The sequence below is a fragment of the Macaca mulatta genome, chromosome 4 (assembly GCF_049350105.2).
Source record: "Macaca mulatta isolate MMU2019108-1 chromosome 4, T2T-MMU8v2.0, whole genome shotgun sequence".
In the NCBI taxonomy this organism is placed as follows: domain Eukaryota; kingdom Metazoa; phylum Chordata; class Mammalia; order Primates; family Cercopithecidae; genus Macaca; species Macaca mulatta.
Genome location: NC_133409.1, coordinates 14482608 through 14977500, shown reverse-complemented (window position 1 = coordinate 14977500; position 494893 = coordinate 14482608). Strand labels below are relative to the sequence as shown.

At 40.7% G+C, this 494893-nt stretch overlaps 6 protein-coding genes and 1 long non-coding RNA gene across 43 annotated transcripts; 4 read left to right on the top strand and 3 right to left on the bottom strand.

The window, feature by feature from the left end:
* Nucleotides 1–28267: 28267 nt before the first annotated feature.
* LOC106998127 (uncharacterized) lies at nt 28268–38209 on the bottom strand. Its single transcript, XR_013416885.1, has 3 exons — nt 37744–38209; nt 30976–31069; nt 28268–29702 (listed from the first exon to the last, which is right to left on the bottom strand). It is a non-coding gene; the product is annotated as an uncharacterized LOC106998127 (long non-coding RNA).
* A 42571-nt stretch (nt 38210–80780) lies between these two features.
* Nucleotides 80781–206126, bottom strand: FIG4 (FIG4 phosphoinositide 5-phosphatase). 3 transcript variants are annotated; one of them, NM_001172433.2, is given in 23 exon segments: nt 80781–81121; nt 110918–111004; nt 114173–114255; nt 115261–115456; nt 117150–117233; nt 120298–120445; nt 121706–121764; nt 129304–129442; nt 138945–139111; nt 140668–140816; nt 141837–141882; nt 143620–143736; nt 145540–145673; nt 154237–154334; nt 154738–154900; nt 156437–156537; nt 159535–159663; nt 162656–162804; nt 165238–165288; nt 170655–170811; nt 181549–181672; nt 182934–183032; nt 205855–205992. In NM_001172433.2, coding segments are annotated over 23 exon segments (2724 nt in total). In that variant the 5' UTR covers nt 205921–205992; the 3' UTR covers nt 80781–80943.
* Nucleotides 206127–206184: 58 nt separating this feature from the next.
* On the top strand, nt 206185–384156 carry AK9 (adenylate kinase 9). 2 transcript variants are annotated; one of them, XM_028847018.2, is made up of 41 exons: nt 206185–206871; nt 215321–215448; nt 216700–216763; nt 218785–218837; nt 218939–219035; nt 226174–226286; nt 229703–229888; nt 235161–235289; nt 246891–246965; nt 250095–250193; nt 263705–263844; nt 263925–264105; nt 276250–276394; nt 279344–279439; nt 279528–279641; nt 284365–284448; nt 285951–286099; nt 303729–303885; nt 304562–304676; nt 310161–310237; nt 316446–316604; nt 320430–320519; nt 320993–321193; nt 321553–321668; nt 334680–334892; nt 338513–338773; nt 342441–342565; nt 344985–345204; nt 349390–349452; nt 360594–360806; nt 361161–361379; nt 362763–362976; nt 367804–368005; nt 370384–370530; nt 370638–370858; nt 378202–378398; nt 379456–379625; nt 379858–379956; nt 381909–382011; nt 383256–383370; nt 383817–384156. In XM_028847018.2, exons 2-41 carry the CDS (start codon nt 215332–215334, stop codon nt 384017–384019), a joined length of 5742 nt encoding a protein of 1913 aa, XP_028702851.1. In that variant the 5' UTR covers nt 206185–206871; nt 215321–215331; the 3' UTR covers nt 384020–384156. The 2 variants fall into 2 exon arrangements, with proteins under 2 accessions (XP_028702851.1, XP_077855402.1); XM_077999276.1 differs by lacking the exons at nt 276250–276394; nt 279344–279439; nt 279528–279641; ... (24 more) ...; nt 383256–383370; nt 383817–384156 and adding an exon at nt 266337–266516.
* Nucleotides 384157–394516: 10360 nt separating this feature from the next.
* ZBTB24 (zinc finger and BTB domain containing 24) lies at nt 394517–412375 on the top strand. 2 transcript variants are annotated; one of them, XM_028847020.2, is made up of 7 exons: nt 394517–394750; nt 395755–396734; nt 401171–401338; nt 401843–401926; nt 402613–402696; nt 410249–410330; nt 411415–412375. In XM_028847020.2, the coding sequence occupies exons 2-7, from the start codon at nt 395783–395785 to the stop codon at nt 412136–412138; spliced, it is 2094 nt and encodes a 697-aa protein (XP_028702853.1). In that variant the 5' UTR covers nt 394517–394750; nt 395755–395782; the 3' UTR covers nt 412139–412375. The 2 variants fall into 2 exon arrangements, with proteins under 2 accessions (XP_028702853.1, XP_077855403.1); XM_077999277.1 differs by lacking the exon at nt 394517–394750 and adding an exon at nt 395508–395618.
* On the top strand, nt 411976–434364 carry MICAL1 (microtubule associated monooxygenase, calponin and LIM domain containing 1). Of its 29 annotated transcripts, none has more exons than XM_077999255.1 (26): nt 421831–422528; nt 422698–423581; nt 424003–424313; nt 424407–424614; nt 424879–424983; nt 425930–426034; nt 426144–426299; nt 426842–426942; nt 427970–428227; nt 428444–428559; nt 428747–428873; nt 429049–429127; nt 429649–429808; nt 430144–430334; nt 430526–430614; nt 430767–430808; nt 431016–431099; nt 431228–431384; nt 431683–431759; nt 432080–432356; nt 432635–432723; nt 432972–433085; nt 433198–433291; nt 433492–433591; nt 433689–433762; nt 434087–434364. In XM_077999255.1, the coding sequence occupies exons 2-26, from the start codon at nt 423539–423541 to the stop codon at nt 434233–434235; spliced, it is 3306 nt and encodes a 1101-aa protein (XP_077855381.1). In that variant the 5' UTR covers nt 421831–422528; nt 422698–423538; the 3' UTR covers nt 434236–434364. The 29 variants fall into 29 exon arrangements, with proteins under 29 accessions (XP_077855400.1, XP_028702852.2, XP_077855384.1 ...); XM_077999251.1 differs by having other exon boundaries at nt 421983–422528; nt 423973–424313; XM_077999267.1 differs by having other exon boundaries at nt 422260–422528; nt 422698–423116; nt 423973–424313.
* On the bottom strand, nt 429434–437706 carry SMPD2 (sphingomyelin phosphodiesterase 2). Of its 2 annotated transcripts, XM_028846674.2 has the most exons (11): nt 437258–437706; nt 436977–437073; nt 436793–436869; nt 436356–436449; nt 436124–436213; nt 435798–435880; nt 435539–435671; nt 435341–435445; nt 435003–435156; nt 434685–434906; nt 429434–431432 (listed from the first exon to the last, which is right to left on the bottom strand). In XM_028846674.2, the coding sequence occupies exons 1-11, from the start codon at nt 437305–437307 to the stop codon at nt 431362–431364; spliced, it is 1176 nt and encodes a 391-aa protein (XP_028702507.1). In that variant the 5' UTR covers nt 437308–437706; the 3' UTR covers nt 429434–431361.
* A 73-nt stretch (nt 437707–437779) lies between these two features.
* On the top strand, nt 437780–485038 carry PPIL6 (peptidylprolyl isomerase like 6). 4 transcript variants are annotated; one of them, XM_077999279.1, is made up of 8 exons: nt 437780–437911; nt 442139–442234; nt 447018–447206; nt 451235–451297; nt 451400–451547; nt 459694–459750; nt 476618–476753; nt 484030–485038. In XM_077999279.1, the coding sequence occupies exons 1-8, from the start codon at nt 437837–437839 to the stop codon at nt 484139–484141; spliced, it is 876 nt and encodes a 291-aa protein (XP_077855405.1). In that variant the 5' UTR covers nt 437780–437836; the 3' UTR covers nt 484142–485038. The 4 variants fall into 4 exon arrangements, with proteins under 4 accessions (XP_077855405.1, XP_028702854.1, XP_001090689.1 ...); XM_028847021.2 differs by having other exon boundaries at nt 437780–437971; nt 451442–451547; XM_001090689.5 differs by having other exon boundaries at nt 437780–437971.
* Nucleotides 485039–494893: the final 9855 nt, after the last annotated feature.

The following is a 494893-nucleotide window of genomic DNA, read 5'->3' as shown; positions in this document are numbered from 1 at the left end:
TAGGCTTCCTTGATGTAGGGTTGCCACAGACTTTCAATTTGTGAAAAAATGCAGTATCTGCAAAGGGCAATAAGGCAAACTGCAATAAAATGAGGTCTGCTTGTACATTTGTATCTGTTTAAAATGACAAGGATGCATAGGTGTATGTACATGCTTGTGTGGCTGAAGCATAATCTGAGATTTTAACTTAGGTCTTTGTATCCTGTAAATTTTCCTCTTTTGCCTTGGGCCTGTTGGACAGGAGAGCAAAGAAGGTGGCCTTGGCAGCAATTCTCCACCTGCAGCCTCCTTCAAGGGCCCTGGAGCCCTGGGGAAGCCAATGATCCTCTCCCTGGTGTCAACAGCCCCAGCACCCCCTGTCAGGGCCTGCAATGGACAGTCCTTAAGCCAGCAGCCAAGAAAGTGGACTCTGTTACATCCCAGCCAGGTGCCTGCCCCTGTATATATGTACCCCCGGCCCCTGCAGTGTCCCAGTGTAACCAATAATTGTAGGTGGGCCCTGGATACCTGGGAAGGGACACCTGGACACCCTGCCCCTCCAGCTGGAGAAAGACATGAGAACCTCTGAATCGTGGTTCTCTGGAGAAGGACTCTGGAGAACTGGGAGTTGGGAGGAAGATTAACCTCCCTGAAGCCCTTTCCTTCCTCTTCACTCCCTTTGGCCCACCCCCTGAGTGTCACCTTCCACTGGGAGCTTCCCATGTCTTCTGGTATTCCATCATGACTCACATCTGCCCCACCTAGCAGAGGTTGAGGGCCTGCGGGTCCGGAGTATGAATCTCTGCTCCATCACTGTTATGACCATGAGCAAATTACTTAATCTGCTTCCATTAGCTTCTGCATCCATAATATGGTGAGAATTATAGTACCTACTCTATAGGGTCCTAGTTGAAGATTAAATAAGATAATGCAGGTAAATGCACAGCACAGCAGCTGGCATATAGCAAGCATTTAGTAAACATTCACTAGAATTACTGAGGACAAGTCCTGAAACCAATTGAATAATTCAATTGCCTTCTAAGTTAAGTGAAATGGGCAGAAAGGGACTAAGAGAAAGTGGACAGAGGAAAGGAAGAGGGAAAGGGAAAAGGAGGGAGAAGGGAAGGGGAGGGGAAGGGAGGGGGAGGGGAGGGAGAGGGAGAGGGAGAGGGAGAGGGAGAGGGAGAGGGAGAGGGAGAGGGAGAGGGAGAGGGAGAGGGAGAGGGAGAGGGAGAGGGAGAGGGAGAGGGAGGCCCCTCAGGATACAGGGCTGTGTTCTCCTAGCAAGCTGAGCTGTGTCCTGTTGGACAAGAGTCCAAATCTTCCTGGAGGAAAACAGTGAATGTGACCTCACATCGTGCCTCCCAGCTCTGCTACAGTGAGAAGGAAGACTGTGCCTGGCAAGGGCAGGTGCTTAGTAAAGTTTTATTGGTTGGTGTTGGGGAAATAAAAAGTCTTCTCCTAGCTCAGAAAATCTCTCCGCAAAGGTAGTAGAGACAAAATGGTTTTATTATCGAATAAGTGAAGGAAATAATGTATACAGTGGTCCATTTCCAAGACAAATTGTCTTAAATTGGCTCAGGTTAGCAAACTACAGAAGAAACAGGATATATTAGGCCCCTGCTTGAATAGTTGATGCCTACTTGTCGGCCTCCCTCTTCCTCCCCCTTCCCCCAGGCTTAGTTGCCCTCACCCAAACCAAAGAAGTTTAGTCTAAGATAAAAGTTAACCAGTCCGCAAAATAGCTCACTTTGTCTGTTCTTATCAGCCTGCCCAGCTACTTAGGTCCTAAGTCAAATAGTCGAAGAGCCCCCGAGCTAACTAGAATTGCAATGCATTGTGGGCTGCCACAAAATGCAGCAAGACAATCCCCTCCCCGCCCCCCACCAAAATAAAAAACACCTAAAGCCCTGGCCTAACAATCAATAGGTGATGTCCAGGAAGATTGTGACCCCATAGTACTCAGCCTATGAGGAACCGGGGGAGGGACCTGCACACTAGGGGAGAAATTGCTTGTTGAAACTGTGCTTGTTGAAACTCTGCCTGCATGCGAGACACCCAATCTTGTAAGACCATCATTAAAAGTCTCACTTCCGCTGTTCTCTGGGTCTCTGAGTCCATGCTTTGGGTTTGGACAGGTGAGTTTGTTTCTCACAATAAGTATTAAACCAGAATATGATGCACATTGAAGAGGTTCAGAATATGCCACCCCAAAATGTGCCACTCTGGCATAAGGATATTTTGCACTGAAGGCAACTGAGAAAAAGCAGACACAAAAAAAGCTCCCTCCTTCCCACCTCTACCATGGAAAGACTACTTGAATTGGCTTTAGCTGGAGGAGAAAAAAACTTCTGTCATCTTTATGACAGGAAGTAGTTTTGCAAATTGGAACAAGGTGCCCACTGAATTAGACGTCTACCCTTTCACATTAATTGAGAGACAGGGGCACTATCTCATTTAATGCTCACATTTCAAAAAAAAATTTCCCAGGTCCTTGAGGAAACATTTCTCAGTGAAACTGGCAAGAGGCTTATTTTGTCATCATTTCAAACATACATTTGAAAAGGACAGAAAAAAATTCTGAAACAAAAAGGGAGAGGTAAGGAGAACTGTCTTCCCTTATTTTCAAAATGGAGAACTAAGCTTTTATTTTAAATGTGTGCCTGCCTTTACAATCAAACTATGATTAAAAATTATTTAACAATAAATCAGTTAAAAACATTATTGAGTGCTTGCTAAGGGACAAATAGGTATTAACTGATTTAGTACCTACAAAACCCTATAAGATCCATACAATTATCCCCATTTTACAATGAGGAAACTGATGCACTAGGAAACTGTTTTACTTGTTTATGGTCACATGGAAATGGAACATGAACTTAAATCCAATCCCTCTTGATAGATATATTAATGAATGGATGAACAGATAAAGGAATGCAATCTGCCAAGAAATCAAGAGTATTTCAATTGAATTTGAAAATTGAGGCAGAAGGCTGTGGGAAGTCTGCAAGATATGACACTTGTCTGAAAATAAATATTTTCTCTAAGTTCAGCAAGGTAATTCCTTCTCCATGACCTTTTCACTCCAGCATCTGAGTTCAGTACTCATCTCCTCCAATGTGCCTCCAGCAGTAACAGTTTTTGATGTGTCTTAATGATAAAATTATAAAATCAGATGATTGCTGATTTTAATCTTTGCCCACACATCATGCCCTCAATGATTTATTCTCTGTGTCTCCCCCAACCTTCGCAGCTTGGGAAGAATAAGCTCAGTTTCTTTCCCCAGCTGTTACCACACACACTCCAGGGCTGCTGTTTTCCGCAGCCCTTGGGACAGAGGTGCTGAGGTTTTACTTTCAATGACCCCTTATCTTTAATTTCTCTTCCCCATCATACATAATCACGTCACAGGATTCACTTGGGAGAAAAAAATGTCTTCTTTTTCTTGTCTCAGAAATAGGATTCTGCATTTTGGGAATGTTACTTTTAAAATGTTTTTAATATTGTTTTTAAACACTGTCTTTCCCCAAAGAACGTAAGACTTGCTGAATGACATTCTGATATCCTGCAGTGCAGATTGTAAAATTTAAATTGTGTTCAATCCTGCTTCCAGGTTGACATTTCCATTCTCACCTACCTGATTCACTATGGGTATTTTAGGCAGATGTTCATAAAAGACATTGGATCACAACCTAAATGCAGTTAGTAGGGTCCCACGCTACATCAAATGCTGAAATCGGCTTGATGCTGAATGTTGCTCTGCTCCATCGATCTCTAACAGGACAGTGAGGCAGGGGACGGCCTGAGAAGAACAGGAGGGAAGGAGATGAAACAATGAGCCTATCCATGAGTAGGCCACAAAGCACCATGGCGTGGAGATTAGCCAAGAGGTCAGCACACACGGAGCCAGTTCACTGACGAGGTGGGCTGTGTAGGTTGAGTTGTGTAACCCCCCATAAAAGACAATATTGAAGTTCTAGCCCCTAGCACCTGCGAGTGTGACCTTATCGTCAAATAAGACCTTTGTGATTTAATCACGTTAAGATGTAATTAGCGTGGGCTTTGCTCCATTATGAGTGGTGTTCTTACACGAAGAGAATATTTGAATGCAGACACACAAAGAGAATCCCATGCAAAGACACAGAGACACGCAGACGTGGAGGAAAGACTTGTGAAGATGGAGACAGAGATTGGAGTGGTGTTGCCACAAGCCAAGGAACACCTGTGGCAACCAGAAGCTGGAAGAGGCAAGGAAGGCCTTCCCTCGAGACTTCAGAGGAAGCATGGCCCTGCCACCATCTTGATTTTGCACTTGGTCTTAGTCTGTTTGTACTGCTCTAACAAGATTCTTGAGACTGGGTAATTTATAAAGAACCAAAATATATTTCTCACAGTTCTGGAAGCTGGGGAGTCCAAGATCAAGGTGCCAGCATAGGTGTCTGGGGAGGGCCACTTTCTGCTTCCAAGATAGCACATTGTTGCTGTGTCCTCCCATGGTAGAGAGTGGAAGGGAAGAGGCCAAATGTTAGGACACCCATTTTAGAAGGGTTTGATCCCATTCACTCAGGCTCTGCTCTCACGACTTAATCACCTCCTAAAGGCCCCGGGACCTCTTAATACTATCGCATTGGGAATTACGTTTCAACACATGGATTTTGGAGGGGACATAAAACTTCAAACCATAGCAGACCTCTGTGGTACAGTGGCTTTAGGAAATTATTACATGAATTCCATATGCTATAAGCAGAAACCAACTTTATTTTCTTTTTTCCACTGCTATTTTACACCCATAATGTTAGACCATGCATCCCCAAGCCTGGATAAAATCTCGGGTAGATCCCTTAACTTTTCTGGTCATTTTGAGCTATTAAAAGTCAAATTCTATCTAAAATCAAAACTTTAGTCCTCATCCTATTTAGAGCTTCTTCCCATTCTGACTGTAGACTTAATTCAAGCTCAGAAACCTGCAGAGGTAAAAGGCGATGTGGCTGCTTTTTCACTGTTTCCCATCTGCCTGTACACCCCTTTTCCCCTTTACTCACTATATGGCCTCCAGTGTTGGAGCAAAGGGGAGAAATGAGGGGAAAAAGAGTACCTTTATGAAGGTACACTTATTATCTGATAATGGGCCCTCCAAATAAGACCAAACCAAAGCCTGGCTTTTTCTTTTATGGGGCTCAGAATATAGTCACCCCAAATAATGAATCTACCCTGAAGACTCTTGTTAGCTGGGGCCTTTCTACTCCAGCATACCCCAATATGGAAGGTGGTCTCTCAGACAGAGCATTTATGACCCACCCCAGTGATACACCACCAGCCCCTGTCTGCTGTGGTTGCCGCTCCCCTCGCAGGAAGCTACAAAAGACACAGTCCTAGCCACTTCTCTTAGGCAAAGGTCTGACATTTCTCTAAAGAAATATACCATTGGAGGAGGAAGGAAGGAAGGAAGGAAGGAAGGAAGGAAGGAAGGAAGGAAGGAAGGAAGGGAGGGAGGGAGGGAGGGAGGGAGGGAGTGAGGGAGGAAGGAAGGAAGAAGGAGGAGGAGTCATTAAAAATGAAAATTAAAACAAAACGTCTTTTTTTCATATGTCAAACTAACAAAGATTTTATTTTTAAATTACACAGCATTGGTGAGGATACAGGTACAGTTTTATCCTCTTGCTAGGCATATGAACTAAAACAATGTTTCTGGACGATACTTGGAAATACATATCAAAGTATTAAAATAGGCACACCAGATGGCTGGAGAACGCTTACATTCCTGAAAGCCTTAAATTCAAGCACAAGCCATGAAGGAGTTTTCCTGAAGGCCAAAAAGGACAATCCTGGGAATCCTGAGACTATCCTGGAGTTAGGAATATCCAGTTTTTATCAAAAGGACCCAGCTGCACCCCATCAGAATTCCTGCTGCCATTCAACAATTTGATCTATAAAGATTTTCCTCTGTAGGAGAATTGGGAGCCAGTTGTTCTGAAAGTTGGATTTCTTGGCATGTGCTTTGCTATTGTAGGTAATAATTCTACTCAGTCCTAAAAAATCATTTTGAGTTTTTATTTTTCTTTCACAAAAATGTATTGGTTTCTTGATGAGAAAAAAAGGCATATAAAAATGATTTTTTAAAAAAGAAAATGTTTCTTGATTATCTCCAGAAAAACTAGTTTTGGATGTCCTATAGTTAACAAAACAAAAATCCTATGTATCTCTATAGATTGGGTCTGTCTTTGGTGTCCTAGTCTAATTCATCTATTTGTTGCAGTTGCTTAAGAAACTCTATTTGTAGAAGAGGTAACAACTAGTCAATTTTGCCAGTTAGAACATTCAGTTAAAATGTCAGTCAATTTATTTTATTTTTATTTATTTATATTTATTTATTTATTTGGAGATGGAGTCTCACTCTGTTGCCCAGGCTGGCGTGCAGTGGTGCAATCTTGGCTCACTGCAACCTCCACCTCCCAGGTTCAAGCAATTCTCCTGCCTCAGCTTCCCAAGTAGCTGGGATTACAGGCACCTGCCATCATGCCCGGCTAATTTTTGTATATTTAGTAGAGACAGGGTTTCACCATGTTGGCCAGGCTGGTCTCAAACTCCTGACCTCAGGTGATCTGCCTCGGTTGGCCTCCCAGGTCACTTATATTTTTTTACAAAAAAAAAAAAAGGCCAATGGGCAAAAGCTCTGAACAGACACCTGACCAAGGGAGACGTATATATGGCAAATAAGCATATGAAAAGATGCTCCACATCGTATCACTAGGGAATTGCCAACTACAACTATGAGATATTGTTACATCTAGAACACTGACAATGCCAAATGCTAATGAGGATATGGAGCAACAGGGAGTCTCATTCATTGCTGGTGGGAATGCAAAATAGTACTGCCACTTTGGAAGACAGCTTGATAGTTTCTTACAAAACTAAACATACTCTTACCATGTGATCCAGCAATCATACTCCTTAATATTTACCCAAATGAGCCGAAAACTTACGTTTATCAAAAATCTGCACATGGATGTTTACAGCAGCTTTATTCATAATTCCCAAAACTTGGAAGCAACCAAGATGTCCTTTGGTAGGTGGATGGATAAATAAACTATGGTACATCCAGATCATGGAATATTATTCAGCGCTAAAAATGAATGGGCAATGAAATCATAAAAAGACATGGAGGAAATTTTAACTACATATTACTAAGTGAAAGAAGTCAATCCAAAAAGGCTACATTTTTAATTATGCTAAATATATGGTGTTCTAGCAAAGGCAAAACCATGGCGACAGTGAAAGAAAAATCCGTGGTTGCCAGAAGTTGGGAGGGAAGAGAGGATGAATAGGGGATTTTTTTAGGGCAGTGAAGCTTCTCTGCATGATACTATTATGGCGGTTATATGTCATGTACATTAGTCTAAACCCATAGAATATACAACACAAAGAGTGAACCCTAATATAAACTATGGACCTTAATCAATATAATCGTAAAACATACATATAATTTATTTAAAATAATATAATTTAAAGACATATAATTAAAATATAATAATAAATAAGGTATCAATATTGACCAATCAATTATAACAAATGTACCACATTAATGCAAGACATTAATAGGGGAAACTGTGGGGGTGGGGCAGAAGAGTATATGAAAACTCTGTGATTTACACTCAATTTTTCTATAAACCTAAAACTACTCCAAAAATGAAGCTTATCAATTTTTTAAAAAGTGTCAAGTTGATTGTTTTATTGAGTTAGTGCCTCAGAAAGGTAGATCCAGGATTTCAACAGAATCTTGGGGTAACTATATAACCTGTGGGGAGATTATTTTTTCTCTAGGACCCTAGACTAATATGACTGCATGTGTTAATTCTGTTGTGACTATATCCACAACTTTGCTATGGCTAACTAGGACATTTTCAGGAACCGCAACGGTGAAGGTAAATGGTTTCTCTCTGAACGTTTGGTTTGGTGTTATCCCCAGTGGCAAGAATCTCAACATCTCTCTCTTTCCCCCTGCACACACCCCTACCTTCGCTACCTCTCCCCCTGCACACACCCCTACCTTTGCTCTCTCTCCCCTGCACACACCCCTACCTTCGCTCCCTCTCCCCCTGCACACACCCCTACCTTCGCACAGCCTGCCTCCTACTGATGGAATGACATCAACTCCTCTAACTTGTCCTGAAAGCTCAGCTTCTTTCAACTTTTTCCCTTTTTTCATGTGTGAGAGAAAAAGCAGTACAGTGTTGCCTCGTTCCCATAAAAACAGTCTTCTCCTACCCCCAGAGTGCATTCATGTGGGTCGGAAAGGCTGTGATTGTGCCTGTCTTGTCATTGGGTAGCCTGGAAGAGTACCCAAGCTGAGGATAAACCAGAACTCAGAGTGAATATTTGTGTTCATGGCTTCACAAGAATCTGTGAGACTGGACCTTGGAAAGGGCCTGGAGAAAGACGTGGCAGGACAGTCTGTGCAGATGCATATTGGTCTTGGGCTTCCAACCCCAGGCTGCATCCCAAGTACTGGACATGACCAGTCAGCCATCCTGAGGGTCAGAATCCCAGACAGTTCTCACCGTGAGAGCAGGCAGCAGGCTGGAGACAGCATGAGGGGTCTGTAGCTGTAGGGGAGGCATGTGGCACATTTCCAAAGTTTGTCCCTAAGTGCATGAAGCCATTCCTAACCTCCAGGGCTGCTCTGCAAAGATTCCCTGGCCAGCCTGGTTCTCCTCCTACCCCTACCACCTTCAGCTGGTAGAGCCTGTTCTTCAGCTCCTTTGCTTTTTTTGTCTCCTGTATCTCCTTTTTTTAAAGCACTCTAATTTAGTACCTGAAATTATAATTGGGAAGAGGACATCCAAGAAATTTCATTTTATATGACTGAAATTGACTAGCCCAGGGTGCGAAAGTGATCTGTTGGCCAGCACACATTCCCTCAGCCAGTATGTGTCAGGCTCTGTATTTGATGCTAAAGACAAAATGGTGAGTGAAAAAAAAATTTTTTTAAAGCCCCCACCCTCAACAACTCAGAGAGAGACTGACACTAAAAGATGATTACCCTGGTACCCCTCCAGAACTTCAGTTTCCTCTACATGAAATTGTAGCATATCCCTTATGAATTCTAGTTCTGGTATCTATCCATTGAATCATTCTCATTTGAGGTCATTAGCGGGGAGGGGAGGGAAGAAGACAGAGCTTGGGGCTGAGAAGAAACAAGGGAGACACTACGAATGGCAGGGGAGAAGTGGAGACATTTTCAGTGGAACCCAGGAGGAGAAAGCAAGGAAAGTGAGGCAACACAAATGAGGAGCCTTCTTACGGAGGAAGATGAGAAGAAGTAGAGATGTTTATCAGAGAGGCTCACTGCAAGGGATTTGCGTGACACTATCATGGACAGAGCAAAGGCTAAATGACTTGTGCAGGAGGCAGGGAGTTGAGATACTTCCACGCAGCCAACCTTCTCAGTGATCCACGCTGTGTGGAACCAGTGAGAGCTGGGCGACAGGAGTCAACAACTCCAAGATGCAAAATCAGAAAAGCTTTGAGTGTTTGGAGAAGCGGGCAGAAAAGTACATTCCTTTTATTGGGCAAACTATCTATTTAAAAGTAAAACTTTTTGAAAAATTATTTTAATGAAACAGCCAAGAAAGAAGAGCTTCAAGATTTTTCTTTCAACAAATGGATGTTAAGCATATAATGTACATTACTGCTAATGCAGAGTATGTAAATGTTATTAATATTCTCTTTATATAAGGTACTGTCTTTATTATTTTAGTGGATGTAATAAATAGAGTGATAGTCACTTATAACCTCTACTCCCCAAGCTACATTTTAATACAAGGTGTTAAACTTCTAACTATTGAATTATCTGGGGGTTTCTGGGGCCTGTGACACATAGCTAGAGAGGAATCTTAAGGTAGGTACTAGTGTAGGACAATGACAAATTCATTTTGACCTGGGGAATCCAAGGGTGTCTTCTCAAGGAGATGATTTTTACGCTGGGTCTTGGAAGATGAGATGACACGAGCCCAGGTGACTAAGGAGACATTATTGCTTTCTCATGCCTGCGTCCTTCTCATGGTCACAGACCGTTCTGCCCTTATCTAGATGTGTTTCCAATTTAAGAAAGAGTTGAGTAGGGATGTCAGAGAACAGCAGTAATAATATTAGCAAACCACCCCTACCTACATAATCTCATTTGAGCCTCGCAAAAACCCTGTGAGATAAATACAAAGAGCCCACTTGATAAATGAGGAAGCTGAGGCTCAAAGAAACTGACTCAGTTGCTTAAAAATCACACAGGTAGTGAGTCATAGAGCCAGGATTTTTCTTAGGTCTTCTGATGCTCAAACCTGTATACCATCAATACTGTTTTTTATTATTATTATTATTATTATTATTATTATTATTATACTATGTATGTCGGGAAGAATACATATCAGCATGGATGTATTCTATGTGACTAAAAGTGTACTGGATCAAAAGGGGACATTTAGAACTATTTTAGATTGGAAAAATCCATTTTTTGAAATCTTAAAAAAATATTTTGACGTAGATGCCTCCAATAAATGATGCTAAACAAGGCAAGTGGAGAAAGAGACAGGGCCAAAACCAGCATTACATATTTAGAGTAATATTAGTTGAAGCAACTTCTACAAACTAACAATAAAGGAAAAGTAAAGAGAGCATCAGAAATCAATAGCACAATTTTAGTGTTAGCTGCATTTAAGTGAGACAGCTCTGACTCATTCAACATGTGATGTCAGGACAAGCAGGTTGCAAGGGGCAAAAACGTATTTTTGGGAAAAGTTGGAAAAGGAACAATAAATTTGAATATACCACATCTTGGCCACTCATCTCTGTGGACAAAGGTTTTTTAAAAATCATAAGGGATCTTCCTGGAACCCTGAGGACTCTGTATCCATTCTTAAGTCTGCAGAGCAGGACAGAGCATGCACTGCCCTGTATAGGAAGACAACACAATATGCAAATCACTGACAATAAATGGAAGATGAAGGCTGGTAAGTCTGAAAGGGAGAAAGTCTTAGGGACAAAAACGATGCTATGAGAAGAGTCTCAGTCGGTAGAGCCCCAGTTCCTTCAGTCCCTACAGGCAAGGAGTGATCTAGGCCATCATAGGGAAGAAAAAGTAATTGCCAAAGTAAGGAGGGTCTCTAATGGCTCTTGGTGGTCCTGTCCACACTTTAATCACATTTGCTCTCAGGAAACGTCTTCTTAATCCTTTGTTACATACAAGGTCAGAACCTGCCCTATCCTTGAAGTCTCTCCTTCTTCTTTCTTCATTCTTTATCTCCTTGCTCTAACCAACATCTATGCCAGGGTCCCTTTCTTGTTGCTGCTGGGAGACGGGACTGACTGTTCTATCACATAACCAATGCTGCTGTTTCACTCTTAGAGACATGATTTGACCAAGGACTCTCAGAATCATGCAACAAAAGATCTGTGTAGTTTTTGTTTTATTCTGCTTGCATTTGTTGTCATCTTTGGTTGGGAAGGATGCTTCATCCAACACTATTCATGAGTTCCTTCCCTACATTATAAAAATTTCTGTTATGAATCTGCCTTTTCTAACTATCGTTTTCTCCCTTTTGAATTACAGGAAGCTCATAGAAAAGATTGTAAGATGGGCTATGAGATTTTAGTAGACCAGAGAAGGTGAGCTTTGGGGCAGCACTGCTTGGTTTATAGATAAATTTATAGCACGGAGACTGTGTCTTCTGGGTACAGGGAGCCACAGGCAGGAGAAGCTTCAGAATTGGCCCTTTGCCTCTTCAGTGTGAATGGAACTGAAGTCGTTGCTGGCTACTGGTATGCCTTCCAGCTGTGAAACTGCTGCAGAGGCCACGGCAGCTTAACTGTATTGATGACCACTGGGGTTACTGCACCCTGCACTCCATGTTCTTGCAGTGCCTCTGTGTCTGTGCTGACAGGTCAGTCCAGCCAGGAGCTGTAACTATGCACCACGCCACTCCACTTTCTAAGTTGTTTAGGTTTTCTGTCTCCAACACTCTCTCCTTAGATAACTGGGGCCATGGGTGCCATGAAATAACCAATTTTCTTTTGAAATTCTTTCTTTCTTGTTACCTAGAAAAGGGCAAACCCACCCACACTTGTGGTTTAGGCTGTCAGAAGCCTGGGAATGATTCATATCCACTGTAAAATGAAGTGTTTTTCATGATACGAACTACTATTGTTCAACAAGAAACTTCTAGATTGTTTATCCCCTTTTGCTTTGTTGTGTTTTTTTAATACAAAAGTTATCCATGCTTGTTATTATAAATCCTACTGGAGGGAAGCTAATGTTTGAATAGTTGCGTCCCCACCTCTAGCCCGACCTCATCCCCCTGCAGTAAAGTGTGTCCCAGCTGTGTGCACCCTTCCATGCCTTTCTTCAACACACATTCCAACATGCACATGCAGGTGCAAAAAGCTCAAATTTTGACCTCTTCTGGGAGCCTCTCCAATCTTTCCAGTTTGAGATCAGGTTTTCAACACTTCCATCATCCTAGGCATTTCCACTGTGCTCAGCGTTCCTAGAATAGCCTTTACTCAATCTGCTGGGGAAACGGAATGAAATATGGTGGAAGAGTGATAGTCTCTGGGGAAAGCACTCTCTGCTTCCTCAAAGGCCAGTGGTCAAATAAATCTGAGTCACTGAACTCCTCTCTGAATCTGAACTTGTTGAAGGTGTGAGGATTGGCACATGAGATACCTGTGTAGACCCTGGAACAAACAGCAGATTCTAGAGGCTTCTAACCAAGCAGGAGAAGCCGGAGAAAGGATGGTTGTTGCAGTTTGATAGCTGATTCTGGAATATTCGGTGACAGTGAGTGGATAATTCCTGACTCTTACTTCTCCTCCTGGGCCTCCTGCTGAGGACAGTGTTAGGGCTCATTAGCACTTCCACTAGAGGCGAGCCCTTGCTGGGAGAAGAGGTGACAGCAGTCGATTTTGCCACTCATTAGCAACTCTGGACAGACAGTGGTGGGAAGATTGAACCTATTGGCAAAATGAGACATTGCTTCTCTGGGGGCACAGTTATCCATTCTAGTCCTTTCGCCATCAGCGCATCACCCAGAGTTGATTGTCTGCTGGTCTCATAGAGCAATGAGCAAGGCAATATTTTTCAAAGGATTAGTTGCTTTATATAATAACTCAGTGAATAGGCAATGTTGTGACCCTCCAGTGGTGAGACTGCAGGAGGAAAAATGTCTCCTGGAAAACAGATGCCACAACCACCCCTGTGGTCTTACTGTTCTGGCCTAAAGGTCAAAGATTAAGTTTGCGAAGGACAAAATGTGTGTGTGTGTGTGTGTGTGTGTGTGTGTGTGTGTGTGTGTGCAATCTGGAATGCTGAAGTAAGTGCCAATGGATGCAAAACTGGTTAATATTCTATAAGACAATGCATGTTTGTTGGTATCTTTCTACTATCATATCTCTACTGGACACCAGCATTTGCATTGCTATGGATAAGAATAATTTCCATTACTGTTTTCTTCAACTTCTACTCCTATAGTGTAAAATTGCTGAGTCATTAGAGAGACAAAGGGTCTACTAGACAATGCCCAGCACATCATTGAAAGGACACGCAATGATGTTAATCTAAAGACAAAAAGATCTACAAACAAATCTTCAACTCCAATTTAGTAAAGTCGTTGTTGGTAGAGGTATGAATGTAGCAATTCTGGGATTATTTTGTGCTTTATTAGTGCAGCACTAAGCAAAAAAGTAAATAATTTGACTGTGGGCCAGGAGTGGCAGAGGGATTCAGGATTCTCACTATAAAAGAAAGAAGATATAAGCACAAACCAGGAAAAAGCAAAGAAGAACCATGTGGTATTGAATTGGGATTAGTGGTTACTCCTGGTTCTGTCCATTGAAATGGCAGTGACGTCGCAGTAGCAATGAGCACAGATCTTGGTTTCTAAATACCATTGCCGCCAAAAGAAGCCAGGACTTTTTGGAGAAATGGCTGATTCCAGGGTGGGGCAGGGCAAGTATAAGAACATTTGGTTGTTCTTAAAAGTAAGAGAGTGCTCATAAAATGATGGGAGGATGTTGCAAGAATATAAAAAGCAACTTGAAGGGGTTCCCAACGGCCAAATCTGTCATAATTTGATAATCAAAACAAATAAGAATAGTGATGAATTTTCACCCATGGAAAACTAATATTTCATTGATTCATATTATACTAAATAAATAAATGAGAAAGAGAGGAAGGCTCTTCTTTAAAATAGAAAGCCAACTAATAAAAGTAGAATGGATAATGGAGTTAGACAATCAACATTTTGCAACATCGTAGTAATAATTGATTCAGACAGGAATTATTAATGGATGCTAAGACAGTGGAAATCTCAAAGTATCTCTTTAGAGATGACTTATGAATTTCTTTCCTTTATTTTTTGAGACAGAGTCTTGCTCTATTGCCCAAGCTGGAGTGCAATGATGTGGTCTCTGCTCACTTCAACCTGCACCTCCTAAGTTCAAGTGATTCTCCTGCCTCAGCCTCCCAAGTAGCTGGGATTATAGGCATGTGCCAGCATGCCCGGCTAATTTTGTGTTTTTAGTAGAGATGAGGTTTCACCATGTTGGCCAGGCTGGTCTTGAACTCCCCACCTCAGGTGATCCACCCACCTCAGCCTCACAAAGTGCTGGGATTACAGGTGTGAGCCACTGTGCCCAGCCATGATGTATTAATTTCAAAGAGAAAAATCGTAACTTCATATTAGAATAACTTGGTTAACACTACTCTAACTAATTGATCAATATTAACATCACTAACAATGATGTGATATGCTGAGGACAAAACATAACTTATGTTATAATCCTGTCCAAACCACATAACCTGCATATAATCATCTAGAAACACCAGACACATTTAAATTGTGGAAATTCTACCAAATGCTTGTTTGTGTTCTTTAAGATTGTCAATGTCATGAAAGACAAAGACAAAATAATTCTGTAAATTTTCCAGAGTAAACAAGATAAGAGAAACAGGACAACTAAGTGTAATGCAAAATTCTGAATTAGGTCTTCAGTTTGAGGAAAAGGTGCCATAAAGGGCATTATTGGGGCAATTGGTGAAAGCTGACTATAAACTATGCCTTATCTTAAATAATAACATTGCATTAATGTTAAAGTTCCTAAATGTGATCATTGTACTATGGTTACGAAGAGAATGTCCTTGTTCTAAGGATATCTATGCTGAAACATTTAGGGATAAAGGGGCATAATATATGCAATTTTCATTCATATGGCTCAATAATACTGATTATAATAATTATTAGATATAGATAGAGAAAGCTGTGTCAAAATGTTAATTAGTAAATCTAAGTCAAGAGTATATGGGAGATTACTATATAACTTTTGCAACTGTTCTGTAAGTTTAAAATATTTTTCAAAATAAAAAAGGTGTTTTTTTTTTTTTGTAAAGTATTGTATTCTGCTTTTCTAATCTATTGGAGAAATGAGGATTAGATACTTCAATTAGAATTGAAGATGTGGGCTGGGCGCAGTAATGCCTGTAATCCCAGCACGTTGAGAGGCCAAGGTAGGAAGATGGCTCGAGCTCAGGTGTTCGAGACCAGCCTGGGCAACATGGTGAAACCCTAGTCTCTACGAAAAATACAAAACTTAGCCAGGTGCAGTCCACAAGTAGGCTAGCTACTTGTGAGGCTAAGATGGGAGGATTGGTTGAGCCCAGGAGGTTGAGAGATTGAGTCTGCAGTGAGCCCTGATTATGCCACTGCACTTCAACCTGGGCAATAAAGCAAGACACTGTCAAAAAAAAAAAAAAAAAAAAAAAAAGAATTGAAGTTGTGTGGAATCCCCAAAGAACTTGGGTTGTGTGGGCAATATGCACCTTGCTAGGAGAGAAAGTCATCAGAGAACCAAAAATCCTTTTCCCAAGGTAATGTCCTGGGATGCCCAGTTCCCCAGCTGTGCTGGGTTGAGTTATCTAGGTGAGCTGCAGGATTTCGGAGAAAGAAAAGGTATTTTCCACATAATTACTGTAGCAGAAATGTGGGAGTCACCCTCAGTGCCAATCTCTCATTCAACTCATCACCAAATCTTATGTATTGATTCAACCTTTTAGTTATAATTCAAATGTGTTCCCTCCCCTCCATGTCCTCTGCCAAGGTCCTCACTTCCTTGCCCACATTTCTGTGTCACCTCATCACCTGTCACCTGGCCTTCAGGGGCATCCCTCCAACCTATTCTTCCCACCCAGACAGGTGCACAGTGAATGAAGCTTGGTGCCTTGGTAGGGCGGCGGAGAGTGCCACCACTCCTGCTCCTACCTCTGCTGGAAATATCTCCCACCACCTCCTACCATTTCCTGCTGACCTCTCTCCACCCCTCAATCCACACAGCCTTTGCTTCAACAATTCTGCACTATTTTTGAAGCCACCTTTGCAAAAATTATATCAGTGAAAAAATTATGACAGTGATCTGAGCTAACCCACCCCCAACTTGCCTTTCCTTTGATTGTTCCTGGGCTATTGGGCCAAGATAACTCTTTTTTTTTTTTTTTTTTTTTTTTTTTTTTGAGATGGAGTTTCATTCTTGTTGCCCAGATTGGAGTACAATGACACCATCTTGGCTCACCGCAACCTCTGCCTTAAGTGATTCTCCTGCCTCAGCCTCCGAAGTAGCTGGGATTACAGGCATGCACCACCACACCTGGATGATTTTACAAAATTTTTAGTAGAGACGGGGTTTCTCCATGTTGGTCAGGCTGGTCTCTAACTCCCGACCTCAGGTGATCCATCTGCCTCAGCCTCCCAAAGTGCTGGGATTACAGGTGTGAGCCACCACACCCAGCGGGGCCCAGATAACTTTGAGAGACATTTAGCCTACAGCTTAAACAATAACAGGCCTACCCCCAAACTCAACCACTTTTGCAAAGCTAATGGGAGGTGATCAGGCTGTGGGGAGGAGGGGAGCCTGAATCCTGCTAAGGTGCAGACATAAATGATCGCCAGCATCATTCTGGAGGTTATAAGATATGCAACTTCACCAATTTCTCCTGAAAATAACATCACTATTGTGAAACCTAAGATTGGCCTTTTGAGATCACTTTTCAGGTGATTTGCATGTCTGATACCCACGGCTCCACTTGGACCAGCCAACCCTGCTTCTGTGGCCCCACCTAGAAGCGATTCAGCCCACAAGAGGACAGCTTCGACCCCCTGTGATTTCCTCTCCACCCCAACCAATCAGCAGCAAGCACCCATCTCCCGGCCACCCCCAACCCCTTCCCCACAACTGCATTTGAAAAACTCCTAACCTATGAGCCAGCGTTAGATGAGATAATTTGAGTATGAACTCCATCTCCCACATGGCATGACGGGTCTTGTGTTTATTAAACTCTTTCTTCACTGCAATGCTGTGGTCTTTATGCAGTGGACAGAAAGAATCCCTTAGGCAGTTACACTTTTATTAATAGTTTCCCAAACACATTGTCAAGGCCTCTGTGGAGTCCTGATAAGTAAGCAATAAGGAGGAAGGGGCCCCAGGTATGGGAGGGCCCCAGACCAGGGAAGGCCCCAGATGGGAAAGAACAATGAACAATTGTTCTAAAAGATGGCTGATCACAAACTACCCAAGGGTACAACTACCTCAATGGGCACAATGAATGGCTTCCTTCCTCAGGCACAAGAACCCTGCATGGAATCCCCTCCAGTACAACCCCTCAAAACTTCCCTCCAGCCCCGCCTCTTTGCAGACAGCCCCTTCTCTGCTGTGCTGCCTGCTGCAACCTTTCAATGTATTTTCATACTTTCTCTAATAAATCTGCCTTTCTTCGCCTACGACTGCCACCCCCTCTTCCTGGCTCATATTGGGAACAATTTGGAAAATAAAAGAATTAAGAAATTAAAGAAGTCACAGATAAAGGGAAAAATACCTACGGGGACAGCTCTGGACAGAGCAAGCTCCCTCCACCTGCCCAACTCACCCTGCAAGAGCCCCAACACCCAACGAGACAAAGCTCTCTACCTCCCCAGAGGCCAAGAGGTGTAGGAGCTAGGTTTGTGCTGAAGGAAATCCCTCCTGCGGGTTCCCTCTAACACCCTCCAGGCTGCAGCCTGCCCCTGCACCTTGTCTCAGCTTTCCCTCCCTGAAAAGCCAGGAAGTGAGCCCTCATTGGAAGCAGACCATGTGAGCCACCCTGATCTCAGGCTTCAAGCCTCCAGAACTGTAAGAAAATAAACTTTTCTTGCTTAAACCTCCCAGTCAATGATCCTTTGTTGTGCCAGCCTGAGCAGACTGAGACATTGAGCACGTTCTATGTAAAGTTAATCACATCTTTCTTAGTTCCGTCTCCTTATATGAAACTTAAAATTTGTCTCCCAAATCAGACATTTATGTAATTTTGAAAGCCAAATGGTACTGAAAGGCTTATAATGAAAATAGTAGTCTACAGTTCTTCCCTAACTCCTATCTTCAGCCCAGCTCTCTGGGGAAAAAAGCACTCTCCACTTTCTTTTTTTTTTTTTTTGAGACAGAGTCTCGCTCTGTTGCCCAGGCTGGAGTGCAGTGGCGTGATCTCTGCTCACTGCAAGCTCCACCGCCTCCCGGGTTCACGCCATTCTCCTGCCTCAGCCTCTCGAGAAGCTGGGACTACAGGCACCCGCCACCACACCCGGCTAATTTTTTTTGTATTTTTAGTAGAGACGGGGTTTCACCACGTTTGCCAGGATGGTCTCAATCTCCTGACCTCATGATCCGCCTGCCTCAGCCTCCCAAAGTGCTGGGATTACAGGCGTGAGCCACCGCGTCCGGCCTCACTCTCCACTTTCTATTGTTTCTTGTGATTAGGGAGACCACTTGGTGCTTCCAAGTAATGTTTACACCATGAATACTGGTGTCAAAAGAAAAATCTTGACCAAACTAAGTTTAACAGAGTTTGAGCAAAGAGTGATTCACAAATCAGGCAGCCTCTCAGGCCAGAGTAGGCTCAGAGACTCCAGCGCAGTCACATGGTGGAAGATTTGTGGAGAGTAAAAGCAAAGTGATGTACAGGAAATGGAAATGAAGTACAGAAACAGCAAGATTGGTTACAGCTCAATGTTTGCCGTATTTGAACATGGTTTGAACACTTGGCCACCTTTGATTGGCCAAAACTCAGTGATTGGCACAAGATTTGGCTACTGAGGACTAAGCTCTGATTTTTTCATCTAGCCCAAATTCCTATCTAAAAGGTCGGGGAGTCATGCCCTACAAATCATAACTTCTCATCGGATGGGTTTTACTTAACTCTATATACTGTGACTTACTTTCCAACCTGACTCTGGTATAATATTACGAGACAAGGAAAAAAAGAAAAATCAAAATATTTTATCCCAAAACATGCTTCTTTGCCATATCTCAAAATGGCCCTTCAAAGCTGTCCTTTGTGGGGGAAAATATGCATCTGTAGAGAATCTATTAACATAGCTAGATCTTTTTCTTCCAGGCCTCCCAATCCTAAAGAGATTAACTAAAAGTCAAGCACCTTTTAAAGATTTGAATAGGAAACATTTGTCATCTGTTGTCTCTAAGGGAAGCCACTATAAGATTTCAAAGGGACTTTGTTCTCCAAAATATTTTATCTTAACCTGAACATTTCCTTTCTATCAATCCCAGGTCTTATACAAAATCAACCAATTGTCAACCAGAAAATGTTTAAATTTACCTATAGCCTGGAAGCCACCCGCCCAACCTTAGAGTTGTCCCACCTTTTGGGACCAAAGCAATATATGTCTTAAATATATTTGATTGATGTTTCATGTCTCCCTAAAATGTATAAAACCAAGCAGCACCCCGACCACCTTGGGCACATGTTCTCAGGACCTCCTGAGGGCTGTGTCATGGGCCATGGTCACTCATATTTGGCTCAGAATAAATCTCTTCAAATATTTTACAGAGTTTGGCTCTTTTCATTGACACTACAGTCTGTATACAACTCTATTTGGGTTATAGTTCATGGTGTAGAGAGGAACATTTAGGCTGAACTTACAATATGTAAGGAGGTAGCTATCAGCTAAACTTGATTGAACAATTTCCTACTTCAGGTCATCCTCTCAATTTTGAGAGATTGGCCAAAACTTTCGTCATCAATGTCACTATTACCATTGTCAATGTACTTACTTGGTTTTGAGACCCACTGGGAAGAAGCAGAACAGTGGGGTTTGTAAGTTCTATGGGAATAAGAACTTCAGGGTTTGTTGTTGTTGTTGTTGTTGTAAGGTTTAGAGTAAAGGGTATCTCCTTATGCTGGAATGTGCTATATACAGAGGAAAAAACAAAAGCTAGTCTGTTCTAGGATCAATGTGTTTCCTTAAAGTTTTAGTTTAGTTATGTCACATTTAGTATGAGAGACTCCATTTTGGTTTGCTCTGGTCTGTTGCAGACTAGTGCATAAGCTCAGTCCAAAACAATGGCCTTTCCACCATTTTGTTTAAAAATTCTCCAGTTTTGGTCAGGTTCTCACTTAGGTAAGAGTGTGACTGAAAATTAGGGCCTTAGCACTACTCTCAGTTACCATGATTTTGGGTTTCTGGTCTCAGCACATAATTCATAGGTTACAGTGCCCTTATGGTCACACATTTTTTCAGCTCTTGTCATTCCACTTGAAGGCAGTGGAGTGACATTCTAGAGATGGCTGCATGCAAACATTTAAAACTATTGAGAGAATACAGCACACCAGAGAAACTACTATTATAACTATTATAACTATCAGAAGGATATTACCAAGAGTTTGGAGTATCCTCCTAAGCCAGGGTCCGCATGAACCAAACCAACTAAAATCTAATAGGTCAAAGAATAACCTAGATAAAGAATCTACTCACTTTAACTAAGCAGTCTCTTCGTTAATCCCCTACAATGGAATCTCTATAATACCCAATATGATGTATTTCTCCATGAGCAATAAGAAGTGACAGCAGCTGCACAAATGAAGCAGAAGATATAAAAAAAAAAAAAAAAAAACAAAAAACACGAGTTTTCCTTTTTCAGCCTCCCTCTTCAGATTCTTCTCCCTCACCATTTTTCCTTGTTCTGTTCTTATAATTATTTTTGGAAGTTTTGTAAGTTCCTGTTTTTCCCCTTCTGTGGAGCATGGTAAGGTCACAAGATATGCTTGAGTTACAAAACCTGTCACTGTTCGACAAACTGCCTTTGTTCTGCTTCTGTAAACTTGTTTGCCCACCCTACAGGTTTCGTGCCATCAAACTGGCTGATCCCCTCTCAGATGCATGTATAAAAGTCAAGCCCTGTCTTTGTTCAGGGCTCAGCCTTTGGATGTTAATCTGCTGGGCCGGTGAGCACCTAATAAAATCCTCCTGTCCCACCCATTGGTCTCTCCTGTCCCTTGATTCATGTAACATTTCTGGGGGCTCGTCCAGGATTGGAGGCGACAGGTTTACTGTCTCTTTTTCCTGTGGGTCTGGGGCTCCAAGCCAGGGGGAGACACGTGACCTCAGGCACACCATCGGGGGAACTAAAACCCAGGTGAGAGATGGGCTCTCCTGTGACCCAGTGCCCCTTCCTGACAGCACAACGGAACCTAAGGGGCTACAGGACAATTCCAGGAACAGCGTGCTGCAGGACTGCAGTAAGGTTTGGGGCTCAAGGCAGGACCCATCCCATAAGGATGGAAGGGAGTCTGATCAACTCCCAGGGCGTACCTAGTAGTCCAACCCAGGACATGAGAGTGGCTCACTAAGTCAGTTGAAACCTATGCCCCAACCTGAGAAGAGGAACTGGGAGTGGGAGAGTGTGTGAATGCATGTGAATGAGTGGAGTGGAGTTTGTGTGACTGCAAGTCTCCTAGTGTGAGACCATACATCCCAAGCAAGTGTGGGACTGACTGGGACTAGTGGTGAACTGCATACAGCTTATGGAGGTTTCCCACAATTTAGTGATTGTGGGGGCCAGGTTTGGGATTTATATGAACCCTCCAATGCTAAGTGATATCTGAAATACTCCTGTGAGGGAGGTGGTCTAATTGATCTGAAGTGAAAGTAAAAGAGAGTGAGTTGCACTGTAACTGGGAGGAAATGGGAGGGAAGCTGTCAAAACTCACCCCATTAGAATGTATGTTAAAGAACTTTAAGAAAAGTTATACATGGGATTATGGGATTATGTTGACCCCCTAGAAGTTAAGTTCACTCTCCCTTTGTGAAATAGAATGGCTCTCTTTTCATGTCAGATGGCTGGCCAAAGGAACAACAGATAGGGGAACAATTGGCCATGTACATCAGGTGGTGACCAGGGTCGAAGGACAGTCAGGGCATCCAGACCAATTTCCTTATATTGACACACGGCTGAATATAGTCCAAACCTGACCTGCATGGCTACAGCCCTGCCTGGTAGCTAATTACAAAATGCCTGTGGCTCGAGCCAAACCTAAAATGAAAGAAAAATCAGCTTTGCCAGAAGCTACGGGGACAAAGGGAAAGCCACAGGAAAGACAGGAAAAACCGATTTTGCAGGTACTACCCGAGGAAATAGAAATCCCTCCTCCCTATACCCCAATCTACCCCCCTTACTGAGGCTGGCCCCTGAGGAGTCAGGTTCAGATGATGATGAGCTCCAGGCTTCACCTCAAATGGAAAAATCAGAACCACTGCCCCAGGAGGTCAAGCAGGAAATTCAGGCTGATCAAGCAAGCTGGCTCCAGTCTGGCTGCAGCCAGGCTTTGCAGATGTCTCTCTGAGAAACTCAGGGACCCCTCTATTATGATCAACATGGCCATATCCAAGGGGGGCAACAGACCTTCATCTACCAGCCTTTTTCAACCACTGAGCTCCTAAAGTGGAAACACCATACTCCCTCACACACGAAGAAGCCCCAGGCCTTCATAGATCTAATGCAGTCCATTTTTCAGACACATAATTCAACTTGGCCAGATTGCAAACAGCTCCTCCTGACACTGTTTAATAACGAAGAACACCGAAGGGTGACCCAAGCAGCCCTCCACTGGCTAGAAAACAAGGCACCAGAAGGCACACTTAATGTCCAGGCATACGCTCAGGGCCAATTCCCAGAAGCTGGGACCCAAATGTTGCAACCAGCAGAGGTACTGAGAGGCACTCCTGCAAGGACTAAGGGAGGGTGGAAAGAAGGTAGTCAATATGGGAAAAATCTCAGAAGTGCTTCAGGGCACCGATGAAAGCCCTAGGCAGTTTTATGAGAGACTCTGAGGTGTTCTGGCTCTACACTCCATTTGATCCTGAGGCTACTGAGAATCAGTGCATGGTGAACATGGTGTTTGTAGGACAAACCCAGGGGGACATCAGGCAGAAACTACAAAAGCTAGAAAGTTTCACAGGCATGAATGTCACCCAGCTTTTGGAAGTGGTCACCAAGGTGTATGTTAACTGTGACCAGGAGGCAAAAAGGGAAGCTGATCGGAGACTCAGGAAGAAAGCTGATCTGCTGGGGGCAGCACTCACAGAAAGAGGAACGAGTATCACGAGAGGACGTGGACACAGACACAGACAAGGAAGGGGCCAAACTGGACAAAGACCCAAAAATTGGCCAAGACTGGATAGCGACCAATGTACACAATGTAAGAAGAAGGGACACTGGAAGAATGAATGTCTGGAGGACAATGAGGGAAATGACAGAGGCTATAAAACTAGAAGACTGCCAGCCAAGGGCTACCGTATCCCAAAGGAACCAGATGCCGACCTTCTCGGGCTGGCAGGGACTGAAGGGTATAAAGACTAGGCAAGACTGGTCTCCATCTCCTTAGGCCCCCAGGAGCCCATGGTCACACTGGAAGTAGGGGGGCAACTGATGGACTTTATGGTAGACACAGGGCTGAACACTCAGTAGTGACACAGCCCATAGGGCCACCATCCAAACATCATGCAACTACTGTTGGAGCTACAGGGGTCCCAGAGAAGAGGCCATTTTGCCAGCCTAGGAGGTGTGTCATAGAGGGAAGAGAAGTCCAACATGAATTCCTATAACTCCCAAGTTGCCCAGTTCCCTTGCTGGGAAGAGACCTGCTCCAAAAACTGCAAGCACAGATCGCTTTTGGTCCACAAGGGGATATGACTTTAAGTCTGACTTACCCAAGGGCCATGGTGTTAACTCTTACCATCCCACAGGCTGAAGAATGGAGACTGTACATCAAGGGGTTACCAGAACTGGGACTGGATGAACTGGATGGGCTGCTTTGTAAGATTCCTGAAGTATGGGCCTAAGATAACCCACCTGGGCTGGCTGTAAACGAGGTGCCAGTGACAGTAGAGCTAAAATTGGGAGCAACACCAGTCAGGTTCATCAATACCCACTACCCCAAGAAGCCATACAGGGCATTCAAGGACATTTGAAGTGGCTCTTGGAACATGGAATCTTAGCCCGATAACAGTCATCCTGGAACACTCCACTTTTGCTGGTACGAAAACCAGGGAGTAATGAATATAGACTGGTGCAGGACTTGCATGCTGTAACTGGTGCAGTTTACAGACCAGTGCAGGACTGAATGAATGAATACAGACCAGTGCAAGACTTGCAGGCTACTGTAACCATCCACCCAATGGTACCAAACCCATACACATTGATGGGACTCATTCCAGCTAATGCCACCTGGTTTGCTTGTCTGGATTTAAAAGATGCTTTCTTCTGCCTTCACCTGCCACCAATAAGTCAGCCCATTTTTGCATTTCAGTGGGAGGATCCAGTCACAGGCACAAAGGAACAACAGCTCACCTGGACTAGACTCCCACAAGGATTAAAAAACTCTCCCACAATCTTCAGAGAGGCACTGGCTGCCGACCACAATATGTGGATGACCTCCTTCTGACGGCCCCAACCCACAAGGATTGCTACGGAGGAACCCAAGGCCTCCTCCATCTCCTATAGAAGGCTGGATATAAGGTGCCCAAGAGAAAAGCTCAAATTTGCCAACAGAATGTCAAATATTTGGGCTTCATAATGACCCAAGGGGAATGCCAGCTAGGCATTGAACGAAAACAGACTGTTTGTGCACTCCCAATTCCAACTCCGGCACCAGATAAGAGAGTTCTTTGGGATCCTGCCGTATCTGGATCCCAAATTTCTCACTTATGGCCAAGCCCTTATATGAAGCCACAAAAGGTAGGGAAAGGGAGACCCTCCTCTGGGAGGCTGATCAAGAAAGGGCATTTAAACAAATCAAAGACGCCCTAACTCAGGCCCCGGCCTTAGGACTGCCAGATATAACTAAGCCTTTCTTTCTATATGTCCATGAATGAAAGGGAACGGCTATAGGAGTCCTGACTCAAGTCATAGAATATAGAATCATTGCATTGCCCGATGTCATATCTATCCAAACAACTGGAGTCCGTGGTGCTAGGGTAGCCTCCTTGCCTTAGGACACTAGCTGCCACCACCATACTGACACAGGAAGCTGACAAATTGACTTTAGGGCAACAACTGACTATTCGGGTACTGCACTTGATTCTAACTTTAATGGATCAGAGAGGGCACCATTGGTTATTGAATCCAAGGATGACTCAGTACCAGGGGCTCCTATGTGAAAATCCCCACATAACTTTAGAAACAGTAAACACCCTTAACCCAGTCACCTTCCTCCCAATCGAACTGGGAGCCCCTCTTCATAACTGTGTGGAAACAGTAGATGAGGTATTCTCGAGCCAGGGAGATCTCACGGACCACCCCCTTAGAGATCCAGATGTTGAATACTTCACAGATGGAAGCAGTTTCATACTGGAAGGGGTCTGCTGGACTGGGTATGTGGTGGTAACATTGGACTCAATGGTGGAGGCCCAGCCTCTGCTCACTGGAACATCAGCCCAGAAGGCAGAACTAATAGCCCTGATGAGGGCCTGTTTGCTGGCGAGGGGCAAAAGGGTTAATGTTTATACTGATTCCAAATATGCCTTCGCCACGTTGCATGTTCATGGAGCTATACATAAGGAGAGAGAACTCTTAACTGCTGGGGGTAAAGAAATAAAGTATAAGGAGGAAATTCTACAACTCTTAGATGCTGTATGGGCCCCGAAGGAGGTAGCTGTGACACACTGCAGGGGGAACCAAAGGGCAGGAACACTGGAGGCCAGCCCAAAGGAAACAAAAAGGCAGACAGGGAAGCAAAACGGCAGCTATGACCACTCCGCATCTTAGGGAAGAAGCCCTAGCTATGCCCCTCCTCCCAAAGCCTCCCCTCCCGGAGGTCCTGAGTTACTCTCCAAATGCAAAGGCCTGGTTTGGTCGAGAATCTGGAAAATACACTGAGGGAGGATGGTGGAGATTCTCCAGTGGTAAACTAGCCATCCCTGAAATGGTGGCCCCCAAATTTGTAAAACAATTCCATCAAAGAAATCATATGGGGAAAACAGCACTAGAAGTGCTACTGGGACACCATTTCTATGTACCACAGCTCACAGCCATCACCTGAGCTGTTTGTGAACAATGTCTAACTTGTGCCCAGAACAACCCATGACGAGGGCCTACTTGGCCCCCAGGGATTCAGGAAATGGGAGCCACACCCTGTGAAAACCTACTTATGGACTTCACCAAGCTGCCCCGAGCAGAGGCTATCAGTACATGCTAGTACTCATCCGCACCTTTTCGCCATGGGTCGAGGCTTTCCCCACCCAAACAGAAAGCACGAGAGGTGATTGTTAAGAGACATTATCCCCAGATTTGCACTGCCCCTGACTCTAGGTTCAGACAATATACCAGCATTTGTAGCCAAAATAGTTCAGGAACTAACATGGCTGTTAAAAATAAAGTGGAAATTACACACAGCCTACTGGCCACAGAGCTCAGGAAAAGTGGAGCACATGAACCAGACACTCAAACAGCTACTAAAGAAATATTGCCAGGAAACTCATCTGAGATGGGATCGTGTCCTGCCCATGGTCCTCTGAGTCAGGTGCATCCCCACCAAACAAACTGAGTGTTCACCCCATGAGATTTTGTTCGGCCGGCCACCCCCATCATAGGTCAAATTAAGGGTGATGTCCGTGAACTAGGGGAAGGGGAATTGACCTTGAGAAGGCAAATGCAGGCCTTAGGGATAGGCATGCAAGGTGTCCATGGCTGGATACAGCAGAGAATACCCATAAGCCTGACAGACCCAGCATGCCCCTTTAAACCCGGGGACTCTGTTTGGGTCGAGAAATGGAATCCAACCACTCTGGGACCCATATGAGAGGGCCCCCATACTGTGATCTTGTCCACTCCCACTGCTATTAAAGTTACAGGAATTGTGCCTTGGATCCACCACAGTCGGCTAAAACCAGCAATCCAAAGCAAGTGGACCAGCCAACAGGACCCAGACCATCCAAGCTGGCTGATCCTACAACGGAGTTGCCATTAGGGATGATGACAGCTCTGCTCTGGTCACTCTGGAAGCTGACTTGTCTATGCATGGCTGAAGCTTGAGGAGGCAACAGCCCTGCTTCAGTCACCCCAGAAGCAGACTAGTCTATGCACAGCCGAAGCTAGAGTGGAACATGCAAGTATGTCAACAATACATACTTCTTTTTCTCCTAACTATAATACTTCCCTTATCCGTGTTGGAAGAGGGACCCATAGAAGGATGCCCCCCCGCACTCATACTATGGGGTCAGGGAGCACCACAACCAGAACCCTGTTGTACCACACTTATTATGAGTGTACAGGGACCCCCTGGGGAACTTGTACACACAACCAGACAACCTACTCAATCTGTGACCCAGAAAATGGCCAGCCTTGTATATGTTATGACCGTAAGTCCTCACCTTCTGAAGCCTGGTTTAAAGTTTATGTTGGGTCAAAAGAAGGAAGACTTCTGAACCAAACCAAGGTACCTCCCTCCCAGGGGGAGGTCATTTCCTTATATTTTGATGCCTGCCAAGCAACATACATAGGTCCCTATCCTGTAGTCTCCTGTGGTAGCCTATCATGGGACAGATACTATAGTAACTGTCACAAATATATATGTGCTCCAAGGAAAGGAACCTCTCAATAGGGAGCCCCTCTTTGCTTCCCCTACTCCCCAGAAAAAGACTGACAGGACTGCACAACATGGTCCACAGACCCTGTGGAAAGTTCAAGAACACCACAGGGGGTAGTAAGTCTTACCACAATGCTGGTAAAACCAAATTGTAAGATGAAAACTTGCAATCCTTTAAATTTCACCATCTTAAAGCCAGATCGGACCATATGGACTACAGGTTACCCCATGACATTACAGATCAGCAGTCAGGAAACAGACCTAGGAGTCTATTTATATATTATCAAAAAAAAAAAAAAAAAAACAAAACAAAACAGATTAAGCATTCAACCCAACAATGTCGAGTTTTTGAGTCATTCCATGAGCATATCCATCAGGAGTTGCCTAAACCCTTTCCCTTAGCCAGAAACCCGTTCACCCAACTGGCTGAAAACATAGCCAGCAGCTTACACATCTCCTCATGCTACGTTTGTGGGGGAACCACTATGGGGGACCAATGGCCATGGGAGGCAAGAGAGCTGATGCCCGAAGATAACTTCACTCTGACTGTCTCTTCCCCTGAACCTCTGTTCACGAGCCTGAGTATTTGGCTCCTAAAAACCTCTGTTATGGGTAAGTCCTGCATTGTTCACTAGGGAAAAGACTTTACAGATCCAGTAGGAGAGTTAACCTGCCTAGGACAATAACATTACAGTGAAATGCTAGGAAAGACTTTGTGGTGGGGCAGAAAGAATGATTTCAAATCACCCCACCCAGGTTCATTCTCCCGTTTCCCCTCTTTAAACCACTCTTGGTACCAACTTGAAGCTCCAAATACCTGGCAGGCACCCTCTGGCCTCTGTTGGATCTGTGGACTGCAGGCATATTGGCAGCTGCCAGTTAATAGTCAAGGGCCTCCTGTCCCATTGGTCTCTCCTGTCCCTTGATTCCCACAACACAGACACTTCTTTATTCAGCCAGTAAGTCAACTAGAGCAATTCTGTTATTTATCATAATGTTCACAAAAGAATTTAAAGTCTGTTTTGTAACCATAGCCTTGACAGTAGAATCCGCTATAGAACCTATCATGAGGGATAAATTTCTAATCATTGCTTCATTTACTCCAAACCATGGAAAAAAAGGACTTAACAAATGATGCTCTTTAGAAGAGTGAAGGCCTCCTGGCAATGTTCTCTTTAACCCATGATGTAGGTAAGACTAGTGCATCAATGTTTTGTTTCTGACTGATGATGAGTATGTACCACAGAAATTTCTCACCCACATTGGACCTTCATCTTCCATATATCAAAATATAAGATTAATCATGTATAAGGCTGGCTGCAAAATCTTTTGCAAGTAAAAGTAAACCCCATGAATTCACCAAACAAACCTCCTTTTCACTTCTACTGTTCACAGAAGCATAAGCAAGGAAAAAAATTGAAAGAATCTCATAATAGTAGAGAAATCTTGATCTGTGATCTTGGGAAAAAGCTGTCCACATCAGAGATGCCTTCTTCTGGGAAAGAACTTCCCTGTTTAGCTTTATCTTAAGGTTTCCAATAGGTGTACAGTTCCAAGAATGTAGAGGGACCCTTCCAAGTTGTGAGATTATGAACCCAAAACTTCGGTTCAAGGTCCTGAAGTTTTGCTGCAGTGTGGATGGCAAGAACAGTCTTTCTCTGTTGTTCTCAGAAGATCCAATCTTCAGGTTCTAGATTGTGAAGAGGTTGATTTTCCCCAGTCAATAGATCATGAAGAGGTTGATTTTCCTCAGTGAGTAGACTACGTATTTTTTTACCTGGTGAAAATATATATACTTTTGTAAAGTGAGCTACCATTACTGTTACAACTGCTCTCTTGCATGGGGAAGTTTTTACACAACCAGAAAACATGCACTGAAAATGACAATTGGCCAGGCGCGGAGACTCACACCTGTAATCCCAGCACTTTGGGAGGCCAAGACAGGTGGATCATCTGAGCTCAGGAGTTCAAGACCAGTCTGGGCAACATGACAAAACATCATCTCTACCAAAAATACAAAAAATTAGACAGGCACAGTGGTACATGCCTGTGGTCTCAGCTACTCATGAGACTGAGGTGGGAGGATCACTTGAGCCTGGAAGGCAGAGGTTGCAGTGAGCCAAGATCGTATCACTGCACTCCAACCTGGGTGACAGAGCGTGACCCCATCTCAAATTAAAAAAAAAAAGAAAAGAAAACGACCATTGAATAAAATCCGTCTATAAATATTTAAATGGCCTATCAGATAGCAGAATGTACCTAAAGTTTTGATTGTCTTCCCAGGGATATGGATTTGGCAAACCAAACATTGGTCATAAACTATTTTAGCAATTTAGAAGTCACTACACCAAAATATATTTAGTTTGGATAACTTTTAATAACAAAAGCTTTAAGGACTCAGGAAGAACAAGGCAGCCGTCCTGGTTCTCTATGAGTCCATGCTCAACATTGGACTTATGTCCCCTTGAACACCAGCTGTTTCTCCAATTTAGGTGCATAGCACTGAAAACTGATGTGTTATCATAGGTAATTTTACTTAGACCATAGAGTTCACTCAAATTGTATATCTAAACTATTTCAGTACTGGCTGATTTAGATAAACCAGCCAGTCTCCACTAAAGTTACAGGGATTCTTACCCAGTCCAAATGATATGATTCTAAAGCTATCAGAAACCTGTATTCAAGAGTGTTTCTCAGGCTCCTTTTCATCCTTTCATAAACCTCCATAAAGACACCATATTCTAGGATTTTGTGTACTTGTGAGGTTTCCAGAAACTGCAATTAACTGTGGAAATGACTTTAAATAGTCACAGTTAAAGACACAATTGACAAGGAAATTTGTTTATTTATGTGGATTACAATAACTCAACATAATAACCGTAATTATAATTGCTAATATATACACAGACATGTTAGAATTCTAGAAATCCCATATAATTTTGGAAAATATATTAACAACATTCATTAAAATTTAACCTGAAGAAGGTTAAACAGCATTTTTTATTTGACAATGCTTCATGTAACTTAACCTGTCAAATAATCCTATTTACCTCTCTTTTGGATGTTTCGGGGTCCTCTGGAGCATCCCAAAGTTAGAAGTCAAATAAGACTTGATTTTGAAGCTGAAATTACGTTTCAGGAAGCCTATAAAATATGTCAAAGGTTTAAAACACTTGAACAAAATAGGACCACAAATCACTATAAAACAAGTCATTCATTTAACCAAAGTGAAAATTAACAGATTTTTAAAAACAAAAACCTGTACTCTTTGATAAAGGAGACTCAGTTTTCCAAACAATCAAAAGACCTAAGACAGCATGAGACAGAATCTCTCTTTTCTTCTCTCTTTTTTTTTTTCTTTAAATTTTTGCAGTTTACTCAAAGGATGAAGAGAAATATTTTAGTGTCTTATTAATACTACACAAAATTTTTGTTCAAAAGAGAAAACCACATTTTACTTTTGGATTTGTGTATTATCCATCCTAAAATTGATTTTAATAATCCTCATTAATTTATCAAATCGGTCATCTTTTTTTTCCTATTTTATTTTTCTATTTTTCTTTTATTGTTTTTAATTTCCATCTACTCCTTGTGGAGAATCTGCCATCTTTTAACCACACAAGGTTTCCATAAACCTTTCATTTTACATTTATTCCCCAACTTCCTTTTTTAAAATTTATTAACTTATTTATTTTTAAAATTTTATTTTATTTTATTTTCTGGGATACATGTACAGGATATGCAGGTTTGTTACATAGATAAACACGTGCCATGGTGGTTTGCTGCACCTATAAACCCATCACCTAGGTATTAAGACTTGCATGCATTAGCTATTTATCCTGATGCTCTCCCTCTCCCTGTCCCCATGACAGGCCCCAGTGTGTGTGGTTTTCCTCCCTGTATCCATGTGTTCTCACTGTTCAGCTCCCACTTCTAAGGGAGAACATGCAGCGTTTGGTTTTCTGTTCCTGTGTTAGTTTGCTGAGGATAATGGCTTCAGCCCCATCCATGTCCCTGCAAAGGACATGATCTCATTTCTTTTTATGACTGCATAGTATTCTATGGTGTATATGTACCACATTTTCTTTATTCAGTCTATTAATGATGGGCATTTGAGTTGATTCCATGTCTTGCCAACTTTCTACATTCATCTTGTTTCATCTATTTTTATACTCCTTCAATTGAAACCTTTAAGTAACTTCAAACCAAACAAAAATTTTTTAACACGCATACCTTTATAATTTTCTTCATCAAATGTGTACCCTGCTTTTGTTTATACACTCTGTATACAGAATTGTTTCTCTTATATCTGGTAGTTTTCAACTCTTAGTAACCTTAATTTCTAGTGAAAAGCCTAGAAAGTAATTTTGAACAGTTTTATATCAGTATTTGTAGATAATTATTTTGTAATTTTTTAGAAAAATAGCTCTTCAAATGATCATTTATTAACAAATCTAAATATATTTAGCTTTTCTATACCATATAAAAATAACATATCAAGGTATATAGACTTAAACTCATGTGTAACAATTAATACTTCAGTATCTTAACTTACAGATGACTCAACATTTTATGACTGTTACCTACTTTAACATAACATGACTCTAAGACTTTAAATTACTAAGAAGAATCTTAAAACTATGACACAGGTAGCCTTCCTAATGTCTTCCTCAAGTCATTCCGGGTCCCAAGTAGCCACATGCCGCCCAGGAGGACAGTGAAGCCTGTCTGAGTCAATCAGGGCAGAAGACAGAGCTGTGAAGACTGTACCTGGAGGGTCCAACCCCTTCTAAAATAGCCGGGAGACACAACAGGGAAAGCAGAGGAAGAAGGCGTAATATTGGGCTTGATTCTGGCTTGTAGCTGACAGTCTAAGCACTAAGAACTTGTCTCCAGACCTCATCATGGCCACCTGTCCAGACCCCTGAATCCAGAGACTCTAAACTAAAGGCATAAGCTCACAGTCAAATCAAGCAACTATCTAATTATATTTAAATGATAATCTTGAAGCCATGTCTGTTTTGCTAACAATCAAAAACTAGCTTTTATTTACCAAATATTATCACATACATGTAACACAAATAGACATATAAACACATAGAAATAGCTCTTATACCTAGCTCTCATAAAGGACTTTCATTTGCTGGCTTTTAAATAGTTTTTCTTTCCTTTTTTTTTTTTTTTTTTTTTTTTTTTTTGAGACAGAGTTTCATTCTTATCGTCCAGGCTAGAGGGCAACGGCACAATCTCAGCTCACTGCAACCTCCACCTCCCGGGTTCAAGCAATGCTCCAGCCTCAGCCTCCCGAGAAGTAGGGATTATAGGCGCCCACTACCATGCCTGGCTAATATCTGTACTTTAAGTAGGGACAGGGTTTCTACATGTTGACCAGGCTGGTCTTGAGCTCCTGACCTCAGGTGATCTGCCCGCCTTGGCCTCCTAAAGTGCTGGGATTACAGGCATGAGTCACCACACCTGGCCTTAAATAGTTTTTTTTTTCTTCCCCATTCAGTCTATCAATCTTCCAGTTACCTGCTTCATTGCCCAAAGCAATTGTTAACCAGGCAACAAATTTGCATTTCTAAAGGTAAAACTCATAGGTGGAACAAAAAATATTTATATTTCATAAGCACAGAGCTAAGATTTTAGGCCTAAGTATTGTATCATCATTTCCTCAAATAAGGGAAACAAACCTGCTCAAATAAAAGTTCACTTAAGAAAAGATGGCCAGAAAAGCACCTTAAACAAAAGTATGACTTAACATGTAAATTTAAAAGAATGGTAAAGTTTCTAATGCACATGGGCAGACATCCTTAAAAATCAAGATCTCCTTTATAGATGTAAATTTCTTTTACAAAAGAGTTTCAAGATAGCCAATTAAATTCCAGAAAGGTGTATTTTCGTTCAATATGGTGTTCTTTTTAACTTTGCTACTGTTTCTTAGCTAAAACTACTGAGTTCAGGGTAATGGGTGGAGCCCATTAAGGAATAGGGCCATCATGAAAGCATTTTTTATGCCTGGACTCAGCATAGATAGATCTGAAAAAAAAGGCAGATCTATTTTACATGAGGGCCTACCTTTTATAAGCACTTTATCTAGGATAGCATTCTTTCTACCTTTGGGATGGGACAGTAACTAAGACAAAAGGCTAGCATATTTAATTTTTCTTATCAATTAGTTGCTTAAGCTTTTTATTTGTCTTTTATACAGTCTTTAAATAAAAATATGAAAATCTTTTTAGAAGCTTCTGCTGCAGTGTTGTTCATTTGGAACATTCCACTGTAACTCATCTTTAGTAAGATTTCACCTTTTCTGTAAGGCTTTGCTGCTTCCAGGGCCTAATACTTACACATGTATAAGCCAGAAGAACTCAGTTCTTCAGAAATTAAGGATCCCATTTTCACCTCAAATATTGCCTTTGGCTTTCAGTTTCCCTGGTCAACTTAGCCAAAGATTTTTTTCCTACCTGAGTGTGCAAGAAAAATAAAACAAAATGGGTAGAACACAAAAATCCCTGTGAATTTCCAAAAGCCAAATTTTACAGCTACAGCCCCTGCAATATTGCCATTCAGTCCTCCATAAGAGGCATCTAACTGGATTCAAGCCAGTTAATTATCAGATCCAATTCAATCCTGGACCCAGTCCAGTTTCTGTTGGGACTTCCAAACCCAGTTTGGTTCAGAAATTTGCTCAAAGAAACTGAGAGAGCCCAAAATACAAATCCATAGAGCTTTGGAATTCAAGAGGGAATTTACCACAATTTCCAGCTGCTCTGAGAGAGCAATGGACATAATGGGCCCGGTGGGTACCTCGCTTGGTCACTCAGTGCTCAGGGGGGTTGTTAGAAGCTCTACTTCAGATCTTACTTCTCACACCATTTGTTAAAAGAAAAACCTTAGCCGAATTAATTTTAAGAGTTTAATTGAGCAAAGAATAATCCACAAATTGAGCAGCCTGTTAAGCCAGAGTAGGCTCAGAGACTCCAGTGAAGCTATGTGGTGGAAGAAGATGTATGGACAGAAAATGAAAAGTGATGTACAGAAAACAGAAGTGAGGTTCAGAAACACCTGGATTGGTTATAGTTGGGTGTTTGCCCTATTTGAACATGGTTTGAACACTTGGCCACCTCTGATTACCCAAAACTCAGTAATTGATACAAGAGTTGGCTACGGTCTGTATCAAACTCCTTTTAGGTTATGTTATAGTTCATGATGTACAAAGAAACCTTTAGGTTGAACTTAAAATATGTAAGGAGGCAGCTGTAGGCTTAACTTGATTTAACATCAAATTTATCAACTTGATACATTAATTACTGACTTCCTATTATAAGGATTTGACAGTTTTATTTTATGTCCTACTGCCACTTTCCCACCTTCCAACTCGTGATAACAATCATTTTCAGTCAATGTTCAGTGTTTCTGCTATTTTGATCATATAATTGTTATTCGCTGCCAAACCAAATAATATAATTCCATTTTCTTTCTTGTACAACATTTTTGTTTTCCCATAGATACTGACTTTTTATTTAAGCTTAACTTTATATTACTAGCACAAATTCTTCACAAATTCTCCAAAAAAAGATAGAACTCTTCTGACTGCCATTTTTCATAAAGTTAAATCATCAGTCAGTTTATTTTTTGTTTCTGTTTCTACTATCATATTTTTAATGTCCATGAGTTTTTATATTATTCTCCCAACATTCCTCTTTAATAGAAAACTCTTCTTGGTTTGGGGATGCTTTCTCTCTCCAAGGTTGTTGACCAGTCATGCACTATACAACGATGTTTCAGTCAATGACAGACCACATATACGATGGTGGTCCCATAAAATTATAATGAAGTTGAAAAGTTCCTATTGCCTAGTGATGTCCTAGTCATCATAACATCATAGCACAGTGTATTACTCATGTGCCTGCAGGAATGACTATGTAAACAAATCTACTGCATTAATAGTCATATAAAAGCACAGCACATACAATTACATACAGTACATAATACCTATAATGATAATAAATGACAATGTTACTGGCTTACGTATTTACTGTACTACATATATTTTTAAATTCAGTCTTGAGTTGAAACTCATATACTACACTTTTAATCATTATTTTAGAGTGTATTCCTATGTACAAATACATATATACAGTTAACTGAAAAGCAGCCTCAGGCAGGACCTTCAGGAAGTATTCCAGAAGAAGGCATCATTATCACATAGGAAATGACAGCTCCACATGTGTTAGTGCCCCTGAAGACCTCCAGTGGGACAAGATGTGGAGGTGGAAGACAGTGATATTGATGATCCTGACCTTGATGATTAGGCCTTGGCTAATATGTGTGTTTGGGTTTTCATTTATTTATTTTACTTATTTACTGTTTTTTTGAGATGGAGTTTTGCTCTTGTTGCCCAGGCTGGAGTGCAATGGCCCAATCTCAGCTCACTGCAACCTCTGCCTCCCAGGTTGAAGTGATTCTCTTTTCTCAGCCTCCCAAGTAGCTCGGATTACAGGCATGCGACATCACACCCAGCTAATTTTGTATTTTTAGTAGAGACGGGGTTTCTCCATGTTGGTCAGGCTGGTCTTGAACTCCTGACCTTAGGTGATCTGCCCGCCTCGGCCTTCCAAAGTGCTGGGATTACAGGCACAAGCCACCATGCCCGGCCTGGGTTTTCATTTTTAACAAACAAGTTTACAAAGTAAAGAATATTTTAAAAATTAAAAACAGAAAAAAAAAAAGCTTATAGAATAAGGATATAAAGAAGGAAATTGTTTCGTATAGCTGGTAAATAGTTTAAAATAAGTTTCCTTGACTTTGAAAACAAAACAAGGATCAGCAATATTCCAAGCAAAAGACAAAAGGTTGCTTCAGCTTTCTGAGTTCAGTTCATTTAGTTAACTCGTTTTGCTTGATATTCGTGAACATTTCTGCTCTTCATGAGTCCTGTACATTTTCCTTTATTCCAATGTTACAATCTCTAAAGTTATCAGAAGCCTGTATTTGAGAGCACCTGTTAAATTTCTATAGCTCATTATAAACCGTAGAAAGTAAAAAAGTTCCTCTTCAAAGCTCCTTTTGGTTTAAAAATAAAATAATAGACACTGGGAATAATAGTTCCTTACTCTAAAGCCTCCTATCAACTATTCGTTCTTACACTTTAGCCCAGTTAGTTGCTTTGGCTTACTCAGGCATGTCTGGACAGGCCCAGGCAAGTCTTAGCTCATAGCTTATGCCCCCTGCTTATTTGGAAATGTTATTGCTTCCTTAAACCTTTTGTAAGCAACTTCCTCTCCTTCTTTGTTCTTCCCTGCATTACCTATTTAGGAAAGTCTTAGGCTATTAGCAAATTGAGTATCAGTTTAAGAGTGTGAGGTCCAGCTCCAGCCAATGGATGCTGGACACAGCAGTAAGGACGACCCAAATGTGTAAGTGATAAATACGTCTGCCTTTCCTTTGTTCAGGTGTGCCCTCACCATTGTTCCATCTGCAACTGAGCCCCCTTTCCGCAGAGAGTAGATTGCCTTGCTGAGAGGTCTTTCGTCTCCATGCTGACTTTTCTTTGCAGCACCAATTGTCTATTTCTAACAATTTTGGTATTTTAACATAAACCATCTTTAAAAAGGATTAAAACAAGACAACAATTGTCTGTGAATATCAAAATGTCCAGGATAGTTACAGTTAGAAACACAATTGACAAAGAAGTGTGGTTATCTCTGTGGTTTACAATAACTTAACAACCTTAATTATGATTGGTAGCATATACTTAGACATTGAATTTTAGAAATTTCATACAATTTTGGAACATACATTAGCATTGTTACCTGCGGGTCTTTGCTCCCAGAGCTCCCAAGATGGTGGCAAGCCTCTTGCTCTCTGACCTGGGGTTCTTGGCCTCATGGATTCCAAGGAATGGAACCTTGGGCCATGCAGTGAGTGTTATAGCTCTATTAGAAGCCGTGGGTCACGGAAGAGAACCGTGGAACCCAGCAACTAGTGTTCAGCTCAGTTAGGACGAAGCCGGGCACTTAGCCATGCAGGAACAATGGCGAGTCTCTAGCCTGATTGGGAGCAGCAATGGCCACCTCACTGAATCAGAAGCACAGCAGACACCCTGCCAGATCCAGAGGGGTGGAAGTCAGCGGCAGGTCTGCAACGGCGGTGATCAGCAGTGGTGGATGGCGAGCGAAAGCTCAGCTCAAGCTGGAACAAACACGGACCAGAGGAGTGTGCAGTTGCAAGATTTAACAGAGTGAAAACAGAGGTCCCATACAAAGGGAGGGGACCCAAAGTGGGTTGCCCGATCCGGCTCCAATGCCTGGGTTTATATCCCGATCATTGTCCCTCCCCCTGTGCTCTCAGGTGATAGATGATTGACTATTTCTTTACCTGCTGCTTTTAGCCTAATTGGTATTTTAGTGAGCTCTCTTTACTACCTGATTGGTCGGGTGTGAGCTGAGTTACAAGCCCCGCCCCGTGTTTAAAAGTGGGTGTGGTCACCTTCCCCAGCTAGGCTTAGGAATTCTTAGTCAGCCTAGGAAATCTAGCTAGTCCTGTCTCTCAGCATTATTCACACAAAATATAACCTAAAGAAGATTGAACGTCATTTTGGCAATCCTATGTACCTTGAAAGGACACAAAGATAGATGTGTACCCGCCCCCCACCCGCTACACCCTTGTTCTGCTCTCTAATCTTTGCACGTACCAGAGGTTTCGTAAGTTCTGTAAGTACATGTTTCTCTTTCTGAGGCCAGGTCACAAGGAATGTTTAAGTAAGATAGCCAGGTCACAAGGTGTGTTTAAGCAAGATAGCCATAAACTGGTCGTGCAACCTGATGCAATATAATTAACTGCCTTTGTGTAAAACTGCTCTTCCGCCTCAAGGGTTGTACTGAAATATCAGAAATGGCGGGAACCAATCATAGTTTGCCAAATCGCTTTGTTCAAACTCCAGCCAATCATACCTCTAATTTGTATAATGATTCTATGCCTACTTTCCTTAGACTATATAACATTGTTCGGAGCTCAGTAGGGGAGCTCTCCTGCCCGTCTCGTTTCACGAGCAAGTGAGAGCTCCAGGTTCGAACCTGTAATAAAGATCCTTGCTGCTTAGCTTTGACTCTGGACTCTGGTGGTCTTCTTCGGGGAATAAACGGTCTGGGCATAACACCTAAACATGTCAAATAATCTTATTTACCACTCTTTTTTGGACACTTCAGGGGCCCTCTGAAACATCTGAAAAGTCAGGTGCCAGGAAAGACAATTTTGAAACTGAAGTTTGATTTTGGGAAGGCTGTTAAATGTTTGAGGTTTAAATCACTTGATACTATGAAATAGAATCCCAAATTACCATAAGTTATTTATTTTGCCAAAAGCATGACTCAGAAATTTTCAAGAGGCGAAAACCTTTCACAGCTCTTTAAAAATTTTGCCAAAGAGCAGATTAGTGCCTTAGGAAAACCTTTTTATGCTTTTATTTCAATGCTCAATTTACAGAAAAACCATATAATACCCTTTTTTGAAGTTAGTCAATATGTTCACACAGAGAACCTCCTTTTCAAGATTTAAGTTCCACAATTCTTCCACCACTTCTTTGAACCTTCAGCTTTTCCCCTCAAAACAATCCTTTAACCCTAGGCAAAAGTTCACATTTCCATGCCTTCTTACAACCTTTTACTAAAAATCACAGTTTACTGTTCTCACACACCTTGCATGTAAATCTATTTCTAGTAGTTTCAATTAACTCCTAGCAATTTTTAACTTTAAGGTAAAACTTGTTAAGTTGCTTTAATTGCGTGCTAACTGCAGCCAAGGTTTGCCTTCTTAATTAAGGGTGCGGTTAGTTCCGTATGTCCCAGGCCCTACCAATTGTGAAGCTGGCAAGTCAAATAGTTCTCAAAACTCCAAAAGCAGTTTGTAACCTTAAAACACTTAGCAAACCTTGCATCTGACCTGCATTTTACCAATAGTCTTTAGGGCTGTCTTATTTCTTAAAGATTAAAGTCTCGTGAACTGAGAGGTGTCACAGATTTTATCTTCCCTTTAAAAAATATTAGATCCAAGTGCTCATATTTCTTTAGGTCAAATTAATTACAGCTCTTTTTACAGACATCACAAACAGTATACACACAGACAGGCAGAAGAAAACCCAGTTGCTGCGTGGGGCCCTTTAAGAGACAGTGTTGCGGGATTTTTAAGGAATCAGAGAGACCGATGGGGTTCAGGAAGATATTTATTATTTAGGTGCACCAGCCCAGTCGGATTAACATCCAAAGGACTGGCCCTGAACGAAGAGTGAAGTTACCTTTTAAGCATTTTGTGGGTGAGGGGAGATCTGTGCAGGAGGAAGCATACTCCAGAAGTGAGAAACAAAGGCAATTATTCAATCAATTGAGACATGCATTACATCATTTCTTACTTTTCAAGGAAAAACACGTTTTGTGACTTGAGTTTATCTGTCTAGTGACCTTGCAGCTGCACAGCTAGGGAAACAGGGTCTTCACAATGCCTGGGAAAGGAGGAGAGATAAGGCTCACCAGCTACAGAAAAACAGGCAGTTAATTTTTAAAGGACTCCAGCTCTTTCTCTTTCTCAGGGGGAATTGGTTTTCTTACATACAACTGAGTTTCTGCTTACTTTAATTTCTTTTAATTCCTGTTCCAATAGGGCTAGGAAAACATGCAGATATGGAACATGAGAGGGCTCATCGCCTCTGGCAGGACTGCTAAACAAAGTCTTGCTAAGAGGTTACCAGCCATGCCCTCAGGATGTAAAACAAGACAGAGGCTTGATTTCACCACCAAAACTTTGCAGAGAATACAGTGATAGTTGGGGGGTACTAGCCTAGTACAATATCTTCTAAGAGAAAAAAAAAAATCTTTTTAAAAGTTAACTTGCTGATGGGGTAGAGAAGGGGAAAGAAAGGGCTTAAAAATGCCTGGGGAAGAACCTCTTATTCTTAAGCAAGTAGTTCCTCCACCAGGGAGAAAAGTTTAATTCCTGTCTGATGGAGATGAATCTCTTGGCCAGAAAAGGAGACTCCAATGAATCCTAGGGGAAAATGCCAGCCAGCCGCCCCTGGAGCCTTGGGCCATGCGTTTCAGCCCCAGCATGGAGGGGAGAGCGGTGGGGAACTGCTGCTCTCTGATCTGTCCTGAAAAGAGAAGGAAAAGGCTATGAAAAGGCCCTGGAGTGATGGGGGTTGAGGGCATGGTTTCCCCCACCCTCAGAAGTCCAAGGGTCCGAGGATGAAAAGGCTTGGGAGCAAGAGTGAGCGATTTTGAGTCCCCATTTCACTTGAGGCTTCTGGAGCCCCCACGTTGCACGCCAAAAATGTTGCAGGACTTTTCCTAAGTTCAGCTAAAAACAGGGTTCTTTGTCCTGTGAAAGGAAAATACCCTGGGCTCCCAAAATCACTAAAGAAAACTCAAGCGGGAACTGCTTGGGGCAAACCTGGCGCCCATTCTATTCAGAGTCACTCCTCTACTCACTGAGATAGATGCATAGCTGATTTGCCTCCTTTGGGAAGGCTCAAAAGAACGTAACCATTTGTGGATCACCTGTCTCTCACCTGGAAGCTCCTTCCCCACTCCCAGTCTTCCTGCCTTTGCTTTAAGTACATTTAAGATCCAAGGTACTTCTTACATATATTGATTGATGTCTCTTGTCTCCCTAAATGTATAAAACCAGGCTGTGCCCTGACCACCTTGGGCACATGTCGTAAATATTTCCTGAGGCTCTGTCACAGGTGCCTTCTCAACCTTGGCAAAATAAACTTTCTAAATTAACTACGACCTCAGATTTTCTGGGTTCGCAGTCCCATGGCCACAAAAATTCAGGCTCGCAATGTAAATGGTGAGTAAGACAGGGTTTTATTGGGTAAAAAGGAAGAAAAGGGGGAAACAGGGACCCTCACAAGGCCAGAGTCCCTCTGCTAGAGCGCTTCCCTCCAGCTGCTTGAATCCCAGGTTCTACCCAGGAAGAGGAGGGGCCAGGCTCCTCCCGGCTGCAAACGTCCTGGACTTCCCCAGGCTCCACCTCAGTGGGCACCTGGCTGGAGTTTCTCCAGGGACCCCCTTCCACCTGGCTGTCCCATCTGCACCCTTGGAATGGGGGACAAAGAGGGCCAGGAGTCTCCCAGTTCAGCAGGTCAGGTGCCCTCAGTATGGCACTTCGCCCCCACTCCCTGCTGTGGAGTCCCTCTGGGTCCTCCGCTCCAAGAGTAAGTCTCCTACTTGGGTAGGGAGGAGTGGCCTCCTAGCTGCTCCGGATGGTGAACAACCTGGGATCTAATTTCTACTTAAAACAGAATTTCAACCAAAACCTCTCGTTTTTCACTTTATGCCCATCATGACCTCCGATAGCTTATGTGCCTCCAGTCCTCCACCCTCCCTTTTGGTGGAGCTGGTTTCTCTGATCGATATCGCCTCTGCAGGCACTTTGTAGTCAGATTTCTCCGTTCCTCTACTTCCTCTGGTTTCCATCCTACCAAATCCGATGGTGGTTTTCATTCATTGTGGTGTCTTCCTCAGTACTCTCAGTCCTTTTGGGTTTATATATATTTATTTTTATTGCTCTTCTCTCACCTTAGTGCATTTTTCAGGATGGAGCAGATAAACATTCATGTTCAACTCACCATCTAATAGGAAAGTCATTCCATGGTCCGTGTAGCTCCAATGTATTTCTTTTGCTTTGAGCTTCTGCTCTGTGCTCTAGCTAATGTGTTGTTACTTGTCTACCACGCCTATGGTTTTCCTGAGGGCAGTGGTCACTTTGCATTTCCAGCCCCTGTTATAGATCTAGGGCATGAGATAATTAATCATTCAGTTGAATGCAACTTAATTTACATAGTTGGTGCTGCCCACTGGAAAGCTGGAGAATAAAGTAAATGACCACATAAGGCCTCATCATCTCCCTTTCTCTATTAAAGATAGTGTCGATGAAAGAAATTTTCCAAGATTGAAGCAGAAATAGCAAACTCCTACTCATAGAATGTCTTATTTACAGCAGGCACAGCTTTATCAGACTCTTTCAGAGAAGTACTTGTTTTACTTAGAAGTAACTGCTTTTCGAAAGCTGGGAATTCTTGTTAGTTATAAGGTGAGTGACTCTAATAAGAAAGGTCTCCTGACTGAGCTAGGAAAAGCAATTGAACAAAATGTATAGTGGGGTTTTTCTCCACCTTGCAAACCAAATAGGTCCTACGTACACATAATTGAAAAAGAATTGACATGGATGGTGTAAGATGTATTTTTTTTTTCTGTGCACACAAAGAAAAGTGGGCATGCAAGAGAGAGTCCTTGGAGGTCCAGTAAAGAGCTGTGCTGATGAGTGCGTTACCTGTTGCAGAGCACTGTTTCACTGCTTCTGGGGTCAGACTTCTGAAACAGTTCTGAAACTAACAATTAGTTTCCCAGGGCTGCTGTAATAAAATCAAGATGTCAACAGGGTTGATCCTTTCGGAGGCTCTGAGAGAATCCATTCCATGCCTCCCTTCTAGTTTCTGATGGGGCTGGCAGTTCTGATCATTCCTTGGCTTGTAGCTGCATCACTGCAGATGGATTCCTGCCTCCATCTTCACATGGCCTTCTTCCTACTGTGTGTGTCTGTGTGCCTTCAAATCTCCCTCTTCTTATGAGGGCGCCAGTCATTCGTTTTGGGGTTTACCTTAATTGGTTCCAGTATGATCTTGTCTTCACTTTATGATATCTGCAAAGACCCTATTTCCAAACAGGGTCATATTCTAAGGTTCCAGGTGAATATAAATCTTTTGGGGGACACTATTCAATCCAGCATATGGCCTAAAACCCTTTCTTCTTGCCCCCTACTTTGAGTTATAATTTTGGAGACTGCATTTGTAATCAAATGCTTTCAGACAATTCACGTAAGAGAAGACACAGGAAATTCCCGGAGAAGGTGCCTGGAAATTAGGTGAGGCTCCCACTCTCTGGCAGGGGTTCCTAACCTTGGCTGCACACTAGAATCATTCTGGTTTTTAAAATCCTGCTGCCTCAGGCATGAGTAGTTTTTAAAGTATGCCAGGTGGTTCCAATGCGCAACCTAGGATGCAAGCCACCACTCCAGGGACTCTTCCGGAAACCCTTGCTGCTGTGGCTGCCTTGTCTGAACTCCGCTGGCCTCTGCTGCCCTGGGCCTTGGACATGTGTGCTCTTGCTGACTGTGGAGAATTTAGCAGCAGCACATGTGGATTTTATTTCTGCTCCTTCACTTGCTTTGAAGGAGAACAGGTCTCTAGATATTGAAAACTCAAAAGGGAATAAAGAGAAAGAACATTTGTAGGAGAGTGTGCATGAAGGGGAGGTTTAACATTTAGTTTTATATTTCAGAAACAATTTTTAAGTTTATCAGAGTAACATGTACTCATCATAGAAATTTGAAAACCCCAAAAAGCACAGAGAAGAAATCACCAATAATTCTATCCTTCTGAGAAAATGGTTTGGTGGATGTTCTAATAATTTTTTCCTATGCATCTATAAATATGTACTATGTGCTTTATAAATGGGGAATTATGTGGTTTGGGCACATACATTGCTCCTTTAGCAATACATCATTACATATATATCAATATGTGCACATCAATACATATTTCCCATTAAGTTGCCCTTGGATTTTGAGTGGCTACATTTTATCCATCATAGAGAATATTCTATAATTATTAAACCAATCACTGTAAGAGAATCTCAGACAAAACTTCTGTTGTTTGATTATTAGCCATAAAGCAAAGAGGCAAAGCACAGAGGCCCTGCCTGGCTCTCCATCCTATGATCAATTCCACACTCCAGCCCAGCCCCACAATGCTCAGCCTCCGCTCCCCAGCCCCATGCCCACTCTCACTCCGGTCTCTATGAGCCCAAGATATGAAAACTGGAGGAATTAGATAAGGAGTTTCTGATCTAGGGGAAAATGCTCTCCAGGCCCGGATCCAGATGAATCATAGAGTTTGGGAGTATTGGCAAAGAGAGACAGGCACTCATTTTCTGAACATTTGCTTAAAGAGTGAATTGCTGATTCAGATTCTCTATCAGTTGAGTAGAAAAAAAAGGAACTGGCTAGAGATGGCACCACAAAGAGAAGAAGCACTTGCTCTTGCTCCCATCTCCACCTTATTGGGTATGATAGGGATGCGTGAGTGGCCTGTGGCCAAGTGGACTCCGTGGAAGGAAGCCAGGCTTGTGCCACCTTTGCTGACACCCTGCCTGAAGATGACTCCCTAGAGGGTGACAGACTGGCAGCAAAAGCCTGTGGGGTTCTCTAGCATCGGCTAGAGTTGGGGAGCAGGGACAATAGAAGCAAATGTTCCCTTTGAAGCACCCATGTTGAGGGAGGCATCCCAAAGACATCCCAAAGGACTTTCCCAAGTGTTCCACAAGAGACCTAGTGTATTCATGTCTAACATTTGGAGGACATGAGACCCCAAGAGAGGACCATGCCAAGTAAAAAGACTTTTGTCCCTTTCCTATCTTTTCCACTCCTCCCTAAACCCTGCTCTGAAGGACCTGGAAGCAGCAGAGTGAGGGGGAGGAGGAAGCAGGAAAGAGCAGCCCAAATCCCCACCCCAGTGCAGTCCCCAAGCCTGGAAGAGGAAGGGCGTTGAGTGAGAAGTGGGTTTTGATAACCTGGTCATGTGAATCAGTGATCTCTGAAACGTGCATGCTACTTGACCCAGCAGATCCATCTCTAGGAATTTATCTAAGGGAATAATCAGAGCTGTGTAGAAATATTAATGTAGTAAGATAATTGCCATGCATGAAAAATATTTCCATGCATCCTGTAAAACCATAATTTATTGCATTAAAAAACCCCTTCTTTCAATAATTAACAATTAACAGAATTCTGAGGGTCTAATTTTTATATACATTTGCAATATAATGGCCCTTAAATAGAATAACTTAAAGTAAAGAAAATGAGTTTTAAACAGCTGGTCATTACACAATGTTGAGGACATGTGTTCTGGTTACTATTCCTGTGAAAAGCTACCCCATTCTCAGCAAACTAACACAGGAACAGAAAACCAAACACTGCATGTTCTCACTCATAAGTGGGAGTTAAACAATGAGAACGCAGAGACTCACGGAGGGGAACATCACACACCGGGACCTGTCAGGGGGTTGGGGGGCAAGGGGAGGGAGAGCATTAGGACAAACACCTAATGCATATGGGGCTTAAAACATAGATGACAGGTTGATAGGTGCAGCAAACCACCATGGCACATGTATACCTATGTAACAAATCTGCATGTTCTGCACATGTAGCCCAGAACTTAAAATAAAAATAAAAATAAAAAAAGAAAAGCTACCCCAAGTACACTGGTATAAAACAACAGTCAGGAGATAATGCTCATACATTTTGTGGGCCAGGAATTTGGTTGGCATGTCTCTGCTTCACGATTCTGGGGCCTCAGCTGGGAAGTTGAATGGTTGGGGTGTCTCAAACATCTGGGGACTGGAAACATCTGGAGGCTTCTGTTCACCTGGCTGGCACCTGGCAGGGGTGACTTGATGGGCTGTCTCAGCTGAGATGCTTGACCAGAACACCCACATGTGGCTCTGCCTGGTAGCTGGAGGGTCTCACAGTATGGCCACGGGATTCCAAAAGGGATCCTCAGAGCAAGAATTCTAAGAACCAGATGGAAGCTGCATGACCTTTTATGACCTAGTCTTATGGAGGCTGATAAGTTAGCAACAATGAAGAAGAGGCCTTTGGTGAAGGAAAACAATTGTTCTAAGAGACAGCTAACCAAAAACAACTGTTTTCAAATACCTCACTCTGCAAATGGCCCCATCACCATTATCCTGTCTGCACATAACCCCTCCAGCACGACCCTATAAAACTTCCCTCCAGCCCCTGTTGCATGGCAGACAGCCCCTTCTCTGCTGTGCTGACCTTTGCTTCCTTGCAATGTGCTTTCTCTCTAATAAACTTGCCTCTTTAACTCATTATTGTTTTGGTAAATTATTTTACCACCTGCAACACTGGCCCCAGCCAGTTGTCACCCATGAAGGTAAATGGTGTCACTTCCACTACACACTCTTGGTTAAAACAGTTATAAACTTGTTAATATCCAAGGGAAGGGACATGGACCCTATCTTTCAACAGAAGGAATGTTAAACTGCCATAGGATTCTTAATATTTAACAAAATTGGAGTAAAGTCTGCAGTTAGAGCCAATTCGGGCTTTACACTTTGCCTTAATTATTAGTCTAGTATATACGTGGTAGTGTTTTTCCACAACAAATATAGTGTCCCAACACCAACCAATTCTCTCATACCAACTGGGTGTTAAACAATTCAATTCAATTCTGACACTAAGTACCCAGAAGCAGTGCAGGCCCCACAGCTTAAGGGCTCAGTACCACAAGACTGCTCTCACTTCAGACGCCAGTCACAAGTCCCCGGTCCCCAGGCTACCTACACTTCTGTCCAACTTGGAGACACATTTGGGGGCTCCCATGACTCCACTTCAGGGTTGGTAATTTGCTAGGACGATTCACAGAACTCAGGAAAGCACTTTAATTACAATATCCGGTTTATTATAAAGGATAAACTCTGGAACAGCCAAATGGAAGAGACTCATGGGGCACAGTATCAGGAGAGTGATGGGGTACACCCCTGCCCAGGGTTCCCTTAGCCCCATAGTGTCAATCAAAACCTCATTACATAGACATGATTGATGGAATCATTGACCACTGGTGATTGAACTCAACTCCGGCGCCTCTCCCCTCCATGGGGGCGGTGAAGTGTAGAGCTGAACATCTAAGTATGTGATTGGTTTTTCTGGTGATCAACCCCCACCCTGAAGCTATAACCCCCACTACCCCACCCCTTGAGTCCACGCACTAGCAGACAAAAGACATTCCTACCACTCAGGAAATTCGGAGGGTTTAAGAGCTCTGAGCCAGCAACCAGAGAGAAAGACTAAATATATATATTTTTTATTATATCGCACCATGATGCTCATTATCTGTCTGTGAAGCGCAGAGCTGGGTGCTGGAAATGTAAAGAGAACCAAGACACAGTACCTGTTTCTGAAGAGCTCAGAACCTAGGAGGGGAGACAGGAATGTAAACAAATTTCTGCAAAATACCTTAAAATAAGCACCTACATGGACGCAAAGGAAGAATGACTAAGTACCAAGAAAGCATGTGCTTTTAGAAATTTTTTCCACAAAAGAAGCATATCTTGTTCATGATCCCCTGACTGCTCAGAAGGCTGCTGCAGGAGTGTCAGCATCAGCAGACTGCTCACAAAGTCACTGTGTTCATCCAAGGGGACCACGTGACCATGGGAGCACATGCATTTCCAAGTCAGGCAGTGGAAAATCTGCTAGGGAGAAATGGAAATACTCAGGCACGTTCTTCATAATACACAGCAAAACTGCAGAAAGCCCCTGGCACGTGAGGACAGGCTGGGCTGTGTATTTTACATGTGCAGCACTGTGTACACCTGAGCACTGCACCCTAAACCTTGTGAAAGAAAAATAAATCTTGGGGCCCCCAAATCACTAAGCTAAAGGGAAAAGTCAAGCTGGGAACTACTTAGGGCCAACCTGCCTCCCATTCTATTCAAAGTCACCCCTCTGCTCACTGAGATAAATGCACATCTGATTGCCTCCTTTCCAAAGGCTAATCAGAAACTCAAAAGAATGCAACCGTTTGTCTCTCACCTACCTGTGACCTGGAAGCCCCCTCCCCACTTCGAGTTGTCCCACTTTCGAGTTGAGTTGTCCCACCTTTCTGGACCAAACCAATGTTCATTTTACGTATGTTGATTGATGTCTCATGTCTCCCTAGAATGGATAAAACCAAACTGTGCTCTGACCACCTTGGGTACATGTCGTCAGGACCTCCTGAGGCTGTGTCACAGGCATGTGTCCTTAACCTTGGCAAAATAAACTTTCTAAATTAACTGAGACCTGTCTCAGATTTTCTCAGTTCACAACCTTCACCGGCCACTCCTAACATTTGCAAACTGGGGAAGGAATACAATGGAAGGCCACATACCATGCGTCTAACTCTTCAGAAGTTATAAATTAAGTGAATGAACTGCCAAGTAAAGTATGTTCTCTCTTTCTATTTTGACAAATATATCTCAGGACACCGTGGAAGGGCCAGGTTCAAATTTAAAATCTCAGTGCCTTGCCTGGATGATCTTCGAGGGCTGGCCTATGCATCATCTCACCCTTGCTTTCAGAGCCCACATATGTGGACACTCCAACATGCATGCCCACACACCTGTAAATGGCCACCACCAGCCATCCCTTAGCCTCACGGGTGCAAGCACCAAGACAGGGGTCAGGGTTGGAGGATGCCTTGGCAAAGAGGCCCACTCAGGGCCCAGAAGTGAGCCCAGGGTTACTGGGGTAGGGAATACTGGGTCCCACATACCTGCTGCCTGGCCCAGAAGGGGAGCGCACAGGCTCTGAGCGCACACATCCTCTTGACCTTGTGAATTCCTGGCCCCTCTAAAGCTCAGAACTCCTGGGTTCAAGCCATCCTTCCACCTAAGCCTCCTGAGTAGCTGGAGTGCAGGAGTGCACCATTGCACCCAGGTGACTTTTTGGTTTTTTTTTGAGACGGAGTTTCTCTTTTGTTGCCCAGGCTAGAGTGCAATGGTGTGATCTTGGCTCACTGCAACCTCCGCCTCCCAGTTCAAGCAATTCTCCTGCCTCAGCCTCCCGAGTAGCTGGGATTACAGGCATGTGCCACTTCGCCTGGCTAAGTTTGTATTTTTAGTAGAGATGGGGTTTCTCCATGTTGGTCAGGCTGGTCTCAAACTCCTGACCTTAGGTGATCTGCCCGCCTCGGCCTCCCAAAGTGCTGGGATTACAGGCGTGAACCACTGTGCCTGGCTGGCTTTTATTTATTTATTTATTTTAATAGCAACTTACTGAAAGTCTGTTAATACAGTAATTGTATGAATTAGGACTTCCCCCCGCCCCCCACTGAATTTCCTGGGCTCAAACCAACATCATGAGCATCTTTGCTTCTCAGAACTGAATGATACTGGCTAAATAAGAAAAAAAAAAAAACAAAAAAAAAAACCCAAACCACAAAACTGTACTTAATGTGTACTTAATGGCAGCAAATAAACCAATAAACAGGGAGGGAGGGAAAAACACTCCATGAGCAGAAATAAATCTGGCTCCCACAGAGGGAGCAGAGCCAAGATCAGTGGTTGGAACAGAGAGTTTTTTTAAGGTTACTGAGACATATATTGCAGCAACAGGACAGAATCAAACTACTTAATGGACAAGTAATTTTTAGGATAAAAGATTTGAAGGAAGCACTGAAATCGAAGAAGAAACTCTAAGTCACAAATAAGAATTTGCTAATTCAGCCAAGCTCAGATAACAGAACCCCCTTCTTTCATGAAGCATGTTCCTGGAAATGCAAGGTGAATTGCTCAATCAGAACTTTTTAGGAGGTAAGATCTTTCCAGTGGCCAAAGAACTACTGTGGTGCCCAAGGTCACACCACGAGTAGCTGACAATGCTGGTAATTTAGGAGATGTTAAACCTACATCTCCTAAATTCCTGGTTACTCTCCTTCCACCTATCAGCACTCACTGGTTGTTTAAAAAAAAAAAAAAATCCATGAGCATGATTTGATTTACTACCAGATATAGTTAAAAATAAAAAGTGGAGAAATAATCTCTACTCATAAAAAATATAGTCAAGGGGCTTTCTGCATTTTGGTTGTGTATTATGAAGAAACTGCCTAGTATTTCCATTTCTCCCTAGCAAATTTTCCACTGCTGGACTTGGAAATGCATGTGCTCCCACAGTCATGTGATCCTCTTGGACGACGAACACAGTGACTTTGTGAGCAGTCTGCCAATGATGCCTCTAAGATGTCACTGCCTCCTCTCCCAAGAGTGCGATTGCTGCTGCTCCCTGCAGGTGCCCCAGTACCCCCACAGCCTTAGAACAGGTGGAGCCCTGGCATGACCACTGCCTCTGCTCCCAATTACCCACCCATTAAGCTGTTGCGTGTCAACATTCTCTGTGCTGTTTCAAAGGACTTCCCAGGGAAAGTTCTTTTCCCAAAACTTTTTGCCACATTCTGTTATACATGTCCCGAAGCAGCCCTACCTTGTCCTGGGGTTTGGCGAGAGACAGTAAAGTCTGGGCAGAGTGGTGAAGAACTCACGGTCAAGGGCCAGAAGGTCCAGTTTGAATCGTGGTTCCTCTACTTAGAAGCTGTGTGATGTAAGGCAAGTTGCTTCTCCTCTCTGGGCTTCAGTTCCTGTTGCATCAAATGGTGATGACAACATTATTTATTTCAAGGGGTTGTAACAATCCATTGAGTCATCACATTTCAAATGTTTGGAACAGCATTTGGTGCATAGTAAATGCTTGATATGTCCTTGTATTTATACTTTTAAAGATGGCGAATTCTCAAAGAGCCAGCAAGAGCTTGTGTTTATTTGTGTTTGTAGCTCTAGCTCATAGCACCTGCTTTGCACAGGACAGGTGCTCATTTGGTGAACAAATGAGTTAATGAATAAATGAGTAAAACAAACATGAGCCCAGAAGACTGGATAGAGGAAGGCCGTCAACCCGGAAAACAACCACAATGCCACCACCAGAAAGGCTCAGGGGCCTCAGGGGATTCTGGGAGAGTGAGAGAGGAGGCAATGGGAAGAACAGAGCTCCACTCAGTTCATCCCTACACCCATGGTAAACTCTCCCAGTAACACACCCAGCAGTAAAGCCAACATGGATAAGAGAAATTTGGCTATGCTGTGAATGGTTCCCATCCTCAGAGCAGCCCTGACCTCAAAGGTTGGGAAGATGTTGTTTTCCTGTGGAGAGGGAAAGTTAGAAAGGGTGGGCATGGAGGCCTTAGGAAGAGATAGCCTTGATCATCTGAGACTTTGAGTTCCTTGTACAGTCAGTTGTGTATACGTTTCACTTCATTTCTGTGCTTTTTGTGATAATATAGACTGAAAAATGGTTTTATCCACTCACATTAGGACAATTGAAATTTTCAGACTTCACTTGCATGCATGGCAGAGTTTCACTGTCCATATAGTTCCTGTCCCCACCTCTTAAATGCATGCCCAAAGCTAAGACACTATAGATCTGGGTGACAACCTGCAGCTCCGAGCCTCTCTCTCGACAAGACCACTGCCCCGTCCCTTTTGTCTTCCCGTCTTACTTTTCTCTTCCACCACATCTACCAGCTACAGTTTTATTCCTTGTATGTCCCTGCCTCTCCTGCAAGGAGGTAAGGGACTGGGTCACTGTCCTAGAACTGCTGACCTATATCTGTACTATGAAGAGCAGCAGCTCATGGCTCAGGTCCTCAGGAAAAGTGACAGCAGTGGTCTTTTGTGTTAACGTCACTGCCTTCCACATTCATAGCTTCACATACTGCATCATTCATTGAAAAATTAAACTCATCATCTTTCCCCAGAATGAGGCTAACAGACTTTAATTGTAAGAATCAGGAAAAGCTGTGACACTTTAATTCTAATAGTTTTTATTAAAGGAGTATTACCTTATTTGATCTGTTAAAGAAAAATTATTAAAGAAAAATTATTCTTGATACTTGTCAAAGATGGCAATGCAGGCTTTATGCAAGGGGTCCATGGTGATAGGCATCAGGTCTTGTAGCAGGGGGAAAAGACTGGACTCAACTCCAGCTCCAACAAGGATAAGTAGGGATTTATTACAAGGAGCAGGGTGGAGGTCAATAGATGGAAAATTACTAAGAGGAATTGTCAGGGATAAGGGGTTTCTGGCTAAACTGACTTGATAGGGTTATTGCTGAAGGCAAGGATGGTCAGATAGCAGAGTGGGGGTTTTGGTTAATTTGGCTTAGCAGGATTCTTGCTCAAACTGGATTCTGGCCAAGCATGGTGGCTCACACTTGTAATCGCAGCACTTTGGGAGGCTGAGGAGGAGGGCGATCACAAGGTCAGGAGTTCGAGATCACCCTGGCCAACACAGTGAAAACCCATCTTTACTAAAAATACAAAAATTAGCTGAGTGTGGTGGCAGGTGTCTGTAATCCCAGCTACTCAGGAGGCTGAGGCAGGAGAATTGCTTGAACCTGGGAGGCAGAGGTTGCAGTGAGCTGAGATGGCACCACTGCATTCCAGCCTGGGTGACAGAGCTAGACTCCGTCTCAAAAAAACAGAAAAAAAAAAAACCCACCCAAAACTGGATTCTATTATACAAGGACAGAGAGGGAAGCCCAAAGTCTCCTGAAGTTTCAGGCATGAGCCATCATGCCCAGCTACATAATATGATTTTCTTTTTTTCTTTTTTTTTTTTTAGACAGAGTCTCGCTCTGTTGCCAGGCTGGAGTGCAGTGGTGCAATCCTGGCTCACTACAACCTCCGACTCCCTGGTTCAAGTGGTTCTCCTGCCTCAGCCTCCTGAGAAGCTGGGATTACAGGCACGTGCCACCATGCCCAGCTAATTTTTGTATTTATCATAGAGATGGGTTTTCCCGTGTTGGCCAGGATGGTCTTGATCTCCTGACCTCGTGATCAGCCTGCCTTGGCCTCCCAAAGTGCTGGGATAACAGGCATGAGCCACCATGCCCAGCCCATAATAATATGGTTTTCAAAGAAACATGTAAAGATTCAAACTCGAAGTCTAAGTTTGGTGTGCCTTCAGGGCATGTAGTAGGTACTAAGACCATTCCAATCTCTCTCTAACCTTTCACATAACAGATTGTCCGAAAGGCCATGGATAAGTGCTACTTTGTGCAACTTAATCTGGTGATTTCAAATCTTATAAAATCTGTGTTGGTAAAACAGCTAAATTTTTGCAGGAAAGCAACCTTCTACTGGGGTTCCAAACTTCTTAGATGGTAGTTGTAATATGGAGGAGCAGGTCAGTACAATGTAGTGCTACTGTCAAAGAGTAAAATTTTAGCAAATTGAGGTGTAAAGATCTAATTGGCTTGTATTAACAATTCATGAACTGGGCAGCATCCAGTCTACAAAATAGGAGCTCCAAGAAGCATGGCAGGACATTGATTTTTGTGAGGTAGCTTGAGCAGAAACAATGAAACAGAATGGTGGAAAAAGTGGATTGGTTAACATCAGGTTACTTCAAATACTTTCTTCATATGCCTTAAAGCAGAAGGAATTTTCTTACCATGCTAGCTCAGATTGACTGGGTCCCTTTTGATTAGTTGCTGTGAATCTCCTGTTTATTTGGAAATCGGGCCTGTTTAGGGATTTGGCTATCATCTCTACCCTGATATCTGGAAAGGTCAGATCTTTTTCTTTTTTTATTTTTAGTTTTTGCAGGGGGGTGCGGTGAGGGAAAACAGGGTCTCACTCTGTTGTCCAGGCTGCAGTTCAGTGGCACAATTTTAGCTCACTGCAGCCTCAACCTCCCCAGCTCAAATGATCCTCCCACCTCAGTCCCCCAAGGAGCTGGGACTACAGGTGTGCACCACCATGCTCAGCTAATTTTTTTGTATTTTTTATAGAGACACGGTTTCACCATGTTGCCCAGGCTGATGTCAAACTCTTGAGCTGAGGCAATCCACCTGTCTTGGCCTCCCAGAGTGCTGGGATTACAGGTATGAGCCATCAATCCCAGAGGAAGGTCAGATCTTACAAGTAAACAGGTTAGGTTTCAGTTTGACAATGTAGAATCTTAGCACAGGTGACTCCATTTTGGGTTCACATGTTGGGGCCTAATGCAGCAGCTCAGTCCAAATCAGTGGCTTCCCATAGATTTTATTTAACACTAGTTAAGAGGATAATGGATTTTCCTTGAAAGTGCCATGGAGCAGAGCCAGTTTCATGGGCATGTGACTTGTGCATGCATACAGGGCTGGGTGTTTAGAAGGACCCTATGTTTAATTTAATGCGCTACTGTTGCTGTCTTAAAATTCTTAATAACTTTTGGACAAAGGGTCCTGCATTTTAGTTTTGCACTGGACAAATTCTGTAGCCAGTTCTGCACTGGAGTCCAACAGAACGGGTTCAAACCCTAGTCTACACTAATTATTATTACTACTACCACTTTTCCTATTGTGCAACTATTACTACTGCTAGCTGTCATTTTTGGAGCACAATGGCAAAGCCTGTGGTAAACACTTTTCAGACGTTAATGCACTTACTTCTCATCACAATTCTATGTGCTAGCTACCATTAGTACCCCCATTTTATGGATGATAAAACTGAGGCACAGAGAAATTAAGTAACTTTCTAAACTTGCATAAGATCCCAAACAGTTTAATTTCAGAACCCATGCTCTTAATCACTGTACTATTTCATCTGACTAGATTTGTGACTTTGAACAAGTTACTTCAAAGTTACAAGTAACTTTGAACGTGTTACAAGTTCAGAGGGGTCTGAACCCAAGGTCTCCTAAATGTAAAATGGGGATATAGTAGTGAGAACAGAACCCACTGGCTCCCACACTCAGCCTGGATACTTAGAACCCAAACCTCCCTTACAATCTATTTAACAGGATTTCGCATCTTCATTAGCAAATCTTTAACATGTCTTCATTAGCATGACTTGACTTTGATGGTAACCTCCAGCCCAAGGAAAAGCTTTCTTTGTTCATTACAGAAATTTCCCGTAAAAATTCTTTAAATTCGGCTGGGCGCGGTGGCTCATGCCTGTAATCCCAGCACTTTGGGAGCGGATCACCTGAGGTCAGGAGTTCAAGACCAGCCTGGCCAACATGGTGAAATCCCGTCCCTTAAAAAAAAAAAAATTAGCTGGGTGTGGTGGCACGTGCCTGTAATCCCAGCTACTTGGGAGGCTGAGGCAGGAGAATCACTTGAACCTGGAAGGCAGAGGTTGCAGTGAGCCGAGATTGTGTGCCTAGGCAACAGAATGAGACTCCGTCTCAAAAAAAAATTCTTTAAATTTGTCATCAACTGAATCTTCAATAGAAAGCATCAAAGACAAGATTCTTTGAATCTCTCATCTTAGTATTTCCACCAATCCTGTACTGTTGGATCATGATGATTACCCAATCCTAATCAAGTCTCAGTACAAGTGTATACTTGCACAAACATGTTTTTAGCAAAAGAAGGAGGAAATACTCAAGCCAATTACAGTCCCCGTTTCTGCAGCTGGTCATGTGGTTGTAGCTGGTATTGATGACTACCTTCTTCTACTACCCATTCTGCATTCCCTTTGCCTTCAGCAAGCACCTCAGCACGTTGTGGTTTTCTCCCTGGTAGAGTGACCCAAACCTTCATTCCTGAGGGGTCTGGGCCGTTTTTAGTCCTGCCTGGATTGGGTTGTTGCAGTTTCCCATTGACCTTAATCACAGGGCATGGTAATACTAAGGAACGCCCTAATGGATCTCCTGTATTCCATGCATACTCTTCCTTACCTCTGCTGTGGAGTAGTAGACTGATTTCATCTTGATAGTTCAGGTCAATCACCCCAGCCAACACTGTAACTCCCTCCTTAGCCTGTTGACTTAAAGGTAGGAGGAGCCCATAATGTCCACGTGGCAATCTTAACTTCCAGCTTATGGAATGGTTGTTGTGTCTCCTGGTGGCAGCATTCCTCCCTCTGGAACTAAGACTTCTAGGCCAGCAGAACGTAATGTCGTGGGAACAGGAAACAAACATTTTGCTAGTGGATCACTAGGGGTGATGGTGAGTGGTGCCACTTCCACTTCCACCCCTTGATTCCTGGACCCATGAATCCTGGCTATGGGAGAAATAGTACCATATATTGAACACTGATTCAGAGCATACACAGCCTTCTGGAGAACTTTGCCCCAGCCCTGCCAAGTATTATCACCTATTTGGCACTGTAATTGTGACTTCAAAAGGCCATTCCACCGTTCTATCAATCTAGCTGCTTCAGGATGACGAGGAACATGGTGAGACCAGTGAATTGGATGAGCATGAGCCCATTGCTACACTTCTTTAGCCATAACGTGAGTGCCTTGGTCAGAGGCAATGCTGTATGGAATACCATGATGGTGGATAAGGCATTCTGTGAGTTCATGGATGGTAGTATTGGCAGAAGCATTGCATGCAGGATAGGCAAACCCATATCTGGAGTAAGTGTCTATTCCAGTGAGGACAAACCACTGCCCTTGGATGCCATATCGAGGGCTCAGTGTTGGTCTGTTGTGGCAAATTGGGCACTCAGCAATGGCCATAGCCAGGTCAGCCTTGGTGAGTGGAAGTCCATGTTGCTGAGCTCATATGTAACCTCCATCTCTGCCACCACTGCCACTTTGTTCCTGGGCCCATTGGGTGATGACAGGGGTGGCTGGGGAGAGAGGCTGAGTGGTGTCCACAGAACGGGTCATCCTATCTACTTGATTATTAAAATCTTCCTCTGCTGAGGTGACCTGTTGGTGAGCACTCACATGGGATACAAATATCTTCACTGTTCTTGACCACTCAGAGAGGTCCATCCACATACCTGTTCCCCAAATTTCTTTGTCATCAATTTTCCAGTCATGCTTCTTCCAAATCCCTGACCATTCAGCCAAATCATTGGCTACAGCCAATGAATCAGTATATAGTCACACATCTGACCATTTCTCCTTCCATGCAAAGTGCACAACCAGGCGCACTACTTGAAGTTCTGCCCACTGGGAAGATTTCCCTTCACCACTATCCTTCAGGGATGTCCTAGAAAGGGGCTGTAGTGCTGCAGCTGTCCACTTTCGGGCGGTGCCTTCATATCGTGCAGAACCATCTGTGAGCCAGGCCCTAGCCTTCTCTTCCTCTTTCAACTTATCACAGGAAACTCCCCATGAGGCCATTAGTACAGGCTAGGGGAGAGAAGGCAGGGTGGCAGGAGTGGAGAACATGGGCATTTGAGCCATTTCCTCATGTAACTTACTTGTGCCTTCAGGACCTGCTCGAGCCTGATGACGTATATACCACTTCCATTTGATGATGGAATGCTGCTGTGCATGACCCACTGTATCAGAGAGTACCCAGTTCATAACAGGCAGTTCAGGTCGTATGGGACTTGATGACTCATAGTCAAACGTTCAGTTTCCACCAAAGCCCAGTAACAGGCCAAGAATTGTCTCTCAAAAGGAGAGTAGTTATCTGTAGAAGAAGGCAGGGCCTTGCTCCAAAATCCTAGAGGCCTCCACTGTGATTCACCTATGGGGCCCTGCCAAAGGCTCCAAAGGGCATCCCTATCTGCCACTGACATCTCAAGCACCATTGGTTCTGCTGGGTCATATGGCCCAAGTGGTAGAGCAGCTGGCACAGCAGTCTGGATGTGTTGCAGAGCCTTCTCCTGTTCCGGACCCCACTCAATACTGGCAGCCTTTCAGGCCACTTGATAAATAGGCTGGAGTAACACAGCCAAGTTACGAATGTGTTGCCTCCAAAATCCAAATAGGCTCACTAGACGTTGGGCCTCTTTCCTGCTTGTAGGAGGGGCCAAATGCAGCAACATATTCTTCACCTTAGGAGTATCTCAACAGGGCCCACACCACTGGACCCCTAGAAATTTTACTGAGGTAGAAATTCCCTGAATTTTAGTTGGATTTGTTTCCCAAACTCTGGCACGCAAATGTCTCACCAAGAAGTCCGGTATGTTTGTTACTTCATCCCTTCATATCTGTGCCGTGCTTGCAGGTAGAGGAATCATCCTGCTAGTTTCAGACCATGGTAGGCTTCCAGAATCTAAGAGGCTGTCCAAGGCCCTGTCTACCATTCTGTTTCTTGGATCTTACCCTAGAGCTCTCAGGAAGTGCAGATCCTCTGTTCTGGCATTCTCAAATCCAATAGTGTTTACCACTTCCCTCAGCCCTGGTGAAAGAATACTGGGTCCTGTTTCAATTATTTCTGCATTACAAATTACTGCAAAATTTAGAGCCTTAAAACAACCATTTGATTATGCTCATGGAATCTGTGGGTCAGAAATTTGCAAAGAGCACGTGGGGACACCTTTCCTCTCTCTGCTGTGGTATATGAAACCTCAGATAAGCTCAACTTGATGGCTGGAAGCAGGAATCATCTACAAGCTTCTACACTCACATGTGTGGTTGTTGATGGCAGTTGTTCAGCACAGACCTCAGCTGAGGCCTGAACACCTCCACAAGGCCCCACCACGCAACCTGAGCTTCCTCACAGCATGGCTGCCCTGGACTCACAGGTGAGAGTCTCAGCTCCCAAACCAGAGCTGCATGGCCCTTAAGAGCTACTGCTGCCAGAGTCTCCAGATTGCTCAGGACCACAGAAGGGGAAACCAGCCCCACCTCTCCTTGAAAGGTGTGACACTCACATTGCAAGAAGAGTGTGTGAGATTGGAGAGGTTGTTGTGACTCTCTTTAGACAATGTAACCTGGTGTAGCCCCTCTCTCCAGGGACCTCTAAAGCCCATTTTCTATTTATTTATTTATTTTCTAGAGGCAGGGACTCGCTCCATCACCCAGGCTGGAGTACAGTAGTGCAATCATAGCTCACTGCAACCTTGAGCTCCTGGGCTTAAGCAATCCTCCCACCTTAGCCTCCCAAGTAGTTGGAACTATAGGCATGCACCACCATACTTGGTTAATTGTTTTTTTTGTAAGACAAGATCTTTTTTTTTTTTTGAGGCAGAGTCTCCCTCAGTCACCCAGGCTGGAGTGCAGTGGCCGGATCTCAGCTCACTGCAAGCTCCGCCTCCTGGGTTTACGCCATTCTCCTGCCTCAGCCTCACAAGTAGCTGAGACTACAGGTGCCCGCCACCTCGCCCGGCTACTTTTTTGTTTTTTTAGTAGAGACAGGGTTTCACCGTGTTAGCCAGGATGGTCTCGATCTCCTGACCTCGTGATCCGCCTGTCTCGGCCTCCCAAAGTGCTGGGATTACAGGCTTGAGCCACCGCGCCCGGCCAAGACGAGATCTTGTTATGTTACCTAGGCTGGTCTTGAACTCCTGGGCTCAGGTGATCCTCCACCTTGGCCTCCCATACTGGGATTACAGGCATGAGCCACTGTGCCTGGACCCAAAGGCTATTCTTACTTCACCATCCTCTCTTCCCATTCTTCTCCTAGTGGAGAGAGGGTGTGGCAGGTATGCAAAAGAGAATTCCTCCTTTAAAAAAACAGTAAATCCTCAAACATTTTGGAAATGCCAATTGTCCTCTCCTTTCTCCAGTATCACTGGTTTATAGAAACCAGCATAGAAATGCTTCTTTCATTCCCTTTCCAGTGGCATGATTCCTAAATGGCCTGGCCATGATGGGAGAGAGGGAGTGAAAACAAACTGAAGAGGGAAAAGGTTACTATTCCCAAATATTTCCCTACCACAAGGAAAATAATAAGTATCTTATACATGCATTGGGAGAATTAGCGTGAGAATGTATGCAAAGCCCTGGCGATTGAGTGAGGGTTCACATCTGCCCTTACTCTCTGTGGAAACAACTCCATGTAGGTGTGGGCTCAGCAGTGGAGGAGCTGGTGCTGAGCTGGGTTAACTTGACGACAGTAAATTAATATGAACTTGGACTTGATGTAAGTTGACTTACGTAACTCGTTCAGGAGCATTTGGAGAAAGAAATGCTATTTCCTAAGACCCTTTATGGCTCTAAAGTACCTTTGCCATTCTGAAAGCCCATTGTACTTAGATGCTTCCCAGTGCCCTGAGACACACTCTGGCAGCTCCTCATTTCAGACTAGATCGTCTTTGTGAGCTGATGGGAAAGCCCATCTTGGGGGGCATTCAGGGCTAGTGTAGCATGGCGCTTTTTCAAAATCAATGTCTGGATCTCCAAAGAGGACAGTCTTCAAAGCTTTCCAGCCTGGGAAGTGGCTGCTAAACACCACACCTGAGGATACTAAATGTGGGAGTATAAGCAACCTTGGTTGGCAAGAAATCACTTTTCTCCTCCTCGGTGGGGGGCCAACTTGCAAGGCTCTTGGCCATGAGTTGTTTGCTCAGGGCTCTTGCCTTGAAAGTTTTTGTGGATATTTTCTTGCCTGCAATGCCAAAGAATGTGTTAGTATCTCCTGTGCCCTTCCTTCAGAAAGTAGGAGTAAAGTCAAACTCATAATGAAAACAATTTTTCAAAATATGGGTAGAGAAATTGCTTTGTCATTTACAGCAAAAGAAAAGTTTGCCTACATTCTTTCATAAGGTGAACTTTTTACCCTCTCAGAGCAAGGAAGACACACATAATGGGCTCAGACCGAACTGTTTGTTGTTACTGATGTTGGAAACAGAAAATGACACCTTTGCTTCTTTGTGATTTAGAATGTAATGCAGCAACTCTCAATTTTTTGGTGATCACAGGATTCTTTTTAATACCAACATGTTTGGTGAAGCACTGAAAGATGAAAACAATGCAACACCAATCAACAAGCTTTGCAACACAAACCTTACCACAAAATATAATAGCACAGTGATTGTCCCAGTGGCCCCTTCAGCACAATTGGCTGTTGGAACAGAATGGTTGCTGCCTGGGCTACCTCTCCTATACTCTGGGGCCCAGTTGTCCTATGGCCCAGCATGCAGAGTCCTCTCTTTGGAGGGAACTTGACTGTGCTCCACTTCTCCCCTCTTACCCACAGCCATGGCACCCGCTCCACAGCAAGCTGCTCGGCCAGCCCAGGTCATCTTCTGTCTGAAGAGATGGCCCTGCTGTGGGAATACTCAGCTGCAGTTAAATGAGTTCTACGTACCAGTGAAGAATGGATAGCACATCCATGAAAGGATTCCCTGTGCACCAGCTGAGAACCTCTAGATAAGGAGTCCACATACAGACTTTAATTTTAAGTGTGTTTCTTCCTAATCAGCAAAGCCCTGCTGATCTAGGTGCCCTCCTGGGTGCTCCCAGGATGCCCTGTACTTACCACACACTATGACAGTGATGTCTAATTTTATATGTCAACTTGACTGGACCAGAGGGTGCCCAGACATTTTGTCAAGCATTACTCCGGGTGTGTCTGGATGAGGTTAACATTTGAATCAGGGGACTCAAATTGCCTCCCTAATGTGGATTGCCTCCCTAATGCGGGTGGGCTTCACTCAATCAGTTGAAGGCCTGGATAGAACAAAAAGGCTGACCCTCCTGTGAGTAAGAGAGAATTCTTCCTAACACCCTTCAAATAGAACATAGACTTTTTTTTCCTGCCTTCAATCTTGAACTGAAACCTTGACTCTTCCTGGGTCTCCAGCTTGCTGGCCTTTGGATGAAAATGACACCATTGACTCTCCTGGGTCACCTTCTAACTTGGACTGGAGCTAAACCAAGGATTTCTTGGGTTTCCAGCTTGCTGGCTCACCCTGCAGATCTTAGGTCTGCCTGCCTTCATCATTATGTGATTATTCCTTATAATGAATTATGTTTATATAAATAGCAGTCATTCCTCAGCATCCATGGGGGATTGGTTCCAGGACCTCCTTCAGATACCAAAATCTGTGGATATTCAGGTCACTTACACAAAATGGCATAATATTTGCATGTAACCTATGCACATCTTCCTGTATACTTCATTTTTATTTTTTATAGGTTATTTTATTTTTAATTTTTAATTTTTTCATTTCAATAGGTTTTTGGGGAACAGGTGGTGTCTGGTTACATGAATAAGTTCTGTAGTAGTGATTTCTGAGATTCTGGTGTACCCATCACCTGAGTAGTGTATGCTGCACCCAATGTGTAGTTTTTCATCCCTCACCATCCCCTATCCTTCCCCCCAAGTCCCCAAAGTCCAATGTATCATTCTTATGCCTTTGCATCCTCATAGCTTAGCTCCCACATATGAATGAGAACATAGAATGTTTGGTTTTCCATTCCTGAGTTACTTCACTTAGACTATAGTCTCCAATTCCATCCAAGTTGCTGTGAATGACATTATTTCATTTATTTATTTATTTATTTATTTATTTATTTATTTATTGAGACGGAGTCTCGCTCTGTCGCCCAGGCTGGAGTGCAGTGGTACAATCTTGGCTCACTGCAAGCTCTGCCTCCTGGGTTCACGCCATTCTCCTGCCTCAGCCTCCCAAGTATCTGGGACTACAGGTGCCCACCACCATGCCCAGCTAATTTTTTTTGTATTTTTAGTAGAGACGGGGTTTCACTGTGTTAGCCAGGATGGTCTCGATCTCCTGACCTCGTGATCCACCTGCCTCGGCTTCCCAAAGTTCTCTTTCATTTATTTTTATGACTGAGTAGTATTTCATGGTGTGTTTGTGTGTGTGTATATATATGAAAATGTGATATATGTATATATATCATATATCATATATATACAGATATATACATATAATGTGATATACATATATCACATTTTCTTTATCCACTTGTTTTTTTTTTTTTTTTTTTGAGAGGGAGTCTCGCTCTGTTGCCCAGGCTGGAGTGCAGTGGTCAGATCTCAGCTCACTGCAAGCTCTGCCTCCCGGGTTTATGTCATTCTCCTGCCTCAGCCTCCTGAGTAGCTGGGACTACAGGTGCCTGCCACCTCGCCCGGCTAGTTTTTTGTATTTTTTAGTAGAGACGGGCTTTCACCATGTTAGCCAGGATGGTCTCGATCTCTTGACCTCGTGATCCACCCGTCTCAGCCTCCCAAAGTGCTGGGATTACAGGCTTGAGCCACCGCGCCTGGCCTCCACTTGTTGATTGATCGATATTTGGGCTGGTTCCATATTTTTGCAATTGCAAATTGTGCTGCTATAAACATCCATGTACAAGTATATTTTTTGTATTACATAACGGCTTCTTTTCCTCTGAGTAAATACCTAGTAGTGGGACTGCTGGATCAAATGGTAGACCTTTTAGTTCTTTAATGAATCTCCACACTGTTTTCCATAGTGGTTGTACTAGTTTACATTCTCACCAACAGCGTATAAGTGTTCCCTTTTCACTGCATCCATGCCACCATCTATTATTTTTTGATTTTTAAAGTATGGCCATTCTTGCAGGAGTGACATGGTATCACATGGTGAGTTTTTGTTTGTTTGTTTGTTTGCTTTTGCTTTTGTTTTTGAGACAAAGTTTGGCTCTTATTGCCCAGGCTGGAGTGCAATGGTGTGATCTCAGCTCACTGCAACCTCTGCCTCCCGGGTTCAAAAGATTCTCCTGCCTCAGCCTCCTGAGTAGCTGGGATTACAGGCACCTGCCACTATGCCCAGCTAATTTTTGTATTTTTAGTAGAGATGGGATTTCACCATGTTGGCCAGGCTGATCTCAAACTCCTGACCTCAGGTGATCCACTGCCTCGGCCTCCCAAAGTGTTGGGATTACAGGCATGAGCTACCGCGCCCAGAGCATTATGGTTTTGATTTGCACACAGAACAATGGTAAGTAGTTTGATGCTTTTGGCAGTATGGTCATTTTCACAGTATTGTAGATTGTTTTTGGCAGTATGGTCATTTTCACAATATTGATTCTGCCCATACAACTGGCCAACAAGCTTATGGAAAAATGCTCAACATCACAAATTATCAGGGAAATGCATTGTGGTTGATTTGCATTTCCCTGATAATTTGTGATGTTGAGCATTTTTCCATAAGCTTGTTGGCCAGTTGTATGGGTAGAATCAATATTGTGAAAATGACCATACTGCCAAAAGCAATCTACAAATTTAATGCAATTCCCATCAAACTATTACCATCATTCTTCACAGAACTAGATAAAGCAATCCTAAAATTCATATGGAATCAAAAAAAGAGCCTGCATAGCCGAAGACTAAGTAAAAAGAACAAATCTGGAGGCATCATATTACCTGACTTCGAACTATACTATAAGGCCATAATCACCAAAACAGCATGGTACTTGTATAAAAATAGGCACATAGACCAATGGAAAAGAATAGAGAACCCACAAATAAAGCCAAATACCTAAGGCCAACTGATCTTTGACAAAGCTAACAAAAACATAAAGTGGGAAAGGACACCCTATCAACAAATTGTGCTGGGATAATCGGCAAGCCACATGTAGAAGAACAAAACTGGATTCTCATCTCTCACCTTATGCAAAAATCTAAGACCTGAAACCATAAAGATTCTAGAAGATAACATTGGAAAAGCCCTTCTAGACATTGGCTTAGGCAAAGACTTCATGACCAAGAACCCAAAAGCAAATGCAACAAAAACAAAGATAAACACATGGGAATTAATTAAACTAAAAATCTTCTGTACAGCAAAAGAAATAATCAGCAGAGTTAGCAGATAATCCACAGAGTGGGAGAAAATCTTCACAATCTATACATCCAATGGAGGATTAATATCCAGAATATACAAATAAATCAACAAGAAAAAAACAATCCCATCAAAAAGTGGGCTAAGGACATGAATAGACAATTCTCTTCCCGTATACTTTAAGTCATCTCTATATTACTTACAATACTTAAAACAATGTAAATGCTATATAAACAGTTGTTATAGTGCACTGTTTAGGGAATAATGATGGGGAAAAATATGCTCATGTTCAGTACACAAATGATTATTTTTCTGAATATTTTCAATCCATGGTTGGTCTAACTCATGGATGTGGACCCCATGGATAAAGAGGGCTAACTGTGTGTGTGTGTGTGTGTGTGTGTGTGTGTGTGTGCTCACGCAGATACTCCTCCACTTATGCTGGGGTTATGTTCTGATAAACCCATCATAAGTTGAAATATTAACTCAAAAACATCATAAGTCAAAATGTATTTAATACATCCAACCTACCAAACATCATAGCTTAGCCTAGCCTACCTTAAATGTGCTCAAAACACTGCCATTAGCCTAGCACTGGGCAAAACCATCTGGAAATGCAGTACACTGTGGAGTATCCATTGCTTACCCACATGACAGTGTGGCTGACTGGGAGTTAACGGCTCACTGCTGCTGCGCAGAATTGCAAGAGACTATTGGACTACCTATCACTAGCCCAGGAAAAAAAAATCAAAATTTAAAATTCAAAGTACGTTTCTACTTTCACATCATTGTAAAATCAAAAGTTGTAAGTGGAACTACCACAAGTTGGGAATTGTGAGTGTGTGTGTGTGAATGTGTGTGTGTGTATATATATATGTATATATATATGTGTGTGTGTGTATATATATACACATACATATATATATATTTCTGTTTCTCTGGAGAACCCTAATATAATAATGTTTACCATTATGAAGCTTAAGTGCCCTTTCTTGCCTGTCTTTTTCACCAGGCTGTAAATTGTTTGAGAAAATAAGCTGTCTTGCTTGCCAATGTGTTTTCAATCTCTCGCAAAGAACCTAGTAACAGTAGATACTCAGGTCTAATCCTGTGATGGTCGTACTTTGCCACGTATCAGGGCTGCCTTTTCTTTTTGGTAGCTGGCAGACACATGTGGGGAGACCCAGTCCCTGCCTAACTCTCCAGACTCTGTAGGCTTACACCCGGCCTAGCACAAAGAAAACACACACACACACACACACACACACACACACACACACACACACAAAGTCTATTGAATGAATTAGCTGAAAGCATACTTAGCCAAGGTGTAAATGGATGCATTCATAATAGTTAAGCAGCCATCTTCTCATAGTCTTGGGGGGCATCAGTTGGAGGAGAATGGGGACCTCTTGAGATTGGAAGAGTGACAATAGAAGGCTGGTAGTTGTGTGGTGGGGGATGGGAAGGGTCAGAGCTCAGAAGGTGGGTTTGTGGGACCAGCAAGTCAAAGCACTAGGGAGAGAGGAAATCCAGACAGAAAGCTTTGGGCTCTGAAAGCACTGGGAGTGTTCATCTCTGGAAGTGTGGAGATTTGTGGCTCACTCTGAAGGCTGAAGAGGGCTCTAGGCTTGTCTAATTCTTAGGGCAAGTTGCTTGTTAGTGATGCTTCCACCAGCCAAATAGGGTCACCAGGGCTCTGGATTCCTTTTGTTTTCTTTGCTTTGCGGTCTCTGAGATAGAGGGTCAGCCCAGCAATGCCCACCACATATCGGCTGGGCAGAGCTCCCCATTCTAAGTGTGCTCATGAAAATGCTACTTTTTTTTTGAGATGGAGTCTTGCTCTGTCGCCAGGCTGGAATGCAGTGGTGCAATTTCGACTCACCGCAACCTCTGACTCCCTGGTTCAAGCGATTCTCCTGCCTCAGCCTCCTGAGTAGCTGGGATTACAGGCACGTATCACCACATCCAGCTAATTTTTGTATTTTTAGTAGAGGCGGGGTTTTGCCATGTTGGTCAGGCCGGTCTCGACCCCTGACCTTGTGAGCTGCCCGCCTTGGACTCCCAAAGTGCTGGGATTACAGGCGTGAGCCACTGTGTCCAGCCCAATTACTTTTTAAAAGAGGAAGTCCATCCTACTGTATATTCCTCCATAGGAAATATTTGCCCCGTTATAGGTTTGTTTAGATTTTTATTTTCAATAGATAAATAATAATTGTGTATATTTAAGGGATACAATGTAATGATTTCATAAATGTTTACAACATACTATTTCATAAACATATTTGTTAAAAAAAGGGAACAGCTAACATTGTTGGCTCCAGGAGTTCCAACTAGAAATCTTTTTCATGTTCAAGAGTGCACACCTGTGTTTTTCAAATAGGTAGGAACTTTTTTCAAAGTGAGTTAAAAAGTAACCTACATATTTGAAATAATAATTTATGATATTTATTTAAGTTATTCAATATTTATAAATTATTTTTAATGTAAACAAATATTTATTAAATTATTGACTATTTAATATTAATATTTAATAATTCATAAAATAGTATCCATAATTATATCCAAATCCACTGCTTCATGGGTTTCATTAAAAACTCATTACCAGTCAACTCTGATCAGCTTCCCTTCACCCATGTCTTTTCACCCCAGCAGTGGACAAAAGGGGGCAGAATTTGCTTCTTCCCCACTTAGACTTGCCTTTCCCAGGTGGTCCACCAGCAAGGCACTGAATTCAGACAAGTCCTGGAGCTGACTAGACCCCGTGCCTCACACCCCTTTGCCGTTCCTAATTCATATAGAACCCTCCCTGGCTACTCAGGCTTGGCTGGAGCCTCTCACCTCTGCGTTTAAGGAAGGCCCTTCACAGGCCAGGCGCAGTGGCTCACACCTGTAATCCCAGCACTTTGGGAGGCCGAGGCAGGCAGATCACTTGAGGTCAGGAGTTTGAGACCAGCCTGGCCAACATAGTGAAACCCCATCTCTACTAAAAAATACAAAAAAATTAGCTGGGCATGGTGGCGTGCACCCATAATCCCAGTTACTCAGGTGACTGAAGCGGGAGAATCTCTTGAACCCGGGAGGCAGAGGTAGTAGTGAGCTGAGATCGTGTCACTGCACTCCAGCCTTGGGAACAGAGCAAGATTCTATCTCCAAAAAAACCAACAACAACAGAAAACTAACTGAGTTGAGGGGATAGTCACAGATCCAGGGCCATGGCCAGTCCTGATTCTACTCCATGTAGGGGCCTTGAGGAGTATATCTGGCAGACGGGGCTACTCTGGCCCCCATAACAATAGCAGCTGTTAGACAGTGCCAACCACCATTTCCCTGCTCCTTCTAGTGCAGAGCTGGGCTTGAAATTGAGTTTTGAGGTTTGCAGCTCAGTATGCCTGGGACCCAGTAAGTACTCAATATATGTTTGTTGTCCAGCTCAATCAGATTCCAGTTGCTAAAAGGAGAGGTTAACATATGTAATTTTTAAATGACCTTAGATTTTCACATGGGGTTTTTCTGGGCACCAGATCAGCTTATCAGCAACTGTACCAAGAGGATTTTAAAAAATAGAAATGAAATTATCTCTAAGAGTTAGGCGAAGCACACCCGGGGGTGGCACTCCTGCTCTCCTCACTGGTGTATGTGACTCAGCTTAGCTTCACATTGTAAGAATCATCATTGATCCTATTGGCTCACTCCAATTCCTTGGTTACTGGGTTGCTCTGCCCCCACCCCCAAACAAAGAAGTCCTTTTTTCTTTTGTTTTTTAAATTCACATGCACGTGGCATCTCCAGGAGTTGGAATCCTGACATGTTTACTGAGGTCAGGGGAGCATGCCTTCCATTCACCTCTTCCTAACTTCTCAGTAGAGCAGCTTTTGGTGGAGAGGGCCAAGTGGTGGGCTGTGTCCTAGAGTCTGGAAAACGTCTTGTCTCATCCTATCTGCATGCTTTCAGCTGAGGGCAAGTCCCAGGGTCACTTTGCTCTGGGCTGCCGAGTCCAGCCACCAGGGTGATGATCTCCTGTGGTCTGGAAGCTCCTGCATCAGGGGCACAGGGTCTGGAGGCTCTGGTCAAAGATTCAGGGCACCATGGGCAGGGCTGGTAGCATCCACTGTACAGCCGGGTTATGGAGAGACAGGGATAGTGCTGCCCCATTGGCACAGTGAGAACAGCAACAGACTGTCAGGCTTCTAATCTCAGGCATTTGCCCTTAGTTCTATATTACTCCTTGGCTTCAATGGCATAACCAGCCTTGTCACTGTGCCAGCCTTTGGAGATGTGCGTGTATAATCCAAATACAACTGGGCCACCTCTAGAACCAGTCTCTATGGTGTCACATTAAAAAACTCAGCCATCCAGACCCCTCCCTCCAAATAGAGCTCAGGCATGCTGAGCTGCAAACCTCAAAACTCAATTTCAGGCCCAGCTCTGCACTAGAAGGAGCAGGGAAACGGTGGCTGGCACTCTCTGACGGCTGCTCGTTGTTATGGGGGCCAGAGCAGTCCCGTCTGCCAGATATAGTCCTCAAGGCCCCTACGTGGAGTAGAATCGGGGCTGTACATGGCCCTGGATCTGTGACTATCCGTTTAATACATGTCAACTCAGTTAAATTAATATAATCAAATAAATATATTTATGTAAACAAATACACAGCCATACTAAAAAACCATTTCAGACCCGGTTCTTGACCATCCTTTTCAGACAGCTCTCTCACTTTCATCTCACATCTCCCTCTCTCTTTACTACCTCCCACTATGGGACTCCTCTTGCCAGGATGCTCTCCCTGGCTTCTTCCCCACCAGGCCTCGCTGGTCATGCACTCCATGCTCGCAACATGTGATCTTCCCACTGCATGCACCTTTCTTTCTCTAATCATTGTCCTCGTGAGAACCTGCCGCCCTGCAATTACGGTAAATAAGAATTCTCCACTTTGCTATATGCAGGTGAGTCAGGCCCCCCAACCATGTCCTCCTCCCAAAGTCAGGGTGTCTCCAGTTTAGGCTGCCCTTCTGAGCCCCTAAGATTGTTTGAAATCCCAGTCTTAGCAGCTTTGTGCCCTTCTTTTAGCAAATATTTTCCAGTCCAGCAAAGGGGTTGGGCCTCCTCGCATAGTTGAAAGAACCATTCTAGGCCCTGCTTTCCTTGGAGATACGTCCCAGGAGTGAGGTGTATTGCAATACACGGGTACTGCTCATCACCAGGAGTTTACTGACACCTAGGGTCATGTATGAGAGTCACGGGGCCTCTCTGAAAAGTGCCCCTCAGCCATCTTGCTTGTTAGTTTTGTGGTCAAAACCCTTCTTGACATCAGTAGCCTTCCTCGGCCTCTCACCACCTCCCCACTATGCTTCTTCTAGTCTTTAGCTCTAAACCAGAGCAGAGCTAGGTGCTGAGATATGGAAGACTGTCTAATTTTTGTAGATTTCTCAGACTTTCAGCAAAGTACACTCCAGCTGGAGAATCTCAAATGGCCTTTAGTTTTTAGGAATACTAGCATATAAAAATGCTTGCTATTATGGGCCAGGAATAATTCTAAACTCCTCACATAAAGTGTCTCATTTAATCTTCATAAAATCCAAATGGGATCCAAAGTATTCTAAAAGTCATATCCCAGGCCATTTAATAGAAACAGAAAATAAGGCCGACAGAGGTTGAACATTGCTTGAAGTCCCTTGTTCACCAAGTGCTGGACCAGGGACTTGAACCCAGGTTCTCTCTCAATCCCTGTGCTTTAACCAATTATTAGACAGGGGTCTGGGTAGACACTGACAGTTGGGGATGCAAAATGTCATCATGGCCCCACTGCTAGAAGGAGGACTCACAGGGGCCAGGTAATAAATGGAATCCAGGCCACAGTCCAGCACACCATGGGCCCCTTGGGCCTGTGTGGTCATTTTCCCCAGACTTGAGTATATAGTTGGAACTGATACACTGCAGTTAAGAGTAACGTCCACATTAGACCCTTGGACTGCAGCTCAACACCTCTCAGAGTGGGGAAGGTCAACTGGAAACTTTTGAAACTGCTCCCCTTTCCTAGGGCCAGGATTGTGAATAAAAAATTTATATCCCAGGGCAGAAGGAGATTAGTGCCACTTTTAAAGAAAAAAGAAGCTTTCATAGAGCCCTAGATTGGTCCTAACCCCCAGGGTGCATGAAGTCCCCCATATATAGAAATGCCCCCATATAGGGCACTTCTACTCGCAGCCAGTTCTGATCCAGGAGTAGATCCAAAAGAGTCCCTCACCGTGGCTGCCAACCTCCAGCAAGTTGATTTTGTTAAAACTAATTTTTAAAAAACTTACCCTAGTAAGGATGTAAAATAGGAGTCCTTTATACATGTAATAATTTGAGTTTCCTGAATAGACATTCACATTTTTTAAACGCAGAAGACTCTCAGAAGATTTATAGAAACATCTGATTTAATTCTATCCTCAAAGATTTCATGAGGAAAAGATAAAATGGATTTTTACACAAGTTTAATTGACCTGAAACAATGATTCAAAAGGTCATATACTTCCATTTACTAAATGTTTTCTGTGAACAAGCTGACCTGTGAATGTCTCTCTCTGAAGATACAGACAAAATTAAATGTTTTATTGAACTGAATTAAAGATGACTTCATAATTAGGGAAGAGCGATTCATAAGGGTTCTTTTCTATCACACGTGATTTGCCAACATGTGGTATCTTTTCTCAAATTTCTTTTTCAGAGTCATTGGATTTTATTAAGGCAGAACCAAATTTAACAAAATTGTCACCCATGGATCTTGCAAAAAACCAGACCTCTGTAGCTAGTCTGGAAGTGGAGAGTTACACCGTAATTCATAATTCTCCACAATTAAGTAAATAGTAAAATTTAAAAACATGTTAATATAATCTACAGAGGTGAGGGATAAGAAATTACTTTATGGGTACAATGCACACTATTAGGGTGATGGCCCCACTAAAGGTCCAGACTTCACCACTATGCAATATATCCATGTAACCAAACTGTAGGTGAGCCCTCTGAATCTACAAACATAAGAAATATAATCTATAGATTATCTTTCTCTGCTATAAAACCTTCAAAAGTAAATAAATAAGATAAAAAAAGATTGTCAAGAATTTTCAACATTGTTAATATAATTTTTATTATATTTCAATGATCAAGTCCAACGAAGTTAAGGTTCTGCACTAGTTGATTGTCTTGGATGTGATAAATAAAAGTGAATTCTATATTTACATAAATCTCTTCTCTCAGGAAGGACAAGGCATGTAGTCTGTATGCAGAACAGTCCTGGGTGGTAGTAGAAAGAGGCATGCCACAGGTTGGAAAGACAGAGATTAAGGAAGGTGCAGTTACATCTTCCTTTGACATCTTTTGAACCAGGAATGAGTTAACATCTTTCTAAATGGATTAGACACTCAAAGGCAAGAGGATGACTGAAATCTCCTTCTGGCCCTGAGTTTCCAGAGTCACAGTGCTGCTGGAGTCATCCTCAGGGCACTCACTCAACAGCATTTCTTGAGTGCCAGCTAAGTGGGCTGTGGGCTTGGGAGAGGATGTGTGCGAATTAGTCTCTGCTCTCAAGATGTTCAGTTTTCTTGGGAGACAGACACATAAACACCACTGTTACAGAAATGTGATAAGTGCTGTAAGATCCGAAGTGCTGTGAGCACCCAGAGGAGAGTGTCTAACCAAGGCACTCTCTTTGAGACCCTCCATGGGTCCCAACTATCTACAAGTTAGCAACCTGCGCCTGTAATCCCTTAGCATAGACATTCTCAAAATGTGGCTCGTAAACCCAGGGGAATTCCTGAGACCCATGCAGGCGGTCTGCCAGGTCAGAGCTATTTGTAGAATGATACTAAAATGTTATATGCCTTTTTCATTGTGTTGACATTTGCACTAATGGTGCAAAAGCAGTGAAGGCACAACTGCTGGAGTCAGCACCAATTAAGGCAGGGATGTGAGAGCGTAATGGTGGTACAGTGCGCCTCACCACCACACACTCTCAAGAAGCGGCTGCTTCTCAAGTGAGAATGTCCTTGATGAAGCAGTAAAAATCAATTTTATTAAATCTCTACCCTTGAGTATAGTCTTCTTAAATATTCTATGTGATATGATGGGAATTATGCCAAAAGCACTTCAGGCTGCACATCCACGTGTAATGCTTGCCTTAAGGAATACTGCAACCTTTTGAGTTGTGAGCCACTAGCCACTTGTTCATGGAAGACTATTTTTACTTGAAAGAACAATTGTGAGACAAACTATAGTTATTCAGACTTGGGTATTTGGCAGTCTTTTGCTTGAAAGTGAACAACGTAAGCCTGCCTATCATTATGAGGAAAACTCTCAATATTTGTTGCCAGTGATAAAATGTGAGCTTTTCAAACAAACATTAGAGTTTTGGAAAACTTGTATTCACCACTATGAGTTTGGCAGCTTCCCAATGCTTAAAAGCTTTTCTACAAGATGTATTGGATGTAAATGAATGTGTCAACATTTGGAAGATCCACCAGTGACTCAGTGAACCATTATTTTCCAAATTATCAGTGCATGGTGTTACAAAGTCATGCATGGGTAGAAGAACCAATCTAATTTCAAAATTAATCAATGGATTTTAATGTCTCACACTGAAAAGTTCATTGATAGTTTCAGATATCATAATGCAACTGACCTTTAAGAATCTATTGCTTGTTGAGTTTAGTGTATTAAGAAAGAATATTCACAATTATCGAAAAATGCTATTATTATTATTTTGAAACACAGTCTCGCTCTGTCACGAGGCTGAAGTGCAGTGGCACAATCTCAGCTCCCTGCAACCTCTGCCTCCCAGGTTCAAGCAATATTCCTGCCTCAGCCTACCGAGTAGCTGGGACTACAGGCACATACCACTATGCCCAGCTAATTTTTGTATTTTTAGTAGAGACGGGGTTTCATCATGTTGGCCAGGATGGTCTTGATCTCCTGCCTTGTGATCTATCCACTTCAGTCTCACTAAGTTCTGGGATTACAGGCATGAGCCATCGTGCCCAGCCAAAAGGCTATTTAAATATCCTTTCCTCCTTTCTCCGACTTCATATCTATGTAAAGATGGATTTTCTTCATGTGCTTCAACCAAAACAACATATCAAAACAGACTGAATATAGAAGAAAATGCAAGAATACAGCTATCTTCCATTAAGCCAGATATTAAAAAGATTTGAAAATGTAAAACAATGCCAATCTTTGTTAATCTTTTTGTTTTGGAAAAGTTATTTTTCATAAAAAATATGCTATTTTTGTCAGCATGATGAGTTTATTATGGTTCTTTTAAAATTAATAAATATTTTAAAAGTCAGTTTCAATTTCTAAATGTGGTATATCAATAGAGAGAACCCATGTAAACAAAAGCACTTCAGGGGTCTTCAACAATTTTTACGTTTGTAATGGAGTTCTGAGAGCCCCATTTGAGAAACACTGAGTTAGCATACCAAGCCCTTCACAATCATACCAGACCTATCTTTCTAGCATTATTTCCTGACCTTTCCCTTCCCATCACCACCCTCCCCTTCCACTGCCATTCCCATGTCCAGAAATACCTGATGACTTTCAGGCCCCCTGTATTAGTACTAGGCTGCACTCAGCAAAGGGACCCTGGGCCCGGCCCATGAAACCAATTTTTCCTCCTGGGCCTCTGGGCCTGTGATGGGAGGGGCTCCCATGAAGGTCTCTGACATGCCCTGGAGACATTTTCTCCATGGTCTTGGGGATTAACATTAGGCTCCTTGCTACTTATGCAAATTTCTGCAGCTGGCTTTAATTTCTCCCCAGAAAATGGGTTTTTCTTTTCTATCGCATAGTCTGACTGCAAATATTGCAAACTTTTATGCTCTGCTTCCCTTATAAAACTAAATGCCTTTAATAGCATCCAAGTCACCTCTTAAATGCTTTGCTGCTTAGAAATTTCTTCTGCCAGATACCTTAAATCATCTCTCTCAAGTTCAAAGTTCCACAAATCTCTAGAGCAGGGGCAAAACGCCTCCGGTCTTTTTGCTAAAACATAACAAGAGTCACCTTTGCTCCAGTTCCCAACAAGTTCCTCATCTCCATCTGAGACCACCTCAGCCTGGATTTTATTGTCCATATTGCTATCAGCATTTTGGGCAAAGTCATTAAACAAGTCTCTAGGAAGTCCCAAACTTTCCCACAATTTCCTGTCTCCTGAGCCCTCCAAACTGTTCCAATCTCTGCCTGTTACCCAGTTCCAAAGTTACTTCCACATTTTTGGGTATCTTTTCAGCAATGCCCCACTCTACTGGTACCAATTTACTGTATTAGTCCATTTTCATATTGCTGATAAAGACATACCTGAGACTGGGAAGAAAAAGAGGTTTAATTGAACTTACACCTCCACATGGCTAGGGAGGCCTTGGAATCATGGCAGGAGGTGAAAGTCACTTCTTACATGGCAGTGGCAAGAAGAAATGAGGAAGAAGCAAAAGCGGAAACCTCTGATAAACCCATCAGATCTTGTAAGACTTATTCACTATCAGGAGAATAGCATGGGAAAGACTGGCCCCCATGATTCAATTACCTCCCCCTGGGCCCCTCCCACAACTCATAGGAATTCTGAGAGATAAGATTCAAGTTGAGATTTGGGTGGGGACACAGCCAAACCATATCACCTCCAAATAGGCTACCCTCCTTATTTCCACTGTTCTTTTGAATGCCATCTCTACTACCCCTATGTGTCAAGTTTCTACTTGTTCTCTTAAAACCAAATTTAGTAAAATTTTCCTTCATTACCCTACAAAGTAAGTTACGCTCTCCTGGGCCCTGGGAGCTTTGTGCAGAGCTGATGATCCTAGGAAATAATTTTGTATTAGACTGTGTATTAGTCTGTTCTCATGCTGCTAATGAAGACATATTGGAGACTGGGTAATTTATAAAGAAAAAGAGGTTTAATGGACTCACAGTTCCACATGGCTGGAGAGGCCTTGCAATCATGGCGGAAGGCAAGGGAGGAGCAAAGTCACATCTTACATGGCAACAGGCAAGACCTGTTCCCCCCATGTGCGGGGGAACTCCCCTTTATAAAACCATCAGATCTTGTGAGACTTATTCACTATCATGAGAACAGCACGGGAAAGACCTGCCCTCATGATTCAATTACCTCCCACTGGGTCCCTCCCACAACACATGGGAATTATGGAAGTTACAATTCAAGATTTGGGTGGGGACACAGACAAACCATATCACATTGCTTATACATCTGTCTTTCCTCTATGCAGTGAGCTCCTCAGGTAAAGGAAGAGTATTCCAAAAAAGGAAGAGGAAAGAGACGAGCAGAAATTTCACTCTCCTGCCCTGACGTAATGACTCTGGGTCAAAGGGAGGGCACTTGGTTGTTGGGGCAACCCCCTTAAAAAAGGGATGTGCTAGACAAGACAGGAGATACACACTTGATCTACTAAGGGTAGCTGCCAGGCACACATACAAACCTTCTTTCCCCAACACACTTCCAGAAATGTCTTCTTTTAACATGAGCCAAAGTTGCCCACATACAAATTTAATTATGCACCCCTTCCCCGTAGGAAACTACCCAGAGAACTATCCAGCTATTGTAACCACAGGTGAGGCAGGATACCATTGTTCCTGGAGTGTAGGATCTTTGGGATATACCTGTGTTAGGTATTCTGCCAGCTTGGGACCAGATGGAAAATTTAATCACCAGCCCAATCATCTCTAAGACACAACGACTGGGGGTTAGGGAGAGGAACAAGAGAAGAGAACTTTGTTTTCAAATTATAATTTCCATCTTAAAAGGAAAAATGATGGTGTTAGAGGAGTGCTGAACTTATTTGCTTCTTAGCAGAAAAGAAAATCCAAGTGAAAGCATTTACCTTGTCTCTGCAACTAACATTGAGGCAACAGCATTTAAGATTCCTCTCTCCCATTATCCATGCCACGTTTCCCTGGCTTTTGACCAGAATCTTGGTTGTTACCTAGTTTAGCAAATCCGATTTCCTGGCCCTTCTCTTTCTCTATAAACTAAGGCAAGTGGTTTAGTTTTGTAATTTTCCTTGTGAAAAAAAATCTTCAACCCACGGAGGATCAATTAAGACAACAATTTTTATTTACCAATTGGATTGCAATTACACTGCAGTTTCCTCAAATGTACTGAAGAAATGAACCCACAACAATTCTGTGTATGGGTAGCAAGAGTGAAATTACAGCTTATTGTTCTTTATTAGCAAATGACCCTCAACTTCTGAAATAGAAAAGGGAGGCTCAAAATTCTGTTAAAGAAAGCTGCTCACGTGCAGATAGAAAAAACTGACCTATGCTAGGGGCACCTCAGAACCATGCAGTTTCCAAAATAATCTATTTCCTCTTCCAAAGGGAGGGTGATAAATCTTGAAATAAGGAAAACAGATCCTTTTTCCTTCAATAAAGATTCATTTAAGCAATACTTATCTCAACAGAACATATAAAAAATGCTAGGGGCCAAACCAGAAAAAGAGAATGTATCTTTAAACTGATTTTAAAAGAGCAAAACACAATTTCAGAAAAAGCATGTTTGGGACACAAGAACATCTTCGCCTTCTCTGGCCACTCTAAGCAATCTCATTCCGACCAGCTAACCTCAAAGGCACGTGTGGGGACAATCATGAGGCACATTATTTTCCAAAAGGAGAAAATACTTCTGATTCAGCATCTGGTAAATTCTAGGAAGAAGAAAACTCAGTGAGTTGGAGAAAAAAGCTTTACTGTGAAACATATAATAAGATACAGGACAATTTTTGACTAAAGTTGGAATCTCATTTTCAAGTGGCATCTAATTTATTCACATGTAAGTGAAGAATAAAGTCTATTTGGATTCTAAGTGGAGTCACTTTTCTATGGAGAAACGAACTTCACATAAAATGATTTCCATTTGGATCCACAAAATCTAAGATTAAACTCTGAGGACGGAGCACAATCCTATGAATTTTGCCTCATGACAAATGAATGATTTTCCAAGCCAGAACCATTTGTTCAATACATGTGTCCAGTCTTCTCAACAGCATGGCAGGGAGTGTATAAGCTGGAAAAGTTCAACCAAGACGGAAGGATCTCCAGGTTTGACAAAATGATATATGACTTCCTCCATAGTGGTGGCTAGATTTATACACTAAGTGACTTTAAGAGGCACGCCCCTCCAGCCCTATCTCCCACCATCTCACACACACACACACACACACACACACACACACACACACGCACACACCCTTAGGAGGTTCACACTGTTATTTCAACGTGAATGCTTTGCCCTTGGGTATGATAATATGACCAACAAATTTTTATTTCATGGGATCTGGCCATTATTTGCTGAGATTTCAATTTATGACCTACTGTGTCTCAAGGTTCATTTAGGTTGTCTGATTTAAAGAATTAAAATCTACAATGCCAAGCTGAACTAGGACATCTTCTTTTTCAGTGACTAGGACATGGTGAGCATTAATATATAACCTTGTTCTGAGATGACGCTGAGGTACCAGGTTAGCAAGTGCTGGTGATTATATGTGATCAGTGATCTTTCAGTGAATATTTATGCCGTGCTAGACACCATGCCCAGTGCTTTACAGGTATCTTCTTTCTCTCAGCAACTTGCTATACTACATGAAAAAATTGAGGATTGGAGCTGCTAGGTGATTGCTCAAAGACCCACAGCTACTAGTAAGTGATGGAGAGCAAAGCTCCTGCTTTTAACCATATTTGCTTCCCTTTGGGTCTACAAATAAGAGTTTCTATATTTTCCATGACATATTAGCTTTTTAGTACTTTCAGATATGCATTTACTGTTTACATGCTCCTTGAGGTCATTAACCTTTTTCTAGAGGTTAAATGTTATGTCTGGTTTGCTATCATCAATTTGTAAAGCCTTCCTTGTACATCCAAAGTTGAAGTAATCTGAATGTCAAGATTAATAGCTCAGATACCATCTTGTTACATCAAAATTGTGTTAACTCTGAAAAGGACATACACAGCTGCCTTAAATTGAAAATATCGGGGTGTTGGTGTTGAGAATACCATCACTGTCACCACCAACCACTGCCATCATCAACAGCAGCTACCGTTGACAGCATCATTTATGTGTCAGGAACCATGGCTGTTTTACATGCAGAGCCTCTTAAGTGCCACAATAAGCCAATAGAGTAGGGATTATTATCCTCATTTTACAGCTAAGGAAAGTTAAGCTCAGGGAGGTTGGGAAAGAAGATCTGGATTTCAGATCTTCTCAAAGAACTTTAAGTTCATCCTTTTCTTAAGTAGGTGGACCTCTAGAAGCCATGTTAAAAATAAATTTTAAAAATGAAGATCAGTGTCTGATCTATAATTGGCACCTCTGCAGCAATTTGGGATTATTCTTTGACTTGGGAAGATTCATGTGAGATCCCACTCCCACACACAACAGCAAGCTATTGTGTTAGATATTCAACCCGCGCCAACACAAAATTCCTCTTACCTATTATTTTGTCATTCTCTAATCTTTACTTCATGATGGCATCAATCAAAAATATCTGTCAAATGGGGACTTAACCTTTCTTTGCAATGTAAAACCTTCCATAGAATTCCCACCACGTCAGGGTTGGTGATAGCTTACAAGTCATTTTGGCTGACCAGTTTTCCTTCTCCCATTAGAAGGCTTGGATTTCTTCTCTTTATTGTTTATGGAGTGGGAGAATGGGACAGTTTGTAACAAAAGTATACACATAACGGGATCAAATCATTTGTGGTAAACTGTTAGGAAATGCAGAAAGTTGTCCACATTCATGTTTGACTATACAGAGAACAAAACATGTGCTGTGATCAGTCAACACCTGACTGAACACCAAATGTCAAAGTATGTAACACAGCTGCATGCCACAGGAAGTCAATTGGAATAACAATTTTAATAACTGATTTTGATATAATTTTTTTTTTTTTTTTTGAGACAGAGTTTCGCTCTTGTTGCCCAGGCTGGAGTGCAATGGCCGATCTTGGCTCACTGCAACCTCCACCTCCCAGGTTCAAGCGATTCTCCTGCCTCAGCCTCCCAAACAGCTGGGATTAGAGGCACGTGCCACCACACCCAGCTAATTTTGTATTTTTAGTGGAGATGGGGTTTCTCCATGTTGGTCAGGCTGGTCTTGAATTCCCGACCTCAGGTGATCTCCCCAGCCTCAGCATCCCAAAGTGTTTGGATTACAGGCGTGAGCCACTGTGCCCAGCCTTGATATAATTTATACTTACAGAAAAGCAGCACGAGTAGCTCAAAAAACTCCTGTTTACTTTTTACCTAGATTTACAAATTATTAATATTTTGCTCCATTTGATTTATCATTCATTCTTTTTATCCTGAACCATTGGAGAGCACTTTTTTGACATCTTGTTCCTTTATCCATAAATATTTCAGCATTTATTTCCTATAAACAAGGGCTTTTAGAATAATGAAATTTCTGATCAAAATTAACATAGTTAATCTACATTAGATTATCTATGTAGTTCTGATCAAAGTTAACATAGAAGCCACCAGAATAAATGTTAAAATGTTAACTATAAGGAAACAATACTTTGCTTTCATGGATAAAGATAATAAAAATACTTCGCCTTCATTCCTCACAAGAGAGGAATATTTTGGCCTGTTTTGCTTATTAGGATGTTCCCAGACCTTGCGATGGTGCCTGGCACATGGCAGGTGCTCAGCAGATACCTGTGAATTTCTGAATGTGATAGTGTGATAGTATATTGACCACATGTGTAAACAAAGTATTTCTAAAATAAAGAAAGGCAACAACAGCAAATTATCTAGTTATTACTTTATTAGCTATAATTTAGAATTTGCAAGTGACAGAAAAGGGGAAAGGCTTCAGACGCAAAGGACATTTGATAAGTTACCCTTTGAAGATGAGACAAGACAGGTTCTAAGCTAATCAGATGTGGCCCCCATGTGGGCCTGCGCTCTTTTCACAGGTAGCGGTTCCTGATGTACTCTCGGTACATGGCGGAGTCCTCTTTTCCTAGGGGCTGCATGATACCTTGGCTGGCCTGGATGTGGGCTTGGAAGATCTCTGTAGATTTTCTGTCCACTCTTGGGGGCTGGACTTCATAGATGTTATCTTGCGAGAAAGCTGAGATGGGTGTTCTATAAAAGATGAATAAAGAGAGGGCTGCATTAAAGAAAACATAAGGAAGGACCACAGGGAGCGGTTTCAGAAGCACTTCAGAGTCGCTGGCATTGAATAAGCAGGCTTACTTTTGATAAGCCGCTGGGATGACCTCCCCAGTCCTTGCGGGGCTGGTTTTCTCCTCTGTCTGGAGGACAGGGCTGGACCAACACCTCTGGGAGCCCGACCTGATTGCACAGGCAGGGCACAGCCCTCTCCTCTGTTCCCACATCCCTGTGCACACCCACATCTGTGTACCCATCTGTCTCCCTCACATGACTGGGAGCAACTTCAGCTAAGGCTGTATGGACTTTTTGCTCTTTTTCCTTGGCACATGATAGGAACTCACTGGTTTTTAAGGGAAGATTTAGTAGAAATCCATGAAGCAAGGGATAATAAGAATGCCTACCTCACACAGTTGTAAAGAGGAGTAAATGAGTTTATATGCATATTTATATGTATAAAGTGTTCACTTAGCATAGTGCCTGGGAGCTCAGTAAATGTGAACTATTGTTAACAATGACAGGTACAGAATTTCTTACCACAATTCTGAAATTCTAAAAGCTGAAACAACCAGAAGTTACTTTGCTGGCAAAATGTAACCCAACTGAAACTCATTTTGTGGCACGTCCTAATGAGCTGACAATAATCACCCCCACTTCCTGTGAATATTAATGTGTCTAATTATTGGACATGGCCTCCAATCATGCTGGGGATATTATTATAAGGTGTATGTACCATCCTGCTATGCTAACTGCCAATTCAGAATTCTGCAACTCATCTGGCCTCCGGCTTTTGGAAGACGGCCTGTGGGTAACAGGCCGCCGCTTCCTTCCTTTTTGGGGTAAATTGAGAAGCACCCAATAATCTCTCTATTCAAAAATATCCCTCCATTCCCACCCCACTCAGGCTGCCACAAGCTTAAAATTGCCATCCACCCCTTGGGGAAGGCACTGTCTCCAGAAAGGCCTTGTCAAAATGCAGCTCCGTGTCTGACATCCTTAGCAGGAAGTAAGCCTTCAAGGGATGAGTCAACCAAAGTCAGGTATGATGCAGAGTGTGTGTGTGTGTGTGTATGGGGTGTGCAAGCACACGTGCATGCCCAGGAAGGTCACGAAAAGGGGACGATGGTAAGCTAACACGGCATTGTGAGGGGCTTGGGGGCACAATGACAACACACTCTGCCACTTGGCTCAGGGCTGGCCCTGTGAGAATGGGGGTGGTTGGCCATAACAGGGCACCCAAGATAACACAGGGAAAGAAAATCCGGAAAATCTATTCTGCTGAGCTGAGATATCAGCCTTGCTAGGGTGCATCTTATCAGAGGAATCAGAAAGGCACCCTGGATGCCAAATTGTTTGGTCAGCTGGGACCCCTGTGGAGACTCCCTGCAGTGAGACACAGAACTGGACCTCAGACCCAGCTGGGTCTGTATTTGAAATATCAGCATTTCACTGGATACTAGATAGTATGGTGACATACAAAGGAAGACGGAAGTTGTACAGTAAAACCCCCCAAAAGGGCTCTATCTTCATAGGATGGGCTACAATTAAATGTGGGTCTTTTTTATGCTCCCAGCAAACAGTCAAGATAGTTTACTGTACTTTGCCTTTATCTAGAACAATGACACATCCTGAGATGACTGGAAACTACATTAAATTGCATTAAAATAACACAGAACCAGGGGTGACCAGGGGAGCAGGCTGCCCTGTCTGCACATGAGGCCCTTCAAAGGATCAGCAATAAGGAATCTCAGCTCCTTAGAGTAGGCTGGGTCTTTAAAGACTTCGATAGGAAGAGAGTCAATGACATTTTGGTTATAGAGAGAGCATGAGGACAGCAAAACTCTTACTGTACATGTTTCTCAAACACTGATCTGTCTTCAACCTGTCAGAGAGCCATGTCAATGGCAGACCAACAAGAAAGATACTGCAGTCCGGAAAAGGTTGAGGGTTTTATCGCCAAGCCAACATCGACAGCACAAAGAAATTATTTATAGATCAAAGTATACAATGATATTAATATATACTAAAGAAATTTATGTATTTGTTATGTCTAATGCTGCTAATCTCTATCTTTTGTAGACTCATTTGTCATCAGATTCACTAGATTAAAAAACAGTGTGTATGCATGTGTGTAGATGAGATATGGTGTGTATATATATATACACACACACTATATATATATAGTTATGCTCTATATCCACTTATATATGTATACATATTCTTTAAAAACAATGCAGAAGAATGGGATATATATATATATTTTTCAACCATCCCCACCAAGTACTGTGCTTTAAGTGAAGCCATGTGAACTTTTATAATGGTCATTCTATTGTGCAGATATTGGAATAAAAATATAGTTAATGAGCATATGGGGTTTGGAGCCGATAAATCTAGATAACATATTGTAACACCTATTATTTCCTAGGTAGAGCTGGAACATCTTGTCCTTAAAATGTGACTGTTTTTGTTTTATACTGTTATATAGAAAAGATCAATGAAATACACGATAGAGACTTAGAGGCTGCTACAAGGTTGGTAAAGTTTCTGTTGAAATGCCATTATGTATACATTAATTAAATATAAAAACTAACAATATTTACCCAATATTTATCATAGAAAAACTACTGTGTTTCACATTTATCAGTGCTTTTCACCTTTTTATTGCAAAATAAATCCGATACAGAAAATCACACAAAACAACAACATAATTATTATAAAGTGAACATCATCCAGGTCAACAAACAGAAATTCTGACAACAACCCAAAGCCCCTTCCAGGTGCCCCAACGCAATCACAATCCCCTACCCTGACTCATAAGTAACCTTCTCCTGACTTCTATAGTGATCATTTGTTTGCACTTTTAAAAAAAGACACTGTCATTCAAATGTGCATCCCTAGATTCTATAGTCTTGTTCATTTCAAAAGTGTGATATGCCTTTTAATCTACAGATGCTCTCATCTTTCTTTTTCTTTCTTTCTTTTTTAAGAGACAGGGTCTTGCTGTATCTCCTAGGCGGGATTGCAATGGAGTGATCATGGCTCACTGCAATCTCGAACTCCCGGGCTCAGGCAATCCTCCTGCCTTGCCCTCCCAAAGTGCTGGGACAGGCTTGAGCCACCGAACCCGGCCTCTCACCTTCCTTTTTCTTACAATGTATCTGCTGAAGAATCTGGGTTGTAGAGTTTCCCTCAGTTTGAATTTAGCCGCTTGCATAGTCAAGATGCAGTTCCTCTGCCCTTTATACGTGCTGTGGGTCAGCAGGTGGATCCGGAGGCTGGTGAGATGCTGTTTTGATTGCTTTGGGAAGACTATGGGTGGTGGTGTACTCCTGCATCAGGAGGGCCACAGTGTCTGGTTGCTTATCTTTTTTATGTTAACAGCCATTGAGGCCAATGCCTAGATCCAGTAATTCACTGCGGCTTGTCAAATGATCACTTGACACTTCGTCTTCAATCCTTTTTAATGTCTTTCTTCATTTCTTTTTAAAGCTTTGTATTTTAGTTCATTTTGAAATAGTATGTTTCCGTTTTAATCTCTTTTATTATCTTGTCTTTCTGATGGTTTTGTTGTGTGTAGGAATGTTATTTTGCTGTTCTTTATAATTCTATGATGAGATTGGCCCTTGATACTTCTCTGTTGCTTATTGTGCAAAATTAGTTTTGCAGAGCCTTAAGAAGATGTTGCTCAGGAAAGACTCACTTAACTTCACAGAACTCTCTTTGGTTGTTTCAGTGAAGTGTTGAAAACTACCGCAGCTTGCTCTCTGAGGTTTCCTCTCTGCTCCCCTTACTCAGTGTTGTCTGGGCTTTCTCCTTCCTTCATCTCCATTGTCCTGCTCAATTTTAATGCCACTGTCAGCAATTTCTCCTGCCGTGTCCAGGAAGGGAGTTTTGGCCATTTGGGTTCAAGAGTGTATGTGGCCTAGACGGCCTCAGCCCCTTTCAGAGCTCAGCAAAAACCCCTTGCACTCCCCTGGTACTGAAATGGGTGAACCCCTTCTGTTTCAGCTGCAGTGATTTCTGGCAACTACCTGTGAGCTATTTTGGGGTTCTCCTATTCTCAGATGCCCCACTATTCCCTCCTGCTTCTTCCCCTTGCACACACACTGCTCTCATGCAGGTCTTATGGTTGTGGGTGGTTGACCTCAACAGCCTCTGGATTTGTGGGTGTGTGGGGATACTGTATCACATACTTTTGAGGTAAGTGTTGTCTGTGGGTACCTGGTTTTGCTAAGCAGTTGTTCTGTTTTTTGTGTGAGGATTCAGAGAGATTTTAAAATGATGCTGCTGCAGCCTTCTTCCAGAACCGACCAGGCTCTATTTTTAAAAGTGTATTTTTCACCCATGCCTCAAACTGAGCCCTACATTTGCTATACTGTCAGCTGCAGGGCTCCATTTTCCTTGTTCTGGAGATGGGCACGGCCACGCCACCCCTCCTTACCCAGGGCTGCTCTCAGAGAAGCTCCTTCCCAGCTCAACTCCCACATCTACTCTCGCAGGACCTGTTCCCTTCAGAGACAGTGCATACTGCAGATGTTCAGATGGACCAGCTATCTGAGTGATGGGAGACTTCGGGGGTGCGGGTGAGGTGGGAGCCCTCTTAATCTTGTGGTTTTTGCATGTGGCTAATCAGGTATTGCCTATATAGCAGTAGAGGTACAAGAAGAGTGAGAGAAATGTTTTAAATGACTACTTATCAGATATACTTCTATTGTAGCTAATGGAAGATGATGGTACACCATCTATTCTAATGTGAGCTGCGGTCTCAGAAACATTTGACAGTCGCTAGATTGAATAAGCAGGTTTACTATTAACAAGCTGCTGGAATGACCTCCCCAGTCCACTCAGGGCTTTTTTTCCTCTGCCTGGAGGACAGAGTTGGACTAGTACCTGCCTGGGAGCCTTGCCTGATGGATAGGCAGGGCACGCCCCTCTCCTCTGTTCCCACAGCTCTGTGCACACCTATGTCTGTGCACCCATCTGTCTCCCTCATGTGATTGGGAGCAACTTTTGCTGAGGCTGTACAGACTTTTTGCTCTTTTTCCTTGGCATATAGTAGGGACTCAACGGCTTTTTAAGGAAGATTTAGTAGAAATCAGTAAAGTAGGGGATACTAAGAATTCGTACCTCACACAGCTGTTGAGTGGAGTAAATGAGTTTACATGTATAGCATAGTGCCTGAGTGCTCAGTAAAGGTGAACTATTGTTAATTACATGGCCATGGTGGGTCATGCCTGTAATCCCAGCACTTTGAGAGGCTGAGGCAGGTGGATCACTTGAGGTCAGGAGTTCGAGACCAGCCTGGCCAATATGGTGAAACCCCGCCTCTACTAAAATTACACAAAACAGCAGCTCGTGGTGTCAGGCACCTGTAATTCCAGCTACTTCAGAGGCTGAGGCAGGAGAATTGCGTGAACCCAGGAGGCGGAGGTTGCAGTGAGCCGAGATCAGGCCATTGCATTCCAGTCTGGACAACAGAGTGAGACTCTGCCTCAAAACAAAAACAAAAACAAAAAAAACAATTACAGATACATAATTCCTATCTGCAATTCTGAAATCCCAAAAGCTATAATAACCAAAAGTTACTTTGCCGGCAAAATGTGACCCAACTGAAACTAATTTGGGCCTTGGGCTTCATGGACAAAGAAGCCCTGGGTGGCTACCCAAGGACCTCACTCTACCATCTGAGCAGAGTGCCTTTACCATTGTTGCCTAGTGGGATGAGGTCACTACTAAGAACAAATAGCAGCTGTATGTTTCCCATACTCCTCCTTTCTGAGTGAGAGTTTTAATTTTCCTTTGCCACCACTGTATATTGGGAGCAAAGAGGCAGTCTTTATTTACAGGTCACTAGGTGGTAAGAAGCAGTATCTGGACCTGATGAAGAGAGCTGCACATACCCAGAGATCCCAGACTTTGAATGGGATGCAGAAATTTACAAGGGACGGAGTGGGCCCTACTTATAGCAAGAAGAGTATGCATGGGTAACCGGGAAGCTAGAGGGCAGATGGTGACACATGACATAGATGAGGCTCCTCACCATCCACTGCATTCTCCATCTAGTGTGCAGCAGCGGAAAAGCAAAAATGAATATCCCAGGATCCCTTGCAATTCAGGTTCAAAATGCAATTTAGGTTCTACCTACGACTTGTACTCAAGTGCTTTGATTTGGAACTGGGTCATATAGAAAGCAGCAAGATGCAGGGTATGTGTTTTGCAGATTGGTGGCATAGGTGATGTGCTCTTGAGTTGGGCACTGTGGTAATGGCTTTTTGAATACAGTAGTTCCCCCTTATCCTTCAGGGATAGGTTTCAAGACCCCCAGTGGATGCTGGAAACTGCAGATAGCACCAACCCTCATATATCCTATTTTCCTATACATACATACCTATGATATGGTAATTTATAAATTAGGCACAGTAAGAGATTAACAGCATACCTAATAATATAATAGAACATGTATGACAATATTCTGTAATAAAAGTTATGTGAGGCCAGGTGCGGTGGCTCATGCCTGTAATCCCAGCACTTTGGGAGACCAAGGCAGGCAGATCACCTGAGGCTGGGAGTTCGAGACCAGCGTGACCAACATGGAGAAATCCCATCTCTATTAAAAATACAAAATTAGCCAGTCATGGTGGTGCATGCCTGTAATTCCAGCTACTTGGGAGACTGAGGCAGGAGAAATGCTTGAACCCAGGAGGCAGAGGTTGTGGTGAGCCAAGATAGTGCCATTGTACCCCAGCCTGGGCAACAAGAGCGAAACTCTGTCTAACAACAACAACAAAAAAGACATGACAAAAAAAGTTACATGAATAGTGTCTCCATCACTCAAAATGTCTTATCGTTCTGTACCTCAGGTAACTGAAACTGCACAAAGAGAAGTTGTGGATAAAGGGGGACTACTGCAGCTGGTTTTGGAGCCAGCAGCTGCTGTGATAGCTTCCTGATGAAGGCAGACACAGCAGCTCCTCTGATGGTTTGCCATATGGTTTTGGGAGTCATTTGTGGAAGTCTGGTCTAGAGTCTACTTCTTCAGTTCTCCAGTGATCTGGAAACTACCTAAAATCCTATAATAAATCACTTTCTGTTTCATTTACCTAGAGCAGATTACGCTTTCTGCAACTGAACCCTGGCCAGCACAGTCAGCTAACTGGTAAAGAAATCCAGCGCCAGCCCTCTTATTTTAACCAGGAGCAAGCTCCCATGCACCCAAGAGACCCCTATTCCTAGATGGTTCTGGCAGAGAATGAACTCTTTCCGCAGCTGAGCACATGTATGTTTGCTCCTCAAGGAGAGAGAAACGACAGTCTGCCACAGGCACATATATGAGTGGCAGTGGTGGTACTTTTTATGTTTTAGCCTTTGCCGTTGATATTTTGTGTTGGTCCAGGTAGAGTAGAACTAAACTCTTTTTTTTTTTTTTTTTTTTTTTTTTACACACTCTCTGAGAGCTGTAAAATAAAAAGGCCATTTGTATTTTAAAAATAACTTTTGGTTTTAGAGAAATAAAGCATGATGATTTTCTGACCTGAAATAGGTAAAATGCTTCCAATTCAGAATGCAATTTATAAACAGCACAATTTCCCTCCCATTTGCAGGACATACTGTCTACCTTAGTATAAAAAGAAGTGCAGTTTTTCTCTGTTTCAGCTGCGTTTGTTATCACAAACACTGGGGAAGCATCCACCAATATATGGCTGCATTGTTTGTAGGCTCTAACTCTAACATTTCGGCTGTTGTTTAATGACAGAGGGCTTGGCTCTGAGCCACAGGCAACATGGACTGGTTCTCCTCACAGTACTGGGTCTGCTCTGAAAGGGCTTTTCTGCCAACAAAGGACAGGTGGCACATTAAGCACACAACAGCTGTTCTCAAAGGGCAAAGAATGTAACTGCTCCTCCCAGAGCCATCCTTTCTCCCTGCCTGGATGCAGGGCCAGACGCTTCCTCTGCACAACTGGTCATCCATCAGACGTTTATACAGGGACCTTTTGGAGGGATCAGTCCCTTCTGTCCTCACATTTCCTAGAACAGAAGCAGCGGTGGCCACTCCTGCTGTCACTCCTGGAAACTCAGACCAATGAACTGCAGTAATGGTGTGTGTCTTATCTCCCACATGGAGGTGATGACGCCCTACTTAGGTTCTTCATGTCCGTTCTGATAGTCCCATCTTTTCCTGGTTATTGATAAAGAGTCACCATTGACTTTGTCATGTCACATCATTACATTTCTTGTGACTTTCATCTTTTTTCTAATAAACTTTTAATTTTAGGCCCACATTAGATTTACAGAATTACTGTGTAGAAGACAGAGTTCCTATGTATTCCATGTTGTTTAATGAGAGAGGGCTTGGCTCTGAGCCACAGGCAACAAGGACTGGGTATCCCACACAGCACTGGGTCTGTGCAGGATACAATTTCCTGTCTTATTAACACCTTCTTCCATTAGTATGGTACATTTGCTATACTTAATGATCTGATAGTGATACATAATTATTACCTACAGTCCATACTTGGTTTTTACCTAATGTCCTTTTACTGTCCCAGGATCCCATTTGGGACACATTACATTTAGTCATCACGTCTCCTTAGGCTCCTCTGGGCAGTGACAATCTCAGGCTTTACTTGTTTTTGACGACCTTGACGGTTTTGAGGGATGCTTAACCTGCATCTTTTCAGAGTTTTCCTAAGAATCACAGAAAACTGTCATTTGGAAGAAGGTATCAGTAGGATCATGAGCCTCCAAAACAAGACCTAAGTGTCCTGAGGTTACAGACGGATGAAGTCAGGGGTGCTCTGCCCAGTGGATGCCCCACTGGCTACCAAGGACATTCCTGTGAAGGATCCAGCAGAGCAGCTCCCCAGCCTGGCTGTTACATTCAAATGGGAGAATTGTACAAAGTACAGATTTCCAGGCTTTGGCCCAAGTGTACTGGATTAGAATCTCTAGCAATGGGGCCTTGGATTCTGTATTTTTTTATCCCTTAAAAAATACTAATGCTAATTATTTTTAATACTGGCAATTATAAAGAAAACATGGCCTATAATCTGTTAGTATTATTAATATAAATAAAAGTATAAATGTGGAAAATTTAAACAGTAGTCAAAAGTCCAAAATGAAAACTGAGTGTCCCCCATAATGTAAACATGCTCTAGAAGCACTCTGGTTGCTCCCTTTTTTTTATTGTTTTTTGTTTGTTTGTTTGCTTGCTTTGGAATTTGCATTTCAACAAGCTTCCTAAAATATGTCAGTGTAACTGGAAAACTGGAACCCACTACTACAGAAAAAATGAAAAATTCAGCTGTCGGGGAGCACGATGTCCCTTTCAGTGCCGACTGCCCTTATGTGATCATAAAGCCATGCTCTTCCCCTTCTCCACTGCACAGGCCAGTAGTAGAGCCCTCAGATGGGCAGACATCTGCATGGAGAGCAGCCTGTGACAGCCTGGGGGATGCTGGCACCAAGCAGCATGAGGAGGACACTCTCATTAAGGGAGAGAGGGGCAGCCTGGAGTGGGGAGAAAGAGCCCAGGCAAGGGAAGGCCATCCCTCCAGAGGACAGATCCAGTGTAGGGAGTGAGAACCTGGATGCAGAGAGGAGGGCATGCATGTGGATGCAGCCTGAGGAGGTATGTCAGAGCCCAAGCAGGGAGAGGCAGGCATGGGAGTCCACATGGAGGGGTGGCCTGGGGCCCGCGGGGAGGAGGAGGGCATCCCTGTGGGCGGGTGTCTCCATGAGTGGAGTCAGAGCCTGAATGGAGGGTGTTAATGTGGGAGAAGGGGTGGATGCAGTGGTGATGGCCAGCTGGTTATGTATGGGGGGATAAATCAAATAAATATAACAAGGGTAATGGGAGTCCAGTTTCCTAACTGTTGGAGAAGGCAGTTACTAGCAAGAACAGGGAGAAGGCTCGAATAAACCCTGGATACCCTACAATTAGAAGAATCAGTATGAACTTATGGATTTAAATATATATTTAGCTGCATTTTATTTATAAAAATATTTGATATAATACATAAAATAGATATGCATGTAATATACCTACATATACATTTTCACATATATGTACATGTACACATAAATTTGTGAATGTGTTTTCAGTGGGCCTGGGGGCAGTGACACTCCAATGGCAACAGGTACATCTAATGCCCAGATCTTGGCTTTAATGTCATTTTCCACTAAAAATAATCAGGGATCCTTAGAGAAATGACTGATTTCAGGGCTGGGACAGACAAAGGACATGATGAGCCTAGAACATCTTGTGCCAGAAATCAAAGACGTATTCAAAGGCTGATGAGGACATATCCAAAGAACACAGGAGCCAGGCTGAGGAGACTCTGGTGAAATTTGGAACACTCTGAGCTTCACAACAAATAATGTCAGTAACAAAGTATATCCCATTGAATACACAGGAAGTTACGATCTCATAGTAAAAAAACAATGAAAAAAATGAAAATGTGATGAAGGATTTTTAGTTTCAAAGTACCTTCCATAAAATATTTATTAATTAAAAGAAAAAACAAGCAACTTCAAGTAGAAAAGCTCAGAAGATATTGCTTACTCAAAGGATTTAAAAAAAAAAAAAATCATTAGGCCAGGCACTGTGGCTCAAGCCTATAATCCCAGCACTTTGGAAGGCTGAGGCAGGAGGGTCACTTGAGTCCGGGAGTTCAAGATCAGCCTGGGCAACATAGTGAGACTCTCATCTCCCCCCCCAAAAAAAAAAAAAAAGATTAAAAAATTAGCTGGGTGCGGTGGACAATGCCTGTGGGCCCGGCTAGTTGGGAAGTTGAGGTGGGAGGATTGCTTGAGCCCGCCAGGTCAAGGTTCCATGATCATACTACTGCACTCCAGCCTGGGCTACAGAGTGAGGCACTGTCTTTAAATAAACATCATCAGTAATGGCACATACTGAAATTGTGTGCTCATGACAGGACGCAATAAAAAGAACTCACCATCACTTCTGTGATATTCCTGTTTGTATTTGTTATGTACCTTAAGCCAGTATTTATTATGTCACAGTTTCTGGAGGTCAGGGATCTGAGAGTGGCTTAATTTAATAGTTCTGGTTCCAGGTGTCCCATGAGGGTGTAGTCAATCTGTTGATTACAGCTACTGTCAACTCAAGGCTTAACGGAGGCTGGAGAATCCTTTTCCAAGTTGTCTCACTTGGTTGACAGGCTCCAATTTCTCACTAGTTGTTGGCTGGACACAACAGTTCCTTATGGGCCTATCCACATGGCTGTTTACAACATGGAAGCTTGTTTCCCAGAGCAAGTGATCCAAGAGATAACTTTCACAACCTAGTCACTTCTGCTATATGCTCGTGGTCACAAAGACCAATTCCGGCACAATGTGGGAGGAGATTACATGAGGATATGAATAACAGGAGGTGTGGCCAACTTGAAGGTTAGCTACCACACTGTTATCCCCTGATTTATAAGCTGAAGATAATCATAAACCCAAATCAATGCCTATTCTATAAAATAACTGGCCTGCATTCTTCAGCGTGGCAAGGTCATAAAAATCAAGGAAGAGTGGAGAACTTTTACCAGAATGAAAAAGGCTAAAGAGACGTGACAACTAAATGCAACATCAGATGCTGGACTGGATCCTTTTGCAATTAGGGACATTTTGGGGAGTACTGGCAAAAACTTGAATGGGTTTCGAGGATTAGAAAGTTGCAGTGTACTGAGGTTAATTTCCTGATTTTCCTGATTGTATTGTGATTTTCTAGGAGAATATTCTTATGTATAAAAATACCCACAAAAGTGGTAGGGAGAGAGAGGATATCAGGCCTGAAACTCACTCTCAAATGATTGGTAGTGGGGAGGGAATGGTCTCTGTTTTGTTATGGTAACTTTTAGATAAGCTTGAGATTTTCAATTTAAAAATGTATATAAATTAAAGGGACCTATAAGAGAAATTTAAAATTGTCTAGGTTAAAAAATTAGGTAGAATTATATGAAACTGCTATTTTTGTAGCTAAAAAGTATAAATATTAGTGATTTCATATGGTACCATTTAACATGAGAAAATTACAACAAACTAATCAACACCAAAGATAATGAAATTCTAGATTTACATAAGAATACAAAATGATTCTGTGCCCTTTCGAGGATCTCTCTCCTGTAGTTACTCACCCTGTCCAGTGCCCAGCATCTGTCTCTGCCATCAGCATACAGAGAATCTGCTGTGTAACGCCTGTCTGAGGAATGATCCTTCCTCAAGTTCATATTCCCCTCCAGAAACTGTCCTATTCCTCTGTACCTTTTTATAGTAACATTTTTTGAAAGAATGGCTTCTACTCCTGATGTCCTCTTACTTCCCATTTTTTCCTGAATTCATTCCAAGTGGGCTTCCAAGGTTACCACCCATAGAAACTCTCTCACCAGGGTCATTAATAACCTTCCTGTTGCCTAAACTAATAACCATTTTTCTGTATTCTACACTGCTGCCCATTTTCCTTCTTGAAACACTTTTTTCTCTTAGCTCCCATGAAACCAACTCCTCTTGAGTTTCCTCCTATTTCCCTCTTTGCTTATATCCTTGTCCACTACAATTCAGAAAGGATCCACGGTCATCTTTTAGAGATGTAAATCAGAGATGCAGCTCTCTACTTAAAACCCTCTGGATGGTTTCAGAGGAACAGCTAAGCTCCTGTGAGAGGCTCCCTGAGATCTGGCCCCTACCTATGCCTCACTCCATCCCATAGCACATGCCTCTGTGCCTTTGACCCAAGCTTCCGCTTGCATATTAGTCCATTTTTACACTGCTATGAAGAACTGCCTGAGACTGAGTGATTTACAAAGGAAAGGGGTTTGCTTGACTCACAGTTCAGCATGGCTAGAGAGGCCTCAAGAAATTTACAATCATGGAAAAGGGGAACAAGGCACCTTCTTCACAAGCTGACAGGAAGGAGAAGTGACAAGCGAAGGGAAAGGGCTCCTTATAAAACCATCAGATATCAAGAGAACTCACTATCACGAGAACAGCACGGGGAAAAACCACTCCCATGATTCAATTACCTCCACCTGGTCTCTCCCTTGACCCATGGGGATTATAATTCAAGATGAGATTTGAGCAGGGACACAAAGCCTAACCACACCAGCTTGCTTCTCAAACATGCCAAGTTTATTCCTGCCCTGGTCTTTTGTGTATGTTCTCTCTGCTTCAAACACTCTTCCCCAGTCATCTCATGTGGACTGCTCTTCTTCATTAAGTTCTCAGCTTAAACATTAACTTCTCAGAGAGAACTTTCCTCTAAGCCTAATTTAAAACAGCTCCTGACCTGTACCTGCTCCAATCACTCTCTCGCATTCCCCTGCTTTGTGTTCTTCAGGGCATTCACCCTAATATGAAACCGTCTTACTTATGTATTTATTAGGTCAATAGCAGTCTGCCTACCCTAAAACAGAAGGGCCCTGGGGAACCTTGTCAGTCTTGTTCTTTACTGTGTCCCCAGTGACTAGAACAGTGCCGGACACATAGTAGGTGCTTAGGTATTTGGTGAATAAATGAATCACCTACTTTCTGTTTCAAGCTGTTAATGATTCCAACTATTAGATGACTTGTGGCTATGATAATAATTATAGATTCTTTAAAGGACCTCTATTCCAATCATCTTGTCCAACCTCAAACCAAATGAAGATGCTCTCCATCACATTGCTGGTAGAAGGTGATCTGCCTCTGCTTGAGTACTCGCAGTAATGGAGACCCAGGACTTTCGATCATGGGATGTTTACAGGCCATTGTCGATAGCTCTGGTTGTTAGAAAGATGTTCTCTTCAGCACTCTAAATCTTCCTCCCTATATGTTCCACTTATTGGTCCCTGAAGCAACTCAAAAAGCCCTGCTTCACTTGACAGTGATTCAAATGTTACTTGCGGGAATGATCACACAATTCCTAATTCTTTTCTCTGAGATAAATACTCCCAGTTATCTCAACACTGCACGTGACATGAAAAATTATCCAACACTGCACATGAGAAAGGTCTGTGAAATTTTACCAGCTTGGTTTTTTAAAAAATAAAACCTTTCTAAGCATCTTATCTGGGAACTACAACACAAGAGTGTCCTTGGATATTCCGAGAATGTGGTCTCATTTCTCACAGCTGTCTTTCTGTTCTCTTAACAGCCTGGTTCTCTGCATCACACTCTTTCTGATACTGAGGGAACTGGGACAACTATAGACAGCCAGGCCTATATCTTTCCTGGGACAAAGCTTACCTTTTTCAGCATGTATTTTTCTACGTTTTCATTTCTAAACCAATTTTATATTTAGTAAGATGAGGGAAAACTTGGACTGCTCACGAATAAGCTTTGTGGCAAGGACTCTTTGCTGAGGGCACTAAACAACTTATTGCATGAGGATTCCATAAGTGAACACACAGTTTGGATCTTACTTCCCATTGGGCTTTGAATGTGTGTGCAGCACAGGAGGAAGAACGTCTGCCATGGCTAAACAGGCAGCATTTTAGTGATGATTTGTACCCTTCACGTGACGTAGACAACTGAGTGTGCATACAATAAATATTATTGAATGAAGCAGTGAGCAAGGGAATAAATGAACCAATTAACCAGATGATCCCAGAACTAATGCTGTAGCCCAAGCACCAGCAAGGCAGCCATGATCTGGACAGGCAAGGCATGCCTCACAGCTCAGCAGTGGAAGGCATGGGATCAGATCCCAGGGCACCTGATTCTCTGGCCTAGAATTCTTTCCACGGATTTATGCTACCTCTCTTTTTGGGCACCTGTGCAAATGAATTTCCAGTTAACTGGATAAGTACAAAGAATTTTGTTTTTAATAACTAAGTTCCCTACATCAACTTCCCTACATCCATATACCCTGAATGAGTATTCTAAGCCAATCACCATCAGCTCATAGCCTGGCAGTAACGTACTTAGGGGTTAGCATATGACCCAATCCTGGACATTTGGGCATGAGAAATTTGCTGAGTAGGTTCTGGGACTCCTTGCTCCTAAGGAGGAGACACAAAGTCAGGGTTTCCCTTCTTCCCTGGGCACTACTGTGTCTTACTGTGGCACCTGGAACTGCTGCGGCCATCTTGCTACCAGTCTGAGGATGGGGCAACACTGAGAATGGGGCAGCAGAGAGATGGAAAAACCTGCACATTTCATGATCACACGAAGCCCCTGAATCCACCAACTCTGGAGCTTGCCCATCTGCAATCTTTCAGGGAAGTAAGATAATAAATTATCTTACAGTTTAAACCAGTTGAGTGAGAGGTTCTGTTAGTTGGAACTGAAAGCATCCTAAGAAGTTCAGACCAGTTTTTGATAGAACCCTTTAAAAAGAGAACATCTGCTGCCCGCATTCCTTAAAAAATAATAAATCATAGGAAATAACATTCCTTTAACCAGTCACAGATATCATTCTGCTGGCAAATACCGAGCAAGGCTATAACATAATAATGTCCCTGGTTGCCTTAGTAATGCATATTGACATAAATAATCAAATACTCTATGCGAACAAGTTCTCAAACTTTTCAGTCTCAGAATCCCTTCACACGCTTAAAAGCATTACTGAAGACTCCAATTAGCTTTGCTTAATATGGATGATATCTAGTGATATTTACCATATAAGACATTAAGACAGAAGTTTAAAAAATCTTTATTAAAATGACAAACCCAATACATGATAGCATAAACAACTTCTTAATGAAAAACTACTATATTTTTAAAACAAAAAAATTAGTGGCAAAAGAAGCAATGTTTCACAGCTTGCGAATCTTTTCTATATCTGGCTTAACAGAAGACAACTGGATTCTCAAATCTGCTTCTGCAAAATCTGTCATGATATACATTGTTCTGGTTGGAGTGTATGAAGAAAACAGGGCCTCCCAGAGACATGCGGTTGGAAAAGGAAACAGTGTAAGCCTTCAAATACTTTTATTTGATACTACAAGAAAATCTGACAAGTTTCTTAAAGGTTAGTTTCAATGTACAACTGAAACTATCAATGAACTTCTCATACTCTCTTATCCATTGATGCATGCCACACTTGGAATGAATGCTTTTTACCCATGCATGAGTTTTAACAGCATGTATTGGTCACTTGGAAAATACTGGTTCACCCAGATATGATGATCTTCTAAACGGTAACATCTCATTACACATCAAAAAATCACGTTTGTTAAGATTGCTACTGATCTCATTAAAAAATCTTTTTTTTTTTAAATTTATTTATTATTATTATACTTTAAGTTGTAGGGCACATGTGCATAACGTGCAGGTTTGTTACATATGTATACTTGTGCCATGTTGGTGTGCTGCACCCATCAACTCGTCATTTACATCAGGTATAACTCCCAATGCAATCCCTCCCCCCTCCCCCCTCCCCATGATAGGCCCCGGTGTGTGATGTTCCCCTTCCTGAGTCCAAGTGATCTCATTGTTCAGTTCCCACCTATGAGTGAGAACATGTGGTGTTTGGTTTTCTGTTCTTGTGATAGTTTGCTAAGAATGATGGTTTCCAGCTGCATCCATGTCCCTACAAAGGACACAAACTCATCCTTTTTGATGGCTGCATAGTATTCCATGGTGTATATGTGCCACATTTTCTTAATCCAATCTGTCACTGATGGACATTTGGGTTGATTCCAAGTCTTTGCTATTGTGAATAGTGCTCCAATAAACATACGTGTGCATGTGTCTTTATAGCAGCATAATTTATAATCCTTTGGGTATATACCCAGTAATGGGATGGCTGGGTCATATGGTACATCTAGTTCTAGATCCTTGAGGAATCGCCATACTGTTTTCCATAATGGTTGAACTAGTTTACAATCCCACCAACAGTGTAAAAGTGTTCCTATTTCTCCACATCCTCTCCAGCACCTGTTGTTTCCTGACTTTTTAATGATCGCCATTCTAACTGGTGTGAGATGGTATCTCATTGTGGTTTTGATTTGCATTTCTCTGATGGCCAGTGATGATGAGCATTTTTTCATGTGTCTGTTGGCTGTATGAATGTCTTCTTTTGAGAAATGTCTGTTCATATCCTTTGCCCACTTTTTGATGGGATTGTTTGTTTTTTTCTTGTAAATTTGTTTGAGTTCTTTGTAGGTTCTGGATATTAGCCCTTTGTCAGATGAGTAGATTGCAAAAATTTTCTCCCATTCTGTAGGTTGCCTGTTCACTCTGATGGTAGTTTCTTTTGCTGTGCAGAAGCTCTTTAGTTTAATGAGATCCCATTTGTCAATTTTGGCTTTTGCTGCCGTTGCTTTTGGTGTTTTAGACATGAAGTCTTTGCCCATGCCTATGTCCTGAATGGTACTACCTAGGTTTTCCTCTAGGATTTTTATGGTATTAGGTCTAACATTTAAGGAATCCAACTTACAAGGGATGTAAAGGACCTCTTCAAGGAGAACTACAAACCACTGCTCAGTGAAATAAAAGAGGACACAAACAAATGGAAGAACATACCATGCTCATGGATAGGAAGAATCAATATCGTGAAAATGGCCATACTGCCCAAGGTAATTTATAGATTCAATGCCATCCCCATCAAGCTACCAATGAGTTTCTTCACAGAATTGGAAAAAACTGCTTTAAAGTTCATATGGAACCAAAAAAGAGCCCGCATCTCCAAGACAATCCTAAGTCAAAAGAACAAAGCTGGAGGCATCACGCTACCTGACTTCAAACTATACTACAAGGCTACAGTAACCAAAACAGCATGGTACTGGTACCAAAACAGAGATATAGACCAATGGAACAGAACAGAGTCCTCAGAAATAATACCACACATCTACAGCCATCTGATCTTTGACAAACCTGAGAGAAACAAGAAATGGGGAAAGGATTCCCTATTTAATAAATGGTGCTGGGAAAATTGGCTAGCCATAAGTAGAAAGCTGAAACTGGATCCTTTCCTTACTCCTTATACGAAAATTAATTCAAGATGGATTAGAGACTTAAATGTTAGACCTAATACCATAAAAAATCTTAAGTATTGTTCATGGTGGTAGATACACGTTTTCAAAAATTCTGATTTTCACTTAAAAGATCTAACTTCATCATTGGTAACAAATACTGTAAACTGTTTTTCTTGAAGTGACAAGCTTACTTTGTTCATTTTTGAGAAAGTGTCTGTCAAATATCCAAGCCCAAAGAAACACAGTTTGTCTGTCAGTCGTTATCTCAATTGGTGTTTGGTGAAAAAAAGCAATGAGTTAGCTCACAAAAAAAAAGCAATGAGTTAGCTCACAACTTAGACAATCACCACACAAGTCCTTTTCCTCAAGACAACCATAGTACTTTGAAATACAAGTTTTATGATAAGCAAGAAATGCTTTATGCATATTTTCCATTTTATCACAAAGAATACTAAAAAGACATGCATTCAAGTGTTGATAATTTTTACTGCTTTGTCAAGACTTAATAAAACTGGTATTTTTTTCTTTCTCTTTCTCTCTCTCTCTCTTTTTTTTTTTGCTTTGAGTGTGTAAGAGTGAAGAAAATAATGATCACCAATACACTTTGGTGCCACTGCCGCTTTATGTTTTCTATCTTTTCCCTCTTCTTCCTTTGGTGACAAGTTGCTAGCCATTTGCTCACATGGATATTTGCTACTCTCTCCATGCTTCCTGTGGGTGCTCCTCCACTTTTAGCTGAACCCAGTAGGTGCCCAGGTTAGGTAAATTCCAGATGCCTGGCTCAGCAGATTGTGTTATTGGACTTCCTGTCTGAGTCCCAAAGAAATGAATTTGAATGCCAGCTTTACTACTTAAAAGTAACTCTGATCTGCTCTGTTCAGAAACAGAGGGCTCAGAAATAACACCACACATCTACAACCAGCTGATCTTTGACAAACCTGACAAAACAAGCAATGGGGAAAGGATTCCGTATTTAATAAATGGTGTTGGGAAAACTGACTAGCCATATGCAGAAAACTGAAACTGGACCCCGTTCTTACATCTTATACAAAAATTAACTCCAGACGGATTAAAGACTTAAACGTAAGATTTACAACCATAAAAATCCTAGAAGAAAACCTAGGCAATACCATTCAGGACACAGGCATGGGCAAACACTTCAGGACTAAAACACCAAAAGCAATAGCAACAAAAGCCAAAATAGACAAATGGGATCTAATTTAACTAAAGAGCTTCTGCATAGCAAAATAAATGATCGTCAGAGTGACCAGGCAACCTACAGAATGGGAAAAAATTTTTGCAATCTATCCATCTAACAAAGGTCTAATATCCAGAATCTACAAGGAACTTAAACAAATTTACAAGAAAAAAACAAACAAAAAAAGTGGGAGAAGGATATGAATAGATACTTCTCAAAAGAAGATATTTATGCGGCCAACAAATATATAAAAATGCTCATCATCACTGGACATTACAGAAATGCAAATCAAAACCACAATGAGATACCACCTCATGCCAGTTAGAATGGTGATCATTTAAAAGTCAGAAAACAACAGATGCTGGAGAGGATGTGGAGAAATAAGAACGCTTTTACACTGTTGGTAGGAGTGTAAATCAGTTTGACCATTGTGGAAGACAGTGTGGCGATTCCTCAAGAATCTAGAACAAGAAATACCATGTGACCCAGCAATCCCATTATTGGGTATATACCCAAAGGATTATAAATCATTCTCCTATAAAGACACATGCACATGTATGTTTATTGTGACACTATTCACAATAGCAAAGACTTGGAACCAACCCAAATGCCCATCAATGATAGACTGGATAAAGAAAATGTGGCACATATACACCATGGAATACCAGAAAGCCACAAAAAAGGATGAGTTCATGTCCTTTGTAGAGACATGGGTGATGCTGGAAACCATCATTCTCAGCAAACTAACACAGGAACAGAAAACCAAACACTGCATATTCTCACTCATAAGTGGGAGGTGAACAACGAGAACACATGGACACAGGGAGGGCCTGTCGGGCGGCTGGGGGCTAAGGGAGGGATAGCATTAAGATAAATACTTAATGTAGATGACGGGTTGATGGGTACAGCAAACCAGCATGGCACATGTATACTTACGTAACAAACCTACATATTCTGCACATGTATCCCAGAACTTAAAGTATAATTAAAAAAAAAAAAAATGAACTACTGACCCTCTCCAGGACTCTTCTTATAAAAATCAGAGGATGGAATCGGATGATCTCTAATCATCTTCCAGTTCTCAAATTTCATAGTCCTAATACACTAAACACGCACGTGCAAACACATACACACTCGCGTGTGCACACATGTGCGCACATTATGGGACATCTTGAAAATGCCATATTGCACCCCTCCACACAAGTCTGATTATCCCTTTCTATCTCTAGAAGTCATTATAGAGGCATTTTGGGAATACATAAGTATGTGAATAATTCAGATTACACCAGTTGAGTTTCTTATTATGGGACTGCAGGGAAACATATCCAAGGTTCCAGGTAAAAAAACAAAAATTAAAGGTTAAACAATAAATCTAATAAACTAAATTTAATCACCTATATGACTTATAAACAAACTAGTAACTGATTCTGTTATAGCATGACAAAGTCTAAAAGTTAAAACTGTTCAAAACAAGTAAAAGCAAAATCTTTAGGTCAATAGGAATAAAAATGAACAGATAAGAATGTGCAAAACAAAGTTACTGGCCTAAGAAGCTTCAATATAATTTTATGTAAAGTTGTCAAAAGCCATCTAAAATTATATTTTTTTGTTCTTTTTCTATCTGTTAAACATTTACTGATGCTTCTGAGATTATCAGAACAATTTTCCTAGCTCTATTCTATTATCAAAAATAAATGTATTTGAGCACACTAACTCTATTTAATTTACTTTTGTATGTTCAAATCACATGATAAATGAGATACCAGTTTAGCTATTTATGTTTTGAAATAAACCTAAAAGAATTTTATTTTAAAAAACTAATACATTTCTCTGACGTATAATGCTTTAAAAGCATGAATTGATTTTATGTTGACATTAATACATTTTTAACATAAAGAGTAAAATAAAATTGTTAAGAAAGTCAAGAGAGTCTCAATTACTTTTCTGTTCTGAATAAGGACAGGATACATTTTATTCAGACATTTCAGGATTTAATTAGGATTCTGGTGACATCACACATACGGAATAGAAACTGTGACCCTTTAGTAACGGATGTAAAACCATCTTATAAAGAGTGTTTTTGCAAGTTAACAGAAAGTGGGTTTGAGAGGCAAGGTTTTTAAGAATACACAAATTTCTACTCTTTCCAAGTAAGATCAAACCACAATAGTTTTCTAAAATCACAGGATTCTAAAAGTAACTTAAACATAAAAACAAAGCAACCTCTTTTAGAGCTTCATGTATTTGGAAACAATAGGCAAATGCAAATCAGGAAATCATGGTTCTCTTCTAGTTCTGTTGATCAAGGGACTTCAAGAGCTAATTACCTATGGGAGGAAATTGTCTCATCAAGAGCTTCAGACATTTGGTAGCAGTAGGGAATCTAAAATCAGAAAACCATAGTCCATTTTAGCCTGTCCTTCTAATACAATGTGTAACCTAACTAATAAGGACGGCAGTAGTTTGCCAGTTGGGAAAATCAAGAGATGTCTGCCCAGAACTCTGAGCTGCTACACCTAAAACTGAAAATAAACCATAGTAAAGTAAAAACTTACAAATACTTATCATTTGCCTTGCCATTTGCTCCAATTTGTTAACCCTTGCATCTCTCCCTCACAATTACTGCACAAAATTCCTACAAGAGTTAAAATTGTTGAATGCCAAATATTCTTCATTCATAATTTAATGTTATTAGTATCATGGTAGGGACTGGGGATATAAAGACAGATAGGCCTTGCCCTCAAGAACTCAAAGTCTCTTTAGATTAGTTTTAGATTAACAATACCACATAGTGGGTTCCATTTAACAAGGACTTTCTGTTCCCATAAAATTGGGAGGGATAACAGAAAGATGTTTATATGAGCAGATCTTTAATCATGAAAATAGAATGCAACTGATTTCCAAAGTATGATTTCTCAAATTTCTTCATAAGACCCTAAGGAAAATAAGTAATAATATCAAAATACTTAACATGGAAAATTACTTATATAATATTAAAAGATCCATTGGCAAATTTTAAACACAATTTGGACTTAATGGAGTTTGTACTTTTTAAGGTTCTGAGTAACATGCAAAGGGCAGTGTGACTATATTTAAACACAAAATTGAAATGCGTTTTCTTGTATTTCAGCCAAAAGTTTATCTTAACTGAAAAGACTTCTAGTATATGCTTAGAGAAGACAAGGGCTATAAATACATCGTACCTGGACACTCATCTTCGTTGTACAAAAGGAATGGCTGTCAGGAAGCCACGGTGACACAGCACAAGGCTCAATAATCACTCCATCTGCCCCAAATCCTCCCACTCACCTTCCATACACAAAACTGATGATAATTTGGTAAACTAACAAAATAATGAAAGGTTAAACCACTAAAAAATGTGGTTCTGGTACACAGAGCAAGGAAAACCAATGAGTAATACTCCTCATATGACCACATTAGATATCTAAATCTGCTCCCCCAGATTAACCTGGCTCATGTAAAAGGTAAGAGTGTCTTATGAGACAAGAATACATTTAAAAACCATAAAGTCTTCATCTCTATCAGTAAAGAATGTTTTCCCTTTAATCTGACATGAATCCTTAGAAAATGTTTAAACACAAATGTTAAATAATCTATTTAACTTGGGGCTCCTTTAGTTTAGAGAAAGTTAAAGAAATTTAACTTACTTGCTTTTTAAATCAAGAGCCAAAAAAACCTAAATTATTGAATCTCTCTAATGTAAAACCTCTTGAGGCTCAAACATATCTTAGGTTCCCCATTATTGTCTGAAACTCACCACCTTAGCTCCCAAACTTGCCCTTGTTGTATATTTGCTATCCTGGCAACTTGCCACTATAGCTGGTCAATCAAGCTATAAAACCCCTGGTCTCTCAAATATTCCTGAAACCTAATCCACTAACAAGTTTTTGAGAAGACTTATAGATTCTACCTTTGCAAAAGAATACCCCATCTCTATTTCAACCGCCAACAGCAGACTCCAATCACTTTCTTGCCCTGATGTTTTCCAACAGATAGGTTGTTTATCGCCCTTCCTCTAACCCACTCTCCACACTACTTCCAGAGTGACCTTTCTCAAATGCAAATGTAAGCCTGTCGCTCCCCCGTTTAGAACACAGATTTTAGGATAAGAGCAATACTCTCTCCCTTAGTATCTCTTCCTGATCTTGTTTCTACCTGTCCCTTGGATTAAACACACTGAACTATGCATGGGTCTCCAAAAGTGGTGCAACAGGACCACCTCCCCATGTGAAGGGGGTACTTAAGCTCTGACATGAGCCCGTGAAAGCTGTCGTACATGGTATGCTTTGTACTCACCAAAATAAAATGGGCAATACGTTAAATTGTGAAAAAACAAAACAAAAACAAAAACAAGAGAATACCCAGTCGTTTTAGATACCGTAAGTTAGAAACATGAGCACCCATAACTAAATTTCATTTGTCATTCCATACGTGCTAAAAACATTCAGGATAGCCCTCCCCCCAAATTTTTACAGATTCACTTTGTTCCAATATATTTTTCTTGTTTAACAATAGCAGATGCTATTGTAGATAGTATTAAAATGAAGAGGCATTCACTTTTTTCAGTTGGTCCATTATTTGTCTGATGGCTTTTTCATTTTGACTTTCAGCTGGGGACTTCTTACTATTTTCTTCCCTCACATGCTTATCCCAGCTCCCAGTTCAATGGAAATAATGGAAGCCTATTTTCCAAGGCCTGCATTTATTTTATCCACTATAGATGTACGACAGAAATCACTCACTCCTCTTCTCTTTTTGTAATTATCCCCAACAGGAGTCATTCACATGTCTTTCACTCATTCAACAAACAATAAGTGCCTAGATGCCAGGAACAGAGCTAAGTTTTCTAATTCTTGTGGTTCCAGAAAAGATGCATTCTTATAAATCCAAACTGTGAAGTCACCCACAGTAAGAAATACATGTTGCATGGCAAACTGGAACACACATGCTAAACTTTTGCACAGAAACATAAGTTTCATGAAACAAGACTTACTCATAATATGTGCCTTGTGGTCATACTTTATATTGTATTCAGTTCAGTGCTATTTCATTTCACTGCATAGGCCTACTAAATTAATTTCATGACTAATTTTTAGAATTGTCCGAAAAACACTGACTTAGAATATGTATGACAGGAACTTGTGTTTGGGAGTAATTACTGTATGTTTTTTAGAGCTATAAATAAATACCCTGGAGGGGATACAGAAAGGATAGTGAGGGAGAAAGAAGAAAAGCAAAAGGAAGGCAAAAATACATGGGGAGTGGAGAAAGGTAATTAGAAATAGAAAAGATATCTGGAAAAAGTCAAAGATGGATAAGGGAAAAGAGAAAAGAAAGCAAATGTCAGGATGAAAGAGGAAGAAAGCCTGTCTTGGTAATTTCTGGAGTGAGAGGAGAGGTCATATTCCAGTTTCCTTGGGCTGAGGAGCTCTTATCACTTATTATCTCCACCGGTGGAGGGAATTAGCTGATTAATCATTGATCACTGCCTCTGAGCTGCTCTAATCCTTAAACGTTTAAAGACTGTATTCCAGGTGCTTGGAAAAGATAACAAGAATTATCCATTAAGGGGGAAATACTTATTCGGCTTGCTGCACAGAGACCACCGCAGTATCTACAAAGTTCCAGATGAAATCAATGCAGGTTGGAGGTCCGGGGTGTGACTTGTATGTGAAGAATGTGTTATTGAAAATTAACATCATGAAAAGTAAATGAAGTTGAGTTAATCATGGCCATTGTGTCATGCTCATCTCATCAGTGTGAAGAAGGGCTCTAATTCTGTGTGACAGCATGCTCTGATTTATAAAACACTTGCTCTGGTAGAAGCCTACACCAAGGGACATAAACCCAGTCTTGAAGTACCACTTTTTATGAGAGATTCTTAGGGGATAAATGCAACCATATGGTCCTAAAACTGTAAGCACACTTGTCGTTATTATTATTATTATTATTATTGTTATTTGAGATATAGTCTCACGTTGCAGCCCAGGCTGGAGTGCAGTGGCATGATCTCGGCTCACTGGAACCTCCACCTCCTGGGTTGAAGCAATTCTCCAGCCTCAGCTTCCCGAGTAGCTGGGATTATAGGTGCCTGCCACCATGCCTGGCTAATTTTTGTATTTTTAGTAGAGATGGGGTTTCACCATACTGGTCAGGCTGGTCTCGAACTTCTAACCTCAGGTGATCCGCCCGCCTCAGCCTCCCAAAGTGCTGGGATTACAGGTATGAACCACCATGCCTGGTCAAGCACACTTGTTTACCCTGCATTACATGTCAGTTTATCCTGAGCTGGAAGAATCCTAAAATACACAGTATTTATACAAACTCTGTGTTATATTCTGAACTATTTCTTAGAGGTGATTTTTAAAAGAGACATATTCCTGGAATAGGTGAACCATAGAAAAGCAAGCACTAATGATATGTGTTCATGCCTTTTTAACCTACCACTGATTGGCATTTGTTGCTTAGTTAAAATCTCTCAAGAACTGGTAGGAGTGTAAAATGAGAACACGTTGGTCTTGCATGAATATAGTGAATCACCGCCTGGCCCCACAGCACCCGCCCGCCAGGCACAGCAAGTCCTGCCACTCCAGTCCTTCTCACCTGGCATTTGGTCACAGGTGCAGTAGAGGCAGACTGAAGGGGAAAAAATGCTAATAACTTGGTGTGTTTGCTTTTTCTTTTTCTCTCAGAAGGCAGCAGGGAAACAAAGAAACAGGAGGGGCAAAGGGTTTACAAGGAAGAAACACAACAGAGAAAGAACTAAAAAGTGTTCAAGGATGCCCCCTTGAAAACCAGTGGGACACGGAGGGAGCATTCTAGGGATGCTCATGGGGCCTCAGCCAGGCCCTGATGGTCATGGGTGTGATTGGGGGTGAGAGTCAGTGCATTTCAGTAAATATTTACTGAGCACTCAATTTAAGTTACTACTCTAGAGACACAAAGATGAGTTGCCCTCTAAAAATATACAACCTTGTAGGATTATAACCACCCTAAATATCAGCAACACTGATCCAGTGATGGCTAAACAACCTCCATGTGATGTTACCAAATGAGTCAAGCAAAGTATGCTTGCCCAGGAAACTTAAGTGTGTCTACATTAGGGACAGTATGTTAGGTACTGAGGAAAGAATAAAGGTATGTTCTCCTTAAGTATCTTTTAAAACTCAAGATCAACAGAGAAGAAATATTAGAATTTCTGAATATTTCTGAATATACAGGTGTCTACAAATCCAGGTCATGTCAGATGCCCAAAATGAGGTCTGTCAATGCTAATAATCCAGCATTGCTACCCCAGTGACTGGAAAGCAGCTGGTAACAACAGGCACTGGTAGCTTAGTGATGGAGATCATGGGCTCTGGAGCCATCCTGTGTAGGTTTAAATCCTGGTTCCTCTACTTGCTAGCTGTATGATCTTGGGCAAGTTACATAACTTCTCTGTCCCTCAGTTTCCCCATTTGTAAAATGGAGATGATAATAAGATCTACTTTACAGGGTTATTGTGAGAACTTAGAACAGGCTATGGTACACAGAACAGTGCCCATCACGCAGTGTGTTCGGTCAATGTTGGCTGATGCCATTTCTCCCTGATCACTACCCCTATACTCAGGGAGGGGTTATGACTCACAGGGAGGGGTCACACTCACACAAACTACAGCTTAGGGTGTTTGGGCTGACAGTACAGACATTGACCAGTTTGGGGTTTAACATCCACTTCTAAGCAATGTCCTGCAAGACTGTGGTTGAAAGCGTCCAGCTGTCCATCCATGTTTCTGCATGTTCATTTCAAGAGCCCCTGTTCCACTGGCTTCCTGCCAATTATTTACTGTCAATATTTTTTACATTTGGTGTTATAAATACTTCATATTTAGAAAAGAAAAAAGCGGTTTCTTCACAATTTCAAGAAAAACTGGTAAGATGAACTATCCAGAGATGGGTAGATGCGTATGTGCATGAACTTAAACTTATTACGACTCTTGAATATACTAGAAAACAAAACATAGCAAGAGGAGAATGTCAAGAATACCACATAAAAGCAATTTCTCTTGGTTGTGGCATAGCTTTAGAAATCTAAAAATGAATAGTCAACGTTTTAAGAACCTGGCTAGAAAGCACGTCCCTGTGCACACGTGCGTGCGCACACACACACACACATCCCGCAAAACACCAAAAACATTCTTGGGCAGTTGCCATGACAACATAATGCTGAGCTACCAAGCTCTTTGTTATCTTGCTGAAAATGCTGTATAAAAACACCCTTATGACAGATTCTTTACTAATTAAGTGGAAAAGGTTAAAGAATTCTAGATCCACGTGGTTTTCATCTATACTAGGACTCAAAGGCAAATACTAAATATTTTAAGAAAAAGAATGTGAAAGTAGTAACCATTAGATGAATTACAGATCAAATCAGAAATAATGTTGAAGACAACAGTGGGGAATGTGTTGCTTTTATTTTGTATGCTATGTTCATTTCATCATCTCCTCATAAGTTGTATCATATTATTTTAATGAAATAATCACTTTGTATAATACAATTTGGTTAATAGAATCTCTTACTAGCACATTATTAAAAAGTTTCTTTCCTTGGCCATATCTATGTCAATTCATTTGAGAGCCCACAGTTCCATATGCTAAATAGTTATAACAAAACAAATTGGTCTCTAAATTAATAGGGGCTTATATACCAAACAAAAAAAAAGACGAAAAAAAGAAAAAATAGTGTTGGCGAGAGAAAGAAGGATAAACAGCGTCTTTGAAGGCTGTGATAAAATACGGTCTGGAGTTCTTTCCACTTCTCTGATTAGCCATCTCTGTTTCCCTTGTAGGTTTTTCTACATCTCTGTCTCAGACATTAGACCCAGATCCCTGCCAAGATCAGCCGTAGAATTTTCTCACTGTAGTCTCGCTTCCTAGGCAGTCTCATCCTTAACTGGTGACTTTCTTTATTACTCATGAGCATTTACATCCCCAGCCCAGGTTCTCTTCTGAGTTCCAGATTGGTTAATCCAACTGCCTCCTAAACTTGTCCACTTTGATGCTACATTAAAGGCAAACCAGTCCTCTTGCAGTGCTCCTGACCTCAGTGAATGGCAGTTTTGAATGGTCCTAACACAGACATACTCAATACCTATGTGTTGAATGAGTAGGTGAATGAATGAATAAATCAATCAAAACTGTTACACAAACCAAAAAACCTAAGGGTCATCCTTAATAACACCCTCTTGCTCTCCATTCTCTGAGTCAGGATCTAAGTTCTGTCCATTTCACCACTTAGATTATTTTCCAGATCCATCCCATTCTCAAAATCCCCACAGCCACTACTCTCTAAAAGGCTTTTGCTGGATTACTGTAACAGTAATTACTATGAGCCATTACTAATAGTAATTACTGTGAGCCATCAATTAAGAACCCGCAGATGTGAGATACAGAGAAGTCAGACAATCAATACCTATTCAAATAAACAATTAATTGATCAAACTGATCAAACTGATTTAAGAAAAAGGAAGAGAACATTTACTAAATGTCAAGTGTATGCCAGACACTGATCTAGATGTCTCACATATACTACCTCACTGAATTTCCACAGTAAATTTTGTTTTGGAGATGGAGTCTCGCTCTGTCACCCAAGCTGGAGTGCAGTGGTACAATCTCGGCTCACTGCAACCTCCGCCTCCCGAGTTCAAGCAATTCTCCTGTCTCCGCCTCCCAAGTAGCTGGAATTACAGGCATGCACCACCATGCCTGGATAATTTTTGTATTTCAAGTGGCCACAGGGTTTCATGATGTTGCCCAGGCTGGTCTCGAACACCTGACCTAAGGTGATCCATCCGCCTCAACTTCCCAAAGTGCTGGGATTACAGGCGTGAGCTACCGTGCCCTGCCCACCATGACCCATTTTATGGAAGCAACTCAACTGAGCATATGGCATCAGAGGGGCCTCTTCTGGTCACAACCCTTTGCTTTGTTAGGTCCCAACAAGCAGTCAGTAACGATGACTATGAAGAGGATGATGACGGTGATCACTATTTGAGAATGTATTCTAGACACTACTCTAAGCACTTTGTGTGCATTATTTCATTTGAGTTTCATCACCATCTTACAAAGTTGGTGCTATTATTCCCTTTTGCAGATGAGGAAACTGAACCACATAGCAGTTAAGTTATTTGCTCAGGGTAAAAAACTGGGAAGTAGTATGATTTGAACATAGTTCTGTTTATTTAAGACTTCACAAAACAACTGTTTAACTTATAGCAAGTTATTAGAACTGATGGGGATATATAGCTAGAAGAGACAAATCCATCCATATCCTCAAAGGTCTTGTATTAAACTTGAGCATGTCTCCAGGATCAGACCTGTTTCACCATCCCACTTCTACCCAGTGGAGGGCAGAGTTCATGGTCGGAAACCTCCACCAATGCCAAACCCACCTCCAAAGATGCATTTCAGGACCATTAGGGCTGCCAACCTCTTCCCTATCCCTCAGAGACTCAGTTTTCCTCGAGTAAGGTACCACAAGGAGATACTTTGGTGCTTATACTAATTTGGTGACAAGAGTGAATCTTTTTCTTAAAAAGTCTTTAAAGAAAGCCCTATGAGTGGTGTGAATACAAAGATTTCTTTAAAGATCTAATCTAGTACTTACAGTTTGATAACTCCATCTGAGCACCTGGAACAGGGCTGCTGGCTATTCTTGTCTTGTTTATGTTGACTCTGCCCCAACTGAACAAATCTACAAATTACAATGGATAAGAGTAAGCTAAAGAAGGGAGTACTTGCAATTAATTCAGTAGATCACACAAAATGGTGTAAGCTTTCAAATGACAGTAGTATGCTTATTTCAGAAAAGCACCTAAGAGTACTGTAAGTAACATAAGACTGCCTGATTTTAAAGTGGGCTTGTTAAAAGTAGGAAAAGGGATTCTGCTTAAAATGTACGTCATAACCATGGATAAAAGAATGAAATCAAAAGTGCATGCCATTGAACTTCTATTAACTTAAACATGGTGCAGAACTTGAACAGAAATGTTCCTGAAGCCAGGAAGATGATCTCGCAGAGCCTCACACATCTAAGGGTGACACGTATCTAATGCGTGACATGCAGGAAGCATGGGGAAGCACGCAGGATGGTGCTGGCAGTGAGACAAGTGACATGGAATTCCTTTCCATTTTTTTAACTATTTAAAAACATTTTCTTTGAAGACTATGAAAAAGTTTACCATTTGTTTTTCATTAGCTTTTTAAAAGGTCAAGAAAGTGTTACAGAAACTACCAATTATTGTATCATTACAGTGCTACTGAAAAACTTTCAAACAGCTTACTTTTATCCGACTTTTATCTTCAGCAAGTAAAAAATGTTGATCCATTTTTTGGGAAGAATGCCACATAGTACTGATTATTTGTACAGAACTTCAAACTTCCCAAATCAGGTGTACAATCACTGCCAGAGTTTTCTAAAAACTGGCAAGTGTATGAAGCTTTGAGGAAGTAAGTAGAAAGCTTTCAGGTCTGGTCAAATAGCAAACCAAAGACACTAGAAAAGGTGAGGGAAAAGGAAGACACAGACAGCGGGGCTCAGCAATTACAATAAAACTACAAAACCGAGAAATCCTTAGGAGTCCAAAGGTGGGCAAGGCCTAATGTAGGAAAAACAGGCAGAAGAAAGGGAAGCTGGAAGACAGGCTGCAGAAACCACTTCTAGCGTGTGGTTTCCCTTCTCCACAGTGTTCTGTGGTAGGCCAGGTGGGAGCTGTTACATGCAAGCCAGGCTAGGTCACTGTCTACTACGTGCACAAACATAGCCAGCCAACTGACTGCAGAAATGGGGTGGCACGGGCACCTGCCAATTCAGTGCAGAACTACCTGGACTCTAGCCCTGCCCTGAAACTCTCCCCTTGGGATCAGAGGAGGCACTAAGAAAGCTCCAGAGCCTAGCTGAGCCAAAAGTGGGTGTCAATCAGTCCCTGAAAATCCCCTGGTCACCCTCTGGCACAGTTACCCCACAGATACTGATGGAGGGAGAATTCCTCTGCCTACTGCAATGCCCATGGCAGATGGAGAGGGGACATGTTCCAGGGCAGGCAAGGCAGGGAGGGAGAAGCCCAGTAAGGGGAGTGTGCCCATAGGAAGGGGTACTCACAGGGAAAGAATTGGTCAGTCCCCTGTTTCTCCCCTTCCCCCAAGGTCTGCATCATAAGCAGAGGCAGCTGATTATGATCAAGAGAACAAAAAGGAGGGAAGAGCCTAAAATACCATGGTACCCAGAAACACAGGCTATGACTCCCGGATAAGGCACTAAATGGCTCTGCTTGCTGCGCTGTTAGCCTATAAAAGGGGATAATATCTTTTTAATCTACTACAGAACTGTCTGAAGAACAAACAAAAGAGTGTAAAGTGTTATATAATGAAAGGAGGTATTATCTTCAGAATATCAAACACAGAATTTTATTCTAGGACATGGGTTCCTCCCTCCCCTGAAGTAACCCCTTCAATCCTTGGCATATACACTCATGCCCTCTGCAATAAACAAAGTCATATTACTCAGTCACTAACTTCAGATAATTCATTCTTTAGGCAACACGGTTTGTAAAGGCCCACTTCAACTACCACAGAGTCTGGCTACAGAGTTCTAACAGCCATGATGAATAAGTACTGTGTGTTTGTGTGTCAGAGTCAGGAGGGTGTGGCTGTGCTCTGATGACTAAATTGGCTTTCAGTCAATGACGCATATTCAAAAGAGTGCAAGTTACAGGAGCTGCTTTGGCAGTCAGGAAATGCTGGGCATTTTATATTTTATATATAATAGAGTAGTTTTTATTAATTGAAACGAAAAGCTGACAATATCTAATTCAATGGATTCTGTAAATGAAATGCCCTCATTTAAAAATAACTGAAGGTCAGTGCTCATTTTATATTACACAATTTACATTTTACACACACATTTACAAATTTGTATAAGTGGAACTGTATTCATATGCAATAACCAAGTCTTCTAAATCCATGTACTAAGCTAAGGAGGTGTTTGCAATGTTCTCATCAGGCTCATGGGGATTTCTGAGTGAAGGATTCTTTTGAGAATCTGCTATCCTCTCAAAAGGACACACAATACACACGAAAATATGCACACGATTTCAGAGAATGCCTTATGGGTATCCCCTCCTTTCAACTAGATTTTCCTAATAAAGGCCTATAACATTGTGAATTAGCATCTTATTATTACTGTTTTCTTTTTCCTCCTCAGTCACCACTCCCACCAGCATCTAGGACCTAAAGTGATGCAAGGTCCTCATTTGTTAACATCTCAGATTTATTTTGTGAGAAGGGACTTTGATCTTGAGGATTTAGAAATGCAGGAATATACTGGTACTTTGGTTTGTAGTTTACACATGAGCAGTGCAGATACCTGCATGCATCATAAATTTTTATCATTGAGGGGCAGAGTCTCAGGCATTTAGCACTTTAACCCCATATATAAACCAAAGTTTCACAATTTGACCGCCTCAATGCTGAAACTGCATTTTAAGTGGAATTCATTTTCTTCTGTATTGTTGACTATTTTCATTTCTTAGAAGTTATACTAGGCTGGGCACAGTGGCTCACGCCTGTAATCTTAGCACTTTGGGAGGCTGAGGTGGGCGGATTGCCTGAGCTCAGGAGTTTGAGGCTAGTTTGTGCAATACAGTGAAACCCCGTCTCTACTAATATACAAAACATTAGCCGGGCATAGCGGCGTGCATCTGTAATCCCAGCTACTCGGGAGCAGAGATCATACCACTGCACTCCAGCCTGGGTGACAGAGCGAGACTCTGTCTCCAAATTAAAAAAAAAAGTTACAGTAGTTAGAAATTACTGTAATTATAAATATTCATTTTTCTTTAATCTCTACATGAAAATGTCTCACCTTGAATAAATGGAGAAATCTTCTTCTGAGAGGCCATCCGAGAGGTTAATTCCATATAGCTCCTTCATGGGTTGGACCACATTCTGGGGTTTAAAAAAAAAAAAAAGGAGAACCAGGAAGAATTTTTAGACATCTAGCATATCAATAATTTCCAAAAGAAAATGAAACTGTGAATTTTTCCACAAAAGCAATCACAATGTTTCTTTAACCTGTTCATTAAACTTCTTAGTTAATGGTTTTTTAAAAATTTGATTTCCATTTCTGCTAAAAATAGTTCTAGGATTTAAAAAAGCTGTTAAATAATTACTAGCTGTTTTTGTATAATGCAGGAGTTGGCAACCTAATCCTGTAAAAGGCCAGATAGCAAATATTTTAAAAACTTTTTTGCGTATGCTGTCTCTGTTGCAAATACTCAGCTCTGCTCTTATAGTGCAAAACTACTCACATACAATAAGTAAACAAACAGGCATGGCTGGACTCCAATGTAATTTTATTTACAAAAAAAGGCATCAGGCTGGATTTGGCCAATACATCATAGTTTGCCAACTCCTGGAATATCGATTCAGCTCTCGTATAAACACGTTTTTATCTGCCTTATCTATTTCTGAATTAGTTTTGGATATTTCTAGAAATCAAATTGCTCCAAAGCTAGAGTTGGTCCTTTGTTGCTTATTTCTATTTGTTTTCCCCAATCTATCAGTAATATTGAATTGAACAAGATGAATTTCCCATTGGGGCCATTCAAAGATTGTGGAGGTATGTCTAAATCCTGTGATCCAGCGATGTGCCCAGTAAGAGAATAAATGGACCTCAAGTGTATGGGCTGATCAAAGAGGGCCAGTATTCACTTGAAAATTCTAAAAGGATAAGAAATTCACCATTACACATGCAAGCAAAAATACCAATTTTATTTTGAAATGAAATAAAATCATGCCTGTGCTAAATGTATTCATCTTATGCAGTGCCTCAAACACAACAGTGAGATAATGTGACATTTTCTTGCTCTCAGCCTTTTAACTGAAAGCGGAGTTGTAAAGATCATTTTCCAGGGCCTCAGGCTGGATCCCACAAGCTTCCCTCCCCCGCACCTCGGTCACTTTGGCACTGTCTCCTGCGTCCGTCATCTTCACGGGAGTGGAGCGCTGAGACACAGAGCCCTCCTCTTCCCGATCAGTCCCAGAGTCATCCTCAGAGCTGCTGGACACAGCCTCCTCGCTGGGGGGCGGCGGGGCACTGGCTGCCGTTTTCCGCTGTAATACAGCTTCTTCTCTATTGCTTTTGTTTCTTTTAAAAGAATAATATGGATGTGAAGCATCTTTAAACTAACCCTCAATACCCACTGTCTATCACTCTGTTCCAAAGCCTTAGGCCTAGTGAAGCATAAGAAAATGACTGCGACACTAGTTTCTGGATTCAGGTTGTGCAACAGGGAAAAGGTTCATATTTCTCCATGTCCATGTACTGACCTTATATGAATATAAGCCGTGTTATAAAATCAAAAGATAAATGAAAATTACTTGCAGAGTGTGAAAAAATCTTCTCACCACTTGGTTACCTTGCCTTCCTTTGGTAACTGATATCATTATTCTCAAAACTTATGGTACAATTATAGAAGACTGTTATGTTTGGGATATTATTAAAATTAGCTATAACTCATAAAAGCTCCAAGAAAAAGTGGGTAGCCAAACCCATGTATATTTCCCTCCCTCCTATAATTTTTTATCAATCATAGTGTATCCAAATAATGAACAACTGATGGACATAAATAACATTTTAAATTGTATTGTGTTATTAGTAAACAAGTGTATTTGCTGAACATTCCCTTTAATAGTAGGGAATAGAAGGGGGAAAACCCTACACTTATAAAAGTATTTACTTTCATTTTAGTGCCAAATTTAAAGAGTAGTAAGAATTCTGTTTTTTAAATTCAGAAGACAATTTACAGTAATACTTTTTGCTTTATGAAAAATGTTTAATGTTTCACTCTTTAAAAAATTCTCTATAAGGAGCTAAAAATGCCATAATATTTTGAAATGTTCTAGGAAAGGAAAATGCAGTTTTATGTGACCATGGGTTAGATACTGCAGAAAACAAGCAGACTCTGACCTTTTGCAAGTAAAAATTCAAGTTGGTCACGTTTCTGTGCTACACACTAATACAGCTGGTCATTTACTCATTTGTCCTGGGAATTCCCTGAATTCCAAACTCCTGAAGACCTTCCTTCTTTTAAATTCCTCACAGCATCTGATCAGGGCTTAACATGAGCTATTTAAAGGCTACATATAAAAGCCACAGAAATAGTGTCTCTGGAAAATATCAATATATGTCCCACCGGACAAATCACACATAGCTAGAATACAATTAAGATCCCATACAATTAGGATTCTGCATCTGCAGCCTGACTGGGCTATGTGGCCAGCGTCTAGAAGAAATCTGTCACTGAGACTAGGCAAGTCACTGAAGGGGAAAGAGGCTCTCATGCCAGGAAACAACACATTTCACTCCAGTCTCTTAAGCATGAAGATGCAAGCACAGTATGTCTTCTTCTTTACTGGACTGAATAAAATAATAGTCTCCCCCAAAATAATGTTATAGTGATACACAGAAAAATCTATTAAGTTCTGTATCAGGATATATTTGCTTTTATGTTACTGAGGATGCCAACAAAATAAATACAATAAATATAAAGTTTTACTTAACTATTTCATGTTGGGAAATAGAGAATGCTGAGTTATTTATAAGACATAATATCTGTCACCTGCCTTTATGCCATCTGTTATATTCCCAATTTAAACAATAAAATGCACTGTACCGCTGAAACTCCCATAAATTCCTTCAGTATTGAACACCTTAGCGATCCCAGTGCTATTAATAAACTATATATGACCTGAAGTTATTAGTTTTTGGCGGAAATCATATTGCAAGTACTTTTCTTTTACACAAATCTTTAAAGTTTCATTCTATACACAAATCTTACCCCAATACTGATTTTCCAGTTTCATCTGGTTTACGCACAGTAAATGGACTTGGATCAATTCCAACAGTCTTAGGCATAAAGTCACTAAAGAAAGGTGAAAACACAATTACATATGAATTACTGTCCATCCAGATGATATTGGCTTCCATCTCAGTTCACATTCTTATAATATGCCTTCTTAACTCTAGGAGTTACATATTATATATTCTGAGCCAACTGCTCAGGGACATAAAACCATGAACTAACAGCACTAGGTAATTTCAGTGTTATCAGTCTTAATTGTGAATTCTCTATGATCACAAGGCCCAGCAGTTTTGAATTTAAATATCATCTACTATAACAGTGTTGACATCTGAACTTCTGCTAAGATGTATACTATCTGGTCAATCTGGTTATATATCATGATTAATTCTCAGGTAAAACTTAAATTCATAAAGGCCAATGACAAAACACTAAGCTGTTCAGTTTCATAGATAACATTTTTAAGCTATACCACCTAAGAAGGTAGACATAATGATCAAAAACACAGTGGTATGAACTGAAATATCAACATCTACCTCATTAGGCTGAAGTTAATTCATTAAAACACTGCCAGAACACTTTAAATAGAAACTCTTTTAATTTACCACTTACTGAGGTAAGCTAAAGCTTCCACATTATGCAAGGGCCACCTCACCATTACTGCCGAAGCCAGACCAGATTCCACAGTAGATGCCAAAAAGGCAACAGTTCCAGGATTTATGCTGGATGAGACTCCTGGCTTCTGGCAAGGACACTGCTCCAAGTGTGTGACTGAATGTCACATTATTTGAAGGAGAAGAAAGTAATCTTGAATCTGGCCTAAAATAGCTATTGTAACAGTTTGAAAATGTTTCAAAGATGTAACTGGCTTAATTTCTTTTTGAACATACACAATTGATCCTTTTCATTTGCAGATTCCATGTTTGTGAGATTGCTTACTCACTAACATGTATTTGCAACCCCCAAATCAATCCTCATGGTACTTTCACAGTCACTGCAGACATGTGCATGTACAGAATGGTGAAAACTTTGAATCCCCCAATGCTTATGTTCTCAGCTGAGGCTGAACAAGGGGTACTCTGCTTCTTAATTTCTGCTCTCGTATCATAAATAAATGTCTTTTTCACAGTCTATTTAACACTATGTTTTTCACATTTTTGGTGCCTTTTTTGGTGATCTTGCTATTTAAGATGGTCCCCACATATAGTGCCGAAGCTGTTTAGTGGTTCTAAGCACAAGAAAGCTTTGATGCACCTGACAGAGCAAACATGTGTGTTAAATAAGCTTCATTCAGGCATGAGTTATAGTGCTGTTGGCCGTGTTATGTTAATAAATCAACAATATACAGATGCTCCCCAATTTAGAATGGGGGTTACATCCTGACAAACCCATAGTAACTTGAATATGTATTTAGTACACCTAACCTACTGTATGTAATAGCTTTGTGTAGTCTACCTTAAAAGTGCTCAGAACATTTACATTAGCTTATGGTTGTGCAAAGTCATCTAACACAAAGCCTATTTTATAGCAAAGTTATTATAAAGAATTTTCAATCAAAATTCAAAATTTGAAGTACAGTTTCTACCTAATGCATGTGACTTTTGCACCATCGTAAAGCTGAAAAATTGTAAGTTGAATCATTGTAAGGCAGGGACTGATTGTATATTAACTATGTTTCTGTCTTTAAACAAAAACACATACAAAACTAGGTTATGCATTGATTGGCTGACAAATATGATGTGACCAGAGGCTCTTACGAACCTAATCCTGTATTTCCCTTAGAAGCAATGGTTCAGTATTTACTAATTCAGTGTTTGCAGTGACTTCATAGAAAGTAGCTACCACAAACACAATTAACTACAGTAAGTCCTCACTTAATGTCATTGATAGGTTTGTGGAAACTGTGACTTCAAGTGAGACAATGTACAGCAGGTCCTTAAATAATGTCGTTTTTTTTCAACATCATTTCATTTAAAGTCAGTTTCCAAGAAGTTATCAAAGATGTGAAGTGAGGGTTTATATGTATATAAACACATATATATAATGTCACTTATCATTTGCTGAGTTGAAAACTCCTAGAAATGACAAAGGTCTTATGGTTAAAACTGCTAAACCCTAACACGTTTAATTGAAAAATCAAGCAAGTAAGAATTTCAAACTGTTCCTCACTACCTGAAACTGAAGCAAAATGTAGAGTGATTTCTAGGAAACAAAACCACAGAATACGTTTCCACATGTACCACATAAAGTGTAAGCATATAAATACCACATCTGAAGAAAATGTGAAATACAAAAAATTAAATTTTAGTATAAAATATAATAAGTAATTTTCTTTGCTCATTTTTCTTATTCTGGTCTCAGCATTTTTCCTAAAGGGTTCCATCAAATTCTAAAAGAGATACAGAAAATGAAATGTGTCTGAAGGTGAAAGACTAGTATGGAGAGAGAATGGAAACCATCCCATATAAGTTACGGAAGAAAAAATGAAGGATATTTACCCTGAAAAAAAAATGAATATGGCTTCCTCAAATATCTTGAGGCAAAAGAGGAACTAGATTTGTCCTGTGACTAATAAAAACAGTAATAACAATAGCTACCATTTATTAATCACCTGCCTGTACCAGGCACTAAAAAGGTACTTGCAGGGAATGTGTGTGCAGGACAAAGAGAGAGAAGGAGCGAGACAGAGGAAGACAGATTAAGAAAATAATGCTCAGGTAAGTTGGATAATTTACCCAAGGTCCCACAGGAAGTGGCTACACCAAGATTCACATCCTAGCCTTTCTTGTACCAAAGATGATGCTTTTCCCACTAATTTACGTCAACTCTCAATTTCTGTGTTCAATGAAAAAACTGAGTTTATTCCAAATGGCAAACTAGGACCAATAGGAGGCAGATTTCAACTTATCAAAGGGGAGAAATCAACTCCAACTGTCAATAGAACAATAGAAGGGGCTGCCTCTTGAAGTAGGGGGCTCCCCATCACAGGAGGTATTCAAACAAAGGCTGACTACCCACCTGACAGAAGGCCTACAGAATGGATTTCTGGTAAAGACACACATATATATACAAACTAGGAAAATTACAGTTCTCAAATACTTATGGTATCAGAGTATACACAACATACCGTGCTGAGCTTGTCATAGCCAAGCAAAAGGTATCATCAAAGCTGCTCAACTCATATGGCCGAAAGAACTCATTGTGGATATCAATCTCTTCTTCATATTTGTGGAATTTCTTCACTATCAACTTCTTTAAGTTCACAGCACAGATAACTAAGAGAGATACTGCATGTTACTCTAAAAGTCTGAGATTATATCAAGTAAACATTTCCGTAATATCAACTGTGCTCACAGACAGCACTGTGATAAGTTCTGTGGGGGACACAGCCTTGACCGAGGGTAAGCTCCTGCCTCCAACACTTACACAGTTAGAAAGGAGATGAGATAGACACAGAAATACAATGCAAAGCTGAGTTCAAAAAGCTCTAAGGAGCCAGGAGGGCCTCAGGAAGTCCAGTTGGAGCAGGGAGTTATTTAGAGTAGGCTCTTTAAATTCCTTTTTGCTCTTAAATAAATGCTCTTTGTGTTTTAGCTAAAAATTGTACAGCTTTTCCCTAAGTTTCCCTTTATGTTTCAAATTCTGTTAATAGCCAGTGTTAGATAGTTAAAACCCTTTCCTTTCTCCCAGAACAACTAAACCTTCTTAGCAATATGAGTAATGATTTTACCCAGAATTTCAAGTTACAAATACCTTCCAAAATGAATTTATAACTTAATAAAAACCAAAAATACTTTGTAATCTTACTTTATGGCCTTCCCCACCCAAAGTTGGGATGCTGAACCATGACTAGATGGAGTCCTCAACTGGAGCGTTCCAGATTCACAGGAGATCTTGCTAGGAACCCTTTACCAAATGGAAAATGAGCTTGCTCAAGGTCAGGGGAGTTAGTAACAGGGCCAGAATTAAGCTTTATTTAAAATTGGGCAATTATTTAAATTTGGCAACAACATTCTAATGTATTATACACTTAAGGGTATTCCTTTAATATAGAATGTTTTCTGGCCGTCTGACAAATTAATGAAATTTAATTTAAATGTAACTAAAATGTACTTTTATACACGCATCTGTACCTTTTTTCACTGCTTAGCAGAGGAAAAAAGTTTTAAGTTCTCTTTGCGAATGGGTCCTTATTTCCTCCGCATTCCCCCAAAATATGCAGAAATATAAGCTGTACTAGTTTAAAGTGATGAGCTGTTATATTTTATTGACTAAATATGAGAGACATACATAATAGTAAGACAATACAAGGTATTGGCCTACACAGATAAAAAGAAGTATAATATAATTCCTGCCCTTTAAGAAGCTAACAGGTGTTATATTATCCTATCTATTAAAGCAGCAACATAATACTGAATAGCCATTCATTTGTTTCTAATAAAATACTATGTGCAAAGGATTTAATGCTTCAAGTTCATTAAGGTATAATTCCAAAATATGTTAGTGTAAAAACTAAAACACAAACAGTTACCTACCTTCATCATAGGGTAATGGTAAATGCTTTATTACCTCTGGTGTCCACCAGTAAGTATAACTATAAAACAAAAATTAAAAAATAAAAGGTGAACCAAATGTAAATGTTGGTTTTCTACAATTTACTGCAAAAAAAAGAATTTATACGGTCTATAGTAACATGTTTCCTCCTACCTCAAAGTTAATTTTTATCTTTTTAAAACATGTTTGCAAAGCTTTTGACACAGTAGGTCTTCAACACGGTAATTCCCTTCCCAATCGCTTTCTTCCTTCAACTATGTCGTGGATCTACAAAAATGCCATGAATCCACCTGAGAGTCAAGATGCTCTGATGTTATTTACTTTTAGCTAAAAAGGATTAGAATGTAATAAGCTGACTCTATGAACTGCTGTTAACTTCTCCCAGGGACTGTGCCTACAGTGACTTACTCTGCCACAGGTGAGAAGTGGGACCTTAACCCAAGTCCTACAACCAGGATTCCCTCGCGTGCAGTTATCTGACAGTTAGAATCTACTCTGCTGTATATGTATACATCTGTGTGTATAGTTAAAACAGTTAAGCAAAATCATTAAGGAATGAATTGGACAGTACTAATGAACAGGTTCCCTTAGAAAGCAGTATAGACCCTGTTATTCTTTAACTGTAAATATGTGCTACCTGATTACAGAAGCTAGTCAGAGTAAGAGTAAAGAATGTCAACTGTCTGGATTTCTGCTAGAAGGCTCGTCTGCTATAAGCAAAGAATCTGAAAGAATCCTAAGTGGCCTTCTCTCTGAACACCTAATTTAATTCTCAATCAAATTCTAATGAAATGAATATTTAGAGGAAAAGTGATATTATGTCAAAGCTCATGAGAGCTAGGAAGGAGAAGAATGTAAAACAATATATCAAGAATTTTTAAAAATCAGATTCTAAAGATTAAAAAAAGAGCCTATAGCCAAAAATTGCTAAAAAGAGAACTTAATATAAATGAAAGGTTTTCTAAAAATACAAAGCTGAAATTACAATATTGAGTAATCCTGATTATGAAGCAACGGGAAAGTATCCAAATGAAATTGGCAACATAGGGAACTCTCCTAGAGATGGCAAGCAGAATACACAACCACTAATGAAAGAAGGAATATGAAGCCTAATGAATTGTGTGGGGCGAATCACTGTTCTGACAGGAAAGGTTCTTAAAGTTTTGTTTTAGACTGAAGTTACGCTTTACAGCAGTGCTACTCAAAATTCAATGTGCATGTCAATCACTTTGGGATCTTGCTAAAAGGCAGATGATTCAGTAGGTGGGGCCTGAGATTCCGCATCTATGACAAACTCCTGAGCAAAACCAAAGGGGCAGACCCTCCAACCCCTTTTCAATAACAAGGTTTTGAATATAAAAAGAACAGAGCAAGGATAAGGCCGCTGCTTGTGAAGAATTCACTCAGTCATTCCACATTTACGAAGCACCTGCTATGTGTCAGACACTGCTCTATGTGTTGGAAGTGCCAAGCTGAAAACAATGACGGAGAAAGCAGAGCGACTTAATTCCAGTACTGTTTCTATCCTCCCTAGCCACAACAAGTTTTGCACCTGCAAGAAAAAACACAAGATAAGAGGGAACTCTGTACCACCCGGAAGACAGAAGCATTTCTACAAGCAGGCCAGTGTCCTGGTGTAGCTGAGATCAATCATCTTTAAGGAACAGTGAAACACGGAGCTGATACTGGAAATGGGCAAATGCAGTCTTTAATTTTTACATTTACCAGAATTTATTTATTTATTTTTTTCAACTTTAAGTTCTGGGGTACATGTGCAGAATGTGCAGGTTTGTTACATAGGTAAACGTGTGCCATGGTGGTTTGCTGCACAGATCATCCCATCACCTAGATATTAAGCCCAGCATCCATTAGCTATTCATACTGATGCTCTCCCTCTCACTCTCGCCACCACAGGCCCCGGTGTGTGTTGTTCTCTCCCACCATGTGTCCATGTGTTCTCATCATTCAGCTCCCACTTTTAAGTGAGAACATGCAGCGTTTGGTTTTCTGTTCCTGCATTAGTTTGCTGAGGATAACAGGAGTCTTGATGCTCATCAGTGAGAGGGTGACAGATTCCAAAAACCAGACATCAACAAGTGATGTAAGTGATGTTGATCTCAGCAACGTAACAGAATCAAATATGAGACAGAGACGTGTTGTAAGTGACCTAAAAAGATGGCCAATGCATTCTCTGAATTCACATATATTCACAAAAACAAGCCACACCAAGCTAATATCATTTCCTTTTCTGCTAGGAAAGTCAGACCGTCAGATCAGGGGAATGAAAAAGACATGGACTAATTGTTTAAGAGGGGTGTATGCATGTGTGTATGCATGCATCTGAGTAAACCTAATTCTGTGATGATCTAACCCTGGCAGGGGAGGAAAGTAGAGAAGTTATCAGTATATGAGGAATTCCCTAAAGAATGTTGCTTACAATCAGCTTGCTTAGGAAGAAGTAGACATTACAAAAAAGGTGTTTTAACTCAGAATTCTTGTGGTGAGCAAGAATGAAAAGATAATCATGTATTCATGATTTAAGACCAGGCCATAAACTTTTAAAAAATATTACTAAATTGTATTTCCCTTAGCAATACGTAGCAATTTAACAACACTTTTAAAAGATTCCAAGTCTTTTGGGTGAGTCTCAGAAGCAAAGAGACATCTGCCTTGGAGAAGATAAGCTAAAATGGATGGAGGATCAGAGCATCTAAGGCGACTAAGCCCAAGATAGGGGAATCTCTACCGCGTCTACTACCAGGTACATTGATCCAGAGGAAGAACAACGCACTGGGTCAGAAACCTGCTTCGGGACCAGGGATCAGAAAACAGGAGATTCCAAGTGAGTGTCGCTTCCTTCTTTGCACACAAAAAAGCCAGTAAGTCAGATTCTCTTTCCTTTTTCAGTTCCTAGTATTAAGAGTTCTCGGTTCCACAGGAAGGATAGGGAAAAATGTTAAAGACTGTCTTTAATTTCCCTAGCTAACTTGGGAGCCCTCTGAAACATTCATGAATGTCAGCAAAGCAATCAATTTGTGAACAAGACAGAGAAATATGGGCAGGGCAAGAGTATAGTTAAGCAAACCTACAGCTGTTTAAATGATTACAACCAAAGGCACTAAACAATGTTATGTAGAAGGAGTTGTCTGTGCGTGGAAATCAATGGGTTCTGCCATTTACCCTACTATAGACAACATTTTTCATCAAGTACTCGAATTAGGATCAAGATGATCAGCTGATTAAATCTGAAGAAACTATAAAGCTAGAAGTATTCATTAAAGGATACACATTTTAATTTTTTTTTGGAAGGAGGCAAAGCATATATGAACATGACAAGAATGGTACCAATGTGGCGGAGCGGCAATGGCACATGTTAAAAAAGACTTAGGAGGTCTAACAGACAGGAAGCTCGGAGTGCACACTGTGATGGCAACGCTGAGGATGGCTGGTGTGACCTTATGCTTATCAATGAAAACACAGCATCTAGGACAAGGGGAGTGATGGTCCCAGAGGTCTCACAACAACTAGCACAAATCAGACCAAACGCTGACCATTATTGGACCCAGATCTGGGGGCCACAGTTTAAGAAGAACATTGACCTCAACTGGAATATACACAGAGGAGAGTGATGTTCTGAATGCTGGAGGGACTTGAAACCACAGCATACAAGGAACAGCTGAAGAAACCGGAGCTATTCAACCAGTAGAAGAAGAGATTTTGAAAGTACATGAACTCATCTTCAAATATTTAAAAGATTATCAAGTGGATGAGGAAATCTTGTTTTTAAGGTCTTTAGGATTAATAAGTAAGATTACAGAGGAGCAGATCTCAGCACGACGTGAGGAAGAATTGTGTAAGCGAACTGTTCCAAAAAACTGCCTCTTCAACAGTTGACAAACAAGAGCTTGTCAAGCATAGGCCAGATTACCTCTCCCTAGGGAAACAGAAAGGGAACTCACATATCAGACAGGGGCAAGCCAATAAATCTCCCAACTCTAGGAGTCAATGAAATAATTAACGCTTAATGCCTAAAAGCATCTTGGTGACATTCTAAACACCAGTTCATTAGATGGGATCTTAGATGATTATATGCCATATTAATCAAATTCAGAACAAAGCTTCAATTAGCGGTTTTAGGCAGATCAATAAATGTGAGATTTTGTGTCATTGAAGTACTTATCTCAAGAGGACCCTGTTCCAATGAACTCTAGGTAGAGTTAGGTTTATTCCCTCTTCTCTTATTGTGCAAGAAAAATATTATTTCATAGCATGCCATTATCTATACCATTCCCGTATCATTGGTAAACACGATATAAAATACAACATGCCACAAATTTCAAAACACCCATGAATAAATAATAAAGTCTTTATTAATATTACATTAATAAGTCACATTATCTAAGTTTCCAGACTTTACGGGCATCCTGTATGATCTTTAATAGATATTAAAAACTAGGGAATGTTATCTCCTTAAAGAATAGTAATAGGTCAGGTGCAGTGGCTCCCACCTGTAATCCCAGCAATTTGGGAGCCAAAATGGGCAGACTGCTTGAGCCCAGGAGTTGGAGGCGAGCCTGGGCAACATGGCAAAACCCAGTCTCTACCAAAAATACAAAAATCAGCTGGGTATGGTGGTGTCCACCTGTGGTCCTAGCTACTTGGAAGGCTAAGGGGAGAAGATGGCTTGAGCCCTGGGAGGGAGAGGCTGCAGTGAGCCGAGATCGAGATCGCACCACTGCACTCTAGCCTGGGTGACAGAGTCAGACTCTGACTCAAAAGCAAACAAAAGACGGTAACAATACTAACACCTATTGTATGTAACTAGGTGCTAACCATTTATATGATCTCATCTGATTCTCTGAGAAAGCTGTAAGTTAGGTACTATTATTGTCTCTATTTTAATGATGTGGAAACAGAATGAGACCAGTTAAGTGACTTGCCCAAGGTCACCCAGGTATTAACTGAAGGCAGGCTTTCCAGAGTCTGGCTACTTCAGTACTGGGTTTATTCTGTGTCAGACCTAGTATTAAGTACTTTCCATATATTTTCCCATTTAAGCCTCAATGACCCTGCGAGGTATGTATAGTCATCTCCATTTTACAGGTGAGAAAATGAGGTTGAGAGGTTAATGGGTCGCAGGCCACACACTTGCAGAAATTCTAGCTCAGCTCTACCTGAGCCTGAGCTCCGTGCTCTTGTCCTGTTACTGCCTCCGGGTAAACTCTTCATTTCTTTTGAGAATTGTAATGCTGCTTTAACTGTCAGCAAAATAACCTGTACAGGTGGGTGACACTAGAAAGTTTTTTAAAAAACTGTTTATGCGCAGTACCAATACCCTGTTCCCCTGACATCAAAAAACAGTTTTCAGAATTTTGACATTCTAGAGGAAAAAACAAAAAACCAACCAACCAACCAGAAAAAGGAGATCTAAATCAACTGAGTAAGCCATATTATCTACTTTGATACAATTTTATTTTCAGTGGTAGGCTTAGAGCTGATTCTCACTGAATCATCTAACTGAATAATCTTAGCCAAGACATTATCTCTGCACCTCAATTTCCTTTTTTAGAAAATGGGGATGTAACACCAGCTTCCTTTTATTCCAACACATAAACTCCCAAACCACCTGCCTTTGTTATGTAACTCAAGGTGAGCAAGGGGTTTAAATTATGCTTTTAATACACAGCTAATTTCTGCAGTAGAAAATTGAGTTATGGCTGTTCCCAAGCTTTATCTAAAATATCTTCAATACTTACAGGTAATATAAAAATTCAGAAAATCAACCATATTTACCTACAGTTAACTGTCATCAGTAAATACAAATACAGGTATTTATACCCATCACTCAACAAATACACAGTTCCAAATTTTTTGTCAGCAAAAATTTATGTAAATAATATTTTATTAATAATAAATTTAATGTAAAAATTAGCAGTGCTCCATTTATAGGGAGAGTAAGCTCAAGTATTAAGTTGGTTATTCCAATAATATGTATTGATAAGAAACATATAAACTCTGAGACCTTCCTAATATTTTAAATATTCCTGAAGCAACACAGAACTTAATAACAACTGCAAGAGCTGTACTTGCAACTTTGTCCGTTGTTCATGGTCCCATACACACAATTAGCACAGACTGGCAATGACTCCTACAGTGTTTGGCAGGTTTTTTTTTTTTTTTTTGGAGACAGAGATTTTGCTTGTTGCTCAGGTTGGAGTGCAGTGGCATGATCTCGGCTCACTACAACGTCTGCCTCCTTGGCTCAAGCGATTCTCCTGCCTCAGCCTCCCGAGTAGCTGGGATTATAGGCACGTACCACCATGCCCAGCTATTTTTTGTATTTTTTTTTTAGTAGAGATGGAGTTTCACCATGTTGACCAGGCTGGTCTCGAACTCCTGACCTCAGGTAATCCTCCCGCCTTGGTCTTCCAAAATGCTGGGATTACAGGCGTGAGCCACCGCGCCTGGCCTGGTAGGTATCTTTATACAAAATTAGGGCTCTATTAAATTGATGTTGTAAGAGAAAAGCACAACGGGAGAACTTGACATTAGAGGCCTTTGAGTGCAATGGACTAGGCTCTAACCTCATGTATGGTATGTAAAAAATTTTATTTATGTGGCAAAATTGATTATATTATTATAGTACATGACTCCTCAGTTAAAAAACACTAAAGAGCCTCCTCATTAAATACTTGCAATGACTCCGTGAGGTGTGTCCAGGCATTTACGTTTTCAGATAAGGAAAATAAGGCTTAGAGAGTTTAAATTACTCGACCCAGGTCACAGAACTGCAGAGATTCCAACTCAACTCTACCTGACCCTGAGGCTCACACCACAGAGTGTCACACTAACCTGCTTCAGGTAAACTGTTTGTTTCTTCTGAGAATATTATTACCAATTTAACTGCACTCGAAATAACCTGTACTGGCAAGTGACTCAAGCATGTGAGTGGTGGGGACATGAAAGTGGTTATCTGACGCTAGCTAGTAGCACTGCTCTAGCTTCCTGTCTTCCCAGTGTTACTGAGACTGGTTGTTTCGTGGAGGAGAGAATATTGGAATTACAAGGTACAAGCTGCTTAGCTGTCACACTTGAAAAATCTAAGACTGACTCTACATCTTAGAGTCCTTGAGAGTTTCAAGTTTGTAGGAAACACTCAAAGATGATACTGTTGGTTTGCTTTAGTGGAGCTACAACTTCTGTTCAACAATGAAGGTCTGAAACTTCATATCTTAGAGAAAATGCAAAACAACAATTGCTAACCACATTTTCCCCAACCTACTTCAGGACATCAACAGTACTGAACTCATGGCAAGCATGTGGCCAAACTGACTGCTGTATGCATGGGAGGATGGATACCCCATTCTCCATGATGCGCTTCCTTCCCATTGCATGCCTGTATCAAAACATCTCACGTACCCCATAAATATATACACCTATTTCATACCCACAAAAAAATTAAAAAATTTTAAAAAATAAAATAAAACTGACTAGCCTATGATTTCTCAAGATGAAAAGTATCTCATATTCCAAACAACACCAAATGGGAGTTTATATTATAGACTAGGAAGAAAAATACCTTCTTCTTGTTGGCAAAAGTCTCATGGTATTTTTGTGATGCAAATAAAAATCTGTTGGGAGTTCCCAGAGATGAGGTTTCCCTTCAGTGGGATGAAAAACTCCCAGGAAGAGGTTAATGGAATCTTGTCTGTCAGCATCTAAAAAGCAAAATAGATATTTCAGAAAATCAATTACTGATGTATATAACTCGAGACTATTTTCTTAGGAGGAGAGTGGTACAAAAGTAGTATTTATACTTCAAATACATACAAATACAAGTACTTCATACACACATACATAAGTTACCAAGATTTGGTGCAGAATTAAAATCTTGCTGCAAAATGTTTCCTCTTTGTTCCATAGCTCTTATAAAATACACAGATGATAGCGAACATAAACTGCTTGTTGAATTTGGAGACACTTAAACATCTTTAAGAACTCAGAGAGTAAATACCTTAGATAGCAATTTTATTTTTTAAATGAAAATATATCCTCACCATTTGTTATTTTACCTGAAGTAAATGTATCTTCACTTTATTGCAAAGACAAGCAGAGACTTCAGAGACTAATAAAATGACCCAATTTCTATCCATATTCTGTTGTACAACTTTGAACAAGTCAGTTGCATTGTCTCCACTTTTAATCCTTGAAAAGATACTCTCCCTTTCTTTAACAGAGACAATGTTTACAACATATTTTGTCCCTGTCAGCTGTGAGCCTGGCCCATTCTCTTTTGCGGCTGAAAATGAAGGCAGAGAAGGCACGTGATAACAGCCTCATTCTAACTATTTGAGCATTCCAAAATTATCTTTTAAACTATACTATGAAATAACAAAACTGATGGTGTGTATGTTTTACTTCCTCTTCCTTTTCCTAATTATCTTTTGGTAAAAATGATAATATGCACTGAAGTGGTCTCATGAACCACCCTTCCCATTCTACATTCTCCTCCCTAGTGTCCTTCATTCTTTCTCCTTATTTCCTTCTTTCCATTCTTGTCTCAGAGTCCTGTATATTCCAGTTTGTGGCAGACATCCACAATATAAATAATAACCTCTTTCCAAAAATGAGCATAGAACTAAAAAGATAGCACAGTAGAAATGACTGCATTTGGAGCAAGGTAACATTATTATAAAATCAATTTTCTTCCAACAGTTATAGTGAACAAGATACACCTGAAATTAGCAACATTGTTCTCATTGGGTTATTTGATCATTATGGCAAAACTAAATGACTGAAATACGAAATACAGTACATCAAACATGTATTTCATATATTAGACAGGAAGCATTCCATTAAAACAGCACTTACCTTTTGGGCTAAAAGTAATATATAAAGAGACATGTTTATGTGCTGAGCACATTTGGGGACTTTCTTTGCACTTGTTGAGAGAAAACATCAAGCATTAAATAATGCATACATTACTGCCCCAATGTGTACCCTCTTTACATAATACAAAAGTAAACATGTTGCTCTTATGGCAATTACATTCTTTATGCTTCTTAAATAGCCTTAATAGCACTTAATAGTTCATTTCACATAGTACCTCAAAATATCTTAATATAATCTAGAGAAGCTTTCCACTTTTCAGCCACGTTTTCTAGGAGTTTCTTTCATCCTTTAACAGGAGTTACCTGTAATTTTTAGCAAGTACGGTAAAATGTAAGATGTGAGAAACATAGCCAAAAAAAGAACATTCTTTCAAAGGATCATAAAGAAGACTTCTTAGAAGTACTGCTGCTGCAACTTAAAATACATGTATGATGTTTATCGTCACTTACTAAGCTTGAGATATAAGTGAGCCCTAATGAGCCCAAGGATCTTCTCCTGGCTACTTCTGACTGGAAATAAAACAATTACCTCCAGGAAGATGGTGGTACTCTGGATATGAACAAGGGTTTAAAACTGGTAGGCTCTCTGTGGTTGTGGATAACAAGAGGGCAAAATGATTAGCCACTTTTATGTTTAATTGCGCTTTAAGGGAAAAAAGAATATGCACCATTCAAATACCATTCAAACAGGTTAAACATTAGCCAACTTTACTGCTCACTATATTTAAATAAATCAGGTTTAAATATAACAATTCTTTTTAATTAGAGAAAAAATCACTTTTGAACTGAAATAGCTCTTATTCTAATACTAAGTTTATGATACGGTGGCCTCTGAAATCAGCAGTGAAAGGAAGTATTATTCAATAAACAGTACAATAGTATTGGGGTGGAGGGGGAAGGGACAATGATGTCAGATCCCTACCTCACATCAGACATTGAAATAAATACCAACTAAATGTAGGAGAGACACAAATTAACCCCTAATAGAAAAACAGATACACACACTTCAAAAGGAACAGAAACAGCCAATGGATATATAAAAACCCAACTTCGCTAGTCATCAAATAATGCAAATTAGAACAACATACCATTTTCTGCCTATTAAGTTGTCAAATACATTTCAAAATAGGCACTCCCATAATGCCAAGGGGAACATTAACTGTTACATCCTTTCTGAAAGGCAATTTGGCAAATATGTATCTATATAATATATAAATAGATATTTTAAGCCCTAAAAATTATTTTTACCCTCTGACCTAATAAATTTGCTTCTGAACTTTTCATAAGATCAAAATATGAAAAAAGGTATATGTTCAAACATGTTTGTTTAGAACGACTCTAAATGTACAAAGCAAATACCTAAATTATGATGCTTCTCAAAGATAGAATACCATAAGGCTACTAAAAATCATGTTATAGAAGAATAAGGTTATAAAGATTCACTACATTATCTAAAGGAGCAAAAGCAGGTTATAAATTACAGGTATAGTAAGACCAGAAGGATCATGTTCTCCAAAATATACAAGTGGCTATCTCTGGAAGGTAGGGATCATCTGATTTATTTGTGAGCCATTCTGTACTTTGTATAATTAACATATATTACTTTAGTATTGGAAAAAAAATGGCCAGGCATGGAGGCTCATGCCTGTAATCCCAGCACTTTGGGAGGCTGAGGCAGGCAGATTGCTTGAGATCACAAGATTGAGACCAGCCTGGGGAACACAGGGAGACTCCGTCTCTACAAAAATAATAAAAAAAAGTGAGCTGGGCATGGTGGCACATGCCTATAGTCCCAGCTACTTGGAAGGCTGGAAAGAGGGAGGATCACTTGAGCCCAGGAGGTAGGAACCAGCCTGGGCAACATAGGGAGACCCTGTCTCTACAAAAAAATATAAATAAATAAGTAAATAAATAAATATTAGATGGGTGTGGTCCCAGCTACTCAGGAGGCTGAGGTGGGAAAATCACTTGAGTCTGGGAAGTCAAGGCTGCAGTAAGCTGTGATAGCACCACTGCACTCCAATCTGGGCGGCAGGGTAAGACCTCACTCAAACAAACAAACAAACAACAAACCCCTGCAGTCATCCAGATAACAGTGGGTGGCTGTGGCTGTGTGGACCAGTATGTCAGAAGTAGGGATGAAACACGGAACACATAATTTTGGAGGTATAACCAACAATATTTGTTGATAGATGGGATTGGGGAACAGTGATGAGGAAAAGAAATAATGCAGGGAGAATTCCTAGGTTTTCTGAATTGATCAATGGGTATTGAAGTAGAAAAAACAAGTAGAGAAACGGACTTGAGACACAGTCAAGAGTTTCTGTCTCAGAAATGGTAAATTTGTGATTTTGTTAGATATCTGCGGTAGGAAGAAATCTGGCCCCTAAGACCTTTGCTCCCTAGTATCATACCATGAATATTTTCTACTACATGGCAAAAAGGACTCTGCAGATGTAATTAAGGTTACTCATCATCAACTGCAAGATAGAAAAATCCTAACTCATCTGGTTGGGTCTACTGTAATCACATTAATCCTTTCGAGGCTGAAGAGGAAGGCAGAGATTTGAAGCACAAGATGTATTTGGTGCACTGTGGTAGGCTTTAAAATAGAGCAGGCCACAAGCCAAGAAACGCAGCAGCCTCTAGGAACTGAGAGTGACCCTCAGCCAACTGCCAGCAAGGACATGGGACATCGGTCCAATAGCTGCATGGAATTCTGCCAACAATGAGAATGAGCCAGGAAGCCTCCAGATAAGAGCCCAGGTCAGCTGACATTTTGACTTCATTTTAATGTCATGTGACATCATTTTTACTTGAGACTTGTGAGACCCTAAGCAGAGAATACAGCTCAGTAATGCTGTGTCCGTAGGTTTCTGGTCCTCAGAAACTCTAAGATAATGGGTATGGTTTTAAACCACTGAGTTTGTAGTAATTTGTCATGGCAATGATAAAAACTAATTCAATGGCCGGGCATGGTGGCTCACTCCTGTAATCCCAACACTTTGGGAGGCTGAGGCGGGCAGATCACCTGAGGTCAGGAGTTCAAGACCAGCCTGACCGACACGGAGAAACCCTGTCTCTACTAAAAATACAAAATTAGCTGAGCGTGGTGGCACATGCTTGTAATCCCACCTACTCGGAAGGCTGAGGCAGGGGAGTCTCTTGAACCCAGGAAGCAGAGGTTGCGGTGAGCCGAGATCACGCCATTGCACTCCATCCTGGGCAACAAGAGCAAAATTCTGTCTCAAAAAAAAAAACCAGAAAACAAAAAAACTAATTCAATATCCCAGAGGAGATGCTAGGCAGACATTTAGATAAATGAGTCTGGAGTTCATGAGAAGTTAAAGTTAGAGATAAAAATTTGAGTGTCAAATGCATGGTGGTCAAAAGCTGAATGTGATACCCCTAAGACAAAACTGGAAAAAAGAAGGGTTTAGCAACAGGGCAAGGGAAGTCAATAAGAGACTGAGACTCTCTCCTATTGGGGGAGATCTCAATATCCCACTGAGAGATCTCACAGAGTGAAGTTCAAGAAAGAGGAAGTGGTCAACTGTGATGAAAGTTGTTGAAAGGTTGAGTAAGATGCAGTCAGAAGAGTAAACATTAGATTTGGCAATGTGGGAATTGTTGGTAACCTGGACAAGCACAGTTTCAGTGTCATGGCAGGGCAGTTGTCAAGTGGAGCATGTGGAGAGAACAGGGTGGAGAAAACCCTTTCAAGAGGTTTTGCTCATGAGAGCAGGAAAATAGGACTGTGGCTGGAGGGGGATGTGGGATTAGGAATAGCTGGAAAGGGTGGATGGAAAACGCTAAGGTATGCTTTTATGTTAATGGCAATGATGCACTACAGAGGGAGAAACTGAGGATGTACCCCAACGAGCATATAGTTAGGGAACACAAGCAGGCATGGGAGTCAAAGAAAAAGACAAGGCTTGGCTTCAGATGGAGCAGGGCCACCACAAGCACTGTAATACAATATAGGGTAGAAACTATGGGAGCAGAAAACGACGGCCTCTGCATTTGATGGTAAGAATTAGAGGAAGTTCCCTTCTCAGAATTAGAGGAAGTTCCCTTCTCATAACTTATTTTCTCACTGAAGCATGAAGCAAAGTCATCAGCTGAGACTGAGGTGTTGTAGGTTTAAGGAGGAGGACAAGTTATGAAATGGTCATTTTGGAGAGTGGAAGAATGAACTTACTATGGAAATGTCACAGGACAGTCAGCTGTCCTTTGGAAAACTGTAGTCTGTTTAAACTAAGAGTAATAAGTTACAAACTTTTCTCTTGCCATGTATAACTGCTTTGGTTGCAGGAGAGGTGAAGTGTTGGGCTTTAACAAGAGTTACCAAGGGTATTAAAACAAACGTTATTAAAACAAAACATTTTTCCAACTGTTTTATTTCTGCTGTTGCCAAATACAGCTTATTCACTCACAATCTGCTGTTTGAAGGATGATCTCAGAAGGCTATCTCACTATTCTTGATAGATTAAAATGTTCTCAGCATGTTCCCTTTGATGTCCCTTTTTCAGCAGTGAGCAGAAAGGGGAAGAAACTGCTGGCAGTCCTTTAGAGTACTAGCATAATGCCAGGTGAAGCCATCTCAGCACCATCTTCTGGGATCACTGTTTTCCACTCGCGGTAAGCTTTGAAGTCCTGACACTGTGATATAATTTGGACATTTGTCTCTGCTGAACTCTGGTGTTGAAATCTAATCCACAATGTTGGAGATGGAGTCTGGTGGAAGGTGTTTGGGTTGGTGCACTCCTTGTGATAGTGAGTGAGTTCTCAAGAGATCTGGTTGTTTAAAAGTGTGTGGCACCTCCTTCCTCTCACCCCTTGCCACTGAGATACCTGCTCCCCCTTCTTCTGCCAGGATTAAAAGTTCCCCGAGGCACCCCTGCAAGAGCCGAGAAGATAATGGCACCATGTTCCCCATACAGCCTGCAAAATCGTGGGCCAATTAAACCTCTCTTCTTTATAAAATTAATCAGTCTCAGGTATTTCTTTATAGTAACGCAAAAACAGCCTAACACACCTTGGGAGCTTTTCTCTTTAGATCCCTGTTGAGAACATGATTCCCCTCCATGCATGCATATACACATTCACTACATTTAAATTATGCACACGCATGTGGGTGTATATATTTATGTTAGGCCTATATATATATACACACACACACACACATATATATATAGAGCAGATCTATTATTAACTGCTGTAGGTTTCTTATCTTTTTTTTATAATAGGATTTAAATTCAACCAGCTTCAGCAAGAAAATCCAGGCTTACAAAATTTGCATTTAAAAAAAAATAGAAAGAGCTTAGCAAGGCCCTTAAGGGAATTAAAAGCTCTCCCTAACATCTGAAGAGATACCTATGCGTTCCCTGTAAAGCATCCTCCAACTGCCTATGTAACCAGTTACATTAAACACTAAAAGGTGCTTCCTCGACAAACATGCATGCTAGCATGTGAAGCCTCAAGAACAGTAAATAAATAAATACATACATAAATAAAATAAATAGAAAAAAGGGTCAGGTGAGTTGCCCACATAACATCAATCCATCCACATAAACCAAGGGTAAAATTCCTAACAATGTAATTTCACTATTCTAGTTGCTTTTGTTTGCTTGTTTTTTGAGAGAGAGTCTCACTCTGTCACCCAGGCTAGAGTACAGTGGCATGATCATAGTTCACTGCAGCCTCGAACTCCTGGGTTCAAGGGATCCTCTGCCCTTAGCCTTCCACATAGCTGGGACTACAGGTGTGCATTACCATGCCTGGTTAATTTATATATTCATTGTAGAGATGGGATCTCACTATGTTGCCCAGGCTGGTCTCAAACTCCTGGGCTGAAGCAATCCTCCTGCCTTTGTCTCCCAAAGTGCAGGATTGCAAGTGTGAGCCATTGCACCCAGCGCTTTTTTTTTTTTTTTTTTAAAGTCTAGTTAATCAGTATGTTCCTGCCTAGCCCAGAAGCATAATGTGAGAAGACTTACTAAGTTTTGCAAAGTTGTCTTGAGTGGTTTAAAGAAAATTGTTCTATATTGTCACCATTATATAATACCCATTGTAATTTAAAAATAAGTTGTACATCCCAATGACACCATGCTTCTTAAAATAAAGAAGCCTGTTTTAGCCACATTATTCATAAAATCATTCCTTTCATAGTAGTTCCTCTTTCAGTTGTGCATAATTTTGCCTTACCTTTCCATTTGTGCACATTATTTTCTCATAACTATCTTTATCTTTTATATTACTCCTTTCTTTTTTAAACATGGACAGCTACACAGTCATTCTGTCTGTCCTCTAGTCTTATTACAAAGCACATTACACTCAGGAGGCTGAGGCAGGAGAATCACCTGAATCCGGGAGGCAGAGGTTGCAGTGAGCCGAGATTGCGGCACTGCACTCCAGCCTGGCGACAGAGCGAGACTCCGTCTCAAAAAAAAAAGCACATTACTTGATCCTTAAGTGTCAATAATGACCCCTATTACAGGGACAATGATGACAGGAGAGGGCAAAAGAGCAGATGCCCTTTTTCATGGTGATATACACCCTGAGGGATATGTACATGTTAGCACATGACAGAAGTAGCCGGTGAGGATTCTCCTCTCTGGGTTTTCAGAGGGAGCATGGCCCTGTCAACACTTAGATTTCAGACTTCTAGCCTCCAGAACTGCAAGACAATACATTTCTATTGTTTTGAGCCACTAGTTTGTGCTGTTTTGATACAGCAGCCCTAGGAAATGGATGTGGATTTCCCCCGTGTGTGTGGGCAGGGGCACCTATGATTTGCTTCCGGCCAAAATATGACAAAGATGATGGGTTGTCACTCCCATTATTACATTACATTTATAAGACTCAGTCTTGCTAGCACACTAATCCTATTGTCAGCTGTGAAGAAGCACGCTGCTATGAGTCCTACAGCCACAAGGAACTGAATTCTGCCAACATGTGGGATGAGAAGTGGTTCTTTCTCAAAGGCAGCCTTGAGAGACCCTAAGCAGGGGACCCAGTTAAGTTGTGCATAAATTTCTGATGCACAGAAATTGTGAGATAATGCATGTGTGCTGTTTTAAGCTGCTACATTTATAGTCATTTGTTACACAGCACAGAAAACTAATACAGTTGGACAGGAGCATAAGAGATGAGCTTTGCAATCTCTCTGGGCCTAGAAAATGTGGACAGCTGACTCTTATGGATGCTTTCCCAGATGCTTCTGAAACTGCCAGCACTGGGATTCTCTTACAATTCCCTTTTATCAGGCAGTTTCTTGTAACTCCTTCCTTAGCTCCTTAGGTATCCAGTGTTTACTTCCTGGATCTTGCTGCTAGGTCTTCCAAGGGCCTTACTGGCCAGGACCCAGGCGAACTCCATGGCACCCTCCTCCATAAGGCCCACATCCGGTTACCAGTCAACCCTCAAGTATCCTTTGGCCCACCCAACTGGAGGAATGCAGACAGTTCTCAATGTGGCACACTCTCCTCAGCCCATCCCTCTGCTTCAGATCTGCTGTACAACAGTACAAAACCTACATGCTGGGTCTCTTCAATAGCAGGATAACATGTCAAGCTCACCCAGAGTCCTGTTGAAGCCCACTCTCTTTTCACTGAGGGTGGCTGTTATTGCAGGTAATAGTTCACTCCCAAGGACCTCTTTATTAATCTTCTTCTCCGTATTCTGTGGACTTTCCTATCCTTAATCTGATACAAGGGCTGCAGACTCATGAAATTCCTTCATAAATTCTGTGCACGGGGGTTTGCCTCACAATCACTTTGGTCTGTGATACCTATTGTATTGGCAATTCCATCAGAATGGAGGCAGGAAAAGCACCATTTTAACACCCTGTTACATGTAGTATTCACAAGTCATAAAACAGTAGAATTTAATGAGTATAATTTAGTGCTAATATCACAATTTGTTTCTAGTTGACATTTAAAAAATTCAGTGATATTTACACTCTTAGACAATTGTCGAGACTTTGAACCCTATTTAAAAAAATGACTCAACACCCTCAAAAAATTTTATCTATATACTGCAAGCAGAAAAATAGAAAGAGACAGAAGCCAAGGAATTAAAGTGTGTTGCATTATATAAAAACTCTAATTATGGGTGCCAAAATGCAAAAGTGTTCTATTTAAAATACAAATGTTTATTCATTCATTTATTGGACAAACATTTACTGAGCACCTTCTAAGTGACAGACTGTTTTATTTAAACTTTTAAAACATTTAATTTTAATTTTACTTAGCCAGATAGCTTTAAAAAATGTATAAAAAATGCACTTCAGAGTAAGTCTTTAAAATAGCTATTACTTCAGAATTACCTGAAAAAGCATTGCTGTAATATCTAGACAGGGTTTGCATGATGTCTTTTGAGTGCTGGGTCCACGGTGCTATCTTTCTGTAGGTTTTCACACGATGAACAAGTTGAGAACCACCATACTGAAGGGATAGGGTATCACCATGATCTTCATAGAGTTCCTCAAATAACCTAAAAAAAGAAAAACTCGCATTAAAGAATTTCACCAAAATCAAAGCACAAGTTATTCACTTAGCCAAACTCCAAACAAGTCTTATACTTTAAAAATTCTTCTGAGCCTTTCAAGTTAGATTCTTCAACATCTTGAAAATAAATGCAATGCTAATATATTTTAGAGTGATATTCCAGTAAACACCAAAGCTATAGAAAACACTAAAACGGAAGCAGGGGCACCAAAAACATAACCCACCAAAGCCAGACCAGGCTGTTTCTAACCATACTTGTAAAGACTCCTAACTTTCTGCAGCCTGCCAGAGCAATTCACCTCCCATGACAGAATGTACTGTGCTCTCTGAATTGCCTTTGAAAAAAGAAGTGCTCCTGTCACAGTGTCAGTCCATTCAAGCTGCTGCAACAAGACACCATAAACCGGGTGGCTTAGAAACAGCAAACATTTCTCACATTTCTGGAGGCTGGGAAGTATAAGATCAAGGAGCTGGTAGATGTGGTGTCTGGTGAGGGCCCATTTCCTAGATCACAGATGGTCTTCTCACTGTGTCCTCACATGATGGAAGAGGCTAGCTAGCTCTCTTCAGTCTTTTTTATAATAAGGACACGAGTCCCAGTCATGAGGGTTCCTCTCAGCTCTACTCATTTCCCAAAGGTCCCACCTCCTAATACCATCCCTTTGGGGGTGAGGATTTCAACATATGAACTTAGGGAAGACACAAACATTCAGATCACAGCAGACTAACAAATCATACGCTTTCTTAGATATGTACTTTTGAAACCTGTGTTTCTTCAAGTGTCTGTTAATATTTCCAGTGCAGTGATATCTGTTGGTGTGGCCATTTGTAAACTGATTACTTTCCTTAGCTAAGCCTTTATGACAATTTCCAATGACCACTATCAGCTATCATTAATTGTATTTTCAAAAAATAATGGACTGCCACAGATGCAATAGACAGTGAAGAAATAGTAATCCTTAATGAAGAATCAATCTTTTACACATCTCAGATTTTTAGTATGTATGAAGACACAGTACTTTTTTTGAAAATGCCATCTGGATTTGTTTTAAAACAACACCCACTAGTTTGTCTAAGCACTTTGAATTTATCTAAAGAATGTAGTGTTTATTCATAATTAACACAAGCAAAAACAACAACAAAAGAAAAACCCAAAGCCCAAACCATGGCAAGAATACACAAACTTTTAATAGAAATATTTATTCTAAGACACCAACATCCACTGCGGAAAGGACACCCTCTTCAACAAATGGGTTCTGGGAAAACTGGATATTCATATGCAGAAGAATGAAACTGAACCACTGTCTCTTGTCGTATACAAAAATCAACTCAAGACAGATTAAAGACTTAAACATAAGACCAAAAACTATAAAACTACTAGAAGAAAATATAAGAAAAACAGAATTAGTTTGAATAATGTTTTCTAGCAACACAATTTTTGAGAAGCTAAAAGTAGAAACACTTTCATTAAAAAAATCTTATTATTAACCAGGTTTGCCTTCCGCTATTATCAGCATTCAAATAGCAAAAAATAAGACTTACCTAACTGCATCTGTATCAAACTGTAGATTAGGCTTGTCGATCAGTCCCAATGAATACAGCTGATAGGCCAGAGCACATTTTCCCACCATAAACTGTGCTGTGTTGGTGCGATCTAAACAGTCCACACAGTTGGTTCGAAGGATGCCAGTCTAAAGAGAAATACCTTAAGATTTTCAATCATTATTCCATCACCAAAGAACTTCCATACTACTTTAGATTTAAGAAGCAAAAAAAAAAAAAAAAGGTCTATGGGCAGGTGTTACTCTTGAACAAATATTATTCAATTTTATGTAAAGTCAAAATAATGAAGAACATGTTTACAGTTGCATAACGTTATATATGCTGCTCACTTACGTTGCTGGAACAGCATCATTAAATCTTCTGGCCTATATCTGAATTTACTTTGTTAGTTTAACAAAATAAAACAAATAGCTAACAACTTCCACATGTACCAATTAGCAAAATATGGGCTTTTTTCTGACATATCTCCTCATTATACAACCTAAATATTCAGTGGTTAGGACCATATCATTCTTAAAGCATAGTTAACATATATACTACATATGCTTGGTTTCTTTTCCAAAGCACTCTAATTTGTTCTTTTCATGTTCCTGTTTGCGTTTCTATTTCCAGGAATAAAATTTAATACACACAAAAAATCCATAGGCCATATTATTTCATTTGCACATTTTTCTTTTTTTCTTTTTTTTTTTTTGAGACAGAGTCTTGCTCTGTCACCCAGGCAGGAGTGCAGTGGCACGATCTCGGCTCACTGCAACCTCTGTCTCCCAGATTCAAGTGATTCTCCTGCCTCAGCCTCCCGAGTAGCTGGGACTAGAGGTGCATTCCACCACGCCCGGATAATTTTTTGTCTTTTCAGTAGAGACAGGGTTTGACCATGTTAGCCAGGATGGTTTCGATCTCCTGATCTTATGATCCACCTGCCTTGGCCTCCCAAAGTGTTGGGATTACAGGTGTGAGCCATCGCGCCCAGCCAGCTACACATTTTTCATAAGCATTAAAGACTAGAAGTAAGACTTTCAACAATCATTCTCAAATAATAATTCTGCATTAAATAAGATACAGGTCTCTACATGAATGCTTACAGAAAACGTACAGTATACAATGGATACAGATTCTGTTCATTATGAATATAATATTGTGTATACCTGCAGGCGACCAGTGGGAATCACACATCCTCCTAGTTCATTCCACCTATGTTTAAAAATAAACACTTTTTAAAAAGTTAATGGCAGAATAAATATTTATTTTCGGTACCAGCTCCTTGTTAAGAATCATGGAATTAAACTAATAGAGATTTCAGCTCCTGAAAAATCAGCTGATCCTGCCTACTCTCATTTTTTCAGGTAAGTGAACATGCAAATGACTGAGGCGGACTGCTTACCACATTCTCCTCAAAGAGAGTCCAGGAAAGGGGCATTTTAATTTGCCCGAGTGCCCACTCTGGCATTTTTTGTTACCCATGCTCAACCAAAATCTCCCTTGCTTTCATTCAAACCCACTTCCTGTTGGGTCTCTACACACATGAGTAACAATCGTAGAGCATCTTTCTAATAAAATCTTCCAAGCCTTAGCTTTCCCAACTCAATATTACGATTTTCTACCTCCCCCAGCTTTTATTCATGGAGGCTTTGTTATATTTCTTTGGTTCGTTTTACAGATTTCCTTTTAGAGACTACTTATTTTCTCCATGTGCAATGAATACATAGGAATATGTTTTGTTATGAAATACTATAGATTATGTTAATATTTTAATTATTTAAAGAAGGTGCTGTGCAGAAAAGGGTTAACCTAATAAGCCTAACTGCTATCCTCAGAAAGTCCTGCTTATAAGGTTGACCCTTGGCCAATGTCTGGGAACTTAGATTTCAGGAGGGTTTCCACCATTCCCAGAACTGATAAGAGTGACTCACTGTGCTGAAATGGTTTGTAGAAATAATATGGTTTTTCCCGAATACCTTCTTTCCCTCTGGAAGTCAAGAATTTTGGCATATGCCAGGCAGAGGCTACCTATGTGACCAGCCTCCAGTAAAAAAATAAAGTCTCCAACATGCTTCCTTGGCTGGCAACATTTCATCCATGCTTCACAACCTGTTTCTTGGGGGAATTAAGTGTGTTCTGTGTGACTCCACTGAGGAGAAGACTCTGGAAGCTTGTGCCTGGTTTCCTCTGGACTGTGCCCTTTTTGCTTTTTCCCTTTGTTAACGTCATTTTATATCCTTTCACCATAATAAATTATAGCCAGAATACAATAAGCTGAGTCCTTTCAGTTATCCTAGTGAATTACTGAATCTGGGAGTGGTCTTGGGGGACCCCTGTCATGGGTGCCCTAAAATTCAAACAACAAACAAGTGCAAACAATGCAAACTATAACAAAGGGATTACTTCCAAAGACATTACACTAGTAGTTAGTTCTTTTCTGTTGTCTTATCATTGTAGTTAACTACATTAACTGAAAATAAAATGCCAGAAATATATAGTATTGGTTTCTTAAAAGATAAAGCATAAATCCTTGATCTGAAGAAGCTCCCAAAATAGTAATGAAAGATTTGTGAGCGAATAACCATAATACAATAATACTATTTTTATAAAAATGTTAGTATGTAATCTATAAGAAAAAAAGTCTGTTTCTATTCAATACTGAAAAATAGAGTTCACTGTTGAAAATTTTACTTACAGAATTATTTTATGTAACATTTGTTCTATGCAGCAAGAGATACAGATCCCATGGCTTACATCTCAAGGTATGTAAGTAACCAACAAAGGAATTCCCATGCCCCAGTGAACAGTCAGTACTCAGTCATGTGAGCAGTGTGCCTCCCCCCAGGACAAAATTCATCCAATTTCCAAGTAGTAAAAACTGCTCATATTCAGAATACCCATAAAAGCAAAAATTATGATTTATTATAAGTTTTAAAATACCATACATACTTTTCATCTGGCCGCAAAATGCTACAGTAGGAATCAGGGCGGTTTACAAAGAAACCTGTTTTCTTCACCACACTTTCTGCAATCACATTCAGTCGATCAAGAACATTACACAGCTTGCTGAGGAGAGGAGGAAGAATGAGAAAAGTGAGAAGAAGCCAAGTTTTAATATCTATTTATCCTTATATCTAAAGCCAGTAAAGTCTATAGCAATGATATTTAAGGATGTAATTTTTTAAATCTCTTGGCTGGTACTTGATAGAAACATGTAACAATGTCTAGAATACAATGTGTACTCAGTAACCAGCAACATTTGATGTGAAAGAGACACAAAGACCTGTAACTTAATATCAAATACTGGTGATCCTTAATCTTGGCATATAACATCCCTGCCTGAGCTTTCTCCAAAGCCTTTCACTCCTCAAGAGTTGTCAAGTCAAAATACATTCATAAAATGGCTGTGAAAAGAGCACCGTGCACAGTGCAGGTGGCAGAGAAGAAAAAACTGGAAAATAATATGAATGGCAGCTGGGTGCAGTGGCTCAGGCCTATAATCCCAGCACTTTGGGAGGCCAATGCAGGTGGATCACTTAAGGTCAGGAGTTTGAGACCAGCCTGGCCAACATGGTGAAACTCTGCCTCCACTAAAAATACAAAAAATTAGCTGGGCGTGGTGGCAGGCGCCTGTAGTCCTAGCTACTCAGGAGGCAGGAGAATGGCGTGAATCCGGGAGCTGGAGCTTGCAGTGAGCTGAGATTGTGCCACTGCACTCCAGCCTGGGAAACAGAGCGAGACTCTGTCTCAAAAAACAAAAACAAAAACAAAAACAAAATTAGCCAGGCACGGTGGTGCATGACTGTAGTCCCAGCTACTCAGAAGGCTGAGGCAGGCGAATCACTTGAACCCAGGAGGCAGAGTCTGCAATAAGCTGAGATCGTACCACTGCACTCCAGCCTGGACGACAGAGCAAGACTATGTTTAAAAAATAATAAAAAAATAATATGAATGGCAACAACTTGTAACCAAACTGATACTCTGGGAAAGGGTGTGTGTATCTAACTGTATAAAATGATTTAGAAAAAAGTACAATAAGTACAAAACGATATAGTAACATTTAAAAAAGTAAGACCTTAAGTAAACCTAGAGCTTGTACGATTGTGCAGTAAGTGAACAAAAAGACAATGCAAGATTTAACAAAAGTAAGTTCCTTAGAAGAGATGAGTTTTGAATCAGATCTTGAAAGATAAAAGAGAGGTGGGAAAGCATTCCAGGGAGGGTGAAGAATAGGAATGGAGGCTTAGGATAGGACTTTGGCTGCTACATTTGTGGCAGAGCATGAAGATTCAGTTTTCTGGAAGAGAACAGCCCTTGGGATAAATAAAAAGTGATCACATTCTGAAGCCAACCAGATGATGAGGCTTTGACACTACACTAGGGAGTCTGGATCTACTATATACAGTCAGGAATTACCACAGGTTCATCCACGAGTGACATCTGAGAAAGTGTTAAAATAGTGAGACAGATGATACAGAAAAAAGTAAAACTAATGCCTTCAAGGAATAGTGGTAGAAATGTTCTGAAACGACTAGATATTTCAAACAAGTTGCAAATGGTATCCACAATAGGCAAAATAAATAGATAGATAGATAGAGAGATAGATAGATAGATAGATAGATAGATAGACAGACAGACAGACAGACAGACAGACAGATAGATAGATAGATAGATAGATAGATAGATAGATAGATGAAATTAAAAAAAAAAAGTTTGGTTAGTTTATTGATGTACTCAAAACAGCCCCTCAACAGGTTCATGAAAGAAATTAACAGGGTAAAATTTACTTTACCATAGAGGTCAGCTTTCTGTTGTTTCTCATTATAAGAAAAGCAAACAATCATAGCCAGGCAGAAGAGTATCATTCACCTTTTGGTATACTTGGCCATGTCCCAGGGAATATAAACAATAGTGTGCTCAGGAGGCAGAAACTGGTTGAGATAGGTCACAGCAGCAACAAGTTCTTCACTCAGAATTCTTTCATGCTTTCTTTTCTCTCGTTCCTTCATCAAAAATTAAACATTTTCAGTGTTTCAATTCCCTTAAATCAGAAGAACAGGCTCAACATGTTTACTTTTAAGCTAAGACAAAAAATCCAAGTCTTAAATATACTAAAATGAAACCTAGCTACAATAATCAGAAATAATAAAAACACAAAGAAATAAATGCTCCACTGCATTAAAGTGAACAGATAATGAGCTTTAAAGATTCAAGGAGAACAGGTTTCTTCCTGGTACCCTCCCTGCATCCTGAGAAACCCAGCTTCCCCCCATGGGCCACGGCCCACACACTCCACACCCAGCTCTGACAGAGGAGATCCCTCCCAAGGACCAGAAAAAGGGAGCCCCCAACTTTAGCCAGCTGAAGGTCAGAAAGAAATCAACTGGTCTGGATGAACAATTCCTAAACTAGCACAGCAGAAAGCAGCTCCACAGCCTTCACAGGACTTCATAAAGCAGACTTGCAAATACTCTGTGGGATAACCAAGACAGGTATTTCTTTTTCTTTTTACACTGTGGTTGAATGAATTGAGGTTGAGAGGACTCATGGAACTAAACCTTGGTTTCTGCCTCCTTGCCTGGGGTATCTCTTTAGTTAGGCACTGCACTGCCTCTCATTCAAGACAAGCTAGTACTTTATTGTACAGCTCTGTGGTTGGAGTGCTGACTCTGTCACTCACTAGCCATGTGGCCTTCAGCAATGTTCTCAATTTCCCTACACCTCCATTTTTTTCATCTATAAAATGGGGTAACAACAGTATCTTCCTCACAACATTAATGTGAGACATAAATGAGATAGAGCATTGTGAGCTTTTTTTGTTTTGTTTTGTTTTACTTTAAGTTCTGGGATACATGTGCAGAATGTGCAGATTTGTTACATAGGTATACATGTGCTGTGGTGGTTTGTTGTATCCATCAGCCTGATATCTACATTAGGTATTTTTCCTAATGCTAACCCTCCTCTAGCCCCCAATCCCCTGATAGGCCCCGGTGTGTGCTGTTTCCCTCTCTGTGTCCATGTGTTCTTATTGTTCAGTTCCCACTTATGAGTGAGAACATGCAGTGTTTGGTTTTCGGTTCCTGTGTTAGTTTGCTGAGAGTGATGGTTTCCAGCTTCATCCATGTCCCTGCCAAGGACATGAACTCATCCTTTTTTATGGCTGCATAGTATTCCACAGTGTGTATGTGACACGTTTTCTTTATCCAGTCTATCACTGATGGGCATTTGGGTTGGCTTCAAGTCTTTGCTATTGTGAATAGTGTTGCAATAAACATATATATGCATGTGTCTTTATAGTGGAATGATTTATAATCCTTTGGGTATATACCCAGTAATGGGATTGCTGAGTCAAATGGTATTTCTGGTTCTAGATCCTTGAGGAATCACCACAATGTCTTCCACAATGGTTGAACTAATTTACACTCCCACCAACAGTGTAAAAGCATTCCTACTTCACATTCTCTCCAGCATCAGTTGTTTCCTGACTTTTAAATGATCGCCATTCTAATTGGCATGAGATGGTGATGGTATCTCATTGTGGTTTTGATTTGCATTTCTCTAATGATCAGTGATGATAAGCCTTTTTACATATGTTTGTTGGCTGCACATAAATGTCTTCTTTTGAGAAGTGTCTGTTCATATCCTTCGCCTACTTATTGATGAGTTTTTTTTTCTTGTAAATTTAAGTTCCTTGTAGATTCTGGATACTAGCCCTTTGTGAGATGGATAGATTGCAACTATTTTCTCCCATTCTGTAGGTTGCCTGTTCACTCTGATGATAGTTTTTTGTTGTTGTTGTTGTTTTTTACTGTGCAGAAGCTCTTTAGTTTAATTAGATCCCATTTGTCCATTTTAGCTTTTGTTGCCATTGCTTTTGGTGTTTTAGTCATGAAGTTTTTGCCCATGCCTATGTCCCGAATGGTATTGCCTAGGTTTCCTTCTAGGGCTTTTATGGTTTTAGTTCTTAAATTTAAGTGTTTAATCCATCTGGAGTTAATTTTTTGTTTAAGGTATAAAGAAAGGGTCCAGTTTCAGTTTTCAGCATATGGCTAGCCAGTTTTCCCAGCACCATTTATTAAATAGGGAATTCTTTCCCCATTGCTTGTTTTTGTCAGGTTTGTCAAAGATCAGATGTGTAGATGTGTGGTGTTATTGCTGAGGCCTCCGTTCTGTTCCATTGGTCTATGTATCTGTTTTGGTACCAGTACCATGCTGTTTTGGTTACTGTAGCCTTGTAGTATAGTTTGAAGTCAGGTAGCATGATGCCTCCAGCTTTGTTCTTTTTGCTTAAGATTGTTTTGGCTATACAGGCTCTTTTTTGGTTCCATATGAAATTTAAAGTAGTTTTTTCTAATTCTGTGAAGAAAGTCAATGGTAGCTTGATGGGGATAGCACTGAACCTATAAATTCCTTTGGGCAGTATGGCCATTTTCACAATATCGATTCTTCCTATCAATTAACATGGAATGTTTTTCCATCTGTTTGTGTCCTCTCCTATTTCCTTGGGCAGTGGTTTGTAGTTCTCCTTGAAGAGGTCCTTCACATCCCTTGTAAATTGTATTTTTAGGTATTTTATTCTCTTTGTAGCAATTTTGAACGGGAGTTCATTCATCATTTGGCTCTCTGTTTGCCTATTATTGGTGTATAGGAATGCTTGTGATTTTTGCACATTGATTTTTTATCCTGAGACTTTGCTGAAGTTGCTTATCAGCTTAAGGAGTTTTTGGGCTGAGACTATGGAGTTTTCTAAATATATAATCATGTCCTCTGCAAACAGAGACAATTTGACTTCCTATCTTCCTATTTGAATACCCTTTATTTCTTTCTCTTGCCTGATTGCTCTGGCCAGAACTTCCAATACTATATTGAATAGGAGTGGTGAGAGGGGGCATCCTTGTCTTGTGCCGATTTTCAAAGAGAATGCTTCCAGCTTTTGCCCATTCAGTATGATATTGGCTGTGGGTTTGTTATAAATAGCTCTTATTATTTTGAGATATGTTCCATCAGCACCTAACTGAGAGTTTTTAGCATGAATGGGTGTTGAATTTTATCGCAGGCCTTTTCTGCATCTACTGAGGTAATCATGTGGTTTTTGTCATTGGTTCTGTTTATGAGATGGATTACGTTTATTGATTTGCATATGTTAAACCAGACTTTTACAAAGTCAATCCCTAGTGCGATGCAATTACAAAGAGCAACACAGGAAGAAATGAAGCTGACTGCCTCACTGTTTCACTCTTCTCCCCTAGCTGCCAGTTTGGGGACATATTCCTCCATACTCTTGATTTAAAACACACACACACACACACACACACACACACACACACACCCCCTTTGAGCCCATGCATGTACTTATACAGTCCTCTCCTGGGAACTGTCTCTTCCCCACCCAAAGCTGTGCCTCCCTCCTGGGTGATATGGTTTGGCTGTGTCCCCACCCAAATCTCATCTTGAATTGTAGCTCCCATAATTCCCACGTGTTGTGGGAGGGGCCTGGTGGGAGATAACTGAATCATGGGGGTGGTCTCCCCCATACTGTTCTTATGGTAGTGAGTAAGTCTCACGAGGGCTGATAATTTTATAAGGGGTTTCTCTTTTTGCTTGGTTTTCATTCTTTCTTGTCTGCCACCATGTAACATGTGTCTTTTGCTTTCTGATATGATTGTGAGGCCTCCCCAGCCACAGGGAACTGTAAATCCATTAAACTCCCTTTTCTTTATAAATTACCCAGGCTCAGGTATGTCTTTATCAGTAGCATGAAAACAGACTAATACACTGGGTGACTTTCAGTATCTCCACCTCCTTTTCCACTTTAAATCCCCATTCCCACTCTCACATCTTAGACCAATTCATTATCATAGGCTGCTCTTTCTTCAACATTTCTTATTCGTGACCTCTTTTATTTCCACATTGCTTGCTTTAAATACCCCACCTCATGAGGACTGCAATCCACTGACATCTCCACTTTCTCCAGCAGCCCTGTTCTTTTAGCCCTGTCCTTATTTGGCTCAGATTTCATGTTCCACTTCAATCACAATATTGTCAAAATCCTGTCTTTTTATGTCACACCTGTCTGATGAAACTAAATAAACCCAATTATTATTTTACCTGTGCTTACACTCATTCACAAGCCTGCTGGAAGAAGGCAGGCAACAGTAAAATGATTCCATTTAAGAAATCATGATTACCAACTTGAAATTGGCTCTTGGTACTTCCTGCAGGTTTCTAGTCAACTCATCCTCTTATGTACACAAGACTTAAACCTTCTCCACTCCCTTCAAACCTCCACTCTCAGCATGATCATTCCTCCTACCTTAAGGAGAAATTAAAGCCATCAGAATGGAATGTGCATGCTCACAAATACACACATGCCCGAACCCTTACTATTCTCTGTCTCTTCATTAAAATAATTGCAGTCAGGTGCCATGGTTCATGACTGTAATCCCAGCACTTTTGGGAGACTGAGGTGGGAGGATTACTTAAGGCCAGGAGTTCAAGGTTGCAGTGAGCTACGATCTTGCCAATGCACTCCAGCCTAGGTGACAGAGCATGACCCTGTCTCAAAAATAAAATAATAATTCTACCATGTATGCTTCAGATTTCATCATTTCCTACTTTCTTAAGTACATGAAATCACGGATCATTCCTTTTCTCTCCTGTGTCAGACAACTCTCCCTTTCAAATGTATCCTCCCCATAGGCTTTTAAACGTATCGGTATGATCTCTTTTAAAAAATAAAAATGCCATCTTTTACTGGGTACTCCTATTGGGGGAAGAGTAAATACTTACTGCTCCCACTTTCTCACTGTTATCCCACACTCGGTCCACTTCAATCAGTGCCCTCCATGATGCTAACACTAACGGACAATTTTTCCATCCTCATCTTACTTGAGCCCTCAGCATTTGATGCTGCTGATCATTCACTTCCTTCATTGTGAAACACGCTTTCTCTTGGTATTCCTAACACAGCACTTCCTGGTTTTCTTCCCACTCCTCTGGCTGTTTTTTTCTCTGACTCCTTTGGAGATTCAGCCACTCTAACTGGGCGTTCAGAGCTGGAGATCCCCCAAGATGAGGTTTGAGGTTTTTCCTTCTTACTTTATACTCTCCACATGGGCATCTCATCCATGCCCATGCCTTCAAATGTCACTTGTAAACAGAGTTACAAAAATCACATCTGGGCCCAGACCTCTCCTCTGAGCTCCTGAACCATGCCCTGAACTGTTACCTCCGTTTAGAGGACTCAAGCATACCTCAAACCTCACTCAGTATATCCAAGCTACACCCATGATCTTCCTCCAACAAACCCAGTCAGTGTTCTGTATTTCAGTGAATGGCATCACCATTCACCCACCTGAGTAAGCCAGAAACCTGGGAATTGAGTCTGACATCCCCCGTCCCCTCATTTCAAATCCAGCACATCACCAAGTCTACTGACTGTCCACTTCTCTACATCTCCACCACACCACCCTGGTTTAAGGCATAATCACCTCTTTTCTGGACAATTATAACAGCCTCCTATCTGGTCTTCCAGCATTGACGTTAGCCTTGTACTGATCCATTTGTTTTCTATGTTGAGGTCACAGTAATCTTTTCAAAACATAAATATGACAAGGATCCTCTCAACCATGCAAGATTCTTAATGACCTTCCATTACTCTCAGGAAGAAGGTCAGGCTCATTAATACAGCCTACAATACCCTGCATGGTCTGGCCATAACCATCTCTTTAGCCTCATCTCACAACAAGCATCTTGTCCTCACCCTCTGGGCCCCAACCACAGAGAACCCCCTTTTCTTCCTCCAACCCACCACACTTCCTCCTGTCCTAGGGACTCTGTGCATGCTGTGCTCTGAGTTGAAGACCATTCTCTTTCCCATTGACCTGGTTAATGCCTCTTCCTTCAGGTTGATGCTAACTCATCCTGTTCTCAGGAAAGACTTCTCTCCATTATAAGCTCTTATTGCACCATTTGCCTTGTACTGGTGCCTCTGCATTACCTCACCATCTCCTACAACAGGCTGTTAGCTCGAGGTAGGAGCTGTATATGGAACTGCCTTGGCACATAGGAAACTCTCAAAAATACTTGGTAAATGACTGACTATAAGGTGTGAGAAAGGGACCCAGTTTCAGTTTTCTGCATATGGCTAGCCAGTTTTCCCAGCACCATTTATTAAATAGGGAATCCTTTTCCCATTGCTTGTTTTTGTCAGGTTTGTCAAAGATCAGATGGTTGCAGATGTGTGGTGTTATTGCTGAGGCCTCTGTTCTGTTCCATTGGTCTATATCTCTGTTTTGGTACCAGTAACATGCTGTTTTGGTTACTGTAGCCTTGTAGTATGGTTTGAAGTCAGGTAGCATGACGTCTCCAGCTTTGTTCTTTTTGCGTAGGATTATCTTGGCTACATGGCCTCTTTTTTGGTTCCATACGAAATTTAAAGTAGTTTTTTCTAATTCTGTGAAGAAAGTCAATGGTAGCTTGATGGGGATGGCATTGAATCTATAAATTACTTCCTTACACCTTACACAAAAATTAAGTTGATGAATTAAAGATTTAAATGTAAGACCTAATACCATAAAAACCCTAGAAGAAAACCTAGGCAATACCATTCAGGACATAGGCATGGGCAAAGACTTCATGACTAAAACACCAAAAGCAACGGCAACAAAAGCCAAAATTGACAAACGGGATCTAATTAAACTAAAGAGTTTCTGCACAGTAAAAGAAACTAACATCAGAGTGAACAGGCAACCTACAGAATGGGAGAACATTGTAGAATCTCTCCATCTCACAAAGGTCTAATATCCAGAATCTACAAGGAACTTAAATTTACAAGAAAAAAACAACCCCATCAAAAAGTAGGCGAAGGATATGAACAGACACTTCTCAAAAGAAGACATTAATATGTGGCCAACAAACATACGAAAAAAGGCTCATCATCACTGGTCATTAGAGAAATGCAAATCAAAAAAACCACAATGAGATACCATCTCATGCCAGTTAGAATGGCGATCATTTAAAAGTCAGGAAAGAAGATGCTAGAGAGGATGTGGAAAAATAGGAACGCTTTTACACTGTTGGTGAGAGTGTAAATTAGTTCAACCATTTTGGAAGACAGCGTGGCAATTCCTCAAGGATCAAGAACCAGAAATACCATTTGACCCAGCAATCCCATTACTGGGTATATACCCAAAGGATTATAAATCATTCCACTATAAAGACACATGCACATATATGTTTATTGCAGCACTATTCACAATAGCAAATACTTGGAACCAACCCAAATACCCATCAACGATAGGCTGGATAAAGAAAATGTGGCACATATACAACATGGAATACTATGCAGCCATAAAAAAGGATGAGTTCATGTCCTTTGCAGGGACATGGATGAAGCTGGAAACCATCATTCTCAGTAAACTAACACAGGAACAGGAAATCAAAAACTGCATGTTCTCACTCATAAGTGGGAACTGAACAATGAGAACACATGGACACAGGGAGGCGAACATCACACACTGGGGCCTGTCAGGGGGTGGGGGGATAGGGGAAGGATAGCATTAGGAGAAACACCTAATATAGATGAAGGGTTAATGGGTGCAGCAAACCACCACAGCACATGTATACCTATGTAACAAACCTGCACGTTCTGTACATGTATCCGAGAACTTAAAGTATAATAAAAAATAAATAAATAAAAATTAATGACTCACTAAATGGACACAGGGTCACAGGCTTCCTTGGTTTTTTAGTAAATTCATTTACATTTATTAACCAACCTCTCAGAATAACCTCAGACAGTACTAGATGCTTGGGCACCACCACGAGCACATGATGTAACAACGCCCTTGCTTTTCATACTCTCAGGGTCTTCTTGGCTTCTGACCGAGAGTCTTTCAATTCACTTGGCTGCCACAGATGCAGATAAAACTTATTGTGTGATCTCCCTGCCTCCTATTCTCAGCCTTTGACCTGTATGCCCATTCATATAGATAGATACGCTGACTAGTCCATGTACTCTGCCAAGAAAGCAGGGAACTATGAGGCTAATACCACCTTGTCTGGGCTTCTCACAAGCCCACCTGATCCCTGAGAAACAACAGTACCCTAGTTTATGAATCTAGCCTTTTGATCCTATTATTATAAATTAATTTGCCCAGGGGAGCTTATGGATTTTCAAGGGAGCTGACTGTAAAGTTGACGCTGTGATAGTTTGATTTTCATGCTTCTTTCTCCAGGTTGTCCTGGGAACTAAGGCAGAAGTTTCACCTACATCTAATTCACACAAGGAAATCAGGACACAATGATTTCCTGATATACTGAATCACTCTACTCCCTTAGAGAAATACTACTGGTTTTTTTCAGCCATGCAGAGAAGAAGCCACATGGAATCTGAGGCCAAAGAAAAGTGACTCAGCTCAGACACAGTGAGCTGTCCCAGCATAATAATCTGCACGTCTCTCCACTAGGGAGAGGGAAAGCACGGCTTGTTAACCCCCACTGTGTTGAGGAAGAGGCTTCCCAGAGTGTCTGAATCTCATAACCAAACAGATGAGCACATCATACCTTCACCAAATTCAAGATGATGATGGGAGAGCCAAACCTCTGAAACATCTGGTCAAAGTGAAGGGCAGCCACATGTGCAAATGGATCTGCCTGATCCACTAAGAAGGAAAAAAGATGAAAAAGCACCTGAATGAAAATTGCAAAGCAAAAATAAAAGAAGCATAGGGTTGTTTTTTTTAAAGAAATGGAATTTGACTAATCTTTCAATAGCTTCACTTCCCAGATCCTTCTTAAGGTGCTCACTAGACACTTATTCATCATGTATTTATTACATTTGAATGATTCTTACATTTCTGAAGCAAAATAAAAATAATTTACTAACAGTCAAAATTAAATATAAATTTATTACGTAAGAAAAACAGAAATTCCTCTTCTAAATTAACTACCTTCCAGGACTAAAACCTCGTGAAAACCTAAGTATTTATGAGGTTTCTGTGACAACAGTTCACTATCTCTAAATGTAAGGACAGGAGTTATTATTAAAAACATGGCTCCACACACATGTAATAGGTGGTTTAGGCATCATAGTTGAAATGTCCTGAGACCAGTATAAGGGCACAGATCCTCTAACTTGTACGTAAGAAGAATAACTTCCTGCAGTGAAAGACATCACAGAAGCATCGCAAAGTATTTGTTCAGTCTCCACTTCATTTGCAACATCACCCTGAAAAGAAAGGTGCATTGAAAAATACATTATGTTCTTAGAAATGTTTAATGAAATAACTTTCAATGAACTTATAATTCCTATTCTTTGAAAGTTTTGAGAGGTAAACATCGATCAATATTCAATATGCACATTAGAAAAGCAAAACCATTAAAATATAATAAAGAAGGCAATTAAAAGTAGCAGAGAATAGACTAGGAAAAAACCAAATTAATCTCTAATAATATAAGTCAGATAGGAAACAGCTGGTTTAAATAAAGGCGAGAGAGGGAAAGAAACGACAATTACACGAAATTACACAGGAGGTAAGGAAGACTAGAAGAATATCAAAATTCAATTCTGACGACCAAAATGACATAAAAGAACAAAAGAGTGAGATTCATATAATGCCTGATGGACAAAAGGAAAAAATAGGGTTTTGAGGTACTTATAGAAGTATATAAGGACATAATAAAGAATAATTTTAGAGGCAGTAATAACATGTCTGATTATCCTTTGAATATTCAAAAGCAAATAATATAGTTGCAAAATCCTGATATTTTAAAGCATCAGCTGTAACAATTTTCATTGTTGATATAATTTTAAGAACAATGTTGCTATTTTAAGCCAGGATCAAAATCCAATGCCTCACTCAATCTGTCTACCGAATCACACATCCACTCAAGACTCAAGTTGTCTATTGCAAACAGAGACGGAGCACTCAAAGGAGAGAACACGGCTGATGGAAGGATGGCTGCATTTTTGCTGTTGTTATTTTCTAACGGTGAACAGAAAAAGGAGTCTGGGCAAAAAAGACAAAGAGGGCAAAGGTTTCCCGTATCTTGCTCCACTTCATCTTCTTATCAAGAATTGACTTCCCGTGATGAGTGCTGCCTTCTACTTGGGTGGAGGTGCTTTGCTATTTTTGTCTCTACATTAAACATGTACCACATATTATAGAAATGGCTCACCCTCCACAACATTAGACATTTTATAATTCCTCAAAGCACTGCATAACTCTAAGATGGCTGACTTTTCAGAACATCTGTTTATTAGTCATACTTCTCACATGTTTCAGATGCACTGGAGTATTAATTATTGTCAGCCCCCCACATCCATGGGTTCCCTCCACAGTCAACCAATCTCAGATAGAAAATGTAGTTAGGACTACAACGGTTGCATCTGAACTGAACACGTGCAGACCTTTTTTACTGTCGTTATTCCCTTAACGATATAGTAATAGAACTATTTGCATAGCATTTACATCATATTAGATATTAGAAGTAATCTAGAGATGACTTAAAGTATACAGATGAGTGTACATAGGTTATATGCAAACACTAGGCCATATTATATAAGAGACTTCAGCATTTGTGGATTTTGGATGGGAAGGGGGTTCCTAGAACCAATCCCTTGTTGATACCAAATGGCAACTGTATTCTCTTGATAACATCCCAAACTAAGAAATTTCATGTTTTAAAATTTCACTGTGCTTCTACATCAGCAAAGCTGATACCAAAGTTTAAAGTTCAGTGAAGATACTGTTTGTCATCTTACCTCACAGTTTGCACCTCTTTTAAGAAAACGGGTGCCAGCAAATTTACTTGATCTTCTAGCTATTAGAGTAACATACACTGGTCGTCCATAGATCAACAGCTCTTAGAAAGCAAGTTAAGGTTGTTTAGCATTCATGACTGTCACATAAGACCAACAGAGTCATTATACCTTACATACACATTTAGATACAGCTAGTCCAATGGCTTAAAGAACACCAAAAGCTCCACCCAAGAATGGAACAGCACTGGATCTAACGGTTTCTTCAGAATTGCAGTTCAGCTACAAAGGGAAGGCAATATCCAACCTAACTAAGGAGTGCATTCCATAAATTTCAGAGGAAATGGTAAGCAGGTGTACGGTTACTGGTCAAGGGAAGCCCTATGGCTAAGTAAAGGATATAAACAAGTAATGTAAACAGCTAATCCTTCTGATATGCTTTGGCTCTGTGCCCCCGGCCAAATCTCATTTTGAATTGTAATCCCCATGTGTCAGGGAAGAGTCTGGTGGAAGGTGATTGCATCATGGAGGCAAACTTCCCCCTTGCTGTTTTTGTGATAGTGAGTTCTCACAAGATCTGGTTGTTTGCAAGTGTGTGGCACTTCCCCCTTCACTCGCTCTCTCCCCTGCTCTGCCATTGTGAAGATGTGCGTGCTTCTCCTTCACCTTCCACCGTGATTGTAAGTTTCCTGAGGCCTCCCAGTCAGGCTTCCTATTAAGCCTACACTCAATTAAACCTCTTTTCTTCATAAATTACCCAGTTTCAGGTAGTTCTTCATAGCTGTGTGAGAATGGACTAATACACCTCCCTTAGTCTTCCAAGATCATACACCTCTCAGAGAGAACATGTGCCATCTAATAGGTTGTTTAAATTATGAGTAATATGTAACACTGAGGATATAACTGAGTATAAGACTCTAAAAGCAGTCAAAATTTGTCACCTACCTGCAAATCCTGAACACTGAATAATTTATTGTGAACTGCTTAACCAATATACAGCTTATTAGTTATGTCACCTTACTTAACTTTCTGAGCCAAGTCTCATCTTCTATAAAATGGAGTAACAATAAAGTAACCAAAGTTGGTCAGGAGGACTAGGTGAAATAATGTGTGTACAACTACTGCCTGGTCTGTAGTATTCAGAAGCTACTGTTATCAAAAGCTACTCTATCTCATATAGACTTCCAGAATTCATTAAATGCTTGATAACCAGGAGACTAGATTCATTGTTTAAATTTATGAGCTTCAAAATGATCATCTATGATGCTGCTCACTATTTAAAAAAAACAAACATTTATGATGTTTAATATGCGCCAGGCCCCAAGTTAGCTCTTGGAAACACAAAACAGCTTAGAACTATCTTTTAGGAACTACCTTTAGAAATTGTAGCACATTCTTTTTGGTATCCTTGGTGGTGAAAAACCTGTGTTCTTCCCAGGCAGAATTTACTTTTGGAAAGAGACAAAGTAATTCAGGATCAAATCTCGTTATGCAGTAATGATCAACCAGATAATACCACTCACTGGTTGAAAGTGATTATAAAGTAATGAGCCTGATTTTCAAGTGTAGCACATAAATCTCACTGATCTTTGTTTCAAAATCCCTCTGTGCTTTTATCTAGCCTTTCGTCCCCCTCACAGAAGGCAGTCCTGCTGCTCTTCAAGGGTAACCTCACCAGCTGTGCCCTTGGCACCACTCCTCTCAAATGCTCCTGGTGCAAGAAAGCATAATAATGGTCAGTCGCATTCACCCACTTAATAGTCTCAAAGAAACCACTCCTTTAAAGTTTTTTTTTGGTACATTATTATTATTATTATTTTAATATAGATCTGTAACTTCAGTTCCAAGTACCAAGGGGGGCCAGGGCTGGCCTGAGTGGGGCCTCATAGTGCGCTGGACAAAGTGACCGGTTTTTCTCCATAAATAAGACAAAGAAACCCTGGGGATCTGGAGAAGGATCTGAGGCCATTAAACTGCAAATTCCAACTGAAAACAAAGAAGCAAAAGTTTCTTTTTTGGTTCTTTTAAATGTCTAAAGAGAATAAAATTAAGAAAAATACAAATCCATTACAAACACTTCTTATCTGTGGGGGAAAAAGGTACAAACGCCTTTTTCTTTAAAAGCCTAACATAGTAGAAAACATGCTGAATGCAAAAATGCCCTATGTGATCTCAAAAAGTGATAGAAAAAATCAAATCACCACTTCTAGATGGTATGTGCTACCTTCTTAAACCCCATAACTGCACTTTATTAAAAGGCTTCAATGTAGCTACAAATTAATGAGACATGAAGCTACTGAAGGAAATAAAAGTTTTTATAAAATTGAACTCATCAGCTTAACCCAAAGCTGAACCTACTTCTCTTTAATCTATTTTGCCCCCTTGCCTGGACTACTGCCATCTTTTCCTAACTCACGTTCCTTGTTCTAGTTTCACTTTACTTATTCCAGCTTGAAAATGGTTGTCAACTCAAGCCTCCTAAATACTGCTTTGCAAATGTCATTCTCCCGTACAAAACCTTTCAAAAGTTCTAGCACCAAACCCAAAGTCCTCAGCTTGACCACTGAGGAAATCTGGTGACTGGCAATCTGACTCCCACATACCAATCTCCTTCCCACTATATCCTACCTCCTGGGAGTTTTATTCACAAGCCATGAGAACACTCCTATGTGTTTTTCCACCTCTACACACACAGTGTTTCCCAGGCTGCGATTCTCTCTGCTCGGACTGCTGATCTCTCTCGCTGCTAAGGCACTGACTTTTGTTTAGGGCCCAGGCCAAGTTCAACTATTCCCATGGGCCTGTCCCATCCTCTCCAACTGTCAGGAATTCTCCTCCTTCTCCCAGATAAACATGACACTTACTACCTATATCGCATTGCATTTTCTTCCTTGTTATTTATTCATCTTTCTGGGTATATTACAGGCCTGTTCAAATAGTCTGCATTCTTATTTGTATTTCTACTACATAGTATCACGGGCAGGTTTTCCTGTTGGGGTGCAGAGTGGTATTATAATCACATAATTCATATGTAGCTGTCTACAAATTGATACATCATAAGTTTAGTAATATGTATCTTACTTTTTTATCAAAAAGGATACTTGACTGCCCACAGAACCCATGAATAATATACAAAAGCCAGTCACGATGCACAGTATTTTTAATTATATCCAGAAGTTCACCATTCCATACATATTTCATATAAGGCTCACTACAGATGCCAAATACCCCTGAAAAATAAAAGTCTGTATCAGTCCATAAACACATAAAATATTTTGTATCAATTAAAAAAAAGGTTCGTATCAGAAAGATATGGAAATTGGCTGACATTCAACTCATTTTAAAGTTAACTTCTGTTTTTAACTTCAAAGTAACATGCTTGGTTAACAGCATTGCCATTTGCAGTGGATATCATTCCTATCATGTCCAGAACATTGTGTTGATTCTGTAAAAAGTCAAAGAAATCCCTTTTCTGACTTGTGAGAGTTCTTAACTTCAGAGAAAAGAAAATGACAAGGAAATTGAGGGCATGTTACAAATACATAAAGACAAGCTTACATACGTAAGCTATGGAGTCAAAGTTCCTGGATCCAAATCCTGGCTCTGCCTCTCATGAGCAGGGTGACAGGCATGATCAAGAGTGTTACTCACCCAGCGCGGCACCTCTGTTTCCTCACCTGTACCACGTGGTTATTGTAAGGATGAAATGAATTAATAATGCACATAAGGGGCCTAGAATAAGCCTGGTGTATTACAAATACTTCCAATACATGGCGTTTGTTATTATGTCAGGCCTTTTCTCTACAAATAAATTAATTTCATCAAACATAATTTTAGCATATCCAGATAAATGTATTAAAACAGCAATGAGTTTTACAAAACTTACATGAAGTGAAAAATTAAAACTATAAGATAATAGCTTAAAAGACTGCAACGGTTCTGAATAGCAGTTAATAAAGACCATCTTTTTCCTCAAAACATGATCTGTTAAGAGTATTTGTTTATACACTATACTACACTTAGGTTTGATTCATAAAAACTAAACTTTCTCTGCCCTTTCAATGCATTACACAAGAGAATTAATAATAAAGACATCGATAGGAGTCCTGTTTTGTCACTTACTCTGTGACTTTAGGCAAGTTACTTAATGTCTTTGAATTTCAACTTTCTAAACTAGAAAATGATGTTAATACTACTCACCTCAAAGATATTGTTCACATTAAATAATACATGCAAAGTATCTGACATGCAGTACAGATTATTTTAAAAATTTACTGCTTTCCTTTTCAACCTACTTCCATACCTTCTACTCTCACTCCCTGTTTCTTATCAGTTTACCCCTCTGTGATGAGAAGAATCTCACCTTCGACAAAGATGTATGCATGCTAATCACCAGAAACTGTAAATATGAACTGTTACATTACATGGCAAGAAGAAATTAAAGCTGAAGATGAAGTTAAGGCTCCTAATCAGGACCTTGAGACGGGGAAATTATTCTGCATTTTCTAAGTGGGTCCAATGTAATCACAGGGTCCTTGTAAGTCAAAGAGGAAGACAGGAGTGTGAGTGTCAGGTAATGTAATGTAGCCTTAAAGATGGAAGGGAGCCATGAGCCAGGGGATGAACGCAGCCCCCAGAAGATGGAAAGGGCAAGAAAACTGATTCTCCCCTGGAGCCTCCTGCTGACATGCTAATTTTAGCTCACTGACACCCACTGTGGACTTCTGCCTTCTGTAAGATGATAAATGTATGTTGTTTTAGCAACTAAGCTAGGTAATCTGTCACAGCAACAAGAATAAACTAATACACCCAATTATTCATATCTGTCAAGTAGAATTGCTCCAGAGATGACAAAAAATTAAGTAGCACTGGAGGCTTAATTCAGATCCCAGAACAGATATTGAAATTCAGATTTTGGATGGCATTTGGGGCAAATTCAGGGATACTTTCAGCTTTTGCATTACAAATTGTGATATTCAGAAGTGTTGCAAGCAAATATTCAAACACACTAGCTGTCTTGCCCTCTATCTGTCTCTAGTGGTATAGGTTACCACCAGAGTGTCTGAACCAGGGCAAATGTATGTGATCTAGTAGGGAGGGTGCCCTGGGTTTCACCTTAGCTCAAGTGATAATCAATCAAGTAAACTAACAAGAGTCAAGGGGAATGCCACGGATAAATTCAGTTTAAGTAACAGCCTAAACCGTTTTAGAGTGGATCACAACCTTTGGCAAACCATTAACAGAACACAGCCTCTTTTTGAGAGTGCTGCAAGGGCAGATCTTCCGGGACTACTTTAGATTGGATTCTACCTCTGCATCCACATGTTCATCACTATCATTGAAGTTGCACAGAGCAAGGAACCCAAAGACACTATTGACTTACTTTCCACAGTCAGTTGAACACAGTTAAAGTGTCTTAACTATTGAAATGATTCCCTTACAATATTCACATTAGCAATGCCTCTAGCTTTAGAGTGCTAGACCAACCCAAGAATCTGGCAATAAAGGTACTGTGTGACTGGTTTAGTCCAGGATCTCAGGGGCACTCTGGGTGAGGCACTGAGTGGCCCTACAGTGTCTTACAGCAGTCCTGCGGAGGCAAGACCTACACAGGACTGATGGGTCAAGCTGGGACCGATCAAAGTAATAACGACCTCTGACCTGCTGCACTGATTCCTTGACATGGCCGTATGATCTTCATTTCCAGGCCTCTGTTCCCTACTTAGTCTTTAATTCTATAAAACTAGCATTATACCTACTAAGCAGAGTTTTTATGAGGATTAGAGATATTACATGTAAATGTCTAGCACATAATAGGCAACCCATGGTAACTCTTTTTCAAAACTCGGACCATAACAAACTGGTCTCTGTGAAGGAAAATAAGGAGTCTGTATTATCTAATATTTTTTTAAAAATCCATGTAAACTTCACCTCTGCACACCATGTAAAAGTCTACGCTTGAATGTATTCAATAAAAAGTACATGAATAATTACTAGAAAATGTCAGCATACAATTTTGTGGCTGGCCTACAAATGAAATTACATGGTAACTAATATCTCTATAAAAATGAATTGGTCAACTTCACATATCCAAAACAACCCCACGTAAGGACAAACAGCAAAGAGGGGTGGACAAATATGAGGGAAATGTGAGTGAATTTAATAAGATGTCACTTCATGGATACCACATTAATATACATTAGATATGCCAAGACCACCTACCGCTTCCACCTTGTGTAATTAATCCTTCATCTTCAAAGATGTCAAAGCTCTCTTGGCGATTCTGGGTCGTTTCTGACTTTAACATCTCCAGGGGCATTCGCAAGACAGTGAGATTATATTGAAGTGAGTGGGACAAATCATAGCTGTAACTGAGAACAGAATTGAAACTTAATAAGAATTACAAAAGCAAAGCATATTTCAAGGTCTTGGTTCCCATACAGAATTAAAATCTGTGAACTAAATTACTTAACACCTTTTACTTTATTTGGAAGCAATGCTATTCAAATAAGCACTGTAAAACACAGCAAAATATAAATGTAATTGGAAATAACAACCTCACTGCATGACCAGGCATCTGCATGACTGGAAATATACAATACAATGTCAGTAACCTACATTCTTTGATTTGTACAATGTGTATTTTTTGCTTCATACTAAAATCAGTCTAAGTTCATGGTCTTTCATAGCTTCTATGAATCTGTATGGGGTTTTACAGATCTACAATATCCACTGCAATACTGCATAGTTCTGTACCCTAGTTTACCCAACAGCAAAAATAATTATATTAATTATTAATGGTGGTATCATAACTTTGTAAAACAGAAATAAGCAAATAATATAGGCCATTACAGTGAAACATGTTTTAGAAGAGTAAAAGGCATTTCAAAAATATAACTGTCTCTGTGCAAATTAAATTTCACTACAATTTTGATTTCACATAATACTTTTTAAATAAGCATCTCTAGCACTCTATATATATAGCTAGAGATATTTTTAAAGTATCTATATATAAAAATATACAAATATATTTATACTCTATATTTATAGAGTATTTATATATGCATACTCTATATAAATATCCATATATACATAGAGTGCATATATATACTATACATATCTATGTATAGTGTGTGTGTATATATATTTCTTACGTGTGAGGGGGGCTTTCCAGCTTTTACTGGAAATTCTAAAGAAGCCTAGCTATACACTTTTAGCACAGAATTTCAGAAGGTATTTTGAATACTTCATACAAATTTGTTTTTAAAGTATTTTAGTCATATTTTAAAATGGCTACAATTCCGTCTGGAGAATCACACACATTATTTTAATTATCATTTCTTTATATAATTTGATTGAAATTGATTTGTTTCATCTGTGAAATTCAATTGTATCACATTTGCTTGATGGATCCATTCATTTTAACATCTAATCTCAAAGGGATAAAGTTATATTAAGAAGTTGGTTTCTGATTTTTAAAAATCAATTCTTTCTATTTAAAACAATCCCTTTATTCTAGAGATTCTTAAAAATATATTATAACCTTTTTAAAAGCCTACTTATGAGGCACAAAAACTTTAACCTACATGTATTTACTTATAGAATGATTTGATCACAACTCAGTATAAAAATACAGACAAAATTGAGAAATATGAAGCAGAAGAAGGCCATTTCTAATAATAGCACTGAGCTTCAGTAATAATTCACAAACACTACAAAGTTAGGCATAAAGACTGAAAACTAGAAGATGGCAAAAAATACAATGGAAATATACATTAAATAAATGTTTGTGGAAGTAAAAACTATTTCTTTAGGAGCCCTTCACTCCACTTCTGTTAAAATAATCAGCTTCCTTCAGGTTTGCATCGATAAAGACATAATTCACCCCATGTAGTAGACATGTTTTTGTTTCATAAAGAAACAGTTAACTACATTAATAATTTAAAATAATTTTTTAATGCAAAGCACCCTATCAGTAGTATATAACACCAACAGCTACAAATGCTCTAGGTCCTCCTTTAGTCCTTATGACTCAAGCCCTCACTGTGTTCTATTTTCAGTCTGGATATCATAGCTGATAGAATTTTCCATCTATCACAACAATTGTATCTATCAGGCCCACATACTGGTCACATCAATGGTAGTAAAATACTTATCATATGTTGTAATAATTTACTTGACTGTTCTTCAGTTATCAGTATTTGGGATGTCCCTGGACTATTTGGTTTGCTTGTCTGGGCTATTATAAATAGAGAAGCTATAAATGTCTCTTTACCAATGGAGATTTGTATTTTTGCTCCTGGTTATTTTCTTAGGACATATTTTCATATACGTTCAATGCTATATTCCTTCTCAGGAAACTGTCAATTTACAATGCCACCAGCAGTACATCAGTATTGCAACAGTTCTTCCTACTTTTAACTTATTTTTACCTAATTTTGCCAGATTATTTACTAAAAGTTGAACCATGAAATTGTTACAACTCTGTATTAGAGGCTGACTGTAAATTTCATTTTTGTAATTTAAGATTACAAAATCAGAATATTTCTTTAAAATACATTAAGTCCTACCTAAAACAAAGATGATTTTTATTATGAGAATAAACATCTTTTAATTTATCCATTTGGATTTTCAAATATAAGATTTTTAAAAGGAAGAAACAGCTATATTTTAATGCTTTTACATAAAACAAGTTGACTAAAAAGAAACAGAAGTACTACTATGTTCTCATTCTGTTTTTACCTACTGGAAAATAATATAAAAGTTTATGTGACTGATAGGAGCGAAACTAACCTCAAACTTACCTGAAGTAAAAATTGCTAGATAGGTCCACATTTTGAAATATTCGTAGATACCTAAAAAAAAACCAAAGTATATTTTATTTGTCCAATACTATTATTTCTCACAGTTTAACATGTACCCATATGTACATTTATATTTGTAAATATGCTCTTAAAGCTGAGGAATTCAAGCCATATCCAGAATAGGGATTACATCTGAAGCAATTCTAGGTCTGTTGATCATCCCTTTGGAAACCTTTAACTTTATAGTTTGTTCCTTATCACTGATTGTGCCAGTGAGAGGCAAAGTCATGCATCTACACGTGTGGGGCACAGCAGACTTTGGGCAAGACAGAAGTAAATGCTGTTTTTGCTTTTACAATGTGCTTTGCAAATGCTTCGAGGATGGAGAAAGGAGAGCAACAACAAGAAGCACAACATGGGTCACCACAATTTTAAGTTGCTAAGTTTTTACACCAGAAAAGGTATAAAATAAAATGTTCACATTTCTGTCTCTCAGGACTAATAAATGTTCACATTTTTAAATATCTATTTTGACCTTTTTAAGATAAATAACAAACAACTTAAAAAGTTAACGTTCCCTTTAGACTTCCCCAGTCCTGTTCTCTCGCTCCAAATGCAACCATTTTCCTGTCACTGATATGAATCCTTCCAGTCCATCCATCTCTTCACTTTCATCACATTAGAGCCATCTTTAAATAATATATAGCATTATATTATATATTTAAAATACGTATGCAAATCATTACAAACTTTGTATACTATCTTACTTTTTGCTCTCATTTTTTGAAATCTAGTTACGTTAAAAGTTATAGATTTAATTTGTTCACTTTAATCAATGTTTGGTCTCCATCATATACAGTCATCCCTCGGTATCTGTGGGGGATTAGTTCCAGGTCCTCCCTCAGATACCAAAATCTACAGATGCTCGAGTTCCTGATATAAAATGGCATAGTATTTGTACATAACGCACAATACACATCTTCCTGTACACTCTCAATTGCCTCTAGATTACTTATAATACCTAATACAATGTAAATGCTATATAGTAATTCTATTATTGCCGTACTATATTGTTTAGGGAATAATGACAGGAAAAAAGTCTGTACATGTTCAGTACAGACACAATTTTTTTCAAGTATTTTCAAGCTGTGGTTGGTTGAATTCACAGATGTGGAACCCATGGATAAGGAAAGCCAACTACACATGACACACTTTATCCATTGTCTGCTGATAGACCACTAGGTTCTTTCTAGTTCTCCACTATAAGATACAATGCTGCCAAGAGCATCCCATGCATGTTTTCCCATACACATGTATAACAGTTTCTCTAGGGCACATATGTGGAAACAAGAACCACTGTGCACTGCAGATAACGTGCATTTTCAATTTCGCTAGAACTGCCAAAGTGTTCTTCCAAGTGGTTAAAATATCACTCCAACTCATAGTATACAACTCATTTCCCACATCTCTCCTAACATTTGATGACAGCAGATACTCTGATTATTCCCGAACTGACTAATGAGAATAAAAAGGTACCTTTTTAATTTGCATTTCCCAAATTACTAGGTAAGGTTCAGAATCTCCACTGTGAGTTGCCTGTTCCTTTTAATCATTTTTCAGTTAAGTTGCTTTTTTTTCTCACTGATTTGTAGAAATTCTTCCCACATTCTTCCCACATTATTCTAAATAATAATCATCGTTATGTTACAAATATCTACTTTCAGACTGCTGCTTGTTTCCTAAAATTTGTCTAAATACATTTTGAATATTTATAGTATCAAATATAGCATTGTTTGCCTTATGGTTTATCCATTTGTATTTTGTTTGTAAAATCCTTTTCCATACCAGGATTATAAAAATATTTACCTTTATTTTCTTAAAATTATCTTCGTACTTCTGGAATTGCTTCCTGAATGTTATCAGAGAATGTAATCAAATTTCATTTTTGTCCAATTGGAAAACCAACACTATTTATCCCATCTTTCCCCCAATGACTTGTAATGCTCACTCTATCATATTCCAGTTTGCCACATAAAATGGATCTTTTTCTAGGCTTTCTCAACACTGTTCATTGACCCCCATCAATTCCTCCACCACTACTTAGCAGTCTTATTTACTATAGCTTACCACCTGATTATCTTAATTACTATAGGTCTTACCATCTTGTTGACTTTATCCCTTCTTGTTTTTCTTGTTTAAATTGTCTGGACCATGCTTAGATATTTGCTTTTCCATATGACTTTTAAAATCATGTCAAGTTCCATTCTCAAAACATCCTCTTGGAACCTGGATTAATGTGACATTAAATTTAAAAATTGGCCAGGCCCTGTGGCTCATGTCTGTAATCCCAGCACTTTGGGAGGCCGACGTGGAAGGACTGTTTGAGCCCAGAAGTTCAAAACCTGTCTGGTCAACATAGAAAGATCCTATTTCTGCCAAAAATACAAAATTAGTCAGGTGTGGTGGCATGTGTCCATAGTCCCAGGTACTGGGGAGGCTGAGGTGGGAGGGCCACTTGAGCCCAGGAGTTCAAAGCTGCAGTGAGCCAAGATTGCACCACTGCCCTCTAGCCTGGGTAAGAGCGAGACCTTGTCTCAAGAAAAAATATACATAAAAATTAATTTTGGAGAAAACTAACATCTTTAAGACATTAAGCCTCATCCATGATAAAGGGACATCTCTCCAATTAATTAAGAGATTTTAAAAATATTTTAATAATGTTTTAAGTCTTTTCCATAAGGTTTTGTATGGCTTTTATTATATTTATTGGCAGGTACCTTATAAATTTTCTAGTTCATTATTGCTAGTGTGTGGAAATATTACTGGTCCTTATATGTCTTACATGTCAATCTTTTCTTTTTTGTTCTTTTAATTTTTTTTTTTTTTTTTTTTTTTTTTTTTTTTTGAGGCAGGGTCTCACTCTGTCACCCAGGCTGGAGTACAGTGGCACAAACATGGCTCATTGCAGCCTCAACCTCCTGGGCTCAGTCCTCCCACCTCAGCCTCCCAAAATGCTGGGATTCCAGGTATGAGCCACCATGCCCAGCCATCTTTTCTTAGTCACCTTACTGAACTCTTTTATCAGTTCTGAGAATTTGTAGATATTTTCAAACTTTCCAAGTAGAAAATGATATTGCTTACATAATGCCATTAATTTTTCTTTTCAAGCTTTGTGGCTTATTTTTCTAGTCTTGTGGCACTGCCTAGGGCCTTCAGTATGAGGCTGAACGTTAGTAGTGATGGCAGATATCTCTGTATTGTTCCTACCTTGATTAAAAGTAATGATTTTGAAGTTTCACTTCTAAGAACAATTTTGGATATAGGTTTTTAATAGGTATCATTTACCAGATTAAGAAAATCTGCTTATATTGCTAGTTTGCTAAAACCTTTTATCATACTGAGTATTGAATTTTGTCAAATATATATTCTGCAAACATTAAGAAGATAATTTTTCCAGCAATATTTTAATGTGGTGAACTGCTCTAGTACATTTTCTAACATTGATAACAATCATGCATTACAGAGATAAACATTATGTATGAAATGTTTACCAGTACTGTATTTTGTTTTCAAATATTTTGCCAATTATTTTTGCTTAGATGCACTATTGGATAACATAGTCTTATAAGTGTTAAAAGTTTTTCCTATTTAGTAATATTACTTCAGTTTACCTATAAAAAACTATTAATATAATTGTATCTTATTCTGAATAAATCCATTTACTACATGTTATTACTCATAGTTTTGCTCTTTAAAGAGATCCAAATCACTATATACAATAACATAATTTGTATTGCTATTCTTGGCTAAAGTATCATAAAGATGAGACTTACAAATAACATTAACTTCTTGAACTTTTCCTATCCCTGGATTTGCATGCTCTGGTCATTCTGATTCACTTTTAGTCAATACACTATATAGGCCTTCCTATAAGCTGTATGGGATATAACGTTTTTCAGTTAGTACAAGACAAAAGTGTACTCTGATAAACTGTACTTATTCTCATCTGAAACCAATTATTTTCTAATAACCCCCCTTCCAAATCATCATCAAAAGCAGCATCACAAGGGCCCAGAAAACCACTGTCTAAGATTGTCTCAAGTAACAGGGCCGCATCACCTTTAAATTTTGGTTCATGTACTGGAACACTATAAAAGTACAGGATATAATTAAAATCTAAACTGTTATCTATCCTAAAAACTTATAACTATTTCTTTGTTCAATTTTAATCTTCATAATATTAATTCAATTCAACCTTTACAATTTTATCAATTTGTTAATAGCTTTTCCCACATTCCCAAGGTTCCAGTAATTCCTCCAAAACTTTTGAACATTTCAGATATACAGAAAAACTGGGGGGGGCCGGGGGAAAGTACAATTAACACCAATATGCCCTTCTTCTGAATTCACTTTTAGAACTCTCTCCTTAAACTCATACACAAACATTATCTCTCTTTAAATATACATTTTATTTTTCTAAACCACTTGACAGTAAGTAGCAGACATCATGACACTTCACTCCTAAATATTTTAGCATGTGCCTATTAAAAACAAGGACAAACTCCTCAGTAACCACAAACCATTATTATCCTCCAAATTTAAATATTGATTCAAGATCACGAGTAGGTAGTCCACATACAAACTGTCCAAATAAAGCCCTTTAGATCTTTGTGTGAGGATGTGTGTACAAGTACATGCACTTTTAACCCAGGATCTGACCAAAATCTGTACTTGGTTGTCATGTCTGTTTTAAAATCTAGAACAGTCCTCTGTTTTTTGTCTTTGATGACTTTAACATTCTTTTAAGAATCTAGGCCAGTTATCTTGCAGAAAGTCTAGTGGTATGTATGTATCTGATTATTTCCCATGCTTAGATTCAAGTTAAATATTTTTAGCAATATTTAACTACTAAGGTAAACTGTGTCCTTCCCATTGAGAGTCAAACAATGTCAGTTTCGTCTCATTATTGGTGATGAGAAGTTTAATTATTTGGATAAGAATGTCTGCCATTTTTTTTCATCATAAAAATACTTACTCCTCTTTGTAAATAACAAAGAGATCCATGGAGTTTAAAATGTTGGGACTATGTGATTATTCTGTTCCTCAATAACAACCTCTAACCTAACAGTGTTGGTAGCCATTGCTGATTCTTGCCAATTGCTATAATGGAGGTTTTTAACAGCTCTTGAACAAAAGTTGTAAAATTCTGAGCCAACATTTGATCTTTTTACACAACATTTATAGTATCTAAACTAATTTTATTTTCTACCTGATCTACGACATTAAAAAAAAGTACTTGAGCCTGAGAGGCCAAGGCTATAGCAAGTTATGACCATGACTTCCAGCCTAGGCAACAGGGCAAGACCCTGTCTCCAAAAAATAAAAATAAAAAAAAAGGGAGTTACCACCATACATACCTAGCTTCATCAGGATGAGTAACCCGTACAGAATCATTAGGTATATAGATCATATTTGTATCTTCGACCTTATAGATTGCATGACCTCCAATATCCGCCATCTTCCTCCTTTTAGTTATTAACACAATATAATACCCTTCTAAGAATCTGACAAAACCTATGCAACAAAAAAGAAAGAGAAAGATGCTTTATAAACTTAGTAATGGCTTTTAGATGCCTATTTAAAAGGCTAAAGATCTTCGATACATTTCTCACTTTATTATTTCTATGATTCATAGCCATACACATTTTCAGGTGTCTTAAAATTATTCTCTAAGAATATCTATACTGACATTTATCTCACTTAAAAATATTACTCTAAACAAAGCCTAATCATGAGTGATCTCCCATTCACAATTGCTATGAGGAGAATAAAATACCTAGGACTACAACTTACAAGGGGTGTGAAAGACCTCTTCAAGGAGAACTACAAACCACTGCTCAAGGAAATAAGAGAGGACACAAACAAATGAAAAAACATTCTATGCTCATGGATAAGAAGAATCAATGTTGCGAAAATGGCCACACTGCCCAAAGTAATTTATAGATTCAATGCTATTCCCATCAAGCTACTATTGATTTTCTTTGCAGAATTAGAAAAAACTACTTTAAATTTAATATGGAACCAAAAAAAGGCCGTATAGCCAAGACACCAAGACAATCCTAAGCAAAAAGAACAAAGCTGGAGGCATCACACTACCTGACTTCAAACTATACTACAAGGCTACAGTAACCAAAACAGCATGGTACTGGTACCAAAACAAATATATAGATCAATGGAACAGAACAGAGCCCTCAGAAATAATACCACACATTTACAATCATCTGATTTTTTACAAACCTGACAAAAACAAGCAATGGGGAAAAGATTCCCCATTTAATAAATGGTGCTAGGAAAACTGGCTAGCTATATGCAGAAAACTGAAACTGGAACCCTTCCTTACACCTTACACAAAAATTAACTCAAGATGGATTAAAGACTTAAATGTAAAACCTAAGACCATAAAAACCCTAGAAGAAAATGTAGGCAATACTACTCAAGACATCGGCATGGACAAAGACTTCATGTCTAAAAACACCAAAAGTAATGGCAACAAAAGCCAAAATTGACAAATGGGATCTAATTAAACTAAAGAGTTTCTGCATAGCAAAAGAAACTATCATCAGAGTGAACAGGCAACCTACAGAATGGGAGAAAATTGTTACAATCTATCCATCCCACAAAGGGCTAATATTCAGAATCTACAAGGAACTTAAATTTACAAGAAAAAAACAACCCCATCAAAAAGTGGGCAAAGGATAAGAAAAGGCACTTCTCAAAAGAAGACATTTATGCGACCAACAAATATATGAAAAAAAGCTCATCATCACTTGTCATTAAAGAAATGCAAATCAAAACTACAATGAGATACCATCTCACACCAGTTAGAATGGCGATCATTTAAAAGTCAGGAAACAACAGATGCTGGAGAGGATGCAGAGAAACAGAAACGCTTTTACACTGCTGGTGGGAGTGTAAATTAGTTCAACCATTGTGGAAGACAGTGTGGTGATTCCTCAAGAACCTAGAACCAGAAATACCATTTGACCCAGCAATCCCATTACTGGGTATATACCCAAAGGATTATAAATCATCCTACTATAAAGACACATGCACACATATGTTTACTGCAGCACCATTTACAATAGCAAAAACTTGGAACCAACTCAAATGCTCATCAATGATAGACTGGAAAAAGAAAATGTGGCACATATACACCATGGAATACTATGCAGCCATAAAAAAGAATGAGTTCATGTCCTTTGCAGGGACATGGATGAAGCAGGAAACCATCATTCTCAGCAAACTAACACAGAAACAGAAAGCCAAATACCACATGTTCTCACTCATAAGTGGGAACTGAACAACAAGAACACATAGACACAGGGAGGGGAACATCACACACCAGGGCCTGTCGGGGGATGGGAGCAAGGGGAGGAAGAGCATTAGGACAAATACCTGATGCATGCGGGGCTTAAAACCTAGATGGTGGGTTGATAGGTACAGCAAACCACTATAGCACATGTATACCTATGTAAGAAACCTGCACATTCTGCACATGTATCCCAGAATTTAAAGTAAAAAAAGAAAAATTACTCTAAACAATTTAATTCATTCATTCCTTTTAGTCTCACTGCAAATAGGACAGAAGTGCCTTAAGCAAAAATGGATATAAGATTAAGAGGAGTTGTTGTTTCATGGGTACAGAGCTTTAGTTTTGCATAGATGAAAAAATTCTCAAGATCTGTTGCACAAGATGCATATAGTTAACACTGTTGTACTGTGCACTTAAAAATGATTGCGATGGCAAATTCTGTTTTTTACCAAAATTAAATACACACACACACAGATTATAAAAATGAAGAAGAAATTACAGTAAAGGAAATAATGTTTAAAAACATAGTAAGATGAGTCTAAGAATAAAAGTTGTACATAAGAATGAATCTTAAGATCCTATGTACTATTCCCCACACTTGGCTCTCCATTTTCTAATAGATAATGCAAAGAGGAACACACATCCAATTATACCATGCACAGTGGCTGAAAGATAAAAACCAAACCACTACTTGGAGAAGCTACGGTAGTTCCAAGAACTGGGAGACAATTCCAGAGTGAATCCTCACAAAAAGGTATGTGCTGTAAAGAACAACCTCAGGAGAATTCTCCAGCAATGTCAAGACACATTTCTCAATGCTGTTTCATATGCCAAGGCACAATTCAATAAATGTCATTCTTTACAAACTAAAAGAATGCAGCAAGACACACAGCTGAATGGAGGTCTAATTTCATTTGAAGATAAAAATCTAAGTATCTCTGGTAACAGTTCCCCAAATGTGTTCTCCATGAAATAGTAGTTAATGGAATCCCAGTGGGGAGAGGAGTGGCAGTGAGCAAATAATACTGGACTAAGAAACTTAAAACTCCTGAGAACCTTACAGTACTGTGCTAAAGTACACTGTGAATCTTGATGGGAGATAAAAACCAAGTGCCTTTCCAGATTCGTTTTTTCATGGAATCTCCTCCCGCCCCCTACCTTAAAACAACAACAACAACAACAACAACAACAAAAACCAATGGATATACGTTCTGAGGAACATATTTTGGGAAATATTGCCCAAAAGAACAAACTTCATGGACTCTTGATAATTAATGTCAAAAACCAATTTGAGCCAGCTTAAACTAAAAAAGGAATTTATATTAAGGATCCTGAAGCGATGCATGCCACACATGGGAAACTGTGACTGGGCCTCAGGAAAAGCCTAGTCAAGATGTGTCTCTGAACATCTACTCCATTCTTCTCTCTGTCCACAGACCAGGCTCCTCCACTTCTCTGGATCACGTAGTAGGAAACACAACTGCTGACAGCTCTGGGCTTTCCATCCAAAACCTTCACTGGAAAGAAGAGGACATTTTTATCAAGTTCAATTTCAGAATTCCTGAGAAAGAACTTGGATTGACCCAACTTGGGTCAGGTGTCCAGCCCAGGACCAATCAACTATGGCCAAAGAATAGAATCATGCAGCACTGGAAGCCATTTTATATGATAAGTAGGTGGCCTAGATGTGGCCGGGGGACATGGCTCCAGTTCCCTGGGAAGTGAATAGGTTGGGCAAAGAAAACAATACATCAAGTAAATTACATATCCTTCATGCAATCTTCCACAAGTATCATTTCTGATAGTTTAGTTGTTTTTTTTTCATTAAGTTCTAGGGTACATGTGCACAACATGCAGGTTTGTTAGCATTAGGAGATATACCTAATGTAAATGACGATAGTTTCGTTTTTAAATGAATATTGGAGAGTTATAAATAGAGTTATATTTTATGTCAGATCATTAGAACATAGAGGTTCTATATTGGTGACTAAAGAAAGAGCCATATACATTAATGTTCAGCAGCATTATATTGTCAGCAACACACTAGTTGCCATATAATCTTGGTCAAAAACTTTCAGGTTCCCTGAACTTTGCTTTGGGAGTTAAAACTAACTTTCTTGGTGGTGGGGAAGAGGGGACACTTCTGAAATAGCAATGCAAGGAGTTCAGCAGACTCTTTCCTAGGAAAACAACCGTAACTAGTAAAAATAATAAAAACAAAGGAAAACATTAAAAGTTTCTGGAAACTGCCCAAAGGGCATACAGAAAGTGGAGAAACATCCAAGAAAATCTACTGAATCTTGGTAAGAACAGCAAGTCTGGGGCATTTGGATCACGGCCTGCTCCCCTTCCACACTGCCTCCCAGTTCAGTGTGACAGAATATCTGCTCTGGGCAGATGCAGCCAAGAAGACAGGGCTCCTTCCTTTCTCTCCAGCTCCCAGTCTAGGACCACAATTTCTGCTCAGGATGGGTAGGCCACCAGGTTTTCTCATCCCCACCAACTCTGTGTTGTAAAAGCTCTATTCCAGGCAAGCATGGCTAAGGTCCGGGCTCCTTCCTTCAACCGAGCACCGACTCACAGGGTGGAGGCTCTACTCCAGGCATGTCAGGCCAAGAACACAAGGTCCCATCCCTGCCCAGCTCACTGGCTCATAGGGCAAACTAGAAACAGTCATATACAGCTGTCTTCTCATCAGAAGCAATGAAAGCCAGAATGAAGAGGGATGACATAAAGTACTAATATATATATAAGTTCTAGTTCCAATAATATATATGTATATATAATATACATAATACATATATACACACATATATCCAGAAGAATATATATATAGTGTGTGTGTATACACACACACACACACACACACACACACACATATCCAGAAGAATCTTATATCTAGCTATCTTTCAAAACTAACTTTCTTACACATACATTCTCTCTCTCTGTGTGTGTATGTGTGTGTCCCTCTCTCTCAGTGTTATACTCTATGAAGTCTAAGCTAAGATCCTGGTGCTCTGAATTTTTGCTCCAGAATTGGCAAATACCTATGATCTATGTCTTGTTATTGTCAGCTGATGAAAAAAGAACTACTAATTGAATACATTAACATGAATGAGTTGAAATCAATAATGGAAAGATGCCTCAAGAATCTTATCGGCCATGCTACTGAGAAAAAAATGCTATTAAAATAATGGAAAATATTTATATTTTAGAAATCCACAAAACACAAAGTGTTTTTTAAAAAAGGTTAGAGACTAGCCAAAAATGACCTCACTAAAGTTGAAGGGCACAGAATGGGAAAGAAAAAAAAAGCTGATGACAACCTCATTAACAGCAACTTAGGAAGTAGTCATCCTTTCAGAAATATAAAACTTACAAAAGTAAGCATTTCAGAAGCAGCACACACACAAAAAAACTGAAAAATGGAATGTAATTGGGATTAAATAATAAATATTTACAAGATAAATTAGTTTTCCTTTTATTCTTGCTGTATATTTATTTTTTAGATAAAATTTCTTACTAATAATAATTTCTCTCAACCTGCATTCCAATTGAATTTTAATTTTATGTTTTTAGCTCCAGGCTATTTATATCATTCTACACTTCCCTTTATAATTTGTGTAAGGGAAAGTAAATATACTTCACAAAAGAGACACTCTTCTTCTGGCACAAATGGCTTCAGTATATTATAAATGAGATTATTTTCCACTTCCTTTTTACTACCAATTAGAAATGACTCTCAACAATTAAAGGCTTTAGTTTGGCATAGACATCCACCAAGAATCAGCCTGTTCATCCCTTAAAACATGAGTTTAGTGCTATCCAAACTGTTCATTCCTCTAACATGATGAACACCAGAACAAGTTTCTTCATCTTCATTCTATGTACTTCTGACCCCAGATCAATTTCATTGAGTACTTTCCAGAAGACAAGATGATGGTCATCATGCAAAAGTGATTTCTCTCTCTCCAAAATAAAAAAGGTTGTGTCACTTGAGAGGGATGCCAAGCAAAATATATTAAAAAGGACAGTATGAGAGAATGGGGTAGTATGCAATTCTGGTGGCTGGAGAGGACCCTCATCAGCCCACTAACAGGGAATAATGTAATATCCTGTTTGGGGGGTCACCATGCCAACCAGCTATTATCTTGAAAGCCTCCAGTGAGAACAGCGCTCCAGCAGAGAAGGACGAAACCCCCCCACCAAGTACCCAATGCCTTTGTACAAGACAGCTCTCTGGAACCAATGTGACATCTCTACTATCAAATCATACTGCCCCCAACTAGTCTGAGACTCACACTTTGTTGGTGTTTTCACTGTTATCTTGGATCTGCAGTCTATTTGTAACGGTGTTGTTTTAAATAATAGCTTAGTCCATCACAGTCTACAGTATTGAGACTTCTTATTTTGCCACTCCCTTTCAACATACTAGAGGCTTAGAAGAGTGTCGTCTGACAGATGACAGTGGCAGAAAAAGGACACGTACCTAAGGGCTATAAATGAAAAGGAGCTGGGATTATAACAAAACTGAGTAGTATGGGCTATAGGTCATTCCATTCATGTGTCCTAGGACCATATAAAACAACTTAGTGATGGATGCTCATGATCCCATCCAGTGGTTTCCCAAACTTCCTGCTGGCTGTCAAATAACAAAGGAACAGATCAGGAATTGGCCAGGCAGCTACAGGACTGGAATAATCCGTTTATAGCAAGGAAAACCCTCTAGGTCAGTAATATTCAAAATATGGCCTAGGGACCAGTGCTGGTCCATGAGCTTGAGAATAAAAGGCCCATGAAAAGATAAGTAAACAAATTGAAAGGAAGGATTTAGAAACTTTAGAACAATTTAGATTGTCCCACAACATCTGTGTGCATGATCAATGAACCTGCCCTCACACAGGGCATAGACTAGTTTGGATAGTACTAAACTCGTATTTTAAGTCACATGTGGTGTTGGAGTGCAACATGTGATATATGAGAGAGGGGGAGAAAAATAGTCCTTTATTACAGATCGTAGAGAAGTATTGTTCTAGATTCTCATGACATGTGTACTAAATAAACCATGACAACAACCCAAAACATTCCAACAAAAATATTTTCCACAGATTCAGCGTGTTCAAAAAGTTAGTGAAGAAAATATTTTAGCTACAGAATAGAACACAACCATTCTAGTCATTTCACAAATGTATTATTTTGACAACTAGACTACACACTTTTCAAAGTATTTTGTGTTAATAATTTCAGTATTCAGTACATTTCTAAGCTTGTACTAGAAAAATCATAGACTTTTACTACTCCCTGTTGACTTTTCACTGATTCTTAACTTTATTTACATGACTGAAGTAGGATACATAAGGCACATTTCCATAAAAATACTAAATGTTTACCAGTACATTACTGTCTTACTTTACTTGCAGGTTAACCTTACGGAGACTTCACCATACATGCACAGTCTCAAAGCTAAAAGGGCTCTAAGTTCAACAGAAATAGCTAAGAATGTCACCTTTAAAAGAAACATGGAGACACCTTCAGCCCTCACCCAGAGTTTATTAATCAAAACTTGTGTATAAAGTAAACATCTGGCTACAAACTTGGTTATCACTTGATTCAAAGGAAAGTTCTAGTTTTACAAGCTTGGTTATCAATAGATTAAAAATGAGGCAAAGAATATGCTAAAAGCAAACATGTCAAGAACAATAAAAGGTGACCGAAGTATCATAAGAAAAAAACAGTCCAGCAGTCTAGAGGCCATTTAACGTAAAGTCAAACAGCCCAATACAACTCTGGAATACCCAACGACAGCTATTTTTAAACACAGTTCAGGCTGAGCACAGTGGCTTATGCCTGTGATCCTAACACTTTGAGAGGCCAAGGCAGGAGGATTGCTTGTGCCCAGCAGTTTGAGGCTAGCCTGGAAAACACAGTGAGACCCCCACCTCTTAAAAAAAAAAAGAAAAGAAAAAAAATTAGCTCGGCATGGTGGCATATGCCTGTAGTCCCAGCTACTCAGGAGCCTGAGGCAGGTAGATCACTTGAGACCAGGAGGTAGAGATTGCAGCGAGCTATTATTCGCCACTGTACTCCAGCCTAGGTGACAGAGCGAGGTCCCGCCTAAAAAAAAAAAAAAACAAAAACACACATACAGACACAAACACACAAAACAAAACCCACACAGTTCAATAAGTGATTTTCACTTCACTACATTTAATCATCAAGAAAACTTCAATTTTGAATAATAAAATCTGGCCAGTAAGGCATTCAACAGTATATACTTAGGAAATGCCTATCGAAAAAGTTGTGGCCAGGCGCAGTGACTCACATCGGCAATCCCAGCACTTTGGGAGGCTGAGACAGGCAGATCGCTTGAGGCCAGGAGCTTGAGATCAGCCTGGCCAACATGGCGAAACCCCATCTCTACAAAAAATGCAATAATCAGCTTGGCATGGTGGTGTGTACCGGTAATCCCAGCTACTCAGGAGGCTGAGGCACAAGAATGGCTTGAACTCGGGAGATGGAGGTTGCAGTTAGCCAAGATCATGCCACTGCATTCCAGCCTGGGTGACGCCGCAAGGCTCTGTCTCAAAAAAAAAAAAAAGTTGTAATAAAGTATCAACATTTAAGGGAACAAGCTTAAACTATTATGTAACTATTATTTAAATTAGAGTCTACCATATTAAAACACATTTTATTTACAGTATTTTTTCTTAAATTTAAAATATAAGCAGGACTGAAAGTGGAATTTAACATATTGGCATGTATGGCATTTAAACACATGAACTCACATGACACATACAGACATACATATTCCCACAAACACTCATTCATTCAACATGTAACCTCAAGGGCCTTCTCAAGACTGAGCAGAAGGCATAGAAAAGGGGCTAGGCCTGAGAAGAAGAAACCAGTCATGTTATACTACTCTTTACCTTCCCCAGCAGCCACCTAACACACAAAAAGAGCCTAAAGAGATTATGTATGAAGAGCAATGAGAGCAATCTTAGAAAAGCAAACTCCAAGGATGGCAGAATATAATCAAAGTTTTCAGAGACATAGAGTCGCAAAACAGAAAGTGCTAACCAGAAGACCCAAAATAAGAATCTGAACACATACAGTATAGTCAAGTCCACATTAATTTTGTTAATATCTATAGAAACCACTGATATGGTTTGCATTTGTGTCTTCACAAAAACTTCATGTTCCGTTGTAATCCTCCATTGTTGGAGGTGGGCCCTGGTTGGAGGTACCTGGCTCCTGGGGGTGGATCCTTCATGAAGTTTACAACCACGCTTTTGATGCTATTCTCGTGATACAGCGTTCTCATGAGATCTGGTTGCTTAAAAGTGTTGCTTAAAAGTGTGTGGCACCTCCCCCACCCTTCCTTAATTAAGCTCCAGTCATGTAAGACACACCTGCTGCACCTTCGCCTTCTGGCATAATTGTAAGTTTCCTGGGGCCTCCTGGAAGCAGAAGCTGCTATGCTTCCTGGACAGCCTGCAGAACCATGAGCCAATTAAGCCTCTTTTCTTTATAAATTACCCAGTCTCAGGTATTTCTTTATAGCAATGCGAGAACGAACCAACACAACCACTTAATATTACATACAATCCAGTAGGTTTAAGAAACACAGAGATAATTTCCTAAGTGTTTATAGACAAAAAGACTCAAAATAAGGTGCTGGCAGCAGTGATGCTAAAATACAATAGCCCCCTGCTTTGGCTTTCAAAGCCCGAAGCAATCTGGCCTCACCTGACTACTCCCCAGCATTCCCAGCACCTGTGGGTACCTTCATGAATGTCCCTCTGCTGTCACCCTTACTGGAGTTCCCTCTTTTCTTCTCTGCATTATCCATACCTTGCTCCTCCTTCAAGGTACAGCTCAAGTCTCATCTACTATGGGAAATCTTCCCTGGCCATTCCAGGTCCAAGTAATTTACCTCTTCTGTGATCTCCAACACCAATGAATTCATGCTACACAGCTTGGCTCTTACTTATAATCTTAGTTGTTTTATGTACACTGGATTTTGTCCTCTGCCACAGATCAATCAGGGACAAACCCATAGTACAGTAAAGATAGGTTTATTGATACACCACAAGGAGGGACAATGCATATCAGAGAAACCATGGACCATCTTGCTAAACGAGTTATTAACGAATTGGGGGAAAGGTGGAGCTTAGGTAAAATTTAAATGAAGAGGCTCAAATCGAAGCAAGGTGATACTTAAAGAGATCAATATCACATTTGGACTATGATGGACTATTGGTCCATCATAACTATGGACTACTGCGTTCAGAAACCTTGTATTTGAAGCTCTGCACCTGAGTTGGTAAACCAAAGCAGCTTCTCTGTGTCACAGTGACTTGGGTTGTCCAAGTAAATGTGGGATGCTTTTATCTTACTAACACAATTTCAAACAGTGGAGTTTCTGATGGTCTGTGATTTTAGAAACCAAAGTTTCTCAGTGAGTGAAAAAAATAAAAAAAATTAAAAAAATTAAAAAAAAAAGCTGTCATCCAAAGAAGGGGGTTATGGCATTTTATAACTATAGACTAACCTTAGGAGAAATTCCCATTAATTTTAAATCCGGTTTTATGTGATTTGTTACTCCAGCTGATGAATGGCAGGGTGGATGTTTACAGTCCAAGCTAATTTTCACTTTTTCATTCACCAACGAGCCAGACAGCAACCTCCTCAAAGGCCAAAAACATTTTTATATTTGTTTGTATCCTAAATAAAACCTAGCAGTGCTAAGTGCATAAGCAGATGCTATAGAAGTGCTGTTTGTTATCTGATGGATGGATAATAAAGTTTTAAATAACCAAAGCTACAGGTAATTATAATTTTAAAGCTTGATAGCCTTATAAACTCCTTTAAGTAGTCTATGTAGAGAAAACAAAAACAAAAAACAAAAGATTGTAAGAAGGGGGCAGATTTCTTACCCACAACACCAAAAGCTGAAACCGCTCGAAATAAGCCCGAGGATCCTTTCTGTCCCATCTTTGTTCTATTTCCAAGATCCAAGCGGCCAAGAAGTTCCCTTACTTCTTGTTGAGTATAGACATGCTAAAAACAAGCACATTTACTCTGTAAGGTTGTGCTTAGACTCTAGATTATTTATTATTTGTGCCTGAAAGTTAAAAGTTACCTACAAGCATCATCAGCTATTTCATACAGAAGTATATAATAGTACACAAGTAAGCTACAATTTTAGGAAGCTAACAAGTTCTTTAACATTAGCAATTAAGATTGGTTATTGGATCATGCTGCTATACTAAAAAAAACCGTCCAAACCTTATACTCTAAACCAGAGATGCAGAGATTTAAGGGATCTACAGGTAAATTTCAAGAGTCCATGAATCCCTTAAAACTGTATGTAAAATTCTGAGTAAATGTGCATCTTTATGAGAAGGCCCACAGATTTTCTTAGCATTTCAAAGGGCTCCGTGACCAATTGCTCCCATCTCCAAATAAAGCCAAGAACCATTACATTACATTGTTTAAAACGTTCAGACAGGTGTGGGCAGAATGGATCCCAGGAGTAGCATGGGAAATCATAAAAAGAATTTATCTAAAATTATTACAACACAGAAAATAGTTTTGTTACAAGTAGCTTAGTGAAAATGGATTCCAAACTGTAGTTACTACATGAGAAACCAGGAATCTTTATGGATTCAGAAATATTCACAGACAGGAATTTCAATACAAAATGTAACTTAAGTTCTTTTGTGTGAAAAAGTTAAACTTAACTGTTCAAACCACCATATAGTATTTCACTTTTGACTAACAGCTTCAGGTTTTTGTGCCACCTGAATTCCAGCCTCTGTATTCTTGACTCTGGATAATCTAACCTCTGGATAAGAACAGCTTAACATTTCCTTAGTGTATAGCAAATCGTCAGAAAAGGTCCTAGAGCTGATTTTTAGGAGCAAAATAAAGTCTGTAGCATAGAAGTCTTCCCTGACTTCAAGTAGCTTGATATTAAAGAAACACAATAGATCATCTCTTTGGCAGATGCAATATTAAGTTACATTGAATCCTTAAAATGTCAGCTCTTTAAGAAACAATACTCATTATCTTACCCTAAGAGTGTGTTTTTGAAAACAAGTCAAAACGAGGGGCAAAGTATAATTCTGGCATACTTCTTGACACCAGTGATTTCTAGAAATCAGATTGGAGATTCAAATTCTAGCCAACCAAGAAAAATAACTGAAACCTTTAGATTTATGATAAAAATAATATACCACTAAAAGCTGTAAGGATATTTCATATCCTTTAAACAACAGGTATGAAAGTTTTTTTGCAGTCAGGTTTGGAGGATACTTACTCTGTCATCAATTATGACCAAATCTTTTGGTTCTGTTCTATCAATCTTCAAGACACGATATTTCGTTTCTGCATTATTGCTCCCAACTAGGAAGTATCTCTATAAATAAAAAGGAATGTCATTAGTTTATCAAGGCATTTTGCGCTATACACATTTTATACCACTTCAGTTTTTGAAATTAAATACATTAATAAAGTCAGGTTACTTTTTAAAGAAATATTTCTGTTATGTATAACCGGCAGATTAAAGGAAAGCTGACTCCAAAAGGCCAATTTTAAAATTAAAATATTCCTAGTGGTTTCATGATAAAGATCAGTCTGATGTCTGAAATGTGCCCAGTAACCAGGTCAGATGAATTCAATTGTCATAAATTTAGAGATTAATCTAACTGATTAGAGGCTGATGTTTAAGCTTTACCAGGAAGAAGCTCTGGTAAAAACTCTAAAGCTCAACATGTAATTAGGAATGCTTAGACAATTATAGCTACTAAAGTACTGACAGCTTATCAAAGAACTACTTACAAATGTTCATAAATGTCTGATAATGTCTTTAATACAGCAACTATAAAATCTACCCCAGAGTCCCATAAATGATTAAAATGGTTGTCCTTCCCAAATGACCTTTTACAGATAAGCTACAAGAAATTATTATTATTCTTTCTTTCCTAAAACAGTTCCTTGGAGCATTCCGACTAAACACAATCACATTAGTCTTATTAAATAAATACTGGAGAGGTGCTGGGCGAGATGGCTGCCTAGAGGCAGCCGGGCAGAACAGCTGTCACGGAGGGGCCAGGACAACCGGAGCACTCCTAACAGATCTGCAGAGGGAAGGCACTGAGAGTGGTGGCAGGAAGACACAGAAGTTAGGCTGAAGAGGGAGGAAGTTGGGAACGCTGCATGGGACCACCATGCACCGGCATTTGTTCCTGGCCCCCAGTGACTCTGGGGGAATGGGTGAGTTGAACTGGTGAGGAGAAACTTACTCTCGCCAAGGCCTCTGGAATCCTGACAGAGGGAGGACTCCCTGAGCACCACAGACACTCGAGTTGGCAGGGAAAGCTGCTTAGAGAAGTGGTAGGGGCAACACGCTGGCTGATGCAGAGCCCAAAGGGTTTGGTATGGGAGCGTTTGTAGTGGAACCCAGCCAGGCACACTCATCCCGCTAGGGTTGACTTGTTCCCATAGGAGACTTTAGCCGTACGGGAACTGTCAGACCTGAACTCTGAAGGGCGCTCTTGCCCATCGGACTGGACAGTCGACCGGAGAACCCCTTGGTCTGCTGACTTCTCTCCCAGGGCCCCAGTCCTGCTTGCAGGGCAGCCTCAGGTGCCCTAGGGGCCTGCATCAGAGTCCCTGTGCTGGTAGACTGGTACCTGACTGGTGAAGAGCTCTAGTGGGGTGGCCCCCATGGCCACCCAGCAGCCTACGCTCTCCCTCCTTCCACTGCAGCTTCCCCCAGGCTCACCACCACTTCCAACACCACTTTGCCAACATGTGTGTGCGCGGACGGGTTTTGTCTTCCTTGCCCTACCAGTGCACGTGTGTGCATGCATGTACCCTGTCCTGCCACTGCTGCAGTTGGGGGTGCAATCCACCTCCCTCCTTCAGCTGCACTGCCACTGCAGCTGAAGCCTTGGTGGGCCAGAGCCAGCCTGCCCCGTCCTCATCCCACCCCTGTGCCAATGCTGCCATGGGAGTGAAACTAGGCACAGAGACCAGTGGACCCTCCCCAACCCTCAGTGACCACAATCGCCTTCAGCACACAGAGAGTGTATATAGACCTGCATCTACCAGTGCCCTGCCCCTGTGCTAACAGGATCACCATGATGACTACATGCACACCAGCAGGGCCTCCCCCACCTCCTGAGCCATGCTGCCTCTGCTGCTGCTGTGAATGCCCACATGGAGGCAGGCACCTGCTGGCACCCTGCTACAGCCACCATGCTTTCGCTGCCACTGGCACATGTGAATGAGAAAAGATCCCACTGCCACCACACCATGAAATGCTTTGGCTGACACCACCTATCAAAGTGTAGTGACCAGCACTCACTACACGTTGGCACCCTCAGCACATTGGATACCTAACCTCAAGGAGCCAGAGAACAAAGTCAGAGCCCAATGCAAGTATTCCAGAATTAGAGCACACAGTCCAGGAGTTGGCAGCTGAATATTGGCCCCCTATAATCTTCCAGAAACAAAACCTGTCAACTGAATCCACCTTATCCCACAATCGAACCCTTAAGGTCATCAAATAGGATAAAAGAAAAAAAAAGCCATACAAAGGTCAACAGCTTCAAAGACTGAAGAAACATTAGCCCACAAAGGTGAGAAAGAACCAGCGCAAGAACTCTGACAACTCAAAAAGCCAGAAGTGCCTTTTTTCCTTCAAAGGACTGCACTGTTTCTCTAGCAAGGGTTCTGAGATGGCTGACATGACAGAAATAGAATTCAGAATAGGAATAGAAATGAAGTTCATTGAATTACAGGAATATGTTAAAACCCAATCCAAGGAAGCTAAAAATCATGATAAAACATGACAGACAAAATAGCCAGCATAGAGAAGAACATAACTGACCTGATAGAGCTGAAAAATATACTACAAGAATTTCATAATGCAATCACAAGTACTAATAGCAGAACAGACCAACAGAGGAAAGAATCTCAGAGCTTGAAGACTGGCTTTCTGAAATAAGACAAGAATGGAGAAAAAAAGAATGAAGAGGTATGAACAAACCCTCCGAGTAATATGGGATTACGTAAAGAGACTGACTCTACAACTCACTGGTATACCAGAAAGAGAACGGAACCAACTTGGAAAACATATTTCCGGATATCATCCATGAGAAATTCCCAACCTATCTAAAGAAGCCAACATTCAAATTAAAGAAATGCAGAGAACCCCAGTCAGATACTTCACTAGAAGATCATCCCCAAGGCACATTATCATCATATTCTCCAAGGTCAAACGAAAGAAACAATATTAAAGGCAGCTAAAGAGAAAGGTCAGGTGACCTAAAAAGGGAAGCCCATCAGACTAATGTTAGACCTCTCAGCTGAAACCCTAAAAGCCAGAAAAGATTGGGGGCCAATATTCACCTTCTTGAAGAAAATCATTTCCAACCCAGAATTTCATATGCAGCCAAACTAAGCTTCACAAGCAAAGGAGAAATAACATCCTTTTCAGATAAACATGCTGTGGGAATTTGTTACCACCAGAACTGCCTTGCAAGAGCTCCTGAAGGAATCACTAAATATGGAAAGGAAAGGCCATTCCCAGCCAACTACAAAAACACTCAAGTGACACTATAAAGCAACCACATAAACAAGTCTGCAAAATGACCAGCTAACATCCAGATGATAGGTTCACACATACCAATTCTAACTTTGAATGCAAATGGACTAAATACCCCATTTAAAAAACACACAGTGGCAAACTGGATAAAGGACTAAGACCCATGAGTGTGCTGTCTTCAAGAGACCCATCTTACATGCAATAAAACACATAGGCTCAAAATAAAGGGACAAAGTAAAATCTATCAAGCAAACAGGAAACAGAAAAGAGCAGGGGTTGCAATTCTAGTGTCTGACTAAACAGACTGTAAACCAACAAAGAGTTTTAAAAAAAGACAAAGAAGGGCACTACATAATGGTAAAGGGTTCAATTCAACAAGAAGATACAACTAATATATATATGCAGCCAACACAGGAACACTCAGATTAATAAAGCAAGCTTTTAGAGACCTTCAAAGAGACTTAGACTCCCACACACTAATAGTGGCAGACTTTAACACCACATTGACAATAGTAGACAGATCATCAAGACAAAATGAACAAGGATACTCAAAATCAGAGCTGAACTGAAGGAGACTGAGACACGAAAAACTGTTCAAAAGGTCAACGAATCTAGCAGCTGTTTTTTTTTTAAACTAATAAAATATATAGACTGGAAGCTAGACTAGTAAAGAAAAGAGAGAAGATTCAAACAAACACAATCAGAAGCAACAAGGGGGATATTAACGCTGACCCCACAGAAATACTAACAACTATCAGAGAATAGTATGAACACCTCTATTCACATACACTAGAAAATCTAGAAGAAATGGATAAATTCCTGGACACATACACTGTCCCATGACTGAACCAGGAAGAAACTCAATCCCTGAACAGACCAGTAATGAGCTCTGAAATTGAGGCAGTAATTAGCCTACAAGGAAAAAAAAAAAACAAACCCAGGTCCAGACGGATTCCAAGCTGAATTCTAGAAGACGTACAAAGAAGAACTAGTACCATTTCTACTGAAACTATTCCCAAAAAACTGAGGAGGAGGGGCTCCTCCCTAACTCATTCTATGAGGCCAGCATCATCCTGATACCAAAACCTGGCAGAGATACAACAAAAAAAGAAAACTTCAGGCCAATATCCTTGATGTACAGCAATGCAAAAATCCTCCACAAAATACTGGCAAATTGAATCCAGCAGCACATCAAAAAGCATATCCACTATGATAAAGTAGGCTTTATCCCTGGGATGCAAGGTTCAACGTATGCAAATCAATAAATGTGACTCGCCATATAAACAGAACTAAAGACAAAAATCACATGATTATCTCAATAGATGCAGATGCTTTCAATAAAATTCAATATCCATTCATGTTAAAAACTCAATAAACTAGGTATTGAAGGAACATACCTCAAAATAATAAAAACAATATATGACAAACCCACAGCCAACATCATACCAAATGTGCAACAGCTGGAAGCATTCCCCTTGAAAACTGGCACAAAACAAGGATGTCTTCTCTCAACACTCCTATTCAACACAGTATTGCAAGTTCTGGTCAGGGCAATCAGGCAAGAGAAAGAAATAAAAGGTATCCAAATAGGAAGAGAGGAAGTCAAACTATCCCTTTTCGCAGATAACATGATTCTATTTCTAGAAAACCCAATAGTCTCAGCCCAAAGGTTCTTAAGCTGATAAACAACTTCAGTAAAGTCTAAGAACACAAAATCAACGTGCAAAAATCACTAGCATTCCTATACACCAACAACAGTCAAACTGAGAGCCAAATCAGGAACAAACTCCCATTCACAATTGTCACAAAAAAGAATAAAACACCTAGGAATACAGCTAACTATGGAGGTGAAAGATCTCTACAAGAACTACAAACCACTGCTCAAAGAAATCAGAGATGACACAAATAAATGGAAAAACATTCCATGTTCGTGGATAGGAAGAATCAATATTGTGAAAATGGCCATACTGCCCAAAGCAATTTACAGATTTGATGTTATTCCTATTAAATTACCACTGACATTTTTCACAGAACTAGAAAAAACTATATTAAAATTCATATGGAACCAATAAAGAGCCCAAATAGCCAACACAATCCTCAGCAATAAGAACAAAGCTGGAGGCATTATGCTACCCAACTTCAAACTATGCTACAGGGCTACAGAAACCAAAACAGCATAGTACTGGTACAAAAACAGATACACAGACCAATAGAACAGAATAGAGAACCCAGAAATAAGGCCACATGTCTACAACTATCTAGTCTTTGACAAACCTTACTGAAACAAGTAATGGGGAAAGGATTCCCTATTCAATAAGTGATCCTGGGAGAACTGGCTAGCCATATGCAGAAGATTGAAACCGGACTCCTTCCTTATACCACATACAAAAATTAACTCAAGATGGATTAATGTCTTAAATGTAAAACTCAAAAGTATAAAAACTCTGGAAGATAATATAGGCAATACCATTCAGGACATAGGCACAGGCAAAGATTTCATAATGAAGATCTAAAAGCTATTGCAGCAAAAGCAAAAAATGACAAATGGGATCTAATTAAACTAAAGAGCTTCTGCACAGCAAAACAAACTATCAAGAGACTAAACAGACAACTTACAGAATAGGAGAAAATTTTTGCAAACTATACATCTGACAAAGATCTAATATCCAGCATCTGTGAGGGACTTAAACAAATTTACAAGAAAAAAAACCATTAAAAAGTGGGCAAAGCACATGAAGAGACACTTTTTAAAAGAAGACATACATGCAGCCAAAAATCATATGAAAAAAATCTCTGCATCACTGATTATTAGAGAAATGCAAATCAAAACCACAATGAAAGACCATCTCACACCAGTCAGAATGGCTATTACTAAAAAGTCAAAAGAAAACAACAGATGCTGGAAAGGTTTCAGAGAAAAAGGAACACTTATACACCGTTAGTGGGAGTGTATATTAGTTGAACCATTGTGGAAGACAGTATGGCAATTCCTCTAAGACCTAAACAGAACTATCATTTGGCCCAGCAATCCCATTACTGGGTATACACCCAAAGGAATAGAAGTCGTTCTATTATAAAGACACATGCACACGTATGTTCACTGTAGTACTATTCACAATAGCAAAGACATGGATTCAACCTAAATGCCCATCAGTGATAGACTGGATAAAGAAAACATGGTACATATATACCATGGAATACTATGCAGCCATAAAAAAGTCCTTTGCAGGAACATGGGTGGAGCTGGAGGCCATTATCCTTGGCAAACGAATGCAAAAACAAAAAACCAAATACTGCATGTTCTCACTTACAAGTACATGGACACACAGAGGGAAGCAACAGACATCGGGGTCTTTTGGAGGGTAAAGGATGGGAGGAGGGAGAGGATCAGGAAAAATAACTAATGAGTACTAGGCTTAATACCTGCATGACAAAATAATCTGCACAACAAACCCCATGACACAGGTTTACCTACATAACAAACCTGCACGTGTACCCCAAACTTAAAAGTAAAAAAAAAAGAATACTGAGAATGAAAAGAATAATCAAAATATACAAAAATACTGTATTTAAATGAAAATGCTTCTAAGAAAAACTGAAATTATTCTAAAATTATATCTAAAACATAAGTACAACTTCATTAGCAAAAACAGAGATATTTTGCTTCAAAAAGTCCTTTAAAAAGTGACACTTCTTAAACATTGCAAAAATTGAGAAAACACTGCCACAATCAACTCACATTGTGCCATTTACTATTGGACATATAAGGTGTAGATACACAAAGCAACTAAATAACAAATAAGTTTTTCGATATTAAAGGCCAAAATGAAGCATGTAGACCACAGGAAATCAGTAAATCAGTGCAGGAAAGATTAATGTGATGAGAAAATGTCAGACGAGTTGAGAAAAACTCGTCTGACGAGTTGGGTCTAGAATTGAACCTTCAAGAATGGATAGAAGAGACTATAGATGAGAAAAATGTCAGACAAGTTGGGTCTAGAATTGAACCTTCAAGAATGGATAACACTTTAAAAGGTAAGATACTACTGTATATTAGAACATGAACACTTGGATATACTGTTTTAACTTTAAATCTGTAGAAATAGATGGCATTTTTACTATTAAGTATATATATATGTGTGTGATATGTGTTTATAAAGTTCTGATTTACTGATAGGTTATGAAGAGCAAAACAATCTGTTAAAAATGATAAGTTAGCCTGATCTCAAGAGGAAAACTAGTCAAGAAATTCAATCTCGCATCTCCTAGGAGAGGTACAGTCTAGATGACATTATGAGTTATAATGAGGTAGAAATAAAGAAATTATAATAAAAATTAGTACACTAAGTTGGGACATCCAGTGACAGGATTCGATGTACTGGGGGCACAGTTCGACAAGCAAACAGAAAGAGAAAGGAAGTCAAAGAATCTCAGCCAGGCTTCAGCTAATTCCTGTCCCTGACACCCTACCCACCACTGAGAGGAGAGGGGGTAACCAATCTAACAACATTCACCTAAGAAGAATGATTTGTAAACTATATGTGCTTTTTAGAACAGGGAGCCCTTCTTGAGGACTTAAAAAATGGCTTCGAGGAGAGGAAACAGCAAGTGCAAAGACCTGAAAAGGGAAGAAGCCTGGCATGTTTGTTACAGGCACAAGAATAAGCGAGCAAATGTTCGTTCACAAAGCACCTAACACAGTGACTACAGCGGTCAGCACAAAGAAGCCACTCAATAAGTGTTAGTTCCTTTTCTTTCCTTCACTTTGTGAGAAGTCAGTGAGACTATGCCATTGTATTTGAGGAAAAAGACAAATGCCAGAGGAAAACAGAGAGTTAGCCCAAAGGGAGGAAAGCATGTTCAGGACCAGAATGGACCCACAATGAGAGAATGCACCAATCTGTTAGTAGTCAGTCTATGTCCTCAGGAGGGAATAGCATGCTTTAACAGAGGTATGAACTGGATGCCATGAGAACACAGGAAAGGCACTTGACTTATCTGGGGATGGTCAGAGCAGGCTGGTGTAGTCCTGATGCTGAGTTTGGCCTTGAAGAACCTCTAAGCAGGACTTTGTGCACTGAGCCAAGACAGGGCCAGTGAACCATCCACGTCCACCTGCACCAATCCCTACTCATCACCTGTTCTCCCCAAGCACTTTTGTTTCTATCTAAACGTAGTATTTACTTCTGAAAGTCTTGTCTAAAATTATTTGGGGCTTGTCTGCCCCCTACTATAAGCACCTCAGGAGACTGGGGCTAACTCTTTAACCTCTGGATTTTAATTCCCTAGTCTAGTAGCACAATATGGTACCTCAGGCACTGGCTAAGTGTTAGGTGAAAGAACAGCTATGTACCACAGAGTAATCATTTCATTTGCTGGGTAATTTTCTAAGACATTTACACTAACCCATCTTTTCTGGGTAAGCACATAGAAAAATGGCTCTTAAGTCAACCACTCAGTAAGGAGGCACATCCTAGGTTTAAAAGAGGTAAAATCCCTAAATGAAATTCCCTAGAATTTTATTTTTTAATTTAACTTTTATTTTAGGTTTGGGGGTATGTATATGTGAAGGTTTGCTACATAGGTAAACTTGTGTTACAGGGGTTTGTTGTACAGAATTTTAATAAATCCTACGAAACCTAAAGATTAATTGCAATGGGATTATACTTTGGCAGTCTGTGATTTTAAAAACAGATATAAATCCTGACATGCTCATGGGCAAATGCATTATTGGACTTCGAAACACACACTTAGGAAGGCAGATCTGTACCTCCCATATCCAGATTCTTCCAAAGAATCCATGAATCAGACAAAGGCTAAAACCCACAGAATCTGGAAATAGATTAGAGTGGAGGGAAAGAAATGGGGAGCACTATAACTACCTGCATTCTCTCTCTTCTCAAATAGTCTAAGAATCCTAAAAATGTTTTGTGCAGAGAACAGCGACCTCACGTGGAGCCAGTTATGTGGGAAAGAAAACCCCTGCATTTCAGCGGGCCTGTTGTAGACCGCGGAATCCCTGCCTGCACTGCCCTCTGGTGGGCAGCTGACCATCCACTTTCACACCAATTTTTTAAGTGGTAACTTCCAGAAGGGCCTTGTTTCTACTTGTTCTTATTTCCTTCCTGTTGAATACATCAACTCTGTATATCCTCAGCCTTTATTACATTTAATAGTATGTCTCAAAATGGACCTCAACATTTTGGGGATTCAAAATTTCCCTAAAGTTTCCCTCCATTAAAGTTTTCTCCACTGTTGATTTTTTCCCCAATTTTTAATTTAAAAAAATTTTCAAAGACAACAGAACAGTACAACGAACACCCATATACCCTTCATTTAGATTCACCAACTGATAATATTTTGTTGCATTTGTTTTCTCCCTCCCCCACTCCTGATAGATGCTTTCTTCCTCTGAACCTCTGAAAATGAGTTGCAGGTATCATCACACATAATCATAATATTGATACAATATTACGTATGTACAATTTATATTCCAATTTTCCCCACATCTCTCTATAATATCCTCTATAGCTGGATTTTTAAAAGCCAGAATCTAATCAAGGACCATGTATTACATATCTTTATGTAAAGATATGTTACATCTTTTTAAATCTTTTAATCTAGAATAGTCCATCAGGCTTTGTTTTTCATGACTTCATCATTTTTAAAGAGCCTACTTTTTATTTATTTATTTTTTTGAGATGGAGTCTCATTCTGTCACCCAGGCTGGAGTGCAGTGGTGTGATCTTGGCTCACCAGAACCTCCGCTTCCTGGCTTCCCGGGTTCAAGCAATTCTCCTCCCTCAGCCTCCTGAGTAGCTGGGATTACAGACGTGCACCATGGCACCCAGCTACTTTTTTTTTTTTTTTTTTTTTTTGTATTTTTAGTAGAGACAGGGTTTCGCCATGTTAGCCAGGCTGGTCTCGAACTCCTGACCTCAAATGATCCACCTGTTTTGACCTCCCAAAGTGCTGGGATTACAGGCATGAGCCACCATGCAAGCCCCAAGCCCACATTTTTTTACATAAATGTTCTTGGTGTTTCTATTGATGTCACTCATTTGACCACTGACTAGTAAATGCCTCATACGTGTCAGGAACTGGGCTCAATGCCTGAGGAAAAAGATAAATTGAAGATATATTTTGGAGCTATATTACTGGTAGATGGGATCAGGAAGGAGAGTAATAGATCCAAGTACCTTTAAGCAGATAGCTAGATGATGGTGCCACTTACTGATGTCGAGATGATTGGAGAAGAAACAGGTTTGAAGGGAAACCAAGAGTTCTGTTTACAACATGCCCAGAGAGGCCAAGTGAGAACTCAGTGGGTAAAAGAGCTCAGTGGGTGCCATCAGCACGTATGCAGCATTTAAAGCCATGGGACTGGGTTAAACCTACTAGAGAGAGTACGGAGACTGAAGAGAGCCCAAAAAAGCTAGCCTGAGGAACTTCATTATTTAGAGGCTGGATATGGAGAAGGAACCAGCTGAGAAGACTGGGAGGAATGGCTGGTGAATGAGAAAACCCCAGCACGGGGCGGACTCGTCAAAGCAAAGAAAGATCATCTGGGAAAGGAGAAAGCAGTCACATTCACATCAGATGCTGCTGAGAAGTCAAGGCGATAAGAACAGAGCATCTGACGACAGGCGCTTATGAGTGGCCCTTCTGTGGGCAGTCTCAGGGACAGAGTGGGGGCAAGATGCACAACGGAGGTGTCTGAAGTGCAAAACAAGTAGAATCCTGGATAAAGATGGGGGAGTGGACACCTCTGGTCCTCCCAAACATCTTACTAAAACCATAGTAAAGTTTTTTATGTTCGTTTTTAGGCTCAAGCCCCAAGAGCAAAAGGAGGAACAAAGAAGATAAAGGGGAAAAATAAAAACCATTTGAAACTGAAAAGCATGTGTAACAAAGCTGACGCCTAAACTGGCAATGGAAAAGTCAAGAAGCAATCCGATTTACACAATAGAACCTCCAAAACGGAATTTGAGAATTTGAGGCCCCGATACCTCTGTAGTGTCAGAAGAAGATAAAAAGAAGAGAGCACAAAAAGAAGTTAGCACAGCTTCTAAAAAGAAAAAAGAAAAAAAAAAAAAACAAGCATCAAACTAAAGACCTCGAGCAGAATAACATTAGAAGCTCTCAGCAACAATGCTGGAAGGTGGAAGAGAATGACATAAGGCCTTCAAAATTCTAAAGGAAAATTCATTCCAATTCTTAATTCAATATTTATTTTGTCAATCAAACCTGAGGGTGGCATAGGACATTTTTAGACATGCATGGGCTTTAAAAAAAAAAAAAAAAAATGACCTTTCCATGAACCCTTTCTCATGAAGTAATTAAAGGAAGTACTCTACCAAAACGAGGTCATAATCAAGAAACAGGAAATTATGGGATCTAGGAAAACAGGGAAACTGTCACAGACAGTATGATATAGGGTAACGGTGAAGGGAAACCACAGGATGGCAGCTGTAGTGCAGGCCTTGGGAGCATCCAGTCCGGACTAAAGCCATTGCTTCAAGATGAAACCCAGAAGAATACTTAAGGGGTGTGAATGTGTTGAGACATTTATACATCTAGGGGAAAGTCAGGGTTCAATTTATTACAAATTTGTAGTAAGAACTAGGGATTGAAAGAAGACGGAAAAGTCATCTCAAGTACTGGCAGAGTCTGAAGAAGCAAAAGGCCCCCTAGTTCAAATGGTAGAGGGAAAGGAGATAAATAAAATATCCAAGAAGAACAGGGAAGGAAAGGGAGCAGTAATTGGAGCACACAGGATTTCCATAGACCAGGCATGCCTCAGCCGGACTCCCTAAATGTACATATACATGCAAGTAGGTGCCTACAAATCAACATCACTGGGGAAAAGGTTTGTGTGTTTGTAGATACGCTGGGGCTTGGGATTTGGCAGGAGTTCGGGTGGAGAATTAGGATACCAAAAAAAGCTACATTGAAATAATACCTGTTAAGATAGAAGATGAGCTAAGCTGGCTCTCTTCTGAAAGTAAAGTGTCATTGTTCAAGCAAAAGCTTAAAATTTCAATATAGCTTTAACAGAGGTGACTTGGTATAAAGATGAGTATTTCTAAAATATATATGTGAAATCCACAATGGAATACAATAGGTAATCCACTTAACGGGCAATTCAGTATCTACTAACATTATCTACTTTTATAATGACAGGCTAATTAATCACTCACTTTTCATCTGAGGGAGGAAAATCAGCCTTCTTGAAAGAAATTTTAGGTTGTATGACAGCTTCAATTCATGTTAAACTTCACTTGAACTTTCAGATTAAATGTATTATTTGTAAAGAGCACCATGAAGTTGCTTCTCCCAATCTAACAGTATTGCAAGCCTGCCTTCTCACTTAGTCCAGTAATCCCAGTAACTGGGTAATGCAGCCCAGAAGGGGGAAGTGAATCTCAAGAGAGGTCTGCAAGTCTATCCATTAGAGCTTCAGGGCTTTACTCTGGGGAAGCTTCAAATCCTCTGTAGAAGCAAGAAGAATGTCATCTCCAACCACACATTCTACACCAGTTATTAATATAATCGCTGTTTCTCTCACTTTATATACTTTGGTTTCCTTTTCCAATCCTTAGTCAACTACACCCTATATTGCTCTCTCCCATTCCCTGATTACACAAATCAAGGCTAATTAAGAAAGGTGCATTTCCTCGCCATGTGGTTCTTGTTTTATTCTACTTTCTGTGATGGGGGTGGGAGGGAGCTTCCTTAAATCCTTTCGGAACAAGGCAGACAATAAATGCATACATGTACACTAACAATCTTGAACAAGTAAGAGTAAAGATTATCCTAACAACTTTCATCTCCCCACCCTCTGCAAAACAGACACATGCAGACACATGCAGACCTAGTTCTGTTTAGCTACCAATTTTAACATCAACCATTATGTGTTCATTTCTTTGTTATGAAATGGTCACTTATTGTGATGCTAAGATCCCTATGCCATCACATATTAAGCAAGGGCACCTTCTTGTAAAGGCAAACTGCAGTTTCACCCAGGATAACTTCAGGTTGCTAAATCTCTGCTGGAAACTCCTAGTTGCACTGGGCTGTATGACTGTTAGCGCTGCGTTAGGCCTGGGCCACAGGGCATATTAGGGACCAGGGCAGAGTCACAAGAGCTAAGGAGCATATTGAAGGTGCTGGGTGCCAAAGAGAATAGGTAAGTCTGGGAAAGGGTCAACCCTCACAAGCTGGAACTACACTTCCTGCATGTCATCTGCCAACACAGCTCCCTCTCCTCTCCAGATACTCCTCAAAATCCACCTCTATACACAGAGAACAATAATGACCTGAATTTCACCTGCAGAGCAAGTCTACCCAATTATCTTTCTAAATGAAGGCTCAGGACAAGAGACAGCCCATCTTGTCCACTGTCTCTTTTGCTCATTAATGTGTCTCCTAATTCCTTCATAACCAATTAAAGGTAGAGTGTCCCTTATCTAAAAATGCTTGGAACCAGAAGTGAATCAGATTTTGTATTTTCTTAGATTTTTAAAATATACATAATGAGCTATCCTGGGGATGGGACCCAATCTAAACATAACAATTTATGTTTCATATACACCTTAGAGACATAGCCTAAAGGCTATGTCTTAAATACAATGTCTTAAATAATTTTGTGCATGAAACAAAGTTTGCATACACTGAACCATCAGAAAGCAAAGATGTCACTCGCTCAGCCACCCATGTGGACATTCCATAGTTGTTGGCATTACCACTTGTGGTGTCATGTCGTGTCCAAAAAAATTTTGGATTTTGGAGCATTTCAGATTTCATATTTTCAAATTAGGGATACTCAACCCATAATACACCCCCATCAACCAAAACAAGAATGCCCATTTCTTTCAAACACTTCCCAGCAACGGCTTTGGCAAATCTTTGCCATTCTAATAGGGGAAAAAAGGGAATCTATTTTCATTTTATTGCTTTAATTACTTGCAAGTTGAGTATCTTTTCATATTCAAACTTCTTTTTAGTGAGCTACTTGTTTATATCCTTGTCCTTTTTATTGGGTGTTTTATTTTTCAGACTGATTTTATAAGATATTTTTGCACGTAAGGATATACTGCTTTATCTGTTGTCCAGGTTACCAAGACTTTCACCATCTGTCATTAATCTTTTGACTACTTTTAAATTTACATTGATAGTTTTAAATGTTTTATATTAGAAAAGAAAAAAATTAAGTCAATGGTATAAATTTCTATCTTATGAAGCTAGAGAAAGATGAACTGATTGCTATGGTCTAAATGTTTATGTCCTCCCAAACATTTAAAATTCGTATGTTGAAACCTAATCCTTTCTGCAACAGTATTCAGAAGTGGAACTTTTTGGAAGTGATTCAATCCTGAGAGCAGAGCCCTCCTGAATGGGGATAGTGCACTTATGAAACAGGCCCGATGAAGCCTTATTTGCTTCTTCCATCGTGTGTGGACACAGCAGGTCCTCACCAGACACTCAGTCTGCCAGTGCCTTGATCTTGGACTTACCAGCCTCCAAACTGTGAGAATCAAATGTTCATTGTTTATAAGCCACCTAGTTGATGGTATTTTGTTATAGCAGCCTGAACAGAATAAGACACTGATTAATCCAAAATGCACATGAGAGTCCAGGCACAGTGGCTCACGCCTGTAATCCCAGCACTTTGGGAGGCTGAGGCAGGCAAATCACTTGAAGTCAGGAGTTCCAGACCAGCCTAGCCAACATGGTGAAATCCTGTCGCTACCAAAAATAGAAAAAATTAGCCAGGCATGGTGGCGTGGGCCTGTAGTCCCAGTGACTGGGGAGGCTACGGTAGGAGAATGGCTTGAACCCAGGAGGCAGAGGCTGCAGTGAGCCAAGATCGAGCCACTGCACTCCAGCCTGGGTGACAGAGCAAAACTCCATCTCAAAAAGAAAAAAAAAAAAAATGCATATGAGGAAAAAAAATAAGCCTAAGAGCAGAAATTAATTAACCAGAAAATACACAATAGAGAAAATTAACCAAGTCAAAAGTTTATTCTTTCAAATCCCTAGCAAGATGAATCAAGGGAAAACGGAAGAGAACACAAAACACCAATGTCAGAAATAAAAGTGAGAATTTTACTACGAATCCTATAGACATCAAAAGGATTATAAGGGAATATTATGGGCAACTTAATGCCAATAAATTCAATAACTAAGATAAAATGAACAAATTCCTGGAAAAACATAATTTATCGAAACTGATTCTAGGTCCGCTGAAAATCTGTATAGCCCTATATCTGTTATGGAAAATGATTGATATCATTATCAAAATTCACCCCACAAAGCAACTCTATCCACAAAACTTTCACTGGCGAATCCTAGCAAACATTGAAAAACAGAAGCAATACCAATCACGTTATCACTTTCAGAAAATGAACTTTTTTTTTTTTTTTTTTTTTTTTTTTGAGACGGAGTCTCGCTCTGTCGCCCAGGCTGGAAGGCAGTGGCCGGATCTCAGCTCACTGCAAGCTCCACCTCCCGGTTTTACGCCATTCTCCTGCCTCAGCCTCCCGAGTAGCTGAGACTACAGGCGCCCGCCACCTCGCCCAGCTAGATTTTTTTTTTTGTATTTTTTAGTAGAGACGGGGTTTCACCGTGTTAGCCAGGACGGTCTTGATCTCCTGACCTCGTGATCCGCCTGTCTCGGCCTGAAAATGAACACTTTTTAACTCATTTTATGAAGTTGGAGTTATCCTGATACCAAAATCAGACAAAGACATTAAGAAAATGATAGACCAATATCCTGAATATATTAATAAAAGCAAAAATCCTTAACAAAATATTAGCATATAGAATCTAGCAATATATAAAAACAGTAATAAACCATGATCAAGTAGAGTATACCTCCAAAATCCAAGGTTTAACATTTGAAAGTGAATTAATGTAATTGGCCATGATATGCAAATAGAGAAAATGTCATGTGCAGATGTGGAAAAAACATTTGACAAAATTCAATATCCATTCATGATTTTATTATAAAGCCTCATCAGACCAAAGCAAGAAATATTCCTCAATCTGAAAAAGGGTATCTAACCAATAGCTTACATCATACTCAATAGTGAAAGACCGAATACTTTCCCTCTAAGATAAAAAACAAGACAAGAATGTCTGTTCTGGTCACTTCTATTCAACTTTGTACTAGAGGTCCTGGTCAGGGCCGTAGGTCAAAAAAAAGAAATAAATGGCGAAAAAAATGGTTAAAAAAAAACGATGGGGAAGCAAAAAGTGTTCCTCTTTCTAGATTACATAATTTCAATTATCCCAAATTGGTCTACAGATTCCATAAAATCCAAATCATAATCCCAACAAGCTTTTTTGACAAGCCCACTGTAAAATTCACGTGGAAACACAAAGGTATAGAATAGTCATAATAATTTGGGAAAAGAATAAAGCTGGAAAACTTCCTGATATTAAGACTTACTATAAAACTACAATTATCAAGACAAGTTGGTAATGACATTTAAAAAATTAAAAAAATTAATCAAAGGAAAGAGTTTAAGAAAAGATCCACATTTATTCAGTCAACTAATTTTTTCAAAGGATGCCAAAGAAATTTAATAAAGGATAGGCTTTTTTACAAACGATACGGGACAACTGAGGTACAGACAAAAGTCAACTTTAATCTCTGCAGCCTCCAATAACTCCTAATGATTACTGTCTCTTGGCATTCATGTCCTTCATATGGTCCCCTCCCACCCTGAACAGGGCTAACCTGTGTTAAGAATATTGTAGAAATGATAGAGTGTGACTTCTGAGGCTCAGTCACAAAAGACACTGCAGTTTCCTCCTTGTTTCTCTTGTATAACTCTCTCTGGATGAAGCAGGCTACCGCATTGTAAGGACAGACACTCAAGAAGTCCTGTGGAAATGTCCATGATGCAAGAAGGCAAAGTTCCTTGTCAACAGTCAGCTCAACTTGTCAGGCACGTGAGTTAGCCATTTTGGAAGTAAATCTGCCATTTCTTTCAAGCCTTCAGATGACTGCAACCCAGTTGAATCTTGACTGCAACTTCATGAGACCCTGAGCCAGAATCACTCAGCTAAGTCACTCCCAAAATCCTGATCTACTGAATCATACATTTTTCCCTTTTTGAGGTAAAATGTAATAATTGTACATATGAAACACAGAGTGATATTTCAACACATGCATACATTGCATAATGATCAAATCAGGGTAATTAGTATATCCATCACCTCAAACATCTATCATTTCTTTGCATTGGGATCACTCAAAATCCTTTCTTCTAGCTACGTGAAAATGTATGATAAATTATTTATCTATAGTCTGCCTACAGTGCTATAAAACACTAGAGCTTATTCCTCCTATGTAGCTGTTATTTTATATCTGTTAACCCTCCCTCCCTATCATTCCCTCTTTCCTACCCTTCCTACCCTCGAATAACCACAATTCTCCTCTCTGCTTCTATAAGCTCAACATTGTTTTTTAGCTCCCACATATGAGTGAGAACATTTTTCTATGCCTGCCTTATTTCATGTAACATAATGTCCTCCACACTCATCCATATTTGCTGTGAATGACAGAAATTCATTTTTTCGTGACTGAATAGTATTCCATTGTGTGTATATATACCAGATTTTTTAATCCACTCACCTGTTGATGGACATTTAGGCTGATTACACATCTTAACTATTGTGAATAGTGCTGCAATAAACATGGAGGTGCTGATATCTCTTTGACATACTGATTTCCTTTCTTTTGAATATATAAGGGGACTCGATAAAGTTCATGGAAAATGCATATTACAAAAAAGCTATGGATTTCAAAAAATTTTTGCACCAAAATAAACTGATACTAACTTGCTATAACATGTCTGAACAGGATCTAGTTGGAAGTACTAGGAAGGGTAAGAGATCGGTTTGAAAAGAGCCCATCAGAGCAACATGAATTCTGCTAAAATTGAAACAAGAACAAACATCAAGTCTATGGTAAAACTTGGGTGGAAGAATGGTGAAATCATTGATGCTTATTAAAAGTTTACGGGGACAATGCCCCAAAGAAATATGCAGTTTACAAATAAATAACTTTAAGAAGGGATGAGATGACGTTGAAGATGAAGCCCACAGCAGCAGACCATCCATGTAAATTTTTCAAGAAAAAAATTCATCTTGTTTGTTCCTTGATTAAAGAGAACAGATGATTAACAGCAGAAATAGGAGCCAACACCATAGACATCTCAATTGGTACAACTGACACAATTCTGCCTGAAAATTTAAAGTTGAGCACACTTTCCATTTGACGGCTCCCAACACTGTTTCACCCAGATCAGCTGCAGACAAGAGCAGAGCCTTCTATAGAAATTTTAAACAAGTGAGATCAAGATCCTGAAGCATTTCTTCGAAGAACTGTATTAAACATGGCTTTACCAGTATGATCCTAAAGTCAAAGCACAGTCAAAGCAATAGCTACCAACAGATGGCAGTGATCCAATTAAAGCAAAGCAGACCAGCCAAGAGGAAAGGTCATGGCAACATCTGTGTATGTGTGTGTGTACTCACTGCATTTTGCTCGTTGACTTTCTGGAAAGCTAAAGAACGGTATCTGCTTATTATGACAGTGTTTTGAGAGAGTCAGCCAACACTTCAGGAGAAAAATACCCAGGAAGCTCCATCACAGAGTCTTTCTCCACCTCAACAATGCTCCTGCTCATTCCTCTCATCAAACATGGGAATTTTGCAAGAGTTTCAATGGAAAATAATTAGGCCTCTGCCTTACAGTTCCAATTTTGCTCCTTCTGACTTCTTTTTGTTTTCTCATCTTAAAAAAAAAAATCCTTAAAGGGCACCTATTTTTCTTTAGTTAACAAAGTAAAAAAGACTGCACCAACATGGTTAAATTCCCAGGACCCTCAGATCTTTATGGATGAATTAAATGGCTGGTATCATTAGTTACAAAAATGTCTTGACCTTGATGGAAATTAGCTTGAGAAATAAAGTTTACATTTGTTATTTTTATCTTTTAATTCCATTTTCCCATGAACTTTTTGAAATCCCCTCATATACACACCCAGTAATGGGATTGCCAGATTTTTTGTTTTTTGAGGAACCTCCATACTGTTTTCTATAATGGCTATACTAATTTACATTACCACCAATACTGTATAAGAATTCCCTTTCTCCATATCCTCACCAGCATTTGGTAATTTTTGTCCTCTTGAAAATAGCCATTTTAACTGAGGTGACACGGTATCTCATTGTGGTTTTAATTTGCATTTCCCTGATAATTAGTGACCTTGAGTAATTTTTCATATACCTGTTGGTCATTTGTATATCTTCTTTTGAGAAATGTCTACTTAGATCCCTGCTCATTTTAATTGGATTATCTGGGGGTATTTGCTGTTGAGTTGTTGAATTCCTTGTATATTCTGGATATTAGTCCCTTCTTGGATGAAGAGTTTGCAAATATTTTCTCCATTCTATAGGTTGCCTCTTCACTCTGTTGATTGTTTCTTTTGCTGTGCAGCTTTTCAGATTGATATAGTCCCATTTGTCTATTTTTGCTTTTGTTCCCTGTGCTTTTAAAGTCTTACTCATAAAATCTTTGCCTAGACCAATATCCTGAAGCATTTCCCGTATGTTTTCTTCTGGTAGTTTTACAGTTTGGGGTCTTGCACTTAAGCCTTTAATCCATTTTAAGTTGATCTGTGGATATGGCAAGAGAGAAGGGCCTTATTTCATTCTTCTGCACATGGATATCCAGTTTTCTCAACACCATTTATTGAAGAGACTGTCCTTTCCCCAATATACATTCTTAACACATGCACCACACCTTATGCCTAGTGTTCCATTATTGGAACTTGTGGGACTTATTTATATCCTACTGCTCAAGGTCATGGCAAAGGTCTGATTTTTCACACAAAAAAATTTGCAACCTCCAGCATAAATGGGTTAAGTAACACTGCCTTAAATTATCTTTGCCTCATTTTTTTTCTTTACCAAATATTATATATAGTAGTAGTAGTAACAGTGTGATCTCTTAGAGGTCTTATGAAGATCAAATAATAAAATATATGTAGAATATTTTGAGCTACTATTCTCATTATTACAACCTACTACAGTTTTTTTAAATTCATGGCATTTATATTATAAAATTTTATGCCTTTTTCTTATTTATTTATATTTTGGGCTTATTACTAAAAACAAAAGAAAACAAAACCTTTCTGCTTATATATTTAAATTTTAAAAAAAAGTTATTTAACTAACAACAAAACCAAGACTCAGTGATTCAATGCAGCAGATATTTTCAAGGGTGGTTGCCCAGCCCCAACCATTTGCTGAAACAAAGAGGATGATTCCACAGCTAAATCATTCCTGCCAGACCCTCCCTGGCCATGAATGATTTGTCCACTCAGGGGATGATACCCAATCATAGTTGAGTCAATCAGATACTTTCTCCCAGCACCTACACTATTTTTGGTAGTGCTCTGAGAGGGTTCTCAAACCTGTTATCTCTTTCCTGCTTTTCCAGAAGCTGAAGAGTTAGGATCTGCCAATGATACCATGCAACGGCTCCCCTAGCATCCCTCTGATAAATTTACCTTTTGTCTCTAAGCTGGCCAGAGTTCATTTCCATTACTTAGGCGGTTGAGAGGGGTCACAGCTGAGTTCTAGAACACACCTCTGTCTGTTTGTGTTAGAGCTCCTTAATCCACATCTATTGAGAGTCTACTGTTTGCAAGCCATGACCAGATATGTGCTGTGAGGATTAGCAAGGCTTTGACAGGAAAAGAGGGGGTGTGGCATTATGAGAATGGAGAACAGCAGAAAAACACAGGGTAGATACAAGGAACTGAAAGCAATACAGTTTTACTGCAGAATAAGGCATGTGAAGGCACATGGTTGATCCTCAATAAATGTTTCATGAATTGATATTAAATTAGATGTAAAACTAGATAGACAAGTTGAGGATAAAGAACACATGGCTTTGAATGCCAACCTAAGGGATTCAGAGTTTACTCTCCTCAGAATTGGGACTACTGAAGACTTCTGAGCAGAAGAGCCCTATAATATGAATTGTGCTTTCTGAACACTAATATCTCACGCAGTCCTCATGAGTGATTAGCTTTTTAATGAGCTGAAATTTGCGTTTTATTTATGGCCAGATGCGGCAGCTCACGCCTGTAATCCCAACACTTTGGGAGGCCGAAGCCAGGCATTTTAGATCAGCCCGGCGAACATGGAGAATCCCTGTCTTCTACTAAAAACACAAGAATTAGCTGGTCATGGTGGCACATGCCTGTAACCCTAGCTTCTTGGGAGGCTGGGGTGGGAGAATTGCTTGAACCTAGGAAGCAGAGGTTGCAGTGAGTGAGCCGAGATAGCACCATTGCACTCCAGCCTGGGTGACAGAGCAAGACTCTTATCTCAAACGGAAAAAAAAAGTTATTTATGTTTCTAACTGGGAACATCTAGCAGCACATTTTACAAAAAAATAGGTTTCATTTCAACGTCAAATGATACTTCTTTATGACTCTCATTAAAGAACTGAAAATACTTGCAAATACAGTATATTTGATAATTTCATCTTCTGATCTAGATCTAATCAAAGTTGTCAGCAAAATTAATTTAAGGTCAACAATTCTCTACTCATGTTAACCCGAGGGAGAGGTTATTGTGCTATTAGGACTATGTTATAACTGAGAAACTGTCAACTGCCTTCTCGTACTCCTCTAATGGAGACAACCCAAGTTTCAGAGAAACAGTTTATAAAGCACTCTATAACACAGTGAAGAGCATTATGCAAATATCTGGCATATGCAATCTTGTCAGCACGAAATGGGTAATTTAAACACAGTCCCTAATATCACTGTGGCACCCCAATTTAGAGAGCTATACTGTACCAACTTTGCTTTCCACCCACAGAAAGGACCAAGTATGAAGTTCTATAAACACCATTCTCCCTTAATTGAGGAACTAGTAATTGAAATACATACAAACTGATCGGCTTATTCACTATTTACATGGCCATTCAAAGTAATAAAATTTTAAAAGTAAATCTTATGTTGAAAAAAGTCAAGTGAAAAGCAAGATGTTATCCAACCAAATTAGATGTCTTTAAACAAAGTAAGTCTTTCCTTTCAAATAAGAAAGAGAACCAAAAAATTCAGCAATAGAAGTGTAATTCACATCAATCGCAGTGATGGTATACCATGGAATAGGAAAAAACAAGTTACGAGCCATAGTTCAAATTTTTTCACACCCCTGCCTGTACTGTAACTTGTGAACTCTAGAACTTTAACACTTTCTGAAAGCTGAAAAGAATCCAGTAACTCGTACAGAGAACCTCATGAACAGTTCCTGAGGTACCACAAGCACCTGTTTCCAGCATGTTCCAGCCATGGACTGTAAGTGGACCTGCAAATGCTGCAATATCCAGGGTACCAAAATAGGGGAAAGGCGCCCAGGCACAGTCCAAGGGAGCTAGCTTACCTCAAGGCTGTGTTTGACAGGGATTTGGGAACTGGAGAGGAAGGAGGAGGAGGCAGGGTACAGCCTCTGCCCTACGGCCCCACACCCACCGGCAGACATCCATCCTCCCGCACCTCCCCCCCGCCCCCCTGCGGCGAGGGGTACTCACAGCTCTAGTCTCATACAGAACCAGCTTCTGGACCGAGCTGATAATGGGGGCGGCGGCCGAGGGCATAGCAGCTGCAAATGTGGGTCCCACAACAGGGCACGAACCGCCGGACCGCCCCAGGAGACTCGGCGAGAAAACTCCTCAGACCCTGGACATCAAGCCCAGCCAGGAACAACACCGCCTGGGCACTAAACCTATAGATGACCAGGTGTTTCCGGATTCCTGCGCCCCGCTTCCAAGCAAGCTCCGCCCCTCACGGCAGGAGCGGGGCTGGAGGACGTATCATAGAGAGGTCGGATAGAGGCTCCCGGGACCTGCGTGCTGCCAAGAGAGGAAGCGAAGGGCGCCATCTTTGGTAAGGACAGGAGGAAAACGTGGGCGGAGAAAAAGTCGACGGATTAGTAGAGTCTATTTATCTCCTCCCTCTCTTTGGAAAAAAGAGGAAGGTTTGGGATTGGGTAACTTCTTTTGAAAAGGATTCTCCGAGTTGCAGGATAGATCGTTGTGTTTTCCCTGCCCGCTGCTGAAAGCCGGCCCTCTGACAGTCCTTCACTGAGTATCAGTTTTCCCCTCACCTCTAATCCATGTTGTGCCTACGCTGTGTGGCCCAAGGAATTGTTTTAAAATCACCTAAAGCTGGAAAGTGTGGCTTTGCCACACGTTTGTGCCTGAGACTAGCCACTTGAAGTTTTCGACAGAGACTCTAGCGCAGTGTGGCGGAGCCGCGCTGGAAAGGAGGTTTCTTCATTTCGTGTGTGCTACATAAATGGACATGCGTGTACCCCCCTTCCATAGTTGTGAAAATGAGTGCATTAGAAATATGAATGCCAAATTAGGTACAAAAGTGACTATTTCGAATTGGAACAGAAATGACAGTGAACTACAGCCCCGCCTCCCGAGGCCCCGCCCTCCAAGCCGCCGGTGCGCGGCGGCCCGAGGTCTCCCCGGCAACCTCCCAACAGCCCGGCGGAGCCAGTGGAGGCGGTTGCTGACCTGAGGAGGGTCCGCTGCGGCCAGGTAAGGAGGCTTCCCGCGGCCGGCTGGGTCGTGGTCCGCCCCAGAGGCACCTTGGTATCTGTTGCACGGAACCCTGCCTCCTGCGGGGACCCCCGACCAGCTCCTTTTCTTGCAAAACGGTCTTTGTAAATTCACTTTTTAAAACCACGTCTCCTTTCAACGACTAAAGTATTTATTCCACAAATATTTACTGAACACCTACTGCAAGAGTATAAGATGTAGGGGAGAGGCCGCTCTCCTAACTTAGGCGGCAATGCTAGGTTTTCCCAGGAAACCTCTAAACCTCAGAATCCTCCGCTAGAGGGCTTCTCAACAACCCTAAGTGTAAGGAAGCTTTTTAAAAAAATTACAGAATTATAGCATACACAGATAACATTCATGTAATACGAAAGATCATATTGTAAATTAAAACTTGAGAAATTAAAAAAAGTTAAAGAAATACTTAATTATATGTTATTTTGCGCTTTTCCCCCCCTGTAGTTTGGTACTCCTTTTATTAAGAACTAGAAAGATGGCCGTGTCCGTTCTGGCATTTTGAACTTGGATCTTTTAGCTGGGAAAAATAATTAGCTGCGTTCTGTTTCATAATGAAACCAACTCTTCTGAATATTAGTTAAATATTTGCACAGTGTTTTTATGTAGGATAGCAGCTCTTAAAATACCTTAAGGTTTCTAGTTTTCGATTATTATGGTTTAGCACTTCCATTTTAACTTTGTCTTAATTTCTTTCACCCAGGATCAGATCCGAAGACAAAACTTTGAGGGAAGGTTGTTTATACGAGACGTAATCCCAGGAAACAGCAGCAGGGAGGGGAAGAAAACTAATAAAGGGAATATTACCAAAGAAGTTTCTTTGTGGGCTGAATTCTCTAGGGAATACTGGGAGGCATGTCTCAGTTATCCCCTCTTAAGGGGCAAGGAAGCTGGAGTATTTATTCGCTAACTCCCATCAGTTATTGGATGAAGCCTGATACGGCAGAACATTGATTCCCTAGAACTTCCAGTCTACCCTATGTTCAGGGAGAGTAGGTTCTGGCAGCTGGAGAGAGCCCATAGGCAAAAAGTCGCACATGCTGACATTTTGGAAGTTGGGCTGGTCGTGCATAGAAAAGATGTATGTCAAGTGGGTATGGGGAAGGCACTAATAGCAGCTGCTACATTCCACCCTTTGCAGCACTCATGTCCACTCTTCCTCCACATCAAGTTCACCCCATCCCGCCCTAATTCTTTAAGGTAGTGGCTAGTCTCAGTTTTTAAAAGAAAAGAACTTACACAAAAAAGATGAATGGGACAAACTGCAGAATCCTTTACTGCAATTAATCCAAGGTCTGTAATTGATCATCTCCTTCCTCTACCATCATTCTAGATTTTCCTTTCTCTTGGCCAACACTTCTGCTGGTCTGTTGTTTGCCCAGTAGGATAACGAGCTTTCATTCCTGAGGAGTGTAAACCCTTGGTTACTGTGTCATTGTCAGGTTTTGGTTGCTGCAATTACCCATTCACTGGACGTGAAAGCATCAAGAGCTGTCTCAGAGAATCCCCTGAGTTCAAGAAATGCATCCCCTATCCCACCTATCTAGCAGTTTGTGGCCATACCACCCTGAGCACCCCCAATCTCATCCAATTTTATAGCAGCAACCCTATCTCCATCTGCCAGTGCAATAACTTACGGGCTTGTGGAGTCAAAAATGACCAGCAGTAGTTTTAAGATTTAACGAAACCTTTACTGGGTCCCCTGATAGAACCGTCTTTCCACTCCACCAGACCCAGGACCTCTTGTTCACAAGCGAGGTGCAAATTCCCCAAGTCAGTCACTGAGAGTATTAGTGAGAGCGGTCACTCCTGCTTCCAGCCCTTGATTCAAAGCATATTCCTCATCTTGAAGTACATTGTCTCAAATCCCGCACAATCCCAGGCTAGCACCTTAGCTGTGCCTTTAAGAGGCCATTCCAACATTCTGTCAAACCAGCAGCTTCTAGGTGAAGTGGTAGGTAAAAAGGGTCCTCCGATCCAAGGCAATATTATATGAGATTTCATGAAGATAAATGAGACATACTCTAAACCTTTAGATAGTGGTGCTGGCCAAGGCACTGCAGGTAGGAAAAACAAGCCCATATTAGGAGCACTTGTCACTTGCCCCTTCAGAGGTGAAGGGGTCTTGTGTAATCAATTTGTTACCAAATGAATGTTTTGTCTCCTAAAGGGATTGTACCATAGTGAGGGCTCAATATGAACAGGTCTCAATTTGTAATCAATTTGTCACTGAATGAATGTTTTGTCTCCTAAAGGGGTTGTACCATATTGAGGGCTTAATATGAACAGGTCTCTGCCATGAACAGGTACAACATTCAGCAGCAGTAGTGTAGCTAAACCAGCCTGGTGAAAGGGGGCCTTGTTATGAGCCCATGCCTAGCCTTCATCACCTTCATCCCCACCACCATGCCTACTTCATTTACGAACCCATTGTGCAATCATTGAGGTGACCAGAAGCAAAGATTGGCTTGTGTCTACTGGATAAATTATCCTATCCACCTGGTTTTTTCAGTGCCTCTTCTGAGGTGGATGCTTTCTGAGATACAAATATCTATGTATTTAACATCCACTAATATTAGTTTTCTCTGCTGCATAGCGAATTACCACAAATTTAGCAGCTTAAAACACACATTTGTGATTGCAAGGTTTCCACGGCCAGGGGCCCTGGCATCACTCATCTGGGTCCTCTGCTCAGGGTTTCACAAGGCTGCAATCTGGTGTTGGCTGAGACAGCTTTCCATGTCACCCACTAAATGGGTCAAAACAGTATTCTTAAGTGTGCTTCATGCTCTCTTTGAAAACTAAAGAGGCCTACAAAATACTGTGCCTCTTTTTTAGAGGTTGAAGGTACAAGGTACAGTAACTCATCCTTTACCTTGGACAGAATGTCCTGGATCACTGGCCTTTTAAAACTTTACCGAAGTAATAAGACCTTCAAACTTTGTAGGTTTATCTCTCACTTTATACTGCTTATGTGTCTTTATAAGAGGATCCGGGACACTTGCCACTTCCTGCTCACTAGGTCTGATATTGTCAACATTGTGGATCAAGACCCCTTTATACTATATTGTCTCAAACAGCAGGAGAGTCCGTGGGTAAGACTGGATGTTTGCTGACACTGCTCTAAGTGAATACAAATTGCTTCCGATCCTTTCTTCATGGGGATTGAAAAGAAGACTCACATTGCCAGATCATCAGCTGCATAAAAAATACAAGATACTGTGTCTATCTAGTAAAGATCTCATCCTTACAGCAGTTGCAACTGAGACTACCAGCTTGTTAAATTTGCAGAAGTCTACCCTCATCTGTTGTGCTCTAGCTTCTATAAAAGCAAGATTGGAGCAATAAGCAGGATTATACATCTTTTAAATTGTTCGTATCACTCTTCATTCAGAATGATTTACTCTTGGTTATCTTGCCCAGGGGTAGAGGACCCAGTATGCAATGTCATGAGCTTCCACTTGGCCTTTTCTTTTTCTTATTATTATACTTTAAGTTCTGGGGCACATGTGCAGAATGTGCAGTTTTGTTACGTAGGTACACACGTGGTTTGTGTGCCATGGTGGTTTGCTGCACCCATCAACCCGTCACCTACATTAGGTATTTCTCCTAATGTTATCCCTCCTATAGCCCCCCCCACCCCCTGACAGGCCCTGGTGTGTGATGTTCCCCTCCCTACATCCGTGTGTTCTCATTTTTCAACCCCCACTTATGAGTGAGAACATGCGGTGTGTTTGGTTTTCTGTTCTTGTGATAGTTTGCTAAGAATGATGGTTTCCAGCTTCATCCATGTCCCTGCAAAGGACATGAACTCGTCCTTTTTTGTGGCTGCATAGTATTCCATGGTGTATATGTGCCACATTTTCTTTATCCAGTCTATTATTGATGGACATTTAGGTTGGTTCCAAGTCTTTTCTGTTGTAAATAGTGCTACAGTAAACATATGTGTGCATGTGTCTTTAGAGTAGAATGATTTATGATCCTTTGGGTATACCCAGTAATGGGATCACTGGGTCAAATGGTATTTCTGGTTCTAGATCCTTGAGGAATCACCACACTGTCTTCCACAATGGTTGAACTAATTTACACTCCTACCAACAGTGTAAAAGTGTCTCTATTTCTCGACATCCTCTCCAGCATCTGTTGTTTCCAGACTTTTTAATGATCGCCATTCTAACTGGCATGAGATGGTATCTCATTGTGGGATTTGTATTTCTCTGACGACCAGTGATGATGAGCATTTTTTCCATATGTCTGTTGGCTGCACAAATGTCTTCTTTTGAGAAGTGTCTGTTCATATCCTTTGCCCACTTTTTGATGGGGTTATTTGTTTTTTTTTCTTATAAATTTGTTTAAGTTCTTTGTAGATTCTGGATATTAGCCCTTTGTCAGATTGATGGATTGCAACAATTTTCTCCCATTCTGTAGGTTGCCTGTTCACTCTGATGATAGTTTCTTTTGCTGTGCAGAAGCTCTTTAATTTAATTAGATCCCATTTGTCAATTTTGGCTTTTGTTGCCATTGCTTTTGGTGTTTTAGACATGAAGTCTTTGTCCATGCCTATGTGCTTAATGGTATTGCCCAGGTTTTCTTCTAGGACTTTTATGATCCCGGGTCTTACATTTAAGTCTTTGATCCATCTTGAGTTAATTTTTGTATAAAGTGTAAGGAAGGGGTCGAATTTCAGTTTTCTGTGTTTGACTAGCCAGTTTTCCCAACACCATTTATTAAATAGGGAATCTTTTCCCCATTGCTTGTTTGAAGTCAGGTAGTGTGATGCCTCCAGCTTTGTTCTTATTGCTTAGGATTGTCTTGGCTGTACGAGCTCTTTTTTCATTCCATATGAAGTTTAAAGTAGTTTTTTCCAATTCTGTGAAGAAAGTCAATGGTAGCTTGATGGGGATAGCACTATAAATTACTTTGGGCAGTATGGCCATTTTCACAATTTGATTCTTCCTATCCATGAGCATGGAATGTATTTCCATTTGTTTGTGTCCTCTTTTATGCCCTTGAGCAGTGGTTTGTAGTTCTCCTTGAAGAGGTCCTTCACATCCCTTGTAAGTTGTATTCCTAATTATTTTATTCTCTTTGTAGCAATTGTGAATGAGAGTTCACTCATAATTTGGCTCTTTGTTTGTCTGTTATTGGTATACACAAATGCTTGTGATTTTTGCACATTGATTTTGTATCCTGAGACTTTACTGAAGTTGCTTATGAGCTTAAGGAGATTTTGGGCTGAGATAATTGGGTTTTCTAAATATACAATCATGTCCTCTGCAAACAGAGACAATTTGACTTCCTCCCTCCCTATTTGAATACCCGTTATTTCTTTCTCTTGCCTGATTGCCCTGGCCAGAACTTCCAATACTATGTTGAATAGGAGTGGTGAGAGAGGACATCCTTGTCTTGTGCTAGTTTTCAAGGGGAATGCTTCTAGTTTTTGCCCATTCAATATGATATTGGCTGTGGGCTTGTCATAAATAGCTCTTATTATTTTGAGATACATTCCATTAATACCTAGTTTATTGAGAGTTTTTAGCATGAATGGGGTGTTGAATTTTGTTGAAGGCCTTTTCTGTATCTATTGAGATAATCATGTGGTTTTTCTCATTGGTTCTGTTTATGTGATGGATTACATTTATTGATTTGTGTATGTTGTACCAGCCTTGCATCCCAGGGATGAAGCTGACTTGATTGCGGTGGATAAGCTTTTTGATGTGCTGCTGCATTCAGTTTGCCAGCATTTTATTGAGGATTTTTGCATCAATGTTCATCAGGGATATTGGCCTGAAATTTTCTTCTTGTTGTTGTTGTGTCTCTGCCGGGTTTTGGTATCAGGATGATGCTGGCCTCATAAAATGAGTTAGGGGGGATTCCGTCTTTTTCTATTGATTGGAATAGTTTCAGAAGGAATGGTACCAGCTCCTCTTTGTACCTCTGTTAGAATTCGGCTGTGAATCCATCTAGTCCTAGACTTTTTTTGGTTGGTAGGCTGTTAATTACTGCCTCAATTTCAGAGCTTGTTATTGGTTTATACAGGGATTCAACTTCTTCTTGGTTTAGACTTAGGAGGGTGTATGTGTCCAGGTATTTATCCATTTCTTCTAAATTTTCTAGTTTATTTGTGTAGAGGTGTTTATAGTATTCTCTGATGGTAGTTTGTATTTCTGTGGGATCAGTGATGATATCATTTTTTATTGCGTCTATTTGATTCTTCTCTCTTATTCTTTATAGTCTGACTAGCAGTCTGTTTTGTTGATCTTTTCAAAAAATCAGCTCCTGGATTCATTGATTTTTTGAAGGGTTTGTTGTGTCTCTATCTCTTTCAGTTCTGCTCTGATCTTAGCTATTTCTTGTCTTCTGTAGATTTTTAAATTTGTTTGCTGTTGCTTCTCTAGTTCTTTTAATTGTCATGTTAGGGTGTCGATTTTAGATCTTTCCTGCTTTCTCTTGTGGGCATTTAGTGCTATAAATTTCCCTCTACACACTACTTTAAATGTGTCCCAGAGATTCTGGTACATTGTGTCTTCATTCTCATTGGTTTCAAAGAACATCTTTATCTCTAGCTTAATTTCGTTATTTACCCAGTAGTCATTCAGGAGCAGGTTAGTTTCCATGTAGTTGTGTGGTTTTGAGTGAGTTTCTTAATCCTGAGTTCTAATTTGATTGCACTGTGGTCTGAGAGACTGTTATGATTTCTGTTCTTTTGTGTTTGCTGAGGAGTGTTTTTCTTCCAATTATGTGGTCAATTTTAGAATAAATGCAATGAGGTGCTGAGAACAATGTATATTCTATTGATTTGGGGTGGAGAGTTCTGTAGATGTCTATTAGGTCCGCTTGGTTCAGAGCTGAGTTCAAGTCCTGAATATCCTTATTAATTTTCTGTCTCATTGATCTGTCTAATATTGACAATGAGGTGTTAAAGTCTTCCACTATTATTGTGTGGGAGTCTAAGTCTCTTTGTAGGTCTCTAAGAACTTGCTTTCTAAATCTAGGTGCTCCTGTATTGGGTGCATATATATTTAGGATAGTTCGTTCTTCTTGCTGCATTGATCCCTTTACTATTATGTAATGCCCTTCTTTGTCTCTTTTGATCTTTATTGGTTTAAAGTCTGTTTTATCAGAGATTAGGATTGCAACTCCTGCCTTTTTTTGCTTTCCATTTGCTTGGTAAATATTCCTTCATCCCTTTATTTTGCACCTATGTGTGTCTTTGCACGAGATGGGTCTCCTGAATACAGCACATTGATGGGTCTTGACTCTTTATCCAATTTGCCAGTCTGTGTCTTTTAATCAGGGCATTTAGCCCATTTACTTTTAAGGTTAATATTGCTATGTGTGAATTTGTTCCTGTCACTATGATGCTAGCCAGTTGTTTTGCCCATTAGTTGATGCAGTTTCTTCATAGTATCGATATTTAATAATACTATTATTTTGCTAATATTTTATCATTTCCATTTTAAAATTGTATTTGATCAAGTAATATTTAGAAAAATATAGTTTTCTTTTTTCTTTTTAATTTTCGACAATTAGGGGTTTTTAAAATTCTTTTATCACTATTTTTAACATTATTTTATTGTGATCAAGAGATATGTCCCATGCTATTTTATTGTTTACATAATAGAAATATTCAATGGGTATATATAAATATTTCATGAGTATGAATATGTAGTCTACAAGTGCTTGAAAACAAGAGACAGTCTTCGTGCAAAAACAAATACAAAAGTTATGACCTTATTTTTTTCTGATTGACTCCAAAAGAGTTGGACTAAGTTGAAAACTGTTCATGTTAAAATATTGAGGACTCGAGCTTCTCTGCTAGAAATCCGCTTAAGAGCAAATCAAAATAGCAAAAGGTTTCTGAAAACAACTTTAAAATAAATATATGTTCTTGTAGATATTTATAAAATATTACAAAAGAAAAAATGTAAAAACTACATTACTTTTGGAAAAGTTTTCTTCATGGAATTAACCAAAGCTTCCTAAAATATGAAAATATGAATCTAATACATTTAGCCAACATTACCTTTTCCATTTCTGGTAAAATTTTTACATGCACCTATGTTGCATATGCATGTACAACATATTTAACTTTAATTTGTTTTTTAATATAATACACACAAATCTGTGTATTTTTACGTATATATGTATTTTTTCCTTAAGTTAGTCTTTCAGAAACACTTTGAGCTCTCTTTTATACAACATATAGTTAGATTTTGTTTTTGTCTCAAACTAAGAGCTTACTATTATTTTTATAAATGAGTTAAACTTATTTGCAATTACTGACAAAATTCATGTGTTTAATGGTACAAAATGACTTCTGGGCTAAGAAAATTCACAGATTATTTCAATTGTTCCTAGTCACCTCCTCCAACCAAATTAGGCAAGTTAACAATCTTACCCTGTTTTATTGTAGTATTTTGTATCATGACTTCTCAGGAGAAGACAGAAGAGCCTCCTTTTGCAGATATATTTGATGAAGATGAAACTGAAAGGAATTTTTTGTTGTCCAAACCTGTTTGCTTTGTTGTATTTGGGAAACCAGTAAGTTATCTCTTATTATTTGGTATAATTTTTTTTTATTTTTAAAATCACAATTTTCTAAGTTACCGTATAAAAATAAAAACCACATATTGTGCTCATTTTTTGAGCGTCTGATAAGTTTTCATTATATGACTTAAAATCTGACATAATATTGGTTATAAATTCATAACTCTCTCTCTTCTTATATGTTATAATTGAGAAGGAACCCAGACTATATTTAAATTTGCTTTTATATTATGAGGAAAGTAACTCACCAAAACACCACACATGACAACTGTTAGTAGTGTGCGATCTGAGGTTACTTCAGACTTTATTTGCATATGAAATTTCCTTTGCAATTTGTTGTGAGGCTGTCTGGATATGTGAAGATAGGACACCATCCAGATGAGCCAGGAGGTTCTCCTGTTAATGTCTGAGATCCTGAGAGGCACTGTGCCTCAGGCTTTACCTACAGCGTGTTAGAGGACCTATGTGTTGTCTTTCCACAAAGCAGGAAAAAACCAAAATGGCTGTTGTAATAAAGTTTGCTTTTCTAGACATTTCTAGTAAGGAACTTGAGATAAGAGCTACTGACAGCCACTAAGCTGGTTAATTAAAGAGCCTCTCCAGCATAGCAGAGATTAAGAGCTGGATCCCATCCTTGACTTATTTTATGTGGACCCTGGGACAGGTACCAATAAATGGTTTCAACAACTTTCACTATGTTTCTAAAAACATAATAGGTTTTAAAAAGTCAACAGTGAAAGCAACCAGATGCAAATGTTACTTCATCAAAACGACCTTTTATCTTTAAAGTATGATACTTTCCAAAGATGTCAGTTAAAAAGGATCTTTTTGCTCATCAAAATTACTAAAATGGAAGCCTATCAAAACATTCATGATTGTAAACTTTAGAAAGGAAATAAAATGATGACTCTCCAATATAATCACAATGATTTGTAATCAAAATTATAAAATTTGACAGTTAAAAGAGTGCAATACCATAATGGGATAGCTTCCTGATTTTAGGGCTATCTACTTAATTTTAAAGGGTCTATTTATATTACTTTAGGAGATGTGGCATATGCAAGAATTAGTAAAGAAAAACTAAACTATACATATCTAGGGTCTACTCTTCATTTTTTATGGGAAAAATTACTTTATAACATTAATGTAATAGTAACTAGCAATAGAATCTTTAAAAATTGGTATATCTGTTTCACTGGCAAGTGACTGTTCTGTTGGGCTTTAAATAACATTTTTCTTTTTAAGGGTGTTGGGAAAACAACATTAGCCCATTACATAACACAGGCATGGAAATGTATTCGTGTTGAAGGTAAATTTTATCTTTTTTCTCTAATAGTTTATTATGAAAACTTTCAAATATGCATAAAATGGAGATAATTATACAGTGAACGCCCATATACCTGGCATCTAGAGTCTGTGATTCACATTTTGCTATATTTGCTTTATCACACATTTGTCCACCTATCAACCCAGTGAATATTATCTGCTTGGGTTATTATTTATATTTAATTAAAATAACTTATTAATTAATATTTTTTTGGTAGAGACATGGTCTTGCTTTGTTGCCTAGGCTAGTTTCAAACTCCTGGGCTCAAACCGTCTTCCCACCTTGGCCTCCCGAAGTGCTGGATTACGGGTGTGAGCCACAACACCCAGCCCAATATTATTTTTATAACATCATCATCAATCCAATAATGTTTTGCCCTTCTGTTAGTCCTTGTTTTGTTCATAGAATTTATGAAATGTCATCAACTCTATTTTACTACCTCTAATTCTCTAATTTCGTAATTTAGAACTGTTTGGAATATGTGTGTTTGGATGTCTTTTTATGAAAGCTCAAATGAGATGGAACTCTTGCAGCTTTTCTTAGGAACATTTTTTATAACTTAATTGTCTTCAATGATAACTTTTATTTTTATTTATAAATTTTCTTGCATTCTTTGCAATATGTAAGACAATGAGTTGATATCTTTATATATATTCTCTTAATTAATAAAACTATTTATGCCCTAATAGAAAAATAAGAAAAAGAATGAATAGACAATTCATAAAAGTAGAAATAAAAATAAACAATATACGAAAAAAGAGTTTAATATCATTCTAAGAAATGTTCATTAAAATAACACTGATCCATATTTGCCTATCAAATTGGCAGTGAATCTTTACAGTTACTACAATCACTGTAGGTAAGGATGTTATGAAATGGGCATTCCACATGCTCTTGGTAAAATTGCGATCTGGTACAAGTTTTTTGGAAAAAAGTTTGTAATATGTAATGCACACACACAACTCTAAACGTTTCTTCTTTCTCTGTTCAAAAAGTTTACTTCTAGGAAATCTTAAAGAATACCAAACGTCCCATAGATTATTAACAACTAATGATGTAACAACTCTCCTGGATCCTCCCCTGAATCATGCCCCCTGTCATTCCTATCCCAGGATGTCCTCTCTCAAGGAATGATACATTTCCTCTTTTAAAGGAAACAAATCATCGGAATTTCAGCCTCAAGACCCCTCTTTCTAATCTGTGTTTACCCATTTTAACATTTCTTGATTCATTTTCTTTTACACCATGTGCAAAACTAGTGGGCTTTGGATGTAATTGTAGGGTTATGAAAATCTGGATTAATTAATACCAGTGCATACTTTTGTAACTATACTTAATGATGTAGAAATCACTGTCATATACACCACCTGATTTCATCCTTACATTCTATTGTACACTACACAGTATGTATGCATCCAAGGTGCAGCGGTGTTTACGGAGTTAGCTCCCCCAGGATTCTTTATTTTTTTTATTTTTTATTTTTATTTTGAGACACACTCTAACTCTGTCACCCAGGCTGGAGTGCAGTGACATGATCACGGCTCTCTGCAGCCTTGACCTCGTGGGCTCAAGTGATTGCCCCACCTCAGCTTCCTGAGTAGCACAGACTATAGGCATGCACCATCACGACCTGCTAATTTTTTAACTTTTTGTAGAAATGTAGTCTCCCTATGTTGCCCAGGCTGATCTCAAACTCCTGGGCTCAAGAAATCCTCCTGCCTTGGACTCCCAAATTACTAGGATTGCAGACATGAGTCACCATGTTCGGTTCTCCAAGATTCTTAAGCTTAGTGAGTGGCAGAGACAAGTTCTCTGTGGAAGACATTCTGCTGCTTCTGCTTTGGTTAGGCTTAAATGACGTAATATGCATACATTTGCATTGTAAATCATAAAGTGATGCACAAATGTTAATCTTTGTTACCACTTAGAAGACACTAGAATGTGTTTCTTATTTTGGTGATCCTAGTATCAGTCTGTATTAATATTTTGAATTCATGTTTTAGCTCTGCCAGTTTTGGAAGAACAGATTGTTGCTGAAACTGAATCAGGAGTTATGGTAAACAGACCTAAATTTCAAAGTAACTATGATTACAAAAATAAAGCTCTGTATAATAGATATATTATACAGTAATGTACAATATCTATGCTTGTCCTTAGTTGCAATCAATGTTGATCAGCGGTCAAAGCATTCCAGATGAACTTGTCATAAAGCTAATGTTGGAGAAGCTCAACTCCCCAGAAGTCTGTCACTTTGGTATGTTTATTTTAATATATTTACAGCCCACAAAGCAGCCTTAAAACTCATGCTTTACCTGAGGCAAAAATAGTTTCTGGAGTTGCCCTTTCTTTTGCCTTAGCACAGGAATCTCATTATCTCTATTCAGTTGAGCAGCTTGATGGTTTTATTTGCTTGTTTGTTTTTATTTCTCAGATTGTACATTTGTTTAAAAAATAAGTTTATATGACCCAATCTTCTTTAACATTGTGTTATCCAATAAAAGCATCAGAAATCTGCTGTGGTCCATCTTGCAGTACTGCTGACTCTGCTGACTGCTTCCTCATACACCTTGGGTAATGTCGTTAGGTCCTGACAAATGGCTAGGGTTGTCTGCATGAATCCGCACTTAAAAGGCAGGAATGGGAAGTGGTATGCCACCATCTTACTGTTGAGCTCCAGATATTTTCAGGCTTCATCCTGTTCATCCAGTCTGCCCTCTGACTCTGGACCTGAAACCTCTCCTGGTACTCAAATGGATGCTGAGCAAGGGCTTTGGATCTAATTTTTCAAGACAAAGACCACTGAAGCTCAAAATGATTGAAAAGAGCAAACTCTAATACCTCTTCTAAAGAAGAGAAGAAGAATAATGACAAGTTTGGGATAAAATTATCCACCTGAAATGGATTTATTGAATGAAAAAAGAAAAATTAAGAAAGTTGCTTTATATTCTTAGTAAGTTAGAAGAGGACATTGTAACTATTAATGCAGGAATAAAAATACAGGAAAGTAAAAACCATAACTGCCAAAGCAAATCAATGATGGAAGCAGCAAAAGCAGCCTTGTCAAACTGTATTGATTGGTCTCTGTCTATGGACAGAAAGGTACCTCTTCATATAGATCATACGTGTAGAGAGATGATACACAGAATGTCCCATATCTATCCACATATGTAGATAGGTCTCTGTGTGGATATATGGGTTCTGTATATGATACATATATATAGATTAATATATATGGATTATAAATGCATTATAATGTAAGTAGATAGATAAGGTTTGTCTGTAAACTACCTACCTGTCTATCCACTTACTACCTATTTGCTCAGCAGTGATAAAGAGATTGAACTTGGGCAAAATATCCAGAATATGGAAGGCTGGATAAGTAAAAAGGCAAACAGGAATCACAGAATTCCAAATTATCAGAAAGCAAACTATTTGAAACAGAAGTATGTATATAGGTAGGTAAGTAAATACCTATTTGTTAACCTCACTTACCTCTTGAAAAACTTGGATTGGTTTACATGGCTACAAAAAAGATGGCATAACTTATAAGTATTGGCAAAAGGAGAAAGAAAAAAAAAACAATACAAAGAAACTCAGTTGTGCCTCTCATGGTGTTCATAATGTTTTACAATTTTTATTAGGAAATAGTTCAAACAAAAATAGAGAGATTAGTATAAAGATCCTTCCACTTTACCACCCAGGTTCAGCATATGTTCAAAACCAACTCTAGTCTAATCTCGTTTCATCTACACTTCTACTTACTCCCTTCTCTCAACCTATGTTATTTTGAAGCTAATCCATATCATATCAGTTCATCTATAAAATGTTTCATTTATATTTCTAAAAGATCTTTTAGACTCTTAAAGCTATTACCGCATTACCATTGTCACACCTAAAAAATGGTTATTCCTCGATATCATCTACTAAACGGTCTGTGGTCAGATTTCACTAATTACCTCATAGATGTTTTTTAGTTAATTTTTTTTTGAAGCAGGATCTAACCAGATTTCACATAGTGTAAGTGACTAGTATGTCTCAAGTCTCTTTTTATCTATAAGTTTCCGCTACTTCTTTCTGTCTTCTTGTGTCTTCTCTGTTGAAGAAATGGGTCACTTGTCTTGCAGAGTTTCCCACATTCTGGATTTGGCTGATTACATTCCTCAGACCTCAGTACTTCCTGTATGCCAGTACTTGTCCTAGAAGCTGGCAGAGGAAAAGTGATATAAATGGTTTCTTGAGTCTGGGGACCACACCCTTACCATTTGCTTACATGGCCATGTTCTAGGCATGCACAAACAAGCTCATTTAAAGGCTGCAGTGGAGATGGAACCTAAAGCCCCTTCTGCCCAGCCACCCCTCAGCCCATCCTGTAGCATCCCCACAGGAATTTTTTTAGAACCTAGCACTCTGCTAAATACAGTTTGAAAGTCTTTGCCCAAATTCCCAGCAAGCCCTCTCATCCCGATGTTTGCTCTTAACCCGTAACCTGGTGGAAGGTAGAAGCAAAATTGGAAGTGAAGGGTTTTCAAAACAGGGATATAAACTTGAGTGAGAGGCTGGGTGAAGATGGATAATTGATGACTCCAAAATCCCTAACGAGATATGTGCACTTCCAGGGACATCACACAGCAGAGTATTGCCAAATTCATCTTAATTTTGTTTTATACTAGAGCCCTTTTATAATTTGTGTTTCCATCACTATTTTAAAAGGGCCTACACGATCTATAATTAACTTTTCATTCACAATCTATTGTATTATTTTGGCCTTTAACCAAAATCAGCTTCTTAAAGCTATGTCCTTACCCAAGAGAAATAGTAGAGTCAATACATGGCATCCTAAAAGCTCTTCACTGCTCCCTGCTTCTCGATTCTGGAAAATCTCCTTTTCCCCAGTGAATGAATAGCCCCAGTCTGGGCATTCCCTGCCCCGAGTGTATCATTATGAATAGCCTGCAAGTCATTGGTCACCAATGTGTCCACTCCTATCAGCCTGGCCTGAGGTCAGATGGGTAGCAGGGATGGCTGGACACAAAGCTACCTGATGTCTCTGAATCTCTCATCACTTAGATCTGAAAGCAGTAGTCTGCCATCTTCATTTGTATGGAAATAGAAAATGCCTTCTCCTTCCCACTGTGCCAAGAAATGGTGGCAAAGTGATGGTATGGGCCTGGGAAAAGTCAGTTTCCTCTGGGTAGTGGTCTGGATAGTCTTACAGTTTCTCACTTGTTGGGCTAATGAGAGCTGGGCAATGGCCTACAAAGCACCTACTCTGCCTATGATAGAACATGCACAGTCTCCCAGCAAGGACTGGCTGGGGGTGTACCACTCCTCCATCTTTAGCATGGAAGGGCAAGGGCTTGGTAATGGTCTCAAGGACATGTGGGGGTGGGAGTGAGGAGTTCCTCATCTATACTTTCATCCTCACGTGTCTCTGGAATTGGAAAGGTTGACAGTGGACTCAGTAGTTCTGGTCTGTTTAGCAAGCAATGTGTCCCTGGGATCTTCCCAGAATTGGCACTAGAGGACTAAGGTATTCCACTTTACATCTGCAATGATGAGACAAACTTAGATGACATAACTGTCTATCTTACACCTCTTCCTATAGATACACCCCTAGGCTCTGGAATGATAATACTAGACATCTCTCAGAGGGTAGAGCCCCAAAATTCATAGCTCAGAACATTTAGGCAGCCCAAATAATGGCCTTTCAAGAGAGAGCTAGATCCATGGAAATTACTTATTCTTCTGCCGCTTCCATCAGTAAAGGGACCAAGTATGAACATCATTCCAATATACATGTACACCAGAAGTTCAGCATTCCTGCAAACAGATGCACGTGGAATGCCTGATAAGCTCTCTGGGCAGTGGCAGTGGCTGTAGGAACAGGAAGGCTTTTGGCAAGCACAGCAACCAGAGTGCCAAGCATCTTTCTGTGATCACTTGTGATAGACAGGTGTTGGGAAGTATTGCCAGCATAGGGAATGGCAGGGAGATATCGTTGCTTTTGCTTACAAGGGAAGGGCATGAACTCTGGAGATAGATGGCCTCTGGAACTGTCCAACTTGGAGGAGTTAGTTGGGCAAGGGTTGAGTTCCATCCGGAGCTAGGCATGCAGTCCCCTTCACTGTAGTACCCACCATCACAATGTGTCAGACCCGGAGTTAATGCCAGCCATCGTGTACCAGAGGAGATGCTGGTCAAAGTCTTAAAAACCAGTTCAAACATGTTAATCAAGTGAAAGCTAGACTCACAACAAGAGCAGAGATGCCAAACCAAAGAAGGGTGGTGTAGAGCCAGGAAAGCAGAAAGCAGAGAACAAGAAGAGGCAGGCAGAGAAAAGTCTGGCCCCATTCTTGAGACAGTACCGGCAGTGTCTACGTTTTTTCAGGGATGCACTGAGCTCATTTAATGAATCTCCAATAGGATAGATGCCTTGGGGATACCATGCTACGTTTAAGACAATAGCAGGAACACATAGGTAAGCCAAGTTGGACACTAAGGATTACAGCCAGACAAGAGAGAATCATAATTACAGTTCATATGTCCAAAACCAAGATGACAAGGTCTTTCTTTCTGCCTTTTTAAGTTAAATTAGGTAGGATTGCTTCTCTGGGTAGAGCCCAACACACTGTTAGCAGAAAGTAAAGTGATCAAAAAAGCTTAGGAGAAATTGTGTATGCCTAAGCATTAATTAGGTTTTGAATTAGCATGATGGTTCTTGGGTTCTTGGTCTTCTTCTTCTTTTGAGACGGAGTCTCGCTCTGTCGCCCAGGCTGGAGTGCTGTGACTGGATCTCAGCTCACTGCAAGCTCCGCCTCCCGGGTTTACGCCATTCTCCTGCCTCAGCCTCCCGAGTAGCTGGGACTACAGGCGCCCGCCACCTCGCCCGGCTAGTTTTTTGTATTTTTTAGTAGAGACGGGGTTTCACCGTGTTAGTCAGGATGGTCTCGATCTCCTGACCTCGTGATCCGCCCATCTCGGCCTCCCAAAGTGCTGGGATTACAGGCTTGAGCCACCGCGCCCGGCCCTTTTTTTTTTTTTTTTTTTTTTGAGATGGAGTCTCATTCTGTCACCCAGTCTGGAGTGTAGTGGTGCGATCTCGGCTCACTGCAACCTCTGCCTCCCGGGTTCAAGCGATTCTCTTGTCTCAGCCTCCCGAGTAGCTGGGATTACAGGCACCTACCACCACACTCAGCTAATTTTTGTATTTTTTTTTTAGAGGAGATGGAGTTTCGTCATGTTGGCCAGGCTGGTCTCGAACGCCTGACCTTGTGATCTGCCTTCCTCGGCCTCCCAAAGTGCTGGGATTACAGGCATGAGCCACCACGCCTGGCCTGGTCTTCTTTTTTAAAAATGAAAGATTGTGGCCGGGCGTGGTGGTTCATGCCTGTAATCCCAGCACTTTGGGAGGCGGAGGCGGGTGGATCACGAGGTCAGGACATGGAGACCATCCTGGCCAACATGGTGAAACCCTGTCTCTACTGAAGATACAAAAATTAGCCGGGCTTGGTAGTGTGCGCCTGTAGTCCCAGCTACTCTGGAGGCCGAGGCAGGAGAATCACTTGAACTTGGGAAGTGGAAGTTGCAGTGAGCTGAGATCACACCACTGCCCTCCAGCCTGGGTGACAGAACAAGACTCCATCTCTAAATAAATAAATAAATAATAAAAATAAAAGATTGTGATGAGTGTATTCTCAAGTGAGGAATTTTAAGTTTGTTTTACACACATTCATTCACTCATCTATCAACAGATGCTTAGTAACTTTTTTTATTATGCTATTCTAGGCATTGCATTAAGATAGTGGTTCTCAAACTTTTGAGGCACAAGACTCCCTTACACTCATAAGAATTGTTGAGGCTCCATAAGAGGTTGTGCTTACATGGGCTATATGTATTTATACTTACCATATTAGAAATTAAAACTGAGACTTTAAAAATATTTATCTGTTTAGAAATCATAAAACCATGACTTGTTAACATAAATTGCATATTTTATGAAAGATAATTTTTCAAAACAAAAAATTAGGGAGAAGAGTGGCTTTGCTTTACATTTTCGCAATCTCTTCAATGTCCGATTTAAGAAAAGTTGGATTCTCACACCTGCTTCTGCTCAATCTGTTGCAATATATTGCTTTTGCTGAAGTACATGAAGAAAATGTAGTTTCACACAGATACATACTTGGAAAGGGAGGAGTGTTTTAATAGCCTTTGGAATAATTGTGGATTCTACATCAAAACCCAACAAGCGGAAGTTTCCTGAAGGTTGGTTGCATTGTGGAATCTGAAACTGTTATCAGTAAACTTTTCAAAACTTGGTTACATTAAAATCCATTGGTCTATCTTGCACTTGGAATGAGCCTATAACCTATGCCTAATTTTTGTGGTACCATGCATTGGTCATTTGGAAAATGTTGGTTCACTGAGTTATACAGATCTTCCAAATGTTGACACATTTTACTATACAGTATCAAAAAATCGCATTTGTTAATGTCACCACCAATCTCACCAAGAAAAGCCCTTTATTAAGCTTATGGTGTTGGATATAAGTTTTTCGAAATTCAGATTTTCACTTGAATGTTATAACTGGCAACAAATGCTATCACTTTTTGTCCTTGAAGTGACAGGGTCATTCCATTCGCTTTTCATAAAATTTCTGCCAAATACCCAAGGCTGAATAAACATAGTTTGTCTGTTGTTCTTCCAGGAAAAGATGTAGAAAAATAAGCTGAAAGTTTTATTTCCCACTGAAGGAATTGAGACTTTATAAATAAGAGAAAAGTTTCTTGAGCAAGACAATAACATAATTAAAGAAATATATTAAGGAAATTAATATGATGATGGTAAACAGGGTGAATTTCAGTGAGAAGATTGAGATTTCTGGGTGGGGATACAAGCTAATAACTGCACTAAACCAAAATTATATTGGCTGTTTAAAAAAAAAGAAAATTATAGTATGTCCATGGGTGTTTTATTACTCTCATAACTTACACAAACATTATATACATGTGTTCTACTATACTATGAAATATTAATATGAGAAAGAAAATGATATGGCATGCAACTCCTATAATATACCTTTACCATTTATATGAGTAAACTTTCCTAACATGAGTTAAAGTAATTACTGGCATGAAATTTCCTTCCCTAGGTACCTCATCTGTCTAAAATAAATTGACTTGGAATTTTCAAAAATGTCTCTTTCTAGCCCAGTGATTTCTTTATCATCAGAAAAACATTATTCGTAGTTACACTTCATGTGACAATCACCTTAAGTGTTAATTTAAAATTTTTACAGATGACTTTATGATAAATGATATTTTATAAAGTAGTAAATCCATGCCCTCATATGTTGATAATTTTATAAAATTTTAAAATTATGTTTTACTTTACAGGTTATATTATCACTGAAATACCATCACTTTCACAGGATGCCATGACTACCTTACAGCAAATAGAATTAATTAAAAACTTAAATTTGAAACCTGATATTATAATCAATATAAAGGTAAGGATATTAATTGTTTTGCTAGTAGAGTAAACCATTGTTTTTGATAGTAGTTAAATTCAAGGAATGCTTTAAACATTTTTAAGTAGTTATGGAGATAGTAACTTATGCATCAATCGCAGGAACTGAGTCATACTTTCTCATCGTTCTGTCCTCTTGCTCCTACAGCTCCATCCACATGAGATACCTTCTTGCCTCTTCACCAGGCTTCATCATAGCCATCCTTTGAAAGTCAGTTAAGACATCATCTCTTTAGAACTTTCCCTGACAACTACCCCGCTCCACTATCTCTCTTTCTTTCTCTCCCTTCCATACCTTACTTATCATAAGAGAGTTAAATCTCTCTCTGATGACCATTCGTGGTGCTTTTCCCTCCCTATCATGTTACTCACCTTACTACATTATAATTATCCATTTTCCTCCTAGTCTCTGTCTTACTTGAAGATAGGAACCATGTCTCGTTCATATAAATATCAACCAGTATACTATGTGGTACCTAGTGGCACCTAGTAAGTTTACTAATAAAATGAAAGAATAGACACATGGCATGAATGTATGAATGTTAAAGAACACTGCTATATTAATTATGAGTTAAGGCTGGGTCCTGTTCCTAATTCTCTCTTTTATTGTTAGAATTTGGTCAATCACATCTAGAAGTCTTGATTTCCTTTTTACAAAGATGACAATAGCTGCCTCATGGGGTTGTGATAACAATTTAGTAAGGTGGTATCTTCTTGTTTATGTCAAAATGAATGATAACCTTTGTATCCATACTTTGCCATATCCATACTATGACAGCTCAAATAAATGAGATGGTTGTCAGCTCAGATGCTGGGACCCAGTGGAGTGTCAGGGTCAGCTGTGTGAGAGAGGTGGCCTTGCAGTTCTGCGTGTGGTGTAATCTGCAGCCCCAGCCACCACTCATGGCCAGGGCTCAGTCACAATTGCGAGTGAACTTGAGAATGTCACACATGTGAATGTGGACATAAAAGAGAGAAAACCACATATAAAACTAAACCACATATAAAAACTAAACTGAGGAAAAGACAGATTCAATAGGAAATTAAGATCTAATTGAGAGAGAGCACACAGATATACAGGCCAGAAGACCCCAAATGGTTACTAAGTTTGGGTCATAAATTTGGTTCTAGGTTTGATGAACTAAAGTAAAAGGGGAAATGTGACCAGTTATAAAATTCACATTGTCCATGAGAAAACAAGTCATTCCTCAGGCAAAACAAGACTGCCATTGTGAATGACAGAAATACCTTAGATGGGTCTTAATATAAGAGACTGCTTAATGTAGTGAATAAAGTCCTTAACCCCATTCATGTTATAAGTGTGATTGTGAAGTGTCCTGTGGCAGTTTCTACAGGGTAAGCAGAGTATCACCAGAGGGCGTAATGTGAGACAGAATTCAGTGCAACACATACTTTTTGGATAGTTTGGCCTTATTGGGGAATAAGCCTGGAATTTCTAGAGCAGAGGCTCTTAGCCCGAGATCCATGAATCCCTAAGCATTCATGCACCTCTTGAAATTATACATAAAACTTTATGCCTATATGAACTTTTCTGATGCAAAAATCTATGGTTTTCATCATATTCTAAAGGATTCTGTGCTACCAAAAACCTGGTTAAAGTCTAGCAATCTACTAGAGCAGTAGTTATCAGAGAGTGGTCCCAGAGCAACAGCAACCAGAAGCTTGGTAGAAACGCAAATTTTCAGGCCCTGCCCCAGAACTAAGAACCAGAATCTGTCAGATGGAGCCCAGCTATTGGTGTTGCAAAGCCCTCTAGGTGACACTGAGCACTTCTGCTCTGAGGCATATGCTTCAGGCTCACACTTTCATTAGTCACTTCCTGCAAATGAGAACGGGAGACAGCTGAAGGAGATAGTCCTTGTCAAGGTCCTAGAAGGTGGGTATCCTGGGTTGTAAAACAGATGTTTTAATCCCAGCACTTTGGGAGGCCGAGACGGGCGGATCACGAGGTCAGGAGATCGAGACCATCCTGGCTAACACGGTGAAACCCCGTCTCTACTAAGAAATACAAAAAAACTAGCCGGGCGAGGTGGCGGGCGCCTGTAGTCCCAGCTACCCGGGAGGCTGAGGCCGGAGAATGGCGTAAACCCGGGAGGCGGAGCTTGCAGTGAGCTGAGATCCGGCCACTGCACTCCAGCCTGGGCTACAGAGCGAGACTCCGTCTCAAAAAAAAAAAAAAAAAAAAAAAATTACCTGAGTAGGTTGAAAATTTTTGTGAAAAATTAGGAAGCCTAACAAAAGTCCTACCTCAATAATTACCCATCCCATCTCCACCTAGAGATGGCATGAAGAAATCAGAAAATGAGCAATGAAGGTTCCAACGTTCCTGGCTTCCTTCGTTTCTCAATGTGTGGTACATGAACTGCCGGCATCAGAATCACTGAGGATGCTTGTTGAAGAATCTAAGCCTCACTCCAAACTTAATAAATGACAAGAGGAGCTGTGATCGATTTAACAAGCTCCCCAGATAGAGTTACATGCTCATGTATCAGAATCACTGCCTCAGAAAACCATCCAGATTTTTTTTTATCCTGAAAAACATTCAGAGCACAATTTACAGCCTCAAACCATCATTATCATTAATAATGCACCATAGACCATGGACTACAATCAGAAGGCCTGGTTCCAAGTTGCAGTTCCTCCATGTGACATTGTGATCTGAGATTGGTCTCTCAGTCTGCCAGAGCTGTACTTCTCTGACCTGCAGAATGGCTTTAATCATAATTTGGATTGCTTATCTTATAGGGTTAGTTGAGAATTCAGTAAAATCGCACATGTGAAAGCAATTTGGAACAAGAAACTTGTAGACTTTGGTTTTGGCTTTTTTACTACCTAGATTCGGTTTTCTCATTTACAAAATATAAATGTTAAACTAGAATAGATGATCTTTCAGGTCCCATTTATGACTGGCATTGTATAAAATACCTCACCCATAAAGCTGTAAGTCATAGTAAATATTATAAATAAACAATATTTTTTATTGGAAATATGTGGCTATTCCCCCCATTTTGTTCCATTCTTAAACTTTTCAAGCTAATCATAGAATTCTGTGTACCTTTGCAGAGTTAACTGATTTTCTATTCCCTTTCTCTACTCTTTCTACTTTTCCAATCCTCTTTCCTCATCTTAAGACTTGTAATACTTTTCCACCTGTATTAATTTTGAACAAATAAAAACATATAGCATAAAATTAGTGTCTGAGCCTCTCTTGGCATGTAATGAAACCTGATGCAAAATGCCAGTCACAACATTGCATTTCCTTAGGTTTTAAGGGAATTTTTTGGTTTGTGTACTGTACAGTATATTCAATAAATACACATGGAATTAAAAGCATATTCAAAATGTTTTAAGTGATTTAATAATGTTGTTTCTTAGTGTCCTGACTATGATTTGTGCCAGAGAATTTCTGGGCAAAGACAGCACAATAATACGGGATACATATACAGTAGAGACCAGTGGGATCCTGAAGTCATTGAGAATCAGAGGAAAAAGAAGAAAGAAACCCAAAAGGACAGAAAAGGAGAAGAGGAGGAAGAGGAGGAAGAGCAAGAAGAAGAAGAGGTAATATCTCAATAGGTAACTACCATATACTATACTTTTAAAAATTGCTATAATTAAATTAAATGATAGTATAGGTAATAGGAAATAGCAGATGCTACACATTTTCTTTACATTTTTATTGAGTTTGGAGGAAATAAGCAAAAGTCTTTCATGTTTTCAAGGATTATGAGATGATAATCTTGAAGTCAAGTTTAGCCTTCCTGTCAGTGTAGATGTGTCTCTACATTTCTGATGTTCTGACACCCAGTGTGCTTCATTTCATAACGATGGAGTTATTGGTCACCTACTATGTGTCAAGCACTAGGCAAGGTAGAATAAGAAGTTAGAGCATTTCTTAGTCTGTTTTCTGTTACCTACAACAGAATACCTGAAACTGGGTAATTTATAAAGAATGGCTTTTTTTTTTTTTAAATTTTAAGCTTCAGGGGGTACATGTTCAGACTTGTTGTATGGATATATTGTGTGATGCTGAGGTCTGGGCTTGCACTGAACCCATCACCAAAATAGGGAACACAGTACACAACAAGGATTTTTTCAACCCTTCCCTTTCTCCCTCCCTTTCCTTTTTTGGAGTCCTCAGTGTCTATTGTTCCCATCTTCATGTCTATGTATACCCTGTGTTTAAGTCCCACTTACATGTGAGAACGTGAAGTATTTGGTTTTCTGTTTCTGATAATGGCCTCCAACTGCATCCATGTTACTGCAAAGGACATGATTTTATTCTTTTTTATGGCTGTGTAGTATTCCATGGTGTATGTGTACCACATTTTCTTTATCCAGTCCTCTACTGATGGGTACCTAGATTGATTCCATGTCTTTGCTGTTGTGAACAGTGTGCGATAAACATGAGAGTGTAAGTGTCTTTTTAGTAGAACAATTTATTTTCCTTTGGGTATATGACCTGTAATGGGATTGCTGAGTTGAATAATTCAGTTTTCAATTATTTGAGAAATCTTCAAACTGCTTTCAACAGGGAATGAACTAATTTACAACTCCACCAACAGTGTTTGAGCATTCCCTTAAGAAAGGGAATTTATTTCTTATAGTTATGGAGGCTGAGAAGTCTACAGTTGAGGAGTCGCATCTGGTGAGGGCCTTCTTGCAGGTGGAGACTCTCTGCAGAGTCCCGAGGTGGTGGCGCATCACATGGTGAGGCGGCTTAGTGTGCTAGCTCAGGTCTCTCTTCCTCTTCATATAAGACCACCAGTCTTACTCGCATAACAACCACTTAATCCATTAACCCATTAATCCATGAATGGATTAATCCTTCATGGGCCCTCATGACTCAGTCACCTTTTAAAGACCCTACCTCTCAATACTGCTACATTGGGGACGGAATTTCAGCATGAGCTTTGAAAGAGACAAACATTTAAACCATATCAGAGTAATAAAGGACTAAATATAATGTGGGGAGCAAAGTAAACCAGGCATCATTCAATTTGTGAAGCTAACACAACCCTGATTTCAAACTCTGACAGAGAATGTGAAAAGAAATATGTAGCCCAATTTCACATGTACACATTTTTATGACAATTCTAAAGTAAATACTACTAAATATAAGCAATAGGGCATCAAAATAATATTTTTGTCTTCTAAGGTTTTGGGCTAAAAGAGAATCTTTTACCATGACTTGACAAGAAAAATTGATATTAAGAAATGTATTAATAGGTGATGGTCTGGATATGACCCACTAGGGTGGGAAGGGCCATAGTTGGCCAATACCTGCCCTAGTGAAATATGCCTGTGATTGATTATTTCTATTAGGGCCTAGATGCTGTGAAGTCAGATGTTAATTTATAGATAGACACATTGCAAATTGTTTCTCCAGTAGAAAAAGATAACCCCCAAAAGTTACAGCTTTATTGTCATATGGGACATTAAGCAGCCTTGTATCTAACTTTGCAATATTATTTCAGAGATTAGAAATACTTTCACCTTGCCATTCTACTGGTCCCCTAATTAATGGGTTAGATAAATCTTTGAAATGGGTATTCAATTTTTTAAAAGTGTTAACATAATAAAGCCCATTTAAAAACATAATCTCACCCATGTAAATAAAGCGTTAGATAGTAACCAGCATGAATTCCAGATTTTTTCAAATAAAGGAAAGCCTCATAGCAAGTAGGAATAAAGTGTGCCACTTTAGCATAAATAAAACATAACATCTGAAATCAAAGCCAATGTAGCCCTCAAATGGTGAGATACAGGGGTCACAACTCACTTAATTTTAGGGGTCAGGTAGGTTATATCCATTGGTGATATCGGCCAGGGATTACATAATTGGGAAGAGGGAGGATTGGGGTAGGCTAACACTGCATTGTGCAGTATGATAGCCACTAGCCTCACATGGCTATTTAAATTGAAATTAATTAAAATTACATTAAGTTTAAAATTTAGTTACTCAGTATCTCTAGCCACATTTCAAGTGCTCATTGGCCAAGTATGGCTGTGGACAGTGGAGCTACGGAACGTCTCCATTTCTGCAGAAAGTTTCATGCTCTTCAGAGGACAACTGCCTCTTGGCTCCAGCCCAGCCAACTTTTGCCATGTGGAAATGCTGGCCCATTTTTACCAGGGAGGCCATTTTTTCCAGGGAAGCCAAAAACACGTTTTAAAATAGATGGGAGTGGCAATTAGTCTGAAATGTTTACAACACAATGCTGGCCAGTGCTGTGGGAGATGATCAGTTTATATCCTTAGACTAGACTCAGCCTCTGGGGTCTGGTTTGCATGATCTCTGCCTAGTGACACAGCCATGTTCAGAAGTTAGATGAGCAGACCTGCCACCTGCTGAGATCAATGGCCAACATGAAGGTGTATTCATCCTACATACACACAAATCGAAGCACTGTCCTCGAATTGCTACAACAGCATTGTAAATGTTCTCTTGGCTTTTGTTCTCCTCAACCCTCCCTATCCCATTCCACTTGTTACAGAAGCCAGACTCATTTAAAAATGTATATAAATAACCCTCAGTGACTTTCCATTGCCTTTAGATTAAAATCCAAACACCCTCATGTGGCTTACAAAGCCATGAACCCAGCCTCTCTGATCTCAATTCTGCCTACTCATTGTATTCCAGCCACATTAGCCTTCTAGCTAGTCGTCTTCAACTGTGCTAAGCTCATTTCAGCTTCACGCCTTTGCATTTACTGTTTCCTCTCTCCTCTGCCTACAACACTCTTCAATTCATCTTCACATGGCTATTCCTTCTACTCATCCTGGTCTCACCCCAGGTATTACATCCTCAGAGACCCTCCAGCAAGCAACTCTCTAACCTAGCGCTGTGCAATAGAAATGTACTGCTAGCCATAAGTGATTTTAAATGTGCTAGTAGTCATGCTTTTTAAAAGCAAAAAGAAACAAATGAAAGTCATTTGAATAATGTATTTTATTTAATTGAATATATCCAAAAATTTTATTTCAACTTATAATCAATATAAACAAGTGAAAGCCATTTGAATAATATAGTTTATTTAATTAAATATATCAAAAAATTTTATTTCAACTTATAATCAACATAAACATTCTGAGAATGACATGTTCTATTTTCATCTAAGTTTTTGAAATCTGGTATGTATTTTATATTTACAGCACATTCCAATCGCACTTGCCAAATTTCAAGTGCTCAATGGGGAAATGTGGCTAATAACTTCCATGCTGAATAGCATAAGTCTAGCCCCTTGCTCTGTTTTATTTTCCTCATAGCACTTATCACTTTCTGAAATTATATTACTTTTTTACTTGCTTATTATCTGTCTGCCCCACTGAATGAAAACTCTATGCAGCAGGGACTGTCTCCAGTGCCTGATAGTGGGTACTTAATACAAAGCTGTGTAATCACGAATGAATGAATGCCAGCGTGCTAGCAAAGCCCTCTACTAGGGAGAAAAGAATGGTAGCATCTTTCGGAAAAAATGTGTATTGAGCCACTTTGAAATGTACAACCTTTGGTCCAGTAATTCTACTTGTAGGAATTATTCTAAGGGAAAATATTAGCCATATAAGGATTTATTTACAAAGCTACTTATTGCAATATTATTTGTAATTGTGAAAAGCCTGAAACATTGTTGTCCAACTATAGAGTAATTAAATAATTGTACATTCAAGGAAATTAATATATTATTTGACCATTAAAATAATACTTAAAACAGGTTATAAAATGGCTTATATAGAGAATATGGCTCAAGTAAAATATGTATATGTATACATTGATAAAAATGGGAAAGAATGAATAATTAGCATCATAAATATGATATGGAACACTGTTGCCTCTGCCTTAAAATGTTCTTTCTGTAGAAACTTGTGTGGCAGTTCTCTCTCCCTCATTTCCTTCAGATTTCAACTCAAATTCCATTTCTTCAGATAACCCTTTCATGACCACTTGATGTAAATAGCATCTTCTCCCACCACTCTTCATCCATGCTACCCTGCTTTATTTTTCTTTCTAGTGCTTACCACCACCTAATATGTTATATATTTATTTGTGTACTTGTTTATGCTGCCTTCCTCAACTGCAGTGTGTGTGAGTGCTATGAGCCCAGGGTGTTAGTTGGTTTCGTTCACTGTTCTATCCCAAATCCTTAGAACAGCACCTGATGCATAGAAGACACTCAATAAATACTTGAATGAATGAACTACAAGCTCAGGTGTTCACAGGAAATCTAATTTCTCTATTTTGTCTCTCAAAATCTGATGTTCTTCCCCTGCTTGTCCCTACTTATTGGGGAGCAAACAGACATGAGAAAATATCCAGGTTAATTTAAATCTTTATTCCATCTGATGAAGACCCCCTAGGAGTCTTCCACACTCTTTTTTTTTTTTTTTTTTTGAGACGGAGTCTGGCTATGTCGCCCAGGGTGGAGTGCAGTGGCCGGATCTCAGCTCACTGCAAGCTCCGCCTCCCGGGTTTTTAGGCCATTCTCCTGCCTCAGCCTCCCGAGTAGCCGGGACTACAGGCGCCCACCACCTCGCCCGGCTAGTTTTTTGTATTTTTTAGTAGAGACGGGGTTTCACCGTGTTAGCCAGGATGGTCTCGAACTCCTGACCTCGTGATCCGCCCGTCTCGGCCTCCCAAAGTGCTGGGATTGCAGGCTTGAGCCACCGCGCCCGGCCTTCCACACTCTTAAATAAAAATCCTTAATCTCTAATCATCCCCTACCCCTGCTTCTGACCCCAAAATGGTATCTAGGTGTAAGGAGTAGGGAATATGGCTTGTAAATTGAATAGTCGTTGACCTAAAGATATTTGAAATCTCTTCTTTTCCATTTAGGCATTTATTGCCGAAATGCAGATGGTGGCTGAAATTCTTCATCATCTAGTTCAGAGGCCTGAAGATTATTTGGAAAACGTTGAAAACATTGTTAAGCTTTATAAGGAAACAATTCTCCAAACTTTAGAAGTAAGAACAAAATATATCACTGAAAATGAATATTGATATTTGTGTTTCATCACTGGTTAAATAGCTTTCACATGTCTTCATCCCCATGTATTATTATCTGTCTGATTCTCCCCTTGAACTTTGTAGAAAACTGTTAGAAAAAGGCTTCCATCCCAAAGACTGTTTTCTCAGAACAATATTATTTTACTCTTACAAAGCAACTCTGTTACTGCAAAGTGACAAATGAACTGCATTTTTCAAAAGCCAGTGGGGAAATTCCTTTATGGATAGGGGTTGGAAAATTCATGTTAAAAGACTATGTTATAAAAGCATTTTCAATCTGTAAGTTATAGCTTTATCAAAACAAATGTACACTTCAGGTACACCTTTTGTTTAAAAGGTAGAATTTGTGATGCTGATTGGTCTATGGTTATCCCATTATATGTAAACATGGTAAGACCATTATATAATATAATAGGAAGGATTTAATTAAAATAGTATTCTAAAAGTATGATGACTGAGATTACAAGTATGTGAAAAGCATATTTTATATGGTAAAAAGTCCAGGTAAGACTCTACCAAATATAATCATTTGTGTTGGAGATTTAGTCAACAAACATTTATGGAACTTGCACATTTAGCCAGACACTATGCTAAGCAACAGAACTATGAAGACAAATAAGACACAGTCCTCCAATTGCCTGTTCCCATATGATAGAGAAACGAAAGAATGTGTTTCATGCTGTCTCACAATGTTTATATTATTTTAAAGATAAATGAGTGGATCATTTTCATTCTCAGCATCCATCCCCCAAAATGGGAACCACACTTAATTGCTTTCATATGTATGACTTCTATTCCTCCCCACCTCTCCTGTCGCTGGCTTATAAACGTAGCTTCTGAAGCATGAAGTACATGACTATCAATAACATCCTTTCTTCCTTCAATAAAAGCATCCTGACTACTCCTTAAGTGGCTGGCACTGGGTATGAAATAAAGCCAAATTAGAATCAGATTCAGAAATTAGAAAATTGTATTTACGGGGGGGAAATGCAGAGGTTATCTTTTTAGTACAAGCACCAGGTTATATTTCCTCACATTGCTGGTGCCCAGTGCAGTGCCCAAAGTCTGGCAAGCAGTAAATGCTTAACAAATGTTGATCAACACAGATGACAAGATACAAAGGAAAAAGAATGATAGCTTCAATTTCATTAAATATACAACTTCCAGAAATTAAATAGATAAAACCACACTCAAACTAAAAGACAATAAACTGGAAAAATATTCACATTAACTATGATGAAAGATTTAAAGCTTTGATATATTAAAAGGTCATAGAAATGATTTTTTAAAAGCCTGTAAGTTCACTCTGTCCTGAGATAAATGGACAACAAATATGAGCAATTAACAAAAATGAAGAGTGATAAGCCTGTAGAAAAAATGTTCAGCTTCACTGACAATAAAGAAATGCTAACTTAAGTAATGAAATATCATTTCCATGATCAAAATTTAAAAGTTGAACAGGTAGTAAAAATTCCTAATGCTAGCAAGGGTATAGTAAAGAACTCTTATACCCCAAATATGAATTTGTACGGCCATCCTTTGACAGGTTGTCCACAAAAACACCCAGAAGTAGAAAACATCTAGGCCCTGCAGCAAAATGTAGATAAGAATTCATTGCCCTAGTGCAACAAAGCAGAATTTCAAAGCCAAGAACCTAGACTTTAGGCCTAGATGATACTTGCTGAATAGCCAAGCAATTGCCTTGTATGTTGAGGGAGGAGAGCCATAAAGGGTAAGACCCTACAATTCTAATCTCCTCTGACCTGGCTGAGATGTTACTTCGCTTTTAGACCAAGGCCACTAAAGTTCAGTGTATCTCCAAGAGATACAAGGAAAGCAAGCAGGAGCAAACTGAGCTGCATCACTTTCTGGTATACATTCTGCCCACTGCTTCAGGGCTAAGCCAACACCACGTCCCCATTTGGGCCTGTTTTTGAACCTGCACTCAGCTCCTGGTGCAGGTATCCATTTCCTTAAGAGTGTTGATACTCTGCAACTTAGTAGTTCACTCTTAAGATTGAATCTAGCTTAAGGAAACAGTAAAAAATATAGAACAGGCTGGGCGCGGTGGTGAAGCCTGTAATCCTAGCTCTTTGGGAGGCCGAGGGGGGTGGATTACCTGAGCTCGGGAGTTTGAGACCAGCCTGGGCAACATGGTGAAACCCCATCTCTACTAAAATCCAAAAAACAGCCGGGCATGATGGTGCACACCTGTAATCGCAGCTACTCGGGAGGCTAAGGCGGGAGAATTGCTTGAACCCAGGAGACAGAGGTTGCAGTAAGCTGAGATTGCGCCTCCAGCTTGGACGACAGAGCAAGACTCTGTCTCAAAAAAGAAAGAGAGAAAGAAAGAAAGAAATATATATATATAAATAATATATATATTATTTAAATATATATATAAATAAAATAAAATAAATATAAATAAAAATATGTGTTTTACACATATAAATAAAAATATGTGTAAAACAATGTGATGTGAAGCCTTGTTCAAAACATGATTATTTATGGATAAGTGAATAATGCTGGTATAATCTGTTGTCAGTCTAGAGGAAAACATGTAGAATCTAACCTCGCACAATATTGTGAAAAACAAAATACACTGGATAATTAAACAGATGATTTGGTTCAAACTTGCAATAAGGAGAATGTTCATTAATAAGGACCTTCTAAAAGAAATGGAAGCGAGCTGGATTTTATGGAAGCAGATAAACAAGGGAGCCATCCTTGAGTCATGAGAAAAGATGGAGACAGACTTTATCTGAGTCCTTGAGGAAGGATGGAGGTGGGTCTTATTTCTCAACCATCCCTACTTTCCAGGAACACAGGGCTCAGAATTCAACACTGTTGATGTACAAAAATAAAATCCAGTAGATATTGGATTTTAATATTAAAAATAAAAACAAATAGTAGAATAAAATTTAGAAGAATATTAATAGAATCTTGAGATAAAGAAAATCTAATTTAGGCTGGATGTAGTGGCTCATGCCTATAATCCCAACACTTGAGAGGCCAAGGCGGGCAGATCGCTTGAGCCCAAGAGTTCAAGACCAGACTGGACATCATGGCAAAAACCATGGTGAAACCCTGTCTCCACAAGAAAGAAGGAGAGAAAGAGAAAAATAGAGAAAGAGAGAGAGAGAGAGAGAAGAAAATCTAATTTAAACAAGAAAGGAGGTCTACAAGTAATGAAAATATATATTGATTATTAAAATATTTTATCTTGCTGACGATGCCATAAATACATTCAAAAGATAAATCATGGAAAGGTAAAATATTTGCAATCCACATGCCAGATAAGGGTTAAAAACTTTCCATGAGTGTCAGAGAAAAGAAACAATCCAATAGAAAAATGCATAGAGGTTATGATAAGGCAGTTTACAGAGATGCATATCTGAATGCTGAACCTCGCCACAGGAATAAAAAGTAAAATAAACTGATTCCATCTTTTAACTCAATTTGGCAGAAATTTAAAAGCTAAAATAGCCAATGGTGGCAAGAAGAAATGAACCTTCTCATACATTGCTGGTTAGGGCTTTGAATTGCCACCACCTTTGGAAAACCAACTGGCTATACCTACCTATATTAATATTAAAACCTACTTTTGCCAGGCATGGTGGCTCACGCCTGTAATCCCAATACTTAGGGAGGCTGAGATGGGTGGATCACCTGAAGTCAGGAGTTCGAGACCAGCCTGGCCAACATGGTGAAACCTCCTCTCTACTAAAAATACAAAAATCAGCCGGGCCTGGTGGTGGGCGCCTATAATCCCAGCTACTCGGGAGGCTAAGGCAGGAAACTCGCTTGAGCCAGGGGGGCAGAGGTTGCAGTGAGCCAAGATCGCGCCACTGCAGTCCAGCCTGGGCAACAGTGAAACTCCATGTCAAAAAAAAAAAAACAAAAAAATAAAACCCTACTTTTAAAAATCTGGCCCATATATCCAATATATGAGGATATACCAAAGGATGCATGTTCTCTGTTACTGAACATTTATATGTGTGCGTATATTTATATCAGTGAGGTGAATGCTTATGTAAAGAAACCCACCAGGTTGGGCAGGCAGCATGGAGGAGTAGGGAGAAGTTGTGTTAACTGTTTCTATGTACTTTTTTGCATTCCTTCACTGGTTACAGTTAGTACAAGTTATTTTGGTAATTATTAAAGAAGAAAGTAATTTTTAAAACTTCCATAAAAAGAAATGCTTGAAAATAACTAATAAAGTATTATAACATACCTAAATGTCAAACAGCAGAGGAATATTAAATAGTGCTATATCCACAGTACATAATCTTATAAAACCACTAAAATGTTACATTGACAGTGATCTTATAAAAAGTATAGGGGAAGGTTAGTTATAATGTTAAGTGAAAAAGTAAGCTCCATTATGAATTTGAACTTGCAAAACAATTTTTCATGGCATGAAAGATGGGAGGAAAACAGTAATAGTAGTTACCTTTGGGGGCTGGATGAGAGATCAATTTCTACTTTTCTGGGTTTAAAAAAAAATTCCATAAGAAAAAAAGTGTCTTAAAATAATAAAAATACGTTGCATCTTTTTTTTTTCTGGCTTGAAATTCTTTTTTTTTTTAAATTATACTTTAAGTTCTAGGGTACTTAAAGTACCCTAGAGGCAGCTCTTTAGTGGACACTGAAGAAGCCAAAACAAAGTCAGAAAATGTCCTCCACAATCAAGCTGCTAAAGTTGATAAAGATGGTAACAAAGTGAATTGCTAATCCCACGTTTGTGGATCTCATTTTCATTTGTTTCATATTTGATTATGTTTATATTTATGCTTAAAATTACCCCCAAAATTGGAAACTTCAGGAGGAAAAAAGCTAAATTTTTCCTTGTGGATGTAACCTGAACAACTATAGAAAAGAAGTCAATTTACTAGAATAAAGAAGAAAACATATAAATGCGGAGTCAGATACAATTAGAGCCCAAAGAAAAATGTTTGAATGTTTCCAATGTTATCATTATCATATCATAAATTCTTTTTTCTTTTTTATTTTTTATTATACTTCTAAGTTCTAGGGTACATGTGCACAACATGCAGGTTTGTTACATATGTATACATGTGCCATGTTGGTGTGCTGCACCCATTAACTCGTCATTTACATTAGGTATTTCTCTTAATGCTATCCCTCCCCCAGACCCCACCCCACAACAGCCCGGTGTGTAATGTTCCCCGGCCTGCATCCAAGTGTTCTCATTGTTCAATTCCCACCTATGAGTGAGAACATGCGGTGTTTGTTTTCTGTCCTTGCCATGGTTTGCTCAGAATGATGGTTTCCAGCTTCGTCCATGTCCCTACAAAGGACACGAACTCATCCTTTTTTATGGCTGCATAGTATTCCATGGTGTATATATGCCACATTTTCTTAATCCAGTCTATCATTGATGGACATTTGGGTTGGTTCCAAGTCTTTGCTATTGTGAGTAGTGCCGCAATAAACATACATGTGCATGTGTCTTTATAGCAGCATGATTTATAATCCTTTGGGTATATACCCAGTAATGGGATCGCTGGGTCAAATGGTACTTCTAGTTCTAGATCCTTGAGGAATCGCCACACTGTCTTCCACAATGGTTGAACTAGTTTACACTCCCACCAACAGTGTAAAACTGTTCCTATTTCTCCACATCCTCTCCAGCATCTGTTGTTCCCTGACTTTTTAATGATCTCCATTCTAACTGGTGTGGTATCTCATTGTGGTTTTGATTTGCATTTCTCTGATGGCCAGTGATGATGAGCATTTTTTCACGTGTCTGTTGGCTGCATAAATGTCTTCTTTTGAGAAATGTCTGTTCATCTCCTTTGCCCACTTTTTGATGGGGTTGTTTTTTTCTTGTAAATTTGTTTAAGTTCTTTGTAGATTCTGGATATTAGCCCTTTGTCAGATGTGAAGATTGCAAAATTTTTCTCCCATTCTGTAGGTTGCCTGTTCACTCTGATGGTAGTTTCTTCTGCTGTGCAGAAGCTCTTTAGTTTAATTAGATCCCATTTGTTTATTTTGGCTTCCATTGCCATTGCTTTTGGTGTTTTAGTCATGCAGTCCTTGCCCATGCCTATGTCCTGAATGGTATTGCCTAGGTTTGCTTCTAAGGTTTTTATGGTTTTAGGTCTAACATGTAAGTCTTTAATCCATTTTGAATTAATTTTTGTATAAGGTGTAAGGAAGGGATCCAGTTTAAGCTTTCTACAGCTAGTCAGTCTTCCCAGCACCATTTATTAAATAGGAAATCCTTTCCCCATTTCTTGTTTTTGTCAGGTTTGTCAAAGATCAGATGGTTGTAGATGTGTGGTGTTATTTCTGAGGCCTCTGTTCTGATCCATTGGTCTGTATCTCTGTTTGGGTACCAGTACCATGCTGTTTTGGTTACTATAGCCTTGTAGTATAGTTTGAAGTCAGGTAGCGTGATGTCTCCAGCTTTGTTCTTTTTGCTTAGGATTGCCTCGGCAATGCGGACTCTTTTTTGGTTCCATATGAACTTTAAAGTAGCTTTTTCTGATTCTGTGAAGAAAGTCATTGGTAGCTTGATGGGGATGGCATTGAATCCATAAACTACCTTGGGCAGTATGGCCATTTTCACGATATTGATTCTTTCTATCCATAAGCATGGAATGTTCTTCCATTTGTTTGTGTCCTCTTTTATTTCGTTGAGCAGTGGTTTTTAGTTCTCCTTGAAGAGGTCCTTCACATCCCTTGTAAATTGGATTTCTAAGTATTTTATTCTCTTTGAAGCAATTGTGAATGGGAGTTCACTCATGATTTGGCTCTCTGTTTGTCTGTTATTGGTGTATAGGAATGCTTGTGGGTTTTGCACCTTGATTTTGAATCCTGAGGCTTTGCTGAAGTTGCTTATCAGCTTAAGGAGATTTTGCACTGAGATGATGGGATTTTCTAAATATACAATCATGTCATCTGCAAACAGGGACAATTTTACTTCCTCTTTTCCTAATTGAATACCCTTTATTTCTTTCTCCTGCCTGATTGCCCTGGCCAGAACTTCCAACACTATGTTGAATAGGAGTGGTGAGAGAGAGTATTCTTGTCTTGTGCCAGTTTTCAAAAGGAATGCTTCCAGTTTTTGCCCATTCAGTATATTGGCTGTGGGTTTGTCATAAATAGCTCTTATTATTTTGAGATACATTCCATCAATACCTCGTTTATTGAGAGTTTTTAGCCTGAAGGACTGTTGTATTTTGTTGAAGGCCTTTTCTGCATCTATTGAGATAATCATGTGATTTTTTGTCTTTGGTTCTGTTTATGTGATGGATTACATTTATTGATTTGCGTATGTTGAACCAGCCTTGCATCCCACGGATGAAGCCAACTTAATCATGGTGGATAGCCTTTTTCATATGCTGCTGGATTCGGTTTGCCAGTATTTTATTGAGGATTTTTGCATCGATGTTCATCAAGGATATTGGTCTAAACTTCTCTTTTTTTGTTGTGTCTCTGCCAGGCTTTGGTATCAGGATGATGCTGGCCTTATAAAATGAGTTAAGGAGGATTCCCTCTTTTTCTATTCATTGGAATAGTTTCAGAAGGAATGGTACCAGCTCCTCTTTGTACCTTTGGTAGAATTTGGCTGTGAATCCGTCTGGTCCTGGACTTTTTTTGGTTGGTAGGCTATTAATTATTGCCTCAATTTCAGAGTCTGTTATTGGTCTATTCAGAAATTCAACTTCTTCCTGGTTTAGTCTTGGGAGGGTGTATGTGTCCAGGAATGTATCCATTTCTTCTAAATTTTCTAGCTTATCTGCGTAGAGGTGTTTATAGTATTCTCTGATGGTAGTTTGTATTTCTGTGGGATCGGTGGTGATGTGCCCTTTATCATTTTTTATTGCATCTCTTTGATTCTTCTCTCTTTTATTCTTTATTAGTCTGGCTAGCAGACTATCTGTTTTGTTGATCTTTTCTAAAAACCAGCTCCTGGATTCACTGATTTTTTTTTTCAAGAGTTTTTTGTATCTCTCTCTCTTTCAGTTCTGCTCTGATCTTAGTTATTTTTTGCCTTCTGCTAGCTTTTGAATTTGTTTGCTATTGCTTCTCTAGTTCTTTTTATTGTGATGTTAGGGTGTCAATTTTAGGTATTTCCTGCTTTATCTTGTGGGCGTTTAGTGCTATAAATTTCCCTCTACACACTGCTTTAAATGTGTCCCAGAGATTCTGGTATGTTGTGTCTTTGTTCTCATTAGTTTCAAAGAACAGCTTTATTTCTGCCTTCATTTCGTTATTTACCCAGTAGTCATTCAGAAGCAGGTTGTTCAGTTTCCATGTAGTTGTGTGGTTTTGAGTGAGTTTCTTAATCCTGAGTTCTAATTTGATTGCACTGTGGTCTGAGAGACAGTTTGCTGTGATTTCTGTTCTTTTACATTTGCTGAGGAGTGCTTTACTTCCAACTATGTGGTCAAGTTTGGAATAAGTGCGATGTGGTGCTGAGAAGAATGTATATTCTGTTGATTTGGGGTGAAGAGTTCTGTAGATGTCTATTAGGTCCACTTGGTGCAGAGCTGAGTTCAAGTTCTGGATATCCTTGTTAACCTTCTGTCTCATTGATCTGTCTAATGTTGACAGTGGGGTGTTAAAGTCTCCCATTATTATTGTGTGGGAATCTAAGTCTCTTTGTAGGTCTCTAAGGACTTGCTTTATGAATCTGGGTGCTCCTGTATTGGGTGCATATATATTTAGGATAGTTAGCTCTTCTTGTTGAATTGATCCCTTTACCATTATGTAATGGCCTTCTTTGTCTCTTTTGATCTTTGTTGGTTTAAAGTCTGTTTTATTAGAGACTAGGATTGCAATCCCTGCTATTTTGTTGTTGTTGTTTTCCATTTGCTTGGTAGATCTTCCTCCATACCTTTATTTTGAGCCTATGTCTGTCTCTGCACGTGAGATGGGTCTCCTGAATACAGGACACTGATGGGTCTTGACTCTTTATCCAATTTGCCAGTCTGTGTTCTTTTAATTGGGGCATTTAGCCCATTTACATTTAAAGTTAATATTGTTATGTGTGAACTTGATCCTGTCATTATGATGTTAGCTGGTTATTTTGCTCGTTAGTTGATGCAGTTTCTTCCTAGCCTCGATGGTCCTTACATTTTGGCATGTTTTTGCAATGGCTGGTACTGGTTGTTCCTTTCCATGTTTAGTGCTTCCTTCAGGGTCTCTTGTAAGGCAGGCCTGGTGGTGACAAAATCTCTCAGCATTTGCTTGTCTGTAAAGGATTTTATTTCTCCTTCACTTATGAAGCTTAGTTTGGCTGGATATGAAATTCTGGGCTGAAAATTATTTTCTTTAAGAATGTTGAATATTGGCCCCCACTCTCTTCTGGCTTAGAGTTTCTGCTGAGAGATCTGCTGTTAGTCCGATGGGCTTCCCTTTGTGGGTAACCCAACATTTCTCTCTGGCTGCCCTTAACATTTTTTTCCTTCATTTCAACCTTGGTGAATCTGACAATTATGTATCTCGGGGTTGCTCTTCTCGAGAAGTATCTTTGTGGCATTCTCTGTATTTCCTGAATTTGAATGTTAGCCTGCCTTGCTAGGTTGGGGAAGTTCTCCTGGATAATATCCTGAAGAGTGTTTTCCAACTTGGTTCCATTCACCCTGTCACTTTCAGGTATACCAGTCAAACTTAGATTTGGTCTTTTCACATAGTCCCATATTTCTTGGAGGCTTTGGTGATTTCTTTTTATTCTTTTTTTCCCCTAAACTTCTCTTCTTGCTTCATTTCATTCATTTGATCTTCAATCACTGATACCCTTTCTTCCACTTGACTAAATCGGCTAATGAAGCTTGTGCATGCGTCATGTAGTTCTCGTGCCATGGTTTTCAGCTCCATCAGGTCATTTAAGGTCTTCTCTATGCTGTTTATTCTAGTTAGCCATTCATCTAATCTTTTTTCAAGGTTTTTAGCCTCTTTGCAATGGGTTCGAACATCCTCCTTTAGCTTGGAGAAGTTTGTTATTAACGACCTTCTGAAGCCTACTTCTGTCAACTCGTCAAAGTCATTCTCCGTCCAGCTTTGTTCCGTTGCTGGTGAGGAGCTGCAATCCTCTGGAGAAGAGGTGCTCTGGTTTTTAGAATTTTCAGCTTTTCTTCTCTGGTTTCTCCCCATCTTTGTGGTTTTATCTACCTTTGGTCTTTGATGATGGTGACATACAGATGGGGTTTTGGTGTGGATGTCCTTTCTGTTGATGTTGATGCTACTCCTTTCTCTTTGTTAGTTTTCCTTCTAACAGTCAGGATCCTCAGCTGCAGGTCTGTTGGAGTTTGCTGGAGGTCCATTCCATACCCTATTTGCCTGAGTATCACCAGTGGAGGCTGCAGAACAGCAAATATTGCAGAACACCAAACGTTGCTGCCTGATCCTTCCTCTGGAAGCTTTGTCTCAGAGGAGCACCTGGCTGTATGAGGTGTCAGTCGGCCCCTACTGGGAGGTGTCTCCAAGTTAGGCTATTCGGGGGTCAGGGACCCACTTGAGAAGGCAGTCTGTTCGTTCTCAGAGCTCAAACTCTGTGCTGGGAGAACCACTGCTCTCTTCAAAGCTGTCAGACAGGGACGTTTAAGTCTGCAGAAGTTTCTGCTGCCTTTTGTTCAGCTATGCCCTGCCCTCAGAGGTGGAGTTTACAGAGGCAGGCAGGCCTCCTTGAGCTGCGGTGGGCTCCACCCAGTTCAAGCTTCCTGGCTGCTTTGTTTACCTAGTCAAGCCTCAGCAATGGCAGATGCCCCTCCCCCAGCCTGGCTGCTGCGTCGCAGTTTGATCTTCGACTGCTGCACTAGTAGTGAGCAAGGCTCCATGGGCATGGGACCCACTGACCCAGGCGTGAGATGTAATCTCCTGGTATGCTATTTGCTAAGACTGTTGGAAAAGCATAGTATTAGGGCAGGAGTGTCCCTATTTTCCAGGTACCCTTGGAAACAGCTTCCTTTGGGTAGGAAAGGGAAATTCCCTGACCCCTTGCACTTCCAGGGTAAGGTGATTCCCTGCCCTGCTTCGGCTCACCCTCTGTGGGCTGCACCCACTGTCCAACCAGTCCCAATGAGAGGAACCAGTTACCTCAGTTGGAAATGCAGAAATCACCCGTCTTCTGCATCGATCATGCTGGGAGCTGTAGACTGGAGCTGTTCCTATTTGGCCATCTTGGAATGATCAAAATACGTTGTGTCTTCTAAATGATGCTAGTATCTATGTGAAGAAAGTCTGTGACTTAAATTTTAATCAGATGCTTCCATGGTTTGGAAACCAAATAGCAAAGCTATGAACATATGCAGATAGATGCCCCAAAACATTTTGTATTGGAAAAAACATTAAGGCATCAATGTAGAGAAAAAAGATTTTTTTAACAGGAAAATAAAATTCATGGAGAGAAGATTACTCTGAGCTTTTTCAAAAGATCTCTTGAGCATTGAAAATAACATACATTATAACATTTATAAGGCAAACAATTTACTTTAAATATTTCTGCATAGTGTATTAAGATTCTGATCTTGTATTCCATTTTTCCAGTGATCCTGTATTGTAAAGTTTCTTTTCTATTAACTGCAGGAAGTAATGGCTGAACACAATCCCCAGTATCTCATTGAGCTAAATGGAAATAGACCACCAGAGGAGCTCTTTATGGTGAGTGCAGTGTTCAGCAGGAATGCTTCACAGTGTGGAAAATTTAAAAGCTATTGACAGTATTATACTTCTTGTAGTAAACAGAAGTATGTTTATATTTAAGCACCATTTATCTTTGAACAATTTGTCTTGACACTTAAAATTTTGATGTTCTGTTTATTCATCTGTCCATTTAAAAATCAAAACTACATTTGAATTTAAAATCTCTGTCAAAAGGTGCCTCACACAGGAGAATGGCGTGAACCCGGGAGGCGGGGCTTGCAGTGAGCTGAGATCCGGCCATTGCACTCCAGCCTGGGCAACAGAGCTAGACTCCGTCTCAAAAAAAAAAAAAAAAAAGGTGCCTCACAGAAAAGTAAAAGCAATGGTAACCAAAAGCACACGAGAAGATGCTGAACATCATTAGTCATTAGGGAAAGGCAGGTCAAAACCATAATGGGGAACCCCTTTTACCTTCTAGGATGACCAAAGTAAAAACCAACAAACAAACACAAAACAGAAAATAAAAAGTGTTGGTGAGGATGCAGAGAAATTGGAACCCAAAAATGTTTTACAAAAATAATTCAATAATACAAAAATGTAGTCATTATTTCTTAAATGTCAAATAAGTGTCTGGCATTATAATGGGCTCTAGGGATAAAGATAGGAAGGAGGCAGAAGGGTTCACACGTCTCTCTGCTCATGCAGTATCCAATATGTTGGGGAAAATAAATCTCTAGAGAGCAGTTTTGTTACAGTCAGGGATACACATGCATGGTATTATAGGAGTTCATGGCATAAAGACAAAACCTAGTCTAGTAAGGAGGACCACCAGTCTGAAACTATGTTTAAATAGAAACGTAAAAGACTAGTAAGAACTAGACCTTGAAGACAAGGGTAGGTGAGGGAAGTGGGACAGTGTTCTATGCTGAGGGAAGAGTCTGTGTGAAGGCCCCAGAGGCCAGAAAGAGCATAGTGAGTTGCAAGAACTCATGTAGGACTGGAACATAGGCGGATTGGGTAGGAGGGGTAGAATAGAGCCACGACTAGAAATTAGAAGGGATTGCACCAAGAAAGACCTTGTAAACTGTAGTTAGGAGTTCAGACCTCAACATGAGGGAATAGGCAGCCAGGAAAAGGTTTTAAGCCATAAAGTACAAATGATCTTATTTCTGTTTGAGAAAGATCACTCCATTCCACGTGAGGATAAAACAAAAGGAGAATCAAATCGGTGGTAGGAAAACTAGTTTTGGCTTTTGCCATCAATCAGGTATGAGATAGTGGCCTAACCTAGGGTAGTGACCACAGGAATGGACAGAAAAGGACAGATCTGAGAGACATTTAAGAAATCTACTTGACAGGACTTGATGAACAACTTAATATGGGAATTAAGGGAGAGAGAAAAGTCAAAGATAATGCCCAGATTTCTGGCTTGATCCGATTGGTGGCAACACGGTAACAGTGCATGCTAGTGGTGGAGCCAGCTCAGGGAGAAGCTCCTCACTTGAGACATGCTCTTGCCAAGATCACCTGTGATCTCATGACCAAAGCTACTGCTCATTTTTCAGTCTTCATCTAATTCAATCTTTAATAGAAGCAGCATTTGGCACAACAGATCACGTCTTTTTTTCTGCACCCTTCTTTCCTTGGCTTCTTGGGCCCCACACCACAATATTTCCATTACACCTCACTGCACACTCCAATTCTCTAACCTGCAGTGTTGCAGGACCCCAGAATTCACAAGGCGTGAGCTCTTCTCTGTTTCCCCTCACTTGTTAAGAGACTTCATTCAGTCGGTAGCTTTAGATATCATCTCACCACTGACATCTCTTAAATTCATGATACTATATCAGATCTTTCCCTTGAATTCCACACTTGTATACTTAATGGCTGCTCAACTGCTGTTTTTCCAATTGGATGTCTACTAGTCATTTTGGATTTAAGTGTGCAAAATAGAACTTCACCACCACCACCCTACCCCCAATGTGCTTCTCCCACCATTCTCCTTTTTCAGTAAATGCAAAAACCACCCAGCCAGTTGCTTTCCTTGACTTTTTTTTCTCACATCCCACATCCCATTCACCAGCATATACAGCAGGCTTCTCCTTCAAAATATGGCCAGAATTCTACCACTTTTTACTACCTGGGACACACTTTCCTCAAGGTAGAGGGCAGAAGCTCCAAGGCGTCTGACTGGAACTTGCCAAGCTTGTGAAGGCTCCCATGGGAGCTGGTACTCTGCACTTCCACCCATGTTCCATTGGCAGAGCAGGCTACGTGGAGAAGCTCGCCATTAGTGGAATAAGGAAGTGTACTCCACCCAGAATGAATTAGGGAATTAACCAGTGAAGGTTGCATTGTAACACAGTCTATCACAGGCTACCACACACCATCAGAATTTGGGCTATCTCACTATCTCCCATCTCATGATCTATGTGCTGGCCTCTTTTATTTTTCCAGATTCTTCCACGTAGTGTCTGCATTAATTTCCTGGGGTTGCCATACCAAAGTACCACAAACTGGTGGCTTAAAACGACAGAAATGTATTCTCTCACAGTTCTGGAGGCTAAAAGTCCAAAATCAAAGTGTTGGCAGTGCCATGCTCCTTCCAAAGGCTCTTGGGGAGACTCTATTTTTGTTTCTTCCAGCTTCTGGTAGCTACCGGCATTTCTTGACTTATGGCAGCATAACTCCAATATCTGCCTCCATCTTCATATGGCAATCATCCCTTTGCCTGAAGAGGTCCCAGATACCAAGACCTCTAAGAACATGAATATCTGGGGACCAGCAGGCAGACTGTTATCAGTTGAAATGTGTCCCTCAAAAACATATGTTGAAACCCTGAAGTCCAATACCTGTGAATGTGACCTTATTTGGAAATAAGGTCTTTGCCTATAGATTAGGAGAAGAGACTCAGACACACAGGGAGAAGATGGCTCTGTGACAACAGAGGCAGAGATTGGAGTGATGCATATACAAGCCAAGACATACCAAGGATTGTCAGCAAACAGCCAGAGGCCAGATGAAGCAAGCAAAGATTCAACCCAGAGTCAGGGGGAGCATGGGCTTGACTCATAAGCCCATCACTGTTTCAGAATATTTGAGATATTCAGATGCCAATGTAGTTAAATATCTATTCTTTAAATCTAGATTGTTATGAGTCGACTTAAATATCTGAACCTAAAAAGAGCAGCTGTTATAACCAAACTTCAGGGTGCAGAGGAAGAAATTAATGACACAATGGAAAATGTAAGTTATATGGAACTGTTGGAAAGTCTAGTTTTCAATGTATGTTGTGGGCAGGGTGCAGTGGCTCACACCTGTAATCCCATGGGAGGATCGCTGGAGCCCAGGAGTCTGAGACCAGCCTGGACAACCTAGTGAGCAACCATCCTTAAAAAAAAAAAGAAAGAAAGAAAGAAAGAAAAAGAAAAGAAAGAAAAGAAAAGATTAGCCAGGTGTGGTGGTATGCACCTGTAGTCTCAGCTACCCAGGAGCTAAGATGGGAGGATTGCTTGAGCCCAGGAGGTTAAGGCTACAGTGAGCCATGATCATGCCATTGCACTCCAGCCTGAGCACCAGAGCCAGATACTATCTCAAAAAATATATATATATAAAATATATATTCATATATTTATTCATAAATATTTATTCATCTATGTAAATATATTCATCTATGTAAATATATATTTATTCATATATTCATATATACATAAATATATATATTTATTCATATATATTCATATATACATAAATATATATATTTATTCATATATATGTATGTTGTGGCCTTAATTTGTATTCTTTTATAAAAATGGATTTGATTTCTGGGAAGAAGCTGTAATATTAGCACAATATCCTTTTAGACATTAGACACAACACAAATTTTGAAACAAAGAAAATCATAACGATTAAACATAGGAACAATGAAAAAGAAAGAAATCCAAGTTCAGTTTAAAAGTTTGCAGCACCAAAGAATGTGAAGACATAAAAGTTCTTAACTCTATTTCTTTAATCATTCAACCAAATTTTTTTTTTTTAATTAATTTATTATTATTATACTTTAAGTTGTAGGGTACATGTGCATAACGTGCAGGTTTGTTACATATGTATACTTGTGCCTTGTTGGTGTGCTGCACCCATCAACTCGTCATTTACATCAGGTATAACTCCCAATGCAATCCCTCCCCCCTTCCCCCTCCCCCCTCCCCATGATAGGCCCCGGTGTGTGATGTTCCCCTTCCTGAGTCCAAGTGATCTCATTGTTCAGTTCCCACCTATGAGTGAGAACATGTGGTGTTTGGTTTTCTGTTCTTGTGATAGTTTGCTGAGAATGATGGTTTCCAGCTGCATCCATGTCCCTACAAAGGACACAAACTCATCCTTTTTGATGGCTGCATAGTATTCCATGGTGTATATGTGCCACATTTTCTTAATCCAATCTGTCACTGATGGACATTTGGGTTGATTCCAAGTCTTTGCTATTGTGAATAGTGCCGCAATAAACATACGTGTGCATGTGTCTTTATAGCAGCATAATTTATAATCCTTTGGGTATATACCCAGTAATGGGATGGCTGGGTCATATGGTACATCTAGTTCTAGATCCTTGAGGAATCGCCATACTGTTTTCCATAATGGTTGAACTAGTTTACAATCCCACCAACAGTGTAAAAGTGTTCCTATTTCTCCACATCCTCTCCAGCACCTGTTGTTTCCTGACTTTTTAATGATTGCCATTCTAACTGGTGTGAGATGGTATCTCATTGTGGTTTTGATTTGCATTTCTCTGATGGCCAGCGATGATGAGCATTTTTTCATGTGTCTGTTGGCTGTATGAATGTCTTCTTTTGAGAAATGTCTGTTCATATCCTTTGCCCACGTTTTGATGGGGTTGTTTGTTTTTTTCTTGTAAATTTGTTTGAGTTCTTTGTAGGTTCTGGATATTAGCCCTTTGTCAGATGAGTAGATTGCAAAAATTTTCTCCCATTCTGTAGGTTGCCTGTTCACTCTGATGGTAGTTTCTTTTGCTGTGCAGAAGCTCTTTAGTTTAATTAGATCCCATTTGTCAATTTTGGCTTTTGCTGCTGTTTCTTTTGGTGTTTTAGACATGAAGTCTTTGCCCATGCCTATGTCCTGAATGGTACTACCTAGGTTTTCCTCTAGGATTTTTATGGTATTAGGTCTAACATTTAAGTCTCTAATCCATCTTGAATTAATTTTCGTATAAGGAGTAAGGAAAGGATCCAGTTTCAGCTTTCTACTTACGGCTAGCCAATTTTCCCAGCACCATTTATTAAATAGGGAATCCTTTCCCCATTTCTTGTTTCTCTCAGGTTTGTCAAAGATCAGATGGCTGTAGATGTGTGGTATTATTTCTGAGGACTCTGTTCTGTTCCATTGGTCTATATCTCTGTTTTGGTACCAGTACCATGCTGTTTTGGTTACTGTAGCTTTGTAGTATAGTTTGAAGTCAGGTACCGTGATGCCTCCAGCTTTGTTCTTTTGACTTAGGATTGTCTTGGAGATGCGGGCTCTTTTTTGGTTCCATATGAACTTTAAAGCAGTTTTTTCCAATTCTGTGAAGAAACTCGTTGGTAGCTTGATGGGGATGGCATTGAATCTATAAATAACCTTGGGCAGTATGGCCATTTTCACGATATTGATTCTTCCTATCCATGAGCATGGTATGTTCTTCCATTTGTTTGTGTCCTCTTTGATTTCACTGAGCAGTGGTTTGTAGTTCTCCTTGAAGAGGTCCTTTACATCCCTTGTAAGTTGGATTCCTAGGTATTTTATTCTCTTTGAAGCAATTGTGAATGGAAGTTCATTCCTGATTTGGCTCTCTGTTTGTCTGTTACTGGTGTATAAGAATGCTTGTGATTTTTGCACATTAATTTTGTATCCTGAGACTTTGCTGAAGTTGCTTATCAGCTTAAGGAGATTTTGGGCTGAGACAATGGGGTTTTCTAAATATACAATCATGTCATCTGCAAACAGGGACAATTTGACTTCTTCTTTTCCTAACTGAATACCCTTGATTTCTTTCTCTTGCCTAATTGCCCTAGCCAGAACTTCCAACACTATGTTGAATAGGAGTGGTGAGAGAGGGCATCCCTGTCTTGTGCCAGTTTTCAAAGGGAATTTTTCCAGTTTTTGCCCATTCAGTATGATATTGGCTGTGGGTTTGTCATAGATAGCTCTTATTATTTTGAGGTACGTTCCATCAATACCGAATTTATTGAGCGTTTTTAGCATGAAGGGCTGTTGAATTTTGTCAAAAGCCTTTTCTGCATCTATTGAGATAATCATGTGGTTCTTGTCTTTGGTTCTGTTTATATGCTGGATTATGTTTATTGATTTGCGAATGTTGAACCAGCCTTGAATCCCAGGGATGAAGCCCACTTGATCATGGTGGATAAGCTTTTTGATGTGTTGCTGAATCCGGTTTGCCAGTATTTTATTGAGGATTTTTGCATCGATGTTCATCAGGGATATTGGTCTAAAATTCTCTTTTTTTGTTGTGTCTCTGCCAGGCTTTGGTATCAGGATGATGTTGGCCTCGTAAAATGAGTTAGGGAGGATTCCCTCTTTTTCTATTGATTGGAATAGTTTCAGAAGGAATGGTACCAACTCCTCCTTGTACCTCTGGTAGAATTCAGCTGTGAATCCATCTGGTCCTGGACTTTTTTTGGTTGGTAGGCTATTAATTATTGCCTCAATTTCAGAGCCTGCTATTGGTCTATTCAGGGATTCAACTTCTTCCTGGTTTAGTCTTGGAAGAGTGTAAGTGTCCAGGAAATTATCCATTTCTTCTAGATTTTCCAGTTTATTTGCGTAGAGGTGTTTATAGTATTCTCTGATGGTAGTTTGTATTTCTGTGGGGTCGGTGGTGATATCCCCTTTATCATTTTTAATTGCATCGATTTGATTCTTCTCTCTTTTCTTCTTTATTAGTCTTGCTAGTGGTCTGTCAATTTTGTTGATCTTTTCAAAAAACCAACTCCTGGATTCATTGATTTTTTGGAGGGTTTTTTGTGTTTCTATCTCCTTCAGTTCTGCTCTGATCTTAGTTATTTCTTGCCTTCTGCTAGCTTTCGAATGTGTTTGCTCTTGCTTCTCTAGTTCTTTTAATTGCGATGTTAGAGTGTCAATTTTAGATCTTTCCTGCTTTCTCTTGTGGGCATTTAGTGCTATAAATTTCCCTCTACACACTGCTTTAAATGTGTCCCAGAGATTCTGGTATGATGTATCTTTGTTCTCATTGGTTTCAAAGAACATCTTTATTTCTGCCTTCATTTCGTTATGTACCCAGTAGTCATTCAGGAGCAGGTTGTTCAGTTTCCATGTAGTTGAGGGGTTTTGATTGAGTTTCTTAGTCCTGAGTTCTAGTTTGATTGCACTGTGGTCTGAGAGACAGTTTGTTATAATTTCTGTTCTTGTACATTTGCTGAGGAGTGCTTTACTTCCAATTACGTGGTCGATTTTGGAGTAAGTACGATGTGGTGCTGAGAAGAATGTATATTCTGTTGATTTGGGGTGGAGACTTCTGTAGATGTCTATTAGGTCTGCTTGCTGCAGAGATGAGTTCAATTCCTGGATATCCTTGTTAACTTTCTGTCTCGTTGATCTGTCTAATGTTGACAGTGGAGTGTTGAAGTCTCCCATTATTATTGTATGGGAGTCTAAGTCTCTTTGTAAGTCTCTAAAGACTTAAGTCTCTGGGTGCTCCTGTATTGGGTGCATATATATTTAGGATAGTTAGCTCTTCCTGTTGAATTGATCCCTTTACCATTATGTAATGGCCTTCTTTGTGTCTTTTGATCTTTGATGGTTTAAAGTCTGTTTTATCAGAGAGTAGGATTGCAACCCCCGCTTTTTTTTGTTCTCCATTTGCTTGGTAAATCTTCCTCCATCCCTTTATTTTGAGCCTATGTATGTCTCTGCGTGTGAGATGGGTCTCCTGAATACAGCAGACTGATGGGTCTTGACTCTTTATCCAGTTTGCCAGTCTGTGTCTTTTAATTGGAGCATTTAGTCCATTTACATTTAAGGTTAAGATTGTTATGTGTGAACTTGATCCTGCCATTATGATATTAACTGGTTATTTTGCTCGCTAGTTGATGCAGTTTCTTCCTAGCCTCGATGGTCTTTACATTTTGGCATGTTTTTGCAATGGCTGGTACCGGTTGTTCCTTTCCATGTTTAGTGCTTCCTTCAGGATCTCTTGTAAGGCAGGCCTAGTGGTGACAAAATCTCTAAGCATTTGCTTATCTGTAAAGGATTTTATTTCTCCTTCACTTATGAAACTTAGTTTGGCTGGATATAAAATTCTGGGTTTAAAATTATTTTCTTTAAGAATGTTGAATATTGGCCCCCACTCTCTTCTGGCTTGTAGAGTTTCTGCCGAGAGATCTGCTGTTAGTCTGATGGGCTTCCCTTTGTGGGTAACCCGACCTTTCTCTCTGGCTGCCCTTAAGATTTTTTCCTTCATTTCAACTTTGGTGAATCTGGCAATTATGTGTCTTGGAGTTGCTCTTCTCGAGGAGTATCTTTGTGGCGTTCTCTGTATTTCCTGGATTTGAATGTTGGCCTGCCCTACTAGGTTGGGGAAGTTCTCCTGGATGATATCCTGAAGAGTGTTTTCCAACTTGGTTCCATTTTCCCCCTCACTTTCAGGCACCCCAATCAGACGTAGATTTGGTCTTTTTACATAATCCCATACTTCTTGCAGGCTTTGTTCATTTCTTTTTCTTCTTTTTTCTTTTGGTTTCTCTTCTCGCTTCATTTCATTCATTTGATCCTCAATCGCAGATACTCTTTCTTCCAGTTGATCGAGTCGGTTACTGAAGCTTGTGCATTTGTCACGTATTTCTCGTGTCATGGTTTTCATCTCTTTCATTTCGTTTATGACCTTCTCTGCATTAATTACTCTAGCCATCAATTCTTCCACTTTTTTTTCAAGATTTTTAGTTTCTTTGCGCTGGGTACGTAATTCCTCCTTTAGCTCTGAGAAATTTGATGGACTGAAGCCTTCTTCTCTCATCTCGTCAAAGTCATTCTCCGTCCAGCTTTGATCCGTTGCTGGCGATGAGCTGCGCTCCTTTGCCGGGGGAGATGCGCTCCTATTTTTTGAATTTCCAGCTTTTCTGCCCTGCTTTTTCCCCATCTTTGTGGTTTTATCTGCCTCTGGTCTTTGATGATGGTGATGTACTGATGGGGTTTTGGTGTAGGTGTCCTTCCTGTTTGATAGTTTTCCTTCTAACAGTCAGGACCCTCAGCTGTAGGTCTGTTGGAGATTGCTTGAGGTCCACTCCAGACCCTGTTTGCCTGGGTATCAGCAGCAGAGGCTGCAGAAGATAGAATATTTCTGAACAGCGAGTGTACCTGTCTGATTCTTGCTTTGGAAGCTTCCTCTCAGGGGTGTACTCCACCCTGTGAGGTGTGGGGTATCAGACTGCCCCTAGTGGGGGATGTCTCCCAGTTAGGCTGCTCAGGGGTCAGGGACCTACTTGAGCAGGGAGTCTGTCCCTTCTCAGATCTCAACCTCCGTGTTGGGAGATCCACTGCTCTCTTCAAAGCTGTCAGACAGAGTCGTTTTCGTCTGCAGTTTTCTGCTGCTTTTGTTGTTGTATAGTTGTGCCCTGTCCCCAGAGGTGGAGTCTACAGAGACAGGCAGGTTTCCTTGAGCTGCTGTGAGCTCCACCCAGTTCGAGCTTCCCAGCGGCTATGTTTACCTACTTAAGCCTCAGCAATGGCGGGCGCCCCTCCCCCAGCCTCGCTGCTGCTTTGCCGGTAGATCACAGACTGCTGTGCTAGCAATGAGGGAGGCTCCGTGGGTGTGGGACCCTCCCGGCCAGGCATAGGATATGATCTCCTGGTGTGCCTGTTTGCTTAAAGCGCAGTATTGGGGTGGGAGTTACCCGATTTTCCAGGTGTTGTGTGTCTCAGTTCCCCTGGCTAGGAAAAGGGATTCCCTTCCCCCTTGCGCTTCCCAGGTGAGGCAATGCCTCGCCCTGCTTCAGCTCTCGCTGGTCGCTGGTCGGGCTGCAGCAGCTGACCAGCACCGATCGTCCGGCACTCCCCAGTGAGATGAACCCAGTACCTCAGTTGAAAATGCAGAAATCACCGGTCTTCTGTGTCGCTCGCGCTGGGAGTTGGAGACTGGAGCTGTTCCTATTCGGCCATCTTGCTCCCAGAAGTCCAACCAAATTTTTTTAAGTAACTAATGTGTTCCTGACACTGATGTGCTACGTATGTAGCACATTTTGCCAATTGCCAAAAGTGCCACAGGGAGTTTTAATTGGAGGATTTGATCTATTCTGAGAAGTTCAGTTTCACCTATATGAGTAGAAATTATTTTTAAAAAACGGATACCAGGGCTGGGCACAATGGCTCATGCCTATAATGCTAGCACTTTGGGAGGCTGAAATGGAAGGATCGCTTGAGCCCAGGAGTTTGAGACCAGCCTGGGACATAGCAAGACTCTGGTCCTACAAAAAATTTAAAAAAACTTGGGGCGGGGTTCCAAGATGGCCGAATAGAAACAGCTCCAGTCTGCAGCTCCCAGCGGGATGGCCGCAGAAGACAGGTGATTTCTGCATTTCCAACTGAGGTACCTGGTTCATCTCACTGGGACTGGTTAGACAGCAGGTGCAGCCCACAGAGGGCGAGCCGAAGCAGGGCAGGGTGTCGCTTCACCCGGGAAGCACAAGGGTCAGGGGATTTCCCTTTCCTAGCCAAGGGAAGCTGTGACAGACTGTACCTGGGAAAAACGGGACACTCCCCCAGGAAATACTGTGCTTTTCCAACAGTCTTAGCAAACGGCAGACCAGGAGTTACTATTTCGCGCCTATCTCAGCAGGTACCATGCCTATGGAGCCTTGCTCACTGCTAGTGCAGCAGTCTGACATTGAATTATGAGGCAACACAGTTTTGGTTCATATGGAACCAAAGAAGAGCCCGCATTGCCAAGGCAATCCTAGGCAAAAAGAACAAAGCTGGAGACATCACGCTACCTGACTTCAAACGATACTACAAGGACACAGTAACCAAAACAGCATGGTACTGGTACCCAAACAGAGATATAGACCAATGGATCAGAACAGAGGCCTCAGAAATAACACCACACATCTACAACCATCTGATCTTTGACAAACCTGACAAAAACAAGAAATGGGGAAAGGATTCCCTATTTAATAAATGGTGCTGGGAAGACTGGCTAGCCATATGTAGAAAGCTTAAACTGGATCCCTTCCTTACACCTTATACAAAAATTAATTCAAGATGGATTGCAGACTTACATGTTAGACCTAAAACCATAAAAACCCTAGAAGCAAACCTAGGCAATACCATTCAGGACATAGGCAAGGGCAAGGACTTCACGACTAAAACACCAAAAGCAGTGGCAACACAAGCCAAAATAGACAAATGGGATGTAATAAAAGAGCTTCTGCACAGCAGAAGAAACTACCATCAGAGTGAACAGGTAACCTACAGAATGGGAGAAAAGTATTGCAATCTTCACATCTGACAAAGGGCTAATATCCAGAATCTACAAAGAACTTAAACAAATTTACAAGAAAAAAACAACCCCATTAAAAAGTGGGCAAAGGAGATGAACAGACACTTCTCAAAAGAAGACATTTTTGCAGCCAACAGATACATGAAAAAATGCTCATCATCACTGGTCATCAGAGAAATGCAAATCAAAACCACAATGAGATACCACACCAGTTAGAATGGCAATCATTAAAAAGTCAGGAAACAAGAGGTGTTGGAGAGGATGTGGAGAAATAGGAACAGTTTTACACTGTTGGTGGGAGTGTAAACTAGTTCAACCATTATGGAAGACAGTGTGGCGATTCCTCAAGGATCTAGAACTAGAAGTACGTTTGACCCAGCGATCCCATTACTGGGTATATACCCAAAGGATTATAAATTAGGCTGCTGTAAAGACACATCCACACGTATGTTTATTGTGGCACTATTCACAACAGCAAAGACTTGGAACCAACCCAAATGTTCATCAATGATAGACCAGATTAAGAAAATGTGGCACATATACACCATGGAATACTATGCAGCCATAAAAAAGGATGAGTTCATGTCCTTTGTAGGGACATGGATGCAGCTGGAAACCATCATTCTGAGCAAACTATGGCAAGGACAGAAAACAAACACCTCATGTTCTCACTCATAGATGGGAATTGAACAATGAGAACACTTAGACCCAGGGCACACACCGGGGCCTGTCATGGGGTGTGGGGCTGGAGGAGGGATAGCGTTAGGAGAAATACCTAATGTAAATGACGAGTTGATGGGTGCATCAAACCACCATGGCACATGTATACATGTGTAATAAACCTGCATGTTGTGCACATGTACCCTAAAACTTAAAGTATAATAAAAAATAAAAAATAATTAGCCAGGCATGATAGCACATGCCCATAATCCCAGCTATTTGAGAGGCTGAGGTGGGGGGATCAACTGAGCCTAGAGGTTAAGGCTGCAGTGAACCACTGCTGTAGAAGAACAACTACAACTCCACAACAATAAAAAAAATCCGGTTCAAAAATGGGCAAAGGATTTGAATAGACATTTCTCTAAAGAAGATATATAAATGGCCAATAAGTACATTAAAAGATGCTCAATATCACTAGCCATTAAGGAAATGCAGATCAAAACTACAATAAGATGCCATCTCATATCCACTGGGGTGCTATTATTCAAAAAATGAGAAATAAAAAATGTTGATGAGAAATGAGAACCCTCTTACATTGTTTGTGGGGATGTAAAATGGTGCAGCTGCTGTTTAAAATAGTTTGGTGGTTGCTCAAAAAGTTAAACATAGAATTCTCATCTATCCAGCAATTACCCTTCTAGGCATTTCCCCCAAAGGATTGAAACCAGGAACTCAAACAGATACTTGTACACCAATATTTCTAGCACCTTTATTCACAATAGCCGGAAGGTAGAAATAACCCAATGTCCATCAGTGGATGAACTGATAAACAAAATGTGGAGAGTGTGTGTGTGTGTGTGTGTGTGTGTGTGTGTGTGTGTGTGTGTGATGGAATATTATTCAATCTTAAAGAGGAGTAAAATTCTTATATATGATAAAATATCCATGAAAACATACTAAGTGAAACAAGCTGATACAAAAGGGCAAACAAGTGATTCTACGTGTATGAGATACACAGAATAGACAAATTCGTAGAGGCAGAATGTAGGGTAGAGGTTACCAGGGGCTAGGGAGGAAGGAGAGTTATTTTATGAGTACAGAGTTCTGTTTGGGATGGTGGAAAAGTTCTGGAAATGAATACAGGTGGTGGTTGCACAACACAGTGAATATACTTAATACCACTGAATTGTATGCTTAAAGGTGGTTACAAAAACAAATTTTATGTGATGTGTATTTTACCACAATCATAAAAACAAAAAGCAAACCCAAAAATCTTCCCTAGGAGATTCTAGTATGCAGCCAGGGAAGAGAACCACTGGTTTAAAGGGGTAGGAAATGCACAGAGATCTTACTGTAGACTCCAGCATCCTGGTGAAGTGTGAGAGAACTGTAGCCTCTGCTGAGTTGCTGGAGAGGAAGGGCTGTGCAGGTAGATGGGGACATGGGCCTGGGTTTGTGCACTAGGAGGAAGGACAGGGTCAGACTGGCACCTGGCACAGTAGAAGTTTTGGTTTTCGAGTCACATAGACCTGGATTTGAATTCAGCAGTACAGCCTATCAGACCTGTGACTCTGCTTAACCTTGCTGCCCTTTATTCAATGGTATATATTAAAAAAGGGACAACAATCCCTATGGCATCGTGTTATTATAAATATTACATGAGATTATGCTTTTAAAGTGCCTATAACCAATGGTGATATTTAAAAAATTTTAACAGCTGTATCGTAGGGGCAGGGCTGGCTTCATGAACTTCATACAGGCCCATGTGCTTAGTTTAATTCTCTGCTGCTGCAGTCTTGAAATTCTTACTAATTGTAGAACAAGGGTCCTATAATTTTCATTTTGTTCTGGCCCTGGCAAATTAGTTTGTGCTGTGCACGAGCATTCACCCAATCACAGCAGAGCTGGCAGAAGTGCTGAAGACATTTGCCAGGCATTAACCCTTAGTTGCTGGATCATGGAAAGGTCCAGAGGTTCTTCAGCAAGAGGATGGGTAGGAGTAGAGCTTGAGGGTAGTGGTTATAGTGGCCAGCTTTCTTTTGCCCCTGCTCCACTACCTTGGCTGTATCTGGGGTCCCTCACATGCTCCTCTGGTTAAGTCGCTCCAGAAAGTATGCTTCTGGTCTTCTCACTGGGAGAGAGGTGGTGGGAGGGGACCAAGTAGAGTGGGAATGGCTCTGGCACTAGCACCTTGTTTCAAAGACTTCCACTTTTACTGTTTTCTGCTCTCCATTTATTCCCCTTCAGAGGTACGTGGTATCACAAGGTCCCATGTCTTTCCAGGGTTTTGCAAAGTGAATCCACTGGCTCCTTGTTGTTCCTACCCCTCCCATACCTATCTTTGCTCCACAGATATTTGGCTTTCTTTCACCTTTCTCTGATATAAGTCAGTTACCACTCATCCATCTGCTTTCTAACTTAAAAAATTGTGTAGCTATAGCCAGCCCTGATCAGTATCTCTAGTCTCTTCTCCCATTCTCTGTGTCCTCATGAGTTTTATTTCTTTTTTTTATTCTTCTACTGTCATTTTAGTGAGGTTTTAGGAAAGCAGCAAACATAAATTCATGTTTTCAGTCTGCTGTGTTTAACCAGAAGCCAGTCCTGACCATTTTGAAGCCTGTAATATCAAATTTATTTTTTTATTTTTTTTTTATTTTTATTTTTATTTTTTTTGAGACGGAGTCTTGCTCTGCCGCCCAGGCTGGGGTGCAGTGGCCGGATCTCAGCTCACTGCAAGCTCCGCCTCCCAGGTTTACGCCATTCTCCTGCCTCAGCCTCCCGAGTAGCTGGGACTACAGGCGCCCGCCACCTCGCCCGGCTACTTTTTTGTATTTTTTAGTAGAGACGGGGTTTCACCATGTTAGCCAGGATGGTCTCGATCTCCTGACCTCGTGATCCGCCCGTCTCGGCCTCCCAAAGTGCTGGGATTACAGGCTTGAGCCACCGCGCCCGGCCTTCAAATTTATTTAAAAGCTCATCTTCTCCTCTCCCCTTAGCACCTGCTGAACATGTGGCCTCACGGGCATGAAGTTGAGAGAGGAACATGGTCTGGTCTGCTATTCAAATACTTAACCTTTTAGAGAATACATACGGTCTATTCAAATACTTTTTTCATGTATGGGCGGGAAATATGGATGATAAGGAAAGAGTGACTGCCTCCTGACCTAACTGGCCATGGTTTCAGTCCCTAGCTCATTGTCCAGGAACTCTGTGGAGAAGGCCTGTAGCTTAATGTGCTCCATGGATGAGGTTCTTGGTCTTATGCAACTCTCCTGAGCACTGACAGTTTCCTTAATATTTGCCATCACTTCCAGCTCTCACTTGGGAACATTCATGCAGCATCCCTGCAGTGCACATGCCTGTTTGTTCTCTGATGCTGCAGTGGTCCAGGGAAAATCATAGCTCACAATCTCATCTGCATTGCATAGTCAGCTCTGAAGCCAGCATATACATGTGTGACCCACATCTGAGGGTTGGGGGGAGCAGATTTCCCCTGGCCATTGCCCACTCTCTTCATTTTCTTTTGCTATAACAGAATACCACAGACTAGGTAATTTATAAAGAAAATAAGTTTATTTGGTTCACAGAAGTAAGTTTATTTGAAGCCTGGGAAGTCCAAGTGCATGGCACCAGCATCTGGTGAGGGCCTTTGTGCTGGGTTTCCCATTGTGGAAGGTGGAAGAACAAAAGAGTGCAAAAGCCAGGGCAAGAGGGGGCTGAACTTGCCTTGATAATAAGTCCACCCTCAAAATAACTTACCCACTCTTGAGATAAGGACATTAATCTATTCATGAGGGCAGAGCACTCATGACCTAATCACCTCTTAACAGCCCTACCTCTTAATACCATCACAATGGCAATTAAGTTTCAACCTGAGTCTCGGAGGGGACATTCAAACCATAATACTCACCATGCCATCTCTCACCAGTTTTCTCATCCCCTGCTAAGGAACCACAAGGACAGATGAACCTTTCAAGCAACCTTTCTATCATATGGTAAAATAAGCATAAATATAAAATAAAATAAGCATGTTCCCAACTGAGAGTTAGCAGTTTTCTACAGAATTTTGCAGTCTGTAGAAAAGTATTTCTTAACTTATCTGGAGGTCGCCAACAGAAAGGATTGCTAATGAAGGAGACTTTACATTTTAAGAATTAAAGAACCACTTATAGCTAAGTAAATGCAAAAACAATCTGTACATAACATCTTAGGCATACGTAAAAGCCAAGGTAAATTAGCTAAGAAGCTGGTACATTTTCAAAAAATTTTAATAAGAATTTTTCAGAATCTGTTTTCTAAGGAAGATGATAGAAAATGCACTCTCTACCTTATGCTTGTTTTACCATATGACAGAAATTGCTCAGTAGAATTTAAAGATATTTTAACATAAATGTAAACTAGTCTTATTAAATCAAGGACAAGTGCAGAATGTTGCAATTAAGAAAAAGCCAAAATTTCCTTTTCAAATTATTTATTAAATAGTAAAGCACTATAAAATAATAAATGAAATATGTAATACTCCTAATTTCAGCAAAATTTATGCTTCTATTTTTAATGTAGTATTTGCAATTCACAGGATGAGCTATTTCGTACTCTTGCATCTTATAAACTTATTGCAGCAAGATACAGATGGCAGAGAAGTAAATGGGGACGTACATGTCCTGTGAATTTAAAAGATGGTAACATTTATTCAGGATTACCGGATTATTCTGTGAGGTAAGTAAGATTTTCAGAACCTAATTTTAAAACTTCCTCATACATCTTTTCAGTTGCTTACTAATATGGCATATTTTAAGTTTTCTAGGTAAAATCTACTGTCTTTCATCAGAAGAAGCATTAAAACCATTTGTATTGAATCCACGTCCCTATCTGCTTCCACCTATGCCAGCACCACCATGTAAAGTATTCATATTTGGACCTCAATATTCAGGGAAAACAACACTTTGCAATATGCTTGCAGAAAATTACAAAGGAAAGGTAACTATCTATCTATCTATCTATCTATCTATCTATCTATCTATCTATCTGTCATGTATCTATCTATACTTGATTATAATTTGTAGGATTTTATTTGTATTCAGTTTTTAAAATTTCGTGTTTCAATTGAATAGTTATTCCACTGGACTTGGAATAGGGAAGGCATTCTTTTTGTTGTTTATTGCTGCTTCTGGACCAGAGTCCCTCCCTGCTTCCCAAAAGCCCCCTGATGTGAATATCGTGTCATTCAGACTCTGCCACCTATTAGCTTTCTTGGTTCTACTCATCTTTGGTCCCCTGGGTTTCACTACTCCTGGCTCACTCTCACTCTCTCTATATACTCACTCCTGTCCTAATTCATGGTGATTTCACTATTACAAAGATGATCCTCCCAACACCTTGACACCTTCTCCCTCAGTATCTTGTTCTCCACTCTCAGTAAATGAAATTATATTTAGCTTAGACAAGAGTGATAGCAGTAAAAGTGGTAAGAAACAAGCATATTTGGGATATAATTTGAAGGCAGAGCCAAAAGATTTGATGAAGGATTGGAATGTGGATGAATTCTAGAAGGGGCAGTGTGACTTGAGGATTGCCTATGCAAGAAGGAATGGCACAAGATCATGGCTAAAGACGGAGCAATTCAGGCCACAGGAAGGTGTTAGAAGTTGTTCAGAGTGCTGCTGCATTCTTTTAAGCACAGGAGTATTATTTTCTATTTGCTTTTAACTTTTTCATTGTGAAACATGACAAACAGAAAAGTGAAGCTCACTGAGTTATCGCAAAATGAACCCCCATGTAACCACCACCCAGGTCAAATCTGGCATGTTGCCAGCACCCAGAAGCCCTCTCATGTTTCTTCTCAATACCAGTCTCCTCACTCTCCACACTAAGGTAACCACTGCCCAGAATTTTATGGCATTCACTTCCACACTTCTTTTACAGTTTTGCCATGCAAGCATACGTCCAAATACCATAGGCTAGTTTTGCATGTTTTTTGAACTTTATAGACTTAAAACAATTTATCTTCTTTGTGCCTGGCTTCTTTCACTTAACATTATAATTATGATATTTGTCCACACTATTGAATGTAGGTGCACTTTATTCATTTTTATTGTTTTATTGTATTCTGTTGATTGACTTATACCATAATGTATTTATCCACATTTGAGCACTAATAAAACTTGGATTGATTCCAGATTGGAGTAAATAACACTACTATAAACATTCTTGTATGTGTCTCTTGGTGTACACATGGACATATGTTCAACTTGTGTAGATAATGCCAAATTGTTTTCCAAAGTAGTTCCATTAGTTCACAATACTATCAGCAGTGTATAAGAGTTCCATTATTCCACATTCCTGTCAACTCTTATTATGGTCAGTCTTTCTAATTCTAGCCATTTTAGTGAGTGTATAGTGGTATCTCACTGTGGTTTTAATTTGCATTTCCCTAATGGCTAATGAGGTTGAACCTCTTTCATATGTTTACTGGCCATTTAGATATTCTCTTTTTGAAGTGTTTTCTCAACTGTCTTGCCCATTTTTAGTTGTATTTTTGTATATTATTAGTAAGAGTTCCTAATATTATCTATATACAAGTTCTCTGTTGATTATATTCATTATGACTATTCTTTGTCTCTCTGTGGCTTGCCATTTCACTTTTCTAATGGCATCTTTTAATAAACAGAGGTTCTTTATTTCAATGAGGAATGATTTATCAACCTTGTCTGTTATCATTAGTGCTTTTTATGTCACACTTAAGAAAATGTTTGCACCTAAACATCATGAGGATATTGTCCTATATTAACTTCTAAAAGCTTTATTGTTTTGACTTTCACATTTAGATATATAATCCACCTAGACTTACTTTCTTATAATGTGAAGGACTGCGTAAGTTTTACTTTTTCTCATATAGATATTCAGTTGTTTCAGGATCATTGAAGAAAAGATCATCCGTTATCAACTGTTTGCCCCCTTTGTCCTATATCATGTCTTTATACATATGTGTGTCTCTTTTGGGGCTCAGTGATCTATTTCTTTTTTCCTTTTCTTTTCTTTTTAAGACAAGGTCTTGCTGTATTGCCCAGGCTGAAGTGCAATGATACCATCATAGTTCACTGCATCCTCTAACTCCTGAGCTCAAACAATCTTCCCACCGCAGCCTCCTGAATACCTGGGATGACAGATGCACACCACCATGCCTGTCTAATTTTCGTATTTTTTTGTAGAGATGGGCCCTTGCTATGTTGTCCTGGCTGATCTCGGGAGCTCCTTGCCTCAAATGATCCTCCCACCTCGGCCTCCCAAAGTACTGGGATTACAAGTATGAACCACCATACCGAGCCTCACTGATCTATTTCATCATTCTATTAGTATTTTGCCAGTACTACATTGACTTAATTATTTTAACTTTACAATAAGTCTTGATGTCAAATAAAGCAAGGTCTTCTATCTTATTGTTCTCTTTCAGGAGTGCATTGGCTATTCTTAGCCCTTTGCAATTTTATGTAGAAAAATCTTTTGGGATTTTAACTGGGATAGCATCACATCAGTTGGAGGAATGGACATCTTTACAATATTGACTCTTCTAGTCCATAAACATGATACATTTTACCAGTTATTTAGCCCTCTTTAATTTATGTTAGTAATAATTTAGAGTTTCCTGTGTAGAAATTTGCACAGAGCTCTGGGTATTTGATGGGTTTTGATGCTATCCTAGGTAATATCATTTTTAACTAATTAAAACTTTTCTCTATTATCTTGCATGTTATATATTGTTTTCTTTAAAGAGTCACCGAAGAAATAATGCCTGACATATTACTTCCAATATAAATTGGTACTTTTATACTTCTTAGGTAGTACAAGGGTCTTATAATTCAAACATACCCTTAAAATGTATTCCCATATAATGTTTTCCTGTGAAGCATCACCTGGTTTTTAATGTGCAAACAACATAGACCACACATATCTTCCAATACAACATTTTTCAAATACTGTTTATATTTACATTTCCAAAAGAAAATTCTACATTTTAAATTTATAATAGTCAGGAAAGATGAGGTGATACATTTCAAATACAAGTGGTAGAATGTCAAAATCAAGTGTGAGTGTTTAGAAAACTCCCTCATGTATCAGTAACGGAGTCTCAAATGTTGCTGGCCCTAAGAAAGACCATTTTACTGCATGGAAAACAAATGTGTATCACCAATCATATTAATTGTTTGGTGATCACATAATGATGTTTTAACCATTTTGCATCCAAACAACATGATTGCCTGTTACTTGTAATAGACCTTTGCTTATGTTTTAGTTACATTATAGAATTTGAGTCACGGTATAATGCATTATAAATTTCCCATTTAAAGTAATGAAAAATCAGCTGGCATGGTGGCTCATGCCTGTAACCCCAGCACTTTGGGAGGCTGAGGCAGGAGGATCCCTTGAGTCTAGGAGTTTGAGGCCAGCCTGGGCAAAATGTTGAGACCTCTTCTCTAAAAAAGTAAAATAAAATACAATAAAATAAAATCATGAAAAATTATTATTTCTGACCCTCAGAAACTGAAATAATATTTTTTGTTTGTTTTAAGTCCCTAAGTTTTTAGGTACTTTATTATGCAGCAATTAGACAATCCCCCAAAATAATTTTTTAAGATTGATAATTATATTTCATCAGAGCATAAAACATTTCTCTCTGATACAAGGCCTCTGTTTTTTAAATGAAACCCAGTAGCCTGGAAGATCTTCAAAACAAGTATAACTAAAAACATGTTTCTGGCACTGTATACTTAAGACTGCCTATAGATCAAAAGGATAAAGATAGGCAACCCTAGGAAAATAGGCAACAGATAGCTAAAGAAAACCACAGAAGATGAGTTATCAGTGGAAAAAACTTATGAAAGATGCCTAACCTCATCAGAAGATAAGTAACATAAAATAATAGTAAGATGAAAATTTTCACCCATGTCAAAAGAATGACAACCTTTGTTCTAATGAGAACATGTATAAATGGGAAGTTTTAAAAACTACTGATGGAACTGTACATGGCTACCATCTTTTTAAGAATCTTTAAATTACAGCCATGACAGGGGAACTAGCCCTCCTAATGTGTGATCCCTGAGGGAAGAGAAATTCATGAGGTGAGCTACTTGGTTACCTCAATTATCTGTGTGGATGGGGGCAGTTTCCTGACAGGACAAGCAGAGCATGGTGCTTCTATGGAGCTGAGGAGGCTGAGCTCAGTTCTGAAGCAGCCTGCACTGTGAAGCAGAGCGGCAGGGAGAAGGGAGCTGCTTGTGAGTAGGGTGGGAGCGAGGCCCAAGTGTACGTGGCCAAGAGCTTCTCAAAGGAGACTTCACAAAGCTTATCGAAGGATGGCTCCTACAGGTTGTGAACAGAACAGATACTGGAGGTTGAAGAGTGTAGGGACTTGAGACATCTGGCCTAGCTGCAAAGGAGAGGCCTTGTTACCAGAACACTGAGCTGACACACTGTAAAGGCCATCCCTTGGGAATAAGGACTACAACCTAGATTAAGACCTACTCTACACCCTCCGTTACCAAGCCTAAAACCACTCCTCAATGAAATCTGGGGGACTGAATTTGGAGATTGAATCCTATCAAATTGGGAAATACTTGGGGGCTTTCCAAATATTGGATTTAAGAAAGCATAAAATAGAAGTTCAGGCCAGTTGCAGTGACCTGTAATCCCAGCACTTTGGGAGGCTGAAGAGGGCGGTTCACTTGAAGCCAAGAGTTTGAGACCAGTTTGGCCAACATGGTAAAACTCTGTCTCTACAAATACGAAAATTAGCCAGGTGTGGTGGTGCACATTTATAATCCCAGTTATTCGGGAGACTGAGGCAGGAGAATTGTTCGAACCCAGGAGGTGGAGGTTGCAGTGACCATAGATTACACTACTGCACTCCAGCCTGGACGGCAAGGAGAGACTCTGTCTCAAAAAAACGAAAAACAGAAGTTCAATGTGGTAAACCAATACAGTCATGTGCTGCATATACAACAGTGGTCCCACAAGATTATAATGTAGCTGAAAATTTCTCATCGCCTAGTGAAGTCATAGCCATTGTAACATCATAGCACAAGTTACTCATGTGTTTGTGATGCTGCTATAAACAAACCTACTGTGCTGCCAGATGTATAAAAGCATAGCATATACAATTATGTACAGTTATGTAATACTTGATGACAATAATAATGATGTTAATGGTTTAGTATTTACTATACTATACTTTTAATCATTATTTTAGAATGTACTCCTTCTACTTATAGAAAACATTAACTGTAAAACAGCCTCAGGCAGGTCCTCCAGGAGATATTCCAGAAGGCATCGTTGTCATAGCTCCATGCACGTTATTGTCCCTGAAGACCTTCCAGTGGGACAAGATGTAGAGGAGGAAGACAGTGATATTGATAATCCTGACCCTGTGTAGGGCTAGGCTACTGTGTGTGTTTGTGTATTGGGTTTTAACAAAAAAAGCTTAAAAATCAAAAAATAGAAAAAAGCTTATAAAGATACAAAGAGCCTATTTGGTACATCTGTACAATGAGTTTGTGTTGTAAGCTAAGAATTGTTAAAAAAGAGTCAAAAAGTTTAAAAATTTTGTAAGTTTATAAAGTGAAAAAGCTATAATAAGACAAGGTTAATTTATTGTTGAACAAAGAAAAAAATTTTAAATAAATTTAGTGTAGCCTAAGTGCACATTGTTTATAAAGTCTATAGTAGTATACAATAATGTCCTAGACCTTCCTATTCACTCACCACCCACTGTCTCACCCAGATCAACTTCTAGTCTTGCAAGTTTCTTTCATGGTAAGTTCCCTATACAGGTGTAGCATTTAAAAAATGTTTATGCCATATTTGTACAGTACCTTTTCTATATTTAGATATGTTCAGACATAAATTCTTAATGTTGTGTTACAGTTGCTTGCAAAATTCAGTACAGCAACATGCTGTACAGGTTTGTAGCCTAGGAGCAATAGGCTATACCACATAGCCTAGGTGTTTAGTAAGCTGTACCCTCTAAGTTTGTGTAAGTACACTCTATGCTGTTTGCACAACAAAATCACCTTATGACACATTTCTCAGAATGTATCCCCATTGTTAAGCAACACATGACTGTAACTGAACTACTTGATAGAACAAAAGTCAACATTGACAGTCTTCAGAGGAAGATAACAGAATTCAAAGTCCCTAATAACGTGTATCATCCACAATGTCCAACATACATTACAAGACATGCAAAGAAACAGGAAAACGTTACCCATATCAAGAAAAAAGGAGACAATAGAAACTGGCCCTGAAATGGACCAGACGATGGATTTAGCAGATAAAATCTTTAAAATGGCTGTTATAAATATGCTTAAGGTCTTTATAAGAGAATAGAGAATCTCTTAAGATAAATGAAAAAACTGCTTAAAACAGAACCAAATGGAAATCCTGCACTAAAAATATAAAAACCAAACTGAACGTTTTACTGAATTAGTTTGACTGCAGATTGGAATTTGTAGAAGAACTTGAACGCAGATCAATAAAACATTTCCAGTCTGAAGAACAGAGGGAGAAAAAAAATATTGAAAAAAATGAACAGAGCTTCAGGGACCTGTGGGACAAATCAAATTGTCTAATGTGAGTCAGTGGAGTCCCAGAAGAAGATGATAATGGAAATAGGACAGAAAAAAAAATACTTGAAGATATCATTGTCAACTTTACTTAAATTAAGAAACCAAACAGAAACCAAAAAATTATAGATTGACTTATAGGTCCAAGAATCTCAGCAAGCCCCAAACAGGATAAATACAAGGAAAACCACGCCTACATACATCATATTTAATGGTGAAAAGCCCAAAAGCAGCAGTCCCCAACCTTTTTGGCACCATGGACTGGTTTTATGGAAGACAGTTTTTCCACAGACTGGGTTGTGGGGGTGGAGGATGGGTTCAGAATGAAACTATTCCACTTCAGATCCTCAGGCATTAAATTCTCATAAGGAGCACACAAACCAGATCCCTCGCATGTGCAGTTCACAATAGGGTTTGTGCTCCTATGAGAATCTAACACTGCCACTGCTCTGACAAGAAGCAGAGCTCAGGCAGTAATGCTCATCGGACTGCTCACCTCCTGCAGTGCTGCTCAGTTCCTACAGGTCCATGGCCTGAGGGTGGGAGATCCCTCCCCTAAAGCAGCCACAGAAAAATTGATACATTAAATAGAAGAAAACATTGATACAAATGACGGCCAACTTTTCATCAGAAGCAATGGCAATCAGAAAAAAATGAAACAAGAGCTTTAAACAACTACAAGAAGAAAAGCCATCCTAGAATTATATAGCAAGTGAAAAATGTCCTTGAAAAATGAGTTAACACAAAGACATTTTCAGATAAAAGTCACTTTCTGGCCTTCTGATGACTAAGAGTTTCATATTACAATTGCCAAGCCAGATCACCCAAGCACTAAAGAAACAATATGCAAATGAAGCTTCCAATTATTAATATGTTCTGGAAAATAAGAGTAATTATTGAATCTAGAAACTAGATCAGGATAATAGAAACAGAAAAGGGAACATTTGGAAAACAAAAAGGGTCCTTTGAAATTAAAATATATGCAAGATGGAAGAACATTAAAAAAGAAAATATAACACAAATGAAAAATTCAATAGAAGAGTTAAAAGGTAGAAATTAAAGTTACCTTCTAGAAATTAGTATAAATTGACAAATGGAAAAAAGAATAGAAAAGAAAATAAACCATAAGGTCAGTCTAGGGTGTTCATTATCCATGTAGGAATTCTTATAGGAGCTACCAGAGAAAAGAATATTACCAAAGAAATAACTGCAGAAAATTTTCCAGATTGAAGGACATGCTTCCAGATAGAAATGACACAGTAAATGCCCAGTAAAATGGATGGAGAAAGACCCACACGAAGGGACATCATTTTGAAATTATAAGACAGTGGGGGCAAAGATCCAGAAGCTTCTGTCAAAATGAGCCTAGAAGACTCTGGAGACGAAAACTAGGTCCCATGGAAAGGACTGGGAATTCAAATAACATGGAACTTCTCAACCCACAACTCTGGAAGCCAGAAGACATTTTTGGGGGGGGAGTGGCTGATAGCCTAGAATTTTATATTCAGGCAAACGAAGTCTAATGATACAATGAGGGCATTTTCAGTCACATATGCAAAAAAATTACCTCTAATGTATTCTTTGTCAGAAGCTACTAGAGGATGTGGTGCATCAAAATGGGGGCCTAAACCAAGATGGCGACATGGGATCCAGAAGCAAAAGGGCATCCATGCATCAAGAGGGTTAGAAAATTCCAAGATGGTGGGGGAAGGAGAACTCATGATGTCAGTTGTTCTGCAGGCCTAGAAGTCTGGAAAATAACCAATCCAGTTTGGGGTAGGAGTCCAGAAGTTTCTAGAAGAGATAGCTCCAGGGAGATGATTACCTGATGTATTTTCAAGCAGAAATTTATACTTGTGAAGAAGAGTTTGGGAATTCATTATTGATAGGTATATAGAAAACTAAGCAACCCCCATAAAAAGAAAACCTGTGAGAACAGAAATATGAACGTGTTCCATGTAATTGTGAATAATTGTTCTATAAGCATAACATGAATAATGCATATATTTTTTTAAATGTATTATCTAATTCTTGGAGGCTTATGGAGGGATGTGGGAGAAGAAATGTGTGTGTGTGTGTGTGTGTGTGTGTGTGTGTGTGTGTGTGTGTGTGTCTCTAAGATTCCTAACTAATTCATCATTTGGGGAAGAAAAAGTTATATCCAGGTAATTTCAGATTATTTGAAGTGTAAATTAGAAGGAAAAAGGAAAAAAATTAGAAGGAAACTAAAACTTTTGGCAGCATATAGAGGAAAATACTGAGTATATATTTGCCATGTGTGTGTTCCTCATCTATTACTGCATAAAAAATTACCCTAACAACTTGAAACAGTAAGCATTGATGATCTTGCATAGTCTCTCTGAGTCAGGAATTCAGGAGTGGCTTAGCTACGTGGTTCTGTCCTAGGTTCTTTCATGAGGCTACAAGTAAGATGTTGTCTGGGGCTGCACTCATCTGACACTAGGCTGGGGCTGGAAGATGGCTCAGTCACATGAATGAGACCTCAGTTCCTTTCTATGTGGATCTCTTCATAGGACTGCTTATGTGTCCTCATGACCTGGCAACTGACTACCCTCAGAGAGAGTAAACCAAGGAGGAAGCTATAATGTCTTTCATGACTTAGTCTTAAAAGTCATCCGCTATCACTTGCATCGTACTCTATTTAAAGCAAGTCACTACTAAGTTCTAGTTACACTGAAGAGGAGAATTAGGCTCCACCTTCCAAAGGGAGGTGTGTCAAAAGATTTGTGGACTTATTTTAAACCCATCACATCACAATATGTGTCAGATAAAGGAACTATCATTTTAAGATATAAAAAGATGAATCAATATGCAGATAAAACCCCAATAGAAAAAAAATCAAACAGGCAATTCACAGAATAATAGATACAAATGCCATTAAACATTAGCAAAAGGATACTACCTCCCTGATAGAGATGCCAAAAATCAGAGACTTGTCATATCAATCTCATTGTAAGAGTTAAAAGATTACTAAAAACACCAAATTTTGATGTGTACCTAGGATGGGAGAAGCACATTCTCATAGACTGCTAGTAAGAGTATAACCATTAGGCATAGCAATTGGAAATACATATGCAAACCTAAAGTCCATGCATATCCTTTGAACTGCCAATTCTGTTATATGGATTTTTCTAAAGAAACTATCAAAGATATGTAGATAATTGTGTTCATCATAGCCTAGTTTATGTGTCAAAAATGTGTATACCAAAATATAATCTATAATATGTGTATTATATATTGTCTACATTTTATACATATTATCATATATGTATATATTATATCTATAATACACATATTATATTATATACATATATATTTTATGCCTATAATACACATGTATACATATATAGCATACTATGCATAAATTATTAATATATAATATGCAATTTAATATTAATATATTATTAATGTATTACTATCCTGATATATAATATTAATATAATATTAATATAACACTATATTAATACATATTATATTGATATTAATATTATACATTATAATGTATAATATACTATAGTATACTATAGTATATAAAATATATATTACATATTATATACATAGCATACAATGTATATAGTATGGTGTGTATACTATATATAACTATAGTATATACATACACATATATAATATATAACACACATATAGATAATATATAATACACATATATTATCTATATTTTGGTATATACATTTTTGCTACTATAAACTAGGCTATGATGAACAAAATTATGAACATATCTTTGACAGTTTTTTAAGAAAAATCCATAAAACAGAATTGAGAGTTCAAAGGATATGCATGGATTTTAGGCTTGTATATGTATTTCCAATTGCTATGCCTAATGGTTATGCTCTTATCAGCAAGTATATAAATATATATGTATCTGTTTGTATATGTATACGTAGGAATAGTATATATAGTATATGGTATATATGTATATGTATGTACTATTATGTATATATAGTATACCATATATGTATTGATATTTTAGTTAAATTGTAACATATTCATCTGATGCAATAATATGCACATACTAAAAACTGATGATGTGGATGAAGATTTATTGTCATGGAATAAAGCAGTGTAAGCCTACCAAAAGAAAAGTAGAATGGGAATATAGAGATCTGTAAATATTAATTAAAGAGACATAGAATCCTATTTTTAAGACCCCAATATTCTGTATTAAATCTATTATCCACCTGACAACTTATATCCGGAACATAGAAATTATTCTAACACAATTTTAGACAAAAGCTGAGCATATGCTTAAAGAGAAGAAAATAAGTGAATAAGCATGTATAAAGAATTTCAAAAGTATTCATGGTGAGGGAACTGTAAATTTAATCTACAATGAGATACTTCTTCACACCCAGTGGAAAATTTAAAAGCTTCACAAAACCAAGTGTTGGTGAGGATGCAAGGAAACTAACTTTCATATATTTCTGGTAGGGATGTAAAATAGTTCAACTATTTTGGAAACAGTTTGATGGTTTATTATACAGTTATATACACACTTACCATATGGCCCAGGAATTTCACTCCTAGGTATTTACCCAAGAGAAGAGGAAACATATAACCACAAAAAGACTTCTGTACAAATGTTCATCACAGCTTTATTCATAATAACAAAAACCTAGAACACAACCCAAATGTCTATCAATAGATAAATGAATAAAAAACTGTAGTATATTCATACAATGAAATCCACTCAACAATAAAAAGCATACCCACAATAGCACTGATAAATCTCCAAAACATTCTGCTAAGGAGGGATAACCTGAAAAAGATCACATACTGTATGCTGCCATTTATATGAAATTCTAGAAAAGGCAACACTAATTTATAGTAAAAGAAAGCAGAAAGTAGTTGCCAGGGGCCACGAATGAAAGCTGGGGAAGGGGTGAGGCAGGAAAGGATTGACAACAAAGGAGCATAAGAGAATTTAGGGAGTCATGTAAAAGTTCGGGCTGGTCTCGAACTCCTTGCCTCAAGGGATCCTCCTGCCTCAACCTCCCAAAGTACTGGGATTACAAATGTTAGCCACTACACCCAGTAAATGTTCTATATCTTGATTGTGGTTTATATATATATATATATATATATTTGTTAAAACTCATCATACTATGTACTTAAGATGTATGCCTTTTATTGTATGTAAGTTATACATACAACATTGATTTAAAAAATATATATCTATGTTTTAACTTCTGTTAAGTCAAAATATATATGCATAATCTGAATATATATACTACATGATAAATACATATACAGATAAATATCCTACATGAAAAATATGGCTGAATTTCTATTAAAGCAAGTACTCAAAAATAGGTGAATTCTGAACATAACTCCAAATACATCTCAAGTAGTATTAATATTTTTGGAATAGAGAGAGAAATACAGGTAGATATAGAAAGATAGATGAACAATGTGTTTTATAGTCACAACAACTCCTGCTTATATTGATTTTCTCAAATATTCTTTGCAGGTAGTCGACTATGCCCAACTTATTCAGCCACGTTTTGATAAAGCCCGTGAAACATTAGTAGAAAATACCATAGCTGAGGCCACTGCAGCAGCAATTAAAGTTGTGAAAGAAAAGCTTCTCATGGAACTGCAAGCGAGAAAACAAGGTGAAACATCTTTTTAAAATGTGTGTTTTAAGTTTAGATAAAAATTAAGCCTGGCTACTTGAAAGCAAGGACTTTGTTTAGCTCATCTTGGCATTCTTGGCACTTTACACATGATAGACTCTTAACAAATGGTCAAAGGAATGAATATACATAAACCAATTCAAAAGCAGAGAAAAAAAAATTCAATTCTAGACCTCTAAGGAAATGAATCAGAAGGATTCAGTTAGGATGCTTGTAGAATTTTGTCAAGTTCTACAACAAATCCCAATGGGAGGATTGTGTTAATATTATATAATAATTTGGTAAGAATTCTCATATTTACTATTAAATCTTCTCATGCAAACATGAAATCTCCATTTTTTAGTCTATTTTTGTCTTTGTATAATATTTGGTATCTTTCTTCATGTATTGTCTACAGTTTTCTTAATAAGCTTATTGCCAGATATTTTGTCACTTTATTACTAGTGAATGGGATCTTTTTATAATATTTTCTAAGTAGTTATTAACAATATGTTGGAAAGCTATTTGATTTTCATATGTTTATTTATAACTTTCTACTTTATTAAACTTACTTTCTAGTTCTGATGGACTTTCAGTTGATTCTCTTGGGTTTTCCAGAGAGCTAATCATATAATTTGAAAAGAAGTATAGTTTAAACCCCTCTTTTTCCAATACTTATATTTATTTCCTTTCTTGACTAATTATGTAGATGAGCAATTCTGGAATGTCAAATAGTGGTTGTGATACTGAGCATCTTTAAAGGGGTTCTTGTCAATATTTCTCCTTCAGGTTATTAAGTATTTTTATCTGGAATAGATATTGAAAATTGCCAAATGCAGTCAAGTTCAGTGGCTCATACCTGTAATCCCAACTTCTGCGAAGCCAGAGTGGGAAGATCTCTTGAGGCCAAGAGTTCAAGATCAGCCTGGGCAACAAAGGGAGACATTATTTCTACCAAAAAAAAAAAAAAAATTAGTTGAGTGTGGTGGTCCATACCTGTAGACTCAGCTACTCAAGAGGCTAAGGTGGGAGGATCACTTGAGCCCAGGAGGTTGAGGCTGCAGTGAGCTATGATCACATCACCACACTCCAGCATGAGCAACAGAGAAAGAACCTGTCTCAAAAAAAAAAAAAAGAAAAAGAAAAAAGAATGAAAATTATCAAATGTAGTGCCAGCATCTTTCAAGATAATCATTAAGTTTTTAATCCTTTGACCTACTGATCAGTTATACTAATGTATTTTCCAACATTAAACAATTCTTGTATTTCTGAAATAAACCTTACTTCATCACAGTGATTTTTTTTTTTCTGTCAGAGACAGGGCTCTCAGTATGATTTCCAGGCTGGTCTCTAACTCCTGGCCTCAAGTGATCCTCCAGCCTTGGCCTCCCAAAGTGCCATGATTACAGGCATGAGCCACTGTGCCCATTTTCATTATTCTTATAACATACTTTGTTTTACTTTTGTTTGTTTATTTAGGACTTTTTCCCTACATTCTTAGATGTGACTGGTTTATAGTGGGCGTGGGGAGAGGTGTTCTCTATTTGTCAGAGTTTGCTATCAGTTGTTTTTTTTAACTTTTTATATAAATTAGGAAGCTTCTCAACATTTTCCGTGCTCGAAACTATTTAAATAGCAAGGAAATTACTTCTCCCTACATGGGCAAGGTTGAGTTTTTGCTAGATGAGGACACAGTATTTGCCTAATAAATCTGCCTCTCTTCTTTCCTGTTAACCTATAAACAAATAAAATAATGGTGCCCAAGAGATTATAAAAAACAACAAAAAGACCAGCACTGATATCGCATGCCATCCAAACAGTTATCTAGACAATCTAGAGTGAAGTTATATTTTTAGTATCAAAATTTTACCTTCAAAATGAAAATTGAAAATTGAAAAATTGAAAATATCTCAGACAACTTACAAACTGAGGCTGGAGAAATATTGGCTCAGACTACTAAAGTGGCTTGTTATTCAACCTACTTAAGGCTGGACAAAATGAATTTATTAATTCATTCAACAAATACTTGAGTACCTACTTTGTGTTAGACATTATTCTAGGCACCAGCAATACAGATGAGAACAAGACACATAAAGTCCCTGTCCTTGTGGTGCTCACATTTTAATAGAGGGCAGAAGGCAATAAAAAATAAAAATAAAATAAAATAAAAAAAGGCAAGGGAACAGATGGAAAAAATATATAACATGGTAATGGGGCAGACAGTGACTGGAGTAGGGATACTGAAGTGTTGAGATGCCCAGGAAGACATCTCCAAAGAGGGGACATTCGACTGAGATCTGGACCAGGGCGGGAAGTTAGCCGGCTCCTGGAGGAAGAACAGTGATCTGTAATGTTTCTTTCACATTAAATTCTAACATTAAATCATAGATTTTACAGCTTTCCACAAGTTACCTTCTCCCATTGGAATATAGCAATAGTTGCTATCTCTCATATGCTGCAAACTTAAAAGCCTTTTTATTTTCTTTTCCAAGTTCACTAATTATTCTAAATCTGACAATAGGAGTGACTCTACTTAAAATTTTAAAATTGGAATTTTTTGCTATTGAATTTTGCCTCAGTATATTTTTAAGAAAAATTTGTCAGTGGAGAATATTGAGGTTTTTTAACATAAAAATTACATGATTATACAGAGGATGGCAGCCAACACGGAACGGCCCTCCTGTGTGCCAGCATTTTCCAAGTTAAGTGTTTATGTTCATTACCTCATTTAATCCTCACAGCAGTGCTTTCAGTTTAAAGATCCTCATTTTGCCTAGAAATTGAGACAAAAAGATCAAGTGGTTTACCAAAGCCACACAGCCCTTACAGCTTGTAAGTCAGAACTGAAACTCAAGTGTATCTAACTTTGAAGCAGGGGCTTTTGGTCACTCCACCTGCCTCCCTATCCCCAACTACCTTTTGCTAACACCACCCATTGTTATATTTCAGCTGAAACAACTTTAAGAGAATTTCAAAGGCAATATGAAAAAATGGAGTTTGGAGTATTCCCAGTGGAGGCAACACACTCGTCAATTGATGAAGAAGGTAAAGAAACATATTGCTGATGTTATTGACCAAATCATTCCTAATATAAATGGATTAGCTGATAAAGTATATTACTCTTTCATTGCAGGGTACATTCAAGGCTCCCAGAGAGACAGAGGCAGCTCTTTAGTGGACACTGAAGAAGCCAAAACAAAGTCAGAAAATGTCCTCCATGATCAAGCTGCTAAAGTTGATAAAGATGGTAACAAAGTGAATTGCTAATCCCACGTTTGTGGATCTCATTTTCATTTGTTTCATTTTTGATTATGTTTATATTTATGCTAAAAATTACCCCCAAAATTGGAAACTTCAGGAGGAAAAAAGCTAAATTTTTCCTTGTGGATTTAACCTGAACAACTATAGGACAGAAGTGAATTTACTAGAATGAAGAAGAAAACATATAAATGGGGAGTCAGATACAATTAGAGCCCAAAGAAAAATGTTTGAATGTTTCCAATGTTATACAATCATTATCATATCATAAATTCTTTTTTATTTTTATTTTTTTATTATACTTTAAGTTCTAGGGTACATGTGCACAACATGCAGGTTTGTTACATATGTATACATGTGCCATGTTGGTGTGCTGCACCCATTAACTCGTCATTTACATTAGGTATATCTCCTAATGCTATCCCTCCCCAGACCCCACCCCACAACAGGCCCTGGTGTGTAATGTTCCACTTCCTGTGTCCAAGTGTTCTCATTGTTCAATTCCCACCTAAGAGTGAGAACATGCAGTGTTTGGTTTTTTTGTCCTTGCGATAGTTTGCTGAGAATGATGGTTTCCAGCTTCGTCCATGTCCCTACAAATGACATGAACTCATCCTTTTTTAATTGCTGCATAGTATTTCGTGGTGTATATGTGCCACATTTTCTTAATCCAGTCTATCATTGATGGACATTTGGATTGGTTCCTAGTCTTTGCTATTGTGAATAGTGCTGCAATAAACATACGTGTGCATGTGTCTTTATAGCAGCATGATTTATAATCGTTGGGATGCTCTGTCTCACCACTCCTATTCAACATAAATTCTTTTTTAAAAGCTCTCTACTTTAACGTATTAGAATCAGAGCATCTTAAGGCCACAATTTTAGCTGTGAAATTTTATCATTTACCCATTGTGCTATTTATCCTTATAAAATTTTTCTATTCATATTTGAACATAAAAGCATATAGCACTACATTATATAACATTATATAATAATTATATGTAATATAATATTACAGAATAGCTATAATGTAAACTGTTTTTACATTTTTTACTTATAATTTACCATTTAATTATATTACTTCATTGGGAAATATTTTAACCCTCATTATAAGTTACTGCACAATTTCTCTAGAATTCCTGGGGATTTCTAGGAATTACTAAATTAACAAATATGAAGCTATAGACAGAGTCAAATTGCTTTGCATAAAATTGTTCCAAATTATGTTTCCCCAGTAATATTCAAAATACATGTCATTGTTTCCTCAGTATTTTCTTTTTTTTTCACTGATAAAACCAATATACTTGTAACTTGCGTAACATTTCATACCTTTTTTTCAAGCACTGCACGATAATTAATTTGCATCAGGTTTTCCAAATTAGAAAAGCTTCACTTATAGAACTTCTTTCCAGTGGGAGTTTTCACATGACTTTTCAAGTAAATGTTAAAACTGAAAACATTCTTGCAGTTTCTAAACTATTAGAGTTTTAATCCTGTGTACGTTCTTGTATTTACAAGGTCCAGCTAGCTACAGTGTGCATTTTCATATGTCCTTGAGTGGGTGTGAGAGAAATGAAACATTCCCACATTCTGGACATTCATAGGGTTTTTCTCAGGAATGAGCTGATGTCTTCAAATGGAACTAACACAACTGAAGGCCTTACCACAAATTTAAATTCAAAAGGCTTTTCTCCATTCTGAGTCCTCCCAAATCTTCAAAAACGGGAAAATCTGAAGGCTTGACCACATTTCCTACATTCTTAAGGTTACTCTGCAGTGTGAGCTCTTTCATGTTTATGAGGGAATGGGAAAGAGTAAATGTTTTACCACATTTCTTACATTCAAGGGGCTTTATTTATTTATTTATTTATTTTGAGATGGAGTCTCACTCTGTCGCCAGGCTGGAGTGCAGTGGCACAATCTCAGCTCACTGCAAGCTCCGCCTCCTGGGTTCAAGTGATTCTCCTGCCTCAGCCTCCCGAGTAGCTGGCGTGAGCCACCACGCCTGGCATTATTTTATTTTTTGTAGAGACAGAGTTTCACCATGTTGCCCAGGTTGTTTCACATTGTTTTAATCCAGGCTGGTTATGAACTCCTGGGCTCAAGCAATACACACACCTTGGCCTCCCAAAGTGCTGGGATTATAGGCTGAGTCACTACACCCAGCCTCTATATCATGACTTCTTTCATGGCAAGTAAGGTGACTGGAACGAATGTTAGGCTTTACCGCATCTCTTACATTCATAAGGTTTTTCTCCAGTATGAATTTTTTCGTGGAGGTGAAGGGAACCCAGGCTACTGAAGGCTTGGTCACATTGTTTATACATTCGTAGAGTTTCTCTCCAGTATAAGTACTTCTATGGTTACAAAGGGAACTCAAACAACTAAAGGCTTTGCCACATTGTTTACATTCATAGGGTCTCTCTCCAGTATGAATGCTTCCATGGTAATGAAGGGAAGTGGAAGAGCTGAAGGCTTTATCTAGGGTTTTTCTCCAGTGTGAGTCCTTTCATGCATCTTAAAAAAACAAGAAAATCTGAATGTTTTCCCACATTCCTTACATTCGTAGGGTTTCTCTCCAGTGTGAGTTCATTCATGTATTAGACAAGAACCAGAAACAGTGAATGCTTTACCACATTGTTTACACTTATAGGATTTTTCTCCTGTGTGCGTTCTCTGATGTCTTTCAACTGAATTGAGAAAATAAAAAGCTTTCCCTCATATCGTACATTTATAACTGGATTTCCACTGTGCATTATCATGTGTCTTCTAACACCTGGAACAGAAACGGAGAGTTTCCCACACTGTTCGCATTTATATTGCTTCTCTCCATATGGTTTGTATCCTGAGTGAGCTAGGATGTGCCTATTAAGGAGGGAATGACATACAAAGACTTTTCCACAAATACTGCATTCCCATTGTTTTAATCCGGTAGAAATGTTCTCATTCAGATCAAGATTTGGAATTTGGCTGACAACTTGTCCATACTTGCTACCTTCTTTGCTTTCACACAGTCTCTGTACCATATGATTTCTACAGAAGCCAGGTTCCTAGAGGTTTCCTGCATCACTTCTCTGTAGAGATTCTTCTGAGAAGAATCTAGCAAAGCCCATTCCTCCTGGGTAAAGTTCACAGCCACATCCCCAAAAGCCATGGAGTCCATTCCTCGGCTTCCCGGGTGTCCTGGCGACAGCTAGGGATGTCCCAATACCCGCAGGTCACAGGGTGGCAGAGGCTGCTGCAGGGCCACCTGGGCCTCCCAGAGCCAAGAAGTAGCAGCAGAGACTAACAGGAAGAGCCTACTGTGGCGAAGGCGAGACAAAGCGCCTGCCAGCCAGATCCCGGAAACTTCCTCAGTATTTTCTGTTGTTTTAATTTTTGCTTCAGAAATTTATATTAATATTTGTTAACCATTTATATTTCTTCTTTTTTGAGGTGACTATTTTTGTCTTTTGCCCATTTTTCTAAATGGTTATATCAATTATATAGTCTCTGTATAAACTTTCTATATTAGTCTCTTATTTTTCATATATTTTACAAATTGAGTGGTTTGTCTTCTAAGTCAGCTTGCTGTTTTTGAAGTAAAGGTATTTTTCACATTTTTGCAGTCAAATCATTATTTTCTCTTTGTTGCTTTCTTCCTTCACTTTTAGGCTTGAACAGTCTTCCTCTCAATCAGACGTTTATATATATATATAAAATGTCTGAGAGGATAGATTGATTATTATTATATATAAATGTCTAAGTGAGAGAATTGATTATATCATATATAATTATATAAATTTTCAATTTATAATATATAATATATATGATATAAGTGTCTGAGAGACATTTTTATATATGAATAATTGAGAGGACATATATAAATAATAGCTTTACATATGTATATTTGTATAAATTTTATATAAATATATAGTTGTATAAGTTTATATATATAAACTTATATTGTGGTTTTTTATTCAGTTTTAAAGTGCATCTATAATTTATTTTGTTAAATAATATAGAGCTGATTTTTTTAGTTTCTCCTACTAATTCAGACAGATGTGCTTGCCTGCTGTTTATTTAAAGCCTAGTAAGAATTGAATGGGGCACTGTCAGAAACTCGTGTATGGCACTCCTCCTCCCTTAACACACAGTCTTCACAGAAGAAGGACCCCACCCCCTGTACATTAAATTTTTGACCGTCAGGTGGCAACTGACAGCCTCATCTTTGCTGCTGTGGAGTTCCCAACTCCAATCCACAAAGAAAGCCCCACCCCGAGACTGTCTGCTCCCTCTTTGGGGGAGGCAGTCCAGGTTAGAAGCAGGCAGCAGTACCTCTATCCACTGCTGGAAGGATGCCAATATTGCCAGTATCCATGAGTAAAAAGTCATTCTTCTGCCCCATGTCTCTGAAGTAAGCACAGCCTTGACCTCCAGGAGTCAAGAGGATGTTAGTTGCCTCAGGAAGGGCACTGTTGATTGTTTTTTTTCTGTTTAGATCCATTGGCATTATAATAAACTGAAATTACTCCTGGTTTTGTTAAAGGTTATTACCTTCATTATCTGCTGCTAGATATATTGACCCATTTAAATGTTATGGTTGTTATTTTAATTAAAAATTGGGAATGTGAGTCCTGGTTCCCTAGGCTTATATTACAATCTTCTTTGGGAGTCACCTGCTTTTTTTTTTTAATACCTTTCTTTAGGAATTCACAATGTTTTATTCACAGATGGAAAAGAATCTGGTGAAACATCCACATTTAAAAGGCATTCTCAAGATGCTGGTCAAGATGTAAAGTTGTATTCAGATACAGGTAAATTAATATTTGGATAATTTGATTCTTTTATATTGTGGTTCTAAAAAAAACACAAGTAGTTCCCTCAGAATTTAGAAGAAGAAATGTGTGATTTTTTTAAAAAATGAAAGCATGATTAACACCCAAGTACTCTATTTTAATGGTTACTCTATTATGAAAAGCTGGACATGCAAGAACATTGAAAAACTAATACATGATATGTTGTTTTGGTGAAAAAGAATATTGGGAAGACAGGCAGTCTATCTTTCTGCTCTGCCATCCCTGGCACACAGCTACTATAATAAGCCACAAGATGGCTGCTGGAGCTCCAGCCATGACATCAGTGTACCGAGCAGGAACACTGGAAAGGAAAAGGCAAAGGAAAGCAAAGGACAAAAACTGGCAGTTAGCTGAGTCAGCCAAGTGTGAGGAGCACATGTGCAGGCAAGTGCACACACACACACATACACACGTGCGCACACACAAACTCTGCTTGCCTCTTATTGGCTGTCCATGCTATAAGGGAAGTTGAGAGATGTAGTTTTTCAGCTGGGCACATTGCTAGCCTTGACAAAATGAGGGTTGCTGTATGAAGGAAGAGGCGAATGGATATTGGGTGGACAATTAGCGGCTTCTAGCACATTTCGCATCTTTGCCTGGCTGTTTCTGCTTCATTATGTACCCACTCCCATGGGCACAGTAAGATCATGGGTTCTTGACTTTTCTGCTCTGGCTTTCAGGAACTGTGAGTCTTTTGATCCCTGAGAATACTTTCAGACAGGGAGGGCAGCAGGCAACTGCTTTTGAAGGCCCTTTGGGATTTTTTGGGTTGGGATCAGTCTGGCTCCCACTAGAGACCCTGACAGATGGAACCCTGAGGCAGAGGCTCAGAAGCTTGACTGCAAATGCAGAATTCAAGGAGTCAGGTGAAACTGCCAAACTCCTATCTCATTAGAGTAGCAGATGAACAAAGCTTTACATCACGATGCAGCCTGAGAGCCAACGCAGCCAGGCAAGGACACACTTCAGCACCAAAGAGGACAAGAATCAAGTGTAACACTTGAAACACCAGCCTATGCCACCTTTTCTCCATCCCCTCCAACTTGCCTACCTCTTGTCCCCTTACTGTCCCTTGTAGTCTCGTACTAGTAACTGGAAGTATTCATCTTGTTTTTTGACTCATTCCCTAGATGCTTGTGTTTTCACTTGACTCCTGGAATCCTCTGGCCCCTACATTTCTTCCCTGGTTTTGACTCCTGCCAGACATGACTTTATTCCTGCCTCTCACTTTCATTCTGCTGCACTGGCTTTAAGTCACTTCTCTGAGAGTTTGTGGTGCTGTGATTCCTGACTTAACATTTCCTCTCCAGAGTCTTATTTCTCCCTCCTTCCAACATGTGCTGCAGTGACACAAAAATAATACTTTCTTGGGTCAGATATTATCAATCATGTTTTATTGCAAGTAGTATTGTCCACTAACATTATTAATGGCATTAATTTATCAGCTTATTTTACTTTAGCCCCAACAGAAGACTCGATAGAAGAGGTAACTGCAGATCATCCACAGGTTGTGTCCATGATTGAGGAGACTATAAAAATGTCACAGGATATGAACTTTGAACAGCCATATGAAAAATATGCTGAAATCTTACAGGAAGTCCTTGGAGAGGTAAAAAACCTAGCCGGGTAATTCTTATCTGTGACTTAACTATTACTGAGAAAATGTTAATCTAGTATGTGTATAATTATTTTAGAGTCTTATGGTGTTGAAATTTGTAGCCTTCAAATTCATGTACATTGTGTAGTCAGCATTGTTAAGTGCGAAGTACCCCAGTGAACAACTACTGATGCTCTTTGGTAAATTTTCAATTATAAACAAAATTATGTACTATAACTTTATGCTTTGAAATTAATTATTCATTAAATTTTATTGTCTTTGATTCAGTTCAGTTAAAAGATGATGCATATTGGTACTAGGTACCAAAGTTGTATGTTTCATCTATGAACTGATTAATTATAAGCCAAGACAGATTTTGCTCCATCCATGGTTAATTAGTTTCATCCAACCAACTTGAACATGCGTTCATAGGGGAGATGAGTGGACACACATGTGCTGTTCCAGTCTAAAGGGGAAAAAAATCCTCAAATGCTATCTATCAATGGCAGGTCAGAAGGCCCATTGTTTGTTTATAAAGAACAGGATATTCATGTGGGTCTGTTTTGTACAAAGATCTTAAGTAAACATTCAGAGCAAAATCAAAAGCAGAACTAATCTTTTCAGCCCTTGATGAACTTCTGTATATCTCTGTGATTTAGCTTAAAATTACTATGTGAAGAAAATATATATGATGTTAGAGTATTGAACCTTTTTGTAACACATTGGGTGGTTTCCTCAAGCCCCAGGCTCTACCAGCCTCTCTGACTCTCAGATTCCCATGGCTCCCTTTGAGCTTCCCACACAGACCTTTCAAAGTTTTCTGCATGTCTGTCTTCTGGTTGTTCTATCATCCATTTAGTCCTTCAGAAATATTATGAGTACCTACTATCTGCCCCATACTGTGTTAGATACCAGGAATCTGAAGATGAATTAAACACAGCCCTTTCCTTTAAGGAGCTATCCATCAGGTGGGGAAGACTGAACTGACATGTAAACCAATAGCTAAGTTATCATGTGCTAGAGGCAAATAGATGTGTATGAGGTGTAGGAATTCCATGAAGGTCAGAGCCATCATCTCTGTCTGGGAGGTAAGAGAAACCATCGCAGAGGAGATCTGCAAGTGAGGGACATGTTTGGGAGTGTGGAATTACCATATTTGCTCTTGAGTGAAATTTTTCTCCATTCTCTTCAGAGTTTATTCTGGAGGATATAAATCCACAAGGAGTCCTACACTTCTGATACAGGAATATTTATAGTATTAGATGGTAAACTGTAGCTCTGGGACCGTTTAAATCATATGAGATTTTAACTCCCAAGCTCATATCAGGTTGTCATTTCTCAAAAGACCAGAGACCTGTGGAGGAGACAGTTTTACTCATCATCAGTTCTATGATCTTTATGATTAGGAGAACTATTTTTCATAAGCAGCTAGAGATATGCTCCTTTGAGATGGGCCTGTACAAGTCATATGCCCATGTTGTTTTGGGGTTTTGGAGGTTTTGTTTTTATTTTTTAAATTGGATTGTCTCTTTTTTGATTCATGTTTTGTTTATGTATTCTGAGTATGATTCTTTGTTGGATATTTTGCAGTTATCTTTACAAATATCTTCTGTCTTGAATAATAGGAGTTAATTTTATTGAAATCAAATTTATTAATTTTTTCTTTCACAGTTAGTGCTTTTCATGTTCTGTTTCAGAAATATTTGCCTACCCAAAGTCAGGAAGATATTCTCCTAGGTTTTCTTCTGGAAACCTTGCTTTATCTTTCATATTTGGATCTACGGTCCATTTGAAACTAATTTTTGTGTATCAAAAACAATATTCAAATGGACAATATACATATAAAAAGGTACTTAACATCACTAATCATTTACCACAATGTGGTCAAGTTGTATTTTTTTTCAAGATGGATAACTAGTTGCTCTAGCACCGCTTATTGAAAAGACCATCCTTTCTCCACTATCATGTATCAAGTGGCCATATATATGTAGTCCCTTTATAGACTCTTTGTTCTATTCCATTAGTCTATTTGTCTGTGCAAGAGCCACATGTCTTTTTTTTTTTTTTTTTTTTTTTTTTTTTTTTTTTTTTTGAGACGGAGTCTCGCTGTGTCACCCAGGCTGGAGTGCAGTGGCACGATCTCGGCTCACTGCAAGCTCCGCCTCCCGGGTTTACGCCATTCTCCTGCCTCAGCCTCCGAGTAGCTGGGACTACAGGCGCCCGCCACCACGCCCGGCTAGTTTTTTGTATTTTTAGTAGAGACGGGGTTTCACCATGTTAGCCAGGATGGTCTCGATCTCCTGACTTCATGATCCACCCGCCTCGGCCTCCCAAAGTACTGGGATTACAGGCTTGAGCCACCGCGCCTGGCCAACATGTCTTAACTACTGTAGTTTTTTGGTTTGGTTTTTTTTTGTTGTTTTTTTTTTTTTTTTTTTGAGCCAGAGTCTCACTCGGTCACCCAGGCTGGAGTGCAGGGTGCGATCTCAGCTCACTGCAACCTCCATCTCATGGGTTCAAGCAATTCTCCTGCCTCAGTCTCCCGAGTACCTGGGACTGCAGGTGTATGCCACCATGCCTGGCTAATTTTTTGTATTTTTTTAGTAAAGACGGAATTTCACCATGTTGGCCAGTGTGATCTAGAACTCCTGACCTCAGGTGATCCACCTACCTTGGCCTCCCAAAGTGCTGGGATTACAGGCATGATCCACCGTGCCTGGCCCTGCTGTAGCTTTATAATAAATCATGACATCTGAGGGAGTGAATTCTTCAACACCCTGTTTCTCCTGTCATTGCATCCTTCTCTGTGTCATACCTTATGTTTTCTTCTGCTTACTTTAAGATTATCTTAGCTATTATAGGTCCTTTTTACTTCCACGTAAATTTTAGAATCAGCTACTCAATTTTCACACACACACACACACACACCCCTCTGCAGGCATTTTGATCAGGTTGCATTGTATCTATTAGGTAAATTTGGCTAAGACTGTCATCTTTACAATATTGAGTCTTATAATCCATTAATATAAAATATTTGTACAGCCATCCCTCAGTACCCTCAGTGGATATCCTCAGTGGATTATTTCCATGACCCTCACAGATACCAAAATCCATGAATGTTCAAGTTCCTTGTATAAAATGGCATGGTATTTGCATATAACCTATGCACATCCTTCCATATACTTTAAATCATCTTTAGATTACTTATAATGCCTAATACAATGTATATGGTATGTAAATAGTTGTTTACACTATATTGTTTAGGGAATAATGACAAGAAAAAGAAGTCTGCACATGTTTAGTACAGACATGACCATCCTTTTTTTTCCAAATATTTTATATCCGTGGTTGGTTGAATGCACAGATGCAGAGCCATGGATACAGAAGACTGACTATAATTAATTTAGGTCTTCTTTAATTTTTCCCAGCATTGTTCTGTAATTTTCAAGGTAAAGGTCTTCAACATCTCTCATTAGGTTTATTTTTAGGTATTTGGTGTATTTTGATGCTACTATAAATGATATTAGTGTTTTATTTTATTTTCTAATTGTTGCTGCAACCATTTTTTATACCATTTTAAAAATTGTGCCTCCCATTAAATTCTGTTTTTTTGTCTGAAGCTCACAGCCCATGTGTAGAATAAATATGACTGATGCGCTTGGACCTAATGTATGATTCAGTCCAGGGAAAGCAAATAGGTTATATTTTACTTACAAATGGATCAGTTAAGCATTTTTTAAAGAATTTCTTAGAATTATAGTTTAACAGTATTTTAAAGCCTTAAAAATGTAGAAATAATTATAGATATGGTTTCTACCAAAGGAAGCGAAGAGTCAGTCCCTTGCCATGGAGAATGCACAGAAATTATTTTGTTCATACCAAACCATTCGCACTTCTCCCTGTCCTCCCACCTTGACCAGCTACAGAGCACTCAAGGGAAGCAGAGGCAGAGGGACATGGGACCTTACTCTACAGCAGCTGTATTCTCTGCTTCTGCTGTTCTGAGCACTTTTGTTGAGTGAAGCTGTTACACTGACTATATGAAAGGTACTTGCCCAGTACCTAACAGAAAAACAGTAGCAACCTCTAGGGAGGTGGGCCTTTTGTGTCAAACGTGCCACTCTGTGTTTTCCAGTTGAAGCTCATGACTTGTTATCCAACTGCACATCTAACCACAGCCTGTTCTCTTATCTCTGCACCCTTCTGTGTCATTAACATGATTTGCTCTGCTTCTCTGTCTACATGGTTTCCCTCTAACATCTGTACCTATCTGTTGTTCATTTCTGTGTACTTGGCACCATGTACTTGGCACCTTTGTATCTGTGTACTTGGCACCGTCGTTATGTCTTTCTGTGCCTCCTATGTCTCTCTGGGTCATGTCCTATTTCCTCTGCTTCCCCCAGTCTCGGTCTCCTATCTATCTATCTATCTATCTATCTATCTATCTATCTATCTATCTATTCACAAGTGATAAAATATAAAGTAAACATAAAATAGTGTAGAGTAAGGGAATCCAGAAATAGTATGTTTAAATGCAGAAAAAGTAAATCTTTTAAGTTAAAATCACAAGAGGATAGAAGAATGAGTAATATGCAAAAATGTATACCATTTTTGTCAAAAGGAAGTGCCACTTTAATTTTATTTGATCAAACTCTCGAGAGCCCATTTCCATGGTTCTCTCTGGTGACAGCCAGACTGGACATAGACCACATGTAAAGGCTTCTCGGGGCCCTTTTCTCACCACTCCCCCAACAGGCATAGTCCCCAGCCTCAGAGCCTCCTCTCCCCTCTGCCTGGCCACATACTCTGGAATTCTTTAGAATATGAAATCATGGGGAAGGTTTTCACCTTCTCCCCACAGTTATCCCAACTAAGGAATCACCTCAATACATTCCCAAAATAAAGCTTTGTGGCCGATTCATCCAAAATTTGCATCCTCAGGTACCCAAGTCCTCATCCCTCAAACCTTTCCTCACCTTAGCTTTGAATGTTTCTGAACTTGAGCAACTTGGGCTACTTCAACAACAGTAGCACCTCTCCTTTCAAGCCACCTCTTTTCCTGAAGCCATGGGAGATGCCCATCATGTTTCATTTCTCTCTTACTCCAAAATTGTTCAGTATTTGAAATTTTTCCATTTGCGTCAGAATCATGTGGGATAAACTGAAATTAGAAAGACATCTAATGCATTCAGCTCTGCCACACAAACTTCTCCAAAAAAGGAGCTTGCAGGTCCTAGTTCCCTTCTCAGAGTGGGGATGAAAAAAACATAGCAAGAAAAAATTCAAATGAATATCTCAATAAATTATCTTGTCACATTAAGGATAGCAGAATACCTTATTAACATGACAAATGAGTTTGGCTTCAGACTGCAGACCATATAACCTTAAAGTCAGAAACAAGACAATGATATTCCTATGACACTCATTTTTTTTGGGAGATGGAGCCTTGCTGTGTTGCCCAGACTGGTCTCAAACTCCTGGGCTCAAGTGATCCTCCCACCTCAGTCGCTCAAGAAGCTGGGACTACTTGCCACCATGCCCATCTGCTGTCACACCCATTCTTAATGATTTATAGAAATTTTAGCTTTATACAATGCCTTGAAACATAATAAGAGGAATAACTATTAGAATAGAGGAGAAATATAATCATTATTGCAGTTGATACTATTTATTTTTTAAATATAATCTAAAAAACAATGAGCTAATAATTTCATTCAGAAATAAGGTAGCCAAAAGAATTTTAACAATCCACATGTGACAAGAACATAAATGTAATATAACTAAGTTTGAAATAAAGATGAAGGATCCACATGAATAAAATTATTAAAATTTTTAATGTGAACAAAAGCAGATATCAATAAATAGAGACATAAATTCTTATATGTAAAGACAAAATCTTATTAAGGTATCTTTCTCAGTTAATTTATAGATTTGATACAGTTCTAATAAAAATATCAATTTTTTTCAAAACTGACAGCATGACTCTAAAGTTTATCTGGAAAAATCAATAATTGAGACTAGAACAGTTCGACAAAGAAGTGTGACAGAGGGAGACTTACTCTACCAACTAGTAAAATATGTTGTAATGCTACAGTGGTATATAGGCCTGATAAACATACCAGAAGCAACAGAACTACAAAGAGGATACAGAAACAAACTTCATTGTGAATAAAAATTTAGTATATGCCAAAGGTTACATCACAATCCAAAAGGAAAGAATTATTTAACGGTGTCGATAAAATTAACTGTTGGGAAGAAACTATTTAGATTCTCACTTTCTATCAAAATAAAAATAAATTCCATATATATTAAATAGATAAATGTAAAAATTGTATTTTATTTAGACTAGTAAAAAGTGTATTAACATTGAAATGGTTTGGAATGGTCAAGAATTCCAGACACAAATGCAATGGAAGAACTTGTAAGAGCAAATCTCAATAGACTATCTAATAATGACCATCTCTCTATAAAAAAAGTATGCAAGTCAAAAATGTAAGGCAAAGGACAAACTGGGGAAAGTATTTATAATAAATATAACATTAATTTCTTAGAAATCTGTAGAGAATCTAATATCTGATCAAAAAGCAAGCAAGGGATATAAGCAGATTTTATCAAAGAAGAAATACAAATGGTTCATTGAAAATTTTTAGGCACTGGGTTTCTCAAGTTGCCCACTTGACCCTCTTTCAAGTTGTACTTTCCTTTTTTTCTTTCCTTTCCTTTCTTTCCTTACCCTTCTAAAGCTTTTTAATAAACTTTCACTTCTGCTCTGAAACTTACCTCAGTCTCTTCTTCTGCTTTATGCCCCTCAGTTGAATTATTTCTTTGAAGCAGGCAAGAAGTGAGGTTGCAATAAAAAAAAAATTTTTAAGAAAATTTTTAATGTTTGTTTCAATAAAAATTAAAAGAATGAGATACAATTTCTCATCTAATTGGCAAAGTTTTTTGACAATCAGTACTAGTGAGGCTGTACTGATAGCCTCACTTTCAAGCATTGTTAGGAAGTATGAAAATTGATATAGATGCTTTTGGCAGCAGTGTGGCAATGTGTATGAAAAGACTTTAAAATGTTTACTCTTTCATTCCCTTTGACCTGAAGTCATGTCAGGAATCTAATCTGAAGAAATATATAATATTTGAACAAAGATTCACAGATGTTGTATATAAAAAACACCATGTTAGTAAAATAAAGATTTTATATATAAAGATTTTCATCACAGTGTTATAGTAAAATTACAAATGGCATAAATATTTAACAGTAAGAGATGGTTAAACAAATTAAGGTTTTTTTGATAAAATACTATAAAACCATTAAAAAAAGGTTGAATGAAGAACTAAAAATAGAACTACAATATGATCTAGCAATCCCACTACTGGGTATCTACGCAAAGGAAAAGAAATCATTATCTCAAAAAGATAACTGCACTCATATGTTTATCGCAGCTCTATTAAGAATAGCAGTGATATGGAATCAACCTAAGTGTCCATCCATGGAGGACTGGATAAAGAAGATGTTTTATACAACCCACTCACTTTGTTTAAAAGCCTTAGCCACCCCTCCCTTCCTGTTCGCAGATTTCATTGCAGTGGCACTCTCTTCACTTCATGCCTGTTATATTTCTAAGCATTAGGCACACCTGCTAGCCTGACTTAGGAGTCTAAGCCACCCCTCCCTTCAGGTACAGACATCTTGGTGCAGCAGCATCCTTTCCACTTCATGCCAGGACATATCTCCAGGCATTTGGAGCATCCACTCTTCTAGGTCCTCCAAATGAGGAGCTTAGGCTGCCCTAAGGATAAGGATGAGGAGTTTGGGCTGCCCCTCCTTTCCCAGGCGGAGAACTTGGGGCAGCAGACGTTTCTCCACTCCATGCCCTGGCACATGTGTGGGTACTTGGTGACTATGCCCGTATCCCCTTTTGGAGCTGGTGCTGGTTCCTGCCATTGGAAGACATGTAGGTGGGTCGGCCCAGTTAGGCCTCACTCAGCTTCGTCTCCTCTCCAGGGCTGAGGGGGAAACTCAGATCACTGTGCCTTCCACCTGACAGCCCATTGCCTGAGGCAACAGAGAGCTTCTCTTGATAAACAAAGATCAAGCATATACCCATCTGCACTGGCTGCAGCCAGCTCTTATCTGGAAGTACCGCCTGTTGGCTCAGAGGTTGAACTGCAATACCCAATAGAAATAATTTTTTTTCATTTTTATTTTATTTATTTATTTATTTTTCTTTTTTTTTAATTTAAATTATACTTTAAGTTCTGGGATACATGTGCAGAACGTGCACGTTTGTTACATAGGTATACATGTGCCATGGTGGTTTGCTGCACCCATCAACCTGTCATCTACATTAGGTATTTCTCCTAAAGCTATCCCTCCCATAGTCCCCTACCCCCCAACAGGCTCTGTTGTGTGATGTTCCCCTCCCTGTGTCCATGTGTTCTCATAGTTCAACTCCCACTTATGAGTAAGAACATGTGGTGTTTGGTTTTCTGTTCCTGTGTTAGTTTGCTGAGAATGATGGTTTCCAGCTTCATCCATGTCCCTGCAAAGGACATGAACTCATCCTTTTTTATGGCTGCATAGTATTCCATGGTATATATGTGCCACATTTTCTTTATCCAGTCTATCATTGATGGGCATTTGTGTTGGTTCCAAGTATTGTGTTGTGGTATTGTGAATAGTGCCACAATAAACATACATGTGCATATGTCTTTATAGTAAAATGATTAATAATCTTTTGGGTATATACCCAGTAATGGGATTGCTGGGTCAAATGGTATTTCTAGTTCTAGATCCTTGAGGAATCGCCACACTGTCTTCCACAATGGTTGATCTAATTTACACTCCCACCAACAGTGTAAAAGTATTCCTATTTCTCCACATTCTCTCCAGCATCTGTTGTTTCCCGACTTTCTAATGATCGCCATTCTAACTGGAGTAAGATGGTATCTCATTGTGGTTTTGATTTGCATTTCTCTAATGACCAGTGATGATGAGCTTTTTTTCATATGTTTGTTGGCCACATAAATGTCTTCTTTTGAGAAGTGTCTGTTCATATCCTTTGCCCACTTTTTGATGAGGTTGTTTGTTTTTTTCTTATAAATTTGTTTAAGTTTCTTGTAGATTCTGGATATTAGACCTTTCTCAGATGGATAGATTGCAAAAATTTTCTCCCATTCGGTAGGTTGCCTATTCACTCTGATGATAGTTTCTTTTGCTGTGCAGAAGCTATTTAATTTAATTAGATCCTATTTGTCAATTTTGGCTATTGTTGCAATTGCTTTTGGTGTTTTTGTCATGAAGTCTTTGCACATGCCTATGTCCTGAATGGTATTACTTAGGTTTTCTTCTAGAGTTTTTATGGTTTTAGGTCTTATGTTTAAGTCTTTAATTCATCTTGAGTTAATTTCTATATAAGGGGAAAGGAGGGGGTTCAGTTTCAGTTTTCTGCATATGGCTCACCAGTTTTCCCAATAGCATTTATTAAACAGGGAATCCTTTCCCCATTGCTTGTTTTTGTCAGGTCTGTCAAAGATCAGATGGTTGTAGATGTGTGGTGTTATTTCTGAGGGCTCTGTTCTGTTCCATTGGTCTATATATCTGTTTTGGTACCAGTACCATTCTGTTTTGGTTACTGTAGTCTTGTAGTATAGTTTGAGGTCAGGAAATGTGATGCCTCCAGCTTGGTTCTTATTGCTTAGGATTGTCTTGGCTATACAAGCTCTTTTTTGGTTCCATATGTAATTTAATGTAGTTTTTTCTAATCCTGTGAAGAATGTCAATGGTAGCTTGATGAGGATAGATTGAATCTATAAATTACTTTGGGCAGTATGGCCATTTTCACAATTTGATTCTTCCTGTCCATGAGCATGGAATGGTTTTCCATTTGTTTGTGTCCTCTCTTATTTCCTTGAACAGTGGTTTGTAGTTCTCCTTGAAGAGGTCCTTCACATCCCTCATAAGTTGTATTCCTAGGTATTTTATGCTCTTTGTAGCAATTGTAAATGAGAGTTAACTCATGATTTGGCTCTCTGTTTGTCTATTATTGGTGCATAGGAATGCTTGCGACTTTTGCACACTAATTTTGTATCCCGACACTTTGCTGAATTTGCTTATTAGCCTAAGGAGATTTTGGGCTGAGATGATGGGGTCTTCTAAATATACAATCATGTCATCTGCAAAGAGAGAAAATTTGACTTCCTCTCTTCCTATTTGAATACCGTTTATTTCTTTCTCTTGCCTGATTGTCCTGGCCAAAACTTCTAATACTATGTTGAATAGGAGTGTTGAGAGAGGGCATCCTTGTCTTGTGCCAGTTTTGAAAGGGAATGCTTCCAGCTTTTGCCCGTTTGGTATGATATTGGCTATGAGTTTGATATAAATAGCTCTTATTATTTTGAGATATGTTCCATCAATAGCTAGTTTACTGAGAGTTTTTAGCATGACAGGGTGTTGAATTGTTGAATTTTATCAAAGGCCTTTTCTGCATCTATTAAGATAATCATATGGTTTTTGTCTTTGGTTCTGTTTATGTGATGGATTACGTTTATTGATTTGCATTTGTTGAACCAGCCTTGCATACCAGGGATGAAGCCAACTTGATTGTGGTGGATAAGCTTTTTGATGTGCTGCTGGATTTGGTTTGCCAGTATTTTATTGAGGATTTTTTCATAAATGTTCATCAGAGACATTGGCCTGAAATTTTATTGTTGTTGTTGCATCCCTGCCAGGTTTTGGTATCAGGATGATGCTAGCCTAGTAAAATGAGTTAGGAAGGAGTCCCTCTTTTTCCATTGTTTGGAATAGTTTCAGAAGGAATGGTACCAGCTCCTCTGTGTACCCCTGGTAGAATTCAGCTGTGAATCCTTCTGGTCCTTGACTTTTTTTGGTTGGTAGGCTATTAATTATTACCTCAATTTCAGAACTTGTTATTTGTCTATTCAGGGACTTGACTTTTCCTGGTTTAGATTTTAAAGAAACTCAATGCAATCCAAAAGAATGTTGAAAACATACACAAAGAAATCAGAAAAACAATTTAGGATTTGAAAGATGAGATAGATTTTTCTAAATTGTAGAAATGAAAAATTTATTGAAGGAATTGCAAAATACAGTTGAAAGCTTTAACAATAGCCCAGCACAAGCAGAAGAAACAAGCTCAGAGCTGCAAGACAGGGCTTCTGAATTAACCCAGTTAGACAAAAAAAAAAAAAAAAAAAAAAAAAAAAAAAAAAAAAAAAAAACTAATAAACTCTTCCAGAAATATGGGATTATATATAGTGTCCCAACCTACTAGTTATAGGTATTCCAGAGGAAGAAAAAGAAAAAGTAAAAAGTGTGGAAAACCTATTTGAGGAAATAATTTAAGAAAACTTCCTTAATTTTGTCAGAGATCTAGACAGCCAGGTGTAAGAAGATCGTAAAACTATGGTAAGATATAGTGCAAGAAGGACCTCACCAAGGCATATAGTCATCAGACTATCTAATGTCAATGTGAAGGGAAAAAAAAATCCTAAAAGCAGAAAGAGAGAAGCATCTAATCACTTATAAAAGAAATCTCATTAAACTAACAACAAACTTCTCACCAGAAACCTTACGAGCCAGAAGATATTAGAGTCCTATTTTTGGTCTTCTTTAATCCTTTTCCCATTTGCCCCTAGAATACTCACTGGTGGCAACTGCAGCTACAGTGTTTACCCTGAGATAACTTTGCCATGAAATACCTTGCTTTTATTATTATTTTATTGCTCTAGTATAGCAACTTTGGAAATAAAAGTCATCATTCTTTTTATAGCATTCTGTTTTTAGTAGTGATATTTTCATTTACAAAATATAGTAATTCTCGATTGCTGAAAATGTCAAATCCTAGAAAACGTAGCATTCCTACACGTGATGTTAACATCATTCTCAAACAGTTCTTGGTCAAAAATTCATTCATGAATCCAGTTTTTCTGAAATAGTTCTGATGATTCAGATGATTCTGATGTTAGTTCTGTTAAGAAATAACTCCAAGACCAGTTTTTATACTTTATTTTCACATTGAAAATCAGTCAGATTTGCTTCAGCCTCAAAGAGTTCATTTATATAAAATCAAATGAGTGCTGGCAGTGAACTGCAGTTTTTTTTTTTTTGTTTTTTTTTTTTTGTAAATGGGAAAAGGGTTTTTAAAAATGCCAGGCAAGAATTTTGTATCCTGCTAAACTAAGTTTTATAAATGAAGGAGAAATAGTCTTTCCCAGACAAGCAAACAATAAGGGAATTCATCACCACTAGACTGTACCTACAACAAATGCTCAAAGGAATTCTAAACATAAAGGCAAAAGGGTGATATTCAGCATCGTAAAAACACATGAAAGTATTAAACTCTTTGCAACTATAAGACCTCTTTACAGGTCTTATAATGCAATAACACAATTGAGACTGCAAAGCAAGTAGGTAATAATTAGCATTGTGACAACAGGCTATCAATATTACATGTAATACTAATATTAAACATAAATGGGCTAAATGCTCCACATAAAAGATATTGGCTGATGGAATGGATTTTTTAAATAAACCCAACCATGTGCTACATACAAGAAACCCACCTAACAGGTAAATACATTTACAGAGTCAAAGTAAAGGGATGGAAAAAGATATTCCACACAAATGGAAACCAAAAGCAAATAGGAGTAGCTATGCTTACATCAGATAAAACAGATATTAAATCAACAATAGTTAAAAAAAGACAAAGAAGGTCATTATATCATCATAAAAGGATCAACTGAACAAGAAAAATGCCATTTCTAAATATATATGCATCGAACACCACAGCACCAAGATTCATAAAACAAATGCAACTAGACCTAAGAAAAGAGATAGACAGCAATGCAATCATAGTAGGGGACTTCAGTACTCTACTGACAGCACTAGACAGATCATTAAGGCAGAAAATCAACAAAGAAACTCTAGGCTTAAACTGGACTCTACACCAAATGGACCTAACAGACATTTGCAGAACAGTCTACCCTACACCTGCAGAATATTCATTCTTTTCATCTGCCTATGAAACATTCTCAAATGACCACATGCAACGCCACAAGGCAAGTCTCAAAAATATTTTAAAAATGGAAATCATATAAAGTATCTTCTTGGACCAAAGTAGAATAAAACTAGAAATCAATACCAAAAGGCACCCTCAAAGCCATACAAATGCATAGAAATTAAATAATCTGCACCTGAATGATTGTTGGATCAATGATGAAATTAAGGTGGAAATTTTTTAAAGTTTTGAAACGGATGAAAATAGACACAACATACCAAAAGCGTTTGAGGTACAGCAAAAACAGTGCTAAGAGGCAGTTTTACAGTGTTAACAGCCTACATCAAAAAGATAGAAAGATCTCAAATTAACAATGTAACATTGTACCTCAGAGAACTAGAAAAATGAGAGCAAACCACATCAAAAGCTTGCAGAACTAAATGAAATTGAGACCAAAAACATTACAAATAATTAATTAAAAGTTTGTTCTTTAAAAAAATAAGCAAAATTGATAGCTAGATAATCAAGTGAAAAAGAGAACATCCAAATAAGCAAAATCAGAAATAATAAAGGTGTCATTACAACTGATGCAACAGAAATACGAAAGATCACTAATGACTACTATCAGCATCTCTATGCATACAAGCTGGAAAACCTAGAGGAAATGGATAAGTTCTTAGAAATATACAGCCTCCCAAGATGAACTAGAAGAAATAGAAAACCTGAACAGACCAATAAGGAGTAGTGGAATTGAATCAGTAATTAAAAATCTCTCAATAACAACAACAAAAAAGCCCAGGGCCAGATGGTTTTACAGCCAAATTCTGCTAGACATAAAAGGAAGAACTGCTACCAATTCTACTAAAACTGTTCCAAAACATCAAGGAGGAGGGAATCCTCCCTAACTCATTCTATGAAGCCAGCATCACTCTGATACCAAAGCCAGACAAGAACACAACAAAAAAAGAAAGCTCTAGACCATTATTCCTGATGAATATAGATGCAGTTGTCCTCAATAAAATACTAGCAAACCAGATTCAGGAACATATACACAAAGAAAATCCAGCATAATCAAGTGGATTTTATTCCAGGGATGCAAGGTTGGTTCAACATACACAAATCAATTAATGTGATTCACCACAAAAACAGAATTAAAAACAAAAATACTATGTGATAACATCAATAGGTGCAGGAAGAACATTCAATAAATTCCAGCATCACTTCATAATAAAAACCCTTACCAAACTAGGCATAGAAGGAACATACCTCAAAATAATAAAAGCCATATATAACAAACCCACTGCCAACATTATACTGAATGAGGAAAAGTTAAAAGCATTCCCCCTAATAACTGGAACAAGACAAGGATACTCAGTTTCACCACTGCTGTTCAACATAGTCTTAGAAATCCTAGCTATAGCAATCAGGTAAGAGAATGAAATAAAAGGCATCCAAATTGGAAAAGAGGAACTCAAATAATCTCTACTGATTATATGTTTCTATACCCAGAAGACCCTAAAGACTCCTTCAAAAGACTCCTAGATTTGATAAATGACTTCAGTAAAGTTTCAGGATAAAAAATCAACATACAAAAATTAGCATTTCTTTACACCAATAACAATCAAGCTGAGAACCAAATCAAGAACTCAATCCCATTTATAATGGCTATGAAAATAATAAAATACCCAGGAATACATTTAACCAAGGAGGTGAAAGATCTCTACAAGGAGAACTACAAAATACTGATGAAAGAAACCATATATAACACAAATAAATGGAAAACATACCATGTTCATGGATCAGAAGAATAAATATTGTTGAAATGAGTATACTACCCAAAGCAACCTACAGATTTAAGGCAATTCCTATAAAATTACCAATGTCATTCTTCACAGAATTAGAAAAAAAAATGAAATTTATACAGAGCAATAGAAAGAGCCCAAATAGCCAAAGTAAGCTTAAGCAAAAAGAATAAAGCTGGAGAAACCACATTGCCAGACTTCAAATTATACTACAAGGCTTTAGTAACCAAAACAGCATGGTACTGGTATTTTAAAAACACACTTAGATCGATAGAAAAGAATAGAGAACCAAGAACTAAAGCCACATACCTACAACCAAGTGATCTTTGACAAAGTCAACTAGCATATACACTGTGGAAAGGACACCGTTCAATAAATGGTACTGGGAAAATTGGAGAGTCATGTGCAGAAGAATGAAACTGGACCCCTATCTCTCACCAGATACAAAATTAAGATGGGTTAAAAACTTAAATGTAAGATGCCAGACTCTAAAAATCCCAGAAGATAACCTAGGAAAAACTCTTCTGGACATTAGTATAGGCAAAGAATTTATAGTTAAGTCCTCAAAAGGAAATGCAGCAAAAACAAAAATAGACAAATGGTACATAATTAAATGAAAAGTTTCTGAAGAAATAATCAATAGAGTAAACAGAGAATCTACATAATGGAAGAAAATGTTTGCTAACAATGCATCTGACAAAAGGCTAATATCCAGAATCTACAAGGATCTCAAACAACAAGAGAAAAACAAATAATCCCATTAAAAAGTGGGCCAAGGACATGAACAGACATTTCTGAAAAGAAGACATACAAGCTGCCAGCAAACATATGAAAAAAGTCCTCAACATCACCAATCATCAGAGAAATGCACATTAAAACCACAATGAAATAGCGTCTTACACCAGTCAGAAAAGCTATTATTAAAAAGTCAAAAAACAACAGATGTTGACAAGGATGCAAAGAAAAGGAAATGATTTATACACTGTTAATGGGAATGTAAATTAGTACACCTTTATGAAAATAATATAGAGATTTCTCAAAGAACTAAAAATAAGACTACCATTCAACCACAATCCCATTATTGAGTACCTGCTCAAAGGAAAAGAAGCCTTTTTATCAAAAAGGCACCTGCACTAGTATGTGTATTGCAGTGCTATTAACAATAACAATGCCGTGGAACCAACCTTAAGTGTTCATTAGTGAAGAATGAAATCATGTCTTTTGCAGCAACATGGATGGAACTGGAGGCCATTATCTTAAGTGAAACAATTCAGACACAGAAAGACAAATACCACATGTTCTCACAAGTGGGAGCTAAACACTGTGTACACATGGAAGCAGAATATGGAATGATGGACGATAGAGTATCAGAGGGGTGGGGAAGTGGTGGATGATGGGAGCTTGCTTGGCTGATGCAATGTGCCTTGCTCTGGTGATGGATGCACTGAAAGCCCTGACTTCACAGTGAAATATATCAATGCAGCAAAATTGCACTTGTAACCCGTGAATATACACAAAAAATAAATAAAGTTGAATGAGGTGGAGAAATTATAAGTTATATCTCAATGTTGTTTTGTTTCAAACAACAATTGAAACATTGTAAAATTGTTTGAAAATTTGTTTCAAAAATACAATTTCAAATTTGAATGGTTAAATTTGTATTAACCATTTATAGGTCTTCTTCATAGCTTTCCTTTTTCCCTAATTCTCTTATGTTAAACATTTCAAAGTGCTTAAAATTCTTTTTTAAAAGACTGCTCATTCAGATAATAATTCAAAAAGCAAGATGGACATAGGGGTGCAAGCCTGTAGTCCCAGCTACTTGGGAAGCTGAAGTGGGAGGATTGCTTCAGCCCAGGAGTTCTAGACCAGCCTGGGCAACATAGCAAGACCTCATCTAAAAAAAAATCAAAAAGCAGATAATTTTAAATTCTGCATAGGCCTGTCAAGAGGGTAATACTGGCCCTCTTGACGTCTCTTCCCCTTTGACTTCTAATATTTTGTGATTACCTAATAGTCCACAAACTTGTTTGAAGCTTTCAGAATTGGTGTTTTCATAGATACACATTACTAATTTCCAAATATGTGTTGAAACTATTGCTATTGGAGAGAAGCAGGAAGACAAGAATTTAGCAGAATTGTCTAAGCACCTGCAAGATTTGTTTTGTTGTTTTGACTCTGTGCTTCCTACTGCCATCAGTAGGAACCAACCATCTCAGTACCTTTCAGCTCTCACATTGAGAAGTGAAAGCAGAAGAGAAGCTAAGGGTGTTGTCACTGAAAAAGCAAGCTGGACCAGGAGCTTTCTACTTAGAGTGGTCCAGGCATCGTCATCGCCTGGAAACATGTTAGAAATGTAGACTCTAGGGCCACACCCCAGACCTTCTGAATCGCGATCTGTACTCTGAGTAATATATAGCAAAAATGTTATTATATTTATTTCACAAAGGTTTTTCTTCCCATTGTTAACTTTTGTTATTTTTGTTTCATTAGAGACAGGGTCTGACACTGGTGCAGTGGCACAATTATAGCTTACTGCAACCTCAAACGCCTGGGCTCAAGCAATCCTCCTGCCTCAGCCTCCTGTTTAGCTGATACTACAGACATGCACCACTGCTCCCAGCCTCCATTCTTAACTTTTTTAACTTATGATTTTATTGCTTTAAAATTAAGTTTATCTTTAAAAATTGTCACCCTTTTTTTCCTTTTGAAAGAAGAACTCAAAAGATACTTGTTTAAGATCCACAAAAATTACGTATCAAGGTAGCACCCTTGACTTGTCAAGCTATGATAGTAATATCAGTGTACAATTTTTCACAGGTAATGGAAGAAAACAAGGATAGGTTTCCTGGTGCCCCAAAATATGGAGGCTGGATTGTGGACAACTGCCCTATTGTAAAAGAATTGTGGATGGTCTTAATCAAGAAAGGAGTTATACCTGATTTGGTCATCTATTTATCAGATACAGAAAACAATGGTTGGTAAATATTTATTATGTAAATTTGAAAGTGAAGTTTTTATTATTGATATTTTTGGTTAAATATAGGATGGACAACTCTCCACTCTTCCTAGATAGAAATACCCACCCCAGCAATCCCTGCAGGAACTAGAGGTACACAAAATGAGGCTTCCATGTACTGAGAAGGTGGCCAGGAATAAGTGCCAGATGGCTGAATGTTCTAGCTGGCCATTGTAATTGTTCTTTAAAGCTTACAGTTTAGCGCACACACACACACAATTAGAAGCTATAACTTCTAAATGAGTAACGTATAAGGCTGAGGGCAAAGACTAAATGTTAGTTCTTCTTAACCTCAAGTAGGAAAAATGAGGTATATAAATTTAGCGGAGCTAAATTTTAATTATTCTGTTTGCCTCTTAAAGTAAGATATTCAAAATGGGAATTTCCAGGGGAAAAATATAATATATTACCTCTTTTCATATTTTATTTATTTATACTGTATTCATACACACCTTTTTAAAGAGAATATAAGATGGTCTATTAATCTTTTAAAGAATCTGGGCTCTAGATACATGCTTAAAGGAAAATATATTTAGAGATAGGCAGAAATAATGTTTGTGTTAATCTTCAAAATACATCTCACTGTATTTTATAAGCTACAAAAGTAATATTAGTCTCTTTATCTGTATTTCAGGAAAATATTTATTTAATAGAATATATTTACAGAATAAATCTGAAATTGACTCTAAGATTTTAGAAAGATTATTAGAAGAACTACAAAAGAAAAAAAAAGAGGAAGAAGCAGCAAGGTAAAATCTGCCTAGAATGATAAAACAGATTAATGTCTCTGTTACAGCAGTTAAATATCTTCTTGCAATTATACGTATAGAATACATTTACTATTGACATGATTATTAACTGGATCTGATTCTAGTTAATTTTAAGAAAAGCAGCGATTTCACAAATACTTACAGAAGCTCTAAAGCACAGAGTTGTGGATGTTTTCACAGCCCATATCAAACTTGTTCCAAATCAAGCATCTGCTCTTAACAGACACTATGAAAAACATGAGCATGGGTAAGATATATATATTGTTAGGATATTTATCTGTGACTTAATTTTGTTAACTAGCATTTACAAATTGAAGAAACAATATGATAGGAAGCAAATGAAAATATATAATACTTGTGTGACATGACTAAAATCCAAAGCCTGACTAAGTTCTACATATGGAAAGAACAGGCTAATTATTTATGTTTGACAGATTTAACATCGAGGGCTTATTCTCTGATCTGGGTATAATGAATGACTTTTTAAAATGTGACCACACAGTTGTCTGTTCACGGCAGGGGTCAATACTAAACTTTAATAAACTATAAGTCCTTCAGATTGAAGAATAAAATATTAAAAGAAACAATGACTTAGTTTGCTAATCGTTCTTCCTTACTAAAAAAATTTCTTTAAATACTTTACATTTTAATTTGTCCACTAGGATTTCTACTATTCAGAGTAATAAAGGCCTAGACATTTAAGAATTAAATTTTTCCTTGTAAATCCATGAACTTTCTACTATTGATGATGGCACCTATGGCTTTCTTAAATGCTATTTCCTTTTCCCTTTCAAATATTAGCTATTTGAGCTGAGACTTAGGAGGGCTCTTTAAACTCTAGAAATGAAGAAGCTGGGAGGTGGGTAATTACAGAGGTAGAGAGTGGTTTAACTGATATGTGTGTCAGAGGATTTTACTTTTTAGTGTTCGTTATTCATTTAAGCTAGTCACTCCTTTAGAAATTTAACACAAAAATATGTATGATTTAGTTAAATTAGTTAATAAAATTATTATATGATATATTGACCAAACACTACTTTAATTCAGACAATAATTACAAATTTACTTATATTCCCTTTTAGCTTTTAAAACTTTTGTTACAAATCTACTGATTAGCTACAATCAGCTATACTCAATCTACAGATCAGTTATAATCTGTTGATAATTAAGGAATTACTTAATCTTTTTCCAGTGAGTGAGAAATAGTCCAATCTTTGAGAACAGATGGATATCTCAACGTAAGAGTAAAACAAAGTTGATGTGATTTCTAGACTGGAGATCTGCTACATTTTAAACATATTAAAAATATGTATACCTTTAACTTTTTTAAAACAGGAAAAGATATCTTCTCCACTTTCTCTCAATTCTGCCTTCACCTCTTTTACCATACGGAATGCTCTAAATTATTTTTATAATCAATCTTTACTTCTTTTGATTCTAAATTTTTACATCTTTATAAACTTCTTAATTTCACTTGCCCAGATTGAAGCAGGCTTTTTCTATGTTTTTATATGTTGATTTTTAAAATTCAACATGAGTTTTTCAAAACAAACTTTTTTCCTTTATATTTCAGAAAATAAAATCTAAGATAGTTTTTAAAAAACTGTCAGACATTCACTTAAAGGCCTTATAGGTTGGTTAGAAAAGAGAGGAACTTAACAGGATTAAGAACTGCATCTTGATCAAATATCTAAAGACATGCTAAATTTTAAATCTTCTCCAGCATCAGTTTCCAAATGTGCCAGTCAAATGACGAGATAATTTCTGTCATATTGTTAGTCTTTGGATCTTCTATCCAAGTGATTTACAGAAATTTCTAAGAACTGGTAGCAAAATTCTTCCTTATTCTGTTCAGGTCTTAGATTCTCAGCAGCAACATACTTGATCCAGGATTTGGATAAGGAAGATGTCACAAAGAGCCCCATCTGAGGTACAGGCATAGCTTGGAGATATTGCAGGTTTGGTTCCAGGCCACCACAGTAAAGCAAGTCACATGAGCTTTTTGCTTCCCAGTGCATATAAAAGTTATGTTTACACAATATTGTCATCTATTAAGTGTGCAATAGCATTATGTCTAAAAATGTATATACCTTAATTTTAAAATGCTTTAAAAGAACATGGTGATGATCATCTAAGCCTTCAGTGAGTCAATCATTTTGTTGGTGGAAAGTTTTGCCTCAGTGTTGATGGCTGCTGACCGTTGAGGGTAGCGGTTGCCAAAGGTTGGGGTGGCTATGGAAATTTCTTCAACTAAGACAACGATGAAGTTTGTTGCATCTATTTATTACTCTTTCTTTCCCAAAATATTTTTCTGTGGTGTGTAATGTTGTTTGATAGCATTTTACCCACAGTAGAACTTCTTTCAAAATTGGAGTCAATCCTCTCAAACGCACAACTACTTTATCAACCAAGTTAATGTAGTATTCTAAATTTTTTGTTGTAATTTCAACAATGTTCACAGCATCTTCACCAAGAATAGATTCCATCTCAAGAAACCAGTTTCTTTTCTCATCCATGAGAAGAACTCTTCATCTGTTCAAGCTTGATCATGAGATTGCAGCAATTTAGGCTTCACTTCTAATTCTAATTCTCTTCCTATTTTTACTACCTCTGCCGTTTCTTCCTTCATTAAAGTCCTGAACTTATTAAAGTAATCCATGAGGGTTGGAATCACCATCTTCCAAATTCCTGTTAATGCGGATATTTTGACCTCCTCCCACAAATCATGAATGTTCTTAATGGCAACTAGAATGGTAAATCCTTTCCAGAAGGTTTTCAATTTACTTTGCCCAGATCCATTAGAGGAATCACTATCTATGACAGCTGTAGTCTTATGAAATGTGTTTCTTAATAATTAGACTTAAAAGTCAAAATTACTCTTTGATCCATGGGCTGCAGCATGGATGTTGCATTAGCAGGCATGAAAACATTCATTCTTCTTGTATGTCTTCATCAGAGCTCTTGGGTGACTATGTGCATTGTCAATGAGCAGTAATATTTTGAAATTAATCTTTTTTTCTAAGCAGTAGATCTCAACAGCAGATAAAATACTCAGTAAAGCATGCGGTAAACAGATGTACTGTCATCTAGGCTTTGTTCTATTTGTAGAGCACAGGCAGAGTAAATTTAGCATAGTTATTAGGGGGCCTAGGATTTTTGGACTGGGAAATGGGCATTGGCTTCACCAGCTGCACAAGCCCTTAATAAGAGTGTCAGCCTGTCCTTAAAGCTTTGAAGCCAGGCATTGACTTCTCCTCTCTAGCTCTGAAAGTCCTAGATGGCATCTTCTTCCAACAGAAGTGTTTTGTTGACATTGAAAAATCTGTTGTTTAGTGTAGCCCCCTTTATCTATGGTCTTAGCTATGTCTTCTAAATAACTTATTGGAGCTCCTACATCAGCACTTGCCTACTTCACCTTGCTCTGCACTTTGATGTTATAGAGATGGCTTCTTTCCTTAAGCCTCATGAACCAACTTTTGCTAGCTTCAAACTTTTCTTCTCCAGATTCCTTGCCTCTCTCAGCCATCACAGAATTGAAACAAATTATAGGGCCTTGCTCCTGATTAGGCTTTGGCTTAATGGAATGTTGTGGCTGGTTTGATCTAATCAGACCACTCAAAAACTTTCTCCATATCAATAGTAAGACTGTTTTGCTTTTGTATCATTAGTGTATTCACTGGAGTAGCACTTTTTATTTCCTTGAAGAACATTTCTTTGGCATTCACAGCTTGGCTATTTTGCACAAGAGGCATAGCTTTTGGACTATCTCAGCCTTCAATATACCTTCCTCACTAAGCTTAGCCATTTCTAGCTTTTGATTTAAAGTGACAAATGTGGGGCTCTTTTTTTCACTTAAAAACTTAAAGGCCATTGTAGGGTTATTAATTGACCTCATTTCAATATTATTGTGTCTTTGAGAATAGGGAGGCCTGAGGAGAGGGAGGGAGTCAAGGGATCAGCCAGTCAGTGGAGCAGTCACAACACCCACAACATCTATCAATTAAGTTTACCGTCTTATATGGACGTGGTTCATGGCACCCCAAACAATGATGATAGTAACATCAAAGATCATTGATCACAGATCACTGATACATAATAGTAATGAGAAAGTTTGAAATAGAGAAATAGAGTTGCTCAATGCAGGGTTGCCACAGACCCTCAACTTGTAAAAAGACAAAACAAAACAGGATATCTGTAAGCGCAATGAAGCAAAGCACAATAAGGCAAGGTATGCCTACAGAGCAACGGCCTGTTCACACGCAGACAGAATGAGAAAGGAGTTCAGAAACAACACTCAGTAGCCTCAGAGGGCTGAGGCTGAGCAAAGAAAACCAAGACTTCTGACTGGAACACAGGATTAGGAATGCAGTGAGAGAATGTCCTCCATTAACAGGAAGCCGACCTGCTGGGAGAAGAGGTGTAGTAATGTCTTATGTGTAACTAGCTTTCAAAAGAAGGGAAAATGGATGCAAAGAATGCCGAGTATGAGAAAATAACAGGTCTGAGGAAAGCTGTGCCCCCAGTGTGTGCTGCTGACACGAATGGGCTCCTCCTTAACTAGTGCCCTACTGATTAATACCTGATATAATTTTTTGTTATAATTTTTTAAAGATTCAGTCAACATTCTTTTGTATGTTTGTGCAGTAGTATTCCTCTTTCTGAGGGCTAAATTCCTAGATATAGAATTTCTAGATCAAAGGTATATACATTTTAATTTTTAATAAATATTGTCTTTCTACAACATTTTACTAACTTTCCATCCAACTTTCTTCACCATCGTTAAGGCAGGTTTGATGCTTCAATCCTAATGAAAAAGAGATACCCTCCAGGTTTTTAAGTTTCCATATTCCAGGTCTCTTTAAATTTCATCACTACTATGTTAAAAATAAAATAATTAGGATTTTTTTCTTATTAGAAAGATAAATTTACAAAGTTCTGCTTATTCAATATAGAAAAAATTTTAATGCAAAAAGTTCAAGAAAACTTAAAACTCTTACATGCCATCATCCATGTTGACCATTTGATTGGTTCTCTCCTAGACTTTTAATCCTCGTTTGTATGCACTCTAAATGCCAAATTAAAATTATATTATACATATAGTTTTATATTCAACTTTTCTTACTTAACATTATATTGTGAACATTTACCATTAAATCAGAGGAAAAATGCTACAAATCCTCCCATTTGCCTTTTCAATGTAGAGTTAGGTAATCCTGTCTTATTTTTGACAGGTTTCCTAATTAATAGACAAAGTTTTTCAAAGTATAACATTCCAGTTTTTCTCCCCCAGAAGAAAACGCTGAAAAGTAACTAGTCTCAACATGAGTAATTTAAAATTATACATTGTAAAGTAAGTATAATACGATTTAATCTTTATTTTTAACACTATAAGCATTTAATCCTGCAATAGTGTGAGAAGTCTGAATTTCCAAAGATAATTAAATTTGAACCTTTTCATTTCAGAAAAGCCACAGAAGAGGCACTGAGACTTGAAGAAGAAAATCGAAGGCTACTAGAAGTTATGAAAGCGAAGGCAAAAGGCAAGCATAGATTGCTATGACTGATGATGTGTCATGGTATTGTTACTGCAAGCAATTGCACTATTTCAAGTGAATTATAGACTGGGTGATCACATTTCCCAATTTGTCCATGAGAACCCAGGTTTATGCCTATGTTCTTGAAGTCTTTATAGCACCTTTTATTCTTAAAGTGTTCCAGTTTGTATACTAAATAATATTGTCACTGAAGTAATGGATTCATAGGAAAATGACTCTTGACACAGATACCTATTCATATACCCTGTACAAGTGATACACAGCAGAATAGCACACACAGCTTGTCTTTAAATGGTGGCTGTTGACACAGGTGACACACAGCTGTTAGAATTACTTCTGTTAGAACCATCCTACAGGAGTTGAGAAGACAGCAAATCTCTTATTACCCACTCACTGTCTTTAAGATTAAACTCCCATCTTCATTATATAACTTATTCTAACAGTTTCTTTTAAGATTGGAGTTTCTCAATGGACTTAAACTGTACCCTAGAACAAATAGATGTAACAGATAATTACAGAACATTCTACCCGACAACTGCAGAATATTAATTCTGTTCATCACACATAGAATATCCTCCAAGATAGATCATATAATAGGCCACAAAACAGGTCTCAGCAAATTTATTTTTTATTTTTATTTTTATTTTTTGAAACAGAGTCTTGCTCTGCCGCCCAGGCTGGAGTGCAGTGGCGCGATCTCGGCTCACTGCAAGTTCCGCCTCCTGGGTTCACACCATTCTCCTGCCTCAGCCTCCCAAGTAGCTGCAGGCACCCACCACCATGCCTGGCTAATCTTTTGTATTTTTATAGAGACGGAGTTTCACCGTGTTAGCCAGGATGGTCTCGATCTCCTGACCTCGTGATCCACCCGCCTCGGCCTCCCAAAGTGCTGGGATTACAGGCATGAGCCACCGCGCCCGGCAGTCTCAGCAAATTTAAGAAAATCAAAATTATACCAAGTACTCTCTCAGACCACAGTGGAATAAAATTGGAAATCAATTCCAGAAGGAACCCTCAAAACTATACAAATACATGGAAATTAGACAACCTGTTCCTGAATGATCTTTGGGCCAACAATTAAGAAGGAAATTTAAAAATTATTTGAACTGAAGAATAACAGTGACACAACTTATCAAAACTTCTGGGATACAGCAAAAGTGGTCCAAAAAGGAAAGTTCATAGTATTAAATGCTTACATCAAAAAGTCTGAAAGAGCACAAATAGACAATCTAAGGTCACACCTCAAGGAACTAGAGAAGCAAGAACAACCCAAACCCAAACCCAGCAGAAACAAGAACAATCCAAACCCAAACCCAAGATCCCCAAAACAGAAGAAAAGAATAACGAAGATCAGAGCAGAACTAAATAAAATTGAAACAAAAATAAATAAATAAATAAAAGATAAATGAAACAAAAAGCTGGTTCTTTGAAAAGATAAACAAAATTGATAGAACATTAGTGAGATTAACCAAAAAAAGAAGAGAGAAGATTCAAATAAGCTCAATTAGAAATGAAACAGGAGACCAGGTGTGGTGGCTCATGCCTGTAATCCCAGCACTTTGGGAGGCTGAGGAGGGTGGATCACTTGAGGTCAGGAGTTCGAGACCAGGCTGGCCAATATGGCGAAACCCCGTTTCTACTAAAAAAATTTTTTAAATTAGCCAGGCATGGTGGTGCACGCCTGTAATCCCAGCTACTTGGGAGGCTGAGGCAGGAGAATCGCTTGAACCTGGGAGGCAGAGGTTGCAGTGAGCTGAGATCATGTCACTACACTCCAGCCTGGGCAACAGGCTAATAAGCAAGAGAGCAAGAAAGCAAGAAAGCAGACAGGCAGGAAGGAAGGAAGGAAAAAAAAAGAAACGGGAGATATTACAGCCAGTACCACAGAAACACAAAAGATCATTCAAGGCTACTATGAACACCTTTATGCACACAAACTAGAAAATCTAGAGGAGATGGATAAATTCTTGGAAGTAAACAACCCTTCTAGATTAAATCAGGAAGAAATAGAAGCTCCGAACATACCAATAACAAGTAGCAAGATTGAAAACAGTAATTTTAAAATTTCCAACAAGAAAAAGTCCAGGACCAGGTGGATTCACAGCTGATCTCTATCAGGCATTCAGAGAATTGGTACCAATCTTACTGAAACTATTCCAAAAGCTAGAGAGAGAGGGAATCCTCCCTAAGTCATTCTATGAAGCCAATATTACTCTAATACCAAAACCAGGAAAGAACATTAAAAAAAAGGAACAAGACCAATATCCCTGATGAACATAGATGCAAAAATCATCAATGAAATACTAACTGAATTCAATAGCATGTCAAGAAGATAATACACCATGATCAACTGGGTTTCATACCAGGGATGCAGGGATAGTTTAACATACACAAGTCAATAAATGTGATATACCATGTAAACAGAAGTAAAAACAAAAATCTTAAGATCATCTCAATAGATGCAGAAAAAGCATTTGACAAAATCCAGCACCCCTTTATGATTAAAACCCTCAGCAAAATGGACATAAAAGGAACACACCTCAAGGTAATAAAAGCCATCTATGGCCGGGCACAGTGGCTCACACCTGTAATCCCAGCACTTTGGGAGGCCGAGCCGGGCTGATCACGAGGTTAGAAGATCGAGACCTTCCTAGCTAACACGGTAAAACCCCATCTCTACTAAAAATACAAAAAATTAGCCAGGCATGGTAGCATGTGCCTGTAGTCCCAGCTACTCAGGAAGCTGAGGCAGGAGAATCACTTGAACCCAGGAGGTGGAGGTTGCAGTGAGCGAGATCATGTCATTGCACTCCAGCCTAGGTGACAGAGCGAGATTCTGTCTCAAAACAAAACAAAACAAAAAAGCAATCTATGACAAACCCACAGCCAACATTACACTGAAAGGGGAAAAGCTAAAAGCATTGCCACTGAGAGCTAGAACAAGACAAGGATGCCCACTTTCGCCACTGCTATTCAACATTGTACTGGAAGTCCTAGCCGGAGCACTCAGACAAGAGAAAGAAATAAAGAGCATTTAAATCGGTAAAGAGGAAGTGAAACTGTTGCTATTCATTGATGATATGATCATATACCTAGAAAATTCTAAATACTCATCCAAAAAAGCTCCTAGATCTGATAAATGAATTCAATAAAGTTTTGGGATACAAAATCAATGTACACAAATTAGTAGCACTGCTATATAACAACAACCAAGCTGAGAATCAAATCAAGAACTCAACCCCTTTTACAACAGCTGCAAAAAAAAAAAAAAAAAAAAGTATATATATACACCTAACCAAGGAGGTGAAAGATCTCTACAAGGAAAACTACAAAACGCTGCTGAAACAAATCATGAATGACACAAACAAATGAAAATACATCCCATGCTCATGGATGGGTAGAATCTATTAGCATGTGAAAATAAACATACTGCCAAAAGCAATCTACAAATTCAATGCAATTCCCATCAAAATACCATCATTATTCTTTACAGAACTCCAAAAAAAAAAAATCCTAAAATTCAATGGAACACAAAAAGAGCCCACATAACCAAAGAAGACTAAGCAAAAAGAACAAATCTATAGGCATCACATTACCCAACTTCAAACTACACTTCAAGGATATAGTTACCAAAACAGCATGGTACTGGTATAAAAATAGGCATGTAGACCAATGGAACAGAATAGAGAACCCAGAAATAAAGTCAAATATTTACAGCCAACTGATATTTGACAAAGAAAACAAGCAAACAAACAAACAGACAAAACATAAAATGGAGAAAGGACACCCTGTTCAACAAATGGTGCTGGGATAATTGGCAAGCCACAATGAAGAATGAAACTCGATCTTTGTCTCTCACCTTATGCAGAAATCCACTGAAGATGGATCAAGGACTTAAATCTAAGACCTGAAACCATAAAAATTCTAGAAGATAACATCAAAACACTATTCTAGACATTGACTTAGGCAAAGAGTTCATGCCCAAGAACCCAAAAACAAAAAGATAAATAGATACGAGCTAATTAAACTAAAAAGCTTCTGCACAGCAAAAGAAATAATCAGCAGAGTAAACAGACAACCCACAGAGTGGGAGAAAATCTTCACACACTACCCATCTGACAAAGGACTAATATCCAGAATCTACAAGGAACTCAAATCAGCAAGAAAAATAATAATAATCCCATCAGAAAGTGGGCTAAGGACATGAATAGACAGTTCTCAAAAGAAGATATACAAATGGCCAACAAATATATGAAAAAATGCTCAACATCACTAATTATCAGGGAAATGCAAATCAAAACCATAGTGACATACCACCTTACTCATGTAAGAATGGCCATAATTTAAAAATCAAAAAATTATAGATATTGGTGTAGATGTGATGAAAGGGAAACAGTTTTACATTGCTGGTGGGAATGTAAACCAGTGCAACACTATGGAAAACACTATGGCAATTCCTTAAAGAACTAAAAGTAAAACTACCATTTGATCCAGCAATTCTACTCCTGGGTATCTACCCAGGGGAAAAGAAATCATTATTTGAAAAAGACTTGCACATACATGTTTATAGCAGCACAATTCACAATTGAAAAAATATAGAACCAGCCTAAATGCCATCAACCAACGAGTGGATAAAGAACATGTGATATATATATTATATATATAATATATATTCCATGGAATACTACTCAGTCATAAAAAGGAACGAAATAATGGTTTTTGCAGCAACCTGGATGGAGTTGGAGACCATTATTCTAAGTGAGGTAACTCAGGAATGGAAAACCAAACATCGTATGTTCTCGCTTATAAGTGAGAGCTAAACTATGAGGACACAAAGGCATAAGAATGATATACTAGACTTTGGGAAGTTGGGGGGAAGGTGGGAGGAAGATGAGAAATAAAAGACTACACATTGGGTACAGTGTACACTGCTCAGATGATAGGTGTACCAAAACCTCAGAAATCACCACTAAAGAACTTTTCCATGGAACCAAACACCACCTGTTCCTCAAAAACTTTTGGAATAAAAAAATTTTTTAAAGATAAAACAGACGTTAAAAAAAGACTGGAGCTCTTAACCTAGGGTCTATGGGTAAAATTCAGAGATGTGTGAACTTAACTGGAAAATAATTCAAAATTTATTTTCACTAACGTTTAACTGAAATTTATTATGTCCTTCAATGCGCAATTAATATAGGCAACAAACCACAATAGTATTAGCAATACCTTGACTTTGTCACCAATAGAAATGAAGATGTTTTCATATCACATTATAATTTTACGTATTTTTAAATGTTTATCACTGTTCCAAAATTGTGGTAGTTATTAAACCAGCTACTAGTTCTGGGTTGTTTGGGGGTTTTTTGTTTGTTTGTTTGTTTGTTTGTTTGTTTGTTTGTTTGTTTGTTTTGAGCCACAGTCTTACTCCATGACCCAGGCTGGAGTGCAGTGACACAATCTCAGCTCACTGCAACCTCCACCTCCCGGGTTTGAGCAATTCTCCTGCCTTAGCCTCCTGAGTAACTGGGGCTACAGGTGTGTGCCACCACACCCAGCAAATTTTTGTATTTTGTATTTACATTTAATATATTGATTATCCCACTACATGATTTATTCTTTTTTGTTAACTGTAAGAAAATCGATCATTGTATGTATAATCTAGCCTGGTGCTACCCATTAGAAGCATAATATAAGCCACACATGGAACTTTAAATTTTCTGAAAGTCACATATTTTATATTTAGTTTTTCATATTAAATATTTAAAATTCACTGTATGTTTTATACTTGCAGTATATATCAATTTGGACTAGACTCATTTCAAGTGCTCAATAGCCACATGTAGCTAGTGGCTACTATATTGAATGTTGCTGATGTAGCCTTTTCTTTGGACATTGGGCTATTTCTAGATTTACTGTAAGGATATTTGGAACTGCCATAAACATTTCATTTTTGAATGAACCCCTAGTTAGGTACTCACATAGCACTCCGAGCAGATGACTGTCATCCTTTACCACTGCATGTGAATAGCTATAATATATAAATAATTTTTCTATCTCCCCCATTAAACTACATACTCTAGGAGGGCAGGGACCAGTTTGTATTCTTTGCTTGGCTTCAGCACTTGTCAACACCCAATAAATATTTGTTGACTTCAACCAAATGATAATTTATTTCTTCAAATTTTTTTAAAAGCTGAAGAGACTGATAATGAGGATGAAGAGGAGATTGAAGGTGATGATTTGGAAGTTCACGAAGAGCCTGAGGCACCTGAGGTGTCTCACGATACCCGAGGGTCATTGTTACCTGAGGAGTCTGAAGCATCTGAGGCCCCTGAAACTGAGCCTGAAGCAGGTTAGACTTTATTGATAGCAAGTTCTTAATTCTGCTTATGTGCATTAATGTGTCTGTTTCGGCATGTGTGTATGTATATATGTTGGTAAAATGGAAGCTGGCTGAGAATGGAGAGATGAGCCCCCAAAGAGCAGCCATTGAGTCCAAATCTCACAGTTTCAAGTGTGGTAGGAAAGCGGAGTTTGCTCTGCCCCAGCACTGGCATGCAGAAGCACAGCTGGCTATGTAATTTCTGGGGCATGTTGTTCAAAAAGCAGGAAAGAAGTGTCATTAAAGGTAGTAAAATATAACGCTTTTTCCTTTCTTCCAGAGTCTCTCTCTCAATTTGTCATGCTATTTTTTTGTTTGCTATTTAATGTTGCTCTAAGTAAAGAAAAATTAAATTAAAATTTTAAATTATTAGCATGAATTTTACAGTTCATCTTTGTGGTGTGTAATGCCATTTTTAAATGCAAATATAAGAGCATTTTAAACGTAAATATAAGGGCATTAACTCTAAGCCCTACCTCAGAGGTCTCATTTGGTGGATGGGACAGGGCAAGAGGGAGTCTATGTGCAATGAAAACCACTCCAAGGACTAGGGAGTGGGCTTAAAGCAGGAGGATGGGGTACCCACCTGTGGTGGGAATGAGGCTTGCAAATGCTTTCAAGCAGAGTTAGTATTGAATATGAAACTCACCCTACAAACTAAAAGGTCTTCAGATACCTGTAACTGGATGCTAGCCCAGAGCAGTTAAGGACTTGGAACTGCTGTGAGTTTACAAAATAAGCAAGACTAAGGGAAATTAATGAAAATTACACAATTCATATTTCATGGCTTGTACGTGCATGTGTTTCATTCTGACAAGTATATTGAGTATTATGCATATCTAAGTGCCCCAGGCTGGTTTGTTCGCTTAAAAAGTTATCGAAGCCCCAAGCATCTTCTTTCCTCCTGCACTTCTCTCCTCCTGCACTTCTCTCCAGTATCTGACTCCATCCTCACAATCCAAAGCTGGCTGCTGCATCCAGACACAATGTCTCCTCTTGCAAGCTTTTACTTTTTATTTCTAATTCAAGAAATAGATAGTTCCCAGAGACTTTCACCTACATTTCATTGAGCAGGATATTGTATCATTGTCTACCCCTACTTGCAGGGAATCTGGGAATTTAATTTGGACTTGGCTTCCTTGCCTAGATGGTAGAAGCCAATGGAATAGAAGAATGAGAGGGGGTTTGAGGGAGCCAACCAACAGTATCTACCATACTGCCTTTGCACAGATGTAGGTTGCAGGAATGCCTAGGCTCAGGTTCATGATTTCATCCAAGAAATAAGGGATCATCCGCTCAAATTCTTAAATGCTTAACTGAGGCTTTAGAGTTTCACATAAAAGAGAAATTTTTTTCATAGTATAGGTGGTAGATCAGCTGTATCAGAATCACCTATGGTTCTTATTTTAAAGTAAGCCTCTGAGCTCTATGCAGGTTCTGGTTCAGTAAGTCTAGGATGGAATTTAGGAATCTACATTTTAATGAACACCCCAGTGATTCTTTTACATACTAACAGTTAAGAACTACTGCTATAGGAAAAAAATTTTGCCTGAAAAAAAGGTTTTGTAAATTTTTCCTTATATCATGGAAAAAGCACAGTAGCATACCTGAGAAAAATCTGATCCTGAAAATAAAAACTCTAGAATGGTTTAGCTGTACACTGTATCTGCAGGTCAAAATTAATGAATATATTGAATAGAAATTTGAAAAATGTCTATTAAAGACAGTGATCATGGTTCTGATATAGTTGATGTTGAACTGTGTGTTTCAAAATCATACATCCATCCAGGTTTGATAAAAATATGTGCTAACTATAGAAAATATGGAAATTATACAAATAGGTTTTAGCATACCTATCACTCAAGTAGTGTACATTGTATCCTATAAGTGGTTTTTCATCCCACGCTCCCCTCTCACCCTGCTCCCTTCTGAGTCTCCAGTGTCCATTATACCACTCTGTATGCTTTTGCATACCCACGGCTTAGCTCCCACTTGTAAGAACATTCCCAATGCGTATGTTAACTCTACTATTGCATTTTAGATTTCCTTGCATTGTTTTCGTATTTCAGTTACCTTTCTTGTATTTATGCCTTCATTTTAGGCTGGTCTATCTTTATGCCTCGTGATTTTTATTTCATAGACTCAGTTGTTCTCTTGGTTTTTTAGTACTCCAAGCATACATCTTGTAAAATTTACTCTGCTTTATATAATAAATTGTCTTCAGAAGTAAAATTTTCATCTGAATCTTTGGATCAATACTCTCTTTTTCTTCATCGATTTTATTTTTGTTGTTTTTGTGGACTTATCCTTGGATGAAGCAGAATATTTCCAACTCTTCATTTACCAACAGGAAGGGTAGGTAGAGTATTTATAAGAACCCTGCCCCCCTACCCTGACCACCACACACGTGTACCTTTCACTTAGACTTCTTGCCTGGCACTCTCAGATATAGACCTGTTATATCTGATATAGGTTAATGCAAATCAACCTAGTTCAAGTTGTAATATTTAGTAAATATTCATCTTGTATGGCTCTTCTAGACTAAGGCTAGATCTTCACCCCCAACTATTGCAGTCTTTGATTAAGCCAGAGAAGCTAAGGCATTGTAGAATTATCTGTATATTCTTGGTGTTCTTTCTTCTTTTCCATGGTTTATAATGATTTTCTTAATTGAGCAACCTACAATTAAACATGTCACCACCAGGCCAGCCCCAGGCTTATCCCCTTCTACTTCCTGCTCTATTGAGTATTAAACATTATCGATCCTGTTGAAAGAGGACCCAAGTATCATTTTAGCTACCTCAGAAGACAGTTTCCACAGTGTTACAGAATATGTGTGTGTGTGTATATACATATGTACATGTACATATAGATTTATGTATTTTTGTCTATGCAAAACTTGTGTTTCAGAACTAGGAGCAGAGTAGGATGAAAAGACAGATAATTAGGTCTGCCTTCCCTGAAACCACCTCTGCTGGATCTGTATGTGCAGCATGTCTTACATCCTTCAGGAAAAATTTTCAATCTATACATTCAACAGTGAAATTAGTTGAGATTCTCTTAAATCTCTCCATGCCTACACCTACAGCTGGGACTTTGCAATATCATCATCTCTCATTGCCACTTTGTGATCTTTTTTGGTGTATCTTCTTGAAAAACTTTTTTTTAATACAGATAGTGTCTTGCTCTGTCACCCAGACTGGTGTGCAGTGGCATGATCATAGCTCACTGTAACTTGAATTCCTGGGATCAAGTGGTCTTCCCACCTCAGCCTCCCATGTAGCTGGGACCACAGGTATGAGCCACCATGCCTGGCTAATTTTCATTTTTTGTAGGGATGTGATCTTGCTGTGTTACCTAGGCTGGTCTTGAACTCCCGGCCTTAAGTGATTCTCCCACCTCTGCCTCCCAAAGGCCAGGATTACAGGCATGAGTCACTATGTCTGGTTTCATGGGTATTTTAATACGAAATTAAAAGGAATATCAGGCATTATTAGTCTACTGCCAAATTAAAAGAAGTTTGATTAATACTTCACAAATTATCAGCCAGAATTTTATGTATCATGTGTCAATTATTATTCTAGTCCATGTCTTTTTACGTGTTTAAGAATATTCTTTATTTTCTGCCTTTTTAATTGTGTATTCTTATGCCATTCTTTCCCTAACAAAAACTGTACTTTCTATTAGACATTTCATATACAATTTAAACTATTTGAAGTGTTCTTTGTGCCAAAACATTCATAAAGAAATAATGTTTTAAAATTCAAACACTAACTATTAGATTTCTTTCTTAAGTATCTGAGCCTATTGAGGAAACTACAGTGGAAACAGAAATCCCAAAAGGATCCAAAGAGGGCCTGGAAACTGAAAAATTATCTGAAACAGGTTAGACTGTAAAATGAAAGTAGTTAGTGAATAAAAGTACTTTCCATATTTTCTTATAATGGGTCCCTAATTTTAGGCATAGTAGGTGCTTCATACTTATTTCTTTCTATGTTGTATGCTAATCGACATATATAAATATTTGGCTTACTCCATTAAAAGTGTATCAAACCAGATTATAACACTGGTTTTCACACAAATTTGTTTTATACATTTTTTATTAACAGTTAAAGTTTCCTTAAGAAACTCATGTTAATTATCCAAAAGCTTGAGTTTTAGTAACAGGTAAATACACATCTACAGCAAATATAAGAACAAAACATAATTAAATTATAAATTTATGAATGTATATTGTTGCTTAGAATATTTTTTTCAACTGTTTAAAAATACTACAAAGTATAAGTTATTTTGGCAATATGGCTAAAGATAGGATATTTAAAGCCCCTTTTTTCTTTCCTTTGTCTTTTACTCAAAAGTTGTACTACCTGAGTTTCCAGAAGACTCTTATCCTGATGTTCCTGAAATGGAGCCATTTAAAGAGAAGATTAATTCTTTCATCATCCTCTGGAAACAGCTGGAAGCAACAATTAGTGAGGCTTACATTAAAATTTTAAACTTGGAGATTGCTGACAGAACTCCACAGGAATTACTTCAAAAAGTAGTTGAGACTATGGAAAGTAAGGGCTTTAATCATAACATTAATTATCAAGAGCAGGCAATAGTATTAGAAGCATTTTGAAACTTGAAAGCCTTCCTTGATGGTTTATGAAGTAAATGTTCAATATATCCAAGGCCGATGTATAAAATACTTAGCAACTATCACAGTGCAGGTCCTGACCAATCAGAACAGCCACGCGGTCCAAACCCCTCTGGCCATACTGACCAGTTGTCACATAAGGAACTTACAAAGGCCTATTTGCATACCTATTTAATCTAAGAGACTAATAATAATAATTAATTTTCTTAACCTTATAGTAATATGCTAATAACTTTTTTTGCTAAAAATATTTTCCCCAATGATTCTCTTTTTCTCTAGAACCATTTCAATATACTGCATGGGAGTTAACTGGGGAAGATTATGAGGAAGAAACAGAAGACTACCAGACTGAAGCAGAGGTTGATGAGGAGCTAGAGGAAGAGGAAGAGGAAGAGGCATGATTCTTTTATTTCTACTCATCCTCATTTGTGAAGTCATTGAAAATATGCAAATAAGAGTGGTAACTATCACTTTTGGACCCAAAGTGAACGGACATTCTCATTTGCACATACATTCTCCCTCTGCCTCAGCTTCACTTGACCCCCCTGAAATTCCAGGCTATGTAGTATGAAAAAAGACTCATGAAAAGATAAAAGGAAACTACATTAACTTTTTTACAAGGAAAAAAAGTTTAAGTTTTAAATACGTAAATATTTTATAAATTTAGCGGAAGTGGTTGTTGTAACTAAAAGAGGCTACTTGCATGAAAATAATGAGCAGTGTTCTCAGTTAGGAGCAACCCATATTCAGGCCCCATCCGCTCCCTTGGCATCAGAATTTGGACAACTATTCTCATTTGATAGCTGTCCAGTTCAGACATCTATCAGTAATGAAACAGGAAGTGGTTCTTTTAATTTGAAGCTTTATAAATATTATGTTATTAAGTTATATAAACATAGACTTGTGATTAACTGGGTTAAGTTGCCTAACTTAAACCCAAATATATATGTGTCAAACTACAAACAATATGTAGTGTGATTCTGATAACAGGTTTTAGTACTTTATCACTAAGGAACTGGAGAGCCTTTCTTTGGGATGACTAAAGGATGTGGGTTTTGTCCCACTCAGATGCAGATTCTTTTCTTTCATCATCCATCATCTGCCATGTCTGCTGTTGTTGTTCTGTGTCCCACTCTGGCCCACCATAAAATGATCTCTGGTATCTGCAGACAATTATCAAGCCGGCTATAATACTCAAAGCTTATATTTTAAAGTATGGTCTTCATTAATAATATATTTTTTTTAAAAAAACCCTTCCAATTCACAGAGCATTGGGTAAGGTACTAACAAGGGTCTAGCCTTAGGAATGGGGAATAACTGGACCTAGCATAAATGAAGCTTTGGCCCCACTTATCAAAAAGCAAAAGCCAAAAGGATCAAACTGCTTCCAAGTAACCTGTGTCCAAGAGCAATGCTCAAGAATATTTATGGGAATGCAAAGTAAAATTATAGTAGCCACTGAAAGATTGTGAGACCTGCAAACAGGCAGAAAAATATGACTCACATTGAGGAGAAAAAGTAATCAACTGAAATAGATTCAGAACTGACAAAGGTGTTCTTAGAATTAGATGACAAGGACAGTAAAACAGTTGTTATTCTATATGTTCAAAAAGTTAAACAGAGATATAGAAGATATAATAAATACTTCAATTGAACTTTTAAGATTGAAAAGTACAGTATACGGAATGAAATATATATTAATGGTATGACCGCAGTTTAGCCACTGCAAGAGAAATAGCAATAGAAACTGTCCAAAATGAAACAACAGAGGAAAAAGATTCTGAAAAAAAATGAGAAGAGCATCAGTGATCTGTGGAACAACTTCAAGCAGCCTATTATACAGAATGCTTGGGACCAGAAGTGTTTCTGATTTTAGACTTTTTCAGATTCTTGAATATTTGCACAATACATATCACTTGAGCATTTTTAATCTGAAATCCAAAATGCTACATTTTCTTTGAGTGTCAGATCACTGCTCAAGAAGTTTTAGAGTTTAGAGCACTCCAAATTTCAGATTTGGGGATAGGGGTTGCTCAACGTGTACATATAGTTCAGATCTACAAAAAGTATGCATGAGGGGGATTGAAGAAATAATGGCCAAATTTTTTCTAAATCTTGAAAAAAAATTACAAGCTCTCAGATTCAATATGCCCAATAAATAAACATGCTCAAGCACAAGAAACATGAAGAAAATATTATAATAGCACCAAGTACATCATATTCAAATTGCTCAAAACCAATTTTAAAAATAAAGGAGAAAACAGATATGCCACATACACAGGGACAAAGATAAAGATGACAGCATATTTCTCATCAAAAACAACGCAAGAAGAGAGTGGAGCAACATCTTTAATGTATTGAAGGGAACAAAAAAAAACTGTCAGCCTGGTGCGGTGGCTCATGCCTGTAATCCCAGCACTTTGAGAGGCCAAGGCGAACACATTGCTTCAGCTCAGGAGTTCAAGACCAGCCTGGGCAACATGACAAAACCCCATCTCTACAGAAAATACAAAAATTAACCAGGCATGGTGGCGCACACCTGTAGTCCTAGCTACTCGGGAGACTGAGGTGGGAGGATCGCTTGAGCCCAGGAGGTCAAGGCATCAGTGAGCTGAGATCACATCACTGCACTCCAGCCTAGGCAACAGAGTAAGACCCAGTCTTAAAAATAAATAAATAAATAAAAATAAAATAAAATTTAACTGTCAACCTAGGATTCTGTGTCCATTGAAATCCTCTTTTAAAAACAAGGGCAAGCTGAGCGTGGTGACTCACGCCTGTAATTCCAGCACTTTGGGAGGCCAAGGCAGGCAAATCATGAGGTCAGGAGTTCAAGACCAACCTGACTAACTTGGTGAAACCCCATCTCTACTAAAAATAGAAAAATTAGCCGGGTGTGGTGGTGTGCACATGTAATCCCAGCTACTCAGGAGGCTGGGGCAGGAGAATCACTTGAACCCGGGAGCCGGAGGTTGCAGTGAGATCGTGCCATTGCACTGCAGCCTACGCAACAGAACGAGACTCTGTCTCAAAAAATAAAAATAAAAAAATAAAAACAAAGGCAAACTGAAGACTCTGTTAGACATACAAAAGCTGAAAGAAAGCAGTCAGACACAGGTGGCTTCCATGATGAATTCTGCCAAATCTTGAAGAAAGAAAGAAAACCAATTCCATACAAACTGTTCCAGAAAATTGAAGAAGAGAGAATACTTCCTAGTCATTCTATGAGATCAGCATTGTTCTGATACCAAAACCAAAGACATTAAAAGCAAGGAAAGAAAAACAAACTGCAGTCTAATATCACTCATTAACATAGATACAGACATTCTTAACCAAATTTAGCAAATCAAATCCAAAAATGCACAAAAAGAATAATACACCATGACCAAGTGGGACTTATCTTGGAAATTCAAGTTTAGTTTAATGTTTGAAAAGCAATCAATGTAATTCATCATATGAAGAAACTGAGGGGAAAAAACGTGATCACCTCAGTAGATACAGAAAAAGCATTTGACAAAACTCAACATCTATTACTGGTAAGAAAAAAAATGAAGGGAACTTCCTTGGCTTGAGAAAGGGTATCCACAGAAAGTTTCTAACTAACAGCTAATGTCATACTTAAGGGTAAAAGGCTGAATGCTTTTTTCCTAAGATCAGGACAAGGAAAGAATGTTCACTGTCACCACTTCTATTCAACACTATACTGAAGGTTTGGCTACAGCATTCAGACAAGGAAAATAAATAAAAGGCATTCAAATTGAAAAAGAAAGACACAACTATCTTTATATATAGGAGATAAGATTTTCTATCGTGATAGGCTGAATAATGGCACCCCAAAGAAGTCCATGTCCTAAGCTGTGAATTGACACCTGTGAATGTTACCTTATACAAAAAGGGATTTTGTGGACGTGACTAAATTAAGGATCTTGAGATAAGGGAGTTATCATGGATTATCCACGTGGACCAATGTAATCACAAAGGTCCTTATAAGAGGAAGACAGGAAGTTAGAGAGAAGGTGCTTTGAAGCTGGCTTTGAAGATAGAGAAAAGGGCCATGAGCCAACCCTAGAAGTGGAGAGGCAGGAATGGATTCTCTCCTGGGGCCTCCAGGAGGAATTAACCCTGTCAACAAATTCACAGTAGCCCCATAAAACTCTCTGGGCTTCTGATCTCCAAAACTGTAAGAAAATACATGTTTGCTGTTTAAAGCCACTACATTTGTGGTAATTTGTGTAAGCAGCATTATGAAATTAATACATCTATGTAGAAAAGCCAATGGAATCAATGAAAAAGCTACTAGTAATTGAATTTAGCAAAGTTTCAGGACATAAAATCAATATACAAAAATCAATTTTATTTCTATATGTAAGCAATAGACAATCAGAAATTGATTTTTAAATGCCTTTCAAAACAGCGTCAAGAAATGTAATACAAAGGGATAAATTTAGCAAAAGATATCCAAGAACAATACACTAAAAACTAAAAATTGTGCTGAGAAAAATAGAAGAAAGCCTACATAAATGGACGGATAGATATACCATGGCTGAGCATGGTGGCTCACGTCTGTAATCCCAGCACTTTGGGAGGCCGAGTCAGGCGGATCACTTGAGGTCAGGAGTTCAAGGCAGCTTAGCCAACATGGCGAAACCCCTTCTCTACTGAAAATATATAAATTAGCCAGGCGTGGTGGTGTATGCCTATAATCCCAGCTGCTGGCAAGGCTGAGACACAAAAATCGTTTGATCTCAGGCAGTGAGCCAAGATCGTGCAACTGCACCTCAGCCTAGGTGACAGAGTAAGGCTCCATCTCAAAAAAGAAAACAGAAAAAAAAAGTAGATATACCATGTTCACAGGTCAGAAGACTTAATATTGTTATATCAGTTCTCCCCAAATTTATCTACAGATTCCATATAATCGAAATTTAAAACCCAGCATACTGTTTGGTAGAAACTTATAAATTGATCCTAACATTCATTTGAAAACGCAGAGTACTTAAAATAATGTAAACAAATTTTAGAAAGAATAACCAAGTAAGAGAATTAATACATTTGATTTCAAGATTAATTAATTATAAAGTTATAGCTATCAAAATAGTGTCACTGGCACAAAACAGCAAATAGATTAACAGAACACAGGGAGTCCAGAAATAGAGCTACATATATATGGACAATTGATTATTGACAAATCTACAGAGGCAATTTAGTGGAGAAAGGACAGTCTTTTTGACTTTTTAATAAATAGTGCTGGAACAATTGGAGATCCATATGCATAGTGAATTTTGAACCAAACCTCACATGATATACAAAAACTAACTTAAAATGTATTATAGGCCTAAATGTAAATTATAAAACTATAAAACTTCTGGAAGAAACCTACGAGAGAATCTTTGAGACCTTGGATTAGGCAAAAATTTCTTAGACATGACGCCAAAAGCAGAATCCATAAAGAAAAAAAATGATAAACTGGCCTTCATCAAACATAAGAACTAAACTATTTTTTTAAAAAAAAAACACTGTTAAGAGAATGAAAAGACAAACTTGGATAAAATATTTGCAAATCAGATATCTGATGAAAGTCCTTATATCCAGAATATATAAAGAACTCTTAATACTCAAAGAGAAAACAAACAACCCATTTTTTTAATGGAGAAAAGATTTTAACAGACATCAGATACTTCACCAAATAAAATACACAGATGGCTAATAGGTACATGAAAAGATGTTCAACCTCATTAGTCACTAAGGAGGTGAAAATTAAAATCACAATGAGACACTATTAGATAATGATTAGAATGCCTAAAATCAAAGACTGACCATACCAAGTGTTAGCTAGGATGCAGAATAACTTGAATTCTTATATACAGCTCATGGGAATATAACTTGGTACAATCACTTTGGAAAATAGTTTGGCAGTTTCTTAAACAGATAAATATACATCTACCATAGCAACCAGTCCTACCACTCCTAGAGATTTATCCCAGAGAAAGGAGAGCACATGCCCATTCAAAGACTTGATGAGTGGTCACAGCAGCTTTATTTGTAATGGCTCCAAATTGGAAACCATTCAGTAATTCATCAACATAGGAGGAGGGGTGACTGCTGTCTCTGTGAACCAGCAGACTTAGCCTCTCCTCTTAGTAATTCTGAGGAATCCAAGCAGCCCAGATGAGTGGGTTTCCCCTCAGCAAAACACACCTGCTCCACCAAGGGACAAAGTACTTCTTTAAATGGGTCCTGCTCCCTGTGCCACCCAATTGGGTGAGACCCTCCAACAGGGGTTGTTAGATACTCCATACAGGAGCGATCCTACTGGCATCAGGTTGGTGTTCCTTAAGGTCAAAGGTCCCAGATGAAGGAGCAGGCACCCATCTTTGCTGCTCTCCAGCCCCCTCAAGTGACATCTTCAGTCACGGGGGCAAATCAGATGAGTAGTGCCTGAACTGAACTCCCAGCAAGCTGCAGCAGCCCTACAGAAGAGGGACCTGACTATTGAAAGGAAAACAAACAAGCAGAAAATGACAACAACAGCATCAACAACAACAAAAAGGCCCCCACAAAACCCCATCCAAGGGTCAGCAGCATCAAAGACCGAAACTTGACAAACTCACAAAGATAGAAAGAATCAATGAAAAAATGCTGAAAACCCAAAAGGCCAGAGTGCATCTTCTGCTCCAAATGATTGCAACATTTCTCCATCAGGGACATGGAACTGGATGGGTGAATTGACAGAAGTAGGCTTCAGAAGATGGGCAATAAAAAAATTAAGATGAGTTAAAGGAGCATGTTAACCTTGATAAAAGGTTAGATGAATTACTAACTAGAATAATCAGTTTAGAGAGGAACATAAATGACCTGATGGAGCTGAAAAACATAGCATGAGAACTTCATGAAGCATACACAACTATCAACAGTCAAATTGACCAAGCAGAAGAAAGGATATTGGAGTTTGAAGACAACCTTACTGAAATAAGACATGCAGACAACAATAGAGAAAAAAGAATGAAAATGAATGAACAAAGCCTCCAAGAAATATGGGACTTCCTAAAAAGACCAAACCTATGATTGCTTAGAGTACCAGAAGGAGACAGGGAGAATGGAAACAAGCTGGAAAACACACTTCTAGATATTATCCAGGAGAACTTCCTCAATCTAGCAAGACAGGCCAACATTCAAATTCAGGAAATACAGAGAACACCATTAAGATACTCCATGAAATCAACCCCAAAACACATAATCATCAGATTCTCCAAGGTTGAAATGAAGGAAAAATTGTTAAGGGCAGCCAGAGAGAAAGACCAGGTAACATACAAAGGGAAGCTCATCAGACTAACAATGGATCTCTCAGCAGAAACTCTACAAACCATAAGAGTCTGGGGGCCAATATTCAACATTCTTAAAGAATTTTCAACCCAGCCAAACTAAGCTTCATAAGCAAAGGAAAAATAAAATCCTTTCCAGACAAGCAATGCTGAAGGATTTCATTACCACCAGGCCTGCCCTGCAAGAGCTCCTGAAAGAAGTGCTAAATATGTACTGGAAAGGAAAAACTGGTACCAGCCACTGCAAAAATACACCAAAATATAAAGACCAATGACACTACAAAGAAACTGCGTCAGCCAGTGTGTAAAATAAGCAAATAGCATCATGATGACAGGATCAGATTCACAATACTAATCTTAAATGTAAATGGGCTCAATGGCCCAATTAAAATGTACAGAATGGCAAACTAGATAAAGAGCCAAGATCTATTGGTATGCTGTCTTCAAGAGACTCATCTCACATGCAAAGATACACACAGGCTCAAAATAAATGGATGGAGGAAAATTTACCAAGCAAATGGAAAGCCAAAAAAAGCAGGGATTGCAATCTTATTCTCTGACCAAATGGACTTGAAACCAATAAAGATCAAAAAAACAAAGAAGGCACCATATAATGGTAAAGGGAACAATTCAACAAGAAGAGCTAACTATTCTGAGCATATGTGCACCCAATGCAAGAGCACCCAGATTCATAAAACACATTCTTAGAGACCTACGAAGATACTTAGAATCCCACGCAATATTAGTGGGAGACTTTAACACCCCATTGTCAGTATTAGATCAATAAGACAGAAAATTAATTAGGATATTCAGGACTTGAACTCAGCTCTGGATCAAGCGGACCTAGTTGACGTCTACAGAACTCAATACCCCAAATCAACAGTATATATATTCTTCTCAGTGCCACATGGCACTTATTTTAAAATCAAACACATAATTGGAAGCAAAACACTCCTCAGCAAATGTAAAAGAACTGAAATAATAACAAACAGTCTCTCAGACTGCAGTGCAAGCAAATTAGAACTCAGGATTAAGAAACTTACTCAAAATCACACAATTTCATGGAAGTTGAAAAACCTGCTCCTGAATGATTCCTGGGTAAATAATGAAATAAGGCAGAAATCAAGAAGTTCTTTGAAACCAATGAGAACAAAGAGACAATGTACCAGAATCTCTGGGACACAGCTAAAGGAGTGTTAAGAGGGAAATTTATAGCACGAAATGCCCACATTAGAAAGCTAGAAAGATCTCAAATCAACACCCTAACATCACAATGAAGGGAGCTAGAGAAGCACAAGCAAACTAACCCAAAAGCTAGCAGAAGACAAGAAATAACTAAGTTAAGAGAAGAATTGAAGGAGATAGGGAAACAAAAAAAACCTTCCAAAATATCAATGAATCCAGGAGCTGGTTTTTTAGAAAATTAACAAAATAGACCACTAGCTAGACTATTGAGAGAGAGGAATCAAATAGATACAATAACAAATGATAAAGGGGATATCACCACTGACCCCACAGAAATACAAACTGCTGGGCCGGGTGCGGTGGCTCACACCTGCACTCCCAGCACTTTGGGAGGCCAAGGTGGGCAGATCACCTGAGGTCAGGAGATTGAGACCAGCCTGGCCAACATAGCAAAACCCCATCTGTACTAAAAATACAAATATTATCTGGGCGTGGTGGTGCATGTCTGTAATCCCAGCTACTCGAGAGGCTGAGACAGGAGAATAGCTTGAGCCTGGGAGGTGGAGGTTGCAGTGAGCAGAGGTCATACCATTTCACTCCATCCTAGGCTACAGAATAAGACTCCATCTCAAAAAAAAAAAAAAAAATAGAAAAGAAATACAAACTGCCATCAGAGAATACTATTAACACCTCTACGCAAATAAACTAGAAAATCTAGAAGAAATGCATAAATTCTTGGACACATACACCCTCCCAAGACTAAATCAGGAAGAAGTTGAATCCCTGAAAAGACCAATAACAAGTTCTGAAATTGAGGAGGTAATTAATAGCCTATCAACCAAAAAAAAGCCCAGGATCAGATGGATTCACAGCTAAATTATACCAGAAATACAAAGAGGAGCTGGTACCATTACTTCTGAAACTATTCCAAACAATTCAAAAGGAGGGACTCCTCCCTAATTCATTTTATGAAGCCAGCATCAGCCTGATACCAAAACCTGGCAGAGACACAACAAAAAAAGAAAGCTTCAGGCCAATATCCCTGATGAACACTGATTCAAAAATCCTCAATAAGATACTGGCAAACCGAATCCAGCAGTGCATCAAAAAACTTATCCACCATGATCAAGTTGGCTTCATCCCTGGGATGCAAGGCTGGTTCAACATACACAAATCAATAAATGTAATCCATCACATAAACAGAACCAAAGACAAAAACCACATGATTATCTCAATAGATGCAGAAAAGGCCTTTGATAAAATTTAACATCTCTTCATGTTAAAAACTCTCAATAAACTAGATATTGATGGAACATATCTCAAAATAATAAGAGCTATTTATGACAAAGCCACAGCCAATATCATATTGAATGGGCAAAAGCTGGAAGCATTCCCTTTGAAAACCAGTACAAGACAAGGATACCTTCTCTCACCACTCCCATTCAACATAGTATTGGAAGTTCTGGCCAGAGCAATCAGGCAAGATAAAGAAATAAAAGGTATTCAAATAGGAAGAGAGGAAGTCAAGTTGTCTCTGTTTGCAGATGACATGATTTTAAGATCTAGAATACCCCATTATTTCAGCCCAAAAACTTGAACTGATAAGCAACTTCAGCAAAGTCTCAGGATACAAAATCAATGTGCCTGAATCACAAGCATTCCTTTACACCAACAGTAGGCAGGCAGAGAGTCAACTCATGAATGAACTCACATTCACAATCACTACACAGAGAATAAAATACCTAGGAATACAACTAACAAGGGATGTGAAGGACATTTTCAAGGAGAACTACAAACCACTCCTCAAGGAAATAAGAGAAGACACAAACAAATGGAAAAACTTTCCATTCTCATGAATAGGAAGAATCAATATCATGAAAATGGCCATACTGCCCAAAGTAATTTATAGATTCAATGCTATTCCCATCAAACTACCATTGACATTCTTCACAGAATTAGAAAAAACTATCTTAAATTTCATATGGAATCAGAGAAGACCCTGTGTAGCCAAGACAATTCTAAGCAAAAAGAACAAAGCTAGAGGCATCATGCTACCTGACTTCAACCTCTGCTTCAAGGCTACAGTAACCAAAACAGCATGGTACTGGTGCCAAAACAGACATATAGACCAATGGAGCAGAACAGAGACCTCAGAAATAATACCACACGTCTACAACCATCTGATCTTCAACAAACCTGACAAAAACAAGCAATGAGGAAAGGATCTCCTATTCAGTAAATGGTACTGGGAAAACTGGCTAGCCATATGCAGAAAACTGAAACTGTACCCTTTCCTTACACCTTATACAAAAATTAACTGAAGATGGATTAATGACTTAAATGTATAAGCCAAAAGCATAAAAAACCCTAGAAGAAAACCTAGGCAATACCATTCAGGACATGGGCATGGGCAAAGACTTCAGGACAAAAACGCCAAAAGCAATTGCAACAAAAGCCAAAATTGACAGTGGGATCTAATTAAACTGAAGAGCTTCCACACAGCAAAAGAAACTATCATCAGAGTGAACAGGTAACCTGAAGAATGGGAGAAAATTTTTGCAATCTACCCATCTGACAAAGGTCTAATATTCAGAATTTATGATGAACTTAAACACATTTACAAGAAAAAAACAACCCCATCAAAAAGTAGTCAAAAGATATGAACAGACATTTCTCAAAAGAAGACATTTATGTGACCAAAAACATATGAAAAAAAAAGCCCAACATCACTGATCATCAGAGAAATGCAGATCAAAACCACACTGAGATACCATCTCATGCCAACCAAAATGGCGATTATTAAAAAGTCAGAAAATAATAGATGCTTGTGAGGCTGTGGAGAAATAGGAATGCTTTTACACTGTTGGTGGGAGTGCAAATTCGTTCAATTACTGTGAAACACAGTGTGGCAATTCCTCAAGGATCTAGAACCAGAAATACCATTTGACCCAGCAATCCCATTACTGGGTATATACCCACAGGAATATAAACCATTGTACTATAAAGACACATGCACACATATGTTTATTGCAGCACTATTTACAATAGGAAAGACATAGAACCAACCCAAATGCCCATCAATGATAGACTGGATAAAGAAAATGTGGTATATACACACCATGGAATGCTATGCAGCCATAAAAAAGAATGAGATCATGTTCTTTGCAGGGACATGAATAGAGCTGGAAGTCATCATCCTCAGCAAATTAACACAGGAACAGAAAACCCAACTCACATGTTCTCACTCATAAGTGGGAGTTGAACACCGAAAACACATGGACACAAAGAGGGGAATAACACACACCAGGGCCTGTTGGGGTAAGAGGAAGGAATGTAGAGGATGGGTCAATAGGTGCAGCAAACCACCATGGCACATGTGTACCTATGTAACAAACCTGCATGTTCTGCACATGTATCCCTTCTTTTTTAGAAGAAATAAAGAAAAAACTAAAAAAAAATTATAAGAACTTGAAAGGATTTTACCCCCAAAAAAACAATTACTAAAATATGGGCTTAGGAAGAAAGATAAAAACTAAACAAAAATAATAGATGGGGGAGGCTTTATAGGTCATTTCTTACATACACCTTCATTGATTAGATAATTCCGTGTATTTTTTGAACATCATAAGAAAAAAATCATTATTTTCCAGCTCATTTTGAAGCTTGCTTTTGATTTTTTCTTTTTTTTTTTTTAGATGGAGTCTCACTCTGTCACCCTGGCTGGAGTGCAGTGATGTGATCTCGGTTCACTGCAACCTCCACCTCTCTGGCTTAAGCGATTCTCCTGCCTCAGCCTCCTTAGTAGCTGGGATTACAGGCACATGCCACCACGCCTGGCTAATTTTTATATTTTCAGTAGAGAAGGGGTTTCACCATGTTGGCTAGGCTGGTCTTGAACTCCTGACCTCATGTGATCCACCCACCTCGGCCTCCCAAAGTGCTGGGATTACAGGCATGAGCCCTCGCACCCAGCCAAAGCTTGTATATTCTGATATAAATATCAAATAAAAGTAGTAAAAGGAAAGGTTAGTCTCATTTTTGCACCTTTATAGAAAGTTGGTTGTATCTTGTTTTGTGAAAAGAAGTATGATGTAAATAAGTATGTAAAGTATTCCATTTGTATTTTTTAAAATACTATATTTGTGGCTAAATATATATCTATTTTTATAGGTATATTGGTAGGATTTTTTTAATGAGTCTGGGAGATAAAACTATTAAGAATGCTAACATAGTACTGGAAGAAAAAAGGTGAAAGGAGATTTTCACTTTTTATACATTGTAATGTGTTTTGAATATTTTTACAGTAAGCATATACTTTATATCATAAAAAAATTTCTTTAATGTATTTCCCTTGCTTTAAATAAATTGAAAGAATCCTTAAAGGACTTTGCACATATTTTCTTTATCATAAAAGAAAATACATTTTACACTTTCAATTGAGCTAAATAGGATATTTCCAAATTATTATTTGATCATATATCCACTTAATAGCAAAGTAAATTCTGAGGCATCTCTCATTTAATTTGCCATGGGTAAGAAGTTGTGATCTTGACTCAGCTTTTACTTTTAGGGAAAAATTCTATTTTAGAAACTGACCTTACAATGACCCAGCATCAACACATTCTGGAGTTTTTCATTACATCTATGTTGGTAGAGGACTGGGGGCACCTTCATTCTCAGTGCTGCTTTATTTTCCTCATGAAAATCGAGAAACTTAGGATGTGCACTTAGAGTAATATATGAGAAACTGATTTTTAATTAAAATAACATAAGGACTGGCCTTTTGTGGATTGTTTTCAAGTTGCTACAGATTAAATATTATTCAAGAAGCATTTTTAAAAATTCTCTCCATCAAAATACTTTTTAATTTAATGTTCTCCAAACTTTGAATAACGTTTCTAGGGTGAAGAAAAAATTAAGGAGAGAAAGAGGTATTTGGGAGACACAAAACACTTTTGTCCAGTAGTCCTCAAAGAAAACTTCATCCTACAACCAGGAAACACAGAAGAAGCAGCCAAGTATCGAGAAAAGATCTACTACTTTTCAAGTGCTGAGGCTAAAGAAAAGTTTTTGGAGCATCCTGAGGACTATGTGGCTCATGAAGAACCACTGAAGGTGAGACAGTATTCCTATCTTAATGATTGCTCCCACAGGATTTTTTCAGGACTGATTACCAATCACTACCAATTTACTTAAGGGTGAAGTTCCCAATCTGATATTACAACATAAAGAAAATATCTAAGTTCAAAGAACAACTTTTTGGAATATAACATAAAATAATTATCTATTTTGATTTCTGTAGTAATTACTTGTGTCAAACCAGCACTTAATATCTGCCTTTTTAGCTGAAGTAAAAATAAAACAAAACATAAACAAAAACAAACCCCACAGCTGGATGAATTCCTTACTATAGTGAGGCCAGTCATGCTAGTTAGTCTCTGAGAGCAGAGCAGGATGATGGTCTTCTACAGGATTTTGGAGAAGAGTGGAATTCAGGGATTGGTGAACTTTCAGAGGCATAAGTGGGTTGACATCTATGGAAGTAAGATTAGTGACACTGCTATTGACTGGTTCACACTCAGAATTGTTATAGGGGTAAGTCCATCCTGATTGGTAAGTTTCAAGAGTGAGGGCTGACACTGGTTGGTTGGATTGCAAAAATGTGTTTCCTGAAGTGAGTTTACCCTGATCAATTAAACCAATTTAAAATTGGTTGAGTGGCTATTGTTACCATGGCTATCCAATAGTCATTTTTTAGTGGAGCATTGTTATAGAGGAGAAGGACACTTTGGTGAATCTTCCCTGGACATTTTTCTGTTACAGCTTTGGCTGACTTTCTCAAAACACTCTCATCATAAGCAGATGTTACTTCTCTTTGGCCCTCCAGAAGCTCAACAAGGAAAATGCATTGAGCCTCAAAAGACAAACTGTTGCCATGACCTTTGTGCTTGACCAGTCCACTTTTGCTTTGACTGGACCACTGCCACCTGTTGGTGACCATTGCTTTGATTGTGCTTTGTCTTCAGGATCATACTGATAAAGCCATGTTTCATCTCCTCTACAATTCTTCAAACAAATGCTTTAAGATTTTGATCCCATGTGTTTAAAATTTCCATTGAAAGCTCTGTTTTTGTCAGCAGATGATCTGGGTGCAACAGTTTTGGCAATCATAGAGTAGAAACTTTGCTCAACTTTAATTTTTCAGTCAGAAAACTTGTACACTGAGTCAATCTAGATGTCTAGGTGTTGGCTATTGTTTCTGCTGTTAATCATCAGTCCTTGTCAATTGGATCACAAACAAGATAAATTTTTTCCTCACAAATTTAAGTGGGTGGTGTGCTGCTACAGGCTCCATCTTCAACATTGTCTCGTCCTTTTTTCAAGCAAATTGTTCATTTGTAAACTGCTGATCTCTTTGGGGCATTGTCCCTAGAAATCTTCATAAAGCATCAATGATTTCACCATTTTTCTTCCCAAGCTTCACCATAAATTTGATGTTTATTCTTGCTGCAGTTCTAGCAGAACTCATGTTGCTGTGATCTATTGCCTTGTTTTACATCATACTGATGTCTTATCTTTCTTAGTGCTTCAAACTAGATCCTGTTCAGACATGTTATAACAAGTTCATATGAGTTTATTTGGTGCAAAAAAAAAAGTGAAAAAAATTATTTTCATAATATGCATTTTCTGTCAACTTTTTGAAGACCCCTCATATTTTTAGATTTTTGAGGAAACTCCATACTGTTTTTCATAATGGCTGTCCGACTTTACATTTCCACAACAGTGTACAAGTGCTCCCCTTTCTTCACATCCTCACCAGCATTTGCTATTTTTTTGCCTTTTTGATAATAGTCATTCTAACAGAGGTGAGATGATATCTCACTGTGGTTTTGATTTGCATTTCCCTGATGATTAGTGATGTTGAGCATTTTTTCATATACCTATTGTCCATTTGTATGTGTTCTGTTGAGAAATGTCTGTTCAGGTTTTCTTTTCCCCATTGTTAAATCAGAATATTTGTTTTTTTGCTACTGAGCTGTTTGAGTTCCTTATATATTCTGGTTATTAATCCCTTGTTGGATGGATACTTTGCAAATCTTATCTCCCATTCTGTAGGTTTTCTCTTTACCATGTTGTTTTCTTTGTGATTCAGAGGTTTTTTAGGTTAACGTAATCCTATGTGTCTATTTTTGCTTTTATTGCCTATGTTTTTGAGGTCTTACCTGGAAAAATCTTTGCCCAGACCAATGTCCTGTAGCACTTCCCCAGTGTTTTCTTCTAGCAGTTTTATATTTTCAGGTCTTCCATTTAGGTCTTTAATCCGTTTTGAGTTGATTTCTGTATATGGTGAAAGATGAGGATCTAGTTTCATTCTTCTGCATATGGATATCCACCTATCACAGCACCATATATTAAAGAGACCATCCTTTCCTCCACGCATGTATTTGGTGCTTTTGTAGAAAATGAGTTGACTGTAAGTGTTTTGACTTTCTTGAATTATTTTACTACTGTGCTATGCTATAGCTCCCTCGGATGGGATTACTGGAGCAAGATATATATATCACAGTGTATTGCCTTATGACTTTTGATAATATCAATGCCTTCTTAAAATGAACACATGGAACTAAGCACTTCTGTATAATTGGGCCATTTTCATGAACTTCAAATTTTATATAGTGCCCATGAGACTACTGAAGTATGTGGGTGGTTGTGCCCTCACAAACAAGCCCCAATCCACTGGTGTTGGGGGTCATTTAAGGACTGTGGCCATTTATCCTTTTCTGTTGTTGTTTTCAACTGTAATTTCTGCTTAGTCTGGTTTGCTGTTTGTGATCTATTGCCTTGTTTTACACAAATCCATTTGGATAAGATCCTGAAATCCTGACTGTATTTCCATAGTTTTGCAAAGCATAAAATGAACTGGGTTTTTCCAGAAGCATTTCCCTTCCCTACCATAGGGTACCTGAAGACAGTCTGAGCACCAGACAGCCCTAGTTGCCAGACGTTTAACTGATGGATGAGTGAGATGTTAAGCCAGCAGTTTTATCACTGAGAGGTTTAAAATGTGATTTAAAAGTATGGTGTGAGGCTGCAGCTATATAATTTCATGTCATTCTAGTTTTTCTCCTTCCCCTTGCAAAAACTCCAGCTCCTTTGAGGCTTATCCTACTTGGATGTATCAACAAGCCCCATTCCTCCTTGCTGCTATCACCTACCAATTTCTTAGTATTTCCTCACAATCACAGAAGACTTAGCTGCTGCTTCATTCCAGTGCTCACCATTGTTCTTGACAGTTTCAGCATCCCATGGATGATCCATATAACGTGAGTCCTGAGATTACTGGAATAAATGGAGAAGGCTCTAAATTTTTCTTGTTAGTGGGCTTTCTGTTTGATTTATTTTATTATGCTAGGAACGTATCTTACCATTCTGTATTAACTAAAACTTTTGTCAAAAACAAAAATAAGTAAACCCTATTTTATTAAATGCCTTTTGGCATATGATACCAAGATAATCGTACATGGTTGTTGGTGCTCTTGAGGACCAGTATTGATGGAATTAATTATGTTAATTGAAATCCTAATGTCTAAGCATCCTTGAGTTCATGATGTGATCATTCCTACCCCATCTTAGGGGGGGCAGTTAATAAGTCTTATGTGTTCTAAATTACTCAAAACTGCTCTTCCTTCTCTCTCCCTTTATCCCACCCCTCCCTGACCCACCCCCTGTGGCAGGCTCCTCCATTAAGAATATGCCTTGTCGGCCCCCAGGGCTCTGGCAAAACTTTGTGTGGAAGACAGTTGGCAGAAAAATTAAACATTTTTCACATTCAGTTTGAAGAAGTTCTTCAAGAAAAACTACTACTCAAAACTGAAAAGAAAGTGGGACCTGAATTTGAGGAAGATTCTGAGGATGAACAAGCTGCCAAACAAGAACTTGAAGAGCTTGCAATTCAGGCCAATGTCAAAGTTGAGGAAGAAAATACAAAAAAGCAGGTAGTAATCTCTTTTTTTTGTTTTTTTTGTTTTGTTTTGTTTTTGCTGTTGTTATTGTTATTGTTTTTGAGACAGGGTCTCCATCTGTCACCCAGACAAGAGGGCAGTAGCACAATCACAGCTCACCAAAGCCTTATCTTCCCCGGGCTCAGGTGATCCTCCTGCCTTGGTGTATTAGTCCATTTTTACACTGCTGATAAAGACATACCACGACCAGGCAATTTACAAAAGAAAGACATTTAATGAACTTACAGTTAGGTCCACGTGGCTGGGGAGGCCTCAGAATCATGGCAAAAGGCAAGGAGGGGCAAGTCACATCTTACATGGATGGCAGCAGGCAAAGAGAGAGCTTGTGCAGGGAAACTCCCCCTTTTAAAACCATCAGGTTTTGTGAGACTTATTCACTATCAAAAGAACAGCATGGGAAAGGCGTGCCCCCATGATTCAATTACTTCCCACTGGGTCCCTCCCACAACATGTGGGAATTCAAGATGAGATTTAGGTGAGGTCAGTCAAACCATACCACTTGGCCTCCCAAGTAGCTGGGACTACAGGTGTGCACCACCATGCCTAGCTAGTTTTGGTGTTTTTTGTGGAGATGGGAGTCTTGCTATGTTGCCCTGGCTGGTCTCAAATTCCTGGGCTCAAGCCATTTACCCACCTTGGCCTCCCAAAGTGCTGGGATTACAGGCATGAGCCACTGTGCCTGGCAGTAGTAATCTATGCAGACAGCTGTGCTTACTGGTGTTACTCTGGGGAAGTAGTAGTATAAAACTCTATAAAGTTTCTAAGAAGAGAAAAAAATTAGCCCATAAAAGTCATTTAAAGAGTCATATTCGTCATGTGCTAAATAAAAATCTTCCAGCTCTTCTAGAATATAAAGTACTGAGTTTCATATGACTCAAAAAAAAATCAGAAAAACTTTCTTTGACAAGGCTGTTGTATAGCATTTATTTGAAAATGATATTTGGTGTATCTGACTTAGACAATATAGTTTTCCACTGTTGTGTTCTCTGATTTCTATCAAATAGCATAAAAATCTGCCCCAGCCTTAGTGGAGATCTCAAAATATTAATTTCTAATGATGCCTTATCAGAAAGTTTGTACTGTATTGATCTGTTCTCTCATTGCTATAAAGAAATACCTTAGATTGGGTAATTTTTAAAGAAAATAGGTTTAACTGGCTCGTGATTCTTCAGGCTGTACAGGAAGCATAGTGGCATCTCCTTGGCTTCTGGAGAGGCCTTAGAAAACTTACAATCATGGCGGAAGGTGAAGGTAGAGCAGACACATCACATGGCCAGGGCAGGAGGAAGAGAGAGTGAGGCGGGAGGTGCCACACACTTTTAAACCACTGGATCTCATGAGCACTCACTCACTACAGTCATGGCAGTACCAAGGGGGGAATGGTGCTGAACCATTCATGAGAAACTGCCCCCATGATCCAATCACCTCTCACCAGACCCCACCTCCAACATTGGGGATTGCAATTCCACATGAGATTTGGGCGGGGAAACAGATCCAAACCATATTAACATCTTACATGGCTTGTATCTGGAGTTATACAATGAAAGTTCTTAATAGGCCATTTGTTCTCAAATGATCCAAGTGCAGTTAAATGTAACGCTCAAAGTTGAAGCAGTGTTGGATAGTGAGTGACATATGGTGTTCTAGTAGGTAATGAAGTACCTCTTCAGACATAGTCTTTTTTCTTTTTGAGACAACATCTCCCTCTCTTGCCCAGGCTGGAGTGCAGTGGTGCAGTCTCGGCTCACTGCAAACTCTGCCTCCTGGGCTCAAGTGATCCTCTCACCTCAGCCTCCTAAGTAGCTGGGACTACAGGCATGCACCAGCATGCCGGGGTAATTTTTGTGTTTTTTGTATAGACGGGATTTCATCATGTTGCCCAGGTTGGTCTCAAACTCCTGACCTCAAGTGATCCGCTCACCTTGGCCTCCCAAAGTGCTGGGATTACAGGCATGAGCCACCTATGCCTGGCCTTCAGACATATTCTTTAAATGTTTTTCACCTATATTTAGTAGCGTTCAGGAGAAACTGATATCCTACTAATTTAATAAATGTATATTGGGACAGGCACAGTGGCTCACACCTGTAATTCCAGCACATTAGGAGGCCGAGGTGGGCGGATCACCTGAGGTCAGGAGTTAGACACCAGCCCGGCCAACATGGTGAAACCCCGTCTCTACTAAAAGTACAAAAATTAGCCAGGCATGGTGGCACACACCTGTAATGCCAACTACTCAGGAGACTAAGTCAGGAGAATCACTTGAACCCGGGAGGCAGAGGTTGCAGTGAGCCAAGATCTCACCACTGCGCTCCAACCTGGGCAACAGAGCAAGACTCCGTCTCAAAAAAAAGAAAAAAGTATGTCAATCCAGATTTTTAAATTTAACAAGTCTAGATTTTAAAGTGCAACAAATATCTCCCGCTCGTCTACAGTTTTTTGTTTGATTTTCTTTTGCTGTTTTCTGAATCATTTAACTTCTCAGAAAGCAATTAAGGTATTTTATTTCTAGATAATAAAATTAATCCTACTTCCTGGTAAGCAGTAGTTTATCATACCTCATCTATTCAGTTTTAGAATTTTGGATGACAAAAGTACTCTACAAAAGTAGCTTCATTTTTGTAAGAACTGTTGTTTTTTACTGTCCATTCAAGGGTGATCCTACTTCAGAGAGAATTGACCTGAGTTAATTATCACAATGCTTTCTATTTGTTATTATGTTATAATCCTCATCTAGTTTGTATTTCAGATGGCTGCCTGTTTGGCTTATCCCATGATCAGCATCTAGGTTGGAGAGAGAATACTGTATAATTATAATATAAATAACAAAAATCAGTTAAGCCTTATAGGTGTGTGTGTGATAAATTGAAAAAGGTTTAACAAAAAGTAATGAGATATGACCCCAAGGCCATGTATGAAAATCAATATTATTACTTATAATTTATCTTAGCTATAGTAAATATTATTTACTATAGGTTGATGCAAAAGCGGTTGTGTTTTTGCCATTACTTTTAAGGCAAAAACCGCAATTACTTTTGCACCAACCTATATTTCTAACCACATTAAATAATTGGTTTAAAGAAAATAGCTCAAATTTTTAAATGTTTACAAGCAACACTACGAAAAAGACCTCAGAGAAAAATAACAAGTCTCATTCTAATCAACTATGTAATACCATATTGTTTATGAATATAGATTTTGGGGTTTTCTAAATTGATATTTGTACATATTTTGGGGGTATATGTGGTATTTTGTTACACACATAGAATGTATAAGGATCAAGTCAGGGTATTTGTGATATCCATCACCTTGAGCACTTATCATTGCTATGTGTTGGGAGCATTTCAAGACCTCTCTTCTAGCTATCCTGAAATATGCAATACATCGTTATTAACTATAGTTTCCCTCTGTGCTATTGAACGTTAGAACTTACACCTTCTATCTAACTGTATGTTTCTACTCATTATCCTGCCTCTCTTCATCTCTTCTATCCTTACCATACACCCTTCCCAGCCTCTGGTAACTTTCATTCTACTCTCCACCTCCATGAGGTCCACTTTTTTAGCTTTCACATGAGTGAGAACATGAAATTATAAGCATAGAGTTTTAAAACTTGTTTTATTTTCTGATTTTTGTTTTTAGCTTCCAGAAGTACAACTTACAGAAGAAGAAGAAGTAATCAAATCAAGTCTAATGGAAAATGAGCCATTGCCTCCTGAAATTCTTGAAGCAATACTTTCTGAGTGGTGGCTTAAGGAACCAATACGGTATCTTAATTTATATAGAGTTGTGTATTTATTTGCTTTTATTTGTTTTATTCTTAAAAGTTAAAAATGTAGTTTAACATACATTTAAGAATTTTCTGCTTTATAATCATGTAAGCTGGTGATTTTTCATTTGAGATACACATTAAAAACATCTGTAAAGTCTTTAAAAATACCAATGCCAGGACCCCACACCAAAATAATTGAATTCGAATCTCTAGGAGTGTGAGCCTGGGATATTTTTCAGTACTCCCAGGTTATTCTAAAATGCATTTGTGGTAAAACTGTAAAAGCCTAAACAAAGTAGCTAAATATTATGCACCATTAAAATTTAGTATAGGGCCAAGCACGGTGGCTCACACCTGTAATCCCAACACTTTGGGAGGCCAAGGCGGGAGGATCACCTGAGGTTGGGAGTTCAACACCAGCCTGACCAACAAGGAGAAACCCTGTCTCTACTAAAAATACAAAATTAGCCGGGTGTGGTGGTGCATGCCTGTAATCACAGCTACTCAGGAGGCTGAGGCAGGAGAATCACTTGAACCTGGGAGGCGGAGGTTGTGGTGAGCCGAGATAGCGCCATTGCACTCCAGCCTGGGCAACAATAGTGAAACTCCATCTCAAAAACAAACAAAAAAAATTATAATGAATAATTTGTAATAGCATGAGAAATGTTATTACATAAAGTTAAGTTAAAAAGAAGATGTAAAACTATAATATAATAGAGAATGCACACATGAAGAACCAACTGGAAAGAAATAAAACAAATTTTTAATAACCTCTGAGATGTGGGATTATGGATAATTTTTGCCTTTTTATGCTTTTCTCTATTTTTTCCATTTTTCTATAGTGTGACATTGCTTTTATAACCAAGGGGAAAATAATACATTTTGAAAAGGTTATTGCATTAGTCCTGGAGAGATATACTAAGGGGCTTGAACTAAGGGGGACTGGCAGAAATAGAAGTGTGAGGACAGAGGAGGACATGCCAGGACTTACCTATTAAACATAAGAAGCAAGAGGGAGCCAGGGGAGAGGGCCAAAGGTCTCTAACAGGTAGTACCTGAGTACGAGTGGGTCAGAAGGAAGAGCAGTTTGGAAGGCTAACAGTATGATTTTTGATAGTACAATGTGTGTATAATTCCAGAAGGGCATTCAGTTGGAGAAACTCCACAGCTTTTTGAAAATTCGGAACCAAAACTCAGAAGAGAGGTTGGGTATAGAGGTAAAGATTTGGAAGTCATTGACAGAGAAGTGACAGCAGGAACAGTAGGAATGAAATTGACCCTGCCAGAAGAGACCAGACTGAAGGCACCTCTAAAGAAAAAACCACATATATTATGGCCAATATATGGAAATTTGCCCCCTTAATAAGAAAGGAAAATTCACATTTTTGAACTAACAACTTTGAAGGCTGAAACTGTCAAATGTTCGTGAAAGTCCTATTTGTATTAAGAAAAAAATATATATTTAAATATAAATATTAAAAACAAACCAAATTTCAGATAAGCAGGAGAAACAAATTCTCACTCAAATGGGGACCAGTATTGACTCTCTCAACTAAACAAAGCCAAGTTTTCAAACTTGATTGTTTTATAAGTGCTCACTAATTAAAATGTATTAACATTCCAGTTATTTTCCTAATTCTTTTTTTTTTTTTTTTTTTTTGAGAAGCAGTTTCACTCTTGTTGCCCAGGCTGGAGTGCAATGGCATATTTTCCTAATTCTTAAAGTCTCATCACACTTGGGCAAGTTTGACAATCCCATTTGAATATAATTATCTTGCCCATAGGAACCAGGATACATACATTAACAATTGTCATCGGTTACAAGGAGACCCAGGGAAGTGGGTTTGGGTTGTCTCATGAAAGGAAGCACTGTTAGAAGAAAAACTGCCGACAGTGAGGGCTCCCACTACAAGTGGGCTGGCCAGGTGTACTCTTTAAATAAAGAGTACCACATTCACTAGGCTGGGCACCCCCCTCAAACAGAGAACTTATTTTCTCTTTTCCTATGGCCTTCTCACAACTTCTAGTAAACTTTCAGTTAATAGTAATTGTAAACTGATTGACTACAATTTTATATTATAAATATATGTATGAAATATTGTAATTTTAATCCAATTTGATATATTTTGAAAAAGAAATGTCACATATACAACTAGAAATATTAAAAGAAATAAAAGATAGTAGAGTAAATTTTTAAACTATTCATTACATACAGAAAGTTGATATTTATCAATACATTCTTTTACTTTATTTTTTTCTTTTAAAATATTTAATTGACAAATAAAGATTGTATATATTCAAGGTGTACATGATGATTTAATATACCTTGTATAATGATCATTACAGTCAAATTAATGAACATGTCCATTACAATATTTTAATGAAATAAAGTAAATTATGAAAATTTCCACCAGTTCCACAGGTTTTATATTAGATGGTTTCCCACGATATCCAGAGGAGGCCCAGTTTTTGGGGGATCATGGATTTTTCCCAGATGCAACTGTTTTTATACAAGTTGATGATCAAGATATTTTTGATCGCCTCCTTCCTGCCCAAATTGAAAAGTGGAAACTAAAACAAAAGAAGAAATTAGAAAGGAAGAAACTGATCAAAGACATGAAGACAAAAATCAGGGTATGTGTCTAGCAAAAATGCATTGAATAAATCTGTTCAGCATCTGTTTAGTGATCTGTTATAAAGTGATCTTCACAAAAAAATACAGTTTTCTAATTTTAATACCACAGTAAGCATGAAACATTTTTCATCAAATATTAAGACCATAATAAGAGTTAAGAGTTATTTCAGGCTTTTGTGGTAATCAATGTGTTAATGCTTCTCTCTTTATGGCAAATAAAAGATAGTGGTAGTGCCAAGGCTTCCCTCTCCCAGACATGGGAGCAAAGTGGAAGAGGTAACAAACAGAGATTTGAAACACAAAGAAGTAAAATTTCAGAGGTCTTTTTCACTGCCCCTAGAGCGATGACACCATCCATCAAAGCCATGCAAGCCTGTAGTGAAACCAGATCCACATTACGTTAGAATGTTGTTCCTAAACCTACATTCTGAGGAGTATTCCATAAAATGTTCAAAAGCGTCACAGGGAACCAACAATTCCACTCCTGGTAATCTTATCTAACAGAAATGAAAATATATGTCCACATAAAAAGTTATATGTGAATGTTCATAACCATTATTCATAATAACCAGAAAGTAGAAACAACCCAAATCATCAACTGATGAATAGAAAAACAAAAGGTGGTATATCCTTAGAATTGAAAAACTACTCAGCATTAAGAAGGAATGACCTATTGATGCACCCTGTAACATGGATAAAAATCAAAACCATTGTGCTGAGTGACCGAAGCCAGGCAAAACAGGAGTGCATCCTGTACAATTCCATTTCCATGACATGCCCTGAAAAAGCAAACCTGTAGATCTGGGCTGAAGTATAAAGAATGGACTTTTGAGTCTGGACCTAGGATGGCCCAGATGAGACATGAGAGCAGTGTTAAATGTTTGAAGGGCTTTCGTGCCAAAGGGAGCTTGGAGTTACTCCACGTGGCCTCAAGGGAAAGAACTACCATTGGTAGGAGGAAGGTACAGGGAAAGTATATTTCATTCTTAGCGAGACATTTCAAAAAGAGCCAAGACTGAAGGCAGGGAGCTTCTTGCCAATAAATAAGCATAAACTAGACGAACATTTGGCAGGGGAGAATGGAAAAATGTGTCAGAGAACTCATCTATTAATTTCAATTAAGACTTAAATTATGTAATACATTCTCACAATTCAACACCAATTAAATTACAGACTGCCAAAGTGTTAAAGCCAAGCAGTTCCTCTTTCATTGCTCAGACACGGTTTTCAAATTATTTTCATCTTGGGGTTAGCCAGAGGAAATCCCTTCAAGGCCATTGCCATCCATTCTTCTTCCCCACCACACCAAGGTTGCATGTCCCAGGCCATCACTGATCTGCAAAATATCAAGGCAGGCAGAGTTCTTAGCCATCTAAGAACTATGGAAGTAAGGAGGGAGACGTGGGAAGATAGCTGGCTCCACGGTGTTCTTGCTGACATTCAGGCCAAACTCTCTGCCATGCACGAGATTCTGTAAGTATGAGAATGGAAAAGAAAGAGCCAAAGAAGAGAGCCTACCAAAGCATATTCATACGTTGTCTCACTGTGGGGCCTGGAATATCTAGGCCAGTGCTAACACAGAAATCTCTGTGATGACAGAAATGTCCTAGATCTGTGCTGTCCTATACAGGAGCCACTAGCCGCAGTGGCTGTTGAGCACTTAAAATGTGATTAGTGTGGCTGAGAAATCAAATGTTTAATTTTATTTAATTTTAATATAAATAGCCACACACAGCTAGTGGCTATTGTACTGGCCAGAACAGCTGTAGGGCAATGAAGCCACATCCTATACATCATATGCTTTAAGAATTTTAGGGACCTAGAACAGGAAAGCAGCAGGTTTCAGGAGCTAGTGTATCACCCCAGGCATTTGCCCCTTCCTTTCCTCACCCACTAACTCTATCTCAGTTCAGAGCTTTCTCTGCTGACACCAGAGTTCCTACAGTGATCTAATTGTCCTCCCTGGCTTCAGCTCTATGCCTTCCAGACCATCCTTCTGACTACCTCCACACGAATCTTCCTAAAACTCCATTTTGATCAAGCCACCCCATTAAGTCTGAATTCTCAATCTTATCCCAAATTCTCTTTCTAACGTTTTTTCTCAGTGGAAACAAATACAAACCCTTCTCTGCAGTAGCCACCACATTGTATGCTTTGGCAATCCCATATCTGGTAGTTTCTTTTCTTTTTCTTTTTTTTTCTTTTTTCTTTTTTTTTGATACGGAGTCTCACTCTGTCGCTAGGCAGGAGTGCAGTGGTGCAATCTCAGCTCACTGCAACCTCTGCCACCTGGGTTCAAGCGATTCTCCTGCCTCAGCCTCCTGAGTAGCTGGGACTACAGGTGTGCACCACCATGCCCAGCTAATTTTTGTATTTTTAGTAGAGACGGGGTTTCACCATATTGGCCAGGTCAAGAGATCAAGACCATATCTGGTAGTTTCTAAAAGCATCCTCACACTAATTGTGTGACATTACATGAGTTAAACTCTGAATTTCTGTTAACTCACCTCTAGAGTGGGGTAATGCCTTGCAGATATGTTTTGAGCAGAAAATGAAAGAATATATATTATGGTGCTCAGGACAGTGCTGCCATCTGGCAGATGTACAATAATTAGTTAAACCTCACTGACTATTTGAGTGAAAGGAGCAGAAGAAAAGTAGACTCAGAATGTGTATGAGTGCTATTGGTATAGTTTGCAATTTTTTGGTATATACAGTGGTCTTTAAGTTTTACAAAAACACAAAAGAGACTATGTTTTCACAACTCCACATTTAAAGAACCTATGGTAAAAATATGTTTTTATAAAAGGAAATAATGAAAGTTTTTATAAATTCTCGCCATGTTAAGAGCCATAAAATCTTTCTGGGGCTCATAAACCAAATACATTATATTCAGTTCAGCTTTATAATTCTATCTACAAATAATTCTTGCATGCCTACAAGGCATAAGTTCTCAGGAATGTGTGCTCAATAGCAACCAGGTGAAAGCACCCAGGCTCTGCTTGTCTGGACCAGAGCCCCAGGGCATGTCCTCAGGCACCACTATCCTCCTGGTATTTAAAGGGAGACCAGTTTGCTGAGGCCTGAGCCAATAAGCCCCGAAACCTGAAGAAAGCAGATTAGTTTTAATGAAAACCTTGGAGACCTATCAAAGAGGATCCACTGTGTTAGATTTACAGGATTCTGGGAAGGTTGGAGGACTGTCTATATATCAAGTCTGTGACTGTCTCCCAACCACATGCACTTTCCCCATGTGGACATACGTGTTTTTAGGTTTGTTAGGCCAGGGGTTCCCAAACCCTGGGCCATGGATGGATACCAGTCTGTGGCCTGTGAGGAACCAGGCCATAGAGCAGGAGGTGAGCAGTGACTGGGCAAGTGAATGAAGCTTCATCTGTATTTACAGCCGTTCCCCATCACTCACATTACTGCCTAAGCTCTGCCTCTGGTCAGATCAGCAGCACATTAGATTCTCATAGGAGCACAAACCGTATTGTTAATTGTGCATGCAAGGGATCTAGATTGCACACTCATGAGAATCTAATGCCTGATGATCTGTCACTATCTCCCATCACCTCCAGATGGGACCATGTAGTTGCAGGAAAACAAATTCAGGGCTCCCACTGATTCTACATTATGGTGAGTTGTAAAATTATTTCTTTCGATATTACAATGTAATAATAATAGAAATAAAGTACACAATAAATGTAATGAGCTTGAATCATCCCAAAACAATCCCCATCTTCGGTACATGGAAAATTGTCTTCTGTGAAACCAGTCCCTCATGCCAAAATGGTTGGGGATCGCTATGTTAGGCTATTCAATAATGTGTTAAAAGCTTACCATTTTCAATGAATTGCCTCCAAGTATTTCCCTATTTCCTGCGACCAAAACCAAACAAACAACTGAGCAATAAATTTTGAAAAGGAGTTCTAAACTTTGTGGAAAGAGTAAGTGACCCCAAGTGCTATTTATCCCTCTGGCAGAAAATAGCTGATCAAGAGGTTCAGAGGTACAAGCATACAAGCCAAGCAACATGATTACCGCCATCACATCCTTTCCTGCAAAGTGCACTGTGCTTCTGCCCAAATGTTATTCCTACTTTATATAAAAATATATTAATACAGAGAAAGCCACTTTTATCATTCTCCATTACAATTTTTTAATGTCTCTTTCTTTAACAGGTTGATATGATTGCTAAAAGAAGGGCTGAACTTATATTGGAGAGAGAGAAAAAAAGGAGGGAGGTAAGTTTTTTTTGTTTTTTTTTTTCAAAACAGGGTCTCACTCTGTTGTCCAGGGCAGGGTGCAGTGGCACAATCATAGCTCACTGCAACCTGGAACTCCTGGGCTCAAGGGATCCCCCCATCTCAGCCTCTCAAAGTGCTAGGATTATAGGCATGAGCCATCACACCCAATCTTTGCCTTCTGGCTTAAGACACCCTTGTAACACCTTTTCGAGGCTGACCCTCTTGTAACCTGATTTCCATCTGTATAAAAATGTCCAGCCAAACAAGAAGAGAAAAAGAGGAATATCAGAAAATACAGCTTGCTACAAGTGCAACCACATGTCATCCTGGTGTGAATATGCTGGACTTCCATACAGAAGACTGCTGATATTATACAGTGCAACTGCAACTGTGGGCACAAAGCACTGCAGAGGAGGGGCCAAAGTAATTGTTGCTTTGTCAAAACAAAATATTTACAACCAAAAGTAGATAAAAAACCACTGGACAAAGAAAATTATGGCACCATCTAAGAATAAGAACCCTCCTCTTAATTATTTGCCTCAATTTTCATTCATTTATTCATTCAGTCCATCAGCAAACATTAATTGAGCTTTGTGTCTGACACTTTCAAATACTGGCAAATCAGCCTTGAGCAAAGCTTACAAAAATCCTAGCCTCATTCTCATGCTCATTTCCCTCATCAAACATGTTCTAAAAGTTTACTCTGTTCAAGGTGTCATGCTAATGTTTAAGATCAAAAAGATGTCCTAACCCGGAATTAAGTACAGTTAACTACTTTAAGCCCTTGGGAGTCCCTAGTGGTCCCCTTCTGAATCATTTCAAATGTTTCAGCATGAAGGAGTCCAGGCTTTGCAGTTAAACACACCTACGCGGTATCCATTCTCCAGTTCTCGTTGACTTTGTCCGCTGCTCTCCAGTGCCTGGTGGAGTGCTGACACATGTGACATTCAACTTCAGTTATTTCTCTGAGGTTGTATAACATTGAGTAAGTCACTTAGCCTCTGTAAACCTAGGGCTTTTTATTGTAAAATGGGAAAAATTAATACACTTAGTTTCCCTAATTAATAATAATTTAATTTCCCTTTGCTACTCTTTAGTTAAATCTTCTTTTCTTAAGAATTAGTTTTCAGGATAAACTTTAAATGTTCTTTATAATTTTTTCATTTGTTAACATTAGAATGGTGTGATTTCTTCTGATTTTTCATTCGGAAATTCAATATTCTATGTAGAGGTTAAACAGGATTTTGTAAGTCAGTTCTCCTGAGACTTCGTGTTTGTAAAATTGGCTGTGTATCCCACAAAACTGATACAAACAAACTCGCAACACAACTCCTGAGATTTTTGGTGAATTAAAAATTAAAACTGTATGTGGGGTTTTTTTTTTCAACTCCTTTGATGGAAATTTTATATGTCCTGCTACTAACTCAGACAATAAAGCAGACAAAATGTAGCATCTCAGGGATGAGTTAGTGTGCTTGTTACTATTGGTCAGTGTGCCACCTTGAGTGGCATCCATCCCGACTCCACATCTATCCTGGAGCTCACTTTCATGAACAGATCCAGGGGGTTTCTCACATTTGCCTTTCCTATGCAGAATATGCAGTTCCGTGACTTGCCTTTTTCACACTAACTGGGGAATTTCAGGCAGAGAAAGCCCTTCCCAGGTTTGTCTTCTTGCCCTAAACAAAATCATTGCCTTTACTTTCTTTTTAGCACTGAATGGGACATTTCCAACGTTAGAAATCACTTCAATATCCCAGGCACTACTTGCATTAATATCATAGGGAAACGTCGCCATCTTGTGGACCTGTCATCTCAGAATGTGACTGTAAGGCAGCCCCTGGCCTTGCTTGTAATCTTTCCTCTCTTCCTGTCCACCGGCTCTGTCTCTGGGTCTCTATTAGGTGTTGGGTAGCCACTGGGAGGTGAAAGCAAGGGAGGGCCAGGGCAGGGAGCCCAGGGAGCAAGTGAGCACAGTGTCAGACTACACCTCGGTGAAGAGTAATAGAGACACATCGATCATAGGTACTGAGCGAAGGTCCAAGTCAGGGTCCACACAGGCTGAAACAAAGGTCGGGACCAAGTACCATGCCAGAACCATCTCCAAGATCCTCTAGGAAGAAGACAGAGTGTTTAGACCCAAAGGTTGAAACACAGAGGCCTCTTCAGGATGAAACAGCAACCAAAAGTGTACATGGGTACGGGTTGGAGACAGATTAAAAGCGCTGAAAACCAAGTAGTTCACAATAGCAGCTCCACAGGCAACATCAGTCACACCACAGCATAATAAAGGAATCTGGGGATCTAGATAATGAACATCTGTGTCAGGAAGCCCTGAGAACTCTGACAGGTCTTTTATTTCTTCCATTTCTTCATGCTTTCCTCTTCCATCCTCTCTCTAATAAGAAAAAATCCATTGCTCTCCTGGCACAAGCTTGTATCCAGATGTAGCTTCCCCTGTCTTCCTCTACCAATAGACAGTAGTAACACAGCTTACCCCAAATCTAGTCCTGTCTCTCTGAGACTATGAATTTATTTGCTTTCTGCTTGTCCCCTCTGTTTTCTGTTTCTCTGTTCCCCTTTTCCATCCTTCTTTGGATTATTTGAATATATTTAGAAATTCATTTTAATTATCTATTGCCCTTTTTTCTTTTGAAAAGTGTGTAAAATTTTTATTTTTTCTTTTTCAATTTGTATTTTAGTTCAGAGGGTATATGTGCAGGTTTGTTACATGGGTAAATTGCATGTTGCCGGGGTTTGGTGTACAAATAATTTTGTCACTCAGATAGTAAGCATAGTACCCAATAGGTAGTGTTTTGACCCTCGCTCTCCTCCTACCCTCTACCCTCAAGTAGGCCCCAGTGTCTGTTGTTCCCCTCTTTGTGTCCATGTGCACTTGAAGTTTAGCTCCCACTTATGAGAACATGCAGTATTTGGTTTTCTGTTCCTGTGTTAATTTGCTTGGGATAATGGACTCCAGCTCCATCCATGTTGCTACAAAAGATATGAATTCATTCTTTTTTATGGCTGCATGGTATTCCATGGTATATATGTGCCACATTTTCTTTATCCAGTCCACCACCACTAATGGGCACCTAGGTTGATTGCATGTCTTTGCTATTGTGAATAGTGCACTGCATGTGTGCATGTGACTTTTTGGTAGAACGATTTCTATTCCTTTGGGTGTATACCCATTAATAGGATTGCTGAGTTAAATGGTAGTTCTAAGTTCTTTGATAAATCTCCAAACTGCTTTTCACAGTGGCTGAACTAATTTACATTCCCACCAACATTTCCTTTTCTTCATAACCTCACTAACATCTGTTATTTTCTGACTTTTCAATAATAGTCATTCTGACTGACACGAGATAACACATCACTGTGTTTTTGATTTGCATTTCTCTAATGAGTAGTGATATTGAGCATTTTTTCACTTGCTTGTTGTCTGTGTCTATGTCTTCTTTTAAGTGTCTGTTTATATCTTGTGCCCATTTTTTAATGGGGTTGTTGTTTTGGGCTTGTTGATTTAAGTTCCTTGTAGATTCTGGATATTAGACTTGTGTTATATGCATAGTTTGCAAATATTTTCTCCCATTCTGTAGGTTGTCTGTTTCTTCTGTTGATAGTTTCTCTTGTGTGAAGAAGCTCTTTAGTTTAATTAGGTCCCATTTGTCAATTTTTGTTTTTGTTGCAATTGCTTTTGGAGACTTTGTCATAAAATATTTGTCCAGAACCAAAACAGCATAGCACTGGTACAAAAACAGACACATAGAGCAGTGGAACCCAGAAATAAAGCTGCACACCTACAATCATCTGATCTTTGACAAGGTCGACAATAACAAGCAATAGTAAATAAATGGTGCTGGGATAACTGGCTATCCATATGCAGAAGAATGAACCTGGACCTGTTCCTTTTACCATATACAAAAATCAAAATGGATTAAAGACTTAAATGTAAGACCTAAAACTATAAAAACCCTAGAAGAAAATCTATTACCTTTCTAAGTATACCTCTATGCTTCATTTTTCAGTAGTTATGCTAGAATTACAAATACATCCTTGGCTTTTCACATTCTACTTAGGGTCAATATTACTCAATGTAATATTGTATAAACGTTAGAACTGTCTAGCTCCATTTGCCTCACTCATCTCCAACGCACTAACATCCTTTATGCTCTAGTTGTGATGTGTTTTACAACTGAATACATTACAACCCTCATAAGAAATAGTTCTAATGTTTATATTAGTCACATGTATTTTTAAAAAATTAATAGGAAAGAAAGCCTTGTTTTACATTTATCTACATATTTACTATTTCTGATGTTCTTCATTCATTCCTCTGGTGTGATGGAAATCAGAAGGATGAGAATGCTGGACATCTGAATTATTGTTCACCTACTGTGTTTTTCTTTTCTCTGTATCTTTGCTTTTTAACAATTTGGTTATGATTTGCCTACATATCATTTTCTTCATATTTAGTTTGGGGCCCACTAAGCTTCTTTAATCTGTACATTTATGTCTTTTACTAAATGTGGGGAAACTTAAGACATTATTTCTTTAGACATTTTTTCTGCCTCATTTACTCTTTGTCTTCTTCTTATAATACCCCAGTTACACATAGGTTAGACCTTTGCTGTTGTTCCACATGTCCTGGGGACTCTGTTGATTTTTTTCCATCTTTTTTCTCTCTCTTCTTTAAGGTAAATAATTTAAGCCCAACCAACAATTTTTTAAATTTCAAATATTGTATTTTTAGTTCTAAAATTTCCATTTGGTTAGTTTCTATATTTTCTATTTCTCTCCTAAGATTTCCTCTCTGTTCATTTATTATAAGTGTATTTTCCTTTTCCTCTTTGATCATTGTAATAATAACTGCTTTAAAAGTTCTTGTTTGGTGATTCTAACACCTGGGCTGGGTATTTGATTATTATCTTTCTTCAAGAGGATGGGTCAAATTTTCGTGATTCTTCGTATTTTGAGTAACTTTGGATTCTATTCTAGAATTGTAAATGTTATATTGTGGGGATTCTGGATTTTGTTATATACCTCCAAAGAGAAATGAGGTTTTGTTTTAGCAGCCAATTAACTTGGTAAGATCAACTTTAAAATTCTGTCATTCCAGCAATGAATGGCAGCTCTGTGTATACTGTTCTTGAACTGCCCATATGTACATGGTTCACAGGCTAGCCAGAGTCTTGGACAAATTGAGTTTGGTATTCTCTTCTCTGGATCTCTCATCTCTGGCATTTACCCTCACTCTCCAGTGGCCCTGGTTGTGGCTCCTTTCTCTGGTTGCTCCATCCAGAAAGTCAGCTGGCTTTCTACCAAAGTTTTAGTCACACTGAACCACCACAACTCTGAAACTGCCCCAATGCACAAAATCAGAAAACTCACCCTATGCCATTTGCTTCCTCCAAATTTTGACTGCTCTTCAAAATCTGCTTTTCTTGCTCCAGAGACCTCAAATATAGTAGAGAGAGAGGAGTGTTGTTTACAGTTTATTATTATCTGCTAGAGGTTAAATAAACTTATTTCTTCATATTTGAGGCAGATCTTCAAGACCATGAAGTTTAGAATATATATCTTCCAACTTGAAGACTAAGAGATGCATGATGTCAGGGAAAACAACACTCTCTACAAGATTAAATGACTATTTGCAGAAAAATGAAAACCTTTTTTCCCCTGGGAAGAATTAGCCTGAGAGTCTCTTAAATGGTCTTTTGTGAAGATTTTTAGGATATTTTTAGGATTTTTTAAAATCAACATTGTACTATAGGTGTGAGCCAAAGCAAAGTAAGAAAAAGAAATAGCATACATATTAAAAAGTAAGAATAAAACTCATTATTTGTATATAATTTGAATATCTAGAAAGTATAAGAGGGTAAATTGCAGAAAAATTCCTTAAAGTCACCTCTACCAGCCCTTAACTTAACAGCGACATTTGCCCTATACAGAAAAAAGGTAAGTAATTTCTAAAGGGATGAAATAATCTGTCTAGAAGATTCTAGGTCCCCAGAATGTTGGTACCCTTCAGTTTTGGGGCAATGTCCAGGCTTCCTGCATCTTCTCATCTTCACATCTTAAATAGAAGTGTGATACAACATTACCTGCTCATATACAGACAGCATGCAGTTGCTCTGAACTAATCAGTTTAATCCTTCATTTATAAAAATGAATAGCCAACCAAGGGTTACCATATACTTGAGGAAAATCACCAACAAAAGGAAAACCCAACATAAACAAACAGAACAATTGATCATAAAACAAGTGGACAACTCATGAAACATCATTAAATATTTAAAAAATTTCACTTTCTCTCAGAAAATTCAAGAAGAAACTTGTATCCATAAAACAGGAAGAAGATGCTATAAAAAGTCAGAGTTTTTTATAGCATCTTTTAAAACTCTTTAACAAAAAAGAGTTAATGAAAACTAAAAAAAGTTAAAAGTTAAACTGAAAAAAAGGAAAAGTCCAAGAAGTTTCTCAAATATTAAAAAAATGCAAGAGATGGGAAATATGAAAGAAAAAACTGAACATCTATGAGGTCAATCCAGGAAGGTCAACATCCAATATGCATTTCAAAACAGTGGAAACAGAAAATAAAGAAGGAAATAATCTAAGAAATGTTAAAAGAAAAGTTCCCAGTATTGAAGAGAGCAGGAGGTCTTCAAGTTGAAAGGGCCCATCGAATGCCAAGCAGAATAAATAAAAAGAGATGTGCATTAGACATATCCTTATGAAATTCGAGATTGGCGGGTATAAAGAGAAGCTCCCATTTGTTTCTAAAATTTTTAAAGGATATCTACAAAGGAATGGAGGTAAGATTTGTATCAGACTTCTCAGTAACAATACTGGATAGTAGAAGACAAAGACAATGCTTGCAAAATTCTAAGTGAAAATGATTTTCAGCCTAGAACTCTGTACCTAGCCAAACTGTTTATAATGTGAGAAAATGAAATGGAAAAATTTTCAGATACTTAAGGTCTGTGAAAATTAGCCTCTTTTATATTCTTCCTGAAAAGAGTAGCCAATTTATATGATGAATAACACTGCTTCTGCTCACAAAACAAACAACAATAAAACAAACAAACAAAAAACGCCTAGAAATATGGAGGTGGGGAGAGACAATAAGAGTATTATTCAAATATGAGGCAAATGTAATTGTAGCGTGATTTTGAATGAGAAGAAAAAATGATGTTTGGTCTTGATACTAGAAACATTCTACTTAGGGTAGTGCATGTTTCTTTATATAGAATTGCATTCCCTGTATTACTAACTCTAGCTGTAGTGAATAAGAGTTACATAATTTAACATAGCAGGTGCTGTTTATTGGATTTCCATATTCAGAATCAATCAAATGCTGTTTGCTTGCTTTTAATTTTTAGAATCAATTTTACATGAAACACCAAATACTGAACTCCAATTATAGGACAGGGACATAAATGTAATAATATTGGAGACGAAATACTTAGAAACTGAAGAAAGGGAGACTTGGAAGGAAGAGTAAGGACATCCTCTTGACGGGGAATCAAAACAGACATCTGAAGAGAACAGCTCAATAAATAGAGATTCAGAGATAGTATTCAAAGTTATAAGCACTCGATTACAAAATAAACAGCGAAAATATGACTAAAACTGGGCAACAGGCAGAAAGAGGAGTGATGTAAGTTAGCTAAATTCCTCATAATCACTGGCAGGAAAGAGGAACCAAATATCACGAGGGTCAAAAGTGATTACCATTTACTGTTTGTTTTGTTACTTTCTAAACTGCTATAGAAAAAAACACACATTTTTTAAATAGAAGAGTGATTGAATGAACTGTGATACTACGAAATACTATGTGACTGTTAAAAATATTAAGATGCCAAGAACAATCAGTGAAGAGAAAGAAACGCATCCAAATAGGAAAAGAAGTTAAACTATCTCTTTGCTGACAATGTAGTTCTATACCTGTAAAACCCTAAAGACCTTACACCCTAAAGTCAGAATGGCTTTTTTTTTTTTTTTGAGACAGGCTGGAGTACAGTGGTACCATCACAACTCACTGCAGCCTCAACTTCCAGGGCTCAAGCAGTCCTCCTGTCTCAGTCTCCAAGTAGCTGGGACTGCCGATAGAAGCACACTTAGCTATTTTTTTATTTTGGAGAGACAAGGTTTAACCATTTTTCCCAGGCTGGTCTCAAACTCCTGGTCTCAAGCAATCTGCCAGTCTCAGCCTCCCAAAGTGCTGGAATCACAGGTATGAACCACCATGCCTGAGCTAGAATGGCTATTATTAAAAAGTCAAAAAACAACAGATACTGGTGAGGATGCAAAGAAAAGGGAATGCTTATACACTCTTGAGGGGAATGTAAATTAGCTGAGCCACTGTGGAAAGCAGTTTGAAGATTTCTCAGAGAACTCAAAACAGAAATACCATTCGACCCAACAATCCCATTACTGGGCATATATACAAAAGAATATAAATTGTTCTACCAAAAATACACATGCACTCATATGTTCATCATAGTCCTATTCACAATACAGAGACATGGAATTAACATAGGGGCTCATCAATGATGGACTGGATAAAGGAAGTGTGCTACATATGTATAATACTGTAGAATACTGCATGGCCATGAAAAAGAACAAACTCATATCCCTTGCAGCAATGTGGATGCAGCTGGAAGCCATTATCCTGAGCAAATTAACACAGGAACAGAAAACCAAATGCCCTGTATTCTTATTTATAAGTAGGAGCTAAACACTGGGTACTCATGGACATAAAGATGGCATTAATAGACACTCAGAACTACTAGAAGGAGGAGGGTTGGGGACAGGGTTGAAAAAATAACTATTGAGTACTATGCTGACTATCTGGGTGACATGATCAATCATACCCCAAACTTCAGCATCATGCAATATACCCTTGTAACAAACCTGCACACATACCCCTGAATCTAAAGTAAAAGTTGAAATTATCTTTTAATTAATTGAAAAAAATTGAGATGTATATTCTGATATGAAAAGAAATTTAAATATATTGCTAATTTTTTTAAAGTTGTAGAAAATAAAATAATCCCCCTTATGTTTAAAATACAAGGTAATTAAATATATATATATAGTAAAACATTTGTAAGGATCCTAACCAAATTGTTAACCAAAATTAATTCCAGGTAGGAGGGTAGAAATAGAGATAGGAGTGTGATGAAAGACTTCTACTTTTTATCTTATACAATACTATATAATTTAATTTCTTTATAATAAAAATGAATTTCTTTTTAAAATTGTACAATTTCAATTTTTAATAAAAAGTTGTAGGAGCTGTTCAGTGGAGCCAGAGAGGTGAGCATAAGTTCATCTGGAACTAAGATGTCCCAGCTTGTAGTGTAGACCTATCCCACTATACTTGCAATGATCCTTAGAAAATTAAATATCAGGATAGAAAATTGACAAGATATAATAAAAAGGAACAAGTCGTAAGGAGACTAAATGATCTCAAACTTCTTTAAAAGGAACCAGAACTGAAAAACCCTGCTCCATAGCCAAACTCCTTTTGGAGAAAGGGGAGCTTGGGCAGGAATGGGTCCTTATGCTCTCATCTTCCTCCCTGCACTCACAAGTCCAAATCCCATCTCCAGGCACCTTTCACAGGACCAGAGGCCTGGTCATTTAGAAGGATTAGGAAATAGCCAGAAAATTGCAGGCAAGAGACAATTTGAAGGCAAACAGTGGAGAGGGGCCGCAAGGGAGGGAGTGTTGAGCATTATTTAGAATTACAGTCCTTTGTAACCCCCCATCCCTTCCCATCCAGGACTCTCATCCTGGGAGTCTAGATAATTCCCAGGTTTCAGGCTGGAGGGTAGTTCTCCAATTGAAACAAGGAACACTACAGGGAGAACAGTGTGGAGGCAGTGCAGGAGGATGATTATTATAGGGTTCAGTTTTGTGCAAAGTGAACTATAGCACTTAAAACCTACACAATACAACTTAGTACCAATATCCTGTCATGGTCTTTAATAATCACTAATGTATTATTCTCATTTTCTCAGATAGGCTGTGGCCTCTGAAAAGGTATTTGCTGTTCTATTTGTACCCTGCTTTACACAAAGTGACAGTAATAGCTATAAGAGCATAATAATAGCTAACGTTCACATACTTACCATGTGCCAGACACTTTTCTAATGGCTTTGCATGTATTAACTAATTTAATGCTTCCAGCAACCCTGTGAGGTACTTTTATTATTCTTATTTTACAGATGAGGAAACATCTTGTCTCAGTTAAGACAGCTAGTGTTTTATACTCTTTGAACTGCATTAAATATTGTTCCTGAAGATCATCAAAAACATGTAACATTCTGACAATAATAAACATAAATGACATTTAATATTTTGTCTCTATATTTATTTATGGGACAACTTTGCGGCCAGAGTCTTGAAAGTATTAAAATTCTGAGTACCAAAGAAATTTTTAAACAATTTTTCCAAGATGGCAGGTTGGAGGCAGTGTTAGCATGCCTCCCCACTTGGAAAGACAAAATAATGTGTAGAGATTCACACTATGAACGTTTTTCCAAGAAGCAACATAGGGACTGAACAGGAAAACTGAAAGAAACCACAGACCCTTTGAAAGAAGCAGCGGGCTACAGCCTACACTAGGAGCCAGGCAGAAAACTGAGACAGTGAACCCGCTCCACATTGAGCATTGAGCACACTGCTACTACAACCAGCAACTGAGAAAGCCATCATCTAAAGATGGTAACCTCGGTGGTAACCGAGGAACTCACGCACAGAGGCTTCACCCCTGAAGGAACCCAGAAGTTACCAGCAACTATAAACATAAAGTCACATCCTCAAGGAGGAAAAAAGAAATTTTAAAAAACCAGTCAAATCCAAAATAAATTCAAAAATAATTAGAAGAAATAGTCTACCTAAATGAGAAGGAACCAGAAAAATAATTCTGGCAACATGACAAAAAAGGGTTCTATAACACCCCCAAAAGTGTCAGATGTTTAAAACTTTATTGTGTTACTCGATGAATGTCAACATACAATACCAACCAATATCAAGCCATTACAAAATATTCCAGATGATTTGTTAATAGTGTCTTTTGTTACATATTTTACATGTATAGTAAAAGGGAATGTTTTCTTCCTTAGAATGTTGTTAGAGATGATGAAGAGATTAGTGAGGAAGAACTGGAAGAAGACAATGATGATATTGAAAACATCCTTGAAGATGAGTTTCCAAAAGATGAGGAAGAGATGAGTGGTGAGGAAGATGAAGAACAGGAAACTGATGCAATTGAGCGCCTGAGAGGTGAACTAGGAGAAAAATTTGAATCAGATACACATAATTTACAAATAATACAGGTTATTACTTTTCCTTCACTTTTTATAATTCAAAAAGTAACATTTGAGAATCAGACTAAAGCAATTTAGTTCATGCCATTTTTTAAACATTTCAAAAATGCATATTTTAGGGCTGTATTTCCTTTTATCAGTATCATTTAACAATTATGCAATAAGTCCATAATTTAAGAGCAATGTGGAAGCCACAGAGGGTCAGAGTAAGTTTAATCACCAACATGCAGCCACTTGGAAGCTGGAAATTATTTGTGTTCTGGACTGAAGTAGTCAGTCACCAGCAGTGTGTACATGCTGTGACTAAATACTACCAGCCTTTTTCTCACTAAATATATTTGTTTTTATGACTTTTCTTATCAGGATGAACTTGAGAGGTATTTGATACCAATAATTTCCATTAATGGAGCTCGGAAAAATCACATTGTACAATATACATTGAATATGAAACTGAAACCACTGGTGGAAAATCGTGCAAGCATTTTTGAGAAATGTCATCCAATATCAGCAGCCCTTGCCCAGAAAATGCTCAGCTTTACCTACAAGTATATAAGCTCATTCGGCTACTGGGACCCCGTAAAGGTAATTTCAGCAAATGCACCTGAAAGCCATGTTCCTTCTTTATTTTTTTCAAAGGTATGTCTTTCTTAAAAGGAAAAAGACTGGATAATTTCAAAAATTGTAAGTATTGTATAGTAGTCTCATCTAGCTATAAAAATACTTTGGAATTTAAAATGGAATCATTAAACTTTCAACTTTTCTTTTATCACCAACTGTATAACATAGAGCAGACACCCCTACCTCCCCCTGAGTTTCTCCTTATCTCTAGCCTTTACTCCCATCCATGAACTTCACTCTAGCCCAAGAATTACAATGTTGACACTACCATTGATCTGTAGCAACTGTCTTGAGGTAGCTCTCAGGGAGGAGCAATATCACCATACTGTTTCACACCTACTCTGTCAAGTCCAGGGATGGCTGACGCTTGCCCATCTGATGCTATAAAAAGATATTCAAATGTAGCATTGATCAATTGCCCAGTCTTCGTCATCACCAATGCAAAGATGTGGAACCACTCCTCCAACTTCATTCAGGAATGAAGGTGTATTTTTCCCTTTCATGATAGCTCTTAATGTATATGTGAGTGGGATTTGAACTGTACAAAAATACAGAAGAGAACCCGGTGGGATTTGCCCTACTAGAATACTCCAAAAGATAACCCAAGAACCCAATTGTATTAGTCATCTCTGGCTGCCATAACAAAATGCCACTTGGTAGCTTAAACAACAGAAATTATTTTCTCACAGTTCTAAAGGCTAAAAGTTCAAGATCAAGGACCAGCAGGGTTGGTTTTTCTGACAAGGCAAGACCTCTCTCCTTAACTTGCAGTTGGCCGCCTTCTAACTGTGTCCTCACGTGGTCTTTTCTGTGTGCCTACCCCGGTGTAAGGACACCAGTCCCACCAGATTCAGGTTCCATCCTTCTGACCTCATTTAACCTTAATTACCTCCTTTATTAAAGGCCCTGTCTTCAAATACCGTCACTTTGGGTGCTAGGGCCTCAAACAGAAATTGAGGAGGTAAGGGAGAAACAATTCAATCCATAACATCACCTTAGGAATGGACCTCTTTGTGAGGATAAATTGGCCTGTGAATAAATGCAAACCTCTTAGGCTCTTTGACAGAAACATTCAGTATACACTAAACACACTATAAAGGAAGTAGAAGGACTATAATTGTCATAAACTGAAGGCCAATTAAGAACTATTACATTGATTACATACGGCTGTAAAATAATGTGTACTTTTCCACAGTTGTTTAATATTAATTGTTGATTATAATTAGTTTTCCTATTCTGTAAGGAAATTTTTTTCTTGTGTTATGAATTGCTTTTTTCAAATGTATTTCAGGGAAGTGCTGTATAAATTCAAACTAACTTTCAAATTCAACTGTGTATATGTTGCAGCTAAGTGAAGGAGAGACAATCAAGCCAGTTGAAAATGCAGAGAATCCAATTTATCCTGTAATCCATCGTCAGTATATTTATTTTTTATCTAGTAAAGAAACAAGAGAAAAATTTATGAAGAACCCAATCAAATATATCCGCCAACCCAAACCTAAGCCTACTGTGCCCATTAGGATTATAATTGTGGGGCCTCCAAAATCTGGGAAAACTACAGGTGAGCGTATGTTTGCCTTTGTTTCCCTCAAGCATAAAAGAATCTGCTTGTTAACTATAACAGGTCCATTACCCGATGCACATGGCAGGTCAATTCACCAGGACACTGGGCTGCAGCAGAAAAAGACATTTAATCATAGGGTGGCTGAGTGAGGAGACAGGAGGAAATCTCAAATCTGTCTCCCTGAGGAATTTGGGGCTAGGGTTTTTAAGAGTTTTGGAGTGGGCTGAATTGAAGTGCAAAAATCATTGATTGGTTGAAGAATGCAGGTTGAAGTCATGGGACAGGGAGATGAAGAAACTGAATTCTCCTGCTGATTCAGTTCCTCTCTGGGGGTCTTTAAACCTCCTGTTGGTGTCAGCTATTCTGCTGACATTTAGGTTCTGCTTAAGGAATTCCTTAACAAAAGCCTTATTAGTCTAACATCAGAGAGCCTATCTATCTTAAACAAAAAGCCTTATGAGTTGAACATCAGAAATCCTGTTTATAGGAATGATGGGGATGCCAGTGGTCAGTAACTACGCTATGTGACTTTCAGTTACAAGTAAGTGGGTCAAAGCTGCAGCCTGATTCAGGCTTATTATAATTATATTTCTGTCCAGAATTCTTGTTAATCCTGTGAGAATGACTTCACCCTGAAAACTAGTGCCACTTTTCAGAAAACCAACTATCAAGATTGACTCAAAACAAGATAGAAAACCTAAATAGACCAATAACCATCGAAGAGAAGGCATTCGAAAATATAACCCAACTCTGAAATGGCCCAGGATCAAATTGTTTTAGACAAAAATTATAGCAAATTTTAAAAGAATTAAAAACTCAAGAGATAATGCCTGTATTTTTATAAGCTCTCCCATAGCAAGGAGAAAGAGTAAGTTTCCCAACTTATTTTTATTTTCTTTTTTATTAAGGAATATGGTTCATACAGCCAAAAAGGCATATAGGATACAAATCCATTTTTTAATTAACATGACCCTAATATCAAAACCTAACCAAGACAATGCAAGAAATTACAAACTAATATTCATAATTATAGTCAAATATCCTAAGTATATAAAGTATATGAAAATATTTTATAAATATAATCTACTATACTAGGCACAGTGGCTCATGCCTGTAATCCCAGCACTTTGGGAGGCCAAGGTAGGAGGATTACTTGAGCCCAGGAGTTCAGGACCAGCCTGGGTAACATAGTGAGACCTCATCTCTTCAAAAAAATTAAAGCATTAGCTGGGCATGGTGGCACATGCCTGTAGTCCCAACTATTTAGGAGACTGAGGTGGGAGGACCACTTGAGCCCAGGAAATTGAGGCTACAGTGAGCCATGATCATGCCACTGTACTCCACCCTAGGCAACAGAGTGAAAGCCTGTCTCAAAACAAGTAATAATAATAAATAATTTTCTTAATCATTGCTGGAAAGGCATTTGATAAACTGTATTCCTGTAATGTTTTGTGTAACTTTGGACTTTAGGGCAAATAGTCCAAAACTTGGTTGGTTGTAGTATTTCAACATGACATGATAACAAAAAGAACAGTGGGTGGTTACAATCAGAACAGAATGGAAAGGGCAGATATAGGATACATTTCCAAGGAAAACAGTAAGTCTTAAAGATTGACCGAATAGAGAACTCTTTGTTCTCTTTTTTAGAGAGAGAAGGGAGTTTTATGTTCCAGCTCTTCAGATGAAAAGTTTATTTTGGCTTTATAAAGTTCTTAACATGACAAAAGAGTCTATAATTGTTACAGGAAAGGGGTCCAGAACCAGACCCCAAGAGAAAGTTCTTGGATCTCGCGTAAGAAAGAATTAAAGGCGAGTCCATAGAGTACAGCGAAAGCAAGTTTATTAGGAAAGTGAAAGAATGGCTGCTCCATAGACAGAGCAGCCCCAAGGGTTGCTGGTTGCCCATTTTTATGGTTATTTCTTGATGATGTGCTAAACAAGGGGTGGATTGTTCATGTCTCCCCATTTTAGACCACTAGGGTAACTTCCTGACGTTGTCATAGCATTTGTAAACTGTCATGGCACTGGTGAGAGTGTGGCAGTGAGGACAACCAGAGGTCACTCTCATTGCCATCTTGGTTTTGGTGGGTTTTAGCCAGCAAAAAACAGATTCATTACTGCAATCTGTTTTATCAGCAAGGTCTTTATGACCTGTATCTTGTGCTGACCTTCTGTCTCATCCTGTGACTTAGAATGCCTTAACTGTCTGGGAATGCAGCCCAGTATGTCTCAGCCTTATTTACCCAGCCCCTACTCAAGATGGAGTTGCTCTGGTGTGCGTGCCTCTGACATAATCGTATCCTAAATGTTCACAAAGATAATGATGTTTTCCAAAGACAGCAGAACATTGACATGCAAAATGAGATCCCACATCCAGAGCACAAAGTGAAAATGTAGATTACCTGATATCTCATTTTTTTGTTGAAATGGTGGTTGATTTTTAAACAAGGTGTCAAATTTTAGGAGCTTAATTATTGTTAGAACTTTAAAAAAAAATATCTCGTTCCAGCATTTGTGCAAAGCTGAAGTTACGTGCTCTGTGGCTCTCACAGGAACTTCCTTATTGGATGGTCCTGATGGTGGTCCCTGGTCAATCACCATCCTCATGGGATGAGTAGGGTTGTCAGTATCCTCCACCCACTGCTATTTCCACACAGTGCTCAGGCAAGGAATATACACACAACAGAGCACACCCACGTTTACTGGCTACTAGAATCCATTTATCTATCTATTGTCTCACTCAGGAGAAGCCAGTGTGAGTCTTCCTTCAGCCAATGGCAACATCTATGTAACCTTGGACAAATCAGTTCCCCTCATCTATAAAATCAAAATTTCAATATCAATTCCACTCACCTGATGAAATAGTTAAAAATATCAAATAAAGTCATGGAAGAAAAATTCCTCATAGGCTGTAAGTCACTATTGAAATGTCAAGTGTGCCATTATACATTTTAAAAATTATTTCCTAGAGTATTAACTGAGATCTAACTGTATAGGTTATGCAATGCTGATTGCATCATGGAGTCCATAAATGGACAGAAAGGAGAATGATACGATTCAGTGAAACAGGAGTGTTATATTGTTATTTGGGGTGTACTACCAGATATTAAGAGTACATATAAGATGACTTGCAAAGCTCTCAAAAATTTTGCTACCTCATGCAGAAGAAAGAAAACCCTTAAAATTGGTTTGTTAAAGAAAAAAAAAAAAAAAAGCAGATTTGGCCCATTAACCAGATCTATCAGCCACAGACCTGAAGTACTGTTAATGACTGACCTTTGACAGTTATTAGTTCCATAAAATATGGCAATTTTAATTTTTGAAATTTCATTGAGAAATGTGAAAATTAGCTTGCTGTTGATATAATCAGCCAGAGTCTAAAACTAAGGTGAACTGATAAATTCGTGAAATGAAATAAATTTAGAGTTTTGTTTTTCACTATCTGTTGGGTACTACTGTTCTGGTATCTTTGGGTTGGATCTTTTCTGGCTTGAAACCTCTGTGGCTGCAGCAGCTTTACCCAAATTCTTGTCCTGCATCCAGGAAGAATGAGGTAGGCAGACAACTGAACAGTGAAAAAGACAAATGTGAATTGAGTGTTACAGCAGCTCAGAGGAGACCCACAGTGGGTGGCTCCTCTGCACAGGCAGGTCATCTGTCCAGTGTTCAGTTCTCAGCAGAGAGGAGGCCCTGGAGAGGGTAACTCCTCTCTGCTCCTGGTTGTCCTGATGTCTGCTGCTCTCAGCAGAGATGAGGCCCTGGAGAGGGTGGCTCCTATCTGCTGGCAGGTCATTCTGCAGCTCTCAGCAGAGAGGGTAGCTCCTCTCTGCAACTGGTTGTTCTGTCATCTCCAGCTATCAGCAGAGAGGATACTCCTCTCTGGAGTTGGTCATCCTGTCCTCTCCAGCTATCAACAGAGAGGGTACTCCACTGTCAGCAAAGAGGGTACTTCTCTCTGCAGCTGGTCATCCTGTCATCTCTCTGCCCTCTTCGTCCTCTGGTCATCCTCTCCCTGCTCTGGCTGAGCCCAGGGCTTTTATGGACCTCAGAGGGGAGGAAGTGCCTGCTGATTGGTCCATGGGTGGCCCTGGGTAGGCCCAGAAGAGGCACCTGGGGCCTTACTGGGGACCCATCCCCTTCTGCCTAGGAATCAATCTGCCACCCACTGCTATTTATGGCCCCTGGGCTTGGCCCCAACCCCTGCTCAGAGATGGGAGTAGGGCCAGGAGCAGAGAGAGGCCAGACAGCGGGAGCAGACACCACTGAGCCTGCAGGGGTTGGGGAGGTTCCCAGGCCCCTGAGGATGCAGGCTGCAGAGATGCAGAGATGCCTGGGTCCTGCACCTGGGAGAACCCCCCAAGCTGCACCCAGGGAGCTCCCATCCTGCCAACTCGGAAGGGGCAGGGTTCTGGCTTGTCCATGGCTTCTGCCTGTTCCCTGGAGCAGGAGGCCTAGAGTTGCAGCTGTGGGTCAGGCGGCTGCAGCTGCACCCAAGAGGGCAGATCTTACCTGCTCCTGGCTGCCTCCAAGAGCACAGGGAGGCTCAGACCCACAGCAGCAGTTTAAGTGTCTGTAGCCACGCCCAGGAGGATGGGGCTCCTGCCTGCTCCATAGAGCAGGAGGCCTGGGTCTGCAGCATGGTTTGGGCAGCTGCAGCCAGCGTGATGGCAGCAGCCACTGCCATCACTATGTTTGCTACTTGGGAGACGGGATCATTAGAAGCCCAAACCTGAGCATCATGCAATATACCCATGTAACAAAGCTGCACATGTTCCCCTTGAATCTAAATCACTTAATTTAATTTAAAAGTTTTATGTTTTTCAGTTGCCAAAAAATTTACAAGCGAATATGGGTTAAAGCATTTATCAATAGGAGGAGCTTTGCGTTATGTACTAAACACTCACCCGGAAACAGAGCTGGCACTTATGTTAAATTGGCATCTTCATAAAGGAATGACAGCACCTGATGAACTGGCTATTCAAGCCTTAGAACTTTCTCTGATGGAAAGTGTGTGCGGTACTGCAGGGTAAGTGAATGGGGTGAGAGGATGGGACAGAGGGAATTAAATCTTTCAAGAAACTGCTGGCTCATGATTTAAAACACTTACATAGGTCTTACAGCTCTTATAAAAGGGTGTGATCTACTTCTCTCAAACTCTGGACACCTATATGGTTACATATTTGAATTTTCTGTCAAGCAAAAACTTGGCTTGAAAATTCACATGCCAGATTAGCAGGCAGGCCCCTTCACTCTCTCCAGCAACCCCTGAGTGGTCCAAAAGGCTTCAGACTTAAACAAAGGAGGCTGATGTGACTTCTACACTCCAGGAGTTCTTCTCACTGCCCCATGAAGTGATGGAGAAGTGGCCCTCCCCTGTCCCCCAGGTGCTGGTCCAATGGAGATGGTCTATGTCTGGCCCAGCATTCTGCACAGGTAGCAGTGCCTCTCCCTTAACACCACATTTGGACAAGAAAGCTATGCACTTGAGCTGTCGCTTCCATTTACACTTCTCACCTTTGCTCCTCCAGCATAGCCACGGGCCATACCCAGTAGTAAAAGCCCTCCCCATGAAACCTGAGGCCCTGGTCTTGAGCACAGTTCACTGACCTAGAACCCCCCTAATTTACTCAAAGTTTTCTATTAGAAGCCTCCTTGCCTTTCCTTATCTGTGACCCATAATTAAGTCCTTGAACAGTTCTCGTGAGTTCATTTATTGGGGAGCAGCTTCTGGTTTGTCAGACTTTATCCCCAGAAAAGGCCCCAGGTCTTACCCAAATTGAATTATCTCCTCCCTGGTGTTCAGCTTTGCATAAGATGGACCTCAGTGAGGCAATCATGGTTGAGTCAAAAAGATTTCATTCCACCTTAATACCAGGACAATGACTGCTCATTCACCCGGAATTTCCCTAATCCTGAGGGCCACTCAAGTGACTCTTCACAGAACAAGTAAATTGAGCTACTCTTGATTAAAAAAACAATGGCACCCTCATACATTCTCTATGAGGCCAGCCTAGCCAACAATCCCCTCTGCTGTAGAATTGTAGGCCAGTGCCTAGAGACTCAGCTGTTATTTAAAAAAAAAAGCTTCAGTTGAATTAAATGTAAAGGAGTTTAATTAAGCAATGAACAATTCACAAATTGGGCAGCCCCTAGAATCACAGCTGATTCATAGAGACTCCAGCGCAGCCACATGGTGGAAGAAGATTTATAGACAAAAAATGGAAATGGTGTACCGAAATTGGCAGTGAGATACAGAAACAGCTGGATTGGTTACAGGTTGGTGTTTGCCTTATTTGAACACAGTTTAAACACTTAGCAACCCATGAGTGGTTGAAGTATGGCCACTAGGATTGCCCAGGACTCAGTTATTGTTATAGGCACATACTCCTAAGTTAGGTTTTCAATCTTGTCTGACTATTAAGTTAGGTCACAGTTCATCCACAATAACTCAAATACAGAAGTGTGGCCATATTTAGTTTGCTTTAACAGCTGGAAAGCACTGAGGCAGGGCATCCTGTGGCTTAGGCCAAACCAAGCTCCCTGATGACCACCTGACGCCAGCATGCCCAGCTTGCTCCCACCTCACCGGGAGTTTCCTGACCTTGGGGGCTAGATACTATAACCAGCCTTTTTTCCCCTCCTCTCAGTTTGTTAGTGACAATCTCATTATCTCAATTTATTGAACTAGTTTAAATTCTCCTAGCCATTTCTGCTCAGAGGCATGCATCATGGGTCCTGATGGAATGATTCCCACCCAAATATTATAGGGCCACTCTCACCAACTCTCCCCCAGCTGCACTCTCAGGCTTCTCACAGAGCATTTACTGCAAAAAGCAAGCTTAGAGCACACTTTTTTTTTCCATATTGGCTTAGTCTCTTACTAAAATACTACTTCTTGAGCATCTAATATGTACCAGGTCCTACTCTAGTTGCTTTACATACCTGGTCTCCAATCTTTAAAACAACTCTAAGAGTTAAATATCATTTCCTCTCAGAAAGTTCAAACCAGATTTTAAATCTAAAGTTATCTGTCTGTAAAGCTATACTCTTTCATGTTTAGATTAATAGCACCAATTGAACACAATGTTCAAGGTACTGTGGGAGTTATCTCTCAAATTCTGCCAAAATCTATCTCCAGCATGCTGAGTGTAGAAATTCAGAGCTCTTTCCTACGCCCACCTTCTGAACTGTGTTTGGATGTGTCCTGCCCACCTCATGGCTCTTGGCCTGACTGAGATTAAAGATGCAGAGATGAAGAGGGCAAAGTGTGAAGAAAATAAATTGAGTTACATAAGGAAAAGCATGGGGCTACTCCTAAAGAGACAGACTGGTTCCAGAAGACAGAAAGGAAGTACAAGAGAAAAAGAAATGTGGAATTTTAATTTTCATGTTTTTCCTTGTTAGTGTTGTCATCGATGGATATCCTGTAACTAAACATCAAATGAATCTCTTGGAAGCCAGGTCAATCATTCCCATGGTCATCTTTGAATTGAGTGTGCCTTCCAAGGAGATTTTCAAAAGATTGCTCCTAGAAAAAGAAAATGAACAAAGGTAACGTGCATGATGAAGACAACAAAAAAGGAATAAACTTTAATCATACAGATGAAAAAGATATGTTTTGAACAGCTTTCTCCATTCCTTCTCTGTTTCTCTATTAGATTGCCTTATCCATTGCACAATAGCACACAAATTATAGCTGTCCATAATGTAAAGTATCGCAAAAATATTGGTGAGATTAGGCAATACTATCAAGAACAGCATCAGAACTGGTATGTGATTGATGGATTTCACAGCAAGTGGTGGGTATGGAATGAAGTCATTAAGAATGTTCAAATGGTGAATAAATATATGCAGACATACCTGGAGAGAATAAAAGCAGGTAAGAAAGCACTTTTTAAGGTAGAATAAAATATTAATTTAAAGTGTAAACATGCCTGACTCATGTTACTGTAATTCATTCCATTTGAACATGAGTCAGGCATGACTTAATCAGTATTTTATATATATAGTTATTATTCAATTATTGTGATGCTATGGTCTGAATATTTGTATCACTCAAAATTCATATGCTGAAACCAAATCCCCAGTGTAATAGTATTAAGAGGTGGGACCTTTAGGAAGTGGTTAGATCATGAGGGCTTGCCCTCATGAATGGGATGAGAGCCCTTATAGAAGAGGCTCGAGGGAGCCAGGTTGCCCCTTCTACCACATGAGAATACAGCGAGAGCACCATCTATGAGGAACAGTGCCTCACCAGATACCAGATTTCCTGGTACCTTGATTCTGGACTTCCCAGTCTCAAAAACTGTGAGCAATAAATCTCCGTTGTTTATTAATTACTGAGTCTGTAGCATTTGGTTATAGCAGCCAAAATAGACTATGACATGTGGGCATGTTTGTCCTAATAAATGACTGCCGCTACCCAAGCTATCATTTATTGAATGCCTCTGTGAATCTAGGACATAAAAATAATGCATGATCTCTCACTAAAAGGGTATATAGTGTTTGGAATAGTAAGAAGCTATTTTTCAGAATGTGTGGAGTAGTTATATGGGTCCATGATTGCAGAGCAAAATTTGATTTAGGAATCTAGAATTAAAATTATTTTTACTATTTACACCCATTATAGTATGATGTAAATGTTGAGTCCATAAAAAAAAAACTGAACTTGCTCATTAAAATGTCTTTTAATCTATATTAGGAATTCACAGAAGCACATGTTTGATTATATATTCTCATTAGTTTCTTGACTGTTCTCTGAAAATACACAAAATACAAGGAAAGTTATCAACATCTAATATCTCTAAAAAGAGTGATGACTACAAAGATGTGATCTGTAGGGGTCTCACAGACATCTGTTTCATGATTTTGTTTAACTTCAGAAACTACAGAGAAGGTACGATGAGGTTTATGGGAGCAATGTGACTAAGAGAATCCTGTACAAAGAAAAATGCAGTGAGGATTCCAATAATAACTGCATCACTGTATCTTCATTTGCTTCATCATGTGGGCATAACCAGTATCTCTGGTTCCTGTTTGTTTACAAATCTGTTTTCACCTACAGATCATAAGGCATGAAGATAAAAGTGCAAGGGAAGGGAGAATTGAGTTTTTAGAAATATCTCAATAAGCTCTGGATGGGATCGCACTGGAAAACACTCCACAGCAGACTTTGAAGCGAAAGCTGTGCCTCACTTATCTTTCTGTTACTCTATTTCACCCTCCCTGTCTTAGACTGGGTTCCCTAGAAACAGACTCAAGATGAAAAGTCACGTGCAGAAGTTTTACCAGAAAGTACTTTCAGGAGTAGAGTTGCCAGATTTAGCAACTAAAAATACAGGACACCCAGTTTTTTTTTCTTGAAGGAGTCTCACTCTGTCACCCAGGCTGGAGTGCAGTGGTGTGATCTCTGCTCACTGCAACCTCCCCTTCCTGGGTTTGAGCAATTCTCGTGCCTCAGCCTCCTGAGTAGCTAGGACTACAGGTGTGCACCACCACGCCTGGCTAATTTTTTGTATTTTAGTAGAGACAGGGTTTCACCATGTTAACCAGGCTGGTCTCAAACTCCTGACCTTGGGTGATACACCCCCCTCTGCCTCCCAAAGTGCTAGGATTGCAGGTGTGAGCCACCATGCCCAACTGACACCCAGTTAAATTTAAATTTCAGATAAACAATAATTATTTACTATAAGTATATCACAAATAATTGCATAGGGTATACTTATACTAAAAACTATTAATATTCATTGCTTATCTGAAATTCAAACTTCACCAGGCATTCTTTAATTTTATTTTTTGTTTTTTTGAGAGAGGAGCTTGCTCTCTTCCCCAGGCTGGGGTGCAGTGGTACAATCATAGCTCACTGCAGCCTTGATCTCCTAGTCTCAAAGGATCCTCCTGCCTCAGCCTCTCCAGTAGCTAGGACTACAGGTGCATGCCACCATGCCCAGCTAATTTTTCTTAATGTTTTTATAGAGTTTGGAGGGGGCATTCTTACTTTGTTTCCCAGGCTGGTATCAAACTCCTGGCTTCAAACAATCCTCCCACCTCAGCCTCCCACAGCACTGAGTTTATAGGCGTGAGCCACAGCACCCAGCAGTGTCCTTTATTTTATCCAGCAACTCTAATCAGGAGATACACCTGTGGACAAGTCAGGACGGTCAAATTCGGTAGAGGGAGAAACTAACCTGCAGTGTGGTGGGAGCAGAAGCCCTCAGTAGATCCTGGGGAAACACTGGTTCTGGGAGGGACCTTCAAAATGTCCCCAGAGTAGGGGGAGGGTCCAGGCTTTGTATCCTGTCCACCCTCGCATCAGCCTGTCATTGACCGCAGGCCACCCCGTGGGGGGGAGTATAACTTGTGTAAGCTGTGATAGAAGGGCAATTTCCAGTCCAGCTGTGAGCCATCAGCACCAGGGTGTCCAGCAGCTGCCGGGTGGGTGTGTCAGCCCTGGAGACGGAACTGAGGATCCACTACATGATTCCAGTGCCTGCCTCTGCCACACATCGTTTCATCTCAGTGAAATCTGTCCTGTTCTCTTCCGCTTCAGCGCCCCCTGACAATCCAGCTTGTACTCGATTGTTTGAATTTAGCTTTGATTTTTTTTCATGCTCTGTTTCCTTTTTATACTGTTCAAATGATCCTCCCCTACCAGGAGGCCAATATTTACCCTGATCAGTGAGATGGTGCAAGGCTGGGGCTAGAGGATTAAAGAGATTCCTCCTGCCACGTTCCGGAAGAGGGTACATAGATATTGCCAGATGTCATCAAGAATATCCCAATAATTAGAAAAAGAGACATTTGGGTGTCTTTTGAGACTTGAAGTCACATGATTCTAAATTACCCTGTCACTAAACCTGTCAGGATTGGTAAGGTTCAGTACATCTGAGCTAAAGAGCAACCTAGGAGTAGATAGTATTATAATAGTATAGCACCATGTAGTATGATATAATAATACTTTGTATTTTAATACTATATACCTTAATAATGCTATGTATTATTGTACTGTAGTACTACATGTTATAGTACCACTATAGTATCATAATAGTGCAATATTCTTTGTAGAAAATCAATATTGGGACTTCTTAGCCTTTTCATCTGTATAATAAGCAACAGATAGAATAGTGTATTTGTTATCTATTGTTGTGTAACAAATTAGTCCAAAATTTAGCAACTGCAAATCTCACACACACACACACACACACACACACACACACACACAGAGTTCCTGTGGGTCAGAAATCTGGACAGTTTAGCTGGGTAGTCTCTCACAAAGCTACAGTGAAGGTGTCAGCCAAGACTATGGTATTTTCTGAAGGCTCAACTGGGAAAGGGCCCACTGCCATGCTCACTCGTGTGATGTCGGTAAGATTCCGTTCCTTGATTGTTACTGGACTGAGGACCTCAATTCCTTGCTGGCTGCTGTTGGCCAGAGGCCACCCTCAGTTCCTTGCCACGTGAACCTCTCCAACATGGCAGCTTTCTTTATCAAGTGAACAACCTGAAAGGGCAAGAAAGAGTGTCCGTCTTTTGTAATTGTTTTACTTAGGGCTGCTGAAACAAACTGCCACCAGCTGGGTGGCTTAAACAACAAAAATGTATTGTCTTACAGTTTTGGTGGCTAGAAGTCCAAAATCAAGGTGTTGACAGGGCCATGCTCTGCCTGAAGATTCTAGGGGAGGATCTATTCCATGCCTTTCTGTTAATTTCCAGTGTTGCCAGAAATCCTCAGCATTCCTGAGGTTGTGGACGCATCACTCCAGTCTCTGCCTCTGTCATCACATGGCATTCTCCGTGTGTGTGTCTTTGTGTCTTCACACATCACTTTCCTTTCCATATCTGTCTGTTTGTGTGTATTTCTCTGACCCTATTTCCGAATAAAGTCATATTCATAGGTACTGGGGGTACTTCAACATATCTTTTTGGGAAACATAATTCAGGCCATAATGGTAAACTAATCTTGGAAGTGACAGCCCCTCACTTTTGCCATATTCTGTTTATTAGAAGCAAGTTACTCAGTCCAGCCCACACATGGGGGAGGAGATTACACAAAGGCATGAACACCACAAGGCAGGGATCAAGAATACCACTGGAGTCACGTCAGATCAGCCCACCCTGTGGCTTCCAGTGATACACATGACATGATGATACGGTGAAGGAATTCACAGTCAGATTTATGTTCAGATTAATCGGGCAATTGGGAATGTTAAGTGACAATAATTTTATGTGGTAAGGTTCAAAGTCATTAATGCTCTCCTAGAAAGCCCCTCTGTTAACTCTGTGAAACACGCGCAAAGACATTCAGGAGATCCCACCCAGCTGGCTCTCAGCTCTTCAGAGAAGACCAGAACCTAATGATATGGTCAGGATTCATTCATGGCTGGTATCCTTTCTTCTGGGACTCAGAAGTTGAGTTGGGGATTCTAAGTGACCTCTGTTGACTCTGATGAGTCTTAGATGTTACCATTTGGAAAATACTGGCACTTTATCAGTTTATGTCCTGAAGACCTTGTTGGGAATAGTGCTGATACCACACTGATGATTCTTTGCTTTTTTTTTTTTTTTTTTTTCCTCCGAGACCGAGTTTTGCCCTTGTTACCCAGACTGGAGTGCAATGGCGCGATCTCGGCTCATGGCGACCTCCACCTCCCAGGTTCAGGCGATTCTCCTGCCTCAGCCTCCTGAATAGTTGGGATTACAGGCATGCACCACCACGCCCAGCTAACTTTTGTATTTTTAGTAAAGATGGGGTTTCTCCATGTTGGTCAGGCTGGTCTCCTGACCTCTTGATCCACCCACCTCGGCCTCCCAAAGTGCTGGGATTACAGGCGTGAGCCACCACACCTGGCCAGATTCTTTGCTTTCAAGAGATGAATGAAGGATGAGAGTCAATAAGCAATGATTTTAAATGCCTGCCTTATTGAAGGAGGGCTGTAATGCTTAAAGAAATGCCAGTTAATAAAGATCCCTTCATTTTGTGTATGTTACTTTCCCCCTCCCTGACTCCCTGTTTAAAAGCAGAATTGTGGAGAGATTGCATAATGGAAACCTCTTTGGGCATGGTTTCCCAACCATCTCCTTTTCAGGATTACATGTGACCTTTTGAAGAAGTGAAAATGGTAGTTGGTATCAGGGGACATCATCTCCTGGACCCCCACACCCTCTTCCCCAGTACAGGCAGGCAGATCAGTGAGGCAATCATGTGACATGACACCTCTGGCGTGCGATTCCAAAATCCAAAAACCTCTAAAAATATCAAGTTTAGTTATAAATCATTTGAGGGCAAAACTTCACATGAGCTGACATATGGCTATTTGCAATCTTTTTATGAAACCCAGTAAGTGGGGAAGGGTCATCCTATTTGGTTGGAGAAATTTCATCTTATCGATTACAGGGTGCTTCTCCAGACTCTGTGAGGGTGTGATGCATTTCTTTTCTTTCATTTTGTTTGTTTGTTTGTTTGTTTGAGACAGTCTCACTCTGTTGCCCAGGCTGGAGTGCAGTGGCTTACTGCAGCCTCCACCTCCCAAGCTCAAGTGATCCTCCCACTTCAGCCTCTCAAGTAGCTAGGACTACAGGCATGTGCCACCACACTGGGCTAATTTTTGTATTTTTTGTAGAGACAGGGTCTCACCGTGTTGCCCAAGCTGGTCTTGAACTCCTGGGCTCAAGCGATCTACCCACCTCAGCCTCCCAAAGTGCTGCAATTACAAGCATGAGCCACTGCACCTGGCTGAGTGCGATGTATTTCTAAAATCTAAAATATTCTGAATTATCCAACATATCTGGCCCCAAGGGTCTTAGATAAGGGATTATAGTTCTGTAATAGTACATTTCAGATGAGATCATTTCTATCCTAACAAACAAAAAAGCAAACTATGATTTATGCTTCATAATTTTAGGGTTAATTTAGGACCTTCCTAGGCATAATCTTTAAAAAAGGTAAAACTTTTAAGGACAACTAACAAAATATACTGGCTATAATAAGTCCACTCATTATAACTAAAATGTATTTAAAAAGTAATTTTGTTTTCTATAACATCTCATATGGCTTTGAAGTCCCCATTCCAGTGGAGTATTAGAGAGAAAACTCTCTTTTTTTATGTGTATACTTACATTTTTGTTCTGGGTAAGCATAGAGAGAAAACTCTTAATCTTGTTCATTACAGGAACTTGGGCACTTTCTTTTTAAAATCTACCCTTTAGAATAAAGCCAATCACTTTTGGATAAATGTTTGTTTTCCTCCTCTTGGGTGGGATCTGGGCACAGGGAGAACTTTGTGTGAGTAACATCATGTCAACAAAGTATTTGCACTTCCTGAAATCTGGCCCATAGGTTTTTTTAAATGTAGCAGGTTTATAAATGTGCGGGTATACACGTATAAATTGTGTGTGTGTGTGTGTGTGTGTGTATCATATATATAGTCTATAATAGCTAAGAACTAAAACAGCCAAAACATTCATCAATAGATAAATGGTTAAGTAAACTACTTGTGTGTTTATACAGTGGAATACTATGCATCGATTAAAAAGAATTAGGTGAATTGGCCAGGCACAGTGGCTCACACCTGTAATCCCAACACTTTGGGAGGCCGAGGTGAGTGGATCACCTGAGGCCAGGAATTTGAGACCAACCTGGCCAGCATGGCGAAACCCCGTCTCTACTAAAATTACAAAAAAATTAGCCAGCCGTGAAAGGTACACACCTGTAATCTTTGCTACTTGGGAGGCTGGGGCACAAGAATCACTTGAACCTGGGAGGCAGAGGTTGCAGTGAACTGAGATTGTGCCACGCCACTGCACTCCAGCCTGGGTGACAGAGCGAGACTCCATCTCAAAAAAAAAAAAAAAAAAAAATTAGGTAAATTGTATAAGCTTATATGAAAAGAGGTCAAAGACCATAACTGACTGATAAAAGCAAGTTGCAGAATAATGTTTATAGTATAGTTGCACAAGCATACTATATGCAAAAAATATATATGTGAATATGTAGAAAAAAGACTGAAAAAAGATACAAATCCAACAGTGATGATTACCTCTCAGGTTAAGTATTGGATTGAAACGACAGTGATATGAATAGTAACTTTTACTTTTTACTCTATTGTTTGGAATTTTATAATGTGTATGTATAGTGCTGTGTAATTAAAATTATTTTAATTTCAAAAATCATTGTGTTTTCTATGAAAAATATATACATAATAATAGTTAATATGTTAATAATAGGAAAAGCTGCCTGCATTGACAAGTTATGTATCACACCTCAAGAGCTGCTTTCTCGCCTGGGAGAATTTGGACAGTTCTGCCCTGTCAGCCTGGCAGAATCCCAGGAATTATTTGATTGCTCTGCAACTGACTCCTTGGAATTTGCAGCAGAGTTCAGGGGGCACTACTATAAAATGAGTTCTCAGGAAAAACTGAATGTAAGTTTGTTCCTAACTCCAAATATTTACTAAGGAAAGAAAATATCTTATCTTGGAATTCATCAATAGGAAGGGATAGGCACCCAGAAACTTGGTACCAGGAGCCCCATTACTGGAACCTGTGACTCTGGGACCAGTGAAGCAACTCAGTGGTGAGTTCCAAAACTGCATCCCAGGACATAATTTGAAACATTGCAGGAGTCCAATGTTGGCCTGGGCCAGCCTAATGGCTAGGGAGAGCCAACCGTGAGCCCCATCAATGGAAGAGATGCTGAACATCAAGGGCTCAGCCCACAGGGGATCCAGGGGATTCAGGGCCCAGGGTTGCCGAAGGGAATCAGAGTCAGTAGAAATGAAGCAAGAGCTGACATATGTCTCCTGCACTTTAAATTTTTTTCTATCACTAGAACTCTTTATATACCTTATATTTCTGCTTAATGGAACAGAATATAGATTTCGTCTCATAATGTCCACAATTTGATGATTTTAAGAGATTAGTAGTTGAAAACAAAAAAAATAAAATCAGATGCCTCTGAACGTTTTATTTCCTTGGAGAATTAGAATTGTTGTTCCCTTTATTATGAGATATTTATTTATTCCTGCTTACTTAAATGGTAATCATAGGATTTTTAAAACTGGAAGTGACATTAAAGGCCATGTGTCTGGTCCACCCACTCCATTTTACAGAGCAATACCTGAAGCTGGAGAAGTTAACTCAACTGCCAAATGCACCCAACCGGTTAATTACACATCGGGACAGAAAGATGGGGCTGGCAGGGGCCTGCTCTCTCCAGTGCCTGTCGTGTAGTAGGAGCGCAACAAGTGTTTTTGTAGGAATGAATGAATGATTGACTGAGATGAGGATAAATCTTGGATGTGATCACTTGGGAGTATTCCTGTAAGGAGCTTCCGGTCAGAGGAGAGGTTATTACAGTTTGAGGAGCGGCAGAATGCTGCTACTGAAAATGGGGAGGGTGCAGGAGAGCCTCGGTGGCCTTCTGATTGGCATAGCATTTCCGGTTTAAATCGTCTTGCTACTGGAATTCTTTTTTAATAGAAATTCTTGGAGAACCCAGAATTGTACGTGCCTCCCTTAGCACCTCATCCACTCCCACCTGCTGACATGATCCCCAAAAGGCTGACGCTGTCCGAGCTGAAGAGTCGATTTCCTAAGTGTGCAGAGCTCCAGGGCTACTGTCCAGTGACCTATCAGGATGGAAACCAAAGGCAAGTCCTGGCCCTCATGGAAGAATAGAATGATACTGCTATGCCGAAGAAGCGGTTCACGTAACAATCTTAACGTTTTGGTCATGAGGTCGCTATTGTTTAACTGGAAAAATATTCTATTTCTTCCTTGAGCTACATAGGTAGAAAAATAAAATACTTTTGACATTTTATTTACACAAGACTGCATATTAATTATACAATAGAGGTTTTGTTTTGTTTTTTGGTCTTCCAGATATGAAGCTCTAGTACCTGGTAGCATTAACTATGCTTTAGAATATCGTAATCGTATATATATTTGTGAGAATAAAGAAAAACTCCAGAAATTTTTGAGGTGAGACCATTAAATCACAAATATTTACTGAAAACCTGTGTTGCATGCAACATGCTGGGAACTGGGGAAAGGAGTGTGAGAGTGTGTGTGTGTGAGAACAAGCACTGGTCCCTGCCATCCCAAAGCTGTCCAGGGTAAGATGGACTTTGAGTGCCTGATAACAACAGAATGTGATGGACTTTAGGGTGGGGAAATGCCTGGACTTCTGAGAAAGTGTAGCCCAAAGGTCTAGCTGAATTGTGTGTGGGTGTAAGGTCAGGATAAGGAGTGGGAATTGGCTAGATGACGGGAAAGAGGGACATGCTCCAAACAGAGGGACCTACAACAAACCTGGCCTAGGGTACTCCTGAACTGCAAGAACTTCAGCACAGCTGGATGCGACGTGGAGAAGGGGCTGAGCGAAGGCGAGGCTGGAGGTGGAGGGCAGGGCCAGAGTGTGGAAGGCCAAGTAAGACCACCATCAAGTGTTTGCGGTTTCATGGACTCATACTGTGTAAAGTTTGTGTCCTCATAGTGATCCTGAGGGCAATCCGAGCACAATGACTGATTTTAAGTGAAGTCAGGGTTAGAATCAAATTTACTCTGGAGTCAGACCACTACTAAAGTGTAGACCATGGGTGATGAGGCTGCCAGTGATCTTGTCTGAGATACGATGGCATGTTTGAGCTTCTCCATAGTTATGTGGGGAAGGCAGCGGGCTTGGGACCACGCCCTGAGAAACACCAACGCATGAATGTCAGAAGAGCTTACAACGGAAACTGAGAAAGAAGAACCATAGAGACATGAAAGGAGAGCCAGGATGAGGAAGGTTGAGGGAGGCGGAGGGGAGGGATGGCATAGCAACAGGTTTAAATGCTGCTCAGAGGTCAAGCAAGACAAGGGCTGAAAAGCGTTTGAGATTTAGGGCGTGACAGGTCATTCATTGGTAATCTTGCCAAGAACGGTTTTGTCAAGTGACACGAGAGGACATGACTACAGAGCTCCAAGGAGCAGAGCTGAGGAAACTTGAGCTCTTGCCTGTAGTGCAGAGGCTACAAACGAACACAGATGCCTACAGCAGCCAGGAGGCGAGGGACCTAAGGCAAGCAGGCTAGGTGTGAAGACGCAGGAGTCAGGGGGCCTGCTGCAAACTGGACTGCACATGGCCAGCTGAAGGGACCAGCAGCTGCCCATCTACTGCTGGAAGAAGCTGGAAACCATTATTGCTGTTTAAATTGTTCACATTCCTAAACATCCATATTTGATTCAAATTTCAAAATAAAATACATGTGGATCAAATCCCATCTATAGATAAAATTTATGTGGTAGCTTGCAATCTCTAGTGAAGCCACTGTTTGAAGAAGTTTAATTATAAAAAGAGAAGAGATGTTCGTTTCTGGAAGGCATATAGGATTTAAGGAGTAAAAGTGGTTTTTCTTTTTTTTTTTTTAATGGGGAATTATGAAGATGTTTAAATGCATATGCACTGGAAGGACCCAATAAAGAAGGAAGTAGCAGAGATGCCAGGGCAGGGAGCAAGCGGGTGCTGTAGTAAGATGCCTGGAGGGAGGGAACGGTGGGACCAAGGGGCCTCGTCTCAGATGGGAGGCACCTCACCACGGGAAGAGAACATGTGGGTGGCTCTGTTGTGATGGGCTGAGGAAGTCCCATCCCGATGGCTTCTCTGAGTACAGCATGGCATCTGCCTGGGGGTGAGGGGGCATTTGGGAGAGTCAGAAGTTTGAGGAAAATAAAGTTTTATATAATTGCTGTGAAAAATGAGAAAACGGAGACTAGGTGAGTAGGGCTGGGCACCCAGTTGAATGAGTGGCTGTGCATTTCCAGGAGCCCCAGCCTTCCCAGGGCAGAAAAACAAGTAGTGAACTTTATCTTCTAATAATCTCTTGTCTATTCCTATCTATACACACTGAGTATAACTGTGAGCATCCATCTAATGAACTTTGTGTTCTTAGGTCGCCGCTGAAATACTGGGAACAGAAGCTTCCACACAAGCTTCCCCCGTTAAGGGAACCGATACTTCTTACTAGTCTTCCTTTGCCTGGATATCTGGAACAGGTTCTTTTACTTAATTTTCTGTTATATATGTTAGAAGAATACAATGATTTCTTCTTTTTAACACTAATTTTCATTTTGGGAACAATAAAATTCAAGGCAGAGTTTTCTGATTTTAAGCTGCAAATTCACTCAGCCTATTTTGTTTGTGTGTAGTGGTTAAATAAAATGTATGAAAATCCCCTGCTTCCATAGCTAATTCCAAAATATCTGCACCAAAGTGAACAGAAAGTAGAGCATCACAAAATTGTTTCCATTTGAATTAGATATGTAGTTTGGTTCTTACATTTGAATTTCAGTGTCTGTGAAACTTTTCATAATTTGAAAGTGCAGATTCAGTCTGTGAGAGGGTCATTCACTCACTACTCGAAAGAGTGGAGTTATAGTGACACAACCAAACCAAAAAGCCCATATTTTGCCCCACATCCAGATAAAGTCAGTTTTATTTACTATTATTTATTTATTCTATTTAAGTTATATTTTATGTATCCAAGTATAACTTTTTAAGAATAGCAAAACTTAGCAGCAGCCAACAACTATCTTTAGTATTTTATTTATTTTTTACTATTTTTAAAGCTTTTTTTAAAAAAATTCTACAAAATAAATGCTTAGGGCACAATATCAAACCTTTGTCAGCAATTCTTAACCACTCTGATTTTTTCAACTTGCCTATAAGGTTAGCCTTCAGTCTGGTTTAACATCAAAATGCCAGATGAGACCCACCCAGAGGGGAGTATTCTCATGAAGGTCAAATTTTATCAGGAGGGCCTCTTACCTTCTTCTGGGCTCTGGAATCTTGCCAGCACTGACTGTTGTGGTCTCTGGAATTCCTTGTCAGGTGGCCAAGGGTCCTCAGAGTGGGAGGCAGTCTGGCCATTTCTGAGAATGGAAGCAGATACGGGCAAAGATAACGCAAAGCCTAGGGTCCCCTTCTTTCGTCTCTTAACCTTTTGTTATAAAAAATATCAAACATATAAAAATAGAGAGACTTGTGTAATGAAGCCCATATACTCCTATCCATCACCCAGCTGACACTGAGTCAGTTTGTAATTTTCATTTTTCTTAATCAAATGTATTTTGTATTTCTTTCCTGTTGGCTAACTGGTCATTTAACCATATTTATAAGCCCCATCCCTACTCCAGGGGACTATTTGAGGCAAAGAAATATTTGCCTCTTTATCTATTGGCACTAAGAAAAGAAACCAAACTCAAGTATACACAAAATTTGAATTGTTCCCTCCCTGCAGGGTATAGCAACTTCTCTAATTAAAGCAATGAATGCAGCAGGATGCTTAAAGCCCAAGTTCCCCTTCTTAAGTATAAGGAGATCTGCACTGCTATATATAGCACTTCATCTCAAAGGTATGTCTTTTTTAATGATTTACTACTCAGAACGAATTTAACATTAATGGTAGTATAAGTGATGAATAGGATTGTTAAACTGAGTTGCCTGCTTGGTGAGAGAGAGAGAGAGAGAGAGAGAGAGAGAGAGAGAGAGAGAGAGAGTGTTAGTAGCAAATACAATACAAGCCAAATATTTTAAATAAAATATCAAAGTTAAAATTCTGTTTTCAAAGTAGGGACTATGAGTAATACAGTCAGCTGTCAATAATCCATGCCATAAAGAAGGGTGAATAGAGGCAATTATGACCTAAAACAAATAATCTCCAGATTTTATTTGGGATTTGGATATCTTCTCAACCATAACTATGTAACTAACTCAATCACACATCCAGGTCTCTTTCTCTTTCATTTAATGACTCACTCACTAGCAGAAATTATTCACAATTCTGTGAAATTTTCTACAGCATTTAATCCCAAAGGTTCTGAATATACAAGAAAAAAGTATAAGAAGAAGATGGAGCAGTTTATGGAGAGTTGTGAACTCATAACATACCTGGGTGCCAAGATGACCAGAAAATACAAGGAACCTCAGTTCAGAGCCATTGACTTTGATCATAAGTTAAAGACCTTTCTCTCTCTCAGAAATATAGACCCAATTAATGGGTAGTTTACTTAGGTGATAGCAGCCTGAATCTCAAGAGTTATCTGAAAGTGATAGAGGGAAACTGAGAGAAGTAGATTGAAAATCTGGACCTCTTGGAAGTACTTTTGCCTCCTGAGCAACGTACCATGGCTGCCAGACTTCAGATGAACTCAAAAGGTCTGCCAGCCAGGAAGGAGCACTCTTATGGAAACATAAGTTTTAATACAATTTTAAAATGTATTGCTCCTTGCCTGAACTTGGATGCTTTAACAAAATAAGCATTCTATTTATAATTGCATATAGAAAATTTAAGTAACTTATTTAATAAATGTATTATTTTCCTTTTTAACATTTTCAGTAGAAAAGTCAGTCTCTGTTAAAATTACTCATTAAATGCTAGAAAGCTTTAAGAAACACAATTAACATTCTTATAAATGAAACCAAAATATGGGTTATACATTTTACGTAAGAAATTGTTTGTGAACTTTGTGAACATAAGATACTATCATTTTCCCAATAAAATAAATGGATTTTGCAACAACTGACTGGCTGCCTCTTTTCTTTTTCTTAAGTATTCATTGAAGTAAGCTTCATACCTTATTTTATAATTAGAAATTACCTGGAATTTTAAGAAGGATGAAATCTAGAGTCATTATATGACTCAGTATATGCTAGAGGAAAACTTACTAAATTGAATTTAATGAGATTTTTAAAATAAGAACAATTTTCAGCAGCAATATAAAAAGATCTGGAATATGAAACAGCAAGATTGACTCATAAGAAATAAAGCATATGACCATTAACTGTGTAACCCTGGGTAAATTTCTCTGAGCCTTCATAATCTCTACAATAGATGGTTTAGTTCTTTGATTCCTATAAATTCAATAATGTTAATTAAAAACTAGAAGACTTTTTATATATGTTTTGCATTACATATTTCATAATAAAATGATTTTTAAACAAAAACTGGAAGCCTATTTTCAAAGTTAGGATAAACCTCAAAAGCCTTTACTTTTTCAGGAGACTGGGAGTTGCCAATAGCTACCAAGTTTTGCTGGGAACTTAAGCCCCATTTTTGTTCCCTGCTCATTTCTTTATTATTATTTTTTTTTTGAGACGGAGTCTCGCTCTGTCGCCCAGGCTGGAGTGCAGTGGCCAGATCTCAGCTCACTGCAAGCTCCGCCTCCCGGGTTTACGCCATTCTCCTGCCTCAGTCTCCCGAGTAGCTGGGACTACAGGCGCCCGCCACCTCACCCGGCTAGTTTTTTGTATTTTTTAGTAGAGACGGGGTTTCACCATGTTAGCCAGGATGGTCTCGATCTCCTGACCTCGTGATCCGCCCGTCTCAGCCTCCCAAAGTGCTGGGATCACAGGCTTGAGCCACCGCTCCTGGCCCCCTGCTTATTTCTTAATGCCTATAATTTACCACCTTTCCATCACTGACTGCAATCTACTGGCTTTTTCATTGTTGACAAGATATAAATATTCTCAGGTCTCTTCAGCCTATGGGTATGATGAGTTTGCTTTAGCAACTCATTGCTTCAGTGCCCCTGCCTTTACAAAGGGCAGCAGTCCCTGCGGAATACGGCCAAGTGTTTCTTGGGGTCTCCAGGGAGTGTCCCGTGTGCTCCAGAGAAAGTCCACACCCACTGCACATCTCCTGGGGATGAAGTTCTCTAGTATGGCTTTGCCCTGAGAACTCTACGAGCCCAAGGATGCTGTCTTCTGAGCTCTAACATCTCATGCATCATTGTTCTGGAGCTGCTGAATTCTGCACAAAACTAGGGGAAATGCTCTTTATCTTCTTAGTGGGAAGAAACTCAGTCCCTGAGCTGAGCCAGCAACCAAAAGCCATGTGATTCTCCCTTTTCACCCCTCTCTCCATAGACTATCTTCCTCTGAGTAAATATATACAACAGAGTATAACAAGTAAGAGCAGTGGGGAAGGAGTGAGGAGTCAAATTTCCTAGAGTAGCTTCTAGTGCTGGACACCCCGGGTCCCTACCATTCACATGCAACTACAGTTAGCTACATTTGGGGCCTGATTTAGAATAACTACTGACACGGCTACTATTTCCCCGCTGTTTTCTGTGTGGCCAGAGAGAGCGTGCTAGTGGCTTTTCATGCCTTATCTCATCATTACACATGAGAAGAGCTTCCTACCCAAGATCACATAAGTACTATCCAGATTCAGACCCTGATCTGCCTAACTACAGAGCCTTGCTCTTACCCTTACCACTTCCTATACTGTAAGCACATCTTGGAAGCCACCATCACAGTGTCAGTGTTCTTAAGTAGTGTCAGTAGTGTCCTTCATGTGTGTCTGTGTGTCTGTGTGAGTGTACTTTAGAGTACAAAAAAAAAAAACGGGAGACCCTTGGGAAACTCTTCTTGTTGGAGCCTGAGAACCACTCCCCCTCCAGGCCCACTACATACGTGCACTCACACCCGCCTATCATGTTTGCTTTCCTTCTCAGGGGAGCAAGCTGTGTTTTCCAGGTCAAGGGGTCTGTGTCCCCAACAAGGGAGAACAACATTTCTACAATAAGAAGAACATGTATCCTTTTAAAGCCTCTTATTGAGATTCTGCTTTTGTTTAGAAATGATGCTTGCATATTATTATAAATAATCCATTAACTAGCATCCCAAATATGATGAAAGAATATTCTGAACAGGTGTCCTTCCCTGTGTGAAACATTAACAGAGTGGGTGGCCAGGCCACGGTGCTCACTGAGGCTCACAGAGACTCCTTTTTACCCACCCCCATCCTCCAGCTGCTGCTCCAATCCTGGCTGCTTCAGGAAGAGGCTGAGGCAGTGCAGCTTTGAGGGCAAGAGAAACTCCAACCAGCCTATGCCTCTCCATGGCTTGTCTAGATGTCATTTTCACAGCAACAATAACTTCACCCAGGAAGGAGAAGCAGTCTCCATTTGACAGATCCTAAGTCAAACAGTAAATGAAATGTGGAAAAGTAAGAGAAGGATTTTGGAGTAAGAAAAGGATTTCCTTTTTTTTTTTTTTTTAACAGTTACACTCAGATCCACACTGAGTAGATATGCTATATTTGACCATTCCTATTGCTGGACCGTGTACTGTTATACTATATTTTAAAATGCTATGTTGAGGTTGGGCACAGTGGCTCACGCTTGTAATCCCAGCACTTTGGGAGGCTAAGGTAGGGGGATCGCTTGAGCTCAGGAGTTTAAGACCAGCCTGGGCAACATAGTGAAACTGTCTCTACAAAAATTTTAAAAATAAATAAATAAATACAATACTGTGTTGAATCTTTCCCTCTTATATTTAGTATTATTAACCTGATATAAATTCTGAGAAATAAAATTCCTGGGTTAAAGGGCATGAATATTCTTAAATGGATACTCACAATTCATATTACCAAGCGACTTTCCAAAATAGTTTTAGCAATTTATACTGCTTCCAGGAGCGCCCAAGAGCACCAATTTTAATACTTCTTTACAATCATTTGGCAGTATCTTCACATTTTTTTTCTTTAATGAGTGAAAAGCAGAACCTTTTTGCTTTAATCTGAACTAATAGTAAGATTGAACATTATTGCATATGTTGGTCACCAGTTCCATTTTCTCTTTTGTGAATTATTTTATCACATCTTTTGCCCTCTAACTTATGGGGCATTTAAAAGTTATTCTGCATGGGTTCTTTATGTAATGTAGACATCAACCTTTGGTAGTAAATATATTCCATTTTTTAAGTACTAACGTAAAACCTGTTCATCATTCCTTTCTGATTTTTCTTTTTTTTTTTTCATTGACATGGAACCTTGCTTTGTCACCCAGAGTGCAGTGGTGTGGCGTGTTCTCAGCTCACTGCAACATCTGCCTCCCAGATTCAAGCAATTCTCTTGCCTCAGCCTCCCGAGTAGCTGGGATTACAGGCACCCGCCACCATGCCTGGCTAATTTTTGTATTTTTAGTAGAGATGGGATTTCACCATGTTGGCCAGGCTGATTTTTAATAGTCTTCTAAGCTCTGGAAATTCTTCAGTCTCTAGAAATGGAACATTCCATTCTGTTTTCTTCTACTTGTGTTTTTAAAAATATATATTTAATTCTTTAAGCCCTCTAGAATTTATTTCAGGATATGGTGTGTACTGTGGTTTTAAATTCTTCAAAACTCAAAGTACAATAATAAATACTATAGGTTTTAAACGTTTTCAATTTTATATATTTTTCATTTTATTTGCAATTCATTTGATAATCTGTTGAATTCAGGTCATTAAAATTTCACAAATTCAGTGGTGAAGGGGAGGAAGTTCAAGAACAGGATAGGAATGAGAGATACATGAATGCCTTTGTCTAGTGATTTTTTTGTTTTATCTTTTCTTTTTCTTTTTCTTTTTTTTTTTTGGTTCTTGCTTTTACAAATGAAGACCTGGGTTAAAGAATATCAAGCTACAAAGCCTGAGAGCCCTTAGCTATGGGTGGTTCTGGCAAGAATTATCAGAGGGAGTGACATCTGAATTAAATGGACTTTTAAAAATCAAAGCAGGTAAAAATTTAAAAAAATAAGTCAAATTTGAGATTATAACCAGGGAGTGAAAGACATTCCAAGAATTAATTTGTGAGCACATGTATTCACCAAACCTGTGAGAGGCATGTTGAAGACTGCTTAGCATATGCAAGCATGTGTATATTTACAAGAATTCTACCAGTCTATATACAGTAGGAGATTAAAATATAAGCAGATACACATCCTGCCCTTGTGTAGTACAGGACACGTGGGATCTGGAAATTGGAGCACTACTGGATTAGTGCTATAAAATCCCTCTAAAGATACACTATTGGCACTGAACATTGACAATTATCCTTCTGTTCTTCTCAAATCCCTTTAAGTCATAATGAGCCTTGGACTACAGTTCCTTCCAGCCACAGTTATCAACCAACCATCCCAGGCTACACAAATATTTTTGATGCCCTTCATCATGACAAAGGACTTCCACTAACTTTTAATTGCCAGATGATCATGACCTTCTCCTTCCTCCAATCTGCCAGGTTCTCCATTGGCTCAATACACCTGGAAGCCAGCTGGCACAGGGCTTTGATGATGAAATCTTTGAGTCCCTGTAGCCTCCCAGGGCCAAAAACAAACAAACAAACAAACAAACCACCAGGAGAGAAGAGTGGAGACTAATAGAGGAAAAAGTCTGGATAGCCTTTTATCAATGTTCACTTTGTAACTGATCTTACAACAATTTATAATCTATGTTCTGATAACTCCATTATTAATATCTCAATTCTGTTCTCAGCTCTGAACTCCAGATTGTTACCTACGACTGCCTACTGTACTTGGTTATCTAGTTAACATTTCAAATTTAGTATCTCCACCCCATACTTATTATCCAACCCAACTTCTTTTCCTCCAGATCAGTTAATGGTAACACCTTACACTCTGTTGATTTATCCCCAAACCCAGGAGTCAATCTTGATTGCATTGTTTCTGTCACTCCCCACATCCATTGTCAGCAAGTCCTTTCAGAAAGACCTATCCCCCAAATCTACCTTGAATATGGGCTCTTCTCACATTTTACACTGCTGTCACTGTCATCTCCATGCCTCCACTCATGTCCCTCCAGGATCTACTCTTCATATAGCAGCTGGAGTAATTTTTAAATACACAAGTCAGACTCAACAGTCCTTCTGAATAATCTTCCAATGGCCTCCTATTTCAGTTAAAATCCAAACTCCTTTTTCTTGGCATAAAAGACTTTAAATGGTCTGGCTCTTCCTCCCTTTTCAATATCCGTTCCATCCTTTTCTCCTTTTATTTCTTCTTTTTTTCTTTTCTTTTTTTTTCTTTTTTTTGAGACAGTGTCTTCCTCTGTCGCCCAGGCTGGAGTGCAGTGGCATGATCTCTGTTCACTGCAACCTCCGCCACCTGGGTTCAAGTGATTCTTGTGCCTCAGCTTCCTAAGTAGCTGTACCACCACACCCAGCTAATTTTTGTATTTTTCGTAGAGACAGGGTTTTGCCATGTTGGTCATGCTGGTCTTGAACTCCTGGCCTCAAGTGATCCGCCCATCTCGGCCTCCCAAAGTGCTGGGATTACAGGCGTGAGCCACTGCGCCCGACCTGGCATTGACCAATAACTTTTAAATGCCATTATCTCCTCTACAGTGTTTGAAGTATGCATTCTTATTTGTACCAACTAAGTGGCTGTCCCTTACTCTTTCACCATGTATATGTAAAGCCTTAAAGTAATCAATAGCTGTACCCTTAAAACACTGGAATACTAATAACCAGCTTCCCATCTTAAATGGTATTTTCATTCAATATTTTAGATCTCCTCTATTTGTTTACTCTCCAAATGAGACATTATTTTGCATAATCAATGTTTGTTTAGATTTCCTTCATATTTTTTCTCTTTTTTTTGCTTACAACTCCCTCTTATATCTCAGACTTTCCTCTTGGTGTTATTTTCCTTCCTATGGTATGGGTTTGTAGGAGGTTAATACTTTTATTTTTTCTTTGACCAAAATTGTCTTGATTTTGTCCTTGTCCATGATAATTGTAGTGTATAAAAAAGATTCTAGGTGAATTTTGGAAGTATGCCGCTAACCTCTGACTTCTACTGTTGCTCTTGAAAAACAGTTGTCATTTTAACTGGTTTTCTTTTATAGGTACAGTCATGCATTGCTTAATGACAGGCATATGTTCTGAGAAATGCATCATTAGGTGATCTCGTCACTGTGCAAACATCACAGAGTGAACTTACACAAATCTAGGGTATAGTTTACTACACACCTAGTACAATCTATTGTTCCTGCACTACAAACCTGTACAGAACGTTATTGTACTGAACACTGTAAGCAGCTGTAACACAGTATTTGTGTATCTAAAAATATCAAAACATAAGAAACACACTTAAAATACACTATACTGATGGCTCATGACTGTAATCCTAGCACTTTGGAAGGCCTAGGTGGGCAGAGCACTTGAGCCCAGGAGTTCAAGACCAGCCTGGGCCACATGGCAAAACCTCATCACTACAAAAAATACCAAAAAAAAAAAAAAAAAAAAGATAGCAGGGTGTGGTAGTGTGTGTCTGCAGTCCCAACTACTCAGGTGGCTAAGGTGGGAGGATCACCTGAGCCAAGGAGGTAGAAGTTACAGTGAGCCGAGATCATGCCACTACACTCCAGCCTAAGCAACAGAGTGGGATTTTGTCTCAAAACAAAACAGTATAAAAGACAACCAAAAAAAACAAAAACAAAAAAAAGGACACCTGTGTAGGGCACTTACCATGAATAGAGCTTACAGGAATAGAAGTTGCTCTGGGTGAGTAAGCGAGTGAGTGGTGAGTGAATGTGAAGGCCTAGGACATGGCTATACACCACCATAGACATTATAAACATTGTATGCTGTAAGCTACACTAAATTTATATGAAAACAATTCTTTCTTGGCTGGGTATAGGTAGCTCATGCCTGTAATCCCAGCCTGGGAGGCTGAGGCAGCATTTTTTTTTTTTTTTTTTTTTGAGACGGAGTCTCGCTCTGCCGCCCAGGCTGGAGTGCAGTGGCCGGATCTCAGCTCACTGCAAGCTCCGCCTCCTGGGTTCACGCCATTCTCCTGCCTCAGCCTCCCCAGTAGCTGGGACTACAGGCGCCCGCCACCTCGCCCGGCTAGTTTTTTGTATTTTTTAGTAGAGACGGGGTTTCACCGTGTCAGCCAGGATGGTCTCGATCTCCTGACCTCGTGATCCGCCCGCCTCGGCCTCCCAAAGTGCTGGGATTACAGGCTTGAGCCACCGCGCCCGGCCAGCATTTTTTTTTTTTAACTGGGTGTCCTGTGTCTTTATTTGTGAAATCTGGCAACTCTCCACTCCATCTGCTGCCCCTCACTCACTGTGCTCCAGCCACACAGTCCTTGCCATTCATCAGATGCTCCTTCCCAGTCTCAGAGCCTTTATGCTTGCTTTTCCCTTGCCTAGAACATTCTTATTCTACATCTTCCCACAGCTGTCTCCATGTCATTCAGATCTCAGCTCAAATGTCACCCTATCCTGATTTTACTTCCCTGTCAGTCTCCATCATCATTCTTTATAAAATTTAACACTTTCTGAAACTATTATTCATTAGTTTACTTGTATATTTGTCATGTCTCCCCTTAGTAGAACGTAAGCTTCATGACAGCAAAGGCCTTATTAGTTGCTGTATCCCCAACACCTGACGCCAATGTCTGGCTCTTACTAGGCACTCGATAAATATCTGTTAGAGGAATGTATGACACCCCAAATCCTGTTCTGCAAGATTTAAAGTTAAGAATACCTGTTAGGCGTAGACTAGCTGGCCTTAACAGTAACAAAAGTTTCGAAAAAATCAATATGGATCCAAAACAAAATTGCCTTGAAGAAAGGGCTAGTCTGTGTTGTGGGTGGCTGATGCTGGAAGATCCTCCAGACTCAGTCTTCCCTCACAGGGTTATTCTCCAGTGAGCAATGATTGAATGAGGAAACGGAATACCTGGCTTACCTTGGCACTGAGTCATCTTATGCCGTTGAGGACCTCTAGAGGGCCAGTGTTTTGACTGCAACCCTCCTAGCAGCAAGAAACAATGAGGTAGCTAACTTTCTGCTGGTATGCAAAAGTCAGGGAGCGCTCCCCCATCCCACTTGTACCCCCACAAATCCAGACGACTTACAGACTATTCAATAGGAAAGGGAAACCTCAGAGAAGGAGCATGTGTGGCTTGAGCTAGTTTTAATAAAAATACAGTAAAAATGTAAGAGCCAGGTTGCTAATTACACCTCCGGTTCAAAATCGGGGAGGCTATAGATGGCATGTTGGGAATTTGGAAATGGGCAGAAAAATAAATAATAAGTAATTAGGTATTGGCGAAGAGAGAGAAAATGCTGAAATAAATGGATGGAAGTAGGTGGGGAGTGGATTTGGATGGGGCTTGTAGACCATATTAAGAAGCTTGGACTTTATCCAGAGGGCATGTGGGAGCCACATGGATTCTAAGCCCAGGAGTAACTCTAGTCTCTGGATCTCATATGTACTTGGAGAGATCCTCTGTACTACTGCATATTAAAGGGAACAACACTGCAGCTGAGACCAGTTAGAAACAGTCTATTGAACAAAGACGATGAAAGTTTGAATAATAATGATCATTTTAATCATAGCGGGGGAATTAAACCAGACACTTCCTAAGCCCATTACATACTTTTGGTTATGCAATAGCAACCCTACCAAAGTGGCACTAGTGTTAACGTCTCTGTGGGGAAAAGAAAGAGAGATCAGCCTGTTACTGTGTCTATATAGAAAGTAGACATAAGAGACTCCATTTTGTTCTGTATTTGAGATGCTGTTAATCTGTGACCCTACCCCCAACCTTGTCCATGCAAGAGACATATGCTGCTAAAAGGTTTATGGAGATGTTTGCATATGCATATCAAGGCACAGCATTTTCCTTCGAACTTATTCATGTCACAGAGATCTTTATCCATATGTCTTACTGCTTTCTCCCTACAATGATCCTATTGTCCTGCCACTCCCTTATCTTTAAGATGGTAAAGATAATTATCAATAAATACTAAGGGAACTCAGAGACGGGTGCCGGTGCCGGTCCCCTGGGCCCACTTTTTCTTACTCTATACTTTGTCTCTGTGTCTCATTTCTTAAGTCTCTCATTCTACCTAACGAGAAACGCCCACAGGTGTGGAGGGGCACGCCACCCCTTCACGTCTCCATTTTACAGGTAAGGTAAAGAAATTGTGAGGGTAAGTAATTTGCCCAAGATCTCTCAGAACCCAGGTTTCTCTGACTGCAGTGCTCTCTTCATTCCCTTAGACTAAGCCATCCGGAGTGGGGAGGAAAAGGAGGCAGATGTGAAAAACATTTAGGAGGTAAGTAACAGTTATTATTATTAGCACTAGATAATGATGATGGTGATGATGATGACAATGATGATGACGGTAAGGGGGATTTCATGCCTTTATACATTCAAGAACTTAACACCAGATTCAGTGTCGGAGAAAAGAGAAAATTGATTAAGGTATCGGCGTTGAGCTAACAGTTTAATACGATATAAAACTTCCCAAAGGGAGGGGTCACAACGCCTCTCCTGTCCATTGCCCCCAGTCCACCGCAAAAGTCGCTCCTGTCTGGGCTCCACCGCAGTGCCACACGCAGGACCTCGGGCGCCGACACCGCCCCCGCCCCGCCCTTGGCCGCGCCCCGCCCAGGCCACTGTCCCTCTTCCGAAGCCGCGCCCCCGCCTCGCCCCTCCACGCCCTGCTCCGGCCCCGGCCCCCAAGCCCGGGGCGAGGCCCGGGGCCTGCCGTCTCGCCCCCTGCCCCGCCGTCCCCCGGGACCCACAACCCCGGGCCTGCACTCTCGCCCCGCCTAACCCCTCCCGCCCCTTCCACGCCCCTTCCACGCCCCAACCCTCGAACTGCCGCCGCGCCGCGCGCGCCCCGCCCCGCCCCGCCCCGCCCCGCCCCGCCCCGCCCCGCCCCGCCGCTCTCGTGGCCCCCACCTCCAGGGGCGCCTCTGCGGGCCACGTGGTCCGGCGTCCGTGCGCAAGCGCCTCTTGCCGCCGCGCTTCCGGGTTGGCTGTGGCTGTGGCTGCGGCGGCAGCGCAGGGGCAGAAACCGGTGCGGCGCACAAGCCCCAGAGGCGGGCGGGGCGGAGTGGAGGGCCGGCGGGGCCCTGCGCGGGTCTCCCGCCAGGCCGCCGGGTGAGCTGGCAGCGACCCGGACCCCACCGGGTGCCCCTGAGAGGTAGGTCTACGGCACCGACTCCTCCCCCGCCGTCTGCTCCCCAGTCGGGCCCGCGGGGCCTGGGCGGGGAGGTGGGGGTCTTTCCACGCCTCCTCCCCCTGCTCGGGCCTCCGGGGGCTCCGCGCCGCGCCCAGTTTGTGTGGTGGCCCCACGCAGCTTACGTTATTAGTATTTTATTGCAGCTACCTCACATTCGCTTTGCACATGCACATTTCTTCACTCTTCACATTGGTTCCCACACACTAAATGGCTAATAATCTGGGAGATGGAGGCAGCTTCGATCTCCTTGAGATAGTTGTGCAACCATAGAAAGTTCGTGCTGTGGAGGATTTTGGAGATGGTTGATCCCATTCCTTCATTTTAGAGAAGATAGACCCCGAACCGTTCCATGAATACTGGAGAGTCACTCAGCTAGGTAATGTGCGGCAGGAGGCTGAGGGAGAGAGCTGCTTGAACCCGGGAGGCGGAGGTTGCAGTGAGCCGAGATTGCGCCACTGCACTCCAACCTGGGCGACAGAGTGAGACATCATCTCAAAAAAAGAAAAGAAAAGAAAACCCCGAGCTAAGTTTTTTTGGTTTTTGTTTTTTGAGGTGGGTGGTCTTGTTCTGTCGCCTAGGCTGGAGTGCAGTGGCACGATCACGGCTCACTGCAGCCTCGAACTCCCAGGCTCAGGTGATGCTACTGCCTCAGCCTCCCGAGTAGCTGGGACCACAGGCGGGCACCCCCACGCCAGGCTAATTTTTGTATTTTTTGTGTAGATGGATTCTTGTTATGTTGCCCAGGCTGGTCTCAAGTGATCCACCCGCTTCGGCCTCCCAAAGTGCTGAGATTACAGGCCTGAGTCACTGTGCCCGAGCCCAGAGCTAAGTATGTAGACAGACAATTAAAAATGGTAATGGTAAAATTCAGTTAATGATGTGAAGTGAATAGGAAGTTCATGTGGGCTGGCATTAACCTTTTAGACAGTGCTTCCTCCTTTTTAAACCTTGTTTTCTTATTTCAGATTTAACCCTTCGTGGCTTCTGAAGAAAATGGCAGAAACATCGCCAGAGCCTTCTGGGCAGCTTGTTGTACACTCGGACGCTCACAGTGACACTGTCCTGGCCAGTTTTGAGGATCAGAGGAAGAAAGGCTTCCTCTGTGACATTACTTTAATCGTGGAGAATGTCCATTTCCGGGCCCACAAAGCCTTACTTGCTGCCAGTAGTGAATACTTCTCAATGATGTTCGCAGAAGAGGGGGAAATCGGCCAGTCCATTTATATGCTGGAAGGCATGGTTGCTGACACCTTTGGTATCCTGCTGGAATTTATCTACACAGGTTATCTCCATGCCAGTGAGAAAAGTACAGAACAAATCCTGGCTACTGCTCAGTTCTTAAAAGTCTATGACCTGGTAAAGGCTTACACAGACTTCCAAAATAATCATAGCTCCCCAAAGCCAACAACTTTGAACACTGCTGGTGCCCCAGTGGTTGTTATCTCTAATAAGAAAAACGATCCTCCAAAGCGGAAACGGGGAAGACCAAAAAAAGTCAATACATTGCAGGAGGAGAAGTCAGAACTGGCTGCAGAGGAAGAAATACAGTTAAGAGTGAACAATTCAGTTCAGAATAGACAAAACTTCGTGGTTAAAGGAGACAGTAGTGTACTGAATAAGCAGATTGCAGCGAAAGAAAAGGAAGAATCGGAGCCTACTTGTGAGCCAAGTAGAGAGGAGGAAATGCCAGTTGAAAAAGATGAGAACTATGATCCCAAGACCCAGGATGGCCCGGCAAGCCAGAGTCGGTACAGCAAGCGGAGGATTTGGAGATCCGTCAAACTTAAAGATTACAAACTTGTTGGGGATCAAGAGGACCGTGGTTCAGCCAAGAGGATCTGTGGAAGGAGAAAGCGCCCTGGAGGCCCTGAGGCCCGTTGTAAAGACTGTGGCAAGGTCTTTAAGTACAATCACTTTTTAGCAATCCACCAGAGGAGCCACACAGGTAATGATGCTTTCAAAGCTGATTGCAGTGTGTTTCAGAATTGGGAGTAGGGATGATAATAACAGCTTTCATTTACTGTGCAACTTCTGTATGATGGGCATTGTAATAAAGCCTTTATACATGTTATTGCACTTAATTTTCTCCACAATCCTGCAAGGTAGGTAATATCCTCATTGTACATTGTATGATTAAAATCGTATTTACTCATATGTAAGAGAGGGTTGCTAAAGTGCATAGTTTACAGAGGAAGCAACCAAGTTCTGGGGAGCCTAAATAGCTTGCCAGAGTCACCCATGAGTGACAGAGCTGGGATTGAACCCAGGTAGCCTGGTTCAAGAACCCCTCTCATTTGTAGTTGTTGAATGAAGCCTTTAATGTCTGCTTATCAAAATCTAGCCCAGTGTACTCTGCTTTCTGATTCTTGAACATTCTTCATCTTGACCAAACCGTGCTTTTGTCCAAGTCTGTGTGGACCACTTTCTAACTCAGCTATCTGACTTTAAATACCTTCTTGTTTTTGGTCCCTCTAGCCCAGCGCTGACCAATGGGGACCCTTCTGTGATGATGGAAATGTTCCTACATCTGCGCTGCCCAATATGGTGGCCAGTAACCACATGTGGTTTTTGAGCACTGAACTGTGGCTAGCGTGACTGAGAAACTGAATTTTTAATTTTATTTTAATTCATTTAAATTTGAATAACCACATGTGGCTAGTGGCTACCATATTGGACACTACAGTCCTAGCGAGAAATCTCTTCCTTCTTTGAGCCCTTTCTGGTGCTTAAAACCCACTCTGCTTTGGGTCAGATTGTTGTTACCACTTGTACATCCCTCAACTTAATTGTAAGCTGAAGTATAGGGACTGGTGCTTAAGTCTTCTCCTGTGATCCAGCAGCATCTGGTGCTGTGGTTCTCAGCCTGCAAATTAGAATCACTTAGGGAGCTTCTAAAACTACCAGTGCCTAAGCCTCAACCCCAGAGCTTCTGATTAATCTGGAACCTTGGTGCTTTTAAAAGCTCCCTAAAGACTTTAGCTACAGATAGGTTGAAGACCTTGAATTCTGGTACTTTGAAAAAAGTAGATACTTGAGAAATATTTATTGAACTGTAATGGGTTATATATTGACTTTTTTTTTTTGAGATGGATTCTCACTCTGTCGCCCAGGCTAGGGTGCAGTGGCGCGATCTAGCTCACCACAACCTCCGCCTCCCGAGTTCAAGCCATTCTCCTGCCTCAGCCTCCTGAGTATCTGGGATTACAGGCACACGCCACCACACCCAGCTAATTTTTTGTATTTTTAGTAGAGATGGGGTTTCACCATGTTGGTCAGGCTGGTCTCGAACTCCTGACCTCATGATCTGCCTGCCTTGGCCTCCCAGAGTACTGGGATTACAGGCGTGCACCACTGTGCCCAGCTGGCTGTTTTTATCAAAGATTTATATGGACATAGTTTGGAGTTAAATCATTATGCAAGACTTAAGAAAAAGCATGTAGGATCGATCTTCCCTTATGTCCCCAGTACAGACAGTCCACGACTCATAGTGGTTCAATTTTTCAACTTTACAATGGTGTGAAAGCAGTACACATTCAACAGAAACTGTACTTTGAATTCTGAGTTTTGATCTTTTCCTGGTCTAGTAATATTCAGTATGATCCTCTCATGCCATGCTGGGCCACGCAGTCACCTGGGTAAGTGACCAGTACTCTGCATTTGGGGCATTCATACAGTACTCTGTATTAAGTGCATTTTTTCTTATGATATTTTCAGTATGATGGGTTTGTTGAGATGTAGTCCTGTCATAATTCAGGCAGCACCTGTATTCTGAATTTTGCAGCCCATCACTTTAGTATGGATCTGTTTTCTTCCATCTGGGTAGATACCAGGTAGATTCATAAGGTTTGGAAACTGTCTTTCAGTTCCGGAAAATCTTGAGTTATTTCATAGATGATTTCCCCGCTGTGTTTCCTCTGTTCTAACTTTATTTTCTCTTATATTTTCCATCATTTTTGGCCCTTCCTTCTGGGGGATTTCCACTTTGTTTTTCAGCCCTTTGAGGTTTTCTGTTTCAACTCTTATTTTTTTTCCCCCTTTAGGAGCTTTTTGTTTTTTAAATGTTTTAATGTGAATGATCTTTTTTTTTTTTTTTTTTGAGACGGAGTCTCGCTCTGTCGCCCAGGCTGGAGTGCAGTGGCCAGATCTCAGCTCACTGCAAGCTCCGCCTCCCGGGTTCACGCCATTCTCCTGCCTCAGCCTCCCGAGTAGCTGGGACTACAGGCGCCCGCCGCCACGCCCGGCTAGTTTTTTGTTTTTTTAGTAGAGACGGGGTTTCACCGTGTTAGCCAGGATGGTCTCGATCTCCTGACCTCGTGATCCGCCCGTCTCGGCCTCCCAAAGTGCTGGGATCACAGGCCTGAGCCACCGCGCCCGGCCGTGAATGATCTTTTTATTTCACAATGTAATATCTTACTTCTGTGAGCATGTTAATGATAACAACATTTTCCTCACTGGAGGCAAGTTGCTTTTTTTTTTCCTTCTTGCTTGTTTATCTGTCACTACTACAAAAGGCTTTCCTTGAGTGCCTGGTGGTTGTTTAAAAATCATATTTAATCATATGTAAGAGTGGGTTGCTAAAAGCTACTGGCAATGCTGTGTGTGTGGCGAGAGCCTGTATTTTATTTATTTCTTACTCTGTTGCCCAGGCTGGAGTGCAATGGCGTGATCTCTGATCAGCGCAGCAACCTCTGCCTCCCGAGTTCGAGTGGTTCTCCTGCCTCAGCCTCCCAGGTAGCTGGGATTACAGGCAGCACCGCCGTGCCTGGCTAATTTTTTTGTACGAGAGAGCCTGTAAAACTGTGACCTTGTTCCCAGATCACACTGAGGGTCAGGCTGCTATTTCTCGTGGCCAGTGATGAGATGCAGATGAACTGGGGAGGATGAGCGGTTTTCTTTCTGTAACCGGTTACAGGGAGAAGGCCTGGAAGTTACCGCCAGACCAACTCAAAACTGCAGGTTTTCAGCGCTTATATACCTCCCGAGCTGTAGTCTACATGTAAGTGTGCGTTCCTCTAAAGACACAGGCGATTAACTTCCTTTAATCTATAACTAAGGTCTGCGTCCCAAAGACCTTCTTCTGGGGCCTCAGTAAGTTTACTTAATCGAAGTGGGTCTAGGTGCTGGGGTGATTACCCTTATCTTCCGCTAAATCAAGGAAGTTTGGGGAGTTCCTTCAGATCCCCAATAAAACTTGTTTAATCCTAAATGGGTCCCGTTAAGAATTCCTTTGTTATTTTGTCATGCTTTAAGGCCCAGGAGAAGCCTGGGCAAAACTCTTGGTAGGCTTTTGTTACATTCCAGCCTTCCTTTAAAGGCACTGGCTTTTAATATTTAACTTATCCACTCAGTCAGTACTGAAACAGTTGTTATGCAGGCCTGTCATAACCTCACTGGAGGTGGTGTGGCTGTGCCCCATGTCCTTGCTGGTGCCAGGCTTCCACATCTTTGCTTTCTCACCTTGGACCATCACGTTCCAGTGGAAGACGCTTCTACTCTCCCACTTGGAGGCACTAGGCCTGGCTGCCCGCCTGTGGCTAGGGCAGGAGAGGGAAGAAGGAGTGGGGGAGTCTCATCATCCCAGATGGAAATGTTGACTTACTCTCCCTGTGGTAATTCCAACTCAACTGTGCCTAGAAACCCCTAATCCAGAGACCCCTTTTTCTTAACCTTCCTCAGAGAACACTCCATCCTCTTTTGGGGAGAGGGACAGTCTCCAGGCTGTGTAAAATGGAAGATTTGATCAGGGGTCTGAGTACCTTTGAAACAGACTTTCATTTACCCTCCCTCACCCCTGTTTCTAGAGATAGCAGGTGCCACCAATTCCTGAGCCTTTTGGAGATGGTGTCTTAAAAATTAGGTTGTATTGGGCTGGGTGTGGTAGCTCATGCCTATAATCCTAGCAATTAGGGAGGCAGAGGCAGGAAGATTGCTTGAGCCCAGGAGTTGGAGACCTGCCTGGGCAACATAGTGAGATCTCATCTCTAAAAAAAAATTAAAGTTACAATTAAAAAATCAGCTGGGTGTGGTGGTGGCACATGCCTGTATCCCAGCTACTCAGGAGGCTGAGGTGGGAGAATCATTTGTTGCCAGGAGGCTGAGGCTATAGTGAGCTATGGTAATGCCACTGCACTCCAGCCTGGATGATAGAGTGAGACCCTGTTACCAAAACATACATATATAGAGAGTTTATATTAGTGCTCCCCACGGCTGGCTTCAGATTCATCTGTTCCAGCTTCCAAAATTTTATTGCTGATGTCTCGTGTCCATTGTTGGCCTTTTGGATGTGTGCCTTCTAAGAAAAATCCTTTATGATTTTAATTGGGGAGAGACAAAAATGTGTGGATTCTTTCTTACGCCATGCTTCTGGGGCTCTTCTTCCAGGGGAGCGACCTTTCAAATGTAATGAGTGTGGAAAAGGCTTTGCCCAGAAGCACTCGCTACAGGTCCACACCAGGATGCACACAGGCGAGCGACCGTACACCTGCACCGTGTGCAGCAAGGCTCTGACCACCAAGCACTCACTGCTGGAGCACATGAGCCTGCACTCAGGTAATGGGACTTGCCCAGAGGGCCAGCTGTCACCAGATTCCCCTTCCCCAGGGTGGGCATTACCAACACCTAAACGGTGTTTTCTCAGCCCAGTATCATTTCCAACGTGGGGTTATTGAAAGACAGGAGTTTGCATCTGTCTGAGTGCAGTTTAGAGTTCTGCACTGATCCTTAAACTAGAGCTTATAAACTGGCTGCTGGGAGTTTGGTGTGCAAGCATGTTTTATGAAACTACAAAGTTTAGAATTATTTTACTTTGAACGCCTTTGGGGGAAACTTAAATTCTCCAGTTCTACCCCAGTCTCCACTACTCCCTATTGCCTTACATACCTTTGCACATTTATGTTTCTGCGGTAGACTGAAGGCTTCTGGGTTTGTAAACAGGTCACTTGTATCATTTGTAGAAAATGGGGACCTGGACCCACTGTAGTATTTACCTTATTAGTGAGCATTCCAGATCTTTATAGTTTTTTGCAAGTTTTAGTGTTTTGGTTTTTTTGGCAGGACAGAAGTCTTTTACCTGTGATCAATGTGGAAAATATTTCAGCCAGAACAGACAACTAAAGAGCCATTACCGAGTTCATACAGGTACGGTAAAGTGAGAACATTTAGATTGGGGGGAGAGAAATGCAAATAAAAATTGTTTCTGAAACGTTAGGTTCGTATTGTAGGTGATAAATGGGTATTTAGGGAAAAGTGCCTTGAGAGTCTAAATTACATGTTTTTATGTTATTGTCTGCCACCATGTGAATTATGTTTTATTTGTATACTACAGTTTTGATGCCACACACAGAAACCCTACAGAATTGGCATCTTTCAGAAGTGCCACTTGCCCAAGGGAGCTTCAGTGAATGGTTGTTAGTGGTGCCTAGGCACAGACATCATCACCCCGCGGCTGTCAGCCCAGGCTTTCTCTCCCCTGGTTCTACCTGTTGTCCTTCTTTCTGTTGTCCTTTTTCCTGCCAACTGATAAGAAATGAATGTGGGTTGCAAGTGTCATTGGAGGTCATTTGTGGCCTCAGTCACACCAATACTTTGAGGAGAAAAGGAGAGACTACATTTAGAATTGGAAGGATCCTATCTCTTTCGGAGGAGGCAGTGAGTTGAGGTGCTTAGGAAAATATTAACTGTTACCAAATTAATGAAAAAATTTTCGTTGTTAAAGTACTATATTTAAAGTGATTATTTTTCAGGGAAGTGCTTTAACACAAATCACTGAAGAAAATGCAGGGAGAGCATATATGCACTGACACTTTTTTTATTGTTGCGACAAGGACACTCATTACCGGAATGCAAAGACTGCCATCGCAAATTCATGGATGTGTCTCAGCTGAAGAAACATCTGCGAACACACACAGGTAAAACTCCACCTCGTCTGTTCCCCCGGTACACGGGAGGTTTTCAGGAGAGTGAAGAATGAAGTACTTTCTGTGAGTGCCCTGCCCAGCCTGTGTTTGGAAACGTTTATTATAAATTGGATGGGAGTTGTGGAAGAAGATAAGTTAAACGTTGAAGGCAGAATGTTGTCAGCACTGTCTTTGGGGAAATCACATCTCTTGTAGATGAGCAAAACGGAGATCACTCACTGAGCGCTATTCCTATGTCAAATTCATTTAATACCACAGAATAGTGAGACTGAGTCTGCTTCTGTGCTTCACTCTTAATTTACTTCAGCATTGAAGATGATATCAAGACTTTTTTTTTTTTTTAGATAAGGGCTCACACTGTCATCCGGGCTAGAGTGCAGTGGCATGATCACAGCTTACCACAGCCTCGACCTCCTGGGCTGAGGTGATCCTCCCACCTCAGCCTTCTGAGTAGATGGGACCACAGGTGCACACCACCACACCTACCTAATTTTTTACTTTTTAGTTTTTTGTAGAGATGGATCCCACTGTGTTGCCCAGACTGGTCTTGAGCTCCTGAGCTCAAGCAGTCCTCCTGTCTGAGCCTCCCAAAACGCTGAGATGATAAGCATGAGCCACCATGCCCAGCAAGATAATGTTTTTTTTTTTTGAGACAGTCTTGCTCTGTTGCCAGGCTGGAGTGCAGTGGCGCCATCTTGGGTCACTGCAACCTCCGCCTCCCGGGTTCAAGTGATTCTCCTGCCTCAGCCTCCCTAGTACCTGGGACTATAGGTGCGCGCCACCACGCCCAGCTGATTTTTTTTTGTATTTTTAGTAGAGACGGGGTTTCACCATGTTGGCCAGGATGGTCTCGATCTCTTGACCTTGTGATCCGCCCGCCTTGGTCTCCCAGAGTGCTGGGATTACAGGCGTGAGCCACCACGCCCGCCCCAAGATAATTTTTTTAGAAAAGATAGCCAAATGTAACAGACACAAATGTAGCATAGACACTGAGAATTTTTCCACTTTCTCCCCTAAAACCAACACTTAAGCTTAAGCAGCACCGCCTCCAGAAAAATCAGTTTCAGAGATGACGAGGAGGCAGCATTGATTAGGGCAGGTCAGTTTTTTTATGTAAGATCAGAAAATTGGATCTTTTATACCTTTTGGCAAAGAACATATGTTAAAAATAAGTCTATCAGATTTTCTAAGAAAAACTTGCCATTACAGGTTATTTAATAATTCTGTTGTCTACTGGAATTATCTAAATAGCAAATTGATTTATGGTGCTTTGGACTTTTTTTTTTTTTTTTTTTTAGAGTCACTGTCTCACTCTCTTGCCCAGGCTGTAGTGCAATGGTGCGATCTCGGCTCACTGTAACCTCTGCCTGCCGGGTTCAAGCAATTCTCCTGCCTCAGCCTCCCGAGTAGCTGGGACTACAGATGTGCACCACCACGTTTAACTAATTTTTGTTTTTTTTAGTATAGACAGGGTTTTGGCATGTTGGCCAGGCTGGTCTCACCCGAACTCCTGGCCTCCAGTGATCCACCCTCCCAGCCTCCCAAAGCGCTGGGATTACAGACGTGAGCCACTGTGCCTGGCCTGGACGTTGTTATTTAAATACAAGTTTTTCTTCTTAAATTCAATAAACACTTCATAGGATATGCATTTTAACACATTTACTGAGCACTTACTGGGAACCAGACACTGTTTTAGGCTTTGAGGATACAGCAGTGAATGAGATGGACAGGCCCCTGCCTTAAGGGGCCGACATTCAATAGGGAAGACAGAGTACAAACAAGTGTATAACACATTAGGTGTTGTGAGTGCGTTGAGTAATAAAATGCAAGGTAAGGGGGCAAAGTGTGGGAAGGAGAGCTGCCCTTTCATGTGCAGACTGGTTTGGGAAGGTCTCACAGATGAGGTGGCGTCTTGGATGGAGATGAGAATGCAGTGGGGGAGTGAGCCAGCCAGCCATTGAGGATGCCCAGGAGAGAGCATTCTAGGCAGGGGGAGCCCTGGGCACAGGGCCCTTGGGCAGGAATGTTTTTGCCATGCTGGAGACATGCCGGGAGGAGCACCGAGGCGACCCGAGAGCTGGGAGTAGGAAGTCCTAGTGTAGGTGGATGTTCTCAGTTTAGCTGCATGCTTTTTAACCACCTGGGGAGGTTTTAAAAAAGCCTTGTCCCAACCTCCAAGATTCTGACTGACTTCACCTGGGTAGAGCCTGGGACTTGGTGTTTTTCAAAGTACCCCTCAACAATTGTAGAGTACACTCGGGCTGAAGTACTTTGAAGACCACAATAAAGACTGGATTTTATTCTGAGGGAGGTGGCTTTACTGAGATAAGTGACGTGGCATGCCTTAGGGTTATAATAGGGTCACTCTAGCCGCCCTGTGGGGGGCGGGGGGCGAGGCCAGGGTGGAGGCAGAGAGACCCATTAGGAGGCTGTGCGGTAGTTGGGCTTGGAACAGCACGGTAGCAGCAGAGGTGGTGTCAAGTGGTCCAGTTCTGGATGTATTCCAAGGAAGAATCCATGTGATTCGCTCCTGATTGGATGTGGGAGTTGAAAGAGGAGGCAAAAGCCACTGGAAGGAGGAAAAACTGGGGAAGACTAAGAAGAACAGATCAGGAGTTACACGGCGGACTGGCTGGTGTCTATTTGACATCCATGTGCAGGTGTGGGGTAGATCATTAGATTTCCAGGTCTGGAGAGTTCAGGGAAGAGATGCAGCCAGAGCTCTGGATTTCCACACGTACACATGTGCCTGCAAATAGTATGTGGTGCTGTGCTGAGCTCCCTAGGGAGACAGCGATGGTGGAGGATAGTGGAGCTGGCTTGGTCATGCTGAGCAGTGCCAGAGGAGACACTTCCCCTTGGTTTTGTTGTCTGAGTGTAAGGGGGCGTGAGGTTTCTGGTCTTTGTGAGCAGCAGTAGGACTTGAAGTGGGGATGAAAAGGAACAGAAGACCTCCCCACTGTAATTCCAGCAAACTCTTCTCAGCCTGTCAACTTTGAGAAGCAGAACAGAAAGTGGAAGATGTGTGATGAGTTAAAAAGGAGATAGATGGGCCTCTGTAAAGTGGTTTGCATGACTTAGAAATATGAAAATAAATTGAACCTGTCAAAAAATTGGGGCTCTTCAACAGCAGCTATGACCCATCTGTTCCTACATCAGTGTGGGGAATCTGCTTCAATGTTGGTGAAGGGCATTGGTGTGCCATTTCCCTGCTCCCTGGGCATTGAGCGCAGCCAGGGTGAGAAGTGCCAGTCCTGCCCTCAGGGCCATGCTCAGTTGGAAACCGAGACTTCATCTCAGAGATGAACCGTCATTCATCTCTTAGATGTTTAGGCACACACTGTCTCTGGGTTAGATGTCCTGCACCAAGCACTGGAGAAGTCAAGGGCAAATTAGAGATGTTCTCTTTCCTGGGAGAGCATCCCCAGTGAGGGGAGATGGACACATTTTGACTAGAGGCAGAGTATCAGGCAGATAAGCAGTACATGCCGGATCACCACATCTCAGGCCCTCCTGCTCACATCTTGTCCTCGTAGCTGGCGCTGGTCAGGTTTACAGGGACCCAGTCAAGCCAAGTGAGTTCACAAGACTGATAAACCAGAGAATATGTCAACTCAACAAAGGGATTACACCTTTCTGTTGCCCACAGCACCTCCTTCCTCACATTAGTGTACCCGAAAGCCAAGTTAGTGATCAGAAGATTGCATGGTGAGCTGGGATCAAGTCAAGGGAATTAGCCCAGGCCACAGAGAAGCCTGGTGAGTGACCTCTGACCCCACAGCACAGTCCCACCCCGCCAGTGTCCCTGTTCCTGGATGGTGTTCCGTAAACACTGATTCTGCTCTGAGGGCTCCTACTCACAGGTAGATGGCCCTGCCTGGGAACACATGATAAAGTTCAGTAAGTCACAGTTCTATTCACAGCCTCATTGTGACTTGAAGTTGAAGCTTCCCAAATCTCCTCAACTGTGTGTTGAGACCATCCATTAATGTTGAGACCTGGGGGTCTTCCCATATTCCTGAGACCTGGGGGCTCCTCACCATAACATACCCTTACAGAGTCTACATGCCATCTATTATGAAACAGTATGGCGTGGTCAGAGCCAAAGCAGAGATGTGACCACAGGACGGGAAACGGCGAAGACCACATAAGAATGCCAAGTACACAGGTGTCGAACCATGCTATCCACAGTTATGGACGTGTGTCCCTTTTTTGCCAAGATTGTCAAGTACTTGAGGAAATGCACATCTTTATTTATTGTTGGTGGGAATATAATTTGGGAACCCTCTGGAAGGAAGTTTTGCAATCCTTACCAAAACATAAACCACACAATTGTGAAAAGATGTTTGCCTAAGGATATTCATCATAAGCAGCATTGTTTATAACTTAACAAGCTTAACAGCCACCTAAATGTCCCCGGAGGGGATTAGGTAGGTAAATTTGGGGCAGTATACACAATGGTACACAGCACAGGCTTTTAAAATGGCGGTGTGGCTTTACTGATGTGACAAATGACATGCACTGGATGACCTCACAGAGTAAGACCGCAAATAAACAGATTTGTCTGTAAAGATATTCGCCATTGTTAACTGGTTATCTCAAGAGATGAGAATAATGGGGAAGTTTTAATATTCTTTGTATTTTGAATATTTGGTTCTTTTACAATGAACACAGTAATTTTTAAAGAAAAACAAAGCTGTGGTCCACAGTGGGAGGCAGGATGCTGAGGGGTCTAGACAGAGGGAACTGGACTGCCAGGTGAACGTGACAGCTGAGGGAATGGCAGGTGTCACTGTGATTGTTGTGCCTGGCTGGGCAGGGGCTGGGTGGTGTTGTCATTAACCAAGAGAGTTATTCTGGGTTTCAGCAGGTGGGGGTGGGAAATCCAGCTGTGATGACAATAAGCAGTGAGTCATCAATACTGTCTGGAGTGGGGTCCAGGATTTAAGTCATTGGGGAAGTGTAGGGCTGGGATCGGTGAAGTAACTGCTGAGAAGAGGGTCTGGAAGTACACCCTGGAGCTGTTTCAGTACTTCTGTTGACGTCACCCTGTGTGGGACCTTTCGTCACACTCCTGTCTCTGCCTTTTCCTTTAATCACTATTGTCTGATCCTCTTGTAACACACGTCTTTCCGGCCCCATGCCGCAGGCCCTGTCCTAGTACCTTATCCTTCTTCTCCGTCTGCCTCCTGCCACCTCCTGGTCCAGGCCTTGTGCATAGCCTCTTAGAGGTCCTCCTGCCTCCAGCCCACCCTCCTCAGCATTCACAGGTGTATTTTCTTAGTACTTTCAGCATGTCATTCTGCTAAAAACTTCCAGAGGCTCCACAGGTCCCCTGCCCGGAATTCATAGCTCCTGGTGCCTTGGCCTCCTGGCTCCTGAGAGGGATCCTTGTCGCTCCTGGTGCACACCGTGTGGTCATTTCTGACACCAGCTTCTGCTCATACTATTTAGACTAGTACCCTGGCCCAGGCTTCTTTCCAGTCTAGCCAGATCCTGCCCACCCCGTCCAGCACCCTGTCTGCACTCAGTATTGTTGATGCCACTTGTTTTAATGTTCAGTGAAGCACAGCCCTATGTTACTTAATTAGTTCGTGCATCTCCTCAAGTAGATTAGAAAAGTTTCTTTTCTGTTTCTTAGCTGTGTACTTTATTGATGATCTATCAGTGTTTGAGAACTAAACAAATTTTAAGGAATGGGCGTCTCCGTCGAAGGTGGTAGAACTGTACACGGGGGAACAGATCAGAAACCACTAAGTGGGAAGGCCCCTGTAGATTCCCCTTGGCAGGGACATTTGCCTTCCTGCTGTCCTGCTCACTCCCTCAAAGAGCTTCCACCGCAGGATGTTGCTCCTGCAAAGAATTTCCATTATTTTAAACACCCTCAAAAAACATTTGCTATCAGACCGACTTTCTGAAATATAAACTCAGCTGGAGCTAAATGGCATAGTTAACGATGTTATGGATGATTGTTGTTGTTCTGTCTCTTAAAAACCTGAAAACTGCAACAAGAATTTTACACTCACAAGCACACAGCAGGTACTCAGTCTTTGAATCTGGAGAGGGAGAAAACCAACCAAGATCAGAGAAGGCCCGCTCTGATGTAGAAAGCTATAGACAGGTTATGGCAGTGGCCCGGTTTTAATCTTTGGAGTGGTAAGAGTTCATGATGCAAAGATGCAGATTCGTGCAAGTTGTTAACGCTGTCCTCTGCCTCGATGGAGCGTGGAGAAATGTCTTGCCTGAATTTTCCAGTAGATGCTGTGAAAGGGAACATCACTGACCATCTTCCATTTCAAATTGTACTTATCCTTTGCTGTTCTCCTGTTCTCCAGTTAAGTGTATTTTGCTGCTTGCTTTTTTTCTTTTTTTTTCTTTTTTTCCAATTTAGTTTTCTTGCCTGCATTAGGATTACTTAATTTTGTTTCTGGGGAACATGAACGGTCTGTCATTGTATGGTCAGCATGCAAACACACTGAATAAGTACTTGCTGGTGTTAGTGAAGCCTGGTGGGTTCTGGAGCAGTTATAGCATCTCAGGTGTGCCACTGCCATGAAATTCATTCAGCAGGGATTTCTGAAACGGCATGCCAGGCCAGAGTCTTGGCATTGGGGTACTAGGAGCGGATGTACCACAAGTTATCTTAAAAAGGGAGAAATGGATAATAAATAACTTATACATTATATGAGGCAGCAGTAGCATTGTGGAAAAACTAAATTGGAGAATTGGACTAAAGAGTGTGTGGCAAGGTTTGTAGTGCTCTCGGTGGTGATGGAGCCTCACTGATAAAATAACATGTGAACAGAGACTTGAAGGAGATAAGGAGAGTGACCCATGCTGGGAGAGACACCCTGAGATGACATCAGGGAAGTTTGGGGTGAGGAGTAGGGTTTTCAGGATACAGATCTATGATCGCTTGTAGGCCAAGAACTTTGGATTTTATCTTGGGGTGGGAAATCATCAGAACATTTGCAGCCCAAGCATAAAACAACCTGACTGCATCAAGGCTCACTCTGGTGGCCACATTGATAGTTTATGGCAGGGAAGCAAGAGCAGAAACGGAGACCCCATAGGAGGCAAGAGATGGTGGTGGTGTGGACCAGAGAGTAGCAGTGGAGTCAGATTCTGGATATATTTGGAAGGTTGATATAAACATCAATAATACATAACTCACCCTAGCACACAGGAGTCCTTTCAGGGTCAAGTGGGCTACCTAGCCAAGCCAAGCCATAAGGCAGGAGAGCATAGGGGCTGTAGTATCTAAGGGGAGAAAACAGGAGTAAATAGGGTGTAACTCACTTCCTTGTTGCAGTTTTCAGGTTTTTAAGAGAACCATGCCTTAGGATTTCTGTGTATGTTCTTGGCACTCGGCACACAGTGCTTAGGTTAGTTACAGAGTAGATATTTAGTGCATCATTCATTTACGCTTATGGAAGGGATTGCCTTTGTTCTGTTGATATTGTGAAACCGAAGTGTTTTTTTGATTTTGTCTTATGCTGAATGTATATTGTTAAATTTTTTTTTTTTTTTTTTTTTTTTTTAGGTGAGAAGCCATTTACTTGTGAAATCTGTGGCAAATCTTTCACAGCAAAGAGTTCTCTTCAGACCCACATCAGAATCCATCGGTAAAGTTTTGCGATATTTTTCTCACATGGAGGCCTCATTCAATTCTGATGTTCAGTGAGATGACATGTGTTACCTCTGTAGTTTTCTCCCAGTTGTTACTCTGGCAGAATTTTGTGTGTGTTTTATTACTTTGGCTTTGTTCAGTTTTGTTCGTTTGTTTTGAGACAGGGTCTCGCTGTTGCCCAGGCTGGAGTGCAGTGGCGTGAGTGGAGTGCAGGTGGGAGTTCAGGCGATTCTCCCACCTTGGCCTCCCCAGTAGCTGGGACACCACACACAGCTAGTTTTTTGCATTTTTTGGTAGAGACTGGATTTCACCATGTTGACCAGGCTGGTCTCAGACTCCTGACCTCAAGTGATCCGCCTGCCTGGGCCTCCCAAAGTATTGGGATTACAGGTGTGAGCCACCGCGCCTGGCCTATTTTGTTTTATCTTTTCAATAATGAAATTCCTCACCTAGGTAAAAAGGAATGCTGATTCTGGCCAGTAAAAGTATACATTACTGATTTCATTAATTAAATTTTGACTGGGGCTAGGGATTGGTCCAAAGCTTAAATCTTTGATCAAAAATAAGTATTATATTTGATGTTTTCTGAATAAATGTTTTTGTTTACACAGTTATCCCGAGGTTGGACTTAGGAGTTCTTCTAAGAGCATCACAAATAATTAGAGGAAGCTTAAATTTTTTTAAATTGACATCAATCATAGATACTTATTGGGCCATTAGAGTCTAAAAATTGACTGTGAAAACTAAGACAAAACAAAAGAGAACTATATGTTTCATGTATAAATATTTACTCTCTTTTCTTATCTGAAATACATACTGTGGAATCATAAAATTTTATCATATCTAGCCGTGCCCCATCTGCCACCCTTTCTCAGGCACCACCCCCACCCTATTTTCAGATTAGAAACTGCCCATGGAAGTGAGACTTGCTCCAAGTCCTTGAGTTAGTAGCTGAACCCATGACTTGTGACTTGCAGTCTAGTTAATTTTCCACTACTCTTGATTGCTTCCCCCTAAATAATCAGGAAGTAGTAAGTAGGTATTTCCATTTTGAAAATAAAATGTTTATTTTCTCATAGAGGAGAAAAGCCGTACTCGTGTGGCATTTGTGGCAAATCCTTCTCTGACTCCAGTGCCAAAAGGAGACACTGCATTCTGCACACCGGCAAGAAGCCTTTCTCGTGCCCTGAGTGTAACTTACAGTTTGCTCGCGTAGACAACTTGAAGGCTCACTTGAAAATTCATAGCAAGGAGAAGCATGTGTCAGATGCCAGCAGCATTTCTGGCAGTAGTAACACAGAAGAGGTCAGGAATATTCTTCAGCTACAGCCATATCAACTCTCTACCTCGGGAGAGCAGGAAATTCAGCTTCTTGTAACTGATTCTGTACATAACATCAATTTCATGCCCGGTCCCAGCCAGGGAATCAGCATCGTGACTGCAGAGAGTTCCCAGAACATGACTGCAGACCAGGCTGCTAATCTTACCCTGCTCACGCAGCAACCAGAGCAACTGCAGAATTTAATTCTTTCAGCTCAACAGGAGCAAACAGAACACATTCAGAGCCTCAATATGATTGAAAGCCAGATGGGGCCCTCACAGACAGAGCCAGTGCACGTGATCACTCTGTCCAAGGAAACACTGGAACATCTTCACGCCCATCAAGGGCAAACAGAGGAGCTCCATTTAGCTACAAATACTTCAGATCCAGCTCAGCACCTGCAGTTGACACAGGAGTCTGATCCGCCACCACCCACTCACCACGTGCCCCAGCCAACACCGCTTGGCCAGGATCAGAGCTGACCTGTAAACATGTTTGACTGCTTGATCGGGCTCTTCTTATAAGCCAGCTGTGACTGGGTTTTGAACGCTTGAAGTCAGGCTCTCCATACCATCGACTTGCAGATCCTTCTGTGAGAGCTGTGATGGCTAACTGATGTTTATAATGCTCTCCATCCAGGTAGCAAGGTGTGTGTGTCTTGTCTAAGGTACTGATTTGGATTGAGCATTTTCAATATTGTTGAATGGTTTTCATTTTCATCTGTAACGTCTCCTAAAGACTCGGGTAATTTTTCTTTGGGGGCATTGATTTCAGTTTTTCTGTAAGGTTTAAATGTTCACAGCCATAGGTTGTGGTCTTGCCAACCTCCCCAGTTACGTTCTTTTATTTTCTAGGACAAAGGGAGTCATATTTTGGTTGAACTGGGCAGAATGGTTTGTTCTATTTTCTTATTTTTCTCAGGCAACGCAGTTGTTACCACAAGACAAGTCAGGGCTAAATATGACAGATCACAATGTGTGGGGAATTTGCCCTTTTAATAACTTCCAGTCCCCTAAGACAAAGTAACCCTCAACGTTTCATCTTTGTGCAGTACAGAGGGCTTATGGTGTTACACTTCAGGAAGATTCAAACTCATAAACTCAGTGTTTTAACTCAAAATTCATGTAACAATCTAGCCAAAAGTATAGGATTTCTTTTTTTTTTTTTTTTTGGCACGGAGTCTCGCTCTGTCGCCCAGGCTGGAGTGCAGTGGCCGGATCTCAGCTCACTGCAAGCTCCGCCTCCCGGGTTCACGCCATTCTCCTGCCTCAGCCTCCCGAGTAGCTGGGACTACAGGCGCCCGCCACCTCGCCCAGCTAGTTTTTTCTATTTTTTAGTAGAGACGGGGTTTCACCATGTTAGCCAGGATGGTCTCCATCTCCTGACCTTGTGATCTGCCCGTCTCGGCCTCCCAAAGTGCTGGGATTACAGGCTTGAGCCACCGCGCCCAGCCTAGGATTTTTTTTTAAATTCTGAATGTATCTTTTCTGAGAAACATAAATTTACATATTTTTTAACAGCAAGCTATCAAAAGTAATTAAGTTTAAAATACAAAATTGGATCAAGACATTCACCCTAAATTCTGAATTTTTGTCAGAATGAGACTTGACTTTCATGAAGGTAAAGCTGTCTTCACTATCCTGGAACATAAAATTCTTTTCAGTGTAATTTAAATCTTATATGTACTCTACTGAATTCTAACTGATCTGAAAATGTTGATCTGTCTTGTGTCTGATAACTTTCTGGAGATGGAAGCTCATTATAATTTTTTATTGCAGATGCCACAAAGTGTGAGTATCTTTTCCTAATCTTTTCTTTTTTAGAGACAAGGTCTCACTCTATCACCCAGGCCAGAGTGTAGTGGCACAATCACTGCTCACTGGAACCTCGAATTCCTGGGCTCAAGCAGCCCTCCCACCTCAGCCTCCTAGTAGCTAGGACTACAAGGATGTACCACCACACCCAGCTAATCTTCTGATCTTAAAAGTAACTTTGAGCCTCAGAGACTTTGTAGCCAGCGTGTGTCTGTAATTGTATGATTTTTAAATCATCATGATAAGATTAAATTATGTTTGGGTTAAGTTTTCAAGCTAAGCATATTGAATTCTTTTACCACTTTCTTGTAAGCTGGTAGGGAATTTTTGAGAAAAGAAGGTGGGCACTAGTATGTCTAAATTAGTAATGCTGATGGAGAGTAGGGGGTAATCTACTCTAAAATTAATACAGCCTTTCCATCAATTGTTTTGTTTTAGACATCCTTGATATCTACCTAAATCAAATAAGTTATTTGGAGATTAGAGTAATAGAGAATTGTTCAGGTTTGAGAGAAGATAAAAATATTTTGGTTGCATATTTGCTAATCTATATTATATGTAATTCACAAAATTTCCAAAATGATGTATATCTTATATGTATCAACCAAACGAATCTTAAATCAGGCCTGACTAGAGCAAAGATAACAATTTTTTACAAACACTGTTAAGCCCTAAGTATTACTTCAGGTTCTCGTTTAAACTGTTTAATTTTATTCTTAAAACACAAAGTTTTTGCCAGCTTTTCAGAGCCTACCAATCCACATTTTCTCCAGGGAATTAAATATTTAAGTAAGTGAATTTGTACTCACTCTGGATAGCTAAGTGATTATTCAGAACATATGGTTACATAGCTCTTTGTAAGTCAAGTTTCACTGGTTCTATAACAGTCTACCTCTACACTAAGAGAATTAGAACGTGAACAACGTAGGTCACTTTAAATATTCTAGTAGCCACATTTAAAAACATAAAAAGCAGGTAAAAATTTTAATAAAAGTTTATGTAATCCAACGTTTGCCAAATATGTAAAAATGTAGTAGACATTTTACATGCTCTTTTTCATACTAAGCTTTCAAAATCCGGTGTGTATTTTACACTTTCTGCACATCTCAATTTGGATGCTAATGTTCATTGAACATACTTGATCTGTATTTAGATTTCATACAACTTACAGATGAAAACAGATTCTCATATCAAGTAGCTACAGACAAAAGTTTTTTTTCAAGAATTGAAATAATTATCAGTTTAAAAATTTATATTAAAATTATTTAAAATTAAAAATCCAGTTCCTTGTTGCATGGGACACAGTGCAAATGCTTGATAAGCACATGTGGCTAGTGGCTGCTATATTGGACAGCATGGGCCACCTGTTTCTAGCTTGAGCCTCAGTCCTAGCTATTCCTGAATTATTTGACCAGCTGTCAAAGAGAAACAAGGAAATGATAGCTTTATCAATCTAGCCTCCTTCATTGTCCCAAATATACGTTCTACCCCTTTGAATAAAAAGTTTAATGACGCTGGGCGTGGTGGCTCATGCCTGTAATCCCAGCACTTTGGGAGGCCAAGGTGGGCGGATCACAAGGTCAGGGTCGAGGCCAGCCTGACCAACATGGTGAAACCCCATCTCTACTAAAAATACAAAAATTAGCCGGGCGTGGTGGTGTACGCCTATAATCCCAGCTATTCGGGAGGCTGAGACAGGAGAATCACTTGAACCCAAGAGGCGGAGGCTGCAGTCATCTGAGATCCCGCCATTGCACTCAAGCCTGGTGACAGAGTGAGACTCCATCTCAAAAAAAAAAGAAAAAAAGTTCAATGACTTGAGTACCCAAAAGAAATGTCATGAATATGAAAGTGCTTCTCATGTGTCCTTGAGAAATGATGTTGCTAGTGCAGTGTTTCACGATTCATTTTCTACTAAATGTGTATAGTTTTTTAAGTTGGTTTAACAGAAATACAGAGTGTGTTTCTTAGGAAATACAATGTTATGCTTTGGGGCTCCTGAAACACCTCGTTTTGAAGGTGAATCTTTGGTTTTCTCCCAGTAGAGGGTCAACCTTGGGATGACTGGAGCTCTTACCATCAAAATCAGTTATTTAAGTGCTTGCCCAGTGCTTCTTGAAATTCACCTCTACTCTGTATTTTCTACAGTTGGTTCTTGTGTTATAAATGTTATGAGCAACAGATTAAATGATGCTGAGGAATGAAAAAAGATTCTCGTTATAAATGCTTACCTAGGATTCTCATTATAGTTGCTTATCTAGGTTTTCATAAATGGGAACGTAACAATATCTTCCAAATATGGAGTCCTTACTGTTGGCGAAGCCCGGTCTGTTAAATCTGTAGCATATCTTACTGGGTCTCAAACATCTTCCATGTCATGGCACACAGAATTACAATTTACAACATCTTCCATGTCATGGCACACAGATTCACAACTGGAGGATGCCAGTCCCCTCTGGTCATGACTGGTGTATTAGTTTGCCAGGACTACCATAACAAATACCACAGACTGGATGACTGAAAAAATGGAAAGGTCCAAGATCAACGTGTCAGTGGGGTTGTTTTCTTCTGAGGCCTCCCTTCTAGTCATCTTCCCCTGCCTGTATCTTCACATGTCCTTCCCTCTGTCCTACTCTCTTTTAAGAACACCAGTTATATGGGATCAGCCTACACTAATGTTCTCATTTATTCATCTTTTCAAACACAATCCCATTCTGAGATGCTGGGTATTAGGACATCAACATGTGAATTTGGCATAGGGGGACACAATTTACCTCCTAACAACTGGCGTCTGAGTGAGGAGGGGAGCAGTATCTGGGACACACCTTAGCCACTGGAAGCATGTCTCATCTTAATCTTCATGACATTCTGATGAGTAATTATTATGCCTATTGGACAGATGAGAACATGGAGCCCAAAGAGGAAGTCTGTTGCCAAATGTCATACAGTAAGTGGTAGAACCAGAACTAGGGCACAGGCTTTTAAAACTTTAAACTGGATTTCTTATTCCCAAAGTTAATAGAACCAAAAGAAAAGGATAATTTTCTTATTAAATAAGTAATTTATTTATTATTAAATAAGTAATTTATTTCCTACTTAATAAGTTAGTATTAAAAATTACTTATTTAATAAGAACTTACTAATTAATGTGACCTGCTTAATGTAATAGAACTTTCTGACTAAAATTGAGGGTCTATGTCTGAAATTATAGCATACTTTTTTTTTTTAAGTGGAGATGGGGTCTCACTATATTGCCCAGGCTGGCCTCAAACTCCTGGCCTCAAGCAGTCCTCCCACCTCGGCCTCCCAAAGTGCTGGGATTATAAGCATGTGCCACCCGCATACAATTATAACCTTTTTACGTAAAACAATAATAGTGAAAGTTATGGCCTACAGAAATTCAGTAACTACCATATAATCAGTGTTTCACTACTATTGATTTAAGGCTTAATTAATAAGAAAATGTGGCACATATGCACCATGGAATACTATGCAGCCATAAAAAAGGATGAGTTCATGTCCTTTGCAGGGACATGGATGAAGCTGGAAATCATCATTCTCAGCAAACTAACACAGGAACAGAAAACCAAACACTGCATGTTCTCACTCATAGATGGGAATTGAACAACGAGAACACTTGAGCACAGGGCAGGGAACATCACACACCAGGGCCTGTCGTAGGGTCTAGGGTCGGGTGCTGGGGGAGGGATAGCATTACGAGAAATACCTAATGTAAATGACAAGTTGATGGGTGCAGCAAACTAACATGGCACATGTATACATATGTAACAAGTCTGCACGTTGCGCACATGTACCCTAGAACTTAAAGTATAATTAAAAAAAAAAAAAAAAAAAAAAGCTTAAGCAAAATTTTCCAGTTGGATAAAAGTTACTAGTAAGGTGAAAATGTCTTGGTTAACAGGAGCCTCTGTAAGTGAGCCCTTTTTTCAAATTTTTGACTGAGGATATTTTAAGTTTAGGGTAGGTTTGTTTTATTTTCGTTATCCTTATAAGCATTAAGGTAAAATTTCATCTTCAGTTTCTAAACTTAAGCATAAATTCTTAAGAATTGGAAAAAAACTCTGTCTTGCTTTTATAAATAGCAGATAAAGAGGAATGACCTGTAAAAAATCTGCTTACCTCCTTTTGTAAATAGCAGCTCTCAAGGAGTGACCTCTAAAAGAAGCTGGAATGTCATGATAGTTTATCATGCTCTCAAATTCTTTACACATAATTAAGCAGCAAAAGACTAGTTGACTGGAGTGTGTGTGTGTATTTATATATGTATTCCATTCTAACTTGAAACATAGTACATCAACAGCTTTTAAACCAAAGCTCATTTGATTACATTTTTTTTTTTTTTTTAATAGGGTCTTGCTCTGTCACAGGCTGAAGTACAGTGGCATGATCATGGCTCACTACAGCCTCTTAGCCTCCTGAGTACCTGGGACCACAGGCATGCACCACCATGCTCAGCTAATTTTTAAATTTATTTTAGAGATGAGGTCTCACTACATTGCCCAGGCTGGTCTCAAACTCCTGAGCTCAAGTGATCCTCCCACCTCAGCCTCTCAGTGCTGGGATTACAGACACAAGCCACTTTGCCACATTCTCAGTAATACAAAATGTAGGAATTTAAACACATTTTGGTAACAGCAAGGGATCTTAGCTTTTTTACGTGAGTCTGAAAAGTGGTACTATATTCAGTGTGAAGTGTGAAAAAAGGAAAAAATTTGAGCAGGGGTCAGGGTAGAAAACTTTTCTTCTGAATTCCTAATATCCATAATATGTCACTTTAAATATAATTCAAAGATGATTTTCCAAAAGAACAGTTTGGGTCTTGGTTTTAGTTCATTCATATTATTTTTATCCTTGTTAAATGAAAAGTCAAACTGAAGCTTCCTTAGACTAAATCAAAGTTCAAAGCTACATTTTAAAAATCCACCTCTCAAGATAATTTTTGTTTGATTAAGTGACTTCTGGATAAATGTTTCTTATAATCTTAGTGTTTGAAGGGCAAAGGCAGTCTTATTACAAAAATATGGGCAAGTATTTAACTGATCCTGAACCTATTTGTATGTTTAATCTTTGCAGCCTCTCAAGGTAGAGTACTTGTGTTATCTCAGAGTATGAAATCATAATTGTGCTTTGACTTCTGGGGAAAGTATTGAGTAAAAAGCAGCATACAGAGGAATAAGGTTGGAAGGAAGAATAGAAAAGAATGGGGGCCCCAAATTTGTGATTTACCCACTCCAAGCCAAGAGAGAAAGCTGGGTGTCATTCTTGAAGGAGCCCACCTCACCCCCACACCCAATTCATGGCCATGTTATGTCAATTTCACCTTGAAATATCTTTTGAATCCATCCACTTCTCTCATCCTCACTGTACAACATGTCACTTGCCTGGATTCCCGACAAAGACCTGATTGATCCTTTCTACTACCTCCTGCTGGGCTTTCTCCACTGGAAGTGGTGATCTGTTTGGGCTCACCATTGTACCCTTAGCTTAGGATCAAACAGAGTGCCTTGCTAAATGAATGGATTTGCATTAGTTATTAAGATGAATATGACCGTGTCTCTGCTCTGCTTAAAATCCTTCTACGGTTTCCCTTGGCCTTCAGAATAAAATCTCCAATCCAACTTCCTCTTGGGACTCTCTTCCCCATTCTCATTTCCAGTCATGTGGGTTCCTTGCTGTTCCCCAAACATAGTCAGTTCTTTCCTGCCTGAGGGCTTTGTGGCAGGTGATTTCTCAGCCTTGAAAGTTGTCTGCCCTTACTGTGATTCATGACTACTCATCTGTCTTCTAACCTCAATCAAACCACCTTGTCACATCCTCTCATGGCACTCTCTACACCTTTGGCGCAGATGTCACTGTTTTTACATCAGGGTCTCTGTCTCTCTGGCTATGCTGCAGCCACAGCTTCCTGGCCCAGGACCATGGGTTTGTTGCTTGAAGATACTGGCCCACAGGTAAAAAGCCATATTATAGGGTGACTTAAACATGTCACCTGCAGTACTAGAGACCCAGTTTCTGGCCCCAGGCCCAGGAGATGAGAAGTTGGAAGGTGACAGAACATGGTATGGGGCAGAGAAAAGGAGATCCTGTCTTCATGGCTCAGGTGTTTAACCTAGGCTACTGCTATGTTTTACGTTCGCAAAAACATTAGAATAGGACTCTTATTTTTGTTTTTTGTTTTTGTTGTTGTTTGTTTGTTTGAGATGGAGTTTCACCCTTGTTGCCCAGGCTAGAGTGCAACAGTGCCATCTCAGCTCACCGCAACCTCCGCCTCCCGGGTTCAAGTGATTCTCCTGCCTCAGCCTTCCTGAGTAGCTGGGATTACAGGCATGCACCACTATGCCCGGCTAATTTTGTATTTTTCATAGAGACGGGGTTTCTCTGTGTTAGTCAGGCTGGTCTTGAACTCCTGACCTCAGGTGATCTGCCTGCCTCAGCCTCCCAAAGTGCTGGGATTACAGGCATGAGCCACCATTCCCAGCCTTAGAATGGGACTCTTTTTAAGCTGACTTCATGTACCACCCACTTATTTGATCCAATGTGAATTGGCCAATGTGATTGTGTCAGTATTTTTAGTTCTATATACACATAATTTGAATCATGACTCAAGATTCTAATTAAGGAGAGAAACTCTTGTAGTTAAACAATAAATAGCTTTAATAGAGTTTTTTTTTCTTTTTCTTTTTCTTTTTTTTTGGAAGAAATTCTAAGTGGAATGTAGTTTGGGTCTTCTAGTCTGTTCATTTCTTAGGGCAACATTGAATGATAGGATTTTGGAGTAGAAATGGGCTGAGGCCGAGTAATTAAATTGCCTCCATTTAGAGAATGGGTAGACGGAAGTGTGGTTGGTGACATCCAAGGTCAGACTAGGCTAGCGTGAAGCAAAGCTGGAATCCAACCAGACCTTCTGGATTCCAGAACAATGTATTCCCTACTGCTTTATGCCCCCATGTTAAGTATTTAATTAGCATGAGTTGAAACTCCAAGTCAGCAGTTTTTAGCACTGATGAACTCATTATTGTTCTCTGATCTTTTTTAAAGACAAATTTTATGATGTGTCATTCATAGAGCCACATGACCCTGTTTGGCAGAAGGCACTGAGTCAAGCCAGACCCCACTGAGCCTTTGCAAAGGCAGTAAGTGGAGTGGCTAGTTGTGTGCCATCTGCTAGTGAAAGGGAAATGAGATTATTCTAGAAGCCCAGGACTGACTCTAGATCTCTTAAGGTCTCTGGATCTCAAGGACAGCAACCCTCTTATTTATTCTTCAGTTTTATTAGTGTTTCCAGTGTAACAGTGTTACTTCCTCTAAACAAGACATAGCTTCTCTTCCTATGCCAACCTTTCACGTGTCATTTTGAATCAACCCTGGGTTGGTGGAGCCCAGGGTAACCCAACTGTAGTGGACTTTAGAACGTTTTTACACTATGTATTTAAATATGGGTGTGTCTGATATTCGGCAAATTAATTTCAAGCCAAATGATGTGTCACACTCAAAAGCTAGGATGGGCCCAACTGAGAGGCTGCCCTGATTTTCTGAGCGTGACCTGGCTGAATTCCCTTGCCTCTCCTGGCAGAGGACATTTCCCCTTGCTTTCCTCCCACTGCCTGCTTCTCAGCTCGAGCTGGGAACAGTGAGTGTTCAGGTCTTACTGGGTCTCAGAGATTTTTCAGATGAAATGCAAAATGAGAATAAAGGGAGAGCCCTATTGCTTCCCAGCTCTTTATGGTCTCTGGATCTCAAGGACAGCAACCCTCTTATTTATTACTGGGTTTTATTAGTGTTTCCAGTGTAACAGTGTCACCTCCTCTAAACAGGAAACAGCTTATGCCAGCCTTTCATGTCATTTTGGGTCAACCCTGGGGTGGTGGAGCCCAGACAGACGTGGGCCCCCAAACAGCTCTGCCACTTGTTGTGTGCAGGTCACAGAATCTCTGTGACTCAGTTTACTGGTAAAATGGGACTCTTGCAAGCACTGACGTTGAGGTAATACTCATAGGATGACGGTCAATAAATGAGACGATGTTTTTAAATATTAACTAGCTGAAAGACTGGAGGCGTCCCTTCACTTGGGGCGCTGTTTCCTCATCGGGAAAACGACGAAGCTGATCCCAAAGGCCTCTTCAGCCCTTTTCAGCAGACACTCCCGTGGGTCCTCACTCTAAGGCATTCTTGAACATTGAAAACTTGGTCTCCCTTTCACACACCTCTCCTATTCCCCATCTTTTAGTGGTGGTCTAACCCGCCCGGCCATCCCCTTCCCTCTCACTTCTCATAGCCATTTGGAAGCTGCAGATTGCTGAGTTTCCAGGTCTTTAATCTGCGCTCTTTGCCCTTGGCCCGGGGTGAGGGGCCGACCTGTCTCAAGGGAGGCGCACTCCGCGCTAGGATCCATCCTGGGGCGCCCGGGCCGTGGATCTCCAGGTGGGAGACGGGAGGAGAGCGCAGACGTTCCGGCGCCACCCTCGGACCCGCCGGCTTTTCCAAACCTCTTGAGCAGCCCGAGTGCCCTCTCGGCCCGGCGCTGGGAGGCTGCCGGCGGACCTGGGACCGTGCCGGGATTGGGGGTGGTGCGGGTGGTCCTCGCTCGCCGCGGGGAAAGCTAGCCTTGCACACGCAGGCGCCGGGAAGGAGCCCAGACCGAGGGTGCGTGGTCCAGCACCAGGGGCCCTGACCCTGGAACTCCTCGGCCCCCATCGGGCCAGACCCATACGGAGGCCTCAGAGCGGAACCGGGAGACCGCAGCGCCACGCCCTAGGGCGCCACCCTGCAGGCGTGGGCGGGCCCGGGACTGTCCCCGCTGGAGGCGGTGGGGGGATCCAGAAGTAATAAGATGCTAATGGAGCGCGAATAAAGCCCCGGCGGCGCCCCGCGCCCCTCGCGGAAGCCACACTCCGCGGCACTCCAGGCGCACGCCGGGGGCCGCCCCGCGTCCCAGCATCCCCGCCAGATCTCGGCGTTTCCGACCCCGCCCTCCCACCCGCTCAGACCGGGTTACCAGCCCGGCAGGAAGCGGCCCGTCCCGGCCCCGGAGCCGCCGGTAAGTCGTCCAGCGGAGCGGGCTGCGCGCCCCGCGGCTGCGTGGAGTGAGGTGGGGTGCGCTTCCGGGGAAATGCGGCCGCGGGCGCTCGGGAACCATGCCTGGCAGGTTGGGCAGGTCTTCCCTCAGCCCAGCCTTGCTCACCCCGCGTCCGGACTTTGTCGTCGAGAGTGTCGGGGACTCCCACTGCTGTCGCCCGCGGACCAGCTCCCTCTCCATCCTTTCAGACCGCTCCACCTCTCTCACAGCCTTTGTCCTGGCGTTTCCAGGCTGAGTCGCCCGTTTCTTCCCTTTCGCCGAGGTCTTCCTCCTTCCACTCTCCACCCCCAAGAAGGATCTTTGCCCTTCCGTCTTAAGATTCCGTGTGCCTTCCTCCGGGCGGCCCGCAGCGGGAGGCTTTCATCTCTTGTCTCGGCGCGGCGGGCTGGGAACGGAGGGGCAGCTGGAGGGTGGAGGGGCCAGAGCCCCAGAGACTTGCCCCCGCTGCTGCCACTCACCCTCCCTAACGCTGCCATGAACACCCGCCTCCTCCATACCCTCTGATCCCTTCCGGGCCCCGCGTGAGAAACCCCCTCGGGCACTCTTCAGGTGGCGTGGGAGGGGGCGACAAAGCGAGGCCTTGTCTCCGGAGATTCTTGGGAGAGCGCGCCCGGGTGCACAGGGGGCGGGGCGGGGTCGATCGGGGAGGGGGAGCCTAGGAGGGGCGAACCCGGCTGCAGTCGACCCCCAGCCCTACCCACGGCCCCCTGGAGCAGGGCACATTCACAGAGGAAGTGTTTTGACCACAGTGCATCAGAAATAGACCCAGGCCTCTGTTCCCCAGTCAGTCGCAACATCCTCCTGCCGTTTGTTGAGGTAGTTTGGTGGTGGGAAGTGGAACCCACGGACAGAGGCTGTTTCTCTGTCAGGAGGCAAGCACGAGTGCTGACGAAAACTTTGCCCTTGCCATGAGGCACTTCTCACACCCAGCGTGGCACTGAGGCCATCGAGGGGCGCCCGGCACAGGACGTATGGAGGGAGATGGGGCAGGATACGTGCGCAGCAGCTGGGGTCGTGGGTATCAGATCTGTCCATGTGTTGCATACAAAGGCAGCTCTGTCCTCTCCACATCTAAGAAGTCCCCCCACGCCCTGATTCCAAGGCCTAAGGAAGGCAGGCTAAGAATTCCTACCCAACGGCTTGGAGATCCCTGGACAGGAAGGCTGAGCTGGAGGCTCCCCTGGTGTCCCATCTGCCCTCTGTGCCCAAGACTAATGTTTTTCACTTCCAAATTTGGCAAATTTCACTTGGGTGTGGACGGGATAGCAGCTGTCTCTGGAGCAGATGCTGGCAGGGGAGTGGGCTGGGAGGAGCAAAGCCAATCACTGGTGAAGCCCGAGTTCCCTGGGGACACCAGCCTGCTCTCTTCACCTCCCTTTCTTTTTTTATTTCTTCTGTTCTCCAGCCTCTTCCCCTTCTTTTTCCACCTCTCCAGCCACTTGCCTCTGCCCAGCTGCTGCCCTCCCCGGGAGCCCCAGGGAGGCCTCCATGGCTTCACCCACCTCCACCAACCCAGCGCATGCCCATTTTGAGAGCTTCCTGCAGGCCCAGCTGTGCCAGGACGTGCTGAGCAGCTTCCAGGAGCTATGTGGGGCCCTGGGACTGGAGCCCGGTGGGGGGCTGCCCCAGTACCACAAGATCAAGGACCAGCTCAACTACTGGAGTGCCAAGTCACTGTGGACCAAGCTGGACAAGCGAGCAGGCCAGCCTGTCTACCAGCAGGGCCGGGCCTGCACCAGCACCAAGGTGGATACACAGTGCCTGGGATGGGGTGTGGAGAATGGGGGGAGTCAGAGGAGGGACAGGATGCCATGCCCTCACTGCCTTGTGTGTTCACAGTGCCTGGTGGTGGGTGCCGGACCTTGTGGGCTGCGGGTCGCTGTGGAGCTGGCACTGCTGGGTGCCCGAGTGGTGCTGGTGGAAAAGCGCACCAAGTTCTCTCGCCACAACGTGCTCCACCTCTGGCCCTTCACCATCCACGACCTGCGGGCACTTGGTGCTAAGAAGTTCTACGGGCGCTTCTGCACTGGCACCCTGGACCACATCAGTGAGCACCACGTGGTGGCCTGGAGGGGCGGGTGAGCCTGGGCTTATAGGCAGGCCAGTGGGGAAATGCTGGGCCAGCCAAGAGTCAAAGTGGACAAGATCCATATCAGCCAGGTGACCTTGAAGATTCAGGTCCCCCATCTATAAGTGGTCTTTTAGGCTGAGTGATCGCTACGACCTTTTCCAGTCTGACCAGGCACACACTGGTACATGGAGAGCTTGTGCTGCCCTAGGGTCCCTGTTCCTAATGTCCTCTCCCTTCCAGGCATCCGGCAGCTCCAGCTGCTTCTGCTGAAGGTAGTATTGCTGCTGGGGGTGGAAATTCACTGGGGTGTCACTTTTACTGGCCTCCAGCCCCCTCCCAGAAAGGGTAAGTATTTCTATGCTTCCTGGAACCTCCCCCTCCCCCATCAAGAACTTGGCCAGTATCTGAAAAAGGGTGGGCCAGGAGTGGCCTTTTTTGTTTTTGTTTTGTTTTGAGACAGAGTCTTGCTCGCTCTGTCACCCAGGCTGGAGTGCAGTGGCACAATCTCGGCTCACTGCAACCTCCGCCACCCAGTTTCAAGCGATTCTCCTGCCTCAGCCTCCCGAGGAGCTGGGATTACAGGCATGTGCCACCATGCCCAGCTAATTTTTGTATTTTTTTAAGTAGAGATGGGGTTTTGCTATATCAGCCAGGCTGGTCTCGAACTCCTGACCTCAAGTGATCCACCCGCCTCGGTCTCCCAGAGTGCTGGGAATACAGGTGTGACCCACCACGCCAGCTAGGAGTCTCCTTTTCTTTTTTTTTTTTTTGAGACGGAGTCTCGCTCTGTTGCCCAGGCTGGAGTGCAGTGGCCGGATCTCAACTCACTGCAAGCTCCGCCTCCCAGGTTCATGCCATTCTCCTGTCTCAGCCTCCCGAGTAGCTGGGACTACAGACGCCCGCCACCTCGCCTGGCTAGTTTTTTGTATTTTTTAGTGGAGACGGGGTTTCACCAGGTTAGCCAGGATGATCTCATCTCCTGACATCGTGATCCGCCCGTCTCGGCCTCCCAAAGTGCTGGGATTACAGGCTTGAGTCCTTTTCTAATAGTGTGGCCTTGGGCAAGCAACTCCGAGCCTCAGGTTGAGCATTTGCAAAACAAGAATAGCACTTCCTTCCTTACCTGCCTTCCATGGCTGCTGTGCGGGTATAATCTGATAGATAATATATCATTGCTTTCTAAACCAGAGAGCCCTTTATACATGTTTTGATGATTTCACTAGCTTGCCCTGAGAGTATAGGGGCTCTTACGACTTCTACACCTTTGTGCCTCTCATACCCCCTGCCCCAGGGAGTGGCTGGCGTGCCCAGCTCCAACCCAACCCCCCTGCCCAGCTGGCCAACTATGAATTTGACGTCCTTATCTCCGCTGCAGGAGGTAAATTCGTCCCTGAAGGTGAGTGATCACTTCCCTCAAAGAAGCCAGCATCTCTGGCACTTCCTGGGCCTTTCTAGATTGTTATAACACCCTCCTCCTGCCATTGTTCACCTACCGCCACCTCTAGGCTTCAAAGTTCGAGAAATGCGAGGCAAACTGGCCATTGGCATCACAGCCAACTTTGTGAACGGACGCACCGTGGAGGAGACACAGGTGCCGGAGATCAGTGGTGTAGCCAGGATCTACAACCAGAGCTTCTTCCAGAGCCTTCTCAAAGCCACAGGTCAGGGACCCTCTTGCTGAATTTCCCCTCCCCTTGCCTGACTGTGGCCTGGCTCCTGCCTCTCCCTTCCAAACCTGTCCTCGCTGCAAGGAACTCCACACTTTTCTGTTTTTTGGTCTCAGCCGCAAAGGAGAAGGAAACTGTCCTGTCAGGGATTAAGCAGGCACAGCCCTAGTTGACCACCCAGCATGAAAAGTCCTGGAATCTCTCAAAGATGAACTGTGTATGGGAGTTTTGCTTAAGTGGTGCTTCAAGAAGATGCCTGTGTTTACTTTGGCTTTGCACTGCCATGTGACCAGGTGGTGCAGGTCTCCCAAATGCCATCCCATCCAAGCTTCCCTCTTTGCTCTAAGCCCTCAAGCCTCCTGGGCCTGGGGCAGATGGTTGTTTGTGTCATCAGGACTCACAGGGTTCTATGTGTGGAGCACTCACTGCAGCCTAAGCTGGGATCCCAGCTCAGAGGTCTGGCCATGTTGGGATGTTTGGGGAAGGTGATACATTATCAGGAGACATATCTCCTCTCCCCTGCCCTGTACCCCCAGGCATTGATCTGGAGAACATTGTGTACTACAAGGATGACACCCACTACTTTGTGATGACAGCCAAAAAGCAGTGCCTGCTGCGGCTGGGGGTGCTGCGCCAGGTGAGGCCCAGTTCTGGCCGGGAGAGGCTGGGTGGTGAGCCCCGGGAGGCAGAGGCTAGGCTTGGACATAGTCGACACCTGGGTGTGGGGACCCCATCCTCTCCTGCCTTTGTCCTGGCATTAATTTCACCTCTAAAAGTTCTCTCGGCCAGGCATGGTGGCTCACGCCTGTAATCCCAGCACTTTGGGAGGCCGAGGCAGGTGGATCACCTGAGGTCAGGAGTTCAAGACCAGCCTGGCCAACATGGTAAAACCCCATCTCTACTAAAAGTACACAAATTAGCTGGGTGTGGTGGTGGGCGCCTGTAATCCCAGCTACTCGGGAGGCTGAGGCAGGATAATCATTTGAACCTGGGAGGTGGAAGTTGCACTGAGCCAAGATTGTGCCACTGCACTCCAGCCTGGGCAACAAAATGAAACTCTGTCTTTAAAAAAAAAAAAAAAAAGTAATTTACCCTGGGATTTACAAGGCAACAGAAATCATATTCTGGGCTAAACACCTTATACCAGCCACAGTAGATATGTGTCAGCTCCCTGAGGACAGGCATTTTTGTCTCTTTGTTGCTTGCTGCTAATTGCCAGTACCTGGAACAGTGCCAAATACATAGTAAGCACTCAGTATGTGTTTGCTGAATGAATGAATTCAGCAATGTGCTAGATACTGTGTTTAGAGTTACATTTGCATTGTCTCATCTAATTCTCATGAGTACCCTGATAAATTAGGCATGTTGTCTCTAAGTGATGGACAAACTAAAGCTCTTGAGTTTGTGGCAAGTATATGACAGTAGTGATATAGGCAGAACAGCCTGGGACCCCAGCAGCAGGGTGAGTGCTGAGGAAGGGGCTTTGAGAATTCCAGGCTACTGGAATTCTAGTCCCAGCTCAGCCTTCAACTGCTGTGTAGTCTAGGGCAGCCCCTTCCTTCTCTGGGCCCCAGGATGTGCACCTTCTGCGCCCAAGGGGGCGGCACTGGCCCACTGACCCTGCTCTCAGAGGTCTCTGAGGTTCTGCTCTGTTGACCATACAGGACTGGCCAGACACCGATCGGCTGCTGGGCAGTGCCAATGTGGTGCCCGAGGCTCTGCAGCGCTTTGCCCGGGCAGCTGCTGACTTTGCCACCCATGGCAAGCTCGGGAAACTCGAGTTTGCCCAGGATGCCCACAGGCAGCCTGATGTCTCTGCCTTTGACTTCACAAGCATGCTGCGGGCAGAGAGTTCTGCTCGTGTGCAAGAGAAGCACGGCGCCCGCCTGCTGCTGGGACTGGTGGGGGACTGCCTGGTGGAGGTGAGGGGTTCAGGAGGCACAGGAGTTTCATGGTTAGGGGAGGGAGGTTAGCCTAGTATGGAGGAGGGGATAAAAAGGTCTGCCTGTGGAGGGGAGGAGCTAAGGGCTGCCTGGTGTGGGGACAGCCCCTTCTGCTGTGATCTTGGTGGGTGTCTGGGCTTGGGATGCACCTGTTGGATTCTCCCTGAGCTACTTCCTATTCCTCTGACACTGCAGCCCTTCTGGCCTCTGGGCACTGGAGTGGCGCGGGGCTTCCTGGCAGCCTTTGATGCAGCCTGGATGGTGAAGCGGTGGGCAGAGGGCGCTGAGCCCCTAGAGGTGTTGGCTGAGCGGTGAGACCTGAGTTGAGGGGGGTATGGGCAGGGCAGGGCAGGACATGTGACAAGGCTCAGGAAGAGGGGAAGGGGTGCTGGGTGAATAGATGGAGGAAATAGGCAGAAGGCCTGGCAGTTCCTGAGGGATGGGTGCTGACAGGTGCCCTCCCATTCATGCCCCTGCCCCTTACCCTCACCCCCTCAGTGAGAGCCTGTACCAGCTTCTATCACAGACATCCCCAGAAAACATGCATCGCAATGTGGCCCAGTATGGGCTGGACCCAGCCACCCGCTACCCCAACCTGAACCTCCGGGCAGTGACCCCCAATCAGGTCAGACCCCCGGCACCCCCACCAGGCTTCCCAAGCCAACCCCCTCCCCCGAGGTCAGGCCCTCCCTGCCCAGTCACTGCCCTTTGGGGTCAATCCTACCCCCAGCAGGCCCTTACCCCTGGACTGAGGGGCTGTGTGGCCAGCCTGCCTTGAGACCTGAGCAGGGCTGCCTTAGGTACGAGACCTGTACGACGTGCTAACCAAGGAGCCTGTGCAGAGGAATGACAAGACAGATGCAGGGATGCCAACCACCGGTGAGCAGACCTTCTTCCTGAGCGGTGACCAAAATATGTACTACCCAGCGAGGCCTAGGTGGTCCCCGCAAAGCAGCTGCAGCCTCAGGAGAGGAGCAGCGTGCCGGAGCACTCGTTGTTGCTGGTGGGTTGGTTGGGGGCCTGCTGGAGGAACAGAGGGGCAGCACCGCACAGGCAGCAGCTGGCTGCCAGTCTGAGTGGAAGTGCTTCAGTGTTTTAACCACCGCTACAGCCACAGTGGTGCTGGCAATCTCCCCTGCTCCCAGTTTAGTCTGCTGCCCTCTACGTGGCCAGTTGCGATTTCACTTTATTCACTCCTCTACTTTATTCCAAAGAGATTTTTTAAAAAGAGAATTGGGATGAAGGAGGGCTGCTGACAGTGAGCTTTAGGCTGGTGCTCTAGTAGAGGTGGGTCCCTGGCTCCTTCTCCCCTACGGAACCCCCACACCCAGCAGCTGGGCTCCCTATATGCCTGGGATGGGCAGAGGGGACCTTGGGCACAGCGCAGCCTTCTCTCCCAGGGTCGGCAGGCGGGTCGGCAGGCACCCAGGAGGAGCTGCTACGCTGGTGCCAGGAGCAGACAGCTGGGTACCCGGGAGTCCACGTCTCCGATTTGTCTTCCTCCTGGACTGATGGGCTAGCTCTGTGTGCCCTGGTGCACCGGTTGCAGCCTGGCCTGCTGTGAGTCCCTGGCAGACCCACCTCTCTCTCATGATCTCAGTGTAGGAGTTAGCACATCCAGCTGAGTCCTAGAGACAGTGTGCTTCCTTGCATCTGCCGACAGTCTTGTGAGACTCTAATGCATTCAGATAGTGGAGAGCTTTGTGAATGGCACAGGCCCCCAAAGCCAGTAGCGTCACTGGGTTGGGCACTGGGTAGCAGAGACCGCACACCTACCTTCAAGCCTTCTTGTACCCCAGCCACTGCTTGCTGTCCCTCCCCTCCTGCTGCCCCTTCTCCCCTCAGTGGGGCTAGGTTCTTGTCTCTATTTGGCTTTTCTCCCTGACACCCCACAGGGAACCCTCAGAGCTGCAGGGGCTGGGGGCTCTGGAAGCAACTGCCTGGGCACTAAAGGTGGCAGAGCATGAGCTGGGCATCACACCGGTGGTGTCTGCACAGGCCGTGGTGGCAGGGAGCGACCCACTGGGCCTCATTGCCTACCTCAGCCACTTCCACAGTGCCTTCAAGAGCACGGCCCACAGCCCAGGTGACTTGAAAGGAAGGTGGGCAGGATAGGTGGGATGGGGAGGTGTCTGTGTGTGTGACAGAAAGAGGGAGAAGGCACCCTCTGAGGGCCAGCTTGGGAGAGGTGTCCTTCTGGGTTGGGGAGTGACTGTCTGTTCTAGGGGTACAGTGTTGGCACCCCCATCCACACTGATGCCCTGGCTCTCCCTGCAGGCCCTGTCAGCCAGGCCTCCCCAGGGACCTCCAGTGCTGTATTATTCCTCGGTAAACTTCAGAGGACCCTGCAGCGATCCCGGGCCAAGGTGAAGAGTGGAGGCAGGGCTGGAACTGAGCAGGGAGGAGTGGGCAGGGGGGTACCCAGTGGAGATCCTGGAGTGATGGTGAGGACATTCAGAAAGTGGCAAGGACTGGGGGCTCAAAACGTCACACTCAGAGCTGTTAGGACTTATTGCAGGAAAATGCAGAGGATGCTGGTGGCAAGAAGCTGCGCTTGGAGGTAAATGCAGGCAGGGGCGGGTGGGTCTCCTACCCCACATTTTATCCCCTTTCCTGATACTGTCTTCACGATTTCTCATCGCCCCCATCCAGCCTCCCTGCCTAGTCTCACTCCCCTTCCCTTCAGCCCCTTCTGTTCATCTGTACGCATCCCCTCCCAGCTGGCCCTGCCCCTCTACCCTCCCTGCCTGAGCACTTACCTCCTTAGATGGACGCCGAGACCCCAAGTACTGAGGTGCCACCTGACCCAGAGCCTGGTGTACCCCTGACACCCCCATCCCAACACCAGGAGGTGAGAGCCAGGGCCTCGTGTGCAGGCAGAGGCCTGGGGAGGGCAAGGCGGGGACGTTTCATGGGAGGGAAAGAACTTTGGAGCTGGCCTTGGCTCTGCCTGACCCCGTGTCCTGGGGGTCCATGTAGGCTGGTGCCGGGGACCTGTGTGCACTTTGTGGGGAACACCTGTATGTCCTGGAACGCCTCTGTGTCGACGGCCATTTCTTCCACCGGAGCTGCTTCCGCTGCCACACCTGTGAGGCCACACTATGGCCAGGTGGCTACGAGCAGCACCCAGGAGATGGTGAGTGGGCCTGGGAGACTTCCAGAGAGACTCTTGGCCTGGTCCTGCCTGGGGGACAAAGAGCTTGAGGTAGAGGGGCACAGGGTGGAAACAGGCTCAAGATGGCACTTCGTTCTCCTGAGCTCAGGGTCTTCTCTATCCCCTCCAAAGCTCCAGATACGTGGTTCTGAGGAACAGGAGGCTGGCAGAAATTCACCTGCAAATCTGTCTTGTTTTCCCCACCTTCCTTCATAAACTTGTTGCGTGTCTGGGCACTGGGCTGCCCACACCAGATGCCTCCTCTCTCTACCCTTTCCAGGACATTTCTACTGCCTCCAGCACCTGCCCCAGCCAGACCACAAAGAAGAAGGCAGTGATGGAGGCCCCGAGAGTCCGGTAAAGACTGTGAAGGCATGTGTGTGTACTGGGGCATGGGAAGAGGAAGAGAGTCTCATCAAACCAGCGCTCTGCTGGGGGTAACTGAGTGTCTTTCTCTACTAGCATGTAAGCTCTGTGAAGGCAGGGATGCCTGTTCTTCAAGTGAGAGAACACTTCTTGTTCTCTCAAGTATCTAAAACACAGCCGGACACTGTTCGTAAACAGTTTTAAGCAAATGAATGCCAAGGCTCACTTTTGCTCCAAAGGGGTAGCCTCACCCCGCAACCTCACCCCACCCTGGGCAGGTCACTGACCAGACCACATGGTGGCTTTTCCAGGAGCTCCCCACACCAAGTGAGAATAGCATGCCACCAGGCCTCTCAACTCCCACAGCCTCGCAGGAGGGGGTCGGTCCTATTCCAGATCCCAGCCAGCCCACCCGTCGGCGGATCCACCTCTCCAGCCTAGAGCGCCAGCGGTTGTCCTCCCTTAACCTTACCCCTGACCCGGAAATGGAGCCTCCACCTAAGCCCCCCCGCAGCTGCTCCGCCTTGGCCCGCCACGCCCTAGAGAGCAGCTTTGTGGGTTGGGGCCTGCCAGTCCAGAGCCCTCAAGGTAACTGCCATCCTCGCAGATGTGCTGACCCAGGATGGGACAGGGTGGGAGCACTGTCTTCCTGCAGAGGAATTCTGGGGAATACAGAGGGAAGTTGTGGGGATCCCAGGCCGTGCCAGCCTCTCCTCTGCTCCATTCTTCTCAGTTCCTCCCATGCCCCAACACACACATTCAGTCTTTACCAGGCTCGCAGGGCCTCCATCACCACCATGCTCTCTGTTGCCTGACTGGGGCAGGTGCTGGAGGCAGTAGAACTTCTCAGTTCTTCTTCTTCTCAGCTCTTGCGGCCATGGAGAAGGAGGAAGAAGAGAGTTCCTCCTCCAGTGAAGAGGAAGAAGATGTACCTTTGGACTCAGATGTGGAACAGGTGAGTGGGCCAGTGTGCAGCCACGAAACGCTCTCCAGGCCACTGCAGGAGAAACCTGCACTGCACTCCATCCTCTGTACCCTTCTCTTGGAATGTCTTCTCACTCAGCCTGTCATATCTCTGGCCTCCACCTTTTCTATCAGAGCTTACCCCACTTCCAGCACGGGTTCTTTTCTGCCTTTCCAAACAACACTTCTATCCACCAGGGGGCCCAGGCCCTATCCCTGACTGGCCTGATCCTCCCATAGGCCCTGCAGACCTTTGCCAAGACCTCAGGCACCATGAATGACTACCCAACATGGCGTCGGACTCTGCTGCGCCGTGCGAAGGAGGAGGAGATGAAGAGGTTCCGCAAGGCCCAGGTGAAGCCCAGGGGTTCCCAAAATTCTGATGGGGTCAAAGTTCTGAGTTCCTCCAGTGCTCTGTTCTTGAGCAACCCAGAGACTCCTGGGTATCCTCTCTTGTACCCCTCAGACCATCCAACGGCGACTAAATGAGATCGAGGGTGCCCTGAGGGAGCTAGAGGCCGAGGGCGTGAAGCTGGAGCTGGCCCTGAGGCGCCAGAGCAGTGAGTGACAAGCTAGGACACCCCTCTGCCTCTAGCACTGTGTTGAGCTCCACGCTGCAGCCCATAGGAGTCCCAGCGGCTGTGCCACACAGCTAACACATGCCTGTGACACCCTGCTCTCCTGTGGCCCCTAAGCCTGTGACTCCTTCGGTGCTGGCTGGAAACCACCTGACCACCCCACCCATCTTCCTTCTTCTCAGGTTCCCCAGAACAGCAAAAGAAACTATGGGTAGGACAGCTGCTACAGCTCGTTGACAAGAAAAACAGCCTGGTGGCTGAGGAGGCTGAGCTCATGATCACGTAAGGGGAAGGGGATGGTGACAGTGGTCCTCGGGCCAGGCTCCAAGCCCTTGGGCACCCTAGACAGCTCTGCTTCTACAATCCCTGACCTCCACAGGGTGCAGGAGTTGAACCTGGAGGAGAAACAGTGGCAGCTGGACCAGGAGCTACGAGGCTACATGAACCGGGAAGGTAGGTGAAATGTGGGGAGAGGCAGACACATCCCAGGGTTGTGTCATGCAAGCCTCATGATCTCAGATACTGATCAAGCAGCATGGTCCCTTCTCACTTCAGTTCAATCAGAGCTGCACAGTTGGCTTTTATACAAGATCTCCTTTAAAAAAATGGTGCTGCTCAGTAGTGCTAGAAAACCACTGGTGTTGGCAACCGTCCTAATTTGGCAGCTTAGGAAACAAAGCCCGGGTTATAGAAATCACATAGGCTGGGATTAGGCTGTGGCTCTCCTACTTCCCTGCCTAGTTCCCTGTTCTCTGAGCTTTGTCTCCCCCGTTTTAGAAACCCTAAAGACAGCTGCTGATCGGCAGGCTGAGGACCAGGTCCTGAGGAAGCTGGTGGATTTGGTCAACCAGAGAGATGCCCTCATCCGCTTGCAGGAGGAGCGCAGGCTCAGCGAGCTGGCCTTGGGGATAGGGGCCCAGGGCTAGAAGAGGGTGGACTGTCTGCTTTCGTTCTCACAAGGAAAACCCCTCACCCCAGCACAGTGCCACCCCTGTTCATCTGGGCTGCCTGGCAGAGAGCCTTGCTGTTTACAATTAAAATGTTTCTGCCACAAACAGGGCTCACACTGCCTACAGGTGGGAGGTGGGGGCGTGTATGGGGACAGGAGATGTGTAGGAGCCTAAAGGTCTGTAGTGTGACAGTCACACTGACCCCTGGCTCCCATTGCCTCTACAAGTAAAAAGGCAGAGCCACTAAAGTGCCAAGCTTTATTGTTCTTTAGTTCTGTCCCCCTCCTGCTGCCCCAGGAGTAGGGCTGGCTGAGGCTCTGGGCCCAGGTCCTGGGCCTCACTTGCCCTTCCTAGCACATGCTGGAGCTCAGCGTGGGCCCTATATAAGCCATTGACCTCCTGCACGTGGAAGAGGTAGAACGCACCTGCCCACAGCACCAGCCCTACGCTGGGGGTCCAGAGCAGTATGGCAGCTTCCCTGGCCCCTCCTCCAGCCGCCAGGACACACAGCAGTGCCAGGAGAAGCAGCCCCAGGCCAATCACATAGCTAGCGAAGGCAGCCCACCAGCGAGCCTGAGCCATGCCCAGACCCAGCTCCGTCCAGGCCTCCTTTAGCACACTCATCAACGGCGACCTCTCTGCTGGTCCTACAACAGGGCAGGGCAGTGGGGCAGGAGAGAGTCAAGAGTGGAAGGGCTGCTTCAAGTGGGGCAAGGGCCAAGTTAAGGGTGGGGGTGACTCACTGTGGGTAGAGTTGGGGCTCTGCTGTGGGGGGCTGTGCCTCACAAACAGAGTAGCCATCAGGGCTTCATGATCAGAGAGGGGGGTGCCGCTGTAAGGGTCGTTGCCTGTAGTGGTTTCAAGACTCTTACAGGAGATGTAAAACCCGGAAACTGCCTAGGAAAAGTAAGGGCCAGAGAGAAGCTTATATATGAGGGCCTCTTCCCAGAGAACCAGCTCCTGGCTACCCCGCTTTCCAACCATCAGTGGTCCAAGACTAGACTAGTTGAGCAAAGGATCTATACAGGTTGGTGGTAGACAGACACAGTGGATGAAAGTATGTTGAGGGGAGGAGCCCAACCTTGTAAAGCATGTAGTCAATGCGGACACCAAAGGGAAACGGCTTCAGCTCCTGCTGGTTGACGTAGCAGTTCTTGGGTACCATGGTGTTGCCTTCTTCAGAGCCCTAAGGGAATCACTGGCTCATACTAGGATGTAGGGAGGAGGAGGGAGAGAAGCTGGGGATATAGGTGGGGAAGTAACAGGCAAGTCCTCTCACCTTGAAGTCCCGAGTTTCAAGGTAGGCATCACGGAGCCCTGTCCACTCCTTCAGCAGGCAGCAGCCCAGGTCTTCCGGGTGCATGTTGAGGTCTCCACACAACAGAACCACGTCTGCCTTCTTGGATGTGTGGCTGGGGGAACCATGTTGGTGAGGCGGGAGTTCTTCCCTCACCAGCTCTTCCCCATGACTGGGGCCTTGTTCACCCCCAGCCCCTGGGTCCCATCCCACTTCCCCGTTCAAACCCAGGCTCACACACTGGATGAACTGGGCCAGTTCCCAAGCTTGGGCCACGCGATGTGCTAGGTAGATGTCCTTCCGTCGATTGTATTCGGCATGGAGCTGAGCAAGACAGATGAGATCACAGCAGATAAGACTGAGGGTCCCAGGGGTATGTCTGAATCAAGCCTGTGTCTGTCACTTGGCATGGTGTTGGGTATAGAATGGATAAGCCTTGCCCATTGCTTCCTTATAAGATCTTGCCCCCACACCTCACCCCCAGGCATTAGAGCTAGAGGAGTACCATCTCTCTGTCCCAGGACTGGGCTGCATGTCCCAGCCCTAGGCACTGCCAGCTTCACTCACATGGGTCACATAGGCGTTGAGCACCATGCCGCTTAGATGGAGCACCAGCAGCCCCACAGCCTTCCCACTGAACCAGTCACCATGATGGATCTGCAGGCAGGAGGAGACAGAAACTCAGGGCACCACCACCGTCTTTCTGCCCATCCCCTGCAGCTCTCAGAGGGCTGCCTCCTGTACCTTGTATTACTGGAGGTGGGGAAGGGAGGTGGAAGAGGTCAGAGGTCTGGCTTACCATGTAGGGGTAGCCATTGAGGGTGTAGACGTGCTGGGTGAGCTCCTGGATTGGGTGTTTGGAGAAGACACAGAGGCCACTGCCAATGATTCCGCTGAAAGCCAAGCCCTGCTTAATAACCAGAAAAACAGGAAGAGACACCCAGCCCTCTTCCCCTCCCTTGTCTTCCAGCTTTGATCAGCTATTTTTTTCTTTTTCTACTGCTGGGACTAGCCCTAGAACAAAGGCAACAGCCTTTGGAGGAGTATACGGCAGCCAGAAAACAAAGCTGAAATGGGCTGAAGTCATAGGACCTTCTTGGTTCACCCTTCCCCTTCTCACATCCAGAGGGAGAGAAGGCTGGAGGAGACTGGAGGGTGCAGGCAGGATAGGGAAGGGCTGGCAGGGCCAAGAGCCTCCTGGGATGAAAACAGGCTTCAGGCCCGTGGGCTTCTCACCTCCGGAAGTGGTGTGCAGCTGGGTAGGTAGGTGACAGCTTCTGTCTCAGGTACTGGAAGTCCTGCTCACTCCACACCTAAGGGAGGCGGTAAGGATGTCTGCCTGGCCTTTCCCCAGGGGGAGGATCTGCCCCCAGGTGCCCTCCTTCCAGCCTGGGTTCCACATGGTGCTGCACAATCTCACCTCCTCCAGCAAAGCCAGGTCGAAGCTCTCCTGGTTCAGAAAGTCGCCCAGGCGCCTCATGCGGTCGGCCCGGTGCTTGCTTAAGTAGGGAATGCCCCTAAGGAAGGGAAGAGCGAGGCAGGTGATGTGACTGCTGGGACCACCAGCGCTGGGGCCAGATGTGGACTTTGGAGGTTCGGGTTCCCCTACACCCTGAGATCGTGGCGCGGGATGGGGTGAGGAAGGCTGCATGGGTGCGAACGGAAGGCGGCCCCCAGACCGCATTTCGTGGACGCGCTCACCAGCAGTTGAGGTTGAAAATCCGCAGTCGCAGGGAGAAGTTGGGCTTCATGTCTGGGGCACTCCAGGGGCGCAAGGCGGCTCTAGCTCCCCAGCGACGGCCGCGGTGGGGACGGGGGCGGCCGGCGGCGCCTTCTCCCTGGCCCGTTCCTTCCTCGCAGGCGGCGCGCACAGGTGGGCACCAAGCTCGCGCGGCTCAGGCCGGGCCCGACTCCCGCGTTCCCCCGACAACCGGCCGGCTGGTTCCAATCAGGCGGGCCGCCAACCCGGAAAGACGATCCGCTGCCGAAATCCGGGTGCCCAAGCTCGGCGAGGGCCGCGCGCCAGGCCCCTGGGGGTCCGCAGAGCGCCCCCAGGTGGGCGGCTCCCGGTTCCTTTCCCTCTAAGCTCGTCCCCGGCCGCCGCCGCCCGCGCGCCGGCGGCCCAGCAACAGGCTCAAAGTTGAGGAAAGGCCGGGCCGCCACGGGCCGCCCTCGGCCCCGCCCCTGGGCCCCGCCTCCTGCGAGCGGCGGAGGCGGGGCCGCGCAGTTGCCGGAGCGACGCGCAGTGTTTGGGGTCACCCGGCGTCCCCGCGCGCGGCCATGGCAAGGCCGCAGCCTTGCGGGCCCCAGCAAGCCAGGTGCGGCTCGCCGTCGCTGCCCGAGCGGCCGCTGCAGGTGAAGGTGGTGGGGCTCTTCAGCTGCCCGAACTTTCAGATTGCGAAGAGCGCCGCTGAGGTAACCACAGAGAAACCTCCGTCGCGGGCCGCCCTCCGCGCTCCCGGCTCTCGGCGGCGTGGACTGCAGGCGCGACGCCTCCTCGAGGCGGCAGGGGTCGAGGCCCCACCGGCCGAGGAAGGGGCTGGCGTGTCCTAGCCGGGCGGGCTCCGTCTGGAGGACCGGGAGGAGCGTATAGGGGAGCAAGTGCGGGTCCGGGGGCTGGCGTTCGACTTTGCGACGAGATCTGAGCGAAGGAAGGGTTCAGAACCGTTCTGGGAAATAAGGAAATCCCCTCCGAGGCGCGCGCACACACACACACACCCCCACACCCTGCGGATTTCGTTCTACGTCAATTTTTTATTTAGTTATAGATTTTAAAATTCATGGAAAAATGATTACTATATAACTAGCTGATTTTTACAACCCCTCCCCCCGAAGGCCCGCCAAGCGATTTTTGTATACTATTCATTCGGGGAGGTTCTTTTCTTTGAATTTTATAGACCCGTCACTGTGTTCCTATCGAACTAGATGCTTCACAAGTGCTTTGGAAAATCATTTGTTTGTAAACACTCAGAACGATATTAAAGGAAAAGCACTTGAGGAAACTGGAAGAATTTGGCCAGATCAGTTATGATGCAGCACACTTACAACCTGAAATGCCAGGAGAAACGTATGAAATGTCGGCATGTAGAATTCAGCCCTTCTTACAGGGTTTGCTCCAGAAATGTCCATGGCAGACTTCTCGCCGAACCTTACTTGACTCCAGGACCATGCCTTAGTTAATGTTTTTAACTCCCGAAGTACCCAGCTGGATACTTGACAACAAAATGTTTCCAAATAGAAGACAAAGTCTTGGGTGCGGTGACTCACGCCTCTACTCTCAGCACTTTGGGAGGCAGAGGCAGAGTTCTAGACCAGCCTGGCCAACATGGTGAAACCCCGTTTCTACTAAAAATACAAAAAATTAGCCGGGCGTGGTGGCGGTCGTCTGTAATACCAGCTACTTAGGAGGCTGAGGCACAAGAATCCCTTGAACCCGGGAGGCGGAGTTTGCAATGAGCTGAGATCACACCATTGCACTCCAGCCTGGGCAACAGAGCCAGACCCGTCTCAAAATAAATAAATAAATAATAAAAAGAAAACAAATGATCAGAAGTCTGTGAAAATAATACATGAATCATCAAAAGTAGAAATTATGGTCTGTGTTGCTTGGGCAGACGGGATCAGCAACCTTTTATTACCAAAGTTAATGGCCATAAAGCTAATTACAAAGTTAATGTATTTAATGAGTTTCAGGGATTTCTTTTTTTTCTCGTTTTTTTTTTTTTTTTCGCTTTTTTTCTGAAGGCACATATTTTCTGTGCCTACTCCACATTGTAAAGAAAGTGTTGGCAAGTTTTTTTCTGTAAAGTCCAGATAGTAAATATATTAGGCATTCTTGGCAATAGAGTCTCAGTCACACCTCTTTAGCTTTGTCCTGTGTTGCAAAAACAGACACAGAGATGGAAATAAATGACAGTATTCCACCAAAACCATATTATGGACACCGAATTTGACTTGTGTATAATTTTCACATAACATGAAATATGATTCTTTTGATTTTTTAAAACTGTTTACAGGCCGAGCATGGTGGCTCATGCCTGTAATTCCAGCACTTTGGGAGGCTGAGGCAGGAGGATCACCAACTCAGGAGTTCAAGACCAGCCTGTCCAACATGGTGAAACCCCATCTCTACTAAAAGTACAAAAATTATCCAGGTGTGGTGGCAGGTACCTGTAATCCCAGCTACTCGGGAAGCTGAGGCTGGAGAATCGCTTGAACCCGGGAGGTGGAGGTTTCGGTGAGCTGAGATCACGCCACTGGGCAAGAAGAGTGAGACTCCGTCTTAAAAAAAAATACTGTTTACAAATCTAAAAATTATTCCTGTCCAACCCCTGTTGTAGAAGACACTAGGTCAAGAAAACAGTATCTTTATTATATTAATGTCAATTTCCCTTTCTTAAACTTTTACCTACTGTAGTTGTATTCAAATACGAAAATTCAGCTAGTTTTTTTTCTTTTTTTGGAAGAGACAGGGGTCTCACTATGTTGCCTAGGCTGGTCTTGAACTCCTGGGCTCAAGCAATCCTCCTCAATATCCCGAAGTGCTGGGATTATAGGCATGGGCCACCACACCCAGCCTCTAGTTCTGTCTTAATAAAGGATATCTGAATATATTCCTAACATGATAATTTGTGAGTGATCCCAGATACCTGATTAACTGACAAAGATTTAGATTTGTGTTGGGAACACTCAGACATCACTACCCCATAAATATGTACAATTATTATATGTCAATTCAAAAATAAAAACAAAGTGTAAAAATCAAACACACAAAACATTGAGATTTGTAGAGAATAAGAATAAATATTGCATGTATTTTAATTTGGATATAGTCCGTTCTACAACAAATACTAAATTATCAAAAAGACATGATGTGTTTCATTTGAAAACTGTTGGATTTATAGTTTATTCCAGATGGTTAGAAATAGCAGTCAACCGGGCCGGGTGCGGTAGCTCATGCCTGTAATCCCAGCACTTTGGGAGGCTGAAGCAGGCAGATGGCCTGAGGTCAGGAGTTTGAGACCAGCCTGGCCAACATGGTGAAACCTCATCTCTACTAAAAATGCAAAAATTAGCTGGGCGTGGTGGCGGGCGCCTGTAATCTCAGCTACTCAGGAGGCGGAGGTAGAAGAATTACTTGAACCCAGGAGACAGAGGTTGCAATGAGCTGAGGTCACGCCACTGCCCTCCATCCTGGGCGACAGAGCAAGACTCCGTCTCAAAATATATATGTGTGTGTGTATATATATATATATATATGTGTCAACTTGAAGTTTTGCCTCAAACTGAGCACAGACACTGGAACTGAGAAACAGGACACGTCACCTGTTGCTTGGGGACAGAAGGGAATGGCCTGATTATCATTGCCGTCTTCGTGAGTATTGCCAAAGTGGGCCACACTCACATCCTGGTTTTCTCCCCTTGGAATACTCACTCCTGATGACCTGTGCTAGGCCAGCACCCTCTTTTGAACCATGACAGGGCCTCCAAGCACTGTCCCTAGCAGGGAAAGTGCCTCCTGCAGCAGCTGTCACTTTTCCCTTTGGTCCATCTACTTCCCAGACCCACTCAGAAAAGAAGCCTGTTACTGCCTCACCTGCCTTCTCTTGCTTTAGAGGGAGACAGACATCAAGAACCAAGCCTGGATTGCTGACCAGTAAGAATTTTCTCTGATTCCTACAGACAATCTATGTCAAACTAAAACATATTCAGTATCTAAACCTAAACTGATTTCGTACTTCTCTTTTTCCTAAGGGGTATAACCACAATGTTATTATCTTTTTGGTCATCCCCCATTCATCAGTGAATTAAAGCAAGAACTTCTGTTTATGTTATAAGTAAAGTGTCTGTAGATCCGCTGAGGTTTAGCAAGAGTTGTACTTTGGGAAAAACTAGTCCTAAAAGAACATAGCATATCACAAAGCTATTGGCATTAACCCATTTATGTATTCCTTTGTTTATTCAGCTGCTGTGTGCCAGAGGTTGTGGCAGGTGGGAATATAGGAAGACTAAGAGAAGAGTTTGTTTCTTTTGTTTGTTTTGTTTTGTTTTTGTTTTTTTTGAAATAGAATCCCACTCTGTTGCCCAGGCTGGAGTGCAGTGGCGTGATCTCGGCTCACTGTAACCTCTGTCTCCCAGGTTCAAGTGATTCTCTTGCCTCAGCCTCCCTAGTAGCTGGGATTACAGGTACACACCCACCATGCTTGGCTAATTTTTTTGTATTTTTAGTAGAGACAGAGTTTTGCCACACTGGCCAGGCTGGTCTCAATCTCCTGACCTCAGGTGATCTGCCAACCTCAGCCTCTCAAAGTGCTGGGATTACAGGTGTGAGCCACTGCGCCCAGCCTCTAAGACATAGTTCTTGGCTTCGAGGCACTTACACAAATAAGCTCCCAGGACTGGGGAGCAACTTGGAGGTGAGCACAAGGGCCTCTGAGAGTGAGCAAGGAATTTCTCAGTCAGACTGCATGGCCTGGGCGTGTGTTGTATAAAACTTCCAGAAACCCCGTAAACATTGGGGAACATGATATTGACTTTAAAAGAGAACTAACTCTAAAATAATTATTCTATTTTGAAATCCAGAATCTGAAGAATAATCATCCATCCAAATTTGAAGATCCTATATTAGTTCCTCTTCAAGAATTTGCATGGCAGCAATATCTACAGGAGAAAAAAAGGGTAAAGGATACTTGGGATGTGGGGGATGTAGACAACAAACCAAGTTTTGCCTGAATTATTTATGCATTGTTTTGGAAAAACTGAAAGAGTAATTTTAGTGTAACTAGATTTTATTTCTCTAAATTATGTACCTTTCCTAAATTATATTAATCATTTACCAAGCTAGGTTTTTTTGTTTTTGAGATAGGGTCTCACTCTGTTACCCAGGCTGGAGTGCAGTGGGGCGATCTTGGCTCACTGCAGCCTCAGCCTCCTGGATTCAAGTAATCCTCCTGCCTCAGCCCCGCAAGTAGCTGGGATTACAGGCACACACCACCACACCTGGGTAATTTTTGTATTTTTTTAAGAGATGGGGTTTCACCGTGTTGCCCAGGCTAGTCTCAAACTCCTGAGCTCAAGTGATCCACCCACCTCGGCCTCCCAAAGTGCTGGGATTACAAGGGTGAGTCATCGTGCTTGGCCACCAAGCTGTTTTTTCGTTTTTGTTTTTGTTTTTAACTACATCATTTGGACTGGGCGCAGTGGCCCACGCCTGTAATCCCAGCACTTTGAGAGGCCAAGGCGGGCAGATCATGAGGTCAGGAGATGAAGACCCCATCCTGGCCAACATGGTGAAACCCTGTCTCTACTAAAAATACAAAAATTAGCTGGGCATGGTGGTGCACGCCTATAATCCCAGCTACTTGGGAGGCTGAGGCAGGAGAATCACTTGAACCAAGAAGTCCGAGGTTGCAGTGAGCCAAGATCCCGCCACTGTACTCCAGCCTGGCGACAGAGTGAGACTCCATCTCAAAGAAAAAAAAAAAGTACAACATTTACAGAATTTTCCTTTGGAAAGCATGAGATAAAGGGAAGATCAATGGTGCCATTTGCTGCTGATGGTTAGTTACCCTGTCTCCCTGCACATCACTTATACCTCCTCTCACACCCTGGCACTCAGCAGGTTAACGTGGCCTGGCCCTCTTGGCCCTGAAACTCTGGAAGGTGTTGATGGTGTACCTCACGGAGACAGCCGGGGCTTCTGTGGGACTCTTGCCTAGGGAAGTTCTGATGACAGACACCGAGCTCCCACAGGGCAACCCTGTCCTAGTTGAAGCTTCCTTCTCTGCATTCTCCCCTCTATCTGTACCCTCAGAGAACTCCACACCTTAGGGCTAGCAGAGCTTGTCCAGGGATGATAGGTTTCCTCTTGGGTGACAACCTCATCAGTTGGTAGTGCTGCCTGGAGCATGTGATAAGAAGGATGCTAAGGTGGCATCCTGGCTTAGCAATATCTTGTGTTGGGGAGGGTGGGATGCTTGTCACCCCTGGTCTAGTCTTGTAGATGGTCCTAGTCCTAGTTTCCCTGCCCTACCCCCTCTCCCCCATGGCTGATGAAACCTCATTTCCCTTAACCAGAGTAGTTTCTATTGTTCTGTGCTGGGTTGCACAAGGATGTCCTGTGATCCTGTGATTATCATGGAGGCAGCGCGGCTTTATGAGACCACTTCATTCTCTGTTCAGTCACATGAACAGTGCAAGACTGAATAAGAATACCATTTGTTAAGCCTTACATGTTCATAGCCTTAAAAGATTTTCACTGGAATTCAAATAGAACCAAACACTTACGCTGCTGCTTTTTATATGACAGACACTATTCCAGAGACACACACACACACACACAGAGAGAGAGAGAGAGACACACACACATATATATATATTTTTTTTTCTTTTTTTGTAGAAACAGGGTCTCGCTATTTTGTCCAGGCTGGTCTCAAACTTCTGGCTTCAAGCAACCCACCTGCCTTGGCCTCCCAAAGTGTTGGGATTACAGTTGTGAGCCACTGTGCCCAGCTTATATACATAAATTATAATCCTTCCAACAACTCGGTGAGAAACAGTCCTGGTTTGCCTGGGATGGAGGGGTGTCCTAAGATGTGGGAATTTCAGTGCTAAAAGTAGGCTAGTCCTAGGCAGATCACAACTGTTGGTCACCCTAACATAAAACAATACTTTTTTTTTTCTTTTTTATCAAACTTACTATGTGGCCTACCAGTGTCATGCTCTCCACCCACAGGAAAACTATGATCTCCTGGTTTGTGGTTTGCGCCCACTTGTCTTTTGAATTCCCACTGGACTCTAGGAAATTGGTGTGGATTCTATTCCCCAGTTTCCCTCCCCTTTCAGCCTGGGTTACCTCAAGATGTTTTGTGTTCTCTTCCTGCTGCCTCTCTCATGGGTCTTGAATGAGGCTTTCCAGTTCATCATTGCTGCTTTGTTCCACCTGTGATATTCCTTATCCTTCCTTTCATCCCCCTCCCTCCCTCCTCCGCTGGCTGTTTGTCACCTTAACCTTTTCTTCCTTCTCAGGGGCTCCCTTGTCCTTCATCAATGTAAGCATTTTGTCTTGTGTCTTAAGTAGTGCTTCTTAGCATATTTGGTCTCTCTGAACTCATTAGGTTCAACTGGCCTTAGGCTTCAGCAGAATGTAGTGCCACCCTAAGGGGATGGTTTCAGGGCCATTGGGAAGGTCCCTCTGCTGCAAAGAAGGCAGCCTCATACTCTTAGTGCTGAAGGCCCTAGAAACTATCGGGTCCATGCTGTTCACTTGAGGCAGGCGAGGACGCCTCTCTAAGTATGGAGGAGACAGAGGAAGGCATTTACATCTTTAGCCTCCAAATAAAACATACTTTCTACTGCATTTCTCCTACCAAGCTAGCTAAAATATTCATAGTGACATTTTTTTCTCCTGTTTAGAAAGTTTTGGGTCCTGGCAGAGTGTGGTGGCTCACGCCTGTAATCCCAACACTTTGGGAGGCCGAGGCGAGTGGATCACCTGAGGTCAGGAGTTTTAAGACCAGCCTGGCCAACATGGCGAAACCCCATCTCTACTAAAAATACAAAAATTAGCTGGGCATGGTGGCGGGTGCCTGTAATCCCAGCTACTCGGGAGGCTGAGGCAGGAGAATTGCTTGAATATAGGAAGTGGAGGTTGCAGTGAGCTGAGATCACGCCATTGCACTCCAGCCTGGGCGACAGAGCAAGACTCGGTCTCAAAAAAAAAAAAAGGAAAAAGAAAGAAAGTTTGGGGTCCTGTAAAATATGATAACACTGATAAATTTAAACACTACAGGAAGTATTGACCCACTGGCTCTATCAGTGATTTATAGTTCAGCATAGGCAAGTCTCTTCTCTGCCTAGAAGCAGGTTTTGTTAAGGGCATAGGAAGCAAGCAATAGGATATTAAACCTCCAGAGGAGAATGAAGCAAGTTGGCAAGCTGAATGTAAACTGTTCCCCAAACTAGTATTTCTCCAATTGTAGTCTCTAGAGCAGCAGCACCAGCACCTCCTAGGAGGTTGTTAGACATGCACATTCTGGCGGGTTACAGTGGCTCACACCTGTAATCCCAACACTTTGGGAGGCTGAGGTGGGAGGATCTTGAGCCCAGGAATTCAGGACCGGCCTAGGCAATATAGTGAGACCCCATCTCCATAAAACAAATAAATAAATAAGTGCAAATTCTCAGGCACCATCCTAGAATCAGAGTATTGGGGGAAGGGGAGAGGAAACTCAAATTCTGTGATTCTGAGAATCTGAGATCAATGAGAATTTCAGATTCAGTGATTCTCATTGCCCACAAAAGTTTGAGCATAGCTGTTCCAAATTATTCATGGTTTGCCTAGCTGATACTGGGTAATAATAAACCAGATCTCCTCGGAGGGGGCATCCCTCAAGCCCACTGGAGATTTAGAAGGTTTGCCATCAGCGTTGTGTTGATGAAAACGTTAATACACTGCATTTTGAGGGGCTGAAGACGCAGTGCTAAGGAAGGTGAGTTTTTTTCCTCACTGCTCCTGATTGTGCCACAGAAATCCCTGTTGACCCTCATAAGTCATTTCCTAACCTTAAGCCCCACGTCACCCAAAAACCATTTTCACAGTCCTCTACATTGAACCCCACGTCTTACCTGGACCTCCTATCCTTTCCAAGTATGCACACAGTAAAATGTGCTTTAGGAATGAAGACAGAGACTGAATTTTGTTTGCAAGTTAATATAACAAGTATGCCAGGCTCACGATGATTTTTGTTACCAGATTACCATTTATCTTTCTATTAATGTGTCAACCTAAAAGGAAGAAGCTGAAACAAAATTAATATAGAGTGTTTATCTGGGCCAAGGTTGAGGACTGCAGCCCAGGACACATTTCCAAGTTGCCTTGGGAAGTGCTCCAGAGAACAAAATAGAGGCTCAAGTGTTTAAAGAAAAAAGAATAAATCAGAAGAGGGGGCGATTACAAAAGCTGTTGGTCAGGAATTGTCATTGATTTTCAGAAATAACATTGGTTAGCAATTGGCTGTATGTTGTTGAACTATAGGGTGGATGGCTTTTTATGGCTATTTCGTGTCAGCCTAGAGCCCACATAGTAAGTGGAGGTAATTATTTAGCTCCAGGGGGAGTGAGAAATGACTGCTATTATATTTTAAATGCCTTTCTGGGCATGATCATTTAAAGGGGCTCACATTCCTCAGATAAATTTTTTTTTTCATTTGTAACATTTTTGTGATTACTTTTTAGATCATTCTTTGCTTTGTGATGTCAGATTCTTAAAAATTTTCTTAAATTATTTCTGAGAGCAAAATTCTAAAGGACGATAAAAATGTTTAAAAATTATTTTTAAAAGATTCAATATTAGAGTTGACAAATTCAGACCTAGAGTTGATCCCAAGCTCTGGCTTATGGGTTTAGCAAGTTTCCCCCACTTCTTACTTTTTTTCTTTTTTTTTGTCCTTTTCCCTTACAGGAACTCAAAAATGAAACCTGGGAATATTCCTCCTCTGTGATGTCTTTTGTTAATGGTCAGTTCCTGGGTGATGCATTGGGTCTACAGAAATGGGCCCACGAGGTGTGGGATATAGTTGACATTAAACCCTCTGCACTTTATGATGCACTCACTGAGGATTTTTCCACAAAATTCTTAAGAGATACCAAGGCAAGTTATACTAATTTTTAAAGAAAAGTCATGGAATCTTTGACCCTTTATATTGATTCAGCATTAATCATTGACATCCTAACGAAGGAGATTGTAAAAAAGTAGGAGACCAAGTTTAAAGCCTAGTTTCATTTCCATTTGCAAAAGATTATAATATGGTGGTATGTAAAGCAAGTGTGCCTCACAGCACCTGGGCTGCACAGGGAAATCGTCTCTGTACAGGCATTTCTACTTCCCATTAGAGATTTATGTGCATGAATAATCTATTTTAAATACAAAGACCACCCCCTCAGAGAAGGTAAAACCTATCATCCATTTATCTTGAGTGTGAAATATTTAAATTAAGACTGTCCAACATCTAGGCAAGAGCTACTGAGCTAAGACAATGGAAAGTTGATTGAAGAAAGGTGACATTTTAAAGCATGAACACAGGCTGGGTGCGGTATCTCATGCCTGTAATCCCAGCACTTTGGGAGGCCGAGGCAGGCGGATCACAAGGTCAAGAGATCAAGACCATCCTGGCCAACATGGTGAAATGCTGTCTCTACTAAAAATACAAAAATTAGCTGGGCGTGGTGGTGTGTGCCTGTAATCCCAGCTACTCGGGAGGCTGAGGCAGAAGAATCGCTTAAACCTGGGAGGTGGAGGTTGCAGTGAGCCGAGATCGCGCCACTGCACTCCAGCCTGGTGCAGAGCAAGACTCCATCTCAAAAAAAAAAAAAAAAAAAAAAAGCATGAACACATAGTTGGCAAGAGCAACCCCAGACAGGCTGTGCCAGTGGGGAGGTTTCCAGTGGCAGAGGATAGTCATGAAGCTTGAGGTCCAGGGGTGAGAGAGAGCTATCAGGAAGCGATGGCAATAGGAGGGGAGGGACTTTGCAGTTCTGCTCAGAAACCTTCTGGTAGCAACATCTGCATTGTGCAGAAAATCATTTCATGCCCATGGCAGCCTGTGCCCACAGTGAACCAGTGCTAAGATCTGAGCTGTGCAAAGGCAAAGGCCTTGTCTCATTCATCCTTGTTGAACCACTGCTCAAACAGACCTGAAACATAATAGGTGCTCAGTGCATGTTTGATTGAATAAACAGTGCACTTTGAAAATACTGGAAACTCTGGGGTGTGGGGAGGCATTTAATGTTCAAACAGTTAATTCCCAAAGGGTCAGGAGTCTAGCAGTACATGCCCTGGGAATGGCAGGGGGACAGCAAGGAGGCCAGAATTTGTGGGGAATGAAGCTGGGAAGATGAGTTTCAGTCAAGATTCTTGGTGCCAGCATTACCAGACTCCTCTGATTGATTGAAGGTAAAAAGGTGTGTATTGAAAGGGTGCTGTTATCTCACAATTGACAGGAAAGCTGGACAACAGCTTTGGAAAACAGGTGGGAACCAACGAGGCCTGGCAGCAGGAAGAATGGCCAGAGTCACACTGCAGGGATGTGCTGCCAGGGAACTGCCATGGCACTGCTGGCCTTTGTTCACACCGCCACCTTCAATGAGATTAACTGTTCGATGCTTCATTGTCTTTCCATCACTCTCTGGAGACCCTAAGCCCAGGCAGGAGCACCTAGCTGGCAAGCCTAGGTCATATTTCCAAACCCTGGTGCTCTCAGCATGGGGAGAGGGAGAATCTGGCCTCTTTAGGGTCTAGTGAAGGTGGTGGGACCCTGTGAGGAGTTCCCCAGATAGGAAGGGTACTCAGATTTTAATTAGGAAAAAAAATCCAATAGATCCTAAAGAAAATTTGAGGCTGGATTATGATTTATTGTCCATCTGAACGAAGGAGTTAGATTTTATCCACAAGGAAACAGAACTTTATGGAAACAGAACTTTCCATAAAGAGTATGATATAATCCTCTTTGCTCTTCTGGAGAAATGTTTAGGTCTGTGCAGATGCAGGCTGGAGTAGGGGAGAGCTTGGGAGCAGGAGATTGGATAGCAACATGGGTTAGACTTAATGAAAGCCAGAAATAATTCATGGCAGTGAGGATAAAGGATAGTCATGAAGCATTCCAGAGACAATCCTTAGATTTTTTCACATAGAGAGTGGACTTTTGTTGCTGAATAAAACCCAGGATTTGTTTACTTCCAGTTAGAACCATGTGGTAGATAAACATGCTTGCCTGTTTGGCTGCTAGGTGACTGGGACATTACCTTGCGTTGCATTCATTTGAACTCTTATTGGCGTTCTCAGGATTATCTATTCTGGACTACCTCATAAAGATAGCATCTTGATGCACGGGGAAGTTTAGTGGTGCCTGAATGGACTGTAAGTCCGTTTCCTAAGTCAACCACGAGTTCCAATATATCCTCTTTATCCTCCTGAGCCTCTGAAGTTTAATATATTATGCCTCCTACTCTTTAGTTACACTGTTCTGTTTTATACTTAAAAACTTGTAGTACAGAAGCTGAGAGGCACAAATTAATTCTAATTAGTATGGATGGAACATTTCATTGCTAGATGCCAGATAGCACAATATTATTTCAGTCTTTTCATTAAAAGAAAAGTTAGAGTGACATGAAAAATATGATATATTTAATTTCATTTGTTTCCTAAATTCTTAAGAAAGAGGACAGGACAAGTTATGCACCTTGCTCAATAAGGTGGCTTTTTTTTTTTTTTTTTTTTGATAGGGTCTCCCTCTGTTGCCCAGGCTGGAGTGCAGTGGCACAATCATAGCTCACTGCAGCCTCAACCTCCCTGGGCTCAGGTGACCCTATTGCCTTAGCCTCCCAAGTAGCTGGGACTACAGACACATGCCACCATGCCCAGCTAATTTCTTAATTGTTTTGTAAAGACAGAGTCTCCCCATGTTGCCCAGGCTGATTTCAAACTCCTGGGCTCAAGCGAGCCACCTACCTTGGCCTTCTAAAGTGCTGGGATGACAGGCATGAGCCAAGGTGGCATTTTAATGTAGGAGATTGGTGCCCAAGATTTGAAATGTACTCCATTAAATGTGCTTTGGCCCCTAAATGAATGCTATTGTGTTGAAACTAGCATTTTCATTTTGAATGCCTCTTTATAGGGCTAGACAAGGTCTCACAGATGTTTTTCTCTACCAGAAAGGATATCAAGTGAAGACAAGCTGGGGGCATCTGTGCACGTGAGGGTATTACTGTATGTAACTTGAAAGCCCAGCATCCTTCTCTTCCCTATCTCTGGTGCTACACCTGCTGTGGATGTAGGGACCTGATTTTCCCACTCAGAACAGATGTGGCCTGGCTCTGGTTAGCTCTGGTTAGAGCTAATCTGTGCTGTCTCTGAAAATCCAGGACGCACAGTAACCAAATCCATGGTGTTCATGATGGATCCTTCCCAAAAATATTCAGGAAAGAAGAGAAGTAGAGAAGAATCCCTGGGCTGTTTTCTTCCCCACACTAGGTGTGGCTATTTCCACACCTAGTTGTAATGTGGTAGATAGCTTGGCCATGTGTTTCACCCCTATGAGATAGGTTAATGTTTTCCAGAACTTTCACTACTGAACGGTTTTAAAAATGTGTAGTGTTGGGTAGGTGTGGCGGTGGCTCATGCCTGTAATTCCAGCACTTTGGGAGGTCAAGGTAGGCGATCCCTTGAGCTCAGGAGTTCGAGACCAGCCTGGGCAACGTGGTGAAATCCCAGTTCAACCAAAAATACAAAAATTAGCTAGGCCTGGTAGTGGTGCATGTGTGTAGTTCCAGCTACTTGGGAGGCTGAGGTGGGAGGATCACTTGAGCCCAGGAGGTTGAGGCTGCAATGAGCTGAGATGGTACCACTGCACCCCAGCCTGGGGGCAGAGCCAGACCCTGTCTCAAAAATAAATAAATAAATACAATAGTAAAAATTAAAATGTGTAAAGTGGGTTGTAAAAACTCAATAAAATGAAATAAACTAATACAAGTCATTCACTTAATTTTACTGTAATATTATCCAATGGTAATGTTATTGAAATCTTATCACTAAAAATATTGCATCTGCTATATTTTTGGTCATTTCTAAAAACTTTTATAAGACTTTGACCTTCATTATATGTTTCTTCTTAATCTTCACAGCATGATTTTGTGTTTTTAGACATTTGTATTGATTCTTCTCCAATTGGAAGATTGATTTTTGAGGTAAGACTTTTTTTTTTTTTAAATAAGTTTGTGGGGGTAGGATCTATAACTGTTGGAGTGTTAAATATTTAATCTTTGAAACCTTTTGTCTTTATTTTGTAGCTATACTGTGATGTATGTCCCAAAACATGTAAAAATTTTCAGGTCTTGTGCACAGGAAAAGCAGGGTTTTCTCAACGTGGCATAAGACTACATTACAAAGATTCCATTTTTCATCGAATAGTACGGAATGGCTGGATACAAGGAGGGGGTAAGTTTAAAATGTTAAATACAACTTAATTGCAATATCAAATGAGAAGGTCCAAACTTTCGTTTATCTTTATGAAATGTATGTAGAATTAGATATACTTAAAATTAGACATATTTAAAGAATAATTATGCTTTATATAGCCAAATAATGAAGTAAGATATTTGTATTCTTTAAAAAACACTCTAATTATTAAAATAAGTAAATCTAATTTATGTTACCAGGAATATTCCAAATTCAAAAATGACATAAGAGAGTAGGGTGACATTGTATTTTACCAATTTTATTTTCACCAATTTTAAATGCTTACCTAAATACATAATACCTAGAAGTACAGTGGTTTTAATAAGTATACTAAGAGTGGGAATTTGAAAATATAATAAATGGAAAACAACTTGTTTCTCACCAAACATGTTACATTATTACATGTAAAAAGTAATGTCTAGGCCGGGCGCGGTGGCTCACGCCTGTAATCCCAGCACTTTGGGAGGCGGAGGCGGGCGGATCACAAGGTCAGGAGATCGAGACCACGGTGAAACCCCGTCTCTACTAAAAATACAAAAAATTAGCCAGGCGCGGTGGCGGGCGCCTGTAGTCCCAGCTACTCAGGAGGCTGAGCTAGGAGAATGGTGTGAACCCGGGAGGCGGAGCTTGCAGTGAGCCCAGATCGTGCCACTGCACTCCAGCCTGGGCGACCGAGCGAGACTCTGTCTCAAAAAAAAAAAAAAAAAAAGTAATGTCTAAAGGAGTTTGGTTTCTATGTTCGCTTTCTTTTCAGGTCAGTCCTTTGGTTTTACATAGACTAGGTGTCTGATTAAAAGCATGGAATTAAATTTTGGGTGCCTTTTGGGGGATATTCCATAGGGAGCAACCAGGCAGCAATTTACAAATAATTGGCTTAGTGTCAAAGGAGATTTGCTTGAACTCGATGACACATTGAGAAGCTTAAATTGGTGTTGACCATTTTTTGTATGATCTGGAACATTCTGATGCTGATGAGGAGAAAAACAGAGATATATTCTGAGCATCCTGCATGTTAAATCAAGTTATTTTCCCTTTGGTTTCTCCACAATGAGATCATACCGCAAGTATTGTTATCTAACCTCACTTTCAAGTGTTTTTCCATTTTGTGTCTTTCCACTGAATATGTAGTATCGATCTAACTATGCCAATGAACATAAACATACAAAACATTTAGCGTCTGCCTAGGTTTTTTTTTTTTTTTTATCATATTGCTATACCAGTTCAATTAATTTCCCATTGGTGAACATTTAGATGGTTTTCCATTTTTTGTTAGTATAAAACATTTCTCAAGGGGGCCCGTTAATATTAGGGGCTCCTGACACTGAGTTCAGTGTTGACTCTCATGTGCTAGGCTTTCAGATGCTGTGTTCTTTTTTTTTTTTTTTTGAGACGGAGTCTCACTCTGTCGCCCAGGCTGTAGTGCAGTGGCACGATCTCGGCTCACTTCAAGCTCCACCTCCCGGATTCAAGCAGTTCTCCCTGCCTCAGCCTCCCTAGTAGCCGGGATTACAGGGGCCCACCCCCACACTCGGCTAATTTTTCTATTTTTTTAGTAGAGACAGGTTTTGCCATGTTGGTCAGGCTGGTCTTGAACTCCTGACCTCAGGTGATCCGCCCGCCTCAGCCTCCCAAAGTGCTGAGATTACAGGCATGAGCCACCACACCCAGCCTCAGATGCTGCGTTCTTTTGTTTCGTTTTATTTTTGTTTTTGCTTAGCTCCCACCACCCTTGCAAGATCTGGGAAAAGTAGGTCGTATTATTTGTTTGTGTTTTTATTTATTTAAAGTAAAATTTCCAAATAGTAAAGTGCCCAGGTCTTGGGTCATGTTTTCAAACAGTGAGGCAGCAATGTTAAGGATGGCTTAGGAAAAAGTGGGATTGCTAGATTCAAAGCCAAGCTCTGATTCATGTAAGTTATACCATCTTGGATATGCCACTGAACCTCTCTGAATCAGTTGCTTAATCATCAAATGGGGATAATGATAAGAATATCACAGGATGTGGTGAGGATTCAATGACCTGGTGTGTTGAAAGTGCCAAGCTCTGGAAACATCCTCTCTCCCTACAGATGTCCAGTTTCCACGATCCAGACCCCAAGAGAGGGTTCCTGAATCTCTCACAAGAAAGAATTCAGGGCGAGTTTGTTGAGTAAAGTGTGAGTAAGTTTATTAGGAAAGTAAAGGAACAGAAGAATGGCTACTCTGAAGGCACAGCAGCCCCCGAGGTCTGCTGGTTGCCCAGTTTTGTGGCTATTTTTTGATTATATGCTAAAGGTGGATTATTCATGCTTCCCTTTTTGAGACCATGTAGGGTAACTTCCTGACATTGCCATGGCATTTTTAAACTGTCATGGCACTAATGGGAGTATATCAGTGAGGACGACCAGAGGTCACTCTCATCGCCATCTTGGTTTTGGTGGGTTTTAGCTGGCTTCTTTACTGCAGCCTGTTTTATCAGAAGGTCTTTATGACCTGTATCTTGTGCCGACCTCCTATCTAATCCTGTGACTCAGAATGCAATAACCATCTGGGAATGCAGCCCAGTAGGTCTCAGCCTCATTTTACCCAGCTCCTATTCAAGATGAAGTTGCTCTGGTTCACATGCCTTTGATACCACGGGACTATGTAGAATGTTGGAGGGCAGGAGCTAAATGTGGTTTTGTGCTGTGCTTTAGGATGCCTCCAGGCACTGTTGCTTGCCCTTTGGGACTAACAGGCTCTACCCAGTGGACACTGCCTGTCCCTTCTCCCCACAACTTATCTTCTGACGTCTTACACACTCTGTTGCACACACGGGCTCTGGCTGCTGCCTAAGCACATCAAGCATACATGGGCCCTGAGGCCTCGTTTATTTTGCCTGGGGCACACATCACCCAACCTGTTCCTGCAGGTATCCCTTGTTTCTGATTATTGCCCAGAGTTTATCTCAGCAAGGCCTTACCGTCCCATCCTATATGAAACTGCCATCTTTCCACACACTCTGCTCACCCCTCCTTCCACCCTCCTACTCCTTACCTTGCTTTATCTTTCTTCCTAGCACTTTTCATCATTAGACATACTACCATATGTTTCTGAGTTCATTTGTTTATTGTCTGTTCCTCTAAATTCCATGGGGGCAGAAATTTTTATCTATTTTATTCACTATGGTATCCCAGGTACTACAACAGTGTTTGAGATATAGTAGGTGCTTAATAAATACTTGTAGAAAGAAAAGAAGGAAGAAAGACAGAGAAAGAAGGAAAATAGATGGTTAAACAGGAAACATACATTCTCTGCATTTTGAAAGTCCAAAGTTAAGATAGCAAGTCGTTCTACCACTTTGGTTGGATTCTCCCTTGGGCTCCCTCGAGGCCTACTTCCTTCAGAAGGATTAAAAAAGTCGGCCCGGCGCGGTGGCTCGCGCCTGTAATTTGGGAGCACTTTGGGAGGCCGAGGCGGGCGGATCACGAGGTCAGGAGATCAAGACCATCCTGGCTAACATGGTGAAACCCCATCTCTACTAAAAATACAAAAAATCAGCCGGGCGTGGTGGCGGGTGCCTGTAGTCCCAGCTACTCGGGAGACTGAGGCAGGAGAATGGCGTGAACCTGGGAGGCGGAGCTTGCAGTGAGCCGGATTGCACCACTGTACTCCAGCCTGGGTGACAGAGCGAGACTCCATCTCAAAAAAAAAAAAAAAAAAATCAACACCAACTCTTTGTTAATCAAAGAAAATGAAACAAACTCTTTTACACAAAAATGATCATGTTTTACATAAGACTAAAAGATATATATATAAAATGGGCGAGGATGTAAGAAAATTCAAGCACTTAACAAAGATTCATTTTTCAATAGCCCATTAGTCACAGAACAATTACCCAACTATTAACAATTAAACCTACCTATATATTAGAAATACATTTCATTTCACCCATACATCCAACACACTTTAAAATGGATAGAGGAAAATTTTATTAACTGGCTTTAGAAAAAAAAAAGTACCTATTGAACTCATATATTATATTATTATTATTATGTTGAGACAGAGTCGCGCTTTGTCATCCAGGTTGGATTACATGGCACCATCTCAGCTCACTGCAACCTCCACCTCTGGGGTTCAAGTGATCCTCCTGCCTCAGCCTCCCAAGTAGCAGGGATATAGGCAAGCTCCACCATGCCCAGCTAACTTTTTGTATTTTTAGTAGAGATGGGGTTTCACCATTTTGGCCAGACTGGTCTTGAACTCCCAACCTCACGTGATCTGCCCACCTCGGCCTCCCAAAGTGCTGGGATTACAGGCGTGAGCCACCGTGCCCGGCTGAACTCATGTATTATTGCTTAAAGAAAACATACCGAATTCTTACCTCAGCTTTCCCTTGTAAAAAAAAGTGGAAATCCATAGTCTAGAGATTCTCTTTAAGAATGAGCGTTGCTATGGTGTGAGTTGGCTGAAGGTAAAGAGATATGAATGAAAGTAGTAAAAACAAATAAAAACAGAATGAGCTGCTTTGATAAGCGCAATATGTTTATAACTCATAAAACATTTCATTCATGTTGGGAATTTTCTCGAGCATTACAAAATAATTAATATGCTTCAGGCTTTCCATTTGACTTACATCTATAGGATTTCTTTCCAGTACGAGTTTTCACACGACTTTTAAATTAATTGTCTAAATGAACTTTTCTGTGTTTTTCCAACTACTAGGGTTCTAATCAAGTATGTGTTTTTATATTTATAAGGTCCACCTCCAGTGTGTATTATTATGTGACTTTGAATGGATTCGAGAGAAATGAAGGTATTCCCACATTCTTTTTTTTGAGACAGGGTCTTGTTCTGTTGCTCAGGCTGAGAGCAGTGGCACAATCACAGCTCACTGCAGCCTCAACCTCCCGGACTCAAGTGATCTTCCCACCTCAGCCTCCCAAGTAGCTGGAATTACAGACACACATTACCATGCCTGGCAAATTAAAAAAAATTTTTTGTAAAGAGAGGGTCTCTCTATGTTGCCCAGGCTGGTCCTGAACTCCTGGACTCAAAGACTCAATCCTCTTGCCTCAGCCCTACCAAAGTGTTGGGAATATAGGCATGGGTCTTAGCCTATCACCCAGGCTCTAATGCAATGGCATGATCATAGGTCTCACTGCAGCCTTGAACTCCTCCCACTTCAGCCTCTCAAGTAGCAGGGATTACCAGCACATGCCGCCATGACCAGCTAAGTTTTAAAAATTTCTGTAGGCTGAGCACGGTGGCTCACGCTTGTAATTCCAGCACTTTGGGAGGCCAAGGCAGGTGGATCATGAGGTCAGGAGTTTGAGACCAGCCTGGCCAATATGGTGAAGCCCCATCTCTACTAAAAATACAAAAATTAGCTGGGCGTGGTGGCACGTGCCTATAGTCCTAGCTGCTCAGGAGGCTGAGGCAGGAGAATTGGTTAAACCCGAGTGGCGGAGGTTGCAGTGAGCCAAGATGGTGCCATTGCACTCCAGCCTGGGCAACAGATCAAGACTCTGTCTCGAAAAAAAAAATTTGTAGAGACAGGGTCTCACTATATTGCCCAGGCTGGTCTTGAACTCCTGGCCTCAAGCAACCCTCCCACCTCGGCCTCCCAAACTGCTGGGATTACAGGCATGAGCCACCGTACCTGGCCACATTCTGTGCATTCAGAGCTCTTCTCCAGAATGAGTTGTTTTATATCATCAAATAGAACTAGAACACCAAAGGCCCTTACCACATTTCCTGTATTCATAAGACATTTCTTCAGTGTGAGTTCAGAAGGATCTTTTGAGATAAATTTAATGCATTTTACTATCATCATCATCATATTGAGCAGAATGATGAAGATGATGATAATGAGAGGGGGCATTCTAGAAGCATGTGATGCTACATGGGCATGACATTCTGCCAGGCACTGCCCAAGTGCTCTACCTGTGTTATTTCATTTCATCCTCAGAGCTACCTGTGAGGCAGTTACCATTATCCCTGTTTATACAGATAAGCAAACAGTCTTGGAAAAAGTAACCAACATCAACATTTTCATCAAAATCATCTGACTTTAAAGTTTGCTTAAACCAGTATTCGGCACTCTGAATTTGTTGTCAGAAGTATAGCAATAATATCAGATATACAGGGCTGAATTCAAGAGGGTGGACTGTGGCCACAAAAAAAGAATAGTAAATACAGATTGAAATGGTGTCAATATAAAATATTCACCTATGAGATCTGAAGCAGAGGACAAGAGTAATGTTGGTGAGTGTGGGAGGGAGGGGGTAAAGGAATGTGACCAATGGGTAGGTAAGTTGGCAGGGGAGAAGACCACCTGGGCGGAGTTCCCTGAGAGAACCAACCCCTAGGATCTGAAGGAATTGATGAGGGGGGGCCCTCAGCTTCCCCATTTCCAGATTTAGCCTTCAGCCATGACAGCTTCCTTTCGAGAGTTGCCTGGGGCTGTGTAGTGAACTGTGGCTGAGTGTTAGGTGAGTCGGGGTGGAGACTTAATAAGGCTTATCAATTAACTTCTGAGCCAGCTTTTGAAATAGTATAATTTAAATGCTGCATGGCCTTTCTGGGATAAATTCTTTTTACATGCTTGATGTTGCATCAGTTTTCTTTGAAAAATAGCACACACACTTTTATTCTAGGTAAATTGCTCATACTGACTTTAAAAAGCGTAGTCCTTCAATAAACATTTATTGAGCACTGTATTAAAGGAGGGAGCGGAGTAGAGCTGAAGTTCGTAGAGAGATACTGATGGGGAGGATGGGGGAGAGAGGACAGACCTCAGAGCCCACTCTTAGCTTTGCTCCTCTTTTAGCTGTGGATAGATAAAAAATAAGTTGTTCATGGAGTCTTTTTATAGTGGGAGCATTGTCTAAACCAAAATATGCATAGCATGTGAACACCTGAAAAAATACTTGTTACATTATAGGAAACTTTATTTCCAATACACTAGGTAAATAAATGAGTTATCACTACAGGATATGAAATTTTAAACATGAATTCTGTTTGCAGCACGTATTTTTTATTCATATTCTTTTTCTTTTTTTCTTTTTTTTGAGATGGAGTCTTGCTCTGTCACCCGAGCTGGAGTGCAGTGGCGCGATCTTGGCTCACTGCAAGCTGCACCTCCTGGGTTTAAGCGATTCTCCTGCCTCAGCCTCCCAAGTAGCTGGGATTACAGGCACCAGCCACCACACCCAGCTAATTTTTGTATTTTTGGTAGAGACAGGTTTCACCATGTTGGCCAGGCTGGTCTCAAACTCCTGGCCTCAAGTGATTTGCCTGCTTAGGCCTCCCAAAATGCTGGGATTACAGGTGTGAGTCGCCACGCCTGGTTCCATTTTTTATACATATTCTAAAAATAACTTACTTTTCCTGTTTTAGCCTCTTAGTTTAATCTTAATTTCAGAAAAGCACGATGGACTGTGGAATAATTTATGAAGTAAGCAGGATTTATGTGAACATACTTTTGAAAAATTGTGACCACAATTATAATTTAATGCTTCATCCTTTCAAAAGTTTGCATTATGAATGTAAAAGTGCTTACAAAATACAAGTGAAATTATTATAGTAATTTTTTGTAGTATGGATATTGAACAATTAGGTAACTTTATTCATTGGTATAAGTGGAATCATATTGTATTCTTTTTTTTTTTTTTTTTTTTTTTGAGATGGAGTTTCACTCTTGTTGCTCAGGCTGGAGTGCAACGGCGCAATCTCGGCTCACTGCAACCTCCGCCTCCTGAGTTCAAGCAATTCTCCTGTATCAGCCTCCCTAGTAGCTGGGATTACAGGCACATGCCACCATGCCCAGCTGATTTTTGTATTTTTAGTAGAGACGGGGTTTCACTGTGTTGGCCAGGCTGGTTTTGAACTCCTGGCCTCAGGTGATCTGCCTACCTCGGCTTCCCAAAGTGCTGGGATTATAGGCATGAGCTACCATACCTGGCTGATTCCTTTTTTTTTTTTTTTTTTAATGGAGATAGAGTCTCATTATGTTGCTCAGGCTGGTCTCAAACTCCTGGGCTCCAGTGATCATCCCACCTCAGCCTTGGAATCATCATTTAAAGCAACATTTTTTCCCTGTCATTACTGCATCCTAAATCTTTTCATCTCAAAATTCTAATGTTTATTTATTGCTATTTCTCAGATATAGTGTATGGAAAAGGAGATAATGGAGAGTCGATTTATGGACCAACATTTGAAGGTATGTATCTTTACATTTTGTTAGTTATATATTAGTTGATTATTCAAACTTAACAGGACTGGACAGTTTCACGATTCCAGATAAGATATCACTGGGGGCAATACTTAACAGTAAAAGCAAGAGTTAAAAATGAGCAGATTGGGGGGAAGCACCCTAAGGCCCGACCAGAGCAGCTTCATATGCACATATTTTTTCACTTAGCTAATGATATTATTTCTTCAGGATAAATCCCAGAATTAGGATTGTAGCGTCAAAGGGAATTTATATTTTTAGGACTTGTAATTTTCCGTGCTGATACTTAGAACTGGTACCTTGATAATCATTCTATTTAGATTGCTGTCAGGTAGCCAGGTATTGTGACTCACGCCTATAATCCCAGCACTTTGGGAGGCTGAGGTGGGCGGATCATTTGAGGTCAGGAGTTCGAGATCAGCCTGGCTAATATGGTGAAACTCCATCTCTACTAAAAATACAAAAATTAGCCAGGCATGATGGCGCACGCCTCCCAGCTCCTCAGGAGGCTGAGGCAGGAGAATCACTTGAACCTGGAACACAGAGGTTGCAGTGAGCTGAGATGGTGCCACTGCACTCTAGCCTGGGCGACAGAGTGAGACTCAGTCTCGAAAAAAAAAGAAAAGATTGCTGTCGGTAGAAAAATCCTGTATAACATTTACAACAAAAGTAGGTGACAAGGAATCTACCTAAATTCCAAAATACAAACAGGTAAAGACAAACAACAAACCAACAGTGTGGAAGACGGCAGGGCTTCCCAAGAATAGGGCACTTAGGATCCCCTAAGTAGCCAATAGTGTGTGAGTACAAGGGTCCCCCAGGAAGGTTGGAAGAGGCAGGAGCAGTCTAACCCCTGTACACTCTCAAAACTGATCTGACAAGGCTCTCTTCTAGGACAGTCTCCCATGCAGGTGGAACTGCTGGGAATGGCATCAAAATTAATCAGGATACAGGGACAATCATGACAAAGAGGGAATAGGAACAGAGCCAGAAATTTAAGGAAGAAAGCCACATGCTTCAACATGCAAGATTTTCAACATGCAAGAGGGAGCCTTTTGAAACTAGAAAATCTACGTTCTTTCTAAAGACATATCCTCTGACATTTAGAAAAACTAATGTCACCCTATATAACAAAGAGAGGTTCTCTGAAAGAAAATGATGTTTCTTCAGGAATAGGGCATTGCAGTAGGCATACGTGTGCCGTAGGAAACAATGTGCATATTCAGGAAGGTAAAGGGAGAGAAAGGGTTTTAAAGGAAAATTGGGGAAGATTTCATTATTGTTTTGAAATGATTATCCTTGGCTACAGCGATCAGTAACAAGGGTCCAAGGTTGGACTGGACAGGTGTCCCTGCAAAAGTATTAATATTTCCTGCATAAGGTTGCAATGGCCTTTATGCAAGGTTGTGGCTTTTGTAGTTCTTTGTGATTGTTTTGTTATCAGGCATACAAGTGTGAGAGTTCTCTGTTCATAGCTTTCCTTGGCTCTATTTGTCAGCATTTTTTAAACACACATGAGTACATTTTGATTCTGACCACTATTACGCTAATTTTATATTAAAATGAACAATGGAAGTTTCAAGGTGATTATAAGAATAAAGAGAATAAGGAGCAGAGTAACATCAGCACTGATAATGAATGTACCCTAGAAAGATATGCTCATAGGATACAGTCGACCCTGGAGCAACATGGATTTGAACTATACGAGTCCACTTAAAGAAACTTACAGTTTCTTTAAAAAAAAAAAAAAATAGAGACAGGGTCTCACTATGTTCCCCAAGCTGGACTTGAACTCCTGGGCTCAAGCAGTCTTCCCACCTTAGCCTCCTGAGTAGGTGGGACTGCTGCCTACTTGGACTACCACCTAGCTTGGCTTGTTTTCAATAAATATATGAGAGCATTTTTTGGAGAAGCTGCCACTGCAGCTATACCATCAGGTGTGAAAACCTTGCACTTTTTTGTGAAATACTTTTACCTTTTTTTTTTTTTTTTAAAGTGACAGTGTCTCACTTTGTTGTCCAGACTAAAGTGCTCATAGCTCATGGTAACATTAAACTCCTGAGCTCAAGGGATCTTCCTGCCTCAACCTCCCAGGTAACTAGGGCTACAGGTGCATGCCACCATGCTAGCTAATTAAAAAAAAAAAAATTTGGCCGGGCGCGGTGGCTCAAGCCTGTAGTCCCAGCACTTTGGGAGGCCGAGACGGGCGGATCACGAGGTCAGGAGATCGAGACCATCCTGGCTAACACGGTGAAACCCCGTCTCTACTAAAAAAATACAAAAAACTAGCCGGGTGCGGTGGCAGGCGCCTGTAGTCCCAACTGCTCGGGAGGCTGAGGCAGGAGAATGGCGTAAACCCGGGAGGCGGAGCTTGCAGTGAGCTGAGATCCGGCCACTGCACTCCAGCCTGGGCGGTAGCGAGACTCCGTCTCAAAAAAAAAAAAAAAAAAAAAAAAAAAATTTATAGAGATGGGGTCTTGCTCTGTTGTCCAAGCTGGTCTCCAACTCCTGGGCTCAAGTGGTCCTCCTGAGTTGGCCTCCTAAGTCATTGGGATTACAAGTGTGAGCCACCATGCCTAGCCTGCAAAATACCTTTTTTGTCTTGTATTGAAAATGCAGCTTTTATGTGGGCACAGGATGGCTATAAGAAAGGCAGAACTATAGACTCTACTATGATTTGAGAAAAAGCAAAGCTATTATATGACAACTTAAAACAAAAGGAAGGTAAAAGACCTAAAACTGGAGAATTTAATTCCAGCAAAAGATGGTTTGATAATTTTAGAAAAAAGTTTGGCTTTAAAAATGTCCAGATAACAGGAGAAGGAGCTTCTTCTGACCAAGAGGCAGAAGGTGAATTCCAAGATGTCTTTAACAAAATGAGAGGAAAAAGGATATCTACCTGAACAAGTTTTATGGCAGACAAAAGTGACCTATTCTGGAAAAAAAAAAAAAAGCCACCAAAAGGCCGGGCGTGGTGGCTCACACCTGAAATCCCAGCACTTTGGGAGGCTGAGGCGGGCGGATCACCTGAAGTCAGGAGTTCAAGACTGGCCTGGCCAACATGGTGAAACCCTGTCTCTACTGAAAATATAAAACGTAGCTGAGTGTGATGGCAGGTGCCTGTAATCCCAGCTACTTGGAAGGCTGAGGCAGGAGAATCGCTGAACTCAGGAGGCAAAGGTTGCAGTGAGCCGAGATCGCGCCATTGTACTTCAGCCTAGGAGAGAGAGTAAGACTCTTGTCAAAAAAAAAAAAAAAAAGCCACAAAAGACATTTATGAGTAAGAGAAGTAAGCACTAGCATTTAAGGCAGAAAGGAATAGGCTAACTGTACTGTTTTGGGCCAATGCAGTTGGGTTTATGATCCAGACTACCCCTAACCATAAAGCTGCTAACCTAAACACCCACTGCCAGCCTTTTGGTTGTACAAAAAGGGCTGGACAATGAGAACCCTTTTTCTAGATTGGTTCCATCAATACTTTCTCCCTGAAGTTAGGAAGTACCTTGCCAGTAAGGGACTACCTTTTAAAAAGTTCTTTTGATATTGAATGATGATGCCCCTGGCCACCAGAACACCATGAGTTCAACACTGAAGGCATGAAAGTGGTCTACTCGCCCTCAAACACAACATGTCTAATTCAGCCTCTAGTTTGGGGGTCATAAGGACCTTTAAGGCTGATTACACATGATACTCTATGGAAAGGATTGTCAACATCATGGAAGAGAACCCCAATAGAGAGAACATCATGAAAGTCTGGAAGGATTATACCATTCAAGATGCCATTGTTGTTATAGAAAAAGTCATGAAAGCCATCAAGCTCAAAACAAGTTTCTGCTGGAGAAAATTGTGCCCAGATGTGCTTGTCTTCATGGGATTTATGACAGAGCCCATAAAGGAAATCATGAAAGAGATTTGTGGGTATGACAAAAAAGATGAGGGGTGAACATTGTCAAGATACGGATCTTGGAGAAATTCAGGGCCTAATATATACCACAACAGAGGCATTAAAAGATGACTTGATGGAGATGAGTGCCTCCGAACCAGTGCCAGATCATGAGGAAGAAGACATAGAAGAAGCAGTGTCAGGAAACAAATCGACACTAGACAATCTGGCGGAAGGGTTCCAGTTACTCAAGACTACTTTTGACGTCTTTTACAACATAGACCCTTTTATGATAAGAGCAATGAAACTAAAGCAAAGAGTGGAAGAAGGATTGATACTGTATGGAAACATTACTAGAGAAATGAAAAAGCAAAAAGTCAAACAGAAATTATAATGTATTTCCGTAAAGTTACACAGGTGTGCCTGCCTTTCCTGCCTCCCCTTCCACCTCATCCACCTCTGCCTCTGCCACCCCTGAGACAGCAAGACCAACTCCTTCTCTTCCTCCTCCTCAGCCTACTCAGTGTGACAAGGATGAAGACCGTTATGATGATCCACTTCCACTTAATGAATAGTAAATATATTTTCTCTTCCTTATGATTTTCTTTATAACATCTTATTTTCTTTAGCTTATTTTATTGTAAGGATACAGTATACAATACATATAGCACACCAAATATATGTAATCGACTGTTTATGTTACTGATAAGGCATCTAGTCCGTTGCAGACTATTAGTAGTTAAGTTACTGGGGAGTCAAAAGTTATATGTGGATTTTTGACTGCTCCAAGGGGTTGGTGTCCCTAACCCCCACATGGTTTAAGGGTCAACTGTAGATCAAAACTGTAACAGTCTATATCAAAATAAGCTAAAAGAAGCCTGGGCAACATGGCAAACCCTATCTCTACAAAAAATACAAAAATTAGCTGGGCATAGTGGTGCACACCTGTAATCCCAGCTACTCAGGAGACTGAGGTGGGAAGATCGCTTGAGCCTGGGAGGCAGAGGCTGCAGTGAGCCAAGATTGCACCACTGCACTCCAGCCTGGGCAGCACAGTAAGACCTTGTCTCAAAAAAAAAAAAAAAAAAAAAAAAAAAGCTAAAAGACATTAAGAAAATGACACAAGACATGAAAGAGGTCATAAATCAGAATTAGAAAAACTTAAACATGATGTGACAGGGCTGAGGAAAGAAGGGCTGAGGAAAGCAATGAAAGAAAAATAATTTCAGAAGTGAGTAAACCACAAGGAACACAAGAGGAAATAAAAATACAACATAGTCCTAAAAGAAGTACAAGGTAGGCAGAGGAATTTTTTTTGTTTGCTTTAATTTTTGTGGGTACATAGTAGGTGTATATCTTTATGGGGTACTTGAGATATTTTGATACAGGCAAGCAATGCAAAATAATCACATCATGTAAAATAGGGTATCCATCTCCTCTAGCAGTTGTCCTGTGTGTTACAAACAATCCAATTATACACTTTTATTTTAAAAGATACAATTATTATTGACTGTAGTCGCCCTGTTTTTCTATCAAATACAAGGTCTTATTCATTTTTTCTATTTTTTTGTGACTATTAACCATCCCCACCACCCCACTTTAACCCCCACTACCCTTCCCAGTCTCTGGTAACCATCCTTCTACTCTCTGTCTCCATGATTTCATTTGTTTTGATTTTTAGATCTCACAAATACATGAGAACATGTTATGTTTGTCTTTCTGTGCCTGGCTTATTTCACTTAGCATAATGACCTCCAGTCCCATCCAGGTTGTTGCAAATGACATGATCTCATTCCTTTTTATGGCTGAATAGTACTCCATTGTGTATATGTACTACATTTTCTTTATCCATTCATCTGTTGATGGACACTTAGGTTGCTTCCAAATCTTGGTGACTGTGAACAGTGCTGCAACAAACATAGGAGTGCAGATATCTCTTTGATATAATGATTTCCTTTCTTTTGGGTATATACCCAGCAGTGAGATTGCTGGATCATATGGTAGCTCTATTTTTAGTTTTTTGAGGAACCTCCAAACTGTTCTCCATAGTGGTTAATTTACATTCCCACCAACAGTGTACAAGGGTCCCGTTTCCTCCACATCCTTGCCAGCATTTGTTATTGCCTGTCTTTTGGGTAAAAGCCATTTTAACTGGAGTGAGATGATACCTCATTGTAGTTTGGGTTTATGTTTCTCTGATGTTCAGTGGTGTTGAGCACCTTTTCATATGCCTGTTTGCCATTTGTATGTTTTCTTTTGAGAAATGTCTATTCAAATCTTTTGCCCATTTTGTAATCTGATTATTAGGTTTTTTCCTATAGAGTTATTTGAGCTCCTTATATATTCTGGTTATTAATCCCTTGTCAGATGGGTAGTTTACAAATATTTTCTGTGGGTTTTTTGTTTGTTTTTTTGAGACAGAGTTTCACTCTGTCACCCAGGATAGAATGCAGTGGTGCCATCTCAGCTCACTGCAACCTCTGCCACCTGGGTTCAAGCAATTCTCCTCCCTCAGCCTCCCAAATAGCTGGGATTACAGACGCACACAACCACGCCTGGCTAATTTTTGTATTTTTAGTAGAGACAGGGTTTCACCATGTTAGCCAGGCTGGTCTTGAACTCCTGACCTCGTGATCTGCCCGCCACAGCCTACCAAAGTGCTGGAATTACAGGTATGAGCTACCACACCCAGCCATCTCTTCACTTTGTTGATTGTTTCCTTTGTTGTGCAGAAGCTTTTTAACTTGATATGATCCCATTTGTCCAGAGAGTTTCCCCGATGTTTTCTTGTAGTAGTTTCATAGCTTGAGGGCTTATATTTAAGTCTTTAATCCATTTTGATTTAATTTTTGTATATGGTGAGAGGTAGGGGTCTAGTTTCATTCTTCTGCATATGGATATCCAGTTTTCCCAGTATTATTTATTGAAGTATTTTCCTCAGCTTATGTTCTTGGCACCTTTGTCGAAAATGAGTATGAGTTCACTATGAGTGTGTGGATTTGTTTCTGGGTTATCTATTGTGTTCCGTTGGTCTGTGTGTCTGTTTTTATGCCAGTACCATACTGTCTTGGTTACTATAGCTCTGTAGTATAATTTGAAGTCAGGTAATGTGATTCCTTCAGTTTTGTTCTTTTTGCTTAAGATAGCTTTGGCTATTCTGAGTCTTTGGTCGTTCTATGTAAATTTTAGGATTGTTTTTTCTATTTCCATGAAGAATGTCATTGGTAATTCCTTTTTAGAAGAAAACAGCTTTATTGAACAGGCAGTGTTACAGCTCTGGTGGTGTTATAGCTCCGTGACTGCTCCTGCAGAGCAGGGCTAACCCGCAGACAGAGAGTAGCAGCTCAGGACAGTTTTACAGTCACATTTATACCCACTTTTAATTACATGCAGATTAAGGGGCAGTTTATGCAGGAAAGGGATAGTAACTTTTGGATCATTAGATACCATGGAAAAGACCAATAACGCCCAGGTGTTGCCATGGCAACAGTAAATTGACATGGCATACTGATGGACAGGTCTGATTGAAAGGTGCTTTCACCCTGGCCCTATTTTAGCTAGTCCTCAATCTGGTCCATTGTCTGAGCCCCACCTCTGGAGTCAAGTCCTGCCTCCTACCTCATCTCCCCCCTCAGAAATTAGGTCCTCCTCCCTAATCTTAAGGGGGCTGCAGAAGGGTAAAGGCCAGTCTTCTGTAACTGCTTCCTGCTGAGCTCATGGGCATAGGATAAGCCCTGCCTAGCACTGGAGGAGTAAAAAAATCTCTGGATACCTGATGTAAGGGGCCCACAGGCAGGACACTTTAATTCTCCAGGTCAGTAGATGGGATAGATTGGAAGCCTTGTGCCAGCATTGTTTTTTACCTGGAACTGTTGTAATCTAGAAAACACAAACTTTTACTAAGAGGTTAAATAAGCAAGGGCCAAAAATTAGAAACAAAAAATAACTATCCAAGGTTCTACGAGAGGTAAAAACCAGGTGAGACTTGGGAAAGCACTTGATAGTTGACCAGCTGTAGTTGGGGTCAGTGCCCTGGTTATATCTGTGTAACCGGGTAGGTTGTTCATAGATCTTTTGAATGTTAATCTCAACTTGTCTAGAGTTGTTAAAATATGTTCAGCAGGTTTTATTAATAACTACACAGACTCCACTGTGTTCATCCTGTAAATAATCCAATGCTAGTCTGTTATCGAGAACTGCGTTTGCCAAAGAGCCTAAGGACTCTTGAATTCCCTTTAATACCTGACCTGTGTTGGTGGCTAAGGATTCTAAATTGAGTCAAGTTCATTAGAGTTGACGCATGGTAGGCAAAGCTGCCTCAGGGTGCTGCTAGTCCTGTCACTGCCAATTCCTGCCAGAATTACTCCTATTACTCACTTACTTCCGGTATTCTTCGGTGTTATGGGGTTACAGACAGTGACTCCTGGAGGGGCAAGAGTGGCCAGTATACATTCACCTCTGTTCCAAGTTTTTGATATACAAAGGAAAACTGCTCCTAAGAGAACAGGTGACTCCCTAGGGAGTTGGGAGCAGTTCAGGTTGTAACTTCTTTCCATTCATGCCACAAACAAAAATGAGCCAGTTGGGGCACAAACAGAAGCCCTACGGGGTGTGGTATTTATGCTGCGAAGTTGTGTCTATAGAGATATATTTCCCCTGTTCCAATGGGGGTGGCGGGACACTCTTTGTTTTCCAGAAGGGGACAGTACTCCCACCTTCCCAGACTAGGCAGTTGTTTTTCCCTTATATGTTCTGATCCAGAAGGCACCATATGTGGTCTCTTCCCTTAGAAGTGGAATCCCATTTACCTTGCTGTGGCCTTGGGAATGTGGCAACTAAAGTTGAATCAGAGCATCACAGGGAGGCTTCCGCTCTTGTGGCATGAACACAACAGTGAATGCAAAAGATAGAATCATTAGTGCACTGGAGATATAGATACCCAATTTCCCAGGTCCAGGTAATGGTGGCAGGGGTTTCAAGTGGAATCCGTTAAGTTGGGGAGAGTTCCATTTAACAAGTAGGGGTTTAGGATTTGAAGATCACTGTTGTTAGTTAGGAGGTCGGGGGGATGGTAGTGAGATTTCTCAGATAAGCCAGAAGATAGAACTCTCTATCCTGGGAATGTTCATGACAAATCCAGCAACCATGAAGATGATTATACAGCATAAAACTGAACATCAAAGATATATTTATTAAATTTTAATAAAACACATATATCTTAGATGTTTGATGCATTTTGACAATTGTGTATACCTCAAGCATATGTTTATACTGTAAGTAAAAATATTTATATATCTCAAGTGAAAATGTTTATACCTCAAATAAAAGTATCTGTAAAAAATTGAAACCACTTATTGAAAATGCATACCATGAACCTGACAATTTGAAGCAGAACAACCAACACCAAGACTTATTTGTTCATAACATTATTGGACATTGAAAAATTATTTGGACATCTAGGCAAAAAGAACAAGTGATTTATAAGGGAAAGAAAATTAGATTATCATATTCTTCGACAGCAACACTTTATACTAGAAGAAAGTGGAATAATATATTTATGAACTCAAGCAAAGGAAACGTGAGCAAGGATTTTATATCCAGTCAAACTGATGTTGAATTATAAAGGGCACACAGGTTTATCAACATGGAAGACTTCAGGGAATAGTGTTGCCATTAGCCCTTTCTGCAGAATCTGCCGTAGAATGAATTTCACACAACCAAATATTAATAATAGGAGAGACCTTGACACAACTGGTGGTGAGGATTAATCATATTATTATTTGTGATTTTACCATATTCAGTGAGGAGTATGCCAGGTATGGCAGCATGCACCGTTAGTCCCACCTACTTGGGAGGCTGAGGCAGGAGGATTGCTTGAGCCCAGGAGCTTGAGACCAGCCTGGGCAACATAGCAAGACCCCATCTCAAAGGGTGAGAGTATGCTGTGTAATGATGATATGCTTGGGCAGTGGAGATATCGTCTATTTAAAAAATAGAAGAAAATGAATATATACAAGTTTTATTTTTTAGTTAATCTCAGTAAAGTACACTGGTGATGGTATTTTTAGTATTGTTATTTTGAGACTGTTGTATATGTAATGTGGGATAAAGTCATTGAGTAATTATGGAATATTCAAATTTCATCATTTTCTTTGTCCTTGAGAATCAGGATTCTCAATGTGGAAGAAAGAAGATAGAGATGAAATATAATAGAGGCTAATAAGAATATTCTATAGTCCTGAACATGACTTTAAACTCAAGAAGTATCAAATGTCTATATATATAGCTCTATTCACTGAAAAGGTCTATAAACAATGACCACAACTCAGTAGCAATGGGTAGTCCTAGAATTTAGATTGTTGCTTTGAAATGTCATTTCTCACTTAAAGAAACCAGAGTCTGTGGGAGAAATGGCAGATGCCAGATCTCCGGGAGGAAATCTACAAAATGAGCCTGGAACCTCATGTTCTATTAGATAGCAGAAGTGGCCTTTGTTGTACAATGCTGCAAAGTGCAGAGATTTCTTTTCTGAAAGATTACTGGGATCATGTCAACAGGCCTCAGGAGCCAATTTGAAGAGGGTCTCACTGACCAAAGATGGAGTAATTTGAGCTTCACAAACAATAGTAATTGCATTTGATCAAAACCCAACAAATATTTCGAATCTGTGAGTTTATAATTATATTATCAAATAAAGGCTAATGGGTTACCTTTGGAGGAATACTAGGAAATGAATTTATCATGAAAAGTGGGAAGTATAGGGAAAGAATCAAGTACCCACCTTTCCTATGTGAACTGTACTAAATTGTAGATAAGGGGAAACATCTCTTTATAAAAGTATTGCCACTGATAAGTGAAAAGGAAATAATAGAATTGGAATGTCACCATTTTGCTGCCCCCAGTGAAATAATGGGTCTTAGCATTTGCTGCATCAGTCTGCTAATTTCACAAAAACAGAGACAACCAGACATGATGAGGCTTCTGTTGAAAGAACACACTACCAAATAATATGAGTCTGATTAAGCCTCTGGACTCAGCTGCCAATTTGCAAGATATACAGTCGGTTCTGTTGTAATGCAACATATGTGTTCCTAAAAAATCTCCACACTTTGGCCAGACCTGGTGTCTCATGCTTGTAATCCCAGCACTTTGGGAGGCTGAAGTGGGAGGATTGCTTGAGCCCAGGAGTTCAAAACCAGCCAGGGTAACATAACGAGATCCCATCTCTTAAAAAAAAAAAAAAATAGCTGGGCATGGTGGCATGCACCTGCGGTCCGAGCTACTTGGTAGGTTGAGGTAGGAGGATCTCAAGCTGGAGAGGTCCAAGGCTGCAGTGAGTCATGATCATCATGGTCATGGAGCCATGATGGACTCCATCCTGGGTGACAGAGTGAGACCCTGCCTCGAAAAACAAAACACAAACCAAAAAAATCTACACTTTGCAGCATTGTACAATAAAAACCACTGAGTTTATTGTGAAAATGAGGTTTAAGAAAAACTTTCTTGATGGCATTAAAAAACAGGATAGTAACCCCAAAAACCCAGCAATACAGTTTTACATATGTTAAATGGTCACGAAACATACATACCTTGTAAAAGACCTGAAGTTCGTGAAGGTGGGCATGGGAAGAGTTGCAGCTTTTGAGCAATTTTGAAGTGGCGGAACCCTAGATGTGGGTAGGAGAGGCTCAGCACAGCTCCAGAGCAGCTGGTAGATATCTGAGGTGTGTGTGTTCCCATGTGGCTCCATGTAGCTGAATGCAGTTTTCATTTCCCTAGTGTTTCTCATGGTGGAAGAATGTAAGTGGGGGCGAAATTCATAATGCACAAGGCTTTCCCTAATGTATACATCAAGTTGAAGCAAATGTGCATTTTCAAAACAAGTATTTTAGCAGAACTGACAGGACAAAGGACAGAGCAACATGCTGGAATGTACCATGTGTGCAATCAACAGACTGCAGACTGGGAGAAATTCTCGAGGTTAAACAGCTGAGGTTCATTAGTAATAGATAAATGTAAGGAAAAGAAAGAGATGGAGGCAAGAACCTGCAGATTAAAAGAGACTGAAAACGCATAACCAATTTTTTTAAATGGGAAAGGCTGTAGTGCTTAAGGATACATATTTGGATGTTAAAACTGTAAGGAAACATTAAGTGCATAGTTATATAAAATTCGGGGGAACGGTTCCTTCTGGGTGAGAGAGGGGCTTGACAAGGAACTTTGGGCAGAGGCCGGCAAAGTTTCTTTTCTTGGCCTGAGTAGTAGTTAAAAGGGTATTTGCCTTATAATAACTTTATACATTAGTTTTCTGTGGCTTTTTGTGTCTATATTTTAATACAATGAAAACGTTCTGGAAAAAAATATATATATATATATATTTTGTTGTTGTTGTTGTTGTTGTTGTTGTTGAGATGGAGTCTCTCTCTGTGACCCATGCTGGAGTGCAATGGCATGATCTCGGCTTATTGCAACCTCCACCTCCCGGGTTCAAGTGATTCTCCTGCCTCAGCCTCTTGAGCAGCTGGGATTACAGATGCGTGCCACCATGCCCAGCTGATTTTTTTGTGGTGTTAGTAGAGATGGGGTTTCACCGTGGTGGTCAGGCTGGTCTCAAACTCCTGACCTCGTGATCTACCCACCTTGGCCTCCCAAAGTGCCGGGATTACAGGCAAGAGCCACCGCGCCCGGCCGAAAAGATATCTTTATTGAATCGATGGCCACAGTGAAAGGGAAAAGTAATAGCTACTTTCCTTCCAAATTCCTGCAGACAGCTTTATCAAATGAAAGCATGCAAGTGACACCATTCCTTTAGTCATTCATAAAATACTAAACTCCAAGGTAGGTTTCCACATGGTGCTAGGGCCTGTGGCAACAAAGATGGTATAACCGAGTTTCTACTCTGAAGGCTTGTAGTGGTTTTGTGCAGGCAGATGTTAAAACAGATCAACTACAGGTGCTGTGCCAGTTGCTGTTAGAGAGGAAGGAACTGAGTGCCGTGGGAAAAGAAAGAATAGCTGCCGGGAAAGTTGGGCGCGGAGGCACAGAGAAGCTTTGAGTTGCATCTGTAGCAACACATTGCAGATGGGGAAAGGACTCTCCTGGCCCCAATCCCTGATGAGAATCCACTGTACCTCTCCACCCCACAGCCATTATCAGAGCACCCAAATACTTTGTGCTTGGAGGCACAGCCTCAGATGGAACATAGGCCTCCTGTCCAGTAGGGGATTGATCTGTTCACTCATCTCCTCGCCTGACCCCCTAGACCCCCCTGAGTCTCTGCTGATTATCCCCCGCCCCTTCCTCAGACTGTTGTAGTATTTGGTCTCCAGATAGAGTGTTTGCTGTCCTCACTGTGCCCATGGAGTCCCAGTGCGTTCAGTGAAGTGTTTATTATTCGGTTGATCTGGTAGCATAAAATTATAAAAAATCCAGGAAGCAATCAAGTGGGAAGGAGAGATGTTCCAGAAGGAAAGATGAGTAACTGTGAAAGTGAGAGCACGGGTAGTCCTCAGAACAGCTAAGGCATGGGTCTGTCTCCCTCATCCCTTCACCTGCCCGGGAATGTGAAGGCAGCCGCCAGCCAGTCCTTCCTCCACATTTCTCTCATGGGGTCCTATTTCCATGAGATGCAGAATTAAAACCGGGGCTGCGAAAAACTGCAACCACAAAATTCACTTTTATTAAGCTTAACACAAAAATAATGCAATAAATAATGTATCATTTAATTAGATTATTATTTTATAAACGAGTTAATTTTTTTTTAACCTAGGGAAAGTCTGTTTTGCTTTGTTTTGAATCACAACTTTTAAAGTCCTAAATAAATAGGCTCCTTCTACTTAGGCAAGTTTCAGCTATTGGTTTCTGTGTAGGTTGTTCCCACTCATACTTTATCCCTGGCAGAAACACTCAGGAGAAAATAGGCTTGAATCAAACCTATTTACTGACCAGTGGCCTCACTCCTCACCAAACAAAGAGGACAAAAATTCCTCTATGGGGGCTTTCACTCTATTTAAACCTGAAGAGGCTCAGCCGCCTTCAGCAGTGCTGTTTGTGCATTTTGTTATCATGGAAGTATAAAGCAACTTAATGTTTTAAGTGTTAAATGAAATGTACCAAAAATTTACTATTAGAAAAAAAATCAGGAAACTTTACATTAGTAAATAATTAAAAAAAAAAAAAATTATAGCTAGCCAGGTGTGGTAGCACACACCTGTAGTCCCAGCTACTCAGGAGGTTGAGACAGGAGCCCTTGAGCCCAGGAGTTCAAGACCAGTCTGGACAACTAGCACAATGCCTTCTCTAAAAAAATTAAATTTGATTTAAATTAAAATTATAGCTCTTGAATTTTAGAGCTTTATGGAAGCTTGAAGAGAAGTGAAAAGAGGCAGAAGGAAAGCAGAGGGGTTGGGAAGATCAAGAAATACCGAGGTGAGCAGACGGTTAAAGAGTTGAGTCGGAGAGACACGGCAGAACAAAAGAACATGTAAATTACTCTTGTAATACTTTATGTCTGCAAAGCTAGTTAGAGTTAATGGTTCTTTCTTACACATCATTTTATTTGATGCATACAAGATCATGCCAAGTAGGCCAGTTATGGCATGACCACTGAGTGGTTTCCGTAGGCCCTGGCATTACTGCCTGACTGGAAGTAGCATAGCCTCAGGTTCTTAAGATTCACATACACATTCTGGACTTAGAGAATCCACACATAGTCATTTAGTTTTCACACTTTTTTTCAGGTCCATACATTTTTAAGTTTCTAAGTCAGCGACTACCTGCACCTTTTAAAAATATAATTTATTCTGTCCCTTTATAGCAATGCTTCTCAAATTGTCTCTAAGGATTTCCATGCTCTCCTAAATAAATGTGTTCAGGAGATGAGAGAGAGGGCTCTAGGAATTTTTTTTTTTTTTTTTTTTTTTTTTTTTTTTTTGAGACTGAGTCTCTCTCTGTCACCCAGACTGGAGTGCATTGGCGCAATCTCAGCTCACTGCAACCTCCACCTCCTGGGTTCAAGCGATTCTTGTGCCTCAGCCTCCTAAGTGTCTGGGATTACAGGCATGCACCACCATGCCCAGCTAATTTTTGTGTTTTTAGTAGAGATGGGATTTTGCCATGTTGGCCAGACTGGTCTTGAACTCCTGGGCTCAAGCGATCCACCCACCTTGGCCTCCCAAAGTGCTGGGGTTACAGGTGTGAGGCACTGTGCCTGGCTGCTCTAGGCACTTTTTGAACTATTTTATACATGGGCTTTCACATAGGTACCAATTTTTTTGATAGGTATTATGATTAACTGCTTTAAAATTTCCCACAATCACAAAATTTTTGATAAAAATGTTACAACTCTATCAATTTTCTTCCCAATTTTTACAGAATTTAAGAAAAATAAATCAGAATATGTAGAAGCAATGACAAATACCATTCTATTAAAACTCTGAATCTTTGCTGTGGGCAGATTTCCATTTCATGCAATTTTCTGTGAAATTTTTTTTTTTTTTTTTTGAGACGGAGTCTAGCTTGGTCGCCCAGGCTGGAGTGCAGTGGCCAGATCTCAGCTCACTGCAAGCTCCGCCTCCCGGGTCTACGCCATTCTCCTGCCTCAGCCTCCCGAGTAGCTGGGACTACAGGCGCCCACCACCTCGCCCGGCTAGTTTTTTGTATTTTTTAGTAGAGACGGGGTTTCACCGTGCTAGCCAGGATGGTCTTGATCTCCTGACCTTGTGATCCGCCCGTCTCGGCCTCCCAAAGTGCTGGGATTACAGGCTTGAGCCACCGCGCCCGGCCTTCTGTGAAATTAATGAGCTTTTTTCTTTATTTCACTGAAATGAATAAGGAGCATCAGCGTAATTATATAGACTTATTTGTTCAAAAATGCCTCATTAGCATTTCATAAGGTTTCAGGGGTCTTTATTCAGTTTTCAACTTAACAGGCTGAAAGAAACTACCCCAGGTATGGCTTAATCACTTAGTTTGCTTAGTTTTGAAACTTAAAATAGTAACAGCAATTGTAGTTTAATAAAATCTTATAGACAGTTAATATTCATATTTCTCAGTTATTCTCAGAAATTTATGAAGTTACTGAATGAAAATTTTCACTGAATTTCTCATCCATTATTTCATTCTGTGTATTTGAACTTGGAGGCAAAGCTGGGAATGGTACGTCTTCAAATTGGTTGCCTGATAATCACCATACAACTCCTTTTACTTCAAAATCTTACGCTAAAATAGCTATTGCTTTCCACAAAATCTTGGTCGATCCAAACAAGGTTTCAGATTAAAATTTATTTGAAGATTACTAAAAATAAACATAATTAATTTCCTTTCATCATCAACATTTTAAAACTACATGGAATGGGAAAGTACATGGAATGGAAATCTGCCCAAACATTTAGGGCCACACTTATGCCAATCAATGTGCTAGGAAGCCTGGAGCCAAAGCCACGAGGAGACACGGTTCCTACCTTCACCTACTAGAGAAGAAACGTCATGTAAACCAATAATTACATAGAGTGTTATAAGGACTGTCCAAGAACTATGTGTAAGATGCTTGGGGTTCAGGGGAAAGGTCAGATCCACGAAAGACTTCTCAGAGGTGGTGTTTTTAATGAGCGTGGTGGCAGTTTGAAAGAAATACCAAAACAGCACGAGAAAGTTTGCTGACCTTTATTCTTAATTAGAATACTGTATATATTTCCTTGTACATTATTAATTTTCTTAGCACACTTGTTTATGGTAAAGACAAACTAAAACTGAATGCTCCAATAGTTCTAATGAGGTTTTACAGTTTATTTTTTTTAACAGCCCATTTGAATGTTTGAAAGTAATTTGAAATAAATAGAGTATTTACAATTTGGAATCCATTGATAAATATGATTGAGAGTGTTACCAAGGGTTCTATTTGTTCCTTATATGTTACAATAAATTGAGATAATAGAAATGTGCTAATGACCTACTGATTATTGTCTTTCCCAGATGAAAACTTTTCAGTTCCTCATAATAAAAGAGGAGTACTTGGAATGGCCAACAAAGGCCGTCACAGCAACGGGTCACAATTCTATATCACACTGCAAGCAACTCCTTATCTAGATAGAAAATTTGTGGCTTTTGGGTATGTATATTGTGGATCTGTCTATATAATATTCACACCTGTAAAAATGTCATTTAAAAATATTTGGATAAGTATTGTATATAGTGTATAGGTAGCTAAAAATAGGGCTTAAATGCAAAAATAATACAAATAGAGACAAAAGTATTTAAGAAATATTTTGCAAAGAAGTTTGCTATCTATAAAAACACAGAAAATGGCCAGACACAGTGGCTCAGGCTTGTAATCACAGCACTTTTGGAGGTTGAGGTCGGGAATTGCTTGAGCCCAGGAGTTCAAGACCAGCCTGGGCAACACAGTGAGATCCCATCTCTACAAAAAAATTAAAAATTAGCTGGGCGGGCATGGTGGCTCATGCCTGTAATCTCAGCACTTTGGCAGACCAAGGCAGGTGAATTACTTAAGGCCAGGAGTTCCAGAGCAGCCTGCCCAACATGGTAAAACCCCGTCTCTGCTAAAAATATAAAAATTAGTTAAGCATGGTAGTGTGTGCCTGTAATCCCAGCTACTCCAGAGGCTGAGGCAGGAGAATCACATGAACATGGGAGGTGGTTGCAGTGAACCAAGATCATGCCACTGCACTCCAGCCTAGGTGACAGAGCAAGACTCTGTCTCAAAAATAAATAAATAGGCCGGGTGCAGTGGCTCACACCTATAATCCCAGCATTTTGAGAGGCTGAGGCAGGCAGATCACTTGAGGCCAGGAGTTCGAGACCAGCCTGGCCAATATGGCAAAACCCCGTCTCTACTAAAAATACAAAAATTTAGCCAGGCCTGGTGGCGTGCACCTGTAGTCCCAGCTACTTGGGAGGCTGAGGCAGGATAATTGCTTGAACCCGGGAGACAGAGGTTGCAATGACAGAGGTTGCAGTGAGTGCACTGCACTCCATCCTGGGCGACAGAGCAAGATCTGTCTCAAAAAATAAATAAATAAATAAAATAATAAATAAATAAAATTAGCTGGGTATGGTGGTATGTGCCTGTAGTCCCAGCTACTGACGAAGTTTAGGTGGGAGGATTGCTTGAGCCTGGGAGCCATGATTGTACCACTCTACTCCAGCCTGGGCAACAGAATGAGACCCTACCTCAAAAAAATATATATAAGACAAAATAAAAAAATAAAAACAGAAACCATTTAGGCATAGTCATAATAATATTCTTTCTGTGTCTCTATCCACCTATCAGTCTTCAGCCTTAAGGATATTATCAATTCTTTATTACTATGAATCATACCACAGTGCTTAATAATATAGATATACTAATATGTAGAAGTGAAGAGGTGAAGTCATTTAATTAATTGTCCATGTACATCATGAAGAGGTAGATGAAAAGTAGTCAAGTTACATGTAACTATTTTTACTGAACGATTTTAAATATGGAAACATCACAGGTAATAGTTATTATTAGAATATTGTTAGCAAGATGCTTAAAGGCCTGTGGACCTAAAATGGATGATGGAAATACTTTTCATCACTCCAGTGTTTCATATCTCTCTTTAATTACTGAATGAATATGAGGCAGGGCTTACTTCATCTTCCCTGAGATAGTGTAAAGTGTTTGGATTTTTCTGAATAACTGTTAGATTTGTTCCACCCACTCCATAGGGATAATTACTGATGCTCCAGCACCTGGAATTTCATGCCAGTGTTCATTTTAACTACAATAAGTCCTTTCATGTAATGCTTTCTGTGATACTTCCAGGTTGAAAAAATAGAAAGTGTATTTTCATCCATAGGATATCTTTAAAGAGATAACATTACATTAATAGATGCATAACATAAAATAATGACTTAAGTTTTCCCTGGTCCCAAATAAATTGTATTCTGAGTTTGAAAATGCATTATTAAATTAGTTTTAAGGCCAGATGCAGTGGCTCACACCTGTAATCCCAGCACTTTGGGAGGCCAAGGTGGGCAGATCATGAGGCCAGGAGTTCGAGACCAGCCTGGCCAACATGGTGAAACCCCATCTCTCCTAAAAATACAAAAATTAGCTGGGCATGGAGGCGCACACCTGTAGTCCCAGCTACTCAGGAGGCTGAGGCAGGAGAATTGCTTGAACCCGGCAGGTGGAGGTTGTAGTGAGCCGAGATTGCACCACTGCACTCCAGTCTGACAACAGAGTAAGACTCCGTTTCAAAAAAAAAAAAAATAGTTTTAAATCCAGATAACATTTATTGGATCATTTAAATCCAAATAACATTTCTTGGATCATTTAAATCTCTGTCATATTGCTGACAGTCTCTATCCTCTACCAACTTCCTGGTGATCCTTTATATCTCAGCTAAAGGTACCTTTCTCAAACACAAACATGACTACTTTAAAACTTTTAGTGCCTCCATTACCATCTTCACATCTGCACAGCCTGAAGTCTAGAGTGGCATTCCAGGTCCTCCACTCTCTGGCCCCACATCCTTTGTTCAGCCTTCACTTCTGCTGTTTTCTCAACTCATTCAAACAGAATTTTGTTAGGCACCTGCAGTATGCCATTCATGGTACTCAGTGCTGGGGAAAAAGAGTGACAGTGTACAATCCCTGCTCTTCAGGGAGCTTACAGTATGTTATGAAAAATAAGTCAAATAGCCAATAGCTATGTGACAGTGAGACATGGGCTATGCAAACCGTGTAAAGGGTGCATTGGGAGATGGGTAAGAAAACACCCTCCAACTCCAACTCCTTTCACCAAAGTGAACACAGAGCCTTACAGGGTGGCAATGGAGTGGAGAGCACTCGGTCTCCTTTTGATGGTTCCTGTTCTCTATGATCCACCTTCCTCTTGGGGAAATCTCTAATTTTTATCATCGTCACTGTAGCCTCAGGGAGGCACTGCCCTCCTTCTATTCTGCTATCCTGCCTCAAGTAGGATCTCAGTGTATTCCTTAAATCTCCAAAATTAAAAAAAAAAAAAAAAAAAAAAAAGTCTCCAAATCACAGTGGAGGCTGGGCTGGAATATTTAAACAAGACCTTACAGAACGCTAAGGGAGAAGCAGAAAGGTAAAACATAATAGGCAACTAGATAATCTATTTAAACTAATGAAATAGAGCTCCTTCAGGGATACCTTCCTTCCCAGTTGTAGAGCTGCCTCTTCCCTATCATCTCTCAGTATCCCCAGGTATGTCTGAGCTTTTGGAAGCCCAGACATGGTTAGCAAGGTCCAGAGAGATCTCATCCAAGACAGGCACATGATCCCTCAGATGGATGATACTGGGAATGTCCTTCAGGAACGACTGTAGCAATCCACAGAGCATGGCTGGCCCAGTGGGCTCGTAGAGAAAGAATATCACAAAACAAGCCTGTAAGCTCTCCATTCACATGCACCCATGGTAGAGGGGGGTTAGTTGGAGGGGGAATTATTTCATTTTAAGAGACTCGTAAGGTGGGAGGGGGTCATGGAAAGTGTCATGAGAAGGTGAGTTGAGGAGTGAAAAGTCACGTAGAAGTTAGCCAGATAGAGAAGCTAGAAATTACAATGAGTCAAATCAATTTTAGGAAAATTGAAGAGCTTTTGCAGAGAGGCCCTGAGGAGTAAGAGAGCATCTTATCTACAAGTCATCTGGTCTGGGCAGAGCTTAGTGCCTAGGGGAGAATGGAGAGGGTGGAGGCTAGATAAGAGGTCAGCTGGCCAGGAGCGGTGGCTCAAGCCTGTAATCCTAGCACTTTGGGAGGCCGAGACGGGTGGATCACGAGGTCAGGAGATCGAGACCATGCTGGCTAACCCGGTGAAACCCTGTCTCTACTAAAAAATACAAAAAACTAGCCGGGCGAGGTGGCGGGCGCCTGTAGTCCCAGCTACTCAGGAGGCTGAGGCAGGAGAATGGCGTCAACCCGGGAGGCAGAGCTTGCAGTGAGCTGATAACTGGCCACTGCACTCCAGCCTGGGCAACAGAGCGAGACTCCATCTCAAAAAAAAAAAGAAAAGAAAAGAAAAAAAAAGGGTCAGCAAGGGTCCAGCTCCCAGCGGACCACGGGTGCCATGCTGCTGAGCACAAGCCTCACCCAAAGGTGATGGGGACCATGGGAGAATTTTACATTGTGAGCAACACAACCAGCTTCTCATTTTGAAGAAAAAAATCTCTTTAGCAGAAGTGAGGAATGATTTGGCAAAGAATGAAAAGGAAGTAGCAAGACCACTTAAGAAGCTATGGTTATAATAGGCTATAAATGAAGTCCTGCTTTAAAGCGCCAGCAGTACAGATGAGCAGGCGATAAGCGGACAAACTCAAGACATTGAGAAGTTAAGAGTCAAGAAGCACTTTGGGAGGCTGAGGTGGGCTGATCACGAGGTCAGGAGATCGAGCCCATCCTGGCCGACATGGTGAAATCCTGTCTCTACTAAAAATACAAAAAGTTAGCCGGGCGTGGTGGCAGGTGCCTGTAATTACAGCTGCTCAGAAGGCTGAGGCAGGAGAATGCTCGAACCTGGGAGGCAGAGGTTGTAGTGAGCCGAGATTGCGCCACTGCACTCCAGCCTGGCGACAGAGTAAGACTCTGTCTCAAAAAAAAAAGAAGTTAGAGTCGGGGGTGAGGGCCTGAGAGGAGTCCAGACCAACACTGTCCAGTGGAACTCTCTGTGATGATGGAAATGTCCTGTAGTCTGCAGGACCTAGTATGACAGCCACTGGCCACATGTGGCCACTAGGCATTTGAAATGTGGCTAGTGTGACTAACGAACTATATTTAATTCTAATTAAGGCGGGGTTTTTGTTTTTGTTTTTGTTTTGTTTTGTTTTGTTTTGTTTTGTTTTTGAGACAGGGTCTCACTCTGTCACCCAGGCTGGAGTGCAGTGGTGCAATCTCAGCTCACTGCAACCTCTGCCTCCCAGGTTCAAGCAATTCTCATGCCTCCGCCTCCCAAGTAGCTGGGATTACAGGCATGCACCACCATGTCCAGCTAATTTTTGTATTTTTAGTAGAGATGGGGTTTCACCATGTTGGCCAAGCTAGTCTCGAACTCCTGACCTCAAGTGATCCGCCTGCCTCAGCCTCCCAAAGTGCTGGGATTACAGGTGTGAACCACTGCAACTCCCAGCCTATAATTAAGTTTAAATAGCCACGTGTAGCTAGTGGCGACCATACTGGGCAGTGCAGGTCTAGAATAACTCCTACGATTTGGGAACTGATTGGAGGGGTGGTACCATTCACTAAGATGGAGACTATAAGGAGGAGGATTTGGGAGAGAAGATCATGAGTTCAAGTTGGACAAGTTTCATATTAGGATACCTATAGGATAGCCAGTTGGTGGCATCCCAGGAGGTGGATATTCAAGCTGAGTCAGAGCTGGAAATGTAATTTGGACGCAATTTGTAGACTAGCAGCCAAGCTGCAACCAGGCCATAGTACCATCACCCCAAGAACAGTCTCTGTGCCTTTGCTTATCTTGTCTTGTTGGAGAACAGGCTTCGTACTGTCTTTGGACAGAAATGAATCTATTTATCCTCTGCCCTTCATCCTCGGAACATATCTTGTATTGTCCTGTGTCGTGGTTTTTTTTTTTTTTTTGGATGGCAAAAACAGATCCCAAAGGCAAAGAGAGGGCTAGAGTACAGTTGGTGTTGGCACCGACCATGCCCCTGTAAAGGTTCATGAGATGGAAGTTGCACCCTTCCCCTCAGCCACTGTCCCAGCCCAAGCACTGGCAAGAGGGCACCAGTCCTATGTCTTGGCCTGTCTCTCTGCCCTCTTTTAATTGAAAGAACCATCAGAAGTCTAGCTCCACTCCCCAGAAAGTTCTAGCTCATGGCCAGCAAGTGTCTATGGAGATCTAAACTAGCATGGCTTTATTTTTTATTTTTTTAAATTTTATTTTATTATTATTTTTTTGAGATGAGTCTCACTCTATGGCCCAGGCTGAATGCAGTGGTGCAAACTCAGTTCACTGCAACCTCTACCTCCTAGGTTGAAGCAATTCTCCTGCCTCAGCCTCCCGAGCAGCTGGGATTACACGTGTGCACCACCAAGCCCAGCTAATTTTTGGTATTTTAATAGAGACAGGGTTTCACCATGTTGTCCCCAGGTTAGTCTCGAACTCCTGTGCTCAGGCAGTCCGCCTACCTTGGCCTCCCAAAGTGTTGAGATTACAGGCATGAGTAACCACATCGGTCGAAACTAGCATGGCTTTGAGCTGTCTTTCATTCATCCACTCAGTGGATGTTGTCAGGTGCTTGCTATGTGCCAGGCATTATGCTAGGCACTGAGCCTGAGCACAAGCATGATCCCTGCCGTCATGAGAGAATCAGAAATCAGTCAAAGAAGCATACAAATAAATGTAAAGTTTCAACCCTGGCAACTTCTCTAAAGGAGAGAGAGGGAACTTAACATAAGCAAGGTGGCCTGGGAAACTTCCCCAAGGAAGTGACGACTGAGCTGAGGTCTGAAGGAAAACCAGGAGGTGACCATGCCAAAGGGTAGGGGTTGGGGAGTAACACAGGAGCTGTGGAAGAAGGGAGTGTGGAGCTCTTGAGGTACTGAAAGCCAGTCTGGCTGGCGCAGAGAGCAAGAGGAAGCATGTGGCCCAACCTCCCTGAGAGGCCATGGGAGATAGACCATGCAGGCCCTGGTAGGCAATGGCAGGGATTTTTGGTCTTCATCCTAAGGATAATGGGATATTATTGTTGTGTTTTGAGCAAGGAGATGAAAACAGATTGCTGTTTCTAAAAGACCATGCTGGCCAGGTGTGGTGGCTCACAACATATAATCCTAGCACTTTGGGAGGCCAAAGTGGGAGGACTGCTTGAGGCCAGGAGTTCAAGACCAGCCTGGCAATAGCAAGATCCTTTCTCTACAAAAATAAATAAATAAAAATATTGGCCAGGCCTAGTGGCACACACCTGTAAGCACTGGCTACTCAGGAGGCTGAGGCAGAAGGATCACTTGAGCCAGGAGGTCAAGGCTGTAGTGAGCTAAGATCATGCCATGGCACTCCAGCCTGGGCAACAGAGTGAGACCCTATCTCAAAAAAAAAAAAAAAAAAGAAAAGAAAAGAAAAGAAAAAAAAGTCACCCTGACTGCAGGGAGATGAACAGAGGGGAAGGTGCCAAGCAGATGGAGGACGCCAGCTCAGAGCTGCAGCAGGAGGCCAGCTGCCTGGACGATGGTCCTGAGTACTGCAGGTGTGGCAAAGTGCCCACATCCAGAGAGGTTTAAGATACTTAGAGCTGATGTTTATTTAATTTGTAGGAAATAGTCTTGACTATAGCTGGGTAGGACTCCATTTCGGAATGTAAGTTAAATATGAAAACTTATGACTGACTAAATTTTCTGTTTTTTTCTCCTATGTAGGCAATTGATTGAAGGAACAGAAGTGCTTAAACAACTAGAATTAGTTCCAACAGAGAATGAAAGACCAATACATATGTGTAGAATTACTGACAGTGGAGATCCTTATGCTTGATTTTCATATCAATATTTTCTGTGATAATTTATTACTGTGTATCTGATCAGCTGTTTGTAGATTTAATTAAACAGTACTTGATAAATTGTAATTTGAAAGCCATGGCAGACACTGTAGGTTGCCTCATCGACACCCAATACCTCCCCATCTTCCTTTCCTGTCATAGAGACTGTGAAAGGACAATACTCAGTTTCCTAGACTCCTTCTCAGCCACGGGTGGCCACAAGAGATGGTTGTGGCCAGTGAGACAGGAGTAGAATGCCAGTGGTCCTGCCCCTTCCCCTTCATCCTGTCTGGAATGTGGAGAGGCTGGAGCTGCAGCTGTCATCTTGTGGCCATAAAGAAAAGGCCGAGGCCAGGCGCGGTAGCTCATGCCTGTAATCCCAGCACTTGGGAGGCCGAGGCAGGTGGATCACGAGGTCAAGAGATCGAGACCATCCTGGCCAACATGGTGAAACCCTGTCTCTACTAAAACTATAAAAATTAGCTGGGCATGGTGGCATGCACCTGTAGTCCCAGCTACTCGGGAAGCTGAGACAGAAGAATCGCTTGAACCTGGGAGGCAAAGGTTGCAGTGAGCCGAGATTCTGCCACTGAACTCCAGCCTGGCGACAGAGTGAGACTCTGTCTCAAAAAAACAAACAAACAAACAAAAAAACAACAAAAACGGCCAACTACTGCAGAGATGTCCGCCCCAATCTCTTGAGCTGCAGAACCAATACCAGCAACCACCTACTCTGGACTTCTTAGTATCTGAGACTAACAGAGCCCTGTATTGTGGTGTTTATGTTACTGTTGGTTGAGAATTTTGTTACTTGTAGACAAAAAAAATTCTTAATTTAGCAACATACTTGATAGCCTAAGACATTTGTAATAAAATTATGTTCTTATTTGTAACTACACGTACTCCCGGGAGAAACTTGGTAAGTAACCAAATAGGAATGATGCAAAAGAAAAAGCAATTCATTTTAATATTTTATTGTTTATACATAGCATTCAGAAAGGGTATCTATACTTTGGATGTTTTCATACATGACATGAACATCATCCTTATCTCTCTGAGCCATACCAACCCTGTGAAAACCAAGGGATTGTGTTACAGTCTCCGTGGTGGCTGACTCATGTGATGTTACTGGAGATTCAGCTTTATCACTACTCTGTAGTCTAAAGTTCTCAAGCTCGTATCACCTGGGGAGCTTTTAAAATGTAACCTAACATTGTCCCTGACCTACTGAGGCAGAGTTCCCAGTCGTCGGGCAGAGATTCTGTGTTTATTTGGTTCTTTCCCCAGGGTTCCCAGGCATGGGGCACAGATTCTGTGTGCATTTAGCTCTTTCCCCAGGGTTCCCATTTAGACAGCTGGGCACTAGTCATCTGGGAATCACTGCAAGGTATAAGGAACTGGTTCCAGCCCCCATGGTGTAGTGTAGTCAGCAGAGTGCTTGACTCTGCTGTTGGTGACCTTGCTCAGCTCCTGTTACACCACTACCCTATGCCCTTGCTCTGCCCAGACTGAGGGGGCTTTTCTTTTCTTTTTTTTTTTATTTTTTGAGACGGAGTCTCGCTCCGTCGCCCAGGCTGGAGTGCAGTGGCGCAATCTTGGCTTACTGCAAGCTCTGCCTCCGGGTTCGCACCATTCTCCTGCCTCAGCCTCCTGAGTAGCTGGGACTACAGGCGCCCGCCACCACGCCTGGCTAATTTTTTGTATTTTCAGTAGAGACGGGGTTTCACCATGTTAGCCAGGATGGTCTCGATCTCCTGACCTCGTGACCTGCCTAAACCTTGGCCTCCCAAAGTGCTGGGATTACAGGCGTGAGCCACCACGCCCAGCCGAGAGTGCTTTTCTTACCCTAAGCAGAATGAGGTTTGTCTTCCAAGAACAATCTCTATTTACATCAGTCTTAAAGGGGCAGGCTTCTAATAGATATGGGGCTTGCCAAAAGTAGGCATAGACTTTTTTTTTCTTTTGAAATAATTATAGATTCACAGGAAGTTGCAAAAAAAAGTACAGAGCAGTCCTGTGTATCTTTCACCCATTTTCCCCAGTGGTTACACTTACAAAACGGTAGTACAATATCAAAACCAGGCAGTTGACATTGGTACAATGTGTGTATGCCATTTTATCATGAGTATAATCATGTAACCAATACTACAGAGAAAATATAGAACCTTTCCAGCACCTCAAAGATCCCCTTCCAGTACCCCTTTATAGTCACACCCGCTCGCCTGCACCCTGCCATCCCTAACTCCTGACAACCGGCATTTGCTTATTTTTATGACAGCTTTATTGCTATATGACATATGCTTTATGCTAAGACCTGAGGTGGATGGGAGGAAGCAGACCGCCTATGTTACATTCTCAATTGACCCAGAGCAGCATAGTGTTAAGAATGTGTGTTAACAGATTCTTAAGAATCTGTTAAGAATGTGTGTTAACAGCCAGACTGCCAGGGTTCAAATCCTGGCTCTGCCATTCCCTAGCTGCACAAACTCAGGCAAGAACTTTTCTGTGCCTCAATTCCTTCATCCGAGAAACAGTGGTACCTACCACATAGGATTGTTGTGAGGGTTCCATGAATCAATAATTTGTATAGAGAACCTGTAAGAGGACCTGGTCTGCTGTAAGCGCTCGATAAATTTAATAATAAATTACTAATGTGTAACCATCAGGGCTGGTCTGCTGTAAGCGCTTGATACATGTAATAATAAATTACTAATGTGTAATCTTCAGGGTGTAGCCTCAGAGCTTGGACTTTCTGAAAGCTCTCCAATGACTGACAGCCAGATTTGGGAATCCCTGAGGAGAGTCTCCCTCTTCATGTGCTCGCAGACTTCTGGGCAGTCTGAGAACTTGGGTGATTTGTCTGCAGCTTCCAGACTCTCTCACTGGGCCTTTGCCCAGGTTCCTCAGGTCACACTGGGGACCTCTCAGACAAAAGGGAGATGGGCTTGCCACCAGGATTCAAAACAATTGGTGAATGAAAACTGATTCTTTGCAAGGAGCCCAGTTAAAACACATGGCAAGCGTTGCTCATGTAATAACAAGCAGCAGGGCGGTTCTTACTGGTGATGAACCTATGTATTAACGGCATTAGGCATTTTATCTGATGTTGTGAAAGAACTGGAATATTTGCGTGGGTGTAAGAAACTGATTCCAGCTCCCTTTGTCAGCAGCAATAGAAAGAGAGAACTCTGCCAGTCTTCTAAAGGATGGCGAGTTCATGTTCCCTTTGTTCACTCTAACTTTCCACTTCTGGGCTGCAGAAACCTCAACCACAGATCTATGCAGCGGTTCTTATCACCAGCACTTAAAAGTATACACAGGCCGGGCGCGGTGGCTCAAGCCTGTAATCCCAGCACTTTGGGAGGCCAAAGACGGGCGGATCACGAGGTCAGGAGATCGAGACCATCCTGGCTAACCCGGTGAAACCCCGTCTCTACTAAAAAATACAAAAAACTAGCCGGGCGAGGTGGCAGCGCCTGTAGTCCCAGCTACTCGGGAGGCTGAGGCAGGAGAATGGCGTGAACACGAGAGGCAGAGCTTGCAGTGAGCCGAGATCCGGCCACTGCACTCCAGCCTGGGCGACAGAGCGAGACTCCGTCTCAAAAAAAAAAAAAAAAAAAAAAAAGTATACACACTGATACTTCTGTGCTAGAATGATTTGTATGTTTAACCTCCTGGTTGAAGAAACTGGTTGTCAGAAAGACTCAAAAGTTTACTCCAACGAACTCCACACGTAAGACTTTGATGTAACCAAACTGCAATACGTTAATTAAACAGAAGGGATTCTAGATTTTCCCACATCTATAGATAGGACCATAAAGGCCTTCTGATGATTTACACAAAATGCTAAGTTATATATCTAAACTTGCCCTAAATGCTGATATGGCAAAGTCAAGTACATACACTGTATCTTATACTAGGCCATGTGAATAAGGGAGTGCATATCTAAACATTTTTTCTTCTATGGGGAGATTTCTTCTATGGGGAAGTATTTAAAATTCTATCCAAGGAATTTGTTTGCCCCTACTGCAAACACTGCTGGTTATTTGTTAAGGAATGGATAGTCTGGCAACCTCAGGATTCCAGACCCGAGTTTTTATACATATTTTAAATGAAGTATATTTGTTTGAGAACCACCTGTCCAGCAATGTGATGGTCAAATCACTTACCCTTTCACTGTCCTCATTTGTAAAAAATAACAGAAGTTGAGTTGCTAGCTTTCTTCTGGCTCTAAAACTTCAGTGATTTTTCTGAGTAAATGTATAAAATAAAAATTTCTTCAGTGAAATGGGGGTACATCTGCCTCAGTGTTCTGAGGATTGATATAGCAAGTGAAGGTGCTTCTAATAATGCTTGGCACACAGATATTCCGTAAGAATTAGTTTCCTTTCTGAAACATCTCCCCGCAAAAACCAGTCAAGCTACCACTAAGAGAATATCATCATCATCATTTCAAGAAATATCAAGCCCTTTTTATACTGAGTATTAGCAGTTCTCACTAACACCAGATTAACTGTCAATCAACTGAACTAATTCAAAGGTATAAAATTAAAATTGGTCTCTACCACACCTAGCAATATTCTCTCTTATGGAGATTTAATTTTTTAAACTATATTGATCTTACCATCCCCTACACTTCCCAAAAGTGGAATCACCACCACTTAAATCTGGCAAGTCTTAAGACTTTCGTATATCATATGAAATATTGGTGACAAACTCAGTAGTAATGTATACAACATGAATTACAAGTTGCATATTTGATAGAGGGCCTTGTAAGTATGGTGATAAATCACAGGTTCTTTTACTTTAGCATGCGTCAGAATGCCGGGGCCTGTCAAACACAGATTGCTGGACCTCAGAGTTTCTGATCCAGTGGCTCTGGGTAGGGCTGGAGAATTTGAACAAGTTCAAGGTGATGCTGCTGCTGCTGCTACTGCTGCTGGTCTGGAGACCACACTTTAAGAACCGATGGGATATAAGAGACAGATCTATGAGAGACCTGTGGCACACAGGTATGTAGAAAAGTCGTAACAGTAAAGTGTAACCTACAACAGAAGAGGAAGAATGAAGGAAACTGACAAGAAACCTTGATTTCATCAAGGCAGCAGAGGAGGTATGTTATGTTGACCAATTAGACAGTGACCAGAACCCTGTTGCAAGGTGCTGAGGTTCTTAGCCGGGTCAGATGTGAGACCTCCAAGTGCTGGACAGTGGCAACGTGGTAGTCAGGTTATTGGGGAGGGACTTGGACACTTGGGCTGCTCAGGACATGCACTTTGCCAGTCAACACAGAATTACAAAATATTTTAATAACCAGAGTGGCCATGAGGTGTGTTCTGGCTGAAAATCAGCTCTCCAAGACAGGATCGGAAGAAGCACGGTGAATACCTAGGGACAAGGGGAAGTCATAGCTAATCCAAGATAGCAGCAAGTCGCCTGAGGTGTAGTTTAGCTTGAACTTGGAGGTTATTCCTAAGGAACAAGTCAGGAAAAGGCTTCATTTCCTAAAGGACCAAAAGATGTGATGCAAAGAGCTCTAGCAGACCCAGGGTTTGAAGCAGAAAAAAATGCATCTCAGGCTGGGCGTGGTGGCTCTTTGGGAGGCTGAGGCGGGCGGATCACAAGGTCAGGAGATTGAGACCATCCTGGCTAACATGGTGAAACCCTGTCTCTACTAAAAATACAAAAAATTAGCTGGGCATGGTGGCCGGCGCCTGTAGTCCCAGCTACTCAGGAGGCTGAGGCAGGAGAATGGCGTGGACCCGGGAGGCGGAGCTTGCAGTGAGCAGAGATCATGCCACTGCACTCCAGCCTGGGTGACAGAGTAAGACTCCATCTCAAAAAAACAAAACAAAACAAAACAAAAATCATGCATCTCAGGTGCCAGCCTAAAGGGAACCTGGGCTGGGGCCATGACTCCTGCACAACCAGGAGGTTTGTGCTGTTTGTGCGTTCACCTGACATATGTTTGTAAAGAAAGAAGCAAAAACAGTATGTCTTGATGTAATTTTGTAGATGAATCACTGTTAAGAATTGCAGGCCTGGCATGGTGGCTCATGCTTGTAATCCCTGCACTTTGTGAGGCCGGGGGGCGGGGCGGAGAAGATTGCTTGAGCTCAGCAGTTCTAGACCAGCCTGAGCAACATGGTGAAAACCCATCTCAAGCAAAAATACAAAAAATTAGCCGGGTGTGGTGGCACACCCAGCTATTCAGGAAACTGAGGTGGGAGGATCACTTGAGCCCAGGGAGGCATAGGTTGCAGTGAGCTTAGATTGCACCAGTTTGACTGAAACAAGCCAGCTCGTTCATTTATTCATTTTTTTCTCAAAAAAGAAAAAAAAATTGCAGCGGTTTAGGATAGAATACTTTTGTGCAAGCCATAGTGTAAAGCAGTGTTCTCCAACTTTTTTTTTTTTTTTTTTAATGAGATGGAGTCTTGCTCTGTCACCCAGCTGGAGTGCAATGGCATGATCTTGGCTCACTGCAACCCCCACCTCCTGGGTTCAAGCAATTTTCCTGCCTCAGCCTCTCAAGAAGCTGGGATTACAGGTGCCCGCCATCACACCTGGCTAATTTTTGTATTTTCAGCAGAGACGGGGTTTTGCCATGTTGGCCAGGCTGGTCTCAAACTCCTGACCTCAGGTGATCCGCCGCCTTGGCCTCCCAAAGTGCTGGCATTACAGGCGTGAGCCACTGCATCTGGCTGTTCTCCAACTTTAAGACTACACACATGTACATATCTTCTGGGAATCTTGTTAAAATGTAGGTTCTGATTCAGGAGATCTGAGGGGGAGGCCTGAAGTTCGGCATTTCTGATGCATTTCCACATGATATAAATGATACTGGTTCGAGAACCACACTCTGAAAAGCAAGGGTAAAGAACTGGTTTTCCAACTAAGCTGCAGATTAGAAACACCTGGGAAGCTTTTAAAACTCCTGATGCTCAGACATTATTCCAGACCAATTAAATCAGTACCTAGGCATTAGTATCAGTATTTTTCAACACCCACCACCACCACTGCTGCCACCAGGTAATTCCAATGTGCAGCCAAGGTTAACAACAACTGCTCTGAAGTATCATGTTCCCCTCTGGTGCCCTGGCACATTTTTCAAAGAAACATCCATAAAATGGAGAGCCTCCTAATGAGAGTATCTCTAGAATTTCACCCTCAATCTTAATCACAATATTAATAGTAAGACTCTGCATATACAGTTTTAGCTCACTAATATTTGATTTCTCTTTGTCAAAACGGATTCAAATACTACTAAATGAGCTTTAATATATGCTGTTAAAACTCTCTTATAGACGCCAGCCCTTGCTTCCCACCCATACTCCTCTAGATGAATCTGCCCTGACCCACAGCTGAAGAGTTCAGGGAGCTATTTGTAGCAGCTGCCCTCCTACGCTTATTTTTTTATTCTATTCTATTCTATTCTATTCTATTCTATTCTATTCTATTCTTTTATTTTTTGAGGCGGAGTCTCACTCTGTTGCCCAGGCTGGAAGGCAGTGGTGCAATCTTCGCTCACTGCAACCTCTGCCTCCCAGGTTCAATAGATTCTTCTGCCTCAACCTCCCAAGTAGCTGGGATTACAGGTGCCTGCCACCACGCCGAGCTCCTCCTGTACTTTTCAATGCAGCTAATTATTGGCAAGGGTGGACAACTGACTGAAATAAGCCAGTCTGTTCATTTATTCATTTAAAAAAAAATTAAGTGCAGGGAATAAATTGGTGAGCACTGTCTCTATTCTGAGTTAATCTAGCGAGAAAGACAATTGTTATACAAAGCAGTATATGCTTTGTTACGGGCAAGTCCAGGGTGCACAGAGCGGGAACATCTTTTGTAGTCTGGGAGTGGGGAGAAAGGGGTAGTTGAATATTTTAAGGATAGCTTAAGATGGAAGTGACAACTTGGCTGAGAGACCTGAAAGTAGAAGTAGGAGTTGGTCAGATGCCAGAAGGGAGTAAGAATGGTCTAGGCAGAAGAAATTGCACGGATGAAGATCCACATGCAGAAGAAAACATGACCAGTTAGGATAATTGGAAGCTCTAGTGTAGACTGCATGGATGGTGTCAGAGCAGACAGTAGGTAACAGACAGGTTGGGAAGGCATGGTACTCAGTCAAGTTATCTCTTTCAAGAGTTGTAACTGTAATACTGGGCAATAGAGATGATTGGCTGTGGGGATATAGATCTGGCAATGTCCTGTAGGGGTGAAGCCTGAACTCCTAGCAAACCAGCTCCACACGCTAGGGATTCCTCCTTTTTTTTTTTTTTTTTTTTTTTTTTTGATTCAGAGTCTGGCTCTGTCGCCCAGGCAGAAGTACAGTGGAACGATCTCGGCTCCCTGCAAGCTCCGCCTCCCGAGTTTTTTTAGTAGAGACGGGGTTTCACGTGTTAGCCAGGATGGTCTCTATCTCCTGACCTCGTGATCCGCCCGCCTCGGCCTCCCAAAGTGCTGGGATTTCAGGCGTGAGCCACGGCGCCCGGCCGGATTCCTCCTTTTAGGTTCAAGTCTCCATTGGCCCTCACACATTTGATTTACCACCCCTGAACACCTGTAAGATTTACTGTCATATTCTTACAGTGAATGGATTCCCTTTAACACAAGCGAGTACAAAAGGGTTTGTACTTCTTGCTATCAAGTAGTGGAGCCAAACCTCTGATTATTAAGGGGCCACTGGATGTTAGTTATAGCTAGAAGGCAGGGTCCTGTTTGTAGTGTTGGTCTGTTTATTTGGGGAAAGGTATTGACATAAGGCTGAAGCACTGTATGAAAATTTGCTGTTTAAAAATCTTAGCGTGAGCTTATACTGCTAGAAGATTCACAAGCGCAGAAGCACTCTGTTTTGCTGCTTTCAAGAAAATAAATGGTTAAGAAAGTTGCTCTAACAACCGATCAACAACCTAATTGCAAGCAAAGTGTCTAAGAGGAAATAACCTGAGTGATGGCCGACCTTGCAGGCAGAACTCTCTGAGGGTGCTTTTCAACTGCGATTTTACCCCCAGGGGACATTTAACAATATCGGGAGATATTTTTGGTAGTCACAACTGAGAAGTGGGGTGCTTCTGGCATCCAGTGGGTAGAGGCTGCTGAACATCCAACAATGCACAGGACAAGCAAGAATGAGTCAGCCTGAAATCTCGACAGTGCCAAGATTGAGAAACCCTGCTCTATGACAACAATAAACAGAACCTTACTCTTTCAGGAACTGAAAAACAAAAACAAAAACAAACTGTCTCTCTGAAATGGTGAAAATGACTTTGGAACTCCCTTGATCTACCTCTACAGTTGCCACGCAAAATAAAATAAACCAATAGTTTCTAGTCTTAAAACAAGAGCGTGAAATGTCCCTTTATCAGGACTGAGGAATATCTGAGGACTAGAGTTGAACATTCAGGTGACAAACTGTTAAACAATGGTCTCCACAGAGGCGTGTGTTTATCCTAGGGTGGAAAGAAGACAACACACCGGGTTCTGAGAACAGAGCTTCCATTTACTTTTCTTTCTTTCTTTCTTTCTTTTTTTGAGACGGAGTCTTGCTCTGTTACCCAGGCTGGAGGGCAGTGGCGCGATCTGCACCGCAACCTCCGCCTCCCGGGTACAAGCGATCCTCCTGCCTCCGCCCCGATAGTAGCTGGGATTACAGGCACGAGCCACCATGCCTGGCTAATTTTTGTATTTTTAGGAGAGACGGGGTTTCACTATGTTGGCCAGGCTGGTCTCAAACTCCTGACCTCAGGTGATCCACCCGCCTTGGCCTCCCAAAGTACTGGGATTGCAGGCGTAAGCCACCGCCCCTGGCCCCTATTTACATTCTTAACCTTAAAAAAAAATTAAAGTTGCCTTGTGCTTTCATTTGGTCTGGGTGCCAGACAAGTGTTAAATACAGAGACAGGCCTCCTGAGAGAAGAGCAGACACTTCGTTTGAGGGACTGATGGTGGAAGCTCACTTCCCTGAGAGCATTCTTCGGCCCATGGTCTGGATCAGTCAAAATTATCAGCTTTTTGTTTACATCCAAGCAACACTACTCCAACTAGCGTAGGTATTGGAACAAATGTTCATAGTCCTGAGGGTACGACACTGATAAGATCCCAAGGGGAAATAAAAAGCTTTCTATTTGAGCAAAAAGGTAAAGCACTATGCAGTCATCTTTTTTGGCGTTCGTGGCACATCATAACAGATCTCACGAAAGCAATTAAAATTCCTATATTATTAGGATAACTTTGCATAATTAAAATTACATAAGTGTACAACAGCTGAAAACACAGCATTAAATACAACTTTGAAGTCTGATTTTTACCACTTGATAACTGTATGAAACTTTGCGAACATTCTGTGAGTCTTGGCAGTAGATGGCGCTCACCCTTACTAAATAAAAGTCTTAGCAGTGCCTGAACACTAACAGGCACTTAAGAATCCAGCGCTGATGCCAGGCAATCCCGTATCCAGGTCAGGTCACTTTTCTAAGTCTCAAATTTCCTCACTGGTAATGTGGGGGTGGCAGCCGCCCCAATGGCCTCCAACTCAGACCGCTTTTGATTCTCTGACTACAGTGGTGGAGTTGACACAGACCGGCTGCTGCAACCGCCGCCTGAAATAGCAATTCGGAAAAGTCAGGCTGGGAAAGTGACAGAGTAGACGCTCTGCGGCTCTGACCCGGGCGGCGCCTCAGCAGCCCACACTACGTGGGTGGCAAAGCACAAACTCCTTAACCACGTGGTGCCTCCATTCCCCTAGGGAG

Excerpts from the sequence above, each read along its gene's own strand:
- FIG4 (XM_077998473.1), bottom strand. The coding sequence starts at position 162,752 with ATGCCCCTGGAGATGTTAAAGTCAGAAACGACCCAGAATCGCCAAGAG. Across the intron at positions 154,335-154,737 it reads GCCTAAACCACCTATTACAT|TGGATCAGGCAGATCCATTT; the intron begins GTGTGTGGAGCC and ends TTTCCTTCTTAG. Across the intron at positions 140,817-141,836 it reads TTCCCACTGGTCGCCTGCAG|ACTGGCATCCTTCGAACCAA; the intron begins GTATACACAATA and ends ATTTCTCTTTAG.
- AK9 (XM_028847018.2), top strand. The coding sequence starts at position 215,332 with ATGACTTCTCAGGAGAAGACAGAAGAGCCTCCTTTTGCAGATATATTT. Across the intron at positions 320,520-320,992 it reads TGAAAAATTATCTGAAACAG|TTGTACTACCTGAGTTTCCA; the intron begins GTTAGACTGTAA and ends TTTACTCAAAAG. Across the intron at positions 379,957-381,908 it reads AAACTCCAGAAATTTTTGAG|GTCGCCGCTGAAATACTGGG; the intron begins GTGAGACCATTA and ends TTGTGTTCTTAG.
- ZBTB24 (XM_028847020.2), top strand. The coding sequence starts at position 395,783 with ATGGCAGAAACATCGCCAGAGCCTTCTGGGCAGCTTGTTGTACACTCG. Across the intron at positions 396,735-401,170 it reads CCACCAGAGGAGCCACACAG|GGGAGCGACCTTTCAAATGT; the intron begins GTAATGATGCTT and ends CTCTTCTTCCAG. Across the intron at positions 401,339-401,842 it reads GCACATGAGCCTGCACTCAG|GACAGAAGTCTTTTACCTGT; the intron begins GTAATGGGACTT and ends TTTTTTTGGCAG.
- MICAL1 (XM_077999249.1), top strand. The coding sequence starts at position 423,539 with ATGGAGGGAGATGGGGCAGGATACGTGCGCAGCAGCTGGGGTC. Across the intron at positions 431,775-432,079 it reads GTCCGGTAAAGACTGTGAAG|GAGCTCCCCACACCAAGTGA; the intron begins GCATGTGTGTGT and ends TGGCTTTTCCAG. Across the intron at positions 433,763-434,086 it reads AGGCTACATGAACCGGGAAG|AAACCCTAAAGACAGCTGCT; the intron begins GTAGGTGAAATG and ends CCCCCGTTTTAG.
- SMPD2 (XM_028846674.2), bottom strand. The coding sequence starts at position 437,307 with ATGAAGCCCAACTTCTCCCTGCGACTGCGGATTTTCAACCTCAACTGC. Across the intron at positions 437,074-437,257 it reads ATTTTCAACCTCAACTGCTG|GGGCATTCCCTACTTAAGCA; the intron begins GTGAGCGCGTCC and ends TCCCTTCCTTAG. Across the intron at positions 435,157-435,340 it reads TTGACTACATGCTTTACAAG|GCAGTTTCCGGGTTTTACAT; the intron begins GTTGGGCTCCTC and ends TACTTTTCCTAG.
- PPIL6 (XM_001090689.5), top strand. The coding sequence starts at position 437,837 with ATGGCAAGGCCGCAGCCTTGCGGGCCCCAGCAAGCCAGGTGCGGCTCG. Across the intron at positions 451,548-459,693 it reads TGGCTGGATACAAGGAGGGG|ATATAGTGTATGGAAAAGGA; the intron begins GTAAGTTTAAAA and ends GCTATTTCTCAG. Across the intron at positions 476,754-484,029 it reads AGAAAATTTGTGGCTTTTGG|GCAATTGATTGAAGGAACAG; the intron begins GTATGTATATTG and ends TCTCCTATGTAG.